Source organism: Neofelis nebulosa, chromosome X, assembly GCF_028018385.1.
Source record: "Neofelis nebulosa isolate mNeoNeb1 chromosome X, mNeoNeb1.pri, whole genome shotgun sequence".
In the NCBI taxonomy this organism is placed as follows: domain Eukaryota; kingdom Metazoa; phylum Chordata; class Mammalia; order Carnivora; family Felidae; genus Neofelis; species Neofelis nebulosa.
Genome location: NC_080800.1, coordinates 101,009,498 through 101,458,131, shown reverse-complemented (window position 1 = coordinate 101,458,131; position 448,634 = coordinate 101,009,498). Strand labels below are relative to the sequence as shown.

Here is a 448,634-nt window from a genome sequence, read left to right as displayed (position 1 = left end):
ATATGCAAATGACAGGTGATATGTAAATGGCTAAACACGACTGAGTTCTAGTAGAATTTCATTTACAAAAACCTGCTATAGAGCCTCCTATAGAAGATTTATTTTAGGGGCGCCTGGGTGGCGCAGTCGGTTAAGCGTCCGACTTCAGCCAGGTCACGATCTCGCGGTCCGTGAGTTCGAGCCCCGCGTCAGGCTCTGGGCTGATGGCTCGGAGCCTGGAGCCTGTTTCCGATTCTGTGTCTCCCTCTCTCTCTGCCCCTCCCCCGTTCATGCTCTGTCTCTCTCTGTCCCAAAAATAAATAAAAAACGTTGAAAAAAAAAAAAAAAAAAGAAGATTTATTTTAAAAAGAGTTGAGTGCCTCTTAGGCAGTAGAGGTACAGCCTTTGAGCACAACAAAGTGCCTGCTTACCCTCACATGCCTTCCATTCTATTCAATGCGGCCAAAGGAATATTTGATGTTAGGTGGGGGGAGGACCTCTGAGGAAATAGGAACCTGGGTGAGGCAGGGCTTATTGCTCTCTATTTAGAGGGACCGTGTGGAATGAAGAGGTGCAAAGCAGGATATTTTGAGGCAGTTCCCCCGGTATGAATATTTTATTACTAAGTAATACGAGTGGGAGTCATCCCTAACCCCCTACCCATCTTGGAACCTTTTAAATGAAAATCATGTAACATGCAGGATTCCTCTCAGGACCTAGGCTCTGAACTGTAGTGGCTGGTGTCTAAGCTTGCCATCTTTTTTTTTTTTTTCCTTTAATTTTTTTTTTATGTTTATTTTTAGGAGAGAGAGTGTGAGCGGGGGAGGGGGAGAGAGACAGAGAGACAGAGAGAGAGACACAGAATCTGAAGCAGGCTCCAGGCTCTGAGCTGTCAGCACAGAGCCCGACGTAGGGCTCCAACCCACGAACTGTGAGATCATGACCTGAGCCGAAGTTGGACGCTTAACCGACTGAGCCACCCAGGCGCCCCTAATCTTGCCATCTTTTAGGAGTTTGTACCTTTAGGCTCATAAATGGACCTGGAGGAGATCTGTGGCCCCTGCCCCCTCCAGAAATTGAGTGCAAGTTTGTGGTATGTGCATTTTTCTGGGTCTATAGTTTTTGCTCGGTTCTCAAAAAGATGGATTTTAAGGTGGCAAGTCTGTTTTTCTGGGTCTTGATCCAAAGAACTCTAAACTACGTAAACACATACAGATAACCCTGAACCTGTCTCTCTCGAGTGGGTGGGAAGTTGGAAGACAGTCCTCCATCCACCTCGTCTTAAACAGTAGGGGCAAAAGTTAGAATATCTTCCCTTGCCTTGTCAAACAATGTATAAGTGATTAGCAGTTTATTGTTGGAAAGTCACTGGCCCATGTGTAGGGCCATTCTCTATTTCCTGGAAGCACCTTAGCCAAATATGGGTGGAAATCCTAGCAGCCTTATTTTTTTCCAACAATTGTGTAATTGTTTTATTTCTACCCTACCATGTTCTGGAAATGATTTATGAAAAAAAAAAAAAAACAGTCCAGTATTTAAAAAGTAAAGGGGAAAATTTGATTTCTGGGTGAGGTGAATACCTAAAATGAAGCTAACACCCCAAAATGTCATGTACACCTAGGCCTGAATCAGTTCTGAGAAACCTGGAAGGCCACACGCAGAAGGTGATGTGTCAGTTACAAGAATTACAGTGTCCATTAAATAAAACACCAGTCATGGAGAAGAACGTTTTCTGACAATGAAGCCTGAGACTTCTCCTTCGCATTCTCATGAAGAGCAAGCGCGGTCTTCGGTAAACAAAACAAGGGGATATATCTTGTAAGGGCCCTGAATGTTAGCTGATGGCCAACACCTCAACTCATTCTAGTAAGGATATTTCTACAATGACACCAAAATACATGGTCCAGGCACCCAGGTCTCTGATGATTTGGTTCAGTCCAGGAAAACATTTTCAAATATTCAGGACAGGTTTTCTAAACAGGGATTTGTGATGGCCTTACTTTTTATAAGCATGTTTGCAAAGATCAGAAAACTCATGTGACCATTGTTTGGTTTCCATGATACAAGAAACGTAAACAAGATCTCCTTAGTTTAAAAGCTGTGCCTGGCCTTTGATTTTTTTTTTTTTTGTTTGTTTTTATGAATACTGATCTCTAAGGCTACCTTTTAGGTAGAACGGAGTTTATGATATTACAGCCACTTCATATTCTATCTTACCACTTTTCAGAAGTATGGTTTAAATGTTTAATTTGTTTTAAATTGAAGTAACATCTCTAGAGACACTGTCGGGGCCAAAGAGATTTTATTGGGTCTAGAGTTGAAAATAAAAAAGAGGAGCTGCGTAAGAGATGCTAATTCATGCCAGTTGCATACAGATTTTGTTGTATTTATTTATTTATTTATTTATTCATTTACTTAAAAGGTTTGAGGGAGTGGGGGAGGGGTACAGAGAGAAGGAGAGAGAGAGACAATCCCAAGCAGGCGCTGTCAGCTGGGAGCCTGACATGGGGTTGGATGCAGTGGACAGATCATGACCTGAGCCGAAATCGAGAGTTAGGCACAACTGACTGAGCTACCCAGGCACCCCTGTTCCCACGGAATTTTAAATGGGATGATATTTTTGTACTGTATTCGAGGACTTCATGGTCCTGGTTTCATGCGGTTTGTTGTGGTACTTCTCTTGTAGGGTTACATAGATAATCATTATCAAAGAATACTTATGAATTGTAATTAGATATGCCACTGCTAGTTACTATTATGCAGACACCTTTTGTGCCTTTCAGGTTAATTGATCCAGGACATCAATAATAATAGAGACAAAAGATCATGCTTTCAAGATACAAGCAGAAAATGAAGTGTAAAATGAGTCAGGTATTCCTAAAACATGCATCTGGGCTACTCAGGGTTAATGCCATAAGACTAGGTGTGATTTGGGAAGTCTTGTTCTCAACAGGTCAATCTGGGAAGACTTCAGGAAGGGTTGGATGGTCAGGAAGCCATTCTCTCAGGAGACAGAATGTTGAACTTGGAATTCAGACCCATTTTGGTATCGTGCAGAATCCTTGAAGCCAAACTGTTCCTATACTACTGCAAGATTGGAACATATTTGAGAGGCAAATACTTCCTCTGGATACTGTTCCATGCTGCCTCGAGACAGTTTCCTTCTTTTGTCTCTTTAAAAAATTATCTCTCTTTGATATATTTTTTAAAAATGTTTATTTATTGATTTTGAGAGAGAGAGAGAGAGAGCACGAGTGGGGGAGAGGGACAGAGGGAGAGAGAGAATCCCAAGCAGGCTCCACACCCAGTGAGGAGCTGATTGGGGGCTCAATCCCATGACCCAGGGGTCATGACCCAAGCCAAAATCAAGAGTCAGACATTTAACTGAGCCACCCAGGCACCCCTTTTTGTCTTTTCTCATGACTGTGTCTGACATCACCAGTCTATTTATTGCATTCATCAATCACATTTTTCATAACTTTACAGGTAATTGCAAAGTTATTGCCTCTATGTCAAGATGATTTTTCCCGTACCTGTTTCCTCTGAGTGGGGATGAACTCCGCTTAAACTTCCTCACTTGGTCTTCGCGGTGCCCTTTTGTTAATGAGTTAAATCTAACAATACAGGTAAAGCACATAAAGAGGACCTGGTAGTGGCTAACAGTAACTGTTAGCAATTTTTAATAGTGATAATATTTATACCAGTAGTTTCAAACTGGGAATCATCAGACTTAATTGGGAAACTTTAGGTTCCACATTCTAAATGTACTGAATTAGATATTTTGAAGCATGGGCCTGGAGTATTTTTTTTAACGCAGTTCCTCAGGTGATTCTAAGGTAGGGATGATATTTTGGAATTACAGAGTTTAACCAGCCTGCAATCCTGACGTCTCTGTTCTTCCCTCAGTTAGAAACAGAACCCATCCAGAGCCTGCTGATTTCTTTCCTTTTTAAGGTTTTATTTATTTTTCAACATTTTTTATTTTTGGGACAGAGAGAGACAGAGCATGAACGGGGGAGGGGCAGAGAGAGAGGGAGACACAGAATCGGAAACAGGCTCCAGGCTCCGAGCCATCAGCCCAGAGCCTGACGCGGGGCTCGAACTCACGGACCGCGAGATCGTGACCTGGCTGAAGTCGGACGCTTAACCGACTGCGCCACCCAGGCGCCCCAGGTTTTATTTATTTTTGAGAGAGAGAGAGAGAGACAGAGAGACAGAGCATGAGTAGGGGAGGGGCAGAGAGAGGGAGGGAGACACGGAAGCTGAAGCAGGCTCTGGGCTCCAGGCTCTGAGCTGTCAGCACGGAGCCTGACATAGGGCTTGAACTCACGAACTGTGAGATCATGACCTTACCGAAATTGGACACTCAACCGACTGAGCCCCCCAGGTGCCCCTGAAGCTTATTTATTTATTTTTGAGAGAGAATGAGCAGGGGAGGAGCAGAGAGAGAGGGAGAGAGAGACCCAAGCAGGCTCTGTGCTATTAGCATGGAGCCCGATGGGCGGAGGGGGGGGGGGCAGGTCGATCTCACCAACCGTGAGATCATGACCTGAGCAAAAACCAAGAGTTGGGTGCTTAACCGACCAAGCCACCCAGGCACCCCAAGACTTCTTATTTCTTCTTATCAAGTATTAAGCTCCAGGGACAACTCATCCTTAGCAAGAAGTATTTTAAAGGTAAGAGTGACAGCTTCTGTCCTGGGATCAGAGTTCATCAACTCTGCTAGCCCATGCTGCCCTTGTTCGCTCTGACCCCCTGCTTTCTACGGCCTCCCTTCACTTACCTTCCTGGATCTAACCGCTTGTGAACCTGGACGTATGTCGTCAGCACGCGTCCACTACCAAGGTAAGCAGTCTGGACTTCAGAGCTGCTTTCGATACTACTCATACTGTCTCCTTTAACTTGCAGTGGTTCACTTTTCTATGATTGTTGTGTTCAGGGCTGGGTTTCATCCTCCATTCCTTACTTTTCCTTGCATAATATCCTGATGTTGGCGAGAGGTGGGTTGTATAAAGTGTTTCATAATTCAGTGCCATAGATTTCTCTCCAACCCCTGCTCCAGCTGCATCCCACAATTTTAATGTTTATTTATTTATTTTGAGAGAGAGAGAGAGAGAGAGAGAGAGAGAGAAATAGAACGAGTAAGCACATGAGAGCAGGGGAGGGGCAGAGAGAGAGGGAGAGAGAGAATCTCAAGCAGGCTCCGCACTACCAGCGCAGAGCCCGATGTGGGGCCCGAACTTCTGAGTCACAGTCTCATGACCTGAGCTGAAGTCGAGTCAGAAGCTTAACCAACTGAGCCACCCAGGTGCCCCTGCATCCCACAACTTTAACATGTGATATTTTCATTTTCATGCAGCTCAAAATATTATCCAATTTCCCTTATGATTTATTCTTTGACCCACGTGTCATTTAGAAGTGTGTTGTTTAATTTCCAAATCTTTGCAAAATTTCCCAGGTATCCTTCTGTTGTTGATACCTAGTTTTAGTTCTGTAGTGGTCAAAGAACATACTTTGAATTATTTAAGTTATCTTAAATGTAGTGAGGCTTATTTGATAGCACAATAGCCGGTCAACCGTGGTGAATATTCCATGTGCACTCGAAAAGAATGCGTCTTCTGTTTTTGTTGGATGTGGTGTCCTATAAATGCCAATTAGGTCAAGGTGGTTGGTGGTGTTCCACATCTTCTGTGTCTTTGCTGATTTTCTGTCTGCTTGGTCTCTCAATTACTGAGAGAGGTGTACTGAAATTTACAAAGAGAAGTGTGGATTTATCTTATTTCTTCTTTTAGTTTCGTCAGTTTTTGTTTCACGTATTTTGAAACTTTGTGCTTACGTGCATGCACATTTGGGATTATGCATTCTTGGCGAATTGACCCCTTTATCAAAGTGAAATACTCGTCTTTATTTTTGGTAATGTTCCTCATTCCAAAATCCACTTCCATATTAATATAGTTTCTCCCGCTTTTTTTAAATTCCATTTGCAGGGTATATATGTATTTTTTAATTTTGAAAATGGGTTTCTAGCTTATTTATTCAATTTGACAATCTCGCCTTTAAAAAAATTCACTCATTCATTCATTTGTTCATTCATTGATATCTATGCCCAGTGTGGGGCTTGAACTCACAACCCCAAGATCGAAAGTCATATTGCTCTGCCAGCTGACTCAGCCAGGCACCCTGGCAATCTCTGCCTTTTAATTGGGGTGTGTATTATTGATATGATTGGGTTTAAATCTGACATCTTGCTATTTGTCTCCAATTTGCCCCATCATCTCTTCCTTTTTTCCCTGCCTTCTTTTAGATGAACTGTGCTTCAGTTTCCTCACTGGTAAAATGAGGCTAATCATAGCAACCATTTCATACAGTACTTCTAAGGATTAAGTGAGAGAGTTTATATGGTGGTGCTTGGTGCATGTTTATATAGAACTAGATAAATTTTGTTTTTAATCAGAGGATGAAGAGCTCCTTAGGATGTCAACTCTGCCCAGAGTTTAGGTTCTAGAGCTGTTATGTACATACATGGCAGTTAAGTAGTTGTCTACAGGTGTAGTCTGAGTGGGCACTGGAAGGCCCTGATTCCCAAATATCCCCCCTACTGGCCAGCCGAGGTGTGTGAAATTCTCACCATTAAGCATTTTGTAGGAACTTGGAGATGCGCGTATCCATTAAGGCATTGAGAGAAGGGCCAATCCATTTTCTCAGAAGTACCGAAGCACAAATGATCTCTGATGACCCCGTCATGCTCCCATATTTCCTAGGAAGGCACTGAGAGGTTTTGCTTCCACAAAAGTCAGAGAAAGGGGCACAGCCTGATGCTGGGAGAACACCACAGTGGGCAGCTGAGGTGGCTGCCGGAGGGTGAAAGGAGACGTGAGAAAACTGCCCAAATGGACCTGGCCCCATTGGTGGTTTTATCGTGGGTTTGTTTGTGAACTTCAGCTTCTGGGTTCTGTATCTGCTGCTGTCCTCCTCCAGGTTCATTTGTAAGAGGGATATGTCACAACTGACATTTGATTGTTTGGCTTTTACAATTTTGGACTTGGTCATACTTAATATTTTATTCACCTCCAAAAGGTGAGGTGGCTGGCTTGGAAGTCTAACTGGTGGTGGGCTGGGAACAGTTGTGCCTTCCCACCTTTTGTTTCTTCATTGAGGATTTGTTTGGGTCCTGTGGATTGTTCAGTACTCTTCTAGAATGTAAGCTTCACAAGTACAGAACTGTTGTTTAATGCCAGCACCTAACACATGGCACAGGGTACTCAATAAATATTTGACCCAAGGGCGCCTGGCTAACTCAGTGGGTTGAGCATGCGACTCTTGATCTCGGGGTTGTAAGTTCAAGCCCCCATGTTGGGTGTAGAGATTACTTAAGATAAATTTAAAATAACTTTTTTATGTTCATTTTTGAGAGAGAGAGAGACAGGCAGACAGAGTACGAGCAGGAGAGGGGCAGAGAGAGAGGGAGACACAGAATCCGAAGCAGGCTCCAGGCTCCGAGCTGTCAGCACAGAGCCCGACGTGGGGCTCAAACCCACGAACCATGAGATCATGACCTGAGCTGACGTCGGATGCTTAAGCCACCCAGGCGCCCCTAGATTACTTAAAATAAAATCTTAAGAAATACATATTTGACCCATTTGTCATTTTGTCCAGGTGAATAGGAACAGGAAAGGAGAAGGAGGTATTTTTCCTCTCCTCTTCTATACTGCAACCTATTGCTCTCAGGACCCAGCCTGCAGACTGGTACCAGTAGTTCCATGATTGAGGTAGATTTACAGTCTATTGACTTTTGTGAGCTGGTCTGAGACCCTGACCACCCTTTGTTGTGGGAAAATATGTTCTGATTTCCAAACAGTTGACCTACAAATAACTTTTGGAACACAGCCCATTGAAAAATTTGAGATGGTTGTTAGGCTAATTCATCCACGCTTTTTTCACCAGGAAGCTCGAGTAAATGGGTTTCCAGTTTGGTCTGTATATATAACAATGGTGCAACTCCTTTTCTATAACTCTGGACCAATAGAAAAGTTTCTCTTTTCAAGGTTGATATAATTATTTTTGACAGAAGATGAGTTGGCTGAAGAAAATTCTTTCTGGTTACTTTTATTTTGGTGTTAGTGGCCATTATTTGGGGAAGGATATTAGTTTAGAGCAACTTAAAAAAATACTGGAGTTCAAATTTTTTCAAATACATTTTTTTTCTCTTTATAATCAAAATAACACTCACTGAGGCAATTTACATGGCAGATTTCCCAGGGTCTCTGTCATTGTTCAACTCTGTTGGCAGACATAAAATGTAGATGTCTAATGTCCTAAGAGCTAGAATAGGCTAACCTTTGAAGAAAGAACATTATGGGTAATAGAGGATATCAGCCAGAGGGACCTTTCATGCCGTCAGCTCCCAATTATTTTAGAGCTGGTATGTTGAAAGATGAAGTCATTAGGAATATTTTAGGAGCCACATCTCACTGTTCCCTGTGGGATATGTCCAGGAAATTCTGACTCTGCCTGCTAGCCCAAATAGAGCTTAATCTCTTTCTCAAAGTAAGAAATACTTTGCGTTCTTTGTCTTGGTGAAACATTACATCTGTTGAGGCATGGAATAATTGATTTACTTTTATGTTTAACCAGAAAGCTTCCTTAGGACTTTTTTAAACCATAGTTCAGTTAACTAAACTTCCACTTACCTAGCGCATTTGAACATATTCAGTGGCTTAACTGAGATACAAGCTAAAATTAAAGAGGCAAATGAATTTCTATTAAAATTCTGATTCATGTAGCTTAGGTAAATGTTATCATTATTAAGAGTATGTTTTCTTTTTTTTTTTTTTAATTTTTTTTTAACGTTTATTTATTTTTGAGACAGAGAGAGACAGAGCACGAACGGGGGAGGGTCAGAGAGAGGGAGACACAGAATCTGCAACAGGCTCCAGGCTCTGAGCGGTCAGCACAGAGCCCGACGCGGGGCTCAAACTCACGGACCGCGAGATCGTGACCTGAGCCGAAGTCGGACGCTTAACCGACTGAGCCACCCAGGCGCCCCAGAGTATGTTTTCTTTTAAGGGTGCCTGGGTGGCTCAGTCGGTTAAGCGGCCAGGTCATCATCTCGTGGCTCGTGGGTTCAAGCACTTCTTTGGGCTCTGTGCTGACAGCTCAGAGCCTGGAGCCTGCTTCGGATTCGGTGTCTCCCTTTCTCTCTGCCCCTGTCCTGCTCACACTCTGTCTCTGTCTCTCTTTCTCTCAAAAAAATAAGTAAGCATTGAAAAAAATTAAAAAAGCAGAACAAAACAGTATTTTCTTTTGAGGAAGGATGGTAGGACACCTTATTTTAGAGGGAGAGGGAGGACGGGCTTGGTCAGGGAGAAAGTGAAATAAGATGGCAAGCATTTTTTTTTAAAGTTTATTTATTTGTTAGTAATCTCTACGCCCAACGTAGGGCTTGAACTCATGACCCTGAGAACAAGAGTCACATGCTCTTCTGACTGAGCCAGCCAGGCACCCCAAGATGGCAAGCATTTTTATAGCTGCTAGAATGAAGCATAGAAGCATCATTTATTCCCTGCACAACACCCTGCCCTTGCCCCACCTTTTTTTTTTTTTTTTTTTTTTTACCCAAAGCCTTTAGAGGTCAGAGAGCTAGTAGCCTGTAAACTAAACTTCTTTACCATCCTAGGTACTCCTGGTTCACTTTACACAATAACTATGTTCCTCGAAAGCTCTCCAGAGTGCACACATACATAAATCTAATAATTTTCTCATCAACTCACACTTTCACTTCTGATCTTCATTTGTCAACAGATTATTAAACTAACCCAGTCAGATACTTAATAAGAGGTACTTAAACACAGAAAGGGATTCTACTGTTTTAGGGAAACTCTGGTGAATTATTTCATGAAACAACGAAGCTTTAGGAAAATGTGTACTCTTGTGTCCTAAATTCAAATTTCATACATTTCCCTTCCTGAAAGTGAGGACTGGCTGTGTTTTCTGTCTCTCATTTTTTTCTTTTTTATAATTTTTTTAATGTGTATTCATTTTTGAGAGAGAGAGCGCAAGTGGGAGAGGGGCAGAGAGAGAGGGAGACACAGAATCTGAAGCAGGCTCCAGGCTCTGAGCTGTCAGCACAGAGCCCGACGTGGGGCTTGAACCCACGAACGATGAGATCATGACCTGAGCCAAAGTTGGACGCTCAACCGACTGGGCCACCCAGGTGCCCCTCATTTTTTCCCATGGCTATTGTGATATTCCCCCTGAATGCTAGAAATGAAATTTTCTTACTTCATTTATTCATTTTGGTTATTTGTTGCCAACTGTCACAGTTACAGAACAATCGTTTATTCTACAAATGGTGATTGATCATGTAGGGTGTGGGAGGTACTGTACTTGCCATGGGGATCCACAATCAACCAAGGCAAGATCTGTGCCAAGGTACTCGCCATCCGGTAAAGGAGAAGGAGACTCCATGGGCAGTTCCTATGCAGTGTGAATAGCGCTTTGAGAGGGACGTGCAGGCTGCTGTGGGAGCACAGAAGATGAGTGGGAGGTTGGAGAGAGAGGGGTTCAGGGAAAATTGCTTGGGGTAGGCGATGTCTATAAAAGTGCGAGTCTCAGACAACGTGATTTGTTAGCACATGTCAATGTTTTATTCAACCAGTTAATGAAAGAATCAGCAGATACACAAGAATGCTTTTTCAAAGAGCATTTGAAAAATAGGGCTTCATCTAACCAGTTGGGAAAAGAATGCCAAAATAAGATGATTAAGTTATATTCAAAACTGACTAATGTTTTCTAGTGCAATAAACTGAAACTTTGGGGGTTATTTACTGAACCAAACATCCTCCAAGAAATAAATTGCATTTTGGTAGTTTTCTGCACATTAGCCTCTAACTTTATAAGACTAAAATTCCCTGGACCCTAAATGAGTTGTAGATAGTTAAAGTTACAACCTAGAGCCAGATGACTGACAGGCTTATTAGAAACTGTGCTGCCATGATATTTAATACATTCTGCAGTCATCATTTTTCCTTATTTTCAAGTTTTAGGTAAGTTTTCCCATATAGTCTTATGGGACCTTGGACCATTTCTTATTTTTTTAAACGTTTATTCATTTTTGAGAGACAGAGACAGAGTGTGAGTGCGGGAGGGGCAGAGAGAGAGGGAGACACAGAATCCGAAGCAGGCTCCAGGCTCCGAGCTGTCAGCACGGAGCCCGACTCGGGGCTTGAACCCATGAATCGTAAGATCATGACCTGAGCTGAAGTCAGACACTTAACCGACTGAGCCACCCAGTTGCCCCAACCTTGGACCCTTTCTAAAGAGTGGTCTTAGCTACGCACAACAAAGCTGGTCTCATTGTGGTTTTGTGTCAAGACAATTAGTTGGACTTATTGCTTAGTTAATCATTTTCTGTAATTCTTTTTTTTTTTTTTAAATATTTTAATGTTTTATTTTATATTTGTGAGAGAGAGAGACAGACAGATAGACAACACGAGCAGGGGAGGGGCAGAGAGATGGAGACAGGATCTGAAGCAGGCTCCAGGCTCTGAGCTGTCAGCAAAGAGCCTGACGCCAGGCTTGAACTCACGAACCTTGAGATCGTGATCTGAGCCAAAGTCGGATACTTAACTGACTGAGCCACCCAGGCGCCCCACATTTTCTATACTTCTTGGAGGTGATGGAAATTAGATGTAGACTCAGTAGGGTAGATGATGTTGTTCACAGTTCTTTACTCTCCACCTTCCCTGTAAGAGGATTATGTATTCCTGCCCAATTGCCAGGTGACCTGCCACGCCTTTGGTGGCAGGAGTACAGATTTGGCTTGGGGCACAACTGACATGCTTTGGCAATTAATAGAGTGTGAGTGGATATGACGCATGCCACATCCAAGTAAAGTTCAAGGCGATTACATAGTTTGGCTTAACCTCTTGTTTTAGCCAGGACAATAGTATAGCCCAGGTAAGGCCTCAGGCTGGATCCCAGAATGAGAAGACATTTATTTATATCTATGCAGAAAAGCTAAGAGCTGATCATGGTTGCAACTAGCCTGTCATAAGGCCACAGCTTACGTGTAATATGAACAAAAAATAAAAGTGGCAAGCCACTGAGATTTCCCCCAAAGGTCAAGAATAAGATGAGAATGTCCATTCTTTCTGTTTCTATTCAACACTGCTCTAGGCAGGGCAAGTAGACAAGACAGTGAAGTTAAAGGTATCTAAACTGTGAAGGAAGGAGTAAAACCATCCTTGTTTACAGATGACACGATCTAGTACATAGCAAATCCTGAGGAGTCCATTAGTAACGATTAGAACTAATAAATGAGTTCCACAAAGTTGGAGGATACAGAATGAATATACAAAAATCAATTATATTTTTATGCAATGGCAACAAGCCACCTGAAAATGAAATTAAGAAAACAATTCCACTTTTAATAGTATCGAAAAGATTAAAGTATATAGGAATAAATTTAAGAGAAGGAGTGCAAACCTTGTATTTTTAGAACTACAAAACATTTTTGAAAGAAATTAAACATGAAGTAAATAAATAGAAAGACCTCTTGTATTAACATGGCAATACTTCCCCAATTTATCTATAGAATCAACTCAGTCCTTAACAGAATTCCAACTAAAAGATGGGCACATGAGGGGCGCCTAAGGTGACTCAGTTGGTTAAATGTCTGACTCATGGTTTCAGCTCAGGTCATGATCTCATGGTTCATGGGTTTGACCCCGTGTCAGGCTCCGCACTCTGCGGGGCCTGCTTGGAATTCTCTCTCTCCTTCTATCCCTGCCGCTCCTCCACTTGCTCTCTCTGTCTCTCCTGAAATGAATAAGTAAAAACTTTAAAAAATGGGCAAATGATCTGAAATGATTTTTTCGAAGAAGATAGAGAAAAAAAAAGAAGATACAGAAACAGCCAAGAAACACACAAAAAGATGCTCAACATCATTAGCCATCAGGCAAATGCAAATCAAAGCCACAATGAGATAGAGACCAACAGGATGGCTATACTAAAAAAGATCGTAACAAATGTTGACCAGGATGTTGAGCAATGAGAACTTTCATATGCCCTTGGTGGGAATGTAAAATGGCGCCATCACTTTGGAAAAGAGTGGCTGTTCCTCAAATGGTTAAACACAGAGTTTATAATTTTGCTCTACCAATTCTACTCGAAGGCATATACCCAGGAGAACTGAGAACATTCTTCTACACAAAAACCTGTATCCAAATGTTCACAGCAGCATTATTCATAATAGTAAAACAATACCATTGATCATCATCAATTGATGAATGAATAAACAAAATGTGTTATATCCATACTATGGAATATTATTTGGTCATAAAGAGGAATGAAACTATCACATGAATGAACCTTGAAAACATTACACTAAGTGAAAGAAACTAGTCTCAAAAGACTACATATTATATGATCAAGTGATGTGAAATGTCCAGAATGGGCAGATCTGTAGATGTTGAAAGCAGTGTCTAATTCTGGAGGAATTAAGGGGAATGATGTAGCTAAAAGGTATCAGGTTTTTCCTTAGGGTGATGAAATATTCTACAATTGATTACGGTACTGATTGAAAAATCCTCTCTATATACTAAAAACCTTTGAACCGTACGATTTAAGTGTGTGAATTATGTGGTGTGTGAATTATATTTCAATAAAACTATTACCCCCAGACGGGCAGTTTTTTTGAACAGTGCTTGTGAGCTTGACTATGCTTCTGTCCATCCTGAGGGACAAAGTAGCTGAAATACTCGTATTAAGAACATTTGACCTATAAAAAATACTGGTGGAGTTGGAGCTTCTCTTTATTTGGCAACGTTTCTCATATTGTGGGTGTGATGACAAGAAAGCCTTTATAATAATGTTCATATGATTTTAATTTTTTATGTTTATTTATTTGTTTTGAGAGTGGGAAAGAATGCAATCAGGGGAGAGGCAGAGAAAGAGAGAGGGAGAGGGAGCAGGAGAGAATGAGGGAGAGAGAGAGAGAGAGAGAGAGAGAGAGAGAGAATCTGAAGCAGGCTCCACACTGTCAATGCAGAGCCTGATGTGGGGCTCCATCCCATGACCCTGGGAACATGACCTAAGCCCATATCAAGAGTCAGATGCTTAACCAACTGAGCCACCCAGGCACCCTCATATACTTTTAAAATATAAAACAGAGGCTTCTAGTAATTGTGGAGGAATGAAGTGGTCATATGTAACTTCTTGCAGGTAACAGTTATCAAAATTGATTTTAAAAACTCGTTAAAGACATCTGAAAGTGCACAAAATCAGACACAAGACCAAACTGCGAGGAGTGAGTTGTGAGTTTGTAGCTTTCTGGTCTGAAGACATTTCTCGGTCCTCATGGCTATGGCTGGAAGAAGTCGCAGTGGGAAAACACAGCCTTATTGGCTCAAGGTACCTTTCAGGGCTGGAAAATCAGCTGGAAATTAAGTCAGTCAGAGAAGAACAGATATCATATGTTTTCACTCATATGTGGATCTTGAGAAACTTAACAGAAGACCATGGGGGAAGGGAAGGGGAAAAAAATAGTTACAAACAGAGAGGGAGAGGGCAAATCACAAGAAACTCTAAAATAAAGAGAACAAACTGAGTGTGGAGGGTGGGTGGGGGAGAGGGGAAAATGGGTGATGGGCACTGAGGAGGGCACTTGTTGGGATGGGCACTGGGTGTTGTATGTTAGCCAATTTGACAATAAATTATATTCATAAGAAACATTTAAAAAATGAGGAAAATCCTGGCAGCAAGGGAAGTATAGAAAGAATGAGACCCAAATTTCGAATATAAATTCTGCCCAAATCCTTTTTGACAGCTAAACTATGCATGTGCAAGAGGATTCATGAGACCCAACACAGAACAGGTAAAGACCAGAGAGAAATCTACACTTGATATATGGCACGACATAGAGCAAGATCGGGGTATTTGCTACTTTTTTTTTGTTTTGTTTTGTTAGGCTGTTTGGTTTAACTTTTAAAAAATTATCTTTATTTTTAAAAATCAACTTTATTGAGGTTTATTTCACATTGTATTTTTTTTTACTTTTTTATTTGGAATCAATTATAAATTCACAGGAAGTTTCAAAAAATAGTACTGAGAGATCTGTGTACCCTTCTCTCAATTTCGCCCAGTGGTTATATATCTTACATAAATGTAGTACAGTATCAGCACCAGGAAATTGACATTGATAGACTGTGTGTGTGCAGTTCTGTGCCATTTTGTCACGTGTATAGATTAGGGTAACCAGCAGCACAATCAAGATGCAGAACTATCCTGTCACCACAAAGATGTCCCTTGTGCTACCCCTTTATTAGTCCCATTCACCGCTCTCTTCCCCACCATCCCTAACCCCTGATAACCAATGATCTGTTTTCCATCACTGCAATTGTGTTACATGGAGAATGTTATATAAATGGAATCATATAGCATATGAATTTTTTTGACCCTACAAGATTGGCTTTTTTTCACTTAACATAATTCCCCTGAGATCCATGCGTTTTCAATATTTCATGCCTTTTTCTTTTCTTTTTTAATTTTTTTTAACGTTTGTTTATTATTGAGAGACAGAGAGACACAGATCATGAGCAGGGGAGGGGCAGGGAGAGGGGGAGACACAGAATCCGAAGCAGGCTCCAGGCTCTGAGCTGTCAGCACAGAGTCTGACGCGGGGCTCAAACTCACGAACTGAGAGATCATGACCTGAGCTGAAGTCGGATGCTTAACCGACTGAGCCACCCAGGCGCCCCGACTTTTTCTTTTTTTTTTTTAAGTTTATTTATTTATTTTGAGAGAGAGCGAGAGTGCAAGCAGGGGAGGGGAGTGCAAGCAGGGGAGGGGCAGAGAGAGGGAGAGAGAATCCTGAGCAGGCTCCGTGCTGTCGGTGCAGAGCCCAACATGGGGCTCGAGCTCACGCGCCGTGAGATCATGACCTGAGCCAAGATCAAGTGTCAGAAACTTAACTGACTGAGCCACCCAGTCGCCTTGCCTTTTTATTTCTGATTAATATTTCATGAAACAGATGTACCACAGTTTATTTAACCATTCACCTATTGAGGGATTTTTTAGTGGTTTGCATTTTTTGGCTATTACAAATAAAGCTGCTGCGAGGGTTCGTGTACAGGTTTTTGTGTAGATGTAAATTTTCACTTTTCTGAGATGAATGCCTAGGATTATGATTGCCGGGTTGTATGGTAGTTGAATGTTTAGTTTTGTAAGAAACTGTCAAACTGTAATCATTGATTTTACGTTCCCGCCAGTAATGTATGAGGGATCCAGTTGTTCCATATACTTGACAGCATTTGGTATTGTCACTAGTTTTTATTTTAGCTGTTTTAATAGGTGTGTATTTATATCTCATTGTGGCCTTAATTTGCATTTCTTTAATGGTTAATGGTATTGAAAAAATAAGAAATAACATTGCAGTGGAACTCACACAACGTAAATTAATTATTTTAAAGTGGACAATTCAGTGGCATTTAATACATACATGTGAAACCACCACCTCCATCTGATTCCAAAATATTTCCATCACTCCAAAGTAAAAATTCGTGCCCATTAAGTGGTTTCTCCTCAGCCCCCCCTCCCCCCAGCCCCTTGCACTCACCAATCTGCATTCTAGCTCTATGGATTTATCTATTCCAGATAGTTCATATAAACCAATTCATGTAATCTGTGATCTTTTTGTCTGGCTTCTTTTGCTTAGCATCCTGTCACACTTATAATCATCCACGTTGGAGTGGAGATCAGTACTTCTTTCCTTTTTCATGGCCGAATAATAGTCCACTGTCTTTATATACCAGAATTATCCATTCATCCATTGATGGACATTCAGGCTGTTTCAACCTTTTCGCTATTGTGAACAGCGTTGCTATGAGTTACTTGTCTGCAGTTCTTTTGGGTATATATCTAGAAGTGCTTGTTGTTTTTTTTTTTTTAACTAAATGCATTTCCATCTGTGCTTTGATGGAGCAGCAGAAAAATGAAGCCTGTGGACTTGAAGGCCAGCAGGACAGCTGGTAATTAGGTATAAAACCTTAGAGGCAAGGAAGCCATGGAAAAGCTCTCAGCCTCATCTCTGTCCAAATTCTTGGCCGACTGTCAAATTACATGGACCCATGAGAGACTCCACAGGGAGTCAGGCTAAAAATCCAAGTGGATAGCTATAAGAGCAAAGCAAAGATATCATTTGCTGCATACCACAAAGGACACAAAGTTCACAGTTTGAATTCAGGTAAGTTAACTGTCTACTAGATTAAACACCCAGTAATTATAGGAATACATCAGAATCCAGAGTCACTACAGCATATTTTCTATAATGCCTAATTTTCAAACCAAAATACCAGACCATGAAAGAAACAGAAAAGTGAGACTCAGGCCTAGGGGAAAAGGCAGTCAATAGAAACGGACTCTGAGTGGGTTCAAATATCAGACTTAGCGGACAAATTTTTAACATCTATTATGAATATGTTCAAAGAATTAAAGGAAATTTTTGAAAGAATTAAAGGAAAATGTGTTATTGATGAATAACACACATATATGTGTGTGTACGTGTGTGTGTTTCATACATATGTAACTTTGAAGAACAGAAAAGACTGAAGAAAATGAAACAGGAAGAGACACTGGTCCAACATATGTGTAATTGATATCCCTTAAGGGGAGGAGGAAAAAAGGAAGACAAAATATGTGAAAAAATAGTGGCTGAAAATTTTAAAAGCTATCAAGTGCACCTAATTCTTTCTAGCATCCTCTTTGTTGTGAGTGCTTTGCAAGAGGTTACAAAGGGGAGGAAGCAGCCTTTGGTGCTACCTAGGGGCCATTTGGAAGTGACGGCAATAATTTGGGTATAAAAAACACCCAGGTAATTTTAATTCTTTGAATCTTGGAATTTGTGGCTCGTCTCAGAGAAGGGCAACATCAGCAAGGGTTTCTAGTTAATAACACAGATCCCCAAATAGGAAATGGCCACAGCCTTGTCTGTGTTATTAATCAGGAAACAAATACTTTGTAAGAACTGAAAGAAAAAAACAAGGGTTAGTAATTTCAGCTACTTTATAACTGCGGAAGCCCTTACTCTATTTAATTGTAATCATGTATAGTTTTAAAGTATGCAAAATTAGCACAAAAACAAGAACACTAACAGGCCCCCTTTGAGCTACTGTATTTGGGTAGGGTGAGAAAAACAACCTTCTGCCATGTGGGTAGAACCTGCAGAGGTAAATAACATTTTACACCCTCATGTTTGAGAACAAACCATATACTCAAAGACCACCTTTTTTTCCCCTGAGTTACCAGTCCTCTATATAGCTTCTGTTTTTAAAATCAAATAGTTTTTTTAATGCTCATTTTATTGTTGAGAGAGAGAGAGAGAGCGTGTGTGAGCGGGGGAGGTGCAGAGAGAGAGAGGCAGACAGAGGATCTGAGCAGGCTCCACGCTGACAGCACAGAGCCCGATGCAGGGTTTGAACTCACGAACTGTGAGATCATGACCCGAGCCGAGATCAAGAATCAGACGCTTAACTGACTAAACCACCCAGGGGCCCCAGTCAAATAGTAGACTTTAATATGTACATATATAAAAGGATAGATGACCTCGCTAAAGCTTTAAATGTTAGCTTAAAAGTTAATCTTACAAGCATATTGTAAGACCTTTTATTGTCTGGGTTTTCCCTTGTAATCTAAATGTCATGAAGAACAAATACATTTATATATTAATGAGTGAATTAAAAGTGAATTTTTATAATGACCAGGTATTTTCACTTTTTCTGTATCTCTTTATTTGAATTTCTTTAAAAATGGTTGCATGTATGTAATGCAATATTACACTTGCATTATAGTCTTTAACGGAGTAAAATCAAGGAGAAGACATTCAGCTTCTTAGAAACCAAATTTATCAAATCACTGATTTGTGGGAGGATTCACTTTGATAGGAATATTAGATGAACCTGGATATGTGAATTTTAATATTTATTTAAAAATATTAAAAATACTTCACAGAAGTTTTCAGTAGTGCTTTTTTATGATTACTAGTTGATAGCTTGATATGTATTTTCATTTCTTTCTTTCTTGGGAGCCTAACATGCAACCATTTGACTGTCTCAGGTTGTCCATTTCTGAATTGGTAGTTTCTGTGTGTGAACAAGTTTTCTTAAAAGGTCAGTACATTTAAAGCATCAGGAGCCTCAAGGCACCTTGGTAGCTCAGATGGTTAAGTGTCTGACTCTCGATTTTGGCTCAGGTCATGATCCCAGGGACATGGGACCAAGCCCCGTAATGGGCTCTGTGCTGAGTGTGGAGCCTGCTTGAGATCCTCTCTCTCTCTCTCTCTCTCTCTCTCTCTCTCTCTCTCTCTCTCTTCTCTCTCCGCCCCTCCCCCTCTTGCATGCGCATGTACTCTCTCAAAAAAAAAAATCAGAAATCTGATTTCTTCCTTCTGTAGGAATTCCTGAGTTCTTTCCTTCTAGGTTTATATAAGCACTTGTTACTCTCAATAAGCTAAACAGAGCAGAATGTCTTCTTAATTTTAAGACCTTATAATCAAATTTATTACCTCTCTCTGAAGGTAAGAGGAAATGTTTTAAATTATTTCTCTAGAAAATACTTTACATTCATATAGTGGAAGAATCATATCACACTTTTAGACAAGCTGGATATGCCCAAGTTGGAGTTCATGGCTGAAGTTTTTGCTCCTCTATTTTGTTATGTGCTATTTTCTGTAGCACTTATCCAGTCAATGTATGAGCTGAGCTAGAGGTTCAATGCCAGCACACACACATTTTTTTTTTTTTTACATTTTGACTTGGCTTATTCATGTATGTCTATAGGATTTCCTCACTTCTTACAAGAGAGAGAAAAAGAAAATGGACTCAAGAATTCTTCAGATTTCTCAGATAATTAGAGGCCATAAAGTTTCTGGACAAACCAAAAGCAGATGGGCACACCCCATTTCCTGTTTTCTCATTCCATGTAAAATTTAAGGCTTTAAGTACCTATATAAACTCATTCATATTATTGTTATACAGGCCAGGTAAATTCTTTAGAAGTGAAAACTCTGCTCGGTAAGCTATGCAAAGCCTGTTTCAAGTCTATTTCTCTTACTTGGATAATAAGTCTGTCTGTCTGGATTAGGTATTTACATCACGTGCACAAATGGCAGATTCCTACATCGATTAATCTCTGAAAATGCTCCTCCCAAAAGCCAGACACAAAGGGTTACGATTGTAAACAGATGAATGTACATGGCTAATTTCCTCTATGAGGAGGGAGTAAAGGTTTTTCTCACTTAAACACACACTTAAGTGTCTTTAGCCCGGGAGCAAAAGGAAATACAGAGACAAATACATATGTGACATTCACTAGAGGGAAAAAGAAATAAAAATGCCCATCCTAGAGACGCCTGGGTGGCTCAGTCGGTTAAACATCCGACTTCGGCTCAGGTCACGATCTCACGGTTCGTGAGTTCGAGCCCCGCATCAGTCTTTGCCCTCACAGAGAAGAGCCTGCTTAGGATTCTTTCTCTCTCTCTCTCTCTGTTCCTGTTCCTCTCTCTCTCTCTCTCTCTCTCTCAAAATAAATAAACTTTAAAAATGCCCATCCTAATAATTTTTTGTGGGATAGTCACCATTATTCAGCCATATGACACACTGATGTGAACCACTAGTTTCTTTCTATTTGATCTGGGACTTATCATCCCTAATCCATGGAATTACTTAAATAAGAGAAACACTGACAAAACCCCTGTAAGTCCATAATTCGACTTTTTGAAACTTAAAAACTTTCAGGTAAGTCTTACTGTAGCCAGGATGATATATATCCAGACTTTTGGTCTCAAACTGAAAGACAGGTGTCCAGTCATATCCAGCCAGTTTTCACCCTGGAAATGTGGTTGCCGTCTTGACCTCTGGCTGAAAAGCCAGACTAGGTTTTTCAAACTCTTAGAAAAACTTAAGGTGTCAGGAGCTTCTAAATGGCAGACAGTCATGATTTGCAAATACAAATTTTCTCTGCAGATGAGAGAGGGGAGAGTTAGAAGGAGCAAGGCCCTGCAGGAGTTTATTGTCCTTTATTGTTCCGATCCCAGCGGGTCCCTCTGGAGCCTGGGTTGTCACCTTTTCCTGTCATTGCTCTTGTCCTAGCATGTGGGGTTGGATCATGATACTATTCCCTAAGTGAGATGAGTGCACACAGTCCAGAAAGAAGATTAGGCCCAGCTTCATGAAGCATTTCCAAGTCAGGCATTTAATTGTTTATACTTTTGCTGGTATGTTTTAAAATTTTTATTTCTAGACATTAAAATTTTTTTTTTTATTTGAGAGAGAGAAAGTGGGGGAAAGGAGCAGAGGAAGAGAGAGAAATAGATTGAGAGAGAGAGAGAGAGAGAGAGAGAGAGAGAGAGAGAGAGAGAGAAAGTCTTAAGCAGGCTCCATGCTGAGTGTGGAGCCCAATGCAGGGCTCAATCCCATAACCCTGGGATCATGACCTGAGCCAAAATCAAGAGTTGGATGCTCAAGTGACTGAATCACCCAAGCTCCCTGATTTCTAGGCATTTATTAAGGAAACTTCCACTCCACAGAGAATGTGGTTTGAAGAACTTCTGATTCCCATGCCATGTTTCCTCACACTCTTTCTCCTTTTTATCCAAGAAGATAAAAGTTATTTGATCTATAACTACTGTAATCCTAGGCCAACTGATAGACCATGCCCCAGTGGAGTGTTGATGGAGGGATTCTTGGTACCCTTTATTCAAAACCATCTTTGAAAGCTGTAAAGAGGGGTGATGTGGCTGTTAGGGATCATTATGGGTAAAAGGGGGTTGGAATTTTTTCTGTTTGATTTTCGACCCTATTTATTTGTTTGTTTGTTTGTTTATTTATTTATTTATTTATTTATTTATTTAATGTTTATTTATTTTTGAGAGAGGGAGACAGAGAACAAGCAGGAGAGGGGCAGAGAGAGAGAGAGAGAAACACACACAGGCTCTGAAGCAGGCTCCAGGCTCTGAGCCACCAGCACAGAGCCTGATGCGGGGCTCGAACCCACAAACTGTCAGATCATGACCTGAGCCAAAGTCAGACGCTTATCCAACTGAGCCACCCAGGCGCCCCTGATTTCGACCCTTTAAAATGCTGGTATTTATATGCTAAATACAGCTAGAGGAAATAGGTTGGGGTAAGTTACATAGCCTCTACCTCCATTTTAAAAAAAAGTTTCTGTTGTTCATCTTGCCTCAGCCTCTGCCTGTTATAATACTGATAATGACAGGATTCTCTTAGAGAATTCTAGAAAGTTGGTCAACAGCTGGCTCTGACAGGCCATTCCCAATTGCCCTTGAGAAACAATCATGCAGGATCCAGCCTAAAATTCGAATAGACTGTATGCTAAAATGGCCGCTCTGAATCATGTTAGTAAGTTTGCTGGTAGCTGGCCTGCTTCCTGGTAGCATCTGTATCAAGACTTTTGTTCTGTCTTGACATAATCAAGATGGAAAAGGTTGTACTTGCCTAGAGGGAAACAACAAGCATCTTGCCATCATTGCATATTACTTTAGGTCATTGCAGACTCTTCAGTCTTGCCCAGACTGAGGGCAGTAGCTTGCACTGTGCTTCTACATCCAATGTGCACGAAAGCCTGGCGGAGGAAGTACATGCCGTTTAACATACCAGAACTGTTCCAGCAATACCCATCGCTTAACACTGAATGGCCTTAACTTTTGCACGTCATGTTGCAGACCCAGACAGGATACCTGACAAGATACTTCTGTAATATTGCAGTGGTCCTCATTTGTGGGCATATGTACTAAAAGAATGAAGTCGATTTTAGATTGATGCCTATTACATAATTTAAGCAGAAGCTCGACAGGTCCAGGATTACGAAGTGCATGTTGGACCAAGTTTGCCAAGATCAGCATCTTTCAAGATGGCAGGGACCACCCAGGTGATGTTGTTGGGAGATAGCTCATCTTTCCGCTTTGAGTACTGAGTAGCAACTGCATGCCAGGCCAGCGTATACTTGTTATCACTCTGAAAAGCCCCTTGGGAGACAATGGATTCCTGCCACTGGAAACCAGTGTCCTAGGAATAAAAGCCAATATAGTAGGGCAACCACGGGAAGTTGTTGATGAGTTTTTTTCCGGAAGATTTTCTTGGGGTTACTGGGAACCTACTTTGGAGCATCGAGGGTTAAATATATGTAGCAACTGAACCCATTCTCTTGAGTGAAGGCAATGAATGCAGCTTTGCAACATGTAGTATAACAAGAGCAGAAGCTTTGGGAACAAACGGACCTGGATGTGAAACACATTTCTCTTACTTAACTTGCTGTGTTACCTTGGGAAAGTTATTTTACATTTCTGAGGTTCAGTTTTCTTATCTGTAAAATGAGAAGGCTAATACTACCTGTTTCATAGGTAGGATGATTCTGTATCTCAGTTTGCCTGGGACTATCCCATGCATGATTTGTGTTTTATCCATGCATGATTATGTAATAGTGCCCTCTTTCTCTTCAAAGTGTCCTGATTTGGACAGCAAATTATATCACCACTATCATCAGGTTCAGCAATCAATATAAAGAGGCACAGTGTCTGAACTGTAATAAGTTCTTTTTTAAAATGTTTATTTATTTTTGAGAGAGAGAGAGAGAGAAAGACAGAGTGTAAGTGGGGGGAGGAACAGAGAGAGGGAGACACAGAATCCGAAGCAGGACCCAGGCTCCAAGCGGTCAGCACAGAGCCCAACGCGGGGCTCGAACCCACAAACCGTGAGATCATGACCTAGGCTGAAGTTGGACGCTTAACCGACTGAGCCACCCAGGCTCCCCTTAATTTAATTTTTTAAAATTTACATCCAAATTAGTTAGCATATAGTGCAACAATGATTTCAGGAGTAGATTCCTTAATGCCCCTTCCCCATTTATCCCATCCCCCCTCCCACAACCCCTCCAGTAACCCTTTGTTCTCCATATTTAAGAGTCTCTTATGTTTTGTCCCCCTCCCTGTTTTTATATTATTTTTGCTTCCCTTCCCTTGTGTTTCTCTGTTCTGTGTCTTAAAGTCCTCATATGAGTGAAGTCATATGATATTTGTCTTTCTCTGACTGACTAATTTCACTTAGCATAATACCCTCCAGTTCCATCCACATAGTTGCAAATGGCAAGATTTCATTCTTTTGGATTGCCGAGTAATACTCCATTGCATATATATACCACATCTTCTTTATCTATTCATCCATTGATGGACATTTGGGCTCTTTCCATACTTGGCTATTGTCGATAGTGCTGCTATAAACATTGGGGTGCATGTGCCCCTTCAAAACAGCACACCTGTGTCCCTTGGATAAATACCTAGTAGTGCAATTGCTGGATTATAGGGCAGTTCTATTTTTAATGTTTTGAGGAACCTCTATACTGTTTTCCAGAGTGGCTGCACCAGAGTGCATTCCCACCAGCAATGCAAAAGAGATCCCCTTTCTCCACATCCTCGCCAACATCTGTTGTTGCCTGAGTTGTGAATGTTAGCCATTCTGACAGGGGTGAGGCGGTATCTCATTTGTATTGGTTTTGGTTTGTATTTTCCTGATGATGAGTGATGTGGAGCATTTTTTCATGTGTTGGTTGGCCATCTGGATGTCTTCTTTGGAGAAGTGTCTATTCATGTCTTTTGCCCATTTCTTCACTGGATTATTTGTTGTTTGGGTGTTGAGTTTGAGAAGTTCTTTATAGATTTTGGATACTAACCCTTTATCTGATATGTTGTTTGCAAATATTTTCTCCCATTCTGTCGTTGCCTTGTAGTTTTGCTGATTGTTTCCTTCGCTGTGCAGAAGCTTTTTATTTTGATGAGGTCCCAATAGTTCATTTTTGCTTTTGTTTCCCTTGCCTCTGGAGATGTGTTGAGTAAGAAGTTGCTGAGGCCAAGATCAAAGAGGTTTTTGCCCACTTTCTCCTTGAGGATTTTGATGGCTTCCTGTCTTACATTTAGGTCTTTTATCCATTTTGAGTTTATTTTTGTGTATGGTGTAAGAAAGTGGTCCAGGTTCATTTTTCTGCATGTTGCTGTCCAGTTTTCCCAGCACCACTTGCTGAAGAGACTGTCTTTATTCCATTGGATATTCTTTCCTGCTTTATCAAAGACCCTATAAAACCCATACGTTTGTGGGTCCATTTCTGGGTTCTCTATTCTGTTCCATTTATCTGAGTGTCTGTTTTTGTGCCAGTACCATACTATCTTGATGATTACAGCTTTGTAGTATAGCTTGATGTCTGGAATTGTGATGCCTCCTGCTTTGGTTTTCTTTTTCAAGATTGCTTTGGCTATTCGGGGCCTTTTCTGGTTCCATACAAATTTTAGGATTATTTATTCTAGCTCTGTAAAGAATGCTGGTGTTATTTTGATAGGTATTGCATTGAATATGTAGATTGCTTTGGGTAGTATCGACATTTTAACAATATTTGTTCTTCCTCTCCAGGAGCATGGAATCTTTTTCCATTTTTGGTGTCTACTTCAATTTCTTTCATAAGCTTTCTATAGTTTTCAGTGTATAGACTTTTCACCTCTTTGGTTAGATTTATTCCTAGGTATTTTATGGTTTTTGGTGCAATTGTAAATGGGATCGATTCCTTGATTTCTCTTTCTGTTGCTTCATTGTTGGTTTATAAGAATGTAACCAATTTCTCTGCATTGATTTTATATCCTGTGACTTTGCTGAATTCATGAATCAGTTTTGGCAGTTTTTTGGTAGAATCTTTTGGGTTTTCCATATAGAGTATCATGTCATCTGTGAAGAGTAAAAGTTTGACCTCCTCCTGGCTGATTTGGATGCCTTTTATTTCTTTGTGTTGTCTGATTGCTGAGGCTAAGACTTCTAACACTATGTTGAATAACAGTGGTGAGAGTGGACATCCCTGTCTTGTTCCTGACCTTAGGGGGAACCTCAGTTTTTCCCCGCTGAGGATGATATTAGTGTTGGGTCTTTCATATATGGCTTTTATGATCTCGGGGTATGATCCTTCTATCCCTACTTTCTTGAGGGTTTTTATCAAGAAAGGATGCTGTATTTTGTCAAATGCTTTCTCTGCATCTATTGAGAGGATCATATGGTTCTTGTCCTTTTTTTTATTGATGTGATGAATCATATTGATTGTTTTGTGGATATTGAACCAGCCCTGCATCCCAGGTATAAATCCCACTTGGTTGTAGTGAATAATTCTTTTAATATATTGTTGGATCCGGTTGGCTAATATCTTGTTGAGGATTTTTGCATCCATGTTCATCAGGGAAATGGGTCTGTAGTTCTTCTTTTTAGTGAGGTCTTTGTCTGGTTTTGGAATCAAGGTAATGCTGGCTTCATAGAAAGGGTTTGGAAGGTTTCCTTCCATTTCTATTTTTTGAAACAGCTTCAAGAGAATAGGTGTTAACCCTTCCTTAAATGTTTGGTAGAATTCCCCTGGAAAGCCATCTGGCCCTGGGCTCTTGTTTTTTGGGCGATTTTTGATTACTAATTCGATTTCTTTACTGGTTATGGGTCTGTTCAAATTTTCTATTGCTTCCTGTTTCAGTTTTGGTAGTGTATATGTTTCTAGGAATTTGTCCATTTCTTCCAGATTGCCCATTTTATTGGCATATAATTGCTCATAATATTCTCTTATTATTGTATTTATTTCTGTTGTGTTGGTTGTGATCTCTCCTCTCTCATTCTTGATTTTATTTGGGTCCTTTCCTTTTTCTTTTTGATCAAACTGCCTAGTGGCTTATCAATTTTGTTCATTCTTTCAAAGAACCAGCTTCTGGTTTCATCGATCTGTTGTACTGTTTTTTGGTTTTGATAGCATTAATTTCTGCTCTAATCTTTATTATTTCCTGTCTTCTGCTGTTTTTGGGTTTTACTTGCTGTTCTTTTTCCAGCTCTTTAAGGTGTAAGGTTAGGTTGTATATCTGAGGCCTTTCTTCCTTCTTTAGGAAGGCCTGGATTGCTATATACTTCACTCTTATGACCGCCTTTGCTGCGTCCCAGAGGTTTTGGGTTGTGGTGTTATCATTTTCTCTGGCTTCCGTGAACTTTTCAATTTCCTCTTTAACTTCTTGGTTATCCCACTCATTCTTTAGTAGGATGTTCTTTAGTCTCCAAGTATTTGTTACCGTTCCAAATTTTTTCTTGTGGTTGATTTCGAGTTTCATAGCGTTGTGGTCTGAAAATCTGCACAGTATGATCTCCATCTTTTGTACTTGTTGAGAGCTTATTTGTGTCCCCGTATGTGGTCTATTCTTGAGAATGTTCCATGTGCATTGGAGAAGAATGTATATTCCACTGCTTTAGGATGAAATGTTCTGAATATATCTGTTAAGTCCATCTGGTCCAGTGTGTCATTCAAAGCCATTGTTTCCTTGTTGAGTTTTTGATTAGATGATCTGCCCATTGCTGTCAGTGGGGTGTTGAAGTCCCCTACTATTATGGTATTACTATCAATGAGTTTCTTTATGTTTGTGATTAATTGATTTATATATTTGGGTGCTCTCACATTTGAAGCACAAATGTTTACAATTATAGGCCTTCTTGGTGGATAGACCCCTTAATTATGATATACTGCCCTTCTTCATCTCTTGATACAGCCTTTATTTTAAAGTCCACATTGTCTGATATACGTATGGCTACTCCGGCTTTCTTTTGATGACCGTTGGCACGCTAGATGGTTCTCCATTCCCTTACTTTCAATCTGAAGGTGTCTTTAGATCTAAAGTGGGTCTCTTGTAAATAGCATATAGATAGATTTTATTTTCTTATCAATTTTGTTACCATATGTCTTTTGATTGGAGTATTTAGTCCACTGACATTTAGAGTGAGTCCTGAAAGATATGAATTTATTGCCATTATGTTGCTTGTAGAGTTGGCGTTTCTGGTGGTGTTCTCTGGTGCTTTCTAGTCTTTTTTGCTTTTGGTCTTTATTTGTTTGGTTTTTTTCATCCCTTCTCCCTTCAGAGAGTCCCCCTTTCTTGCAGGGCTGGTTTTGTGGTCACAAACTCCTTTAATTTTTGTTTGTCTGGGACACTTTTAATCTCTCTTTCTATTTTGAGTGACAGTCTTGCTGGATAAAGAATTCTTGGCTACATATTTTTCCAATTCAGGCCATTGAATATACCCTGCCACTCCTTTCTGGCCTGCTAAGTTTCTGTGGATAGGTCTGCTGCAAACCTGATCTGTCTTCCCTTGTAGGTTAAGGACTTTTTTTTCCCTTGCTGGTTTCGTGATTCTCTCCTTGTCTGAGTATTTTGTGAATTTGACTATGATATGCCTTGTTGATGGTCGGTTTTTGTTGAATCTAATGGGAGTCCTCTGTGCTTCCTGGATTTTGATATCTGTGTCTTTCCCCAGGTTAAGAAAGTTTTCTGCTATGATCTGCTCACATAACCCTTCTACCTCTATTTCTCTCTCTTCTTCCTCTGGGACCCCTATGATTCTGATGTTGTTCCTTTTTAATGACTCACTGATTTCTCTAATTCTTAAATCGTGCTCTTTTGCCTTAATTTCCCTCTTTTTTACTGCTTCATTATTCTCTATAAGTTTGTCCTCTATATCACTGATTCTCAATTCTGCCTCATCCATCCTTGCCGCCATGGCATCCATTGGAGATTGCAGCTCAGTTATAGCATTTTTTAATTTTTTTTTAACGTTTTTATTTATTTTTGAGACAGAGAGAGACAGAGTATGAATGGGGGAGGGGCAGAGAGGGAGGGAGACACAGAATCGGAAGCAGGCTCCAGGCTCTGAGCCAGCAGCCCAGAGCCCGATGCGGGGCTCAAACTCACGGACCGTGAGATCGTGACCTGAGCTGAAGTCGGACGCTTAACCGACTGAGCCACCCAGGTGCCCCTAGCATTTTTTATTTCATCCTGACTAGCTTTTACTTCTCTTATCTCCAAGGTGGGATTCTAATCTGTTTTCAACTCCAGCTAGTATTCTTATTATTGTGATTCTAAACTCTGGTTCAGACATCTTGCTTGTATCTGTGTTGGTTAAGTCCCTGGGTGTTGTTTCTTCCTGCTCTTTCTTTGGGGTGAATTCCTTTGTTTCATCATTTTGTAGGGAGAAAATGAATTAATGAGGTAAAAAATAAAATTAAAAAAATTAACATTAAAGATATTAAAATTAAAAAATTAAAAACAAACACACGCACACACACAATCAAATAGATGATGCTAGATCCTAGGTGTGTTTTGGTCTGGGTGTTGAAAGGGGCTTGATAGATTAGAGAAAAGGGGGAAAAGGAAAAAAAGAGAAAAAAAGGAAATCATTTGAAAATTTGAAAAAATGAATAGTCACTGAAGTCGACTAAAATGAAATGATGGAAGTAAAATAGAATTTGAAAAAAATTACCCAAAAGTAAAACATATAGTAGAAAAAAATTAAAGAAAAATATTTTTGATAAAAATTGAAAAGAAAAATGAAATTTTTCTTTCTGTTTTCAAGAAAAAGGAAAGAAATGCAAAAGAGAAAAAAAAAGAAAGAAAGAAAATTGAATAGATGGACCAGCGAATAGACTGAAATACGACTGAAATTACTTTGTTTTCCCCCAGAAGTCAACTATAAAACACTATATAGTCCATAAAGTAAGCAGGCGGAGAGACTTGTGTTCCTGAAGGACGAGGTTGGCCCAGTTGGGCGGGGCTTAGTGTAACGGCTCCGTTCTCCACTAGGTGGCGCTGCTTAGCTTACCGTGGTGGATTGTTGTGGCGCTTTAGGTGCGGATGCATATGCGCGGGAGCAGTGAAAATGGCGTCACCCGGCTACTGAGTCTCTAGTATCGGAACTCTGTTCTCCCTGATCAGCAGTCATGCACCCGTCCTTTGTCTTCGGCCTCTGTCCGCTGCCTGCTTTCACACTGTCCATGACCAAGCCCCAGGCAACACCTCCCTCCTGAGTTTTGTCTCCGATGTGGCTGTTTTTCCCAACCCCTTACTTCTGAGGCACTGTGGCTTTGACCTGTTCCGCCCCTCTGCAGAGGGTCTCACTGAGCAATGGCTGAATGCTGGCCACACCCAGGAACGTTTGTGGGTCCGTGCTGCCGCCAGTGTCCAGAGAATCTGGCCGGGTGCCAGCCCGCCCCAGAAAAAGTTCACGAGATAGTGTAGCAACAGCGTTTCAGGGATTATGGAAAATCACAACGCACTTCTGGCACCAGGCTTCACCCTCAACGACCTTGTTCCAGCACTCGCAAATGTGGTTGTTCTCCCAGGTCCATTGGGGCCTTGCCTTTGGGGGACCCACACAGCCTCTACCAGGTGTCCTCCCAGCAGGGGAACTGCCTCTCCCTTTGTGGCCTGAAGAACCCTGGACCCCACTCTGCTCCTGGGGAATCGCCCTTCCCACCAGAGCACCGCCAGGTATCGAGCTGCAGAGTTTCAGACTCTGCACTCCCCCTGTTTATAGTCTTAATGGAATTTAAATCCTCTCCTTTCTCCTTTCTCCCTTTTTAGTTCAGTCCCTATGGCTGTTTCCACTTTTCCACTTTCTCTCCAGCTGCTTTTGGGGGGGATGCTTTTCCTGTATTCTCCCCCACCCCGTCTCCATCCTCTCTCTGCACGCAAAATCAGCTCCCTGCCCTCCATGCCTTCTCTCTTTCCCACACCTCTCTTTCCCACACTGTGCCACGTACCTGCTGAATTCTGTGGTTCAGGTTCTGCAGATTGTTGTGTTAATCCTCCAATCAATTTTCTAGGTGTGTAGGATGGTTTAGTGTTGGTCTGGCTGCATTTCATGGATGCGAGACACACAAAAAGCTTCCATGTTGTTCTGCCATCTTGGCTCCTCCCCCCAGTAAGTTCTTAATGATGCTACTTTCTTATTACTTTGCTATTAGGGATAATAACAAAAAATATCAGGAAAATCGTTTTATAAAAAGTCTTTTTTAAATTTAGGAACGATTAATCACTTGAGAAGCTAGCTTGAAGAGAGTGAAGAATTCTTGCCTTAAACACAAAACATGAGATCCTTAGCAATTAAAACTCAGGTCATAAGTTACATGTAAAGAGTAGATTACTGACAAAGGATAGAAAGAATTGCCAAGTTTCAATAACAAAAAACTAGTTAGGAGACATGGGTTGCAGCCTGAACTGGTTAAGACAAAGGTTATAAGCAACCAACAATGGAGGAAGAACCATGCTTTGATTTTGGTTTTGGATGGCAGGACGTCCCCCAAATTGCTTCATTGAAGGAAAGCCTAAGGATTCTTTTTTTCTAAGAGTTGTTTTTTAAAATATTTATTTATATTTGAGAGAGAGAGAGCGAGAGAGAGAGCGAGCATGAGTGGGGGAGGGGCAGAGAGCAACGGAGACAGAATCTGAAACAGGCTCCAGGCTCTGAGCTGTCAGCACAGAGCCCTATGTGGGGCTTGAACTCACAACCCGTGAGATCATGACCTGAACTGAAGTCGTACCCTTAACCTACTGAGCCACCCAGGCGCCCCAGGAATCCTAAGGATTCTTAAACTTGGTGTTTAAAGTTATTGGACATTGCACTTCCTCAGGAGTCACCAGATTCACAAAGCAAAAAAATTCCGCTCTTTTAGCACCACCACAGGTTCTAAAAACAACATCTGGAAACCCTCCCTGCCTAGTTTATCAAAATTCATGTTTGTTAAATGTTTGTTAAAATTCATGTCCTGCCTCTCTTTTTATAAACATAAACATTTATTATCCTTTTAAAATCTGATTTGACATCCAATATAAGTCCATATGGTGGCAAAAAACAAAAACAAAACAACAACAACAACAAAAAACAAAAACCAACCAGCAAAAGGAAATGCATTTCCAGAATGGTGGATTAAGGACTTCTGAAAATTTGCTCTATCATAAAAACAAGGTCACGGGCAAAAATTGTCAAAATCAACTTTTTTGGAACTTTGGAAATTAACCAGAACTTTCAGTGATATGAGGAGTATTTATTTAAGAAAAACAGAACCTTACAAATTCTAGATTTAAGAAAATGTGCACTCTAGTAAGAACAGTGAGCTTTGTGCCATTTTAACTTGCCTAATCCCATTCCTTCCTCACCATTTCTGCGACAATAGAAAGCCAGCAAGTTTTTGAAACCATGATAGCTATAAAACCCAGCAAGCCTAGAAACCACTGGAGGGGTTAGGAGTTTCCCGGAAAGTTCTATCTTTAGAGAACTGTCACTATTTGACCCATCTGAAACTTTCTGAAAAGATCCTTTCTCAGGGCTTTCGTTTATTTGACCTGACTCAGAGCTTGTAATGTATGAAGAGCTCTGTCTCCAGATTACTTGTTAAAAACAGTCAGTGTCAATTGTTTAAAATCACAGCTGTCTGAGGTGGTGATACCTTTTAAAAAGAGAGTGGTAAATAAGGGGCTAACAGGAAGCTGTCCAAAAAACTTAAACAGAAAAACTGAAGAATGAGATGTCCACAGGGAAGTTTGAAAGCTCTGACATATTCCTGGGAATCTCAAAGGCCACATGCACATTTGGGGCTGTGTGCATGCAAGACTAAGGCTGAGTTGTACACTGCCGGCCAGAGTGTTGAAGGCATGCCCCAGCGCAAACACACACACGCACACACACACACACACACACACAGCCTCTTGGAAAAGGCTCAGAGACTTATTGTTTCAAGGCATTTGAGGAAATCTCTGTTCAATAATGAGCTGACTGCTAATCTACCCAAGTGGAGACTATAGGGACTACATTTGTCAAGGAATACAAACTTGAGGAATTAGTGCAGTAATATCACCAAACAAACATCAGCAGCAACAACAAAAACAGCAAACCCTGGGGAGAAGGAAAAAACCGATTTTCAGAGTTGACACATTGTATTATTTAACATGTCCAGTTTTGGGCAAAAAAACCCAAACCAAAACAAAACAAAAACACAAAACAAACAAACACACAGAAAACAAACACGTAAGTATGGCTCATACTGAAGGGAAAAAGGAATCGATAGAAACTTCCCTCGAAGAAGTCCAGACATTAGAGTGAATAAACAAAGACTTTAAGGTAGCTATTAAAAATATGTTCAATTAACTAAAGGAAACCATCTCTAAAGAACTAAAGGAAAATGTGAGAACAAAATCTCACCAAACAGAGAATATCAATAAAAAGAAATTAGAAAAAAGAGGCAAGTAGAAATTCTGTAGTTGGAAAGTACAATATAACTGAGTGAAAAATTCCCAAGTGGGATATAACTGAAGATTGTAACTGGCAGAATAAAGAAGCATCAAACTCAAAGGTAGGTCACTTGAGATCATCCAGTCTGGGGAGCAGAAAGAAAAAGGTGAAGAAAAGTGAACATAATCTCAGAGACCTCAAGCAATACCAGCTTATGCATAATGTTGATGGGCATACACTGGATAAAAATGTGGTTCATATGACTATGTTAGCACAAAGGAGGGGGGTGGATAAAGATTTATATAAGAGTAAAGTTTTTGTATACTATTGAAATGAAAAACTAGATTTTTATAAATTAAAACTAAATATTTATAAATCGAAACTAGATCTTTAAAAATTAAAAAGTATTCTTAACACTAAGAAGATGTCAGTAACATGATGATTCCATTCAGTTTAATAGTTACATGGGTATTAAAAATGGCAATTTTGTAGACTTGTAAATGTAAGTAGACATACATACATATTGGGTAACCAAACAGTACAAAAATAGTATGCATAAAATATTAGAACTATGCCTTATATCTTCATGTATGCCGACAGATTAAAAGTGAATATGGAGTCATAGAAGTAGAAAAAAATTAAGTTTAAAAATTTTTTTTAAATGTTTTTATTTTTGACAGACTGAGAGAGAAAGAGCATGAGTAGGGGAGGGGCAGAGAGAGAGGGAGACACAGAATGCGAAGCAGGCTCCAGGCTGTCAGCACAGAGCCCGATGCGGGGCTCGAACCTATGAACCGTGAGATCATGACCTGAGCGGAAGTCTGAAGCTTAACTGACTGAGCCACCCAGGTGCCCCAAAATTAAGTTGTTAATAGTAATCCCCAGAACAACAACTAAGAACCTGACTAAGAATATATAACATAAGAAATGATAAAGGAATGCAATGATACACTAGAAGGTATCTATTTAACACAAAAGAGGCAGTAATGGAGGAAGATAAATAAAGAGAACAGAAGCCATATAGAAAACAAATAAAATGATGGGTATAAATGATACTTTATTAACAATTACATTAAATAAAAGTGGATTAAACACTCCAACTATAAGGCAGAAATCGGCAAAATGGACTGAGAATACATGATCCAACTTGATGCTGTTTACAAGAAACATACTTTAGATTCAGCAACACGAATAGGTTGAAGATTAAAAGAATGGAAAAAGACAATGACCCAGCCTCAGTCTTTTTGAAGTATTATTATTTTTAATTGTTGAAATTAAAAATTATTGGAAAAATTTCAAAAAAATGTGGACAGAGTAATATAGGGAACCTCTATGTCTTTGATGACTTCCTTGCTTTCTGGTATGACAAGAGTTCCTAAGCTCATTTTGTACAATTTCTCTCCCCTGCCTGGAATCAACCATTTCTCCAAGAAACCCTGGTTCCTTTTATTTGTTGGTTGTTAAATTTGCAAATTAGTGCTCACTGTCTAGCAGGCTTTCATATATTATTTGGCAAAAGTATACTAGAAGGAACGAAGTTTACAAGTCAGGGTACTTTACTGCAGGGTCTTAAAATTTCCTTGTGCTCAGCACAGGGAGTGCCTCTATGATTCAGGAGTGGGGAAATATTGAAGTCATAGGTTAACAAACGTCTAAAAGCTGATTTATTCATCAAAACATATCCCTTTTCGGGGGACCCTGGGTGGCTCAGTAGGTTAAGTCTCTGACTTAGGCTCAGGTCATGATTTCAGGGTTTGTGAGCTTGAGCCCTGCAGCGGGCTTTGTGCTGACGGTGCAAAGCCTGCTTGGGATTCTCTTTCTCTCTGTTCCTTCCCCACTTGTGTGCTCTCTCTCTCTCAATACAAACTTAAAAAAATATATATCCGGGGCGCCTGGGTGGTGCAGTCGGTTAAGCGTCCGACTTCAGCCAGGTCACGATCTCGCGGTCCGTGAGTTCGAGCCCCGCGTCGGGCTCTGGGCTGATGGCTCGGAGCCTGGAGCCTGTTTCCGCTTCTGTGTCTCCCTCTCTCTCTGCCCCTCCCCCGTTCATGCTCTGTCTCTCTCTGTCCCAAAAATAAATAAAAAACGTTGAAAAAAAATTAAAAAAAAAAAATATATCCCTGTTCAATTAGTATTCTTTCTCTTGGTCAGGCACAAAGTCTGGGTGATTCTATGATATTTGAGTCTATTCTCTGGAATGTCTATCATGAATCAGTTCATATGCAAAATTAGTTTTGACTTTCAAAACTTTGTGTATTTCAAGAGGAACCACATTTGAGTAAGGGAAAAAAACTACCTCTCAGCTGGTTTTGATCCAGAACCCGGGTTGAGAACCGTAAATGTTTTCTAGTCTTATCCGTGATTGTTATTCCAGGCACCATCTTGATGCTGACAGCTTCCAGAATTCTGTCTTCCATCCAGTCTCTCGCCCAACATTGGAACCTACTAGGTATGTCCACGTGGGTGTCCTACAGGCATCTCAAGTGCAATGTGTCCAAAATTGAACTCATCAGTTTCTCTTATCACACTTGTTCTTTTTCTTCCTGTGTTTCATTGAATGGGACCTCACATATGCCAGGCACTGTTTTAAATCATGGTGATTCAGTAATTCACAGGATAGACAAGGTCCCTGCTCGTTTGGAATTTGGGGAGACAGTTAATAAATAGAAACATGTATAAAGAAGGAAACAATTTGCTAGAGGTGTTATGTGGAGAACTGAAGTAGGGTAGTGTGATACATGGTTAGCAGATTGGACTAATGGGGCATTTCTAAGGAGGTTACATTTAAGCTGATATCTGAAGGATAGTAAGTAGCCAATAGAGCAAAATTGTTGTAAAAGACTCCATCCAGATAGAAGAAATAGCAAGTGCAAAGCCCCTGAGGTAGAAAAGAATTTGGTCTCTTCCAGAATATGTCTTTGTGGAAAAAGTGTAGTAGTGAGCAAGGGGGAGAGTGGTCAGTGGGGTTGGAGAGACAGATAGGGACCAGATCATGCAGACTCTTGTAAAGTCTGGTAAGGATTTTGTATTTTATTTTATTTTTTTTTTTAAATTTTTTTTTCAACGTTTTTTATTTATTTTTGGGACAGAGAGAGACCGAGCATGAACGGGGGAGGGGCAGAGAGAGAGAGGGAGACACAGAATCGGAAACAGGCTCCAGGCTCCGAGCCACCAGCCCAGAGCCCGACGCGGGGCTCGAACTCACGGACCGCGAGATCGTGACCTGGCTGAAGTCGGACGCTTAACCGACTGCGCCACCCAGGTGCCCCAGGATTTTGTATTTTATTCTGAATAGAGTGGTAAACCATCAGGACATATTAGGTAGAGGAGTGATAAAACTGGTTTGTAGTTAAAAAAAAAAAATCAGGGGCACCTGGGTGGCTCAGTCAGTTAAACTTCCGACTTGAACTCAGGTCGTGATCTCACAGTGTGTGGGTTCGAGCCCTGCATCTGGCTCTGCGCTGACAACTCAGAGCCTGGAGCCTACTTCAGATTCAGTTCTCCCCCTCTCTGCTCCACCCCTGCTCACACCCTGTCTCTCTCTCTCTCTCTCAAAAATAAATAAACATTAAAAAAATTTAAAAAAATCAGTCTGGCTGTCGTGTGAGCCAGAGGTGAATGAATTTACCAAGAAACTAATCGTTCCCTTCTAAGGGCCTATGGGGAGCCCTAATAGTGTGTGTCCATGGCCATATGTTTTAATAATATTTTCACAAGTCAGATATTTTAACAATTTGTTATAACTTCCATCTCTTTTCATTGAGCCTTCCCTTCCATCATATTTCCCCCGTTGTTGGTTGGTGGCCTATGGGAATCTCTGGGATCTGGCTACTGGGTAATTGATGGAAATGCATTGTGTGTAGTTAGGTTATTGACAATGTAAGAATGTCTTCCGGGAACACTTCTACTCCCCAAAGTGTGCCTAAAGTGTGAGACCACGGGTTGTGCAGCAGTAACGAATGTGCCTCTCGTGCCTGGCACAGAGAGTATGTGGTTTGTGCAGAAGGAACAAGGCTGGAAGTGTACAGAGCCAGAAGCTAGTCTATAGAAAGTTCTTCTAATTGCCAGACTTGTAACATTTTACTCGGAGGATTTGGTTCTTAGCAACACCTAATCAAAACATAAGTTCTGACCTGACAGGGATAAAATCAGTAATGCAGCGTAAATGATTATAAATATACCATAAACATTTTTCTTTCTTTTTGATGGAAATCTAATTAAAAGGACTTTACCGGAATTTCTCTGTAAGCTCAAACCTATAGCAGTACCATAAGCAATTAGTATGTGTATGAAGTCTCATGTTTTATGCATCCCAGCGTATTGGACTGTTTTTTGTATAAATGATCCATGCTTTCCAGACGGAGTCTGGCAGTTTTGCATGGACCAGCTTGTAAAATTGCCACTAATACAACAAAATGGCTTGCAGAAACAAATTCTCCAGTGGCAAATGCCTACACGTAATGTCCAATGTGTCAAGGTCTGGAGCATAAGAGTGATGTGATGTATAATGGATAATATGTATCCTATGTGGATCCCATTTTAATTCAGAAATATTCACTGACCCAAATTAGAATAGGACTGGAAGAAAAGTGTACTGGAAGCCAAAAACAAAACTGAAAGAAAGACTGTCAGAAGCATCAACGTGTTAAAACCTCTTCTATCACAATCGAAACTAAACACTCTAAAAATAAAAAAAAATTGTAGAATGAAGGAAAAGAACAACTATAACCAAGAAAACATTGATAGAGGAGATGATGACAAAAGAAAAGAAAGAAAGTTGTAAGCATCAGACACACCTCAAGAGGAACTGAAAAAGTGGAGGATGAAGGTAATAACAATGTAAAACACAATTTGTAGGGTCAACCGAGCGTGTATGAAAGTTCCATTCATTGACTTCAGTAAGAACTGTGAACTTTCCCTGTGCTCTTTGTGATGAAGAATAATTCCATTCCACATTGTTTAATGAAAGACGTGTTTTCCCCAAGTTATTATCCCAATAGTATTTGCACAGAATCAAGCACAATGTAAAATGAATCTTATAAATGCTTAAATTAAGCTGTTATGAGATCCTCTTTAGCCTATCTCAAGACTAAAGATTATTGTTTTGCTTATAAACTCTTCATCAAAACAGACTGGATGAATATATTAACTCATGAAGACTCCACAGAGCACCAGGAGACTATGTTTCTTTTATTTTTTTTAATGTTTATTTTTGAGAGAGACAGAGGGAGAGTGCAAGCGGGGAGGGGAAGAGAGAGAGGGAGACAGAATTCAAAGCAGGCTCCAGGTTCCGAGCTGGCAGCACAGAGCCCGACACGGGGCTCAAACTCACGAACCGTGAGATCATGACCTGAGCCAAAGTCGGTCGTTTAACCAAGTGAACCACCCAGGCGCCCCAGGAGGCTATGTTTTACTTGGAATACCTGAAAGTCAAATGAAAATGCACTAAACCAATGTCTTGAAAAACAGATAAGAAAAGACATTCAGTATAGTTGCAGCTATTAAATTTTTAAGTGAAAGAGGTTTTCTTTTCAGAAGTTACAAAGAAAAGCAGCATTCTTCAAAAACCAAATTTCATGGGAATCTTTCAACAAATTAATAAAGTGGGTTGATTATTGCATAAGTACTTGGAAAAATGGAAAAATTAAAATGTGACTTATTTATTCAAAGTAGCTTACAAGAATTTATGGAACCAATGAGGAAATGAAGGGGGAAATGAAGTTAGCAAGGCAGACACTAAATACTACCCCATTATTGTAGATTCTACATTGGATGTGACAAGCACTCACCAGTTGGTCATAATCGGGCACTACTGTTGTGGATATTCCTCGATAATGCACCAACATCTGACAAGTGGAAGTTTCTTAGAAGTTAGTTCCAACATGGAATCCGAAACAATATCCGTGAACTTTTGGTGTTTTTGTACATGAGAAATCCATTACTGTCTCCTCGTTTCGAATGGATATTTTTTAGCTATGCATGATTTTGTGACATCACGCATTGATCCTTTGAAAAATATTGCTTCACTGAGTTATGTAGATCTTCTAAATATTGACCTAATTCATGATACGATATAAAAATATCACATTTGTTACTCTAACCATGGATCGCACCAGGAAAGTATGTTTTGGAAAGTTGTCAAGCTCCTGGTGGCAGATGCAAGTTTTCTAAATCTCTAATTTTTACTTAAAAACCTGAATTTTCTAACTGGCAAAAAAAAAAAAAAAATGCTGTCAGTTGTTTTCCTTGAAGTGACGGTCTCACTTTGTTAATTTTAGGGGAAACGGCTGCCAAGAACCCAAGTCTGAATAACCAAAGTTTCCCTGTCGGTGGTTCTTCTAGGTAAAAATGGTGTTTTGTGAAAAAGGTGGCTTTAAAATTGCACAAGTGTTTGTCTTTGAGGCAATTGTTATACTTCAGGATGCAGCTCAAGTGCTTTATATGTGGTTCCCAGTGTGTCGTACAGAATATTAGGAAACCGTGTACTTAAGGGTCAACATAGATAATATCGATAATTTTCACTGCTCCATCAAAGACATTCTTTTTATTATTCATTCATTTTGAGAGAAAGAAAGTGAGAGAGAGAGAGAGAATGAATCCCAAGCAGGCTGCACGCTGTCAGTGCAGAGCCCCATACAGGGCTTGAACTCATGAACCACGAGATCATGATCTGAGCTGCAACCAAGAGTTGGCCGCTTAACTGACTGAGCCACCCAGCCCACCCCCCTTGTCAAACACATTCTTAAGTGCAGCTGGCTTTTTCTTTTCTTTTTAATTTTTTAAGTTTATTTATTTTGAGACAAAGAGAGAGAGTGTAGGGGAGAGGAATAGAGAGAGGGAGAGAGAGAATTCCAAGCAGGCTCCACACTGTCAGCGTGGAGTCGGATGCAGGGCCTGAACCCATGAACTGTGAGATCAATGACCTCAGCCGAAATCAAGAGGGAGACGCTCAACCGACTGAGCCACTGAGGCGCCCCTTGGCTTTTTCTTTTTTTTTTTTTTTAATAAAACTGCATATGGTGGTGACAAAGACAATGACCACTAGTACCATTTGGTACTACTTCCTAGTTTCTTAGGGCTGCTTAACAAATTCCTACAAATTTGGTGATTCAAAACAACACATATTATTCTTTTGCAATTCTGGAGGTCAGAAGTCTGAAATCAGTTTCACTGGGCTGAAATGAAGGTGTTGGTAGGGCCGTACTCCCCCCAGAGGCTCTAGGAGAGAATTCGTTTGTTTGCTATTCATTTTCAGCATCACGAGCCACAGTCCTTCATTCCTTGGCTCATGGCCCCTTCCTCCATTTCAAAGCCAGCAACACAGCATTTTGTTTTAGTCATTAGGTTGCCTTCTTCTGTTCAAATCTCCCTGTCTCTGCCGTGATTGTTGGAAGAGGTCAATAGAGAGGACGTGACCACTGGTTGACCCTTGAACCGATCTTGGGCAATTGGAGGCTCCGTACCCCCTCTCCTGTCCTTGGAATGTACACTCTACCCATTGTTCTCTCAGTGGGAGCCATTTTTTTTTTTTTCAACATTTTTTATTTTATTTTTGGGACAGAGAGAGACAGAGCATGAACGGGGGAGGGGCAGAGAGAGAGGGAGACACAGAATCGGAAACAGGCTCCAGGCTCCGAGCCATCAGCCCAGAGCCTGACGCGGGGCTCGAACTCACGGACCGCGAGATCGTGACCTGGCTGAAGTCGGACGCTTAACCGACTGCGCCACCCAGGCGCCCCATTGGGAGCCATTTTTAAGGATGCAGTCTTGAGAGAGCAAAGACTCGTTGAGAACATTGGGACTGAATAGGTGACAGAACCCCACTAAGGCTTCTATATAAACTTTTAGGATTCTGGTGGGTGGATGTGGAGATCAACTCTTCTCACGGCCACCAGACATAGGCCTGGTATTTAAGTTTCCTTGGTTATGAAACCTACCACCTTCCAATCTGGAGTGGCCAGCCTCTTTATTTGGTCTCTCCTTGCCCTCCCTGTAGAAGGCCAGTTTGCAAACCAATAGTGACCATCCTAAAGAAACACGACGGAACCCCACTCCCCCAAATTGGTCTGGATGTCAAGACTGATGGTGCCACACATACACGAAGAGGGTATGAAAAGCTTTATTACTGGGGCCCCTGGGTGGCTCAGTCAGTTGAGCAACCCACTCTAGATTTCAGCTCAAGTCATGATCCCAGGGTTGTGGGATCAAGCCCTGTGTGGGGTTCTGTGCTAGACGTGGAGCATGCTTAAGATTCTCTCTCTCTGTCCTCTCCCCTGCTCTCTCTCTTTCTCTCTCTCTCAAATAATAATAATAATAATAACAACAATAAAATATAGAACTGTCTTTAAAAATGTTTATTTTTTATTTTTGAGAGAGAGAGATAGAGAGAGAGAGAGAGAGAGAGAGAGAGAGAGAGAGAAGACACAAAATATGAAGCAGGCTCTAGGCTCCAAGCTGTCAGCACAGAGCCTGACATAGGGCTTGAACCCACAAACCATGAGATCATGACCTGAGCTGAAGTCAGACGCTTAACTGACTGAGCCCCCCCAGGTGCCCCTGGAAGCTATTTTAAGCTATCTCAACTTCATTTATGTGGTTGAAAACAAAGAACAGAGAAGTTCACTGTCTCACTTTTGCCTTTCCTCCCTTCTTTCAGTCTCTCTCAGAACTAGAGTAAGTAGCTAATTCAGTTAGTGCAGAGGGCCTCAAACTTCTTATGTAAATAGCCAGATGGTAAATATGTTAGGCTTTGTGGGCTGTAAGGTCTCTGTCGTAACTACTCAACTTACCATGCAAAAGTAGCCATAAACTCTGTAAGTTCCAAAAAAATTCTATTTATAGATTTTGAAATCCGAATTTCAGACAATTTTCATGGGTCACGAAATAGTCCTCTTTTTCTGATTTCTACTCAACCATTTAAAAATGTACATAAGACACCGAGTAGCATAGAGCCTGCTTGGGATTCTCTCTCTCCCTCTCCCCCTGCCTCTCTCTCTCAAAATAAGTAAATAAACATTAAAAAAAATAAGAATGTACAAACCACTCCGCTCACAGATCACACAAAACCAGTTGATGAGCTGGATTTGTCCTATAGGCTACAATTTGATGACCCCTGGATTCGCGTTTCAGAAGAGATGGGAGAGCTATCACCTTACAGTTATTTAACAATTCCCAAAACATTTTCCCACATATTATTTCATTTGATTTTTAGACCAACTCCCTGAAGTATACATTCACATCTTCTCATTTTACCGAGGAGAAAACTGAGGCTCAAAGATCGGTCCAAAGCAGTGGCTCTCAACCCTGGCTGCACATTGGAATGATCTGGGGAGCTTTGAAAGAATATCAGGTTCTACTCCGAGAAATTCTGACTTAATTGGTCAGAGACCATGGCTGTCAAGTGGGGGCACTCTTGCTCCCCGTCTGCCAAAGGACTTTTGCCAATGTCTAGAGATAATTTTGGTTGTAATGACTGACGAGGGGCGGGCAGTGAACCAGCACGTAGTTGGTAGAGTCCAGTCATGTTTCGAAACATCCTACAAGGCACAGAACAGCCCTTCACTACAAAGAATTATCTGACCACAATGTCAGTAGCACCAAACTTGAGAAACCCGGGTCTTGGGCAAGGCCCCGCTATTGATCTACACGAAAAGCTCCCCGAGTGAGTTTCCAGGTGGTAGCTTGTTATCTATTGTCTACCTGTGGCATGAAGCCTCAGTCATAACTTGGATAACTCATATCAAGAGATAATTGTGAATTTTCAAGGAAATACGATCCTAGCTCTTCACTGACAACTTTTTTTTTTTCCTTGAGCTGCTAATAAGATGCTAAATGCGTGGGTTTGAAGCCCCCTTTGTTTTATCTTGTCCACTCTGTGAGGTGATATTAAGGACAGAAAAGGCTTAGATAAGTCCTTCTTTGTTAACAGGGAGGTTTGCAAGAAATAGAGCTTATGTATGGACTTGAAAAGCTCCTGCTTTGAGACACACAGGAATCCTATTGGCTTAGGGAAGACTGCAAGTCTTCCAGAAGGGTGCAGTTAACTGGTGCTTTCAGAGGGGAAGGCACACGTGTGAAGGCCTGAGAGGTATGAGTCTGGAGAAGGAAAATGTAGAGAATGTAACTTTTTGCCGTACAGGCTACTGAGGTGGGATGGGGCCCAGGGAATATTAGTGCAAGTTGATTAGGGCATCCAGAAGGCACTCAAGAGAAATGCCGGAAAGATCTGTACGCAAGGGTTCAAAACAACTTAATGCAAAGGGAGAAGAAAACATTGTGTGGGTCAGTGTTTCTCCCAATGTGGTCCTTGAATCATTTACAAAACTACTATCTGGGCTATTTGTTAAAAGTACAGAGTTTTCAGGCCCTGCGAGGATCATTGGAATCAAGGCCAGTGTGGGGCCCTGGAATCTCCACGTTTAACAGGCTCTCCAAGTGTTTCTGATGTATACTAAAGTTGGAGAAGCACGGGTCTAAGCAGAACTTTGGCTCTAAATGGAGGATGGGTAAGATGACAGTGTAATTTGAAATAAGTCCCTTGCCTTAGGAAAGCATGTCTTCCTGAGAAGTCGTGTGTTAACGGAGGGTTTCTATATTTACATTTATTGTAATTGCACCCATGGGACTCATTATTACTCAAAGGAGGCCAAAGGTTTAGACTTTCGTAGCGTGAATGTTCACATTCAACCGATGTTTGAAAACATTTGGGGGATCTTGAATCACTATATTGTACACCTGAAACTAATATAACACTGTATGAGTCTGGAGAAGAGACTCATTCTACTGGAATTTAAATACAAACTTGAAAAACTTGGGGGATCTAATCTATTATTATCAATATTTGTTAGCTATCTAAAACAAAATGTAGGCATCTAAAAGTATTCACTTTATACCTATTTCTGTGATCCTTTAGCATTTTTGCCTTTCACAGAAACGTTTTATGTCAATTTGAAGCTCAGAAAATAGAGCGAATTAGGTTTAATGAAATTTGACAACCATGATAACATGCTTGTTATGATTATACAAATGAGATTTTTGTGGCTTCCATATCTGTTGCATCTCGTGTTCAAACAAAGATCTCACATTGGAGCAGAAATATGCTGATTAGATGAATGACATTAAGTACAAAATTGTATTGTGCTGGGTGCATTTGAATTTTACACAAAGAACAGACTCGGAGTCTGATTATCCCAGTCTCTGATTGCTTTGTCATTCACAGTTTTGATAAATGGTTTAATCATTTAATGAATTGATAATTTGCTATTGAGTCAACAAAATATCAAATTGCAAACCTTACTTGTGAAAATCTGAAGACTAGCTGGGTTTTCATCCGTTGCATTATTTAATCGTGTATATGTAATTGTCTGCATTTTTTCTACTGTCCTTAATCACTTCCACTTGATTTGATAAGGCCCTCACAGGCTCTCTGTAAGATTTTCATTTTGACGGGATGATGATAATACATGGCACATTGAGAATTACAGCAACTCGAATAGAGGAGAATAATGGCTTTATAGTGTGGAAATGTAGAGTCCCTATTTAGAAAATCAAATCGGTGGATAAATGAAATGCATTCCCAGCTTGTTTCCAAATTATCTGTTCAGTGAGGCCCATGTCAATCCACAGTGTTTTCAGTGTAAAGGAATCCGGAAGAGTATAGAATTAAATTCTAAATTTCTATAGATATTTAATTCTTTCGGAATTAAAGATTGTTAGAGCTGGAAGGAACTTAGGATTTCTCAAAGTCAAATATCTAAAAGGGCCAGGTAATTAACATAAATGAATGATGTGCAGCAAACTGCAGTATAAAGGGGGGCCCCTCCCCTTGTTGGTTGTGGAGGTGTGGGCTTAGTGTTTCTAGATATTCTGATTTTTCATGAGGTGCCCAAATTTGGTTTTCTCTTTTCATCCTCCTGCTGAGTCGCTGCCAGGACCTGAGACCCCTCTTCTTAGTCACTGCTGATTGCACCAGGGACAGATGCCTGTATTTGAGGGATGCTGCTGACCCATAGGATGGCAGCCAACTCTTGTGGCCCCGGCTTGAATTGAACAGGGGCATATTATTACCTTGGGAAGTTTGTTTCATGACACATCAGAAATTTACTAGTTGGTAGCAGAGCAGAAAGAAGTAGACATGGAGACTGGAGCCAAGTCACGTTAATTGCAGAGCCCTTGCCACAAGGTCACACACTTCTGCAACTGAGGTCCTCAGGGTGGCTTAGTAAAAGGCGAAAGATTTATGCGATCTGAAGAGAAACCAGAGTATTCCTCAGGGTGGCTTAGAATCTAAACCCACACACCATCTAGGTCCCCACGCTAGGTAAGGTGTCTTATTTTAGCAGTGATCTAAGCCAGAGAGAAATGGACATACTGTATTCAGAAATGTGTATGTGTAGCATTGGGTTAATAGGGATAAATGTACTTATCTTCCAGAACCATTCTAAGAATTAAATGAGAATATGTGGAAGGGTCTAGGTTAGTACCTGACACATAATAGGTACTTAGTCTACCTTCCTGGCTCCCTTCCTTTGTCCTCCCCCACCACCTATGTGTGGATATGTAGTGCTGGGCTCAGTCAAGGGCAGGATGCCAGTATCTGTGACTCAGGCCAATAAAGGTTAAAGAGTTTTTTTTTTTCCTATTAGCCGGCTGTTACCTGAAAGGCCTCTGTATATAACTCATATTTTTCCAGACTCAAGTCTTGAGGGGAATTGGTAAAAGAACTTGACCCTGACCCTGTCTGCCTGTGTCTGTCGGAAGCTACTCTAGGTATTTCCAGAAGAAAGGGATTTAATAAGGAAATTAGATTTGAAGAAACAATTCTTGGAAGGACTGGAAGAGTGGGCTCTAAGATGGGCCTGAAGAAATGGCTCTCAGAATCTTGTAGAACTGATCTACCAATTGGCTACTACCTCTGATACCACCACTGGAAGGCTCAGTTCAAGAGCATAGCACCGTGGCTATGGCCCAGGGAATAGAAGCTGGCATCAGGAAATGCCTCTGTCACTGATGCGAACTGCCTCTTGACACCAAGAAGCTGGAGACTAGATTCTGGTACATGGCTGTAGAACTTTCTCAGGATTATCAGGGTAAAGGAGCCCAAAAGGTCAGGGAAAGTGGCCTTGGCTTAACTTCTGCTTTCCAAATCTCATACGAGTGCACATAATTGGTAGAAGCTATTGCACACCCAGAATTCTAGCTATGAGTCTGAAATATTTAATACAATCCCTATCAAAATGCATTTTTCACAGCGCTGGAACAAAGAATCCTAAAATTTGTGTGGAATCACAAAAGACCTTGAATAGGCAAAGCAGTCTTGCAAAAACAAAACAAAACTGGAGACATCTCAATTCCAGACTTCAAGTTATATTACGAAGGTGTAATAATCAAAACAGTATGATGCTGGCACAAAAATAGACACATGGATCAATGGAACAGAATAAAAACCCAGAAATAAGGATCAATGGAACAGAATAAAAAGCCCGGAAATAAACCCACAGCTACATGGTCAATTAATCTTTGACAAAGGAGGCAAGAATATGTAATGGGAAAAAGACAGTCTCTTCAACACATGGTGTTGGGAAAACTGGATAGCTACATGTAAAAGAATGAAACTGGACCACTTTCTTATACCATACACAAAAATAAACTCAAAATGGATTAAGGACATAAATGTGAGACCTAAAACCATCAAAATCCTAGAGGAGAGCATAGGTAGTAATTTCTCTGACATCAGTAATAACAATATCTTTCTAGATAAGTCTCCTGAGGAAATGGAAACAAAAGTAAAAATAAACTATTGGGACTACATCAAAATAAAAGTCTTCTGCACAGCAAAGGAAACAACCAACAAAACTAAAAAACAACCCACTGGATGGGAGAAGATATTTTCAAATGACATATCCAGTAAAGGTTTAGTGTCCAAAATATATAAAGAACTTATACGACTCTATACCAACCTCCCCCACAAATAATCCAATTTAAAAATAGACAGAAGACATGAATGGATATTTCTCCAAAGAAGACATACAGATGACCTACAGACACATGAAAAGATGATCAACATCACTCATAATCAGGGAAATACAAATCAAAACCATAATGAGATATCACCTTACACCTGTCAGAATGGTTAAAATAAAAACTCAAGAAACAAGTGTTGGTGAGGATGTGGAGAAAAGGAACCCTCATGCACTGTTGGTGGGAATGCAAACTGTGCGGTCACTGTGGAAGACAGTATGGAGGTTCCTCAAAAAATTAAAAATAGAACTATCCTATGATCCAATAATTGCACTACTGGATATTCGCCCAAAGAATATGGAAACACTAATTTGAAGGGATATATGCACCTTGATGTTTATTGTAGCATTATTTACAGGAGTCAAACTATGGAAGCAGTCCAAGTCTCCATCAATAGATGAATGGATAAAGAAGATGTGGGGTGTGTGTGTGTGTGTGTGTGTGTGTGTGAGTGTATAATGGAATATGATTCAGCCATAGAAAAGAATAAAATCTTGCCATTTGCAACAACATGGATGGATCTAGAGAGTATAATGCCAAGTGAAATGAGCCAGTCAGAGAAAGGCAAATACTATATGATTTCACTCATATGTAAAATTTAAGAAACAAAACAAATGAACAAAGGAAAACAAAAGAAATAAAACAAAAGAAACAGACTCCTAACTATAGAGAACAAAGTGATGGATGCCAGAGGGGAGATGGGTGGGGGATGGGTGAAATAGGTGAAGGGATTAAGAGTACATTCCTCTTTTTTGTTGTTGTTTGGTGTAAACGTTAACTTTGTTTTTTTAAAGCATTGTATTAGTTTCAGGTGTACAATACGGTGACTCAACAATCCCAAGCATCACCTGGTGAAGAGTACACCTACCCTGATGAACACAGTAATATATGGAGCTGTTGAAACACTATATTGTACACCTGAAACTAATATAACACTGTATGTTAACTACACTGGAGTTAAAAGAAAAAAGAAAAAAGAACAAACAGGAAAATAGGAAAATAGGGAACATATACAGTAAAAAAAAAACAACAAAAGAGTCTATGAAATGTATTTTCAGTTTTCCAGTCTTTACAGCACAGAAGGCACACTCTAGGAGCAGGTGGGAACAAAGGTGGGAATAAAGGGTGAATCCACAGTGTTTTGAATGCTATCCTACATATTAGTCTGTGAAGGCTCTCAGGATCCCCTTGGACTGGGCCTGCCACCTAGTACCATCTGAATTCTAAACTGCAGTAAATCCTGATTACATTGGTAATTCTGATAAAACACATCTGTCGTTTTGTGCCTGTTCTTTACCTGCCCCCAGCTCACTAAGGTCCTATATTTTCTGCAGGGATGGTGGTCGGTGGGGGAGGGATGTAGGAACGACTGTCTCCTGACCACTGGGGACTTTTCAGTTCAGCATAAGGTCTCCTGGGTACAGTAAGTTTACCAGATCTTTACTTTTGTGCTTCTTGAGACAGTAGAGACCAAGTGAAAAATATGTCTTTTTGTTAGCTTTGCAATGCTATATGGCCCTGCATTTTATGTGATTAAAGTTTTGGGCCTCACTTACAGCTTTTTAAAAACTGTTCCATACTTGCTTCTTGATTGTATTTTCTTTAGTATACTCTAGGGTTTGAGATAATGCTTTTAGTGCATTTAAACGGGGGGGGGGGGGGAGGGGGGGAGGGGCAGGATTCATTATACCTGGGTTTAAGATCATTATCTCTGGCAGGATCATAGCATGAGACCACATCCTGAAGGAAAAAGTGCCCATCTGTAGGGGTATGTATCAGTCAAGGTCCCAGCTAGGAATAGTTGACACAATTTGAGTAATTTGACAAGAATTTAATTAAAGATATAGGTAGCTCTAAGGAATCCTCAAAGGAGAGTACAGGACTTCAGGGCTAGCAACAGTGGAGGATTTATTACATCTGATGCCTAAAGGGTGGTTACCAGAATGTGGTTATGACATTACCAGTGGTTACCAGAATGTGAGGAAGGTAACTATGTGGAAAGATCCTCTTAATAGCAGCTTGTTGCCTTCAGTAGGTCCCAAAGGGAGAGAGCTGGGAGAATAAATACTCTCTCACCATCCTCTAAACTCCTACTGGTGCTCCCCGTTGGCCAAACCCAAGCAGAAGCCAAAAGGCAAGGGAGGCCATTGGCTCAGTCCATACAGGCCAGTTTTCTGGGGCACAAAGCATGGTAGAGAAGGTTGAAGATGGAGTTGATGGGCAAATGGAAGATATCCAGCACAGGCAGGATGGAAGCTACTGTCTGAGCGAGCCTCATAGAAGTGACACAGCCCTGGAGGTCCTCATTCTTTTCCTTGGCTCCAAATTTGTACATTTGCATCTTTGAGAAGGTTCACTTTTCTCACTCCTATGCCTACAGGTGTGAATGTATACATCTGCTGTGTCAGATAGTGTGGGTCTCCTCTTTTGTGAAATGTCCAGCTGCTACAAGTGAGGGAAGAGGTGGATCAGTGGAACAGAATAAGAAGCCTAGAAACAGACACCATCAGAAATCAATGCTTAATAATTGAAAGTGGCAAAAAGAAGTTAAGGAGAAATTGTTATTTCTTCTAGTTAACGATTGTGTCACCATTATTCAATAAAGCTATAGTCTGACCTCACATTTCACCAAAATAAATTGCATATGGATGACTTGGTTAAATGTAAATAACAAAACAAGAGATCTAGAGGAAAAAAATATAATTTAGGAAAAGGGAAGACCTTTTAAAACAAGGCCCCCAAGACAGAAACCATAAAGGAAAGGGTAGATGTGGCTGTATAAAAATCAAATTTCTGGGGCATCTGGGTGGCTCAGTTGGTTAAGTGTCCAACTCTTGGTTTCAACTCAGGTCATGATCTCATGGTTCGTGGGTTTGAGCCCCCGTGTGGGATTTGAGCCCCACAACAACAGTGTGGAGCCTGCTTGGGATCCTTTCCCTCTCTCTCTGCCCTTCCCCTGCTCATATGCACACACTCTCTCTTAAAAAAATAAATATACTAAAAGAATGAGGTTTCAGCTTCTTAAATAAAACAAAAATAAAATTTCTATATGCTGAAGAAATAAAAAGACAATGATATGCCGAGAAGACTTGTGACCTATGGAAAAGGGTTAACACATATGGTGTTAACAAATCAGTAAAGAAGATAAATATTCCAACAGGAAAAAAAAATAGGCAAAGGACAAGGACAGGCAGTTTACAAAGGAACAAATACAAATAGCCAATGAAAAAATGAAAGCAGTTCAAATTCACTGATAATAAAAAAAGGAAAATGAGCCCAAAACACCATGCCATTTATCAACTTTTTCCCATGTTTTGCCTAACATGGCAAAGAATAAAGGTAATGATAATAGCCGGTGTTGACTGGGACATGAGGAAATAAGCACTTTCAAATACAGCTGTTGGGAGAATAAATTGGTATCATCTTTCTGGAGGGTACTTTGGCAGTATGTTTCAAAAGTACTAAATGTGCATACTCTTTCACGGAGTTGTTAAAATCACGGGCATTGATCCTAAGGAAATAATCAGATATGTGATTTGTAAGGAAACTCCTACAACACTATTTTACAATGTTGAAAATCTAGAAACCATCTGAATGCCTTAACAATATGGAATTGGCTAACTGAATGATACATCCACCAGTGAATCACAGTGTGTGTTGGAATACTATTCAGCCACTAAAAATAATGTTATACAAGAATGACATGGAAAATGTCTGTGGTATACCACTAAGTGCAAAAAGCAGGCAACGAATCTGTGTGTATTGAGTGTATTGATAACATCGTGTTATTCATAGAAAGAAAGGAAATAAAATATTAATGAGGTTTATTTCTGGGTGGTAAGGTTATGGATGATTTTAATGCTTGTGTTGTTCAGCTTTTTGTTCCCAATTGTTTTGCATTACGAAAGCATTTTCTAGGGAAAAAAACCTAGAAATCACTATTACAGTGTAAACTCTTTTGGTTTTTTCTTTTGTCTATAAAGGCAACTGACTGAGGATAAATCATTTGTGTTCATAGTGGTCTTGGGCCAAGTCCAGCCTGTTAGACCTATACTAAATTTCCATAAGCAATAACAAGAGTGGATCAGATTGTGAATAGTTTGAATGAGAAAATTGCTGGGAAACTCACCTTACTCCATTCTGCACTACGAAGACATTGCTTTCTCTGACACTTGCTTTTCAACCTCCAGTGGCCACCGAATGTCTCTGTGGCTCCAAGGAAATGCAGTGAAGACAAGCCTTTTTGGTCTTGGTAATGACCGTGGAGATTGGGGCAAGAAAAATAAATAGGCAGAGCAGCCCAGAATTCTCTAGAGCCCTGCATAATGCCTACAGCCTCCTGTTTCTACTAACAATACATTTGGGCTGATAAATGAGCAATGAGAACAAAGTGTTTGAGTCAACACTTCTCAGACTTGAAGATTTTCCAAGTACCATGTAGTAAAAACCCAAAGCCCCAGGTTGTGACCCTGGTTCTACCAAACACTGGCCAGATTCCTTCAATGGACAGATGGGGAAACTGAGCTCAGAGATGGAGAACCGCCTCAGGAGGCAGAAAGGGGTTACCCAACAGGCTGACTAGACACCTGCTTAGGGTACCAGCCAAGAGCAAAGGGACCAACTAGTGATGCCTTTCCTGGAGGCAGAAGCCACGTAGCATTCACTCATCTGCACACACTGGTGTACAGTGCGGGGTCTGGCACATAGTAGGTGCTAAGAAAAGTTGGAATGGCATGCCTGACTACCATCCCTTCAGTCTGGATTAGGTGTCCCTCCCTAGTGGTGCCACAGTACTTGTGTTTACTTCTACCATAACACTTACGGTGCTGAGTTACAAGGATCCACTGACATGTCGGTTGGTTGCTTGAGGCCAGGGACTGTCTTTTGATACAATCTTCTGCACTTAGTGCAAAAGAAAGAAAAGTTTTTATAATCCCTCTCTGCTCTCCCCCATCCCCCATCCCCCCAAGGCGGCATCATGGTAACTATCAAATCCTCTCCCCCTGCCTCAACGGGCCGAGTTACAAGTTTGGAGACGCTGGAGTTGGATCAGGGGTAGGAATAAGAGGTCCAGGAGTAGAGGTTAGTGAGGCTAGGCAGCTCTAAGTCGGCGGTGCCAAAAGTATCCCATTGGTGGGATGGTTGGACAGAGAGACTGAGAGTAGGAGACATGTCAAAAGGGGGCTGATGACGTTGCGTATGATGTAAATGTTTCCTCTATCTCCCTGTGAAATCTTCAGTATAATCTTCAGTGCTTTGTCAATAGGCTTTGGAGTGTGTGTGCGAAGAAGTGTCAACACTGGTGAGGAAAAACAGGTGCTGCCCCTGGGAATAATGAACCTGTGTGTTCTAGTAGCCCAGCGCACGCGCACCTCAGCCCCACGCTCTTTCCACGACAGCTGATTTGTCTTATTCAAGTAGGCCTGTTATCATCAGCTGTCCTGGTATCTGAGATCCTCAGAGACCAAATGTGACTCTGTATAAGGTCAATCCCAAGGGTTCATAGAGTGGCTACCTCTGTGGTACTGACCCCTCTCCCTCTTTTTTATCTTTGTTTTTTGTTTTTTGTTTTTTTTTACTGAGGTATAATTGACATAACACTATATTAGTTTCAGGTACACAATGTAATAATTCGACAATTGTATATACTGCAAAATGATCACCACCACAAGTCCAGCCAATAATCGTCACCGTACGTGGTTACAAATTTTTTTTTTCTATTAACCGTAGTCACCATGCTGTACATTACATCCTTATGACTTATTCACTTTATTTTAAATTTATTATTGTTATCGTTTTGTAAAAATTGAAGTACAGTTGGATTATATTATATTAGTTTCAGGTGTATAACATAGTGATTCTACATTTATATACATTATGAAATGCTCACCACATTAAGTGTAGTTACCATCTGTCACCATACAAAGTTATTACAGTATTACTGACTGTATTCCCTATGCTGTACTTTACATCCCCATGTCTTACTTTTTTATAACTGGAAGACTGCAACTCTTCATCCCCTTCACCTATTTTGCCCATCCTCCCCAACCCCTCTCCCCTCTGGCAATCACTAGTTTGTTCTCTGCATTTTTGAGTCTGTTTCTGTTTCGTTTCGCTCCTTTGTTTCATTATTTAAATTCCACATATAAGTGAGATCATACGGTATTTATTTATTTCTGTCTGACTTCTTTCACTTACCATAATACCCTCTAGGTTCATCTATGTTGTCACAAATGGCAAGATTTCATTCTTCTGAGCGGCTAATATTCCATTGTGTGTGCGTATATATACTACATCTTTTCTTTATCCATTCATCTATCAATGAACACTTAGGTTGCTTCCTTGCCTTGGCTATTGTGTAGATAATGATACAAAGCCACACAAAGACACTACAAAAAAAAAGAAAAGAAAAGAAAAAAAAGAAAAGAAAAGAAAAGAAAAGAAAATTATAGGCCAGTATCCCTGTTCAACATAGAAACAAAAATCCCTACCAAAATATTAGCAAACCAAATTTGACATATTCATTACTGGAAATTTGTACCTTCTGATGCCCTTCCACCCATTTCACCCAACCCTCACCCCCAACTTCAGGCAACCACCAGTCTGTTCTCTATATCCATGACTTGGGTTTTTGTTTGTTTTGTTGTTTTACATTCCACATATAAGTGAGATCATACAGTATTTCTTTTTTCTGTCTGACTTATTTCACTTAGCATCATGCCCTCAAGGTCCATCCATGTTGTCATAAATGGCAAGATTTCATTCTTTTTTATGGTCAAATAGTATTTCACTGTGTATACATACATCACATTTTTGTTATCCATTCATCCATTGATGGACATTTAGGTTGTTTCCATGTCTTGGGATTTGTAAATAGTGTTGCAATAAACATAGGGATGCATGTATCTTTTTGAATTAATGTTTTTGTTTTCTCTGTATAAATACTCAGCAGTGGAATTGCTGGATCATATGGTAGTTATATTCTTTTTTTTAAATTTTTTTTTTCAACGTTTTTAATTTATTTTTGGGACAGAGAGAGACAGCATGAACGGGGGAGGGGCAGAGAGAGAGGGAGACACAGAATCGGAAACAGGTTCCAGGCTCCGAGCCGTCAGCCCAGAGCCTGACGCGGGGCTCGAACTCACAGACAGCGAGATCGTGACCTGGCTGAAGTCGGACGCTTAACCGACTGCGCCACCCAGGCGCCCCTGGTAGTTATATTCTTAACTTTTCGAGGAACCTCCATACTGCTTTCCACAGTGGCTGCACCAATTTACATTCCCATCAACAGTACAGTAGGGTTCCCTTTTCTCCACATCCTCGCCAACACTTGTTATTTCTTGTCTTTTTGATAATTACCACTCTAACAGGTGTGAGGTGATATCTCATTGAGGTTTTGATTTTCTTTTCCCTGATCATTAGTAATGTTGAGCATCTTTTCATGTACCTGTTGGCCATTCATATATCTTCTTTGGAAAAATGTCTATTCACGTCCTTTGCCCATTTGTAAATGGGGTTCTCTATTTTTTGCTCCTGGGTTGTAATATATTTTACATATTAACCCCTTATCAGATGTGTGATTTGCATATAGCCAGTTACCTTACTCATTAGTCATTGCTTTTTGGGTAATGGGAGGAAATATTTACCTTGAGCCATGACACCCATTGTCCTCTTCCCTGGACACTCCCTTGTCTATTCTCCAGATCATCGTGCTTCCTATCTGAACCATCCCCATTCCATCCTCTCTCCCATTCTTTCAAGGACCTACTCTCTGTTAAGTTTCCAGGCCACACCTCTTTCTGAGGTTGAGGACCTTGTAAACACCCTTGACTTCTCTCTTTCTCTTTTAGCCTTCATCCAATTCATCAGCAAATCCTTTGGCTCTACTTTGAAATACATTTAGAATCTGACATCTTCTCCCCACCTCTACTGCTACCACTCTCGTCCAAGCCATCATCTTCTGTCTCATTGGGACTATCGCAGTAGTTTTGTAAATATTCTCCCCGCTCTTACCCTTGTCTTGTACAGTCTGTTCCTTCCTTCCTTCCTTCCTTCCTTCCTTCCTTCCTTCCTGCCTTCCTGCCTTCCTGCCTTCCTGCCTTCCTTCCTTTATTTTTGAGAGAGGGAGAGAGAGAGAGAGAAAGAGAGAGAAAGAGAGAGAGAGAAAGAGAGAGAGAGAGCACATGGGTGGTGGGGAGGGGCAGAGAGGGAGAGGGAAAATCCCAAGCAGGCTCTGCTCTGATAGTGTGGAGTCTGATGCGGGGTTTGATGTCATGAACCATGAGATTGTGACCTGAGCTGAAATCAGGAGTTAGATGCTTAACTGACTGAGTCTCCTAGGCACTCCTCTTTTCTTAACATAGCAGCCAGGTGACCCTTTCAAAACCAAAGTCAAATCATATAACTTATTTCTCCGGGTAAAAGCCAAAGTCCTTACAGAGATCTATAAGCCTTTCCATGACCTCACTGACTTCATTTCCTATTTCTCTCACCTATTACTACTCACTGCACTCTAGCCACAGTGACTTCTTTGCTGCTCAAACACACCAGGCATGCTCCCATCCCAGGATCTTTGCTTACTATTTTTCCTGCTGGCTGCAATGATCTTCCTCTAGATAGCTACAGAGATCATTCATCACCTAAAGGTCTCTTCTTAAATGCTGACCATAGTAGCTTTTGTGCAAATTGTTGCTTTGGGAATGTGACCTAAGGGAGCAGGAGTAAGGGGCAAGGAAAATGAAACAGGAAAAGAGGGAGAGCCAGTATTAAGATCAGTTATGGAGTTGACCATAGCTATGGGAGAGTGTTTTCTCAATCCTGCTGGATAGCTGAGATATGCATGCCACGTGTATCAGCACCATTTTCTGGGAGTTAGAAAGGGAAAAGCAGAGGCTCCTAGGTGGCTCGGTCGGTTAAGTGTCCAACTCTTGGTTTCAGCTCAGGTCATGATCTCACAGTTTGTGAGTGTAAGCCCTGCATCAGACTCCGTGCTGCCTGTGAAGTGCCTGCTTGGGATTCTCTCTCTCCCTCTCTCTCTGCCTCTCTTTCTCTCTCGCTCGCTCTCTCTCTCTCTCTCTCTCTCTCTCTCAAAACTAAAGATTTAAAAGAAAAGAAAAGAAAGGGAAAAGCATTTATCCATCAGCTCCCCATCCCTCCTGCAGGACCAGCTACATAATTTGAAGGACTCAGTGCAAAATGAAAATGCAGGGCCCGGTGTTCTGGTTAGATCAGAGAAAAGAACTCTTGATAATGTTACCAATTCTCTTCTTGTTCCTCCATGGCTCCTCTTTTCCCTTTTCCAAAGGAGTTAGGGAAATGCGCAAGCATTCCTTAGCACAATCTGTACCGTCATGGGTCATGGCATTAATACATTGGGGGATGAACAATGTTTTTCTTATCCTTTCTCACATTGGTGAGTTTGCCTGGACTGCTATGTTCCTTCCTCTAGTTTGTGGCTTTGGTTGGGTGATGGGTGCTGACATGAAAAATGAAACGCTATCATAGACCTTGTGCTGCATACGGCTTTTCATCCCAGTGCTTGTTTTGAGTATGCAAACAGCAAAATAGGGGCAGTCTTGACTCTCCATCTGTGGCAAAGACTGCTGGTTGATTACCAAAATATGTTCTTTCCCTAAGAACATGGTGTATGGCTACATCTTCCCCAGTCCCGTGTGTGGTAGGTGGAGCCATTTGACTATGTTCTCCCCAGTGGAATGTGAACGAACGTGATGTGTGCCACGTCCAGGCCTTCAGAAAGTGAACGTGCCTCCTAGGCACTGCAACCCATCATGACCTAACTTGAACCAAACATGATATCCATGATTTAAGAGCTGGAGGGGCAGGCCCATAAAAGGAAACCAGATCCTTAAGTGATCACAGGTCAGAGCTGCCTTGTTTACCATGACTTTTGTGTTTATGTCACAAATATTATGAGAGAGATAGATAAACTTCTTTTTAAAAAATCCCTGTATTGTTAGCACTCTTTGTTATATCAGCTTACCATTTTGCCCTAAACCACTGCAAATGCACTCTATATGGACTCATACCAGAGCCCCAGTTAGTACCTTTTTGCTGCTGTTAAACCTTGTGCAGGTGAAGGCAAGCCTTGTTATACCTGTGAATAGAGATTGAGTTATTCCCCTGCTGGGAGCTTTTGCACAGACATGGCCATCAAGTCACTTGTCCTTCTAGGGCGGAAAGTGACTTGGCCAAGATCAGAGGTCACATTGAAGTTGGAGTCAAGGGTGCAGCCTGTCTCTGGAAAGCCCAACTGGCCCACGCAGGGACTGAATCCATTAAGACCTTAGCCTCATTAACAATAAGCACAACTCAATTGAGTTAATGATCCCAGGGAAAAAAGCCTGGGCATATGATAAGTTGTTTTCTTGAAAAATAATAGTGAAAGAAAACCTTTAGAATTCTAACAAAGGATCCTAGACACAGAAGAGAAAAGTCACATTTTTGTCATTCTAACTTGATTCTACGGTTACTAAAGATTGTATTCTGTGGGAAATTTCACTTGAATGAGTTATTAGAGCTTCCGATTTACTTGAGAAAAGAAAAGTAGGGTTGTCAAAGAGTTGCCAAACCTCAAAGACACTTGATACAAGGTATTATGAATCTTTATGGTGCAGACAAGCTATCCTTTCTTTAGGTGGCAAGAAATGGCATCTTTTGTCTTCCTAGAAAGCCATGGAAAGCTTTTATTGATTTCATGAAAGCAGAATTGTGGGTTTAAGAAACATTAGCTGCATCACCTCCTCAAAGACACTGAGAAATGTGCACCCTTTAAACATGAAAGAAGTAGAGTGTGAATTATTTTAGCTGCAAGTTTAAAGGGTGATCTTAGAAATCTAATCCTTTGGCAAGTAAGATGTACCCCTCTTTACAAATGGGGGACAAGAGGTGAACCTGCACAAAGAGTTAAGCCCATGTAAGAATTAAATATTTATTTGACTTAAAAAAATGGAAGCAATAAGTTATAAAAATTTCTTTGAAAAAAAAGTCTTTGAAAATAAATTTTCATCTCTTTCAGGGAAAGAAAATCCATCACCTGGTTAGCACCAGGTGGTATCAGTAGTTGATTGATATTTTTCTTTTTTTATGTTAATTTCTTTTTAAAATTTACATCCAAGTTAGTTAGCATATAGTGCTACAAAGATTTCAGGAGTAGTTTCCTTAATGCCCCTTAGCCATTTAGCCCATCCCCCCTCCCACAACCCCTCCAGCAACCCTCAGTTTGTTCTCCATATTTAAGAGTCTCTCATGTTTTGTCCCCCTCCCTGTTTTTATATTAGTTTTGTTTCCCTTCCCTTATGTTCATCTGTTTGTTTGTTTGTTTGTTTGCTTGCTTGTTTATTTATTGATTTATTTTAAACATATACTTAATTTTATTTTTTTAAATTTACATCCAAATTAGCATATAGTGCAACAATGATTTCAGGAGTAGATTCCTTAATGTCCCTTGCCCATTCAGCGTATCCGCCCTCCCACAACCCCTGCAGTAATCCTCTGCTTGTTCTCCATATTTATGAGACTCTTGTGCTTTGTCCCCCTCCCTGTTTTTATATTATTTTTGTTTCCCTACCTTTATGTTCATCCGTTTTGTCTCTTTTTTTTTTTTTAACTTTTTTTAATGTTTATTTATTTTTTTTTTGAGACAGAGAGAGACAGAGCATGAACGGGGGAGGGTCAGAGAGAGGGAGACACAGAATCTGAAACAGGCTCCAGGCTCTGAGCTGTCGGCACAGAGCCCGACGCGGGGCTCGAACTCACGGACCGTGAGATCATGACCCGAGCCGAAGTCGGCCGCTTAACTGACTGAGCCACCCAGGCGCCCCCCGTTTTGTCTCTTAAAGTCCTCATATGAGTGAAGTCGTATGATATTTGTCTTTCTCTGACTAATTTTGCTTAGCATAATACCCTCCAGTTCCATCCATGTAGTTGCAAATTGCAAGATTTCATTCTTTTTGATTGCCCAGTAATACTCCACTGTGTGGAGATATATATATATATATATATATATATATATATATATATATATATACCACATTTTCTTTATTCATTCATCCATTAATGGACATTTGGGCTCTTTTCATACTTTGGCTATTGTCGATAGTGCTGCTATAAACATTGGGGTGCATGTGTCCCTTCAAAACAGCACACCTGTGTCCCTTGGATAAATACCTAGTAGTGCAATTGCTGGATTGTAGGACAGTTCTATTTTTAATGTTTTCAGGAACCTCTATACTGTTTTCCAGAGTGGCTGCACCAGCGTGCATTCCCACCAGCAATGCAAAAGAGATCCCCTTTCTCCACATCCTCGCCAACATCTGTTGTTGCCTGAGTTGTGAATGTTAGCCATTCTGACAGGGGTGAGGCGGTATCTCATTTGTATTGGTTTTGGTTTGTATTTATCTGATGATGAGTGATGTTGAACAGTTTTTCATGTGTTGGTTGGCCATCTGGATGTCTTCTTTGGAGAAGTGTCTATTCATGTCTTTTGCCCATTTCTTCACTGGATTATTTGTTGTTTGGGTGTTGAGTTTGAGAAGTTCTTTATAGATTTTGGATACTAACCCTTTATCTGATATGTTGTTTGCAAATATCTTCTCGCATTCTGTCGTTGCCTTGTAGTTTTGCTGATTGTTTCCTTCGCTGTGCAGAAGGTTTTATTTTGATGAGGTCCCAATAGTTCATTTTTGCTTTTGTTTCCCTTGCCTTTGGAGACGTGTTGAGTAAGAAGTTGCTGTGGCCAAGGTCAAACAGGTTTTTGCCCACTTTCTCCTTGAGGATTTTGATGGCTTCCTGTCTTACGTTTAGGTCTTTTATCCATTTTGAGTTTATTTTTGTGTATGGTGTAAGAAAGTGGTCCAGGTTCATTTTTCTGCATGTTGCTGTCCAGTTTTCCCAGCACAACTTGCTGAAGAGACTGTCTTTATTCCATTGGATATTCTTTCCTGCTTTGTCAAAGGTTAGTTGGCCCTACATTTGTGGGTTCATTTCTGGGTTCTCTATTCTGTTCCATTGGTCTGAGTGTCTGTTTTTGTGCTATACTATCTTGATGATTACGGCTTTGTAATGCAGCTTGAAGTCCAGTATTGTGATGCCTCCAGCTTTGTTTTTCTTTTTCAAGATTACTTTGGCGATTCAGGGTCTTTTCTGGCTCCATACAAATTTTAGGATTATTTATTCTAGCTCTGTAAAGAATGTTGGTGGTATTTTGGGGCGCCTGAGTGGCTCAGTTGGTTGAGCGTCCAGCTTCGGCTCAGGTCATTATCTCACAGTTTGTGAGTTCGAGCCCCATGTTGGGCTCTGTGCTGACAGCTTGGAGCCTGGAGCCAGTTTCAGATTCTGTGTCTCCCTCTCTCTCTGTTCCTTCCCTGCTCGTACTCTGTCTCTCTCTCTCTCTCTCAAAAATAAACATTAAAAAAAATAAAAAAGAATGCTGGTGGTATTTTGATAGGTATTACTTTGAATATGTAGATTGCTTTGGTTAGTATTGACATTTTAACAATATTTGTTCTTCCTCTCCAGGAGCATGGAATCTTTTTCCACTTTTTGTGTCTACTTCAATTTCTTTCATAAGCTTTCTATAATTTTCAGTGTATAGATTTTTCACTTCTTTGGTTAGATTTATTCCTATGTATTTTATGGTTTTTGGTGCAATTGTAAATGGGATCGATTCCTTGATTTCTCTTTCTGTTGCTTCATTGTTGGTTTATAGAAATGTAACCAATTTTTCTGCATTGATTTTATATCCTGTAACTTTTCTGAATTCATGAATCAGTTCTAGCAGTTTTTTGGTAGAATCTTTTGGGTTTTCCATATAGAGTATCATGTCATCTGCGAAGAGTGAAAGTTTGATCTCCTCCTGGATGATTTGGATGCCTTTTATTTCTTTGTATTGTCTGATTGCTGAGGCTAAGACCTCCAACACTATGTTGAACAACAGTTGTGAGAGTGGACATCCCTGTCTTGTTCCTGACCTTAGGGGGAACCTCAGTTTTCCCCCACTGAGGATGATATTAGTGTTGGGTCTTTCATATATGGCTTTTATGATCTTGGGGTATGATCCTTCTATCCCTACTTTCTTGAGGGTTTTTATCAAGAAAGGATGCTGTATTTTGTCAAATGCTTTCTCTGCATCTATTGAGAGGATCATATGGTTCTTGTCCTTTCTTCTATTGATGTGATGAATCATATTGATTGTTTTGTGGATATTGAACCAGCCCTGCATCCCAGGTATAAATCCCACTTGGTTGTAGTGAATAATTCTTTTAATATATTGTTGGATCCGGTTGGCTGATATCTTGTTGAGGATTTTTGCATCCATGTTCATCAGGGAAATGGGTCAGTAGTTCTTCTTTTTTTTTTTTTTTTAAAAATTTTTTTTTTCAACGTTTATTTATTTTTGGGACAGAGAGAGACAGAGCATGAACGGGGGAGGGACAGAGAGAGAGGGAGACACAGAATCGGAAACAGGGTCCAGGCTCTGAGCCATCAGCCCAGAGCCTGACGCGGGGCTTGAACTCACAGACTGTGAGATCGTGACCTGGCTAAAGTCGGACGCTTAACCGACTGCGCCACCCAGGCGCCCCAGTAGTTCTTCTTTTTAGTGAGGTCTTTGTCTGGTTTTGGAATCAAGGTAATGCTGGCTTCATAGAAAGGGTTTGGAAGGTTTCCTTCCATTTCTATTTTTTGAAACAGCTTCAAGAGAATAGGTGTTAACCCTTCCTTAAATGTTTGGTAGAATTCCCCTGGAAAGCCATCTGGCCCTGGGCTCTTGTTTTTTGGGCGATTTTTGATTACTAATTCGATTTCTTTACTGGTTATGGGTCTGTTCAAATTTTCTATTGCTTCCTGTTTCAGTTTTGGTAGTGTATATGTTTCTAGGAATTTGTCCATTTCTTCCAGATTGCCCATTTTATTGGCATATAATTGCTCATAATATTCTCTTATTATTGTATTTATTTCTGTTGTGTTGGTTGTGATCTCTCCTCTCTCATTCTTGATTTTATTTGGGTCCTTTCCTTTTTCTTTTTGATCAAACTGCCTAGTGGCTTATCAATTTTGTTCATTCTTTCAAAGAACCAGCTTCTGGTTTCATCGATCTGTTGTACTGTTTTTTGGTTTTGATAGCATTAATTTCTGCTCTAATCTTTATTATTTCCTGTCTTCTGCTGTTTTTGGGTTTTACTTGCTGTTCTTTTTCCAGCTCTTTAAGGTGTAAGGTTAGGTTGTATATCTGAGGCCTTTCTTCCTTCTTTAGGAAGGCCTGGATTGCTATATACTTCACTCTTATGACCGCCTTTGCTGCGTCCCAGAGGTTTTGGGTTGTGGTGTTATCATTTTCTCTGGCTTCCGTGAACTTTTCAATTTCCTCTTTAACTTCTTGGTTATCCCACTCATTCTTTAGTAGGATGTTCTTTAGTCTCCAAGTATTTGTTACCGTTCCAAATTTTTTCTTGTGGTTGATTTCGAGTTTCATAGCGTTGTGGTCTGAAAATCTGCACAGTATGATCTCCATCTTTTGTACTTGTTGAGAGCTTATTTGTGTCCCCGTATGTGGTCTATTCTTGAGAATGTTCCATGTGCATTGGAGAAGAATGTATATTCCACTGCTTTAGGATGAAATGTTCTGAATATATCTGTTAAGTCCATCTGGTCCAGTGTGTCATTCAAAGCCATTGTTTCCTTGTTGAGTTTTTGATTAGATGATCTGCCCATTGCTGTCAGTGGGGTGTTGAAGTCCCCTACTATTATGGTATTACTATCAATGAGTTTCTTTATGTTTGTGATTAATTGATTTATATATTTGGGTGCTCTCACATTTGAAGCACAAATGTTTACAATTATAGGCCTTCTTGGTGGATAGACCCCTTAATTATGATATACTGCCCTTCTTCATCTCTTGATACAGCCTTTATTTTAAAGTCCACATTGTCTGATATACGTATGGCTACTCCGGCTTTCTTTTGATGACCGTTGGCACGCTAGATGGTTCTCCATTCCCTTACTTTCAATCTGAAGGTGTCTTTAGATCTAAAGTGGGTCTCTTGTAAATAGCATATAGATAGATTTTATTTTCTTATCAATTTTGTTACCATATGTCTTTTGATTGGAGTATTTAGTCCACTGACATTTAGAGTGAGTCCTGAAAGATATGAATTTATTGCCATTATGTTGCTTGTAGAGTTGGCGTTTCTGGTGGTGTTCTCTGGTGCTTTCTAGTCTTTTTTGCTTTTGGTCTTTATTTGTTTGGTTTTTTTCATCCCTTCTCCCTTCAGAGAGTCCCCCTTTCTTGCAGGGCTGGTTTCGTGGTCACAAACTCCTTTAATTTTTGTTTGTCTGGGACACTTTTAATCTCTCTTTCTATTTTGAGTGACAGTCTTGCTGGATAAAGAATTCTTGGCTACATATTTTTCCAATTCAGGCCATTGAATATACCCTGCCACTCCTTTCTGGCCTGCTAAGTTTCTGTGGATAGGTCTGCTGCAAACCTGATCTGTCTTCCCTTGTAGGTTAAGGACTTTTTTTTTCCCTTGCTGGTTTCGTGATTCTCTCCTTGTCTGAGTATTTTGTGAATTTGACTATGATATGCCTTGTTGATGGTCGGTTTTTGTTGAATCTAATGGGAGTCCTCTGTGCTTCCTGGATTTTGATATCTGTGTCTTTCCCCAGGTTAAGAAAGTTTTCTGCTATGATCTGCTCACATAACCCTTCTACCTCTATTTCTCTCTCTTCTTCCTCTGGGACCCCCTATGATTCTGATGTTGTTCCTTTTTAATGACTCACTGATTTCTCTAATTCTTAAATCATGCTCTTTTGCCTCAGTCTCCCTCTTTTTTTCTGCTTCATTATTCTCCATAAGTTTGTCTTCTATAGTGCTGATTTGCTGCTCTGCCTCATCCATCCTTGCCCGCTGTGGCATCCATTGGAGATTGCAGCTCATTTGTCTCATTTTTTATTTCATCCTTACTAACTTTTACTTCTCTTATCTCCACAGAAAGGGATTCCAATCTATTTTCAACCCCAGCTCTTATTCTTATTATCGTGATTCTAAATTCTGGTTCAGACATCTTGCTTGTGTCTGTGTTGATTACATCCCTGCCATAATTTCTTCCTGCTCTTTCTTTGGGGGGGGTGAATTCCTTCATTTAGTCATTTTGAAGGAAGAAAAGGAATTAATACAGTAAAAAAAATTAAAATTAAAAAATTAAAAACAACACAAAAAAATCAAATAAATGATGCTATATCCTAGGTGTGTTTAGGTCTGGTTGTTGAAAGGAGCTTGATAGATTAGAGTAATAAGGAGAAAGAAAAAAAAGGAAAATGTTTGAACATTTGAAAAAATGAATAGAATGAAATAGAATAAAACAAAATGATGGAAGTAAAATAGAATTTGAAAAATTTACAAAAATTAAAATATATAGAAAAAAATAAAAATATTTTTAATAAAAATTGAAAATAAAAATAAATTTTTTCTCTTTCTGTATTCAAGAAAAAGAAAAAGAATGAAAAAGGAAAAAAATTGAATAGATGGACCAGTGAACGGACTGAAATACAATTGAAATGACATATTTTCCCCCTAGAAGTCAAACTCTGAAGCACTTTATAGTTCATAAACCTATCATGTGGAGATATTTGTGGAATTCCTGAAGAGCAAGATCGGCCCAGTTGGGCAAGGCTTAGTATAACAGCTCCATTCTCTCTTTGCTTACCGGGGTGGATTGTTGTGGCACTGGTAGGTGTGTATGTGCAGGCGCTGAAGGGGTGAAAATGGCATCACCCAGCTACCCAGACTCTAGTATTGGAACTCTGTTCTCCCCGATCAGCGATTGCGCACCTGTCCTTTGTCTCCAGCTTCCGTCCATTCCCAGCTTTTACACTGTCCTTGACCAAGCTGTCAGGTTGCCAGGCAGCACCTCCCTCATGGGTTTTATCTCAGATGTGGCTGTGTTTCCAACCCTTCACTTCTGAGGGACTTCAGAAGTCAAAACCTGCTCAGAACCTCTGGGGGAGGGTCTCATCAAGCAATGGCTGGGTGCTGGCCTGCCCCCAGGAACATTCGTGAGACTGTGATGCTGCTGATGCCCAGAGACTGTGGCTGGGTGTCAGCCCTCCCCAGAAATAGTTCACGTGGTTGTGTAGCAGTAGCATTTCAGGGATTATGGTAAGTCACAACATGCATCTGGCACCAGGATTTCCCCTTAATGTCCTTGTTACAGCACCAGCAAATGTGGTTGTTCTCTCGGGTCTGCTGGGACCTTTGGCTATGGGGCTGTGTGGGGGGGATGTGCACAGCTTCTACCAAATGTCCTCCCAACAGGGGAACCACCTCTCCCCATGTGGTCCGAGGACCCTGGACCTCACCCTGGTCCTGGGGGTTTGCCCTTCCCACCAGAGCACCCCCAGCTGTCGAGCTGCAGAGTTTCAGACTCTGTGCACTCCCTGTTTATAGAGTCTTAATGGAATTTAAACCCTCTCCTGTCTCCTTTTTCCCTTTTTGTTCAGTCCCTGCAGCTATTTCCAGTTTCTCTCCAGCTCCTTTTGACAGGGGTGCTTTTCTTATACTCTCTCACATCTCCATCCTCTCTCTGCCAGCAAAAAGAGTCCCTGCCCTCCACAGCTTCCCTCTCCCCAGTTCACCTCTCCGTGCTGTGTACCTGCCGAGTTCTATGGTTCAGGTTGTGCAGATTGTTGTGTTAATCCTCAAATCAGTTTTCTAGGTGTGCAGGATGGCTTAGTGTTGATCTGGCTGTGTTTCATGGGCATGAGATGCAAAAAAACTTCCATGCTATTCTACCATCTTGACACCCCCCCCCCACATTGATGTTTTTCAAATGGGAGAATGTATTTTGAATTAGTTGGGGATGTTTGGGATATTTTTCTTGAGAGTGAATGTTTTCCTCTCAGGTCTCAAGTAATCAGCATTTGCATGCTGTGAAATTTTTGTTATTTCACATCTTTGGAGCCTGGATGTGCAGTATTGTCCATTCATAGCTAAGCAATGGCTCAGGTAGCTTGGTTTCATGACCATTCATCCCAAAACTTAGGGGCTTAAAGCCCTAATCATTTTATGTACTCACAATTCTGTTGGTCAGCAAACCAACAGAATTTTGCTGGTCCTACCTGGAGTCACTTATGCAGTGAAGCAGGAAGGAAAGGGTAGAGCCAAATGCAGAATGGCCTCTCCCTTCCTCCTTCTCCAGGAGAAGACGGAAGGGTCTTCTCCTGGCCAAAGCTAACCAGAGCCTATCTGGCAAAGAGAGTCTTGAAAATGTAGGTTTTCTACCTTTCGGCGGTACAGGGGAGATTATAGAAGGCCAGATGTGGACTGAAGTACCTATAGACAATATCTGATGTAACTACTCTACCTCAAAGCAAGTTGAAAGGATTAATGAGATAATAATATACAAATTGTGTCATATGGTGCCTTGGCACATGGTGAACACTCATAAAGTGGTTCTGCTCTGTGTAGCTGTGGGCATAAATACACATACTTAATAGTCCCCTTAGATGTATCTTTCTTGCCTCTGCTAAATATTTTTTTACAAACTAGAATGTTTTTTTCCTCCCTATCCTCTCTTAGACTACATTAAGAGCTCCATATGAAATATTTTCTGATTTATTTCAAAATATTTAGCTGCTGGCTTTAAAACTGTTTTTCTATAAAGTGCTCTAAAATTATTAATGTAGCATGTTAGCTGCTTGTAAGATACTTCATTTTGCTTCAATGGCTACAAAGTGTCAGTTACCACTTGTCTCTAAGTCAGTTGTGGAACTCTACCAAATAGGAGTATCTCCGTGACTAATTTTCCTTTTATTTCTATGGTTTCTTTACATCTTGTTGCCCAAATTTTGGAGCTTTAATGTGTGATGAATTTTGCATTAACACAAATCATGGAGATGACAGAATTGAAATTGCTTTGTGAAAGCAACTTGAGATCTGAGTTTTTCATCCTGCCAACATTGGCTAACTTCTTAGACTTCTTTGCAGCCATCACCAAATGGTCTCCTGTTGCTCTGAACTCAGACAGTTTTTCTCCTAAGGATGGATTTTGAGGGCCATCCACCAGGACAGTTTCTGGCTGGTAGAAATAGTAGAGGCTTCTCTACACTTGGTGTTCCTGTGCACATGCTCGACAGTTGAATAATTGCACTGAGTGGCAGGAAATGAACAGGAAAAATGAGAATGAAATGAAAAAAAATTGGGAAGAAATCCTGTATGAGAAACCAGGTATCATTCCAATTCACCTTTGTCCAGACAGTTGTCAAGTAGATATTAATTATGATGGCACAGTCTGCATTAGACAACGCATTACTCTGCTCTTCTGCTGTGTCAAATGTATACATACCATTGGTTGGTCAGCCACCTTTGGCCTTACTCTACCGCATAATTGTCTCACTTATACCTGACCATGTACTTGATACCTTTATACCTGCCTGTGTATCAAACATATCTTTAAAATGATTAAGTGGTTCTTATTATCTTTATGATAGAATTCACATCTCTTGCCAAGGTGGCCAAGGCCTTCCCTTTCCCATCCGGTCTAAATTCCTGCTACTCCCCACGTCATAGGTTATACTCCAGCTACACTGAATTTCTTTTTAAAAATTTTATGTATGTATGTATGTATGTATGTATTTATTTATTTTTTTTTAATATGAAATTTATTGTCAAATTTGTTTCCATACAACACCCAGTGCTCATCCCAACAGGTGCCCTCCTCAATACCCATCACCCACCCTCCCCTCCCTCCCACCCCCCCATCAACCCTCAGTTTGTTCTCAGTTTTTAAGAGTCTCTTATGGTTTGGCTCCCTCCCTCTCTAACTTTTTTTTCCTTCCCCTCCCCCATGGTCTTCGGTTAAGTTTCTCAGGATCCACATAAGAGTGAAAACATATGGTATCTGTCTTTCTCTGTATGACTTATTTCACTTAGCATAACACTCTCCAGTTCCATCCACGTTGCTACAAAGGGCCATATTTCGTTCTTTCTCATTGCCATGTAGTACTCCATTGTGTATATAAACCACAATTTCTTTATCCATTCATCAATTGATGAACACTTAAGCTCTTACCATAATCTGGCTATTGTTGAAAGTGCTGCTATAAACATTGGGGTACAAGTGCCCCTATGCATCAGTACTCCTGTATCCCTTGGGTAAATTCCTAGCAGTGCTATTGCTGGGTCATAGGGTAGGTCTATTTTTAATTTTTTGAGGAACTTCCACACTGTTTTCCACAGAGGCTGCACCAGTTTGCAATACCACCAACAGTGCAAGAGGGTTCCCATTTCTCCACATCCTCTCCATCATCTATAGTCTCCTAATTTGTTCATTTTAGCCACTCTGACTGGACTGTGGCCCTGCCCACCAACATAAGTTACTCTGGACAGCACAGGGGAAGAGCCCTGCAGTTTGGAGCCACCACAGGGACTACCCAAAATGACAAAACAGAAGAATTCTCTTCAAAAGAAACTCCAGGAAGTGGCACCAGCTAACGAATTGATCAATAACGATTTAAGCAATATAACGGAACAAGAATTTAGAATAATAGTCATAAAATTAATCGCTGGGCTTGAAAAAAGCATAGAGGACGGCAGAGAATCTATTGCTACAGAGATCAAGGGAGTAAGAAATAGTCATGAGGAGCTAAAAAATGCTATCAATGAGGTGCAAAATAAAATGGAGGTGGCCATAGCAAGGATTGAAGAGGGAGAGGAGAGAATAGGTGAATTAGAAGATAGAATAATGGAAAAAGAGGAAGCTGAGAAAAAGAGAGATAAAAAAATCCAGGAGTATGAGGGGAGAATTGGAGAACTAAGTGATGCAATCAAACCAAACAATATCCATATCATAGGAATTCCAGAGGAAGAATAGAGAGAGAAAGGGGCTGAAGGTGTACAAATCATAGCTGAGAACTTCCCTGATCTGGGGAAGGAAAAAGGCATTGATATCCAAGAGGCACAGAGAACTCCCTTCAGACGTAACTTGAATCGATCTTCTGCACAAAATATCAGCGAAACTGGCAAAATACAAGGACAGAAAATTCTGAAAGCAGCTAGGGATAAACACGCTCTAACATATAAAGGGAGACCGATAAGACTAGTGACAGACCTATCAACTGAAATTTGGCAGGCCAGAAAGGAAAGGCAGGAAATCTTCAATGTGATGAACAGAAAAAATATGCAGCCGAGAATCCTTTATCCAGCAAGTCTGTCATTCAGAATAGAAATAGAGATAAAGGTTTTCCCAATCAAATAAAAACTGAAGGAATTTATCACCACTAGACCAGCCCTATAAGAGATCTTAAGGGGGATTCTGTGAGTGAAATGTTGCAAGGACCACAAAGTACCAGAGACATCACTACAAGCATGAAACCTACAGACATCACAATGACTCTAAACCCATATCTTTCAATAATAACACTGAATGTAAATGGATTAAATGCGCCAACCAAAAGACATAGGGTATCAGAATGGATAAAAAAACAAGACCCATCTATTTGCTGTCTACAAGAGACTCATTTTAGAGTTGAGGACACCTTCAGATTGAAAGTGAGGGGATGGAGAACTATCTATCATGCTACTGGAAGTCAAAAGAAAGCTGGAGTAGCCATACTTATATCAGACAAACTAGACTTTAAATTAAAGGCTGTAAAACGAGATGAAGAAGGGCATTATATAATATTTACAGGGTCTATCCATCAGGAAGAGCTAACAATTATAAATGTCTATGCGCTGAATACGGGAGCCCCCAAATATATAAGACAATTAATCACAAACATAAGCAACCTTATTGATAAGAATGTGCTACTTGCAGGGGACTTTAATACTCCACTTACAACAATGGACAAGTCATCTAGACACAGGATCAGTAAAGAAACAAGGGCCCTGAATGATACATTGGATCAGATGGACTTGACAGATATATTTAGAACTCTGCATCCCAAAGCAACAGAATATACTTTCTTCACGAGTGCCATGGAACATTCTCCAAGATAGATCACATACTGGGTCACAAAACAGCCCTTAATAAGTATAAAAGAATTGAGATCCTACCATGCATACTTTCAGATCACAATGCTATGAAACCTGAAATCAACCACAGGAAAAAGTCTGGAAAACCTCCAAAAGCATGGAGGTTAAAGAACACCCTACTAAAGAATGAATGGGTCAACCTGAATTTCATCACCCACACTCACCAGCCACCAGCTCACCACCAATAATCAACAACCACTGACAACTCACTAACCCTGCCCACACCCTTTAAGCCCTGCTTATCACGTCTGTCCATTAGGACTCTCCACTTCTAGCCATAACCAACAGTCCTGGCCACCACCATGATGTCTGTCCACCAGATATGTACCAACAACAGCCCAAGTTACTCCTCCTACTGCTCAATCCTTTGTTTTAGTCCTGTTGATTCTCCTTAGTATCTCATTAAATGTCCCTTGCATCAGTCCTCTTCTCCCTAATTCTACCTTGCTCTAGATCAAACCATCACCATCTCTCCCCTGGAATACTGCATCAGCCTCCTGACTAGGCTCCCTGCCTCCAGGTCAGCCTTCCCCCAATCCATCCAATGCATGCTGCTAAAGTGATCTTTCTGATATCTAAAAAGGACCATGTCCTCCCCTTTATAAAAGACCGTGATGGTCGTTAGTGCTGTTCACCAAATATATCGCCTGTCCACTTGTCGAGGCACACGGTAGGATCATACCTGAAATGATCATACTCCAGCCCCTTGAAGTTAGGTGTGATCGTGTGACCTGCTTTAGCCAATGAAATGTGAGAAATGATGAATGACATCTTGGGGCAGAAACTGTAAGAGTCAGTGTACAATTTGCCCTATTCTCTGTCTCTCTGGCTCCAGGTGGTGGCTGTTCTGTTGGTCTGGATCCATGAGTGAGAGGCCCCCAGACTACTCACAATGGTTATGTAGAATGAGTAGGAAATAAACCTTGTTGTTTGAAATCACTGATTTGGGGGGTTTTGCTGCAGTATAATCTGGCATACTTTAAAGTTCAAACTCCTCATCAAAATATTGATATCCTGTATAATCTGACCTCCACCTTCCAGTGTCACTTTATACTGTTTCTCTCCTCACACCCTATACTCTACACAAACTACGATTCCTGGTATGTGCTCTTGTGCTTTCCTGCTTTGATTATTTGCTGTTTCACTTGTGCTTCCAATTCAGCATGTCCAAAACCCATGTTTCCCTCTTAAAACTCTGATAGCATTTCATCTGGGTCATTTTTCTATTTATATGAGGGTTTCTTATATATGTATTTTATCTACTCTGCCTTGAATCTCCTTCAGGCTAGGGTTTGTGTCTAAACCGTCTTTGCATGCATCTACATATGTAGATCAATGCCCTTGATCATGTGAGTGCTTAAAAATTTGTCAAATGAGTGTACTCTGTTCCTGAAATACAGTATAATTATAATAGTCATCTTAATTTCCTTTTCATTTTTTTAACATTTATTTATTTTTTGAGAGACAGGGAGAGACAGAGCATGGGTGAAGGAGGGGCAGAGACAGAGGGAGTTACAAATTCCAAAGCAGGCTCCAGGCTCTGAGCTGTCAGCACAGAGACTGACATGGGGCTTGAATTCATGAACCATGAGATCATGACCTGAGCCAAAGTCGGATGCTTAACCGACTGAGCCACCCAAGCCTCCCAATAGTCATCTTAATTTTTATGGTAAGTTGTTTTAAATTTAAAAAGCGCCTTTAAAATAAAATAACATAAGTCAGTCAGAGAAAGACAGATATCATATATTTTCACTTATATGTGGAATTTGAGAAACTTAACAGAAGACCATTGGGGAAGGGGAGGAAAAATAAGTTACAGAAAGGGAGGCAAACCATAAGAGACTCTTAAAAACAGAGAACAAACTGAGGGTTGATGGGGGGTGGGTGGTGGGGAAAATGGGCGAGGGGCATTGAGGAGGACACTTGTTGGGATGAGCACTGGGTGTTGTATGTAAGGGATGAATCACGGGAATCTGCTCCTGGAGCCACAAATACACTGTATACACTGTATGTTAGCCAACTTGACAATGAATTACTAAAAAAATAATAAAAAATAAAAAGCACTTTTATTGAGGTATAATTGATACACAAAAAAAACCCTGTGCATTTTGAATGGATACAACTGATGAGTTTGGACATGTGCTTTCAGCCATGATACCATCACTACAGCCAAGGTAAGAAAACCTATCCATCACCTCTAAAAGTTTCCTTGCACCCCCCTGCTTTTTTGCTGTGATAAGAACACTCAATATGAGATCTACTCTCTCCACATGATTTTAAGTGCACAATACCATGTTGTTAACTCTAGGAACTGTGTTGTTTGGCAGATGTCTAGAAGGCTTTCACCTTGCATAACTGAAACTTTATACTCCTTGAACAATCATACCCCATTTCCCTCTCCCTTCCAGCCTTTGGTAACCACCATACTATATTCTACTTCTAGGAGTTTGACTCTTTTAGATACCTCATATAAATGGAGTCATACAGTATGAGTCCTCCTGAGACAGGATTATTTCACTTAGCATAATGTCCTCAAGGCTCATCCATGTTGTCACAAATGATTGGATTTCCTCCTTTTTTTTTTAGGCTGAATATTATTTCCTTATATGTTATACACCACATTTTCTTTATCCATTCATCTGTTGATGGACATTTGGGTGGATTCCATATCTTGGCTATTATGAATAATGGTAGAGTTTATTTGGTTGATTGGGTGGGTTAGGGAGTAGCTCTGAGGAAGTGTAGGGTAATTGATTAAGGGGATGGGATGGAAAAGGAAAAAGGGGAGAAAACAGTGAAGTTCATGCATTGTTACATGGCATCTGCTCAAACCCTGACACAGTGCTAAGCATTGTGAAGAATTTCTAGGGAGAAGACACTGCTCTTGACCCCATGAACTTAATTGTTTGGTTTGGTGACAAAACATGGAGATTATAGTACAGACTTGAGTTACTAAAATCCTGATCCAGACAGTGAATTTTCAACTATTTCTGCAACATGCTATTGTGTCTCTAAGGCTGTCGCACAAAAATTTTCAAGCAAGGTTAGCGATAGTTTACCTCCATTTAAAAATTGCCATGCATTTAAATTTAGGAGGAGGGGTCAATTCACAAAATCGTGATTATTGCAAATCCAAACCATGACAAGCTGTTTTGAATATGAAAGAACTGGCTGATTGGAACTTGTTCCTACGAGGCTTTTTGTGGTTGATTCTATTCTGTGTGACTGGATAGCATTTTTAATCTCCAAAGCTCTTTGAAGCAATCTGACATGATTTGAATGTAGTGTGTGTGTGTGTGTGTGTGTGTGTGTGTGTGTGTGGTGTAGTGGTCAGTGGTGACAAATGTTTCATGTTTATCCTGGGGGCTGGGAGGCCCTAGTTTGTAACGTTTGCATATTTCTGCAGTATAAATACTTCCACCATGGCCAATTGTAAAACCTCCAGTTGAGCACTGAGTGTGGAGTTGGGAAGAGAGGTGTACGATTAGCTCTCCATAGTTCCTGCAAGCTCTCCATAGTTCCTGTGTGGGGCAAGGGAGGCAGAATGAGGGGTGAGGGAGACAGGGAAATAAACACCAAAGGAACTGCTTTAAAGACTCTAAAGGAAGAAGCAAGGCCGGAGGTTTGGATAACTTTGAACTACGGTAGACCCTTGAACAACACAGGTTTGAACTGTGCTGGTCCACTTATATATAGATTTTTTTCAATAACTATCGTACAGTACTGTAAATGTCTTTCTCTTCCTTATTATTTTCTAATTTTTTAATTTATTTTTTTATTTTTTGGAGAGAGAGAGTGAGCCAGGGAGAGGGGCAGGGGGAGGCAGAGAGAGAATTTTAAGCAGGTTCCATGCTCAGTGCAGAGCCTGATGGCAGGCTCAATCCCACAACCCTGGGATCATGACCTGAGCCGAAATCAAGAGTTGGATGCTCAACCAACTGAGCCACCCAGGCACCCGTCTTCCTTATGAGTTTCTTAATAACATTTTCTTTCCTCTAGCTTCCTTTATTGTAAGAATACAGTATTTAATACATATAATATACAAAATATGTGTTACTTGACACTTTATGTTATTGGTAAGGCTTCTGGTTAACAGTAGGCTATTAATAGTTAAGTTTTGGGGGAGTCAAGAGTTGAATGCGGATTCTCAACTAGGCGGGGGCCGGCACCACTAAGCCCTGTGTTGTTCAAGGGTCAACTGTACTTTATCAGCTTCCTAAAAAAGCAAAAGTTTTGTTAAACTGCACTGCTAACGGTGACGGACTTTCACCTGAGCTGCCTTGGCAGCCGTGACAAATAGCATCAATCTTCGCTTTAGGAGATTTTTAGGCACTGATTTTGCAGTTTTAAGAAGTTACTTGGGGCGCCTGGGTGGCTCAGTTGGTTAAGCTTTTGACTCTTGGTTTCAGCTCAGGTCATGATCTCACGGTTCCTGAGTTCGAGCCCTGCATGGGGCTCTGTGCTGACAGTGCAGAACTTGCTTGGGGTTCTCTCTCTCTCCCTCTTTCTCTTCCCCTCCCCACTTGTTCTCTCTCGCTGTCTCAAAATAAATAAATAAATTTTTAAAAAGATGAAAATTAAAAAGAAGTTACTCACTTTGGAACTAATCTATGGTGATAAAATCAGAATAGTGGTTACCTTCTGGGTATGGGGGGGAGGGGACACAGGGGCACATTCTGGGGTTCTGAAAACTTTCCATATCTTGATCTGGGTAATGATTATGTCTGTTCATTTATATCTCAATAATAAATAAATAATCAAAAAACTTTGCTCACTTTGAACATCCTGTCCCCTCCCCGCCAAATATTTCTTTTAGGCCTATGTTAGATAAAAAATAGTGGGAAGAGAGTGAGGGGCAGGGAAGAAATACAGATTATCTTATTAGGCAATGTACATCCCAGGAACTACTATATACGATGTGTTTTGCACAGTGTACATTTCACACTGTGCATTATTCATTACACACACGGTGGTATTAGCTCAGAAATTGGGATCAGGTAAATAACATCAGGAAGTAATGACTGTTGACATTACATGTAGTAATCTGTTTTCCCGGAACAAACTGCAAATGTATTCTGTTTGGAATTAATACAGTATTTTAAATTTTATCCATAAAAATGACTTATGAGATTGAATCCATTAGTTTAATGGAATATCACGATCATTATTCCAAACTTATTTATATTGCAATCAGTAGAATGGGATGTCTCTTCCGAATAAGAAAATGAATGTGAATGCCAAAGATTTTCTCTTATTTAATTTTAATAATTGTAAATCATCGTATGTGATATGTATTTTTCATATTTATGCCTGTAAGTAAATCCCACCAGAGAAAATAGAATAGGGGAAAGACACATTAAAACCTACCAACTGTTTCTCTCAGATGGTTTTAGGGCTTTATGTTTCCATTATAACATGATCAGCATTAAGGCATGATCCCTGTTGAGGGTCAGGTGTAGGCCAGGAGTGATGAGCAAGGGAAGGCCAATGGCGTGGCGCTCGTTACTTGCAACATTGGAGGAGCCTGGCATTTCACCAGGATATTTGTCAAGGCTAGAGCTTCTAATCAAGACCTTGGAAGATCTTGGGATGGCAATTCCTTTTGGAAAGAATGCTAAAAAAATCTTTGGGTGGGATGTTCTTGGTGCCACTGACTCTAGAAATGAACCAATCAGTAGGCTTGAAATTTTACTATTAGACACTCACTCCTTTGGTTTGTAGTAGCACCTCTGCAGGATGGTCCCATTAAAATATCCTGCCGCTTACAAGTTGTGCTTAACAAGTTTCTTAACCTGTCTATGCCTCAGTATCCTCATTTGTAAAATGGAGAAAATAAGAGGACCCACATCATAGGCTTGTGATGATCAAATGGTAAATGCAACTCCCACTTCGAGGCATGGTTGATTTATCATATTGTCAAATCTCTCTCCTAAAGATACAATTTCAGAGACGACACTCAGGAGGAATGAATGGATTTGGAAGCTTCTATGTGGTGCTGTATCCCTGATAGAAAAAATAGAGGGTTCAGGAACCAAAGAGTGGAAACAGGAATGGCCCCACTAGCTATCACTCCCAGTGATCCAATGGAGGATTTTGTGTCTCCTGTCATTGTAACCCTATGCTTTACAGTGTAAAGGGGCTCACTCTCCCCAGGGGGACACAACAAGGATCTCATTGGCCTATAAGCTACAACTGACACTTGGATCCTTTGTGTTCCTTGTGTCCAATGACCAGCACCCAAGAAGAGGACCCACCATCCTGTCAGGCATAATTGACCCTAATCGGCAGGAGATGGGAATAATATGTCCTTCCTCGATGTAGACCCCACTCAAAACTGTCAGCCTTTTGTTTCGCCCACTATATGGGCCACAGCAGTATGCCTGTGTATGAATGTCTTGCCTCCAGAACCCAAACAGACCTATCAGACATTGTGTTTACTTCTTTGTAGTAGGGTTTACAAGATTTGGCAATTTGTCTCTTACTTGGGTGAGGATATTCCTGCATGCCTCTAATATTACACCTCCTGAAAACTGTACTGAATTATTAGGTCCCTGAATCTTTAAAGCATTTATTTCTCACCCTGTGGAGCATGTATCTTATCAAGGCCATCATCATGCTGGTCACCTCCTGCTTATTCTTCTGGATTGGCATGATGAGGTCAATCGATGTAAGAGATCAATGTGATCATGTCCTGAGGGATGTCCAAATGGTCCATATCTCTTTGGACTCCATTATGACAGAGGGTATGAGAATTAATTAGCTCTGAGGCAAAATCATACGTGTATTTGTTGTCTTTTTCATACAAATGCTCCCTGTTTCTGATCCTCTTTCCTGATTGAAATAGGAAAGAAGACATTTACCAAATCAACAGCTGCATGTCATATACCTGAAGCCATGGGGCTAATTCTTAAAAATTTGTTTAGTTTATTTATTTTGAGAAAGAGAGAGAGAGAGAGAGAGAAAGTGAGAGAGAGAGAGAGAGAGAGAGAGAGAAACATGAGCAGAGGAGGGGCAGAGAGAGAGAGAGGAAGAGAGAATCCCAAGCAGGCTCTGCCCTGTCAGCACAGAACCCAACATGAGGCTTGATCCCACGAACCATGAGATCATGACCTGAGCTGAAACCAAGAGTCAGACACTTAACTGACTGAGCCACCCAGGGGGGTTAATTCTTGGTTGAGTTGGCAGTAGTCTATAGTCATTCTCCAGGATCCATCTTAGTTAATTCGGGGACTAGGTTTTTTAATTAAGCAGGATATTATAGGAACTGCCATCCTTGCATTGTTTAAATCTTTACAAGTGACAGTGATTTCCACCATCTCCCTCGAGATGTGATATTACTTTTGATGTACTACCTTGTTCAGTCCCTGGGGGTAGGGAGGCAGCTTTAGAAACTTCTACTTGGCTTTCTCTACCATAGCAAGGACTCAACGTAGGGATTACTCCAACTGCCAAATATGTCAATCCCAACTACATATTCAGGTACCATGAAAATGACCACCAGGTGAGCCAGCAGACCCCATGGATCCACTGTAAGTGCGGCTTTGGCCAGGACTCCATTTATTATCTGACCCGCATGTGACCCCAATCTAACAAGGGGACATGATGATGTTTCATGTCTCCAAGTGTCAATATCAATTCAGATTCTTGGTTTAATAGGCCTTTAAATGTCTGGATATTTCTCTTTCCACAATGTACAATAAATGGGCAGTATGTACAGTAAATTTACCCAAGTAAATGACTGTGGGTCCCTTTGGTAATGACTGGGGGAAGGGATGGTGTTGCAGGGCTCTTCCTCTGGGCCATCTCTTCAGTCAGTGGGTTCTGGAACTAAAAATTAGCTTAGATCTGGAAACTGGACTAGGAATCACGATTTTGCTAATTGGGAAGACTGACCTCAAATTTTGTCTCATTTATTCTTACTCTTTTTATTTTATTATACATGTTAAACAATACCCTGTTTGCCTATCTATTTGCATCGAGGAATGCTGTGTTTTATCAACCCTCTCTTTAACTTTATACAAATCAGGCCCGCATGGTTGCCACTCTATTCTTGTCTGTTGTTCCAATAATGACCAACCCCTGGCTGCTGGTGGCTAAACACTATCCCCAGGACTCTATTGCTGGGAGGTAGAGAGGGTTGCTTACCTTTTCCATTTCTTTCGGGGATTCAGGGACAGCCTCCACTATCATCTGCCCTGGCCTGCAAGGAGAGCCACCACTGAGCTTCTTGCTGATGCTTCTGTCCCGTTCACCAGCATTCCTCATGGCCTTGATGAATGCTGTGTTCCCTTAGCCCTTACATGGAACATGGTCCTCCAGTGGGTCCTCTGGCCTCATATGATATGTCCACTCTGGTATGTCAACTTCCCCCTCAGCCTTTTAATTCCTTCCTCTACCATCTGCCACAATAATTCAGGAGTTTTCAATATCACTCAGTGTGGGCTACTGTTTTATCTAGGCTTATCGAGGAGACACCTATAAACTGCGAGCTTAAACCAACCTCTGGGCTCTCTGCTAGGGTGTTAAGTCTTGTATCCCAAGAAAGTGCCCCCAAGTCAACGAACTCTCCCTTATCCAGTCTTAACACAAAGCAGCTCTTGATCAAGCACCTTCAGAATCTAGCCCCACGGGTACTCCCTTGACTCCTGCCAGCCTGTGCTGGTTCCATCTCCTAGTTCCTTCAGGGTGTAGTCCCTTTCCTCCTCTGTCAGGGTTAGCTAGTTCTTGGGAGGGCCATGCTGCTTCTAGGCCTGTTGTTTTGTGTGGGAAAGACCTCTGTATTGTCTCCGCATACAGAGGAAGTACTAGCTCTTATTTGGGAGGAGTGGACACAGAAGTTTCAGAGAAGACCGGGGAGTCAAAATCTTCAGGAGCTTCCACTGAGATGTCCCCACCCTCTGTGTCAGGGTGCTGGGTTTTCCCAGCTAAGGACCCTGACTTTTGCATAACATACCTGCCTCAGTTGCCCATTCAGCTATCCTTGAAATTCAGCTACTCTAATGATCAAATGCTGGGTTTGAGCTTCGCCTTTTTATGCTCACCACTGCATGAAATGAGAGTATCTGTAAGCTAAAGAGACTGTTGGGTTCTCACATTTAGTTTTTAATTGTTATTTGCACTCAGCTTTCTATTATCTGTTTTTAGGGCATCAGTGTGGCTGAATAACAAGTATCAGTTTCCATTTTCTTTATATTTATAATTCTCCCATAGAATCATTCCACCAGCTAGTGTCTCTTCTCCACTGGCACATGCTTCCAAAACACCACAGATGAAAGCTTTAACAATTAGGCTGCTGCCTCGTGCCAGGGGCTGTCTGGGCACAACTTCCCACCGGGAATAGGGTCCTCATTACGACCCTAGGGGTGAAGGATCCAATCCTTGAACCCCATCCACAGCCTGCTTTCTTGGGACCACTTCTGCTACCAAATGTCACGGGTTGGACTCTCAAAGAAGCAGGTGTTGAGAAGTTAGGAATGCAAAAGGCTGGGAAAGAAGAGGGACAAAGAAACAAAATTGAGCATGGGGCCGTCAGACTGTGGCGTGGACCTGCTAACGTCTCTACCAGCCCAACGGGGCTTTCTGGAATCAAGATTGCTCATTAGAGAAGTCCTGTGTTGGGTGGACATGGCTAGGTTCTTGTACCACTGATCTGCTTAGTCACTAGCTGGGGGTTACCCGGAGAGAGTGTGACTTTATCACCATTTTGCTCAGTCACTAGCTGCAGGCCGCCCCAATAAGAATGTGATCTGAGTTCAAAAGCTTAGGTGGAGTCTGAAGATGCTAATAGCTGGAGGCTGTCAGGTGCCTACACCGCTTGCAGCTGGGCAGTAAGTCATTTCTTTAAGGGGGAGGATGAAGAGTGCATAATTATGTCTGCCACGTGGACTGAGCCTAATACCGCTGTGTATGAGCTAAATTTATCTGTTCCGACTACAATTTATGTTGCCCACCCACTATCCAGTGGTGAGTCTCACAAAGGAGATTAGATTTGCATACCTGAGTGTCCCATGAGTGAATACATGACCTTGGAGGAGTGTAGCAGCTTGGGGCATCGGCCAGGGAGGAGACCCATAGGGGTGGTGATGGTGCCCAGTGCAGGAGATACCCTGCATCCAAAGGAAGTTGAGGGCCTGGCTGCTTGGATAGCTGGAGATGACGTGGGGCTTCTTTTGGGGGATGAGGGACATTGAGAAGATGGCAGGCTTTGAAAAACTACCTTTAATGATAATGATGTGGAAGGTGGACTCCTTTGGTTACAGAGTTTGTGAGTCTTTTTCATTTTCATTTTGTGCAGTATAAGGTGGCACTTCTTCTCTGTCCTCAACACTGCTTCCTAAGTTATGCCTCTGGGTTATTTTTTTCATTTCCACATTTCATTCATTTGTTCGTCAAACATTTACAATTCTGTTTCACTTATGGAAATGACTAAGAGAGACTCTGCCCACGGTGTCAGCCAGTGATCTAGTAGGGAAGACGATCTAACATCTTAGCACTATGAAAAAGGCAAGTACTACTGGGACAGAATACTGAGAAAGAGTCTGTAAACCAATCCTGGGGGCAGAGGACAGTCAGGGAAGGTTTCCCAGAGGAAATGATGCCAATTTGGTCTTAAAGACAAACTATGAGTTAATCAGGCATAAAAGTGAGGGGAAGGGACTTCCTGGCAGGTGGAGAAGCGTGTGCAAAACCATGGAAGCACGAAAAGACACGGCAGAGCCAGGAATGTTAAGTAGTTGGATATGACGAGGCCTCAGTAGAGTAGAGAATGGAGGTGAAGGGGTGGTGAACAAGGAAGCTGAAGAAATAGGCAGGAGGCAGGTTATGAAAGGTCTTTCAGGGGGGCTCCTGGGTGGCTCTCAGTTGGTTGTCTGACTTCGGTTCAGGTCACGATCTCATGGTTCATGAGTTTGAGCCCCGCGTTGGGTCCTGTGCTGTAGGCTGTGTCTCCCTCTCTCTCTCTGCCCCTCCCCCGCTTGTGTGCTCTCTCTCAAAAATCAGTATACATTAACATTTTTTTTTAAACGAAAGGCCTTTTATGATAAACTAAGGGATTTAGTCTTAGCCAAAGGGCAATGAAAAGTGATGAGATCCAAAGAATCATTCTGGCTGCAGAGTGGAGGGTGAATTGGGGGATTAAAAACTAGAAACAAAGGGAACAGTTAAGACACGGTTGCATTTGGCCATATGGAAAGTGTCACAAGCTCAGACTAAGCTAGGGATGGATTATCAGAGCCAAGACTCGTCTGAGGGTGAAAATGAGGGAGGGTGCGCACAAGGTTGATAACCAGGCTTTGGTTCCTGGATTGGGTGTTTGGGTTTATGGTGGTGATTACCACCCTGTCCCATGGTCCTCTCTGCACGGCCCAGCTCTCTATGGCCGTGGCAAGGATAAGGAAGATCACCCCGCCCCCCCCCCCCTCCATCCTTCCCTTGTTCTTTCTTTGATTCCATCCGGGTCCTACCTCATATCTCTCTGAGGGTGATCAGAACCATCTTTTTGTATTATGTTTCCAAAAGTGATCCACGTAGCTTGTTTGGAATGTACACATTCCTTTTTTTTGAAATGTTTATTTATTTATTTATTTTGAGGAGGGGGAGTGGCAGAGAGAGGGATAGACAGAATCCCAAGCAAGCTCCGTGCCGGCTGCCAGCACAGAGCCCGATGTGGGCCCCGAACCCACTAACCGTGAGATGATGCGCTGAGCTGAAACCAAAAGTCAGACACTTAACTGACTGAGCCACCCAGGCGCCCCTGCATGTTCCTTCTTTGGTGACAGCTCTAGTTGGTTTTCTTCCACATGAGCACAAACCGTATTATGATTCTGAGATCCAAAAGGTAAGAAAAATCATACACTTACTTTTCACTACATACATCTTACAGCTGTACAAGTTGATGTTAAACTGACCCATTTGTTTTTTCATTGTCACTGTACTGAGAATTCTGCTTCTAAGTGCAAGCCCATTTTTTCCTCAGATTGTTACACCTACCAATTTTAAAGTTTATTGGATTTGTTCTTCTATCTCACTCTACTCTCTATCAATGGGGTTTTAAATCAGGACGGAGACTTTTAGTGGGAACTCTGGTTTAGTAGTGGGGTGAGGGTAAGAGCAAACAGTTCCTATGTTGGGCATATTCAGTTTGCTGTGCTTATGGGATTGTCCAAGTGAGGAGGTACCACAGACATTGGGATATACTGCCTTGGTGGTCAGGAGAAAGTTTTGAGATGGAAATGAGGACTAGAGAGACATCATAATATGGGTGGAAATGGAAACTATGGGATAGCACCCAGGGAGAGTGTACAAAGTGAGAAGAGAGGAAGAAACATGGCGGAACTCAGGAGAACGTTGACATTAAGATTTAGAAGAGGAGACCAGGAAGCAGGAGAGAAATTAGCAGTAGCAGGGTAGGAGGAAAACCAGGAGAGAGTGCTGTCATGGAAGTCAAAGGAATAGACATTTTCAAGGTGGGACAGGCTAATGGCATCAAATTCTGGAAAGAGGCCAAGTAAGACAATGACTATCGAATAGGGTCCAGTAGGGATTAGTGAGCTTTTTATGTAAAGAGCAAATTAGTAAATATTTTGGGCTTTGTGGGCAATACTGTCGCATCCTTTCAATTCTGCCATTGTAGGCTGAGAGTGGCCACAGACGAGATGTAAGTGAATGGGTGTGCCTGTTTTCCAATAAAACTTTATTAATGAAAACAGGTGGTGAGCCACATTTATCCTGTGGGCCAGAGTTTGTGATCACTTGCTATAAAGTATGCTGGGGCACCTGGGTGGCTCAGTCAGTTAAGCATCCGACTTCGGCTCAGGTCATCGTCTCGCGGGTCGTGAGTTCGAGCCCTGCGTCGGGCTCCGTGCTGACAGCTCAGAGCCTGGGGCCTGCTTTGGATTCTGTGACTCCCTCTTTCTCTGCCCCTCCCCCACTCGCGCTCTGTCTCTCTCAAAAAATAAATAAATGCTAAAAAATCAAATAGGAATACAGTTTACTGATGACCTTGTCAAAAGCAGTTCTCGTAGAGCAGTGGGGTGGAAGCCATAGTCCAATGATGGGGAATAACAAGCTTTTCCAAAACTATATTGTAAGTGGGGGGGAAATGTAGACCTTACGAGCCACTACTAGGTTGGGAGAGGGTTTGCAGCCTTTCAAGAAAATTAGCACTCTCATGGGGGAAGATGGCAATGTTGTTTGGAAGTATTTGCAAAATTGTCTCCCCCATCAGCCTACATTCAAGCTTCCGGTGAGCTACTGCCAGGGCTTTGGCTTGTTCAGGCTTAATGAATATTTATTAGGAAAAATTTAAATCAGTCATTTTTGCTCCAGGATTGAAACTCAGTGAAACCACTGAAAGGCTAATTTTGTCAAATCTGCTGACACGGGGAGAGGATTATTTCTTAGGCTGACATTGCAGGTTCTTTTATACTTCTATAGTGAGGGCACCGTGAGTCAATACATAAGCAAATATCCGCTGCTCAGAGGGTGGGCAGACTGGCGGGAAAGTGGTCATTGTGAGGTTCTCGGCAGCTAGCGGCCTGCAGGGCCCAGGTGTGACTCCTCAGTTGAAAAGGCTCACGGCTTCGGAGGCACAAAAGTTCCACCTGTTTATATTAGAAATCAGGCTCCACCCGGGTGTATTAGGAAGCACGGATCCAAGTGAAGAGGCAGACAGAAAGTCTTCACTTTAGGCTCCTTACAGTTCTTTGTCTGAGCAAAGCGCTGGGCATGAATGGTTGTCGATTCATCCTCTGCCTTTCCACCAAGACTACAAGCCCCCTGAGGGCAGGAGCCAAGTTTGCTACCGTATCATCTGTGAAGTTACAAGGACAACACCTGTCAAAGAGCTTGGGCGTCTCGCCCGTCCAAATGAGTTTGTGAACCCTCGGTTTAGAGGATGCTAAGGAAGTGGCAGCAGGTTCGGGACGATGACAGACCTCGCATAAGACCTCCCTCCAACCTCTCCTGACGATAGTGCCCTCCCAGGGAGCCTTTCGAGAGAGCCCAGAAGCGTGCCACACGTCTTCACTGAATAGGAACGTCATGTCTCGGACTCCGAGTCTTAGGTGTACAGGAAGTCTCTTAGTGCCTCATTCTTTCACCTTCAGTTCTAGAGGCAAGTTCCATTGAATTCTGGGCGCCACTGGTCACTCTCTTCCAAGACCTTGCCTTTCTTCCAGTCCGAAATGATGGGGGTGGGGAGGGGGTAACTGTAAGGCCCTCCAGTGGCCCCGGATTCAAAAGAGATTTCCTGTCGGGTCGCCAAGTGCTGTGTGTGCCCACAGCCGAATGCAGATATACTGCTGCTGGGTGTCATATCTGCCAAGTGATCTGCTGGTAAATTGCTTCCCCAAAAGCCCAGTCCAGGAGGGTAAGGGTAAGAGGGGAGGGGTCTTGCCCAGAGTAGCCGAATAGCTGGCTCTGGCTCCAGTGGAGAGTAACTTTTGGTGGTGTAACTGGTTCACGACCCTTATGGGACCTCGGATTGATAGATCTTCTGTTTCACTGAGTCTGAATTCTGAGGAATAATGCTTCTGCTTCTTGCTTCTAATCTGTTCTCCTCCTCCAGGCTCATGTCCCCAAGTCACAGTGAACCCTTTGTCCCCACCCAATGGCAGGAAGGTGATGGGCCGCGCTGTTCTTCCACAAGCCTACCGAGGTTTCCTTAAATGTCTTTGGCCTTCCTCTTGGAAGATCTTACCATACGGTGCAGTCAGATGTGAGTCTTGACAGGCAAGGAGACCAGTGCAGGGACCAAAAGGCCTTGTCCTTTTGTGCGCAGGGGGAGTGTGACATTTGAAACTCAAGACCCGTTTGCAGACCTGGTTGGTGGGCAAGGATGACCCTATGTGTAAGCAAGATATATAGCTGACTACAGTCTGGTCTGAGAAAGACTATCTTTTTTGCTTGTCCCTTCCTCCACGGAGGAAAAAAACCCCAAACCCCTGCTAACCCAAACTGCACTCTATCATCATCTGCCACAGTACCCGAGAGTGGCTATTCCTTTGGGGTAAGGGATTGAAGTTCCCGTTAAAATAGGAATCTATTATTTCAGAAGATCCGGGGGCATCATTTGGTACTTGAATTGATTTTATCAGCCAGCTAGGGAACCATCACTCCAATCTAGTCACGGAATCTGCTCCCCAGAGAATCAGTTCTCTTCTGGTGGGACTGCCGTGGGTGACCTAATCGAAGAAAAGGAAAGCAGCTGAAGAGCTGTAAAGCGTGACGGTTCGTCAGCCAATCGGCATTTCTGACGACGGTGAAGATTGGAGTAATGTGCCGAAGCCTCCAGGCCAAATTAACCTCAGCGTGTTTATATCAGCCTATACTTCAGACTCTTCTGGGTGATTTCCTTTCCCACTCTGAGTTTTCTTTGTCTCCAAGGCCTCGTGCTCTCTGTTCCACACTCCCCGACCCCAGATGGCTTCCTTCCTTCCTCTCTCTAGCATCTCAGCTGTACTTTTCTTTGTTGCTGGCCCAGCCGCAAATTATCCCTTCCTTTCCTATCATTATCTCCTGTTTTCTAGGGCGGCCATCATATAAAACTGGCCTATATTTAAACACTTGCTTTATGTATTGGGTAAAACTGTACTCCATGTTCAGAGTCTACAAATCAGACTTGATTAGCAGCCTTTTGTCTCTCCCTCAGAAACGCTGTAGAATCAATATAGTCCTGCATTCATTATTTCTCTCTGAACTCTAGATCGGTGACGCTTGCTGGAATGAAGGTTTTTCTAATGGAATGTGTAGTTAGGATGAGGGCTGGAGCGTGACTGTGGTCGCAGATGAGTTGGGGTGGGGTGGGGTGGCGGGGGAGCGGCATAATCTTCTATGGAAACCACCGGCGAGGTGACTGTGATATCATTGGCAAAGCCTCCGGTGGGAAGTAAATTGATGAATAATAACTTCCTGGCACCTGTATCCACGTCCGTTTTAAACTGTCAAAGCACAGAAACAGACTTCTTTCTTTACAATTTTATTTACAAAATGTATTAAAACTTTGTACAATACCTCACGGCAATGAGGCTCCGTAGTTTATGCCCACACATGCAATTTACGCTTTTACGGCCATTAGTTGGCTTGGCAATTTTTCTGTTCACTGAAGTACAGCTTTAACAACAAAAAGAAAAGAATTGGAAAAAAAAAATCCTCAAGTGACTACCGCCAAACTCCCATAGCTTGAAGTTAGTAGCAGAAATTTGAAGCAATCAATGTTTGTTTTTTAAACATGCAAGTTTTTAAAAAATAACAAACCAATTTATCTGCCTCTTCATTCCCAGCAAAGTTTCCTCTGAAAAACTGATTTGAGTCCATAAACATACATTTCTCCTTATACAGTGCCTACGAAAACATTTGTGTGTAGGTCGGTTGATTTGTTTTATACAACTTCATATTTGCACAGCGTTAGCTTCCTGCTCTGGACATTATAGCATTCAGAAGTTGAAAATCACAGTTTCATGAAAACAAAACAAAAACGAAAACACAACAGCTTCCTTTTTTTTTTTTTTTGTTCAATACCATTTAAAATTTGACAGGTGAGTTACTCGCTTATGACACCATTTTTGGAATGAAAGTTTATATTACACTTTTCTGGAAACGTTTCATCGGAACGAGGCTTCCTCCTTCCTTTTCTGAAGACAAGAGCAAATGGGCAGCGAGTCAACTAGGCATCTAAAGGTCACACTTGGGAAATGAATTCAAGCTCCTAGTTTTTACAGTCTGGAAACTTCCCAATGCACGTCACTGATGAGAGCAAACTACTGAACTACAGAAAGCATACGTCATTATATAGGAGGTAATTAGTGAGCGGAGACTATTTCCTCTGACTGTTCTGATGATGCCAACGGCAGGTACGCAGTTAGTTACTTGATAGCCCGTGGAGCAGTGGCGCGATCTTCTGAGAAAGTCAGTGGAGAGACTGCTCCGAGCAAGGACCTGGGAGTGATGCTGAGGCCCTCGGTTTAGCAGTAGGTTTGGGAATGCATTTTAGTCTTTGCAAACTAGAAAAGGACACATGCAGTCTGACGGAGAGCCACGGGCAGTCACAGGCAACAGCTGGGAAGACAGACCTAGCAAGAGTAAAGTCAGACCGACAACCGTGGTCTGAACCCACCGGCCCGCCTTGCAACGCGGTCCTGTCTCCGAGGTGTACACTTGAAAGGCATACTTAGCAGAGAAAAGCGGAGCTTAAACACAGTGTTGTTTCTGAGAAAGATATTCTAAACACATTTGGGAGTGTAGGCAGCATTTCCCTCACCTCAATGCTAAAGACTCAGCTGTATTGACTTAAAACGCACACCAAAGCAAGAAAAACAGATCTGTGAGCTGCAATTCCAGGCTTCTTGGAAAGCCCCGGGATCCATTGTAGGAAAGCACCGAGAGGTACGCCTGATCGTGCCTCGCCCCTTGCTACACACACAAGTCCATTTCGAAAGCTCTGGGAATCCCTTCACCGAGTGGGAAGTTATCAAAGCATTCGCACAAAACCATTTCAAGAACACAGAGAAGTCACGGTTGAGTCCCTTTTCCAAAAGTGTTTGAATTTTCTTAAGTGTTGGATTTACATTCTAAAGATATACACATTTCAGCAACGTTGAAAGGAAATAGGGTGCACAGAACATCACTACCAACAGGAAATACCAAAAACATCTGGTCAGCAGATCCTAGAAGAAATGCCAGTCTGTCTTCCCAAACACAGGGAGTCAGAGATTTTTTTTTTTTTAATCAGGAGGAATTAATTATTTTAGCTGAGATGGGCCTATTGGCTGAATTGGAATTTTAAATTTGTGTGCGTGCGTGTGTGCGTGCGTGTGTGTGTGTGTGTGTGTATTAAAGAACATGGTGTTTGTATACTGAGCAGTGGTATCAAAGAATGGCTTTTGTTGAATTGACTTTTTGTAATACGATTTTTTTTTCCGCATACTGGAATCTTGCATGTCCATGTTTTTTGTTGGTTTTATTTTAATTTTTTTCAAGCAAAGCAAAACGATTTCAGTGATGGTTTGCATTGTCGCGAGTCTCAGAGTGTTCCATAAGGCACTGAAGGGAAAAACAATCCGTTTTTCCTATTGAAAGGTCATTGCACCATCAACAATATTCGTGTCATGCCCGACACCAGGGAGAGTGAAGTCTGGCTCAGGATCCTTGAAGCGGCCACGTTTTCGGTGATTCCTCTCATCACATGCCTCCAGTGGGGCGGGATCTGCAAAGACAAGGGGAAACTTACGTTTGAATGGGCTTTCTTGTAGGGATTGCAAAGTCTATTATGGCTCAGTCTATCTTGGACAAGAACCGTGAATGTTTTCTCAGATGGGCATCTCTGGGGCCGCACCCAGATTGACTGGCTTTAGGCAACAAGTCTGCTTAAATTCTTTGACCTGATGCGAATGCTTTGCAATAGGTTAAATTACGTTCCTTCTCCACCGGGCATTGCACTAAGGAATATACAGATGTTACATGAAGTCTAACTTAGGGCACTGATCACTTAGGATGCAGGTGTACTAGAAAGCCTTAGTAGCACTTATATGTAGGTATTCAGGACAACTAACCCGCGGAGTGTATTCTGATTGCAGACCCTATGACAGAGGACTGTTTACCTAAGACAGAGGATAAACAATGTTCTGTGGCTTGCTTGACTGGAATCCATTTGACTGTGAGAAGGAAATGTGCCGTTCATTGCCGGAAAGGTGACAGCTTGGCTCTCTCAATACCTACAACCTTAGCTATTCAAATCTGAAAATAGCACACGGACTTCAAAGAGACAGCACATTCCAGAAAGGGGCCAGAACAGTGATACCCATGAAGGGGCTTGGCTGGCATCCATGGGGTCTTTGCCCAGATATTACGGACCTGATTGGGATGCTGGTGCTGCCTTCCTGTAGGAGGCATTCACTAGTGCAGGGGATTCATTGGCCCCTGACTCTGAAGACTTAAGGGCGCTTTTCTGCCTTCACTTTTCTGCCTCTTCTCCATCCTTTCCCTGTACACGAAGGGAGCCCTTCTTTTTGTCTTGAGCTAACAATGAGCTTTGCCCAAGGGAATGACATAGTCACATTCCACCGCTGGTCTGTAAGAAGAGTGTCAAAGACGCACCTGCAGGCCAAAAGCCCCCAAAGAGGGCAGAATGAGAGTAACATGGAAGTAGGTAAACCTCTTCCTTGGAATCTCTAGAGTCCAGAGTCATATTTGTCTCAGAAGCTTGGAGAAATTTTTGTATCTAGAGCGGAAAGATCGGAGTCCCCATCCTCCCTCTCCATTGGCCATGGCATGTCGTTTCATAGCTGCATAACTTTGGGACAGCCCCTACATCTGTCACTGCCTCTGTTTCCTGCTTTTAAATGGGGGCCGATGAAGTATCATCGTGAAGAGTCCTCTGGGAACAAAGAACATCACCACCTCAGATATCCAGAACGTGGTTTCCACGTAACCTTGAGATGAACTCTTCAAGTGGGAAACTTTCCCCAGCAAGTGGTCTGGGGAACCATAGCCCCAGCCTATGCATAGGCTGCAGAAGGAAAATTGATCCTTTTGAAAATGGGTTGTATGAACAAAGTTAACATATTCTGGGAAGCCTAAGCAGAAGTATTGTAGAGGAAAAATGGAAACCTTTTTCTTTAACTTCAGGCAGCTTGAGGTCTTGAAAATGAGAAGCGTTTCAAAAACATTGTTGAAGAAACCAAAGAAGCTAGAAATAGTTCTTGACAGCAATGAGGAAATTGGGAAGAATCTCTTGAGACAGTTAGCAGAGTCAACCCTGGGGTGCGGTGAGTCAGTCACCTGCCAAGGCACGCTTTGGGGGCCACGCTTCCGGGAGTTGCTCAGTAACCCAGAGAGGCAACAGGCAGTCGGGAGGCTGTGTGCTCCCTCCTGGGCGCTGGCTCTGAGGCTGAGGCACGCCTTCCCACAAGTCCAATAATCCTGACTATTCTCGCCCATACAGAAGGAGAGATGACTCTGCTTTCAAAGGACGTGTTTGTTTTTTTTTTAAGTTTATTTATTTTTGAGAGAGAGTGAGAGCACAGGTGTGCGAGTGGGGGAGGGGCAGAGGGAGAGGGAGCCAGAGCGTAGAGCCTGACGAGGGGCTCGAATGCCAGAACCGTGAGTGTGCGACCTGAGCCGAAATCAAGAGTCGGACGTATACCTGACTGAGCCACCCAGGCACCCCAAAGATGTTTTTTATTAACCACGTTTCAGCTCAATCATATTTTTGCAGGTGATTTGCCCTGGGGTCATGTTTCCTCAAGAGTTACTGGCACCCCTAACTCCTAAGGCTGGCTCTGATAATTAGCAATAAAAGTAAAATCTCAGGGTGCCTCTTGATCTCTGTGCCCCTGCATAGACCTTGACAGATCTAGGCCAACTCAGAGAACTTCCTGGGAATTAAAAGATGAATGGATAAAGGGCTCACCCTTCACTTAACCAACATTCCCCTACCATTACATTACCAAACTGGCTGAGGACAGCAGAGAGGTTTCTGTTTCCTGCTCAGCTTGCTTTGTGCCTCTTGGACTGACACATGGAAGGATTCTTCTGGCATCCTGTGAGGCTTCTCCTTCTTGTCTGGGGACTTCACATAGGCTCAGAGGACAGATTTGTTGGTAGAGGCTTTTCTCAGCTTTTCTTTTCATCCTAGGGATAGTTGCCAAGGTACTAGCTAACTGGGCCGTAACCACACTGACACTGATGTCTATTAAAATGTGAGTTTTGTGTCATGTAGCCTGAATTTTGCTTCAGAAAATGGATCAACCAAGGTGACCAAAGAAAAGAGAGCAAGTCAGAAGTTGTGGCAATTTCACTTCAGGGCATTCACTTCAGGACTGCAACATTCTGCCCACAGGTTTGCTGACCCCAAGTTTCTTTCTTTCCCTTTCTCTCTCTCTCTCTCTCTCTCTCTCTCTCTCTCTCTCTGTCTTTTCTTTCCCCTCTGTCCTTCCCTCCCTCTTTCCTTTCTTTCCTTAAATTACATGCCCTGAGACAGTTTTCTCTAGAATCTTACTGCTCCCTGGACCAGCGGCACCAACAATGCCCGGGAGATTGTGAGAAGTGCAGCCTCTCAGGTAGCATCCCAGACCTGCTGAATCAGAATCTGCATTTTTTTAAAGTTTATGTATTGAGAGCAACAAGCACAAGCAGGGGAGGGGCGGAGAGAAGGAGGGACAGAGTCTCAAGCAGGCTCCGCACTGTCAGCGCAGATGCCGGATGAGGGGCTCCAACTCACGAACTGCAAGATTATGACCTGAGCCCAGATCAAGAGTTGGATGTTTAACTGGCTGAGCCACCCAGGTGCCCCAGAATCTGCATTTTTATAAGTTCTCCAGGTGATTCACAAGGCACACTGACATTTAGGAGGCACTCTTCTGGGGCTTGAATGAGAGATTGAGGCTATTGTGGTCCAGCAGAACATGGATTCTCAGATGGAATGGCTGCTAATAGAGAGGGTCTGGAGGCTGTGTGACCCTGAGTCCTGATCCTGTCTCAGAAAGAGTCTTTGTGGGGAAAGTAGGAGAGATTGACTATACGACCTCGTGTCGAATGCATGAGAAGTGAGGTGTGTGCCTTTTTTGTAAAAAAACTGGGGCACAGACTTTGGATCTGCCTTCGGTTTGATGGGATCCCATTGGAATTTCAAGGTTCCTGGAAACCACCAGGCCGCCAGTGGTTAGAGGCAGAATGGATTTGCGAAGAGACTACTGTAGGAGGAAGAGCGTCTGGGCTCTAGTTCCAGAACTGCCACGAAAGGGAAAACACTTTGCGACCCCTTACCTCCAACGAGGCAATGGATGTGAAAAAAACTTGAAAACCTGTTATGAGGATTTCAGATGTATTCTTTTTTTTTTTTTTTTGGATGTCAGTATCTCAGAATTTGGGATAATTAAGGTAAGCTGAAATCACCCAGCACTACCCTACGGAAAAGCAGATCATGTGCCCCAAATTGTAATGGACCAATAGAAGCTACTCAAGAGTAAAATATTTTAAGCACCCTGAACATTAAACACTTGCACGCAAACAACACTAATTACAGATGAACCTGTGTACTGTACCACCAGCGATGTGCTGGGAACACTCAGGGGGTTAGCTCGGTGTACTGGGTATGTTGTGGCACAGGCTTGCAGTCTATAGCAGGAAAGGACAACCAGCAACTTCCTCAAACAAGATAATACTTTCCGTGGTGAAGACACAGGATTTGTTTGGATGAAATATTATTTAAAAATTGGCTGAATTTAGCTCCACGGTGTGAAATACAACGGGACCAAAAACACAAATACTGCATTTGTAGAAATTCAAGCGCATTCAGGAAATTCATGGTGTCGTTGATTTGTGAGCTAACAAATCTCCCACCGGAAATAAGTAAGGGCTACGAAGTTGCTAACTGTTCTCTTTCCTTTCAGACAGGCATGTTGGCGATGACAGATGCACTTGAAGATAACAGCAAGACTGTATTCTTTTTAACACTTCCAGAGTGGACAGATAGGTGATCATTCTACTTCAAGCTTGTCTTTGCACGTGTCTGAGTTATTGGTTAGAGGAAGGCTGGGGAGTTGGCTGGAGCTCCCAGTCAAGGTGGCACCAGTCAGGTTTATCTAAGTATGGATTTGGAGCAGCCAGCAGCAGGGAGCCTCAACCGTTCTTTGGGAGACACTTACCTGAATATCGCTTCCAAGAAACGGACAACAAAGGAACTCAAAGATTCGAGAAATGGTCTCAGGCTTACACTTAAAGGGAACCGCCGTGCCCCGTGGAAGCACTGCCTTCCTGAAGGGGGCAACGCCCTGCCTCCATTCCTCATTTTACCATCAGTTCCAGAACGGCTGCTCTCTGTAGAACTGCGCTGTCCAAAACGGCAGCCACATGTGACTACCGAACCCTCAAGAGGTGGCTAGGACACGTTGAGATGTGCCATGAGGCTAAAACACACCCCAGGTTTCCAAGACTTAGGGTGAAGAAAATAATGTAAAATATTTCATTCGTTTTATATATCGATAACATGTTGGAACGATATCTTGGGTATATTGGGTTAAATACAATGTCTCATTAAGTTAATTTCACTTGCATTGCTTTAAAGAAGTGTAGCTACTAGAGCGCTTCAGATTACACCTGTGGTTCACATGTGCAGCTCACAAATATTCCCACGGAACAGCGCAGCTCTAGAGAATGTCTCTTCCTTTTGGGTTGCAGGCCACAGTATGATTACGACGGTGCTATTAGAAAAGCGCTACTGCCCGACGAGAAAGCACAACCATTGTTTTCAAAGAAACAAATGGTTGCAAAGACTGGACAATACTTGAAATGATACACCGAAGTCAAAAACACAAAGAAAGAAAAAAGAGATTCACATACAGTCACGTAAGGCTGATTAGTTTACTAGACCTTGACCGTACCCCTAGATCTTAACACTCTCTGTTCCATACACGTTGTAGCCTTCTCTGTATGTAGCGTAATTTTGAGTGTTGGTGGCAGGAGCAGGCTTAAAGTTTTGGGTGTTCTTTGTGAGTTTCATGCGTTTGGACTCTGCCCGTGATTTGTAACAGAATTCTATCAAAGCCACCATCATGGCCAGCCCCAGACCTCCGACAAGTATATAGAAAACGCCTGCCACATTGCTCAGGCTCAGAGCGCTGGTCTTGTCCTAAGAGAAATGAACAACGTGATTAGTTCTTGGGGGCAACAAAAGCAATGGGACATTATAACACATGACAACAATATAGTATAGTTCTCAGTTGTAAAACAACTAAACATTGATGTAAGTGTTATGGCTCGACTCTGGCAACCGGCTGCTGTTTCACAGCGGCCCGCAACATGGTAGATTGTGCTTCTGTTGACAGTTGTGATCCTCACCTAGATGTTCTTTTATTTGGACTCCTTAATTCCTTCGGTACCTCCGAATGGAACTAAATAAAACAGCACTTGGCCATGGGAGCAAAAGTGTAAACACAAGCACAATGTGTTCCTCTGCCAGCCTCAAGGTGCCATTTGCCAGAGTTGAGCCGTGGCATCATCTCTATAAATGTTAACACTCTTCTCATTTGGGGACTTGAAGCACTCTTTCCCCTCTCTGGCCCGCAACACCCCTTTCTCCCTTGTTCTCCCTGTGACAAACTTGTCAACGGCTTGTCTTTAAGCTACCAGGTGACAATATTAGAGGTGCCTGATACTCTTATCTGGGGAGTGACTTCACAAGGGTTTGTTTAAAAGGGATTATTAGCTCTCCCCTTTCCCCTGGTGGCTGAGAAATTGCTCCCTTCGGGGACTGGTTGCTAAGTTCTCATCCTCAGGGCGGCAAGTCTTTGTGCTGCTGGAACGAGGGCACAGCATAAAGAACTGGCTCCCTTCCATCTTCCTGAGAGTTTAGGGAAACTGTCAGGAGGACCCACTGGGTCCTGAATTGGCTCCACACACCAATCAGAAAGCTTCTCCAGGAGGCTGATGATGAAAATAAGTAAGTAAGTAAGTAAGTAAGTAAATAAATAAATAAATCCAGCTCGTTTTTAGCTTTACTCCAGGGAATGTAGTGAGTAATTAAAAAAATACTACACTTGTCTGTTTTCTATTTAAAATGGGGTGGGGGGGGGAAATTGAGGAAGCCGGTCAGTGACTTTCAGGTCAAACTGTGCAAATCTGACTAAGCTATCTGCCCGTATGAAAGAGCAAAAACTGAACTGCTGAACAATGGAAAGAAAAAAGTTGGTGTCTTGAGCCCTACCTTGAGGTAGGACACACCAAGGGCCAGGAGCCTTTCTTTGAAAAAAATAAATAAATAAAATAGCATTTTGTAGTCTTTTTAGAGGGAATGTAACCATTTTGCTGCTGAATGCAATCGAATGGAATGCCCACATTGTTAAGTGGGTGAATTGAGTATCTTACTCAAATGACAACACGGTGAGCAGATTGATGGCTGTAAGCTGGCGCTCAATACTCCTGTGGCTCACCTAGTCCTGGTACCATTTAAAGAATTAAATGGAGAGATGACGTGGCCATGTCCTGCTGCTATTTTTATGAGAGCCAGTCCCATACTTGTTTACCTCCATAAAAAGGCCAATAGGAATCGAAGTGCACGGCTGGGGAGGGCCGGGGTATGCGTGCCTTATGTCCACAATAAACTTGCAGATAGTCACTCTTCCAGGATAAAAGACAGGTAACTGGAGAAGTGGTAAGAGTTTCTGTCACTGATGAGACAGTGGATCATCTCCTGAAGGAGGCTGGTGAGGCTATCTGCCAGGAGGTTCCACAGTCCATCTGGAGATGGACCAGTCCTGGTAACCCTCCCTCTGCCAGGAGATTGTTCTATGCATGCGGTATTTGACGGGGGAGACATGGCCTTTGACAGAACCCATGCTGTGCTGTAGCAACAAGGAAGAGTTTTGCGTTCTTTGCATTTAAGCTTCACAGAATTTCCCGTTGTGGGCTGTGGAAAACCAGTAGCAAAATGGTTCACGGCACAGGGAAAATGAGTGGCACTTCATGAAATGAATTAACTGATACCACAATATTAGTTCAAAAAAAGGCGAGGCAAAAAACTGAAACTAAAAAGAACTTTCTTAGGGGAGCAAAGGGGGGCAGGAAGGAGGCGGGGAAGAGTGTTTCATGCTTCTCAATGTGATGTTATCCTGACAATGTATACCCTTAAGGAGCATGCGACTCAATTTCAAAAGTATTACGTACAGAGATTCAAATGACACCTTTGGAAGAGAGGAGTGTGACAGACTTATTTATATTTGAGATCCAAATAGAGGCTGAACTCAATACAATAGCAGCTGGGAGGAGACTAAGCATTCTGCTTACAGAGACCAGTCTTGGTTATTTATTTCTTTGACTGTTTTCAGATGGGATTGACATAATATATTAACAACCAAAGGAATTTACAACTATAAAGTCTCTGACACAGTAACAGGTAAAGAAAAAGTACTGTCACAAATGGATCTTTTTTTTTTGAGGGGGGGAGGGGTTGTTGTGGTTGTTAGATTTTTCTCTTTGCGCTTTCGAAATGTGAAATACAGTAAAACCCCTTTATAACACAGCTCGGTATTTTACAGCTTTGGAAGTGCGTTGGGCCGGATTGCGTGGCCATGTCAACAATTGCTCCTTCCGGGTCAAGGGTTGATGTCACCTGGCAGGCCTAGAGGCTGCTGTGGGCCTGGTCCCTTTAGCGCCGGTGTTATAAAGGGGTCCCACTGTGTCAGGGAGTGTGTGTTGGGAAGGAAAGCCGTTTGGGGGTGGAAAATAAACAGTGGTTCAAAACGTGATTGCTAATCAGTACAAAAAGACCTTCAGCGACTGACCTTACTCCCGGAGTCCTTGGCTCCACACTCCCCCTTATCGTACCACCATTTGTTTTTCAGCTTGTCTAAGATGCCTTGTTCACTGAGTTTCAATACTGCAAGGTTTACAGGCGTTCTTCACGTGGGAAATAACATAAATAACATTATATTATGTTATTTTATGTTATTCAAGCTTCAAACTACTTTAAAACTATAGAAAGCGATAAAGCAGGGGGCCCTGGCCACAGAGTAATTTTAGACACTGCAGGCAACCTGAGCATTACCTTATAAAAAGTTAACACTACAGCAACGCTATGTTTACCAGGGCCTGCCCATATCGCTTTGAGTAATCGGCACACACTGTTAAATAATGAGGATAGGAAAAAACAAAGGCACTCCTCGGATAGGCTGTGTGTGGTGAGGGGGGGGTCTCCCCTCAGGTGACAATCGTCGGCGGCAGCTTGCGGTAGCTTTGTGACGGAGATGGGTTAGGTTTGATCTAACCGGGTGTCTTGTTGTACTTCCAGACAGAAAGCGAGTTCTATGGAGGAGTGGGGAAGGGGATGGGGCTGGAAGGGGAAGCGTTTCCGTATGCGGAACCAGACAAAGGGATGACTCTGAATGGAATAGGATATGGATTCTACGTGAGTAACATGCCTTCTGACCAGTTGTCGTTTAGTACACACAGCTGTCGCCCAGATGCACGTGATCTCAGAAAGAACCGTACTATACACGTGTCGTCACTCCACCCTCATGCACGGACCGGTCTTAGGAGTGATAGCATAACGTGGAGCCCTGAGTTTTGGATGGGGGCGCTTTCAACAACAACAGAACTGGCCCGTGGCTTCTTTTTGCTACTGACTGGCTGTCTCTCTGATATGGCCGAAGGTCTGCCGTCAGCTCAGATGACCGGAGGGTGAAGCAGGTTGTTTAAAAGCGGATTATTAATATGGCCCGGTCTAAAATGGCCAACTGTGGGTAGTATCGTAGAGGAACACTTTAGGTAAGCTGTTCTAGTAAGAGAAGACTGCTTCAACTGAGAGGCTGCTGCATCCCCAGGAGGCCAGCCATGGCTCCCTAGCCCTCCACCTCTTAAAGTGCAAGGCCTGCAGTCAGAGCCACTGAGCAAACACAGGAAACCCTACTGGTCCCCAGGTTAAGATTTCTTCCCTTCGCAATTTCTTCAGCTGTAAAATAGGAACAATGACCTTTACCTTGTCATCTTTCTGGAGCTAATGAATTTTAAATCAAGCATCTCTCACAACTTCAGATAAAAAATGCATTATATAGAGAGGGTGGCATAATTGTGTTACGAGGCAATAAACTACCGTGTGTTCAGATTCACATGAGCAATACTGCCAATACCAGAGCGTGTTATTCTGAATGCCACCAACTTACAAGAAGGAAAGCAGACACGTTTCTGTTACTATGGACATGCCATAGAGTTTCTTAGCTTATCTGGGATAAGTTGGACCCACCAACATATCCACTCACTGGTAAGATTTTCTATAGTCCCAGAGATCTGGCCTCTATCAGACTCTGACAGACCCCAAGCCTGTTTCCTTTCTTTCCCCCTTGGCTGTTGAGAGCAGAGAGACCATCTCATCCTGAGACATTCTGAGAAATGTATCATCATTTAAAACAATGTGCAATTGCAGAGTACTTGAGATTTGAAAAACCGTACACCTTGAGTGTCAGAGAGATGACCCTTTCTCGGTTGGTGCTGGGCCTGGCAGCCAGGACATCTGCATTTTGTATCTCACCGGCAAATTGAGGTCCTTTTTATACTTTAAACAAGTTCCTTCAATCATTGCCCAGAACCTTAGCCTTCTCAAATGCCAACCAGATTTGCTTGGGATGCAAAGCAACAAAAGATACTCAAATAAAACTTTGAGCCCCTTTAAAATATTCTTGGCAGTGAAAGTTAACTCTTAGACTTTTAATCCTATTTATTTATTTATTTATTTATTTATTATTTATTATTTGTTTATTTTTAAAAATGTTTAGTTTTTAAGGAATCTCTACACCCAATGTGGGGCTTGAACTTACATCCCTGAGATCAAGAGTTGCACAGTCTACCAACTAAGCCAGCCAGGTGCCCCAAGTCTAAGACTTTAAAAAAAATTTTTTTTTAATGTTTATTTATTTTTGAGAGAGACAGAGACAGAATGTGAGTGGGTTAGGGGCAGAGAGAGAGGGAGACACAGAAGCAGAAGCAGGCTCCAGGGTCTGGGCTGTCAGCACAGAGCCCAACGCGGGGCTCGAACTCACGAGCTGTGAGATCATGACCTGAGCCGAAGTCGGACGCTCAACCGACTGAGCCACCCAGGCGCCCCAAGTCTAAGACTTAAAGGACGGACAGGCCATTTGTGGCCCTAAGATCAGTGTTGGAACCGCCTTCTCCCCTGCTTCCCGCTGTCTGGCCCCCTTTGGTTTCTCCTTTCCCCTTATAGGTTTTGTGTTATCATCACCTCTCCCCCAGTGCTCACTGGCACACAGGCTCAGATGGCAGGGGGATGCTTCCCAATAGCACCTGGGTGCCCGATTCCATCAGGACCACAGGAAAAATCACAAAGCATGTTCTTTCCCCTTTCTGTGCTTCTCCTTGTCTTCCTGCAAAGGGCGCAGTGTCCTCATCCTGCTCTCTAAGTCCTTACCAGTCCCTGTCCTCCCTCAAGGTACTATGTGCTTCAAATGACTTCACCCCATTTCTTCAGTACAGTGGCTCTCACTAGATCTCCAGGAACAGAGCAGACTGGTCTAAGGCACTCACACTATGGTCCAAATAGCGATCTCTCTCTAGAGATCCTGGGTTTTAAAGAAGCTTGTCAACCATCAAGGGAACGAGGTTGAAAATAGCGTTTGTTACATGTTAGCTCAGAGTAATCGTTCTCAACGTGTGGTCCAAGAACCCCTGGAGAAATCCCTGAAACCTTTTCATCAGAGGGTCTGCCTGGTCAAAACTGTTTTTATAATAACACTAAGACATCCCTCATCCTTCTCACTCTTATTGTCTCATGAGGTACAGTGGCGTTTCCTGGAGGCTTCATGACATGTGATATTGCAATGAGAAAGCAATTGAATGAATTGCTTGAATTGAATTGAAGAGAATCCGATTCGCTTATAGGAGGCCAGATATTAAAGAGATTTGGAAATCATGGGACTCCTTACTAATTTTGTTTTGGAAAAGTATAGTTAGTTTTCATAAAAAGCATGTTATTTATGTTAACATATATTGGGTTTTTTATTTTTAAAATAAATTAATGAGTACATTCTTTTTAAATTCCATTTTAATTTCACATACGGTAAATATTAGTAGGACACACATCAACAAAATCTTTTTGGAGTTCCCTATACTTTTTAAGTGTGTAAAGGGGTCCTGGAACAAAAGAAAGTTTGAGGAGCACTGGTTTTGGAGGATGGGAGGCTTTTCCCGTGCCGGGGCCCGTTCTGGGTTGCCACCGTCCGCTCTTACCAAAACCCAGGCTCAGTAGGCCAGCAATTTGGGGTCCTACTTCTGACAAATGGCCTGTCCCTGGTGTGGGCCATCCGGTGGCTTCCACAGAATGGCAGCTAACTGCTCTCCGTCGCTATGGCCTCCGCGGTCACAGTGGAGGTGAAGTTAGTGCAATGGTTCTCAATCAGGGGTCATTTTGTCCTCCAGGGGGATATTTGGCAAAGTCTAGAGTCATTTTTCATTGTCACAGCTGGGTGAGGGGACACTGCGGGCATCTAGTGGGCAGAGGCCAGGGATGCTGCTCAACGCCCTACTTGGCACAGGACAGCGGCCACAACTAAGCCCCGAGTGTCAACTGTGCCGAGCTTGTCCCAGAGCAGCCAGACCTCATCCAATACCCAGGGACTTTAGAGAAATCTGACAAATGATATACTTTTAGAAGTTTAGTCTTTGGGGAAAAAGAAAATCGCAGGGCTTATGAAATCCGCAGCAAACCAATGGGCGTGTGGGAACTTCTAAATGAAAATGAAGGAGAAAAACAAACATTCCAAGCAGCAGTGCAGCCAAGGAGCATGAAAACGGTCATCAGAAATCACAGATAATACCACTGAACAAGGTGAGGATAGCTGCCAAGAAAAGAAAATACTTTAAAGGCCCAAATCTCCTAGAACTGTTGGTTGCTGCAGGGGGGAATAAATTTCCGAGATGGCAGAGCAAAACTGCCGTTTTCTCTCTTACTGTACCTTACTGGACGTACTGCCCAGATCAATCCAAATCAAATGAATGTGTTGACACCCTCCCCCAACACACACACACACACACACACACACACACACACACACACACAATTCGGTATTTTAAAGAAAGAGGAATTAGGTGGGCATTTGGTCATTTTAAACATCACTTTCCCCATGAAACCATTTCTCCCGACCTCAATATTTTCTTCCCTCCTTCATCTTCTTCCTGGCCTTATAATTTATACCCATGTCTTGTAACTCCCACTAGACCGTGTGCTTTCCAAGTGCAGGGACCATGGCTTAGGTATTTGCATCCCTGCTTAGAATCATTCTCTCAACAAATACTTGTTTTGAGTAGATAACTCTCTTTTAGTGCTTTGTTTTCAGCCTGGTGTTTTACAAAATTATCATAATTATTGTTGTGCAAGCTTAACGATTACTCTAAGAAGGTAGATTTATGGTCTCTACTTTGTAAGTGAAGAAATTGAAGCACAGATAGGTTAAGCAATCTGCTTAAACTTGCACAGCAAATTATGGGGCTGGCCAGAGGGCAAATTACTATATATTCAACTCTGCACTGTGCATTCTCCAATGGAACACACAAAAGGGTAGCAGTGCTCCTTAGATTTGTTCTTTGCGCTTGGATGTTCATAATGAAGTTTGTCTTTGGGGACCACCGTACTCCAAGTAGCTCTCAACCTAGCAAGGGCGTATCTTGCAGCGGGCCGTTCAGCGTGCTGCGGCTATATGTCTCCAGGGGAATGTTTCACAGCAATTACTGCAGGCCCTTAACTAGTACCTAAGAGAATTATAAGTCAGAAATATTTATTGTACTCACCTCAATAGAGAACAGAAAGAATTTAAAAAGTAGGTCAGATTCCTATCATGGAAATTAGTCAGGCATTCTCCCCTCTGAAGGGCTGGCTACGAACCTTCTGCTGAGTACAGCCCTCCCAAGACAAAGGCAAGGGTCAGGAGGCTCAGGGAGCGAACAGGAGAGATTGGTGATGTAATTTCAGGGGGTCTGGGAATATCCCACTGTCCCAAACTATTTTCCTCACCGGTACCTGAAATTCCACCATGAGAATCACACCCCTCTACGTGTGGACATCATTCCTCGTTAAAATACAAAGCTTCTTGGGAGATGGGAAATGAACCAGAGTAACTACTTACAAACTCCAACCCTTTGTTCCATTTTGTTTAAACAATGTTCAGAGAGCGTAAAGCTCCCGCAAGGAGAGAACGGTGTGTGCCGTGCCCAAGTCATAGAAATGTATATGGATTGTGGATCGGATGGAGAGGGTAAGAGCAAATGTGAGTTAGAGAGTCATTTAAAAGGATGTGAGGGCAGTTCTGAGCTGTGGTGGGACAGTGGATCCTGAGTATGGGGGACAGGCATGGAGTGGCATCTCTCTTTCGCTCTCTTTTAATAGAGGTAGTCCTATAATTCGTAGCGCCGTGAAAAGGAGTTCTACTTTTGAAACAACAACAACAACAACCCTAACTGGCTGATACAAATTTTTGCTTATCTCTGCCATCCACACTGGGCAGTACCTCAGCTACAAAGGACTGTGCTCACTAATCCAAAGCATCCAGCCCCAGGTGGCGGTTGTCCAGGTTCCCAGCTCATTCCTGGGCTGTGCCAACCAGTTCAATGTTCTCTCAGTGATGGCCAGCATTGCATCTGGAGACTATTTTGGGACAAGAAGACCATTTTCTTTTCTGTGAAGGTAGGAACTATTTATTTAAAAAAAAAGTAACTAAAATTTTTGCTCTATTTCCAAAGAAGTGTCCAATTTATTTATTTTTCAATTTCAAGTTCAGGAAATGCTCAAAATAGGCAGTCTGGAGTCATGAACAAAGAGAGAAATGTGCAGAGTGATGGGAGGGTGTGGAGTCTCGCCAGAGGGGGAAAGAAGAAAAAATGGCCTAGTGAGTTAATGACCAAGCTGATTCCTCCAAATGACGATCCTGGAAGGGTTGGTATAAAAATCTGTACTGTAGATATATGTCACTGAGCCTGAAAAATATAGGAACCTGGGGTGCAGTACAATTTGTTTACCCTAGAAACTGTGGGATATATCCTGCTCTCAGTGGCTTCACTTCTTGTCTCTGAGCGGGGACACCTAAAGAGCAAATGTCTGCTTAATTAATGACGCCAGAAGATCTTCAATGGCGCCCTTAGGAGGGAGAGGGATAGATATATGGGTAAATATGTAGGTTACAGAGAAAGAAAAGGGGCTCACAGAGAAGTAAAAGAAATAGATGAGTAAGGGTGGTGTATTTGCATAATTAAGAACCTGCTCTAACAAACACAGTGTCCGGATGATGAAAATGGAAGCTTATCACAACCTAAGCTGGAAGCCCTCCCCTCGCCTTATGCCTCATCTAAACCTCACTCCAAGTTACTGACACTTGCTTCTTGGTACCTAGTGATTTTTGGGGGGTGACTTTTTAGAACTGTCTGCAGCCTGGTGGAGGGAGGATATCCATCGTCTCTTTCACTGGCTTTTCTGCTGGAGATCTTTCAGGTTTTCATGGTGACAACTCACCTTTCCCAATCGCTCGCTTCCTTCCCTAGCTTTTTCTGGAAAACTGCTAGCATCACTCGGGAAATCACAGGCATGTGCACACAGGCAGCTGTAGACAGCTCTGCCCAGGTAGGTCTTGATTTATTAAGTTGAAGCCACCTGATGACCAAGCAGGAGAGGATTCCTTGCTAGATGGAAGGATTTGCTCTGAGGTCCTTCATATTGTTTTCTGTTGGTTATCTTGGGATATGTGACCTCTCCGTACAGTAGCTGTTGGAGGTCACTGCAGCTCAAAATATGCCCTAGACTATACCAGAATCTGGAGTCTTAAAAAAAAAAGTCTCTATCTGATTCTTTTCACAGGGCTTTCTGGATGTAGGATTCTAGGAGAATGAGGGTTTATTTCGATTCTTCTACCCTTGGGTCAGCGTGAGCTTTCTCCACAACCTGGGAGCACGTACCTATGACTGCTGGCATTACTGGGCTCTGGCCACCCAAGCAACCCTCAGTCCCCAGGGGCAGCCCTGATGATTGGCAGTCATGCAGAGCTTAGTTGCTAGAAGCTCCCTCTGAGTGAGAATTTATATCTGTGTAGTTCACAAATGTAGCTCAAACTGATTTAACTCCTTGCTAATGAGATCATAATTTAATAGAAGTGCAAAGAGCAAATTCAATAATGCATGCATATAACATCGGGAGTTGAAAGCTGTGAGTCATTTTACTAAGGGCCTAACAATGCTAGTGACTGAAACCTATTGATGAGCATCTGGGCTACAGAAATCACTTGTGGATATGTGAGTGAAGCCAGTGCATTTCCAGATGATAATCTCTCAAATTCAACGGGATAGACCCCTTGATTCTACAAGTTGCGAATTTCACTGATGATTTCTGCCAAACCCGGCCTTTGTCCAACCTCTCCATGTGGAACAGGAATCCAAAACCATGGTTGCTCGTGGACTATCTCACACACCCCAATTTGTCTGGGAAGACTCACTCAATTCATCCCTGATGGAGAGAAGGGGCTCAGGGAAGTTGCTAAGCATCTGGAGACAACAGTTTTGGTTAAAACGTGGCCACAGGTATTTCCCCAAGTCATAACGGACATGATGCACTGGAAAACTCTGTTTTGAGATCCATTAAAAACTCAAACTATCGAATTTGGTTGGGTTTTATTATGTATAAATGTGTTTCCTTTGGTCCATCCCAGTGGCACCGAGAAAGAAAAGCATAGACTGAGAAGACAGAAACTGATCTCACATTAGATCGGAAACCCACATGACATGTGTTTCTGAAGATGTCGAGTTCATGCCCCCGACTCTAGGCAAAACGTTCACTGAGAGTTGAATATGATGGGTGCCAACATCTTCTTTCTTCCCCGGCCCCCCGGCCCCCCGGCCCCCCATAGGCCTCTCTTGACCGTGAGCCATAGAAAGATAATCAGTCTTAGCTTACACTCCATTAGATCACAACAAATGGGGTCTGGATATCAGATCTGAAACCTGACTACTTGCTGCCATGCCAGGGCACATACCACCCTCTCCTAGCACGCATTCCAGCATCCACTTATCTGCACTTTCCAGCAGTGATGTTACTAGACAGGACACACCAGCAGAGTCCGTCTCTTCCCTCTCATTCTCTCCCTCTCTTTCTTTTAAATGTAAAGTATGCTATTGCCTTAGTTTTATATTTTGAGAAATATTTGCTTCAAGGCCAGATGAAATGAAGCTTTCAGGTGAATTTAGCACTTGGAACACACTTTTGCCACCTGTGACCAATGGGGATTTGCCTCATGTGCCAAGGGCCAAATGCTATACCGCTCTCTAGAAAGTCAAAAGAGAATGGAATTCAATTGTTCTCCATAAATTTTACCCCCCACCCCCATTCCACCAACTTCCCTCCCACAGTGCATGTATTTCAATCATTTCAAATCTTTCATGTTTCTTTTCCATGGCTGTCTTGCCTTTCGGAGAGTGTGGTTCTATAACCTTCTCTCCAAATGAAAGGAAACCAAACGATTTGGTCTTAGTGGGGCAGAAAGGGTATAGACACACACCGTTTCACTCTGCCACGGCAGCGGTGTCTTTCCTCTTGGCAATCGTACAATAGCATTCTTACCTTCAGGCCTTTCACTCCTGCTGCTCTTTCTGTAGCTCTGGTGTTGAACATTTGGTCATTATTTGTCAATAAGAAACACATTCAAGTTATCAGGATAACACCAAAGGCAACTAATCGTGTCTTAATCATAGAAATCATGTTAAGGCCACGCAGTCAATTTAAAAAAAAATCATGAGAATGGATTAATTAATTTTTTTTTCTGGATTACATTTTTTTTTTTCCGGTGGTAGAATTTATTCTTTAACACCATCTGGCAAAATCAATGGTTTTGGCAGTCACTGGACTGGTTCAGTTCTTAAGGCAAAAAGGTCCCTTGCTTGAAGCAGCCACTTGAGAGAAAGTGAGGGTTTGCTCTTGGGAAGAAGACCTGAGTAAGTTCAAGGAGCAAATTTAGTCACTACCAGGAAAGAAAACTGTCAGGTTCTTCATACTTCCAGGAGGCAGCACCAGCACAGAGACATGCAAACCAACGAAGAGCATAACATACTCACCCTACTCCTTGATCCCAAACCAGCCTCGGTGATTCACGGGAACTTCTTCTAAGACCCAGGAAGTGCCATCGATCTGTAATGATTCTTGCCTACACACATAACAGTGTCAATAAAGAGTCATTGGGATCCGTCTTAACCCTGGGCATCCAAAATGTCTACCTTTAGGGATGGCTCCTGCCAATAAAAGGTCCATCTTGTTGCAGGTAAAAGGCAGATGTAGATTCACATCCGTTACCCAAGGCCCAAGAATGTCAAAGAATTCTGGGTGTGGAAGAGAAGCGGTTAAGAGACGGCGGCATAGGAGAGGAGGATTGTAGACATACATGGAAGAAGAAATACACACAAAACGGAGGATCTCATTTATACATATGGGAAACATAGCACCACCTCATTCATCTAAGTACCACCAACTTTTTACTATCTTTGGATACGAGACTTGCTAAGCAAATGCCTGAGGTTTAAAAAAATGTCTGCTAGCGATTAGAAGGAAGGATGACTTTGAATTTCTTAAGAGAACAAACTCTTTCCAGGTACTATAAAAGCACCCACGTGAAAAGAAACACAACTCATTTTCACTGCAAGCCACTTTTTGAGTTTCTGAAAGCAAGTTCCCTAAGCGCTTCCTTCCCTCGGGTCACATTGGTTAGTTTATTCTCGTCTCTGTATAGTTTTGAATATAACCCCGCTGCATTTCTCTATCGATATCCTAGAAATCAGAATGATCATTCAACCACTTCTTTAATCGATCAAAGTTTAACTGCATATCGCATCGTCATCGCTTACTTCCCTAGACGCCTTGCAAGCTAAGGCACCTATCATACAGCTCTCCTTCCGGTCAAGGGGTTCAGAATGGTTCCATTTAAACGTTCTGCTCCAATGTTCCCCCAAAGCACAAAGCCTGCCGGTTTCCAGCTTGCAACATACAGACACTGGAAGTCTGAATCCCTAGATGGAACTGAAGCCAGGGCCACTTTAGGGTGAGGTAGGGTAGGGTCCATAACGCCTTGTCACTCCAGTCACAGATAGCTTCTTTCACAGACCAGACCCCCTCTAGTAAGGTAAGTCCACTCAGGAAAGCTAAGCTGGTGCCCTTTCCCCAAGAGTAAGGGAGTGAAGCAGGGTGGGTGGGGGCAGATCAGAAGAATTTGAAAGTCTGAGGTGACGGGCAGCTGTGGAGGGAGGCTGTGCTTATGTGGTCATCCAGCAGCTAAATCCCCATTCTGCTGTGATTCACAGCGACAGGCTTTCGCTGGCTGTGTCACAAAGCCCTGGTGCTTGGGGTTTATTACCGAAACAACCTACTGGCTCTTAATTACCGCATTTGCGCACACGCCGCGATAACGCGCTAACACAAAGGGTGATTCGCAGGTTCAAAATTCCCCGACCACACCTCCAACTTTCATGATCCTTGCCTGTACATTTGTAGTCCATCAAGGAAGGATGAGGTATGACTTGTTGGGGTCCTATTAGCCCAGGTTCAGGAAACTGGTGAAACCAAGCAGTATTTCAGTTCTAGCCTATAGGTCTGGCTCAGGGGCCACCTCAGTGACTGACCTTGTCTTAATCCCCTGTATTAAAAAATGAAGTAAATATATCTATTTCATTAGTTTGGGCACGTGCACATTTAAAACAGCCCGAAAATATTGCTGGCTCCTTCCAAAGAGGAGTAACTTTTTGAGACTAGGCTTAGAACGCATGACGGCTCATGCCAGGGGGTTAAAGTCAACAATTTAACATAACTGCCCATATTAGCGTTATTTTAAGGTTGCAGGAGAGAGACCGAGAGATAAGTATTACAGGTTTTTCCACCTCTCCCCGTTTCAGAGATAATAGGTGTGGGAGTGTTTTTGCAAAAGTAAAAGCACTCATAAATGTCAGGCTTTGTGATTATTGTCATTTTTAGTAATCAGTACTGAGGGCTGAAATGGCTTAAATATGCCATTTGCCTCGTAAGCCAGGTAGTTGTGAATGAACCTGATTCTTAGGGAAATCTATCACATGCAATCAGATTCACATTGCTCATTGGATGGGTACATGTGATAAATTGCTGTCTGCAGTATCATCGCAAGAGGTGACCCTGAAAGTCAGCAGAGATTTGTGGCAGCATTAGCTGTGTGACCTTCTCAAAGTCACCACCATCTCTGGGTCTCATTCTCTGTGAAATGATGGTGTATATTCAACAGTCAGTTGTCATGTTAACTGGGGATGGGATACAATCAGGAAGTGTAATTCCCAAGCCATTTTACTAATCCAGTTAAACTGCATGGATCTGGACTGACGGAGGGGAAGGACTGTCTGAATGGGAAAGTCCTAAATTACAAAACAGGTTTGAAGAAGGACGGTTTTATTACTTTACGTCTGTTTTGTAATTCAAACTCACTATACTACGTTGCCACAGTGGAGGTCCTTGTGAGAAATACTTCAGCGGATAGGCCTGTGACCAATATGATTGTATCTAACACATGCTTGCGACATTTGAGAAAAAAATTTGTTCTCTTAAGGAAAAACTTCAACTGACAGTCTAAAGTCTTCATTTGCTTAACAAACCTCTCTTGGCCCCTTTCCCGATACTCTTGCTCACTCCCAGAGAACCGTAGGTAGCAAGGAGGAAGAAGATAAAGGCAAGCTCCTTGTAATCCGGAAACAGAATAAGCAATCGTTGCATAGGCAGCACTCATCTTACTATTATCCAGAGCTGAGAAAAGGGTTGACTTATTTCAAAAGGCTGGCCGGAGGGATGACCAAAACAAGCGATTTGAGAGATGCCTGGCAGGTAGCACTAACGCCAAAGAAGTTGGAAACATTTAGGCTCTACTGAGATCTTTCTCTATTTGCATATCAAAAATCAGATAATCTGGAAATCGTGGGCTGGCAATAAAGTTACTTGATAACTTTGCAGCAGCATCAGCTGAGGAAAGAGAAAAGCTTGATTGCTCGTTGTAATTAGCAAATAGCTGGTCTAAAGTGCTAGGGGTCTTCATGATATACCAAAACATCTGGGTGGAAAGTAAACATTCGGCCAAATACATGCAGATTTTTGTGGTTTGTGTAACATCACACATCTGGTTATTTGAAAACTTCTGGGCACTTGGCATCATGTGGATCTTGACGCAGTCCATGGCTCCTTCGTAACCATGCTGAGTGAATTCTCGAGAGCAGTGTATCCAATCCAGCTCGGGTTTCATCCTGCATGATCTAATTAGGTTCTCCGTGGCCTGCTAACAACATGAGAAAAAGACCAAGAAGAAGGTGCTAAATACTCTAGGTGTCAGGTTAGCCATTGTAAACCTCAAAGGAGCCCAAAGCTTGGCTAAACTGTGATTGTCATCAGTTCACACTGGTGGGAAAGGAAGTTACTGCTTTCTGACACACGGTAAAACCTTGATTAATTGGAATCCATAAGGGATGAATGGAATTTTCGATAAGAGTACTCATTTTGTTTCATTCTTGGCTAATGACATTTTTTTTTTTTCCTCAAAATGCTTGTATCCACTTTCTCGCCTCCGGGAAGCAGCCTCTAATGTTTGAGGGTCAATCCAGATAGAAGATATGGGAGACAAAGCTGAACGTGACCTAACCACAGGTCATCTCGTGGCAAATGATTAACAACAACAAAAGATCACTTCGTTGCAGTCTTCTGTTTTGGTACTATTGCTGCTTTCTCATCAGTGTGGAGTACTGAGGAGGGGCAATTCAGTTAGCTGGGGTAGTGGTTAGGTGAGTTCTGGTTAATCAAGGTTTTACAGTAAAAGACCTCACCAATGCCTGGTAAGATTATGTGTTGAAGAAAGTTGTATTTGAATTTATCACTTTAAAAGTGCTCTGTGCTCTGTATCAGTGTTTCCAAACCCATGTTATCCTGCAGACTGGCAAACTAACTTTTCCATCAGGATCCTGCGGAATGGAGAGAGAGAGAGGAGAGCAGAGGTGTAACCATTGTCTCCGAAGGAGAAAAGGTTTGGCTCGCCTGTCTGTTGGCCTGTGTGTGGGAAACACTGTTCTTCACCTTAAGAGATGCCCATGGTATCTTGGTTGTACAAGAGTCGATCTTACATGCTTCAATATAATTGTCATGCCCTTTGGGTCATGGAGGGTTGTGTTCTCGGGTCCTCTCCTGTACTTACCCAACGTGTCCTTCCACTACTTGCTGTCATGGCTTCTGAGCTTGCAACTACTTCTCGTTGCTTGGATGAGGGTTATTCGTTCTTTCTAGTCCCGAAGAGCATTATGGAGCCAAAGGAATGCCAAGTGAGATGGGTTTTCTCATGATGGCAGCCTGGATAACAATTAGACCTACCTGAACCAAGAACACGGCTAAGGAGAAGCCAAATCAGGGATTCACACACATGGAGTATCACGGTTAGGCGACGCGCTTGTTTACAGATACAAAATATCTTTGCCGAGTCTGCATATGGGGTGGCCTACTGAAGAAAGACCCCATTTAACTTGAAACCGAGCTCGTTCTTTGGCTTTTCAAGTTAAGTGGGGCCAGCTTAAATAGGCCACCGCATACGAAGAACAACATCTCATCACTCATACACACGTCTGAAGAAGGCAACTCTAATCAACCAATCAACCTCGGTGAGCAACCATCATGCCTTAGGGGGAAAAAAAAAGGCCGTAACCCGACTTTTCAGTAGATAGATTTGACTTCTCACACCGCTCATGTGAGGCAGGCGGGGACAGTCTCAAGGAAAAGCCTTGGGCTCTTGAGAGCCTAGGCCGTGGAGACCCACACCGTGGCCTTCATAAGGCAACCGGTCTGGCGTGTGAGGGGAAGGGAGGGGTGTGGAGGGGGAGCCTCTGTCTGGGAGTTTAAGAAGGGACCCAAGTTAGATCAAAAATGCGGGCAGTGCCCCGAAGTCTTTCTGGTTCCCAAAGCTGCCAGGCAGCGGAATAACCTGGTCATTCCACTCTCTGTGTGCGTCTTGTGCTCTCTCCTCAGTAATAAGATAACAGTCTTGCCGATTACTCGTCACTAAGGGTACCCGGTTGTGGTGACATTGAGGCTGACCTTGGAGTCACCGCCCCCGCTGCCGCACTCTCCTTTGTCGTACCACCATTTGTTTTTCAATTTGTCCAAGAGGCCTTGCTCATTCAGTTTTAATACTGCCAGGTTAACAGCATTTCTTGAAACGATAAAACATAACTTGTAAGAAAATGCACAAATGCGTAGGAAATCGTTAACGTATAAAAAGGAGCACAAGAGGACAAATTGGCTAAATTTCACAGAACGTGGAGCTAGAAAAATGTCTGTACAGCGAATACAGGGTTAAATATTGGAAGGTGGCATGGAGGGTAACATTTGCTCAAAACCGAAGTGTGCGGGATGGGGAAGTTGTCTTTGAGAAAAAAAGTAACAAGAACACCACATCCATGCAATTAACATTCGTCACATATGGCACCATAACTTGGCTTTTACCATTTAAATTGAAAAAGCCGTTGAACTGTAAAATTAAAACAGCAACAAACAGTCAGAGAGGACAACACAGAGAGAGAACATTAAAAAAAAATGGATGCATTAAATAGATGAAACCATAATTTACCGTCTTATTTAACTCCATGGAATATTGTAGATTTTAAACTTTTAAAAGTTACCTCAAAATCCACAAGAAAGAAAATGACAACAAAATGCATCAGGGTAGGTGGAATACTATAACAACACGGATATTGTTATATTATTCCACCCACCTTAATGCTGAGCCTTTAGGGGTTGCCACACCATAGCCTTTGGAATCCAGATTTCCACCAACTTTCATGGTATCACACGGTTTTCTCTGCTCAATGTACTCATTCATGGTTGACTCCAGCAGGAAGGCGAACTTTCCCTTGGACTTCCGCACCCGGGCCACTCCGTCTGCTGTTGTTTTGGTAAACACAGATGGCTCTGCTGATTTCATGTAAGACCACATTTTCTCATAGACAGCGATTTTGGACCTCTGCAACAGAGACAAGCATTCTTAGACACCAGATATGAAAACTGGAAAAGGTCTCGGTGCAGTGGGTTTCAAACAATTTCGATCGCAACCCATGGTAAGAAGAGCATGTCACGCTGTGGCCCAGTAGGTACATTCATACATATGTAAACATGGTTCCGAAATAGGCTACTCAACACCGCACTCATCTTTGCATCTTTGTGACCTGCGATGCTCTCTGATACTTTCCATTGTATTCTAATTCACCGGAAAAAAGAAAGAAGCGCCAGTCGGGACCCACCAAGTTGATTTCATGGCTCCACTAATGGGTTGCAATCTAGTTGGAAAAACACTTCCTCAGTTCAATCTTCTTCTCAATTCAGAAATCTCCCCTACAATATCCTGCTATGTGATTACCCTTTACCTGCCCGGAAAAAAAAAAAAAATGCCATTGGAGGGGAGTGTACAACCATTTCAGTTAGCCTACTCCAGCACGGGACATTAATTATTGTAAGAAAGCACTTTCTTCTTCTGAGCTAGGACTCCCAACCGTTAGCACTATCTGCTAGAGTACGTAAAGCAATTCTGTTCCTTCTTCTGCATGACGGCCCTCCAAATATTGCAAGGCTGTTGTTATACCCCCCTCTTCATCTCTCCATCAGGTTGAACTCCACTGGTGTCTAATACTATTTCTGGAACACTCACAATTTTGGTCTATCCCCCACAGGATTCTAGTTAGCAATGCCTCTCTTCAATTAGATTGTCTAGAAATAGACATGGTACCCCAGATATCTGACGAAGACAGAATGAAAAATAAACTGTTTGCTTCTTGTCACTGGAGCATTATTTTCTAGCATAACACTGCCTGAGTTTGCGTTAATGTATTTAGCCTTTCATCCATCCTTTTAACAAATATTTGTGGAGCACCTGCTGTATCTAAAGCACTCTCCTGGGTGTGGGAAGGGTATGATAGAGTGAATAGTCCCTCTTTCAACTCAGGTTGAGGCCAAACTGTTAGTTCTTTCAACCAAGCCAAGTTTCCCTCATCTTTACCATTTTGGATTTTGAGTTTAATGCCACTAAATGTCATCTCAATTCAGGTGGTCCTTAGAACACATGCTAAACGCTTATAGATCTATGATAGGCATTCTGGAAAATATAAAGGAAGCATGGTCTTAATGACCCCATGACTTCCAGTTGAGTTGGGAGTTATGTCCTTGGGAATGAAAACCCAACAGAAAAATTCTAAAGTGCTATCTGACCAGAGGTGAGGTAGCATGGTAGAGACTACTGACATGCCAGGATTTCAAGTGTCCTTTTATGGGGTTTCCTGGCCCCTGCCTCAACTTTTTTGATTATTTAGTTGCTCTTCTCTGGACTTTGGCTGGCTACATTCTTGAAGCCTGCGTTGACCTGCTTAAATAATTCCAGAGGGCTGGAACTTTCAGAGTTATCGCCATGCAAATTAAACATTGTGTTTATGGTGATCGGACACCCACTGAGGACCTTACTGAGTCACTGAAACTGTTCACTTGGATTGGAAATCTGGATTCCTTAGTTGGTTTGCAAGAAGAACAGGAAAAAAAAAAAGCCAACGTGGCTGAAGCCAAATGAGCAAAAGGGAGAATGGTAGGGAATGAGTTCAGAAGGATAATCAGAGGTCAGATCTTGTAGGGCCCTGTAAGACACGGTGAAAAGCTTGGATTTATTCTGTTATTTATTTCTGAAATTTCTGAAAATTTCTGAAATTATTTAAGGATTTTGAGGAGGCATGTGATAAGATCCGATTTAAAAATTTAAAGCATTACTCTAACTGCTGTATGGAGAATATGCTCTAAGGTGGGCCAGAGTGGTTAGGAGGCTATTCTAATAGTCCAGGGGAGAGATGGTGGTGACTTGGACTAGGTTGGGAACAATGGAAGTAGAGACAAGAGGTTTAAGCCAAGGTATGTATTGGGGAGACAGCAAACAAGCCTTGCTGATGGACATCTCCACCTGATGGTCCTGTAGACACTTTCAGAGTAAACATTTCCAGACCAAACTTACTATCTTCCTTATAAAGCCTGGCTCTCCTAAGTTCTATGAGGAAGCCACCGAATATCCAAGCTTGGTTTTTACTCCTTCCTCGGCCTCTTATTTTGCCTTGTTTATTCGCACATAGATATCTCCTCTCTGTTCTTTTGTCTTCTTTCCATTCTCATTACCATTGCCCTGGAGCGGGCTCCCACCATTTTTTGGTCTGGACTACATTGCCTCCCAATTACTCTCCAGGCTTCATCTCTCTCTTCAGTTTATCTTCCAGCGATCCTTCCAAAATGTGAATCTGACCATTCTTTAAAATCTTCTCATAGTTCCCTAAAACCTACAGAACAAAATTCAGACTCTTATGTATGATATTCAAGAGTCCTTATGATCTGGACTACACTCTCCTACGATCTAGTCACACTGGACTACTCACTGTTCACTGAAATGTGCCACACACCTTCACGTCTTACGCCTTTGGTTACGCTTTTGCTTAGGCATAAATTATCCCTATTCATCCTGTGAGGTCCAGAGCAAATACCGTCTTCTGTGAAATCTTTCCTGACTCCTGCTCCCACAGAAATGCTTTCTTGGATGTTCCTAAAGCACTTTTGCTCCTACCTTGGCTACAGAGCTTACTGTAGTGCATTATGGTGAGTTGGCTATGTGGCTGTCCTACTCACATTACTGGGTGTTCTTGAGGACAGAGTCCATACCTGATTCATTTTGGTAGCCCTCTTGGCAGCCAGCACAATGTACATAGTAGGCATTTAAGATGTATTTGCTTAATAACTGAAGCTTAGCCGGATCAGGGTGACATCTAGATTGTTGGTCAAAGGCATCAGAAGGTTGGTGAAAAATGGTTACTAACACTGGTTTTATAGCCCTGTGGAATTCTAGAGCTGAAGTTACTCTAGAGATCGTTGACTCCAACTCCCAGCTAAACCAATCAGGATATATGCTTTATAATCCACTTTGTTTTGTTCTTTTTTTTGCCACTGAGCTTGCCTTTTGTTGTCCACACCAATAACTTTCTCCCCCAATAATCAAGGTCTTCTAAGATTGAAATCTCACCCGTTGACATTTATGCTCATTCCAGAGCACGTTATCCTCATCTGACGCATAAAACAATTTCTAAACATCATAATGAAACACACTGTCAGTGACTTAATTTTACCTCAGTAGGAATTTCCTAGTCAGTGGCTCAAAGAATTTTATAAACTAGTAAATAACTCAGCTGCACTGTAAGATATGAAACATAAAGTAAGGACACCTCTGTACTTGCCACAAAACTCAGTAGAACATTGTGAAGTTAGTTGAAGTCTGCCTATACTCCCCTCTCTAACTGCATACCCTTCCTCCAGGCCAGAAGTAACCATTACCCTGAATTTGGTCTTTATCATTCACTCCCTTGCAACTCTTTATATTTTTATGAGAATAAACACATCTCTTTTGTAATGGCTGCAGAGCATTTCCAGCTATGGCTACACCATACTTTACCCAATCTCCTATTGAAGGACTTTTAGGTCAATTCCAATTTTTTTTGGCATTGGAGACAACCCTGTGGTAGGTGTGTATCTCCATGCACTTGCAAAGAGGTACTTTGTGTTCATCTTGGTCCAATTGAACCTGAGCGAAAGGGGGAGGGGGTAGACCAATTTGTCTCTTACATTATTTGCAAACGGGCTATTACGTCCAAAGATAAATTTATAAGGCAAGGGCAAAGGGTTTGTGAATTCTGATCTGAATGCACTATAATTTGGATTCATTTACTTCGTCATTTACTTGAGCTCTTTGATTGCTGATACAGGTTAAAAGGGTTTATTCCCTTAGGTAATGATGCATTTCTAGGAGAATAAATGGCAGTGCTTGAAGTGGGCACTTTGAATGTGTGCAGTGTACAAGCAGCAGATATTAATGAATTCAGGAAATGAAAAGTTAGTTAGTGGCAGAAATGACTGGCTCCTGGTTGATGACTGAATTCTGAAGGAGGTTAAGAAGGGGAAAAAGCAATGGCTCACAAGTGAGAAAAATTGAGCTGAAACGTTTATCTTCCTAACTGGTATTTAAGTGACTGTATAACATTTAGACCAAAAAGAAGAAAAAAAATATCACTAGCATTTTTTTTTTTTGCAGTCTGTCTTATTTTGGCTAAAATACTGAAGGCAATAAAAGGAATTGAATCTTAGCTCAATCATCTGGGAGAAATTAAAAAAATTATGGGCAGGATGTGTAATAGCAAGTTCATTTTTCTCAAACCTGCCACGATTCATTTATTTCATCCCACAGAGCACCATTTTGTACCTCAGAACGAATAAACAACGGGTATGCAGAGAGGCCACGCGGAATTCTCTTAGCACTGCTAGAAATTAGCATATGAAATCCAAAAGGAGAAATACATGAATGGAGGAGGAACAGATTAATCCAAAACAGGAGATCAAGCAGAGCTCTAGCATTCATGGATTCAACAATCACCGTTCCAAGTATTTGTCACGGGTCATGAAGGTCAACTGTACAAAGAAATTTGCTTTTGTTGAGTGGAAATTTGGATCTTGGGCCCAGTGAGGCTGATGCGTAGAAACGAGTGATTAGTGACCGCACTTAGCCCACCACTCAGACTTTGCCTCTCTCTGCAGTGACGCTGGCTGCCCTTCATCACGGCGCATGACTGTTCCTCCGTAGACCAGGCGCACGACGTAAATGTCTGGTGCCATGTTTGAGAGTGTGGAGTCGCATCGCTTGGGTTTGAATCTCACTCGCTACGTGTCGAAGTTATCGAGCCTCCACGTGCCTCAATTTCCTCATCCATCAAATGGGATAATTTTTTTTAAAGTGCCTACTTCAAAGATTTCTTGAGAGAAATGACATGAGTTAATACGTACATGTCACTTAGAACAGTGCCCGGCATACGGGAAGTGCCGAAAACATTACATATTTTTCTAGCACAGAAAGCATCATTTGTTTTAGTGACAGAACTTAATAGCATGATAAATTACTTTAATCCCCTATTTAACAGAATCATTGCTTCATTTTATGGAGGGAATTCTATGTTCAAGTGTTATTCACATATTTGGGTCTTCGGATACATTCCGGTGAATGCCCATGGTCTGCCATCAATAAAAGTAATCATCATTTGATTTGGATTTAAAAAACATTTTTGAGGAAGACATATGGGGAGGATGGCAAATTTTCCTTTAAAACTTACGTTTGATAGTTAAGTTGAGGCTCACACATTAAAGTCCCCATTAACCAGAACGCTGCTACTGGGGAGACCTGGTGAACGAAGCTTTCTGCTTCCTTAAGAGTTAAATGAGAACACCCGCTTGATCAATAGAACATCCAATTGGAATCAGTAGTATAACAGCCTTTCTTTTAGAAATAGAAACCTTCAAAACCATCTGGTTCAGCTTCTCACCCGATGCAGCCTGGCTTCTCTGCTCAAATGTCTCTGGTGGTGAGGCACTCCCGAGCCCAGAAGAGGCTCATAACTTATGACAGTTCAAATTGATAGAAAATTCTTTTTGTTGGGCTGACATCCTTCATGACCGTCTCTCTCCCCTCCAGTCCTATCCTGCCTTCTGCCTGAATTGGGCGGTCTCTTCTTTCCGCTTCCATTTCTCCATTGTACGGAGCACTGGTTGTACTGCTTTCTAATGGTCATCTCCAGTGCAACCTGAGCTCCTTGGGAGTAGGAATTACATCTCTCTCTCTCTCTCTCTCTCTCTCTCTCTCTCTCTCTCTGTCTCTGTATTCGCAGTGACTAGCACAATGCCTGGCATGTATGAAACCCTCACTATGTATCTGTGGGATGAATGAATATCACAACTGCAGTTCCACCTATGGGTCCTAATTCTGCACTCTGCAGTACATCGAACAAATATGCCCTTTTCCACATGGTGTGCCTGCTGAAGATTACCACTGCCGTGTCACCTGTTAATTGTCTCTTTTGCCGACTAAACATTATGAGGGCCTTCATTTATTACTCTTATGACATGAATTCCCGTCACCCCCCCCCCCTTTCTGGGAAGCTCCATCTTCTAGATGCTTTTTAATTTTTCAAAGTCCCTCCTAAAATGGGGCCCCAACAACTGATGATAAAGTGCTCGATATAGCGGCACTAGCACAAAGGACAATAACACACTCTCTTCTCATGATGTGGACATGAACACAATTTTTCATTTCAACAGGATTCAACAGGCGTTTTTTTGATATGTTGAGAGTCGAGAATTAACATTAACACAACAGACCAATAAATTGGAAGCTAATTCACTCGCGGTATTCATTTGCTGTCAGCATGTAGACAAAGTATTACCTTTTGCAAAAAAAGTATTGGTGTTTGTGACATCGCTATGCCCCAATCATGTACAGTGTGTTCTAAGTGAATAATTTGAGAGGATAGAATGAAGGAAAGGTCAGGGGTCGATGGTTTTAGGTACCTTTTTGGGAGGCAAGATTTACTTTTAAGTAATCTCTACACCCAACATGGGGCGAGAACTCACAACCACGAGATCCAGAGTTGCCTGCTCCACTGGCCAAGCCAGCCAGGTATGCTGGTTTTAGGTATTTTGTACTCCAGCATTCCCCAAAGGGGAATGGGCTGGCTTTATGCATTTATTTTTTGGCCACTGCAGGTATCATGCCTCTATTGTCCATTTCCACCACTGTATGTATAACACTAGTTTTGTACATGCCACAGAGAGGCTGGGTTCTCAGTCTCTACCTCTCTCACCCGACTTCACTGTCTTTTTGGCTCAGAGATCCATTCTGTCTCTCCTTTCTGGCATCAGGAGTCTTGGTACTCATGGAGGCAGTCACTGATGTTACAAAGGTTTCTGTTACCTTTGAGCAAGGGATCCTTTTTATTTGAATAGGGGATGGGTGTCCCAGAAAGGGGAGTGGGTTTCTTGGCATTGTAAAAGGTGCTGTTCAGAGGCTGGAAAAAAGCCGTCCCTGCGAACAGGACACTAACAAAGGGGAAATGGCATGTTTCAAATAAAAATGCCTTACCCTCCTTCATTTTTCCTTCGCTATCTACTATTATTGTAGCTTATTTATTGCTTAAGAATTTGGTCCATTTCTTCTGTAGGTTGTGTATCTTTAGTTAAGAGAACATCATTAAAAACTATAATCTGCTTTTTCTTCCAAATTATTTAGCCTCCTCTAAAATTGCTACTTTTAATAAAGGCTCAGGCGGCACTGCTAGCTGGTACAAATTCGAAAAGGTGGCTTCGGTCTGCTGTTTGCCTGAACTGGGCACTATAGACTCCTGTGCACCTCCTGGGCCCTCCTTCACCTTCACGAGTAAATATTGTGTCTTTGCGTTTCTCCAAAACTGGGATATGGACAGGTGGTCCTTGCAACGTCAAGTACTTGCAAGGTCAAAAGTACTGCAACTTTTACCCTCGCCTAGCAGTCCGCACGGTCCTTTTGTGCACAAATTGGATCATGTCATTCCTCTGCTCAAACCCCTCAGAATGGCTTCCTATCACACACAGAATAAAATCCAACGTCCTTACCAGGGCTTGGGAGGCCCGGCACAACGGGCTCTGGTTTGTCTTGTCTGCCCTCATCTCTTACCCTTCCTTCCCTCTCTCGCTTTGCTTCGGCCACTCGGGCCTTCATTCTCAAACTGACCAAGCATGTTCCCCGGTCAGAGCCTTGCTCATGCCGCTGCATCTGAAATGAATTTCTCCCCACCCCCTCCACCTCATGTTTTCATGGCCTGCCCCCCACTTCATTTAGGTGTCTGAGCAAATGTCACCTCAACAGAGAGGCCTTCCTCAATCAGCTGAGATAAAATAGCATTCCCGACCTGTTGTCTCCCTACCTGCTTGTTTCATTTCACTTAACGCCAACTGAAACATACACGTTATTTACATTATTTGCTTATCTTTTTTTTTTGTCTCATCCACAAAGTCCAAAAGGACTTTGTTTCATTTGAGGACTTAGAACAAAGGCTGTCACATAGAATGCCCTCAGTAAGTATTAACTGAATGAATAAATGAGTGAAGTAGCTGCGATTTAAACCCAGATCATTTGACATGGAAGTCTATATTCTTGATTACACTGTCATCATTAGTCTCCCCTACCATCCTTCAAAGCTTAGAGAGGTAAGGTGATAATTGCATAGGTGCGAAGTGGCAGAATTAGCCCTCAAATCGGGGTCTGTTGGGTTCCCAAACCCGTTTTTTCCTATTACTCCACACTGCCTCACAGGGAAGAAATTGCTGGTGACTACATTGAGCAAAATGCCGGTGACTTCACTGAGGTTTACATCTTTGACCTGTCATTTTGACATGATTTTATCTAGCCTTCATCTTCTTTGGTTCAACTTTGAAGCCTGTTAAGTATGCTATGGTGTAAAAGGCACCAATATGATACTCCACTAGCCTGTCACAAGGCCCTAAATCCTACCATTATAGATCATGCCTTCTGTTGGACTTGGCCAAATTACTTAAATTCCTCTAACACTCTAATAATTATCTCTGAAATGGAGATAGAATATGAAGTGAGATCACTCCTATAAAGCACCCAGCACAGTGCCTGGCATGTAGTAAATTCTCAATAAATTAGATTACGCTATCATGGTAAATGGGAGGGTAACAAAACTCACACCCACCACCTTTGTATAATTTGGTTTATTGGAGAGAATTTGTGCCAGAGGAATACGGGAGGGAAGGAGAATCAAGATAGGTCTTGGGGATGGCAGGCAAGCTGGGATGTCACGGGGTGATAAGTCAGGGGCACACTGAGGGCATGGGCACATGTGGGCGGGAAGAAGGATGATGCCAAGTTATGTGCTGTCAGTGCTACCGAGGCAGAGACTAGGATCAAAGCTAATTCATTAGATGCTTAGCAGAGAATGCCTTATTAAGTCCAAATGGGGCCACCAAAATGTTCAATTTCAATATATTCACATTTCACCATCTCCCGTGGCTCTCAAGTTTGAACAGTTGGGTTTAGATTTAAGTCTTTTCCTTCTTGCTGTTAGGAGTGTTCCAGTAAGTATTCTTTCTAATGGCGCTACGCTGATTTAAAAAAAAAAAAAAAAAAGTGGCTGGCTGGGGTTTTGTCTGGCAAACACGCTGACTGTGAAAGCTGCAGGAAAATTGATTTTCTGGCGTTTGCGTGTCCTGGCACAAACCCTGCGGCATGGAAGCTCGAGTTACAGAACCTTCTGGTAAGTGCAGCTTGCGGGGGTGACTTCAAAAAATGATTAGGTTTCACTAATCTTCACCACTGGGGGCCAACGGCAATGGTCTCCATGTGTAAAACGGTAGTTAAGGCTACTACTTTGCTGTTATTTCATTTAGAGAAGTAGTCAGCCACCTAGTTTGATACCCACACACAAACACAAGCCAACATACTTCTTTACACCCCCCATTCTTCATGCTCAGGCCTTGATCCCAACCTGTCTTTATTCTGCCTTGACCACATGAGTCCCGTGGAAAAGCTACCCAGTCACCAGCGTTCTGCGAGAGGCTGGCCTGTCCGTGGTGAAATGTGCAGTTATGTATTTTCTTTTGGTGGTGCATAGAGCAGAAGTTAAGAACGTAGGTCCTGAAGTTATAAAGACCTGACTTTGGTACTTGTTAGCTGAGTGACTTTGGGTAAAGCATTTAAACTCACTGAGGGGCGCCTGGGTGGCTCAGTCGGTTAAGCGTCCGACTTCGGCTCAGGTCACGATCTCACAGTCTGTGAGTTGGAGCCCCGCGTCGGGCTCTGGGCTGATGGCCCGGAGCCTGGAGCCTGCTTCCGATTCTGTGTCTCCCTCTCTCTCTGCCCCTCCCCCGTTCATGCTCTGTCTCTCTCTGTCCCAAAAATAAATAAAAAACGTTAAAAAAAAAAAAAGCATTTAAACTCACTGAAATGCCCTTGGGCATACACAGGAACTAAAGAATTAAAATTCTTTTAAATTTATTCTATTCATATAAACTTGAAAAAAGATGAACTCCTGGGTCTAGGTATGCCATGAAAGAATATTCTCGTTACCTCAGTTTCCTTATCTGAAAAAAATGAGGACGGTGATAGGATCTACCTCACAGTGGTCTTGCAATGATGAAATGAGAGATTGCTTATAATGGATTTAGCACAGCTCTTGACAACATAGTAAGCACTTAGTTACTTCGTTGGGAAACTTAGTTAAATTCGGCCCCCTCCACCCCCCGTCCCCCTGTTCAGTTGTATCAGGCATTGTGGTAGAATAGTATAGGGCATGGAGATGTGGAAGATATGGTTTTCACTATCAAGAAACTGAAGGAACAGTCAGAAGCACGGTCCAATAGAACTTTCTGAAATGATCTGTATCTGTGCTGTCCAACATGGTAGCTTCTAGCCACACATGCCTGTTGAGCACTTGAAATTTGGCTAGTGCCACTGAGCAACTGAATTGTACATTTTATTTTAGTTTTAATTTCTTTAAATTGAACTAGTCACATGGGGTTAGTGGGTACCATATTGGATGGTGCAGGTCTACAGCTTAAGTGAAGCAGAAGGCAAAGAGGGACTAGAAGGCAGCAAAAGGGCACCAAGAACGACTTTGTCTGTCTCACAATATTCTTCTTGTTTGCTCTGATGGCGGAAGTGATGGCCGTATCGATGTCTGATGGCACCAGTTGGAGGGATTGGCTGTAGCCTAAGGTGAGGGGCAGGGAAGGAGGAAGCGAAACTCCTGCCCCATTCAGGCTGTAGCTCTGGAACAGCCTACCCAGACTGTTGTTTATGAAAGGCCACTCTAGAGAAAGGTAAGCTGTATTATTTGTGTGGGGAAAAATCCCTTGGGGGTGCACAGGAACTGCTTCTTTTAAATTTATTCTACTCATATAAAATTGAAAATAAATGAACTCCTGGGTCTAGGTATGCCATGAAAGAATATTCTCGTTATTGCTGCCTGAGAACTATACTTTCCTTCAAAAGAGCAGATCATTATACAAGGAAATATTTGTGGAAAAAAAATAGAGTATGCTTCCTAAAGTTCCACTTAGCCTAATTTTCTCTTTCTGGCTCTGTGAGTTGTTACATTAAGTTGTTTGGACACCCTCTTTCTGGTTCTCCTTTCCAAGAGAAGAATTCCAACAGAGGTGGGCAGGCAGGTGACACGTTCACAATTTCCCTCAGTTTTTCAAAAATAGTACTTCCCAGTATCAGCGCTGATAGATGGGTTGAAGAATTGAGTGTAATCAAAATTGAAAGTGGTAGAATCTCCAGAGATGCTTTCCACTAAAAATTCCAAGTAACTTTGTCAAGTACTCATTCCAAATGCCTTTGCCTAGCATTTTCAAACTGTGTTACAATCACATTAAGGTCACAGCTGTAAATTTGCCTTTTCTGAGTCACCAAAGGGAGGACGGGACCAGCATTTCATATGGAGGTATGACTGGGGGAAATTAGACAGGTTGAATGTTACGGCCACTCGGCTTGGTGAGAGTCATACGGTGACCAGGGTCTTGAACCAAGCATACCAAAAGGCCCGCACTGAAACCAATGCTGCCAAATCGCAAATTTGCAAACCAAACCCCATTAGGAAGAAGAAAAAAAACCCCAGGGAACAGATGCATGAGCTGAAGCAAAATTGTTGTTGTTTTTAAAGAATCATCTAGAAAACTAGGTTGTTTTATATTCAGGCCTGTGTATTCATTGCTACTATTGAACAGAAACGAAACCAAAGTCTAAAAACTCTCCAGGGTAAACCTAAGCAAATCATTATTTCATTTGACTTGCGTTTCTGATGGAAAAACAGTTATCACCTCCACTCAGTAAGGATCAACAGTCAAACTGCAGAAGGAAGCCATGTTGAATCCTAAAGGATTTAGAAGAGTAGAGGGAACTTGAAAGTCCAGGTTGCATTTCCAAATTTCCTATGTTTTCTAGCACCTGTGAAACCTGTGGTCTGTGGGATAATTTATTAGGAGTCGTTGGCTTGAAATGCATTCTCCTTAAGTCCCCATTTTGCTGCCAGCACCTTATTACCAAAGAAATACAGTAACTTGAAAAACAGGCCCTCAATCTCTCAAGCAAGACCATTATCATCTGGGGCTATTCCAGAAGAGTGGAGGAGGCCAATAATACTTAAAAAAAAAAAAAAAAAAGTTCTGTATTTTTCCTCTAAGACTTTCCTGCTTGCCCTCTGTTCCAACTCTGAGCAACCAATGGCAGCCCTTTATCAGCTGAAATGCTCACTGCTCGCTACCCCCTACTCTGCACCCCCGCCAGTGTGCCACTAACAATAGTGAACTCAACAAATTAAAGGATGTTTACGCAGACCCGTGTGTTTTTCAGAGCCCATTAGGGTAATCTGTCACTACGAGTTATCTGGTTTTCTTTTTCATAATTAGATGGCTTGTTTCTATTAACGCAAGATTTTTTGAGTCACTTGCAAATTTTAATTTCCGTCAAGGTGCCTCTTCCTTCACAGTCCTGCATGTAAAGACGACAGACTATTTAATTAAGAACGCTTCTAGACAGTCGTCTCTCTTTGAGGCTTGCTTTCAACACCTTCTGCCTCGAAATTGTTTGTCAGTATGGTGGAAAAAGTGGACGCCCCCCCCCCCTTCTGCGCCTAATGGCAATCTGCATTTCTACTGATTCCTATCCAGGTCATTCATTATCCGCTCACTGAAAAGTATGTTATTAATGAGAAGCAGGTAGGAGTCATGCTGTCCTCCCCAGGTTTAAATGAATCTTTAAGACGGTACAATCAAACAGATATGCAAAACAGGCCATTAATGCAACATTAAGGTTACAAATTTAAATACAAAATCAGGGAATGCGGAACTTTTTAATTCCGTCTTGGCAACATGAGACGTGCTGAATATATGGTACAGTGTTGGGAAGACACGGATCCAAAGTATTGAAAAAAATAACTGATGTTTGTACGGGAGACTCCAAGATTAGCTACCAGACTTCTGGAATGCTGTAACCGTATCTATGTAGATTGGCTCAACTTCAGTAAGTAAGTTTTTCAACCCCTTTGAACTTTTCTTTCCCTGCTTGGTGCTGCTATGCCTAGATAAGAGTATGCCTTCCATCATGTAACAGATGAATTCCTAGAAAAAGCTGTGCCATGAATTAGATTCATTTTTGAAAATCAAATTTTATTTCTCTTTCGATGCATGGGCTGTTTTATGTTTATTTCTGACAGCCCTCCTCTTAGGTTCTTCCGACAAGCAGTTAATGATCTGTAAACACCAAAATGCACTAGGGTATCTCCATTTTCCAGGGAAGGATATATTTCTAATGTGAGTAATTACTATTTATCACTTTCATCAGTTGTGAATTTTCTGATATATGGATTAGTTAAGGATGGGTCTGGCTGTGTTGCGGAGCCACAGGTTTGGCAAGAAAAGGGAAGCCTTAAAGGTAACAAATGGCTTTAACTAGCCCCTGTTAATCTCTAGACTGGCGGAAGGGCAATCCCAATAATTGCCCAGGAAGACGAAAAAGCCCCTACAAAGCCACTTAAGGTGGGAGGTCCTGATACTAAGTGGATCTTGTGCCATTTCCCCACAGTGCCCCTGGCCACTGGAAGAGGTATCCGTGGCAACAGCAAGGGCCCCAGGGGGACAGAGGGGACGAAGACTGGACGCTAGCCTGACGAAAACTCATCTGGTCCCCACGGAAGAGAGCAATTACTCTTCTGTTGGGGGGGAGGGTTGCAAGTCTCTTCTCCGTCCTAATCGGCATCCACACTTTTGGTTGGGGGATGCTGGCACCCCAAGGGAGGTTAGAAAGGAGGAATGGTTCCTCTCAGGTACTCATCAACAGCTAATCTGTGGTGGGGATACTCTACCTACCCGGTTAACATTTCCCCACGCCGGCTTAACCCCGTAGGGGTCTGGGCAATGCCCCCGGCCTGCACTGACTGGAAAACCGACCGACTGCCCTCCGACCGATGGCGTGGGTGAAGGCCGGGCAATCTGGTCTCTGGTCTGGAGAGCATTTGTCTCCTGCTTGGGAACCGGAATGGCCCGACCGGCACCCTGGTGCATCACACCGGTTTACCTGCTGCCCACAGCATGCAGAGACATAGAAGTAGCAAAAGGGAGGGAGGAAGAAGAGAGCGCAGCAATTTCACTTCAGTCTGGTTACGAATGTCCACCATATACCACTCCTTTCTAGAAAGATGAGCCGTCACTAACCCTTCTTAGTAGAGACACCAGAAGGAGGGGGCCCGCTGAAACTCCTCTCACCAGTCACCTGCACTCACTCCCAGGAAGCCTCACCCTGCCATGGGGGTACTCGGGGCTGTCCACTCCGCAAGCCTCCTGTGTGGGGAAGGTCGAACCTCTGGTGTCCCTACTGCCTCTGTAAGAAACAAATGCAATTGCATTTGTTGCCCGAAGCCCAGACCCAGGAGACAAAGTAGGGAAAGGGAACGGGTAAGGAACAGAGGGCGATGCACTAGAAACGCGCTACCGGCTTCTGAAGGAAGCCTTCTGGGCCAGTTTTAAAATACATTCATCTTGCCTTTTTAAATCTTTTTAAAAAGTTGATTTATTTTGAGAAAGAGAAGGGAAGAGAGAGAAAGCATGAGAAGAGGAGGGGTAAAAAGAGAGGGAGAGAGAGAGAATCCCAGGCAGGTTCCGCCTGTCAGCACAGAACTTGAACTCACGCACCATGAGATCATGACGTGAGCCAAACCAAGAGTCGGATGCTTAACCTGCTGAGCCACCCGGGCGCCCCTAGAATACATTCCTCTTCCTGATGGCATTTAGGTCCTCCTAATTCTGAGCTCTTCGCAGTGACCGGGTTCATGTCTACCCAGCTAAGTTCCCCCGGGTTGGGAACTTTGAGGCATGAGGCTCCCTGAAGCATCTGAAAAGCAGTAACACGGTAGGGCTACCACATCATAAAAAGCATGGAAAAGGACCAAGAAGAAGGGAGGCGAGAGGTCATGTGACAGTAGAGAGCGCCTTGGCCCATGGCCGACAAGAGTTCAAAACTCTTGTTGAAATTTCTCATCCTGCCCCTTCATCCTTAAGGCCGTTTCTCTCGCCCATGGTTTCCAACTGTACTCTGAAAGATTTTTTAATTTAATTTTTTTTAGAGTGAGAGTGAGTGAGTGAGTTGGGGAGGGGCAGAGAGAGAGAGAGAGAGAGAGAGAGAGAGACTCCCAAGCAGGTGCCAGCCACACGGTCAGTGCAGAGCCCAAGGCGGAGCTCCAACTCAGGAACTGTGAGATCACGACCTCAGCCAAAACCAAGCCGGTTGCTCGAATGACTGAGCCATGCACGCGCCGCCCGCCCCCCCAACTGTATTTTGACACTTAAACTTCCCGAAGTGAAGGCCGGATGTTCTGTGTGTCTGCCTACTGCCCTCTGGCCTGGGGCATTGGGGGTTTGGGATTGCCTGAAGCCTCTGCGAAACCGCCAAGCCAGCAGCCCCGACCATGCAGGTCACAGGGGGACAGAGACTGAGGGAGCACTGGCAGCTTCTGTCACGTTGGCTGGTGGTTTCTAGCTCCTGAACGGTCTCTTCCCTCTGTCCCATTGTTTTCTTTCTCTTTGGGAAATGTCTTGTGCCCCTGCTTCTTTCTAGGTTTGACTGCTTTTGTTTTTCCACGCTGACTAGCCCCTAGGGATGCTTACCTAAGTTCTTCCGGGTAGGGAGGGCCATTCGAGGTAAAGAGGTTCTCTGAAGCCTTTATAAAAGCGCAAACATAGCAGCCCTGACCACTTGGAACCCAGCAGGTAAGAGAAGGAAAGAAAAGGGAAGGAAGGGGCAGTTATAGGAAAGTAGGAGAGAGCTCCTGGTCTGTCTTCTACTTCTGTCCCGTTGTCCCCAAGAAATTCCTCTTACTCTTAGCCTTTACCTAGGTCATACCGATCACCATCTCTACCTACGACCAATGCCTGTACCCGGTCACCTGCAGCCCTCTAGGATGGGAAGTTTGAATCAGGGGCTTGCTGTAGGGTGATAAAGATGCTAATACGATGGTCCTGGTCACCCAAGACCCACGCAGTAAATGAGCATGGAAAAGGAAGGGCATCATAAGGATCATAGGAGAAAAAATTATAAATATTTCAAAGCTTCTGGACATTATGCCCCTGCAGTGTCATTTCTTCCTCACTTTTAGGACTTGTATTACCCATAGTCAGATTCCACTGCTTGAGCTTCCCTGTAGGTATCTGTCTGCACTTGGGGTCTCCCAAGGCCTCGGATTCCAGTCCCTGAAACAATCATCTCCCATTGGTCCCTGTGGATCAGAGGAAAGTTTCTTCCTTTCTCTCCCTCCCTGACAGGAACACTGGGAGGGGGAGGCCACCACTCAGCCAGTCAGCTGTACTCACTCTCGAGATACCTCTTCCTGCCAGACAGGCCTAGCTACTCCTACTCAGGCTTCTCTCTGCCCTGCAGGCCCAGCCTCCAGCCTTCTCCCAGCATCCTTCACATAGGAATCATAGAAAAAAGGCAAATCCAAATCATCAAAGTATAAATTATCTTATATGTTGTATAGTCAAACGTTCTTCAAAGAGTGGCTCTTAGTCATCTGTGTTAGAACCACTCGGGGTGCTAGTTTAAAAAATGCAGATTAAGGGGCGCCTGGGTGGCTCAGTCGGTTAAGCGTCTGACTCTGGCTCTGGTCACGATCTCACGGTTCGTGGGTTTGAGCCCCGCATCGGGCTCTGTGCTGATGGCTCAGAGCCTGGAGCCTGCTTCGGATTCTGTGTCTCCTTCTCTCCCTGTGCCCCTATCCCGCTCATGCTCTCTCTCTCTCTCTCTCTCTCTCTCTCTCTCAAAAACAAACATTAAATTTTTTTAAAAATGCAGATTAATAGAACCTATGGAATCAACATGAGGGGAGGAGGCATGAGACCCAATAATCTGTGTTTTAAAATAGCTCTGGAAATGATTTTACACACAACCAGTGTTGGAAAACACTGCTCTAGTGCAGTCATTCATCAGATTATTGAGTCCCCTATTTGACATCCCTGACAAGTGGCCATTAGCCTAATCTTGAATCCTTGAGTCCCCTATTTGACATCCCTGACAAGTGGCCATTAGCCTAATCTTGAATCCCTTCAAAGATGAACAGCTCACTATCTGTGGAGACAGCCCATTCTATTTTTGGATTGCTCTATGAGAATCTTCTTTTTACAATGAGCCAAAAATCTCTATCCCTGTAATATCCACCCTTTGAGTTTTGTTCTGTCCCTTAGGGCCCCACAAAACAAGTACAATTCATCTTTGAAATGTCTACCCTTTGAATATTTTAAGACAATCCTAATACATTCCACTGCTGCATATTTTCTTCAGGCTAAATAGTCTCAATTCTTGTGATGTGAAAAACAATCTTGCAAAAAATTGTAGACTGGTCCCTGTAGGTCAGCTCTTTGGGTGATTCGAGCTAGGAGTGTTTTAAGATAAGGTCAACAAAGAACTATGAGAAGCCATGCCTGTCCTCTTGATGTCAACTCTAAACATCTGAAGGTGTCCTTCAAGCACTTGCCTCTTACTTTTAACAACTTTCTATGGCTCTGTATTACATGAATTTATCTAAGCCTCCTTGAATTTATTTATATTTCTCCTCAGTCATTGACCCTGCTATTCTCAACCTTCTTGCTCATCCAATCGACTGAAACCCCAGGCCAAGAAAATAAAGCAGAAATGTTCTTCAGTATTTGGCCAGTGGGGCAGTTGGCTCCTTGCTGATTTCATATATAGTAAACTTCTGTTATTTGTTAATCACATTTACCCAAATGGTGGTGGTGGTGGTGTGTGTGTGTGTGTGTGTGTGTGTGTGTCTGTCTGTCTGTGTGTATGCACACTCGTGTATGTGTGTCTTGTCTGGAAGAAAGGGGCAAGATACAAGTATTTGGAATCAAACTTCAAAATTTTGTGCAAAGGGGCTTTCATGTGATTCCCTTCATGATTACCTCATTAGTACTACGACATTCAGGAAAGGAGCTGTTTATTTCGGTGAAATAATGTCTATTGTAGTGGGGTTATTTTTAAAAATGAAGGGTTGGTTATGAAATCTTTCATTTGGTATTGTTTTCCAAAGCAGAGATAGATTTTGCTTTTCAACACTGGTTCCTCAAACTCATTTAAAAGAAAGCAAAGTATTCCTTGGAGAGTCCCTTGTTAATGAACCTCATCTTCACATGCCAAATGTGAATTATGAAATTAGAAATAAGCGCTCAGAGCACCTTGGTCTCAAGCAGTGATTTCCAATTTACCTGTGGCAGTCTATAGATTGGTTTCTACCATGATACTATTGTTTCAAAGCAATATTTTTTTTGGAAACTGTTTTTTCCATCACGAACTCCCTTCCCCAAACATATATACATACGCTATCTTATGCAGACAAATCTTAGTGTGAATCCTACAGAAACTAACAGTTCCCCAGTCAGTAGTAGCCATAGTCTAACATGATATAAAGTCATGGTCTTGTTGTCTATTTGTTCTTGGGGGCTTTTTTGGGTCCCACATATATTCTCACAAACCCCTTGAACTATTTTTAAATTCTTTTCTCTCCAAATATTTTTAAGATGTCCTTTTCTCCAGAAACCTTTCCTGATTAGTCCACCCGACTCCCCTGTTGTCTGCATATTGGACTCAGGGGTCTGGATGGCGTCTCCTACTCATGCCCAGAGTGTGTAGGACAGGGTTCTTTACTCAGCGGGTTGGAATATCAGTGCTACTGAATGATACAGGAAATAGTCTGTAACCCAGATGGGAGACTCAAAGGAGACAAAATTGAGACTCAAATAAATCAGGCTGTGAACACATAAGAATTTTCATAAAGCTGGGAAGTAAGATTCGGTTCTACAGTGCAGGCTTTGCTAGGCATAGCAGCTAACCACCTTCAGGAGCCTCTTCATTAGGGCACCAGGAGTGTGCAGATAGATTCGTTTTGGGGATAACGTACAGACAGATGCTCACAATCAGAAGAGGGAAGAAATGCAATAGGTCATCACTATCCAAGTCCGTCCTTCAGACAGGTGACATTCTAAACCGTTTCAAACAGAAAGAAGATGGGTTTCACTCTACCATCCAGCGGCTGCCTTCTGGTGCCATCTTGCTGGGGCATCAAAGTTGTAGTCCAAACACAGAAAGAGAAAGCATGTTCCCTCAAAGTTTTGTTACAAGCTGGAATCGGTAGCTAAAATATCCAGGACCCTCTGTACATATGTGTGGTATAGACAGGACTTCAGGTTTTTTCAACACTTACACACATACACATCCTCCTCCTCAACTCCGGTCAAGATGTATCAAGATGAAACTTTGTGATACTAGCTAAAGCTCTGCCCCAACAGCAACTACCTAGCGACCCTCTTCCTATTGGGAGAGAGGCATCTATGGCCTCTGAGAAGATGAGGATTGTTTGAGCAGCAACGGGAAGAAACCAGAATAGAAAATGCCCTCATCTTTTGTATCAAAATAGACCCTAAAAGTTATAAAAGACAAGCAAAGGATTGTTGTACGATCCAGCAATTCCACTCTGAAGTATATGCCAAAAGGAATTGAAAACAGGGATTTGAAGAGCTGTTGGTACACCCATGTTCACTGCAACATTACTTGGATACGGTTAATCCTCAAAGAATTTTTCAAGGCCGGAAGTCCCTAATGATTCCTGCCTCTAGTATGTCTTACTGCTTTCTTCTCAGAAGACAGTTTTGTGGTTAAAGCGTATTTTCACAGAGGACTAACTCCCTTTTGCGAAAATGTAACTATTATAGCCCTGGTGCCTAACTTGATATTATAGACTCTCAAGATTTATTTACTCACTGTTTAAAAAGGTAGAAGACTTTGAAGACTGGAATGCATATGACCACAGGACATCACCTAGTAGTTTTTTTGAAAAAAAAATTCATAATGAGATGCCACCGCACACCAGTCAGAGTGGCTAAAATGAACAGCTCGGGAAACAACAGATGCTGGTGAGGATGCGGAGAAAGGGGAACCCTCTTGCACTGTTGGTGGGAACGCAAACTGGCGCAGCCACTCTGGAAAACAGTATGGCGATTCCTCAAAAAATTAAAAATAGAACTACCCTACAACCCGGCAATTACACTATTAGGTATTTATCCAAAAGATACAAAAATGCTGATTTGAAGGGGCCCACGCACCCCAATGTTTATAGCAGCACTAGCAACAATAGCCAAAGTATGGAAAGGCCCAAATTTCCATTGACTGGTGAATGGATAAAGAAGATGTGGGGTGTGTGTGCGTGTGTGCGCGCGCGTGTGTGTGTATGGAATGCTACTTGGTGATGAAGAAGAATGAAATATTGCCATTTGCAACAACATGGATGGGACCAGAGGGTATTATGCTAAGCTAAATAAGTCAGAGAAAGATATCGTATGATTTCACTCATATGTGAAATTCGAGAAACACAAGAGATGAACATAGGGGAAGGGAAGGAAAAATAAGATAAAAACAGAGAGGGAGGTAAATCATAGGAGACTCTTAAATACAGAGAACAAACCGAGGGTTTCTGGGTGGGGGAGAACGGGTGATGGGGATTAACGAGGGCACTTTTAAGGATGAGCGCTGGGCATTGTATGTAAGAGATGAATCACTGGGTTCTACTCCTGAAGCCGTGACAACACTGAATGTTAACTAACTTGAATTTAAATTTAAAAAAAATGGATTTTGTCCCCCCCCAAAAGAAAAAAAGTCAGAGCAAGGTTTTGTTTGTGTGAGTTGCTTTTTCCTTTCAAAAGCGGAGTGCAACCAAGCATTCTAGTTAACCTAATGTTTTTATTAGTTGAGCTTCAGGATGTTGAAATTTTATTTGATCCTGACGGTCAGGTTTTTAGACGTCTGCCTGGTGATGAAGGAGAACTTAAATAATTAACCTGCGCAGGCTTGCCAGGTGAACTCAAGGAAGGTCTAATTGAACAGATGGGCCCAACTAGAAGCGCTGAGGTGATTTGATTTTGTCGGCTAGGAAAAGAAAGTGAGATCCTGAGGTGAATTACTCTCAGAAAGAGGGTTGAAGAGTTCTCCCAAAGATCTGGGGATCTTGCGTGGTGTTAATTACCCTGGCGTTGTCTGCTTGTCTGCGAGAGTCAGCAGCCTCAAAGAAAAGGAAGACTTAACTCCCTTAGGCTTTCTGGGCTGTGAAATGCTCTCATAAGCAAGTAGGTTACCTGAGAGGACTAACAGAGCTAGGCTAATGAAATCCATATGGTCGGTTACTTTGGGCAGATGGCCTGCGTGCCCCCTTGGAAGCACCTGAAGTTTCTGGGTGGTCTTCAAGGGCGGCTCTAAACTGTGTGTTTTGGAGTTGTTGAATCTGCAAGCCACAAAGGAATGACTGAAGATGGAGAGATGAGGTCAGGAGTAATATTTGATAACGGGGGCAGGGATGGGATCAGGATGGGGGGGGAGGATACAAATGAACTTTCTCTCTCCTCCCAAAGTCAGGAAAAAGCCCACCCCTCTTCCACTGAGCCAGCAGAGATGATTTTATTTTATTTTATTTTATTTTATTTTATTTTATTTTATTTTATTTTATTTTATTTTATTTTATTCTTGAGAAGTACCCCTCCCTCACATCTCCACGGAGCCCTGCCTGGACAGTCTTTATGCTTTAGTTGCTCTATTGTTGGGCCCTTTCCCTAAAGTCTCCTGGCATTTGTAGAACCCTTCATCCTTTTAAAGAGCTTTTTGTGATATTATCCTCTTACCAACCCCATAAGGGAGGTAGAGCAGAGAATATTCCCATCGGTACATGAGGAAACCGAGACTGAATGCTTCTCACCCAAAGAAAAACAAGAAAGTCGTCAGTGGATGTGGAACTAGAAATCATCTTTTCCCTCTCTCTTTTTCTTTCCAGTTTTATCCAGCTATGACATAACCCTGGGCATATCAGAAAGCATAATCAGCTGTGAATTATAGAGGTTTGATGTGTTTGTGGCATTCGCTATAGTTTTATGGATGACCTCCTTTTCCTTGGCTTCTTATCCTGGATCCTTTTGAGGCTATCAGAGCATGGGAAAATGTCATTTAAAGTGGGTATAGGTTCTCTTTTCTAACTGACCCATCAAGGGAAATAAAAGGTCAACCAGGAGATAATACAGATGCCTTACAGATGCCTTAGCACGTGCTGCACCAGAAGCTTGATTCATGCCTAACGCCCCCCGTTTCTGTGAACACTCACACCAGAAGGGCACTGAGACGGGCTGGAAAGGGGACCCAATCTGGCCTCAGAGTTCTAGCTCTTCCCCATTGAGCCCAGTGACATTCATCAAGTCACAATGTCATTTTGTCTCACATGTATTGCAGGATTGTTGTGTGAATTGAATGTGGTAATGTGTGTGAAAATGTGTTGAAAATTGGTGGCCCTCTAGATTGTGAGCTCCCAGAGGGTAGAGGCCGTTTCTGCTTTATTCACCACCTAACTGACCCTCGTGTTGGGTTATGGAGAATCATTAACCCTTTTGTTATTCACCATGGAGTGTAGCCATAGATTGGTGCGTGCAGAGAAGTAGCAATGTAAAAATAAACACTGTCAGCTGTCCTGGAGGGTGTGATCATCTAGGTTCCTGAGATGCCTATATTTCAAGTCTGTCTATCCCCCCAAATCACCTCCAAATATGGTGGAGGGCCCTGTGTAAGCATTTTCATGCGATTTGGTAAAAGACAGAAATTTAATTTTGTTTACAGAGATGGATCCTCAGTGCTTAGCCTGGAACTTGACACCTAGAGAGTGCTCAAAAAAAGAGTTATTGAGAGGCGCCTGGGGGGCTCAGTCGGTTAAGCGTCCAACTCGGTTTCGGCTCAGGTCATGATCCCACGGTTTGTGAGTCTGAGCCCCACATCAGGCTCTGTGCTAAGAGTGTGGAGCGTGCTTGGGATTCTCCCTCTCCCTCTCCCTCTCTCTCTCTGCCCCTCCCCGACTCACGCTGTCTCTGTCTCTCTCAAAATAAATACATAAACTTAAAAAAAAAAGAGTTATTGAAAGAGTGATGAATAAATACTAGAATCTAGGGCGTTATTCGTAGCCTGTCTTCATTGCTGCATTTCCGCCTTTCTCTTGGAGACAGATAGGAGGTGTGTGGTCGGTTGTGCACAGTTGTCAGGTCAACCAGTGTCTACTCCTTTGGAGAGCGTGCTCTCCACCCAGCTGGAGAGTTGCCTGCAAGGAAGGCCTATGGAACCACAGACCCCTGGCCGCTGAGGGGCGGGAAAGGCTGACGGCCGTCTGAGTGTCTCTTTCCCTCTTCCTGAGGCCTGTTCGGTCAGGCCTCGGCAGCCTCACCTTGTGTCTGGTGCCCCACCCCAGTCTTGACCTGTGAGGTCTAGGAGTCTTGTCGTGCAACGTATCATGTGACATTGGAACAGACTGGTTTTGAGAAGGTGGCATCAAAAGATCCACGTCAAAATTAAAAAAAACGAATTTTCTTTTTTAAAAACTGCCAAGTAGTAGGCCCAACAGATGTCTCTGACCTACCATCCCTTGGTGTCAGACCCCTCTCTTGTTGTCACTATTGTGTGTTCCCTAGTATGTGGTTTGGCTGTGTCCCCAAACATTTGGTCACATCATATGTGTCTTCAAACTAATTAAATCTGGTTGCAGTTGTCCAAGTCTATTAGGTGTCAAAATTGCAAATCCATTGTAGTACTTGGTGCGAAAATTTTTAACCAAAGGCTCTCATATGTTGGCGTGTTTCCTGAGTCTAGGGGATGGGTTAAGGGGTTAGGGAGGTCCGACGTGTACATAGCTCAGTTGTAACATGTAACAGAGCGTAAAGAGCAATGGTTGGTTTTCTCGATCATGTGAAAAGGTCAGCATAGCATAGGTGCAAAGGAGACTTCTCTCCTTTCCCCGTGTACTTCAAAGGCCCTGTAATAGATAACTGAGAGATGTGGAAATGTGGACTCCAATTGAAAATGTGTGTGTGTGTGAGAGAGAGAGACAGAGAGAGAGAGAGAGACACACACAGAGTCTGAATGTGTAAGCAGGATCTAAATACTATTAGTAGGGACTACTTTTCAAATCAGTTCGAGAGCTCTTCATTTACAGCCTACATTTAGAAAAATTAATATGACCGATGACAACAGCTCGTCATAGACTCTTGCGTTCCAATGAAACAGTTTGCACGAGTAAATTCAGCTGTGCCACGTGGTACAATGTCTGCAAGTCAGAAGATGGGACAGTCCCCTCTGTGGTCTCCAGATAAAGCTCAGTTTCTCTGTCCTGCCCAGCACATGAGAGCAACTTATTCTCTCTCCACTCCTCTCCTTTCATATTTAGAATTTCAAAGGGCTTTAAATTAATATTAAACATTTCATTTAAAAATGCAACCTTCTTTAATGCCTCGAACTACCTTTAGTGGGGATTCGGTCAGGTATCTGGAAAAGAAATCAAGCATCATAGTCATCGAATATTTCCGGGGGTCTGGAGGCAGAGAGAATTTTGGAATTGCTTTTTCTCCGGTGCTACTTTTTAACATGAATCCGTATCAGGTTAAATTTCCAAAACCTAGTGGAGAATGATCATTTCGGTGCAGCTTTCCAAATCATAGTGGCATTTCTCTGGGCAATGACAATAAAGCTGTCGACGTGTTTTTTAGCACGGGTGCCTGCACTGCAGTTGGGACATTTAGTTTTGGAGCTGCTGTCTAAGGAAATCAGTTTTCATGTCGAGAGGGCTCACGGTAATATTTCAGATGTCTCTTCCAGCTACGTGCATTTTGCTCAGTCCCTCCCTGCCTTTCCGGATGGAACAGGTCTCTCTGTGCCAGTGACTTTATGTGATTGTAAGATAACAGCTAAGGATAGCTGGAAAATGAGAGAAACAAAGGAATCATTTTAAAATACCATCATTTCAATGGCAGCCTTATCCAGGAAGAGTAAAAATGTCTGCAGGGCAATTAGAAAGGAATTGTATTTTATTTATTTCTCTCTCTTAGTGGAAGCACTAGAGGGCTGGCCCCGGGCTGTGTTATGGTATTACTATTTGGTCTCTGTGGTTTTAGTATGTAGTGAGAATGGGAAGAAATGAGCTTATGTCGTGTTTGTAAATGCTGCGTGTGATCTTGTTTTAGTCTCTAAAGTTCAGAAGGCATGCCATCTGAGGTCCTCACTTTTCCTGTGTGCGGAGGAGTGACCATTCTTAAAACTGCCCCCAGATCAGTGAGGGCTGGGGGAGGGGTGGTGACATACTAGTTCGGTGGAGTCCCTGGGAGAGAGATGAGGGGTTCTGGCTGGCTGTCTTCTCCGATCTATGTGGTTCAAGGAGGGTGGGGTGGAGACCATGGAGGGTACAAATGGCTTCAAGACCGATGGGTTGGGCTCCCCTGTATTACATGAATACCAACCTTACCCTTTGTTAGGTTTACATAACATTTCCAGCACAAGCAGGCTTAAAAAGTTGATTTTTCTAGATTGCTCAGTTCCACGCTTAGATATCAACCTTCGTGTGCTGCCCTGAAGAACTTCCCCACAGAATCCTAATGCTGTCACGAGCAACCAATTGGGGAAAACGAAAAAGTGGTGCGTGAGAATTAGAAAATGATTTGCATTTCCTTATACCTGGAAATATCCAGCTCCCTCTCTAATCAGATTCTCATAACAGCCCATTTCCATACGAATTACTCATTGGCTGTAAAGGTCACTAGGAATCGGTGAGCATTAGAAGCTGCAAACCAATTAGAATGTGGCAATAGCTTTGCTCAGAATTGGATGTTGATTCAAATCGGCTCTGGTAATATGAGGCTTTTTAATGAAACCATCATCGAATAGGTTAGCAGACACTTTCCTGGTTTTTGAGAAAGACACAAAATGTGTGGCGGGTGGGGTCTGGGTGGGGGGACAGCGACTGTTTGGTCATGCTTTCAAGCCTTTGCCCTCATAAATCTTCCCAGAGAGGGTCCTTTGCCTCCAGTATGGATGAATGGCCTTTGAAAGCTTAATGGGAATTGATGCCGTCTATCGATTACCATTTAAAGTACACCTTCCTAATTTCGAATCGTTTTTGAAGGCAAAATGCTTTCCAATGGAACAAGGGGCTCTTATCAAAGGGTCCAAGTCTGGTATCTTGGTAGCCTAAGTGATCAATTACTTCATATAGCAACTTGATGCCTATTGGGATGCTTTTGAAGGTGGATACCAACCAAATTTCCATGGAGCTGATAATGTGCTGACTACTCAGCAGATGGAAGTTGCCTGCTTGTTGCCCTGAAACATGTGGGTGATTTCATGTAGGCAGGGGATTATTTCTAGATAAGTTTCTGGGACTTCCACAGTGGTGAGGGTCAAGGCCAGGTTAGTTCCAGAAGGTCTTCATTGATAGTTCCAATACTGGGCCCCTCTCTCTCTTTGGGGATTTTGATCTGCTCGGTAAACAGTGGTAAAAGTGAGAAAGGGATGTCCAGAGCCGATAAGAATTGTGGAAAGGGCCCTAGAATGAATGCTTTCTCCTTCAGGGAATGAAAACAGTTTTTAGCTAATTGCTACAATTGTGAGAAACCTACTCCTGGTTTTCCATGAAATAACTGGGCAAATCTCATAATACATGCAGAAATACATTTCTTACTGATTTCTTAAAGTAAGCTGGTTTAGCACCAACATCTATCTATCCTGGACGTTACGGAAAAGTTAGTAGTTACACCTGCCAACCAGCTTAATTATTGGTTGCACAGACTAAACGTTTCCCTTTTACCTACTCTACAAGTGGCCTCTGTATCATTGCTACAACCAGTTATAGTGGTTATGGTAGCGGGCAGTGGTAATGTAGAGAATGGGTCCATTTTCTAATCACCATACTTTCCTGGTTGGGGAAACTGAAAAACATTAGAGTTCTTAAACACTCCACTGGGAGCCTTTCTCGTAGTCCAGCTGGCAGAACAAAGATCTTGATAGTTTATGTAAAAGTGGCTTGTCCATCATATCATCCTTCTAGAACTTTCTGCTTTGATCTTCTTTCATCTTTCCTCTTTCATACAGTGTTTCTGTAGCTTTACTACCTTTTGCTAGTGAAAAACTTGCTGTTTCCCCACTAAGATTGGGTCTATGATGGAGTAGAAGGGGGGTATAAGTGTACTCAAGAAACGAAAACAATCACCACCTTCCTTGAACGTTGCATTATCAGCAGGTATATGAACGCTTGAAATAAGTGTAAAGCACTTCGATAGGAAACCAGTGTCTGACACAGAATATCTAATTTTATAGTCTATCACTCTGCAGAGTCTTAGAGCCAAGTACCTAAGTTCTGTGAAACGCTGAGACATAATATCTACCTTTATAAAAGCTCAAAAGGAGAATGCATATCATTTAGTTCAGCCCCCTCAGTTTTCAAGGAAGGTGATCGAGGCTAATGGCTTGCCCAAGGACAAACAATCGCTTTGCGACAGGGATGAGATTCAGACCTGGGCGACAGGGATGAGATTCAGACCTGGGAGTTCAAGCTCAGTGCCCTTGTATCCAACTTGTTACATCGCGCACGAGTCTTAATTGAAGCAACAATGAAGTAGGTCACCAGCCAAGCAGGGCTGTATTTATGTATTATGCTGTTTTATGCTGCACTTCGATAACATCCCCACACTTTCCCATCCCTCCCTTAAAAGTACTGTGAATTTGCCTTTGTGAGAAGATGATAAAAGAAAAAGCAGCAGGCCCAATTAACCGCCAAGCACTTACTCTGAAAAATTCTTTCGTTGAACCGGAGTCCAGGGTCCCATATGCAATTTCAGTCTGCTTAGCTAAGTCTTCAGCACTCTCTATGGGAGAGACCATCCTCTCCACAGTCAGGAAAGCAGCAAGATTGGCAGTGTAGGAAGAAATTATGATCAGGGTGAAGAACCACCAAACCCCTCCGACAATCCGCCCGGACAGCGACCTGCAAAACAAAACAAAGACCAGTCCGGACCCGGAGGGGCTGGGTTTCAGTTTACGAAAATCATTATCTTAATTTCTGGAAAGAGAAGTGGTTTCAGTATAGTTGAAGTAGGTGATGCCAGGGAATTAAAACAGCAAACAAAAGTAACATATTAACAACATCCCATGTGGTGATGGTATATGATGATGGTACATGCATAGTATAGGCTCTTCAGGCCTATCTGGCTTGCAGAGCACGATTTTTTTTTTTAATTCTAGAAAAAATATCTTCTTTTTACCAGCTCCTGATGACACATAATAATTATGCTTATCAGATTCTCTTCCTGTGTGAGCTCTGTGTGCTTCTGAGCCTGCGCAATAGAATCACCGGGGACCTTTGTTAAAAACCAAACAAAACACACAAAAAAACCAAAAACAAAACAAAACTCATGTCCAGCCTACCCGACACCAGTTAAATCACAACCTTGGAGGTGGGATCCAGGCATATATATTTTTTAAAGCTCGCCAGGTGATTACAAGGCACGGCCAAGGCTGAGAGCCACGGATGCGAGATGATGTCATGGGAGAAACCGAGTCAAAAGCCCTTACGTATTTGAAGGGAAATGGGTAGGTGTGGGTGGATGAGTACTCTTGACTCTGAGTTTAGTAAATTTAATAAAGACTTTTGCCATTTTGTGGAGCCGGTCACGCGTGAGGCAAGGAGCCATAAGATAATATGTATTATGATCTTTGTATAAATGGCTAGTGGGGCTCAGGTACTCAGCTCCAGGGATCCAAACTCTTTGCTTTTACAAACTAAGCCTTAGCACACAGGACAGCCTCGAGTGAACTAAGGAACAACCAGTATAATAGAATTTGAGGGGCACTAAAAGTTTTGTTTCCACCTCCACCTCTCCCCCCCAAATAATCAAAACAAACAAAACCATCCTCACAAGGCTGCCATAGAGAATCTTCATGTTGGAATCACCTTCTGCATTTTCTTCAGAAGACTTGGTCAAAATGTTAACACACAACTTCAATAGGACCTCTTATCACATTATCGTGGATTAGTCTATGCAGTTAGTAGAGAATCGGACAGAAGACGGGTAAGTTAAAAAAAAATGTTTTTAATGTGTATTTATTTTTGAGAGAGACAGAGACAGAATGCGAGTGGGTTAGGGGCAGAGAGAGAGGGAGACAAAGAAGCAGAAGCAGGCTCCAGGCTCTGAGCTGTCAGCACAGAGCCCAACGTGGGGCTCGAACCCCACAAACCGTGAGATCATGACCTGAGCTCAACCGACTGAGCCACCCAGGCACCCCAAGATGGGTAAGTTTTAATAAGGGAAAAATTCGTTGTTAAATGTAACTATGCCTTTGGCATTACCTGGGGTGTTTGCAAAAAGGCTGGTTCGGAATACGTGAGCGCTCAAGAACCCGCATTTCTTACCCATCCCTGGTGACTGCAGTGGTCTGCAGGCAAGAACGAGAAATACTGTCCTTCTTCTACATCAGTGATTCTCAACTCTGCCTGCACATCGGAATCGTCTGGGAAGCTTGAGGCAAAATAAAACAAAGCACAGCGGCACACAAAAAATGCCTAGGCTCCACCCCAGATCATCTAAGTCAGACTCTCTGGGGGTTAGGCCTAAGCAGCAGTATTTGCGGAAAGCTCTGGTACAGCCAGGATTGAGAGTCGTGGTCCCTACATCATGAATGCTGCTCAGGGGAGGGTCTGTGGGAAGCAAGGGGGCCGTGAAGGCACTGAGTGCTCAGTGATGGGTTGGGGCTGGTGCGGAGGCAGCTTCACCTCCATGACAATGTTGCTCGAGGCTGGCTCTGTCTACAGAAATGAAAATCTGGTCCCTAGGTTCTAGAAAACTTTGCCACATTATCTCTAGGATAGTTCTTTCTGTGGCGGAGCTCCAGCCTGATTAAGCTATGTTCTCCCGTGCCCAGAAAAGCTCACAGGAAAAGAACCCACTGTGATGGAAAGTGAAGAATGGGCATAGGAGCCTGGCACATCTCCAGGCTCTGTGGGAAGAGGGAAGTTCTGGGCTGAAAGCTAGCAGGTCAAGCTCTTCTCTGTGCTTGCATTTTACCATGTCCAGGCAAATTTAAATTCCCGTGTCCCAAGATAAACTTTTATTAGCCTCTGGAAAATTCAGTTGTTTTTGATTTTCCACTCTGATCAAATCATTTTGGCAGGTGTTTTGATAAATGGCATTCTTCACTGATTAACTGAAACAAAACTACTTGATTTTTTAAAGTCTGCAATTCCTATTGGTTCCCGGATGCTTAAAGCAACCCTCCTTGCTTTACTTTTGAACACAATCCCTTTTAGCCTTTCAGATGTGGAAATCTGCTTTGCGACAGATTTCTCTAATAGTTATATTCTCTCAGGATTTCGTCTGGGAACATGTCCCTTTTAATCAGAAGAGATAAAAACATCTGGATGAACCAGAAAGAATGTGTTACACTTCCAAATGCTAAAAGTTTGTAGGATGATATTTCAATGATGAATTTGGACCCTCATAGTCTTTCTTCATTGTTGCCATATATATTTAATTTATTCTCGACTGCTGTGACTCTGGAAAGAATTTTACCGTGTAAAAGATTAATGTTCCAAAGTAGCATCCATAGTAATAGGGTAATAAAAATGATAACAATAATAGCTAACCCTTCCTGAGCACTTCCTGTGTGCCAGACCGTTCTGATTACTTTGGGTTGACATGGGTCAACTCTTTCCAGATTAGAAAACAGAGGCATTTAACATATGAAGAGACTGAGGCACAGAGAGGAGAAATCAGAAATCAATCATCTATACTTATACAACAGGAAAGAAATGCCCACATTTCTGTGCTACCAAACAGTCACATTTTCTAGAAGACAATCTAGAATGGTGTATAAATTATAGAAGGTACAATTTTCTGACAATAACTGAGAATTATAGTTGCAGGAAAACCAAACATGCTTGGATAATTATTGTTTATCATCTGTTTGTTGTTCCTTTGGAATGAAACTGTGAATGCCATCCTTATTTGGAAGGATAGGGTTTTCCTGAGACCAAGGGGAGAACGGATTTTGGAGTGATTCCAGAATCATGGTTTGGTATGGAAAGGGGTGTATTAAGCTCACGGAGAAAAGGTGCAGTGGCACTCAAAGGGAAGCGGCTCTGTAAGAATTTTTACATTTCCCTTTTCTCGTTAATGAAACCAGAGCCATTTAAACCCACATTTCACACGGAGGCTATATAAAAAGTGACTGATGGGTCAGCCCCATGACATTTTTAAAAGGATCTATTAAAACAAGACAAGACTTTATAGTTGAGTTAAAAAGACCTGTCATTTTCCAGTTTCTTTCCCCCCATTAACGCAGCTTCAAAATGTTTAACGTTCATTTCAAAGAGTTTTGTTGCACAAGACAGATTTTGAGGTTAGCATAATGAAATGGCTATAAAATGCTGCACATTTAGTATTTATAAAAATGCATCATAAGGAGCATATCGTACCTTTTGAAGAAATGTAAGAGGAGGCGTGAAGTTAATGAAAGTAGATTAGCAACAAGAGGAAAACAGACATAAAAACACCGCAAAATAATATACAATGCTCTTGTTATCTGTAATAATACGGAAGTAGAGTTTCTGAGTTAATAAGAACATGTATTTTACGACCTCTGAAATGATAATAAAAGTGAGCTATGTGCTGTACCCTTCATCCTGTAAGGAAATTTTGAAATGTTCACTTTACTAGCTTCGTAAGATCAAGAGCTGAAACCGTAACCGCTTCTCCTTTGCACAAACTCTTCATCATTCTCTTTTCTCCCCCTCTTCTTTCTTGCAAAGTATGGATCTTTTCTACACTCTATTCAATGCTGTATCTATGACAGATTTTTAAAAAGCGTGCAGAATCAATCTTTGGCTCATATAGTATTTTCTGATGGGAATAAGTAACCATCTTCCAAAGACCGAAAACTACGGCTTTCAGCCAGAACAGTCATGAAGTAGTCGCAATAAAAATCCTGCTCTTACATCATTAATTTATCACCACATCACTCCTACTTTGAAGAGAATTTGCAGTAGGATGAGATGCTGGTCGGACATCGGCAAACGAAAGGACGTTGCTTAAAATGGAGTACAAAAAAAAATCCTGTTGTCTTCCATCCCATTCATTTCATGCCCTTCGTGTCTTTTATCATTTTGTACATATTTTCCACTTTACAGAAGGATTTAGGTGTCAACTAACCTGGACAGATGTCCTACCCACTCCTCTAAAGTATTTGAACATTTAAAAAAATGTTTGTTTATTCTTGAGAGAGAGACAGAGACAGAGTGTGAGCGGGGGAGGGGCAGAGAGAGAGGGAGACACAGAATCGGAAGCGGGCTCGAGGCTCCGAGCTGTCAGCACAGGGCCCATTGTGGGGCTCGAACCCACGAAATCGTGAGATCATGACCTGAGCCGAAGTCGGACGCTTAACCGACTGGGCCACCCAGGCGCCCCTTTAGTATTTTATATCTTGAAGAGCTAGAGAAGAGTGGTGTCTTTGGAATAATATGTACACAGTAATCAGGTTCAAGTTAGCATGTTCTCTGGGTCAGAATTCCCCCAATCCTCACATCTACTTGGCTAGCCCTCAGAGGTTCCTGCAGCTTCAAAGAAAGTCAGCAGGGGGAGCATTTGCCTGGAAGGACTTGCACTTCAGACTGCTTAGCAAGGTTCTATCAAAGTTTCACAAAGGAGATAAATTTCAGATTAAAAAACTGTAACATTCTGTCACCATCCGTAAACCATTATAAGAATAATACAGTCAAAATATTTACACCAGGTGAAATCCTTAAGGAGAGCACTTTGCGGATTCAGGAAGGAAGGTTGTTGGTCATTTCTCATCAGAAATCAGCTATGCGGCACTGGCTAAAATTTGAGCTGTATTCCTAAGGAGTTTCAGGGACTCAAACGCAAGTACCATATTAAGTGTTAGTGTTTGTGAAATCAGGGCAGTTAAGAGCAGCCGCTTTAATAATGACGGTGGCTAACCTTTACCGAGAGCTTACTGTCGCCAGGTACTGCACTTTACATTTCTCGGAGGAGGAGCTGAGGCTCAGGCAGATTTAGTAACGTGCCCGAGTTACACAGCTGCTAAGCCGACTGTGAATCTAGTGAGCCGAGCTCCGGCACCCACGTACTTAACCACTACGCTACCTCCATCTGGCTGCACCCGCGGCCTAGCTCCCCATCCCCCGTCAAGGGGAAGAGGGTTGAACGGAATCTCCTTATGCTTTCTTCTCCCGACTGCCCCCCAAAACACATTTGTATATGGAGAGGACCTCAGCTCATCACATGGATCACCCTCTCGCAAGGTGATTCAGCTTCCAGCGGAATTGCTCAGTCTGAACAACGGGAGTGGTTGAAACTATCAAACCGAACCTCGACGTGGGCTTTTTAAGCTTCTAGGCCCCCGTCCGTACCAGTATTGGATGGAAACAGAATGATGCTCGGTTTTCCTCGTGATGTCTCATTGCCGATTCCCTGCTCTTTTACTTTGGGGGAACACCCGCTCGGCAGCATGTTGAGCGCTCACTGCCCCCTTTCTTTACCAACCGGGGCAGGGGCAGGGTTTCGGCAGAGGTCGGGAGACTAGAAAACTAGCTCCCGGGCACGAACGCTAACCGAACCCGAGGAAAAGAACGGACCAAGCCGCGCGCCTTGTAGGTCGGTAGTGGGAGGCGGCGCGGGCCGGTGGGAACAGTTTGTACCGCTGGCTCTCCGAACCCCTATGACCCTGGCCTCCGTCGCATTCTCTCTCTGGGTCCTGTTCTTTGGTCTACGATGCGAGAAAAGCAGCCCACCTTGTGGCACCGCCTTGAGGGTTAAAAATCCGTATGATAACGCAGGGAAAGTGCCCATACGTGGCGAGGTGGGGGAGCTCAGGGAAGGTCACTGTCCCCCTGCCCTCAGCGAACGGAAGCAGCGGGGTGAATTTGTCTGCCATCTCCTCCCGCTATAGCAGTTGAGAGCTGTACTTTAAAGTGTGGTCTCTTACAATTCCTTGAATCGCCTCGATCGGGGGACAAGCCAGAGTGTACGGTGTATGTTCGCACTGGGGGCTTTCTGGAGAGTCTGCATTCTAAGTGTGGCCCTTCAACAGAAGTAAAGGGGAACGCAGGCATGTGCAGTCAAGGCAACCGGGAATCTGAGGGCGCAGCCATGTCATTACCAGGAATTTCAAAAGCTGTTAATAGGAAAGCACATTTCAGTGGAGTTTTCTGGTATACAACTGAGCACAAATATAGAACCACTAGAGCTCTCAAGATGAGGAGAAATAAATATGCTAAAAAGCATAAAATGGTTTCAAGAGGCTGAAAGATATAATTTCCTTTGAAGGCCACAAAAAACAGTATTGAAGGAGGGATCACTCATATGGTAGAAAATGTACAGACCAATCATTTATTACTCAAAAGCACAGGAAGGATCATGCGTTTCTCCAGACCAGTGTTATTCCATGGGCTGTGTGCCCCGTTGCTGGGTTGAGTTGCAACCAGCATATAAAACAAAATGAGGGGAAAACCAACAGCCCACTTTACACACTGTGTGTTAGCCAATGTGACAATAAATTATATTAAAAAAAATAAAACTAAAACAAAATAAGGGGCACCTGGGTGGCTCACTTGGTTAAGCATCCGATTCTTGGTTTCGGCTCAGCTCTTGATCTCATGGTTTGTTAAGTTCAAGCCCCATATTGGGCTCTGCACTGACAGTGCGGAGCCTGCCTGGGATTCTCTCTCTGTGCCCCTCCCCTGCTCGCTCTCACTCTTCTCTCTCTCAAAATAAATAAATAAAACTTAAAAAAAGAAAACAAAATGAAACAATATATCCAAGTTCATGGCACACTGCAAGGGTAACCTTTGGTGAAGCTTCTGTTATATACCTATACATGTACTGAGTTATCGTGGGAAAATGTATTTTGTACTGAGGGATATAGTCAAAGAGTTTGAAAGCCATTGCTCTATACGACAGTATCTAGTGCAGTATAATGACATCTGTATCTTAAAAAAAAAAAAAAAGGATTTGATATATTTCAGTGCCACAGAAGAGCCACAGCTTAAATTCTACTACAAAAAAAAAAAAAATCTGTCCAGCTTGTCATTTTCAGGTCATCATCTTTAAGTTATTACTTAATGAAGCAATATGCATAAATACTTCTAAAAACAAATAGCTTTTGGAGTCCTGTTTGAGTATACAGAGTAGGATGCAGCACTCCAGTGGGGCTATCACAAATTGAGTTCTGAAAATTCACTTACAGAAACCAGTAACATCTCCAGCCTTAATGACTCTCCAGCATTGCCTCAACACAGATTGCCAGCCATGTTAAAAAAAAAATCACTCAATTACGGGATCGTTCGGAAACCCTACTCTCCAAATGAACATTCAAAAAAAAAAAAATGAGAAAAGAAACTCGCAAAACAAATGAACTCCCGTGTGGTATCACAAAATGACACACGTTGTAAACACAAAAGGAACGGGCAGTGAAAGAATTTGGGAGAATCTAACCAAGCAGATTGAGAGCGGCAAAAGGTGTGACTTAGACAAATGAGGCTTGCCCCAGACACCTTGTACTAGAAAAGAGAGGATGGTTACCATGTTTCCAGTCTTCAGTTGAAATGCTTCATGCTCCAAGTGGATAATCTCAAAATGAAGTATGCTGTAAAACCACAGTGGGTGACCTTCTAAGTCCTTACATTCTAAATGAAAATCCCCATACATTTGTATAATGGACTCTGGTCAGTATTTGGATTAACGTTCAATTTTACCGAAATGACAACTTTTTATTTCAGAAAAAAACCCCACTCTCCCCCCCCCCCCCATTTTAAAGATGTTGGCATTTGCTTACAGTATTCTGTGATTATGAACTCAACACTTTTTGTTTAGGTGAGTTAACACTTAAATACTAAGTGGGAGAGGTCCTGGACACTCACATTTCAATATCTGCAGTAGCTTCACTGAGATGAAATTGGCATATCATCGAATTCACCAATGCAAGTGTACAAAGAATGGTTTTAGCAAACTTAAGAGAGTGCAGCCATCACCACAATCCAGTTTTGGAGCATCTCCCTCCCCCCAGAGTTCTTTCATGCTCATCTGCAGTTAATCCTGACAGGGCCGGTGCTAGGGTGACGCAAGTAAAGCATTTACCCCACGCACAAAATTTAAAGGGTACCAAAATCTCATTAATCGCAATAAATAACACTTTAGTGCAATATTAAAAAAATCGCAATTCAAAAAAATCCATGATGAACAAATATCACAATTTTAAATAAAGACTGAATTTGACCCTTGAACTTGCTGTACCCAGCCGTACTTGCCTCACCCTAATCCACTACTTACTAGCTTCTCTCTGCTCCTCCTGTGTCCCCAGAAACCACTAACGTAATTTCTGTCCCTATGGATTTGCCTATCCTGGACAAATGGAGTAAATCAATATGGGGGCCTTCAATAAATAGAATTCAATAAACGGAATCATATGATATGTAGCCTTTTGCGTCTGGCTTCTTTCTAACGTTTTCAAAGTTCACCCATGTTGTAGCGTGTCAGTAGTCTGTTCTTTTTATAGTATTCCGTTGGATGGAAATGCCGCATTTTGTTTATCCATTCCCTTGCTGATGGATATTCGGGTCGTTTCCACTTTTTGGTTATTATAAATAAAGCTCCCATGAACATTTATAAGTCTTTGTGAGGATGTAGGTTTTCTTTTCTCCTAAGTGAATAGCGAAGTGAAATTGCTGTGTCATATTTTAAGTGTGTATCCGACTATAAGAAACCGCCAAACCATCTTCTAATTTGGCTGTAGCATTTTGCATTCACACTACTGACGGATGAGAGCTACAGTCATTCTACATCCTCGCCACCACTCAGTACTGTCATTTTTATTATAGCCATTCTAGAGGGTATGTAGAGATATCGCGTTGTGACTTAAATTTGCATTTCCCTAATGACTAATGATGTTGAGCATCTTTATATGTGATTATTAGCCATTTGTATATCTTCTTTGGGGGAAATGTCTATTCACATCTTTTGTCCATTTTGAAAATTGGGTTGTCTTCTTTATATTGGGTTGTAAGAGATCTTTATATATTCTGGATATAAGTCCTTGATCAGATGTATGATTTGCTAATGTTTTCTCCCAGTCTGTGGCTTGTATTTCATTTTCTCATGATGTCTTTTGAAATGCGAAAGTTTTGAATTTTTTTTTTAATGTTTATTTATTGTTGAGACAGAGAGAGACAGAGCATGAGCAGGGGAGGGTCAGAGAGAGAGGGAGACACAGAATCTGAAACGGGCTCCAGGCTCTGAGCTGTCAGCACAGAGCCCGACGCGGGGCTCGAACTCACGGACCGTGAGATCATGACCTGAGCTAAAGTCGGCCGCTTAACCGACTGAGCCACCCAGGCGCCCCCGAAAGTTTTGAATTTTAATGAAGTCCAGTTTATGGAATTTTTAAAAACGGATTGTTCTTTTTGTGTTTTGAAAATTCTTTGTCCAATCCAAGATCACATAGACTTCCTCTTACATTTTCTTTTAGTAGTTTTATAGTTTGAGTTCTAAAACTTGGGTGAGATGCTACAATGAATAGTTGTAGGCAGTCTAAGAGCAAAGTGAAAAAGGTCACTGAGAGGGGAAAGTAGGAGGGTTTTTAGGAAGAGTTCTGTATTCTTTCCATTTTTTTCTAGATCCAATCTCTAGACAAATGAGAAAATGTTTCAGCTCAGTTAAGGAGAAACCATGCCTGTTTGATCTGATCAAGGCTTAGTACTAGCTTTATCCGAGAATTATTAATATTAGCTAACAATGTTGCCTTTATCCAGAGTCCAGATGTTTGCTGTAATATGTATAAATATACAATACTATAGAAATGCATGAAGGACATTCAAAACAACACCGGTAACACACTCAGTTCATGGATGCAGGCACACAAAATGGCTTGATGGTAATTTGTCATTGGATGGAATGCTAAATGAAAGAAATCTGGACTTGAGATGGGTGAATGCCAGATGTACATGAATGGATCACAGCCACAGAATGCAAGGAGGCATGGAAACAAACCTTGGAGAAATATCACAGCCTTGCTGCATAAAGGCACCCAAGGAAAACCAAAGACTGTTAAATATTCCAAATTCATTTGGAGGGTCAGGAGGGCTTTGCGGATCACGAGGTTCTTCATTGTTGTCTTCCAAGTGCCATTCATAGGGGCTGAATCTGCTGACCAGGAAAAGAACTACACTGACTCCAATGTAGGCAAAGACGATGCACATCCAGATTTCGTAAGCCAAGGGATCCAGAAATGAGAATACGCCTGGTTTTGATTTCTGAGGCTTCTTTATCATGATGGAGATGCCCAAGCTCATAAACGGCTTTGAGAAATCTATGACTTCTTCACGGACCAGGGTTATGGTGAGTGGAGCGACAGCTATATCAGCCCTCTGGAAAAAAAAAATTTTTTTTTTCTTTTAGAGATAGCATTTCCATTATTCATTCGCCACTTACTAAAACCTCCTTGGTGGAAATATAAACTCTTAGATCACTACAACCGATTGATTTGTCAATGCTTTGATCAGAAAAGTAGTAGCATTCAATGGGTTGTAAAAAGCTTTAACTTGATGGTAAGGTGAGGAAAGGGCACTGGCTGGCTGGCCGCTTGGGCTTTTGTCCTTTGCAACCTATTGTTGACTTATGGCAACTGCCTCAGTTTTTCTTTCTTAGAATTTTTCTGCTCCCTTGCAACTCATCTTGTACTCCCTTGTGACATATCACTGCTTAACTCTTTTTTCTATAACTTTATTTACTTATTTTAATGTTTATTTTTATTTTTGACAGAGAGAGAGAGAGAGAGAGACAGAGTACAAGCTGGGGAGGACAGAGAGTGAGAGAGAGAGAGAGAGAGAGAGAGAGAAGCAGGCTCCAGGTTCTGAGCTGTCTGCACAGAGTCCAACCCGGGGCTCAAACCCACAAACTGTGAGATCATGACCTGAGCCAAAGTCTGATGCTTAACCAACTGAGCCACCCAGACTCCCCCCTTTCTTTCGTTTTTTTTTATTTTAAGTAAGCTCTATGCCCAACGTGGGGCTTGAACTCATGATCCCGAGACCAACATTCACATGCTCTACGAACTGAGCCAGCCAGGTGCCCCGATCACTGCTTAACTTTGTTTTCTTAATTTTAATTTTCATGCTCTTATGTCTTATCTCCCTCATGTGACTGGATATTTTTGAGGGGCAAGCAAGTAGTCTAGACTCTGTGCCTCCCTCCCCACCATGAGGTGCAACACAGGACCAGAGTACTCAGTGTAAAATTTACTTGAGTGTTTGCTATTATTCTTGAATTATTTTTTTCAGAGCATGTCTATTAAAACATAGGTTCTTTAAAGGCAGGGACTCAATCTTCTGGGTTTCTTTTTTGTATCTGTCACTGCAACACATTTTAAACCAAAGAAACTAGAGATGACTAAAAAATAAGTGGCTGACTTTTGAAAATAACCTATGTAAACATGAAAGAATTCTGCATGGGCGAGAACAAAGGCAAAGCTGTTATTAGAATACGTATGAATTTATATAGGAAACTATCATGTCTAGTGATAAATATCAGTGGGGCACTCACATGTATTGGATCAATAAAATAAAAGTGTCAGTAGTACCCTGCATAATGGGCTCAGGCAAAGGCAGGCAATGTTTTTATACTAATCCCGTGAAAAAAGACGCTAGAAATTTTCTTTTTTCTTTTCTTTTCTTTTCTTTTCTTTTCTTTTCTTTTCTTTTCTTTTCTTTTTTCTTTTCTTTTCTCTTCTTTTCTTTTTGGTGCTAGCAATTTCTACACTTCATTCTTTTGTCTTCCACGATTTTTCTTTTTTAAAATGTTTATTTATTTATTTTGAGAGAGACAGAGAGTGCGAGCAGGGGAGGGGCAGAGAGAGAGAGAGGGGGAGAAAGAGAATCCCAAGCAGGTGCCATGCTGTCAGCACAGAGCCAGATGAGGGGCTCGAACTCATGAACTGTGAGATCATGACCTGAGCTGAAACCAAGAGTCGGATGCCTAATGGACTGAGCCCCCAGGCGCCTCCACAACTGTTCTTCTACAACAGTAGTAGGTTTAATAGACTTTAGTCTGGAGCCAGGCCTTAAAATGCATACCTAGAAAAATGCTTCTAAGGAAAGCTTTTTGAATGGTCCATCAGATATGAAGTGAAAACACCAATTTTGAGGATCTTTTTTTTCTATGTTACATAGGGTTATATCTCAATATCCTTACCAGTGAGGGGGGAGATAATGATGAATTCTGAGATAGAAGATGTTTTCAAAGAAATGTTTTACTACCTTGAGCTCCATATGGTGACTCAAACTGGTTCAAAAACACATCTTAATTAATTTAAAGAGAAATGCAGATAATACACAGCCAGCTACCATTTATTCGCTGCTTACTCTGTGTGTAAGCACCTCATATATATTATCTCATTTAATTCTCACAGCAAACTAATCATCCTCATGCTAATGAAGGAGAAACTGAGGGCTGGGATTAGAATCCTGGTCTTCAGATTTCAGAACTCATACTCTTTTTCTGGTTTGTTTCAAGTTATTTAAATTCTAGTTAGTTAATATATAGTGTAATATTGGTTTCAGGAGTAGAATTTACTGATTCATCACTTACATTTAGCACCCATAGCCCATCACCAGTGCCCTCCTTAATGCCCATCACCCATATAGCCCTCCTCCCAACCCTGCCCTGGCAACCCTCAGTTTGTTTTCTATTGTTAGAGTCTCTTATGGTTTGCTTTCCTTTTTCTTCTTCTTTCCCCAATATTCATCTGTTTTGTTTCTTTAAATTCCACGTAGGCGTGAAATCATGTGGTATTTGTTTTTCTCTGACTGAATCGTTTTGCTTAGCATACATAATACACTCTGGCTCCATCCATGTCATTGCAAATGGCAAGATTTCATTCTTTTTGAGGGCTGAGTAATATCTATCTATCTATATATCACATCTTCTTTATCCATTTGTCAGTCGATGGACTTTTGGGCTCTTTCCATAATTTGGCTACGGCTGATAATGTTTGTAGAACTCACACTCTTAACCACCATAATGTCCTAACTCTATAGACGTGTACAGGTTTCTACTATACACCACTTTTAGGTACAACGATCAACCCCTCTCAGGTTCCCTCCAGTGTATATCTGAGTGCCCGTTCCGTGCCAAGCACTACTCTTGGTGCTGGGGATGAAGCCGTGAGCAACAGACAAAGCAGGCACAACTCCTCACCCTTGTGGAGGATGTCCTGTAGCCCAGGGGAGCTTCAGAAAGTATGTATTTCTTGAAGCCAACAGTCTGCTGACCAAATCTACCTGAAATGCTCACTAGCATCTCAGACGTCCCCAATTGTGAAGTTAAATCCATCATCTATCACACAAAAGCTGATTCTCCTCTAAGTCTGTGAGTGATGCTTCTTCCACACTTTTTGCGGTCCCTGATCCTTACCAGTCCCATCATCTGTGCGGGCGATCTTGCCTCTTTCTTCACTGAGAAGATGGGCGCCAGCTGACACGAGCTCTATCGTCTGTGTCCTTTTTCTTCTCAACATATTGCTGTGCCTTCACCTATTCCTTTTATAAAAAATATTTTATTTTTTCTTAACTAGGCTCCACGCCCAACTTGGGGCTTGAACTCGTGACACCAAGTTCAAGAGTCGCATCCTCTATGGACTGAGCCAGCCAGGCACCCTGATTCACCTATTCCTTCTTTCACTCCCATCTCTTAGCAAACGAACTTTCTTTCTTTTTTTTTTTTTTTAATGTTTATGTATTTCTGAGAGAAAAGGGGGAAGGGCAGAGAGAGAAGGGGACAGAAGATCCTAAGTGCAGGCTTGAACTCACAAACCATGAGATCATGACCTGAGCCAAAGTCGGACACTTAACCAACTGAGCCGCCCAGGCGCCCCTGAACTTTCTAAGATTTAATCCACTTATTCCTTGAATCCCATATTCTTTGGTCTCTGCTTAAAACTTAGCTCCAGGGTGCCTGGGTGGGTCATCAGTCAAGCGGTCTGATTCTTGATTTTGGCTCAGGTCACTATCAGGTTTGTGACATGGATCCCCAGGTCAGGCTCTGTGCTTAACAGCACGGAACCTGCTTGACATTCTCTCTCTCCCTCCCTCTCTCTCTGCGCCTCCCCAGCTCATGCTTTCTCTCGCTCTCAAACAAACATTTAAAAAAAAAATCAGCTCCATTTATTCTTATACTAATTTTTCCTTCTTGACCTATCCCAATGGTTCTCAATGGGTGGCTCCCTGGACCAGCAGCATCAGAGTCACCTGGGAACTTGTTAGAAATGCCAATTCTCAGGCCCCATCCCAGATATATGGAATAAGAAACTGTGGGTGGGATTTGGGTGGCCCTCTAGGTGATTTGAATGCTTGCTGTCATTTGAAAACCATGACTTGGTCTTACTTAAAATCAGATTCAGGTAATTCTGTTTACTGACAGACAGAAATGAGACAAACCCCGCCCCTCCCACCTTCTTTGCTCCTGCTACCTTCTTAACCATACGACATCTTTCTCTATTACCTGTAATCTTGTTGAGAAAATACACCTTTACCATGTCTTGATTTTTAACACCACTTCGTCCTTATAAAACACCTGTGATCTACCTTCTACTCCCCACCCTTCCGATTTATTGACATCGCTTCTTCAACTATATACTTGGTCACCAAATTCGAAGTCCTTCCCTCAGACATTAACTGCTTATGTGACCCCACTAGCCCTCTTTCCTTGGCTCTTTGACCCTGAAGACCATGGGTCCTCCTACCTTATGGCATGTTCCTTCTCTGGCATTTGTTCCCGGATTTGCTCTCTTGACCGGCCGAGGCGTAGCTTTGGAGCCTCAGAGTCTACTCATGGGGCCGGCTTAGGGGACATTCGATGAAGGTTTGTGGAGTAATAAGCAAGACTCCTTGAAGGCTCTGTCCTTCACTTTCTCCCCTCAGGATCATCACCTAAGGCTTCAACACTCCCCTCCTAGCTGCAGACTCCTGAATCACCAGTTCTGCATTTATAACCAGAGGGAAGCCAAACAGCAATTTTACCGGTTTTACCCTTTTGCCTGGGGCCAGACCTGATCTTAGAAACAAAAGCTACTGAGGAGAATGGAATTGGCCAGAAAGCGAGAGGGTCTTTTTCTTTTCTTTCTTTCTTTCTTTCTTTCTTTCTTTCTTTCTTTCTTTCTTTCTTTCTTTCTTTCTTTCTTTTTTTTTTTTTGGCTGAGAGAGTCGGAATCAGCTAGAAAGAGGCTTGGTACGCCAACAGAAATCACAGAAAAAGCCACCTTCTGTCCTTGCCAATGTGTTTCGACCTCCATGCAAATGCCCCTCTCGTATCATTTCCCATTTGATCTCATTTGAATTTAATTAGTTAATTTAACTAGTTTTTTTTGATTTTTTTTAAGTCTAAATAATTGAGAGTTCTAAGAGAAATGGCCATTTCTTTGTTTTGGAAGGAAGAAATAAGGGGCATTTGGGTGAGAAAATCACTTTGGATTGAATTTAGGGGACCTGGGTTCTTTTCAAGCAGGTAAAGAAAGGAGTCTGAGAATTTTGACACCCTTTATGGGGGGAAAAACCCCAACATCTCGGCAACAAACAGCCAGCAGATGCTAAGCACGGCTAAACACTAACAAGAAGTGGCTAGAGAGACAAAACACAGCTTCTCGTCTGTTTCCCAGGAACACGCAGCAAAAGACCAGATTCTCAAAGGACGCCATTCCTAGTAGGAGTACTTTTGAAGTCACAGAAGACAACAGAAAGAACTTGCTCCCCCCAGGCACTTGGCTTTTTCCCTCCGTCTAGCTTTTTAACCTTTTCTGAATTGTTTCTTCCTAAGGAGCTTTTTCAAAGAAGGCAGTGTTAGTCTGTTTTTTGGAGGGTGCTCTCTCAATGAAGAATAACATTAAATCTGTGCTCAACTAAGCCTCATTGATGTGGACCTGGCTCCAAAATGAGAATTCCCATGCTGAATCTTAAAAACAAAAACAAAAACAAAAAAACCCAACACCTATTATGGCCGGAAAAAGACAAAGGAATAGCAAAAATCAGGTGGAAGAAGGCTCAATCAGTAGAAAGGAAGGAGCTAGTGATCAGCCAGCCGGATAGGGGACTTAGCAACCCATCCCGTCTCTTGTATGCCTGGTGGGGCCAGCACGGCAGAACTGTCCTGTCAGCTCACAGGCAGCTATGGAGAGGCCCTTGCCCTCTGCCGCCACTGTCCCCTCCTCCACGTGAAAAGGATGTTGTTATAGTCAGTTATTTCAGGGCCCAAGATCTGCTTGGCGTAATGTCTGTGGAGCAATCAAGCTGGTTATAAAGGGAAATGGGAGGAGCCGGTAGGTAGTGTCAGAAAACACCCATTTAGCTCTCCTGGAACTGCCACAGCACGCAGACCAGGAGGAAAGTCATTTGCGAGGCAAGTTAAAGATTTAGGAGGCCAACATAAAGGCAATTCCCCACCCTCTCTGCTCAGAATGGCAGACCTCCGTGCGTCATTAATGCTCCTTCCTGGAGCATTTGAAAGAGAGCACACACATCATTTGAAAGAGAGGGGCATTTTTATCAAACCATCAGCCCTTCTGCCAAAGCCCAGTGTAATCACCTGAAGAATAGAAAAGAATATTTGGCGTCTGTTACTGCACCCTTGCTTCTCTGCCTTTTAGCTGGAAGGACAGATCGACTTCCTGTCTTTCTTAATGGAAAATGAATCTATCTTAGGATAGTGACAACCTACGAGATAATTTCTTCTAGGTAGAGAAATGTCAGTGTGAATAGCATCTATAAAATTGCCATTTGTCCTGGGAGTGTGAAGGGGTCTGAGGGTGCCCGGGGGCTGCGACCTGGAATTAACCACCCCCAACCCCATCTCCATCCCCAAGCTGTCTGCTCTCTTTTAAGCCAGAGGTACCAATATGGGCAGTGGTTTGGCCTTTCCCAAGGCAACTCTCTCCCTCCTATCTTCATCTTTAGTTCTAAGTGCTGGGAACATAAGGAACACAGCAGCTGCCTGCTGGCAGGCGACCCTTTGTCAATTAGAACCTCGATTTCTTTCCAGCCCTTTCCCTGACTCTCTTTTTCTGTTAGATTATATCTCCTCTCAAAGGGCAGAAACCCCCAGCTGCCTGCTTTGGGTTTTCAGATATTTCAAGTGATAACTAGAGATGTGTATGGCATTATTCTGGAGGCCACAGATAAGCAGGATGGGTATCTTGGACGGAAAAGCTCATAATCCAACTAGATTGCAACCCCCTTGAAGGCAGATGGGGATGTTGTATCTGATATAACACCAATCTTCCCATAATCTGGCAAGCTTAGTAAACTGAGCCATTGTGACCCAGTCCACAGAGCACTGGGCCAGGAGTCAAGAAACCTGAGTTACAGTCCAAGATCTGCCAAGCTTTGCAATTTTGCGACCTTGTCACAATTCCCGCCACTATTTCTGTCATCCCATCAGGGCTTGGTTGCCTGGTTTACCCAAATGGCAGTTCTAATGGCCATTCCTGGCTGATCCCCATATTTATCTGTAAAACGACTGAAATGGTAAGCTAAAAGATGTCTAACAGCCCTGTTAGCTACAAAATGTTTTTAAATGTCCTCTTACAACACATGCTATTTTGGAGCCATAAAAACTTGTGGTCTGTAAGCCATTTAAGCTGGGGACAATTACCATGTGGTGATGTTATAGACATCCAGCTCAAAATCAAAACTGCTAAAAGCAGGTGGACAGTTTCAAGTCCATAATGTTCTGAAGAGCTTACATAATGGGGCACATTGTGTCCTACTGACGTTTGTTTCAAAAATAGCCTTCTTAGCAATACAAGGTGCCCCAAACATCAACCTTGATTTGGTTTTCTTTAGAGGGAAAAAACCCATTTAGGAATCATCTGAAAAGAGGCTGATTGGCTTCTTTCTTCCTAAACAAATTTAATTCATTTGGACTCTTTCTGGAGACTTTGTGGTAGATACTGAAATCTTCTTTGGGAAGCTTTTTCCATCTTTGCCTGTCTTCATTTTTTTTTTCCTACTCTGCTCTGTTTTACATGCTAAAAGCAGAAGAGAAAATTCCCTAAAGATAAATCTGTGCTTATCTGTGTAGGTTTCACGTTCATTGCAAGAACTAGTTTTCCTCCCCCCCTTTTTTTCTTAAGCAACTTGCAAACTACAAGAGCCCAGGCCTGCCAGAAATGAATGCCTGTGTTTTCACTTTTCACCATTTCTATCATTGAAAGAGAAGTGGAAAACTTCCCAGTGCTGGAAGATTACAACTTCTAAATGAAGAGGAGGACACATTCAGCTTGTGAGATCATCCGCCTTCACCGAGAGGTCTTACTCCAGCATGACAAGAACATCCATTTTTCACAGCCACAGGTTTTAGAGGAAAGTGGAAATCGGCAATTGGTTTGCTGTCAATTCCCTGGAATCACCTTGTGTTATTATCCCAGAAGGCATCAGAAACTTGTTCCAGGTGGGAGGAGGGAGGATATTCCTATGAGAGACTTCCCTAGCTATTGCTTTTGTCTTCAGTAGAAAGAACTGGAGGGAATAGAAGGGAAGGCTCCTTCAGAAGAATTTTTACCTATTTGGCAGTGAAGAGCTGATTTCTAAATCACTCAACAAGGAAGGGACTCTCTAATTCTCAAGCTCCCTCACTCACACTTACCCACACTGGAAAGAGAGAGAGAATGTGGAGATTAGGTGGGTGTCGTACAGGGGACACGCCAGAAGAGAAGCCAAAACCCAGTGAGAAAGCTGGGTCTTTGTCCAAACAGTGTCAGGAAATCTTGCTCTATATCAACTGGGACTAATGTCTTGCTCATTGCCAGGAGGGCACTCAGCTATTCACAGAATGTGACAGGTTTTCTCTTGAGACACTAGACAGCTCTGGCTGTTGAGTCACAATGGGCTGGTAGAACTCACGTCAGTTATTCTGGCCTGGTAGAAACCGACACCTGAAATTCATGCTTTTGTGGCCAGTCTTCTCCCCAGAAAGGCAGAGGCACCAAAAGCTTTTCAACAAGTTTCAACTATCTTTTACGATGGGATGGGTGTGAAATAACACTTTAGCTGTTGAGCAGTCTAGGGCAATGGTTAAAGAACATGGACTTCATAGTCAGAGACCTGGGTTCAAATCACTGTGTCACTACAGGCTGTTTGGCGTTAGTCTAAGACTTCACCTCTCTAGGCTTCAGTGTTTTCATCTGTAGAACGATTAACATGATGGCATCTCCCTTGAAGGTATGTTATGAGGATTAAGTTACATAATGTCTACAGAGCATTTAGCACTGGGTCTGGCAACTAGGAAATATGCAACAAATGGTAGCTAATAATAAGAATAAATAATGATAATGATATAAGATTGCCTCCGACCATGAGCTAAATTGAAAGATTAATGCCTGGGCATGACTGTGTGCCAGGCATTCGCTCGTTAGAACAAAAAGTGAGGATCTACTATGGACCACGTAATGTGCTAAGTGCGGGGGAATGCTGTGAGCAAGACAGGACCTCTTGGAGCCTGAGTGTTGGGGAGATGAGGGATAGAAAAGAGAAGAAGACTCGACTGCCAAGTCATAAAGACGTTAGAGTTGTGTCAAGATGGTTCAGAGCTTCTCAGGGTCCTTAGGAAGCATGACAGGTGCTCTGCCCCTCGTTCAGCCCCCTGTCTCTGGCATTACAGGTTCTTCTCTTTCTCATCACTGAGTTCACTTGAGTCTCATCTGCAACTCAGCCCTGCGCCAGTTCCCAGGGCCAACCTTGACCCAAGACGGGAGATAATTGGCTCCAGCCCCATAGCTGGGGGCTGAGGTTCAAATTGCCTTCCTCCTTGTCTGACTGGAGGGTGGTGCCCTAGTTTTGGTACTTGAGGTCCAATCTCGTTTTAAGCCTTAATTCCTTTTCTGCGCCCTTATTTTTAGCAACGAGCTTCTCCCTTTGTACTTGTTCCTGAGGACCTGTTCCAAAAACTTATTTAGTGACCCCAGTACTATCTTCTGATGGGAGAGCTGTACCTTATTCTTGCTGATTCCCATCTGAACCTCATCCAATCCAGTCCTGAGCTTGAACCTCAGTCCAGTAATTAATTGTGATGGTTTCTTCTTGCCAACTTCATCTCAGTATATGCACCCTCTAGATTCCTCTGTCTTCCCCTAACCTGCCGTCTAGGCAAGGCAAGTCATTGCAAGTAATCCTTGTCTGTTAGACCTAAACGTCTGCAGGATACACTTGTCGCAATGAGCACCGGGTGATGTATGCAAGTGTTGAATCACGATATTGTACGCCTGAAACTAATACAAGACTGTATGTTAACCAACTGTAATGAAAATAAAAATCAGAGATAACTAAACATCTGCCGCCACCATCTACACTTGGGTTAGTTCTCTAGTGACTGGCTCACCCAATGGGCAGTTCTTATGTCCAGTTCTGCCTGTCTCTATATGCCTCAGTGGGCGGCCCAAGATCTGACATTCCCAACCAGAGGCCAAAACCTTTTAAAGTAAAGCCACTGCAGAGCTCTGAAGATACAGCTATACCCCTTCTGAAAGCCCTAATTATCAGTGTAATTCTTCTGTACTTGGCCCATGGGCAAGCCCTTAGCACAACGATTCTATTCCTTTATTAATTCATCCAACAATTATTTGTTGAACTTCCATTATGCGCCATGCTCTGGGATGTTGAAAGAAATCAGATATGGCGTCTGTGCTCAAGGAGTTCATAGTCTAGTTGGGGCAAGTTCAGCTGAACTTGTAAACAGATCATTCTAACACAGGTTCAAAAGCACTACAAGAAAGCCAAAAGCAGGGGTATCTAACCAGACTGCTGGTGGGTAAATGGTAATCCCATTCAGGAAGGCTTCCTGAAAGTGGGGACACATCAGAGCTCTGGAGGACTGCTAGGTGGCGTTAGCTGACTGAGAGAGGCAAAGGTACTTCCGGGGATGCCCTAAGTCACCTTTAGGGAGCAACACATACTTTTCAGTAGCTGGAACATTGAGTTCTAAGGGGAAAGAGTACAAGATGAATCTAGGGAGGTAGGTAGGTGCCAGATTATGATGTGCACTCCTTGCCATGCTGAGGACTTGGAATTTTATCCTGATTTTTATCTTTTTTAAAAAATTAAAAAAATTTTTATTTTAGTTTTTGAGAGACAGAGAGAGACAGAGCATGAGCACGGGAGGGGCAGAGACAGAGGGAGACACAGAATCCAAAGCAGGCTTCAGGATCTGAGCTGTCTGCACAGAGCCCGACGCAGGGCTTGAACCCACGAACTGTGAGATCATGACCTGAGCCGAAGCCGGATGCTGAACCAACTGAGCCACCCAGGTGCCCCTTTATCCTGATTTTTAAAGTGGGAAATTACAATAATGTGGAGATCTGGTTTGCCAGGGTAAGAGTAGAGGCAGGGAAATCAGTTAAATGACCGACAAGTGGTGAGAACCTTAACTAAAATGATGATAGTGGGATGAAGAATGTGTCTGAATTTGAGAGAAGAGTAGAACACAGGACATGGTCGCTGCCTAGAGATGAGAGAGCAGCGAGCAAAGGTGACCCGTTTGTGTAGGCAAAGTCGCTGAGGCAGCAACTTCTGCTGCCTGACGCGGAGAACACAGAAGGGACAGATTTTCAGTAGAGGGCAGGCTGTATTTAATGTTGCCAAATAAAGTTCCCCGATTTTACTTTGCTTTTAGCCACAGAATCCTGTTGCCCAAATGGTGCTATTGACAATCCTACCTTGACAGAAGTCAATTGGAGAAGAAAATGTTTTGTTTTTGTTTTTGTTTTTTTTACAGACCACATGAAAACTCTACAATTGAATAATTGAAAATGAAATCCTCTATCATTGATAAGTGGAAAGCATAGAAGTAAGTGAAAATAGCGTTGAAAAGACTTACCCCATAGACAAGTTCTCCAACCATGCCATTCCATATTTTTGTCTCTGGATCCCTTGCGCCATATTTCCCGTCGCCGACAATGGACAATTTGTATTTGATCCTCACGTGTTTGGCTATTTCATAGGCTAAGTCGACACAATAGCCTTCATACCTCTCATTTCCTTCCAATTGCTCATGGTTCTTCTTATACATTACATATGGTGATTCCTTAGGGACCAGAGGGCGATCAAAGGATTACCCCTACACGTTATTCTAAGAGATGATGAATGTAATAACTGTCCCCCCCCACCATGTGCCTGTTGAGGTTTGGTGTGTGAAGAGAGCCTTTAAAAAATGTTTGCTTAATAAGCAGAGGAACCTCAATAGACTGACTATTCGCTGGGCTATCTATTCCTTGGAGTCCCTAACTGATGATTTAAAGATGTAGAGAAGGATTTAAGTTCTTTTTGAGGGTTTGAAAGCAGGACCAGTTTCCACTTGTAAAGCCTTTGATTTAGGCAAACTGGGTAGAGGTATTTCTCTTACATGAAGGTGAACTGCCTTTGATTTCTCAGGATTTCCCATGCAGGAACCACAGCCAGCCCAGGCAAGCCCTTAAGAACCACTGTGATCTTTGTGAGGTCAGGGTCTGTGGCTTATTCATTTCTACATCCTCACGGCCTAGTACAGTACCTAGGACAAAATGAGGATTTGACATGTCTGTTTGCATGTCAAAGGTAAACTTCAGCTAAATCTCCATTCATTTATTTACATCGTCAGACCTAGGGGTATACTCATTTTCAACCCTGGTTTGTACTTCACGTAGTAAGAACATACCAGCTTTTGGAAAAAAACATTTTAAAACTAAATGAGAACACTATCTTGTGTGTCAACCATGCTTTGAATTTTGCAGGAAAGCTTTAAATGGTGAATATTGCCTTGAAACAATATGTCTTATGTCTTATGACATTATGATACCCATTTCATAAATTAAAAGAAACGTAACCTGTGGCTCAGAGAAGTTGTGACTTGCACAGTTAAACACAGGTTAGTGGTAGACCTAACATTAACCCTAACCTACTCTCTCTTTCACATAATGCTGTCTCCCCCACGGTGAAAAGTTAGATTCCAAGTCCAGATGAAACCTCAATCCTTTAGTGAGTGTATGTGTGTGTGTGTGTGTGTGTGTGTGTGTGTGCGTGCACGTGCGTGGGGGGTGGCAAAGAAGAGAATGATATATGGAACTGTCCCAAATTCCTATACTTTTTCTGTTTTTTAAAAAAGTTTATTTATTTTGATAGAGACAGAGAGTAGGGGAGGGGCAGAGAGAAAGAGGGAGAGAGAGAATCCCAAGCAGGTTCTGCAACTGTCAGCGCAGAACCCGATGCAGGGCTTGATCTCACCAACCATGAGATCATGGCCTGAGCTGAAATCAAGAGTCAGACATTTAACTGAAAGAGACACCCAGGCACCCCCCCCCCCATATTCTTTTTCTTTTTAACGTTTTTTTTTTTTTTTTTTTTTTTTGGGACAGAGAGAGACAGAGCATGAATGGGGGAGGGGCAGAGAGAGAGGGAGACACAGAATCGGAAACAGGCTCCAGGCTCCGAGCCATCAGCCCAGAGCCTGACGCGGGGCTCGAACTCACGGACCGTGAGATCGTGACCTGGCTGAAGTCGGACGCCCAACCGACTGCACCACCCAGGCGCCCCTCTTTTTCTTTTTAAAAAGACATTCTGTTCATGATCATAGCAAGATCGTTTGAGAGATTCCTAAGCTGACCTGTTGGATGTTTTCACTGCTTGAAACTGAGGTCTTTTGTACTGGCTGAATAATGCTTTACAGAAAGAAGTCTTGCTGTACAGAAAGCCCACCTACCTTCCCTTCGTACTTACCAGAATGGTAGTCACTACAATGGTCCGGTTCTCTGAGGATGCGCTGTCATTGCTGATTTGCTGATCTGAGAAAGGCACAAATCTTTCGTACTCATTCCAGTAGCCAGCCTAGAAAGAGCAGACATTTGACCTGGTTGCCTTTTTTTTCACTCAAAAAGTACTGCATGAAATTCAAGTGCTGTTGTGGAATAAAACTTTCTTTTTAGTTACCGGAGCTTTCCAAGCATTGATGTCCTGTCTCCCTCTGTCTTGGCACCCCCACCAGGAACCCAACTGTGATACAAACCTTCATCCTGGGGTTCCCATCCCCACTTCGCCTTTAGTGGTATTTTGTAAAATAATTCAGCCCACTGTAGGACGGTTAGCCTTTTGTTCCCCTTTAAACTCATGCAGCAGAAGAGTGCTTTGCTCTGAACTGTGGGAAAGCTAGGATGTCAGGGTGGGAAACCAAGGAGTGTCCTGTAGAAATGACCCAAGCTATTTTACATTCTAGGATTTTATCAAATGGCTGCAAAATCCTCATTTCATGCCTAACTTAACTATCAGTATGATAGAAGCAAAGTGATCATTGTACAAGTTAGCTGTAGAGAAACGTACTTTGTCCAGAGTCCTTTGCAGGGGGGTGAGGTGGCAAAGATACCTACTGGAGAGGTACCTACTTTCTGATTCTTTTGCTAAAACTGTATGTACCTTGGCAGTTTGTTTAAATAACAACATGCTGTAAAATTTGTGATTCCTTCCCTCTATTGTTAGAAGCCGTTAATAATTCTTGAGTCTATCTCTTTTATTTTATTTATTTTTTATTTGAGAGAGAGAGAAAGAGAGAGAGAGAGAGAGAGAGAGAGAGAGAGAGAGAGAGAATGCACACGAGCAGAGGAGAGGGGCAGAGAAAGAGGGAGAGAGAGAATCTTAAGCAGGCTCCACACTGAGAGTGGAGCCCAATGCAGGGCTCGATCCCATGACCATGAGATCATGACCTGAGCTGGAATCAAGAATTGGACTTCAACTGACTGAGCCACCCAGGTGCCCCAAGTCTATCACTTTTATAGGAGAGACTCCGAGGGAAACACTCCTTTCAGAATGCGTATAGATGGAACACTCTGATCGCAAAACAACTCTGCGTATCTACACTATTTGCCAACAGAAAGGCAAAAATGATGTGTGGGAATTTGCTTTGTATGTGTTTTCTAACATCTCTTTTCTTGCACCTGAGTGCTGTCACCTTGTGAAAGACTTTGTCTTTGTGTATCTGTTTTGGCTACTTACTTTTCGAGAGCCAGTGACTTTCATCTCGTACACATCGATGGTATAATTTGTCCTACGTCCGTAAGTGTCAAATTGGATGTTTCCGGTCATTCCTTGTACTTGTACCTGGTAGGAAGGAAAAATGTAAAATTTTAAAATACCACCGCATTACTGCCTTCTAGGTCTCTGGGATGAGGTCTGCTGACAGATCTTAGAAGCTTGGAGAACTTTGATCTTGAGTCATTGAGCTCAATCCACCAGATCAAGTCCATATGGATCTTTATTTCTTCTCTGGCATTTTGTGAAGCTTCGAGTGGATGATAGGCAGTTACCTATATGATCCCGGGAAGGCCCTACCACCACTTTTTCAAGGGTGTGAGATTTCTATCATTAGTCTCTTCTCAAGGGAGTAGCCTGAGGGTATTCTTAACTAGCATAATGCATTCTTCTAAACTGTGAGTTCCATGAGGGCTGTGGCTGTGTCTTAGCATTCCCAATATAACATAAATTGGTTTCAGTAATAGGGGCTCTGGAGCTCCTGGATTCGCATCCTAGCTTCATCACCTACTAACTGTATAACCTTGGATGTGTGCTCCCTAATGCTTTTGCACTTCAGTGTCCCCATCTGTAAAATGGGAAATCCCACTAGTACCTATCCCTTAGAGTTGTGGGAAGATTAAATGAGTTATACACATGTAACGTTCAGAACTGTGTCTGGCACGTCGTTATGTATGCATTGTAATACTTGCGGGCTATATTGATAATTATTGTGAATTGAAATGAATTTAGTTCTTTTTCTTGAGAGTGTTATTTACCAGCCTCCACAGTAACAGGGGTGGATTTTCCTCTTATTTGACCTATGCCCAGCTACAAACAGGTAAGCAGTGAGCCAGGCCTTGGAGGGATAAACCATACACTGATGAAATTTGTGAAGTCTAAGGAATCAGGGGTATGTGGTACTAGATAAGAAAGACAGAGGTACTAGAAGAGCCTGGACACCCATGTGGGATGCCACCTGAAGATTCACATATGTCACAATTTTTCCTGGGTCTGTCCCAGTATTGTGAACTAATAAAAGGCCATCCCTCCCAGGTGGAGAGATTTTCTCACCAATTATTTTACGGTTCAGGGACATTGCACTCAAGACCCTCTATAAATATAAGTCACTGGAATGTTTCATCTGGTAAGGGTCAAGCCATTTGCTTCAAAGGAAAAGCATCTGTCTCTTTTTCCTAGGATGAAAGGATAGAATACTTTTTTATTACTTCCAGAAAGTGGCAAGCTACTTAGCAAGTCAGCAGTGGTAATGGGCTTGTGCTGTGGAAGTGAGAACTGAGGTCAAATATTAGGGAGCATCTTTTGAAAGGAAAGGGAGCTTGTTCACCACCGATGGGAAAATGACCTTCTCGTTCAAAGAGAAAGGCTCCAATGTGACTTCCTGAAGACAAGATGATTGTTCTACTGACCCAACAAACCTAAGCACCATTGTCAGCTCAGGCTCGCAGAGAAGGTGATGTCACACTTCCGGCTAAAGTAAAAGTCCCTTGTTGAGATAGAAATTGCTTAGCCTGTCTGGGGTACACTGTGATGCAAGAAGGGTTCTTTTTTTTAAAAAATTTTTTTTCAACGTTTTTTATTTATTTTTGGGACAGAGAGAGACAGAGCATGAACGGGGGAGGGGCAGAGAGAGAGGGAGACACAGAATCGGAAACAGGCTCCAGGCTCCGAGCCATCAGCCCAGAGCCTGACGCGGGGCTCGAACTCACAGACCGCGAGATCGTGACCTGGCTGAAGTCGGACGCTTAACCGACTGCGCCACCCAGGCGCCCCGCAAGAAGGGTTCTTGACACCCCATTCTGGGCTTTGAATTCTAGGAGAGCAGGTAGGTAGGGCAGACACACTGGCATAGGAACTTATTAAGGAAATCCTTCATTCCCGAAAATAGCAAAGGCTTCAAGTGTCGTTAAGGATTGTATATTTCTAAAGATCTAAAGATCTAAAGATCTATTGTGTATTTAAACACAATAGACAAATTGGACACCAGTCTAGGTACGTCCAGATTCGAGACTCCACGATGAAAACTTCTGGTGAACAGAAGTAGAATCAGAGGGAAGTCTATTTTCAATGACGTGAATGTCAGTTACGGTTCCCCACCATCCCACCTGGGAACTTTTCTTTAATTGCCGCCCCCCCCACCCCTGCTCCACTCCAGTCTATTATTAGGTGCTTCTCCTCTGGGTTCCCATAGCACCCTCTGGAGAACCTAACCATAACATTTTAATCATCTCTGTATTTCCATCTCCCTTACTAGTTTGGGAACATCTCAAGATGAGAGACCTTCTTTTCCTGTGCTCTCAGCAGCTAGTACAGGAACTGGAATAGAGCAGGTGCTTGATAAATGTTTGCTGAACAAAGGGACAAGCTTTAATGCTTTAGAATCATGCCATGTTCCAGAAGGCTAGGCTCAGGCTGATCTTTGCACAGTCTGTAGATTACCCAATTTTCAAGTGGCTTTAAGTACATTTATTTGCATATTAACAGTTCTTTAATGTTTATTTATTTTTGAGAGAGAGAGAGCGTGAGTCGGGGAGGGGCAGAGAGAGAGGGAGACACAGAATCCGAAGCAGGCCCCAGGCTCCGAGCTGTCAGCACAGAGCCCGACGCAGGGCTCGAACTCATGAGCCATGAGCTCATGACCTGAGCTAAAGTGGGACGCTTAACTGACTGAGCCACCCAGGTGAGCCTACATATTAACAATTTAAGTGTGAGCTCTCCTCACCTTATTTCATGTTTGCATACTAACTTTGAGCCTGATACACAGCCATTGGTGCTCAATAAATATTTACTGACTGAGGGGTATGCTTATTTATTCATTAAAACAGGCCCCTTCGGAGACTCTATCAGGCAGTGATTATGTTTGCCAGATTTCTTTGAAGGAAGAGAATGATTTATTGAGCAACAACTACGTGCTAGTCACAGTGAGGGAGGCATTTACACATGCATTGTCACTTTTAATTAAATAAAATGGGATTTTTTTTTTTTTTTTACTATAGTAAAACCTTTAGTACTTCAGACCGTCTTCCCTCGCAGTCCCTCTGAACAGTGGAATTTTACTGAGCATTTATCACAAAGGGAACATGCGCTTCTGGAAAATGTTGATACTCTCCAGCCTCTCTGCTACAGCAGGAAGAAGTTGGCCTGTAGAAATTGGTAAAGCATCCCTTTGGTTGAGTGTTTGATCCTTAGGGCCTGGGAGGAAGGTTACTTACCAGGCTTATAACTCGAGGTTTATAAGTGAGTTAGACGTGCAGAAACTATTTGCGCAATGGTGTGATCAATCTAGTTTTTTCCCTAGCCAGATAGATTTCTTATCCTTCATTCCGGTAGCCATTTTCTATTTGTTGTTCGTGCCATGAATGGGGAGTCCGTTGGAGATGCTGGTACTTGCCCCTTGAGATTTGGTTGACGAAAACTCCTTTTGATTTACTCGGAGGGAGTTTTGTATTTCAGTCATCATTATGTTTCACCTGACAGTACAAATCTTGTAACTGCTATGAAGGTTGAATTTAATTAACTGCTCTTCAAAATTGTGCAGTGCTACCTCCATAAAACTACACTTAGGGCATTTGTTAGGGAACTGACATAATGACATAAAAATCTGCATGATGGGAGAATGAGTCATCTCTCTTTCTTGGAGAGAGACACAGGGGCTACTAACCCCTTTTGATTGAGTGCTTCCAACTTGGCAAATTTAAGGCAGCAGAAGGAGAGCCAACTACACAAAATGATGTACGTGATGAGGCCATGACGGATTCTTCCTTACTGGGTTGGGCACAGAATTATCTTATCATTGCCTATCAGTTTGTTTCTTTGGATATCCCAAACATTGGGATAATTACATAAGTAGAAATAAGAGGCACTTGTACTCTGGAAGGCTCATTCTAATGCATGCAGGCACATGTAGCATCAGACGAAATATTCAGGAAAGAGCTCCTGCTCGGAAAGCTGCAATGAATGACCGACGCTGCTCCTGGTGTAAAGAATGAGATCTGTTCAAAGGGTACTTCCTGAAGTCTTAAATGATCGCCTACCAGTAAATACTAAAAACAAGTGACCTATTTGACTGTCTCCTTCCTGGTTTCTGGTACTTGTCTTTAGGTTTTTCTCTGGGGCATCGGGAAAAAAGGTTTCCTAAGCAGGCCTAGACACGTATCATATTTCTGCATTTCACCATGTAGATTAGCATGTTGTAAAGGTTCTTTCTGGCAACAGAACGACTGCCACCCTGGCTCAGCTCCACGGTCCATCCGGGCTGATGAGTTGTCTGCTGAGCCAGAGGATGCCGCCGTCCTTTGTGATGTCTACCTTCAAGTTAGGAGCATCCTACAGAATATCCCAGCCCCCCAAAGTAACACCACGTGCCTGGAAAGGTTAGAAAGTTTGAAGTTGTTTACATGTTCAGTCCATCAGGTTTGAGGGTACTGGGTTTGATTTACTACCCGCAGTGTAGCACAGAACTACATATTCGTTTGCCCTCAACTGACAATGTTTCAAGCTTCGAGGAAGAAGCTTCTGGTTTGCGATCTCTAGATTTTGATGAATAAATGCCGGTGCTCCTCTTCTGCGTGCTCTGCCCTTCTTAGACTCGGATCCTGTTCCCTTTAGGATGGCTTTTTTCAAGACTGAGGTCTTACTTTTTTTGTGTCTTTATAAGGCCCCCCGCCCCCCACCCCAATAACCCAGCGTGGTCTTTTTTTTTTTTTTTTTTTTAATTTTTTTTTTTCAACGTTTTTTATTTATTTTTGGGACAGAGAGAGACAGAGCATGAACGGGGGAGGGGCAGAGAGAGAGGGAGACACAGAATCGGAAACAGGCTCCAGGCTCCGAGCCATCAGCCCAGAGCCCGACGCGGGGCTCGAACTCACGGACCGCGAGATGGTGACCTGGCTGAAGTCGGACGCTCAACCGACTGCGCCACCCAGGCACCCCCCCAGCGTGGTCTTTACCATTTTTAGAGCTCTCTCGATATCAATTCCTTGACTCCAGGGCACAGCGGGATTTGCCAAGCAGTCTCCAGCACTGCCTCTTCGGGATACATCCACTCGCTGCCTCCTCAGGTAGCGGAAAGCTTCTGCGATGACCAGTATTGCATCGTGCGTCAGCGCAGATGTATACTGAAATGGATATGTGGAAAACAAGGTATCACGACAAACGATACCCTCAACACGTGCCTTGCTCCTTAGAATTTTCATTTCGTACTCTCCACCTCGTACTCTATGAAGTCACCCTCTTAATTATTTGAATCAAGAGATCTCTCAGGGCAAGCCTGACTTTGATTCATTCTAGAATGATGCCTCTTACCTCGTGTGTGCCCATGTTAAGATTTTTAAGACCGAATGGCTCAAGGGAGTCTCTCCCTTGCTCTCAGTCCTGTGTTTTGAATTGAGTGAGCGACTACTAAAAGGCCAGGTCCTTTATAGAGAAAAAAATACATGTGCAGCTAACGGATGGCATATGTAGATTGGTTATTGCTGTTTGTAATAGAAAATTCAGGTCTGGTGTTTACTTAGGGGAAAATGGAAATAGCTAAGTTAGACAGCTTGAAATTAATTTGGAGGGAAACATTAATCATTTCTGTCTGGACCATGTTTCTGGCGAACTAGGACCTCTGGCCAGCAATAAATCAGTTTTTGTTTCGTGGGGGGAGCAGAAAACCAAAGCTGGTTTTCGACTGTAGAAAATTACAATTGTTATTGCGTTTTAAATCTGATAACGGTGACAATTCACAGGCAATACTTCACGACGCTACCTCTTTCAGGCAAGAACACTTCGTTTCTATTCCTTGGATATACTGATAGCCTACTAGGGATGAGGCCAGTCACTTAATACTGGGGATTTGATCATCTGCGATTTGACAAGGAAGGTGCCTTTTCATTAAATGAATCAACAAATCTGATTAAAATAAGCTGGCCCCTGTTTTTCAGGGGTGACAAATACTGGGAGGATATAGAATTCTATTGTTATTTTTAATGAAGCAAAATGTCCCAGGAGGAGTTTTCTCTCTCTCTAAGGATGTCCCAATACACCCGGGAGCGAGTACATTGTCGTCTTTACAACTATCCGTTTACTTTTTTGACTTTTCTCGTGTTACTTTTCTTTCAGGAGCAAATCTTCAAGTGTGACTGTGACAGGGGGCATGTGTTCTTTCATGCAAAAAAAAAAAAAAAATCTTTGTGTCTGTCCACTCTAGCACTACACAAAGCCAACATGGTGGTGATTTCTTTTCCAGCTGACTGCATAAATTGTCTGCAATTCCAAGCCATGCCAAAATAGCTATTTAATTTTCTGCTTTTTCAGCTTCTACTTACCAGTGTGTGAGCGTGTAAAAAGAAAAAAAGCCCCAAAAGGAAACATTCATAAAATATAGAATAAATTAAGCAGTAGGATTTTAATCTGGAGACAATTTTATTTCCTAATCAAAAATATTATACGTCACTTTTTTAAAGTGGGCTTTTTGTCTGATTGATATAGAGCAAGTTTCCATGACTAATACTAGGCACAAATAATCTGAAGGTTGAACCATCTCTTCAGATATTCCATTTCTTAGGGATGACTGGCCTCATCCCTAGTAGAGCCTGTCAATATATACAAGGAATAGAAACTAAGTGTTTTGCCTGAAAGAGGTAGCATTTAAAGGGTTTTACTCTTAAATGGTTCTTCTCAGCAAGTTCTGAGGACTTTACTTTATACACACCATGAGTTATCAATGACTAATCCAGAGCTAAGCTTGTTTTTCTTCTCCTTTGTAGAACCTCTATAACTTCTGAGCAAACATAAACTACCCTGTAGTAGCCTTTTCGTCCTTTTACCCTTGTCCGTTGTTTTGTGGCTAACACAGTGCCTGGCACATAGTGCATAAGTGAATTTCTTGCCTCTACCCATTACCTGCTAAATCTAAGGATGGAAAAGCAGTGGACAGGCAGTTTCTGAAAAATCTAAATTTGTGTAAGCTCACCTCAAGGTGGTGGGTGGATTTAGTATATCAAAAAAATTGGCATCATCAAGGAAATGCAACTCAAAAGCACAGGAGATGGCACCACACACCTGTTATGATGGCTATTATCAAAAAGACAGGAAACATTGAGTGTTGGCAAAAATGTGGAGAGAAGAGAACCCTCTTGCCCTGCTGGTGGGAATGCAAACTGGTGCGGCCACTGTGGAAAACATTATGGAGGCTCCTCAAAAAATTAAAAATAGAACCACTGTGCAACCCAGCAATTCCTCTTCTGGGTATTAATCCAAAAGAAACAAAATCACTATTGCAAAAAGATACCTGTGCCCCCACGTTCAGTGCAGCATTATTTAGAGGAGCCAAGACAGGGAAACAACCTAAGTGTCCATCAACACATGAGTGGTTAAGGAAAATGTGGTACATACATGCAGTGGAATACTATTTGGTCACAAAAAAGGAAGGAAATCCTGCCATTTGTAACAACATGGATGGACCTTGAGGGCATTATGCTAAGTGAAATTAAGTCAGACAGAGAAAGACAAATACTGTGTGATCTCACTTAAACGTGTAATCTAAAACAAAACAAAACAAAACAAAAAACACCCTGAACTCATAGGAATAGAGAACAGATCTGTGGTTGCCAGAGATGGGTGATGGGTGGTAGGGGATGGGGGAAATGTGTCAAAGGTGCAAACTTCCAGTTATAAAAGAAGTAAGTCCTGGGGATGTAATATACACCATGGTGACTATAGTTAACAATACTGTATGTATGTATGTATGAATTTAAGAGAGAAAGAGAGAGAAAATGAGAAGGGGAAAGGGGCAGAGGGAGAGAGAGAGAGAGAGAGAGAGAGAGAGAGAGAGAGAGAGAATCTTAACCAGGCTCTACACTTAACATGGAGCCCGATGTGGGGTGTGATCCCAAAACCCTGGGATCATGGTCTGAGCCAAAATCAAGAATAGGACGCTCAACCGACTGAGCCACCCAGGTGCCCCTACTGATTGTGTTTTTGAAAGTTGCTAAGAGAAGTAGGTTTTAAAAATTCTCATCACAAGAAAAAAATTGTACCTACGGCGGTGATGGATGGTAACTAAAGTTGTTGCGGTGATCATTTTGCAATATATACATATGTCAAATCATTATGCTATATACCTAAAACTAATATAATGCTATATGTCAATTATATCTCAATAAAAAACGGATAAAATAATTATCCTAAAAAAAAAGATCTGACTGCGAACGCTAACCCTAACATCACAGGGATTGAGACCATATTTGCTGAAACATCTGAGGACACCTGATCTGACCATGGGACAGAATGTTTTAAAATGGGACTGCCCTAGGAAAATCTGGCATGTATACTAAAATCACTACAACAACAGAATACCATTTAACTAGTGAGTGGCTTAAATGAATGAATAAATTAGGTTTAATGCACAACTTTTCTAGAACATACCGATTGTATAAAGTAAGGGCCCACTTGTATTATGTTCTGATGTGATTCATTTAGGGTGAAACTGACTAGGTGATACAGAATGTGTCTCTTCTCTGGCCCATGTCTCTATTGTTCTCGGTTATTCTATTCTTGCCAGGAAGAATGTGAGGATGGGTATCTTGAAACCATGAGAAAAGAAATATTCACCCCTTTTCCTTTTTTAGGGAAAGGCCTTAACTGTACTTTGATTCCTGTTCTTGATCACAAGGATCCCACAGCTATGGTACATACATACTTTCACTCTATAAGGAAAGAAGAATTTAAAGTCAGTTTCATACTTGAACCAATGCACCAAGGGAATGGTTACTTAAAACATACCCTTGACGGATCCTTTGTGTTACACTAATAACTTTTCCTAATTTATCTGTTTTAATTCCTGATTTTTAAATAATAGGATTTCTAGTCATAGGGGAACACATGGGAAAAATGTGCACTCTAAGCATGACTTTCTACCTTTAATATTCTTATTTTGATTTCATGAAAATGAGCAACATAGGTAATCTAATTATTTTTAAAGATACTTTTCCAGGCAGGAAAACATTTCTGTTCAATATACATATAGGCACCATGCACTCTGTATTGCAGCCCAATTCACTCGGGTGTACTGAGATTCATGAAACTTATTAACACAAAGTAATCACATAAATAATGTAAAATCTAATTTTCTGTTGCAGACTATCAATCTTCTTTACCTATTCCCACTGCCCCCACTCTTTGCCCAACTCAGGTTCTTGTAATATTGTAAATTGTTATGAGCATGTTACAAATGAAATTCATTAAAAAATTAGTTAACATTCCCAAGCCCCAGGTTTTAAAAGACCTCCTTCTCCTTAGCGTCTTTATTTGCAAGTGTCGTTTTCCAATGCAGCAGTGGCACCTGCAATTTGCTTTTAGCATCCTTGAAACCTTTCTGAGCGAAGACGACTTGGTCACAGGAAGGCCATAAATATATAAAGGGCACACTGAGATGCTGTGAAAAGCTGGCCTAAGGTTTCTGCATGCCATGGAACATTACCTTTAGTGGTGCATTCTTGGCTTCAGGGAATTCCCTTTCATCTAGCCTCACCCAGCGCTGAATAAACTGCTGAACCATAGGGTTTTCATTGTTGACAATCTGGAATCCTGTAATGTTGGCTCCCCCATGCATGACTCTTTCTAGCAAAATATCGGTAAAACCCTAGAAAGAGATCGAAAGAGAATCATTAATGTTGGAGGTCGTGAGTTCTGACCGTATCTGTTGGTTAGAATGCTAAGGAGGAAATGGAAGGTCCTTCTCCCAGGATCACTCTTCAACAATCAAGAAAACCCTGGACACAATGTTATATGTCAATTACATCTCAATTACAAAAACAAGAAGGACGGTGACGACAAGTACCAAAAAAAATGCTGGATATGGGCTAATTCTTAAGGCAGTATGTCTCCGAAACCACGGGCACGATGGAGAAAATATGCATTCTTCCATTTTAGTGCTTTGTGTCTTTATTTAGTATAGCTCCTGCAAGGACAAACACAGGTGCCAACTTCAAGCAAATGTTTTGTTTCATTTACCTGTATTTTTAGTCTTTCTTCACTGAGTACAAATACAATGCTTCCTGTAACTGGGAAAGTGTTGAAACGTTTGACCCTGACTAGAGGTATAAAATCCTTTTCTTCAGCTTAATGTGCCAAACACAGCAGATTGCTTTAGATTCTAATGATGAGTACTTTCAACATTTGTGACTTAAAGAAATGCCAAAGAGAGAAACTGACAGCTTGGTTCTATATGATGGTGCAAACCCAGGTTATGTCTCTCATGTGTTTATAAACAAGTCTCGACATCTACTTCGGATCACCCACCGTTTTCTTCTTCTCTTGCTCTAGTTACCATCTGGTGTCTCTGTCACCTAAGCCTCCTAAAGGAATCTCTTCAGGTTCACACCAAGCCATCTCTGCCTGGGTGCCACCAGCTCCCCTGGGCATTGCTATCTCCTGAAACACTTCTCCCAGGAATTGTGCTATTTCTGCTGGATACCTGTCTCTTGCTAGTTGCAGTGGACGCGTTTAGGTCCTCAGTGGGCTGAAGCCAACATTTATCTTCATAAAGAAATGGGGCGAATTCTTCCTCCACTCCTCAGACTATCTTGTTCAACATTTTAATATAACATTTTCAAATACGCAAAAAAATTGAGAGAACTGTATAGTGAATACCCATGTAGTCTCAACTCAGACTTTAAAATTGGTATTTTTCTATCCATCCATCAAGCCATTTCTTTTTTTTCTTCAAAGTTTTGATTATTATTATTTTTAAAAATTTTATTTAAATCCAAGTTAGTTAACATATAGTGTAATCATGGTTTCAAGGAATGGAATTTAGTGATTCATCACTTACATATAACACCCAGTGATCCATCAATCCACTTCATGTTTTTGGATGCATTTCAAAGTAAGTTGTAGATATTAGTATACTTCAAACTAAAAGACTTTGGCAGGCAGATCATTAACTAGAGTTCAGTATTTGTTTGCAATTCTTTTTCTTTCCTTTTCTCTTTTCTTTCTTTCTTTCTCCTTTGAGGTAAAATTTACATCCAATGAAATATACGAATCTTAAATGTAGCTCTTTTCTTTTTTTCTTTTCTTTTCTTTTCTTTTCTTTTCTTTTCTTTCTTCAAGGTAAAATTTACATCCAATGAAATACATAAATCTTAAACATAGCACTTGATGAGTTGTGATAAATGCATACAACCTGTTCTCCAAAGTTTTCTTTTTTTGCATTTTAAGTTTTTATTAAACTATAAAAATCATATAGAAAAGTGCACATATCTTCAAATACATGACCCGACAGATTCTCACAAACTGAATGCAAAAATGTAAGCAATACCCACAGGGCCCCCTGTGTACCTCTCTAGTCACCATCCCTCCCCCTACTTCTTTTAATTCACCTTTCTTTATATTTTAGCGAACCAGCTTTTCCAGTTACTACTCACGGCCCCTTCTTTCTTCCTTTCAAAAGCAGGCCATGAGTCCATGGAGAATGCACAAAGAGCCAAGTAGTTTTTGCATCACTGACAATCATTCCTTCTTTCTGATAATCAAAAAACCCCACCTTTTTAAAATATTAACATTAACTTGCTGGGATGAGTTTTGTCCCAAAGCCCTCTTTCAAGAAGGAAGCTAAGACTGTTTTCTCCCCTTTGCTGCCCTCGCACCACGATCAGCCGAGAGACTTACTTTGTATGAAGTCTAGTAGAGGCCCCAACTGGGGCTGTCTCCCAACTCCCCAATCCCGCCCCATAACACATATACAAATAAAGAGCCTGGGACAAAATTTTAACAAATGGCTTTAATTCACTCACTGTGCCAAACCATATGTGTCAGTTAACAAGTTTTACACAAGAACATTGACCAGCTGCCCACCTGCCTGCCGGAGGGGCTGAAGAGTGGGCCCTCTCATGCTGTCCTGTGTCTTAAAAGCCTGGACGGGACAAGTGGAGCACCTTTCCTTGAAAGAAGGGGGTCGAGAATGCTTCTGTCACCATCTCGTCTGCAGGGCCGATGGCTACAACCTGCACTAAGAAGCAGTATCTCTTGCACCCCTCACGCTTTGATAAGTGTCACACTCCTGTTTTCCTAATATCCGTAGCATGTTAAAATGGCAACATAGAATTAACAAAAGAGAAGGAGAGAGAAAGTATCCCAGCACTCTCACATCTGTCCTAAGGCATAAGAGTCAGTCCTTCAGTCCGGTTACGCACCGTACAACTTCTTTCCAGAAAGATGTTCCCTCACTCTTCTTTTCTTGGCAGGGATACTAAAAGGAGTGGTCCAGCTCAAATTTACCTCACCAGTCATGCCCACTTCCTCCCAGAAGGCTTCATTCTGTCATGTATGCCCCATGCATTCCTGCTTGGGTATCTTCCTCTCCAGTAAACATATTATACTTTGAAAACATCTCCATAGGCACACTCTGCACCCATCTTTCTACCACACATCAACCATGCCATTGCGGACCTAGAAGTTTCTCAGTCAACCCATGTTTTATGACAAACATGCCTGGAAATGAGTTCTGGTGCACCTCAGACTGGAATCAGCCTTGCTGTCCTTGTGGGATGAACTGCATCCACAGCAACACAAATCAAGCCAGGGGAAGGTCACCTCAAGCTGTTCTGGTGGCCAGACTTACATGACACTGGCCCCTACCGATTGCCCCGAAGCCTCATCCATCCGTATGGGCAGAAAGTACTAACACAGCCCCACAGACAAAATGGGGAGAAGAGAAGTATAGTAGAAACAGAAAGGAGGTAACAGGTATTTAGGGAGATGAGACATCCTGTTGCTTAAGGCTAAGAGTTGGCTGTCTTCTGGTCTCCCTCTGTTTCGTTTGTGTACATGTTGCTTGTTTGTAATGTCTTCGATTCTACAGCCTGAATGTCTCCCCGGTGTCCAGCATTTAGATGCAGCAACCCATGTCCTTGAGGTTGAGACAATCAAGGCTAGATTCTCCCTAAACTCTCTGAAAAGATGTGAACACAGCAGAGCTCACCAACAAGTATCAAGAAAGAAGTGGAAAAGGGAAAAGAGGTGAATGGTACAGAGGCGGCTATAGAGAAAGCGGCTCTGCCTAATAGGCATAAGTCATTGACCCTATCATCTTATTTCTAAAACTCTTTTTTAAAAAAGAATTCTCGGGGCGCCTGGGTGGCTCAGTCGGTTGAGCGTCCGACTTCGGCTCAGGTCACGATCTCACGGTCCGTGGGTTCGAGCCCTGCGTCGGGCTCTGTGCTGATGGCTCGGAGCCTGGAGCCTGCTTCCGATCCTGTGTCTCCCTCTCTCTCTGCCCCTCCCCCACTCTCACTTTGTCTCACTCTGTCTCTCAAAAATAAATAAATATAAAAAAAAATTTTTTTAAAAGAATTTTCTGGGGCACTTGGGTGGTTCAGTCAGCTGAGCGTCCGACTCTTGGTTTTGGCTCAGGTCATGATCTCAGGGTTTGCGGGATTGAGCCCCATTTTGGGCTCTGTGCTCACAGCCCAGAGCCTGCTTGGGATTCTCTCTCCCCTCTCTGTCTGCCCCTCCCCTGTTCTCTCTCTCCCTCTTTCAAAATACATAAACTTAAGGAATTTTCTTTCTGTATCAGATATTGCTAAATTCCATGGTTCAAACGGCCCCTAACAGTCTTAGCTTCCTTGTCCCCAAGATTATAAAAATTAAAATAGATTTTTCTTTTTGAAATGGCAACATACCCACCTCAAGTTTGGAAGTAAACGCCAAGTACCTCTAAATCCTTTATAAAAGACTAATGTAAAACAAATGACCACTACACAGGTAAAATAGGTAAACAGATAAAATAAAACAGTGAAGATCAATGGGCATAAGAAGGGAGTTAGGAGAGAGCTGTTGGCTGGAGAGCAGACAGTGCCTGGCTCTTAGCTGCCCTTCCATTTCTGCTCAATCGTTTTAACACATGTTCTGTTTTCTTTCACATATTTCTATTGTAGTTGTAGACAAGCACAGTCCACGATGCTTTGAAAATTGAGGCCTGACTCCCCTCAAATCCTCAGCAAAGACACTACTTCATAGGGATTTTAATAACTAGATGTGATGATGAGGTCCTCTGATTTTTGCTTAGACTGGACTTAACAACTTCTAGTGCTGCTTGTACCTTATCGGTTCTGTTTGGTTAAAATTGTTGTTGTTGTTGTTTTCGGCGAATTGCCTTTTCCTTTGGTTGGCCAAAAACAGTGTGCAGAGGGAGAGATTAAAGGAGATGAGAAAAGGCAGAGAAAGACTGGAGGCAATCATAGTGCTCACAGATAGGATGAGTTGAAACTCTCCTTCCTCAGTTTCAATGGTTTAGCTATCCGTGCAGTTGACTACTTGCCTCTGTGTAACTAACAATGGCAGTGTTTGTTAGAAATATGGATGTTGTCTCCAGGAGTTAGTCCTTTGAGAGGGAAACTACTCATTTGGATTCGTTAAGTTCTGGTGTTATTTCCTCAATGTATCACTTCTTGACCACGTCACATCTGTCTGATCCAGATGTACTGTTGCCCACATCTGAATGCAACTTTATAAAACCAACTGTGACTTTTGTGTCTATGCAGTTCATCTGGGGACTTGTAAGCCACCCTGGTCTTATTCTCCAAGGCCATCTTTTATACAGATACTGGTTATACAATTGGCATCCAAACACAGATTGTCCCGATTTGAGAACAGCCAGACAAGTCAGTCTTGCAAAGATTCCAATGACGTCAGTATTATCCTGTCTCCCTTGATTTATACATACTGTAATTCAGTTTCCTTCTGGCCGTATGGATAATGGAGAGTTGCAAATAAATATATTCAAAGCTTCCTTTTAGAGCACTTGTTTTCCAGATATGATGTGCAGATTTCCTTCACATAATACTATTCTTAGGGTACATTTTGTACAGAAAGGAAAACAGAGACAAGATAAGTTGGATGACTTTCATTGAGTTGATGGCAGATTATGGGTGAGAAATGGGAAAGGTGGCGTGCCTGTAGGGAAGATAAAAGCAATAGAATGAGGATTGGGAGGCTGCCGAGGGCAAGTATCTATCTCACGATTTGGATGAAGGCCGGCTCTGTCTTTAGTGTTATTTCAATCGTTCATGCGGGTGATGCTTCAACTGGGAAATGCACAGTAATCGTGGTAACTCAAGTTATCAGGCTGCTGATGAGAAGCACAAGTCTTTTTCTAGGAGCAGGTCCATTCCCCCGGGAGGGTGTTGTGTGTGGAGTTGAAGATTACACCACATAAATTAGCACTTGATTACAGGTTGCTTTGTATTGTTCACTTGCATTTTATTCTCTAATCCAATCAACATACTTTGAAACCTTTTAAGTGCTATCCATTGGTAAAATGGCGAGCCATATCAAACTTGCCCTGACCTCATGGCACTTTAGTCCAGTGAGAGTTATTAGTATGAATATACAAATAATTACAAGTTGATATAAGTGCTATTTGTGGGAAAAATTGCCACTGATCTTTTTATTAATAGTTATATGGAGGTATAATTTAAATACCATAAAATCCATCCATTTGACACTGAATTATTTAAAGCAAAAATCAGATCATGCCCCACCCCCCACTTGAAATTCTTCAGTGGTTTTTTGTCACTGTTGAAAAAAGCTAAAACTCTTTAACCAGGCTTACCAGCCTTACATAATCTGGAACTCACTCTGCCCTAGCCAAAATTGCCTTCTGACAGTTCAGAGAAGGTATCAAGCTCTTTTCTGCCTCAGGACCTTGACACATGCTGTTCCCTATGCATGACATGAACTTCCCCTGATTCTTCATATAACTGGATCTTTCTTACAATTTGGATCATTGTTTCAAAGTCACCTTTCCTTTTTTAAAAACATGTTTATTTATTCATTTTGGAGAGAGAGAGAGAGAGAGAGAGAGAGAGAGAGAGAGGGCATGCGTACATGAGCAGGGGAGGGGCAGAGAGAGAGGGCGAGACAGAATCCCCAGGAGGATCCATGCTGGCAGCGCAGAGCCTGACACGGGGCTCGATCCCATGGACCATGAGCTCACGACCTGAGCCGAAATCAAGAGTCGGACGCTTCACTGACTGAGCCACCCAGGTGCCCCCCAAGTCACCTTTCTGAAAGACCTTTTCTGGCCATGCTATGCAGAGTTTTGATTCTTGATACTCTGCCTTCTCTTCATTCCCTCTCCTACTACCTGTTATATCTCCAGGCTAATTATCATAAGCTGTACAAGTTTTGTCTGTGCATTATGACTACAAGGTTCTTAAGGACACTACCCTCTGTCCTCCTTGCAGGGGAGTGAACAGGGTATTGGGCATACAAGTGATACGGAGGAAGAAGAACTTACTATAGAGATCTTTAGAGCAGTATTGCCCGAAGTATATGTGGATTGGTGCTGGTCTGCTGTTTGTTGGCAGTCAGAGATGAAAAAAGGGAAGAACTAGAAAGCAAGCCTTTATAAACCTTTATAGCAGTTTGACAGGGTGATATTATGGCTATTAAATGTAACACTTATATTTTATCTATCTTGTTTTGTTTATTTCATGTTTTCAGTAATTTACTTTTTCGCACTTTTGTTGATCTGTGAAGATTTGGGGGAAAAAACTGGCCCTTCTTCACAGATAGTTTGAGAAGCACTGTTTTAGAGGACATGATCTGAGAGAGCTTGGGAAAGAAAACAGAATTCTTTCCATTTACCTTACTAGAACATTGGGTAGAGAGTGTCTTTCCTTGTTAATTTCAGGCAGGAAAAAAGAGAGAGAGAGAGAGAGAGAAGGAGAAAGGGATGGGTGATTACGGTTGGGGCATTTTTAGACAGGGAGAATGAGAGTCTCAAAGTTGGCAACTTTAAGTTGACAAGAGACTGTGGATTTCTAAATGCCCAGTAGGAAGTTGGACCCCGGCCCAGTCCCCAATTCCTCATTCCCTTGGTGCTTTGCTGTATCCTATCTCCATTTGGAGAAGAAAGTGAATCCTCTGCCACCAGAGAAGCTGTGTACCCAGGGGAGGTGACTGGGTTCCTGGCATTTGGGACCAGTGGGGATTTTTCCCTTGAATCCCACCTCCTCTGCCTGTCAAGCCAGGCTCCAGCCCAGTGAGTTCTGTGTTTACATGCCCCCTGCTGAGGTGTCATTGTATACAACATGTGGCTTTGAGCATTTGAATTTTTTTTTTTGTAGAACATAAAAATAGGAGAACAAAGGAAGGGAAAGAGTAGAGAACAAAACCAGAAAACCTGGAAGGGGAAGGGAGAAGAAGGGAACAGTTGTTATTGGCAAGCAAAACACATGACCCCCATCTCACTCAAACTTGTTTCCTCTCTAAACAAAGTGGCCCCTTCTCTGTTTCAGGTAACTTCCAGGGCTCAGTAAGCTGCAGAGTTCACTTCTTCAAGCTTAGGTTACAGCTGGTTGCCTCTTTTGGGTTCTGTTTTATGAATGGTGCTTTTGTTTGAGGAAAAATTTGAAAAAACCAGATGCAAGCTAGTACCCTTCACCCCCACCATTATTTCCTGGCATATTAATAATATGAATGGGGCAGATGGGAGGGAAAGAGAAAAAGAGGGAGCAAGAGCAAGAAGGGAGATGAGAGAGCAGGAGAGAAGGGAGAGAGAGCGAGAGAGAGAGAGAGAGAGAGAGAGAAGGACAAGGGATTGTGGCAGGAGAGAAGAGAGTGATGGACAGATAGAATTGGTGCCCGCTAAGATGCATTTCAAAATGGCCTTTGGACAAGTTTCAAACCCAGATGCACAAGGCTGTCCTTGGTTTTTAAGCCTTTTTGTCTGTAATCACTTTACTCTCATAAGTGTATAGTTTGTATTTCATTCATATGCATTTATATCTTTGCCAGTGTTCTTCCGTGACCTTTGTGGGGCTAGCCTTTTGTCTCACTGAGATGCTCCAGTGGGTCAAATGGGAGGAGCAAGGTGCTCTGTCAGGAGTCTGAACAACCCACGTTGGAGGCCTAGCTTGACAATGGATTAGCTCTGAGACTTTGGGCAAGTCATGTATTTTTTTCAGAGCCATTTTCCTGATGTCTAAAAGGTTTGGGGAGGTGAATAGTTCAGTCTCTCTTCATGGGAGGTCTGAGTAAATTTCGTAAGAAATCTATAGAAAATAGCTGGCACAGGGGCGCCTGGGTGGCTCAGTTGGTTAAGCGTCCGACTTCGGCTCAGGTCATGCTCTCACGGTCCGTGAGTTCGAGCCCCACGTCGGGCTCTGTGCTGACAGCTCAGAGCCTGGAGCCTGCTTCGGATTCTGTGTCTCCCTCTCTCTCTGACCCTCCCCCATTCATGCTCTGTCTCTCTCTGTCTCAAAAATAAATACACATTAAAAAAAAAAAAAAGAAAATAGCTGGCACAGCAGAGAAAAGTGTAAGATATGTTAGCTTCCTTCCCTTTGCTGCCCTAGCGCGATGACCTCCTTGATGGACTGCTCATGCGGTCCGGTGGCAGCTGACATGACCTAGCTTCCACCTGCAGGGTCAACAGCAGTCTCCCACTCTGGGGTCAGTCTTGACCTAGGCAGGGAAACTGCTGGATCTTCTAAAAGTGGTTAACTGGACAGCACTGAATGAGTCCACTATGGCTCATGTTCTTCCCTGGCACCTCAAATCTTGGGGTTTTTTTTTTTTTGGTCTTATTTTGGGGGCTGGGTGCTGAACATCTGTCGCTGGACCATCTCAACCCAGATCCAGTTCACTTTGTGTCAACTGCGAGTTGGTTTGGATTGATCCTTCAGATCCTCAGTCATGTTTAGAACTTAGGGAAAGGGTACTCATACCTTCTTGGCTTCTGCCCACCTGAAATGATTTTAAGTCTGCTTATGACTTTATACCCCTAACAGGGCTCTGGTTTTGTTCTCCCATTTGTATCCTAAGTGTTGTCCTAGCTGCTGTGCCTATACTCTTGCTCCTGGCCTTCTCCGGTCCCAACTGACCCTCCACGAGGGAAGAGATGTAGAGCCGGAAATGATCTTGGAGTGTTTCCCAAATTGTAGTCATTAATATACCACCTTTATGGTTGTTTGCCATATAGGGAGATCATCTGAGCCACAATTTACCTAATATTTTTCTTTACGTTGACTAAATTCTTTAACTTAAATATCTACTTTACCCTCATTCTAAGGAATGGTGTTTATAAAATCACAGACTTGAGATGGTAGTTGCCGTTCTGCAACACACATTTAGTATAAATTCAAAAGTAGTAATTTTAAGGAATTTTGCTATGTACTTTCTTATGTACACTAGCTTGTGTCTAAGTAACAACTTGAGGAAATAGTGATCTGGTCTACCTCTCCATTCTACAGATCAGGACACCTGCTTCCTAGCTCCGGGTCTAGTGCTTGTTTTCACTATGCCTGGGGTTGTTAGTCTGGGGTTCTGCACGCAGGGACTCGACTATCATTATTGACACATATGAAAAAATTAAATCACAATACACAACATGTCTGGCAATGCGGCGTCAAGGATCCTGATCCAGGGGCTCCGTCGGTTAAGCATCCGACTCTTAATTTCAGCTCAGGTCATGATCTCACGGTTTGTGGGATCAAGCCCCATGTGAAGCTCTGCACTGACAGTGAGGAGCCTGCTTGGGATTCTCTCTCTCCCTCCCCCCCATCTCTCTCTGCCCCTTCCCTGCTCTATCTCTCAAAATAAACATTTTTTTTTAAAAAAGGATCCTCATCAATACCTTGCCATGAAAGAGAGACAGGTTGCCTCACTGACAGATAGTATACATGCTGTTTACCTCTAGTACTAAAGCGGAAAAACATTACCGCCTTAGAGTCCTGGAAGAGAAGACAACAATTAATTATGGAACAATCTCTAAAAAATGGCATCAGCAGCTGATACAGAATTTGTAAGAGACTTTCCTGGTCTCTCCTCATTGGGATGTCCACTTCTGGGCCTGTGTGTCCACCGGGTCCCATCTCTGCCTGTGATTCTAATAGAATCTTTTGCTTCTTCCAGGGACTTCAACAAGCTAAAACTTTCTACAGCTTGTTTGTCTGCTCTGACACGTACACCCTGACCTGTGAAAGGCCTGCGTTGAAGCATTCATGGACTATCCATGGCTTCTCAGTTTAGGATTACCACTGGGGAAAGTCCACATAACAGCACAAAGAAGTCTTTGCCAGACAGTCGGAGTTCCATGGTAGAGGGCATACAGGGGCTCTGAGCGGGTGATTCCAGAAAGCTTAGGTAAGTGCTGTGACTGTTTTTGACTTTGCATTTGTAGAAGAAGGCAGTGGTCCTGCACTGTTGTTATACCAAGACCCAGATTAGACTTTGCTCCCCTGTGTATGTGTTCTCAGCTTTTATCCAGCTGGCTCATTTTGAAAGGAAGCATCTAAGCTCCACTTACCCTTTTTTGACCATCTAAGTAACTTCTAAATAGTCTTGGTGTGTGTGTGTGTGTGCACGCAAGTGTGTGTGCGTGTGCGTGCATGCACGTGTGTGTGTGTGTGTGTGTGTGTGTGTGTGTGTGTGTGTGTGTATCTGTCTGTCTGTCTTTGGTGGAGGTGTTTGGAGGTATTTTTATCTGCTTTAAAAAGCCTGGAAACCATGGTGGGATAATCTATCTCATTTTTATCAGAAACTAACAACAGTTCCCATCTCTATTGCCCATAGGCAATTTGCTATAGAGTACAGGGACTCATGGAAACATGGCTGAATTCAAATGAAAAGCAGGTCACTAGAGAAAATGGAGTGGCAGCTCCAAGTGTGGTGAGTGAGTTCATGTTTTCCCTAGGCAGACTGACATGACGCTATGTATTACATCCTTTCTGAAGGAAGACTTCACTTGTTCTCATAGTAGGCTTCCACCCGATGTCTCAGGATTCTGAGTCCTGGTTAGGCGTTCAGCTAACCATTCTTCTCCCCAACCTTGTCCTAATGATTCTCTCTTGCAGTTCTGTCACTCCATAGGCTTTCATTTCTGTCAGGTCTGGGTCTCAGGTTGAAACCAAAGCTCATCTGAAGGATTGTTGGTAGGAAACAGGGAGGCCTGGTTACAATTCTAGAATGGGGAAGGTCTTTACATATCATCTGGTCATTGATGTGCATGGCTCGGATCTCCCTTTAAGATGGAACCTGGCTCGAGGAGTTGAGTTAGCTGACAGCCTCCAGTTTCAGGATCTGCCTCAGCTTTCAGGAGGGAGGTATGTGCTTCCTGGGCAGCTGCCAGCCAGTGGCTGAGCAAGGCAGTGGTGCAGTGGCTCATGGGTTCGGGGCAGCACGGGGGTCTTGGCACTGGAGCTCCCGGTTGTGCTGGCCAAGACTTTCTCAGAACTGTACCGCCGTCTGAAGCTCTTCTCATCAACCTTCCTTCCTTTTCCTCTCCTTTGCTGAGATCGGAAGCTCTTCCTTCCCACTGGCGACCCTCTCCCTTTTATTTTGCACAGGCGTCACTCGCAGTAGAGGTCTTGCACTTCTAATTGTATCTTAGCATTTGCTTCCAAGGGACCCAACCCATACAGCAATGAACTCCCCACTCCTGTCTGAGTTTTACAGTAAAGGGAACTGAGGTCCCAAGGAGGTGGAAGTGACTTACCCAAGATCCCACAGCTAGTTAGTAGCAAAGTCAGTACGACAGCCCAAACCTTCTGACCTCTAGTTCAATGCTCTTTCCCAAACTTCAGCAGTCCACGCACCACAGCCACATATACAAAAGCCAGATTTTACTATGTGTGCATCCCCCATGCTCTTGTTTACATGACACATTTGACACATTAAGAAATTAATTCGTTTGTCGGTAAATTCCTACTTTAGCCCTGTATGAAACAACAATATCCATGAAATTTGGCTTTTGATGTGCCACTTTTATATTTTTCTAGCACATATCAAATAACACATGGCCATTATAATAAAAAAGTTTGTGTGTGCACTACTTAAACTCATCTCATATGCTGTCAGTGATGGGTGAACCCTGGCATGTATAAGGCCAGACAGAAGGAAAAGGGAGAGGGAGGGAGGGAGGGAGGGAGGGAGGCAGGAAGGAAGGAAGGAGAGCAAAATACTTATTGATGAGAAAGAAATGGTAAAATCCCATCAATAACTGCCTCAGGTGCCTTGCTGGGACATCTGTGTTTCCTGCCAGGCCCTGGCCTAACTTCCAATGAGTCAGCAAACAGCCTTTACTTATTGGATGCCCCAAAAAACAAATTGAATGCATTCACATGTAAATGAAGAATCAAGATTTCTCCTCCTAAAAGAGTCAATTCATTTGTCCCCCGAATGGTCTGAAGTGCTCTACTTTGAGCAATTTATTGGAGAAGGTGCACACTACATTTCAAGGCAGTAGCTCTAATCTTCCTCTTATAAAGTGTCTCAACGAACCCACTTCCTAAGAAAGAGGTTTAAGTAACATTTCCTTTCTCGTTTAAAAACTATTAATTATTAAAAACAAAATAAGATTTTTTCTTTGATTTAAGAAATCTAAGAGCATAATCATAATAATCTTTCACCTTTGTTGCTATTCTTTTGGTGTAAGAGCTTTATAATCATCATCATTCTGTTGTGCTGATGAAACAAAATCGGGGTGAGAACTCATGTTCTGTAATAATTTAATAGATTCTTAGTATCATAGTGATCATTTAACATTTCTCTTTCATTTCATGGAGATGGTATTATTCAGAACCTCTGCTAAACAGATATTACTGATTCAGAAGCCATTTTGTTAATTCCCAAACCAATTGTCTTTTTGGAGAAAGAACTATAAACTAACCTAATGAAATGGTAGCTTCTAGAATAGCACAAATTTTAAAGGCATGGGAAACCTGAAGGAAAAGATTCAAGTTGTGTCTTTTTAGAAGTATAAAGGGGGCTGTACGCTTTGACAGGCTCCCTTGATGTTCTGTTCAGACCTACTTCTGGCATCTGGTTTGAAAAGATCTGGTAGGGGTCTGCTTCTGGAAAGACAAATCCAGTACTGATGGACACATGTACTTGGGTTAATTGGGGAAAGAGTCTGCTTCCTGTGTCCCCTGTCTCTCGTGTTATATTTCAAACCTGGGTAAGATGGTTTACATTTCAAATCCAAATTGAATCTAAGAATAATTGGTGAGGAATCATGTCAAATTACTATGTTTTAAATGAGGAGAGACTATCAGCTTCACAGTTGAAACAGAGACAGCGTAATTGAAAGCAAGGCTATTGCATTCAGGGTTTGGTATTTACTGACTCATTTCTTCAAGTGTCTAGAGAACACGTTAGTTTCTTCATGTATTTCTTTTTTGGATGATCGCAGACGACACAAACTAAATAGAATATATTGCCTTGGGAAACAAAAACTCTGCTTGTTCTTACCAGGTTAGCAAGCATGTAGTGATAACCTCTTGAATGTTTTCCCAGGATCACAACCTGCAGAAGAAATAAGAAATCCTGTTTATTTAAGAAGGGCATTTTCAATTACCCAATCAATGGGAAATGCAGCAATCAATCAATGGGCTAGAGAAAATTGCTTTTAAGTGATCAACAAAGTGTCAGGTCTTTTACATACAGTAAAATCACAGTTAGCTGGAACAGAGTTCCTTCTGTACATTTCAATTTCAGGCAGAGAATACAGGAAGGATGGCTAATATTAAAGTTAAGAGTGCCAACGACGAGGGAGAAAAAGCTCTCTAAACTTCCAGGTCAGTTGCATCGTTGTCACTTAAAATAGATGGCAGAAGCGATGATGATCCTCCACCCATGAACTGGATTGTGTACTTAGCTGCTGAGACGGAAAATGGGCTGAACTTGGAATACAAATTAGAAAATAGAACGTACAGTCCATTTTTTTGTTGTTATCTGGAATGCTTAGGGAATAGAACACGCGAGGAATGGGGTTAATGGGATTTTCAGGTTAATCGAGGTTGCTTTCGCCTATTGAAACTTTTCGAAAATGCTTACCTTCCTTTTCCTGCCTAATGTGAAAGATTTGTGACCATTTGTCCAGCTTTTGGTACTGAATGTGATGCCTTACGGGAGTGGGGGTGGGGATTTCCCCTGAGAGGACATTTGGAGATGCCTGGGGGCATTTTTCGGAGTCACATCTGGAAGGGTATCTAGTGGGTAGAGGCCAGTGATGACGCTAAACATCCTACAGTGTGTGGCGCAACCCCCCAAAACAAAGAATTATCTGGTAAAAAAGATGTCAATAGGGCCGAGGTTGAGAAATCCTGCCTTGGGGTCATCATTCTTATGGTCATTTTCATGAGTAACGCTGTATTAATTCTAAGCCTTACAGTTTACCAAATGCATTTTTGTTCTTTCAAAATATATGAGTGGATTGAGTAATTTCCAACCGAATATATTGGCTGTCAGTCGGAAGTTTTTGACTAAATAGTTGACGTTAGCTTATTTCCAGATAGCTGAGATGAGCAAATTCTGGTTAATTGAGGATTTTATAAAATGTCATTTTATTAAGTACTGAGTATGTACAAAGTACTGTACCGAATACAGGGAGTGGGGACAAGGAGGGGGTGACACAGACGTGAAAGATACAACCAGAAGTGGAAAAAGGTTTTGTGCTAGGTCTGAAGCCGATACCACTTTACGAGCCCTCTTTAGGAAAAGCAATACAAAATTACGAACAGTAAGGCCTTGGAAAGAACCCATGCGGGTAAGGCACAATTAAGCTTATGGTTCGTGTGAAGTGCCATCGTGGACACAGGTATCAAAGGGTTTAAAAACAGCTTGGGAAGACAACGGAGCTGCATACATGTCAAACCCGAACTCTATGTGTCAAAGGCCACAATGATAGTCAACACAGCCGCCCTTCATCGAGTGCCTAGTATATGCCAGCCACTGTCCTGGGTGTTTTACATGTATTCAATCCCCAGAACAATTTAACAGATTGAATGTCATTAGTTTTATTTTACAGATGAGGAACCTCAGCTAGAGAGAGTTTAAGCAGCACGCCCAAGGCCACACAGCTCAGACCAGTAAAGCTGGAATTAGAACCTGGGTCTGTCTGCCTCTAGAACCCATATTTTTGGCGGTACATTACATGGTTCCTTAATATGTGTTAGTTGTCAAATAGCAATACTTGTTCTATGTTCTTGGAGAAGAGGAAGAAAACGTATCTAAGGTCTGCTGGGATGGATCAGGAAGGCTTCCTGGAGAAGATAAGTTTTACGCTGGCCCAGAGGAGTGGAACCACATGTATGTATGTTTGTTTGTTTAAAGTTTATTTATTTATTTTGAGAGAGAGAGAGAGAGAGAGAGAGAGAGGGAGAATCCCAAGCACAGAGCCCATGCTGTCAGCACAGAGCCTGCGCAGGGCTCGATCCCATAAACCATGAGATCAGGACCTGAGCCAAATCAAGAGTTGGACGCTTAACCGACGGAGATACCCACGCACCCGAGAACCACATATTTAAATATCATGCTGGCATTAGAAGCTCTCCATGCATTTCAAGGGCTGAGAGAGAAAGAGAGAGAGAGAGAGGGTGAGAGAGAGAGAGAGAGAGAGAGAGAGAAAGAGAGAGAGAGAGAGTGAGAGAGAGAGAAAGAGAAGGCTGTTTTCGATTAATTTAAAATATGAGCCACATTTCTGACTGATTATTTATGGAGGAAATGAAAGGTTAATGAATGTCTTGAGGAAGTGATTTCTCACGCTGCCATGACACAAAATGAGCTGTTAGGTATCTGCTGGGATGTATTCTTCAGTGTCCGCTTTTGAGAAACATCCTTACTAGTGACATTTGTTAACTTCTGATGGCAAGTTGGGGCCATACATTTGTTGAATTTTTAATTCACTGACAATCCTCAACATAATAAAATCAGAGGGTTTTGAATTCTGCCAGAAAAATGAGCAAGATTCCTAAGGACATCTAGCAGAGAGAGCTTAGGGCAATAAAGCAGCAAGCCCAAAGGAAATGGCGTCTTGGTCACCAGAGGAAGGGCTTAGTGTCCTTTTGAGAAGAGGGAAGGTGAGAGGGAGCCATAGCAGCATTGGTGTTGTGAGCAAAGCCCCGAATGAGAACCCAGGAGCCCGACCTTGTCACGTACTCACAGTTTGCTTGTGGACAAATCACTCAGCTTACCCCAGTCTCCATGTCCTTATCTGTCATCTGGGGCAATGAACCTGACCCTTCCTGTCTCAGCAGTGCAGTCAAGATCAAACTGAAGAACACGTACGGAAATGGTCAGGACGTGCCTCATGGAACCACGTGAGGTTAAACAACCGTGGGAGGGAGTCATTCCCTGACACGTTGTGTTTTGGGTTCAGAAAACCCTGAGGCTATTGGAATATCTGCCTTGGTCCCTGCCCAGAGGGTCCGTCCGAAAGAAAGTCACTTATTTGAAGATAGCTGTCTCACATCATCACCTTCGAAAGCTTAGCTTACGCTGTAAGAGATGGGAAAGTTATGTAAGGAGAGGAACCTTTTTGTGTCACAGCTGCCGCCTCGAAGGCCATAATTATTCCCTCACCCTTACTTTCAGTGCCTTCTTAACTCTTACTTGACACCCGGTTCTGAACAATCTTGGTTTTTCAGTTCACGGTGAATGAGAAGCTGTCAGTCAGAAGGGGTGTGTGGAGAGGGAGGGACTATTAGAAAGAGGTAGGTGAGCAGCAGAGGAAGCGACAGACTGGTTTAGAGGCGCAGCAGACAACATCGTATGGTGTGATCATGGATGTTCGTTGTGAATGCCTGAGTCATCGGGGTATGGTCCGTTGGCATTGGCAATTTCTGCTGAAAAAACCCACGATACATGTTGTGGGAGGTTGCCATCAGAAATGGTCAAAGTCCCAGTCCTTAAAAGGGTACACTCCACTCTCTCGAATTCTTACTTACACGAGGCAGCAGCGATCCTCCTGATGTGAGCTAAGTGAGGCCTTGCTGTGAAAAGTGTCAGGTTTTGCTCTCCGTCTTTCCCTTTTTTGAATTTTTGGTGCAGGGCTTGTGGGAGTGCGGGTGGGGTGGGAGGGTTGCGTGTGATAGCATGCACAAAAGAACTAGTTAATGGGAGTGATTCTTGTTCAGTTAGTCCTCAATCTTTATTCTTTCCCTCTGCTATAGACGAACAAGGCATACATTGTACCCTTAGTTATTTAATGACTCTGCTAACCAAGAGAATATTCAACTTGGCTTTTACAGTAATTATAATAGCTCGTTCTGAATTAGTTTCAGAACTTCAAGTATAAAAGCTGTCTTAATGGTCTACTTTGAAATTTAAGGAGGAACTTCCAAGTTCCCAAATCCATGAGCGGTATTCACTGTGCCTTTAGAAGATCTGTTGGAGATGATGGGTGGCTAGATATGATGGCGGATACGATAAATGTAATAAGGAGAAGCGCATGAAGTGTAGATAAAATTCATTGTCTTAAGGACAGTTATTTTTATCCTCACAAATAGGATCTGAAAGGAAATAATGCCACGATCCCATTTCGCCGAAACTTAAACCACAGTTTCATTTGCACATAAAAACAGCTCTCACATACTAACTCACTGAGTCGTGCATACAGCATTGCATTAAATTAGTTGTTAAAGCAGTCAGTGAATCATGGTCTACCTATTTGGGGGAAGTGTTCCCTTATTGACTCCCCCATCCACTTATCCAGGAAATTGGAGGCTGGGTTTCACCGAATAGTTAAAAATAATTCAGAAAATGTTCGGTTGGTTTTCTATGTAGGAGGCCATTTCTTTTCCAGTCTAATGCTCAATCTACACATTTTCATAATTTTAGAAATTTGAAATGAAATTGCTCCATAAGACTATTTGAGAAAGGCCCACACACCCTTTGGGAGCAGAAGCATCTGTTTTTCTATGCTCACATTAAAAAATATATATATATATGTGTGTGTGGAAAAGTGTCTATGATTTGTTCCCCTTAGATCCATCTGGTATGTAGACCTAAGTATCTCCATGTTTGGATTTTCTGCATCAGTGCCAAAAAAGGATCTATGTATAAAGATCGATCTTGCTTTGAGTACAGAACATGCCTTCCCACTCACCTTAATCTGCTCCTCTTTGATTTAGGTACCCTGAGAACATTTGGGGGGCTGGGGAGAGAAATGAGGGAGGTTTCCAGTTTTAATTCACCAGACTTACCTCTTGTACAGGTATTTTCTCTCTCAGGAACAAAACACACTCCTTGTGTTCGAAGGGAAAACATTTTTTTCAACATTCCCCCTCCCTTTCCTGCTTCCTCAGTTATAAAAAGATACTGTTGTCCTATGGCAACCTATCTAATTTCAGCTGTATTGGGAGTTAAATAGTGGTATGCTACAAAAAATCAGCCTTAGAATATGCCACACTGCCCAGAAGAAATCTTCCATCAGATATGATAAAAGGCGTTCATTTTCTTGAATGAAAACCCCAAGCTACTAAATTGCTTTAGTCTTAGTATACATATATCAGAAGTCAATTCCGTTAGAATTATTTTGTAATAATGTCAATCTGCACACACATGCTCTCCTCTAACGGAAGGACAGTGCTTCATGTTGCGGTCATCTGACTTGAATAAATGTGCTGGATTAGTGAGGCAGAGAAGAGCCAATCACCCATCCCAAAGTTAGCCCAATGGCGGTGGGGCTGGGGGTGGTGCTGATGGAGAAAGAGAGGCTAAAGCTTTTCATAAAGAAGGAAAATGGGAGTACAACCGAGAAATCTCATCAGTGTTTATGCTGTCTACTGGGGAAGCTTATGCAGAGAGAAGGCAATTGAATAAAGCATCAAATAACATGCTAGGATGTGAGGATTAGAGGGCAAGGATTTCACCAAAGAACACGTCTTTGGGAAGTTTCACTTCCCAGACGTTAATAGTGCATTCACTATGACTGAATGGAATATGTGGAAGATTTAATGCTGAACAGCAGGGCAGGCAAAGAGAATGTGCAAATGAGAGGCAATACATGGCCACAAGTGAGTCAAAGGAGCAACAGGTTATTCCTGCTCCTGTGGATAAGGGGCCATTTCAGTGCATGCTGACCTTGGTGGGAACACCTCACTGTGTTAACCCAAACACAGTATTTCTCAAATTTCGTTCCTTCACAGACTTCCTTCCATTTGTGTCCTATCCACATACCACAATACTATTATTTACTTAATATTTACCTTCATAGCTACGCCTTTTCTTAAATTTAGCCGTGTCTAAAGCCTTAATATCCATGAAACTACATACAAGAAAATAAACACAGCTGTATAAAAATAAAATATATTTATCGAGACCTCACTGAAAATCCTACAGTATACCACAAAGGGCGGTGGGAAATACTGCCTTAAAGCCTTGTCATGTCTTTAGGGAAGAGAATGTAGATCATGTCTCCCTGTCCTGATAAAATAAGGTTAATTTGCCCTACGGTTCAAACATGGAGCATCCTTATCTACTTTCAAAGTTTCATGAGTTTTGTAAGAGAGCATGATGGGCAGTGTTTTGGGGGTAACAAATAATGCCTGGGACTGGGTACAAGTGACAAATCTGGAAACTTACAAAAACATTTCTCAAGTCAATTTACATGTACTGCCTCACGTGCGGGAAGTCCAGCAGCTTTGATGGGTTAGAGTCCTTTGTCATGGGGTCAGTAACTAATATTCAAACACTGGGACCTTTCCACCAGAACTTCCTGTAAAATGATGTATTTCCAAACACTGTGACTTTTCCTGGAGTACATCATCTGGAAGACCTTTCACAGTACCCTATTTATATTTGGAAATATTCTAGATGTTTCTTCAGGTAGAGGTAGGGTGATTCTAACTAGTATTTAACCTAGAATAATACAGCAAAAAGGACCTTAGTTTCTCTTCAACATAGCCATATGTATGACTTTTGTAGTCTCTCTGCATTTGTATTGGGTACCCTTCCAAATTATTTTAAACAATACATTTTTTTATTAAAAATTTAAAAAAATGTTTATTTATTTTTGAGAGAGAGACGGAGCACGAGTAGAGGAAGGGCAGAGAGAGAGAGGGAAACACAGAATCCAAAGCAGGCTCCAGGCTCTGAGCTGTCAGCGCAGAGCCTGACGCGGGGCTCAAACTCCTGAACCGGGAGATCACGACCTGGGCTGAAGTCGGACGCTTAACCGACTGAGCCACCCAGGTGCCTCTAAACAATACATTTTTAAACAACAGTTTTCTTCATGTATTCTTTGATGAAATTTACTGTCCATTATTTTATGCTCACACTTACAACTTGGGCTTTCATATTTACAACTTTATTCTAAATATCAAATGGTATCTTTTTTTTCTTTTCTCTGTAGATTTTGTAAAATAGTTTGGGCCCAAAGCACTATAATCCTGAATGTCTAAGACCTACTTGAAGGACTATACAGGTGGTGAGCAGAGGGCTTGAGAATGCCAGTGGACTCGTTCCTTGTATTTTTTCTTCATTACTTGGATTAAAAAGAAAAAAAAAAAAAGGAATGGCAACATGTGGCATACAGCCAAGCAGTTGCTCAAATATGTGTTGTTTCCAACCACAACCATGACTACAACCACGACCACGACCATGACCACGACCACGACCACGACCACGACCACCTGGGGCTAGGTGGAGTAGTGTAGGACTTACTTCATTCACCAACGAGTCACCCTCTCCCACCTTTAGGTATCAATCAGGATCAACAACTCTAGTATCACACCTAAAATGACACCTTACGGTGTTTATACTTCTCTTTATAGATGTGATCTCAATCACCCTTGAAGCTTGGAACAAATTGGTATTTATTAATGGTGATGTACTAGAAAGAGCCAGATGGTTCTGGATTCAAATCCTGCCATCTACTCGTTAGCTCCATTACAGTGTGCAAAACTGAACCTTGGATGGTCGGGTAGAGTATTGGAAACGCAGGGTCAGCCCGGAATGATGGAGCCTCCATGTTGGGAGGGGAGAGAAGGGAACGTTTGGTGTGGGGATATGGAGAATGAGATGTCCTCCTTACAACCCCCTGAGGGCTCCTCTGTGGATGTATCTTCTGTTTGTGCAATGCTTCCAGCATTCAACATCCTCGTCTGTGAGATTTTCTGATTGCTGAAGGAAGTGAGTGGACAAGTTTATATTTTCAAATAAAAGTAAATTATCTCTTAGAAACCCAGTATATTCTGGGGCCTTTGTTTTCTTAGGATAGTTGCTTACTTGGCAAGTTTCTCCCTCTTCTAAGACCCATGTCACTGAAGTGTCTGTCAATTTCGAAATGGATGACAAATGATAGAGGCTTAGGTCATGGTAGGCCAAACAGAATTCTCCTAATTTGCAAATGTTCTGTTTGGTTTTTCACTCTTTTTTTTTGTTTGTTTGTTTAAGTTTATTTGGTTTGAGAGAGAGCATGTGCCACTGGGGGAGGGACAGAGAGAGAGGGAAAGAGAGAGAATCCCAAGCAGGTTCTGCACTATCGGTGAGGAGCCTAATGTCGGGCTTGAACTCATGAGCCATGAGATCATGACCTGAGCTGAAATCCAGAGTAGGACACTCACCCACCTGAGCCACCCGGGCGCCCTGGTCTTTCACTCTTGCTATTTGCATTCAGCATTATGTTCCCCACTCTGATAGCTTATCCACCTTTGTGGTCCCACTGACATGACGACAGTTCAAGCACTCTAGGCAGAATTACAGACTTTCAGCCCAAAACAGGGCTCCTGAAAGCTGATTATTAAATATTCAGGAATTTCGTGAGCCAGTTTTTAAACCACTGGTAGCTTGAAATCGGCCATGGTAGTAGTATTTACATGCTAGAAATCATCCAACACTACAAATCAAGGCTTTTCCCCCTTGAGAGCCAGTTTACTCAGAAGGAATATGGATCAAGGTCCCTAGTGGATGGAAGAGCTGCCTCTCTTCACATTTCATTCACCTCTTCTTTTTATTATTTTTTTAAATGTTTAGTTTTGAGAGAGAGAGAGAGAGAGAGCTCGCGCACACACGCGCAAGTGGGGAGGGGCAGAGAGAGCGGAACAGAGGATCCAAAGCAGGCTCTGTGCTGACAACAGAGAGCCCGACACAGGGCCCGAATTCACGAGCCGTGAGATCACGACCTGGTCTGAAGTCAGACGCTTAACCCAGACGCCCCACTCGCCTCTTCTTCTAATGAACATTTGTTGAGTGCCTGCTCTGTGCCAATCCTGGGGGGAGGCAGACACTGGGGAGACAGAGGTCACCAAAACCTGGTCCCTGGCCTAGAGGATCTCAACACCAGAGTAGGAAAAACTGCCCAGTTGACAGACGATTACAACCCAGTGGGAGAAACACGAGAGCAGAAATATGTACGTGGTACAAGTGAGGGGAGAATGATGAACTCATAACCCACTTGAGATAGAAAGTACTTTGTCTCCAACTAAAGACCTAAAGAATTTTTTCCCGTGGTTTTTATAAGTGGGGACCTGACAAACAGGTGACTTAAAGGGAATGCTATTTTGAAAACGGAGAGATGTATTTCAGAGGGCCATTTCTCTTGATTTCAGGAGAGCCTTGCTGTTTTCCAGTGCTTACCCACTAGAGGAAAGATTTTTATTTGGACCAACATAGGCATTTGTTGTGATGGCAGCCGGGGCTGGCTCCAATGAGACATCGTGAATGAAATGATTGCTTGGAAAGGCTAAGTTAGAAGGGGGATAAGTGGTTATATGGTAAACATAATGGGATTTGCCAGATTTACCGGTTACAGGCTGTGTAACCTTAGGCAAGTTACTCAACCTCTGAAACTCAGTTTTCCGTGTAAAACAGAGAACATAATAGTAGACTGCCTGGTTTAGAGTCCCTACTTTGCCCTTTATTATTTTTTTAATGTTTATTTTTGAGAGACAGATTGTGCAAATGGGGGAGGGAGAGAGAGGAGGGGACAGAGGATCTGAAGTGGCTTCCGCACTCACAGCGGCGAGCCCGATGTGGGGCTCGAACCCGTGAACGGTGAGCTCACGAGCTGAGCTGAAGTCGGATGCTCAACTGACTGAGCTACCCGGGTACCCCCTACTTTGCCCTTTAATAGCTGTGTAGATTTGAGCAATTAACTCTCTGTGTTTCAGTATCCTCATCTGTAAAACGGGTCTGTCATTAGTGCCTACATCATAGAATTGCAGCAAGGAATAAATGAAATAACGCATCTATAGTTCTTAACACAGTGCCTGTTGCTTATCCTATATTAATGGATTCCCTTCCTTATTCCTATTGCAATGGCCCCTCCCTCCATTCTTTGCCACAGAAATCACATCTATCCTACAAAACAGATGAACATAAAGGAAGGGAAGCAAAACTAATATAAAAACAGGGAGGGGGACAAAACAGAAGAGACTCTTAAATATGGAGAACAAACTGAGGGTTGCTGGAGGGGTCGTGGGAGGGGGGATGGGCTAAACGGGTAAGGGGCATTAAGGAATCCAGTCCCGAAATCCTTGTTGTGCTATATGCTAACTAACTTGGATGTAAATTAAAAAAATAAAGTAAAAAAAAGAAATCACATCTATCCTTCAAGGCCCAGTTCATATGCAGCCACTTCCACGAAGGCTTCCCTGATTTCATGTCCCTCACTCTCAAAATGTACAGAAGTGGCTTCCTGCTGCTCTGGGGTAAAGGATATGGAGAGGCATCAGGATTTGGTGCAGAGCGGGTACTGGGGCCACTGATCAGGATAGCACTGGGTTGGAGGTGCAAGCAAGGAGTTGAGGTTTGGGTGCAGAGTTCAGGCATTTGAGTCGAGCGTGAAAACAGGACGGGAAGCTGGGGGTAAAACAACAACACGGTAACCAGCACCGCGGCCCTGCACCGCCTCCCTCCTCTCGTGCCCCCAATGCTGATCAGGAACAGGAATCCAAGGCACATTGAAACCACGGTTGAGAAGATGTGTGTGGGGAGCTGGAGGGGGTGGGGCAGGGTTCTGCCCAGAGACAAAGAAGCACAGGACAACTGAACCAGTCCTGTGTAGTCACCACAGTGTTTCTACCACAGGCGAGAATGGGGGTTGGGAGAGGGTCGTGAGGGAGGGGAGAGCAGAAATGTGGCAGAGTCTGCACAACGGATCTCCGCTCTGCATGGTAGGCAGTTGCCCAGGACGCTCGGGCCGCCCCACCCTGACAGTAAGGACTGGTCCTTGGCGTTATCCACCTTCATTTCCAGAGCAGGGAGGCAGAGCTATTCTGGGCTGTCCTCACTTGAATCCGCCGAGGCCCTGGGGGACAGAGAGAACACCGGGAACACGATCCACATTCCCCGGAGGCCCAGGCTACAGGAATGTCGTAGGACGGTCGTTCTCAAAGTGTGTGCTGTGTGGATCATCTGGAGAGCCTGTGAAGAGGCAGGTCCCTCAGCACTTCTGCAGAGAATCTGCTTCAGAAGGTCTGGCTTAGGGCCAGGGAGTCTGCCTTTTAGCCCCCCCCCCCATCCTGTTGCACACTGAAATCTAAGAAGTACCTTTCCATATGATAATAAGTGCGCTCGGAAAAGCTAAAAGCAGGAGCCTCGGTGATGGGATTCTCAGGAAAGGGGATAAGAAGGGACACGGTGGGCTTCTGGCGTGCTCCCTTGGGAAGTGTCCATGGGGAGGGAAAGGGGGCGGCCCGAGGGCACTCGCTCAGACTCCTAGAACACGAGCCAAAGGCGGGGGAGGTCTTTGAAAGACTCTTGTTTTAGACGGGACAGCACCGGAGGCAGACCCTGAGACAAAGACTTGAGGGCCGGCAGTTGCGATTCCAGAAAGTGCTGGTAGGGGAGTGAGGAAATGAGACAGCAAAGGGAAAGCTGCCAATCCATATGTTGCTTCCCTCTCTCCCATCCCCTAGGTCTTTGCTCGCGTACCCCACAGCACGTAGCCCCAGGGCATGGCACCAACGTGATGGTCACTAAATGCTTCTAAGAGGCAGGGAAGGCTGGCTCCTGCAGAGGATGAGGCCTTTTAGACTAGACTTTGAATGATGGGGGGCAGGGGGCTGTTGCTGGCAGACAGAAGGGAAAAGGGGATCCCGGTGAGAAGATGCCCTGGACGAAGGCCTGGTGGTGGGAAGTGACAGAAGACAAACATAAGCTAACATCTGTTGAGTGTTTACTGTGTACAAATCTCTGGGTACACTGGCTTTTCATGTGCTTTAGCTCCCTGAATCCTCGCCACAACCCTTGAAGGTGGGTACTAGTATTCATTTCATCTTCCCTGTCGGGAAACTGAGGCCCAGAGAAATCGGGTAACTCGCCCGAGGCCTCACAGGCAGAAAGTGATGGAGCCTGGAGTCGAGTCAGATCCGCCCGACTCCCAGGCCCAGTCACCGAGCGGCGGCAGCTCTACTAATAATTACTGATCATAAGAACTATTATTCAACAAAGACTGAGTGCCTCCTGTTATTATGTATTATTACCTAAGTGGGGAGCAGTTATGGCCTGAATCTTTGGAAACTCTTTTGTTGCGGGGCATCCTGGGAATTTCCCTTTGGTTTCCCCTAATTATTTCTCAAAGCTTCGGGCCTGGTTCATATGATCATGACTCCAATTTTCGATTCCCTATCAGCGTACGACATGGGTTGCCATTGTCTAATCACAAGCTGCGCTTGTGATGAACGCCGGATAATCAGAACAAAAGCACAGGAAAAATAATTAGGGAAGCAAAGGGAAGAGGCTCAGAGCCTTGAATAAGAGACTGTGTGAAGGTTTCTAGGACTCAGTCCCTGAAGCTCTGACAATGTATTTTGATCCTTGTCTGAATGCAAATGAATGACTCCATCAAATCATAGGCAGTCTGTCACCGTGCAGGTTATTCGGCTAGTCAATTAAAAGTCTGAGCGAGCCGGTGCCTGTCTGCACTGGGCTCTGAAGATAACCAGACCTGTGTCCTGACCAGGCAAGTTAATTTAAAATAAGTGACCTCAATTGGGTAATGGCTGCAAGTTCAAATTCAAGAATCGCTGTAATTAGTCCCAGATGGATCTTAATTGTTCTTTCAGGAAACAGAGTGGGGAAGGGACAAAGAAAAATGCACAAGCCCAAAGTAAAGGTTATTGGCCATACCTTTGAAAGCCAGGGGAGCTTATTGGGGTAGGGCATAGGTACTGTGGTATAACGAGAGTTTCATTACTGCTTTTCCAAATGCATCCTTCGAGATGCAGTATGTAAAATGGGTCCAGCTCTTGGGACGCCTGGGTGGCTCAGTTGATTAAGCGTCCGACTTTGGCTCGGGTCGTGATCTCACGGTTCTCGGGTTCGAGCCCTGCATCGGGCTCTGTGCTGACAGCTCAGAGCCTGGAGGCTGTTTCGGATTCTGTGTTTCCCTCTCTCTCTGTCCATCTTCCACTCACACTCTTCGTCTCTCTCTCAAAACAAATAAACATAAAAAAAAATGGGTCCAGCTCTTTTTGAAATAAAGTCTAAAACTCAGCACTCTGAACCATGTGATCTCAGGTAAGCGATTTAACCTTTTGTCAAAAAACTTTGTCAATGTTTTTATTATTTTACTTTTGAGAGAGACAGAGTGTGAGCAGAGTAGGGGTAGAGAGACAGGAAGACACAGAACCCAAAGCAGGCTCCAAGCTCTGAGCCGTCAGCACAGAGCCCGACTCAGGGCTTGAACTCACGAACCGTGACATCATGACCTTAGTCAAAGTCAGATGCTTAACTGACTGAGCCACTCAGGTGCCCCAGTGATTTAACCTTCTTCTGGCTGTTTCTCATCTCTGTAACAGAGAAAACGTTATTAACCCTACTTACCTCAGAAGATCAAAGAAGATACGTTGCAAAAAAAGCTTTGCAAAAAAATATGGAAAGCTCTACGGGGCAGCATTTATTCTTTCTTTAATCCAGGAAAGTTTCCTAATTAAAGATTTTTGATTTTAGAGTATAAGGCCCTACATGTGGGGCTCTTTCTATTTTGCCCTTGGACTCTGCCACAGACCAGGTACCTTCTGAACTCCACCTCCCAAAAGGTGAAAAGGTCACTGTGGGTGATATGTTCAGCGCCGTATCTGTGTGGAGGTATGTGATGTTCTAATTTGTTAGGGGGTACGCCAACAGAGCCAAAAATGATTTTGGCTCTGTGGGCTTTCGCAAGAAGTCAGATTATGAATCGGATCCTTCTCCATTCGTGTTAAAATAAACCTTAGACTTGAAATCACATGTTGGCACAGCACTGTGCTACCACGACTTTAGTGTAAGTCATGGTGAGAGCAGGATGGCATTATCCCCTCTTGTTTTTTTTTTTTTTTTACATATGAATGCTTGGGTTTCCCTACAGTGTTCTGGTACATTCTAATTATGCATATCTTCCCAAGCCCTGGAAGCCAAATTAGTAAGAATTTGTACAATGGTAAAAATAATATGAGTGAAAAACTCCTCACCCAGTACAAAGCCTTGGAAGACCAAGAATTTGACTATGTTGGGCTGTACAAATGACTGCTTTTGAAGCTGCTTTTTTTTCTTGATTCCACTTTTTAAAGGAAATTGTATTGTGATACCCATTTGAGTCCCTCCTAATGGAATATAAGCATCTAAGAGATTTACAACCTATGCCTACTGACAGTAATCACAACTGTTTATCCTTCAAGCCTAACCAAAACTCATTTAAGGAGCTCGCTTTTAAATCAGAGTCTGCGTTCTGCCTTGTTAGATGAGCCAAGCAAATAATGGAGTTGTGTCTCCCAGAATTGCATTGTTATTGAAGGGCTGTGCCTTTTGCTGAAAAGAGCTCGAGGTCATAATGAACAAGTAAACAAACAAAAAACCCTGGCTCCACATTACCCTTCATCACTGGGAAACACTCATCCGTGGTTAGGGAGCAGCAGAGGACACAGCTTTGCGAGGATTTTTGCAAAGCTTTAAGTTATAGGCTGAGCCGCCGTTTCTACAAATCTCCCCGGGGAGTTCCTGCAGTGCATCATGAATAAAAGGCACGATATGTGGTGCATGCAAGACTGGTGATTACTCTCCGAGTGATAAACGTCAGGACTTTTTTTTTTTTTAACTAAAAAGCCAAGAAGCTATTTATTTAATTTAACAAATATTTATTGAGCACTTACTAGGTTCCAAACTGTTTTGGATGCTGGGGATACAGCCGTGAACAAAACACAAAGGACCCTGCCCTCATGAAGCCTAGATTCTGGTTCGGTTGTCTAGTGATTACTCCCTCCTGTGAACCCCTGTATGGTTCCCGCCTCTCCTCTCGTCTGTCTCTCCGACTGCTAATTATTTACCCAACTGAAGCCTGGGCCCTGCCATCCCAATTAGATGCTAGGTGCCTGTGGGCGGGGCCTCCCTTTGAACTTGTTAGTGTGTGCGTCATTCAGCACAGTGCCCCGTGGGCACGTAATCAATCAGTGTTTGCAGAAGATGGGAAAGAAGAGGACTCCAACTACCAGGAAGAAGGATGACCAGTGATATTAACTTCAAACGTTCTCTTTCTGGTGTAGTCTGCTTTTGCGTGAGCAGACTGTCTGAACCTACACGCGCATCCCAGGCAGTGGGGTGGGAGGTGGCCCCTCTGCACCTCCGTCGGTGTCTTCACTGTCAGGTAAGACTGTAGTGCAATCCCTAAGTAGAATCATCTCATTTTGGAGACTGTTACTTCATTTCCGGGTGGAAAACTTCTGTTTCTTGAGGATCAAAAGGGCCAGGATGAAACGTAGAGTCGTGTTCTGGCCGGTGTGGCCCGTGTTCTTATTGGTATCAAGTTTCTACCATTCTGCTTTCTGACAACTGATCTATCCTTAATTTCCTAATTGGCACTGCTTATTAGCATTCACTCTGACGAGTGGGGTCTATCATTCCTGTGCGAGTATCAACTTCTACCCTCTCCCACCAAACCAGATCAACTATGGGATCCTTATGGACTCAGTTCAACAAATCATCAGAAGTGCTCCCTGATCTCCAAGTCTGGCTGAATTAGGCACGTTCCTTCTGTATTCCATTAAGATCTGTGTTCCCCTCTGTCACCGCACTTAGCACACCAGACCACGATCATCTGTTTTCTCGATGGCTCCCCTGTTAAACCACGAGCTCCTTGAGTGCTGGAACCGTGCCTTATTTGTTTTCCACTTTTTCTTTGAACTTCTTATTAGTTCTTAGGACAACGGGCATAGGCAGAGGGAATAGGAATGTTGTCTTGCTTTCAAGCAGAGCTCGAAACCATCTTACGTTTCAGGAGATCTGCTGGAAAGGTTTGTGCATAGGAGCCTTCTGTTTCTCTTTTTCCTTTTCTCATGCAGTTAAGATAAAGCCATTCGCTTGTTTCTCCCACTTCAAACAGTGTTATTATTGATGTAGGTTCTCTGAACAGGATACTTGAGCGATGGGTCTTTTTCAGTTTCCATAAAGAACCAAGTCTGAGCTAGTCTTCTTTATGCAAAACGTCTTTGTTAGATATGTCGGGTTCTGTTGAAATGAGATTGCAAATGGAACCATTCCTCTCTTCCTCTGGAGTATAGTAAAGTGAAATTCATTGCCATCTGACAACTTTTCAGCTAAACTTTGAGCAAAGAAGTAGTATGGAACTCGTGAAATTGGTTTGCAGATGGAACAGCTTTCACCGTGTTTGGAGAAACCATACTATTTTCTCTTGGCTCCTAAACCCCCCAGTACCTGGACCATTATTAACATTGGTCTTTTCTTTTTAAAAAAAATACAGGGGCACCTGGGTGGCTCAGTCAGTTGAGCGACAGGCTCTTGATCTCGGCTCAGGTCACGATCTCACAGTTCGTGGGATGGAGTCCTGTGTCCGGCTCTGCGCTGACAGCGCGGAGCCTGCTTGGGATCCTCTCTCTCCTGCTCAGTCTCTCTCTCTCTCTCTCTCTGCCCCTCCCCCGCACTCCCATGCATGTTTTCTCTCTCTCTCTTTCTCTCAAAATAAACAAGTAAACATTAAAAAAATACATTTCGATGGCAAGATTGTCATGCACGCGTTGACATGACTTAAGAAAGTTAAGAGAATGAGTTGCAGGTCACTGAGTGGTAAGGACCGTAAAAGAAAGAAGCGAGGATTTCACGTGTAGTCTTTTGAGGGTTCTAGATCACTGGCTATAGTTTAGCAAACAGGCTGCTGTGGTGGCGGCTGCAGGGGACAGAGTCGCCAGAGAAGTAGACCATGGGGAAATTTTCTCAAGCAAAAACCGTCCTATTGGTTTCAATATTCCACAATGAGTGCTTTATCTTCAACAGGTTGGGCGTGAGAAGCAGCCCATGACTCTTCTGGGGAGACAAGAAAGACATTCCCCCTCTCTAATAAAAGCAAATACCCAAGGGATGGAGCTGCTGCCACCTGCTATTGATGTAGCTAATACAGAAGAGCTAAAGGCTCTGCTGGGAGACGCACTTTCCTGTCACTCCTCACAACCCGCTCCCAGCGGCTTGGTGGTCGTCGTTGCCATGGACACCAAACAGTGAAGGGGTTTGGGTCAGAGTTTGAAGGATTGCGCTGTGCTTGAGTGGGTGAGGCGAGAATTAAGTTAATGCATGTACAAATAAGGTGCATTTCTTCCCTTTGCGCCTTAGAGAAAACTACAGCGAAGCAGTCTGTCAAGCAACAATTGATTTCATATTGGCCAGGGAAGGTGGGGGAGGAGCGATTTATCGAGTACGAGCTTCTTAAGTACAGGCCGTAGTTTGAAATAGGTCAAGAGAAGTGAAAAGGACTCTCAGAGCTGTTGAGAAGATAGCAGTGAAGGCACTTAAGAATGGCCATTAAGAAGCTTTGGACAGTGCCTTCTCTGACTGCCTAGTTCATTGCTTTAGTGTCCCTGGATCTTCATGTCTCAATCCAAGACACGGTTCCACTCTACTTCGGTTCTTCCCTCTTATTTACCTCTGCGTGTGTGTGTGTGTGTGTGTGTGTGTGTGTGTGTGTCTTTTAGATAGCATCGTTTTAAGGTTCTGATTTGCAAATCGGTTCACCCAGTTCTGTGTCCCCATTCTTAAGACTGGCGGGCGCATTTTCCGACAATGCTGAACTTTGAAAGAGAGGGCACCCTTCCTGCCCCTGTCCTCAATAATGATCCACTTATGCCTAGAGCTAGAATTTCTACCATTGGGACAGTTAAAGGCACGAAAAGGACATACATAAGTTAAACCGTGTACGTTTGAATACAATGCCCATGTTCGGGACAGACCCTTTGGACCCCAAAACCATAATCAAAGCACTTGCTGCTCTGTTGGTAGCACTCACAGACCCAAACCTTTAAGGTGACCCCCCACTTCAGTCTCCCTCGCTTGAGACCTGCCTCAGGTAACAGAAGAAGCTGAAAGGCATTTTGAGCTCTCGGGCTCGGCGACCACACGCTCCTTTCCTTATTCATTTTCTCCTCCTTAAGAAATGAGGTGCAGGGACTCTAACTATAATACTTGATATTTGTAGACTTAGCTTCTCTGAGGATCTTAGAATACCTTAGAGAAATTGTCTGATTCATCTTAACGTCACCCTAGCAAGGCAGGGAGGGGTTTTTATATTTTATGGCTGAAGTTGCTAAGATGATAAAAGGTGAGGTGGCTGTGCAATGTCCACAGTGATCTTGAGATAGAACTCAGCCAGCTTTTGGGTCTTCGGCCTATAGCACTGGATTACTTCAGAAGACACTTCTCAATCGCTCTTCTTTTCCAGAGTAGGGTGTTGGTGGTTCACGTGTATTTGCGAGGCTCTTGGTAGCTATGTTCATTTAAAAAGTGGGAGAGAGGGATGCCTGGGTGGCTCAGTCAGGTGAGTATCCGACTCTTGGTTTCGGCTCGGGTTATGATCTCACGGTTTGTGAGTTTGAGCCCCGAGTCGGGCTCTGTGCTGACTGCACGGAGCGTGTTTGGGATTCTCGCTCTCCCCCTCTCTCTGCCCCTCCCCTCCTCAAAAATAAACAAATAAAAATTAAAAAAAATTTAAAGGTTGGAGAGAGAACAGTGGTGCCTGGCTACTTATCTCTTCCACTTGACTCTACCTTTAGTGACATGACAGTGATTGTCACCAATCTCCCCAAGCCCTGGCCCTAGGCTGCTGAATTGTGCCCCTTACTTGTCAATTTGTTGTAACCCCTGGACAGAGACAGATCTGAACTGAGGGAAGACTGCCCCAGCAAACATGGGATTTGACCGGAAGGTCCAGGTGGGTGGTTGGTAACAAACTGACGAAGGGCTCTTTCCCAGACTTCGTGTCATCAAAGTCCTGAGCTTGGCATGGATCAATCAATCGTCGTTGCCCTTCAGTGTTAGGGCAGTAAGGAACTTGAGTCTGCATATTTTATTTTATTTTTTATTACTGGACTTATGTTGCTTGCTGTGTCTCTGTAGGAAATCTGAGAATCTAAATTATTTTATTTATTTTTAATGTTTACTTATTTATTTTGAGAGAGAGAGAGTGACAGAGTACGAGTGGGGGAGGGGCAGAGAAAGAGGGAGACACAGAATCCAAAGCAGGCTCCAGGGTCCGAGCTGTCAGCACAGAGCCCGTCTCAGGCCTCGAACTCAAACCGTGACATCATGACCTGAGCGGAAGTTGGCCGCTTAACCGACTGAATCACCCCGGCGCCTCTCTGTTGCTGCTGTTGTAAACTGTGCTTCGCGCAGCCCTTATGAAACTGTTTGTTACAGCATCTGTTAGGATCGAGGACAAGACTCCTGTCCTCGTGCAGCTGTGTGATGAACCTTCTAATTGCTACACTTCTGGTGCTCTTAATCTGGGAAATTTCTTAATTAAGCTAGATGATGAGTCTAAAAAAATTCATTAATGTTCACAAGGCGGTGATTCTAACCCCTAAGACGTAGTCAACTTCTCAGTGCCTGTAAAGGCTTAACTGGGAGTTCTCCGTGTAAGCCATACAAAGGGACAGGTATCAGGGTGTTTTCCTCCCATGCTAAGTGAAAGTGCCTGTGGGAGATAAAACAGCTATATATGGTCAATGGCTCTTTTCTTTCTATTTCTTTTTAAAGGCCTGAGGCCTCACGGGATTCAGTGATGGGATTAGCTCAAAACAAAGGAAGATAGTTGTATTAGTTGTATTTTTGCATTTGAATTGGTTCATATTTTTATCATTTTTGGAATAAGGTACCAGCCTTAATCCTAAAATGCTGGTGTTCCTAGGTGGGAGAGAAGGTCTTCTGATTTAATAAATCTTTACTGCAATCTACTGTACATTGCTATGTGCAAAGAGCATCTGAGCAGGAGTAGGACAGGGGATGTGGCTATCATGGGGGAGATTATGATAGGCTTGCAATGAACAAACAAACCTCAGCTTAATCAGAATCCAACTACCAGAAATTCTTACTAGGAATTTTCCCCAGTCATTTTCCAGATATTAGAAGGGCTGATGTGGTATTTATATATACATATGTACACAGCTTTGATCAACCAAAAAATCCTATTGATGGTGGTGTGGGGGAGGGGGGGCATTTGCTATTCTAACTCTAAGGATAGAGGCACATGATAAACTTCCAGATTGTGTCCTGGCCTTGGAGCGTTACCGTCTCAATCTCCCTGTTCATCTAGTGTCTCCAAGGCGAAGCAGAGCTCACTGACGTGGAGAGGCTGGCAAGATTCGTAGTCAGCAAAGAAACATTCCGTGATGGTCACTAGCCTGGCCATCTGAGAAAGTAGGGAAGTTGACTCACACATTTTTAGATATTTCTCCTACTCTGCCTTCCAGAATGATTGCATTGCTGCTTACTACTTAGCAGGAAAGACATGTCCTCCTCCACCCTCATTATCTAGACCTGGGTATGATAAAATCGGTAGGGACTCAATATTTCTTGAATTGCCTACCTTGTTTTTCACAGCTCTGGGAATCACAGCCTGTTGGCACTGGAAGGAACCATCACATATAACACAGTCATTTTACAGCTTAGGAACTGGAGGCACAGAGAGATTAAGTGACTTTTTGGAGTCCTACCGCTTGGGGCTAGAACCCAGGTCTGCCTCCGGGCTTCTGTACTCTGCTTTATAAAACTCCAGGATGCCTCCAGTCATCCCCAAGACTCTCATGAAATTCCCTAATGGAAATTCATTTGCATTTGTGTTGATTTTTTTAAATAAAACCCCCAAACCTCATAGGAAATAATCAAGCAAATAATTAGATACCACAATTTTTTTTTTTTAACGGGGGGAGGGAACTGTCGGTTGAGCAGGAACGTTTCCTTTTTGAGACCAAAGCTTCTATCATTTGAAATAAACAAGAGTCTTGCTGTTTCAAAGTAATGATCTTGAATGAGTTTTTTCTTTTTATTTTCCCAGAGGGGATTTGCTTCTAAATAGTCACAAAGCCAGCCTAGCCAGTCTAGTGAAAAGTATGACCAGAGAATCAGACCATCTTTTTTAATAAGCCAAAGAGAAGATCTCTAAATATAGAATGCTGGGGTCTGCTACCAACTCTTAGGAAAAATATCTTTGCATTTTAGGGAACAAGTTTGTTTAAGGCTGCCAGTGCGTGTTGAAATCCCCTAACACGTGGAAGACTTTTGTTACAAGTACAAGTGTCTGGCTCTCCCCACTCACTTGGGGCCTGGAGGCCGGATGTGAGACTGTACTTAAGAGAAACGATGTCAGCAGTGAGCATCTTTAAGAAATTCAACCATAGGTTTGACTTCTGGGACACTGTTCTGCAGTTTTGTGGCATATTTTTGCTTCACGATAATTATTACGGTGGTCCAATATACGTTAAGTATTAGCTTTACATTTTATTTTTTTTTAGTGTTTATTTATTTTTGAGAGAGAGAGAGACGGAGTGTGGAGCGGGGAGGAACAGAGCGAGAGGGAGACGCAGAATCCGAAACAGGCTCCAGGCTCTGAGCTGTCAGCACAGAGCCCGACGCGGGGCCTGAACTCCTGGACTGCGAGATCGTGACCTGAGCCGAAGTCGGCCGCTCAATCGACTGAGCCACCCGGGCGCCCCAAGTACTGGCTTTAGATCACCATGTCAGTAGGGTAAGAACTAGAGACCACGGGACATTATGATGGGTGAGGTAATGAAAAGGTCCCTGCAAAGGATGGACGGGGCAGCCGATTTCACTTCAGAGAGAAACCTGGGAAGGTTGGAGGTGGCAAAAGGAAGGGAACACGTAGCAAGATACAGCAAGACATGAAGGGAGGCCAGAGGGTGTGCTTGGCTATGTGTGACATGTATGCCTGCAAGCATGGCCATTAGGAGATGGGGGAGCAGGGAAAGCAAAGAAGAATGGGCTCTCTTTGTTTACATACGGGCCTTACCATGTGCCTGGGGGAAGAAGATGGAGAGGCATAGGTCTTAGAAACACTCTGGCTCACACTTTATGATTAATTTACTCATACGTGAAAAAAAGCTGTAGGCTTTTCTAATTCCTTTTATCCTACCAGCGCGTATGCACCTTGTCTTTATTATATTATTTTACATTTGTTGAGATATCTGGCTCTCTGATTTACGTTGCTCGGGGCTATTACACATTTTAAAAGGAAAAGAAAGAAGGAGAGCTTTTGTTTCTTCTAGTAGTGCTCAGTACAGTACTCTGAATATAAGCCCTTGTGTGATGTTAACTTCAGAAGAGTTGACTGACCCTTGTCTTGGAAGTTTTTCAGATAAATCACAATGCCGGTTCGGGGGTCTGATCCCTTTGCCTTCCTTCTTCCTCATGAGTTACCTCCTAATTATGCAGTGATTTCTTAGATGGGTGAGCAATTATTTATCCCCTGCAAAAGGTCCCATTCTGTGTGGTCTTTTTTCTCTATCATGGGGGTATGGCCCCAGACCACCCTTAGAAACACAGGTAAATAACACCCACCAGATCCCTTACGTGTCTTTGTCTTTAAAGATTCGTAGGGCTGCCTGGGTGGCTGTTGGTTAAGCGTCTATCTTCGGCTCAGGTCGTGATCTCACGGTTCTTGGGATCGAGCCCCGTGTTGGGCTCCACGCTGTGTGGAGCATGCTTGGGATTCTCTCTCTCTCCCTCTCTCTGCCCCTCCCCTGCTCGTGCTCTCTCATGTCTCCCTCTGTCTCAAAAATAAATAAATAACCTTAAATTTTTTAAAAAAAAATTCTGAAAGACTCCTCAGGTAGTCCACCTCTAGACACAGGCTGGTAAAGAAACGTCATCCCGCTTTGGTTCCAGGGCTCTCCAGTGTGGCTGCATCATCTCCTATCTAGTACCAGCCCACCATATAATGTGAAGGTCATAGAGGACGTAGATCTAGGTGTGAAGTATAGAACCACGACCATGTGGTGGCAAAAGGATGTTTAGCCCTCAGTTTATAGCCATGCCTCTGAAAGCAGGGTTCTAGAACAACTTTGGACTTCTAAGTATAGAGAATCTTTCCTAGACACTCCAGTGTCGAAAAGCGTCTGATTCTTGGCTTTGGCTCAGGTCATGATCTCATGGGTTCATGAGTTTGAGCCCTGCATTGGGCTCTGTACTGACAGCACGGACCCTGCTTGGGATTCTCTCTCTCTTTCTCTCTCTCTCTCTCTCTCTCTCTCTCTCTCTCTGCCCCTCCCCTGCTCACACTGTGTCTGTCTCCCTCAAAAATTAATAAATAGGGGCGCCTGGGTGCCTCAGTCGGTTAAGCCTCTGACTCTTGGTTTCAGCTCAGGTCACGATCTCATGGGTTGGTGGGCTCGAGCCCCGCGTCGGGTTCTACGCTGATACTGTGGAGCCTGCTTGGGATTCTCACTCTCCCGCCTCTCTCTGCCCCTGCCCCTCTCACTCTCTCTGTCTCTCTCAAATAAAGAAATAAATAATTTAAAAAATAAATAAACTTAAAACAATCTTCTGAGTGATGGGAACATCACTCTCTATCCCAGTTCCACAAGATACTTGATTAACTTTCCATAGCATTTAAGCCAGTCAGGAAGAGATTCCATTGCTGTGAAAAAGCTCCCTCCTCAACCTGCCTCGCCAAACAAATGTCATGATAGGCGATTGGAAGAGCTGTATTTACACAGAATGAGACTAGAGTGTTCAGGAAACCCTACTCTTCAGCAATAACCTGGACACGTTGACAGGGGCATTTATATTTTTAGGCTACGAGAGATACAGGTGAATAGAAGCGGGCTCACCCTTAACGTTTTTGGAACCATGGCAAGAATACAAACGGAGGGCCACGGTCCATATATTCAAATGTTAAAAAGTCCCAAAACAAGGCATGCCTTGGCCTGGCTTGTGTATCTACCTGTTAATCCAAATAAAGAGGTAGACTGAAGTAAGCTCAAATGACCAGAAATGGAATTTGTTTAGCAACTGCAGAGGGATTGCTGTTCCAGGAAACACAATCTGTAGTGCGCTCCAGGGGGTCTGTTTGGAGTGTGGGGTGAGCTGTGTTTATGGGCAAAGTGTGCAAAGAGCAGGGGAGGTCCAGTCAGGGCCCGAGCAAGACGTTTATCGGCTTGAGGACATAGAGAGGTTCTTGCTGGATATTCTGGTTTTCTACAGAGTCAGGCACTTATGGGAAATTTGTCTTTCAGTTCTTGTTTCATTTTCCTGAAGGCGCATGTGTGAGATTTCTCTATTTCACATCCTCTCTTTCCGTTTTAGATTGACATCCTTTCACACGCCCAAAGCTCTGCAGGCCACTCTCTTGAAGTAGATGAGGGCGCTCAAGGGGTCAGGCTCTTTCTCAGGCCAGCCCTACTCCCTGTGAGATCCAGATATGCTGCTGGGGCCGGTCAGGGTGGGGTGGAAGCTGAGCCCAGGGAAGCTGAGAACTCTTGCCTGGAGACTGGACCCACCTGAAGCCGGGATGGGGTGGACCTGCCCAGTTCTTCAAGAAGCCGGGGACAGTAAGTTCTCAGCCCCAAGGGTCACTTTTCTGACCGGAGTTGGCCAAGCACTTCTACACTGTGTCTTCCAAAGCTCCATCACTCAAGTGCAGAGGGAGGGGGCAGTTACCTGGAGAAACTTATCTGCCAAGATCCTGCATTCAGGCCGATTTGGGGAGGCCAATCCGGAACAAGATTAGCTACTTTTCTCCTATTTCCTATGGCATAAGTTGCCATTTTTCCCTTCACTGCCCTGCCCTTCAGCCACCCCCCCTTAACCCCATGTGCTTTATCTGGGGAGCCCGGTTTGGCTTACGTGTCCCTCTCCCTGTTCCCCCTGATGCCCAGCCAGCTAGTAACCTTTCAAAATGTCTCAAGACCAAAGAGGGGGAGAAAAGTGTCTGTGTGTTAGTGTCGGCAGTACGAGGGGTCCCTCTAAAGCACGGAGCTCCAGGCCGTGGCTCCTCTCACCTGGGTTTAAGGGTGATGTTGAGTGGGAGTGAGGACCATGCTCCTAGGAGCACCGCTGCTCAAATCCAGTGGCCCAGAAAAGCTCTGCACCCACCCCAAACACTTCTCCTATGGGCATTCATGATTTCCCAGAACAGTTCTATCTTATGCTTGGTTTTCTGGGGGTTAATGAAGGGAAGAGGACGTGCACCTTCCAGACTTTTCCAGTTACATTCAGGTTATTCCCTAGCAAGAGAAGGGGGGAAATGGGCCACATCTAGGGCAGTTCTGGGTAATATAATGGAGACTGTGGTTCTTTACCTGAGAAGAAATGCACACAGATGGGAATGCTAGTTGTATATCAGTCTGATAAAGTACCTCTCACAACGTATTCCTGCTCTTGTGGGGCCCATTGCGTAGCTAGATTGTTTTGGCACCGTAAGTAAATGAACTTGTTCATCATAAATGAGCTTTTCACCAAAGGTAGGTTGAAGGGGCATATTTTCAATTCTGTGTGTTAATGGAATATGGATCCTCGTCAAGTGGAGAAAAGGTCTGCGGAATGCTTGTTGTTTAACAATATTTGTTGTAAACAAAGCTGCTCCAGGCCCCAGCGGGATGCTTATCTCTTATAACCTCCGGTGGAATCTGCTCTGATTGAAAACTTCAGTCAGACCCAAGGCTGATTAGTGCAGTGATTAACAGCATTTGGAGTCAGACTCCCTGGGTTCACGTTCTGGCTCCCCCAGTTATTAGCTGTACGACCTCTATGTTTGGTTTCCACATCTGTAAAATGGAGGTAATATTCCCACCTACCTGCTAGGGCTAATATGGGGATTAACTCAGGAGAAACATATAAACACACATACCCACACACATTGATTCAAACGGTATCTGGAACACTGTAAGCACTCAATACCTATTTGCTATTTAAAGTGCCCGGTTGTCCCATGTAGCTCAAGGTTTCAATACCTTTAACTATTTTAAGTGATGCCGAAAAAGTGATGCTGGTTAATTCTCAAATAGTCCTCGCGCTTGTCAATCACTACGTGTTACCCAATGTCACACTGGAGAAAAAATAGGTCGTGTAACAGGCTAAACTCACACCAGTGAGGCCTGAGGCTAGCTGAAGTCTTAAACTCTGTTCTCATATGAAGACCTTAGGTTGGACGGATATCTCGGAAAATCCACGAAGACACGTATCTTATTTCATCTTCACAACACAGGAGGATTGCATGAAAGGAAGGGAGTGGAACCGTCTGTCAAGGTGCGAAAGTTGAGCCTCAAAGAAAGGAAGTCCACTTTCTTCGAAGTCATGCAAAAGAGAAGTAACAGAGCTAGGATTTGAAGGCACATCTATCCGATTCCCAGGCCGGTGTTTATTCACCTGTATGACAAACAAAACACTCCAAGAAGGGAGGCGGGCCCAGCTGTCTTAGGGGCTGGTAAGTCAGCGAAATGGTCTACGAGGAACATTGAAAGGAAGGGCTGGGGCAAAGCAAGGAGAAAACCCGGGGGGAAGAACTGGAGGGTACCACTGTGTGCTGAGAGGAGGGTGAGGCAAGGAGCAGGCCTGAGGCTGTATAACATTTGTAATTCGCTCGACCTCGGCCTAGCCATTTGCAACAGTGCTCTAATGACCCCGATCGCTCTACACACTTTGGAGTGAGCACTGTCTCCTTTGCGGTATAGCCTCATACTTTAGAAGGGCCCCTGATACTGTGTATCTTGCTTAAACTGTTACCTTTAGACACCTGACTGACTCTCTTGGATGTTTCATTTCTTAAAATGACTGTCTTTGAAGTGACAGTCAGAGTTCTCGACTGAAAGGAACGCAAAGGTTTGACCTGCTTCAGGATTCTGTCCTCAGGAAGTGGTGCCTTCACATCATCCACGATGAGGTGATTTTAGCCTGAAATATTTCCAGGGGATATTGTATATTCTGCACTTTTTCCCGGGAGTAGCACGTTGCCACATATTGGTTTGGGCCCTGCTAAGTTTGCATCTGCCATCATTCGAGCGGGGCTATGCTGAGATTTACCTTTGAATTATCGATGGAGAAAATAAGAACGTGCTAAAGACCGAAGGGCAGGGGGTGTTTAAATGTCTTTAAAGAGACAAGCTTTTAGCCATCCAATGGATGGGCAACTTAGGCAATATCCTTATCTATTCATTAAACCGAATCTATCAGGATATTTACTTGTCCACAGCCAGGATGGACTCGGAACACTTGTCCATTCTCGAAAACAATCTTAAAACTATTCTAGATTTGACTTTTCGCTACTTCGGAATGGCCTCACCTTCCTATAGCCTCCACTGGTGAGATTTTACGTGCTTCCAGTTTCCTCTCTCCTTGTACGGAGCCCTTGAATGCCGACTCTCTCTCTGGTCCTGGTGAAGCTCATTTGTGCTGGTACCTCAGGCAGGCAGAACGGTTGGTCAGTGCCCACTTTATGCGAACTCTTTCTACTTGGGGATGGTGATTAAACTGCCTCTTGGTTCTCTTTCACCAGGCTAAACAACCCCAGCTCCATTTAGCCTTTCCTCGTAGGGGCTATTTCCTAACGCCTTAATCATTTTTTGCTGCCGTTCTCTGGATCTTCTCCAGTTGCTTTGCAAGTGTTTTAAGATGTAACCTGAGGAGTAAGCCTAATCTAGGGTTTGGCTTCGGCTAAATATTTAACAAATTGCCTTAGAAATTGAGGGAGGTGGTTCAGTGTAGGGATAAGAGCACTGGACTAGGGGTCAGAAGACCTCGGTTTGTCCTTGTTTGGCCACTTACTAGGATTGAGCGGAGTGCCACATTTGGGTAAATCATCGTAATGTCTCTAAGCATCAATTTATCATCTGTAAATTTGGGATGGATGCATCTGCCCTGCCTACCTCCCGTAGCGAGGCTCAAAGAAGATAATGTATGTGAAAACACATCATTTAGTATCAAAGCACTATACAAACACTATGTGTCAGACACTTTTCTAAATGCTTTGCATATATTAAGTCATTAAGGTACACTTATCATTCCCATTTTACAACAGGAAATGGAGGCACAGAGAGTTGAGTAACTTGCCTCAGGTCACACAGCTAGTCAGTGACAGAAGCCAGGCAGATTGGCTCCAGAGTCCATGTTCTGAAACTCTCTGCTATGCTGCCTCTCCAAATAAACATTAGATGTCCAACAGAGCCGTATCGGTTTATGGAACCTGACTTTCAAAAGCAGTCCACAGGTATATGCTACTGGGAAGAAGGATCTACTCCATCATGGATAAGTAAGTCCATTAGAGACAACCTTTTCTTGTTTTTTTTTTTTAATTTAATGTTTTTATTTATATTTGAGAGAAACAGAGAGAGTGTGTGAGTGAGGGAGGGGCAGAGAGAGGGAGACACAGAATCCGAAGCAGGCTCCAGGCTCTGAGCCGTCAGCACAGAGCCCCCCGCGGGGCTCAAACCCACGGACTGTGAGATCATGACCTGAGCCAAAGTTGGATGCTTAACTGCCTGAGCCACCCAGGCACCCCAGAGAGGCAACCTTTTCAAAAGTGAGTGTTTAGACTGGTCATTGCATTAAGACAGCTGTCCACCCATGGGGAGGGCCTGATGAACACAATCTGGTTTTGGGAATGCCATGTCAGGTCAGATCAGTGGTTCATTTATCCTAGTACACCAAAATCTCCCTGTTTAGATTCACAATCTACAGTTTCTAAATATTCTCTATGAACCCTGACAATCTTTCGTGGCTTCATTTGTTTCTAGCTCTTGTTCTATGTGAATTCTTAGAGCTATAAATTTGGAATACTTTCCTTATAGTTCAACTGTTCAGGAGAGATATTAAAGACAGATTAGTACCTAATTGAGTCTTTTTTTTTTTTTTTTTTGCTGCTGCAGTCTGAAAGTTTGAAAGAGTTCAAAAAAGAGCTTTGGAAAGAAATGTTACAAGAATTTTTATTCACCCTGTAAGTGAACATTCACAGGGAAAATTAGAACCTATATCATGAAATGGGGAGGTTATGCTATATAACACTGTGTTGAAGACCTGTTTATATTTGAAAGTTGTACCATATTGAGGATTTTCCAGTCACACCCATGGGATATAGAGTATAATATGAAGTTTATGCCCAAATCAAATCTGTAGGGAATAGTGTTACAGTGATGTAACAGGCTCTTCGACCACACATAGTGGCATGAAGTATCATTTTATGGGAGATATAGAAGTTTCCTTTCATGAGGGACACCTGGGTGGCTCAGTCGGTTAAGCATCCGACTCTTGCTTTCGGCTCAGGTCATGATCTCATGGTCATGAGACTGAGCCCTGTGTCGGGCTCTGTGCTGACAGCGTGGAGCCTGCTTGGGATTCTCGCCCTCTCTCTTTGCTCTGCCCCGCTTCTGTACTCTCTCCCTCTCTCTCTCTCTCTCTCTGAAAATAAATAAATATAGATGAAAAAAGTTTCCTTTTATGAGAATAACCTCAAAGTTGAAGACACCTTTGGGGGATAGGGGCATCTTTTCTAAGAACTTAATACGAAGTGAATTATAAATGCTATCATCTAGCCAGGATCTGTATATGTGAATTATGAGAAGTTTGTTGAAAGAATGGTTAGAAACCAATGAGAAAAGCGACATCTCTCTATTTTAGCATTTAATTCATTTTTACAATGTTTCCTCTAAAGAAATATCATGTTGCATTCGTTGCTTAATGTAAATAATTTGCTCAATGCGAAATCTATCTTCACATAAAAAACAAATTATGGCAAATTCATGATATCATCAGAAAGAGGCTTGAGCCGAGAGCCACCATCTTAAACCTTTGCAGAAATGTGTGCTCTGATCATCTTATCATGTGGCTGCCAGCACTCGTTTTGCCTCTTTGTGGAAGCATAGCAAAATCACAACAGAAGTGACTTAAATGTGCTTGTGCGATATTCATGCATTCATCCGTCCATCCGTCCATCCACCTATCCGTCCAGCACTGTATGCCGGGTACTCTACCGGAGACACTGGAGACACGACTGTGAACAAGACAAACATGGCCCCTACCTCATAGTACTTAGGGCCTCATAGAAATCCCTTAAATGGCAGGAAAACAATCATGAGTTGACGGTTCTATAACGAGTCTTTGAAAGAGGGGGGGGGGGAAATAAGTGAAAAGAGCTCTTTAGCCTTACCTGGCTACTGCCAAAACGTTTCTTTGAACAATGTTCCCTAAAAAATTGTACAGGAAGCATTTTGAGGGATACTGTGGATGTGCAGACCAAGGAAAGGAAGATATAAAGTGATGCATGAAAAGAGAGAATGGGGTTTTTCAATAATGTTGGTGTAGTTTGCAGTACTAACGACTATTATTTTCTATGGCAGTGTATGTCTTTTGAAGCAATTATACCAACCATGTGAGGTAGAGCAAATTTTATTGTCCCCATCATGGAGATGAGAAAACTGAGGCATTGGTATTTTAATTGCCCAAGATCCCCAGAGCTACATAAAATTCGGAGTTCACCCACTGAGTTTTCTATGGCATCGTGCCAAAGAATCCCAGACTCCAGGGTAAGATTCTGTAAAACCCAGAAGACTTCATGGAATGCAAGATATTCAAGAAGCCAAAGTTCCTAATACAACAGAAGGAAAACAAAGTACAACCAGGGGGATGTTCCTGTGCTTTAGGCTATTAAGTAGGTCACCCACTAAAAGGCTATTTTGGTATAAATTTTAGAGGGCGTGTAGTGCCTACACCAACATCACTGACCTGATTCTTTGCTTTCAAGATCTAAGAAAATCAAAGGCTTTTTTTTTTTTTTTTTTTGAAGGGAGGGGTGGATCATTTGGGTAGCTCAAGAGAATGTTAGTTGGGAAATCTGATTTAGCCAGGCTATGCTCTAGATTTCCTGTGAGCTGTGATTCACTAGAGGTGATGCCGTTCTTAGGAAGGGGACAGCTTTGTGGCTTTGTATCTCTACGATGCAGGGTCAGCGATTTCTCTCTTCCTTCCTCTCTTTCTTTCTCCCTCTCTCCCTCCCTTTCTCCCTCCTTCTTTCCCCTCCTCTTCCCTTCCCTATTTTTTTTTTTTTTGCATTCTCTTCTTATGGGGGCATATCTGACAAATTGTTAATATTTAATTTGCTATAAAACTGCTTTCCCAGGCGATGGCTGCTCACTCTAATTTCAATCTCCGAAGCTATTTTGGCCCCCAGGTACGCTGGGATCGAATTAGAATGGAAATGTTTCCCCTACAGTTTTGTTTATGGCAACATAGGCACTTTGTTATTAACTGGAAAATTGAGACTTCCGAGGAAAATAATACACTTACATCACGTTTCACTTGGACTCTTTACTCCAAACAGAGTATCCATCTGGCTTACGGTGAAACATTTCTTCTAATATTTTTTAGTCTTAAGTTCAAATACCCGAGCTTTGTCACGTATGCATTTTGGCCCACTGAGTAGTATTTTCCCCTCAGTCTAAGTCTTTTTCAACTCGTTCACATTTTAAAAACCATAAACACTTTCCCCCCCTCTCACAAGCCGTCCTACTTCCACAACGGTCTACACATTCTCTCTGCCTCTCTCTGGAACCAGAGGGATATTCTGCAAAAAATCTCCACAAATTCGAACCCAGGGAATGCTGTCTTGACAATCTGCAACTAGGCCCCTGAAACAAAACCCTACCCTTCTGCCCTGCCTAATCCCTTGTCCGTCCCCTGCAGGGAGGAAGGCATGGAAAAAGAAGGGGATTACTTTGAAGCAGTCAGCTGTCCATGAAACAGAGGTGTAGAAGGGTGTGTTTATCTGATAGGTAGCATTAAATTGCAGAGACTTCCAGATTAATCATGGTATGCAATTTTCAACAGCTTAGATTTGCTTTTCTTTTCTTTTTTTCCCCCTGCAGCCACTGGGGAGGAAAAAAAGAGATTAGAGAGACTCTCAAAAACTGTTGGCAAATCTAGTCCGTTGGCTACTTAATTTATTAGCAGAGACGGGAACTGCCTGAGGTTGATGATTTAACATGTCGGCTGGGGGTGGAATAAATCTCCAACGTACCTGTTCCAAAATTGTGTTAATCCTTTCGACTTCACAGTCAATCAAGTATCGCTTTTCCTGCCTCCTGTCCATTTCTTCAATGATGCGCCTGAATTCTTGGACGTCCTTTATGTTTCCCACAGACCTTGCTGTCACTTGCCAGTTGTTTTGCACGGCTGCTTCCATGATCGCTTGGAGAATGGAAAATCCTGAAAGAAGGAAGAACAGTTACGATGATGTTTTTCTTTTTTAAAAATCTTCCTGTAGGTATTAAAGGTTCTACTGAGTTTCTATTACAGTCCATTGGGTCCCTTTGAATCATATCCACTGTGGAAAGCAGGCTTACTCATAATCCCAGCTTTACCCATCCACACAGTCGGCATGTCTATCTTGCTTTAAAAGAAGAATCTAGGGGCGCCTGGGTGGCTCAGTCGGTTAAGTGTCCGCGGTCAGCTCAGGTCATGATCTCACAGCTCGTGAGTTTGAGCCCCAGGTCGGGCTCTGTGCTGACCGCTCAGAGCCTGGAGCCTGCTTTGGATTCTGTGTCTGCCTCTCTCTCTGCCCCTCCCCCACTTGCACTCTGTCTCTCTTTCTCTCTCAAAAATAAATAAACATTAAAAAATTAAAAAAAAAAAAAGATTCTACAACTTGTGGGCACCAGGCTGGGCATTTATCAAGGCCAGACTTGAGCAATCACAGCTGAATTATAGTACCTAACTGTTTTTATTGACGTGCATGATCACACTATCTGTGGCCTGAATGCCAAAGCTTTTTCCTTGTTTCTGGCCTCAGTGTCTCCTGTTGCAGCTCATGTCTTTCATCTTCCACTAAACATTCTTTGGAATGAGAAATAGCTTCAGTAGGGAGGCGCCTGGGCGGCTCAGTAGGTTAAGCATCCAACTCTTGATTTTGGCTCAGGTCATGATCTCACGGTTTGTGTTAATGAGCCCTGCATTGGGTTCTGACCTGATAGCACAGGGCCTGCTTGGGATTCGCTCTCTGCCCCTCCCCTGCTCATGTTCTCTCTCTCTCTTTCTCTCTCTCGAAAATAAACAAATAAACTTACAAAAAAAGAAATAGCTTCGGTAGAGATAGAACCTTATTATAATATGGCTGATTCCTACATGGATATCACTATCCAACAAGATAAATTATGTCTCTCGAGTAAAATAACTCTAAGAAAACCTGACAAAGACAGTCTATAACAAAGATATCATACTGGTCCTTTGATCACAGTTTTATGAAAAAGTTCAATCATGTTAAGTCTTCCTGAGTTCTTCCCCTTTCTTAATGAAATTTACCAGGGATTCTTGGTTCCTTTTTAGTTAATTTACATCTGACAGCTATTACTACTAACACCCTGGATCTAGGCTGAATGGGAAAGACGGAAAAGATGTGATGCTAAGTTCTGGGTAACCCCGTAGGAGGTAGCGTTTGAGAAGTTGGGAGGAGCGGTGTATCTTAAAGTGGGAGCCACAGAACAGCACAGGGTTTTCCATGTTCTGGTCTTTTAGAGAACCGACATCTCTAACACGATATCATGACTTTATTTTTGCTTCTGGGAGGAATTCAGAATCTGAGTGTAATTTCGTCAAGTACAGACATCATTTTACTTGGATATGGTCAAAAGCAGCTCCCTTATTCCCATAAATTTAAATTGTTTTCCATTTCTATTTAGGTAATAACTAACAGAAATGGGTAATGGGAATGGTTTGCAAAGCCAGAACGATCTATGGCATGGCAATTTGGCCACTGGAGCAGTAGAGAACGGAAGATCTCGGTGCCCTTTGAACACATTCCAGGGCTTGTCCGATAGTGTAAGCAAGCTACGGTTGGGAATCTTCGTCACTGCACCAGAGAAAATGGTATTGACATTTGGAGAGCACGCTTCAGGGAGATGGCAGCAGTGACTCAGCCGGTCATTATGACTCCTTTGTGTGCTGGGTGTATGCAGGAAGAAGATCACAAATGAGACCCAAGCACTTGGTAATTTCCAAATGAGCAATTTCAGCACAGGAGCTCAAAATTACAGATCAGAGTAAATTACCATTGCTTTAAATGTTAATTCTTACTTTTTTTAAACCAACCACGCATATTTATTTCTCAGATTTACATTTTCGTGTGGGTTTTCTGTGTGCTCTCTGCTTCAGTGGGAGTTGAGGGCACATGGCGGGCCAAGGCATGGGATTAAGAAATAAAGAGGAAGAAGGAGATGAAAGTATTTGAAAATCTTTCTTAAGCACTGTACAATCAGGTCTCATTATTTTGAATCCTACTAATTAAGAATTTATGAAATTTGGCAAGGACTAGGTTGAATTTTACTTCTGTACGATTTACGAAGAAAGTATTGGCTAAATAATTAATAATGGAAAGGAAATTACATCAGGGAGTCTCTGATATGTTTAAACTTTTTCAAAGACCCTTTAGCAAAAGACAAGGAATTTCTGTGTATTGAGTCAAAATCTACATTCTTAAAATTTCTATTGGCTGATCCTATTCGGCCACTTGGGGTGACACAGATAGGTTTAGTCCCTTTTCCATGTGACGGTCCACATTTATTAAAGACAATTAACACATCTCCCCTTACTTTTCTTTTCTTCAGGCTGAAGATGTCCCAATACGACAGCATTTACTTTTATGACATGATGATAGGTTCCCTTCCTGTTGCGTCTCTCTCTCTTATGGATATTTGTCAGTATTTTATTGATCCTGTTAAATCAGATGTGATCTGACCAGTGTGGATGACAATGGGATTATTGGCCGCTCTGATATGGGCTGCTATTTTAGCAGCCTAGGATGGCTAATATTTGTAAATAGCCACATTATATTGTTCATTGATATCAAGCTGGGATTCAACTTAAGCATGTCGCTTCTCTCCATAATGACTGCTACGTAATGACTCAGCATCCAGGCCTCAACATTCACTCCACTGCAACCTGCTTTGATCTCCCTTTCTTTAATCCCTCACCTCCTACCAGTCTGTACTTCTCCCCTATGTTCACATTCACTCAAATCTGGAAGATGGTTTTGCACCTTTAGTCAGTATTCTCATTGTTACCTGCTCAAGGCAAATAGACCTGTATGTCTCATTTGCCCCTACCCTATAGACCTTTGTGAATGATTCTCTTCCCCCATGAAGCTTCCCTTACTGACTTCTCATTCATTTCTCCAGAGAGGAGTAGACCGGAATGCGAGGGTAATCAGTTACAAACAATAAAGAAGCCGACTGGAAGAACTGTATGACCGATGTTTAAAAATTCCAAATAAAACTGGATAAATTATAGTACAGATACCCGGAATGCTATGCTGCTGTCCAATCTCTATATAATAAAAGATTTATGCAATATTTTTTTCATATAGAAAAAAGCTGAAAATAGCACTTAGAGTGTAATTCTTTTTTTTATTAAAAAAAAAACCCAGGGGTGCCTGGGTGCCTCAGTTGGTTGAGCGTCCGACTTTGGCTCAGGTCACGATCTCGCGGTCGATGAGTTTGAGCCCCGCGTCGGGCTCTGTGCTGATGGCTCAGGGCCTGGAACCTGCTTTGGATTCTGTGTCTCCCTCTCTCTCTGCTCCTCCCCTGCTCATGCTCTGTCTCCCTCTGTCTCAAAAATAATATAACCATTAAGAATTTTTAAAAAAAACCCATATATTTGTATACGTATAGAAAGAAGTGCGAAGAATTGGCAATAGTTATTGCTGAGGTATAGGATTACAGAGAACCTCTACATGAACGGCCACTTATTTATGTTAATGTTCAACTGTTTCACAAGAAGCAGTATTATTTTCAGTAAGTACAAAAACAATAAAGATTAAAAAATATGACTCAACGCTGTCCTCTCAGAGCATAAGCTCCTGGAAGACGTGGATGACAGTCAAGTGTAGCTCTGCACGCGGTCCACTGCCACAAATAAGAGGCCTCTTAATAAACACCGATTTTATAGATCTTTTTATACTTTTGTTCTTTGAATCATGTGAGTGTCTTACCTACTCAAAAATTAAATAGAGAAAGCCACTGATTTTTTAATGAGCTGGAGGCCGGGGCCTCCTGGGCTATGAGCCTCGCTCCCGTTTTCTGAGGAAGTCAGAACCGTGGCTTCACACTGCAGAATCTTCTACCGTCGCAGAGTTTCCCTGTGTCAGCTCGAGCACGTGGCTGTGTACCGGAGAGCCCTGGGGGACGGTGCTCACCTCAGTTCCGTACGCGTCCGTGAGTAATCCCCCCAAAAAGCTTTTATTTGTTTTTGTACCTAATTTATTATAGTTTGGCTGTTCCCTGTTGCAGCTGCCCAAAGAGAGTAGATAGGAGTTTGAGGGAGAAAAAAAAAAAGAAAGAAAGAAAAGAGAAGTCTGTCTCTGGAGGCAGAGCAAAAGCAGGCGTTGGTGCTTGTAGGAGGTGAGGCGCTTAACAAAGCCTTGGCTTTGTAAAAATAAGCCTGCTGTTTTAGCAGCTTTAGAATTGTCCTCCACTCTGTGTGAGCTTTCGCAAGCCCAACTTCGTTAATACTGAAAGCGACTTTCGTTTGAGCAGCAAATTCTCTCGATTCCAGACCACTGTTGCTGTCCCCCTTCTTTCTCTTCCTCATTTGTAAAGACTAGGCGTGACCACATACGTGACTGGGCGAATGCTGGGTTGTCATCTGAGTTCAACCAGGAAAATGTAGGAGCATGACAGCAGAGGGGAGGCAAGGTGATGGTGGATGGAGAACCGGGCCACGGCTAATGACAGCCCAATCCTGGTTGTTGGGCTATTCTTGCTAAACAAGGAAGCCACTGTGGTAAAGGCTAGTGGGGCTGCTGTGCTGTACCACCCAGATCCCCTTCAGCACCAAAGGGCCTATTCCTTTAGTTTCTGGGAAGGTTGTTGGGTGAGGAGAGCTTCCCGGCTTCAGGTCCTGCTCCCTCCGCAGAGCGGCCTGCATCCAATGACTGCTCATTACAGGATATAAAGGCACAACCCCTTTAACCCAAATGGGATAACGCTCAAGGGCCATACCAACTTCAGAGCTCCCTGAAGGGTAGGCTGAGGCCTTGTTAGGACTGCACTGCCACCCATCTCCTCCTTCTGCTCAACCCTGCTTCCTCCTTTTTCTCTCCCCCGCCATGTCGGTAGTGAAGCCACACCCCAAGAAACTTTAGCATGCTGATCTCCACCTCAGAATCTGCTCCCAGGAATCCAGTCTGAGACTATTGGGTTGATCTCATGACAGGGGGGCAGAGACACGAGTCTCTCAAATCTACAACTGTCAAAATCATTTTCACAGGGGGAAAGAAGGTCAGGATTTTGTTCACTATACAAACGAAATGAAACACTGCTCCACTCCGAACAAATTTGGTACTTGATCTAAAAACAGAAGAATGACAAACTTGCCTGTCCTGTGTCCCATTCTCTCAGCATTCTGTCCTTTTCCAGGCGCCAGTGTAAGAACGGCCCGTGGCTTAATGTCTTACCCCTCCTGCTAACACAGCTGCATTTTAGCAGTGGCCTTCCCACAAGCAAATTTGGAAGGAAAGGAAAAGGACTGTTGAGCATCACCTTGGGGGCTGCCCATTCCATGAGGTCATTCGCATGATGACTCTGAAAGGTGGTGATGTGCTTAGTGGGCTTCAGACTGTGACATTTAACACACGAATAGCTGATAGCTGGTGGGTATCTTAGAGGCCAGTGGGGAATGGTGTCAGGTCCATCCTGCCTATGTTACCCAACTGAATTCAGCTGAGGAAAGTGTTACTCTGTTTTTCTGCGTCTTTTCTTACCTCTGTGGCTCTCCACTCTGGCCGCACATTACAATCACCTTGGGAGCTTTACAAAATGGCTGTCCAAGCTTCACCCTGGACCGATTGAATCACAAGTGGTTCCTGGGCTTTTCTTTATTTTATTTTAAATTCCCTGGGTGATTCTCACATACAGCCAGGGTTGAGAGCCGTTGACCTATTCTAATAGCGACCCAACACAATGAGGAATGTGGAAGTGGGTTTCTTTTCTTAGGTGTCCTTCATGACTGGAAGAAAGGTTCTGGGTGAGAAAAGTATGATCCAAGAAGGGATATTACCATCCAGAAACAAGCAACCAAAGGCACAGGATCAAGAGGGGAAGACTCAGGCCAGGGTTACGAATCGCATCTTCCTGTGGTAAATGAGGAATCTGCGAACACTGAGTATGTGGGAAGCAGACCCTAATGTATTCAGAACACTTTACGGATGTTTTTCTTCTTCTGGGGTAGCATCTGGGTTTTTCTTTCTAAGTATAAAATTAATATGTGTTCATTTTGGACATTTGAGAGGACACAAAAAATGTAAAAAAAAAATATGAGTATGGGTGACTCTTGTTCCTCAGGGATAACCACTGTTAACATTTGATATTTCTTTCTATTTTATTTTATTTTATTTAAAAAAATTTTTTTTTTCAACGTTTTTTATTTATTTTTGGGACAGAGAGAGACAGAGCATGAACGGGGGAGGCACAGAGAGAGAGGGAGACACAGAATCGGAAACAGGCTCCAGGCTCCGAGCCATCAGCCCAGAGCCCGACGCGGGGCTCGAACTCACGGACCGCGAGATCGTGACCTGGCTGAAGTCGGACGCTTAACCGACTGCGCCACCCAGGCGCCCCTATTTTATTTTATATAAACATACTGCATGCTCTTTTTTTTTTTTAGTAAAACAGATTGTACTATTTGTGTACTTGTCTTTAAAAGGCTAACATTATAAGGGCGGCTGGGTGGCTCAGTCGGTTAAGTGTCCAACTCTTGATCTTGGCTCAGGTCGTGATTTCTTGGTTTGTGAGATCGAGCCCAGCATCAGGCTCTGCACTGATAGCGCGGGCCAGCTTGGGATTTTCTCTCTCTGCCCCTCCCCCACTCATACTCTCTCCCACCTCTCAAAATAAATAAATAAATAAACTTAAAAAAACTAACATGATATCTTGAACATTGTCTTATGTTAGTCCATGTTTTCAAACATGGCTTTAATGGCTACATAATATTCCATCCCTTAGACATATTTAATTTTATTTAAACATTCTCCAGTATGAAAATTTCGATGGTTTCTTGTCACTCCCTACTACGAATAATGCTGTGATGACAGCATTCATACAGCATCTCTACTTATTTCCAGAGGATAAATGTCTAGAAGTAGGAATATCAGGCCAAACAGTTATGGACATTTTTAAGGCTTTTGATACATATTGCCAAATTGTCATTCAGAAAGGTTGTACCACTTTATGTCCCCATCAGCAGAATATGAGATTACTCGTCTCTCTTCACTTTTGTTAGCATTGAATAATACATGTGCCCATTTGATAAAGGGGTATAAAAAGATTCTCTTTCTTTTTGGCATTTCTCTGACTGTTAGTAAAGTTAATGACTTTTAAAACTTTTTGTGTCCATGTTTATTCCTTATTTTGAGAATTTCCCATTTATTTCCTTTGTTCAGATTCCTGCTGTGATATTGATGGCTTTCCTTTTCTTTCTTTTTGTTATTTTTTTAAAGTAGGCTCCATGCCCAACGTGGGGCTCGAACCCACAACCATGAGATAAAGAGTAGCATGCTCTACCAACTGAGCCAGCTAGGTGCCCCAATGGCTTTCTTATTGATTTACAAGAGTCTTAATATATTAATGATAAGTGTCTGTAACATATGTCACATATATTTTAATTCAGTTTATTTGACATGTAATGTTTTCTGTGACACATTTTAATTAACAGAAGTTTAACATTTTATGCAATTAATATTCTTGTACATCAGAAAATTATGTGGGGTGCCTGGGTGGCTCAGTCAGTTAAGCGACCGACTCTTGATTTTGGCTCAAGTCATGATCTCACGGTTTCGTGAGTTCAAGCCCCATGTTGGGCGCTATGTGCTGACTGTGAGGAGACTGCTTGGGATTCTCTCTCTCTCCCTCTCTCTCTGTCCCTCCCCCACTCATCTCTTTCCCCTCTCAAAAATAAATAAATAAACTTAAAAAATTGTGTGAGATGAAAGGAAGCAAATGAAAATTTCTCTTCTGCTCTTATTCCTGTGCTCACCTGGGCTTTAAACCCGAAACTTAGGTGAACCACTCTCTTCATTTCTTACATCTCTGGTCTCCATGGAATTTCAGATAAAATTATCTTGTATATTGTGGCAAAGTAAGTGAATGGGGGAAGCTACATATGGTACATGAAGGTGGTTTCTGAGATACAAGTGGAGAGCAGAAAAATAGAGGCAGAGGAAAGAGAGAGATGATAAGCCCAATTCAGTTATTTTGAGTTATATTTGGTCATATCTAAGAAATCTGATATTCAAAAATATGAGCTCAACTCCAACACTCCAGGGTATGATTATTCATATTACAAATGTACTTTTCTTTAAAAAGGATTCATGGAAAGATTCCTATAGTACATCTGAATCCACGTTTTGTTGTTTATTGTTGTTTGTTTTTGTTTTAATTTGACTGAAACACATTTGGTGTCCACCAAAATCAATATATTGATTGCCTAAATTTGAGATGCTAATGCAGAAACTCTTCTGTGTATGAGGAGCTCGAGATGGAAAGATCAAGAATCCCTCTGTGTTTGCATATGGATGTCAGTCTGTGGATTTTAGGGAACAGGATAAAAACAAATATTCACCCACGCCTGGCCCAATTTACCCTTAGTGAATTAAGATTTCCCTGAGGTCTTCATTCCTCATAACTGTGTTTGTTTAAGTTTCCCTTTAATTAAAAGCTGACCCTCAGCAAATCTTCTCTTCCTTGCACCTGCATTATTAGGATGGGACCTTAGCTAATTTGGGAGTCTGTGAACAGAAGGTCCCCCTCCTCCCCATGTCTCAGTTCCATATCCCTTTCTTCTTTCCCCATCTAAATCTTCCCTCACTCCAAATCAAACCCTTTACTCATACTAGACTGCCCATGGCAGATTAAAGCTTAATGGTGACCCCCTCCACGGAGAATTGGTGTTTTCAATCAGAATCAAAGACTGAACGTAAAGGGGCAAACTCTAATGGAGAAATTGTAGACAATAGTAAGTAGGAGGTATTGTTTGGCCGCCTGAAGGATTCCCGGCACTCAAATATCCCAGTCGAGGGGGTAACTACTGACCGACTGCTTGTCAAGTTTCGAGTTGGTTCTGACACTGGTGGTGCGTGTAATTCTGCCTTTCCATCTTTCTTTTGTGTCCCGAACTTTGTCTCCCTGCTGGCGAATCACATGGCTCTATTCTCATCATAAGCTGAGAAAGCATGCCCAAATAGATACGTCAGTATTGGGTAAAAGTAAACTTGGTTTGCATTGTCGGCTGAGAGGAAATTTGAAAGACCATCTGGAGTAGATTTGCTTAACGTCTGGAGAAAGCAGAACAGGCAAGCCTTCTGATCCTCAACCACACAAAGCCTGATATAAAAAAAAATAATACAGAAACAAAAGCAAAAATTAAAAAAAAAAGTGGGAATATATCAAACCAAAAAGCTTCTACACAGTGAAAGAAACCATCATCAAGATGAAAAGGCACCCTACTGAATAGAAAATTTTTGCAAATCATACATCCAACAAGGGATTCGTATCCAAAATATATAAAGAACCCTGACAACTCACCATCAACAAAAATAAACAACCCAATTAAAAAATGAGCAGAGGATCTGAATAGACATGTTTTTCAAAGAAGAAATACAAATGGCCAACAGGCGCATGAAAAGATGTTCAGCATGACTTGTTAGGGAAATGCAAACTGAAACCTCACCCTCTTAGAATGGCTCAATAAGATATCACCTTGCACTGGTTAGAATGGCTAGTATCAAAAAGACAAGAAATAAGTGTTGGAGTGGATGTGGAGGTAAAGGAACCCTTGTGCACTGTTGGTGCAAATGTAAATTGGTGCAGCCACCAATGGAGATTCCTCAAAAAATTAAAAATAGAAATACCGTATGAGCTAGTCATTCCACTTCTGGATATTTATCTAGAAAATATAAAAAGGCTGATTCAAAAAGATACATGCACTCCTATGGTCACTGCATCATTATTTATAATATCCAAGAAATGGAAACAACCTAAATGTCCATCAGTGGATGAATGGATAAAACATATATATATATATATATATATATACACACACAAAGGCTTCCCTTTGTACACAGTAGTTTATAGCTTACATTGTGGCCTGTGCCTAGGGAGAAGTAAGGTGGATTGACCCAGGTGGGACTTAAGCTCAGAAAATATGTGCTTGCATTCTATTAAGAAAAGATTTCTTATCAGGAGAGCGCTTATCTGGAAACATTCTTTGGCATTCTTAATTTTGAGAAAGCAAGGCTAAGCCAAACCTCTTAACATTTCTGAGCTTTGAGGGTCAGGTATGGGTGCTGGCTACCAGTAATAAGGAAAGGGGGTAGAAAATGAAGGCAGATTTATGTCAAAGATGAAAGGGGTCTGGATGTGATTGCAAAGGACTGAGGCCTATTCTGCCTGCAAGTGCAGAGATTTCTTGATCCTGATACTATTGGAAGGCTGTCAAAGGTAATATTACGGGCAAGCTTTCGCCTAGAGGATGCAGAAGGGCTAGAGATACAGTCCTGAGGACAACGGCGAGCATGCTTTTCCCTTGAGGGAAAAAAGTTCCCTTTGACTTAATCCTGTGGTCTAAAAACTGCTTTGGAAACACTGCAAGTGAGGTGTGCAAACTTACAAGGTAAATAAGTATTTTCACATGCCCTCTCATGCTAAAAAGAGAAACACACACATAAAAACGTCACGAAGATCAACTCGTTTTGATTAGTTGTTTTCTTTCCGTTGAGTTTTTCCAATGGGGATACGACGGTGGATGTAACAGTGTGAAGAAGGGTTACAGGCTAATGTTTCATCTTGTGCAGGCCTTGGGCTCCAGGAAGAGTGGCTGAATCTCGCCTGAACTGTAGAGAAGTTAGGTTGTCTGAGATGGCCAGGATTCTCCTAAGTCTCTTAGCATTCTCAAGTATTAGAGCCAGAATTTAGTGACAGCCCCAATCTCTTCCTTGTACGAATAGGAAACTGAAGTCCAGAGGGAGAAAATGGTTTTTCCAGTGGTGGATCCCAACTTGACCATGACCACAACCCTTTTCATGTTTTAACTTTCAATATTAATGTGAAGTGATGTTTCTGTTGTGTTTTTCTGGATAAAGATTCATTTTGGTATTGAGTAAAAGTGAATATTCAACAGGAAGGATGCCTAGGTGGCTGAGTTAAGCATCTGACTCTTGATTTTGGTTCAGGTCATGATCTCATGGTTTGTGAGTTCATGCCCCAAATCTGGCTCCATGCTGATTATGTGGAGCTTGCTTGGGATTTTCTCTCTCTCTCTCTCTCTCTCTCTCTCTCTCTCTCTCCTCTCCCTCTCTCTCTGTTCCCACTCATGCTATCTCTCTCTATCAAAGTAAGTAAATAAACTTAAAAAAACCCAACAGGAAAATCATTGTGGATATTCCTTGTAACTTTGCCTACAAGACTTCTGTGGCTTCCTTAAAGTCTCTGTTCCTCTTTTCTTCAATGCCTTTGCAGGGGGAAGCCAGAAATTCCACAAGTACGTTTGTGTATTAGAGCATAACTTCCTCCTCAGATCTAGCTGGGTCTCCCTCCCCTTTGGTACTGGGGCCCATTCTAATCTACACAGGCTTTGAAACTCATGGCTCGATTGACCTTTGCCTAATCACACCATCCTCATGCCGGCACAGCCGTCTCCAGACTCGTCCATCTCTAGTGCTTTACTCCGGCCGTCCCTCAACACCTAGAAAAGCCCCATTTCCATCGTGTAAACTGCTCATTCATCAAAACTCAGCTCACCACATATCTCATCAAACAGATCACCTGATTGAGACGGCAGGGGAAATCAGGGTTCTAAGCTCTCACGCCCAACTACTCTTAGCTTGAGAATCTTAGACCACAGACGGTGATGACTCTCTCTCAGGGGTTATGGTTGAATGCCACCTTTAAGTCATTGTTGGAATAATAGATACTTTCATATTTTCACGTATAAATACTTTACTCTCATTCCTCAGATTTTATTTCATGTTTAAAATTTTTTTAACGTTTACTCATCTTTGAGAGTCAGAGACAGAGCGTGAGGAGGGGAGGGGCCGAGAGAGGGAGACACGGAATCCGAAGCGGGCTCCGGGCTCCGAGCCGTCAGCACAGAGCCCGACGCGGGGCTCGAACCCAAGAACCGTGAGATCATGACCTGAGCCAAAGTCGGATGCTTAACCGACGGAGCCACTCAGGCACCCTCATTCCTCAGATTTTAAATTGAACTGCTTTTCCTTTCCCTGTAAAGTATGGGATAGGAGTATAAATTCACATTTACCGAATGCCTACTTTGGGATGGGCAGTGTGGTAAGCATTTCTATACATTATTACATCTAATCGTCCCAACAACGCTAAGCATAGGTAGTTCTTCCCAATTACCAGATGAGATCGGGCCTCGGAGAGGTACGTGTTTACAAATAAATGCACATAACTAGTAAACTTTGGAGCTGAGACTAATACCCGGGTTTGACTTCTAAGCTCAAACTGTCCTTTCTCTTCATCAGTGGCTGAAATTACTCCAATATGTGCAGTAGTTCAGGGAATATGGAGTCATACGTTGTCTATGTATTTCTCCATGACAGCGAGGGCTTTATTTTATTTTATTTTTTTTCAATATATGAAATCTATTGTCAAATTGGTTTCCATACAACACCCAGTGCTCATCCCAAAAGGTGCCCTCCTCGATACCCATCCCCCACCCTCCCCTCCCTCCCACCCCCCATCAACCCTCAGTTTGTTCTCAGTTTTTAACAGTCGACAGCGAGGGCTTTAGAACACATTGTTGTATAACTACCTGAAGACACCCTGGAATTTTTCAGGCCCACTAGGCTACTTACTGTGCCATCAACTGTAAGTGAATGCTTAACAGAAACACAGCCGGGGTTCTCTGGATAATGGCATATCGCTCATCAGTTAATCACCACCTTTGGAGTTGAGTTGGAGTTACTAGACTTGGGTGAGTTTTATCATGGCCCTTCCTTCTCACACTGTCTCAGATGCCCCCAGCCTCCAAAGCAGCTGGTTTTTTCCTGACTTCCCTATTTCTGTCAAATCTCCGAGTTAGCAAATCTGAGCGTTATCTTTGGTTCTGCCATTGCCCTGAGCAAACATGAAGTCAAATTAATTCATCCTTTCTGTGTCTTTGCCTTTCTTTACATTCCCATGATGGCCAGCTATTGTGAAGTTATTACTGGTAGTTGCTTGGGCTGTGGCAACAGTCCTTCCCCTTCCAGCCAAGCTGTTCGCTAAGACTGGCTTTAACGTTCTCATTCTTTTGATTGTGGAACAGCCATGCTCATTTTCAAAAATCTTCAAGTGTTTTTCTTTGCTCCTAGGATAAATTTCAGAGGAGGTATTATACATGTCTCTACTTCCTTGCAATCTAGGATTTTCCTTCTAAGAAAGTCTTGAGAGGTTCATTAAACTGGGTGAACTTGTGGTTGTTCCTTTCCCATTCTGGGACTCAGTTTCTTCAATATTCTATTTTGAGGGGTCCCTCAAGGACTATATAAATAGGTACTGTCAGACAGAATTTGGAGAGTGGATCAAGAACATTCTGTTCTGGGGCGCCTGGGTGGCTCACTCGGTGGAGCATCCAACTCTTGATTTTGGCTCAGGTCATGATCCCGGGTTTGTAAGACCAAGTCCCACATCAAACTCCACACTGAGCGTGGAGCCTGCTTAAGATTCTCTCTCCTTCTGCCCCTCTCCCCTGCTTGTGTTCTCTTTCTCTCAAATTATAATAATAAAAAGGATCATTCTATTTTGCTAATAGGCAAATGCAGGCTAGGACTTAGAGAAAAGGAAAGATAATCTGAAAGAGGGACAGTGAGAAAACATCTTTATAAAAATTTCTGTTCACTTACCCTCATTGTTCCTAATGAGCGTTTCACTTAGAAACGAACACGTTCACTCAAGCTGCGGGTGTGAAGTTAAGAGGTGCAAACAAAGCCAGCCCCACCATTAGGCCCAGCCTCTCGTGCCACAAATGGCACATATTACTAAGAAGGTTGGCTGGCCAACATGGAGGAAAAAGTATAGACCTGTGGACTAGAGGGAGGCTAATTGTCCCTAGCAACCATCAAAGTCATGGCCTTGGCTTCATTTAGCCGGGGGGACCTACCAAACTGAGCTAATGAGTCGCAAATGACAAACAACCGCGTGGCTATGACCGAATTTAGGAGTGCTTCAGCAAGCTAGAATCTGGAAGGCTTACGGAGGGAGAACCCTGAATCACTTACAGTTAAGATGCCGACTCTAGTGATGGACTGCTGGGAAACTGCGCTGGCTAGGAATTTATTTGAATAAAATGAATCTAATTAGGAACCATGTAGCTAGTCATCATAATGATTGGGTTAGAGGAGGGACTAGTCAACCATGCCCAAAAAGCTTCTGTGCTCACTGAGGCAAAGTGCTCAGTGACAGAACTTAACAAAATGGCTGAGTTCCTCTTGGCTGCAAATTTGAGCCCAGTGGCCAGTGTATTAGGTCTCTATGTGTCATTTTGAAGGAGAGGTGGAGTTGTAGGGTCCTATGCGGATGAAAGTATTTATTAAGTCCTCCAGGAGAGGCAAGTAACTGGCATAGGGGGGCAGGGCCAGTGGACAAGAGGAAAACAGTTAATGGTGAATATTTCTTTGGCTTGGAGACCCTACCAGAGCCAGCAATGGGTCAGTCCAGCAAGACCTGTTCCCAAGCGGCTACCGGGGAGTATAGGTTTGGGACCATTTGGGATCCTCAAATAAGCCTACTTTTAAAACCATCTTAAATTTGCCAGTGTGTTTTAAAACATTGCTTGACAAGCCCCTTAGGCCATAAAACATGTTTATATTTTGGATCAAAACCACATAATCACAATGCTCTGGAATCTTCTTAGGGAAATCTTCCCATCTGCAGTGTTTAGCTCTGCAAATATCAGTGTAATAGAGCATCCCCTAAACCAAATACAATGTTCTTCAAGGTTTATTTTGAGTAAAGAACCTAATCAGCAGCGATGCTAAAGAGGAAAGGATTCAGGAATTAGTTTAGGAAAGAAACAAGGCAGTGAATTTCTCCAGCAAATTTATGTTTTGACAACTCCAGGAGTTATACACCTTGTGCTTTAGAGGAGAAGTGGGCTTGCTCTGTCCAGCCCAGTATCAATGAAGTAATGACATCTGGGGCCTCCTCAAGGGGTACATTGCTCTCCACTGAGGAACTAAATGGTGCAAAAGGCATATTTCCCATGAACTCGAAGCTGTGGCAACTGCCCAGCTTAGCGGGCCCCACTTGGAGCGAAGATTGGTTTTTTTCAGCATGAAATAAATGGATTGTGCCTTGGATGATGTAGCTGCTTCCGTTGTCTTAGCCACTGATGCAGATCACAGCATGAGTGATGTGGCAGCAGCAGCCATCCGGAGCCACTGTGAAAGGAGATGCAATAAATGGAGTGGTTGGACCCAAAATGAGTTTGGCCTGCATGATTGGCTTCAGGAAGCAGGGCAGGTGCCCAGAAAGGCTTATTCACGTAACCCAGGTCCCAAGAATGATAGCCTATGCCAAGGTCCACATTTGCCACGCCCTCTGCACAGCTCTGGTTACACTAAAGTGTTGTTTTAGCCTCCATATGAAAGGATGCTATCGTGAACTGCCAAGAAGAGAGGTCACTATCTCTTACTCCAAGCGGTGCAGCTGGGTTAAACTCATTCAGAAGACGTTCTATGTTCTCGCTGCGTAAAGTACGGCCCCTGGATCGGCATATCAATGATAGAAGGCCCTAAACATGCTGTACTGCCATCTTTGCTACTTAAAGTATGGTTCATGGACCAGTTCTTGGCATCACCGAGGCTGCTTGTTAAAAATGCAGACTCTCGGGCCCCACCCCAGACTTAAATGAATTAGAATCTGCCTTTTGACAAGCTCCCCAGGTGATCTGTAAGCAGATCAGAATGGAAGAAGCGCTGGTCATTATTATATATCTACTGAGAACCGCACTTCGGCTGATTAACACAGATGGGTGATTCAGAAGGAAGGACAGCCTAGGCTTTGGTAGAGGTTATGGGTGGGAAGTGTAGGGCTAGGAGGGGACCAGAGCACGAACTGGCAAAGGCTGGAGGGTGACTCAATTGTTCAACCTAGGCCCAGGACAAGTCTCTTGACATTTATGCCGATGGCTCTATGATATACTGAGTAGCAAGTCAGGGTCTTCATCTACGGGGGATATTTCAAGGTTCCAACCAAGGTAGACCCGGGGAAAATCTTAGCATTACCAGGCTGGAAAGAACCCTTTACTACTCAGTCCAAATGGGCAGCCTAACCTCATCTATTACTCTGTCATCTTGCCTTTCCCATCAGCCATGGAGGCTCACAACAGGCTGCAGCCAGAGAGCTCTGGGCAGAAAGACTATAGAACACAGTGGCTTCCCTTACAGGCGTGAAGGGCTGCATGTAGGGGAGACCTTGGACTGAGTCGTGTAGTAACGAGGAACAAAAGACCCAGAGGACTATACCCAGGGCTATCTGCCTAGGCAGCACGGAAGCTGTAGATACTTGATGAGGAACTCTCGAAGCCGCTCAGAGGTGAGGTATGGGGAATTAACGCTACTAGACGGAGAACTGCAGCGTTGTTCCCTCTCAGTTGTGTCTCTGTCCTATGTGATAATGCTGCTATTGGATTCCAGTTTAGGAAATGCTCCTGAAGTTTTGCCTCCAGTGGTTGTTGCCAAAGAACAAATTCCACAAATCCCACATCAAATGCCACCCACTTGAAGGCATCCGTTTTTGGTCTCCTTGAACCCACCACAAAGTCCAGGCAACAATACAAAGAGATATGCTACCTACTATGAGCAATCCCCACAGCCCCAATTCCAACTTAGTCAGCCAGTTCTACGGAGCTCGGCAAAATTTGATAGCTGATGGGATGTTTACGTTGATGAAAACTCTGAAAGCAGTCCTAAAGGCATCCCAAGGTTGTTTCCAGGGTGAGGATGCTAGGAGGACTTTGTCCTGACTTTGCCTTGATGGCAGCTGCTTGGAGATGAAAGGCTTGTAAATGGTTTCCTGTCCCTAGAGCCCGACAGTCCCCTGTGCCATTTCAATTTACGCTTTCTGGATTGGAATAGAATGAACGAGCAGGGGAGGTTAATTATCCTAATTAGAAAAGAAGTGAAGTTATGGCCCTTCTAGGTCAGGCATTTGGACAAACCTCCCCCCTGGCTCCGAGCTTTGGGCATTAGCTCCTCACTTGAAAGCCAAAGGACACACAAAGCATCCTCCTCAGCCTTCTGCCAAAGTCCCTGGAGAAAGACACAGGAGAATTCTTTTCAGGAAATGGTGTGTGATCAGCCAGTGTCCCAGGGCCAGAGAGAGGGTTATCTGGAGGTGGCAGATATGTGGGCGCGGCTGGGTGAGCACAGGGGTTGAGCACAGGGGTGCGGGTCCACCCCCAGGCCTCGCAGCTCTGGAGAGCCAAGCAAGCTCAATGTAACTTGCTTGGAGTGTGGTCATCTCAAAAGGTACGCATCTTTCCCCGAGCCTCTTGATATCCTAGCTTCGGTCGGCCAAGGATGTTGGGATCTCTCTGACAGGCAAATTCCTCTGGTACTCTGCTGCTACTTCTTGGATCAGTATTTTGTTGTTGGATTTATTGAGTCCCAAATGCAATACCTCCTCTTCCTCCACTCTCAAGCACCATCTATTCTTTGAATAGAGCAACCTGCTTCCAGTACAGAACATGCTTTAGATGATGTGTGTGAACTTTCTTAGCACAGTGTCTGACACACAGTAGGTGCTCACTAAATGTTAGTTTACTCCTTTCCTTCCTACTAGAGAAGAGCGTGTCTGGTGCACAGTCTTAATCGTCACTCGTTCTGTTCTCTGAGCCTTGTACTTGATGTGTGATGTGATAGCGATTTGTGATCTGGTGACATAAAGGGAAACATAAAGCCTTAGATACAGCTAGAGTAGTAACTGTATAATATTAAAGATCAAACTGGCCAATTATTCAGACATACTCAACAGATATGTCTAGTGCTTGCCTTTGAATTATCCACATACCCAAGGGATGAATAAAAAAAAAGACCTTAAGCACCGTCTTTCAAAACAGGCCTCAGATTGTTGAATGATCAATTTGTGGGTCTATTACAATTTGCCTTATTCATACAGAATAGTCCAAGAGCATTAACATCAATGACTCCTAACAGAATGATAGAGCAAGTGGAGGTCTCAATAGACCATTTAATCTACCCAACCCTGCTTCCCCTGGCCTCCCATCTCCAGCCATTCTGTCGACCTGCTGGGTTATTTGCAATAGGGACACGGAATCCAAGGCGTGAATAGTACCGAATAGTGGCTACACTCAAATGCACTGGTAGTTAATTCTAGAATCTTTTTCGTACTTTATAACTGAATATGTGTCCGTATAACTGGATATGGGAATGAATTTAAATACAAAGGCCTGGTGCTATTAGAAATGTGAAACGGCCCCACTTTCTTATGCTTATCTCTTGTGCAGTTTGTACGCATGACTGTCTCCGTGCTCAGCTCCCAGACTTCTACAAAATATTCACCTCTGTAGAACTGCACTCCCCCAAATCTTCCCTAGTGCAGAGGGAGCGGCTGTCAGTCTTGAAGGATGAGTGGAAAGTGAACAGAGGACGTTTGATATATTGGGAAGAAAAGTAATGAAGAAAAATGGATGCTAATGGACAAACTCAAGAGCAGTATTGGCATTGAGGATAACCCACTCCTATAATTAGGCATGGGGAATGCAGGAGACATGTCTTCTGAAGTCTTGTTTATTTTTTGCTTGGCTCTGTTAGTTCCCAAGTTTTGGCATCGCGCCCCTTAGTAAGTGGAACCAGTCACCCTCCAGCGGTAAACTTTGGGTGGGCGTGGGTTCAAAATCAGATCATCTGGGATAAGCTCAGTTTGAAAGTAAGTTTCTCTTAGACTCCTAGAAGCCTAAGTCCCACGTTTGAGGACTGTGGCTCAGGCAAGCTTCTAGAGCAAGTTCTTCTTATGGGAAGAAGTATCCAGGTACTAGATTTGCCCGAGGGATGAGTTATGGCCTCAGAAATATTTATCATTGTAGAAATTTCAAGTTTTTTTTTCTTTCTGTCATTGAAGCTTTATATGATCACCGTTTAGGGGAAGAAGGACCGGAAGTACATTTGGACCTGCTGAGAGCTGGCAGAAAAAAATCTTAAGAAGATAAGGCATTTTTGTTAAGACTGCCACCAAATCCCAAGACTGCCTGTGGCATTATTGACAGTAAGTAAAATCATCTTTTTATTTATTTTATCTGATTTATTCCAAGACTCTCTTCTTGCCTTTCAATTAATAATGCAAACTTAATTTCAAACTAGCTCCAGGCCAGTAAAACCCTCTTGGAAGCAGTTGCCAAAACTTTCTTTCATTTAATTCTTTATTTAATAATTCCATGCTTGTCAGAGGGACTTGTGCTCTTACGTGGGAGTTGGCCTCATTGGCCTTCTTGAGGGTTGTCACCAAAAGGGCCCTGCTAGCCTTCACAGATGGGATCAGCAAAACCTCTGCCCCTAGTCAATGTGCGCTAATAGTCCTGAGACTGTGTCCCTGGCCTTTGGTACTTCAAAGGCATTGAATGACAGGGGGAGACTCAGAGGAACTGTTTTCCTTCGAGGGCAGGCCCTGCTAGAATTATGCACAGTGCCAGAGACGTAGAAGCCATGTTAAGAGATCCTAGAGATAAAATAATCATAGAATGTCAGAATGGAAAGGGACCTCAGATATCATCTACTTTAATGTTTTTATTTCATGGATGCACACACTAAGGGCCGGAGGGGAATGTGGCATGCTCAGAGGATGGGAAAGCCAGGAGGAGGGGGAAAGTGCCTTCCAGTAACGTGTATGGAATTTTCTGGGTATCCGAGTGCTTGACAGAAAGTCCTTGTGTTGGCATTATTGAAATGCTACAGAAAATATCTCTAATGCACACAAGTCCACTGTTCTTCCTCAACAAATATAACCAAGTGAATATTGTGGAATCCTTCTTGGTGCCCAAGGATCTTGCAATACCTCAGGGCCCTCGGTCTGAATGTACGTGTTCATTGCCCAGGACTATAGAAGTCGAAAGTGGACTTCTATAGTGGGCCAAATGTGTACTGACCCTGGTGCAGGAAATTGCCACTTGTACTAAATCTCTGATATCACCTGCTCTCGCTCTCTCTCTCTCTTTAAAATCGCTTCTTTCTTTCCTAAAAACTCTGGGTAGAAATTCTGGCTATTTGAAGATTCTGACCCATCAGACTCTGAATGATTGAGATTTTACTATAAAAAGATAGCTGAATGTTATTTTGGAACCTGAAATTAGGGCAGACACATTGTATGCCTTCACTGGATTCTCCTTGGGCTTAGCACTAAAACTGGAGCCTTTGGGTCATGGGAGATTCTCCCCACAGAGGAATGCCTGAAGCAAGCCAGGATGTTCCCGGGACATGGAACTCAGACAGCAGGGTAGAGGGGGTGAGATTGTGGGATCAAAGAACGTGGCATTATTGTGAAGAGTGGCACTAGACCAGTACTGACCCTGCCTGAAATCAGTGACAACGAAAAGCGTGAAGCATAGACAGAACTTCACGGAAACGAATGGACCTTTTAACCACAGTGCCTTCCCAGATACACATTTCCTTAGAATGTTTAAATGGTGAAGCATGTAAGTCTCAAAATGATGACAGACCACTGCCAGCAGATATCCCCCCGGGTGAATCATGCACTTCATTCACCTTAACATCTCTTCCTGAATCCAGCCCATTGTCACCCAAACCAAGGCAACAAATATTCCTTGGAAGTGTCCTTTCATTTATCTGGATAGAGAGAACTATCTCCCTCCGACTAAGGAGAACTAAACCTTCCTACTGGGACCAAAGCACGCCTCTGAAAACAAAGGAGTGCTTTCATGACTTGTTTGGTTGGTCAAACTTACATTCTGCCCACTGCTGAGTAGTTCTGCTTCCCTCTGTGATTGGTCAGGAGCCTGGACACACCCTTGGTGGATCCCACAGCCTACCCTTACCACAAAGTGCCACAGAGCATACTTGAATAAAATCTAAATACGCTAAAATTAGTTCGACTTTCAAGAAATTTTGCAGTGGTCCTTGAAGTTATAGGAGACCCTTCAAAGGTGAGAAATGGTGAAGGGCTTGGCGGTAGAAATGTTATGCTCCAAAACTTGGATTTGGAACACTCCCCGGGCACCCAGCCATAGGAAACAAACTCTGTTGTAGGAGCGTAATGGCGGACACTTGCCCTTTCAGGGCTCAGAGGATGAAATCGCCAAGGGGAAAGCCATGACCTTTGAAATAGCTGCTTCCCCAGACTTTCTCTGACCCTATCAAGAGATTAAACCCCTCATTGGAAACTGCGCGAATAGCGAATGATTTCCATATTAGGAGAATACATGGGCTCAGGTTACCCGTGACTTATGTTAGCATACGAAAGTTGCTCAGTGTGGATAGAGCAATAGGTCCATATAATGATCCTCAGAATGTCAGGAGGAGACTTCCAGCAGTACCCTGAGTGCCTTCTACTACACAAAACCACAGGCAACCTGGGGGATGGGAACATTATAATCTCTAAGAGGAAATTAAGGCCCAAAGAAGGGCATGTTTGGGTCAAGATCATCCAGCTTCTGCTGGGAGCAAGGAGGCAATCCCCAGGTCTGTCTTGTTTCAAAATCCGTGCTCTTCCTACCTCATTAGAGACCTGGGAGGAGAAAACTGGTGTGAATGAAAGATGCTTTCAAAACCGTAAAGAATATATTGGGGTTGGAAAGACCTTTAAAGATCATCCAATCAGTCTTACTTTATAGACTTGGAAAGCGAGGTCCAGAAAAGGATACTGACAGTCTCAAGATTACACAGAAGAGACCTCAGCCAAAATTTTAACACCGAATTCATCTTATCTGAACAAGAACCTGAGTCTAAAAAGAACTAAAATCTACTCTCTGATCCAGTGACATCAGATTCCATGACTGAAATATGATTCCAAACTATCCTAAAAATTTTCAGGGCTGTCTTTTAAATTTTTTTAAGGTTTATTTATTTTTGAGAGAGACACACACACAGAATGTGACCAGGAAAGGGTCAGAGAGAGGGAGACACAGAATCCGAACCAGGCTCCAGGCTCCGAGCTATCAGCACAGTGCCTGATGTGGGGCTCAAACTCACGAACGGTAAGATCAGACCTGAGCCGAAGTCGGACGCTTAATTGACTGAGCCACTCAGGTGCCCCTCAGGTCTGTCTTTTAAAGGTGTGGTTTGCCCAGAAGCTCCATTTATTATGTAACAGGCTCACCAGGGGAAGATACCTTTATTCTAGGTCTTGGGAACAACCTGAGCCCCTTACTCTTGTAAAGTTTCTCGGATGTCCCTGCCACTGGCCATGAAGTTATCCAGGCAGAAGAATGAGAATTGTTTGGTAAAGCTATACCCACTCCTTGAAAGACAAAAGTTTTTATGAACTTTGTTTCAAACAGTGAAATCTGCTTGAAATCGTATATGAAGACATTACCACAAACATTTTCAGCTAATTCTTGTGTGGGCCCAGCATCCACAGTAGGATTGGGCTCACAGTAATTTGAGAAGTTTAGATTTAGAATTGTCTTCTCCTTCTCCAACCTCAGGCACATTTTAAGTTATGTAACAGATTTAAGAGTGTGGGCTCTGGGGGCATCTGGGTGGCTCAGTCGGTTGAGCATCTGTCTCTTGGTTTCGGCTCAGGTCATGATATCACATGATGGCTATTATGTGCTGGACATTGTTCTCAGTGTTCATCCATTTCAACCCCTTTAATTCTCACGGGTAGCTGTCCCCTGAGGTAGGTGCCATTATTTCCATTTTATAGAGGAGGAAACTGAGGCACTGAGAGTTTAAATATCTTCTACATTATCACACAGCTAGTAAATAGTGAAGACAGGATTAAACCCAGACCATCTGATTCCAGAGCTGGCACACTTAGCCACTACACTATACCTGGCTCATTGAGTTAATGTGAGGAGTAAATGGCATAATATATTAAAAACTGAAACCTAGGGCCTTGACAAACGGAAGCACTTGGTAAACATTAGCTATGGTTACCGGTTTTCGCTACTTCCCCAGACACCGACTGGTAGCCTGTGAATAACTCCGTTTCTACAAAGCCTTTCCTGGATAACCCAACCCGCCTGATCTTCCTTATGGTTGCGTTATTGCAGCATAAAGCATACAATTTAGGACTAGATTATATGTTGTCCTAGGTAAAAAAAAAAAACAAAAAAAACCCATGTCTTTTCCTTTTCTGTATTTTCTACAGTACCTAACAGACCCACAGGGGCTCACAGCGTGTTTGTGGACTGGAGTCTGCAGGGTGACTATCGGTGCCTGGTGACAGGAATAACTGTTCCCACAGCACAGTGCTTCCCAAACTCTCATGTGTGCGTGAATCACATGGGGATCTCGGGAATGTGGATTCTGATTCCAGGGGTCTGCCGTGGGGCCTGAGAGTCTGCATTTTGGACAAGCTCCCAGGGGATGCTGATGCTTCTGGTCCATGAACCACACTTTAAGCAGCAAGGTTATAGGGGACGGCATCTTAGGGTCTTTTCCGTAATTGGTATGTTTTGGGAGAGGCAGGCTTGGATCCCTTTAATAAACTAAGCTACATAAGGACTTAGATATCACAACATAAGGTGAAATCAGGCATTTTACTCTCATGGAATAAACAGTAATATGGAAATTCGAGACCGGTCACGAGCAGCTGTTCGTTTAACAAGCTCTCGTGAAAACCCTACTACATGTAAAGCTTTGTGCTAATCGTTACCATGGACAGTATAAAGATGGGTTTAAGGTATGTATAGTAGGCTACACGTTACCATGTGGGCTGTCAACTTTGGTAAAGGCTTCCGCTTTCTGCTTCAGTGGACTAAGTGGACTTTGCACGTTTAAATTGAAGTCTGGAAGGAAAGTAGTATAATTATTTATTTGTGTGCAAAAATTAGTAATGCCGATTAAGGCCATTTAGATTTGCTGATCGTACTTAACACTGTATTTTCCACTGTTTATTATTGGAGCAATTATTTGTGTCAAAGTAATTTCTGAGGGAACATGGTGTAATTTATCTCAAGTCCCAGTTAGATGATCTTGATATTTCAGCCTCTTGAATAGTAGCAGGAGACATAGGTTTTTAAATGGGTGCTGGTAACGGCGGGGCAGGGGGGGGGGGGAGGTCAACCAGTTTGATTCATGAGCAACGGGGTAAGAAAACAACATCCTGGCCATTCGTTTACATACTTTTCTCAAAGTAAATGAACTAGGGGAAGCGTAGGCTATAGATAGCATAGTTCAGTAGTAAGAACATTGGGCCGGAAGTCGGGAGACCTGCAATCTAGTCCCTCTCTTCTGTTGGTCTAGTTGTGGGACTTTGCATAAGTCGCCCCACTTCTCCAAAGCCTGCCCAAATAGAGTGAAGCGTACCAGTCTTAGCAGTCAGATCCAAAAACATTATCTGAGAACAGCAGGTTGACAAGCAAAAGTAATATAAAAAGTCAAGGTAGCATTTGCAATTATTCTGCACACATTAAATCAAAACTTGTTCCCCAAACTCCCCAAATATATCATGGAAAACCAAAGATCATTCTCCCTTCATTCTAAGTGGGAGTGGAGAAATACTGTTCCACTCACAGAATACCTTTTCCGCCAGACAAAGCCAGACTCTCTTCCCACATATCATTTATTTTAGTGACACATTCCAAAAACTTTAAGGATGGAGACAGAAAAGAGGTTCAGGAGATGGGACCCCCTCTCACGCTTCCACCAAATATGTCCTTCATTGAAAACAATTGTACTCTGAGCCTTGCGTGTATCTTTGTGTCATTTGCTTCTTACGTCTACAAATCGGAGTGTGCCAAAACCCCAATCAGAACTAATAAATGTTTCTGATCAATCTGCTCCCAGTCGACTTGGGTTTTATTGGAGCAATTATTCATTCGCTTTCTTATAGATCCTCATTCTGACTCAGTGAGCGTTTGGCTCCAGCTATGGGCCATGACACTTAAATCATGGTGTACTTTGGGTGGTGCCCCTTCTTGCAAGGTAACCATAACTCAGAACACTTCCTGGGTATGCTATTTAAATATCCAACTCAGCATCCTGTGATATAAAGAACCCCTCCATGCCATTTGTTATGATAGGTGCTGTGAGGCACGACTCTGATTCCGGGGACTCGGATGTACAATAAATCCGACTACACTCTGCTGGCAGTGCACATAATTATAAAATATGCAGAATGCTTGTTATTAACCAGTCTCATGGAGAAGATCTACTGTGCCATGCAGGATATATTTGGGAATAGAGCTACAAACAGTGATTGATTTTTTAAAATTCATGTCTCTCCTATCCTTTTAATCATTCAACCTCTAAGAACTAGCAAACATTTATAGACATTTAATGAATGGGCAGCAAGGCCCATTTGCAAAGGCTGATAAAAATTATTGTTTGCCTCTTAAGTGAAGATTAAGTTCCGGTTTTGTTTTTAATATGAAATTATTTAACATAGCATTTTTTTATGGTGGCTATGCAGAAATAGAGACCAAGATATAAATCAACTGGGAATTATCAAGGGAGCCTCCTAATAGTTATAAAAACAATGAAAGCCATTCATAATCTTTAACTGTTTGAATGCCAGTTGAATAGGCTATCATTTTTCGGCCAATGTTTATTCTCAGAAGACAGGCTTGTGTGTACCTTAAACATCAAACAACATCAACACGAAAAACATACACGCAATTCCTTCTTTGGCAGTGAAGCTACAGCAACTCATTTGTTTGTAGGGCCCTTGGAGAAGAAAGAATGCCCACGGGGACTGAGTGAAAGCCATAAGGATGATGCCAAGCTCCATCACAGGGAGAGGCTGCAGGCATGTAAGAGCAGAACTCGGCTTTGCTCAATTGGTGCTGGCTTCGCGAATCTTATTAGTCTGGTGCTTCCCAGGGTCTGATGCTACTTGGTCTCCTGTTCGAGAAAGTATTCCCAGCCATAGCCACCCAGAAAGATGCCTTCAACGCAGCCTCTTCCTTTTCCTGTTTGGAAGGAAGTGTCTTGGGCACAGGAGATCCCCGAACTCTCTTCTGTTAGTGCTAAGTTACTCCTCACTGGAGAGTCAAGGCTGAAAGGCATCAGAAATAACAGTTTCCCAAGATTAAGGAGCCTCCAAACAGATGTTCACCCGTGTCACAGCTGATTTCTTGGAAATATGAGCAGGTGGCTCTAACTTTATCAGGTTACTCATTAAAGGGAACACTTGGAATGTGGCTGCCTTCGGTTTCTGCTGTTCACTGCTGAGAGGTGACATTCTCTTCTTCTCTGTGTCTATTTGCCCACCAGAGCTTACGAGCACAGAGTCTAGAATCAGACTGTAGGGATTTATTTCTCAGCTCTGCTACTTATTAGCTGCGCAACACTGGGTAAGTTATTTAAGGTCTCTGTGCTCAGTTTTGAAATTGTCAAAATAGGGGTAATATTAACAGTATTATTAACCCATTGGGTTGTCGGGATTAAATAAAATAACGTATATGAAGCCCTTACCCCAGTGCCTTGTCCACGATGTGCAGCCAACAGATGTTATTGTTTCGTCAATTGTTAGTAAGGTCTCTTTGGGGTGCAAGGGGCAGAAACCTGACTGAAACTACTTTAAAGAAGGCATTATTGGCTTAAGTAACTGAAAAGTTTAGAGATCGAACGATGTCAGGACGCAGGTTCTTCATTGCTTGTCCCTACTTTACAGATATCCAATTTTGACATAAACTCTGTACCTCAGTTTCTTAGTCTGTAAAATGGGCTAATAATAATACATTTACTTCACAGGATTACTATGAAAATTAAAGGAGTTCATGCGTGTGAGGTGCTTCCAACAGAGCTTGGCACATAGTAGGCCTTGCCCAAGTGTTAGCTAATGTGATTATTATTGTCACCTCTATTTACTTAGAAAGAGAGAGCGTGAGCGGGGGAGGGGCAGAGAGAGAGGGAGAGAGAATCCTAAGCAGGCTCCACACTGTCAGCTTGGATCCCGACGAGGGCTTGAACTCATGAAGCTGTGAGCTCGTGACCTGAGCCGAAACCAAGAGTTGGATGCTTAACCGATTGAGCCCCCCAGGCGCCCTTGTTGCTGTTATTTTAATATGCGGCGTCTCTTCTTCCTGTGTTTTCCCTTCTCCCTTCTGCTTCTGCGGTTGAGTGCTTCTTTTATTCTCCTTCCTAGGTCCCTTCCATACCTATTCGACTTGCCCTAGTCTGCAAGCTATTATCACCCTTCCCACCCACCGGTTCCAATGCCTCTGATCTGTGACGATGTTGTGGTGGGCAGCGTTTCATATCAGGTACGGGTAAGCACAAGTACCGGGGATGTGCCAGATGGCACGGAGTAGGAAGGAACCCTTGCGTTTAATCCACTGATGTTCTGCCCTTCCATCAGCCTTATCCCCCCCTTAAATTTCTTCATGCAATCTTTGATGATTAAGATTTATCAGCTACTGTCTCTGAGTATCTAGAAGACACTGCCACTTTCCAGTTCGTTTCTCCAGAGTCCAGTGGCCACCTGTTCTTCCTCGTCTATTCTGGACTTCCTCCTGGGACACCTCACTTAGTTCTGCCTAGATAAACTACAAACCTTCCCTTTCCTATCCACCCAAACAAAAACAAAAACAAAAACAGAAAAAACTGCCCATTTTTTGCACCATACCTAAAGGGCACTGATGTCAACTGCGTGACAATGGTCCGACCAGATAAAGCAGTACCACAGAACGTGTTATCCTTCTCTGGGAATGCAATGCACTGGTCATCAGAAGGCCCCCAAGAAACAACATCAATGGGACTTTCACTCTGACAGGCCAAGGAAAAAAAAATCTGCGGGCAAGAAGTTTCTTCTTATTCACATTGCGTGGGTAGTTTTGCCAAGCCTGCAGAAAGGTTAATTTTGAAGAGTCTCAACAGTGTGGCCCTACTGGCCACTCCCAGACTTCCCCAAAGTCCTCTTCCATTCTGCTCTTCCTAAAAACAAAATGTCACTGAACTTGGGTTTCAAACTACAGGGGTTCTGTGGCCGGCCCCAGCCGCATCAAAGTAGCGAAGATCCTTCCTTTCCGGAGAGCCACTCATTCATCTCTCCTTGGAGAGAGAATCCCCAGGAAGAAACCCTCAGTAGAAACCCCTCTGGGGCTCCTGGCCGTCTTGCCTTTTCTCTTTTGAGGGGCAGAGGTCTTCGAAGCTCACGTTCGGGTTATAAGAAGTCCTCTGTACCGACCAGTCAGCAGCCTAGAATGAGACTGGAGGTTGTCTGGGAATACAGGTGGAGAGGCGAGCTGGCACCTAGGACGCCCGTGCCATTGTACTGCTGTCCGTAGCTGGAATCTATTCCGCAGCCCGGCCTCAAAAGCAATTTGCAGTACATCCAGGCACAAATCCAATTAAAAAGCAGAAAGGGATTTGCATGCATAAAATAACTCTGATGCACGGTTTTAAAAAATGACCCTGATAGCTAAAATTCAAAGGCCTTTGTTTGTGAAGGTCCATCTCTGGGGCGGGTGAGCTGATGTTTGAATCTCTGCCCCCAAAGTGTCTGAAAGATTAGATGAAACTACGTTCTCAAAGCTCAGGGCAGCTTGGTGGTCGGGAACAAAATAAAAGCTGACACACAGCTAGACGCTAGTTTTGGTCATTTACCCCAGTGAAGAAGCTTCATTCTTTGAATTCTGGATAGCCTGAGGCAAAAGCCAGATGTCAAAGCACATGGCACAGTGGTTGGCACCCAGTAGGTGCCCGGTGAGTATTAGCTGAACTGAATGAGTGGCCAAAGCTCCCCTTTGGTCTTTGGCAGGCACTGTTTGTTGTCTACCCAAGATCAATTTCCCTCTTCTTTGCTAACATAATCCCGGTTTTGTTTAAGGTGGCAGCGTGCCCAGCTAAATACTCTCTTTCCTAGTCTCCCTTGCAACTGGTGTCGAGTGGGTGGGGCGCGTAAGATAGTGCCAGCCAAGGAGACTTAAATGGGAGCCTATTGGGGAAACTGGCAAAGGTTTTGTTTTCCTGATAAAAGGTGATGGATGTGATTTGTACCGCTCTTTCTTCATCTTCCTGCCTCTCGGGAGCACTGATGTCACAGCCATCTTGTGACCATGAGGTAACAACCATGAAGGTGAAAGGCAACATGCTAAGGACGGTGAAACCGAAGGGAAGGACTTAGGTCTCTGACGGCATTCGTGAACGGCGGAAGCAATGCCTACAACTACCTACTTGTTGGTTTCCGTTACACGTTGTGGAAAGCCCTATGTGTTCAAACTGCCAAGAGTCAGGATTTGGTTACTTGCAGCCTACTGTGATCCTAATAGATACGGATCTCCCTGTCGCCAGGCTCGTGGGACCTTAACGTGAGCTCCTGGCTATTCAGTGCGCCTCACTAGAACGCTTCGCCCAAGTCAGGCTGCTACGCCAGCGTGCCCAGCTCCCCAGCTTCGGGCCTTTCCTGACCTCCATCCACCACCACCACCAACAAAACCGAAGCTGAACCTGTCCTGTGTCCTACTTCCTCAGGGCCTTGTGACGTAATAGCTAACTGAACAAATGCCTGTATGTTACAGCTTTAACTCATGACAGAGTTCTCCAATCTGTTAGCCTCAAAGGGTTGCTCCTTCTATTCCAACCACTGGGTTGACAGGTGTGGCAGGGACATCAAAGGACACATTTGTAGCCAAAGAAAGATTCTGGGTGTCCATCCACCGCGTGTTGGAAGCAATCACCTTCCAAAGGTCTGGCTCTATTTGGAAGTTTCGTGGGGATGACTTTTTGTTCCTTTCACAGATTTTATTTAGTTGTCAGTAACATTTGCATGATTCTGGAAAGTAATGCAAAAAAAGAGCACTGGATATGATCCTCTGCAGAACTGTAAAAGTTACTGTGCTGTATAAATTGAGAACATGATTATGATGTCTAATGCAAACACATTTTTAAAACTTTTATTTATTTATTTTGAGGGAGACAGAGAGAGTACATGCGCATGCGTGGGGGAGGGGCAGAGACACAGGGAGAGAGAGAATCCCAGGCAGGTTCCACACAGTCCGAGCAGAGCCCGACTCGGGGCTCGATCCCACGAACGGCGAGATCATGACCTGAGCTGAAATCAAGAGTCGGATGCCCACAGGGCGCCTGGGTGGCTCAGTCAAACACCTGACTTCGGCTCAGGTCACGATCTTGCAGTTCACGAGTTCAAGCCCCGCATCGGGCTCTGTGCTGACAGCTCGGAGCCTGGAGCCTGCTTCAGATTCTGTGTCTCCCTCTCTCGCTATGCCCCTCCCCCACTTACACTCTGTCTCTCTCTCAAAAATAATAAACATAAAAAAAAAAAAGACTCGGATGCCCAACTGACTGAGCCACCCAGGCGCCCCGCGAGCACGCTGTTTTCAGGCATAGCCTCTCTTACACACACACACCCTTGAAGAGAGGAAGCAAGAGAAACAGAATTTAGAAGCTCATTAAAGCTGAGCATTGATGAATTGCACGTGGTGGGCACCCCCTCCCCCACAGAAGACCAGAAGGCTCGCTTATTTGGTTCTATGTCTCTGTGTTCTAGCAACGTACGCCCCGTGGTGTTTTCTGACCTTCATTAGTTAATCCACTGCATGTGGAATTGTACTGAGAAGCCCATAATGAAAATAAACAAAAGTTATACAGTGACTAGCCAGGAGACATAAACTATATACTTGTTCTAACTCAACAATGAACCCCAAAGCAAAAACACTGGCAGACTTACAGTGAAAGGATTGCATTTCATCCTCAAACTTCTAGAGTCTTCCCCACTCTTGAAAGATAGGAAGAGGAGAGTGCCAGGTAATGAACTGACAGTATTTCAGTGCCGTGGAAGGAGACTTCCCGCCCTTATGTCTGACTATCTTTCTAATCAATGCTGCTCTCAGTTATTCTCCTCACCAGTTCTCCCCCTCCCCGCCTTCTCTCTTGTATCTTAGTGCATCATTCCAATATAAGCTATGGCATTTCTCAGAACATTAAAAAGACTAAAGTCAGTATGCAATATAAATAGCTTTGAAACATCTCCAGAATGTGTCATAAAGAAGCAGGGGAGATAAAAATTTAAAGAGAGAGAAGGTATAAACATAAAATAAAATAAAAGCATCTTAAAAAAACCAAATCTTTTTTTTTCACTGGGTGGAATTTGTCAGGGACTTAGGTGTGTGTGCTTTAAGCAACCTGAGAGGTGTTCTAGGCAAATGGATTCATACTGTTTGTGGGGGCGGGTCATGTGGAAGGGGGAAGGAGGGAGGAGCCTAGTGTCTCTCTTAGTGTCATGAGGTTTCCTGTGGGACATGTAGGTCCAGGAAAGGGGAAGTGGTGGTCCATTAAGAGAAATGAGACTTTCCTTAGGGTCCCTGGCTAAACCTAACATTCAGTAAATCCTTTTTCTAGGAGTTCTCCCATTTTAGTGTGTACCAGAAACACCAATAACCTGAAGCACGTAAGTACCTGATGCACCCACTTTTCTGTCTCACTTCTGGAAATTCTGATCCACTAGGTCTACAGTGAGTCCCATCATTTTCTTTCTTTCTTTCTTTTTAATTTATTCATTTATTTTGAGAGAGACAGAGCACAAACAGGAGAGGGGCGGAAAGAGAAGGGGACAGAGGATCTGAAGCGGGCTCTGTGCTGACAGTAGAGAGCCTGAAGTGGGGCTCGAACTCAGGAACCACAAGATCATGACCTGAGCTGAAGTCAGGTGCTTAACTGACCGAGCCACCCAGGCGGCCTGCATTTTCATTGTTAATAAATACCCCCAGGTGATTCTGCTACTGTTCATCTGGGAAGGAAGCAAATGTTTCCATTAGAAATGGTGCTAGCCAGTGCATTTGTGGTAGGCAAATGGCATTGTTTTTCAGAGGTCAGAAAGATTTCTTTCTGCGACTGAGGTGCCAGGATGCAAAACATTGTGTGGTCAGGGAAAGGGAAAGAGGAGGACACTGAAAAGGCAATAGAACACGACAGGTAATTTTGTCTTGTTTTGTTTTAATTTTCTTTTACACATATATTCCAAAATATCTCTTTTATTTATTTTTCAATATTTATTTTTAAGAGAGAGAGAGAGAGAGAGCGAGAGAGCGCATGCGTGCGCACAGGGAGGGAGACAGAGGATCCAAAGCAGGACCCGTGCCGTCAGTGCAGAGCTGGCTGTGGGACTCGAACCCAGGAACCATGACATCATGACTTGAGCCAAAGGTGGCCACTTAACTGAGCCACCCAGGCACCCCTGAAATATCTCTTTTAGACCCTAAGACTGCCATGAAATTTAACATGACGACTAGGCTAGTGGTTCTAAAACGTGGCCCTGGGACCAGCAGCATCAACATCACCTGGGAGCTAGTTAAGAATGCAGATTCTTGGCTTCTGCCTCTCTACCTATTGAGGCTGAAACTCTGGGGCTGGGACCCAGGAATTCGTGTTTAAAAAAGCCCTTCAGATGATTCTGATGCATGCTAGAAATTAAGAATTCATTGACTTAGCAACAAACTACCTTCTAAACTCCCGAAGGCAAGAGTCTGAGTCTCTTGCATCTTGTATGTCCCCACTGCTACCCCACCTCTAAAGGGGGGTATGGTGCTGATCACCAGTGTGTGATCACGAGATTGTTGCTCTAGGCAGCTGCCATTCTGTAGTATCTTAATTCCTTCATTTTCAGTAACAAAATTAAAATGATATCAGCTGATCTTAATAATCTCATGAAGTTGATAGGGCAGGCAAATATATATATTATATATATGTATATTATATACATATAGTAATATATAATATATACTATATGTAATAATATAGTATATAATATACACATACTATATATATATATATATATATATATATATATATCCTGGAAACTCTCGTTCAGTAAGTCTGGGATGGAACTGGGAAAGCTGTATTTGTAACAAACTTCTGGGGCATTCTGATGAAAAGTGAGCTTTGATAAGCACCACAGGGGAAAGATTTGTGTAGCCAGGTTTAGGTTACCATAGCAACCAAGCTGAACTTCAGGACCACTTCTGCAAAATGGGACCATGACACCTGCTCTACCAACTTCGTAAGATTACTATAAAGATCAAAGGCGATGATTTACTTTTATTACTTACAAGACATGCAAGAAATCTCAGATCACACATTCTCCCTTTGTGTCCAACATTAGCATTCTCTGGCCACTCAGAAGTCCAGCAGTGTATCTTTGGAAACACCAAAACCTTTCTGAAAAAAATTCATCCCCCCAGACAGTGATGCCACAGACAAGGAAAGTGTCCTCAACACAAGGATGCAAATGAGCGTTTAGTATGCCAAGATCATATTATGCAAAATAAATAGCTCTCAACTGGGGTGCTTAAGGACACTATTATCATGGCAGCAGCTATTACATTAGCCATGACTTTCACCTAAGCTATTCTGAGAGCTACAAAAGTTGGGCACACACTCAGATGTTTCTCTAACTGCGGCGGGATTAGCTGAGCCCGTGTGGCCTGCTTGGGAGGAAGTGAGCACAAATATAGGGAAATGAGAATCACCATGGGTATCGCAGTGGGCTTTCTCCTGAAAGGACACGAGACTGAGACTCCAGATGCTTGGTATGATCTCAGCCTTGGGCAAGCCCTTAGCATCTGCAGGCCTCAGTTTATAAAGTGAGGAATCTGCCTCCCAAGAGTACAATAAGGATCAAATAAGATCTAGACATCGAAATGTATGGACGGGTTGAAAGTATTGTCACAGCATTGACCTCTCCCTATGCCTTTGATGTAAGAGACAGAGGCCTCTAAAACCGGGGATGCCACCAAAGTTGTGTCCTGAGTTCAATCTATGTTGTTGCTATATGTATCTTCATTTCTCCCCCTGGACATCAACAACGCATGATTGAAAACCCCAAAGCCCTGCATGAGCCTCAAACACCAAAGATTCAATGGTACTTTTAAGGCAGAGACACGAAACCAGACATTTTAGAAAATTTGCCCAAAATAGACCAAACTAAATGGGTCATCTCAATATTCTTCTAATTTTAGCTCAACAATTTATCAGAAGATTCTGTTAATTAGAAGAGTCCATTCCCTGCGAATTTTGATTAATCCTCAGCTTCCTTATTGGTAATAATAAAAAAGTGAGTTATTTAATTTGGCTTTCTGCCATAGAACTGGTCCGATAGCCCAACCCTAAAGCACCACAAAGATGAAACGTTTTCTGTACTGTTTATGGGCAACAGTTGAACAAGAAATCAGGTGAGAATATAACGGAAAGAAGAAGCATCTGTATTTGGGCTTGGTGTCCAAAACCTTGGGGTATCTTTTCAAGATTGACTCAGGAGTATGGCTGTGATTGATAATTGACATACTGATGACTGGTTTGCCCCGGAAGCCCTTTTTGGAACTACGACACCCATTTGTGAAGTGAGAGCTACCGATCTCTATTTGATTCTTCTCCTCTGGTTGGATGGACCTACAAACACCCACCGTCCTGCACATTTTGTTTTATGTCATCGGGAATGGGGTGCCTCGATTCATCAAATATTCGGGCTTAATAAAGTACGTCCCTCGTCACCCTTTAGGGATTTCTGATTTTCAATGAGTGGATATAAAGCAAAATATAACTAATAATATCGCATCAGGTTGAGCATCGGTTTTATCTTTCTCTGGTAATTTAAGGAGGTGCTTCAAGGCCTTGAAGGGTTCCTGAGCTACGAGGTGAAACGGCAAGCTTCCATGTGTTCTGTTGATGTGCAGAAGGGCTGGCTAACAGAGAGGTCTTTGGAGCATTGAAGTGCTGGGAAATGAGCCTTTGCTCTGCTATTCTACTGGGACACAACAGGATGCTCTCTGCATTAGTTAGAATCTTCCCTCCCATCTCCCTCTCCCTCTGCCAGCTCTTCTCAGCCCTCTTCACCTTGCATCCCTCTGCACTCCCATCTGCCTGCTGTTTCCTTTTTTAATTTGAATTCCAGTATAGTTAATGTACAGTGTTATATATTTTTTTCTGCTCTAAAAAGTACCTTTTTGATGAAGTTTTTCTTTTTATTCCCATAGAGTTACCATACGGCGTTACATTCGCTTCGGGTGTACAGTGTGGCGAGCCGACAATTTCATACATCACTCAGTGCCCGTCAGGATGAGCGGACTCTTAATCCCCTTCATGCGTTTCACCCATCCCCCCCACCTCCCCTGCCCGCTGCTTTGAAACTTCTATTTCCTTAAAATAAAGCAATTTTATGTGATAGGAGAAGCCTTTGAACCGACATCCAAACTCTAAATCCATTGCCACTCTAGAATGACCGGTTAATGACTCTATAATGACAATGAAAACACACGGTATTACAGTCCCGGGCTGGAGGGTATGGGTGCATCTGTCACTTGGTGGAGAGGGACTCTGCCAAGAAGCCAACACCGGCCCTGCTCTCTCATCAAGGAGGCTGCTCAATGTGCAACTCCGGGCTGTCCGCGATGGCTGCCGCACTGACTGCTCGCGAGGCCCGCAGCCTGCTGTGGGGACCCAGGTAAGTATTTTGTCCAAACTGACTTCTGATCTTTCTTCCTGTGGGCTTGAACCTCGAAGCTGGAAGGGACCTCAGAGGGCATGTAGTTTAACGATTTTCAACCCTAGGTACTCCCTAGAATCACACAAGGGGGGAGTTTGAAGTCCAGGTCCTACTCCAGACCATCAGCTCACTGTCCTCATTATCTTACTTGATTGTCACACGTGTCTGGAGAGTAGGTATCACGGGCTCTGTTTACAGAGAGGCAAACAGATGCTCGATGATGTTAAGTGGCAGTGCCCAATATGACACAGCTAATTAAGTAGCGGAGCTGTGATTTGAGCACGGGTCCTTCACTCCATTTTGAATGTGAGAACTTTCTCTGTTTTGTAAGCATTGGAACCCTTGCTGTCACTGAGGGGAGCGGCCAGTCATCAGGGGGGCATGATCTTCAGACCCCTCTGGTCGTTCACTCAGACTTCCTGAGAGAGGTGAGTTTGATTCACGTCTCAACCTGCACTGGCTCGGTCCCTTCTCAGGAAGAAACCCACCATGTTCTACAGGGCGAGATCTCCCTTCCGTAGTGTGGTACCACAGGCCCTTCGTCCTCAGGCCCCTGCTCCCTTCTCCAGCCTCATTTCTTCCTCCTCAATTTCGGCCTTTGTGCTAAAAAGTTGGTAGGAGCCAGATGGAAGAACACTTGAAATTCCGGGCTGAGGAGTTCAAAGTTTAGTCTCTAGAGAAGTGCTGTCCAACAGAACTTTCTGCAGTGAGGGACATGTTCTTGACTTGTGCTGTTCAATATGGTAGCCACTGCCTGCATGTGGCTTTTGAGCACTTGAAAAGTGCCTGATGGGGCTGAGGAACTGCATGTTAAATTTCATTTCATTTTAAGTTATATTTATTTTTTAAAATCTTTTAAAAATGTTTATTTTTGAGAGAGAAAGGCAGAGGGAGAGGGAGGCAGAGGATCTAAAGCGGGCGCTGCGCTGACACCAGAGAGCCCAACGCAGGGCTCGAACTCACGAACCGTGAGATCATGACCTGAGCCGAAGTCGGACACTTAACCTACCTAACCAGAAGTGTCCCTGTCAATTAAAGAATGCAACATTCAGAAAATCATCACCTAGCTATGGGAGTTTGTGGCGTGGATAGAAAAGTGATCCTAAGGTAGAGGAGTAGGTGGTGGGGAAAGGGAACAGAGTGAATGTTTTCCAAGTGAACTTCAAAAGCATGGAACCAGAAGGTTCTGGAAGTAAAAAAAAAATGCACTAGAAGAGCAAGAATGTAGAGGAGAAATCATTGCTTAGACCAATGTCGTGAAGCTTTTTCTTTATGTTTTCTTCTAGGAGATTCACAGTTTGGGATCTTATGTTTAAATCTTTTTCTTATGTTTATTTATTTATTTTGAGAGACAGAGAGAGCGGCAGAGAAAGAGGGAGAGAGAGAATCCCAAGTGAGCTCTGCACCGTTAGCACAGAGCCCGATGTGGGGCTTGATCTCATGAACCCTGATATCATGACCTGAGCCAAAATCAAGAATCGGACACTTAACCAACAGAGCCACCTAGGCGCCCATTCTGTTTAAATCTTTGATCCATTTGGAGTTGGTTTATATGTATGGTATAAGATAAGGATCCAATTTCAGTCTTTTGCACGTGGATATCTAGTTGTCTCAACATCATTTGTTGAAGAAACTCTCCTTTCCCCATTGTGTGTTCTTGACACCCTTGGCAAAGATCAGTTGACTACACATGCATGAGTTCGTTTCTGGGCTCTTTATTCTGTTCTGTTGGTTGATATGTTTGTTTTTATGCCAGTACCATACTGGTTTTACTGACTATAGCTTTGTAATATGTTTTGAAATCAGGAAGTGTGATGCCTCCAGCTTTGTTCTTCTTGCTCAAGATTGCTTTGACTATCTGGAGTCCTTTGTAGTTCCATATGAATTTTAGGAGTATTTTCTATTTCTGAAAAAAATAGGGATGGATAGGGATTACACCGAGTCTGTAAATCCTAAGCAATGATGTCTTGGATATGACACCAAAATCACAAGTAAAAAATAGGTAAGTGGGACTACATCCAACTACAAAAGCTTGTATACAGCAAAGGAAACAATCCACAGATCGAGAAGACAATCTACAGAAGGGGAAAAAATATTTGCAAACCATATATCCGATAAGAGGCCAATATTCAGCATATACAAGGAACTCCTGCAACTCAATAATTAAGCAACCAAATAACCCGATTAAAAAATGGGCAGAGGACTTGAATAGATATTTCTCCAAAGAATATACAAATGCCCGACAGGTAGATGAAATGATGCTCACTATCACTAATCCTCAGGAAAATGCAAATCCACACCACAATGTGATATCAGCTCATAACTTGAGGATGCTTATTATTTAAAAACAACAACAACAACGGAAAAACCCAAAAGATAATCGCTCTTGAGGATGTGGAGCAATCGGGACCCTCATACACTGTTGGTAGAAATTCAAAATGGTCCAGATGTTATGGAAAACAGAACAGAGGTTCAAGAAATTAAAAATGGAACTACCACATGACTTGGTCATCCCACTTGTGGGTATATATCCAGACAAACTGAAGGCAGGATCTTGAAGGGAGAGCTGCACGCCCATGTTCCTGCAGCATTATTCACAATAGCCAAGATATGGAAACAACCGAAATGTCCATTGACAGACGAATGGATAAACAAAATGTGTTACGTTCTTAAAATGGAATAGTATTCAGCCTTGACAAACAAGGAAATTCTGCCATATGTGACAGCATGGATGAACCTGTAGGACATTGCACCAAGTGAGATTAGCCAGTCTCAGAAGAACGAAAACTGTGTGATCCCACTTTATATAAGAGATGAAAAGAGTCAAACTCACAGAAACAGAGAAGGGTGGTTGCCAGGGGCTGGAGAGAAGGGGACACGGGAAGTTGCTGTTCAAAAGTGTGAAGTTATATGAGTAAGTTCTAGAGATCTGCTGTCCAACACTGTGCCTGTAGTTAACAATACTGTATTGTGCACTTCAAATTTTTTAAGAGGGTAGATCCCATGTTAAGTGTTCTTACCTCAGTAAAAGCAAAGTGCACCTAAACTAAATGGATCAGGAGAAAAAAAAAAAAAAGAATGTAGAGGAGAAAAACTGAACTGGTTTAGAATCTTCCAGAAAAGCATCCTTGGATAGCGGAGGCAGCAGTGGATTGGGTGTGAGGAGACAGCTGCTGACCTGCTGTGTGACCTTAAGTAAGTCACTTCCCCTCTCTGGGCCTTTGTCTTTTCATCTCTGAAATGAAAGATTTTAGACTAGCTTTCTTTGTTCAACACACTCAGTGTGTGTGTTTGGGGAAATGTATGCTTTAAAGGTTTGCTTTTATTATTTTCATCACTGTTACGTCATTATTATTACTGCTCAAAAACTTAACTTCCAGAGAGTACATTCCTTAGCTTCTATTGTTGTCCGGGAAATGAGTCCATCCAGTGTTCGTGCTCTCATTTGGTCGCTTTCTCAGGCTGAACTTCTCAGTAGGCGCCTCAGCCACTGGACTTGGCCAACTAGCAAGATACTAGCTCTCCCCACACCCCCACCTTGGGTCCGGCTCGGCTTCCATAGTCAGTCCACGAAGCTGCCTGACACTAGCAGAAGTTTTAACACTGCAGTTGTGCAAATTGCTAATTAGGCTTGTAAACATTCTCCACTTCACTACCCTAATATTTTTGGCCATGGAACTCTCCCCACTGGTACCCCTGGGGTCTGCGCCTGGCCTTTGATTACATTTGGGCAGCCCGGTCAGTGCAAGAGCCTGACCACGCCCCTCCAGCCCGCCTTGCTGTTTGCTCACAACATGCCTGCCGAGGCCCAGATCACCCTCAGAAAATGCAAGGCTTGGCACGTGCGAAAACTTGTTCCTTTTTCTTAAAAAAATTTTTTTCTAATGTTTATTTTTGAGAGAGAGTCAGGGCAAGAGCAGGGTAGGGGCAGACACACACATACCCACCCACACAGGATTCGAAGCTGGCTCCAGGCTGTCAGTGTAGAGCCCCATGCAGGCTCGAACCCACGGACCTTGCGATCATGACCTGAACCGCAGTCCGACGCTTTACCGACAGAGCCACCCAGGAGCCTCGAGAGTGGCTCCTTTTTCAAAAGGGAGAATAGCATAGCAGATGGCTGCGAGGGGGAGGAGCTGGGGGCGAGAGGCAAATAGCACTAGCTATATTTTCTAAGAAGGCCAGGTGCCATTACTTTTAGGTCATGCACACGTGACTAAGACCACTCTCATGATGGGCTGGGTGCTACGTGTGTCCTTCTCCCACAGCCACTCTTCCTTCCTCACCACCTCTCACCCCTCCGGCACAGTGTCAGGTGCTATACAATCAGTCACAACCAAGTGTCACAAGCAAGCAAATGCCCAGTTGCACTGTTGTGATGGGAATTCTCAGCAGGCCAGGTCTTACAGGTAAGCTGGGGTTGACACATACAGCAAATAAAAACCCAGGAAGGGGTGCCTGGGTGGCTCAGTTGGTTCAACGTTCCACTCTTGATTTTGGCTTAGGTTGTCATCCCAGGGTTGTGGGATCGAACCTCTCGTGAAGCTCAGCACTGAGTGTGGAACCTGCTTGGGATTCTCTCTCTCTGCCCCTCCCCCCACACAAGCACATGAAAAATCTTAAAAAAAAAAAAAAAAGCCCAGGAGATTTGAATTTAGAAGAAACGATGTAAAATTGTTGGCGTAAGTACATCCAATGCAATATTGGGGACATACTTATACTAAAAAAAAACTTATTCATCTGAAAATCAAATTTACTTGGACATCCTGTATTTTATCTGGCAACCGTAAATTAGGTCACTTAAGTAGTGTGAGTTAGAGAACTATGAAGTTCATTTGCACAAGGATATTGCCCTTGCTGGCCCGGCTTACTGCTTGAAATCTTTGCCATCCACGGTGTCCTTCACGTAAGGCATTAGAAGCTCCTGGCATTAACCAGAAGCCATTAACCAGTATTTACTTCCTAGCCCAGATGAGTTCTACAGATGACTTCACTGATCATCTCCCGAAGTTTCGATAAAGTGAGACACAAAACAGGTGAATATAACTTGGGAGTGAGGAAGATGGCGGGCTGGGACCAGAGCCAGCATGGTGCCGAAGAACCGAGAGGTAACCTCACACGCAGAAAGTCATTAATGCGATAGGACTGAAGAGGTGTTGAGTACAGTCCCAGGCATCCCCAAATCCTTCCCCCGCTACAGCCTCCGTGCCTGATAGGTCATTATTAGCCTTCCCTTTGGGTTGCCATTTCTTTCTCTCCAGTAGCCTCCTAGATGAGAGGCAGCTGTATGTAATGAAAAAGTCCCGGAGCTACGAGTCAGACCTGAGTTTGAGTCCTAACTCTGCAACTCACTGGCTGTGGGACTTAGGTTGGGCAAGCAGGATGTCCTCTCTCTTACTTCTTATGTCTAAAGCTAAGGATTATTGCCTTGAGAGTCTTGTAGGATTGTTCTGAAGAGCACAGAAAACCCTGTACGTATACGTGCTTTGAAAATAAGTGCTGACAAAATCCTTTAGTATTAAAATGCATGTTCTCTTGGGAAGGGGAGCACAGTCCTGGTTACTTGGTATATGACACAACTGTCCTCCCTCAGCGGGAGAGGTGGACCTCAGGAAGGTCAGGGGTATCAGCGGTGGTAGCTGCTGTGGGGCTAGTGCGGGCAGGAGGGAGTGTCTAGGCGAGGAAAGCTGTGTCCGCCCCCCCCCCACCGCCCCCAAATAAACTGCCAGCTCCAGCATTTTGCCAACGACTGATCCTATGGCATGAGCTCAGAGCAGGAAGGCAGGCCTGGAGGGAGGAGGCACAGAAGACTCCCTTGAAATAATGCGGGTGGCATTCACCAGTTCTCAAGGAAGAGCTCCAAGTTTAGGGGGGCAGGTGGCCAGCGGAGGTTTTGAATCTACCAGAGGAAATTATCCTCCCTCTGTGTGCCCAGGATAAAATCTCAGAGCCAGGGAATGTTTGTAAATGGACTCTCTCATTTAAATAAATCCCACTTAAATATTTATCAGATCATGAATATGCATGTTTCTCTCTCTCAGCGCTGGAAAGAGAACGGGCATGTAATTTTTAGATGGCACATAAATAATGTAAGGGGGGGAAAAAGGGATCTTTGTTCTGTGTTGACTGTGTATTTACAGCATCTCAAGAGGTCTTGAAATAATGAACTGATTTTTCCCCTTCCTGGTGTAAATGTGCACGTGGAACTTCACCTTTCCTGTCTTTAGGGTGATTTGCACTCATCTGTATCCTCAGGGAAAAATTTCTGGAAGCCAGAAAATGAAGCTGGTCAAGCTCCAATTAACAGTGAGTTCGTTCGGTAGCCGTAGTAACCCATACCTACCCCCCTAACTGGCTGCTCCACCTCGCGCTGGGACGGGAGAGGGGAGAGGGCTGTGGGCAGAGCTGGCTCTCCATCCCCCAGTTCAGGTGCTCAGAAGGTAAAGGCCTGGACGCACTTCTTTTTTTTTTTTTTTTAAGTTTATTTATTTATTTTTGAGAGCAAGACAGCGAGCGGGGGAGGGCCAGAGATAGAGGGAGAGAGAGAATCCCAAGCAGGCTCCGCACTGTCGGCACAGAGCCCGACCTGGGGCTGGATCCCACGAAACTGTGAGATCGTGACCTGAGCTGAAATCAAGAGTCGGACATTTAACCGACTGAGCCACCCAGGCGCCCCAGAAGGCACTTCTTTTCTTTTCTTTTTTTTTAAATATTTATTTGTTTTTGAGGGGGGTGGAGGGGCAGGGTGAGGGAGACAGAGGATCTGAAGCAGGCTTTGTGCTGACAGCAGAGAGCCCGATGTTGGGCTGGAGCTTGTGAACCGTGAGATCATGACCTGAGCTGAAGTCGGACGCTCAACCGACTGAGCCACCCAGGCGCCCCTACAAGGCACTTCTTAAAAAGCAGATGTAGGGGCGCCTGGGTGGCTCAGTCGGTTGAGCGTCCGACTTCAGCTCAGGTCATGATCTCACAGTTTGTGAGTTCGAGCCCCGCGTCGGGCTCTGGGCTGACACCTCAGAGCCTGGAGCCTGCTTCCGATTCTGTGTCTCCCTCTCTGTCTCTGCCCCTCCCCTGCTCCTGCTCCCTCTCTCTCTCTCAAAAGTAAATAAACATTAAAAAAAAAAAATGTCACTGAGGTGTGTAGCACTTGTCCTTCCCAGCCAACTTGGACCTGGTTCACGGCATCCGGCAGAGTTCTAGGGACAGGAGAACCAGGGTGATCGTGATGGGAGATGAGGGACGGGGACAGACTAGAACAAGAGCAGGGCCCTAAGCCCCCCTCGGAGGGGAAGGGAGCAACAGACCGAAGCACTCCTACTTCACCCTTCTGTTTCGCTGAGAACCATTTGTGGCTGGAGCCCAGGGCCTGAGCAGGGAAGAGGAGATGGACCCCTACCCTGCGTTCTCTGCTGGAGTCTGTGTCCCTAACTGTCCTGTCACAGCTGCAGTGCAGTCAGGGCTTTGGGATTAGGCATGATTTGCCTGCTCTCGGTCCTTCTCTATCAGCATGAGGAATTGAGAGAGGACTGGCTTATCTTTTTGCCCTAAAGCATCTTTAAAAATAACATCCTTTCCTCGCTAAGAAGAGAGCTGGAAGTCCCTGTCAGTGTGGGGTGGCAGAAAGCACACTTGATGGGGAGTTCGGAAACAGGGCATCCAGTACTAGCTTCCGCGCTCACGTAGGAGTGTGGCGTCGAGCAAATCACTTAGCTCTACGTCCTTATCTGTAAACTGAGGATGGGGCCAGGACCTCCCTGTGAAACAGCTGTGCAGTTGAAAGTGGATGTTGCAGTTAGAGGGCTTCGTGCAGAACCTGGCACTTCGAATGCTCGCTCAAGGGAGGGTATTGGTCTGAGGGACGAGTTACTCATTAGCCCCCTCACGTCCCCCACAAAGCCGGAGCCCATCCTTGTCAGTAAGGAAATGATCTTTTGACCTAAACTCGTGCAGCAGGCTGGTGGAATGGAAAGGATTGTGGGACTGCGTGTAAGGACGCTTGGACTTGGGTCCTGCTTTCACGGCTCATCACCTGTGTGACCTTGGACAAGTCACTTCCCTTTCCCGAGAATGTAGATTTTTTTTTTTCCATCGGTAAACTGGCAATGATGAACCTTCACTGCCCTCCTCACAGTGTGGGAATGATGGCAAAACACATGGGAAACGTGCTTAGAAGTGTAAAATGGTAGGTTTTCTTGTGAACAATATTAATTAAAATGACTGCTCTTCCAGTTAAGCAATAATTTCAATCTCTCAATAACCTATTAGGTGAGCTCACACACACAAGTCGTTTCTGGAGATATTTCTCTAATTTCAAGTTGGAACATTCAAAGAGTGTAAAGGATTGGGGCCAGGAGAGAAATCAGATTTGCCGAGCTCTAAATAGCTTATCAGTAGCGACGAGGAATTATGAGGTCAGTGAGAAGGTTGCCTCCTTTCTCTCCCTTCTTCCAAGATGCCCTGTTAAACTGACGGGGAAGCAGTACTGACCGATACAGTGATAAGACATCTAGGATTTTCTGGGGCAGGCCAAATTTCATGTGTCTTTCTCCTTTTCTAATAAGGTGATTCCTGAAGTTAGTAACTAAATGAGGTTTCATGTCGATGTGTTTGCAAAGGCATTTCGATCATTACCCTAAGTAACAATCCCTATCCTCTTTTGGGTGCATTTCTGTTTACCGGACACTCCACTAAGTACTTTCACCATATCTCATTTAGGTTTGTTAACAGTCCAATTAGGCGGATACCATAACCAGTGCCACTTTATGGATGCTCACAGAGGTTTCTGCCTGAGGTCACACAGCTGATCGATGTCAGGGGGCGGGACTGAAATCCTCAGGCCCGCCTTGGATAAACCAGAAAGAAAAGAAAACACGTTGTCAGATGGTGTTCAGAAGATATGGCCACGGTACCATGGAATCTCCAACATCTGCTTGATGGAGATGAAATGATGAGGAAGCTGGGGTTCGGGGGGATGTTGACTTTAGATCTGTAAAGACTGTCAGTGAGGGTAATTGTTGTATCTTATCTGTTCATCTCTAAGGTCATAGAAAGAATCCTTCCCACCATCTCTCACCAAATGACCAGAGACTCCCCCTGTGCTCTCTGTTGTTCACTTTCTTTTCATGCCCCTCCTGGTGGGTGAGGCACGCAAAGCATGGGGTCCATCCAGCCCCATGGCCATGGCTGCAGGGAATGGGCCTACAGGTGAGGGAGACTGGAAGGGAACCTGCAAAAAAGACCTGATCATTCCTCTCTTTCCGAACAGTTGCCAGCTTAAGCCAAACAAATGTAAGACCATAAACTGAGTTTTGCTTCGCGATTCTAGGATTCCGTATGCATACTATGAATCCAAGAGAGCCTAAAATGTGTCAGAGAAGACATATGCTCCACTTTCTGTCAGCTTATTAAAAAATGAAAATATGGATATATTTTTGGTGGAGCCACTGGCTTCAAGATTTTCCAAAGAGGTTGTCTGTTCAGCTTAAGTTGCCTTTAGGCATTTCTATTTGCTTGTGAATGAAGAGAATGCTATGTTCTGTTTTATTATTCTCCAGAACGTGCGCCCGGTAAAACCACCAACAGGCGCTGGTCCAGCGCGTGCAGTCCTTCCCTTGTCTTCAGCAATGGGCCTAGCCTCGGCAGTATGTGGGACAGACGGAGGGCTGGCTATGAAGTTAGGACTGCAGAAGCCAATGACCCCCCTCCTCTATCACCAGTATCACAAGGCTTCCTTCCTTTGGCCCGAGGCTTTCTGCATTCGCCTACAACATGAGATATCTGTGTGCAGCTGTGCATCAGTCATTTCTACCTCCATGTAATGTAAATAAGCCTCCCAGCTCCTTTCCTAGGAACGGGTTCTGATTCTGATAGAGGAGAACCAAAATTAGCACACTGGAGAGGTGAGCAGGGTCGCCGCAAAGGTACAGAAGAGACCAGATAGGTCAGCTGAGGGTCTTTGTTCTGTGTCTCAGTCATCTCCCCTTTCCTGTGACCCTTGTAAGAGGTAATAACGATGCTAACACCGACAGAATGCTAACTAGGCGCCAGGAACTGTTCTAGGTGCCTTCCATGGATGTGATCTGCTCAACAGTCTTCTGATTTAGGTACAATTCTGATCTCACTTTAAGGTTGAGGAAACAGGCAACCCAGAGCCTAGAGACTGTGGCCATTCTTGCTAGCCATGGTATGGCCCCAGGGAATAGATTATGGGAGCCCCGGGGCTGATTAGCATTTGTGGACTATTCCTGGTGATGGTGACATGTTGACTTGCTAATCGATGCGAGGAAAGGAGAGAACTGGCTGGATCCTCTGGGTGGGTGAGTACATGTGGAATGTGGACAGGTGCGTGCTCTTTCAGTTCTGGTGGGTAGAGCCTCATGGGGAGCTCTGTAACTCCATGGGCACAGAGGATGAGCCTGCCTTCTTGCATCTTAACCACTTATCTACACAGCAGTTCTTTGAGCTTTACACAACTGCGCAGTCATATTCAGCATTGATTTTAGCTTACGTCATTATGCCATTCCTCTTTATTCCTGCGAGATAGGGTGCAAAGTATATTACTGCCATTATGTAGATAACAGCATTGAGACAGAGTAGAAAAGGCTTAATATGATAAATCTGTGGCTAGCCTTTAGATTTTTGGAATCCCACATTTTAAGTGGAATTACAGATTAGGAGACTTACCAACTTGACAAAATATGGGGCCAGTCCATTTTTTAGAACCTGAAACCTCAGACTTAGGAACTTAAAATTTTTTTTTTAATGTTTATTTATTTTTGAGACAGAGAGAGACAAAGCATGAATGGGGGAGGGTCAGAGAGAGGGAGACACAGAATCTGAAACAGGCTCCAGGCTCTGAGCTGTCAGCACAGAGCCCAACGCGGGGCTCAAACTCACGGACCGCGAGATCATGACCTGGGTCGAAGTCGGCCGCTTAACCGACTGAGCCACCCAGGCGCCCCAAACTTAGGAACTTTAAAGACCTTTCCAGCTTTACATCTAAGGTTTTGTTTTTGTTTTTGTTTTTGTTTTTTATGCTACTATCCAGCACTGTGCTAGATGGATAAAAGTGGCAGGATAACAAAAATCCCTTTGATAAGTCCTAGCGCTTACTCTTGAAAGTTACCACATTGTTGACAAGCCATAATACACTTATATGATTGAAGAGAGTCAAAAAATGAAAGACAATGGCTAGTTTGGGCAAATAATATTGTATGGCTTCCTGCCATACTGTGCCAAATGGAAACCAGTTATTCCTTCTCCAGGATTTTCAGGAGGAATACACCTCTACCAAGAGCTTCCCAAGAGAGGAAGAGACCTGACTAATCTTTCTTTTGTTGCTTATCTATTTCGAGAGAGAGAGAGAGAGAGAGAGAGAGGGAATGTGTGCAAGTGGGGGGGCAGAGAGAGTGGGAGAGAATCCCAAGCAGGCTCTACACTATCAGCACAGAGCCCGACATGGGGCTCAATCTCACAAACCATGAGATCATGACCTGAGCCAAAATCAAGAGTCAGACGCTTAACTGACTGAGGCACCCGGGTGCCCCCTGACTAATCTTTAAAGACTTTTTCTCAGCTTCTTAGAGTATAGAATGTTCTATGTAATAATTCTGTAGTTTGCTTATTGAAACCTGTAAATTTTATAGTTGATGCAATCCTTTTGAATTCCTTTAAATTTTTTTTTAATGTTTATTTATGAGAGAGACAGAGAAAGAGAGAGAGGAGCGAGCAGGGGAGGGGCAGAGAGAGAGGGAGACACAGAATCCAAAGCAGGCTTCAGGCTCTGAACTGTCAGCACTGAGCCCAACGCGGGGCTTGAACCCATGAGCCGTGAGATCATGACCTGAGCTGAAGTATGACACTTAAACAACTGAGCCACCCAGGTACCCCTGAATTTCTTGAGCAATATAAAGCCTCACATCAAATCTCTTTAGCAAAAATCACCGAACTTATGACGTTTATTGTTGATTGTCTTTGTTCCTGATTTATGCCTGTCGGTCATTACGGTTTCAGGAACAGGCCTGGTCATTGTAAGATCCGCAAAGTTTGTTTTGGGGGCCTTGACATCGCCGCTTTACTCCCTGGATTCAGGATCCCTCCCTCTCTTTTCTTCTGTGTCCCCCTCATCCTCTTCTATCTGTCCATATAACTATTTTGTATCCTTTTCTTGCTGGTTCCTCAAAAGGGTGCTTCCTGTCTTTGGGGGAATTTATAATTGAAAGGACATCTTTAAAGATCCCTTTCCCTGGGTACCTCCCTTTATTCCCATGCTCAGCCAAGCCTAAGTAGTATAGAAACAAGAAGGAAAATCTGTTATAAAAAGGCACTATTTCATGTGACAGAAATGCCCTTTGGCTTATCTGTGCTTGGCTCCCTTCATCTTGTATGGATAACTGAGAAGTGACTGCATTGGCTCTCGGGTCACTTCTCATCCTTGTCACATTGCCTACACGGACATTTTGAAATAATTTGCTTTATTTACCCTTTCAGTAGGAGCTGTGGAAATTGATATCATGCTACTCTTGTCTTTAGAAAATTCATGTGGATCTCTAAATACCATTGGTTGGTATAAAACAGTACAGTGTCTATACATTAGCTCTTAAGATTCCTCAAATGTTAATGACTCTGTATTGGCTGAGACTCAGGGACCAGCACTGTAAGGTTGTCCTCTAGCCGGAGAACTAGAACTAAAGTTTCCAGCACTAAAATATTTATTCTGCTTCCGAGTTGGTTGGACCAGGGAGGTGATACCATTTAGAAAAACATTTTTTTTTTTAAAGGAAGGTGATATCTTCTGTGAAGAGGTTGGGCCACAGAAGGATTAAAAGTCAGGGTTAACCCAATATATAAGAGGTAGATGGGCGATATCTAACGTAAGACCCGAGGATACAATCCACCGAAATCCTCCTTCACTGGCTCCTCAGGGCCCCTCAAATCTCCCGTTTTGTTTTTAGGAAGGTTCTGTCATTCGCTCATTCATTTGTTCAATGTGCAAATAATAATCACCATCTGGGTACTGTATTGTACTCAGCACTTAGCACAGTGCTGGCAGAGATGAGTAAGACTACAGTCTCCAATGAGTTCACAGTCATTTGAGAACAATAAGCACATAAACAGATAATAATAATAATACTATAGTACGATCAGATCTATGCTGGAGGCATATACAAAGTGCTCGGGGACACAGGGCAGGCAGTGGTGGACACCTAGGCTTGGGGAAGTGAATATTTGAGAAGAGCTTTGAAGGACAGGTCATTTAGCAGAAAGTGTGTGTGTGTGTGCGCGCGAGTGTGTGAGGGTGGGGGAGTGGGGTGAAGGGGCTAAGTGCCAGAAAGTCGGGACAGTATATGCAAAGGCACGGAGGCAAAACACTCAAGGTACAGCACAGGTGGCACACTGAACGGAGCACACTCCAGATGGCGCGAGTATAGAGCACTAGCGGGTAAGCAGTGGGAGGAGATGAGGCTCTGGAAACAGGTCGGAGTTTCGTTGGATCACGCAGGGCCTTCTGAGCCACACTAAGAAGCTAGGACATGATGCCAGGAGTAACGGGTCACCACCGAAAGCTTTTAGGCAGGTGAGTGATGTGAAGGGAAGATTGTTGCCTGGAGGCAGTGTAGGGGTTAGGATGAGGGAGATCAGTTAGCAGGATGGTGCGGGAGGTGATGGCGGCCTTGCACTCGAGTCAGGGAACACAGAAGAGGGTCTTGGGTGGTGAGTGTGAGGAACGACGAAGAGGGAAGATTCAGGAATGAAGTTTCTGCTTCAGGCAGCTGGGCAGGACCATGGGAACACAGGTGGAGGAGAGTGTTTTCTAGAAAGATGATATTCAAAGGGTTGAGCATATTGAGTTTGAGGTCCCAGTGGGGCATCAAGGTAAAGGTTTTAGGGGGAAACTAGATATATGGATGTAGACTTGGGGAGAGCCTCTGAAAAACCCATGCGAAACTGGAACTGTCTTGCGTGGGAAAGCATTCTAAATCTTTAGAGAATGTGGATATAGTGAAGAAACAAAACTGTATTATTATTCAGAAAATCCATAACATTTTGGGTAGGAAACAACGCATTCATTTTACAGAAGCCTTGAGACTTAGAAAGGGCTGTGTGGGGCTGTGGTTTAAGAATTGGAAGGCAGTTGGGGCGCCTGGGTGGCTCAGTCGGTTAAGCGTCCGACTTCGGCTCAGGTCATGATCTCACGGTCCGTGAGTTCGAGCCCCGCGTCGGGCTCTGTGCTGACCGCTCAGAGCCTGGAGCCTGTTGCAGATTCTGTGTCTCCCTCTCTCTGACCCTCCCCCGTTCGTGCTCTGTCTCTCTCTGTCTCAAAAATAAATAAACGTTAAAAAAAAAATTAAAAAAAAAAAAAAGAATTGGAAGGCAGTAAAGGTCTTAAGTGGGGGGAGGAGACACCATTCAGGATTCCAGCAAAAACCTTATTAGAAGAAAACCTGTTAGAAGCGTGTTATGGCAGTTCCTGATTTGGAGATCTAACATGACGTGTTCTAAGATCTATTGGGTCATCCTACTCTACCAACTAGGGCTTGTTTCCTTTTCTCCTCTGCTTGGCAGGATCCAGGAAAGATTAAGGGCTGGGCTGGGCACTACGGGGTGAGAAAGAAGGAAATGTGAGTGTGCCCAAGTTCTCTAGCTCATTTCCAAAGCCGATGTTGGTGAATGTTTGGGTCTCCATAACCCACCCCAAGAGTGGTCATTTGAAAAGGAGTTCTGGATTCATTACGGGGAAAGAAGAGAAGGAAATGGATGTGCTATAATAGCCCACAGCATTTTAGAACCTAAGAGAATCACTTGCAGATTCTACTTACTTATTTGCACGTGTTTACTCCCCTTCTGAACGGTGAGCTGCTTACAGGTAGGCACTCTGTTCCATTCAATTCTATAACCCTAGTAATGCCCTTTTTGACATATAACTCCTCCACTCAGGAATTGTTAGTTGAAGAATGATTGAGCCCACCCCCTTGTCTTGCAGATGTGGGATCTGAGGACCAGAAAGGCTCTGTGACTTGCCCAGGATCCCACGTGCTACTTAGCGGCAGAGTTGGACGGGGTTTTGTTCTTGATGTGTGGTTAGAGGCTCTGATTATCTGAGAGTACAAAGAATGTTCCTGGGGGCACCAGGGTGGCTCAGTTGGTTGAGCATCCAACTTCGGCTCAGGTCATGACCTCACGGTTCGTGAGTTCGAGCCCTGCGTTGGGCTCTGTGCTGACAGTTGGGAGCCTGGAGCCTGCTTCAGATTCTGTCTCCCTCTCTCTCTGCCCCTCCCCCCACTCGTGCTCTGTCTCAAAACTAAACATTAAAAAAAAAAAAAAAAAAGAAAATGTTCCTGGTGAACGTTTCTCTATTTCTCAACATTCTTCTCCACCTCCTAGATGCATAGCGGACTCTTGAGATTATCTTTAAAAACCCAGGGCATGGAATGGCGGTACTCTGTGTGACCATTTGCCTACGAGAAGGCAAATATGGCCCCTTAAGTCCACCGCACAATTTGTGGTGACTTCAGTTTAGAGAAATCTCCAAACATCTCTTTCCCTTAACAGCTATCGGTCTGCCATCCATGAATTCATCTAAGCTTTTATTGGGGGGAGGGAGAAGCTATTTTTATTTTCAGTCTAATCCACCACTTGGTGTAATGAGTTCCATATGTTTCCTCCATTTTCTACCTGCTGTGAGAAGTAGGGCTTCCTTTACTTGTCCTAAACTCACCTCTATGGGCTCTATGCAGGTAAGATGCAAACACACTCTTGCACATGCTCTCACACACGTGATTTAGGAGGGAAAACGGCCCCACTATTAATGGTTCTCTTTGTTTACAAGCATATTAAAAATTCAGATGAAAGGAAGCTGAAGCAATGGAATTCAAAGTGAACACAGTGGCAGCTCACTACCCCAAGGAGAAAGTCGTAAATCCTTGGCAAAACGGAGACCCACCGACGCAGGGATCGGTGGAAATAAACGAGAAGCCTGCTACGGAGTGGGTGTTTGGCCAAGCAGTGCCTGCCTGCAGTGTGGCTGAAGCGGCCTCGAAAAGTTCAGTGTGGCCCAGGAACATAACCTGTCAGCCTCCTCGCCTGACATGATCTTAATTAGCCTCTGTTCTACTGCCGAGAAAGCCCGCTGAGGCAGTTAGCACCAGAGAATTAATCAGATCGTTTGTGGAGTCGACAAAGCAGGACAGCAGCCGACACTGGCAACTTATTGACTGGAAAGGATCCAGGAAGATGGGGAGAGATGTAGTCTCTGTTTGTGCCCCGACTTTCCCCCGCCCCGCGAGTGAAGGTGATCCACAGGGACTGGGGAAGGGGTGGGGGTGAGAGGAGGGCGGGGCAAAGAGAGCTGTGCTCCGCCTTTACCTCCCACGCATATCCCGTCTCCCTTGCTTCCGTACACTTTTCTGCCAAAGCATCATGTGTAGCGGTGCTGATGCCAAACGATGTGTTTGACTGCAAGAGAGAGGGAGAGAGAGCACTGTTGATTTTGTTGCAAATTGCACTTTTGCTACAGGATTAGTTCGGAAGATGGAATTTTGCCAGTATTTTCCTCCCTCCTTTTGTTTACCGCCTATTTTCAATAGCTCTGTAATTGCTTTCCATTTAGTAAAAGGGACATTGTTCCTTTTTTGGGTTTTTCTTTTAATTGTGTTTCTTGCCCTGAGCTCTGAAGTTTGGGAGCCGTTGACGGGTGTGCCATGTTGCTTTGGTTCTAGATACCAATTTGGCCTTAGCAATCAAGGCAACGTCATTGCTAGGGGAGGCCGCTGGGAGGTGGGCTCAGAAAAACGTAGAACTTCTTCCAAGGAGCCTTCCCGGATGGGTCCAGCTTGTCTATTGCGAACTCTGTCTTATGTGGATTCTCACGGTCCTTCAAATCTGCACTACACAATCTAGCTCTTGCCTCATGTTGTTTTGTACTTCTCTTTATTTCATGTGCATTAATCTTATCCTGTCTCTCTGACCATAATATAAGCTCTTCAAAGCCGAAGGCTCTACCTTCTATTGAACATAGCTCTTAACACCAATCTAGGCACAGTAAGAGACACTCAAATGCCAGGTTGGTTCATTGCCAGCCCTCTGAGGAGTTCCTGCAACCATTTGTCCTTTGACCCTGCTGCTACCTTGGCACTGTTGATATTTTGTTCCAGATAATTCTTTTGGGGGTGGGTACTGTCCTGTGTGCCGTGGGACGTTCAGCAGCATTCCTGGCCTCTACCCGCTACTGGAAATGTCTCCAGACATTGCCACATGTCCCTGTGGGGGGCAAAATCACCTTCCCTCCCCATGGAGGACCACTGTTCTATAATGATAACAAAATATTAAGAGGTAAAATTTATTGCGCACATTACCGTGTCCAGCTTGGTGCTAAACATATCACGTGCCTTCTTTTGTTTAACTTCCTTAGCGCTCCTGCCCTGGCTTTAATTCTTTTCTAAAGGGGCTCCAGGGGACAAATCTTACAGCCACGGTTGTAGGTCCACACCACAGTCTGTCTCTTCCCCTGAGGAACACTTAGAAGAGCCTTCCTCAAGGACCTCCTGGGCTCAACTCTGAATTTACTGAACACATCAGCTAAGCCTTAATAATGTCAGGACCACCCATTCATTGACAACTAGGTATTCAGCTTGGTGAGGGTTAATTCCTCAAGGAGGTCGATGAAAAGCAATGGAAGGTCAGGGCAAAAGTAAGCCCGTCAGCTGTCACCTTTTTTTCAGAGATGTGAATACCATTCCAAACAGCTAACGCGTGGTAGGGGGGCTAGAGATTTATTTCTTTTGCTCTTATGATGGCATTTCAGCTCAGGAAGCAGAATTTCTAGCGAGTCCACCGAAGTGTCATTCCTGCCCTAAATCCTGACCAGCTGTCTTGCAAACAATGCAATCGGTCACAAGAGGGACAGGGCGAAAGAAGGTGGACAAACGGGTGCAGATTTGTCCTTCTGGGGGGAAGGGTGACGACTCGAGGCACATCTCCTGACGGTAACACCGTCTCCGAATATGAAGGACAACCCAAGAGAGAAAATTTGACACTTGGGCTTAATGTGTCTCTGGAGAGGGACGTATCTCTGCCTGTGAAGTCAATTCAACCTCAAATTCACTGCCACCAAGGAGTTAATGATACATTAAAATTAGTCATGTTGTCTGATGGAGAAATATTCTACTTATGGAAAATACCTTTATAGGAAAACTGCCTTTCTGAGTCTGAGCTGGAAATATTACAGTAAACAGGATCTAATCACAGCGAAGCCTTTTTTCAGCTTTGCATGACAGCTGTAAAATATGACAGTATTTATTAATAGTTGCTGCAGTCTAATCTGCAGCATTGGAGAGCTACAGCAAAATATGTTAAGCTACTGAGAGAACAATTTCCACAGTAACTAATATTCAGCTTTTGAAAGGGTAGTTTAATGTCTTGTGATTTTTTTTTTCCCCTACTGATGGTCCAACCCCAGGAACAAGCTACTAAGCTAATAACCTTTGTGGAGAGGAAGTGTTTAAATGATAATTTATTTCAAGAGCTGACAACAAATTGCTCTGCACTTTCTCTTTTTATGCCCCAAAGCAGTCAAGGATGTGCAAATCGAAGTATTAAAAAATATGACAGCTTCAGTATTTTCATTTTCAATGAAATTCTCATTACAGACATATGTACGGTCTTTTATTCACAATCCAGTCCAAAGAGTCATTCACTATTATTATTGTGCAGGCTCTCAAGATGCTCTCATAGTTGAGGACTCATCACAATAGATTAGGCAGGCTGCAGAAGCTACCGAATGTCTCAGGTATTGTCAACCCTGATTATTGCTGCTCAAACAGGGGAATTTAGTATCTGTCTCTCACAGGATAATGTACTCTCTGGGCCTTCCTAATTTATTCAGATGTAAAAAGTAGCTTGAATTTCAATAAAAACTCTCCTGGCTTTGCTTTTCCCAGAAGGCAAATGGACATGACTAGAATTGGAGCCATCTGTTACCTTCGCGCATCTTTTAATCAGTTCTTAAAGTGGAGGAGAAAAAAACAATCCATGATGGTCTCTCCTCCTCCTTCTCCTTCTCCTCCTCCTCCTCCTCCTCCTCTCCTTCTCCTTCCCCCTCCCCTTCCCCTTCCCCTTCCCCTTCCCCTTCCCCCTCTTTAATCAAGGTACCTGCTACTTTTTTTTAAAAGTTCCTGCCAAGTAGCCATGGTAGGACCTAACATCTGTCTTTCCTTGCTTTCTTCTTCTCCAACCAAAAATGGCACCTTAGTGATGACGGCCTACAGGGTCAGATCTTCCTATGCTCTGGGAACTGTTTCTGCCTCAGAGAGGAATCTCTGAGTTCACCTCACCTCAGAGCCTGGTCCCCACCACAGGCACCGCACCCCCCCCCCCCCCGCCCCAGTCTGGCTGTATTTACTACTTTGGCTACTCATTTGCCCCTCGGTCTGCATTTTTGATCCGCTGCCCACCCAGATCCCTGGAACTCTGGGAACACGATTTCTTGTGTTCATTTGTGGACACCAGGCTTTAAGAATGAAATCGACCCCTGGAGTACATCCACAGGAAGACACCTAGGATAGGGAGGTCCTTTGAAGAACGGCAGAAGGAAAGACTATGGGAACAGGTAGTACAAGTTTTCAAATGTTACAAGTGTTAGCCCAGAGGACAGCACGCATAGACTATGAATGTGGCTGACCTGGGTTGACATCCTGGTTTCACTACTTCAGCACTGTGACCCTAGGAGCCATCAGTTAGCCTTTTTATGCCTTGGTTTCCTCAGTTGTAAAGAGGCAGGGACACCATGTGGATTCAATGTGATAATCCATAAACTCAGGGCCTAGTGCATAGTGAGTGCTTATAAGAAATGGCAGCCGTTCTTATCAAACTGTCTCATTTATAATTTATTTATCTTATTTATAATTTGCTTTATCATTTTATCGTATGATAGAATGATGCTAATAATAGAGATTTATTGATTTGTGCCACTGATTGGTATTGGATGTGTATGCGCGTGCGTGCGTGCATGCGTGTGTGGTGTGTGTGTGTGTGTAAATAGGGAGAGGGAAGGAGAGAGGGAGGGAGAGCAAGAGACAGAGACAGAGAGGGGAAAGAGAAAGAGATTCTATGCTTTATTTGGGAAGGTAGAACTGGATGAGAGGGACGAAGCCAGGTTGCATAAGTAGGTGGTAAACAATAATGTGCAGGAGGGTGTGTGGAATTGAATCTAGTCAATCGGAAAATATTCCTCTGAGGAAAATCCCTTTCTCCTTGTCTCGGGGGAGTCTTTTTACCTCTTCAGCCCTCGGGCTCTTCCAACATTTTCCCATTTTCCTCGCTCTCTGGCAACACTTTTAATCTTTTCACAGTGGGTCGGCTCTAATGAATGCAAATGTCATTATTGGGTGAGGGAACAGTTGGGTTAAAAATTAATTTTTCCCAGGCCCCTGAGATAAATCACTGTTTCAGCGACAGGACTGTCAACTCTTCAAAGGCAGGGCCTAATTCTGCCTCTCTCAAACACTGCCAGTGGCGTGGCACAAGCTAGCACTAGAAAATGCCCAATAATTGCTTATTGACTGATGGACTACCTGTTGCCGCCGCCCAGGTTACTGCCACAACTTTCTAGAGCAGATAGAAAGGTCTTTTAGAAGGCTGTTGACTTCCAGAGAGTTACTTGGGAACTGAGTAGGGAGTTTCAGGTTGAGAATGGGAAACAGCAGGAGTTTATTGAACACCGGCAAGAAGGTAGGGACTAGTTGCCTCAAAGGGCACTTAGAACTATTATCTCATTATCTAAGCTGAGAGCCGCAGCCTGGGCCAGAATCTTTGATCTCTGTGGGCTGTGCCCATTGAAAGCAAGGAGAGTTGTCAAGTGCACGAGAGAGTCTGGCTGCAGTTCTCAAGTATGTTGCCGTTCTGGGGGAAATGTTAGCACCACGGAGAACTAGGTCACTTGTACCCAAAAGACAGGTCTCGTAGAAAACGGGAAGAGGTGGCCACCTCCCTGACATGGCTTTAGAACTTTCTGTATGAGAACGTGTGTGGACAAGGGACCTCCCAAACCGGACTTGCAGTCGGTGCCTGGGATCCGAGAATCAGAAAGCCACCCTTTGGACTAGGGTTCTATTCACAGAAGGCCCTTACCCGAATAGAAATTTCCTCCCTGGATGTAATAACACATCAAGTCATTAATAGCCATGGATAAATTAGCATGAGTAAATTGGTCAGCTGAACTGTTGTCACTTGCAGAGAAAGACTATTAATCAGTGGAAATGGAATGTAGGGCAGGGAAGTTTTGGTGGAGGAGTAGAGGCAGGTTGGGACAGAGATGTCAAGGCTTTGCTCCCACCAGGGACGGCAGGTGTAGGTTAAGTGTCATAGTGGGGAGCCCTGGGTAAATAAAAGGATGTCACTAAAGAGGAGAGGGTACAGAGGGGCAGATATCTCACGTGGTCAACCTCATACTTTTTCCAAGAACTGGTTTGCTGTGCATACAGCACCAAGAGCACAGTTTTCAACTTTGTATTAATGAAACAACATGGAAACCAGATGTTTCTCTGCAGACAGAAATCCACGTGTAGCCGACAAAGCCTTGAAATCCATTCATTGTTTCATAATTTCAGAGAAAGAGAGAGAGAGAACGAACGAACAAGCAGGGGAGGGGCAGAGAGAGGAGACAGAGAATCCCAAGCAGGCTCCACGCTGTCAGCGCAGAGCCCAATGTTGGGCTCGATCCCATGGAGTGTGAGATGATGACCTGGGCCGAAATCAAGAGTTGGACGCCGAACCACCTGAGCCACAGGTGCCCCTGTGCTACAAATCTTTTAAATGACCTCGCCGTTTAACCCATTTCTCAGCTTTTCGCTTATCCCTGCCCTTATACAGTAGAGTCACATCATTTGTATATTTAGCTTATTTGAATGTAATTATAGGTGCTCCCTTCTGTTTTTCTGTCCTCCATTTCCCTCTTAGGTGATTTAAAATATTCTACAATTCGATTTCACAGTTGTGACCCCTCCCCATAATTTTTATTACTAAAGCAATAGATGATTATTGTAGAAAATAAGAAAATATACAGTAGATACTTTATTGAATATTTTAAAGAACTGTACCTCAAAGTCTGATTTGTAAACTGGATTCTTTCTCCCCTCTCCTTTCTTCCCTTCCCATCTTCTTTCTTCCTTTCCTTTCCTTTCCAGCCACCCTTCCTCCCTCCATTCCTTCCAGCCTTGCTTGCTTGCTTCCTTCCCTTCTTTCTCCCTCTCTCTCTCTTTCAGTCCAACAATGAAAAACGGACATGGGCTTACTCCTGATGAATCAATAATGGCATTTGGGAAAACGCTAAATATGTCTCCAGGCCAGTGCTATGTACCAGTGTCGGCACAAAGTATAAATCTAGGGGCTAACCAATTGTTTTTTCTCACTCTGGAGAGAGGGGCTTGGGAAGGTATATAGCAGACCCAGTGAAACGACAACGGAGAGCACTTATGTTAAGTGCCAAGTGAATGGCCTGGACAAAAGGGTTCTGTGGGTGTTCAGAGGTGGGCAAGATCGCCACTCCTCAAAATCAGCTCTCCTCCTGCCCGGTCACCTCAGTACACAGCATTACCATTTTACCCAGTCTCTCAAGCTAAAAGCCTAGTAGTCATCCATGAACCCTTCCTCTCCCTCACATCCCACAGTCAATCTGTCTCCAAGTTCTGTTGATTCTGTGTCCAAAATGTATTTCAACTCCATCCACTTTTCTCCATCTGCAGCCTAGCCTAAGCTGCCATCATTTCTCACCTAAATAACCACAATGGCCTTTTAACTGGTTTCCCTTCTTTCACACTTGCACCACATTCTACTCCCCACAGAAACTTAGATCACATGACTCCCCTGTTCAGAATCCTCCAAAGACTTCCCAATGAAGGTAAAATAAAATTCATACTCCTTCCCATGGCTCCTGTCCATTCTCCATGGCTATGATCTGCTTCCTGTCTACCTCTATGGTCTCATCTCAGGCCACTCTCAACCTCCTCACTACTCTTTAGCCTCACTTGTCTTCTTTCAGTTCTTCAAACATGCCCAACTCTTCCCTGCCACAGGGCCTTTGCACTTGCTATTCCCACTGCTTGAAACTCATTCCCTCTATTCTTCACATGGCTGTCTCCTTCTAATCCTTTAGTTCTCAGCTTAAATGTCCCTTTTCAACAAGGCTATCACTGAAAATCTTTTTTCTTTAATTTTTAAGTTTTATTTATTTATTTTGAGAGAGAAAGAGAAAGAGAGCACATGAGCGGGGGAGGAGCAGAGAGAAGGGGAGAGGGAGAATCCCAAGTAGGCCCCACACTGTCAGTGTGGAGTCTGACGTGGCGCTGTGAAATCAAGACTCGGGTGCTTAACTGAGTCACTCAGGTGCCCTGTATCACTGAGAATCTTTTTAAAATTAGGTCCTATCCATTAGGATATGTGCAGAAATCATGTCTATCTTATTCACGATTGTAACCCTGGCACCGATTGAATGAATGAATGAATGAATGGCTATGAGCTGGAGTAGCCAGAAAAGGCTATCTTGGAGAGGTGGAATTTGAGGTGGGCTCTGAAAAATGGAAGCATAGGCAGGATTTTCATCATCAAGATGAAGGAGAGAATTCTAGGTAGCAGTGGAAGTGAAGTTGCTGAGACCAAGCATAGTTCTGGCACATTTGGGAAACACTGGATAATGGGAGCTGCCTCCATTGGAAAGTTCTCATTAGGTAACATAGGAGCAATAGGTTTGTTAGTTGGCTGAGGCATAATTACGTTGAGTCTTAAAGAATAGACTACTTTGTTTCTTCCCAATGTGGTCAATAAAAGTTATTGAAAGTACCTGAATGGGGTCATGGTTCAGTGTTTTAAGAAGGCTTTCCAAGGAAGAAATGAGTGTAAAAGTTAATAGAAAGTCTTTCCTTTTTTTAATTTTAGAGGTGGGGGGAGAGGGGCAGAGGGAGAGTGAGAGAGAATCTTAAGCAAGCTCCACGTTCAGCACAGAGCCTGATGTGGGGCTTGATCCAATGACCCTGGGATCGTGACCTAAGCCAAAATAAAGAGTTGGACACTCAACTGATTGCGCCACCCAGGCGCCCCTACAGAAAGTATTTCTTAAGCAGACTAGATTAGTCTCACCAGCTAAATGGCTATAGAGAAAACAAATATCAACACACAGGAGTAGGAAAGGTTTCTTTTGGCTCTAAGACCTTAGTATTGTCCAAACAACTTAGTGAGGTGATTTGCGAAGAGGTGCAGGGATAAGGAACAGACCTCGATGGACTTTTGTTTCCTTTCCTCCAACAGACAGCTAATGGGCAAAGAAGGGTCATGGGAGATGAGGAGCAAATACATGAACTCTATCTTCTGCTTTGCAATAAATCTCCCTCTTCTCTTGCAGTCCACAACGTACACATCCTTTAAAGCCTAAATCCTCTAGCCATCTTTCTCTGAAAACTCTACTTTCCTGGAGTGCTTCATTTTCACAATTCTTATAGCAATCAGAGTCTGTAGTGTAGTATTCAATTTGATAGTGTCCCACGTTGTTCATAGATTGTTTCATGAATGTCCTTTTCTGTCCACTCCCATTGGAACTCTATTATATAATCATCTATCATGAGACTGGAACACACCATTGGGTGTTGATAACAACTTGCAGAATTGCTTGACTAATTAACTGAACCTAGGGTTAGTAGCCAGAAACAAAGTATCCTGTGTCTGGTATAATATCTCAACAAAATTATAGAATGTTACATTAAGAAGTGGGGTACCTTAGGGGAGGAGACAAGGCCAAGAGAGCTTCAGTGCATTGGTCAACATCAGAGAGCTAGTTAATGGCAGAGCTTGAACTTGGTCTCCTGCTTTAGGCTCATGAAATTTGATAATATTTTAGAAGTAAGTACCATGAGGCAAATACAGGCTTTAGTATTTCCTTACAGCATTTGATGATGCAGCAAAATGGGAGTGAAGTGAAGAGTTCTTTGGGTTTCCAAAAACAAAATGGTCCTTCAGGTTAAGTTACCTAGAAAAACCTCTCTGGGTACTACTTGGGCAGACAGGCCTTCCATTTGCTTCTGCCTTCTCTGAGTCAGAAAGAACCATGCCCAGCCTATAACCAGAGTTACGGGCAAACACACGTTTTTTTTTTTTTTTTTTGAGTCTTCCAGTAATAGGATCCCTTGGTTTTCCTGAGGAGCCCCTCAAAGATAACTGGGCTTTAGAGGAGTCTACTTAGCTGAATTATAACGTGTGTGCTTTAGATAATTAACGAATACACCTAACTGTATACCACTGAAGATCAGACCCTTAATTTCTGAGACTGTCTCAATAGAACATGTCCTCAGGATGTTACCTCACTATTTGAAAAAAACATCCGTTCGCAAAGCCCAGTTTAGCTACTCTCCATTCAGTATTTCCAGAAGATAATTGTTGAGGCCCTATAAGCTGAAGACTTGATGTGGTCTGGTAGAACAAGCCCGAGAAGCAGGAGACCTTGACACCAGCCCCACCTCTGTGGTGAAATGGTTGAGTGAAAAAGCGCATTTCTTCGGGCTTCAGTTTCTGATCTATGAAATGGGGATAATCACACTCTGTGATAGGATTAATTTTCCAAGACTTTCCAGCTTATGCCTCTTTCTATTTTAGACAAAGCTGCTTTTACTTTGTGAATTTTAGACCACATATATTATTTTGGGGGGAGAGGGTTCTTTTTCCACAACAGTGACTCATCCAGGAGAGTCCCAAACCCCTTTTCAGGGCCGGGGGTGGGAGGACATATGTAGTTTGAAAAACTAGATTCTAAAATTACCAGCGCATCAATGTTTTGGTCTTAATTGAAATTCTTTTTTTTTTTTTTTTTTAAACACAGGGCTTGAACTCACGACCCCGAGATCAAGTTGAGCTGAGATCAAGAGCTGGATGCTCAACCGACTGCGCCACCCAGGTGCCCCTTCATTTAAATTCATTTTGAATTTAAATACAGTTTTAAAAGAGTATTCAATTTTATTTATTAAAAGAGAAGGGAACCAACAGGAGTTGAAGAAGGCCGAATACCACTGTTCCATGAATATTCAAAGAGGAGAGCAGATGCCTCTTCTTACCTCTTTCTGTGTCGTAGAGGTACACAAACTTCTCCCACTTGTAGTGACCCAGCAGACTCAGAATAGCGCCCTTCAAGGCTGGGCGCATCTGGATGACAAACTGCACATCTGCGTCAGTGGGGAAGCTGGGCGTCACAAAGGATGTGTGTAGGGCCCCACAGAAGGAGGTCAGAGTGTTCATTGACATCTGGTCATAGAATCCAAAGATGGCGTACACCCCTCTTGAGAACTGGGAGCAGACTGCAATGAGAAAAAGAGGAAGACATTTCAATAGCCCCACAGTCCCTTGCTGCAGCTTGTAGGGTTGGAAAGACAGTGTATAGTTAGTCTTGGCTCTAAATGACATGCCTCAAGGGAAAACCAAGGTCTCTGAAATCTCCAGAAGCCCTTGGCCAGTTGCCCAGCAGCGGAAGAGTAAGGAAGGGAAGAATTTATTTGATAGAGTTGCATATTGTCTATGTCTACCATGAGCAAGAAACTAAGAAACTGGGAAGGAAAGAGGTGAAGGTCGCCTTGCCCTCTTTCAGCAACCTTCCCAGCTCACCCACAAGGCACTTGGTGTTCTCGTACTCACACCACAGCTTCCCAGTGGTCTCTTAGTGTACCCGTGCCAGTATCAGTCTGGTGTCCCACCCCTTTGGTACTTTCTCCAGTAGAGGACAGTATGGACCGATGATTGCGTCAGGCAGGTTGCTAACGTGTCTGCTAGGAAACGTGTTGCTCCTCTTAGGTTACGTAATGCTTCAGCCATAGTTACGTTATCATGAAGACCCTTAATGTAGGCCACTGATGAAGATTCCAGATTCTAGGCAGGCCAATGGAAGGACTGGCCTTTCGGTGCCCAAGGAGTCACGTGAGGGAGGTGTAGTTGGCAAAGTTCTATCTTGTTCCTTTTGCATTTACCTTCTAGATCTATCAGCTCACACATAGAGCTTTTATGTCTTTTCGTTTCAAAGTAGGCCACACCGGCACCTCTTCCCTCTTCTGGCCCAGATGAGCTTAAAAAATGTGAACCAAATTCAATATTAGCTTAAGTAGACCATAATTAGCAAAGCAAATCAGCTACAACAACACCGTGTGGTGCATTCCCCAACCAAGTGGAAATGATCTTTAGATTATCTGCTCTACGGCTCCCTTCCATTCATGCGAAGCAGACAGAACAGGCAGCTGATAATGCCGGGTGATTTAAGGAATCCTGCACGGCCTCCCTTATCTGCTAGGAAGCCACTGTCAGGCTTACTTTTTCAGGTGTTGAAAAAAACCTCTGTGGCTTGGGAAGGGGATTAAATAGAATCTTTTTAAGCTGTTAGCACGTTAAGATGAATTAATGTGTCCTACGTCCGCTTAGACACTGGGGAGGGTGTGTAAACAGATAGGTAAGTTTTGAGAGGGAAGGGTGGGTCGGAGAAGAGAACGTAAAGGGTCTGGAGTCCTCCCTGAAGAGAGAAACAGTGAAGGCACGGGGCACCAGAAAGAAGGAAGGTGTTGGAGTAGGAGGAAGGCAAGTGGAAAACCAATTAATTTCTTTCTTCACCCTGTTGTGAGAAACAGAGAGTTCTCAGTATCTGCGGGATCTTGCTTTCCCTGCATTCTATTTAAACTGATTATTGATCAAAGCTGTTCCCCTTTGTTAGCCAAACTCATAAGTCATTGGCTTAAGGACAGCATCTCAAAGGTGATTACCAGTCACCTAAGCATCTCCGGCAGGGAAGACAATAGCCTGCAACTTGAGGAATTCTAAGTGACGCCCAAACACATACATAAAAAAGGTCTTTATAGTAAAAATAGAGAGCCAATTGCAGAAGTGAATCTGGGGCACTTCATGACATGGGGCCAAAAGAAGTATTCAGAAACAAAGAGGAAGAGGCTAGATGCTACTTTGCCTTGGTCATCACCAAGGAAGACGCTAAGGAAGGTCGATTCCCAAACTGATCCTGTAAATGGAGGTCAGATCTTGGCTGGTGCACATGATCTTCTATATAAAACTGACAATAATGATAATAACCATTGAGAGCTTTGTATGTACCAGGCACTATGCTAAGTACAATACAAGTATTATTTAATATTCCCAACAACCTGATGACATATTGCTATTATTTCTATATAACAGATAAGAATTCTGAGGCAAAAATGTTCTGTCTTGAGTGGAGGAGCCAGGATTTGAACTGGAATCAGTCTGACTCCAAAACTCATACTCCCTAGGACCCCAATCCAATAATGACATTAAAGAGTGGTTATTGGCCCAATGGGATAGGATTTCCAGATTTAGCAAGTGAAACAGAGGATTCTGTATGCCTCAAATTCATAAAAATACTAAAGAACTATTTGTTGTTTACCTGAAATTCAAATTTAGCAATCACGTATTTTATCTGGCAACAAGCACTCATGGCCCTTCACTGACCCTCATTCGGGCGGCAGTTGGTAATTCTTGGACCCATGCAACTAGCATGCAAGGCCCAAGATAAGAAGAGGATCCGTGAACCGTAGACCAAAGTAGTTTCATGGGGAAACGCAATATATTTCCAACAAGGAGAACCCCAATCTAAGTTATGGATAATAATTGAGGGGGAAATTAACTTGAAGAGAGGCAAACTTATAGTTAAGATCCACTTAGAGTTTTAAAAAAGCCCTTCACATTGGAAGGAAACAAAATAAAAGTATATTATGGAAGTGAGATTCTGGCTAATAAAAAACAAATCTTGTATTCCTCTTCTAATCATTGTTTTTGAACCTCCGGGGTATAGAATTAAACATTACTAGTTCATATATGCACCTGTCATATTTTACTCATGACATTTATTTATTTATGAACACCCACACTGAACACTCATGAAACTGTCACCCAACCCAAGAACTATGACATTAGTGACAACTTATTTTTACCTGTCTCCCCCTCTATTCCATCTCCCTGTTTTGACATCCCCTGGCCCTCCCTCCATAACTACTATCCTGAATTTTGTGTTTATCATCACCTTGGTGCTTTAAAATGTGCAGACACACACCCCGAAGCAATACAATGTGATTTGTGCTTGTTTTAGAACTTTATAAAAAGGGAATCATATTGAATATGTGAAAACCAGACTGCAAGAAGGAGTGCCCAGTGATGTCTTTCAGCCTATGTATATGATAAGCACAACGAGACAAAGGAAAGCCTTATACAAATGTGTGAGTAAGCAGGTGTGAGGGAGTGGAATTGTGGCTCAGACAAAGGACTTAGGAGTATTACAGATCAGCAGTAACCCTCAGGCAACACTAGGCTACTGTGGTCCAAGAGACACACGGTGGCAGACATCAACAAGAAGAATGTTAAGAGAAAGTCAGTAAATGTTCTAGTCCCTTCATATAAACAACAGAGGCACAGCTGTCCTGCAAATACTACTGGGCAGAGTTACTTTTGCTCTATCTCAACATATACAAGTAATGTAAGTAGAAGGCCCAATGGGAGGGATTCGAGAGTACACGTATCGTGATGAGCACCGAGTCACGTACAGAACTGTCGAATCACCATCTTGTACGCCTGAAACTGACGCAACACTGCACGTCAACTATACCGGAATGAAAATTAAAAACTTAGTAAGAAAAAAAAGGAAGTCCCAATGGGGAAGACAACTGCCACGTGAGGACAGGGTTAACGGCCTCTGAGAGAAGCTGGGGCCCAGGGGACCTGTGAATGGCCTCTCACAGCATGTCCCTGGGCCCATTCCTAGCTGTAGAAAGAAAGGAAGGCTGAATGGAATGCTGTGCTGACCCAAAGGACAGTGTCCGTGTTTTTAGATTCCAGGAAGGTTTGAGCTAGAAGGAACCAGAGACTGTTTTGTGAAGTGATTTTTTTAGAGCACGGTTTTTCACGTGGAATCATTTCTCCAAATGAAGTGTTATGTGGAAAAGTCCAATATGTGAAGGGATAAAGTAAAGCTCTCCTGATTCAACCGAGCCCACCGATGCCTCCGTCTCATAAAGAAACTGCGACACAAAGACAGGAAGAAACTGCCATCCCTACCTCTGGACCTAGGTAGGACAGCATGGGTCGGGATTTGCCTGGCATGAAAGTAACTTCCCCTCAATGCCTGGCTCTCAGCATAGATGGCTCCACCAGGGTTTCCCATGCCTCATCTGCCTCCGGCCCCAAATACCAACAGTAAGATCAGGTGGCAGATTGGTGATCTGTTGGGACCCGTGATTCTTTTGGATGAATGCTGTTACCATTATCTGAATCCTTAATGAACCACACCCACTTGCTTATATCAGAAGGTGAGCCCTTGGTAAAATGATAATGGAAGAAATCACTAACTTGGCAATCTTCTGAAGCAGGGAAGTATAGAAGAAAGGGCAACAGTTTCTGGAACAGTCAGACCTTGGTTTCAACCACAGCCCTGCCAGTCTTAAACTGCATGACTTTGTGCAAGTCACTTATCTCTATGAGCCTAAGTATGAGACAGTGATTACATAGTCAGGTTCTGGAGTTAGACTGTCTAGGTTGAAATAAGCAATCACTTACTGGATAAGTCACTCAGTATTACTCAATATCTCTGCCTCCAACCCAGTTTCTTCATCTGTAAAATTGGGATAATAATAGTGCCTGTCTCAGTATTGGTTGCGAAAGTTAAAATGAGTTCAGTCATGGGAAGCCATCTATTACAGTGCTGGGCACATAATAGATACTCAATTAATGCTAGCTACTTATTCATGCAACAAATATTTACTGAGCACCTATTATGTGCCAGGCACTGTTGTAGGTCCTGGGAGATACAGGAGAGAATAAAAAGATCCCGTCCACTTGGAATTTACATACTAGCGAGGGGGAAAGACAATAATAAATGACATGAGTAAAATATAATGTCTCAGTTATTAAATGTTGCTTTGGGAATAAGGTGAGGAATAAACGAAATGGTACATGGAAAATGTTTACGGTGCCTAACGTATAACGTGGGAACCAAACAGTTCTTTCTCTGTTTCCTTCCTCTTTCCAGTTCTTCCAAGCATACTTTGCCCTGTTAACCCCATCAGGTTACTCTCCCCACAGAAACCACTACCCTCGGTGTCACACTGAGTAACCAGGTGAGCGTAGCTTTTCTTCTCTTACCCTTCCCCTATACATTTCTTCAGTGCTCTTTCCTATTTTAATTCCTGCGGAGTAATACTTTAAGAATGCAACTCTGCTATTTTGGCTTGAGAATGTGCTATTTCTGCTGAATCTTTCCCTCCCCATATAATGCACCAAGTGCTGGTAAAATGCTGTCTCTTCTTGGGATCTCTGTGCCCTCCCAGTAGGAAATACCTTGGTCATCTCCTTCCTAACGGTGCCTGTCTCCATCTCTTCCTGCTAACAAAACACCAAATTCTTGTTTAAGATGCCATTTCTGACTACATCCTGGATTCCTGGGGACTCTAGTGTAGCTCCCGGCTGTGTTCTCTTCAATGGTGAATGACAAGCAAGGCTGGAGCCAGCTGTCACGCTTTTATTTATAGTCCCCAAGTCTATAGGGTCGGGACAGGTATTGTTAATGTACAATGTAGCAGCTAATTACACCACCCATATTCCAAAAGGCATCATTACAAAAATGTCAAACAACTTGATTACCCCAAAGATCAGAATAGCAATATTGCATATCATTTACAGAACACTTTTCATAGCCTTTTGAATCAGGGGGAAAAAAGGAAACTGAAGTCTCTTGCTGACTTAATGATCACATTTGAAGCAAGCAGGAAGAAGAAAAATATAGCTGTGAAGGGACCGATGGAGACACATCACAAGAAGGTTCTCCAGGTAATACCATAGTTCAGTGAATTCTAGGGGATCAAAGAAACTTAGAACTGTGAGGGATCTTATGAGATTATATAGTCCGGTGCTTTCTAAAGCTGTAGTGTTGGTCCATGGTGAGTTTTCAGCCTGGTGAAATATGCATGTGTGTGTGTGTGTGTGTGTGTGTGTGTGTGTGTGTGTGTATTAAAGTAAGGTTGACAACTGTTTTGTTTTAGGAATGACAGTCCTTTTCTTTATATCATTTTTATTTCCATTCCTGTATGTAGTCCTTTCTCTTCTGAAATGGTGATGATGTTAATGAGGAATGGTGTGTGTTTGTGTGGCTGTGTACATGCATACGTACACGCATATTTTATCTGTGTGGTAGACCAAATAATGTCCTCCCAAAAGATGTCCATGTCTTAATCCTCCAAATCTTTGAATTAGGTTACATGCTGAAGGGGAATTAAGGCTGCAGATGGAATTAAGCTTGCTAATCAGCTGACCTTAAAATAGCAAGATTATCCTGGATTATCGGGGTGGCTCAGGGAAGCACAAGGGTCCTTAAACGTGGAGGAACGAGGCAAAAAAAAAAAAAAAAGAGTACCAGAGTGATGTTGTATGAGAAAGACCTGACCAGCCACTGCTAGCTTTGAAGCTGGAAGGGACTGTGAGCTAAGGAATGTGGGCAGAGTCTAGAAGCTGGGAAAGGCAAGAAAATGGATTCTTTCCGAGAGCCTCCAGACAGGAATGCAGGCCCACTACGTTCTCTGGTGAGACCCCTTCCAGACTGCTGACCTACAGAAGTGGAAGATAATTAACCTGTGCTATCTTAAGCTGCTAAATTTGTGGTCATTTGTTATAGTAGTAAGTAGAAAACTAATGCACTTAACATAGCAAAATTTAAAAGTTGGTAACTCTACATCGATCTATACTCCACTCACCCTTTTCCCCCCTGAAAATATTACGGATATGAGACGTTCAAAGTTTGGAGACCAATGATCTAGTCTAATTTCTGATTCAGTACAGGAACCGCCTGCTGTGAGGTCATATTACCGCTCCCTGAATACCTCTAGTGACAAGAGAGCTCACTACTTACAAGTACCCTTCCCTTGCATGGTGTCTCTGAAAGCTATGGAGCTCTTCCTTAAATTGAACTGAACTTTGTCTGTTGGGGCTCTCGAGTTCCACATGATATACTGAACTCCAATTGCACATGACCTCAACTTTGTTTTACAGGAAGCTCAAAAATACAATTAATGTACTCAGGAGATACATAATGGCTATTAGCTATTCAAGTTTGTGCATTTAGTCTCTCAATGCTGTCTTCTTCCTGTCATGTGAAAAATTTGCTAAAAGATCCCACCTCCCCTTTGATCCATGCCACCTCCTTAAAACATCTTTCTAACTCCTTTTTTTAAGATTTCTTAAAGTTGATTTCTTTTGAGAGAGAGAGAGAGAGAGAGAGAGAGAGAGAGAGAGAGAGATTGAGCACAAGCCGGGGAGGGGCAGAGAGAAGGAGAGACAGAATCCCAAGCAGGCTCCATGGCATCAGCGCAGAGCCCGATGTGGGGCTCGAACTCACGAACAATGAGGTCACGACCTGAGCCGAGATCAAGAGTCAGATGCTTAACTGACTACACCACTCAGGTGCCCCTAACTCCTTCTTTCCCATCGTCACTAATGATGGGACGAGGACCCAGCTGCTGCTCCCAGCATTCCACCGAACCTGCTCTCTCAAGTTTGACGGTGACCTGCTCACTGTCAAACCCAGCTCTATTCACAGACATCATTCAACTTGACCGCAGAGCAGCATTTGATATTGTGGGCCAAATCCTTTCTCTTGAAACTCACTTCTGTTTTAAGAGCACTAAACTTGACTGTTCCTTCTCACTTTCCTCCTGTTCCACTCCCTCGATGAAGATGTGTCCAAAGATTTTGTCCTGGGCCCTCTTTTCTTCTTACTCCAAATGATCTATTTTTTTTTTTCATTCAACACACACTTATGGAGCTCCTGCTGTGTGTCAAGCAGGGGTCTTGGCTCGCCATGTCCACGTGGCTGCCCTCCAAGTAGATGTCTCTAGCCTCAGACACGTTCCTGACCTCCAGATCCACGCTTCTGAGTGCTCACAGAATAGCCTCACCCGGAGGCCTGCATATTCACACGCTCAGGGTATTATTTCTCTACTCCCACCTGCCGCCTGTGGATCTGCTTCTCTTGTCCCTGTTTCTCCTAATGCACTGCCCTTCTTCCAGTCACCCAAGCTGGGGTCTTCAGGGTTATCTGTGACTTCTCTCTCTGCCCCATCCCCGTGTGCCATTTTCTTGAGATGCTCCATCAATTCTGCGGTATCTTATTTCCTATTCATCGTCAGGCCATGTTCTCATCCCTCCTCACAGCTGGTTACCGGCCTGTCTTTCCCCCAGTCCATCACTGGCACTGCCATCACCTCACTCTTCTTTCTTTCTTTCCCAAGTGTCCTATCCAAATATACTCCCCCAACTCCCATTTCTGCAAGAATCTGCCCTATGTATGAGCTGGTAATGGGCTAAGAAATGAATCTTCATTGGGGTGCCTGGGTGGCTCAATCGCTTAAGCATCCGGCTTTGGCTCAAGTCATGATCTCACAGCTTGTGAGTTTGAGCCCCGCATCAGGCTCTGTGTTGACAGCTCAGAGCCTGGAGGCTGCTTCAGACTCTGTGTCTCTCTCTCCCTTGGCCCCACCCCACCCACCAACCCTACCCGGGCTCGCGCTCTGTCTCTCTCTCTCTCTGAAAAACAAATAGTAAGACATTGAAAAAATTTCAAAAAAGTGCAACGAATCTTCACAAATAAGTCAGTTCAAGGTTTCTCAGCCTCGGCAGGCCTATTGATATTTTGTGCTGGATAATTCTTTGTTGTGATAAGCAGCCCTGGAGTCTACTGTGATATTCGATACCAGTGGCACCACCCGGAAGGTGTGAAACCCAAAATGCCTCAGCACATTGTCAAATATCCCCTAAGCGGGGTGGGGGTGGGGCAACATCACTACCTGTTCCCTCCTCCCTCCCTGCCCCCCATATGAGAACCGCAGAGTTAGCTTATGACTTACTCTCTACAGAGAACAATACCTTAACCTAATGAAAATGCATACATGTCTAGAACAACCCAAAGGAGTTGTAGAAAGTCAGGAAGGGTGGGTATTTTGAACTCTTCAAAGCCCACCATACAAGCAGATACCTCCCTGGTCTTGCTCTTAAATTGGCTATTTGCGTTTAAACTGGGGATGTAGGAGAGGGAGAACTAGATAAAAGTTGGGGGTGGTGGGCTAGGTGTGGGATAGTAGCCAGCTCATACCTTCCCTGGGTTCATCTAGATCAGCCTCTTCCTCCCCACTAAACACCCTTTGGCCTTGGGTTCTAGTAACCACAGTGGGTGCTTCTAAGGTATCAGAGGCAGAAGAAGGTATCAGCCCCATTCTCCAGCTGATGATTCCATGGTTTAATTACCATCTTTGGGTTAATTCCCTTGAACATTTTGTTCAGCTCTCAGGAGTACACTGCCTTCCGACAGTCTAACTAGTTATTTTTGCAATTACATGGCACGTATCTAAACGCTGGCAAAGAAAACATTCATTATCAACATTTGATCCTACTTGAATATAACGGCTTGCAAATGCAGGCATTAACATATGAACACATGTATTTTGGAAAATTCGTTTTGCAACTGTAAGTGCAATCCACCCTTCCATGACAGCATCAGAAATGCACGAGAGATGCTGGGGTGGGTTGGGGTAATGGGGTGCTTTTTAGGCCCTTTTATATCACGATAATACGGTTAAGCGTTGGAGTGCAGTAGTTTTAAATTTTTTGCTTGTTCATCAATTAATTTCTTCATTCACCAAATAACATTTTGAGTTCCTACGGTGTGACACAAAAGGCCTAGGTGCTGGGATGCAGCAGTGAGCAAAACAGATAGGGTCTTTGTCCTCATGGCACTTAAAGTCTAGAATTGGCAACAAATATTAATAAAAGAACCATACCAATGTATGGTCATCATGTTGTGAGTATAAGGAGGGGCGGTATTAGGGTGCCCTGAGACCATGTGACAAGGTGACTTTCAGGGAAATGTTAACTGAGGACCTGCCATTTGAGCTGACACCTCAGAGTAGAAGACCATCGCATGCAGAGAGAATAGCACTTGCTAAGGCTCTAAGGGAGGGCAACATCTGACCCATTTGAGGCACTGAAAGAAGATTCGCCTGGCTGGAGTGTGGCCAGTAAAGACAAAGGTGCAGGAGGAGCCTGGGAGGAGGTAGGGACCCGACCGTGGAAGACCTTGTGGGACCCTGGTAAGGAACTTAGACTTTATCCTAAGGACCATGGGAGGAAATCTTGGAAAGATCATGGGTATTGCATGAGCTGATTTACATTCTCAAAAGATTTGTCCAGCTGATGTATGGACACTGGATTTAAGGGGCATTGATGAAAGCAGGGAGAACATTTGGAATGTTAGCCCCGGAGTCTTGGTGAGAGAGGAGAGTAGTTTGGATCTGAGTTGTGGCAATGGAGGTAGAGTGATTTGGAGTTTATTTTTGAGGTCAAAATTACTGGTGGAACAGCCTTGAGATAGTTACTTAAACTCTCCAAACCTCATTTCTATACCTATAATAATTGGGATAACAAGTTTCTGCCCCGTAACATTGTTGTACTTATTAAATCAATATGTTCAAACTGCTTAGGACTCTCATACAAGACTATGCTCGATTGATCCAATGGTGTCTGTTACTAATGTTATTTTTAAAATTATTTCTCAGTGCTTTTGCACTGCAATGGGTTTTTATATGGTCCAGTCTCTAATTTGCTGTGTGACCCTGGGTCAGTTACCTCACTAGGCTTCAGGCCTGTCATTTTTAAGCCCGCAGACCTAACAGCTGCTCTGCCCACCTCAAAGGGATGTGCTGAGAATAAATGGAAATAACAGCTGAAACTCTCCTTTGAAAAATTACAAAAGCTGCTGAGTGTCAGCGAGGAAGGAGTATTGGTCCTTGACTCTCAGCAATCATTATCCCTACAGCAAATAACTCAGCAGAAATCATCATTCTTCCTAGCCCCAGTGTCTGCCTTTCTTCTCTTTTTAATATGAAATTTATTGTCAAATTGGTTTCCATACAACACCCAGTGCTCATCCCAACAGGTGAGACTTTCACCCACGTTTCTCTACGAATCATCTAAAGTAGTCAGGGACCCGTCTTGACTCGCAACTCATTTGACACGGGATTTAGCACAGTTCTTAATTGAAAAACCAATTGATCCAGTGATCCAGTCGCAGTCAATGAAACAATTTCTAAAGCCAGGCAGGAAAACGATGCACTCTTATGATGCCTTTGAATCAGCCCTAAGATTTGTCATAGACAGGTAAGAGCTTCAAGTTTGATATCATACCATGAGACCATTTGAAACCCATTTTCTTTTTCTTTAATTTTGCCGCCTGTGCTGGGGGGGGGGGGTGGTGAGCCAATGCCCTAAACAAAAATTATTCTTAAAAGTTAATTAATGGTTGTCTTGTCTTATGTACGCTTGAAAGATTTCAGAATTCAAAACAAAACCATATAAACATAATAAAATGTGTAGCTCCATTGTGAGCTGGGAAGATATTCTTTTATTTCCCACTGTGTTTGAATTCCTTAGCATCACATTCTTAATATTGAGCGTAATGGCCTAGGTCACCCCCTCTAGCTTCGTAACAGTGCAACAATCTCTTCTGTAATTCGATTTAGAGGTGGCCATTCCGTCTCCCCTTGGGCTCTCCTGATGATGGTGAACTCACCACTTCCCAAACTAGTTCATTCTACTTTGGGGTGGCTCTAATTAATCAAAATTTCTTTATTACACCCAGCGCAAATCTACCTCTCTGCCACTTTCACCGCCTATGGTTCCTTCTTTTTTTTCCTGAAGTTCACGGAAAATATCTGTTCCCTCTTCTAATGGCCGGCCTTCAAACATCTGAAGATATACATCCTACCTGTCTGTGCCTTCTCTTCTGCGGGCTAATCACCTCTAGCACGTCAGATGTAAGTCACAGATCCCAGGCTTTCAACTCTGACCATCTTCCTCTTGACGTGTTTCAGTTCATTAAATGTCACTCTTAGAATTTCGTGTCAAGGAGTGGGTGCTGCACTGCAAGTGAGGTTGAACCCACCCAGAAGGCAGCAGACTCTGTTTTGGATTAGACATCTTATATATCTATCTCACTAGGATGGCATTGATTTCTGTTTAACCTTTCTACTATCCAATTCTATTGGGTCTCCTTCTACTTTGTGGTCTTAAATTTATATCCTAGGTATCTTGTGGAAGAATTCTGCCAAGCCAGGCTTCTCCCAAACTTGGACATGTGCTGTTGATTTTTTTTTTTTTTTTTGTAGCTAAATACCTTTTCTGGTACCTTTTACCCTTTTTAAATAGCCTCATGATTTTGACCCAGCCTTTTAAATCTTGATTTGGTTAACAAGTTTATTAGCTATCACTCCCAATTATTTGTCATCTACAAATTGGATCAGCCAGCTTTGGGTAGCATTATCCAAGTTATTGACAAAAGTGCCGAAGAGGACAGGGTCAAGGACAGAATTATTTGGCAGGCTATTTCATTTTTCGCCCCTACACTTTCCAGGATGACAACAATTAGGTAATAAATACTCTGGCTAGAGTTCTTCAGTCTGCTCCAAATGTATCTTTAATACACTTGGGGTTTAGGTAATACAAATGATCCTTAATACTGACCTTGGTTCTTCAGACATGTTCATAGGTCTGCATTTCAAGGAAAAAAAAAGTAACTGGAATGATTTTCTTCTTTCCTGGTATCATCATCTTTGATCATGTATCTTTATCATTTATCACTGAGTTTTATGGGGAGGAAGTGAAAAAAGAAGAGAACACTGAAAGGAGACAGAGAAGTGCTTTCTGGTAAAGAATGAACTATCAGAAGAATTGGGAAACTATTCCAGTCTACCCTTTAACTCAAACAGTCTGTCATTACCTAAGGTCAAAAAGCTGATTCATTGCCCTTTATGGCCAGGAAGCAAATGGCCTACCTATTTTGTAAGTGGAATAATTGATGCCTGCTCAGCTCCTGGGGTCCGTAGTCCTCGGCATTCCTGCTTGCTGGTAGACTATAAAGAAACTGTAAGCAGTCTTGGGGCACCTAGGTGGCTCAGTCAGTTGAGTGTCCAGTTCTCGGTTTTGGCTCGGGTCATGACCTCATGGTTCGTGATATCGAGCCCCGCGATGGGCTCTGTGCCGACAGTGAGGAACCTGCTTGGAATTCTCTCTCTTTCTCTCCCTCTGCCCCTGCCCTGCTCTCTCTCTCTCTCTCTCTCTCTCTCTCATTCTCACTCTCTTTCAAAATAAATACATTTTAAAAACCTAAAAAAAGTTTAAAGAAACAGTAAGCAGCCTTATAAATTGCCCAAATGTAATCCTGATGGGAAACAACTATTGAGAAGCCATCCTCACAATACCCAGGATTGCTGGTTGTGTGAAACAGTTCACCTTACTGCTGTGTTAAAAATCTCTACAATCTCAGTTCCCTCGAATATGTTCTGCCAGCCTGGAGGACAAAAAATCCATTTGTTCTCTAGGAAAAAAGGGCAAGTTTAAATTAAAAGCACTTTTTTTTTTTTCTAATTCAAATTCAGGTGGTTGGATTTTTGAAAATAATTCCTCATTCTAGGTGTGGGAGGACGTTCAGGGTCTGTGCAGAACTTTATGCCAAAGATGTCCATTCAGACGTGTCTGTCTTGTCAAGCACAGAGCTTATATTCAGGCAAACCTGAGCAGCCCTCTCAGGACATTGCAGGGTCCAGCTACCCTCTATTTAAATTTTTTTTAATGTTTATTTATTTTTGAGAGAGAGACAGAGCGTGAGCAGGGGAGGGGCAGAGAGAGAGGGAGACAGAGTCCAAAGCAGGCTCCAGGCTCTGAGCTGTCAGCCCGGAGCCCAATGTGGGGCCCGAACCCAGGAACCGTGAGATCGTGACCTGAGCCGAAGTTGGACGCTTAACCAACTGAGCCACCCAGGTGACCCAGTACCCTCTATTTTAAAGATAGTTTGATCTAGGTCTACAGCTGCTCTAGCTCAAATCTGAGAACACCACCCTCTGAAACCAGCTTCCCTAAGTCCTCCCATATTCCTTTGCCTGAAAAAAATAAGGACATCTCTTGAAAGAGAGGAATTTCAGGTCTTGAGGTTTGTTTAGAAAAAGACCCAGCTTGGGGCCCCTGGGTGGCTCAGCCGGTTAAGCGTCGGACTCTTAGTTTGGGCTCAAGTCATGATCTCCCGGTTCGTGAGTTTGAGCCCCATGTCGGGCTCTGTGCTGACAGCACGCGGCCTGCTTGGGATTCTCTCTCTCCCTCTCTCTGCCCCTCTCCTGCTCATGCTCTGTCTGTCTCTCAAAAATAAAGAAAAAAGAAAAAGAAAAACACCCAGCTTTTTACCAAGGGTGCTAACAAGAGATAGGTAGTCACTCAAAATGTGTTTCCTACATGTAGTGATTGTCTAGATCCGTCTGGATTGTCTAGATCATCTGATCTGGTAGCCACTGGCCACATGAAGCTATTGGAATTAAAATTAGTTGAAGTTAAAGAAAATTAAAGATTCAATTTCTCAGTGACGCCGTCCACACTTTGAGTGCCACAGGCATCGGAAAGTGCAACATGGTAACATGTCCCTCATCGCAGACAGTGCTGGTCTAGTAGGCCCCGTTACAGTTGCCTCCCGCGCCTGCCCAACCAACTGTGCTAGATTCTCATTCATCCAGCACTTATTTGCTACTCTGTTCTAGGCCTTGCGTTAGCAACTTTCATACTTTTTTGTTTTCGGGTACGGTGTTGTTTAATGGGTAATGGAAGCGGCTAATGGGTAGGCAGAGTAAGTAGTTGCCTTGTAGTGTGGTTTGAGGGCCCCTCGAAAGCCTTCTTGCCTTCAGTTGTCTTCTCCATTAACTACTACAAGGTTTGAAACACCCACCTCTACTGGCTAGGATGGTGAAGTCCCCTGGTAGGTGACAAATGTGGCCTGGAGGGGCAACCTGCGGTTGCTGTCATTCATGACCATTTCAGTGTGGATTGGTTGGCCAGATGAACTCTAAGAACACGACAGTATGGAGGACTGTGCTGAAGTGGCGTATTTGCTATTTGCTAAAGGTAGATTCCGATCTTCACTGTGTTTTGATCAGACGTGAACGAGGCTGTTCAGGTAGCCTCCAACTTCTCTGTGTCAATTCAACAGATGGTTTTCATTAAACATCTATTGAACGGTAGCAAGTACCATGCTGGGTGGTGAAACTGTAGAGTTCTACTTTTGAGTGCCCTTTCAAATGATCTCCTACTAGGGCCTTCATAGCTGGCCCAGTGCCAGCAAAACCTCATTTTTCCTTGCCACTTTTCTCTTCTCCCTCCGTATGACCTGGAACCCACCTTCCCCATGCTTATCCTACACCCCAGTTTTTCAATCTTGCTTCTGACTTGTTGCACACCAGGGTCTATGATGAGGGAAGGACAAAGGAAAAACTAATCCTGCCTCCCTTTCCTTATGGTAAGTGTTCTGCAAATCGAAGGGCACAGCTCACTAATAAAGTCAATGTAGTGAGTCATGACCTGGCTTTTAAAAAAAATATATGAGGGGTGCTTAGGGGGCTTCAGTCAGTTAAGCATCCAACTCTTGATTTCAGCTCAGGTCATCATCTCGGTTTCGTGAGTACGAGCCCCACGTTGGGCTCCACGCTGCCAGTGCGGAGCCTGCTTGGGATCCTCTCTCTCCTCTCTCTCTGCCCCTCCCCCACTTGTTCTCTCTCTTTCTCTTTCTTTCTTAAAGTAAATAAGCATTAAAAAGCAGATGAAATACAACAGAAAAATGCTAAAGTGTATCCATGTAGTAAGAAGAAGTACAGTTTCACAAAACTTTTGCTTAGGTTATCAAATACATGCATGTGTGTTTTGGGTCCTTAAATAAAATGTATTTCGTTACCACCTACGCCATTGTAGCTCTACAACCTGTCCCAAGCCTAGCCCTGCGTGTCCCCACTGTATCACCTTCTGCAGAAGTCCCATCTTACTCCTTTTCCTGTTTTCCCAATCCATTCCTCCTCCCTAGACCCTCCCAGCCCCCATCTGAACTTGCCTTCCTCCCATCCGGCTGGAGTCCCACTGAATTGTCACATGGGGATGGGAGCTGGAGGAATCTCTGTTCCCACTGTCTCAGATGGGAGTGATTGGGGAACACGTGTTACTCGGCTTTCAAGTTGCGACTGTCAGTGCATCTTCCCACCAAAATAGGAGCGCGCCGTGGGGCTGGGTTTGGTGACCTAGAGTCCTTCTGTTCCAGCCTGCAGCTGACGCGCTACAACGGACGGCTCCGGTACTCTGTGTGCCGGCCAGAGTGCATGTCTTCTTCCAGAACTCGATCCATTTGCGAGCCGCGAAGAGAAACCCCTAGTGCAGAGCATCAGTTGGATGGATTCCTACCTGAACTTCTTGCAGCGACACAGAACAGCTGAGTCCTCTTGCATCGACCCTGCACATGCTCCTTCAGTGGTTTGAAAGCAAGATTGTGTCTCCCGAAGGGCCTAACTTGCTCTACGGGGAAGAATCTGACCAAAAGTAGCTGCAAATAGCTAGAATTAAGTCAACACGTGGAACCTGTAGAAGGTGGTTTTAGCCGTAGACAGAATAAGTAGCCCCCGCTAGCGCTTTGCTTCTCGGTCACGTATTAAACTTGTAACTATGTGCTACCAGTGAGCACATCCGACCATGTCAGAGTTGTCCATCGGATCAAAGAAAAAGAGGAATTGCCAGGCCTCTGTAATTCTCTTCGTGCAGGGCCACGCAACCTTAAAAGCTTCATACTTTCAGATAACAGTGGCATTGCCTGAGAGAAACTGCATGTTTAGTCATAGAAACACCCTAGTTAAATCCTCAGAGGCTGACCAGGGTCATGTGAGTGAGGTGATTGAATACACTGTCTTATTTTAGGTATTGGGATGCAGCGACTGGACCCTCGGCTCCCCGTTGCCTGTCACATAGTCCAAACCCTTCAGCCTGGAATTCGCGTTAGAAAACACAAATGCACAAAGCCATACGCGGTCGGTACTCGGCAAACAGTGCATGTTTGTTTTCTGCCCCATGGTCCGACATCATTAAGGCTTATGATCTACCCAAAATTGCCTCCCACAATTGTCCAGTAGAGAGCAACTTTCTGCTCCAACCAAGTTGTGCTCTCTGTGCTCAACATCTTACTCATTCCTACTGCTTGGCATTTTGTCATGTTGTGTTCTCATCCATTCCAATTCTTGCCCACCTTTCAACACCTGGCTGAAGCTCCCTCCTCCATGGAGCTTTTGGTGCCCATTGAATCCCCCACGAGACCTATTTTGTCTGAGTGTCAGCAGCACTTGGACTGAAGCCCCCATTTGGGGCACTTGACCATAGCATGCTTCAACCAGGCTGTGGCCCGCTGGCCTCGTGTGTGTGAAAGTGAACTTCTACCTATGGCCGAGAAGCTTTTGGAGAGCCAGGACGCACACGACATGTGTGCCATTAGTTTTGCGTCCCGTTCAGTGTAATCTGGTTCATACTGTAAGCACTTAATGAGCTCATGGCATGAACAGGTACTGAAAAAGCAGAATTCTCCAGTTCTGTCTCTAAGTCACTGCTGACTCTGTGAGCTTCACTTTACCTTTTTTTCTGAGCTCTCACTCTTCTCCAGCATACTGGCAACACAGTATTTATATATCCTAAAGAGATGTTTTGTGGATTAGCCATAATGAGTATAAAACATGTAAAAATATGAAGATCTGTAGAAACCCTATTATTATAGGAATAATAATAATTACAGCTGCACTTGGTTAAATGCTCCAGAAATCATATAGAAGACGCCTTCTCTGGGGGGAAAAGCAGCCAACTGTACCAGTAATTAGTCAATTATGAGTATTTATTTTATTGCTTGTGATTTTTGTTTCTTTTTTTTAATTTTTAAGAGTTTCTTTTTTTAAGTTTATGTATTTATTTTGAGAGACAGAGCATGCGAGCAGAGGAGGGGCATAGAGAGAGGGAGAGAGAGAAAGAATCCCAAGCAGGCTCCGACAGCACGGAACCCGCCCGATGTGGGGCTCGATCCCATGAGCCGTGAGATCATGACCTGAGCTGAAATCCAGAGTCGGACGCTTCATCGACTGAGCCATCCAGGCGCCCCATGATTTTTGTCTCTGTGCACAATGGGAGCCCAGTTGCCTCTTTTTGCTTTTGCAAAGGCATCTCTTGTGAAGTTGGTTGGAGATCAATCTTTCTGGGGCCCAGGCTTCCCAGAGTAATGTTAGAGACACGGTGACTCTACGACTATGTCTTAACTACCCTTTGCCCTTGAGACGCCCACTTCGGCCAATGTTCCTTCCCCTGTTGGTCTTTATCTGTCCCTAAGAAGGAGTCTCGGCTCCAAAAGCACTGAACAGAAGCGTTGGCCAGGCAGAATGGCATCTGAAGGCACAGAGTCCTCTGACAGGTGCCTGGGAGAGACACAGAGGAAACAAAGCACGTATTCCCTTAGCCGTGAAAGGGTCTTTTGGTCTGTAAGAGGCTTGAAAAAACTAAGAGCGGCCCTTAGAAAATTGAAGAATCTTTCTCTCTGGAAAGCAGATGCACTTAATTTATTCAGAGAAGCTTCCATGTATTCCTGGTTGGAGGCACAGCGATGACCTCTAGATAGTGCCGCCTTTGCTAAGAACCCCCGACTGGAAAATGTTTGCAAAGTATTCTTTGGGACTCATTCTGTCCCTATCTTTACGCTTGTTTATCTGACCACTGGAATCATTCTACACAATGAATTTCTATCTGAGATTTCTAAGTCAAAATTCCTCTTTTGTGCATAATTAATAATTTCTCTGAGTAGAGCGTGTGAATCTATTTGATACAAAAAAAATAATTGAATGATAACACAATTTCCCTTCTTTCGCACCTACCCAGCTAATACAGAAAAGTATTATCAACGTGCTGTCACTCATTAAACAAATATTTCTGTGTCTGGCCATCAAAATTAGAAATCATTTGGAAGATGAGTTTTTTTTTTTTTTTTTTTTTTTTTTTTTACTGTGCTTCATGTTCATCAGTTAGCAGCAAAGCACCGGCTTTCTCTTTTTTTTTTTTCCGGAGCTTGGATTACTGTATTCTTATGTATTATAAAGTTTTTGTTGTGCTTTTTCTGTGAAGATCTCGACATGAGCAGCTTTGGAAGGATTACAGGGAAGAGACTTTAAAAGACATTATTTGAGTACCACAAAACATTCCTCCTCACAAGGACTGCTTTAGCTTTCCAAGTTTTGTGAATCCCTCTTTGGTGGAGAGTCACCTGCCTTCTGGCCCTGCCCGCCCTATCCCTTCCTCCCTTTCCTCTGGAGCCACCCCAGAGCCCAGCAGCCGCTGCTTTTGAGGAACTGCGAAGTCAGTTGGTGACCCCCAGCTTCCAGGGGCAGACGCAGCTGCTCTGGAATCTGCTGTGCAACGAGGAGGTGTTATTTGGAAGTATGCTCTCTTCCTACATTGTTCTACACTGTTTGGAATGTTAGATTTTTCTACTTTTGCTTTTTCCCTTTTTTTTTTATTGTTTCAGATTTTTGATTAGGTATTCAGCACACAGCACAGGATGCCGATTTAATTTTATTGGCCCATTTAAAGGGCAAATAAACCTTCGTTTTTATAAGGCCCTCAACGCATATTTGCTGTTTGGGCTTATAATCCAGTTATGCGTCTCTAGAAGAGATTTTGCCATTTGCGCCCTCTTGCCTTATCTCCTGGTGTATTGTTGCTGTGATCTCACACATTTGCCAGTGAATTCCTTGCCCTTTAACGCAGACTTATTATTTCATTAGCTGCCATTGCCTTATTTATGTTTTTTTTTTTTTTTCAACTTTTTTTTTTGGGACAGAGAGAGACAGAGCATGAACGGGGGAGGGGCAGAGAGAGAGGGAGACACAGAATCGGAAACAGGCTCCAGGCTCCGAGCCATCGGCCCAGAGCCGGACGCGGGGCTCGAACTCACGGACCGCGAGATCGTGACCTGGCTGAAGTCGGACGCTTAACCGACTGCTCGAACTCACGGACCGCGAGATCGTGACCTGGCTGAAGTCGGACGCTTAACCGACTGCGCCACCCAGGCGCCCCTGCCTTATTTATGTTTTAAGCGGCTATTACATTAGGAGCGGGCCAAGCACTGAGGAGAAAATTCCATTGTCCTGAACTGAGGGGTCTCCTGATCCCACTATGTTGCCACAATGTATGAAACGATCAGATACATGTTGTAATTGGATTGTCACCCAATCAATTTCAGGGAGCCGGGATGGCGCCGCTTGCCTGCTTGGAATGTAATTTCCTCCAAGAAGCTCACCCTCAACCGGCCCATCCTGCAGATAATTATTGCCCCTACGTATCGCTTCGCCACTCTAGTTATAATAGTACTATCAGTATTCCGGAGTCAGAAACATTTGTGAATTGGATTCCAGGAGAGGAAGCACAAACCCTTTCAGGGTAGAAAAAGCCTTGGGGAGTGGCATGAGGACCACGAAGGTATTTGTGGCCGTTTGTGCAAGTGACAGACTCCCAGGCAATGGCGGAAGCGGATGGCAATTCTCTGCCCTGCTGAGGCCGAAGTCAGAGGCCGGCTGCTAAGAGGACCAGTGGGACTTGCATCATTGGTCAGACCCCCGGCACCCAGGTGAGAGAACTCTTCTGATGATAGTTCCTAAGAAGGAGTGCCTGGGACAAAAGTATCATTTTCACGTATAAGGACAGCATTATTTTCCTAGGGTCTCGTGATGTTACTCATGAAAATGGAAGGAAGCAAGAAGAAAATGTGCGGAATATTTCTGGCTGTAAAACGGGGGCTGTTATTTTCCTAATTTTAGCGTAGCCCTTCCTTTTAGGAAAGGAAAACATGAAAAAAGGGAAGGACATGGCAATTATTCACAGGAAGGCTTCCGGCTCCTCTCAACTAGCTAACAGCTTTATGTAGCTAATACTTCCCCTCAAATACTTACTATTCGTGGCTTCAACCCCTGATCGTCAAATTCCCTGGCAGAAGACATCTTAGTCATTTTTTCATTTCTAGATCTTAAGCATAAAAGGACTTAGGTAGGGATAAAGGCAGAAGTGGGGATGGCTCTTCAAAACAGGTGAGAAGTCACTGAATTCTGCATATTTGGTAAATGCAGGCAGGTTCCTTAGTCATGGAAGTCCCAGCAAATTCTCGAGGCACCAGACCTATGTGCAGGATTTCAGCAAGGGGAGGTAAGCCATTAGGGGTGGGAAGCTGGAGATCTGGGGTGCCAGTGTGTAAGTCATGAAGGCTGGAGAGCCGGAAGGAACCTGGGACATAAACAAGAAACCGGGGCTCCGGGAAGGCGAGCGATTTTCCAAGGGCTTCTCGAGGCTCAAACAAGTAACATGACTTGGCCAGCATCACATAGCAGCAAATGTCAGAGCTGGGATGTGAGGCTGGAACCATCTCACATTTGGGAGGCTGTTCATTAAGGGGTGGCCCTAAGCTTAAGTGTTATGTCAGGAAGGGTCACAAAACTCGGGGAGCCTGGCAATGGCAGTGAAGATGAGCAGCTGGGAACCCACCACGGTTTCCAGATAAGAGATTATAAGCACTTAAAGAGATGAGGTATAAAGGGAACAGTCCGTTCTGTGTCAATCACGGTTCTCAATGTTGGGGATATGGCAGTGAGCAAGGCAGACAACAATCCCCACCCTCGGGGCGCTCATATTCTTAGGGCGGGAGATTTATTATCTGTGTGACCTTGGCCGGATTGTTCAGCTTCTCAGAGGCTCAGCTCTCTCACCTGCAATATGGCAAGAATGGAGCTCAGGTCAAAGGGCTGCTGTGAGGGTTCAATGATATAATGCATCTAAACCAGAGTGCCCGAAACGGTAGCTTTTAGTATTATTGAGCTGCCTGTGACTGATCACAGTTTAACATTAACAGTTAATTTTAACCCGAGGTGAAATGCGTGGGGGGAGGGCTGGATTATAAGCACATTCAAAGTGACATGGCAGAAATGGGGACCTCTGAGAGCCTCAGAATTGTCCTTCCGCATCCGGGATGCAGGACCACAAGTCCCTTGCGGGGTTAGCACCTGCTGCATAGTTTTGTGGCTTGCCCTCGTGGACAAGGCGCCTCTAATGAGAGCTGGAAGGGGGTAAGGCCTGGTCTCTGCCTGCTGACATATTGCTGTGTGTATCCTTTTCTGCATACATGTGTGAAAATTCCACCATTCCAGATTTCTACTTCAAGCTGTAGACTCGATTTCAGTGAGCGTCCCTTAAAATCTACTCTTTGCCTAAAGGTTTATTTTCTTTTCAGGTGCCTTGCCAAAGGATGAAGATGTGACCTTTTCAGAAGCTTGAAACACTGATTATCTGCCTCGGTGTAGGGCACTGGTAAGTAAAAATAACTGTTTAATCAGAGAAGTGATTTAATAATTATTTTAATAGGTCCAGATGGCTACCATGCCTTTCTTTCCACCATACCCATACTTCTGAAGAAATAAAATATACTGGAGGTCCTGCTGCTTTATAAAAAGTGGAGGATAGGGGCGCCTGGGTGGCTCAGTCGGTTGAGTGTCTGACTTCGGCTCAGGTCATGATATCACGGTTCATGAGTTCGAGCCCCACGCTGGGCTTTGTGCTGACAGCTCAGAGCCTGGAGCCTGCTTCACATTCCGTGTCTCCCTCTCTCTCTGCCCCTCCCCTGCTCACACTCTGTCTCTATCTCTCTCAAAAATAAATAATAAACATTAAAAAACATTTTTCAGAAAAGTGAAGGATGTCTGGACTCTGAGAGGGGAGCTGGGATTGCTTCGAGTTGACTGCACTTTGCCATATGCTATCGAGAATGTTCTCTCCCTTCACATCTCTTCCCCCACCCACAGAGACAATTTTATCCTTCTAGTGGACTCGCCCTCATCCCCTGTCTCTTAGCCTGAACCATGACTTCCTCAGGGAGACCTCTTACCCCCTCAACAAGGCTAGATCGCTCTCACAGCATCTTGTACTTGTCTTCACAGTGCGGATCATACTTATAAGCAACCAGTCACTTGTCCAATGTCGGTCTTTCTCAGCTTTATAAGGGCAGAGAGAGAGACCACTTGTGCAGCCCCTGCCTCCGAACTTAGCATACTGCCGGGCACATAGTAAGGTGCTCAAGAAATTTACTTGACTGACTAGGTGAATACATAAGTAGCATTCAAGAGTTCTGGGCTCTGGTCCCAGCCTTGCTATTTGCTGGATGTGTGGTCACAGGCATGTCACTTGATCTCTTTGGGCCTCAGTCTCCTTACCTAAAATATGAGGATTCAATGATCTCTAAGGTTCTTTCCGACTTGAAGAGTTTACCATTCCATTCAAGTCAGGATTTTGATTCTATCAGTTGAGGGTGGGGGGGATAGTCCAGTTAAATCACCAAGGGTTTGCTGCCATTGGTTTCCAGGGATCTCCAGTATCCTACTCCAGTATGCTAATGCTTTGAATTGTCATGGTAAAAACGGGCTTAATTAGTGGATTCCTCTTCAAAGGCCTCGTGGTGGTGGGGGGGGGAGGGGACAGGGTTGGTTTGTTTGGGAAAAGACTAGCAATTTGCCCACTGAAGACTTCACTCCTCTGATCTCTGGCTCTTTGTTTAGCTTTTACCTCTAAGATTAGGTGCTTTCACATGGAGATCTTCATCTTCTTTGTGTTTGAAACAAAAAGAAGTATTTAAACAAGGGAGGGAACTCTTTGATGGGAAGTGGTTAGAAGCAAACAGCTGCTGGCTTTCTCTGCTGTTTTATTTCTTCTGTCAATCAGCTACGCAGCTTGAAGTTTCGTTAGAGACCCCAGCTGGACTGCTGAACTGAGAGCCCCCAAGATGTGTCACAGCCTTCTTTGTATCCACAGCAGCTAGCACAGCGCCAAGTTCAGAGTAGGTGTGCAAAATGTCTACAGAATTAGATAAGGTGACAGCTGGGAGGCCCTACATATAGGTTGAGTAGGCAATTTTCCCATATTTTTTGTTATTTTTATAATTTGTACCCAGTTGTATTTCCAGAATGATCTGAAGCAGAGTTGACTACATAGTGTGCTTTGAGGACTACCAAAATGCTCCTAGAGGTCTCTGAATCGCTCCCCTACCGCCTACTGAGGTGCCAGAAATTTCTACCAAGTTGCTTTGGGTTGACAGGGTGGTTTCATTCAAATAAAAGTAGGACACGTGGGGGGCGCCTGGGTGGCGCAGTCGGTTAAGCGTCCGACTTCAGCCAGGTCACGATCTCGCGGTCCGTGAGTTCGAGCCCCGCGTCAGGCTCTGGGCCGATGGCTCGGAGCCTGGAGCCTGTTTCCGATTCTGTGTCTCCCTCTCTCTCTGCCCCTCCCCCGTTCATGCTCTGTCTCTCTCTGTCCCAAAAAAATAAATAAAAAACGTTGAAAAAAAAATTAAAAAAAAAAAAAAAAAAAGTAGGACACGTGGAGCAGCTGGAATAAATGAGGTATCAGTGATCATTAACACCCCTGAAAAAAATCGTTTCTGTATTAGCTAATGTCAGTGTCCTGAGAGCAGAGGACACAGGGTGGGTTAGGTTTGGTTAGGACCTTCGGGGTGAATTAAGAAAATGCCAGAACATGGGGTAGTATTCAAGAGAAGATTAGGAGGGCATCCCAATAAGGTTCCCTCAAGTAGCTAACGTTCAGCCTGAGGGCACTGGCCTCTCCCACTTGGAAGTGGCACCAGAAGTCTCGCAGGCACCAAAACCCACCCACCCCACCGGGGACTAGCTGAGACCTTGCATCCGGTCTTGAGATAGCTTCAGCACCTCAGCTGCAAATGATGACAGGTTGTCCTTAAAGAACTGGGACTTCTTTAGCTTTCTTCTTAACACCCCCCCCCAACCCCCACTGCCCCAACTTCATGCATCTGGCACTTCCCTCTCAGCATCCAATTAGTAATCCAGAGCCCCTGGGCACACGTTTTGTTTTGTTTTGTTTTGTTTTTTTCATAATAACAGTACTCATGAATACTATTTGATGGGTATCTGCTATTTGTCAGACATCATGCTAGGCCCCTACAGGTGTCATCTCAACTGCCAGGTCCATTTAAGTACAAAAGGCATGATCCTTCTGTGAAACTATAATGACTTGTCTTACTAGGCCCATGGCCCTCTCTCTACTCTATCTTCAGTAGAGCATCAAAGACCTGGGACCTCTGTGGATCAACCAATGGGCAGTTATGGAAATTACTGTGTGTTCCAAACTATACTAAGTGCTATGGAGGAAACGGAAAGGGAAAATATTGTCCCAGACACACACCTTGCTCTGAAAGCTGGCATCTGTCCTTTACTCTGGTTTCCTTTGTCTAGTTGTTAGAGTCATGGGTCCCCTAGGTAAGCCAGGGGAGGGCCGCCGAGGGAATGAGCACACTCCGTTTCCCAACGCAATATGCTATCTGGCAGGGTAAGGGAATAGGCTATTCAGATTAATTGAGAGTTGTGTTTAATGGAGAGTTCTCATAGATACAAATGTGCAGAAAAGTAAATTCAATGAAATTCATAGCACACCGGCAATGGAAGAAACAGAGTACGATTTTCTCTAATAATTCAGAAGGCACTATAAGATCTTTTGTAATTTTAGGGGCATCATGATGAAGGCATTATAAACAGTGAGAGGTAGTGTGGTATAGAGGAAAGTGTGTCCACTTGGGGAGTCAGAGAACCTGAGCCGTAGTCCTAACGACGCAACCTTGGGTATACCCCTGGGCCTCAGTTTCCACGCCTGCAAAGAGGAGAGGTCAGTCTCTAATCTCCAAGGAATCTTTCAGCTCCCAGATTTTCCCACTGCTAATTTTCACTACACAGCATGGAGATGGGCAAGGTCCTGGTGAGTTGACTGCCTGAACAGAGAGTTTCCTGCATTTTACCCTCAGTGAGACACTCCTCTTTTTGAATTAAACAAGTATGTTGCCTGTGGTGATCAGGCTTCAATGAACCGTGTGCCCCATTTCATAACAATGTGTTATATAATCAAACCAACTACTTTGCTAACCTCTGTGTTGAACTGCCCTCCTCCTCTGGCAACTGTAACTTCCCTCCATCAGCGACATCCTAATTTTCCCCGGTCTCTAGAAATCCAGAGGAGCCTCTTTCTTTCCCCAGCTCTGCTAGGACGATTGCCTGATTCGTGCCTTTGGACTGGATATATTTTACATGTGCTTGCCTAAGTGCTGGGTAGGAGTGAAAGTGAACGATGTTGGACATGGTGGGGCATTGTCATAAAACCTCAGATCCAGACATCTGCTTTTGAATGGATCCTTAACACCAGAAGGCATCACTGAGGCCAGGCAGTGAACTCAATATTGTTATTAAATCTCTTCATAAAAAAATATTCATTTCTGGCTCGCCTGCCAAGTACTTCAACTCTCAAAAACTGTCCGTGATAGTCCTAACCAAATTCCCAACTTACAAAAATAATGGTCTCATCATTGGACCCATTAGCTAGCTTTGGGCTCACCCCTAGCACAGTGGTGTTTCAAGCCACTGGTTGGAAATGCTCCTGTGGCCCTTTGAGGCTTTCCCAGACACCCCGGGACTCGGTAAATGTACAATAATACAATTTACTATAATATCCTTTCCCTTTTCAAGCAACCCAGCTGTCTGTGATCTCCAAGTCCCAGCTCACTATATTTGATGGAGGGTATATTTAAAATGAACAGCTGAAATGGCCCCATAAAAGTCTCCTCCATATTCTTTTTATCCCTTCATTGACAAGCATAGGGCAGCTCCAGGAGGCTGACCGCTGAAACGCTGACGACGTTGGGGCAGCGAGCCCATGTTGTTATGATAATTTCCATTCTTCCTTTTGGTGCTCTGTTATTGTTACTAAAGCAGATCTTTCCTAAGAGAGGCCAGAGAGACGGCAGGGGAAGCTAAAAGGCTCCAGCTCTACCACGGGAAGCAAAGGATGAACAGGGAAAGTACAAACCCCTTGAAAGCCACGCCTTCCTCACACCCTATGGCTTCAGTGACTTCACCCCAACACTGAATGTCTCTCCAGCTTACCTTCCCACGGGCTGAAAGGGAGGACAATAGAGCAAAGAAGACATAATCATAAAGGTGATTACACATTCCAGTGCTTGAACCATTCAGCTCAACTTCAGAGAATCATGCAAAAGACAGAAATATCCTGCCTCCGAAATTAGCTCGCCTCGTGTGGTGGAGAAAAGAGTTGGCTGTGCTACACACGGATCACAGTGACAAAAGTCAGGCAATTGGGCGACTGTGTTCTACTTTGTTGATTTCCAATTCTAGGCCGACCTTCTCTTTCTCTCCCTGAATATCCGTGTCCGGCAGACAGAAGGTGCTCGATAATTGTAACTGTTGACTGACTTAACACTTGAGGTCCATCCTTCTTGCTGGCAGGTGCTGTGAAATGCATTAATCGGCCAGGTAACATTCCTGGGTGCTGCCTCTTCACCTGTGTATTCATTAAGCCATTTCTTTCTCTCTTCACTCAATATGGACTCGATTGAGTCTCTCCACTATGGGGCATGACAGTAAGGGCTGGGGAGACAGAGGTGAGCCAAACACGCTCCCTGCCTCAAGCAGCTAATGGTCTACATGACAAAAACCAGAGTAGATAGAAGGATAGCACTTGGTATGAACTGTCACATAACTGACGATCTAGTTGAGGAGATAAGCCTCAAACATATTAAATGATTCAAGAACAACATAAGGTATTAGGAAATCCAGCATTAAAACATGCAACCTAGGTAATTAGGTGGGGAAAAGTGTTCAGAGGAGGGGGAAGCGATGTGGGTTTCAGGAGGGTATGGAAGACTTAACAAAGGAAGGCTAGGGGTGCCTGAGTGGCTCAGTCCGTTGAACGTCTGACTTCGGCTCAGGTCATGATCTCACTTCATGAGTTCGAGCCCCACGTCGGGCTCTGTGCTGACAGCTCACAGCCTGGAGCCTGCTTCAAATTCTATGTCTCTCTCTTTCTCTCTCTGCCCCTCCCCTACTTGCACTCTGTTTCTCTCTCTCTCAAAAACAAAAACATTTTTTTAAAGATTTAAAGGAAGGCCAGTTTGAGAAACAAAGGTAAAAGGCCCTAAACCTAAGCTTTCATTAACTCCAACATTAGGTTTTCATGAACACACAAAATGTAATCTAAAACAAATATTATCCTCAGTGCGTGTGGGCACGTGAGTAGTGGGGAAAGTGGGACGGGAAGCTAAAGGTTGCAGATAAATATTATTTAACACACCTCAAAGCATCATCTCTTTTCTGTTCTAAAGGATAATCAAGGATTAACGGCATACAAGCATGACTGTTCGCATATTGTATTGTTCTTCTTGGATTGGAATGAAATTTTTCAATGTTCTCTGCCCTTTTATTTTTTAATATTATGAAGATTGAAGTCACAGTCATTAGAGAATCCCCTTCTCTCGTCATGCCATTTCTCTTTCAGAGTCCAAGTTGAAGTAAAAAGGGTGGGTCATTACGCCATCTGGACGCTCAGTGTATTTTTTCTCTGAAAAGCTGAAGCCATGGGAAAACCTTCTGGCAGTTGTACAATTAGAATTACGGTTTTTCTGAAGTTCTTAAAATCTTCTTAGTGGACCCAGAATGCTTAAGAGCCAAGCTTTGAAAAAAGTGCAGGCAAATGAAAACGAATGGGAAAATATACAAAAATGAAAGTGAATGGAAAAATATACAAGAATAATTCTGGGTGGATAATAGAGTTTGGGGTTTGGATGAGCCCTCACTCTCATCTTCCAAACTTCCTGTATTCTCCTTATATTGTTTTTTTAATAATGATACTTCAAATGTCTGGCTTCCACCCTCATTCACAGTAGACGTGACATATTTTCCTCCGGACCTTTTCTGGGACCACCAGAACACTACAGTGTTTCTCTTTTCCCAAAGAGTGGAACTTCTCCTGAAAGCATGCCAGAATTGGGCATTTTTAAAGGATATTCCGTATCAAGGGACATTAAACAGATTATTCTGGGTTGAATATGAAAGGTAATCTTTTAGGATTTCATGACTGAAATGGAGGTCAAGAGATTAAGATGGATTATAGGTGAAAGGGGGCCAAGAATCAGAAATGCCATTAATTTAAATTTTGTTGGTAGAGGAGTTTGGAATGAGTTAAACCTCTAAGGTCCCAGCTTCATCACGTGTTGCTGAACCTGACTCAGAGAATGGTATTTTCAAACAAGCTGGGCTCAATTACCATTACATCTTAAAAGTTATTGCTTGCTGTATTAAATAATTATCACATTAATTAAATCATCCTATTTGTCAGATGTTCAGGTTGAGAAAAAAAGTCTGGGAAAAGAAGTTTGAAATGCACACGTCAAAACTTGCATTTGCTGTGCGAATAAAGATGTAATAGGTTCAGGTTCAAAAGATAAAATGCACATACAAAGCTTTTGGTTTCCCCAACTGCTACCGTAATGATCTGACTACAGAGAAAGAAATTCATTACACGACTCAATTTTTATGCCTCTGACAGGGATCCCAAGATCCCACAAAGGAAGAAACTGTCCATTTTGTAATTATTCTTCAGTCTTCCATGCTATGATTAATTTATTCAGTAACCATTTATTGAGTACTTGTTCTCTGCAACACCATGTGCCCGTAGCATAGAAAAACAGTTATCGCTAACATTGATTGTTTATTATGTGTCAGGCACTGTGTTTTACATGCATTAGCTCATTCATTCTTCCTGAAATGCTATCGTTACCCCAGATTTGCAGATGAGAACATTGAATCTTAGAGACATTAATGAGCTTGCCCGAGATCACACAGCTAGTAAGCACGAGAGTTGCTACTTAGATCCAGGTGCGTCTAATTCCAGAGTCTGAAATATGAAACACGAAGGCTGAGGCAGGATCCCGGCCCTTAAAGAACTCTCCCGTACCTAATTGTAAAACAATGTGCATGAGTGCTAGAGCTATGGTCTGTAGAAAGTTCAGAGTTCACAGAAGACTACAATTAATTCTGGCTGGGGATTTTACACAGGAGACGACATTATGGTTGAGCAAGGCGACATTTTAAAATAGGAGTTGAAAATGGGAAGGAGAGAAGATTCTTCTAGCTAGAGGAGGTAGTGTGAACCAAGACACTGAGCCATGAGTTAGCATGGCATATTTAAGGAGTGGTAGAGCATAGGAGAGGTGGGATTGAGGTGTCGGGGAGTGACCAGAATGTCAGAAGTAAAACTAGAAAGGTAAAACAGGGCCAGCTCATTAGATGCTTCGAATATTATGGGGTGCTAGATTTATTCTCTAAGTAGAGGGAAGCTCCCTACCCCCAAAGTTTTTGCACAGAGTGACAAAACCAGATATGTCTGTGTTTTCTAGAGAAAATTCTAGAGATAATGAGAACAATAAATTACAGGTAAGAAAGAGATTGCAAATGAGGAGACCAATTAAAAAAGTTATTGTAGGGACGCCTGGGTGGCTTAGTCAGTTGAGCGTCTGACTCTTGATTTTGGCTCAGGTCATGATTCCAGGGTCACGGGCTCGAGCCCCACATCAGACTCTGTGCTGGGTGTGGATCCTGCTTGGGATTCTCTGTCTCTCTGTCTCTCTCTGTCTCCCTCTCTCTCTCTCCACCCCTCCCGCCCTTCTCCCTTCCCCCCTCTCCCTCTATATCTCCAACTAAAAAAAAAATGTTATTGTCACAACTAAAACAATACAAGAGGAAGAACAGATGGGTGTGGACTGAAGGTCCTGGTGAAGATTATCCAAAAGAGCACTGACCATTAAGGACAAGAGATAAAGATTTGAGAGTCATATAGAAGTCATATCATGGGAGCACTTATAAAGTGAGAAGAGAAAAGGGCCAAGAAAAATGTCCATCATTTAAGAGTTGGAAATAAGAAGACTAGCCTAAGAAGACAACTGAAAATAAAAGTAGAGAAACAGGGGGAGAATCTGGAGAGAGATTGTGTCACAGAGGTCAAAGAAGGAGAGAATGGTCAACAGTGTCAGATAATGTAGAGGTGTCAATCAGAATGAGGATTGAGAGCTGAGCAAAGGGTTTGGCCATTAGGGGATCCTTGACGTCTTATTGAGGGCAGTTAACAGCAGAGTGGTGACTACAGGGGACAAATTTGAAGAAAGAACGGAAGATGCAGAAGTAGAGACAAGGTGGATAGATGACCACTCTTCCCAGGCATTTGGCAACAAAGGGAAGAATGATCTCATGCACTTCTGGCAATTTGTCCAAGGGTCTACAACAAAGCACCTCTGTACTTTCCCACCCTTGAAGGGCACCTAAGCTGTATATCGCTAAAAGGCCATGCCAGTTTCTAATTTTTCAAATCCGTATTTTAGGATCTTGGTGATTTGGGCATGTTTCATTAAAGGTTCCTGCCCTATGTTTCCTTTCACCTTTATTCTGCCTTCCAGCCTTTTCTATCTACAAACAGAGTAGGCAAATGTTTCTGATGGAGTGCCTCTAGAATAAAGCTGTCTTGTGACCTTGAGGGACCCTCTGTTCCCTGTATAGTGTTCACACTGTTCATCTGAGAGAGAGCCTTCCTTTAGAAGCCCTGTGTTCTGAAAAAGCATTGTTGATAGAATGCTAGTGGTTAAAAAGGCTCATGTCTTTTTGAAAATAGCCCAGAATATTTTAATTTGACATTTCTAAATCCTTGGCATGTCTGCTCTTCAGCAAGCCCAGAGCTCAGGGATGTTTTGACAGGTTATGAAAACGCCAAGATGTCACTATATTGGTCTTCCTGGCCGATGAGGCATTGGTGCTTGCTGTAGCATTCAAGGGCCATTATGTGGTTTGTATGTTAAATCGATACCTTATAAAACTCCTGCGTAACTGTTGGCTTATTATTTAAAGCAAAGGAAGAACAAATCAATTCCATAAGTGTCAAGGACATTCTTGACAAAAGGCCGAATGGAATGGGCAGGCTCGGTGCCATGAAAAAGTCCAGTGAAATGGAAAGTTGTGCATTGTGCTTATGGATTCCTTCCAGACCAGCAGGCGGACTCCAGGCTGCTCGTATTTGCTTGTTGGGCTTTCCCAGCCTGGAAGCAGGGCAGGGTGGCCAGTGCTTTAGGGACACATCCTGGGATCGGAGGGGCTTCTTTCATGGCAAAATAACCAGTATAACATTAACAAGCAGATCTCAGTAGCAGTGCTGAGGAGCCCAAGTGTTTGCACAGGGTTTTAAGCCAATAGGTAAATGAGGTGAAGTGAGAGGGTAGGTTGTTGAACGATGCCATTGATAGATTCTGTGGTGTGTGGTATTAGAGAGGAAAGTGGAGAATGGGCAGGGCCCCCCAGATATCAAGAGAGACCCGGCTGTAGTCAGCACAGTGATTTTCAGAGTAAAAAGTGGCCTTATGGGGCACCTGGGTGACTCAGTCGGTTAAGCGTCCAACTTCGGCTCGGGTCATGATCTCGTGGTTTGTGAGTTCAAGCCCCGCGTCGGGGTCTGTGCTGACCCTCGGAGCCTGGAGCCTGCTTCAGATTCTGTGTCCCCCTCTCTCTCCGCCCCACCCCTGCTTGTGCTCTGTCTCTCTTTGTCTTTCAAAAATGAATAAACATTAAAAAAAAAAGTGGCCTTATGGGTCATCTAGCCTAGTGCTTCTCAACCCTGGAAGCATATCAGAGTCACTGGGGAGCTTTGAAAAAATACCAATGCTCCGACATCACCCCACAGCAGTGAAATCAGAAACCCTGAGGGGACGATCCAGCACCGGCAGTTTTTTTTTTTTTTTTTAATTTTTTTTTTTTTTAACGTTTATTTTATTTTTGAGACAGAGAGAGACAGAGCATGAACGGGGGAGGGGCAGAGAGAGAGGGAGACCCAGAATTGGAAACAGGCTCTGGGCTCTGAGCCATCAGCCCAGAGCCCGACACGGGGCTCGAACTCACGGACCGTGAGATCGTGACCTGAGCTGAAGTTGGACGCTTAACCGACTGAGCCACCCAGGTGCCCCCAGCACTGGTAGTTTTAAAAGCTCCCAGCTGATTCTAGTGTGAAGTCAGAGATGAGAACCACCGATCTAGCTCAACACTGTTGGTTGAAAAATTGGGAAACGGAGGCTCAAAAAGGGGACGTGTCTTGTGCTAATTCCTCTGGCTGGTGATGAGGGACTTGGGACTAGAACAAGTGTTACTGGGTTAGTGACGGAGGAAAAGGAGGCCTTCTTGGTAGAAGCTAATCATTAGTTTCCTCTCAACTTCTTACCTTTTTGTGTGTGTATAATCTCTGATAAAATTTCCCAAGGACGCTAATAAAATTAAGACATCTAGGGCATATTCTTATCATTACACATAGTCTTTATTAATCCATCAAGTATTCGGAAGGTCTCCCGTGGGACTATTTGGGTAGGAGGCTTCATGGAGGGTCTTGGCCTTCAAGCTGAGCAAAGAAGGATATGGCCATGGATGAGTTTGATCCCCTGGGAGGGTCAGTTAGTTTTGTTAATGGACAACAGCTCTGTTTCTTGGTCATACGTTCTACTCGCTTTGAACAGGGAAACAGTGATAGCACTTGTAGGAATGCTTGCAGAACTTAGTCACGGATTACCAGCAGGGTGGTCATGGTGAGGGGATGCTTAGGTCAGAAAGGGCCAGGAGCAGTGTCTCACTATCACCCAAGGGTCTGGCACCATTTCCGAGTGAGGGAACGTGGTTTAGGGAAGTGGTGGCCTTTCTCGTAAACGACGTGGGTATGGGAAGGTCATATATACTTTGGCTTGAATCCCCATTTCCCCCGTTATTAGCTGCAGGACCGGGAAAACAACTTTCGGAGTCCCATTTTCTTTGTCCAAGAGGAGGACAAGAATGTTCACAACTCCCATCTTTCTGCTGTCTACTGGTGGGCGGGTCTCATCCCTGCTTTGCTAACTGTAAAGAACACGGTGTGGCTACAGCAGCAGTGTGCCACGGGTAGGGGGAGGCAATACGGGTCTGCAGTGGTGGACATTCTCACAGGGGTGTTTGCCTTTTAACATCTATACAAGTCAACCCTCCTTTCTCTGTTTCTCTCTTTCATCTCCGCCTGCGTTTCTACCTCGTCCTGCCTTCAAGGCGGTCTGTAGGCTCCCCTGGTAGGCCACACAGTGGTGCTACCTTAAGCCCGATATAAATTCGCGTTTCTGCTTCTGTATACTATGTCACTTTCACACGGGTCGTTGTTTGGACTTAGTGGCTACGTTTTGAGCACCCACGCATTCCTTCCAGGGTGATAATCCTTATCCTAACTGTGTTTCCAGTTTCTACAAACTGTATTATACTTCTGTGACAGATTATGGAAAGTATCACCTGTTTACTTTGAAAAAAGTGTTTATTTTTGAGAGAGACAGAGAGAGAGGGAGAGAGTGCACGGGGGAGGGGCAGAGACAGAGGGAGATACAGAATCTGAAGCGGGCCCCATGCTGACGGCAGACAGCCCGATGAGGGGCTTGAACTCATGAACTGTGAGATCATGACCTGAGTTGAAGTTCGACACTCAACTGACTGAGCCACCCGGGCACCCCTCACTTGTTTAGGTTTTTTTTTAGTTTGAGAGAGAGAGAGAGCGCAAGTGAGTGAGAGGCAGAGAGAGAGAGAGAGAGAGAGAGAAAGAGAATCCCACAAGGGGCAGAGAGAGAACCGCGAGATCATGACCTGAACTGAGGTCAGACTCTTAACCATCGAACGACCCAGGCACCCCTTGCCTGTTTGCTTTTAACTTTACCTTAGAGATGCGCGTTTGATGCTAAACTGACGTGTTGTGTCATTGTCATTTGTAATTTGGATTGTATCTGTGTGTGTGCAAGCCTGTTTTTCTGTAAGATCAAATCTACTTGTTTCTAAAATCAAATTAGAATTTGCATATGCCGACACATTGTCATTTTTATCCCTATTTTACGTGCAACAACTAACATCTATTTCATAGCATTGTTGTCAAGATAAATTAATGGACGCGAATGTGCTGGGTACACAGCAGGCATTTGATAAATGTTCGTTTCCATATACCCCTTGAGTATTTCTGAAGCCAGTCCTATTTCCTTGCATGTTTGGAGGGTATTGGAATGTTTACAGAATTTTCTTGTCTATAATATTTTCTTCCTAAGCCAACCCAGGAGGCACATGGTAGTGTTATCCCTAGTTTACAAATGAGGGAAACGAAATGAGAGAGGGAGAACATGCGTCCCTTAATGTTCCCCAGGGAGTCAGCAGCATCAAGGCTAGAACCCAGACCTTAGCAACAAAACAAAAGCAAAACAAAACAAACAGTTCAGATAGAGGGCTCTCTCCGCTTCCCTTTATCACAAGCCAGCCTTTTGCAGTTGTAATGACGGACAGCATTAACTCATTAGTTAGGGCCCAGCAGTCAGAATTAATGGGAAGCTGACCGCTTATATTGGCGTGAGGTTAACAGCAGCCAAGGCGCACTGGGAGAAAAGGGTGAGCTTCTGTCGGAGGCAGAATGAATGAGATCCTTCTTGAGTTACAAACAAAGACAGCCAGCAGGAGCTCAGTGTACATTCACCTGTGTCACGAAGCTACCACAAGTCCGGGTCGCGGGGAAAGCTGATTAAAGGGAGACCTATCACTATCATCCTTCCTCCTCACCTATGTGCATTAACATCCTTCCCGGGCCATTCCTCAAGCTATCTATAAATAAAGCACATGAAAGGTTTGGCCAGGCCTTTCTCATAGGTGGAGGCAGCTCAAGTTAACCCTGTTGTGGGTTGGCTGTTCTCCCTCTCCTTTCACTCGCCACTCAGTAGCTGACTCATCATATGACCTTGAATGGAGGCTTTTGTTCTAAACTCAGCACTTGAAGCATGAGACTGAGAATACAGACCCGCTCCCGGGGGGTGCTCAGGTGGACTAGATAATTTCTGCTTTTCAAATGTAAAGGATTTTCTAGTGAGTCCCACGGGGCTGAGGATCCCCTGAGGTGATGTGACAGGGGGCTGGCCCATCATGCCCACAGTCTGTGTCTGCTGTGCCCATCGGAGTCTAGGCTGCCTGCCAAGTGCTATTTTGGAAATGGCTCAAGTCGTCCGTCTTTTGAAGGTCGTGGATGCTCTGCTCCATGGGAACGCATGTGGCAGAGTAGACGAAGACAAACCTCGGTGTCACTACTAGAGCTGTAAGCAAAGTGACTACGGTGTACATTCAGGGTCAACCCCAGTACCTAGTACCCAGTAGCTTCGGCCTCATGGATGATACGCATATGGCAAGGCACACGAAACCAAAATCAGAATAGGTTCTGGCTATGGTCCTGGAGCAAGGACCTGAAGACCCTTTGCCATGCCAGACATTACATATTAGTCATCGGATCTTGTGGAGGTCTGGGGATCTCAGAGTAGGGTCTGAGGGAGTCAAGGCAAGGTTGTAGTCGCTGTTTACCAGCTGGTATGGGAGTAAGTACCATTTTCACAACAGGTGTGTGCTGTCGGCCAAAGATTAGCCTTGTGCTTTTTATTGAATGAATGGATCGGATGATTTGGAATTCCTTACATTATAGATCATTCAGTGATGCGTGTTTCCTGGTACTGCGCTTCCTCTATACACATCTTGCCGGTAGTGCAGTTGTTGGTTAAAATGAGGTCTACTTCTGGAGCCTTAACAGAAGGTGAAGGATGAGGATTAGGGGTAGGCTCATTTTAAAATATTAGTAAGGAAAAAACATTTTTAGATGGCTCAGGAAGAAAATGCAATACCAATTTAGCAACCTTATTTTGCTTCAGGTGGACTCAGGTAAAAAAAAAAAAAAAGGCAGACACGCAAGAGAGCAAAAATCAGGGGTGAAATACACCGCCTGTTAGGAATGGACACCTGCCTGTGCCTGGATTCTTGGCAACATTAATAGGTCATTTGTGAATCAAGCGGATTGTTTTCATCCCCTGAAGCAGCCACAGCACTTCCTCTGTCCTGTGTTTAGGGCAAGGAAGGCAGCCATTTCCACTGTGTGATGGGAGGTGTGTCAAATGGTGTCCTTGTCCCCAAGTACCATCTCCACCGGCCTGAAATGCTCTCATTAGAAACTCATTTCTTGTTGGGGCGCCTGGGTGGCTCAGTCAGTTGGGCATCCAACTTCAGCTCAGTCATGATCTCACAATTCGTGAGTTCGAGCCCCGCACGGGGCTCACTGCTGTCAGCCCAGAGCCTGCGTTGTATCCTCTGTTTCCCTCTCTCTCTGCCCTTTCCTTGCTTGCTCTCTCTCAAAAATAAACATTTTAGGGGCTCCTGGTTGGCTCAGTCAGTTGAGTGTCCGACTTCAGCTCAGTCATGATCTCAAGGTTCTTGAGTTGCAGCCTCATGTCGGGTTTATAGCTTGGAGCCTGCTTCAGATTTTCTGTCTCCCTCTCTCTCTGCCCCTCCCCCGCTAGTTCCCTCTGTCTCTCTCTCTCTCTCTCTCTCTCAAAAATAAATAAACATTAAAAAAAAATAAAAGAAATTCATTCCTTCTCAACCAGCCTGCTATAATTAGAAGGAGTAACAGTTAACTCATTATCAGCCATGACCACTTTAACACATAACAACTCATTAGCCCCCAGGTGTCTCTCTGGAAAGTAGGCAACAGGGCCCTCAGGAGGAAGGTCTCAGGATAGAACTCTGGGATGGGAGGGAGGTGGGAGAGAAAGTCCTGGAGACTACGGAGGCATCATGAACAGCCTGGAGTGAGTTGGCCACGGGGAGCCCTAAGCTGCCAGGAGGAAGTGGGTCCCAAAGGCAGGGGCGTGGGGAGACTGAGCTGTGGAAAAGGAGACGGCAATCAGACAAAACACCTGAATGTTCTTGGACTGCTGCTCATGGAAGTCCCCTGCAACGAGCGATCGGAGATCACAGCACTCTTCGCCCAGAGAAGTCTCATTATTAGACAGTAATGCTCATTAGGAATCAGCATCACTGGATGTTTTCTTAGATACTCTGGAACTCAGAATTCTGTACTATATGCTTTTCTTCCGAAAACTCAGCTGTAACTCAGGACTCAGACTATCGAGTCCTCAATAGTCTACGGCCTCTAACAAAATGGATAACCTAACTGCCGGGGGTTTAGCTCATCCCAGCCATCTTAGCAAAGGCCTCTACTACCGACTACCACCTGTTTCCTTCCAGCAAAGCCCCCACTCCTCACTCCCAGCTGTCGGGCGCACAGGCTAATGCCACGGGCAGGCCTGCCAGGGTCTATGCTGTCTTATTTAGATCCTTGGGATTTCAAAACTTCTAAGTGGACTGTTTTTGTCACACTGGGGGTTGCCTTAAAAATGTTCTTCCTCGCGATTTGATAATAGGACAAATTCTCTTAACTCCTGTATTTGCTTTTTCCCCCTAAGCAATGATATCACAAATTAGCAGTTTGCAATCTGTCGGAAATAGCTCAGATGAGCTTCTTGTGTTTTGGGACCCCTAGAAGGATGGATCTTGATATTCCTGGCCCTGATTTGGTCTAGGCTTTTGATCAGGTGGATATCTGCCGGGCTGGCTTATGCATAAACAGGGAGGTAGGTGGGGACTCTTTCACATGGAATTGAATGCAGGGCCCCTCCAGGACCGCTCTGCTTGAGGTCCCCACTTCACTGGAAGCCCTTTTACTACATATACTCTTTGGAGTGAAGGTATTCTGTTGCTCAGAGACAGCTGTTTAATTACCAGTATGTGACCCTGGTGGGAACCACGCTAACTCATGAATAGCCATTGGTGCCCTGGCCTAGATCAGTTCTCATGAAGTGAAAAGTCAGAGCAGTGCGGAGGGAACATGATACTGCTTTGAAAGGCAGTGGGATACTGGGGAAGGGCCGAGGAAGGTGGGCCTGTTGCGGGAGCGAGTGACCTGAGAGTTGTAGGAAATGCCTAGTCAACTGGCATCGGCATGGGGGGCTCGGGCGCTTTGGGAAGGGGAAACATATTTGAACATGTTTGAAGTGGGATAGGAACCCGTCGAAAAGAAATCTGGCCTCCTTTCTTCTTTTGCCAATGCTGAGGGCAGGTAGTTTGCTTCCTGTCACTTCTTCCTTTCACCCTCTCCTCCACTATCAGGATGTTCCAGGTTCTTCCAGAGCTTTTTCCTTGGCTGTCTTATGAGAGGCCCGGCTCTGGGGACTGGCTGGGCTTCCTCAATTCTCCTGACTCATCCTGCAGACTCATTGTCCTCTCTAGCGACCTTCTGTGGGCCCGGAGCTCATGGCCTTGACTTTGCTGGCTCAGGGAGGTCTCTGATGAGGGGGAGTTTGCAGCTGACCTATGCTGTGGTTTTGTTGGCTTTGCAAGATCTGAACACTGTTTGTTCTGCTGGGGGGGAAAAAGGCATTGCGGAAATGTCCATGGTTACCGTCAGCACCTTTTGCCCTTTAGCAGTATCAGATAGTACTGAAGGCTATGTGAGGGGTTGGATGTTAAGCATGAAGGACAACTGTCTAGTGGATTCTAGGCTGAACAGCTGAAACTAGACCAGAGCTTTAAACCTCACTTCGACTAAACCGTGGAAGCCATCTCAAAGGAAAGCCGAGGTATTTATTCAGATATGGCTCTTCAGATATGGCTTCTCAACCGAGTCTCTTCCTACAGACCTTTCTGGAAGAAAATCAGGGGAAAGAATGTTTGATGAATTTAATCCCTTCCCCCATCACTCAGGTTTCCTATTTAGGACCGACACCTGTGCTATTCATAGGGCCTTCTTTAATCACACCGTGTTTTCCCCTCAGCGGTGGGGGAAAGGGCTGGGCATAGGGTGAAACGAAAGGTGCGAGAGATTGCCGGCCAAGTGGCCACTTCGTCCTCTAGTTCTGCCTCTCCGCCGCCACCACCCCTCCCGTCCGTCTCTGAGTGGTGTCACCCTTGTCAATCCCAAAAGCCCCATGAGGTATGGGAAGAGGTGCCTGGGAAGAGGGACATGGCGACAGCTGCCTGTCCTTTGTCCCACTGACCACAGAAGCGTGAGGCCCGGATGGGAGCATTAGTAAGAAATATTCCACGCAAGCATTGCTGGAACCTCACCTCTCTCTCTAGCAGACAAAGCCCCAAGAATCGCTAAAGGAGGAAGACCCGTTACGAAAGCCATCTTCCGGCTAGTTTGACCACTGATTGTCCTGCAGCTCCGGCGAAATCAATGTTTAAAAAAACAAAAAAAAAGAAAACCGGTGGCAAGAATCTCCAACTCTCTTGACAGATTGCAGAGGATCTAAGTTTTTCAATCTTAGAGAAAAATGAACAGGAATCTGAGAAGAGAATGATATGAGTGAGTGCGGTATTTATTATTATCTGTTTGCTCGGTGCTAACTGTTCGACCGCCTTCAGGTGCTCTATAAAGGCTGGCCTTCATCACTATTTTGCCTCCTAAAGGGCAGGGGTCGCCTCTGCCTTCCTGGCTCTGTCCTATATGTACTCCAGCACCAGACACGAAGCGCAAAGCAGCCTGTGACCGGGCTTGTGCTGGCTGCTGGAACACAGCCCTGGAACTGCAGCCCTGGGTTAGGTCAGTGCCTGGCTTTTCTGGGTAGATAAAGATGACATTGGGTGTCCTTGGATTCTCTGATTTAACTCAGCCCTAGTGCGCTTTGCATCAGTTTGGTTTGCGTCTCTGGCCAGCTGCGCTCCTGTCTCTGGCCCCCAGTAAAAAGGGTTCCCACTGTATGCCATGATAGGCACACAAGGTGTTTTCACTTCTGCGTCATGAGCAACTTGTGGGCAGGACTTTATCTGTTCATCTCTGTGTACCCCGGTGCCTGCAGACTCGTAGCTAACTGAATGGAATCGAGTGGGTACTTTCGTATCTTGCATTTGACCTTGTATCACTGACATGGGACTCGTGAAAGCTCCCCTTGCAAAAGTGTAGCTGCTCTGAAACCAATGGGAAAATTTCCTGTCCCCCCCCCCCACAATTAAGCTGACGTCACAGTGTGACACCAGAGGAAGAGGAGAACGGGAAAGGGGAGAAAAGAACTCACATTTTTTAAGCTTCCTCTTTGTAACAGAAACTGTCTACATAAACTGCCTTGTTTAGCTGTCACAGTGGTGCTCTGAGGTAGGGATAGCTGTTCCCATTTTACAGATGAGGAAACTGAGAGACCAGTAAAGGGACTGTCCTTAAACTCTACAGCTTAGCAAGTGGCAGAACCGATCTGCCCACCGATGTTCTATTGTGCCCTGAAGTGGCAGCAGAGCTCTGTGGGACACTGAGTTGGGCTTGTTCGGTGCACCATTTCTGGATCCCTGTTACTTACGGACAAGCATTTCCCTTGTGAACAGCCCAGTTTTGGGGACCGGTCGGATGGTGAAATGTCATATTTTCCATCTTTGGAATTTGTGTAATTTTCAGCCAATCCTGCCAACGTAGCAATAAAGATTTCCCTCAGTTGTCACCTTTGGAGCAACCACGGGTTCTTCTGCTGTAGGCCCGAGCGTGGTATTTAAGAGTTAACTAAGAATGCAGATTCCTTATTAGCCAAGCCCCTGCCCCTGCCCCCCGCCCCACCTTCCCACAGAGATGGATTCTATAGGTCTGAGATGAGGGCATCGTGACGCCAATAACATTTTGAGACACAGAGCTGTGCGGCAACACAGCCTCAGTGTGCATCAGGAGATTTTCTGCATAAAAGGGGCACAGGACCACGTAGCTTTTGGTAACTGTGAGTGAAGAAACAAATGATTTCATTCCTGTAAGACCTTCTTGGTGCTCTTAATAGGTTCGCGTGCCTTGTGAATGTCCCAGAGGTACCGACAGTAGGCAAAATTATCTCATGATGGGACATTTAGTACAGTATTTTATGTCTGTAATAGTGCCTGGCACACAGTAAGCACTCAGTTACTACTTATTACAGAGGCTTCTATTCTTGCTTTAGACTTGACTCAGTTGTGAGAAGAGAAATATAGTTCAACTTCATCATTTAGGGCTAAAGTGGAAATTAAGATCAGTCTTCATTAGGGTAAAGACTCAGTTACAGAACGTTCTTTGATGAACACTGAACTTTATATAGGGACCTTCAAAGGCTAAAGGAGAGATATTGAGATATTTTGCACCGACACATTCCGGCTCCTGTGTCCCACCATAATGGAGAGGCAGAAGGATGTCAACCAACCTGAATCCCCTCTTTGCCAATAAGTGCTTCTAAAGTACCTTTAAAGCTTACGTGTACTAGTTTGTTAATATTAATTAATTCACTGGAGCCTTCTCCCTCCTGGTATAGGACGAAAATAAATTCAGCTCATCGGTGTGTGAGCATCCCCAATTCAGAACTCGTAAGGCCTGAGAGAGGAGGGTTTTAGTGATTTGTGCGGTAATACGCAAACGTTACGTATGAGTGAACTGAGGCATTTGTTAAAATGCACATTCATAGGTCCTGCTCTCAGGGGTTGGGCTTGGGTATCTGCATTTTAAAAAAGCACTCCAAGGGATTTCTCTGCAAAGTGCTGATGGAGTGTTTCTATTTGGAGAGGAGGTTAAAGCTTTCAGGCCACGAAGAGTAAAGGCACTGGCTGTCTGTACTAAGGTGTAGGTAGATCTGTTGGCATGGAAGCGTTAACTCATCGTCTCTGAGGAGGCAGTCCTGCTGCATATGAATAAGTTTAGATAATTTGGACTTTCAGTGTCTATTTTTTCTTTATTTGTCCTGAGATAATTCTGGAGAATGGCTTCAGCCAGTTCTCATTCACTGCTCTGAAGGCGAAAAGTGATCTGAATGCTGTAACCCTCACAGCTCTGAGTACAGGTGAAATGGAGAATTTACTGTTGGCATTGACTTTGGGATTGGCTTTTGTGACTAAGGTTTTAGTCCAAGGAAACACAATATGGAATTCATTATTACACCGTGTTCTCCCTCCTTTGCTGGTTTGATGTTTACTTTATGGTGGAAAGAGCATGACCTTTAGGGTCAAACCTATCTAAATTAACATCCCAGCTCTGCCCTCATTGGTAGCATGACCTTGGGGAAAATTCCTTCACTTCTTTGATCTTCTCTTCCCTTCATCTGTAAAGTGTGTTTAAAAATAACAATCTCATAAGGTTGATGGGAGTATTAAATGAGGCAAGTTATGTAAAGCACTTGGCCCGGTTCCTGGCACATGGTAGATGCTCACTAAATATTAATGCTCCTTCACAGGAAACAACGAATGCAATCCTAAACGTGTTCCTCTACCCAGGTCATTTGTCTCAGCAAACAGTCATTTGTCCGTAGACACCCCACTTCTCTAGGCTTCAGTGTCCTTACTGGTAAAATGGTAAGAGGCTAACAAAGATAGCTGTGATATGGGTTGAGCGAATGGATTTCAATGACCAAATACATGTAAAAGCATCTAGCGAAACGCGTGGCACAGCAGAAGAGGTCAATGTTAGTAGCTATTATTACTGTTTTAGTATTACTCAGCAGTCTCTCCTTGACACGGCAAAAACTCCGCGTGCTAACACAGCGGTGTTTGCTCTGGATGGGAGACTGTCGTGGTGATCTCTTATTTTTATAAAATGTTATAAGTAATTATTAATTTGTGCCAGAAGCATAAATATAACTTTGGGCACGAAATAGCAAACCCTTTGTCGCTGGCACCGTACCACCTGGAGCTCTTGAAAAATAAGTTGGCATTTTTGTCCAATGTATTTTAAGTCTGAAGTTATGACAAAGCAACATAGTGAAAATGACCTCTCAGGATAATGGCTTAAAGGCCCAAAAGGTAACGATGGTTCTAGAGAAGGAAACTCTCCGAGTGCCAAAATGAGATATCACATTATTCCTTTTAAGAGCAGGGGGTTGGGGTTTCTTATTTGAAAGTAAAGGAGAGACAGGGTGGTCTGCAATCTCAAGATACAATTTTTTAATGCTTTTTATGGAACAATCTGGGCAACGTTTACTCACTTTGAAAATAATCTAGGTTGTTTCTTTGCCCCGAGACCTTAGGATCAGTTGTTTTACCTACAACAGGCTCCCATGGTCCTGTCATTCCTCAGATGGTACTTTTCGCTGAACTACATGAAGTCCTTCTAGGGCAGTGCTGAATCATCAACGAAAAGAGAACTTTATGTGCAGGGCGTTGTTAGTCACGAGTACATTTTATTTCTTCTAACTCTTAACAACCGGCAAACCTTACGTGGAGAATTTGGCGGCTCTCTAGTAACTTGAATACCCAAGTCTATTAATGTGAGTGTTCCAGTCCCTGACAACACTTGATAACAAAACTACGTGATACAATAAAAATCAGCCCACCAGGCAGATTTCTGAACACTCAAGTGGTACGCAGTGCACGTGTGTGGGCGAGACGAGGGGAGGGAGGGGGAAAGAAAGAAGCAGCATGGGAGAAGTAAGAGTGGCAGCCAGCTGTTGTCCTGTTCTATGTACATGAACAGTTTTTGAATTTTCGACAGAGATTTAGGGGCCTGTTGACTCAGCCACAGACTCTTCCAGCTCTGGGCAAGTCACTGAATTTCTCCGGGTAGAGGAGGTTTGATGGAAGAATATCACGCCTTGATGAGACACTGACGGGTTTGTGTTCCATGGATCAAGAGAACGCCTTTGTGTGCAAGGTCTTTCAAATTCAGATATTATTTGGCGATTAAAAAGAAAACACAAAACGTCAGCTGCTTTTTTTTAATGTGGCTTGCTCTGGGAATAGCTTGGGGATCCTTATCCTTACTCTTAACTGGCTTCCTGAGCAGGGGCAGGCATTTTCTACCTTGTACACTCAAAGTTGGCTTCCTTTGACCTCCTCACTACCAACATATATTTATTGTGTGCCCCCTGGATTCAGGCATTGCATCACTTCCTTTTCATTAGGGAAAGGGCAACTTCTTATTCAAAGGATTTGAGAAGATGGCTTTGAAAGGCATGGATTGTCAGTCTTTTGCCCTGGGGTCTCGGGCAACTCTCTAGAAGGTGTCCTGTATAGCACCTGAATTGTGTGTGAAGGAAAAAAATATCAGCAGAAATTGTATTGTAATAGTAGTCCCTCTTGATTGTCTTCAAGTGATGTTACGTGGAGACTCAGAGTTTAATACCCCCCACTGTCTGTTTCTGTGTGATGTATGAATTCAGTATTAAACTATGTTTTATTTGTAGCTCTTTGTTGATGACGTGGGGGAATTCTTATGGTTGATGAAAATGCCGTCACTTTGCTTACAAAATTGTTTAATTTTCTAAATATCCAAATCAAATGAAACAAGGTGAATTATTTCTGACCTGTATACATTTTTGAAAGACTAATATTAAGCCTAAGCAACAGGATATTGTCCTAGAATGTACCTTGTATCCATTTTCAAGAAAGGCACAGTGTAGTATCCAAGCATGCCAAACATATGTATTCTCAGATAAAGACGGAAAGCAAACACAGATTAAATATGTATAAATCAGCAAAGGCCCAGCTTTATGAAGTTTGTACATGCATATCAATTACTAGAACACTGAAACAGGCAGGAGTAGCTACAAAACCTTCAATATTAAAAACATTACAACATGTCGTAGTCAAATAAAGGATCTTGGGTATATATCATTGATTCTCAGAGCCACACAACGTTAGAAATGGAAGACACTCTAGATATCATCCTGTTTAAACCCCTCATTTTACTCAAGCCCAGAAGACAGAACTGACTCTCCTGATGTCACACAGGGAATAGGTAAAAATCAGCAAAAAATCTGGAAGGTGCAGTGTCATAGAAGCTAAGGAAAGAGAACCTCAAGAGCTTAAGATAAAACCAGTATGTCATCTTGAAAACGTTGAGGATGAACAACGGGAAAACTGCCCTTGGATTTGGCAAGAAGGAGCCCATCAGTGATCTCCAAGGAGAAGTCTTGGTAGATCAGAGAATAGAAGCAGACTGTGGGATCGAAAATGGAGGCAACTCATATTAGAAGAATTGAGAAAGCAAAAGGAGGGAGATGGCTAAAGAATATGGCAGTGTGAAAGAGCGATGCTGTTTTCATACGGAGCTTTGAGCATGTTTTGAAAAGGTAGAAAATGAACACTAAGCCTGAAACTTACCGTGTTTCTATGGTAGAAAACGATACATTGTAGAGTTGATTAGCCCCTCACAACCAGCACTACCTCCCAAAGAAGGAACACAGTAAGACGGAACCCCAAACCCGACCACATTCACTCAAGCTAATGGTGTAGAAGGAAGGGCACAGGCCAAAATTTAAGTGGTGGAGACCTGAGGGCTATCTGGCAGTTATGACCAGAGGCCAGCCACAACCTTCCTATAATTCTCTTTGACAAGCCTATGGGCTTAGTTTGTACTTTTCCCTAAACCTAAAACTCATCCTAAAACCATGACATTTCATTTGTTAACTCTTTTCTCTCATAGTAAGATCGAAATATATGTTGGGGACATTGTTTCAAGAAAGCCACTGAGTAGATCTACTCCTAGTTGCAGCTAATTAATTAGGAAACCACTCTGAATTCCTACTAACTGGGATAAGTTGGACGGGCTTGAAAATGTGGTTCCTCTCAAATTATGAACATAGAGCTGGTCCCTCTGTGGTTGTAAATCCGGATCAAGGTCTAGGTTGGTATTTCAGTTGCGTAATAGTTGATGTTCTGGCTGGTGCTTGAATCAGATATTCAGCCAGCTCCACGAATGGTTAAGACCGCTTGAAAGTTTTACTGGGGGCTGCAGACCTGTGCATCAACACCACTCATATGTGTGAGCGCCACAGAGGCGCAGTCAAGGACAGGGGCATCAAAGGCCATCAGTCTAGGGCAACACAGCGGATTCAGGGCTGAACGCACATTTAACTCAAGTATACTGCAATTAAGGCTTTGGGTGATTATCTCCTTTAATTCTCAGTGACATCCATGTGTAGTGGATACTATTATCCCCATGTTACAGTTGGGAAAACAGACTCAGAGAGGTTAAGAGACTGCAACATGGTGATACAGCCGTTAAGCGGCAGAGCTGAGATACCTACCCAAGTCTGGCTCCAAGTTGCTACCCATTCTATTAGGCTACCATATTCGGTGCTTCACCCTCCCCTCCATTCCCATTCTATATAACTTTTCCCTGTCACTAAAGCCTGGTTCACCCTTTTCAAGAATTCTGTAGCTCTCAGCTCCCTTTCCTTTTTTTTTTTTTTTTAATTTTTTTAACGTTTATTTATTTTTGAGACAGAGAGAGACAGAGCATGAACAGGAGAGGAGCAGAGAGAGAGGGAGACACAGAATCTGAAACAGGCTCCAGGCTCTGAGCTGTCAGCACAGAGCCCGACGCGGGGCTCGAACTCACGGACCGCGAGATCGTGACCTGAGCCGAAGTCGGCCGCTTAACTGACTGAGCCACCCAGGCGCCCCCCAATTTTATTATTTATTTATTTATTTATTTATTTATTTTTTTAATCTTTATTTTTTTTCCAATATATGAAATTTATTGTCAAATTGGTTTCCATACAACACCCAGTGCTCATCCCAAAAGGTGCCCTCCTCAATACCCATCCCCCACCCTCCCCTCCCTCCCACCCCCTATCAACCCTCAGTTCCTTCTCAGTTTTTTTTTTTCAACGTTTTTTATTTATTTTTGGGACAGAGAGAGAGACAGCATGAACGGGGGAGGGCCAGAGAGAGAGGGAGACACAGAATCGGAAACAGGCTCCAGGCTCTGAGCTGTCAGCACAGAGCCCGATGCGGGGCTCGAACTCACGGACCGCGAGATCATGACCTGAGCCGAAGTCGGACGCTTAACCGACGAGCCACCCAGGTGCCCCTCTCAGCTCCCTTTCCTATTAAAATCCGCTTTCCTGATAGGATCTGCTGTGTGAGTCACGTGCATCATGGTATGAATTTAGACAGTGCCACCTCTGCCAGAGGGAGGTGTATCTTGTGTATTTTCAATGTAGAATTAAAGTCTAGGCCTTCTGTTACAGGGGCTTCTGGCATCAGTGGGCAAGAGGAAGAGCTATTTGGGGGCGAGGGTCAGAGGACCCATCCCAGCACCGGTGACTTCCAGCCAAGTGAACGACGTCTCTTCTGCTTATATATAAAGCTGGCACTAATCCCATGCTTCGACTGGCTATGTTTGGACAAAGGGGAGCCCAGCCCTGAAGGGAGATGGGAAGAGATGACCTTTAAGGTCCTTTCCATCCCAGGGATTCAATAAGCCCATGATTCGATGACTCAGAGGGGTGAGCAATTATCTAGCCTTATCAACTGGGAGAGACCAGACCAAAAAGAAATCTACTTTCTGACTCCAGTGGTCCGAGTTGGTTGCTCAGAAACACCCCAAAATAGCTCAAATCGTCGCTTCATTTGGTCAAATCATCCTCCGAGTATCCTTGTTGCCCTGGGGAGAATCCTCTTTCATTAACAGTATGTGTGGGGAGCTAAAATCAGATCAGATTTAATGCTGGAAAAGCCCTCAGAGTCTATTCACTCCAGCCCTTTCATTTTAGAAAGGGTCTACCTGAGACCCAGAGAGGTCATGTCTGTTAGAGACAGAGCCAGAGCTGGAACCCAGGACTCCTGGCTCCCAGCCCAGAGTTCTGTTTAACATACCTCGCTGTCTGGTAATAATCCTTTCCCAAACTCATATTTTCATTTAGACCCCGGCAAGGCCAGAAAACGACAACCACCAAAGTGGGGGAAACAACGGCCTCTCCACTCAATCCTTTCCCACTAGGGACCTTTTCTCTTGAACGACTTGATACCCCGGTAAATCCCTGGGCTTGGAATGTATATATTTAATTAGAACAAGCTTTTACTGTTTCCAATTGAACTGGCTTCCGAGCAGCAGGAGAAAGGCTGGACTTCAATGGTGTTTAGTTTGTGTGGTGGCTCTGCCCATAGGTCGAGGGAAGCGCTGAGCCCGAAGCAGGGTGACGGAAGGGTGTGTCCCAGCAGGGTCCCTACCTGGTCAACGGGTGCAAATGGGGGCTTCGGGGCCCTTATCTCTTTGGGCCTTCTCTCGTCAGCACCATTGGGTGGACTGGTGCCCAGCACGGAAGGGACTGATCCAATGACTAGCACCCCACCTCCCACCTGGAAATCCAGGCTTTCTGCTTCAGCCCGATTTGCCTGATTCATCGTAGTCCATGGCAGTGACACATGCAAACAGTACACGCATTTGGCAAGCAGCAAGCCCTGCTGAAGTAGAAGACTAATTCTAACCTGCACGGCAGTTTGGGCAAAGAAAACCTCCCACAGACCCGCAAGGAAACAATAGCTTACTTCCAAGGAGCTTGGGATGTGTGGCTCTTCCAGCATAGTCTAGCATGGAATTGTGGTGAAAAGCGAAGGCTCTGGGGCCAGGCTAACTGTGTTCATCTTCAGCCGCGACACTTACTAATTGTGTAGCCCTGGGCAAGTTACTAAACCTCTCTAGGCCTCAGCTTCCTCATCTGTGAAACAGACCTAAGTCGTAGGGCTCTTTGGATGATCGAAAGAGTAAATAGATGTAAATCACTTAGCAGGATGCCCGGGAGGTAGGAAGCACCGCGATGGCGCTCATTATTCCCAAAGTGATCCTCAGCAGAATCTACAAATCGACCAAACAGAATCACAGGAAGAATCACAGGCGGTTGTTTGACGCCGCAGTTCTTTTGGCTTCTGGAGTTTGGGGCAAATGAAACTATTGAGGTAATTTCTCCCTCGACCAGGTATGTTAACATAACAGTGGTCCATTCCTCTCTAAGCTGAAGGTGACATTTGTCTTGCATACACGATCTTGCAGACACACACACTTTCTCCTGTTGCTGCGGCAGAAATGAGTCCTGTGCTGAGTGCACGGAAAGCAAAGGGCCCTTGTAACGAAAGTAGCAAATTAGCGGTGATCTTGCCAGCAGTTTTAAAACAAATGGATTGAAAGAGATTTCAAGAACTACGTGCCTAAGTTGGAGCTGCACTCGAAGCATTTAGTAAACATGTCATTCCAGTACTGAAAACAGCATCTAATCAAAGCATGTTTATAATTAGACATCACATATAATATCTCTCGAAATTATGTTCCTCCAGGTGAGGCGCCTTTCCCTGGAACACTGAAATTGACTGTTTGTTAGGCCTTTGTTATTATTAAAAAGAACAGGTTGGGGGTACCAAGAGAGACTCCCATAGATGAAGGTGCTTCATTTTAATTAGAGAGAGAAAAAAAAAACCCAATATGTATGGGTAGCCTGTACGGAGAACCTTGTGCCTGCCTCAAAAGGTATGACTCTATATTAATTTAAATCAGACAGACATTGGCACTGTGTTCTTTTATTTTTCATTAACATTTTGATTTAGAACAACAGATTGCTGCAGCGAGGGGACAAGAACGGCAGCCAGTGAGCCATCTGCCTAGCATCTCGCTGACGACTCCACTAGCAAAAGAAGCCAGTGACTCTGGAATGTATGCAAGAGGGACACACACCATTAGCTGAGTGACAGGATGAAAGATGGGAAACTTTGCCGGGTCAGAGGAGACAGAGATGGAGAGGGCCAAACGGAGCCCCCTCTGATTGGAACTTGGAAAGATCCAAGCAATTGCGGCAAGCCAATAGGATGGCGATCTGTGGTGGGTTTGCGCGAAGAGATTTTTTTATCACATGGGATGCATTTTTCCAGATCAGTGCAGATTGGCCCCTTTCAATGCGCGCACTCTTGAGCCATTTGAGATGGAAATCTTTCCAAAATGGAAACCCCCCTCCCTGCCTTTTTAAACCCGGCAGAGCAGTAGCACACCGAGGCAGCGGGGGAGGGGTCTGCCCGGGGAGCAAACAAGAAGAGGGTGCATTGTATGTATAGAATTTAAGGGCCATAATAAACTGTCAAAAAGCCTGCCTTTTATGGCCACCGTGGACAGGCAATTCTAAACAATACCAGTGAAAAATATACTCCTCCCGGCTGGGAAGGACCTCTCTCTCCCCATCACAAGCTCCCCATGGGAAACCAGTGCAATTAAATCAACACAATTCAATTTTCTATTGGGGGGTTCTGGGTCTTTATCGGGAACTCCAGTCCCAGGGCTGGCTGTGTCGTCCGTGAGGCTATCTGGCCTCTCGGGCCTCTTTGTCCCCGTGCTAAATAGCCCTGGATTGTTGTACCTTCATAGCTGCCGATTCTGCATGCTGTTCCCTTGTGGCAACTGCCACATTTCAGTCTGCCTGCTTCTAGAAGCACCCCATTTCTAATACGCTATCTTCAGTAACCTAGGGAGTATTGAACGTTGTCAGCCTCACAGTGAGAGAAGAGATAGAAAGCTATGAAAATAGAAGATTAAAAGCACAGTAATCTGTATTCTCTGCATAATAAGGCGTGGAGGTGTGGGATGCATTGTAGAAAGTTTTTCTTCAAAAACAGTTAAAATAAAAATAGCACTTGTACTGCTGAGAGGTGTGTGCTTCAAGTATCTGGAAAATTAGCTTCCGCGCAACCACTCATTCCACTACAGTGCCAGCTACATGGAGTTGGCATGGTGAATGGAAAGAGCTCAGGATCAGGAGGCAGATTTGGGTCCTACCCCTGCCGCTTACTGGGAACAACACATGAAGGTCTCTGGGCCTCAGTTCTGTCAGCCATGAAATGGGTATAGTGATAATATCTGCCTTGCGTCCCTTACTGTTTAGTGGATACTACACCCGCCTTCATCGATGCATGCTGGTGGAGTGCCACCAGTCAGCGCAGGTCGCCGTCTCTGTCACCCTCCTTCATACTGGACCCGGCACCTTTCTGCGGGAAAGATCTCTCTTTACATCCTTCCTTGATCCATTAAACTCTGAAGGCATGTTTATGTTCATGCACGTGTCCCAATTAATTACTGGGGTCTTTCCTCCAAAGATCGAGGGCTTCTCAGAAAAGCCTACGGAAAGGAACTATCCTTAGGTAGCCCGTGTAAGATGAGCTATGGGGTCCCCAAGTCAGAGCTGACAGTCTGGTCAACTGGAATTGCATTAAGAGAAGCTGATTCTCCATGCTATCTGTTCCCATCTCCCCACCAGCCCCCAAACACACACACGCACACACACACACACCCAGCAGAACACGGGGCTTGAGGAGTAAAGTAATGGTCCTTTAGTAACCTTTCTTGCAACTTCATCAACTTTGATGCTGTTCTATCTCCACTTCATCTTGTTATTTTATCTCCTATCTTGAAAGTGGGTTTGGGCTCAACCTGCCATCTTCCAGCTGCATACACTGAGCCTCTCTCTTTGTTCTCCCCCCAGGCCCCCAACCGCGGAGGACATGGGCCAGCTGTAGTGGCCTCTTTCTTGCCTCACAGTTCGACGTGACACCTCAAACAGGAGGGGGGCATATTGTTCAGCACTATGAGCGGATGAGCCATATCAAGGAGTCACCTTCTGGATCCCGCCACTCTGTCTGCCTCCCTACAGGATCCCTACAGGCTGGGCTGGCTCCACAGGGCAATGAAAGTAGCATCCATCTAAGTTGGTATGATTTGGAGGGTAACCCAAATGCCACCAGAAATCACTCTCCTGTTGGCCTGTGTAGTTTCCAGAATGCCCCCACTAAATTGTGAATGTGCTGTTATAGGGACCAAAATGGGGGCAGGGGTCGTGGGGGCTGAGAAGCTGAATAATTTGCTACTGCTTAAAAGTTACGTCTTGATCATTAGCTCAAAATCAATCGATTTAGTGGTTTTGATTTTCAGCTCAACTATTTAGTGAACAGGAGAGACGTATGCCCATTGGTGGCAGCATTTAGTGTGTGCCGGGCATTATGCTGAGTATTCCACGTGAATTCTCCCAATCGATCCTCAGTCACTCTGGCAGGGAGGCACACTTGTGACCGTCATTCCACAGAAAGACACCAAAACACAGAGTGTTTTGGTAACTTGGTGGAGGTCACACAGCTGGAAGTGGCAGAATCCGTGTTATAACCCAGGTCAACTCAACCCTTAAGGCCCACACAACGCTGCCTCTAATCTTTGGAGCCCAAACTTGCCTACTGCACTGAACAAAACCAATCGCCTATATAGAACCAGTTCTACTTCCTTACATGGCAGCTGAGGGCTTGGGGAGTAGAGGAACTGACCTCGAAATATAATTCCAGAGCATGGGCTCTGCCGTGGAAGCTTGGTCTTGAGCCATCTTGGTGGCGTCTGGGGCATCCTCTGAAAGCCCTGAGCTCCTGAGCAGGGGACAGCAAGGGAAGATGCATAGCACCCCCAAACTCCCCAAGGGAACTTTGTGATATCATTTGAATTAAACCAATTTGAAGCTAGAAAGGACCTTTGGGGTCACCTAGTTCTAATGCCTTGATTGCACAAAGAGGAAAGGGGAGGCCTAGGGAGGGGCCGTCATATGGCTAGTTAGTAGCGGCTTCTATCTTCCATAACACATCGCCTTCCTTATACGCGTGGAAGAATTTAACTGTGAACAAACCAGAGATTTCAGCAACTCAGTTTGAGCCAACCAACCCTAAACATCCCCTCTTTTTTTCCCCCCAGCTTCACTGGAACATACAACCACAATCCTAAGACCATGTCTTCAGGACTCCTTCACTGAGGCTGTCAGAGGACCTAGTTGTCCTCACCGATTTTGAGCTCAGAGATTAAAAGATGTCCCCAGACAGCAAGAAGGGACTGAAACTTATCTGGCTGTATTTACATTCTCAGCTGCCACCAGCTCTGGGCTGAGGGCTCCATGTGTTTACTTCCCAGTGCATGAAGGAGGCCTGCCTTTGACTTGCCCGAAACTGGTTCGTTCCTCTACAGCTTCTGGGGGGAGCCCCTTGTTCTACATTAACAGGGCTTGGTGAACAAGGTCATTTCACCTTTCCATCCATCTTGCTGATTTCAGACCATGGCCACTTACTGCAGACGCAAGAGGCCCGATTTTGGCTGGCCCCCGCGGCTTCATTTTGGGCCCAGCAACCAGTGAGAGAACTTTCTAACAGCTTTCTCTTCCTTTCCCTCAGCGCTTCCCAGCCAAGGCAGGGAGACCCTCGCTGCAGGAGCTGTGCCGAGGGCAGGGTGACGGTGAGTTGCCTCTGGCAACGGGGTCTCCTTCAGCTGAAGGGAGGGAGGGGGGCACTTTGCGATTGGGGTACGGGGTGATCCTTGATGGACCTCTGTCCGGGCTGGGGTGATGGTGGCTGGGGAAGGTGGCCAGAGTTCGGAAGCTAAGAATAGTGAGACCTCTTTCGGGTTTATCATATTGACACATTTCACACTACATTTCTTAACGGGCTGCCTTGTTGGATAGCATTTTTAGTCACCTTTGGAGTCTGCTATTGAAAAACCCCTTTCTTGTTTCTTTTTAAAATAACCTTCTGTGGTGTGGAACTTGAAAAGGTTGTCAGATGGAAGTGTTTATGTGCTCTCATCTCAGCTAAAATAGCGTAAAGATGAAAGTAGCCAACACATATATTTACCGAGTACCTGGAGGGACATAATTCAGGGGGTGCAGTGCTGTATGCATGCCCGGGGGGAAATGAATAGTCCTCTGGCTGTAATCAATTTCCTTCATTCAAACAATTGGCAATTGTATTTGCAAGCAACTGGCAATTTCATCTGCTTTACCAAGTTTTCCAAAAACACACAACTGAGGACTGACCGCGAAGATAAATATTAACAATCAAAGAAAGGCCATCTGCCGCGGCGGTCATTGCTGGGAACAACACAAGTCCCTCGGGAATCTGGCCAAGCCGAACGGCACACTCACCTCACCTGACTGAGACCCCCCTCCCCCATCACCTTCCTTCCCCTTTACTGTCCCTTACCTGGATGAGGTTGGCATTTAAAGATCTAGCAGAGCTATGCCAGATGTGGCTTGTCCTTGCAACAAAACTCCAGCTAATCATCTCCTACCTGCATGGATTCCCCAAATAACCACATTTTTTCCTGACCCCCTTTGAGACAAAGGTCAATAAAGAAAGAGCTGCGGCGATTGCTTTAGGACTCTGCTCAGGAAATCGGGAGACTGGGTTCTAGTCTCGTTTCTGCCACTGGCTCAGTGCCATCAGGCTCTCTCTTCTCTGAAACTCTCTCTCACGTGTAACGTTAAGTCATTGGGCTAGATGATCTCTAGGGTCCCGAGTGTCTCTAACAGTCCCTATTCCAGTGGCGGGTCTCCTTTGGGAAACCCCTCCCCAGGCTCGGAGTGCTCCTCCTGGTCTCTCACCCCTTCTGCATCTCCAGTCCCACCACCACCAATCACACGTGACACGTGACCTGACATACTTAGCGGTCATACGTCATAGTTTTCAAGACACTTCCACATTTGTCCTCTCATTTGATGTTCTTAAAATCCCTGTAAGGTACACAGCTCAGGGATTATCAGCCCCATTTTGTTGATGAAGAAACTAAGACCTGGACGCGTGAACTGACTTCCGCGAGATCAGAGGGCTGGACAGACGCAGAGATAGAACAAGAACCCAGGCATTCTGACTCCAAGTCTGCTGCTTTATTCCTCTGACAGATAGAATGCTCCTAAGGGCAACTAACATTTGTTGAGTCCTTACCATCTACCAAGTGCTTTCTTCATATTTTATCACTTTCTACCACCACTTACGGGGTGGGAGCTACTATTTCCCCCATTTATCAGACAGCAAAACTGAGGCTTGGAGGGATTAAGTTCCTCGCCCTTGGCTATGCAACCAGGAAGTGACAGGTCCAAGACTTGTGCCCAGACTCTGACTTCTGAGCATAAGCACCGTTGCTATACAGCCTGTCTTGAGCTATTTAACACGTACCTTAAAGAGGATGCAAGGTCAAGTTCTCACTCTTGGCTGTCCCACCTGATGGAGGAATAATGATGCCTCCAGAAAGGTCAAGGCAACTAATCAGTCAGCAAGTATTTATTAAGTATTTGCTGTGTGTTCAGACCTGGGCTAGGACGGAGATATTACAGGAGACCGAGGTGCAATTGTAAAGCTCAGTGAATTGGGTATCCAGCTATATGCATAAGACTGGGTAACGGTTATATAAATCACGGCATATATATGCCATAAAATGACACTGTATGACACAAAAATTTATAGACATCAAAAAAACAAATTGTTGGAGAACATTTAAGGAGTCTGGAAAAATGTAATACAAAGTAAAAAGGCAGGATACAAATCTCTATATATGGTAAAACCCAAGTTTGGGGTGATTTTTTTCCTTTTTACAAAAATTTTTAATATTTATTTGTTTTTTTTTTTTTAATTTTTTTTCAACGTTTTTTATTTATTTTTGGGACAGAGAGAGACAGAGCATGAACGGGGGAGGGGCAGAGAGAGAGGGAGACACAGAATCGGAAACAGGCTCCAGGCTCCGAGCCGTCAGCCCAGAGCCTGACGCGGGGCTCGAACTCACGGACCGCGAGATCGTGACCTGGCTGAAGTTGGACGCTTAACCGACTGCGCCACCCAGGCGCCCCAAGATTTATTTGTTTTTGAGAGAAAGAGGGACAGAGTATGACCGGGGGAAGGGCAGAGAGAGAGGGAGACACAGAGCCCGAAGCAGGCTCCAGTCTCCGAGCTGTCAGCACAGAGCCCGACGCGGGGCTCAACCCCACCAACCGCGAGATCATGCCCTGAGCCGAAGTCGGACGCTCAACCAACGGAGCCACCCAGGCGCCCCAGAGTGGTTTTTTACTTTACTTGGGTGGTTTTTCTTATCAATATTCTTGAGGCTTTTTTTCTTTTCTACAGTGAGCATGAATTAATTTTCAATTTTAACTTCTATAAGCATAAAAAAATGTCCTTATGCTTTAAAAATCTAGTTGGGCTAATATGACTTGTTTACATAAAACAATTAGAGCAAAAAGACACCAGCAAAGGGTAATGTGATAAAACTTAATGGTGTTGGTTTAGTAGAACACTCTGCCAGTAAGGTTGCAAAACGTGGTGGCAAAGACCCCACACTGGGAATCTGGCAGTCTAGACCCCTAGCTGGCTTCCACCACTAGGGAGCTGCCATGCATCACCTTTGGCAAATCTCTTCTCCTTTCTTGACCTCACGTTCCTCATCCACAAAATGAGGTAGTTGGACTAGAACTACCTGATCTATCTCCAACAGTCCGTGATCTATAACGGGACTGCAAGACTTCATTTTGCTCATTCCTGACTATAAATCGGAGGGTGGTAAAATGACAGCTTAACATTGGAGGCACTAAATAGAAGATGCCCTTAAGCGTGCCCCCCGAAACTCATGCTTTCCTGCATTTCTGATTCGCTTGCGGTGGGTTTATCCTTCCTCTCTGCCACCTATTTGAAAAAGACAAGGCTGTCGTTATTTGCATACATAACACCATTATGTGGCGGTGAAAGTTAAAAGAGAAAGCATTATGTTGGGAAGACAGACCAGAGAAGTGCCAGAGTTAGAAGACCTACACTATAATCTCAGCTTAGCCAGCCGCTGGCTGTGTGACCTTGAGAAAGTCACTTAGCGTCTCTGTTCCTCAGTTTCCTCATCTGACAGGGAAAAAAAGATCAGTGCTGCCTCGAGGCCACATAGCAGTTAGTTGGCTTGAAGAGGAAATGAGAAGGGGAGGTGATGCAGGCAGGGCAAGGGCACCCTGAGGTATAAAGGGAAAAAATTGCTTTTGGTCATCACCCAGGTTTGGGCCTGCCGGAGGCACCATGCTGGTAGATCAGCCTCAGATTACAAAGGAAGAGAGGATAGGAAGAGGACTGCGATGCCTTGTGGTCCTCAGCAGGATCCTTTCTAGTGAGTCGGTGCTTGTGGAATTAGCTAGTTAACCTTTGCTCTGGAGAGCACGGAGGCTGAAAGGCTGGAAAATCACATTAGCAAAATTTCTCTTTTAACCTTTTCCATATCTCCTTCCTTTGCTATTTTTGGTCTGACTTAGGCAAGCAACATCAAAAGAAGAAAATCCAGCCTCTCAAACTGATATGCTCTAAACTTCCATCCACACATCACCCTTAATTAAAAGAACTCAGAAAAATCACAGCTGGGAGAGCTCAACTGGCACCACATTCTTCCTCGTCTAAGTGGAGATTCCAGGAGCCACTTTTCCACTCTCCCACTCTCAACACACTAAAATAGACTTTACATTTGACAAAAGGTTGTTCTTTCCTTCAAGCCAGCGAGTGCCAAGGTTATCATATTACTATCCATGCTGCTTTTCCCCAAGCATATCTAGTTCAGATAAAAAAAAAAAAATCAGAACGGGTCATGTCCTTCTGGATGATTCGACGCAATGATGGCATGATGGCACCTAATGCTGTGTACGCGCTGGCTTTGGGGACATCAGGTCAACTCTTTCTCCTGTGCTTTGCCCCAAAGCAAATCCCTATGCCTGAGGCAGCACTGTGAGTAGTCAAAAGTGACCCTATCAGGCCTGGTTTCAGCTCCAGACCCACAGATGGTGCACACGAGTATGGAGGGCTTTAGGGACGGCCACAGATGGGAAGAATGTCTTCCACAGTTTGGTTTTGACTAATCCTATTCCTTTCCACTTACCAACCCCCGCAGTGCTCCATGTTAATAACAGCTACCACGTATTGAACACTTACTAGATGCCAGGCATCACATTAAATGTTTCACATGGATGATCTCAGTTAATCTTCCCAATAATTTTATAAGGCAGTTACTGTTACATTCATCTTCATTTCACAGATGAGGAAAGTGAGGTTCAGAAAGGGTAAGTAATTTTACCAAGGTCATATAACTAGTAAGAGACAGAGTGAGATTCGAATGCAGGCATTCCAGTTTGGAGTCATTCTTTGTCCTCTGGTCGCTCCCAAACAAAGTGGGAGAAACAGCAACCCCTTGCTCCAGAGAGTTTTGTGAAACCCAAGGGCCGGCAGGGAGTGTAGGAAGAGCTTGGTAACTCTGGGTCTCTTTACCCAGGGGCAAGCTCAACTTTCCCGTTGTTGTTTTTTTATCGTCATGGTTTACAGATCTACAGGCAGTAGAGGGAAGAACTGGGGACAGTAAAAGTTGGGATTGACAGGAACCAGGAGGTCAAAGGGGTCAAAGGGCACCCTGAGGAACCCTTGCGCAAAGTGGACGCAAAGGGCTTTGAGTGATCTTTACTCAAAGGGCTGACTAGACTCAGAGATGTGCCAGAAGTGGGTCACCACTGAGCTGTCATCATCTGGATGGCAAGGGACTAAAAGGATTAGGCTAAAAGGATTAGCAAATGCTAAGTGTCACCAGGAAGTAGGAAGGACTATGGCAAGAGGAATATGATGCATGCGTGCCAGGACGCTGCCCGCTTTAGAAAAGAAAGGGCTGTATGGAGGGCCTCTCTCCTCAGTTCCTGGGGCTCTGGTCTCTAAGACCCTTGGAGAAATCTCACCCAACGATGGGCCAACAGTGCCCAAGGATATGAAGGGGCTCCCTCCAAGAAGGCCCTGAGCAGTTCCTTGCTGCTTTTCCTTGAATCCCTCAGCGGGCAGCCCCGTGTCTAAGAGAAGCTTTAGGGCCTGGCTGAAGCGCCAGCCCCCTGGGAGAGTGGCCCATGTGTTTCCTTCTGAGAGTCTCACGGATGCCTCCTGGGCCTTTGGAAAGTCAGGGGGACTACTTGTGTCCTATGCGCACAACGCGCCGTCACAAAAGAGCAGAAAGGATGACTCATCTTTGTGATTGGAAGTAGATGGACTTGGAGGCAAAGAATCCCATTCGTTTGGGAAAAAAGACTCCAGGTCTTCCCTTGGACCCTTAGTCTGTAGATTATGCAGAAAAATGCATCTCTGAGTTCTTTGACCACAGAGCATCTGAGTAGGTGTCGTTCCCCAGAGACACACTGGACGGGCAAGTCCGGATGCATGGTGGAGGGATGCAGCGGGTCACGGTGGGGGGCTAGTGATCTGAAGGGGTGCTGTGATGGCTTTCATGGCAGGAAAACAGAATTTTGGGTTCTGGGAAGAGCTGAGCACTATAGAAAGTCTCAGACTGGGGTGGCTGTTCAGGAAGGAAATCTGGTCCGTCAAGGGACACGAGGTCATAAGAGGTTTCTGTTTTCAGGACTAAAAGCTCAAAGGATTTTAAACTCATGATTATGTTGATAATAATAATATCCAGTATATGCCAGGCACTATTTGAAGTACTTTATGTGGACTTACAAAGTGTCTCATTTTGACACTCTCCACAACCCTATGAGGTGAAGACTATTACTACCCCCATTTTATAACTGGGAAATCTGAGGCACAGCGGAGTTAAGTGAACTTGCCCCAAGGTCTCACAGCTAGTAAGTGGAAGAGGTGAGATGGTAAGCAAGGAAAGGCCACCACTGGCTAGGAGCACTGGTTTTGGTTCTATTGGTTTGGGTTCAAGGATTTAATAGTTTTATGGTAGTCCTGTAAAGCCAGAAAATAGATCAATATAAAGAGAAATTTCTAGATGTAGACAAAGAATTTGAGGGGCTTCATTCTGGATGATCTTTCCTAGGTAAGAAATGTCAGTGAGACTGTGACTAGAAGACTGTGACTAATTTCTAGAAATTAGACAAGACTGAATGAGAGGATGTCAAAAATGGAAGCCTCCTTAGAGATCATCCAGAAGAACCTCCCCATTTTACCAATGATAAAAACCACAACCTGAGAGCTACACTGCTAATCCCCCTACAGCATACACTCCTTTCCAAGGGCCATAAGAAATATGGTATCTCAAATGTTAGGTTTTCTGTAATTTACTCTATAAGACTACAACATCAATTGTGTGGTGTAGATGTGGGCTATTTAGTCTGAATCTACACCCTTAAGGGGGTCAGTTACTCTTACCGGAAAATACACAGTGCAGGTGTGGTTATCTAGCATTTGAAAATTCCAGTCAAGAAGTAGTTCTACAAGCACTTCGGGTATCTTTGTCTCTAATGAACACCAGAGGCTTTTAAAATTAACTTTAAATTTCTCATTGGTGACCTCAGTGGTGTTCAATATATGTTGATCGGCTAGAAATATGGCAGAGGTGTTCCCAAACCAGCAGAAAGAAGACATAAGAATCTAACAAGCTCTATAGTGTTCTTCCTTACAAATGGTACCCTGGACTTAATTCATAAGTAGTCCTGGGGGCAGCCGCTAATGAGGATTCTTGGGTACCTGCAACCCACCACTAGAATATTGTTTGTCTGCCCCAGGTGAACCTCCATGCAAGGTGCTGTTGGAGCACCTAACAGGAGAGGCAGCTGGACTTGACTGAGCCTACGGAAGAGGCTGTCCAATTATTTTTATGCCTGCCTGCTATTATTTTAATGAGAAACAGAATTTTGTCTGAGGCTTACTTTTAAATCTGATAGTGAGGTTATGGGGAGAAGACCTATAGCACTCGCTCTAACTACTGCAAGCTACTGATATCTGACAGAACATACCTAATGATTTGAGTGACCTGATTGGCTTAGGTCAATTTACGGCTCCACGCAACGAACTATACGTCTCTAGTTTGGACCCAGGTCTAAAGTTAGCAAGCCTCTGTCTTGGGGTGTATGGGAAGCTCCTACGCTGGGTGATTGTTGGCAGAGCCCCACTTGACCCGGTGACCTCCCGTTTGTGGATCTGGGATTTGCATTGGCAGAATCTAAGCCGTTTCCCCTATAGCACCTCCTGACCGGCGGAGCACTTGGCAATGACCCTGTGTGAGCTTTCTGCTCTTGCTGCAGGCCTCAGCATTGCCCGGAGGAAGGTTAGTCAAGGTTGGTCAACCGTGAAAGGCCACTGGATATACAGTACATGCACATAGGACCATAAGTATGTGCACAGAAGAGAGAAAGTTCTGGCATATTGAGGTATCTTGACGTCACGCTAAGAGGAGATGGTCAACTAGGTTTTTTGTGAGAAAGAGATTTTCTGGATTTCTCAGTACCTTTTTAAAAAAAATTTTAATGTCTTGTTTATTTTTGAGAGAGAGAGAGAGAGAGAGAGAGCGCATGAGCGAGTGGGGGAGGGGCAGAGAGAGAGAGAGGGAGACACAGAACGAAGCAGGCTCCGGGCTCTGAGCCATCGGCACAGAGCCCGCTGTGGGGCTTGAACTCACGCACTGAGATCATGACCTGAGCTAATTTGGACGCTTAACTGAGCCACCCAGGTGCTCCTGGTTTTCTCAGTACTTTTAACTAGGAGTTAATAGAACTTCCCTCAACGAGTAACTTTGGAGCTAGAGGAAGGGGGATAGTGTAGTGCAGGGGGCAGAGACTCACCTTCGCCCAGTTTTGCTGGTCCCCAGTTTTTTTAAAAATTGGATAGGAGTGTCTTCAGGTAGGGACATGGACTGTCCAGATTGCCACAGGCCCCACCATGCCACACCTGGCCCAATTTACACATTTGTGCCATCCACCTGGCCCCTGTAATCGTCTGAGGTTCCCACCCCAGCTGAAATGGAGTCCAGGCTCCAGAGGCAGAAATACCTCAGCTAGAATCCTGGCTTCACTAATTAGCTACCTGTGTCACCTGAAGCCAGTTGCTTATGTAGACTGTGAACCACCTGATTCCTCTTCGCTAAAATGAAGGTGAGAGTATCTCCTTTCTAGCAATGTCGTGATGATTCCATGAGGTCAGGCAGGTAGAAGGCTTAATGCCATGTGGTCTACATGGTATGGGTTCCGTGAATGATAGTTATTATTATTAGTGTAATGATAGCCCTGGTTTTAGATTTGTTGATAGCAAGGATAGCACAATGAATAACATATAAACCGCGGTACATCTGCTTGTGAACACACGGGCTGGCATCTGCCATGACATCTAGCTTCTGGCACGGCTAAGGACCAGTCGTGAGCTAACAAGCAAAGAAGAGAAGCAGCACTGTCAAAAAGAAAACCATTGCAAAGAGCAGTTTTGCTTTGTTTACCTCAGAGACCGTGACTTGAGGCTAGTTGGAGTCCTTTCAAGTTTGGATTTCCAACCCAAGAGCCTCTCGCTAACGCTTGCGTGGGCCAACAGCCCCTCACTTACTCACAGAAGTAACGTATGTGAACGTGCCTGAACCTAAGAGCCTGGTGCTTAGTGGGTCCTCAACAAATGTGCTATCTGAATCCATAGGTCTCTGTTTATGCTACGAGGGCCAATTAAACTAGTGATTCCCAAACTGAGTGTCCTTTAGGATCACCCATAGAGCTTGTGTTTTGTTTTGTTTCGTTTTGTTTTTTTAAAAAAGGCCTATCCTCATATTTTCTAATTTAAAACATCTGGAATGTGACCTAGCAAACCGTATGTTTAAAAAGCATCTCTGGTGATTCTGATGCAAGTGGTCCAACTCAAGAAATACTGTTTTCAGCTAGCCAACAAGTAGCTTTGGAAATCGTGAAATAGAAGAATATTTGAGACTCTGTAACAGGTTCTGGCTGACTGTGGATGTTGGCAGCCTTTCTACCTTACATGTATAAAGGTGTTCACCCACTCAGAGACCCACACCCACGTGGGCACAATTACTCCTCTGCAAGCTGGGTTCGGATCCCTTCCTGTCTCATTCATTGCTGGTAGCCTGATCCCTTTCTGGGCAGCTGCAAGAATGAGGCCCCCGTTGCAATGAGTAATTGGCAAGGTAGATCAGCCAATCATGGATAATTGAAAGGGAACTATTTTTGATTGCAGCATTTTTAAAAGGGTTTTTAAAATCCTCACCATCCCTCATCACAAACTGGTTTTACTTCCGAAAATATCCCACAGTAATTGTGGGGAATCTAGAGGCTGAGATCATCTGTTGCAGCAAACAACCATTCGTGAAAGAGACGACAGACCCACCACTATCAAAAGGGTGCGACTTGAAGGGTCAAAGGCAACTAAAAAATCTTAGGGAGTAAGCTACCAGAATTTATCCATGGAGAAAGTCAAATGTTGCAAAATAGGTGAAGTGTATTTGAGGGACTCTTCCTCATCTTCAAGACTATCTCAGTGCCCCCTGAATGCCCACCATCCATTTGATGCCCCACTTTCTTGGGAAGGAGTCTTGTTTTGGTCCACTTACCTGTCTCGGAAAACCTCCTCTAAGGATTCTTCCAGGTAATAATAGGTGGTAACCTGATCAAAGAATTCTGGTTGAAATACTAATGGCTGATAAGGATTTAAGTCATTCACTTTCAGTTAGCATGCTTGCACAGGCCTAAGTGCGGTGATGCAAATGAATGAGTTTGTGGAATTTCAGACTAATGGCAGACTGCTGAAGGGGGGCAATATTTGGGGTAAAATTTGGCAGTCTTCAAATGACACTGAGTAAGCTTCCTGTGACTTCCCTGGAACAGCCCTCAGCTTAGATATGTTGGAAAGTGACATCACTTCCCTTTCCTGCCCTCTACCTCGCCATGTGGTCTTGGCACCAGCCTCAAAAATGAAGTCGAGTTTTCAAGTTGTTAGGGAACCGGGCAGAATTCGGGTTGTGGTGTACTTCTGGATTCTCACCCCGTTGAAGGGAAGTCAGACAGCTGAAGAGCAGACCCAGAGAAGCAAAGTGGAAAGGCAGTTGTAACTCCATGCCAACCTTAACTCTCTCGGGCAGGTTGCTTCTTAAAAGGGACACTTTGGGGTGTGGCAAGGAGCCAAGACTCTGTCATCCTGGCTCATGAGCTGCCTCCTCTCTCAGCCTGCCTTCCAGTGTCTTCCAAATCCCCACAAAAAGCAACTCTATGTAGACGCTCTCATCAGACATCTAATCCTGCCGCCTATAGACATGGCTGAAACGGACACAGGGTTGTTGGGAGTATGATAGGGACATCCCAGAGCCAGAATGGGCCAGCTGCGTCCCTTACAGAACCTTCTTTGGAAGGCAAAGAGGAACAGATCTGAGTAAGAGCTTGTCTGCCAGACCCTTTTTCCTTGGGTAATCACAGTCTCCCTGCTCTGGTCTCTTTTTACTCAGAGTGGTTTGAGTCCTGGCAGCATTGGCATTCCCTCGGAGTCTGCTAGAAATGCGAATTCTTGGACCCTACCGGGGACCTACTACTGAGTCAGGAGCTTCATTTTAACAAGATTCCCAGGTGACTGGTGCATACACGGAAGGTTGAGAAGTGCTGTTCTAGACCGAACCGTGTGTCACAGGGTTAAGGGGTCATTACCCGCTGTGTTTCCTCTCCACCTCCCTCCAGAGCTACCACTTCGCGTCTGTGAGGGGGATGCTGCTGTGTAATCATGGCATTCCACGTGCCATCCCAGGGAAAGGCAACTTGCAGGATGAGACTTTTCGGCCTCCTCACCACCTCTCTCCCCTCCTCGGACCTCTGTTTCATGCGGGCACATCTCCTGGCAGTGCCCACACAGGCACCTTTGGATTCTACAGCAGCCTCCTTTTTTTTTCTTTTGGTAGTACATATAAAAAGTTTACCCTTTTTCAGACCATTTAATTGAGGTATGGTTGACATGAAAAAGGCTGTATATATTTATTTCTTTAATAAAACGAATCCTTACCAACCGTGGCTGCTCCCCAAGGCCAAGTTCAACATGCTGAAGCTGCACCTGCCCCGTGCCATGGGTGTACTTACACCGAACCTACTATGTGCAAGTCTGCACATAGGTCTTCCATGACCAGGGCCAGCTGATCTTTGCTTTGGGTAGAGTGAACAGCCACCCCGTGCATCATGTCCAGAAACACGCCCATGTGAGTATCTTTCGTTCCTCGAAACTGAGGCATTATGGTTCCCATAGTCTCTGGTTTTGCGGCAAATATTCCCCGTTAGGTATACTAACCCCTTATCAGCCACTTTCAGCTAGATTCCTGTATTAGATAAAATGCTGTCACCCCTAGAGTACAGGCCCTCAACAGGATGGATCAAGAACAGAGATATTCTGACAGAGAAGGAGCATTGGGTCTGGAAAAGTCCGGAGCGGAGAACAGTCGCTAGTTAAGTTTACTGGGGATGGGATGCCAGAATCAGGGCCCACCCGGGGACTGGCAAAATGGTGTGGGCTAGGCACACAGAGCAGGATGGGGAAATTATGGCAAGAGAAGAAAAGGCAGAAGTGTGAAACAGGACAAATTCGGTCTTGTGTTCACCTTTTGCTAAGTACTAACCCCTTTTCGGAGGGTGGGGGTTGCTGCCCTAGCTCAAGGCTCATCCCACACACAGGCTGAGGCTATTTGTAGCTCTACGTCTGGAGCCCAGACACTTCCCGAGCAGGGGGTTCCTTTTGTGTCTGCACAACTCCTACGCTCTTGCTGAAGAACACCCAGCGCCCCCACCTAGGGTTTTAACTGCACCCTCCTGCGGACATTTTGTCTAATCAGATCCAAAGTATCAAAGCCAGAGGAAGAAACTCAACACGGGATTTACTGTAACGGACCAGGTAAAAGTAGGTAGATATATTCCCGACCCTCAGAGAAGACAGAAAGTTGTGTGAAAGGCCCTTCAGATAGCTCTGTAGTCTCAGGCTAAGAAGTTCAAAGTTAAGTCATCTGGACAAGCATGTTTACGCTCTCCCCCAAAGTTACAAATTCTATCTTCTAAAATTCTGGCCCTCTCTGAAAATCCATGCTGTCTTTTAATCCTTTAACCCACCATATAAGAATGACAAATCTCTTATCCACAAAAGAAGACTGATAACAACGCTTGGGTGGCTTCATTTATTTTCCAGTCCCTTAAAATAAAAGCAGCCAATCACCTCTGCCTACCCATAATAATGACATCTTGAAACAAATACATCAGGAGCCAAAAACAGAGAATAAAAATCCCAACCAGCCCCCCACTATTCTCATTCAATCTTGGGGAGCTGGGGATGGAGATGCAGGTTTAAAGAAACCTCAGCTAGAGGCCGAAGTGGGGGGATGTGGAAAACTAGTTTTCATTTTAAGGAAAAAAGTTCAATTTGCTGAGAGGAAGAAAAACCGTGGCTCCTTTGGCTGTGAGCGCAGAGAGAGAACAATAGTTTTCTTTGTTCTTTCCTCTTAAACGCTTCCTGTCCGTCCCCCGCCCCCATTTAGTAGATCAACAGGAAGCTGCCTTCTAGGGGAGGTGGTACACTTTGCTGGAAACTCACCTTTACAGCCTGCTGATTGCCATCTATTTTTATGGCCCAAATGAACAGCATCACCTTCCTCCCTCCTCTCCACATAAAAAATAGATTTAAAAAAAACCCATAATAAACCTTGTGAGAAGGTGACTTAAGTCTGACTGGCACCACGGAGGCGACCTCTCCGTGCTTCAGTGGGCTAAGCCAGCTGGCCAGAGGGGCGGAGAGGTGAGCTAAGCCAGTGAGCTTACTGAAGACTGGCCAGCAGACAGAGGACAGGGACAGCAGCAAAGAGGGGGAACTAGGGATGGGAGGTAGAGCTGGAGCGGTCGACATTGGTTAGTATAATGAAGATCTGTTTGAGGACTGGAGCAGGTCTTCGCCCTGGTTCCAGAGAATACGTGAAAAAGACCAACACGAAAACAAAACAGACCCCGCCAAAGAGCAGAGAATCAGATAGGGGACACGTTGCCTTCCCAAACGGACCTAAACAGTTAAATGGATCCTGGCAATTAGAATAATTAGATAATTAGATTGTGACTCTGTGGGCAAAGAGACGGAAACCTGTCTCAGCTAAGTACACTTGGTAGCGAAATGCGCTCAGTTATGAAAGGAGCATGCTCTCAGCAGGTATATTTCACAGGGCTTGGGGAGAAAAAATTAATGGAATAAAAATTTGCAGCTGATGAGTTAGATTTAGGCAGCCAAAGGGATTTTGCCTGGGGCTCCATTAGAGCCTGCGCTCCCAAGTCCCACTATCACTATTGCGCCTCCATCAACAGATTTTTATTTAAGCCAATGCGTTTAGAGCACAATTCCGTGGTGAATAACCTTTAAGGTTACATTTGCCTTTTCCTTGCTTCTTGCAAACAGTGCGTAATCCACGAGCACATTTGTTGGCTGTAAAGGTGTACAACAGCAATTTTTGCAATGACAGTGCGGAGAGGGAATATGAGATCTGTGTGCTAATGAGCTGACACTGCAGAGGCTGGGGCGATGTCGTGTGGAGCACACCACAAGTGCACAGCAGCAAGACACAGGAGGGGACTTCAAGGGAATCGGGGGCGGTTCCGAGGAACCGGGGCAGCAAAGCTACGCAAATGAGACATGGCCCTCCCTTGGTATTACCACATCCCCCAAAGCCCTAGAACGATCAAATTTGGTTTTTAAAGAACAGACATGTAACTCACAATGTGTGTGCACATCTCTTTTCATATATACTGATTGGGTGTGAGGGTGCCCCTGTTTGTGCGTTTGAATGCACGTATCCTCAAATCATGATTTTCACACCATCCCTCTTTCTGGGGTCATCTAGCTAAACTGAAAAATAAGACTGCAAACTCGATGAATTCCTATGAAATGGGAACATGTTCTCCAAAACAGAGGAGGCTTTTGTATACACTTCAATTCACCTCTGAACTGAGACCCCAAATGAACCACCCTTCAAAGCCAAAGAGGCTTTTATTGGCCTCTTAAGACATAGAGCGAAGTTGGAGTCTGTCTTAAGTAAACCTCTTGGGGGTGGTGCAAAAAAAAATTGGTTACTGGTGAAGAATAGTCTTTAACTGATGCCTGGGACTCATTGCTAGGAAGCCTCCTGGAAACATTGGGGGAGGGGATGCAGAGGGAGAGAGGAGAGGAGGGACACATCCAGAAAACATTACCCTTTGTTTATTCTCTCAGTGTTTGTTTACCTGCATACCTCTACCCTGGAAAGTGTGTGCCTGACCAACGATTGGGGATGAAGGGACTATCATGGGAAGAAATCAATTCTAGTGCTAGGATAGGCTGAAACTAGGAATTCTGAATGGGGACAGGGACAAGTTCCTTTAATTTTTGCCATCCTGTTCCATAGTGAACCAGATAGGAGAGGTGACTGACCAGATTTGGACTCATCAGGGATTTACTTGAATTCTTCCTAGGTCTCCAGGAAGGGGCAGGATAAAAAAGCTAGGGGTTTCTCCTCCGTACAATAGTGCGGTCAGTTGGAAGACTGGAACCTGGGGTCCCTGCCAGGCCCCGATACTGAACTAGTATTGTTATGCCAGTATGTCTATTTCCATGAGAAAAAGAACAATTAAGGCCACAGGCCAGGGCGGGGGTGGGGGGGGTGGGGGGGGAAATGAGATACACCTCCAGGGATTCCAAGGCCCCTTGAAATGCTTGTTTTCAGCATTCAGAGACTATCTGCCTGTGGTTGGACTAGTCCTCTTTCTCATACTAAGCTTCTAGGCAGCAGCTGCCCGGAGACAGCTTTGAGATCTGGCCCCCATTCAATGATTGTGACATTCAGAGAGGAACTGTTTCAGGGACCAGAGAAGATGGTAGCTTTCCTCCTCTGTCTTCTGAGCTGTAAAGTCTGAGAGTGCAACAGGCAGCTGGGTACACATCACTGGTTTCTGGATATTTCTCCTGTGTGTGTGTGTCTTTGTGTGCATATATGTGTATTTGGCATAACTAAGAGCAAGGTCACTGTTTTGTTTTGTCTTTCTTGTTGTCCAGTGAGCCACACCCACTATCCCACATAACCTAGCCTTGTAAGCTTATAAACGGAAGTGCTGTGGATTTGGGGGCTACGGGGGTCACTCTGTTTCTTTTCCTACCCCATGGTTGTTCCTTTATTGCCTGGGAGGTTAAGACATCAATGCACCTCGACACTGATATGAATATGAATGACTTAGTGCCTAGATTGTTCTCAAACCGAGCTGTTCACAGGGCAAGGATCACTTCATTATTGCTCCCTGGTAGGGTTCCATGGCCTTTGGCAGGTGGGTGTCAATCTGATTGGACCATAGAAAAACAGGACCAAAAACCTTGGAAATCAATCATTCCTAAGAAGTCAATTGGCACTCTTATCCCAGTCCTCATCAGTGGAAAGACACTAAAGTGAGTTGAAGTAAATATTATTCATTATTAATAGTAAATCCTGCTAGTTTTATGTATTTGGCTTTAAATCTGTTCTAATTGATACTTAGGAAGCTGCATTTGAGATTCAGCCTCTTGACAAGATCACAGTGCTGCAGGATTAAGAGTCAGATGTGTGTTGTAAGTGCTGTAGCGACAGGCTGGGATTACTGAAATAAGATGCAAAGTATAGACAGACATTTTGTAACTTTCACACTTAGCTGGAATTAATAAGTTCCTATTTTTGTCAATGTCGGAAAGCCAATGAATGTCAAATACAGAGTATCTCAGAACATGTTCATATAAGGATCTGTACCTTCAGCTAAAATTTTCTTAAAGCTGATAAGTGTCACATTTCTTGAAAGTACCTCACCCCATCCCCTTGACCTAAGTCTTCAAACCCAAGGAACCTGTGCCCTTGGTGACCCTTACAACAGTTTTTGGAAGCGACACATCCTTTGAGACACAAGAATTTGAAGGAAGTTATATACAAAGTTTCACCCAACCAACCAAATACCACTTCTCTCTTAAAATAAAATTCAAAAATTCCAAATGCCAAACTACGCCAGCCATAAAAGCAAAACATATTTATGCCATCATCAGCCTCACTGTTGTGAAAACTTTGTAAAATCAGCTTAGATGAAGAACCATCAGTCTTTCCCATAAAACATTCCATTCAAGAAAAAAACTGTGTCCAACAGGCTATTGGTCATTTGGGATCCCATGGTTTTGCCTCTCAAAATGTCCCCTTTCCAGAGGGACAATCACAGAGCACAGCTAGATATTTCAGAAACAGCTTTGGGGCTGATGAAATTCCTCCCTTTTCATATTCAGGTTTTCAGCTGTATGCCCCCTCCACCTTTTGCTCTAAGAACTGTGTGGGCCTTAAGAATCAGGGGGTGAACAACACTAGAGGAGACAGAAGTAGCTTTCCAAATAGTAAGCTGAGCACTGTCTTCTCCCTTCCCCTCCGTTTGCCAGGCGTTCATCACTTGTAATGAGTTTGTTGTCTTATCAGTTCCTATCAGAGCTCTCACAGTAAGAGAGGTGATATTATAGGACAGAAAGAGGCCAGGGAACCCAGCCTGATCTGTGCCTCAAGGTCACTTGTTTGCAGAATTTCTCATATTTGGCTCCTAAATATTAGGCGATTGTCAAATTCAGCTCGTTCCTACAGCCAGGCTCTAGCTTTATCAGTCAAGTAATGTACATCCTGAATTAACTCAATCAAGAGGTTTCTTTTTATTTTTATCCCATCTGAAGAAATCTCCCTGAACAGCCATGCTATTTTTTCTTTCTTTATTTTTCCAGCCTAAAGAGGGAAGGGGGAGGGTGTGGGGGAGGGAACGCCAGTTTGCGGGGGGGGGGGGGGGGGGGGGATAAAACTTTCGCATCTGACAGTATTCACAACAGAGTTTTGTGCCCTACCTCAAGTCCCTCAGCAGGATCCTATGGAGTTGATTTAGGTCGCATGAAACCTGGATTGACTAGGGCCCGTACAAGGTCTACTGAGGCAATCACCACCACCCCCAGCACACACGCAGACCCCAAGTCCCACAAGCAAAATACAAATGCGGTCCCCAAGGTCCCAAAGGGAGGAAAAGCAGATCTACTTACAAGCATTAGTCACAGAAAAACTATTGGAAGAATCCAAGTGATCTACGTGGTAATTCAAATGGAAGGGCTTCTCCGTGGTGTTCTGGTTGGTGTTGTATAACTGCACGGCAAAGCGGAAAGCGCTGTGCTCCTGCACCGTGTTTCTCATGAAAAGTCCACCTATAAGCAAAAGGAACCGAGATTTGGCTTGTGCACCCCCCCCCCCCAGGACCGGTTAGAAATTGGGGAGCGCTACAGACAGGCGATATCTCTCAATGGTACCGGGCTGTGCGGTGATTATTGATTTTCAACCTGTGTGTCTTTCTAGACTCTTGTGAACTCAAATTTTGGCCAAGAGAAACCTGGTTTTCCTCCTGACTTGAAGAGGAAAAGAAGAGGCTGGGAGAAGGGGGAAAGGGGACAGACGGGAGAAGGGGCTGCTTTGGAGTCGGACGACGGAACCAACATCGGGACTTGGTTTTTTCTCGGGCAGTAGCTTCCTCTCCACTTCTCTCCCCCCCGCCCCACCTCCTACCCCGACGCCCATCTCCACAAGCTGGTTCATCTTTTCCTGGTGCAACGGGAAGGATTGGGCAGAAAAACAATTCCATTCCCCGTGCTGCCCCGTCCTGTTCCCCATAGCCATTCCCCCCCCTCCCCCAGGACAATACAGGGGTCTGGTTCAGTAATGGCAACAATTCTAACTTCCGGACTTGTAAATCCAAGACAGAAGCCGAGAGAACTCTCTCCCAGCGCCCAGGAGCCGGGCTCCAGCCAGACACAGCGGCAATTCATGAATTCGTGGTCTGCGTGACTTCGCCGCCCGCTCCTCGCCTTAGCCCCCCGCCTCCTACCCCATCCGCCACCGGCCCCGGCGGCCGCCCGGGGTCCGGGCGCTCCAGGGTGGGCTTCCAGCTCCCCCAGCGCCGGTCGGTCTCCGGGAGGCGGACAGGCGGGACGGGGCGCCCTGGCGCGGCCAGACAGGCGGCATCACCCTGGGACAACTTCCAGCCGCGGCACGCACGCCATGGCAAAGTCCAGAGCAGCCAGCCGAAAAGCCGCGACTCTTGGCCCCTTTGCAGCCTCCCGGCCTCCTGCGTGCCTCCCCTGCTCCGCTCGGCTCGCAAAACGCGGCAGCCCACCGCTCCCACCCCCAGCCCCAGGAGACCCCTCTCCCGTCCCCGCCACTCCTCACACCCGCCGGCTCTCCGGGGGCTCAGGTGCCCTCCGATCCTGTCCGGTCCCCGGCCCCGGTCCCCTCCCCGGGCCGTGCAGGACCGGGACCCGCGGCCGCGGCAGCCCCGCCAGGGCTCCGTGCAGGGGAGCCCGGCCCGGCCGGCGGCTTGCTCTCGCTTACCGATGCTGATGGTGTTGGGGAATCCTCCGTGAGAATGACCCAAAAGCCCCAGGACTAAAAGGAAGACCGCCCGGAGCACGTTTTGCCCCATTTTCTTCTGCCTGGCCATGCTACGCCTAAAACGGAGCTGACAAGAGCATGGGCGCAACTCAGGAGTCGTCAAAATAATAATAGAAAAAGAAAAAGAATTCGCCGGCTCTTACACCCCCTCCCCTCAACTTGCTCTCGCTCACTCTTCCTTTCCACCCCACACTAGTCCTCCTCCTCCACCGCCTCCTCTCTCTCTCTCTCTCTCTCTCTCTGAATCTCGCTCTCTCTCCCTTTCTTGCTCCCTCTCGCTCACAGGCTCTCTCACACCCCCTCCCCGCCCCCCACCTCACTTCTGTCTTCACACCAATCTGGAAGGCGGGTTCATTGGCTGCAAGCTCTGTTCGCCAAAGCGATCTCTCTCCCTATCACTACGAGACAGAGAGAGAGAGAGAGAGAGAGAGAGAGAGAATGAGAGGCAGAGAGAGAATAAAAACCTAAAACACCAAACAAAACAAAAAAGACAGAACACCGAGAAACAAAACAAAACAAAACCCAAAGAAACAAAAGAGAGAGAGAGAAAGAAAAGAAATTCTAAAGAAAATCCGAGACTTTTCTTCCCCCAGAAGATGGTGGGTCTAAAGAGGGGAAAAAAGAAGGAAAGAGCGAAAAGGCTCAGCGCCGGTGAATTGGGCTCTTCCAATTGGGCCGGTAGGGGGATATTGATCAAAGTTGATCTGACGTGGAATTAAAGCCGCACACCGCTTAGCTCCACTGCAAACTGCAGCCCCGGACTGCAAAGCCTCGGCGCTGGCGTTTGTCAACACCGGAGATGGGATCGATTGAAATCCACTAGTCTTCACGTGGAACTAGCCTTTCAAGCGGCAACTGGCCCTTCAAAAAAAAAAGAAAGAAAAGCTGCATTGCCTCTGCGTTTGTGTGTCTGTCTTTAAGAAGGGGGGTCTTGGGGGGGCCGTTAGTGGTTACTCCGGAGTCTTTGTAGAGACTCGGAGAGGCAGTTCCCATCACAATGCGCCCGAATTTGCTGCGCATGCCTGGTCCCTGCCGCTCAGTTTTTACAGCAGAGCTCCGAGGGCGAGTGAACAACCCCCCTTCCACTCCCACGGCCCTGAGAGGCGAGTATCTCCCCTTGCCCAAGTGCAGAGCTGGGATTGCGGCGGGGAGAGGGCAGTGATGGGCAGTGTGGGGCTGACTGCTTTGGGGGTTGTAGAAAAGTGTGTGCGTGGAGTGGTAACTAAAAGGTTAATGAAAAGGACGCTCAGTCCCACCGGCCAAAGGAGGAGAGAGGTGTGGGAATGAGCTAGGGTAAGGGTGGGGATTGAAAGTTAAGGTTGGGAGAAACTGTCCCCAGCTACTTTGCTCCCTTGCTGTAGCCTCTGGACAAAGCCGCCTGGGCCCCTGCCCCGTGACCCCAGAGGCTATCAATTCTTCCCCAGTCCTCTTTTATTCCTTGCTCTAAGGGGAGGAAAGAACCTTCCAAGTCAGGCAGCAGGCCTGGACCTCTTTTGGGGGATGGTCCCCTCCACAAGATATTGTGCATGAACGTCTTAGACTCTTCTCCCTAACCCCTTTCTCCAGTGGTGGGAGGAAAGAAGCTTCCTTATCTTCTATGTCTTTCCTTCCTACCCCAGCTTCTCTGGAAGAGACAAGTGTTATTCCTTTCCATGCCAGCTGCTCTCCTTTTCATATCCTCTCCTCCTGCTCTATGTGGAAAATGAACTCTCCTGCCAATGTACAGCAAACTGGTATACATGGGGCAGGGGCCCAACTGGTCCACCAGTTACTCTGGAACTTTGGGTTTGGCATAACACAGGTTGGAGCCTGGAATAGCGATTTTCTAGGGGCACCTGGGTGGCTCAGTTGGTTCAGCGTCTGACTCCCGTTCAGGTCATGATCCCAAGTGGTGAGTTTGAGGCCTGCATAGGGCTCTGTGCTGACAGTGCAGAGCCCGCTTTGGATCCTCTGTCTTCCTCTTTCTCTGCCTGCCCCCCACCCCCCACTGATTTTTTTTTTCTCTCTCTCTCAGAAATAAACATTAAAAAAAAAAAAGAGTAAAGAAAGTTTCCAAACCCTCAGGCAACCAGAAAAATGGTTCTAGGCTCTTGCCAACCTTCTATCCCTTCTGAGAATGCAAAATCTCTTTCTGCCCCACCACTCCTAAGAATCTTTCGTCTCCATTTGCATAGTCCGTTGCTAAAAATGAGGGAGAAACTTGGGCATGACAGGAGACTGAACTTGCAAGTGATTGGAGCATTAGACCAAAGGAGGCAGCAGAGACGAGGTTAGCCACCCCTTGACGAGTGTGGGGACCGACAGCATGGCTCAGGGATATAGGCATAGGAGACAGGTCTAAGTTCAAGTGTATATTCTATTACATACAGGCAGTGTGTGACCTTGAGCGACTTTCTTAATCTCAACTCCAGTTTTCGCATCTGCAAAGTGGGAATATTACTGTTACTTTCCCTATGAAGTGGTCGTGGATTAAATAAGGATTAAGTAAAATAGTGGGTGCTAAAACATCTAATTCAGTGCCTGATTCATAGAAGAATCAATAAATGTTAATTTCCAGATGCCCTTCCCCCCTTCTCACCCTTTAAAAGTGCCCTTTCTCCCCAAAAGTGCCTTCTGTTGTCAGCCTCCCCTTTCTCCCCCATCCCCCAAACCTCAGACTCTGCTACCGAGTCTTGGCCTGTGTTCCATCAAATACTTCCCATCAGGGCTCCTTAAGAGCCCTAGGAGACAGGAGAGAATCTGGTAGATGAATCTTTACTAACGTTCTCATGGCAGGCAGTGACAACTTAATATTAAAAATGACGTTTAGAGAACCTCTACTCTGTGCCAGGCACTATATGTTCTTCCTTTTAGATAACATAGTTGCATTTTAATCGAAGCCTTCAATGCCTTGACCCGGAGGGATAACTAAGGAGGAGTTTCAGTTGTGATTTCAGGTGGGGAGACACTACATTTCAGATGGAGGGAGTAGCCTTCAGCACACCTCATTTCCCTCCTGAAAGCAAACAGGTCCCCATCCATGTTTGGCTAGCCAAGAGAAGAGGTGAAGAGGAAGAGATCTGTGGCCTTCTTCACTGTCATTTGGCTTGAAGAGTAACGGGGTGGATGAGTAACAAGAGATGAGAGGAAGAAAGGCATTTCAATGCCTGTGCACTTGAAAATCCTCCATTGCATTCATCACTGTAAATGGGCACCTATCCTTCCTGCTTTCAGTCTCCCCTGCCCACTACCTGTTTTCCTTTCTTTCATCTGCTGCCACTTTTTTAACTTTTAGCTGTCAGTTGCAGCTGTTGGCAGAGTTGGATTAGTCCCATCTGAGCCAGCAGGGACACAGTGGTGAACTAGGCCTATTGCTGTTGCTTGGAAAGTCCGTATAATACATGCAAATTCTTTTGCATTCGATCCCTCACGGAAGGAAGCGGTGAGATGCTTTTTGCACTTCATCTTTGTTTTTCCGATGAGGAGCTAGAGATTGTAGTAGCAAGCATCACAGCCGCCGGAAGTTGCCAACTCAGCCCCAAATCCAGCGCCCTCTCTCCCTCTCTCTCTCTTTCTCTCTCTCTGGTTAAGAGGTATCTCTGCTGGGTTTGGAATTACCTGGCAAGAAAATAATTCATGGCAGTTCTTACTGAGAGGTTGTGTTCTTTCGTGAAATGGTTAGTCAGGTGTAGCTGCAAGAGAGGACACAGGGGAGGCACAGGAAAATAAAGTTTATTACCCTCACAAGTTTTAGAGAAACTGAGTCACTGTACGCCATGAAGGGAGGCCACACAGGGTGAGGGAGCAGCAAATGTGTGTGCTCAGCCAAGCAAATGCAGAGGAGAGAGAGAGAGACAGAGAGAGAGACAAAGAGAGAGAGAGAGAGAGAGATTGCCCCTTGGGCAAGTGCCTTTATCAGGTTGGAGCATACAAACAAAAGGCATGCACGAGGTGATTTCATTGGTACATTTGAATGACAGTAGGTCACAGTCAGGGGAGGGCAATTAGGGGAACTTGTGGCCCGGGCCAGCCTTGTCACAGTGAGGCACCCAGTCACCTGGGTGGGGTCCTCACAGACGGTTTGTGGGGATGTTGAGGCAGAAGGAAAATACGAAGTTTTAAAATTTACAATATGAAAGTGAAAATAGTACTCCTCTTCATGAGGTTTCGGTTCGTTTCAGGCTTGGGATAGGGCTCTTGGAGAAGCAGAAAGAATGTCGGCCAGTGAACTTTGGAGAAAAGATCTAACTATACAATGATCCTCATACTCGTTAGCTTGATACCTTGTAAATAAGGAAAATAATGACAAAAATCATTGTGATTCATTGGAAGGAAACTGCCATACCCTTTAAAAGTAATGAAAGCAAGATTCTATATCCTTTGCCTAATAGAAAGATAACTTCCTCACTATTTGACTTGAAACTTTGATTTCTTGAACAAACGTTTGACCACCTGCTATCTGACAGATTCTGGGAGGCACCAGGGATATAAGGAAGCAAGACAATTTCTGCTTTCAATGAATTTCAAGTTCAGAGAAGGAGCATATGTATTCAGTGGCAAGGACAATGTAACATGGTAAGTGCTGTGAAAATAGTTAAGCACCAGGTACCAAGTACAGAGGAAGGTGTTCAAATATCTGAAAAAAGGTACTTTCCTTCTCCCAGATTCAGTCCCATGCCATCACACCGGAAGATAGAGCAAGGTGATTTCTAAAGACTTCCCACTCTCATGTTCTATGGTCCTATGATTCCATGAGTCAGGATTATCTTAGGGTGAGGAAAAACTGTCTAACCTTCAGCCTACAATTCTCATCAAGGAACTACTTTAGGGACTCCCAATTCTTTATGGCTGTCTCTTACATTTTCATTCCTGGATTCTTGGGAAGAATAGAGTCCAGTCATATCTGGAGACTCAGGTTGGGTTTGACATCTAAGAAAGCTTGGGTCTTCCATCTAACTTCTCTATCCTTCAATCTTTTCTATGATACCGCCCTTCCAGAAGTCCTCTATGTAGATGCCAACCTTGGTGTTGCTGAATGAATCCACAGCCCTGAGGAGCTGAAATTCTAGGCACAGGCCTAGTTGGAACTGCTTCTGATGGGAGTTTATGTGTATCTCAGAGGAGAAGTCTTATGAACTTGGGTTTGATATGCCCAGAAATGGATCCATAGCAACTTCCAGGACAAGATAGTCACACCAGGTGAGCATGGCCATAGAAGCAATTGTTTATCTTAAATCGTTTTCAGATTGGCTTGCTTTTTATTTAAAATTTTTTTTAACATTTATTCATTTTTGAGAGTGAGAGAGACAGAGCATGAACGGGGGAGGGGCAGAGAGAGAGGGAGACACAGAATCCGAAGCAGGCTCCAGGCTCTGAGCTGTCAGCACAGAGCCTGATGCGGGGCTTGAACTCACAAACTGCAAGTTCATGACCTGAGCCAAAGTCAGACACTTAACCGACTGAGCCACCCAGGCACCCCGCTTGCTTTTTATAGATGGGGAGGGTGTTTAGAACTCATTTTTTTTTTTTTTTTTTTTTTTTTTTTTTTCCCTGAAGATATCTCTAGGAGCTATTTGGGGGCACAATGACTTGGAGATGATCCTTCCCTTTTAGTACCTCATTCCAACTTTTTCTCTCTGGACTAAGCACTTTCACATTGCCTCCTTTAGGTATTCTCAGGGCTGGTGACCATGCCCTTGACTCAGTTCCTATATCAGTTAAGATGTTCATGCTTCAGCTAAGACAAAACCCACTAAAACTAATATAAATGATAGGGGAGATGCGTTGATTTACAGATCTGGAAGGGACATAGGTAAGACTGCTTGAGACTTGATTAGCTTCAGTAGTTCAAAAATTGTATCAAAGGCCTAATTTATTTTCCTTTCTCCTTCTTTGCCCACCATATGATGGCAAAATGTCTGTGGCATGTCTTGTCTTCACATCTGCATCACATGTTATATCATTGGTTCTAAAGGAATCACATGAACATTCATGCTTGAATCCTGGGTCAAGTAATGTCATCCTTAGACCTGAACTACCTGAGCCACTCACTATGGCAAGGGGACATCAGATTATACCCTATCCATAGGGTCACTTCTTCCCTACCCCTCTCCAAACCACATGATTGACACACAGTGGGATAGGGAGACACGGAGTTGGGAAACAACCACAATAGCCACTAAAATCCCTATCTTCCCAAAGGTCTGCTCCCTGAGAATTGGGAGTGGTAATCATTTCACTCTTGAAATGTCCACAGGCCCATTGCAACTTGCTGAATGGTCTCGTCTCCGGTCCCTTAGAGGTAGGCTGCTCCGTGGTGAGATCCTTCTGTTACTTTAGTAACTCATCCCCCTAAATTCAGTTCGTGATGCATCTGCCTGATATTTAATTCTGCTCCTAAAAAAGTAATTTTATATTGAGTGTCCAGGGTGAGAAACGAACATAGAAACAGTTCCTTTTCCTAGGGGTAGAGGCAAATAGGGTTCCAGATCTTTTCAGATAGGGATCCAGTGACTCTTTTTTCATGTTCTTCTCTGGGTAAGCGGAGGTCTGGGGCGTTACTCCCGTAGACTGTGAAACTGAGGAATCAGAGAGGTTTAGTGAACAATTCAAGGTCACACAGCCAAGTGGTGGGGAATGGAGATTTTTTTTTTTTTTTTATCCCTCTAGGGCTTTATCCACCAGACCAGAGTCTCCTTCATGCTGTGAGAGAATTGAATCATAGCAAATATATTCTGCTGGGATGGGTACATCTTAGCAAGTAATTATCCCCTGTTGGGCTCTGAATGGGCTTGCAAACTGCAGATGGAAGTCACATGGCTTTGGGACTCCCACTTCTCGCAAAGTGACATTCTTATAAGCTACAACATCTCTCTGATGGGAAGTGTTAATTTATTGTGAATTATTCCAGGTCACCTCCCAAAGATGTTATTGTTGATATTTTTATTAACGTATGCTTTTTTTTTTTCTTTTTTACCCCTCTGGGAAGGTTAGGAGCTGGCACTGTGAAATAGCACCAGCAAGTCTGGGGGAAGTAGCCCCCAGCCTAAAACTGGCCCTGCCCCCCAGCCCTAGCTGGGGATGGGTTGCATGCTTTAACAGATTTGAGAACTTTATTGAGGAATTCTGGATGCCAGTTGGTTTTTATACTCAACTGGAAACCTGTCCAATTTTCAAAGTACTTATGAAACTAGAAACTGACTCTGGATTCTGAAAATTACGTGACTGTATGTCAGGAACTGAGTCAGCATCATGTCATATCGTATGAGGGCAAACAGATTACCCCCCCCCCCCTTTCTGAGGTGTGTGTATGTGTGGGGGTGGTGGTGATGAGGTTGGGACGGGCGAAGCATATATGTTAGATTGGACGAGCGCTCCAATTATTCACTCCTTCCCGCATTCGTACCTTTATCAGGGCCTCACTGTGAGCACCATATTTCTCTGCCCCTTAATTTTGGGCTTGGCAGTGTGACTTGCTTTGGCCAGTGGCATGTGGGCAGAGGCGACAGCACGCCAGTTCCAGCCTACGTCTTAAGGAACCTCATGGCCTTCTGCTCACCGTCTTCACCTCTGTGGGTGTCATGAGAAGTACACATAACAGATAGTTTTCTGGTTCTGAGAAGGATGAATGGCGGGTGGAGCAGAACTGGCCCAGTTGACTCACAGACCCGAAGTGAGACACAGAGCCCTCTCAATTATTGCAGTCTGTGGCCGAGCTGCCCAGATGAGATCAGCTGAACCACAGCCAACCTGCAAAGGGGTGAGAAATGAGAAATGATTTTGTTTTAAACTACTAAGATTTGGGGCTCACTAACGTAGCAACCATCTGGCAGCGGGCGTGTTTCCATGAGTGATCTCCGGCTAGGGTGACCACCCTAGGCATCATGGTTTGGCCAGGACAATTCGGCTGATGTGCATTGTCCCAGCACGATCATCACCAATGCCCCTCTTCTCGCTCAAGAGTGTCTTGGTTTGGGGGTTAAACCGTCTGGTCCATCCAGCTGAGGCAGGGAGTGGATTATGGGTTGCTTCAAGGCCCAGATAGAAGACTTGCTATCTGTCTGCCACTTCTACTTCTTAATTTCTGTTCCCTAATCTGTCAGCTTGGGGTTTGACCCTTGCTGTCTTTAGGAAGAGGGTATGTTGGGGGGCGCCTGGGTGGCCCAGTTAGTGGGGTGACTCGATTTTGGCTCAGGTCATGATCTCATGGTGTATGGGTTTGAGCCCCACGTTGGGTTCTGTGCTGACAGTGTGGAGCTTGCTTGGGATTCTGTCTCCCTCTCTGCCCCTCCCCTGCGGGCTCTCTCTCTCTCTCTCAAAAATAAATAAACATTAAAAAATGAAATAGGGTGTTTTTTTTTTAACACTCCTTTAGATAGAGGAAGATCTGTGTTTCCTGCTTTAAAAGTGAATTCAGAGTATTTAGGGGAATGAAAAGATAACTGGAAACAGTTGACTTCTCAGATACTTGACTGTAGCTAATTCTTAAAGAGGAATTGCTGGATTTGCTAAAGTTACATCTGTTCCGATCTGTATGCTGCAAGCATATTCTGCTGAATCTTTGTGGCATCACTCCCATGAACATAATAATATTTTGAGGGAAAAGAAAAGCATCACATTTTTCTGGGTGATTACCCCCACACAGCCACAATCAGTGGTTTTCTCCTTTGAAAGAAGGTATCTTCTAATTTAAGAAAATCTACTACGTGGAAATACACATTTGGAGAGAGTTTTGTAGTTTACTAAAGGATTCACCACATGTTCCCTTTAAATAGTGAAGTGCTCTCATGAAGTGGTTATCAGTTGGCTGTGGTTTGCTCCCCAGGGGACAAGTGCAATGTCTGGGGACTTTTTTGATCGGCACACCTGGCGGTAGGGGGTTACAGGGGATTTCTACTTACACTTAGTAAGTAGAGACAAGGGACTCTGCTAAACCTCCTGGGGGCACAGGACAGCCCCCAGCAACCAAGGATTATACCGTTCAGGAGGCCAATAGGGCCACTGTGAAGAAACCCTAATTCTCTGTACTCACCCAGAATAGGAGTTTAAAAAAACAAAATGGTTTACACACACCTTTTCAGAAATGTGCACATTGTACCAGGTATCTGAAAACCTGGATTCTAATTGCAGTAATTTCCAAATTATACTTTCGGAGCCTCAGTGTTTTGAGCTGTGAATTGGGGATACATCTTACCTGCATTTCCATATAAAGCACTGTAGAGAGAGAGAGAGAGACAGAGAGAGACAGAGAGAGACAGAGAGATCATCAATAGAATCCACTCAATATTGTGACATTAGGATTGGTAGAGTGGATTAGTTTAAGTTAAAGAAATGAGGAACTATGAGCTTTCTCAGAGAGTTTCCATTGCTCTTGCTTTTCTAGACATTCTAGAGCAATAGCTCACTGGTGAAGAAACTGAGACAGGTCAGAATTCCTGTCACTTCCCTCACCTGACACGGAAGCCGTAGGAGACACGGAAGGGTAGGAGAACATCTCTAGAATGATCCTCAGAGTACAGGGTTAGTCTGAGGGCCACTGAACCACTGCACTTAGTGGGACTCAAGGGTGGGGAGTGACGTGGACTCTCAAATAACAGCAGGGGGAGAAACTAAGAACAAGGCCCACCCAGTGTTCAGAAACTCTTCGGGGCAGAGAGGACTTGGCTATATAGTTTGTGGGGTCCAGGGCAAGAGGAAAACGCTGGGCCTCTTGTTCAAGCGTCAAGACTTTCAGGACAGAGACAGCAGAGCGTGAAAGCGAGGTCCTTCTAGCAGGGGACCCTGTGTGACTGCACAGGTCACACTGGGGAAGCAGGCCCCCGAGGGCAGTGCCTGCTCTGGAGGAGAATGGGCCGTATGGAGCGACAGTTCCCTGGGCTCTGGACTCCAGGCCCCAGGGAGAAACTCATTCACCAAGGGCCCTACAAAGTCTAAAGGAAACGAAAGGACTTCCTCTAGGGAGGCCGCAAACAGTTCCTAGCTGCTTCTCCTGGCCTCCCTCAGTGGGTAGCCCCAGTCCCTAGAGAAGTTCTGTGTTACAAAGGAAGTGAAAAAAAATCACTTAAAATCACCGTAGCTTGGCAGGAGGCCAGTCCAAGAGTGGTCTTACAATCTTACCTACCCTGCTGTCTAAACTCGCATTGAGTTCCCTACGGGGAAGATCATTTTGTAGCCAGAGGCACCCCACTAAGAAAGTCCTTGTGTGGCAATGCCTTTAAATTCAAAACCAAACAAAACGAGACAAAGGGATGACAAACAAAGATCCCGTCCCCCCTTAAAGTTTTGGTTAAAGGTTTCCAACATTGTTGTGCTTTGCTAACAAAGGGGAAGCGGTGACTCCTCTGCAATTCTGAATCGACTTTACTGAAATTTCTGGTATATACAGATGAACAGGTTCCCCCCCCCCCCGCCATGATGATGATGATGACGACAGGGACAACGATCATGACAGCGATGACAAGGATGACGACTTACACGTATTTCTTGCCACATGTCGGGTACTTGCTAAATGGTTTAAGTGTACTGTCTCGTTGAATCTTTACAGCCACCCTTTGAGGTAAATACTGTTATTATCCCCATGTTTTATGCAAACCAAGATTAGAAGCATTTCGTACAAACTTTAAAGGAAAGAGACCCGAGAAGCATCTACTAAACAAAGAATGGTAAACGGAAAGGAATTGTGCAGTTCCCATTATTAACAAGTTAGAATGTGAAAAGTGTCATTGCCTTTTCCTTTTATTTAGGATGCTTCCTGTATTGTATATTTTGTCAACACAAAATTCATTTTTTACATGCTTTTCATAAAGCTTAGTACCTAGAAGCTTCTCAAGAAAGGTGTGCTCAACAAATTAATGAATGACGGCTTTCAGGAGCTCAGTCAAGATCTCAACCTTCCTAAGAAGTTTCTTGAAAACATCCTAAGCTCTTTAATCATGAATTCTGCCATAAGGGTTTTGAGAACCAAATTTCGTGGTTGGAGAAGTACACTGTACCTTCATTTCAGGTAAATCACACCTGTATTATCAGCTTGCTCCTCTGATATGGTTATAAACTAAGGTATCATTACCACCACCTTGTGGGTGTTTCTAATAATTGCAGACAAATTACCCAAGCGCAAAGCCATAGCATCTTGACTCTTGAAATCTTAACACTTCTCCATCAATACATTATTTGATTTGGCTTTAGTTAGATTCATGGCTAACAAATTAAAGCAAGAAGTTTCTATGTCTTTTACTGTAGGTTATTTCAAAATCTTTTTGGAATTAGGAACAGTGTGATTAATGGGTACATGAATGAATGGAATCCTTACATTCCCCAACTAATAATTTTTTTGAAAATTATAAGCACTATTACTTTTCTAACTAGAATGAGGCTTAAGGGAACTGACTTCCTTGGTATTGGAATACAATGTAATTCTATATCTTCACTCTAAGTAGATATTTTACTAACTTGGTTTATTTAAGATGGTGAGCTCCGGGAGGGTGGGGATTTTTTTTTCCACCCATTTTGCTTATTGCTGTAATCCCAGCACCCAGAAAAAAATGCGTGGACTGTAACTGATGCCAAATAACTTTTGTCAAGAGAATGAATGAATGTGTGACTTAGCCAAAAGCAAGATCCAGTGGTGTTCTCTTTAACATTATGGGTCATAAGGTAGGAGGAATACAAGGGAGAAAAAATGTCTGAGTTAATGGATGGATTAAAATGAGGAAACCAAATGCCCTTTCATCTGGATGGTTAGATTTGGCAAACTCGGAGAACAGTGGCCATATCTTGTGGCTAGGACAGGAGCGCCACGGAGAAGCGTCTGGATCTGGTGGGAGACATAAGGAAAATAACCTTTTTCTTCTTGCCCCCTCACGGTCAAAACTTCCCCATCCTTTCTGACCTCTTTTCAGGATTCTGTTAGATAAGTGGTTGGTACAGCCCACAAGGCACTTGGCAAAAAGTAGTCCTTGTGTTACCATTGAGGAATGGATGCAGCTGAGAAGAGTTGAAGGTTTGAGTTAGTATAACATTTCCTGTTTCTTAAGAACATGGAAATTGGCTGAGTGTGTCTGTAGCCAGCCACAGCGTGATAAGAGGTTGGGTGGCGAATGCCGACAAAGTGGAAATGGACATCAGCAATTTGCTGCTATATCTTATAATATGGGCAAGTCTTGCTTTATGCAATAGGCGTGCATCAAAAATTTGTGTGGAAAATGAATTTAGGTAAATTGAATTCTATTTTAAATCCAGGACACATGCTTGCCACTTAAAGGAACTCTGGAGCAAATCATTTTCTCAAGTGAAAAGATCTGCTATTTTGTCATTTTTGTGGTTTCCTTTATGTACTAAAAAAACCCCACAGTCCCCTATAATTTAGAGGGCAGACTCCTTTAGATAACAAGATGTAGTATGGGACTGTTTATCTTTTTTTCAGCCGTTTTATTTTTTTATTTTTAAGCTTTCTGTTACCAAAGCTTAAATCAGGAAATGTCTGGCTTCCTCAAAACCCCAGTATTCCAGTCTGGTATGTTTTCAAAGTGTACTTCTGAAGCAAGGTCAGTAATTAGCGTGATTATCTGGGTCAAAGTCGAAGTGTTAATGAAATATATATAGTACTGCCCTCCCCTGCCTCGAATTTCCACCATTCACTTCTTCACGGAATCCTTGGATGTATAACAGAAGTTGTAAATTTCAGATCAGTGGGAGAGGAATTATAGAATATGAGCTGTTATTTATCAAGTGCTTACTATGTGCCAAGCGTGTGCTCAGTGGTTTAACACGTTAGCTCATCTAATCCTCATAGTCCTCATGAGGTAGGTAGTACTATTATTTCAATTTTATAGCTTGTAAAACTATGACTTTTAAGAGGGATTATGTGACGTGCCCAAGGTCACACAGCTCTCAGTTGTGGAGGTGAAATGAGATCCAGGACACCTCTAGGCCACCCTGCCTCCACATCGCACTGTGTATCCATATGCGTGCGTGTGTCCTCACATCCCAACTACTTCGTCTTTCTCAAAGGGCGGGGAGCAGATAGCGGCCTCTAATTTTGCACAAAGTCAGGGGCCACTCAAGCAGCATTGCAGACTGGAGTAACAAAGACTTGGGAGAGAGTCTTATTTTGTTTTTTGACATCTCTCTCTCTATCTTAGCTAAAGCAGATTGATTTTTTTTCAGGGGATGGAGGAAGTACTGTTTGTGTCTCCTGGAAAATAGTTATCTACCGAATGCTCATCCCATGCCCTGGAAGGGTTAACTCCATAGTCTGAGAGGGGACGGGGAAATGTGTAGAGTGGTGCACTTGTCTTCCTCCATCAGAACCATGGTGGGTGGTTTAGAGCGAGGACCGCTCTCCCAGGTTCAAAGTCCCCCGGCTACACCTAGGATTCGGGTGAATTGACCTCCTTGGGCCTCCAGTCCCCGTCAGTACGATGGGGGTGATAATAGTAACATACCCCCACAAGGCTATTGTGAGGATGAGACAAGGTAAGCAAAGTGCATAGAATCCCACCTGGCACGTAATAAATGATCAGTAACGTTAGCTATTGTTGCTATTAGCTCCAGACCCCGCAGCATATTTTGGCACAGTTTCCCCTGAGCTGCTTTGGGTTCTGGGGGGGCTCTGAGAGAGTCCATTTTGCGGGGTTGGACAAAGCAGGAAAGGCTTGTGCATTTGCAGAATCTGTCAGCGTTTGAGTTTGTTTAGCCCTGGCAGGAAATGGCTTCCTGCTTTGAAAACAAAGGAAAAAATGTATTTTAAAGTGAAGAAACACCTTTTTAAAACTACCCAGAAGACTTATTAGACAGAAAACAGCTTTTACAGAGCAACGTCGTGGTGATGGAGGGGAAAACAGCGTCAAGTGTCTGAGTCAGATCGCGTTTAATGGAGAAGAGGAGCTGGGCTGGTGGGGAGAGAGGGGGAGGGCAGGGGGATGCAAAGGTTTTGCCAAAGAGCCACGGAGATTGGATTGTGCCAGCGCAGAAGCCACTTGCCAATGAAAGCTGCAGTCACTGTCACCCACTGCCGCTCTGCGGTAATGAATGCGTTTTTGATTAATTTTGCTGATTACCTGCTCTCTATGCACACAGCACAAGATAGAATAGTCGAGTCTGGGGCTCTCGGTGGAAGACTTTAGAGGCAAGGAGACGGGGTGGCAGGAGGGCTTTGATTATCTTTTTTTATTTTTCTCTCCTCACCTGCTCCCCAGCGTACATTGAGATAACGCTGGCTTTTGCTGGCAGCAGCCAAGAGGCCAGAACCTTGGGTTTTTTTCCACACATCGGTGCTGTTGCAGGGTAATAAAGCTAGTGCCAGAGGGGCAAGGAGCTACCGAGAAGCCCCCATCCACTCTCCTCTGGTTTCCTTGTGGTGTGTAACTCATCCCCTCAACCACAGGAGACGAATGTCTTTGCATATATTGAAAAAGAAATTATGTCTTTGATTTCCTAGATACATTACAAGTATTTACCAACAGATGAGAATTAGGTGAGGAAATCGGTTTTAGGCTCATAAGGCAATGTCTCTGAAGATTTAGTGCAATTTTAATGGGAACACAAACTTTGGGAAGGGAAAACACAAGTTATCAATTTTGGAACAATTTCCTCTCTGGTGCTGTAAGATGAGAACTGAAATCCAATGTTTATAATCAAATGATTCTTCTCTTTTCACATCAGCTATAGTGGGATTATTTTCATGTATTTTCTCTGTGTACAGGCTATTCATTTTTTTCCTTTGTGGTTGTCATAATTGTTGTTCTGGATTTGGCATTGCACGAAGACCGATCTGTTTCTAACAAGTTGAGGGCCAAGTAAGTGGCCAGATGCACCTGTGAATATTATGAGCCCAGCCCAGGACTGAGTGATCTTGTCTAGAGCAAGCACTATTTCCTTTATGGGCAGAAATGGAGAGTTTGGCAACTGTTCCGATACCTGGATCAGGTCTGGCCCTGTGTTTAGAAAGAGTGAGTTCTTCCTTTGAGTGTGAGTTGAGGGGCTTCTAGGGCCTCCAAGTCACCCTCTTAGTATCCTCCCCACTGGCCTTGTTTTACTTTCTGAAATTCTTGTCTTCACCCCCTCCTTCGGGAAGCCCTAAAATGGTGGCACTTCCTGCATTTGGTGCATGGCTTCCCAACATTTTTGTAGCATGGTGCACAGGTGGTTCCTCAGAACCGGAGTCAAGAGGTTGAGAGACTCTGGCCACTCCACGGCCTTGAGACTTGAAGGCGCTTAGTAACTCAGCACAGCTCTAATCTATCCACACGACACGGACACCAGTCTCTCATAAGGGTGACTATATTGTTTATTGTCCAAACTGGGACACTTTTGAGAGTGGAAGAGGACACTTAATAATTAAACCAGGACATCAGGCAAACTACAATCTAGGAAATGTGTTTGGCCTAGTCAATTACACCTTAACCCTGATTAGTTTCCCAGACTAGCCCTGCTGATACCAGACCTTTGAAATGTGCAGTCTTCTAGTTTGTTTCTTCCATTAGCCCATTTCTTTATCTGTCTGTCTATTTATACAGCTGCTATCACTACTGTTATGTTTTGTTTCAACCTCCATTTTACAGATGAAGAGACAGATAAGAGGCTAAATATTGTTTCCTCCCTTCATATTTCCATGAGAAGTAAGTGATCAGGTAATATGAGGGTCGCTGGGGGCTCAGGGGCAAATCGGTGCTGTTTGCGTCTTGACTAGCATTCTCTTTTGGTATTTTTCTTGTCTCCTTTACCTCTTCTCTTCTTCCAGCTTCCTAGTGCCTATGTTCCCGCCCATGTCCACATTCATTAAAGCTTACCTGTTCTCTACAGTATTCCATTCCCGCAGGACTTTGCCCTGTGTTCAAAAATAAATGCTGAAAAATTAACATATTAGCCTCTCTAGAAGCTAATATTCACATTTTAATAGGGGACTTCTGGAGACATAACTGCTTTAGTTCAGTGAAGCAGCGATAATGGTGGGAGTTCAGGAACCCTGGCAAACTAGGGGCGTTGGTTTGGTTAGAAGATACAGTTTCACTATGACCTGAAATATACCACCTAAGGCCTGCCTTGGTCAGGGCTTTCTAAGTTGGATAAGCTATAATGCCTCTGTATAAGAATTCTGCCATCATCTGGATGACATGCTCTATGGGATTGTGTCATTATTTTAGATTTACTTGAATTTATGAAAAGGAAATAACAATGCTTTTCATAACAGCAAAATATGATGAAAGGGTAAAGAAGTAATATAATCTAGATTATGTGCCTGATCTGCTCCAGGCAGGAACATGAACTCACTTTGGTGTGGTAGAGATTTGGGAATGATTCTTTTGTCTTGTCTTCTTGGGATGATGAAACATAGATTGCCTGGGGGATGGACAAGAGCTCTTAGAGCCCTCCATTTTATTTTATTTTATTTTATTTTATTTTATTTTATTTTATTTTATTTATTTCATTTCATTTCATTTCATTTCATTTCATTTCATTTCATATTTTTTAAAAGATTTTATTTTGGGGGCGCCTGGGTGGCTCAGTTGGTTAAGCGTCTGACTTCAGCTCAGGTCATGATCTCACAGTTCGTGAGTTCGAGCCCCGCGTCGGGCTCTGTGCTGACAGCTTAGAGCCTGGAGCCTGCTTCAGATTCTGTGTCTCCCTCTCCCTCTGCCCCTCCCCTGCTCACGCTCTGTCTCTCTCTGTCTCTCAATAATAAATAATAAAACATTAAAAAAATTTTAAAGATTTTAAGTAATCTCTACACCCAACGTAGGGCTTGAACTTGCAACCTTGAGATCAAGAGTCACATGTTCTATTTATTGATCCAGCCAGGTACCCCTAGAGCCCTCCATTTTAGTATCTTCCCCATCTGCATTCCTTTGAAACTGAAGTTTAAAACATCAGGCATCAGAATTCTTTGGGAAATCATTTTCAAAGGACAGTTATTTCTTAGAGTTTGTATATATCCTCTGCCCTACTCATGACCATCTAAACCAGCTAGTTGGTTCTCCCTGTGGATGTGACATTTGGTCATTCATTTACAAATATTCCTTGAGCACCTACTATGTGTTGGATACTGTGGTAGACACCGGTGAACACAATAGACATAGATATAGATTCTGTTCCATGGAAGTTAAACAAAAAGCAAACAAGTAACAGATATAGTAACAATCCATTTGGATTTGCTTAACAAAGAAAGCCGATAGGATGCTGCAATAGAGAATAGAAGATGAGGATCAACTTTCAACAGACAGTAGTGGAAAACCAAACTAAAATTAGGTCAAGTAATATGGAGTTTATTATCTCACTGATTAAGAAGTCTGGAAGCAAGGCATCCAGGGTCAATTCAGATACACAATATAATTATTATGAGGGACCCAGGCACATTCCATCTTTCTATTCTACTATCCTTAGCACATGGATAATACTTCACTTGTGATCGTAAGAGGCCTCCCACATTTGCAAGCATCACATGTAGACACACAAAAGCTAAAGAAAATTGGTACTTTCTGTCTGTCTCTCTTTTCTCAGCAAGGGCCTTTCCAAAGAAGACTTCCTTTTGTGTTATTTTGGTTATAGGGCTTTCAGGCAGAGGGAGGAGCTGAGGCAAAGTACTAGACACTGATAGAGTTTGGCATCTTTGAGGACCCGGAAGAAGACAAGTGTGACCCAGATATAACAAGTGAGGGGAGAAGTCCTTGAAGTGAAGTTTGGGAGCAAGGCAGGGGCTGGTAGGGCATGGTGTAGGCTTAAGATTTATTCTCAGTGTAGTAGGAATGCACTGAAGGGCTGTAAGTTGGTTAGGGACATGACCTCCATTTCAGGGCCCTCTTGCTGCTATACAGAGAGTGAGTTGAAGGGTGGGTAGGAATGGAATTCGCAGACCAATTAGGAGATTTTTGCAATGCTCGGGGCAACAAATGGTGGGAGCTTGGAATAGGGAGGTAACAATGTAGGTGGAGAGAAGAGGCTTTGGCAGAAGTGAAAGTGTTGATCCAAGGGTTCTGCTTAACCATGGTAAGTTTGAGATGTTCGTGAGATATCCAAGTGGAATGGTAAAGTAGGCAATTGGCTAGGAGACTGGCTCAAAAGAAAGGTCTGGGCCAGAAATACGTATTTGGAAGTCAGCCGTATATAAATGGCATTCAAAGCCAGAGGACCGGATGAACTCACTTAGGGAAAAGGAGTAGACAGAGAAAAGGCAAGGGTTCAGTACCAAGTTCTAAAGTACACAAACACTGAAACATTGGGCAGATGAGGTAGAGTGTGGAAAGGAAATTGTGAAATGGAAGCCATCGAGGTAGGAGGAAACCCAAGAGACACTACATGCTTTTCCTAGGGTCACACAGCTCATACTCCTGTCTTAGGGACTCAGGAGGATGGTATAGAAGTCTTTGAAGGGACAAGGTAGATGAGAATAGGAAGAGGTAATTTTACACAATTTTTTTTAAAAAACACTGTTTTTTTCCTGTTAATATAAAAACTACATTCATTGTTGACAATTTAGAAGGCATATAAACGTATGAAAATGAAAATCATACATTTGTTATTCTTTCCGTGTAGAACTCTCTAGTCTTCCCCCTCCTTCTCCTCCCCTCCCTTCTCTCTCTCTGCCCACAATACACGCGAACATGCACACACACGCATGCACACACGTGTGCCCACCACATGGTATGAGCAAGGACGGGCTAGGCTATGTTGTGATAACAACCACCCGCAAATCTCAATGGCTTCATACAATAAAAGGTTTTTACATATCCAGTCTATGTGGGCAGGGAACCTCTGCACATTATGGTCACTTAGGAGACCCAGGCTGATAGAAGACTCTTTTCAACACATGCTTCCACGATTGTCAAGGCAGGCAAAAGCCGTGTGGCACATTGATCACTGGCCTTTAAATGTTCCCCTCACATTTCACATTCCAGTTATGTTGCATGACCATATGTATCTTCAAAGGGATTGAAGCACAATCGTACTACATGCCTTAAAGGAGAATGTGAAAATATTTATGAATAGTCTTAATGGTTACTATAAACATGTAAATATAATGTCATACTCTACATACTATTTTGCAACCAGATTGTTAACTCACTATGTTTTGAAAATATGTCTTTAAACATTTTCCATGCCATTAAATCTTCTGTAATTTGCTTTTTAATAGCTGCGTGTATAGATATAAAATAATTTATTTAGTCAATCCCTTAATATTGCTATTTCAACAGTTTCTAATATCTCACTATGGAAAACTATGCTGTAGTGAAGCCCAATTAACATCCATCTTTGTCTTCATTTATGATTCTTTTTACAGAATAAATTCCTATATGGTGTTGCAGAGTCAAAAGACATGCAAACTGTGGGGCACGTTGGTGGCTCAGTTGGTTGAGCCTCTGACTTTGGCTCAGGTCACCATCTCACAGTTTGTGAGTTCGAGTCCCGCATCGGGCTTGCTGCTGTCAGCATAGAACCCACGTCAGATCCACTGTCCCCATGTCTCTCTGCCCCTCCCCTGCTCACTCTCTCTCAAAAATAAACATTAAAAATGATATGCAAACTGTTAAGACTTTCGCCACTTATTGTTGAATTTTCCTCCAGAAAAGTTTTATCAATTTATGCTCTTACAAGCAATATGCAAGAGTGTACATTTCCCTGGATCTCACTAATTCTGGCTGTTACCCATTTCTTTTTAGCATTTGCTAATTTTCTCAATAAAAAAATCACATTGTTTTTGCTTGTGTTTTTTATGGACAGAACGAGCATTTCTTATATGCTCTCTGGCCATTCTTATTTTGTGAATTGCCTATTCGTGTCGTCTGCACTTGGTTTTGGAGTGCCCCTTATGCCAATATCCATACTTCACTGTTACACAGCCCCCACTCATGAGCATACTTCTTTTCTCTCTTTCCCTCTTGAGCTTAAGATGCTTCGTAGTAACTAAGGCAACAAAACATGCTAGGTGGTTGAACTCCAAAATAGTAGCTGTAATCATCCTGAAACCCTCAACGGTAACTTTTATTAACTATTTATGGCCTAAACACATTTGCACATTCTGAGTGTCTATCAGGGATGCGGAGACATTTTTCACGAGTACTTTTCTAGGGGTGTGGAGTCCCTATCCCGAGGGCAGGGCTGCTGCATTCTTTTATTTTTTCAATGTTTATTCATTTATTTTGAGAAGGTGAGAGAGAGTGAGGCAGAGAGAGAGGGAGACAGAGAGAATCCCAAGCAGGCTCCACGCTGTCAGCATGGAGCCTGATGCAGGGCTCGATGTCACAAACTGTGAGATCATGACCCAAGCAGGCTCCGCACTCTGAGCACGGAGCCTGATGAGGGGCTTAATCGCACGACCCTGAGTTCATGACCTGAGCTGCAAATCAAGAGTCGGACACTTAACTGACTGAGCCACCCAGGCGCCCCATGACTGCTTTTTCTTAAGAAAAAAATAGTAGCACAATAATTGATTCAAGTAAAATCTGACACAAAACCTCAAAATCTAAAACGGATGACTGTGAAGATGCTCTGATTGGAGCAGCCGTGTGCTCTCTACTCGGCCTCACCTGCATATTCCCTGCACAAGTCAGAATTTCCATGGAGCATAGTCTGAGAACAATTCGTCTACTGGAGTGGGCACTGGGCCTGGAATGAGGAGTGGAACTAACTGGCTGTGGGACTTTAAACTTATAAGAACAGATACTACACTTGATCTTAGCCAAAAGGCCGAGAAGCGATTGGCTGTGGGACTTTAGATGTGTTGCTTAACGTCTCTGAGCATGGCTTTCTGAATCTATGAAATGGAGAGAGAATATTAAGTTGGTAGTTAATCACTGAGCACTCACTTTGTATAGAATCACCCTACTGGATACCAGGGAGGATTCAAATGGCATGAGTCAGTCCTTGCCCTTAAAAGGTTTATAATTCGGGGTGCCTGGGTGGCTCAGTTGGTTAAGCGGCCGGCTTCCGCTCAGGTCACGATCTCGCGGTCCATGAGTTCGAGCCCCGCATCGGGCTCTGTGCTGACAGCTCGGAGCCTGGAGCCTGTTTCAGATTCTGTGTCTCCCTCTCTCTGACCCTCCCCTGTTCATGCTCTGTCTCTCCCTGTCTCAAAAATAAATAAAACGTTAAAAAAAATTAAAAAAAAAATTAAAGGTTTATAATTCACTTAATACTTACTTTACTGATCTTCTAAAATGCCTATGAAATCCAATAAAATAGCAGGTGCAAATAAGAATAACAACTTGAAAATGCTTGGAAGAAGTGAAAATCACACAAATGCAAAATAACGTTATACATATTGAATTATCGTTAATGTTTTGAGTGCATCAGAAGGTGGGAAGTTCTGTAAAGGTTAAATGAGACTCCTTTATAGAGCTTGAACTGGTCAAGTGAGAAGTGTTGTTGCCATCTTGCCCACATCTCCAGAGCTCCCCAGTATTTCAAAGAGTCATGACAAATGCGTCCCATCTGGAACTACTGTCAAGTCCCGAGACCTGGCATGAAACCCACCCAAGGAGAAAGGGCAGTCATTGAGGGAACTTTCCAGGATGCGGAACCTGGGTTTGGCTTGAAGGTACAGCTGTCTCAGTAGGATTCAAGCGACGGTCAACACTACAGTGTACCTTGTTGTGTTAGTGTGTCAGAAAGATAGATGTGACACATGGCAGTGGGTCCTCAAGGCTCAGCAGACAGGTGCATTTGGGAGCTCCGTGAATTGGTAGCAGCATCCTTGCCGATGGTTGGAGATCCAGGGGAGGGAGCTGAGCCCGGCAGGAATACTGGGGCTCTAATCAGAAGAACTTGGAATTAGAAACCAGGTCAGAAGCCCATGCTAAGTGGAGGAGGCCTTTGAGTTCTTAGGGTCTTTAAGGCTATATACATTTATACAAGGTGAGTAGAATGCGCGAAGAATTTTTTTCCACTGCAGAATTTATGAGGTGGTAGCCAAAATGGAGAGAGAATAAACGGGGCATAGTTGCTAGAGGAGTTCCCTGGAAAGAAAGTCTTTCAATACCCCTCCTCCCCTGGGAAAGGATATCTCTTTGGGAAGAATTTAAAATGCCCTTTGTTGTTACATTTCCTGTGGTGGCGCAGGGGGCAGTGTATTAGGGGAGGCCATGGGTAACTCAAAATGTTTCCAGATGCTAAAGCTTTTGTTACTTTTCACAACAAAAGGCAATTGAATTCTTTAGACTGTGATTATGATAATGCTGCATTGTTTTTGTCTGATCAAGAGCTGAGGGCAAAAGCTTTCCAAATTGACAGTTTTTTGCTCTCACAATGCAGGATAGAGGATGAATTAAAGAGGGCTAGAGTTGATATGGAGAGGCTACCTGTGTTTGGATTAGAGAATACTGCAGCAATCCAAGTGAGAGACACTAGCGATTTGCCTGGGAGTGGCGGCATTGGAAACAATGAAAATAGATTGCAGATATAAAATCAACAGAGCTTGATGATGAGCGGGACACGTGTGTAGTGTGGGAAACGTGCGCTGGGGGGAAGACGACACGAGTGGGAGGGAGATGTCAAAGGCACAAGTCCTGGGCTTCCGGCTCACACATCCGGACGTATGACGATGCATTAACTAGGAAAGAGGACACTGGAAACAATTTGGTTTGGAGATAACTCCAAGTTCAGATTTGGACATATTGCGTTTGCACTGCTTTTGAGACTTTAAGAGGCAACGTTGAGTGGGAAGCCTGAAGTTCCGGAGAGAGGTCTATGCGGGAGCCATAAATTAGCTGAGTCATTTCTGAGTCACACTATGCATATTATTCTGGAATTTGCTTTTCATTTTTTTTTTTTTTAAATTTTTTTTTTCAACGTTTTTTATTCATTTTTTGGGACAGAGAGAGACAGAGCATGAACGGGGGAGGGGCAGAGAGAGAGGGAGACACAGAATCGGAAACAGGCTCCAGGCTCCGAGCCATCAGCCCAGAGCCTGACGCGGGGCTCGAACTCACGGACCGCGAGATCGTGACCTGGCTGAAGTCGGACGCCTAACCGACTGCGCCACCCAGGCGCCCCGCTTTTCATTTTTAATATGTCCTGCACATCCTCAATTCGATACATATTAATCTCATTTAATAGTCGTGTAATATTCCATGGTATGTACAAAGGCGCTTTAATTATTCAACCGTTCCCTTATAGAGTCTCTTATCAGATTTAGACTGGCTTCAGTATTTTTAGAAGTATTACAAATTCTGCAATAAACACATTTACATATATATCTTGATATACTAGTGCATTTATGTCTGATGGATAAATTCTCAGAAGTGAGATTGCTGAGTCAAAAGCTATGCACATTTTAATTTTAATAAATGTTTCCAGGTTGGCAGTATAGTGTACTGGTTGAGAGCCTGAGCTCCAGAATAAAAGTGTCAAGTTTCAAATTTTGACTCCACCACTTACGAGCTTCATAACCACGGATAGGTTATTTAATCTCTCCCTTATTCAGTTTCCTCCTCTGTAATTAGGACATATATATCTCCTGTGGCTATCATGAGGATTAAATGAGATTATAGATTTTCATACACAGCTTGGAAATTTTTTAGATCTATAATACGTAAAACAACTATTGACAGGTATGTGACAGTAATCCAGGTGGGACTGCAATCCTTGAGAGAGACAGGAAGTATATGATTCAGGTCCAACTTCTACCCAGGGGGAAATGTTCTCCCTGGCTGTGTTTCCCAGGATGGCAGAACCCAAGTAGAGAATGGTAGGCAGAAGAGGCAGAGATCACAATTCTGGGACCAACTAAAGTGGTTGGAATTTGTGAGCAGGTTGCCAGAGAGATCAGAGCCGTGGAGAGGTAACCCCAGAAGGCTGAATGTTGCCATAGCAATTCCTAGCATGTGCCAGGCAGTGGCCTAAGTGCTTCTAGCTTTAATTTAATCTTCATAAAAATCTGTAAAATCTATAATTTATTATTATTCCCAGTTTACGGATGTAGCTTTATTATTATTCCTCTTTGTAGACAAAGGGAAAACGGAGGTACAGAAGGTTAAGTAACTTTCCAAAAGTCACATGGCTCGCAGCGGTGAGCTTGGATTTGAATCCACGCAGCTACTATATCAAACTGCCTTTCTGAAGAGCAAGTGTGCATCTAAGTGTCATACATACATTAAGCCATAAAACAGCTATTATTATCATTCCCACTTTAAAGTTAACTTCCAGCTAGGAAGTAATGGAGCTGAGATTCAAACCCACGTAGTTAGGTTCCAGTGTTTTTGCTCTGAAACACCACATAACCTCTACTTTTTTTATTTTTTGGAGTTTTTATCAGGAATAGTTACAGAATTTAATATCTTATTTTGATTTTTTTTTTTTAATTTTAGAGAGACAGCACGAGTAGGGGAAAGGGGCAGAGAGAGAGAGAGAGAGAGAGAGAGTCTTAAGCAGGCTCCATGCTTAGCATGGGCTCAAGGCAGGGCTGGTTCCATGACCCTGGGATTGTGACCTGGGCGGAAATCAAGAGTTGGACGCTCAACCGACTGAACTACCCAGGTGCCCCCAGAATTTAATATGTTAATTATTATTTGTTGATATATTTGTTATTGGATTTTCTCTTTTTAAGTTTTTTTTTTTTTTTAAGTAGGCTCCATGCCTAACGTGGGGCTTAAACTCATGACCCAAAGATCAAGATATGTATGCTCTACTGAGTCAGCCAGCGGTCCCTCTTTTAAATTTTTTAACACAAATTACGTTGTTAGATTTCCTAATATCTTTCATGAACTGCTGGATTTTTTTTTGCTATTTTATTTATAATTTTTATATTTATATGAATAAATCACCTTGTTTTCTTTTTTTTGCATGTTTATAATGCTTTATATTTAGGTTATAAAATTATAAATTAAATTGGGAAGTTTCCCATCTTCTATACACATCCCATAGTTATTTGGTGTTCTTTTTTATCTTTCAGATTTTTTCACTCTGGTAAAATACACATAACGTACAATTTACCACCTTAACCGTTTTGAAGTGTGTACTTCATTGGTATTAAGTACATTCATATCATTATGCAGCCATCGCCACCATCTATCTCCAGAACTCTTTTTATCTTGCAAAACTGAAAATTTGTACTCATTAAACTATAAGTCTCCAATCCCTTCCCCCAGCCTCTGGCAACCACCACTCTACTTTCTGTGCATATGTATTTGAGTACTCTGTGTACCTTATAAAAGTGGAATTGTACAGTATTTGTCTTTGTGATATGCTTACTTCACTTAGCATAATGTCTTCAAGGTTCATCCATATTGTGGCATGTGTCAGAATTTCCCTCCTTTTTAAGTGTGAATAATAGTCCATTGTATGTTTATACATTTATACCTCCTTTTCTTTGTCCATTTACTTGTTGATGGACACTTGGGTTGTTTCTACCTTTTGGCTATTGTGAATAACGTTGCTATGAACACTGTTGTGGAGATACCTCTCCAAAACCTTGCCTTCAGTAATTTTTGGGTGTATTTGCTGGATCATACGATAATTTTATTTTTAATGAAAAAAATGTTTATTTGCTTTGAGAGAGACAGAGACAGCACAAGCAGGGGAGGGGCAGAGAGTGAGGGAGAGAGAGAATCCCAAGCAGGCTCTGTGCTGCCGGCACAGACCCCTATGTAGTGCTTGATCCCATGAACCGTGGGATCGTGACCTGAGCCAAAATCAAGAGTCAGACGCTTAACTGACTGAACCACCCTTTTCTTTCTTTCTTTTTTTGGTTTTGTTGATAGTAACTATCCTAATGGATGTGAGGTAGTACCTCACTGTGGTTATGATTTGTATTTCCCTAATAATTAGTGATGTTGAACATCTTTTCGTGTGCTTGACATTATTTTATCATGGGAGATATCATGGGAGAAATATTTGTTTAAGTCCTTTGTCCATTTTTGAACTGGGTTGTTGTTTTTCAGTCATTGAGTTTTAGGAGTTCTCCACATATGCTGAATATTAATCCCTCATTAGATATATGGTTTACAAAGACTTTCACATTCTGTAGGTTGCGTGTTTACTTTGTTCATAGTTCCTTTGATGCACAAAAGTTTTTAGTTTTTATGAAATCCAGTTTGTGTGTGCCTTTGGTGTCCTATCCAAGAAATCATTGCCAAAGTCAATGTCATGAAGCTTTTGCTCCACATTTTCTTCTAAGAGTTTCATAGTTCTAGCTCTTACTTTTAAGTCTTTGATCCATTTTTAAGTGATTATTGTGTATGGTGTTAGGTAAGGGTCCAAGTTCATTCTTTTGCATGTGAACATCCATTACTATTTGCTGAAAAGACTGTCCTTCCCCCATTGAATGGTCTTGAAACCCTTGCCAAAAAAATCACTTGGCTATATATGCAAAGGTTTATGTCTGGTCTCTCTACTCTATTTTGTTGATTTGAAACCTGTGTTTATGCCAGTACCACACTGTTTTCATCTCTGAGGCTTTGTAGTAAGTTTTAAAATCAGGAGGTGTGAGTCCTCCAATTTTGTTCTTCTTCGAGATCGCTTTGGTTATAGATATATGAAATTCATGACAATTTATTTTATTTTATTTCTTATTTTTATTTGAGTATAGTTGACACACAATGTTATATTAATCATATAGCTACAACCTTCTGAAAAGAGGGCTGTCTCCCCTTTTTCCATTTTGGGTGAGAAGATTGTCATAACCCCTGGAGGTTACTGATTCATGAAAGGGTGGGGAGCTGTTGACTTTGGGGACAGGGTTGGTCTGAGCAACTTTGAGTCAGCTTAGTGACTGGAGTGTGGGTGAGTGGGGGGTGGGGGAAGGTCCTTTAGAGTCAGGGAACAAAGCAGGACAATGGAAATCCTACCCTTTGGTGCATATGTTATGGGGAAGAAATATATAAATCAATTTTGAAATAATTTTATCTCATAGATGAATTTTTTAGCATTTGTTTCCTGTTTTTAACATAGTTTTAAAATTATTTTTAAATTTTAAAACACGTTTTTTCTGTATTAAAAAAAGAGATGTATGTTCACTAGAGAATATTACAATACACAGATAAGCAAAATTTAGAAATGCAGAGTACTTCTGCAAAAGAGCAGATCAGTGAATGGGGCTGGAAGTTGTGGGAGGTAGAATTGATTAAAAGGGGTGAGAAGAAACTTTTGGGGGGAGATGCAAATGTTTTCTCTTGATTATGGTGGTGAATACCAATGTGTATAAACTGTCAAAATTTGAACTGTATACTTAAAATGGGTGTATCTGATTGTATGTAAATGATACCTCTATAAAGCCAATTAATAGTTTCCAAAGTACTGCTGTCATCACCCATATGAAATTACTGTTCATGGGTGTACCCTTGTGTACATTTTCCACTGATTTTGTATGTATCTCTATATACACATATTTATGTAAAAATGGTATCATTTTTGACCAACTGGTTTTTGAAAATTTTTTTTAACATTTAATTATTTTTGAGAAATAGAGCCAGAGTACAAGCAGGGGAGGGACAGAGAGGGAAGGAGATGCAGAATCCGAAGCGGGCTCCGGGCTCCGAGCCGTCAGCACAGAGCCCGATGCGGGGCTTGAACCCACGGACTGTGAGATCATGACCTGAGCTGAAGTCAGATGCCTAACCGACCGAGCCACCCAGGCGTCCCCATTTTTGACCAACTGTTAAAAAAAAGATTGCTTTGGTTATTCCAGGTACCTTGAGATTTCATGTAAATTTTAGGATCAATTTTTCTCTTTCTGCAAAAAGATGTCGTTGAGATTTTGATATAGATTGCACTGAATCTGTAGATTGCTTTGGGTCATATTGACATCTTAACCATATTAAGTCTTCCAGTACACAAACATGGGGACATCCTTCCATTTATTTATGTCTACTTTACAATGTTTTATGGTTTTCATCATATTAGCCTTTCACTTCCTTAGTTAAATTAATTTCTAAGTATTTTCTTTTCTTTCTTTTGTTAAGCTTTTATTTATTTACTTAGAGAGAGAGAGAGTGAGAGAGAGAGCTGGTGGGGGGGAGAGAGAGAGAGAGAAAGAGAGAGAGGGAGAGAGAGAGAGAGAGAGAGAGAGAGAGAGAATCCCAAGCAGGCTCCACACTGCCAGTGCAGAGCCCAGTAGGGGCTCAAACTCACAAACCAGGAGATAATGACCTGAGCTGAAATCTAGAGTCAGATGCTCAACCGACTGAGCCACCCAGATGCTCCTATGTATTTTATTTTCTGATGCTATTGTAAATGGAATTGTTTTCTTAATTTCCTTTTCAGATCATTTATTGTTAGTATGTTGAAATGCAACTGATTTTTGTGTGTTGACTTTGTGTCCGGCTCCTTTGCTGCATTCATTTATTAGCTCAAGTAGTTTTTCCCTTCATGGGAACTTTAAGGTTTTGTATACGTAAGATCATGTCATTTGCAAACAGAGATAATTTTACTTCTTCCTTTCCAATCTGGATGCCTTTTATTTCTTTTTCTAATAAGAAATAATAGCCTAATTAGCCTAATGGCCTAATAACTTCTACTAACCTATTTGCTATGGCTAACATGACCAGTATTATGCTCAACGAAAGTGGTGAAAGCGGGCCTTCTTGCCTGTTTCCTGATCTTAAAGGAAAAGCTTTCAGCCTGTTACCATTGAGTATGATGTTAGCCACAAGTTTGTCGTAGATGGCTTTTGTTACACTGAGACAGTTTCCTTCTGTTCCTGGCTTGCCCATAGCTTTTAATACAAAGTGAAAAGTACATTTTGGGGATACATTTTAGATAAGTCATGATTTCTATTTTAATTTCTTCTTTTTATCCAAGCATTTCTCAGTTTCCAGATCCTTAAGATACTGTTATATTTTTGCTGTTGTTTCTAATTTTTTGTGCCATTCTTAGGGAAATATGGCTTTTTAAAACTTTATGAATTTCTTAAGGTTTCTTTGTGTCAAGTACATGACTGATTTTTACAAATGTTCCATAGCCATAGAAGAAAATGCATATTCTTTCCTTGCAGGGGACAGAAATCCTTCGTATCCTTACTAGTTTTTCTGAAAGACATCTATTAACATTTTTCACTTTATATAGTTATATTGCTTTCTCTCTGTAATTCTGGGAGCGTTTGCTCTTATGTTGTTTGGTGCATAAGTACTTGTGAGTTATATCTTACATCTTCTTAGTATCTTAGTATCTTTTACCATTACACCTGTTTTAAGTCCTTGCTCAAATGTTGCCTTCTTAGATAGGCTTCTCTAACCTCACCTAAGGTATTTCTCACTGCTCTCTCCTTGTTTTTCCTCTCCACAGCATTTATCACATCTAATATACCAAATAATTTACTTTTTTTGTTTAGTATCTATCCTCTGCTACTATAATGCAAGGTCTGCAAATGCAGCTCTTTTATTCTGTTTGGTGACTGGTTTTTCCTTGTATCCAGAACAATGCTTGACACATAGTAGATGCTCAATAAATAAGTCAATGACCAAATGTTTCTCTTTGTGCCATTTAATACTTTTCACTTTGATTCTCATTTCCTTGTACCAGAATCACAATTCTTGCTTTCTTTTTAATATTTGTCTAATATATTTTTGCTTATTCCTTTATTTTCAACATTTATTTCTTAATTTAATTTGCAATTTCTTTTCCTTCCTTCCTTCCTTCCCTCCCTTCCTCTTTCTTTCTTTCTTTCTTTCTTTCTTTCTTTCTTTCTTTCTTTCTTTCTTTCTTTCTATCTTTTTAAAGGGAGTTCAATCCATTTCCATTTTGAGGGATAATTGATATGTTTAAGTTTTTCCTTTTTTCTTATTTTATGTTTATTACTTACTATTCTTGTTATTATTTGCTCATTTATCCTTTGTCATATCTAGATTTCTCAGAGTGAGAACATTTCTCTCTTTTCCTATGTTAATTCATAAATTCTCTATTTCTCTAGTGATATTTTTCTACATTTTTGTAGCATTTAAAGCTATATTCTTCTATCAAAAGAACAGAATCAAATAAGGTATGTTTTCCAATCCCCAAAATGTTTTACCACTATGTTCAAAGAAATTTCTTACAAAGGTTTAAATGCCTCACTCCTTCTTTTCTGTACCAAATCCCAAACTTTGTTTAAAAAAATAATTTATTTCCAGTATATGACGATATATTTTACTTTACAAAGTGTAAATTATAGTCCAATACACCTTTCTTAACATTTATGCGACAGTTTGTGCTCATATTATCATTCATTTAGGTTTTAACAATACATTTTGCAAAAAGGATGGCTCACCACTCTTTTGTATACATTTTACCTTCCCTCATCTTGAGTTCTTTCATCTGCTATAATTTTCACTTGGAAACACTCTTTCTTTGAGTAATTTACTTATAAAGAGTATATGAGTAGTACACTTCCCCCCCCCCTTTTATGATTTTTTTAAAGTTTATTTCTTTGAGAGAGAGGGGCAGACAGAGGGGGAGAGAGAGAATCCTAAGCAGGCTCCGCATTAATAGTGTGGAGCTCGATCAAAGGAACTGTGAGATCATGACCTGAGCCAAAATCCAGAGTTGGATGCTTAACTGATCATGACTGAGCCACCCAGATGCCCCTTATGATTGTTAGTTTTGTATCATGTATGCTATTAGTGGCTTAATATTTTTTTAGTATGGTTGACACACAGTGCCATTACACTGCCATTACAATATTGACTGTATTCCTTATGCTGTGCCTTTTATTCCTTTGAATTAGTCATTCCATAACTGGAAGCCTGTATCTCTCACGCCCCTTCACTCATTTTGCCCACCCCCACTCCCTCCCCTCTGGTAACCATTAGTTTGTTCTCTGTATTTACAGGTCTGATTCTGCTTTTTGTTCATTCATCTTTTTTTTATTCCACTTATGAGTGAAATCATATGTTATTTGTCTTTTACAGTCTGACCTCTAGTCCATTCATGTTGTCTCAGGTGGCTTAATCTCATTCTTTTTTTTTATCATTGTGGATGTATGTACACACACACACACACACACAGCATCTTCCTTATCCATTCATTTGTTGATGGACACTTAGGTTGCTTCCATATCTTGGCTACTGTAAATAATGCTGCAGTAACATAGGGTGCATGTATCTTTTTGAATTAGTGTTTTTGTTTTCTTTGGGTAAGTATCCAATAGTAAATTATTGGATCATATGGTATTTCTATTTTTAATTTTTGAGGAACCTCCGTACTGATTTCCCTGTGGCTGTACCAACAGTGGTATACTTTCTGAATTTTCTTATGTTCATGATTTTTTTTGCTCTCACATATGAATATTACTTTGAATAAGTCTGTTTACTCTCCAGAATATATACATATTGCTTCAATGTCCTCTAACTTCCAATGGTGAAGAAAAGAAGTTTAATGCTAGTCAAATTCTCTTTTAGTTATTAGCAACCTGTTTTATTTATCTTGGTGTCTCTAAGATTTTACTTTTTTTGTAGCTTAGATGTTTCTATAGGCTTTCTAGGTGTGCATGTTTTTTTTCATTAACAGGTCATGAGATTTGGGGATCCCTTTTTTTTAATTTTAGAGAGAGAGAGAAGATGAGCAAGGGAGAAAGACAGGGAGAAAGGGTGAGGGGGAGAGAGGGGGGAGAGAGAGAATCTCAAACAGACTCTATGCTCAATGATGAGCCCAATGCAGGGCTTGATCCCACGACCCTGGGATCATGACCTGAGTCCAAATCAAGAGTCAGATGCTCAACCAACTGGGCTACCCAGGGGTCCCTGGGGATCACTTTTAATCTGGAATCTAAAGTCTTTCTAGTTGACAGAAATTTTGTTTTTTTTGTTTCTTTGATCATTCATTTCCATCTATTTTTTTTCTCTTCCTATACAACTATTATTTAGTGGTTCGTTTTCTGGAAGTACTTTCAATATGTCTTATCTTTTCATTAATAAATCCCATTTAATGTATTTTTCTCTGTGTGTTAAAAGATCTTTTATTTTATCTTCCAATTTTAAGCATTGGCCATTCTATTTGCCATTTTCATTACTGATTTTTTAAACTGTAAAAAAATGTTTTCTGGACTCCCCTGTTTTGCATTCTAGTTATGTCTTTTTAAGGGTCCTCACCATTTTCCTTGAAAGCTCTCTTCTTTCCCTTATAATTATGTCTGCCTCAATAACAGTCACAGTATGTTAAATAACTAGAATTTAAATAAAAATGTGAAAAGAAAAAAGAAAACAAGCCATAAATCCTGGTTGTTCATCTTGGCTGTTCCCTCAAGTTGCTGAGTCTCCTTAGCTGCATTGTGAATTTACTTTTTTTTCCTTTATTTTAGAGAGAGAGACAGAGACAGAGAGACAGAGACAGAGAGAGAGTGCATGCATGTGCCGGGCAAAGGGAGAGAGAGAGAGAGAGAGAGAGAGAGAGAGAGAGAGAGAGAGAATCCCAAGCAAGCCCCACACTCAGTGTGTAGCCTGACGTGGCACTTGATCCCACAACTGTAAGATCATGACCTGAGCAGAAATCAAGAGTCAGACAGCCAACTGAGCCACCTAGGCACCCCTGGATTGTGAACTTTCAATGTTTGCTCATGGGTGGGTTCATTCAGCACACATATAAGTCAGCTTGTTAGGGGTCTCAGGCAATAGTGACCCAGAAGGTGTTGGAAGACAGAGTTAGCATTTTTATTACAGTAGTCCCTTAGTAAGTCAAAGAAAAAAATAGAACCTTTCTATGGGGTGTGGGTGTGGGGTGGGGTTCTCTTCTCATTCTTCTTTGGGTGCAAGTAGGAAAGTAGATAAGATGGGAGCATTGGAGCTATTGCTCTCCTGGAGTGCCTGGGGCCAGGATGAGGAATTATGCTCACTGGATTACTCTAGAAGGTGGAAGAACTGGTCAATGACATTCACTCATTTCTTGATCCCTCCTTTATTCCGAAAATGACATCATGCACTTTTTATGTCCTCAGGAGATGTGGCATTCTCAGATGCAATTAAGATTTTCTCTAGGTTTTTTCACCATCAGTCTATACTTATTTAAACTAATTAGCTCTCAAATATATTAGCTATGTTATTCTAGATATTAGAATCACTTTGGGGGCATATAAATAAATACTGATTATATGCTTCTGTCTCCTCTCTCAAGACAATTGAACCAATTTTTGGTGGTTGCACCTGGACACTGAAGCCACCGTTTTCCAGATTGTTTGCTTGGTTGTTTCCTCTGCCGGATATCGATGTTTATTGCTCTACCCTGAGGTAAGAGGCCAATAAGGGTTTGCTAAATGACTCAATTATTGCAATGTAATTTTAAAATTATAATAATTACTCATTTGAATATGTTGCATTTGCACATTATATAAGCCCCTAAAGCCCCAAAATATATACAGCAAGTCTCCCTTTTGCCTTATATTTAAAAAAAAAACTTTTAAAATGTTTATTTATTTATTTTGAGAGTGGGGGGGAGAGTGCATGCACGCATGCACAGTGGTGGGGAGGGGCAGAGAGCAAGGGAGGGAGAGAGAGAGAGAATCCCAAGCAGAGAGAATCCCAAGAATCCCAAGCAGGCTCTGCGCTGTCAGCACAGAGCCTGATGCTGGGCTCAAACTCACGAACCATGAGGCCGTGACCTGAGGCAAAATCAAGAGTCAGATGCTTAACCAAGTGAACTACCCAGGCGCCCCCCTTTAGCCCTATTTCTTAGTCAACCAGTTCCTCTCTCTAGAAGAAGCCACTTGTTGCTAGTTTCCTGTATACTCTTCTAGAGACACTCTATGCATATTTAAGCACGTAATATCAACCAGTCTCCTGTTAATAGACCTTTATATGGTTTTCCCTCTGTTGCTATTACAAACAATGCTGCAGTGAGTAAATACTTTTCCTACCTAAATCTCTTAACATGTATCTGTATGATTCCTAGAAATGAAATCATTGGATTCAAGGGTATGTAATGTTTTTCTATTCCCAGCATTAGTTCTACTTAATTATGATAGCTTATTCTTTTTCTATACTAGACGTTTCTACCTGATAATATTTAATTTAGGCTTTTTGTATAACTTTTACGTAGCCATTCATAAATGAGACCCATGTATCTTTTGCCCCAATTTCCTGTTTTTTTTTAATTAAATAAAACTTTGATAAGGATACATAAAATATTAATATGTTACCCCACATAAGTAATGTATTTGTATAAAAATTGAAGCTTTCTGGAAAATTGTGATTTGAATCACTTGTAGAACTTTAAAAAATTATGGGCTTCAGGACTTGTTTGAGAACAGGGGTCAGAAAACTGCGGCCTGTGGGCCAAATCCAAGCTGCCACCTATTTTTGTAAATAGAAGTTTGTCGGAACACAGATACATCTTTTCATGTATGTATAGTCTGTGGCTGCTTTTGCACCACAGTGCAGAATTGGATAGTTGTGACAGAGTCCACATGTCCAGGAAATCCTAAAACATTTACTGTCTGGACCTTTATGGCACAAGTGTGCTGACTCTTGCTGTATATCCATGGAATCAAAATCTGGTACTGAGGCCATTGTGTGTGTATTGTGAAAAAAAAAATCCATCAAAGTTGGCTCATATTTGCACTAAAGTTTGAGAGCCAGTATTTTCATGCAAAGTTAAATAACTAGGTGAATGTCATTTTCTTTCCATGCCAGTTTCTTATCTGTCTCCTGGTCTACTACCGTGTTCGGACCTTAAAATTCCAACACTTCAGTTGAGGCTCTGTGAATTTCCACCACATACCCCTGCCATTATATTTTTCTTACCACCTCCTAATCAAAGCCATAGTGACCAGTGAATCAATGTGTATTGAATAACTTGTCCATCCCTATTTTAACACTTCTTTAGCGTGTAATTTGTTGGATATATGCTTACAGATATATAGGCATGGATCTCAGTCCATAAACCCAAGTGTATAAAAAAATGAAACTCTTTTTCTAATAAATTTCAACTTGAAAGTTTCATTCCAACAGAGTTTGGAAACTTTATTGTAGTCAGTCTGGGCATTTCACACTTCTTGACTTGGGTTGTGTTTAAGTTATTGAGGGCTAGATGGAGAACTCACGTAGTGCCAAGATATTGGGAGGATATGTTGTATCTTCAATTGGATATGTTGTATCTTCAATATCTTCTGCCCATGTAAGTATCTATTGAGATACCCATGCCTCATCTGAGCCTACATCAGTGGTTCATAAACACCACCAGGAGGGATGATCCTTGCTCTTCAAGGCTCCCTTAGGTTGATTGGTTTTTTTTAATGTTTATTTCTTTCTGAGAGACAGAGAGTGCAAGTGGGGGAGGGGCAGAAAGAGATGGGAGGGGGGTGGACAAAGGATCCAAAACAGGTTGTGTGCTGATAACAGAGAGCCCGAGGGCTCAAACTCTTGAACCGTGAGATCACGACTTGAGCCAGTCAGACGCTTAACCAACTGAGCCACCCGGTGCCCCTAGGTTGACTGTGTTTCAGTGCCACTTCCATGTCACTCTTGTGCTCTCAGAAATCAGTCAGCTGTTCCTGCTCTACAACAAGGTGTAGGAAAGCGCAGTGAGGCTAAGTCCCCTTCTGCTGAGACATGTTTAAGAGCTACTTGTCCCTCATGTATCTTATTGTCTCCCAAAGGCTTCATCTGAAAATGGGGTCTAAATTCCGTATATCTTAGAAACCAAAAACCTATGTGGCTTTTTATTTCTGGCCCCCTCTCTTGGAACACTCGACATCTATATTCTCATTGCTTCCTCTCTACCTTTTCTTAATTCTCTCATCCTAGGAAATCTTTTCCTGGTCTGGTGGGGGATGGTTGGGGAAATTTTTACTTTTTCGCTAGCATTATTTGCATTGTGAGCCCTTTGCTAGGCTTTTGAAACCCAAATGCCAAGATGAGATGCCTCTTGCTCCCCACTGCTTTATGCCATTTCTGCTGTCTGCCAAAGCAAATGAGCACGGAACTGTTTAGCTGTTCAGTGAGGGGAAGGGCAAGAAAAAGGAACTGTCAGGAAGAAATGGGTGGATACTTAAAAAAACATCCTGCCAACAAGGTATATTACTATCACTTAATGACCATGAATTAGCATAAATGTGCCTTGTCATTGTTTTCTCCTTCCTAGTATGTTCCTTTGTCTCTCCCAGTTAGGTCCCTAAAGAACCTAAATAACTCTCATACAAGAATTATTTATTAAGCACCTATTCCAGGCTTAGCCATGCTTCCTTGAAGTGACTCAGGCAGTGAATAAATGTGAAATCCCATTTATTTGCTTTTGTGGCTTCTTCAGATACTTCTTTTTCTTGCAATGGTCAATGATCATAAAAGGTTGAGTCCCCGGTGGGTAGAAATGTAAATCTGGGCAAGCAGTAGAAGACAAATCAACTATCCAAAAATAAATAGAAACGTTAAGAAAATTCACAGCCATTCCTTTAGGTCCCCAGGTTAAGTATTCCATAGAGACAGTAGGTGAAGTTTATATCTCACTCTTAGAATTTAATATGCTCTATTTCATATTGTATTAGTCTATTATGTTTATATGCAAAATGTAGTGAGTTAAGAACGGGATGGAAAAGTCTTGCCTCTAGAATTCATGTTTGTTTTTTCTCCTTCCTGAGCCAGAGCTTTTTGCATTGGTTTGATGTACTGTAGTTACTTGGGGTTTAATCTTGTATAATAATTAACTTCAATTGATCCACTGCAGTGTGTTAGCAAAGTGCCCAAGCCTATTAAATCCGACTAAGAATCCTCCATTGCTTTCCTAATTTCCAGCATCATTATGCTGCCGGGAAAGCTGATTAATGTAAAGGCATTCCAAACCGGGGCTTCTGCCTGGTGAAATTTTGGAGAAGGTGCACACTGTTCCATTTTGCAGTATTGCATCTAATAAATACCAACATAGAGGATCTCTATTCTTAGGAGAGTCCTGGATCTATGAGCGAGGTTTCTTATTCTTCTTTAGAACAGAACTCTTAAAGAGGGAAACCAGCATCATCAGAGCTTCACTTCTTAATGGAGGCACATATGGTTGATTTAAAAACAAGTAGAAAATGGAACATTACTGAAAGTGTGCCATGCTCAGTAGGCCTCTGGAAAAGAAAACAAAGCCTGCCAATAAGAGAGAGGACAAGAAGAAGAAATTATGAAAACAAACAAAGCAGACCTCTAAAAGATCAATGTAAATGAAGCCGTTAAATTGAATATTCACAGCAGATATTTTCAGCCTTTGAGGAAATTTTAAATAAAACATCCAAATTGGTCTGTCGAAAAGCTGTGGATCGGGGGATTTCTAGTGAAATGCTCCATTTGGACAACTTTCCTGAGAGTCAGCTGTATGTGAGGGAGACAAAGAAGATTAAGACTTGGTCCTTGTCTTTGAGGACTTTACACTTTCTTTTAAATAGTCTGTCTTGATTGCCTGGGTGAAGTACAATCCTATTTTGGTTTTCCTCATGTTCTTGGAAATTTTTTTAGTCTGAGTCTACTTTCCTGCCTTAGCAAGTAGAATCTAGTGAGCATCTTTACTTGTGTCGATTTGCAGGCTCATCATCTCAGGAATCAGTGAAATGTTTCCAAGAATGGATGGAACAGATGTTGGGCATGAGGCTGAGACACGCCCTGGAAGGTAACTAAAAGTCGAATTAGCTTTATTTTTTGTTTGCTTTGCCTCGTTATTTTAAAAGTTGTATGTAAAAGAACTCTACTTAATTAAGGGTTTTGGTTAGTTTGGTTTCAAATAGATCTTTTCACTGTAAATGATTATATGGCTCTCAATTTTATCATTGGAAGGGGATAGAGATTATCTTGATGATTTCATTAAAGTTATCATGAATGTTAGAGTTGGTGAAAGTAATGAAACTGAGGTTTCTCCGAAAGATATCATTTGAAAAAAATTTTTTAGTGTTTATTTATTATTGAGAGATAGAGCGTGAACAGGGGAGGGGCAGAGAGAGAGGGAGACATGGAATCGGAAGCAGGCTCCAGGCTCCGAGCCATCAGCCCAGAGCCTGACGCGGGGCTCGAACTCACGGACCGCGAGATCGTGACCTGGCTGAAGTCGGACGTTTAACCGACTGAGCCACCCAGGCGCCCCGAAAGATACCATTTTTAACCCATGGATTGCAATTCCCACGAATGTTTTCTTTATTCCCTATCATGGTGCGGTTGCAACTTGAAGAGAGGCCACTGAGGACTGCAGGTGTGGGGGGAAAGCTCTATGGACGAGGTAGGATTTGTGTTAGCCATAAAGAGGAGGTAGATTTTCTATTGTAGGGGGAAAGAGGAAGGGTATTTCCACTTAAGGGAACAGCATGAACAAAACGGTTGAGGTGGTTGCGAGCATGATGTATAAAGAGGGTGATGATGAAACTTGTTTGACCCGAGGGTTGGGCTCATAGGCACAAGTAAGTTTTGGCTGAGAGTAGGGTGAATTTGAAAGTCTGATGAGAATTTTGAAAACTACACTTGAGGTGTCTGAATTTGAACCAGGTAGGGTGGTAATGCAGGTGTTACAAACATTGAAGAAAAAGACCGATTAAGAACTACAGTATTAGGGAGGAATCTATAGCAATTATTAGTTGGATGTTATAAAAATTAACAACAGTTTTGGGCTTTTGTCCCTTTGCCTGTTGCCACATATAGAATAAACTGATTCTTTTAGAACACAATTAATTAAATGAGTTTGATGATAGGCAGGGAAGCCAGACAATGCTACATCACAGACAAGCTAGAAAAAAATTTTTTTAAAGCTTTTGGAGAACTTGGAGGCTGCCAAAAATAATTTGGGAAAATGTCCTCATAATAAAATTCAGACAAGTTATTTTATGGCAGAGAAGCACTACGGGTCCCCTGACCTTCTCCCCTCTGTTGCTATCCCAAAGTCAAGCAATTACCATTAATGTATGTGGAAAAAATTTGAGCATACCCACACCCAAAAAATAACCTCGCTTAGGCGTTTCTGATACCTTAGGACACATCTTGCTAACAGATGCATGAAATAAATCTAGATAAAGCACAGATGCTCACAGACACACTTAAAAGCTCTGCTGGCTGGATGTGGAGATACTGAGTATTGTTCCCAGGGAAGGAGTCGGGTGGGGCCGCTCTCACTGCTTAGGGTGTTTCTACAGAGGCTGGCTAGCTACAAAACAAAACGCTAGGCACTATTTTGGCCTTTCACCTTTTTTCGTGGAAATGAAAATCCTCTTTGGGTTTCTTTCAGTTAGCAAAAACAGGTTCTCACATAGGTCTTTGGTAAAAGCCAAGTGGCCTAACGTGAACTTTTGAAAAGTGCGGGGCTCCCTGTATTAGGTAGTCAGTGGAAGAATAGGATTTGGGGTTCAAGTTTGGGTCCTGGTTTTACCAGTAATCCTGATACTGTCAATAATTATATTACTCTCAGTTTAATCATCACAAGGAGATAAAGAGAGATTATCTTTTTCTTCAGTTGTGCTCTCTGTGTTATTAGGCAAATCATTTAACTTTCCTGAGCTTTTAGTTTCTATATCTCTAAACTAAGAATAATGGTACTTGTTGCTATGTTGTTAAGAAATAAATGAAACAGTGTGTCTTATGAACCTTAAAGACCTACTCAAGAATAAGTGATACTGATAATTAATTTCCATCAAGTAATTATAGGTGATTATAACCTGAATAATGAAGCCATCCAAAATATGTCATAATTACATGGATTTGGACATGAAGCATATGGCGAGGGTCTCAGTAGAAGGTTGTCAGTGGGGAGACAGCAGGAAGCTAGGACTTGGAATCAGGACTAGGCCTAGTAGGCAGTGAACTTACTGGATCTGGCCCCAGAAAATGGTGGCCAGTAGGCTAAGTAGAATATTCCAGGAGAAGGTGTGGAAATCCTGTGTGGTTTCAGTAGCTACCCACAAATAATATTTTTTAATTTAATTTAATTTAATTTAACTTAATTTAATTTAATTTTATTTTATTTATGTATTTATGTGTGTATTTATTTATTTATTTTAATATAGTTTATTGTCAAGTTGGCTAACATACAGTGTGCAAAGTGTGCTCTTGGTTTTTGGGGTAGATTCCCATGGTTCATTGCTTACATACAACACCCAGTGCTCATCCCAACAGGTGCCCTCCTCAATGCCCATCACCCATTTTCCTCGCCCCCCCACCCCCTCCATCCACCCTGTTTGTTCTCTGTATTTAACAGTCTCTTATGGTTTGCCTCCCTCCCTCTCTCTTTGTAACTATTTTTTTCCCCTTCCCTTCCCCCATGGTCTTCTGTTAAGATTCTCAAGTTCCATATATGAGTGAAAACATATGATATCTGTCCTTTTCTGACTGACTTATTTCACTCAGCATAATACCTTCCAGTTCCATCCACGTTGCTGCAAATGACATTATTTCGTTCTTTCTCATTGCCAAGTAGTATTCCATTGTATATATAAACCATATCTTTATCCATTCATCAGTTGATGGACATTTAGGCTCTTTCCATAGTTTGGCTATGGTTGAAAGCGCTGCTATAAACATTGGGGTACATGTGCCCCTATCCATCAGCACTCCTGTATCCCTTGGATAAATTCCTAGTAGTGCTATTGCTGGGTCGTAGGGTAGTTCTATTTTGAATTTTTTGAGGCACCTCCACACTGTTTTCCAGAGCGGCTGCAGCAGTTTGCATTCCCACCAACAGTGCAAGAGGGATCCCCTTTCTCCACATCCTCACCAGCATCTGTAGTTTCCTGAGCTGTTCATTTTAGCCACTCTGACTGGCGTGGGGTGGTATCTCAGTGTGGTTTTGATTTGTACTTCCCTGTTGATGAGTGACGTTGAGCATCTTTTCATGTGTCTGTTGGCCATCTGGATGCCTTCTCTGGAAAAGTGTCTATTCATGTCTTTTGCCCATTTCTTATGAAGATGTAAAATTGTGCAGGCACTTTGGCAAACAGTTTTAGCAGTTTCTCAAAAGACTGAGCAAAGAGTTACCATATGACCCAGCAACTCTACTCCTAGGTATATATCCAAGAAAAATGAAAACATATGGCCACTCAAAACCTCATACTCAAATATGCACAGGAAGATTATCCATAATAGTCCTGAAGTCATTTAACTTCCCTGAGCCAAAGTGAAAGCAACTCAAATGTACCTCAAGTGATACATGAATGAATACATATGGTATATCTAAACAATGGAATATTATTTGGCAATAAAAAGAAATGAAATTCTGATCTACACTACAAAATAGATGAACCTGAAAGCATTATGCCAAGTGAAAGAAGCCAGACACAAAAGGCCACATATTATTTGATTTCATTTATATAAAATATCCAGAGTAGGCAAATCCAGAGAGACAGAAAGTAGGCTAGTGGTTACCAGGGGTAGGGTAGAGGGAAATGGAGAAAGAATAGCAATGGGAATGGTGTTTCTTTCTTTTTTTTTTTTTTTTTTAAGTTTTTAATGTTTATTTATTTTTGAGAGAGAGACAGAGAGACAGAGATAGAGACAGAGCGTGAGCAGGGGACGGGCAAAGAGAGAGGGAGAAACAAAATATCAAGCAGACTCCAAGCTGTCAGCACAGAGCCCAATGTGGGGCTCAAACTCACAAACCGTGAGATCGTGACCTGAGCTGAAGTTGGACGCTCAACCGACTGAGCCACCCAGGTGCCCCGGGAATAGGTTTTCTTTTGTGGGTAATGAAAATGTTCTGGAACTAGGTGATGCTGATGATTGTACAATTTTGCAAATAAGCTACAAACCATTGATTTATACACTTAAAATTTTTTAAAATGTTTACTTATTTTTGAGAGAGAGAGACAGAGTGTGAGCAGAGGAGGGCCAGAGAGAGGGAGACACAGAATCCAAAGCAGGCTCCAGGCTCTGAGCTGTCAGCACAGACACGGGGCTCGAACCATGAACCGTGAGAACATAACCTGAGCCGAAGTCGGATGCCTAACTGACTGAGGCACCCAGGCGCCCCTGATTTATACACTTTTAAAGGATGAATATTATGGTACACAAATTATATCCCAATTTAAAAATTGGGGTGCCTGGGTGGCTCAGTCAGTTAAACGTCTGACTCTTGGTTTCTGCTCAGGTCATGATCTCACAGTTCGTGAGCTTGAGATCCCACTCTCTCCCTCTCGCTCTGCCCCTCCTGCTCTCTCTCTCTCTCAGAATAAATAAATAAACTTAAAAAAAAAAAACCCAAATGACACTACATGATCCATATGAAGCTTAACCAAAACCAGATTTCACCAAAATAGAATGAACTCATGATACACAAAGATGAATGTAAAATTTGTCTTTTATACATTTTTGCAGTCATATAAAGTGTTTGACATTGTGGTTTAGAAATCATAAATTCTTGGTACTGTCTGATGCTGGAGTATTCCCGGGGTCATTTTACTGCATACTGGTGGTCCTAAATAAATAATCATTTAAACTGAGGCTTAAACATTTTTTTTTTTTTGAGGCTTAAACATTTTTAATGTTTATTCAATTTCGAGAGGGTGTGTGTGTGTGTGTGAGTGGGGGAGGAACAGAGAGAGAGGGACACAGAGAACCTGAAGCAGGCTCTGCACTGTCAGTGCAACCTCGATGCGGGGCTTGGACCCACCAACTGTGAGATCATAACCTGACCAGAAGTCGAACACTCAACTGACTGAGCCACTCAGGTGCCCCTAAACTGAGGTTTATATTAGAGTAAGATAGTTATAGGGATAGGTATAGGGTAACTAATCTTTCTCTAACACTTCCTTCTTTTATTTTTAAAGTTTATTTATTTGGGGGTTGTGGGGGAGAGAGAGAGAGAGGGAGAGAGAGAGAGAGAGAGAGAATCCCAAGCAGACTCTGTGCTGAAGCAGAGCTTGAACCTACAAACTGTGAGATCATGACCTGAACTCCTCGTGACTCTTAACCAACTGAGCCACCCAAGCGCCCCTAACACTTCCTTCTTTATTCTTACTCTGTATTCTTTTTTTTAAAAAAAAATGTTTATTTATTTTTGAGGGAGAGAGAGAGAGAGAGAGAGAGAGAGAGAGTGCAAGTGGGGCAGGGGCAGAAAGCGTCATACAGAATCCAAAGCAGGCTCCAGGCTCCGAGCTGTCAGCACAGAGCCTGACACAAGGCTTGAACTCATGAACCGTGAGATCATGACCTGAGCCCAAGTCTGACGCTTAACCAAATAAGCCACCAGGCACCCCCTTACTCTGTATTCTTTATTCTGTCTGGATCAAAGACAACTTATCATGGAGGTTTGGTATTTGATTTTGGGGTTCTTTTCCTCATGAAATTTTGAGATGGCAAAATTAATATTCGGTTTTTAATTCTTTCTCTTAAGATGTGCATAATGTTTAATTATGACTTTTTCTTTGAATAAATGGAGTTCAATATCTTTAAATCAAATAGAGGTTTTAAATATCACTTTATTTAACTAGTATACCAAGTAATTTTATAAAGATGCAAATTAGAAAATCTAATATCCATTATTCAGTGTTTATAATGATTATAATACTTATAATAATTTTATAATAATTATTATGTAAGTATTTGCCCTTGTAATAATAAATATTTATAAACATTTGGTGACTCAAAAGTATATCATATTCTTTTTAATTTTATCTGGCGGCTCAGGCACTCTTTTAATATTTGCATTAATTGTCAATCTGTTTCCCAATTTATTTCAACACTTGGAAGTCTTTAATAATTGCTTTTGCATTTAAAAATAGTTTTTACAGTCTTCACTAATCATTACAATATTCTATTATTGCAATAATATGTATATATTTACACGTCAACTGGTTAATGAGAATTTCAGTATATAAAACACAAAAGATTTTTACTTCAGGGTTCAACAGGAATGCTCGCCTATTTTATAGGTGAATATTCAGATATTGATAATAAGTCTGAATGGTGTGCTTTGTTTCTATTACTGATACTGGTGTGCCTACTAGATGTGATGGTTAACTTCATGGACTCATGGATAATAATCTTACGTGAATTCAAGAATGCTAAATATGTTATTGAAGTCTGTGCTTGGCCATTTGGCCTTGAGGTTGAAGCTCAAGCCAAATATAATTTGCCTGAGTATGGACACTGATACGTGCTACGTGCTAGAACATGAAGCCAGGTTTTGTTGGAATTCTAGCATGTGGGTTCATCCCACAGGATACTAAGTGCTAGCTTTTAGGAGGCAGACTTATTTCATACTTCTGCCCTCTGTCTTATAGAAACTCTTCATCTGTTTATAGCACTGGTTATAGGAAGGTTTTCTCCTTGCTTTGACTTCTCCTTTTTCCTTTAGACAACCGAGGTCCTTTCCATGTCATGCCATCGTAATCTGCCACCTGCTACCTCTCCTTGTTATCCTCTAAACCAGTCACTTCCTTTCATTCAATAAATACTCCAGGATACAAAAATAACTGATTTGAAGGGATACATGCGCCCCGATGTTCTTAGCAGCATTATCAACAATAGCCAAATTATGGAAAGAGCCCAAATGTCCATCAACTGATGAATGCATCAAGAAGTTGTATAAACAGGGCACCTGAGTGGCTCAATTAACTATCTGACTCATGGTTTCAGTTCAGGTCATGACCTCGTGGTTCATGGGTTCGAGCCCCACATCAGTCTCTGTGCTGACAGCGCAGAGCCTGCTTGGGATTCTCTCTCCCCTGATCTCTCTGCCCCTTCCCTGCTCTCTCTCTCTCTCTCAAAATAAATAATAAACTTTAAAAAATTCTATCTATCTATCTATCTATCTATCTATCTATTGGAATATTGCTTAGCCATGAAAAAGAATGAAATCTTGCCATTTGCAATGACATGGATGGAGCTAGAGAGTATTATGCTAAGCGAAATAAGTCAGTCAGAGACAGACAAATACCATATGATTTCAGTTGTACGTGGAATTTAAGAAGCAAAAAAGAGAGAGAGAAACCAAGAAACAGACTTTTAACTATAGAGAACAAACTGATGGTTACCAGAGGGGAGATAGATAGGGGGACAGGTTAAATAGATGATGGGGATTAAGAAGGGCCCTTGTGATGATCACTGGGCGTTGTGTGAAAGTGCTGAATCACTAAATTCTGTACCTGAAATTAATATTACACTGTATGTTAACTAAATGTAATTTAAATTAAAACTTGAAAAAAAAAACCCACTTCAATACTTGACCCACTTTCTTCCTCTCCCTCCTTAATGTTAATCATATTCTTGGTGACTTCAACATTCATTTAAAGATTCAGCCAATCCTCTGGCTCTTCAGTTCCTTGACCGTCTCATTTCCAACTGTCTTTTTCTTTATTCTGCCTGATCAACTCAATCTCGGGGTCATATCCTTGAACTGTCCTCACCAAAAACTGAACCACCTCAAAAATCTTTTTTTTTAATTTTTAAAAAATTTTTGGGGCGGCTGGGTGGCGCAGTCGGTTAAGCGTCCGACTTCAGCCAGGTCACGATCTCGCGGTCCGTGAGTTCGAGCCCCGAGTCAGGCTCTGGGCTGATGGCTCGGAGCCTGGAGCCTGTTTCCGATTCTGTGTCTCCCTCTCTCTCTGCCCCTCCCCCGTTCATGCTCTGTCTCTCTCTGTCCCAAAAATAAATAAATAAAAAATGTTGAAAAAAAATTAAAAAAAAAATTTTTTTTAAAAAGATTTTTTAATGTTTATTTTTGAGAGACAGAGATGGTGTGAATGGGGGAGGCACAGACAGCGAGAGGGACAGAGGGTCCGAGGTGGGCTCCGTGCTGACAGCAGAGAGCCTGATGGGGGGGCTCGAACTCACGAACTGTGAGATCATGACCTGAGCTGAAGTCAGATGCTTAGCCGGCTGAGCCACCCAGGTGCCCCCAAAATCTTGATCTTAATTATCATTAGAGTCCTTTCCTTGTGTACCTCTTCAACTCTTGCCCATCTCTCCTCCAGCTGTTCTTTCCTTGCAAAATCCAAACTCTGTTAATACCCTGCTCTCTGCCTATTCCAGGCCTGTATATGAGCAGTAGACACTATTGGGAAAAATATACAATCATTCTGTGCTCATTGGAAAAATGGCCCCCCAACGATATCTGTGTCCTAACCCCAGTAACCCACGAATGTTACCTTATACGGCAAAAGGGCTTTGCAGATGTGATTAAGACCTTGAGATAGGGGAGGTAAACTTGGATCATCCAGGTGGGCCCAATCTAAATCCACGAGACCTTAAAAGTGGAGAAGCTTTCTCAGCTGTGGTTAGAGAGAGACGCAACATAAGCACTCCTGGTATTGCTGGTTTTGAGGATAGAGGAAGGGGTCTAGGAATGTGCGTGGCCCAAGACACGCTGGAAAGGGTACGGAAATGGATTCTTTCCTAGAGCCTCCAGAAGGGAAGGCAGCCCTGCAGGTATCTTGACTTTAACCCAGTGAGACCCACGATGGACTTTTGACTACAGGGCTGTCAGGTACATTTGTGTTCTTTTAAACCACGAAGTCTGTGGCCATCTGTCATGGCGTCAATAGAAAACTAGTCCATGTGCTAAGTGGTCTCACTTTATATTTGTGTCCTCAAATTTCAGGCTTAACTTCCTGGGAATTCTATTATACTATCTTTGCATATTTGCCTTTACTAGTCATTTCATTCATTTTCCTATCTGCTGAAACTTCTAAAACACTCCACCCCCATCCAAAACCACATTATCATAGGGGAGTTCCCTCACCTTTCTACTAGTAAATCTATTGAACCTACTTCCGTATATTCTTTGTTTCTATCCAAGGCAATCCCTCCACTTGTGCTCTGGATCCCATCTGCTCTTGACTTCTCAATGACTTTTCACCTGCCATTGTCTCCTCTCTGTTCTGCATTGTCAATTCTTCTTCTGTCGTGGAATATTCCCTTTCTCTGTCTATATGAATATGTTCCTGTGTTTCCCTGGATCTCACATCTCTCCTTCTTGATATACCACCCCATTTTCTTGATCCCTTTCATGAAAAACTTATTTAAAAGATTTGTTCATCGTTGCCGTCTCCATTTCCTCATGACCCGTTCTCTCTCTCCAACCAACCACAATCAGGCTTTTGTCTTTAATACTGCAATGACTTTTATATTTCCAAGTCCAGTGGCCAATTTCTAATCCTTGTTTTTTTTTGACTTATTTCGTTTTTTAAAATTTCATTATTTAAATAGAAGTGTAGTTGACATACAATGTTACTTTAGTTTCAGATGCAGTTAATAGACTTCTTGTAAACATCTGACACAATTGACCACTACCTTATTCTTGAAATCACTTCTTTTTTTGGTTTCTAGGACACCATATTTCCTTCATAACTAGTGGCTGTTCATTCTTAATCTGCTTTGCTGGCTCCTTTCCTCTGCCCTATTTCTAAATGTAGAAATGCCCTAGGACTCAGTCCTGGCCCACCTTTTCTTCTCTATCTATACACTCTCTCCAAATGATTTTATTTAGTCCCCTGACTTTCAGTACTGCCTATAGGCCGATGACCCCTCAATTCTCATTTCCAAACCTGATGTCTCCTCTAAACTCAAGATGTATAACTGTTAACTTGAAATCTCTATTTCCATATCTAATAGGCATCTCAAACTTTATATATTCAAAATAATTATTTATCAAGAAAGGGGTGGATTTTCTATGAGTCATCCATAATTTCCCACCCAGTGAAATCTATTTGCAAGGTTTTTGGCTTGGGTAAAAGCTCTAGTCTGTGACTGAAGAGCCAATTTCATAAAGAATCCTTGATTTTTCCTAGTCTCATTAATATTGTGGGTTGAAGTTTTTTTTGGTTGCAAGGAATAGAGGCCCACTCAGGCTAATTTGTGTAAAGGGAGGGTGATTTTTAAAAAAAAAAATATTTTAGGGGCGCCTGGGTGGCGCAGTCGGTTAAGCGTCCGACTTCAGCCAGGTCACGATCTCGCAGTCCGTGAGTTCGAGCCCCGCGTCAGGCTCTGGGCTGATGGCTCAGAGCCTGGAGCCTGTTTCCGCTTCTGTGCCTCCCTCTCTCTCTGCCCCTCCCCCGTTCATGCTCTGTCTCTCTCTGTTCCAAAAATAAATTAAAAAAAAAAAAAAAAAAAAAACGTTGAAAAAAAAAATATTTTAAGTTTGTTTATTTATTTTTGAGAGAGAGAGACAGAGTGCAAGTGGGGGAGGGGCAGAGAGTGAGGGTGACACAGAATCTGCAACAGGCTCCAGGCTCCCAGCTGTCAGCACAGAGCCCAGTGCGGGGCTTGAACTCACGGACCATGAGATCATGACCTGAGCTGAAGCCGGACGCTGAACCAAATGAGCCACCCAGGTGCCCCTAGGGAGGGTGATTTGATAAAGGAAAGTGGCATTCAAATTCAAGTAAAGAAAATGAAATGTAGCTAGGCCTCATTGAAACTGTTGGCCAAACTAAAATATCATCCATTTCTCAGGGGTGAAGTCTCTCTCATTATATCCCTGCTTCTCTCTGTGAATCTGCTCTATTTTCTCCTCCCTTCTGGCATCTTCTGCTTACCCATTTTCCACATGGTTCCTAATGACTGTGCCACCAACCAAATCAGCCCTATGGCCATAGGTTCTTTCCTATCGAGAAGTAAATGCAATGATGTACTGGTAAATGTTTAATAACTAGCTCTTGGTGTGGGGGAGAGGGAAATGTCCCGATTTGTCACATTTTTCAATCTCTGTGGTTTAAAGATTCTCACCATGGCTTATTTCAAGCTACCAACATGACATGAATGAGCTTGCAAAATTCCTGAAAATTTCACATTTTTCCTGCACAGATGGGTATGGGTTGACTCTAGTACACTACTACTTAAAGAACTCAAGCTTCATGGCTTCTCACTTGCATGAGTCCCTTCCCAGGCCTTGTGCCTAGTTTCAAATTTTGTGTTCTTTTCCTACAAATCATTCTGCCCTGCTCCAGTGGTATAAGGTCTATGCTGCACAAAACCTGGATTTGCCTTGTTAATGACCTTTCAGTTCAGCTCCTATAGCTAACTTGCAATTACCCTGTGACTTCTCTGTGGCTTTTTTAAACTACCAAGAAAGGAGGTTATTGATTTAGCTCACCTCTTTCAGGGCTGATCTCTTTATGCCAGGCCAAGCCTTAGGTCAGTTATGAGTCTGTGGCTGAACTTCTCAGGTTTAGGTGTCCATCTCTAGTCTAAAAAACTGTAGCTGGGAAAGTGGAATCATGTGTTTCACTGCCAACTTAACAAGGGCTGTGTGGGGGCCAGTTTCCCATAGAAGAATCTGTCAGTAGAACGTGTTTTACTTAGAGATGTCAAACTTCCTGAATGTCCTAGCCATCAACACAAATAAGACTTCTAGCACAATAAAGCACAGTCTGTATTTGATATAATAGCTGAAAATGATCAGCCTGCCTTCTTTTTTTTTTTAAACATTTTTTTTTCAACGTTTTTTATTTATTTTTTTGGGACAGAGAGAGACAGAGCATGAACGGGGGAGGGGCAGAGAGAGGGAGACACAGAATCGGAAACAGGCTCCAGGCTCCGAGCCATCAGCCCAGAGCCTGACGCGGGGCTCGAACTCACGGACCGCGAGATCGTGACCTGGCTGAAGTCGGACGCTTAACCGACTGCGCCACCCAGGCGCCCCTGATCAGCCTGCCTTCTAAGTAACACCTTGAAGAGTATCTTCTGATCTAGAGACATGTTACTTTTTGATCTAGACTGCTCCAAGAGTTACTGAAATAAACAAGCAGATAAGGATACAAGATTTATGGTGTTGACCAAAATTAACAAATGACCACATGGGATTTCCAAGTGGAGATGGGATACAGTAGACATGTTAGCATTTATATAAACTGAGTCTTGTATTTGTATGACCCAACACATAGGATGGTTCAGCAGAAATGAAGACAGATGGTAGGTGATTAGCCTTGAGGATTCTTTTCCACCATCGCCACTGCGATGAGTTCCTTTCTGTAAGTAAACCCTTCTCACAAGAATATTCCCACTTCCAACTGGCAATAATTTGGAATACAGAAATTCCTGAGTTGCCCCAAAGCCTCTGAAAAAGACTGTCTGAGGGAGGGGCTCAGGAACCTGTCTTTTGGATAGGTCTGGAAGCTATGTTTTATTATATTATATTTTATCGATGTACACTGAAGTTTGAGAACCCTGTGCCAGACTATCTGGTACTGTTTGCCACTGTGTGCCCAGCACCTAGAATAACTCCTGACACTGAGAAGACTCTAAAAATGGTTGAATGAATGAATGAATATGTCCCTTGGGGTCTGGGAATTAGTCACCTACATCTTCTTTAGAAATCATAGGGAAGAGGACGTGGAGATATGTGCTACATGCTTTTTAATTGCTGGAAACGCTAGGCTGTTTTGGATGTTATCCAGGACATATGTATAGAAAACAGAATCATTTTTATTTACCTCCTTCATCCACCTAGTTCTCCAAGTCTCTGTCTTATTCAGCCCATTTAGCTCTGTAGGCTGCCTTGCTCAAGGGATTCACTCTAATTATTCACACCATCAGGATGGCACTTCTCAACTTGTCATTGTCACCAGGGGTGAGAGTCAACATGTTTAACAACTGATACAGGGCAGGCACCAACCAATCAGTACAGATTCTGGCTGTGAATAACTGGGAGGGCCATCTCCGTCCATAATTGCTGAAGATCAGCTTTGATCATTAGCCTTGTGTAGAAGACTGTGCTCCTAAGCATTTGGCTCTGTGGGTCCTTCCCAGAAATGATCTATGAAAGGGTGAAGCTTTCTGGGTCTTGGGTCATAGCTCAGATTATCCTGTGATAGGTGAGAATAATGACCCTTTAAAGATACCCATGTCCTAATCCCCAAAACCTGTGAATGTTAGCTTAGATGGCAAAGGGGACTTTGCAGATGTGATTAAGTTAAGCATCTTGAGTTGGGGAGATTATCCTGGATTATGTGGGTGGGTCCAGTGTAATCACAAGGGGCCTTCTAAGAGAAAGAAGGAGGTTGGAGAGTCTGAGTCAAAGAAAGAGACATGAGGAAGGGAAGGGAGGGAAGGGGGGAAGGGGGAAAGATGCTATGCTGCTGGAAGATAGAGGAAGGGGCTATGAGCCAAGGACCGAAATTTGTCTCTAGAAACCAGACAAGCTAAGGAAACAGATACAGATTCTCCTCTAGAGCTTCCAGAAAGAGTACAGCCTTGTTGATGTATTTAAAACTTTTTTTAATGTTTATTATTTTTGAGAGAGACAGAGGCAGAATGCGAGTGGGTTAGGGGCAGAGAGAGAGAGGGAGACACAGAATCCGAAGCAGGCTCCAGGCTCTGAGCTGTCAGCACAGAGCCCGACACGGGGCTTGAACTCATGAGCTGTGAGATCATGACCTGAGCCGAAATCGGACGCTCAACCAACTGAGCCACCCAGGTGCCCCGGCCTTGCTGATATCTTGATATTAGATCTTCTGATCTCCAGAACTATCAGCTAATAAATTTGTGTTGTTTTAAGCCACTAAATGTGTGGTGACTTACTACAGCAGCAATAGAATACCTTTTGTAGCTATGATTTTCATAGTCAAATTCAAGTATGTAAAGAGGTGATTCTCTTTCCCCAGTACTGTATGTAGTCCATGTTCTGTTCAGTCTCAGAAATCTTAATGTTGACAATTAAAGAAAGGTACTCCTAGTCAAATGTGTGATTAAGCATTTTTTTTTTTCCAAGGAAAAACCCAGTAGAAATCAAGGTTTTGTTTTTCCCCCTTCTTCTTCTATGGGGTAGCATCTAAGTATCAAAGTGGAAGGCAGAGTATTTTGTCCATGATCATTCTCTGCTTTCTTCTGGTGTCTGAGGAGGGGAGCTGAGCTCCTATTATATTTGAGTTGTTGGTCTTTATCCCTGTTGCAGTGTCTCCTCATGTCCACAGTCCCAACCAGACCTATGTTGCACTGTTAATGTAGAACTCATTGTCAGTGTTTCCTTATTCAAATTCCAAGGCTCCTACACATCTTTCAGTCATTTGTACCCTTCTCGAGGCACAGATAGCTTTGACCTATCACCCCATCACCCTCTGGGATCTTAGGATATTTGGAAGACTTTCTGGTCCTCTCTATCTAGACACATCTGGCCACGATTTTTGCAAAACTTGCTGTTTTCTTGAGCTTTCATCAGGGAAGTTGAGCACAGGTCTCTTCTCTGAATATTCTCCAAATATTTCTGGGGTTTCCATCACCCCTCTTCCCAGAAATGGCTTTCAACTCTCCCCCTTCCTCAGCCAATCTAACTTAATTTCATTTTGGATGAGGAAAATTGGCTCTTCTTTCACCATAAATTTTGCCCAACTCCTTTGTTTGTGTGATAACCTTTGTGCTCTAGGTCTTTATGCTAAATCTTTAAACTTTTGAAGCTCAAAACCATTTTCTCCCTTCAAAATCTTGGGTTGTGTAGTCTAAAGCTTTATCTGTTGCAACAGTGGCTCTGCAAGGGCTTCAGGGGTCTAATTCCAAAGTAAACTCCAAGAATGTGACTCTTTGTTTTATGCATCGGGCGCTTACCTGAGGTAATACGTCTCAGCCTCAAGGTCTAATTTTAATGGGAAATGTTGAGGGGTAATGAGGGGTAAAAACAGAATAAAAACTCATCCGTTAATACTTGAAGATATTATGCCTTTACATTTTTCTCCTTAGTAATCATTGCATTTGGATTCCTCCGCATAGGTCTCCCCTCCCCGTTGCTCCCCTCCAAGTTAGGCAAGGCCATTGCAAGACTTATCTGACCTCTGTGGAGGCTCTGCCTTCAGTTATGGCAGAATTCAGAGGGGAACTAAGTCTCTGACCAGAATCTGTGCATCCAGAGTAACAGCTCCCAGAGTTTGTAGGGGTAGTTATTAGGATAAGCTCCAACAATAAAGGTGACAGATTTTTAGCTCCTGACCTCAAAAAACAAAAACAAAAACAATCCCACGACAACCAAAAAATCAGCCACTTGCTTCCGTATAATGGAAAAAAAAAATTAGGAAGAATACAAGATCAATGGGAACATTTTCTCCTGCCTTTTCATACTCTCCCCATGTCTGCCACGTGTGCAACACACACATGAAAAACTTTTCAAGCAGGGAATGAGAAGAGCAGAGAGTTTTGGAGAGGTAGAAAGAGAGTTAGACGTGCATCTGGAGGTTCTTGTGTTCTGTCCCCTCATCCTATTGGGCCACATATGAGAGGCTGTAAAACATGATGAAAATCCACTTGAAGGTTGAAGAAATCGGAGGAAGGATTTAAGTTTTATATCCTAGGTGAGGACCAGAGAGCTGGGCAGCCTGGTCGAGCAATCTACTTCTTTTGATCCATTGCAGGAACCTTATTGTAGAGCTGAACTGTGTGACAGGTCTAGGCAAGGAAAGGCAGAGATAAGTGTCCTCTACTCTTACTACTTGCCAACTCCCATCCCCTAAGTTCTCTAAACCCTCCAGGGACAGGGGGAGACCATATGAAAGTGCCCCGTGGTTCCCTGAATTGAATGGGGGAGGTTAAATGAGGGAAAGGGAAAGAGAACCAATGTGTTTGTAAGGTGCTTTTATCCAGGATAAGAGGATTCTGTGTATAATTCGAATAGTCTCTGCTATGAATTGGGATATATGATGCCTCTCACTGGCTCATCATCTGACAAAGAGCTAAGTGGGAGCTAAATGACTAGAAAACAAGCAATTTCCATTTGTGGCAGGTTGATGCAGTATTTCTAATTTATTCATGCCTTTCTTTTTCTATACTCTTTGATAGCATCCTTCACATGGACTGTAAAGCTTGGTCATGTTGCCTTTTTTTTTTTTTTTTGGCCCATGAGGCAACAGAAAATATGACAGCTAGTAGAAACTTCAAGGAGTGCTCACATATTAGGGTTTGCTTTCTCTTGCTTCTGTTGGGATTCCAGATTACTCTGTGATCAGCCTGTTGGATCACAAAAGACATGTGGTCCAGTTACTCTCTCATCCCAGCTGACAGCCAGCCAATCTGCAGACATGTGAATGAGGTCCTTGACTGCCAGCTGACTGTGGATGCATAAATGAGTCCAGCTGAGTCCAGACCAAATTGCTTACCCACAGAGTTGTGAGCTAAATAAATGGTTGTTATTTTAATCTACTAAGTTTTGAGGTAGCTTGTTAAACAGCAAACATCAACTGATAGAAAATTCAAGGGAGCATCGTGCAACATGTGTGCCTAGGAACAGATGGGATGAGTTACATCTGTGGCAGTAAGAAAGCCAGGCCAGCACAGTGGCATTCCCTTTAGCTGCCTCCTCTTTCCCAAATATCTCCAGAGCTGATCATTGATTCTGAGGACAACTTAAACTGGGAAATGTCTGAACTTACCTGGAAAGAACTGGCTGCAATTTTCTGTATTAGGCAGAATGGTGGTGGCTCAGAGGAGGGCATTTTTTTCAAAGCATGTCTGAGCCTGTGACCAGGGAAATCTATGCTTGCTGTATTTGGTATTTCTGTGTTGATGCCCTAGACTGAACCTGATGTATCTGGATGATTAAGCTTAGAGCCATGTATCCTACTCATGTACAGATATGAAGACCTGAGTCAATACCAGTTTTGAGTTACTTCCCAAGGTGCAGGAAAGGGGCTGCCTTGCTGTGAGTTGGAGAAACATGAGAAAATATAGAGACCCATAATTGATTGTCATTATTCCTTTAGCTTTGCTATAATGGAGAGCATGATGGAGAGCAAAATAGCAAGGGGAAAAACAAACATTTTCCATAGGTTACATTTATTAATTTTAATATTTTAACACTTAACGTTACATTGAATACTTACTCAGCACTACGCTACACCCTTTTATGCATTGCCTCATTTAATCCTTGTAACAATGTATGAGGTAATACATTATTTCCCCCATTAAAACATTTTTTTAATGTTTACTTATTTTTGAGACTGAGAGAGCGCAAGTGCGGGACCAGCAGAGAGAGAGGGAGACACAGAATCTGAAGCAGGCTCCAGGCTCCAAGCTGTCAACACAGAGCCCAATGTGGGGCTCGAACTCCAAACCACGAGATCGTGACCTGAGCCAAAGTCAGACGCTTAACCGACTGAGCCACCCAGGGGGAGTATTTTCCCCCATTTTATAGGTGTAGAAACTGAGACTCAGAGATGGAATTACTTAAGTTCATGCAATGAATAAAGTGGCTGAAATCCAGAACTGTCCGTCTCCAAAGAATGTGATTTCATTTTGGCAAAACCCTGCTTCTTAAATGCATGGTAGCATTTTGAAATTTATTGCTCACCATGAGTTTTCTTACAAGAGAAAACAAGTATTGAGAAGGACTGGAGAGTAAAATTAAGTGCTGAAGAACCAGTTATAATTTCACTGGGGGACTCAGGACATTGAGCAGAGCAAAGTTGAGAGAGGGGCCACTTTGTTGCTTTTGGATGACTGATCTTGCTCAAGGGGCTTCCTGTAGACTAGAGATGATGGCAATGATTCATATTGAATTTAGCCAGGGGAAGGAAAAGCCAAGTTTTTCTCTTTAAAGTAATAGTGCTTTACAATGAATTGTCCTGATAATAGCTTTCTTGTAAAGAAAATAAAGAAGATATGCAATCAAAGAAAGCACAACTGGTCTTCAGGCCTTCCCCAACATCCAGGTAAGTACTAATTCCCACCATTTAGAAATTGGTATATTGATAAAATGTGTCCTGATTGTGATTTTATACATCTGATCTCTAATTAGAAAATGAAATATTTGCAGGCCAAGAGATGCTCATCTGAAATAACTTGCTAGGTACCATAGTCATCACATCTCTCGATCACCACTCTTAGGTTCCAGCAGAGGCCATGGAAGATAGAAGGCTCTTTGCTTTCTATCCATTCTACCTCAAAGTATCATCAGTGCAGTACCAAACGTTGGCAGAGCCCTTTGACTTAGTGCTATTCTGACATTTTTGCAGTCTGTGCTAGACATCGACATGGCTTTGCCTTGTGGTACTGACCATTTTGGCCATTAGGTCACCGGAGCCCCAACTACCCCAACTGCTGCCACATACAAATTCATCCTTGAATGCCAATCAATGCACGATCAGTGCCAATCATTCAATGGAGTGGCTACACTTGCCCCCCAGTTTTTTCTATGAAAGTCAAGTATGTTTATTAGGAAATATCTTTCCTGGAGACAGGAAACAAAATGATTAGGTTGAATGTATGGTCTAAAAACAATCTATAGATTAAAAAGACATCATCATATGTGTGGAAGCATGTAGGTAGAAGGTACTTACAAAACTTGTTTCCCTCCCTTTTCACTTTCATTTTCACATGAATGAATTTGTGGGAAAATACAAGGGTACTTTTTTTTACGACAAACTGAGCTATTTTGAAGATTGTCAGTCAACAATTAATGTAGTTTCTAAACTATTTTCAATGAAATCTCCATAAGTTTTTGAAATGTGTGCCCTTTGGTTAGTCTAGCGATTGTCACCGTTCGTTCATAAAAAACACTTTCGATATCTTTTTTTGAGTACATTCAATTTTCTTTAATACTAGGCAAAATGCATGATTCTGTATGAGATACTGTAATCCTTTTAGAATATAGTTTCTGAAATCTTAGAAATTTCATTTTAACTCCAAACAACCAGGTTGTTAGTTCCTCGTTGCTAAGGAAACCATTGTGTATAAATCACCAGTAAATACAATAGATGGTAGTTAGACTCTTGTTTGGTGGGGGCAAATGCCTCTCCTTTGAGATTAGAAAATTACTACCTTTTGATTGGAAAGAACAAGTCATGTGGGTTTAGGCTATTGCTTTAGAGAAACACACCTGCAGGATTCTATTTTTTTTTTCTTCTGTTTTAGTCATGGATGAATAGGCAGGGAACCTAGACATAGTTTTTAGAATGACCTGGTAGACAGGCAACCCTGTCTTTCTCCTTTCCTGCAGATGTCCTGTTCCTAACAGTGAGAGGCAGAGATCCTTTACCAGTGTCTCCCAAATCGATTCTTTCCTTTCTTTTCCACCTCTATCTCCCTGATCCAGCCCTTGTCCTCTTGAACTGAGACTTTACAATAGCCTCTACATTGGTCTCACTATGTCCAGACTCTTTTTCCTGTATTTCATCCTTCATATGTTGTGTCAGATTAATTCTGAGCCAGTCTGCTTGTGTTTAAATCTCAGCTCTGCCACTTACAAACTGTGCGACCTCTGGACACGTTACTTAACCTGTCTCAATTTCTTCCTCTGTAAAATGGAGATAATAATATCTATTTCATAAGGTTGTGAGGAACAAATAAGTTAATTCATGTAAAGCTCTTATTACCATGTCTGATACAAACACTCAATAAAAGTCAGCTCTTACTAGATTCCCTAAAACATCACTTTCCATACCACTATTTTCTCTTCTTGATTCAAATACTTCGATGATTCTCTATCATACTCTTTGCCTTGACATTTAGGGTCTTCTCTGAATGTCAATATATAGCAATATACAAGGCAATAAATGGCACTCTGTAGTCAATTCTTACATATCTGAAAGAGCCTCTCTAAGTAGCCCTGGGAAGTGGCAGTGTGTAGTGACAAGGATACTGGCTTAGGAGTAATTCACATCTGAGGTTGAATATCAACTCAATAGCGGTATAATCTTAAGCTGTTTGGTCTTCAGTTTCTTTGTCTATAAAATTTAAATGACAAGTGCCATTCTCATGGGGGTTCTTTGGAGAATTAAACAAGAATGTCCTTATAAAAGCACCTAGTATAGTACCTCCTATAACAGGTGCTTAACAAACATTATTTCCTTTTCCCATTCCTTCCCTTCCTCTTCGGTCGTCCTGGTTGTTATGGGCTGAATTTTGTCCCCCTACATACAAATTCATATGGTAAAGCCCAGATCTCCAGTATTTCAGAATATATTTGGAGATAGTGCCTCTGAAGAGGGAATTAAGTTAAAATGAGGCCACTAGGGTAGGTCCTAATCCAATCTGAGTGTTCTTATAAGAAGAGGAAATTTGGAAACCTGGAGAAAAACCAGGGATGTGCACCCAGAGAGGAAAGAACATGTGAGGACACAGTCATCTGCAAGCCAAGGAGAGAAGTTCAGGAGAAACCAAATCTGCTGGCCCCTTGATCTTGGACTTGTACCCTCTGGAACTGTGAGAAAATTACTATTTGTTGTTTAAGCCCCCCAGTGTGTGGTATCTTGTTATGGCACAGTAGTAAACCAGTACACCGATCTACTCATCATTTCCCAAAAGTGTGTAAATTGCCACCTGTTAGTTTCCAGCTTGGTGAACAGACCATGAAAGGTGGAACCAGATATACTACCTGCTGTGAGAAGTCACCCACATGGCTCCTTCTAGAACTTTCCCATGGGTTACCACCATGCTTTATATGAGATGACCATACCATTCCAGCCACAACTGATTGGGCCTTACCAAAACTCAGTCATCTAGACAGGTCAGTGATCTATGGGTGGCTTGGCATAGAGCTCTCCTAGAAGGGGTACTCTAAACTTGACAGTGATGGTCCAGCCCGGTTAGATTCTCTGTGTTGTGGCACAGGTATGAAAAACACACTGAGTATCACTAGATGGAAGAGTGGGCAAGAACCTAGACATACATGGGATAGGATAATAATCAGAAGCTACAAATAAGCAGAGAGATAGTTGAGAGAGAGAGAGAGAGAGAGAGAGAGAGAGACCATCAACTCATTTGTAGGAGAATGGGAACGTCGAAAGATGTAACCAGAAAGTGAAACACATACAAAAGGTGAAAATAGTTGAAGCTGTGGGAGTAATTAGAGTTGAAAGTAATAGATGTCTACCTGTGTGGTTATCCGTTGGATTTTTAGAGTTGCTATTCAATTACTGAAACCACACATCATAAAAGGTATTGCAGGGCCACACGATGCCTGGCCATGGAGTGGCTGAGACCATTTCCTGTATTTCCCTACTTCCCCACAGAGCCTTGCACTGGAGGGTTACTTCTCTTCTCTCTGAAGTACCCTGATGGTGCCTTTGTTCTTGAACTTCAAGGGATTAACACACTTAAAAAATCATTGCCTCTCCTCTTTGCTTTTCTTTTTTTTTTTTTTTTTTTTTTCAACGTTTTTTATTTATTTTTGGGACAGAGAGAGACAGAGCATGAACGGGGGAGGGACAGAGAGAGAGGGAGACACAGAATCGGAAACAGGCTCCAGGCTCTGAGCCATCAGCCCAGAGCCTGACGCGGGGCTCGAACTCACGGACCGCGAGATCGTGACCTGGCTGAAGTCGGACGCTTAACCGACTGCGCCACCCAGGCGCCCCTCTCCTCTTTGCTTTTCTATGTCCTGCCCTTCCCTTGTGACCTAACTCAGATCCTGCTTTGCCAATAAAGCCCTCTTCAACTGCTTCAGTATTGGAAAATACCTATAGCACTTATTGGCTTGACTGTGTATTTGGCCCTTATCAGTTCGTTGAAAATATTTCTTTCTGCATTAAAGAACCTTTGCTTGTGGACTCCTGAGTCACTGGATATGTTTGAATGTCCTAAAGCTCTATGGGTTCATAAATATGGAATTTCGACTCACATTAATGAATAGTCTTCTCCATATTATTCAAATTAGTGAGGTAAGATCATCAGCCCAACCTCACATCTGGTCTTCCTTGTTATCAAGAGAGGTCCTGATAGGGCCTTATTTGGCACCTGACCTTCTAGTGTCTTAACGGCTGTGGGACTTGGATGAGGCCTGATGTCACCTGAATTGTATCGAGGCACCAGATTTATTTGCAAAGTCACGCTCTAAAGACCAAAAGGTCAACATTAAGCTGTGGGATGATTCTGTTGTGTGTCTTTAATAAGCAGCCATCAAAAATGTTGTCCATTCCCCCCATGCTGCCCATTGGGATGGACCTCCCCTGTAGTAGCATGAGGGCATGCTGACAATTGTGAGGGTCTGGCTGTCTAGAGTAGTAAAGGTGATGGCCACAGCCAGCTCCTCAGCTCCTGTCAGGAAATTACAATTTGCTCTTCTGTGAATTAAACCCCAGAGGAGTCAACTAGCTGTCTTAGTAATGACCTGATGAACAAAGGTGTTTCTAAGCTAATGTCTGGCCCTCTCTGCCCCCTGCCCTTTAGATGTATTAGTGTCCAACGTTTTGGGTGAGTTTGTTTGAAAACGTCTGGAGTAGCTGTTCTGGGAGGGTGAAGGCCTTTGTACAATATTTGAGAAAAAAGAAAGTAGAAGAGCTATACTATGATCACTCTGAGGGAGACAGCTGAGATATTTCCTGAGCACTAGAAAGAATGGATTTTTCCTGGAATTACTTGACTCTAAACTCTGGACCCTCCCTTTACTGTCTCTTGCCTAGTTCCTTTGATATTGATTAAGCTTCACTAAATGCCTTCGGAAAAGTGTTCCACAGACCGGAAAATGTTAAATTGTCACCTACTCTGGATAAATTGAAGGCATCGAAAGCCGGCAGTATCTCTGGAATAGGAGATGGAACAATATTGTGGTCTTGGTTAATTAATAGCCTTCCAGGGCATATTTCATGGTGCCAACATATTGGGCTTTTGGTTCCTTTATCATGATCACTGGTTAATTGCATAAGTAGAGTCAAAACAAAATACCATTGAGAGCTAGAACAAGTAAATTGTTCAGGCAAAAACATGGAGATTAGGAAGGGAGGGACAGGGGCAAGACACTGAATACCTTCTTCGTGCCAGGTGTTCTGTTTGATGCTTTATCTAATGTAACATAAAACCGTGTAAGGTAAGAGCTACTCAAGTTCTCAGGATGGGGAAACTGAGGCACGTGGGGTGGTTAAATCATTTATTCAAGGCTACAAAGCTTATAAAAGTGGCAGAGCTGGGATCAGAAACCATAGTCGTTTTACCCCAGGGCCGATATTTTAAACCACAAAAGCAATATATCTTAATATAATTTCATGTTACTACGAGGCCTTAAGTGCTCACTGGCGCATTTGATTGATTTATCAGATTAGCTAGAATTCATCTTGCATGGGCCTGAGCTTATGGTACACAGGGAAGGGGAATTTTAGAGGTTGACTTAAAGAAGGGAAGCATAGTCCAAAGCAAAAAGATCTAAACCATATTTATCGTACTGGTATACTGGGAAGTTAGAACAATTTCCACAAGGGACTTCTGAGGGGGTAACAGGAATAACCTCAACAAGAGATCACCATCTACCAGTAGATCTGAAAACCTTACCCGGTAGGTCACCAAGTTGTTTGTCACTGTCATTTCCTATTCTTCCATCAAAATGTATTCTCCTGACAAGGTCAGTTACATCTTAGTGTTTAGTGCTGACAAGGTTCTAACATGGCAAGGATACTAAATAGTTTTAACACTTGGATTCATTGTATTGTATTGTATTGTATTTCTTTTCTTTTCTTTCATTTCATTTCATTACCATCTTCACAAAGACAATTCTAAGGCGTGGCAGGGCTAAGTGGTTGGGAATTGGATATTCCATGTGGACAATGACTCTATTTGCTAGAGTCAACTTTTGGCTAACCCCAAGGACAAATCTTTATAAGTCCTTACTGACATTGTCTACCTAGTCTGCTGATTTAAGCTTTTGTTGACAGAAAGAAGATCATTATTTATTCTAGCTCAGCACGAATACAAACAGCTCTCTCCCCTCCCCTTACCCACCCCTCCTTTTACCTTCAGGCTGACTTCCTCATTACACATTAGAATCCTAAAATAAAGCTTTTATCTATTGGCCATTGAATCTTGGCGTCGTTACAAACTTTAGAAATCATTGGCTAATACCATCATTGACGCATAGATTGAAAATGGAAACCACAGGGAATGATGTGACCTGCATAGTTTTCCAGCTAGTTATTTAGTTAAAGGTAAAATAACAAATCCCCTGATCTCACATTCAAGGCTGATATTCTATGAGGGTGTCCTTTTTTCTTTTCTTTTCTTTTCTTTTCTTTTCTTTTCTTTTCTTTTCTTTTCTTTTCTTTTCTTTTCTTTTCTTTCCTTTCCTTTCCTTTCCTTTCCTTTCCTTTCCTTTCCTTTTTTCTTTTCTTTTCTTTTCTCTTCTCTTCTTAATCCAGGAGTCATAGTAGAAACTCTTATTTCTCTCACCATTATTATTATTATTATTATTATTATTTACCCAAAGTCTTCAGCTTCTGAAAAATGGCTTCAATCGTTCTTGATCTTTGTTTCCTTGTGTAATTTTCCTGACTTTGGGAATTCATCCCTTAGCTGGAGAGTTGGGGGGTCGGAGGGAGAGCCACAGATAGTTTAAAAGGTTCTCTGTTGCTGCAAATTGCATTTCTCTCACAAACAGTTTCTGCAGTCACCGGTCCTCTATGTCTAGCTTTTCAATGTCAATGGCCGCTCAAATTCCCACAATTTTCCAGTCCCTTAGGGATGGAATTTCCTAAGTGGCAGCACAGGGGATTGAAACACAGATTCTCTTTCATGATCAACATCTCAGATTACAAATAATGTATGAGGTTTAAATATTCCCTCTGTCTCAATCTTTGCGTTTTTATTTTCTGAAAAGGCTAGCAAAGGTTTTCCAAAATTCCTTTGCTGAAATATTCATGGCTGGTCTAGGAGGCTGAAGGACACATTTATAAGACAGAGGTCTCTCTAACATAAACAGGAGGCTTTGGGCTCAGCTGGTGTTTGACAGTGGGGATGTTTATCTTCAGTTAGCTTTTTGTTGAGGGACTTTCCTCCATCACAAAAGCCCCCTTTTAGTATTCACTAGTAGACTTCGTTAACTCCTTTGGATCTGGACCATTGCTATTACAAACTGATATCATAAGAGAAATCGATTTATAGGACCCTATCAGACATCAAAATCAGGCAAGAATACAGCTTATTTGGCAAACTAGGACACAAGTCTGGTATGAAAGTAAAAAATCTGACATGACCATTTGGAAAGAAATAGTTTTATTCCTTTCAAAGGGAATGTTAAGAATTAGCACAGATGAACATACAAGCAAAATCTTTCCACATTGCCTAATTTTGTCTTAGAAACCAAGGGCTCTGAATATACAAATGGTATTTAGTTCCAGGTGGACCCAGGCATTTTGAAAAACGTATGAACCTCTTGAGCTCTTGGAACTAAGAAAGGGAGTTAACATGTATCGAGTGCTGTTTTGTACCAGGCACTACGTTAAGCACTTTACATAGACTCCACAATTAAATTGTCTCAACAATCAGGGAGGTAGGCACTATTCTTCCTACTTTATAGAAAGGGAAATAAGCGTGCCATTTCTGGACCTGTTTGCCGCAGATTCATTACTTGCCTTTTCCCTACCCTGCTTCATAGCACAGGAATGCTAACCCCTGCAGACCACATATCTCGGGCACCAGTGAAAGCTAGCTTTCTGGCTACGTACAGCCAAAGAGGGATGCAGGTAGGAGACTGGAGGACAGGAGAGGGAAGAAGCCATGGTATTTCTTACCTTCCTTCTGAACCCTCCAGCCTGGGGCAGCACCTTCAGAAGTGGTTGCCTTTCCTCTGTGGTTCCAGTTCCACCAGACAGGCTCCATGTAGTTCTAGCTGCTTCTGGGTAACTCTGGCCCCTGGGCTCCAGAAAAAAACATTTCCTTTCTTTGCGTTTCCAGTCCTAGGTGGGGGGGGGGGGGGGGTTAGCGGCCTCCTGCTGTTTCTAATCTCTGGGCTGCCCACCTTCCCTTTATTTGGCTTCTCAGCTCCTCCATCAACTACATAATGCATTTCTTGTCTTTTTTAAAAAAAAGTTTTAGCGTTTATTTCTTTTTGACACAGAGAGAGACAGAGACAGAGCATGAGTGGGGGGAGGGGCAGAGAGGGAGGGAGCCACAGAACCCGAAGCAGGCCCCAGGCTCTGAGCTGCCAGCACAGAGCCCGACATGGGGCTTGAACTCCCCGGCTGCGAGATCATGACCTGAGCCGAAGTCAGATGCTCAACTGACTGAGCCACCCAGGCACCCCATGCATTTCTTGTCTTAAATACCCTGTATTTCAAAGACTATATCAGAAAGAGTTTCTGGTTTCCTGGCTGAGCTCTGACCAATACCTCAAATCATTCAGCTAGGAGGTGATTAAGTCTCAAAAGTGTATACTCTTTCTTCTTGGTTTGAAAATATCACAGATTTGTGATTCTCAAGACTTTGAAAATCTTTGGCAGAAAAACAGTTTTGAACTATTTAATCGACAAAATCCTATTTCCATTTCCCCAATAGTCTCCATTCGTAAGTTATTAGACTCCAAATTGATAAGAGTTTGTTCTGTTACCTTCTAGCTAGGCATTGAAGTATTCATTACAGAGCTAGTCCTTTGCTAGCCCAATGGAAACATCTTTTAGGTTTCTTACTTCCTCAATGTCATCCCACTCTACTCTTAGAACAGCATTCTGTTTTTCCAGTTTTCATTCTTTTAGTTATGTCAACTCTAGTGCGGTGGATTTTTTTTGAGGCCTGGACCTCTGCAGAGAGAAAAGTGCCTGAGGTCATACTGTCAGTCTAGATCTGAGTTTCCTTCAAGTCATTGAGAGAGATGGGAAGGATGAATGCAGGGAGGGAGGGAGGGAGAGAAGAAAAGGGACAGGGCAGGAGAGAGGGAGGGAGAGAAAGTGAGGAGGAGGAAGAACACAAGAGGAAATGCGGCAAGAAGCAAAAGGGGGGAAGACATAAGGAAGGAGGGCGAGAAAAATGGTTTTCATGGATGAAGGCAAATGTCGTGTTGGGTTTTGCAGTATATATTTAAGAATATGAATATGGGGATTTGTAATGACAGAATAGGAAGGTAATAATTGTCAACTCTCCTTCATTATCAAATCTTGTCCTTTTTTCCCTCATGGAACTGAGACAGTTTTCTAAATGAAAACTTATCACCTTGTATAAATGATAGATGTTGCTTTAAAAGAACTTGCCATTATTAAAGAACAAATCAGCAGAAAGCCAACTAGTCCTTCGTCCTGGGAATATAGCTGAGATTGGCTTGATTTGTTAAAATGTTTATTGAGAGAGAGAGAGAGAGAGAGAGAGAGAGAGAGAGAGAGAGAGATGGGTGGGCAAAGTGAGAGGGAGAGAGAGAATCCCAAGCAAGTTCCGCACTATCAGCACAGAGCCTGACATGGGGCTCATACTCACAAACCTGTGAGATCATGACCTGAGCCAAAACCAAGAGTCAGACACTTAACTGACTGAGCCACCCAGGTGCCCTAGGTTTGTTTAAAATCTTTTTGTTGTTTGAGTTTATAAAAATTAAGTACCACCTCCCTCACTCCATATGCATAATTAAGAATGTTTTATTTGGGGCTGATAGTTGCAGTGGGCACAGTGATTTGCAGAAGTTTTGTAAGATATCTGGTGCAGCTGGATTTTGCTAGCCTCATGTTGGAGACTTTCTTTCCAGGAGACACACGAAGTGGCGGAAGCTTGGTTTAAAATATAGCACAAACCCCTTTTCGGTTGGTTTGGAGATTTACTACTGACCTCTATAAACAGGCAGCAGGTGACTTGATTTAAATAGAATTTTTAGTTGTAGCCTAGTAGAGGGAGTCCTCAAGCCTAAGGAGGGGCTTCCCAAACTTTGGGAAGTTTGTTGTCACCACCTTTTTCCTCCACTGGCACCTACACTAGACCCAGGAAGACTGGGAGGTGAGTGACCTTTTTGTTGAATGCCCCCTCCACTTTTAGTGACCCTTTCTGTCTACCTTCTTTATCCACCCTTCCTACAAAACACATGCGCATAAATGCACACTCCTTGTCCAGAACCCCAAGGACCTCAGGGGACTCTTCCCAGTAAGTAAACAAGACTCTTTCTTCTTGTTCATCATTATGTTCACGTGCTGGGCCTTTTCCCTTGGGGAAGACTCTCCAGCACAATCTGAGATTGCAAATTCTGTTTTGGAAATGCCTAGAACTATCTTAATTAAGTGTCTTAGTCCCTTTCTCAAGCATTTCGTGTTTGCTAGGGGTCTTCAGTTCATAAAGGCAAAGGAATGGAGAATCTAGCAATTTGCAGATCCTGCAGGGAGTTTTATTTTGTTTACTGTTTTTTTTTTCTTTTCAAATTCTTCTTAAATCAGGTCTGCCTTAGGGCTTTGGAGGTGGTGCAAACATCATTTACCCACAAGTCCAATGTCTGACACTGCAAGAGGACTTGAAAGCTGTGCCGAAACGGAAGCCAGTGTTAGAAAAGTCTCATCACTTTTATCAGCAAAAGTGCCTGCTCTGCTCTTTTCTTTGGTGAATATTTGGAAGTCCTTATAGTCAGGAATCTAACATTAAAATGTGGGAGGGATTTTCAATGAGCTAGTTAGGGGCTATCACTATTTAAACTGCACCTTAGAAACTCAACTCTGAGACAGTCCATCTCATGGTCTGACATGTCCCCATTAGTGACATTCCTTTGGGCTAGAGCAGAAGAATTTACTGGATAATATATTCGCTGGATACTGATTACTCAAACATTGCCATTGGAAATTGTGTCAGGGCAAGGAGATTGGCCCCATGATGCAGTTTTGATCCCGTTGAATGCTGCAGCTCTGGGGCCAATGGGAAACCTGGGGGACAGAGTGTCGGAAGAGGGCTGATGAAAGATTCAAGGCAGTGACTAGGATTGACCGTGTCCTGGGGAGAAACCGGACAGGAAACCTGCCTGTATTCTGTTCTTGGCTGATGACTGGGGCCATTCTGCATTCCACTCCAGGAGTCCGTTTGATTTCTTAACCATTGTTAAGAACTCTTAGCTTCTTTTCACTTATTCAGATGAAGTTTTTTTTTTTTTCTTACATGGGATAAAGTGTTCAGAGAGAAAACTACTTTGACCATTTCTGTTTTTTTTTTTTTTGAATTTGACTGTTTTTTTCCCCTTCGAATTGTTTGAAATTACCTATTTCTTCATACTAAGTGTCATCCCTAATTCCTCTCTTTTCTAGACAAATCATGCATTTGTCTCACAGCTTTTGGGGTTATTTGCCTGAAGGCTAAAATAGCCTTGTTGATTTCTTTTTTTTTTTTTTTTTTTTTTTAATTTTTTCAACATTTTTAATTTATTTTTGGGACAGAGAGAGACAGAGCATGAACGGGGGAGGGGCAGAGAGAGAGGGAGACACAGAATCGGAAACAGGCTCCAGGCTCCGAGCCATTAGCCCAGAGCCTGATGCGGGGCTCGAACTCACGGACCGCGAGATCGTGACCTGGCTGAAGTCGGACGCTTAACCGACTGCGCCACCCAGGCGCCCCTAGCCTTGTTGATTTCTACAAAGAGAATGGGAATAGGTGGAAAGGAATATCCTTGGTGTATAAGCCTTGCTACTACTCAATCTGGGTCAAATTCTGAAAGTTACTCAGACTGGCCTGCCGGTCCACAGAGAATCCAGTCTCTCCTCTTAATCCTCATGACTGTACCCACCTCTGGAATGATGTCATTCAGCTTTCTCATTTGGAGAGAAGGGGATGAAGAGGCCATTCAGAAAATAAGTACCAGAGAGCTACAAATATCGGTATGATAGCTTAATTTCTCGGAGTAATTTGGTCTTGACTTTCTGTCCATACGCTGGCAAATATATTTGTAAGCATTAACTGATGTATGGGTATAAGGCAATGAGCAGTCATTTTCCAGAAGTATTCTTTCCTAGTCCTTTCTGTCAGCAGCATGCCTGTAATTCAGTTGTGTATCTATCGGAAGTGTTTCTTTATGGGGTGAGGAGAATGAACCCCTACACATAAAGAGTCCTAATAAATTTTGTGCTTATTTCAATCTATGTTTACCCAGATCCCATCCTTCTTAGTAACACTGGTGGAAACGGAGGCAGCTTAATAGTTTCAAAAGTAGGCACTGTGATTAAAGCCTTGCTCTGTATGGACATAGGGCTTTGAGGCCACAGGCCTGGAGTTAACTTCTGGCTTTGTCACTTATTAACCATGTGACATTGGGGTGAGCTAGTCAGACTTTCACTGCCTATTCTTCATCTTCCAACTAGAAATAATAACATTTGCCTTGTAGAACTTCTAGGAAGATTAAATGAGCAAATGTGTAAAAGCTTAATCTAGTACCTGGGATGTGGTGGGACACCAACAGATATTTGCCAAATTAATTAATTCCTTTCTGGAGCACCAACAGTAAAAACGAACCAGTCTTTTGATGCTAACAGACCCCAGTCCCCTTAGATGTGGTCCCAGTTTATACGGATGCCGCCTCAACACAACTGGGTTGTCATTCGCCTGACAGGCCTGTAGTCCGCATCCCTGTTTATCTCCCTTGAGCCATTTATCATCCCTTCCTCTTTGCATAGTAGGGAATATTTGGCTTTGTGCGTATGCTATTTATCGGCTTCTCAGAACGCACGGCAACTGATTCGTTAGCAAGAATTTGGTGACCACACTGCATTTTCCCAATTTTCTATACTTTTCTATAGCTTAGGCTATGTAATCATACTATTGGCCTCCCAGATATGAGGAATGAGCAAATTAAGTGCTAACTCCAAGCTCCCTTTGATTGGGTCTGTTGGAATAGGAGGCATGGGGGTGCCTGGGTGGCTCAGTCGGTTAAGCGGCTGACTTTTGGAGCCCTGCGTTGGGCTCTGTACTGACAGCTTGGAGCTTGGAGCCTGGAGCCCGATTCAGGCCTGGAGCCTGCTGTGTCTCCCCCTCCCCTCTCTGTCTGCCCCTCTCCCACTCACGCTCTGTCTCTGTCACTCAAAAAATGAATAAACATGAAAAAAAAAAAAGACTAGGAGGCATGTATTCCTGCCCTCCATTCCCTTGGCCTGTTTGCCGTGTGTCCTCTGTGCTTACCCATCAGCAAGTGTGCCTCCTCTGCCAGCATTTTTTTGGGTGGGAAGTCTGGGGAGTTCCACTCCAGATTCTCTGAGGACTTTCTCTCCACTTTCTTCTTCAGAGTTCTGGATCTATACTTTGGAGCTAGGTGAACTTGACCAACTGCTTCACTTTTTTTTTTTTTTTTTTTTTTTTTTACATTTTATTTAATGTTTACTTATTTTTGAGAGAGAGAGAGAGAAAGAGAGAAGGGGAGGGGCAGAGAGAGAGAGGGACAGAGGATCTGAAGCAGGCTCTGTGCTGACAGTAGAGAGCCCGACGCGGAGCTCGAACCCATGAAGCAATGATATCATGACCTGAGCTGAAGTCAGATGCTTAACTGCCTGAGCCACCCAACTGCTTAACTTTTTTTTTAATGTTTTTATTTTATTTTTGAGACAGAGAGAGACAGAGCATGAGCAGGAGGGGGAGAGAGAGAGGGAGACACAGAATCTGAAGCAGGCTTCAGGCTCTGAGCCGTCAGCACAGAGCCTGACGTGGGGCTCGAACTCACAGACTGGGAGATCGTGACCTGAGCTGAAGTCAGACGCTTAACTGACTGAGCCACCCAGGTGCCCCAGCAACTGGTTCACTTTTTAAGCTTCGCTTTTCCTATCTGCAAGATCTGGGTAATATTAAGTACATGGCAGGACTGTTGTGTAGATTGTTTAAAAAAAAGTGATTAAAATCCTTGATGTACTAGAAAACACTGTACAAATGTGGTATTAGGAGCGAACTGAAGAAACACTCAGAGGTGGGACATGATGGGCATATTCTGAGAGCAGTGCAAGTAGCTAGATCTTCCGGGGGAGCTAGGTCATTCCCCCACTTACCTTCTCTTCTTGCTTTCTGCTGTTTTTTTGGCCCCACAGCTAAGAGTTGTCAGTGTTGGAGAAATATGGGCAGGGTTGGGTAGAGGCGAAGGAGAGCTGAACCATGCTAACTCAACACTCACTGCCATCCCGGATCTCCGGCAAGTTTGCTGCCCCCGGTCCCCAAACTGGTCCTTTGGCCCTCCTAGTGTGTCCCTGCCCTAATCCCCAGAACCTGTGAAAGTCGCCTGAGGTGACAACAAGTGCTTTGCAAATGTGATCAAGTAAAGGATCTCAAACTGGAGAGATTATCCTCAATCGCCTGTGTGGGCCAGTGTAACCACAAGGGTTTTAGAAGAGAGATATGCAGGAGGAGCCAGAGACAGACAGAAGGTGATAAGAAGATGGAACTGGAGAGACTGAAGCTGTTGCCTACAGTGCTGGCTTTGACGCTGGGCTGGAAGGAGGGACTGCAAGTCAAGGAATGTAAAGAATGCAGCTCTAGAAGCTGGAAAAGGTGGGGAGACAGACTCTCCCTAGAACCTCTGGAGGGAGCGCAGCCTCGTGGCCACCTTGCTTTCAGCCCAGTGACACCCATTTCTGACATCTGTCCTCCAGGTTTGTGATAAATGTGTGCTGTTTCAATCCACTAAGTTGTGGTATTTTGTCATAGCAGCAAGAGGAGACGAATTGCGCCAGGGGCAGTGGTCACACAGCGTTTACAGATTCTAGGGGCGACTATATTAAGTGGTCTCCTCATCTTTACCTCCACCTGGCTTCCTAACCAGATGCACCTGGAGTGACCAACCATCCCGGTGTATCCTGACCAGCTCGGAAGCCCCGCGTTCCATGAAACCCCTCAGTCCCTCGCAAACAGGGACCAAGGGTCACTCCACACACTGTCAATTCTCCAAACTTTTACTAGTCTTGGTTATAGGGCCTCAGTCTCTAAGTCGTCTTCTATTGTTTATGTTCCTAATTTGTTACCCATTTTTAGTTGCAATTCAGGCACCATGTCGGCCTGACAGGGGTGGCTTCTCCTAGTACTTCCGGCACTGTTCCCGGCCTCCCCCTGAGTCACATTTCTCTTTGCTTCGCGTCCCGGAGGGCGGCTGCCGCTGCTTCTCTGATGATACGTCCTCCAATCCCCACGCTGCCCGGTCTCAGTCTTGCTGTTGCGCGGTGTTGCTTTGGGCTTGAACAACCTTGTTTTGCTTTGGAACATGTCTGCAAAATTGTGTGACTCTTGCGTGGACTGTGGGGCGACGGAAACAACCTTGAATCACTGCCTTTTAAATGTCACATCCTGAGCCTGCCAGTGGGAGGCATGTTTAACTCTCACAAGTGGTGCCTCAGTTCAACATTACTCCTCCTCCTGAAAGGTTCCCACTTTAAGGGGATCTGACACACAGATACACAAACATACTCAGGGGAGAAATTATTCACATAACACAAGAGATTCTCAACTTTACAAAAGGTTTAACTTCATGGTTTACTTAAATAGCAAGTCCCCATAGTGGACTTTACATGATTTGATTTTTGAAAGAGAAATTCACAGTTTTCAAGGGCATTTATGGTGATAAACGCTATAAGCTCGCCTTAACTCTGTACGTTCTGTGGCTAATTGAATGTATGACATTTGAATTCATTTTATGGAGTTGATGCATCTCTGATCTTACAGAGTACTGGGTCCCAAGGAAAGAAGGGTTTTGTAGCTCGCTCACCTGTTCTTAGCCCCCTCCGAGAGGCATGTTACCAGCCAGTCATCCGCACGGACATGATGCTGGTTGGTAAGGCTTTGTGTCCCTCTTTTCTTCTCTGTGATGGGTCCCTTCCCCCCTTCCACTATTCCAGGGGCAGGACAGTTCATTTTGACTCTAGGATGTATCTTTGCCAGATGCTTTCAACAGTTCCAGACCAATATTCTCGGACTCATCCTCCATTCTCTTTATTGCCAGGCTAGCCCTGACCTTTTCTTTCCATTCTGATAATTGGCCAACTGTCTTATTCTGAGAGCCAGTCCTTACTTTATATCTTGGCTCTGATTAATGTCTTGTTTCCTGTGCTTGAGACTGTGTCTTGTTAGCCTGCCCAACAGCCTCCTTCCCCTAGAACTGACCCCTATCTTGATTTTGTCATCACTACTGCCCCTCCTACCATATTGTGAAGACTCCCTGAATTCCATCTCGGTGTCTGGGTCCATCGCTAACATGTCAGTAGAAAGCCAGCTGCAAGGACTAGCTACATACCAGTGTTTCTTGAAGTTTTTTCCCCCATTTCCCATTGGAAAAAATCTGATCACAAGAACTACATCTCACTTACGTCAATTTTTCAAGTACTCACCTCAAGGTTTTTTATGTGCTCAGTGAAATTTGTTCAATAGGTGAGGAATTGGATAAATGATCAATGAATAAGTGAACTGATAAATGATATACTCCCTAAAAGCTGGTGATTGGTGGACACCAGCCTTTCAGGTGTTACATGACTTCTGGGATGTGACCCTGGCCTGTATGGACTCCTAATACTAATGTGCTCACTAGGGTCCTTGGGAGATCTGGTTCATTCATTCCTTTTCTCCCCTGCGTACGACGTGTTGAGATATAGGGAAACAATCAGCACTGAAAGCCAATAGCAATAAAAGCTACAAAGCCTGTGAGAGTAAACCAGCAACAAAGCAACCAGCATCAAGCCCCTGTGAAAGAAATACTTAATGCGCTAATACAGAATGTGATGTTAGATGTTGGCTGGCCCTACGGTAGGAATTTGTGGCAGCTGTACAAACCAGAGGGCAGCCATCCATCTAAGGGAATTCACATACGCAATTTAGAACCATACTGTGTAAGGCAAGCAAGACATGTCTGAGGGCAGCATCTGGCTTTCAGGTCTACATTTTATGACTCTGAATTCTTCTTGGCTGATAGTCGTGAGGGTGATAAGTGGCTAAGTTTCCAAATGGGGGTATTGTGGTAAGATAGCCATACTGCGGGTAGCTGAAAGGTGGAGAGAGGCTGTTAATATTCATTGGAAGAAAGACTCAGGAAAATATTCCCTGAGATGACTGGAGAGTTGTCAAGGGATTCTGGTGCTACTCTGGGGCCAGTCCGTGGAAACTTGTTTACTGCTGGGCTTCTGAGAATGGCTTATTAATGAATAATGTACCCTTCTCTCACTGGCTCTCACATGGGAGAGATTTAGGGAGCACTGGGCCTAACCAAGCAGGAGAGAGCTTAAGCTATTTTCACAACTATTATTTTTAAGATCCATATAAATTCTTAGAGAATAGAATATTTGAATTAGATATCAGCATTACTTTAAAATTTAGTGCAATATTTATTCTAAGCAAATCATGATAAGATTAGCATTAATCTGATAGAAATGTATTGAGTTATCCGATTCTCTGTCAATTTTGTTAAACCAAAATTTCCACCTTACTCTTTTTTAAACTTCGTTTTTAAAATGTTTATTTAGTTTTGAGAGAGCAAGAGAGCGAACGGGGAAGGGGCAGAGAGAGAGGAGGACAGAAGATCTGAAGTGGGCTCTGTGTTGACAGCAGAGAGCCCGATGTGGGGCTTGAACTTAGAAACTGTGAGATCATGACCTGAGCTGAAGTTGGACACCTAACCTACTGAGCCACCGAGGCGCCCTTCCAGCTTATTCTTTAGTATGCTCTCTTTGACTAAATGCGTGGCTACCCTCCCAGCCCCACCCTCACAATACACTTGTTAAATCATTTCTATTCTGAAAACCCTTGGATGTGTTTTGTAGTTACAGTAGTTTAAGCAATATGAATATAGAAGAAACCAGGACAGGAGATTGTCAGAATTTGAAAATGGGGCTGGCCGGGAGAGACTTAGATGTTGAGCATCGCCAACAGATACCACAAATTAATGTACAAATGGGATCAGTCCATAAAGGCCCACTTAAGCCATGGGGTGACAGGCAACGTGCGTGGTCTTAGGGGGTCTGGCAATATGAATGGTTGGGTGTATCAGTTCTGAGACATAGTCCTCTGCTATCTTGAAGCATTTGTAAATCCACAGAGCTATTCTGCTGGTGACCAGGTAGCCAAAGGCCTGTAGGTCAAAAGCAGAAGTATTGGGGTCATGAGATATTTTTTATAGATGATTTTGTACTGTATATATTTTAGGTAATACTATAGACAACCCAGAATGAAAACCTGGCTCTCAAATAGCCTATCTGTCCTATAACACAGTTATTCCAAAATGGACCCGGGACAGCTTTATATGCAGATGTAAATTGGCTACTGCTGATATCTTCCCAGAAATGAAGGAAGTTTACCAGATTTAGGCAGTGACGTTGAGTGAACTTCTTATAGGCATTCCAGAACATAACTCTTGGAAATTATCCAGTTGTCATGGCATCTTGCCATTGATTGTGAAGGAATGGCAGGCATTGAAAACTCCTGTACATTTTAAGTTTTCAGGGGAATAGAAATAAACTTACATATTATAGAATCCAAATAACCTACTTAGGTTTTATTTTTCCACTGAATTCAACTGCTTTAATGCTTTTTACTTCGTTCAGTCACATTGGTTTGATTTGCTATATCTTTGTACAAGTATGGAAGGGAAAAAAGAACCTTCACATTTATTGAGCATTTACAAAGTGCTAAGCATTCTACGATTTACCTACATCATTGTGGGTCACCTGGTCAGGCAGAAATTGTTATCTGCATTTTAGAAATAAGGCTACTGAGTCTTAGAGAGGTTAAGTAGCTTGTCTAAAGTCACATAGCTAGTAAAGGGCAGAGCCGGGATTGAATCTCGAGTATTATCTGTCTCCAAAGTCCACGTTCTTTTTGTCATAAGCTGTGTCCTTGAGCAGACTTTGTTATGTTCAGACAGTTTGAGTCCCATTCCGTGCAACTTATTTTGTAAGAGGGCACTCTGTGTGCAGTACACATGATAAACTTTGGTACATTAGTAAAAAGTTGAATACTTTAAAATACAGTGGTTTAACAGGAAGACTTGGATTTGACTTCTTTTGTACAAAACCACAAGTAAAAGAAAACCTTTCTGAATTTTAGTGTGAGATTTCACCTCCTGGATTTTAATTACTGTATTTTTCATTACCCGATGGTGCTTCTGTATTTTAATAATCATCAGCTTTCAGTAACTAATACCAGTGTGTATCAGTAATAAGCTTTGCTTTATGAATGAATTAATGAATGTATCGGCCATCTTTACCCCCAAAGGAAATGTTAATGACATTTCCTGAAACCCAATGAGTCTACTGAGTCTCCGAAATGTAAAATTTTAAATCTGCGATTTTAATCTGGAGATTGTGCATTTTACTTCACTCTGGAGGGAACCCCAATGTTGCTTTGTTGTTATTTTCTTAGTTGTTTCTTTTGAATCACACAATTCAAGTAATGCTTTGGAAAATATGAGAAGCTAAATGCCACATTTACAATTGTTTTTGAAAGGTCTAACCTTTATTAAAGTAACTGGGTAAATACAATCCAAAAGGGTTTACTTCTCTTGTAAATTAAATGGTATGTTTGTAGACTGAAAGGTCAATTTTTCAGCAGAGTCTGGTTTTTAAAAGCTATCACTTTTTGCCTACAATAAATCAAGAAAGCTAATTTGTTTTACATGTATGATACATAAGCAATAATGCTGTTCGTCTGATTTCAGGCTCAGTTACCTGTGGCACAAAAGCACTTTTTTTGTGATGAAGTGTAAATGTTGGCTTCTGAAGACAGATGTAAGAGAACTTTGGACTGAAGTATTTGGCTTCTTACACTCAAGAAGTGAATTTATCTTTAGATATATGTAACCCAATCATGTTCTACGTGTCGCTTTGGGTCTATTGAGTCATTTCATACCACGCCACAGAAAATATTATTTTTCCTCTTTTCATTAGAGACAAAAATCATCTTTTCCTTTTCATTATCCAAAAACTCTTTAAAAATTATAACCCACTTAAAAAATGCACACACACACACACACACACACACACACACAGCGTCAGAGTCCTCCTTCAGGCTTTGTTTTTGGATATTTGTTTTGGGTCTAGAGTCAGTCTTGAAATCCTGTTAATTTAAAGAAGAGATGCATGAGGGAAATCCTGCTTTGAGACCGCTGGCTTTGAACAGAGCCTGCCCAGAGCAAATTTAATTGATAGATGGAGTCTTGGGCCTGATTCATTCCTTGGGTTTGAAGGGCTTTGGTTGGTTTTACACAAATGAACAGGTAGCCATCTATAAAATGATGGAACTACGTGAATAATAATGGCAAATACTAAATGTTAAGTAAATGCTAAATTCAAAGAATAATAAACGCTTGTTCCAACAAGAGTATTTGAGCAATTGTTTCTCTTAATATGCTTGATTTTTTTTGTCTGTGTAGGGAGTTCAGCTTAGTTCAACACGTTAATTAAGCACTTACGTGATAGGCTTTGTGCTCAGGAGTGGAAATTCAGAGAATATGAATATGGCACCAGCTGTACCTTCCTTTTTCCTTTCTTCTTAATTCCATTTTTTTTGGCCACAGAAGCTCGCCCTTCCTTCCTTCCTTCCTTCCTTCCTTCCTTCCTTCCTTCCTTCCTTCCTTCCTTTCCTCCTTCCCTCCTTCCTTTCTCCTTCCTGCCTTCCTTCCTTCCTTCCTTCCTTCCCTCCTTCCTTTCTTCTTTCCTTCCTTCCTTCCCTCCCTCCCTCCCTTCCTCCCTCCCCCACCTTCCCTCTTTCCTTCCATCCCTCCCTCCCTTTTCTTTCATTCTGAAGTCAGCAAAATGTGTGAAAACTTCTGTTCTAGAATCTTAGATTGAGAGATTGTTGACTTTTTTTTTTTTTGCTTTTGTTTTTGATACTCACCAGCTTGCCTCAGGGACAAAGTATGTGGCAAGTTGTTATCCTAGTTTTATGGATAACTACAAGTCAGGGATATGACAAATCATTTTACCTCTCTGAATTTATATTAGATTAGCTTCTTATTTTTTACAGTCCCTCCCGCCCCCTGCCTTAGTGGCTCAAGATGTTCTGCTTAGGCTCCTAGTAATTTAACCTAACAATATGTTTGTCACAACAGCACTGGATTTAATTTAATTCAACCAATATTGTCATTTTACAAAAGCACTCTGCTTGGCCCTGTGGGGGCTACAACAAATAAGATCCAGTCCTGTCCTTGGGCTTTCCCAGTTTTGCCTGGGGGGAAGATAATTATGCAAGTAATTATAATAAGGCAGGATATGAGAAAAGCTATAACAGGCATGAACAAAATGCTATAGTGACTTGAAGGAGGGAGAAAGCACATGTAACCGGAAACATCTGAAAAGGTTTCCTGGAGGTTGTAGCGTTTGAGATGGCCTTTGGAGAATAGGTATGATTTAATAAGCAGGATGCACAGAAGTTCCAAGCAAAAGGAGTGAGAGCAAAAACGTGGGATGGAAACACACAGGGAATATCTGTCTGCAATTCAGGGTTCCTGTTGGGGCTGGTGGGAGATAAGACTTGGAAGAGAATCTGGAATCCTATTGAGGAGGGATTGAGCCTGTTGAGCTGAGGCATTTCTACTTCATTCTGTGGGCAGTGTTGGGATGGCAGTAAAGATTTAAAGACATCCATACATAGATTTATTTGTTTATTGTTTATTTATAACAGGGAGTGACGTGATCTTGCAGAGGGAATGATCTAACAGTAGGCTGGACTGAAAGGGGAAAGCCAATTTGAAATCATGAATAAAATCTTTTCCCTTCTGATTACAGCAGCAAAGCAAGCCCATTATAGAAACTCCAACATAAAGAGAAGCACAAAGAAAAAAAATTACCTGTGATTTCATCATTTACCCATTATTTACATTTTAATGTATCTGTTGCACACTCAGTTTTTAATGGCATTGTAGATCATCTCCTTCTGCTTCTTCATATACCAGGAGTGGTTATCAGGCCATTCAACTGAATCAGGAACTCTGTTTTAAAAAGGGAAATTGTGTTACTTTTAAGAACAAAAGGTAAGTTTACAATGTCATCAAGTAGAGGTCCTGCTAAGTCAACTCTAATAAGTATAAGAATTATTTGTAATTAGGATGCCAATTATTTGATTAGTTAGTACTGCTATGGGGTGTACTTTTTGTAAGTCAGTTCAACATGCTACTCTGTCATATTTCTTCCATTGTTAGCTCACTGATATTTAAAAAAATTAGCATAATGTTAATACGTAACTTTATTCCTGTCCAGCTTTTCTAAAACTCCAAGTTAGTGTGTTCTAGATCAAATGTGATTTTCAGTAAGTTTATTTAGGAAGAGAATTTTTCATCCCTCACTATATTTTTTTTTTCTTTTTAATGATCATTGAATGGATCTTTTTCTGGTCAGTATTCCTTGATAATGTTTTGGTTATTTGGAGGGATTGTTTTGATATTTGAACTGGATTTTAAAACACCTGACACATTGACACATTTTTTAATAAGAATTTTTATTTTATTTTACTTTTTTAACGTTTATTTATTATTGAGAGACAGAGAGAGACAGACCGTGAGCAGGGGAGGGACAGAGAGGGGGAGACACAGAATTCGAAACATGTTCCAGGCTCTGAGCTGTCAGCACAGGGTCCTACACGGGGCTCGAACTCACAAACCGCGAGATCATGACCCTGAGCTGAAGTCGGGCGCTTAACTGACTGAGCCACCCAGGCGCCCCGACACATTTTTGTTTTAGGGATCCGAGAACATTCGGTATTAGGAAATCCTGATTTTTTTTTTTTTAAATGAGATTTGGTTTTTGATGTTTTATTATTTAATCAAAGGATTAAAAAATCACTTGGCCATCTCTCTTTTCATCATTAATCCCTTAAATTCAGTTGAGTGCCCTCCCCGCTTCTGGGTCATGGTAATGCCTCCGTTGTGTAAACCTATGTCCTATCTGTCACGAACTTTCCATTAATGCAATGCTTCAGCGCTGCTTACTCAGTTCGGCTTGTAGGCAGCCTTCCCTGGATTTCCATCTGCTTTATAGCCCTGTATTTCATAACCAGGATGTGACTCCACCAGGCTCTTGTGGATGATACTATAAACTGTGTTGTAATGGCTCGTAGGATTAGATAGAGGCTATTATACATCTAGCCTGGAGTGCTAATGTCTAAAATTAGGCATGGATTTTGTAAACTGTAATGAAATGACAAGAAATGACTTTCAGATGTATTTTGGCCCTGTGCTATGCAATCACAACCCTAATGTATCAGGGAACCGTGTCCTTCCCCCCTCGTGATTAAATGCTCTACCCTTCCTTAACTAGACTATTGAATTGTGTGTAAATCTCAGTGTCCCTTAAGTATTATTAATGCCATAAAGCTGGGATGCTCTAATTACCAATATTTCTCCCTTCTTGAATTGGTTGCTCTTTCTGGGCTGTCTCTGTGACTTCACTACATTAGTGGCTGACCCAATCTCAGACCTATGGCCTTTCCCCCCTCATACAGCGTGTTTTGTTTAAAGAGGTGGTAAGAATGCATTTACAACACTTCCCTTAAACGACAGGGTTGAGAAAATGGAGTCCTTTCTGTTTAAAGGGTCTCTGAAAGAGAAGAGTCTGTAAATCACTTTGCAGGATAACCCTTTATCCTGGATTTAAAGAAAGCACAAACTTGCCTGAACATAGAAATGTATGAACATAGAAAGCATATCAATTAGTGACTGATTGACTACATCACAAGAGGAACTTTCATTTAGTAAAAAGATGTACCGTGAGGTCCCTAAAATGAAGGGCACTTCTTAGGGCATGTAAGGTTTTGACAGATGATTGCCTGTTTGGCAATCACTGTGGATATGTGCAAAGAGAACATGGAAGGGAAGAATTACTGCCTGTGGAAGATTTACCCGCAGAGGCCACCTTGTTTCTAAAATTAGTGGATAAGCTGATGGGAAAAATAAGGGTCATTAAATTTGTTTCTTGAGCACTTACTATGTTCCAGGCACTTTATACATGTTATGTCATCTAACTATCACATCAACTCTACGAACTGTAAACCAGCTTTACAGACGGACAGACCAAAGCTTGCTTAGTGTTATATAGCAAGTCATTTTTGTCTCCAGGGATTGTAATCTTTATACATTATAAACTAGGCATTTATTTTTTTATTTTTATTTTTTGAATGATTTATTTTTGAGACCATGTAAGTGGGGGAGGGGCAGAGAGAGAGGGTGGGGGCAGAGCATCCGAAGTGGGCTCTGTGCGGACAGCAGTGAGCTCAATACGGGGCTCAAACTCATGAACTGCGAGGTTATGACCTGAGCTGAAGTCTGATGCTCAACCGACTGAGCCACCCAGGTGTCCTGCTAGTGGAATTTAGAAAACGTTCATGTGTGTGCACTTTTCCCAGACTCAAAATTAGTATATATAGTAAAGGACACATGTATGGATAAATCTGGTTTTAAATCTCTGCACATCATTCAGTAAACAGCCCGAGATTCTTTCTCTTATTCATTCTGTATGGTCTCTGAGAACTTCCTTTGATAGGAAGGTACATCTGCTATGCCAGTGATCTTAAAAAAGCATTTTGAAGCCAAACAGAGGAGGTTTCCAAATTTGCCTCTGATTGGAATGATCTGGATTGCATCTCCCTTCCATTAGAGTGACTGTATCATGTATGATGTCAGGTTTTGAGGGTTTTTTTGACAAGTCCAATTAAGCTGCATTTCTTAAGATAGTGTGGTACAGTAAAAGGAACATGGACATTGGAGTTCCACAAGACGGGGTTCTAATTCCTCTTTTCCTAGTTGTTGGTGGCAAAAACTTGGTGAAATCACTTAACCTCTCTGGGCTTCAGTTTCCTCATCTGTTTGCCATTTTCTATTTTAAAAGGGGCGTCAGCTCTCCTCCCTCCTGCTTTCATTCCCAGTCACAGAAGAGTTTCAGTCAATCATACCCCTAATCACATGGATGGGTTCTTTTTGTTGTAACAGACAGTATTGTATTCGTTTCTGGTGTACAATATAGTGATTCAACAGTTCTGGACATCACCCGGTGCTCATCACAAGTGCCCTTCTTAATCCCCATCACCTGTTTCACCCAACCCCCACCCACTTCCCCTCTGGTAGCCATCAGTTTGTTCCCTAGAATTAAGAGCCTGTTTCTTGGGGCCCCTGAGTGGCTCAGTTGCTTGGGCATCCGACTTCGGCTCAGGGCATGATCTCACGGTTTGTGAGTTCAAGTCCCACATCGGGCTCTGTGCTGACAGCTCGGAGCCTGGAGCCCGCTTCAGATTCTATGTCTCCCTCTGTCTGCCCCTCCACCGCTTGTACTCTGTCTCTCGCATTGTCTCAAAAATAAATAAACATTAAAAAAAAAAGTCTGTTTCTTGATTTGTCTCTCTCTCACTCGATTTCCCCTTTGCTCATTTGTTTAGTTTCTTAAATTCTACATATGAGTGAAATCATATGGTATTTGTCTTTACCTGACTTATTTCACTTAGCATCATATCTAGCTCTATCATTGCAAATAGCAAGATTTCATTCGTTTTTATGGCTCACTAATATTCCACTATATATACAATCTTCATTATCTATTCATCTATCTTCATTATCTGGTCATCTACATTATCTTCATTATCCATTCATCTACCAATGGACACTTGGGCTGCTCCATAATTTGGCTATTGTAGATACTGCTGCTATAAACATAAGGGGACATGTATCCCTTTGAATTAGTTACTGTTTTTGTATTCTTTGGGCAAATACCCACTAGCGGACCATTGGGTAGTTCTATTTTTAACGTTTTGAGTAAACTCCATACTGTTTTCCAGAGTGGCTGCACCAGTTTGAATTCCCACCAGCAGTGCAGGAGGGTTCTTTTTTCTCCACATCCTCGCCAACGTTTGTTTCTTGTGTTGTTGAGGTTAGCCATTCTTTTTTTTTTTTCAGTATATGAAGTTTATTGTCAAATTGGTTTCCATACAACACCCAGTGCTCATCCCAAAAGGTGCCCTCCTCAATACCCATCACCCACCCTCCCCTCCCTCCCACCCCCCATCAACCCTCAGTTTGTTCTCAGTTTTTAAGAGTCTCTTATGCTTTGGCTCTTGAGGTTAGCCATTCTGACCAGGTGTGAGGTGATACCTCGTTGTAGTTTTGATTTGCATTTCCCTGATGGTAAGTGATGATGAACATATTTTCATGTGTCTGTTGGCCATTTGGAAGTTTTCATTGTAGAAATATCTGTTCATGTCTTCTGCCCATCTAAAAAATTTTTTTTAATGTTTATTCATTTTTGAGAGAGAGAGAGAGAGAGAGAGAGAGTGAGTGAGCATGAGTGGAGGAGGGGCAGAGAGAGAGATGGACACACAGAATCCAAAGTGGGCTCCAGACTCTGAGCTCTCAGCACAGAGCCTGGTGCAGGGCTCTAACTCACTAACCATGAGATCATGACTGAGCTGCAGTTGGACACTTAACCAACTGAGCCACTCAGGCGCCCCTGTCTTCTGCCCATTTTAAAATTAGATTATTGGGGCGCCTGGGTGGCGCAGTCGGTTAAGCGTCCGACTTCAGCCAGGTCACGATCTCGCGGTCCGTGAGTTCGAGCCCCGCGTCAGGCTCTGGGCTGATGGCTCGGAGCCTGGAGCCTGTTTCCGATTCTGTGTCTCCCTCTCTCTCTGCCCCTCCCCCGTTCATGCTCTGTCTCTCTCTGTCCCAAAAATAAATAAAAAATGTTGAAAAAAAAAATTTAAAATTAGATTATTTGTGGGTTTTTTTGGTGTTGGATTTTATAAGTTCTTTACACATTTTGAATAATAATATATCTGATCAGATATATCATTTGCAAATATCTTCCATTCTGTAGGTTGACTTTTAATTTTGTTGCTTGTTTTCTTCACTGTGCAGAAGGTTTTTATTTTGATGTAGTCCTAATAGTTTATTTTTGCTTTTGTTTCCCTTGCCTCAAGGAGACATATCTAGAGAAAGTTGCTATGGCCAGTGTCAAAGAGGTTACTGCCCGTGTTCTCTTCCAGGATTTTTATGGTTTCAAGTCACATTTAGGTCTTTAATCTATTTTGAGTTTATTTTTGTGTATGGTATAAGAAAGTGGTCTAGTTTCTTTCTTTTGTATGTTGCTGTCCAGTTTTCCCAATACCATCTGTTGAAGAGATTGTCTTTTTCCCATGACAATTCTTTCCTGCTTTATTGAAGCTTAATTTACCATATAGTTGTGGGTTCATTTCTGGGTTTTCTATGCTGTTCCGTTGACCTATGTCTCTATTTTTTGTGCCAGTACCATACTGTTTTGATTTCTACAACTTTGTAATATAACTTGAAGTCCAGAATTGTGATGCCTCCATTTTTGCTTTTGCTTTGGCTATTTGGGGTCTTTTGTGGCTCCATACAAATTTTAGGATTCTTTGTTCTAGTTCTGTGAAAAATGCTATTGGTATTTTGATAGGGACTGCATTAAGTGTGTAGATTGCTTTGTGTAGTATAGACATTTTAATAATACTTGTTCTTCCAATCCATGAGCATGGAATGTGTTTCCATTTCTCTGTGTCATCTTTAATTTCTTTCATCAGTGTTTTATAGTTTTCAGAGCATAGGTCTTTCCCCTCTGTGGTTAGGTTTATTCCTCGGTATCTTATTATATTTGGTGCACTCGTAAATGTGGTTATTTTCTTAATTTCTCTTTCTGCTGCTTCATTATTGGTGTATAGATATGCAACATATTTCTGTACATTGATTTTGTGTCCTGTGACTGTACTGAGTTCATTTATCAGTTTTGGCAGCTTTTTGGTGGAGTCACTCAGGTTTTCTATATACAGGATCATGTCATCCACAAATAGTGACAGTTTTGCTTCTTCCTTACTGATTCGGATGCCTTTTATTTCTTTTGGTCTGACTGCTGTGCCTAGGACTTCCAGTCCTATATTGAATAGAAGTGGTGAGAGTGGGCACCCTTGTCTTGTTCCTGACCTTAGGGGAGAAGCTCTCATTTTCTCCCCATTGAGGATGATGTTAGCTGTGGGTTTTTCATATATGGTCTGTATATATTGAGGTATGCTCCCTGTAAAACTATTTTGTTGAGGATTTTTATCACGAATGGATGTTGTTCTTTGTCAAATCCTTTTCCTGCATCTATTGAAATATTCATGGGGCGCCTGGGTGGCGCAGTCGGTTAAGCGTCCGACTTCAGCCAGGTCACGATCTCACGGTCCGTGAGTTCGAGCCCCGCGTCAGGCTCTGGGCTGATGGCTCGGAGCCTGGGGCCTGTTTCCGATTCTGTGTCTCCCTCTCTCTGCCCCTCCCCCGTTCATGCTCTGTCTCTCTCTGTCCCAAAAATAAATAAAAAACGTTGAAAAAAAAATTGAAAAAAAAAAAAAAGAAATATTCATGTGTTTCTTATCCTTTCTGTTATTGATGTGATGTATCATGTTGATTGATTTGTGAATATTGAACCACCCTTGCAACCCAGGAATAAATCCCACTTGATTGTGGTAAATGATTTTTAAGGTCTTGTTGGATTGTGTTTGCTAGTATTTCGTTAAGGATTTTTGCATTTATGTTCACCAGGAATATTGGTCTGTAGTTCTCTTTTTAGATGTTGTCTTTATCTGGTTTTGATATCACAATCATATAGGCCTCATAGAATGAATTTAGAAGTTTTCCTTCCTTCTCCTTTTTTTTGGGAGAAAAAATCTGAGAAACATAGGTATTAACTCTTCTTTAAATGTTTTTTAGACTTTGTTAAGCCATCTGGTCCTGGGCTTTTGTTTATTGGGAGTTTTTTGATTACTGATTCAATTTCTTTGCTGGTTATCAGTCTGTTCAAATTTTCTATTTCTTCCTGTCTCAGTTTTGGTAGTTTATGTGTTTCTAGCAATTTATCCATTTCTTCCAGGTTGTCCAGTTTGTTGGCATATAGTTTTTCATAATATTCTCTTATAATTATTTGTATTTCTGTGGTGTTGATTATTTCTCCTCTCTCATTTGTGATTTTATTTGAGTCCTTTCTCTTTTTTCCTGACAAGTTTGGCTGGAGGTTTATAAATTTTATTGATTTTTTTTCAAAGAACCACCTCTTGTTTTTATTGATCTGTTCCATTGTGTTTTTAGTTTTTATACCATTTATTTCAGCTCTAATATTTATTATTTTCCTCTTTCTGCTGGCTTTAGGCTTCATTTGTTGTTCTTTTTCTAGCTCCTTTAGGTGTAAGGGTAGTTGTTTATTTGAGATTTTTCTTGCTTCTTGAGATAGGCCTATATTACTATAAACTTCCCTCTTAGGACTGCTTTGCTGCATCCCGCAGGTTTTGGACTGTTGTTTTTTCATTTTAATTTGTTTCCATGTACTTTTTAATATCTTCTATTTCTTGGTTGACCCATTCATTGTTTAGTAGCATGTTATTTAACTTCCATGTATTTGTGGTCTTTCCAGATTTTTTCTTGTGGTTGACTTCTAGCTCCATAGCATTGTGGTCAGAAAAGTTCATGGTATGACTTTGACATTCTTGAATTTGTTGAGGTTCTGTGGGCTAATATGTGACCCATTCCAGAGAGTGTTCCGTGTACACGTGAAAAGAATGTATATTCTGCTATTTTAGTAGGGAATATTCTTAATAGATCCGTTAAATCCATCTGTTCCAGTGTGTCATTCAAAGCTTTGTTGATGTCCTGTTTAGCTGACTTGTCCATTGATGTAAGTGGGGTGTTAAAGTCATCTATTATTGTATTATTATCAATTAGTTCCTTTATGTTTGCTATTAACTGTTTTATGTATTTGAGTGCTTCTAAGTTGGGTGCATAAATATTTATAGTTGTTATACCTTCTTATTGTATCATTCTCTTTATTATGATATGGTATCTTCCTTTGTCTCTTCTTACAGTCTTTGTTTTAAAGTCTATTTTGTCTGATATAAATATTGCTACTCTGGCTTTCTTTTGACATCCATTTGCATGAAAGATGTTTCTCCATCCCCTCACTTTGAATCTACACGTGTCTTTAGGTCTAAAATGTGTCTCTTGTAGGCAGCGTATAGGTGGGTCTTGCTTTTTTATCCATTCGTTCACACATGGATGGGTTCTCGGATGACTATATAATCAGGTCAATGAGAGTTGTACTTAAGATGTTTGGGGAAGAGAAACTGATTTCCCCTGAATGTGAAGCTGAGGTTATATAAGTCTGGTGCTGCTGTGGCCATTTTATCATTGCAAAGAGAGAGACTGTCTCAGAATAAACCAGATCCAAACCATGAGTCTGAGAGAATCAGGTCCTAGTGATATCATTTGAGTCCCTGTATCAAGCTCTGCCCAGATTGAGCAAGCTTCACCCTTGAGGTTTTCATTTATGTGAATCAATGTTTCCTTTCCTGTCTTAAAAAATTCTCCTTTTCAGGGGTGCCCGGCTGTCTCAGTCGGTTAAGCATCTGACTCTTGATTTTGGCTCAGGTTATGATCTCATGTTTCATGAGTTTGAGCCCCGCATAGGGCTCTGAGCTGACGCTCGGAGCCTGCTTGGGATTCTCTCTCTCTCTCTCTCTCTCTCTCTCTCTCTCTGACCCTCCCCTGCTTGAGCTTGCTCTTTCTCTCTCAAAATAAATAAACATTAAAAAAATTGTTTTTAAAAATTCTCCTTTTCAAAAGACCAGTTTGAGTCAAGAGAGTCCTGATTGTTATACAACCTATTAAGGCTCTGACCGAAAGGATTCAATGAAATGTTTAAAACATTGCTTGGTACCGAACCTAACGTCTAAGGGTCTATGAAGGGTATCCTCTCTCTTCCTTCGGTAGGATCCCTGGGGTCTGGGCCCCGAAGGAGCCTACTATTTAATTCCAGTGATATCATTTGTGTCTCTGTGTGACTTAGCGGAGCTTTGCAGAGGAAGCCGTGAGGGTCATTCAGCAGGTGCCCAGCAGCTGAGCTCCACCACTTCCTCCTATCTTTGTACACGGGCCATAGACCATCTCGGTGAATCCTCATCAATGCCCAAATGCTGAAGTAGACCTTTATTTCTCTGCCTACAGAAGCTGTATATAAACAAAGGTCCACTTCAAGTCCCGGGCATTGATGAGATGACTGATGGCTTATGTACTAGGTTCCGGGAAAAGCATAGCTCTGCTCCTGACCACTGCTGCGGAGCTCCCGTGGTCACGGACTTGCATATATTCTTTATCCATTTGTATTTTTCTGCACTTTTGTATAAAACTATTATTTTGGACACTTTCCCATCAGTTAATCAGATGGGTATGACTAGTGGAAACAGTTCATGCCATTTGTCTACATAAAACCCTTTAGCTTCTCATTACTTTCAGAACAAAATCCAAGCATTGTACTATTACACATAAAGCCCAGCATGAACTGGCTTCTGTCTACTTTGTCATACATTGCAATGTACCAGTACAAACTCATGCTTCAAGCAGGTCAAACCTCTGGCAATTCCTTGAGCATTTCTGACTTCCACACCAACTGTTTCTGCTGTCTGAAATGACTTTTCCTCACCCTTTTCATCCTGCACACTTCCATGTGCCATTTAAAACTCAACTCAAGCTACACTGTCTCTGTGGAAGATGTCATTGGGTCCCCCCTCCCCATGTGATTTAGATGCTCACTCTACTTAGCCCTATCAGCCTTCATTACCATCATGTTTGAGTTGCTTCTCTGTCCCCTTCTCTAGACATGAACTCCTTTGAGGGCAGGGCCCTATCTTATTCATTTGTGTTCCTATCACCTACTATAATACCTGGAACAGAGTAGGTGTTCAAAATATGTTTGATGTTACAACATGGTCTAATTTGTAGTAAACAGCAGAGTTCTAGAGATCGTGCCCTCACAAATAGAAGCGTTGTGTTGTGATAAGATAAAAGTGAATGACTACTTTATAGTAATAAAAAATAAGATATTGTAGATAAAGTTGAAAAAACATCTGAGTGGAAGTCTTGTTTTGTTTAAAGAAGGTACAGTCATTTTAAGACAGACTGGAATCAGTGCAGAGATAGTCAGATTAATCGGACAGAATAGTAAAAAGCCAAGGCAGCAGCTCAAGATCATGTAGGAATTTAGTATTTCTTAAGGCATGCGTTAATTACACTTACTCAGCAAATGCTATTGGGATAATGGACTAGCCATTTAGAAAAAAAGAACTTTCATAGTATGCATCAAGGAGTTGCAGGTGGAGTAAAGATTTAAATGTAAAAATTAAATGCTAACGTTTGCAAGGCAGTATAGATTGATGTTAAGAATGCCTGGATTCAGACTCTAACTCCATCAGATACTAGCTCCGTGACCTTGGCCAAGCCAGCTCATCTCTTCACGCCTTAGGTTCGTCATCTATAAAAAGGAGATAATAAAAGTACTTACTTGGTAAGGTTATTGTGAGGATTAAGTGAGTTAATGCACATAAAACAATTGGAAGAGTATCTGGAACAGAGTAAGTATATAAATGTTGTATATTGTTGTTCCTAGAAAAATACAGGCAAATCTTTACGGCATCTTGAGGTGAGGAAAAGCTGTCAAGGGATAATAAATAGAAAAGGCACACTTGAAAATGTATAGGTGAATATATTTGATTACATAGAATATATTTGATTACATAGAGTATGACCTTCTCTCGGTACCTACTTCAGCCTCTCTTATTCTCATGGCTTAGATTACATATTCTTCCCTCAGAGGAGCCTTCCTTGATGTTCCAATTTAAATCATGTATCTTCCCCCATTTTTCTTTCTCATGGCATCCTATTTTTTTGCCTTCAAAATATTCATCACAATAAATAATTATACATGTCATTATATGTTCAATCTCTCCCTAGGCGGGTCCCTTCAGCAGACTCTAACTTCTATGAGAGAAGGAACCATATTTGTTTTTTCATCATCTTTTTAAGCCAAAGTCAGGCAGTGTCTGGTACCTAATAAACACTTTGTACATTTTGCTGAATTATTGAATTTAATATAATAAAATCCTGATTCATGAGTATTCTCAAGCTTGTGTGCCAGAGTCTGACTGATCATATGTTTTTCTAGAAAGCTTTTCCTGAGGGGCAGTATAGTGTAGTGGTAAAAATTATAGACACTAGACTACCCTTTACTGGTTGTATAGCCTGTTGGCAAATTATTTCACCCTCGCTCTCCCTTGGTTTTCTCATCTATAAATTGAGGCTAATGTTAATGACTTACATCCAGGTCTGGGATGGATGTGGAGGAAGAGAGGCAAAACTTTATAAGGGGTGCAGCTAATGCCTCTTCAATTCAGAAAATATGCTGCAGCTTATTTTCTTTTTAAACTAAGTCCTGGGTTTCTGTTTGTTTTCTTCTAAGTGGTATTGCATTGGTAATTAAGTGACCAAGGGAATGAATGAATGGCTTTGATATCTAATCATTGGTCCTCTTTTAAAAAGAAATTGGCTATTTTTACCTATTTTTTTTTCAGATAAGCATTATAATCATTCTGTCACAAGTTCCAAAAAGAATTTTCTTGAAAATTTTGATTGGGATTTCCTTCTCTTTATAGACTTAATTTGGGAATCAATTGACATTCATATACTATTGAGTCTTTCCATTCAGGAACATGGTATGCATCTCCACTTAATAAAATCTTCTTTTTGGCCCTTCAGTAATTTTAAAAAGTCTTTAAATTTTTTTAAATGTTTATTTATTTTTGAGAGAGAGTGAGCATGAGCGGGGATGGGGGTGGGGGCAGAGAGAGGGGGAGACACAGAATCCAAAGCAGGCTCCAGGCTCTGAGCTGTCAGCACAGAACCCGACACAGGGCTCGAACTCACAAGCCATGAGATCTTGACCTGAGCTGAGGTCAGACGCCTAACCGACTGCGCCACCCAGGTGCCCCTAAAAAGTCTTTTAAAATAGTTATCCTTGGTCATTTACAAACCTTATTGCCATTGTTAGTCTTATATTTTAAATAGTTTCTAACAGGTCATTTTGTGTTTGTATATATGGAAGATAAGTATTTTTAAGTAATATATTATAACTGGTCATCTTTATTTATTTATTTATTTTATTTATTTTATTTATTTATTTATTTATTATTGATTCCAATACGTTTTCAGTTGATTTTCCAGGTAATCAGCAGTATCTATGATAAATAAAACTTTTGTTTCTTTTGCAATATTTCTTTTTTTTTTTTTTTTTAAATTTTTTTTTTTTCAACGTTTTTTATTTATTTTTGGGACAGAGAGAGACAGAGCATGAACGGGGGAGGGGCAGAGACAGAGGGAGACACAGAATCGGAAACAGGCTCCAGGCTCCGAGCCATCAGCCCAGAGCCTGACGCGGGGCTCGAACTCACGGACCGCGAGATCGTGACCTGGCTGAAGTCGGACGCTTAACCGACTGCGCCACCCAGGCGCCCCTGCAATATTTCTCTTTATCTCATTACAATATATAGAATTTCTGGAAAGAATGCAGACTGTCTGCATTGCCTTCATCCTTACTATGATGGTAATGCTTTAGAGGTTTATGATCAGCTACATTATTTTTTTTCATGTTAAGATAATATATGCAAAGTCCTTATTTACTTTTGTTTAGGGATGGATGGTCAATTCCAATCAAATGTGTTTTTTTCCTCTTTGACCTATTGATAGGGTAAATACATTTATCACACATCAGTAAAATGGCACATTATTGATATGGAGCATATAGATTTTATTTTATTTTTTACTTTTTAAAGTTTATTTATTTATTTTGAGAGAGAGCGTGCAGGGTAGGGGGCAGAGAGAGGAGAGAGAGAGAGAATCCCAAACAAGCTCTGCACTGCCAGCGTGAAGCCTGACATGGTGAGACCATGACCTAAGCTGAAACCAAGAGTTGGACACTTAACTGATTGAGCCACCCAGGTGCCCCATGAAGTATATAGACTTTTTTTTAAGTGTATTTATTTATTTTGAGAATGACAGAGAGAGTGTGAGCGGGGGAGGGGCAGAAAGAGAGGAAAAGAGAGAATCCTAAGCAGGCTCCATGCTGTCAGTGCAGAGCCTTACATGGGGCTCGATCTCACCAACCATGAAATGACCTGAGCCAAAATCAAGAGTCAGATACCTGACTGAGCCACCCAGGTGCCCATGAAGTATATAGATTTTAAACCATGAATGAATTCCTAGGAAAAGGTAAACTTGGTAATAATCACTACTCTTTTGTAACAACTTTTATTATTTTATTTATTTTTTAATGTTCATTTATTTATTTATTTATTTGAGAAAGAGACAGAGAGTGGGGGAGGGGCAGAGAGAGAGGGAGACACAGAATCTGAAGCAGGCTCCAGGCTCTGAGCCATCAGCGCAGAGCCCAATGTGGGGCTCGAACTCACGAACTGTGAGATCATGACCCGAGCTGAAGTCGGACGCTCAACAGACTGAGCCACCCAGGTGCCCCTGTAACAACTTTTAAATTCAATTAGTACCTTATTTAGTAGTTTTGCTTTTATAAAGGTAAATGAGTTTGGCTTGTCAGTTTTCTTGTGCTTTCATTTGACAATCATTTGTTGAGTGTCTGTTTTATTTCAGGCACGATGCTAGGCATGGGGTGCTCTTTTTTCCACTTTTCAAGCCACAGACCTCTCCTATGTGTTGGGGAAATGTGAAAACACTACATAGCGTTAGGGTTACTCTAACTTTATAAAGTGAGCTAGAATATTTTATATCCTTTTAAATGATTTGTAATACTTTAAATAGCAAAAGAATTATCGGTGCTTTGAATGTGTGAAATAACATACCTGTAAAATCACCAAGTGTTTTTTCTTTAAGTAAATGTCTAACCTTCTACCAACTTTCCCTCCTGTCTTTGGCTACCATTAATTTGGAGGGTTATTCTTACATAAAAACATGGTAGGTCATATTTTATTTGAAAATCAGCTATATTTTGACAAGTTTAATAATGCAGACCCATCTGTATGGAAGGGAACATTGGGAACAGGGAAGAACACTCCTCTCTCCATTAATATCCTTGATATTTTTCTTTCTTTTTAAGTTTTTGTTTACATTTATAACATTTCCTATAAGAAATTTTTAAAATAAGGAAAATTTAAAAAGACTATTTGACAATTTAAATAAGGACTCAGATTAATGTTGAAGAAATCAGATATTTTCATTCATTCAACCAGATGATGAACTTTGAGGGTACTGGCTAGCAAGATAACTTTAAATATAGCTGTAATTAGATTCATCTGAGAGAAAAAACAGGAACACGGAAGAAGAGTCTGTGGCGATTATGCCATGCATTCTGATTTGATAAATAGAAATGCTGAACATTTGACATTTATTATGACTTTTCAAAGGAAAAAAGGACCAAATAACATGCTTTTGAGAACAATAGTAACTCAGGATAAAATCTGTCATTTTCAGTCTGAGGTAGGAAGACTGTCGTGGCAAAACCAACATCTTTAAGTCCTCAAAAGCCAACAAGACCGAACAACGTGTGAGGGCGGGATTGGTGTGCTTTTCTTATCCATAGTCATTCTACAGAGTCAAACGTTTGGTTTGGATCATTACATACTGATCATGGAGCAAAGGAGGGGAGTCAAAGAACTTGGTGAATTGTAATGTACTGTGTACATATTTTCTCGTTTAAGCTAGATATCCACACCACCCTTATGAGTCAAATGGTATTATGGCTGTGTCTTTAAAATGGAAAATAAGATCTCAAAGAGGTCAAATAAGTCACTCAAGGTCATACAACTAGTAACTGATTTTGAACGTAGGCTCCCTGACTCCAATGTCTGAACATATTTTTCTCCAGGCTCCCCTTGGCATGGAAAGTGCTCAGGGGGTAATATGAGTGGACACTGCTGATGTGGCCAGATTTCACTGGCATATTTTCTCTCCAGATTTTGGTAGCCCCAGATTAGTGTGTGGAGGGTATTTCTTCCCCTAACAGCCTAGATCTCCCCAGTAACTTCTTCTCCCTCTCCATTGGCAACTGCCACACTGGCAGAATATAGCCAGCTATGAAGTCCTAACAGCAGAAGCCAAAAGAGGACTTAGTTGGCAGAGCAGTTTTTAGGAAGTGTTGGGGCAGGGGGCGAATACATCGTTTTCAAAAATGCCACCCAAACTCTTTCCTTTGAGCAGCTGTTTAGAGCATTCACTGCTGGCCACGGTCCTCTGGAGGCCCCTGATCCAAGATGGGGGTGGGGGCCAGTTAGCAAGAGTAATTGGGGATCCATCCAATCATTACAAAACCCACACCAGCTATTGATACTGATCAATTTGTGACTTACTTTATAAATATGAACAGAAAAGGAAAAGCCACTAGACATATGGACAGTATCCCCAGTTTGATAGTAATTAAGCTGAACAATCAGCACATTTGGCCCCACTAAAATGGAGTTAATATAAGAAACAGGAAATAGCTTTGAGAAAATTACAATCTAGTTTCTTTCTTTTTTAAAAAATTTTTTTTGGCGTTTATTTATTTTTGAGACAGAGAGAGACAGAGCATGAACGGGGGAGGGCCAGAGAGAGAGGGAGACACAGAATCTGAAACAGGCTCCGGGCTCTGAGCGGTCAGCACAGAGCCCAACGCGGGGCTCGAACACAGACCGCAAGATCATGAACTGAGCTGAACTCGGACGCTTAACCGACTGAGCCATCCAGGCGCCCCCAATCCAGTTTCTTAATAACGTTTGAGAGGTTGTAGCATCAATAAAATAAGACCAAGCTGCCATGACAAAGAGGAACTGTGGGGGACAAAAAATGACTTTCTCTGGCCCTCCACCTATCTTCTGCTAAACTTTATCTCAGTACTTTGTATTCTTCCTAGCACTTACTAAATTTTTGTAAGCAGTTTATTTATTTTTCAGTTTACTTTTCCTCCACCTCCTTCTCCACAGTCTACTAAAATACACTTCCATGAGAATAGTTAGAAGATTGGTTTTATTCAACTGTTTTTTTAAATCCCCATCCCGATTTTCTACTGCACAGCACTTGATGTAAAGTAAGCAATCAGAAAATACTTGCTGGATGAATTAGAATTTACAAACCCTATTAATAATATAAAATAAAGAAAATGACTCAATAGAGGCAGCATATAGAAGAAATGACGTTGCTGAAGCCCAAAGTACTGAATTAAAGCACCTACTTAACAACTCTCCCCATAAAATTGGGATGGGAATAAAACAGAAAAAATAGTTTTGGAAATTATGGCTTAAACTCATCAGTTTGAGGGGAGGTAGTCGATAAGGTTTAAATGATGCTATTATTGGGATGCCTGGGTGGCTCAGTTTGTTAAGCATCCGACTTCAGCTCAGGTCATGATCTCACAGCCTGTGAGTTTGAGCTCCACGTTGGACTTTGTGCCGACAGCCAGAGCCTGGAGCCTGCTTCAGATACTGTATCTCCCTCTTTCTTCCCCTCCCTGGCTCACGCTCCATCTGTCTCTAAATAAATAAACAAATAAACAAACAAACATTAAAAAAATTAATAAAAATGATGCTATTATTGATAAAAGGATGTAGGTTAAACATGAGTTTTTTGAAATGTAAAGGGAAACTCAGAAACCATGAAACAAAAGATTTACATTGTTGGTTGCCTAAAAATCAAACCTTCTATATGACTAAAATAAAAGTAGAACAATTGAAAACTGGGAACCATATTTATAACATGTAGGACAGACACATTTAGAAAATGTCTTTATGAATCAGTGAGAGAATGATGAGCGACCCATACAAAAATGCATAGAAGATACAAATAGGCAGTTTACCAAAGAAAGAAATAAAAAGGACCAATAAATACATGTTATAATTCTCAGCTTCACACATAATCAAAGAAATAAAGGTCAAAACAATGAGATTTCACTTTTCATTTATCAGTTCAGCGAAAACTAAAAAGTGAGATGAAACCCAGTGTTGGTAAAAATGTTGGGAAATGAGCAATTTGCACATTGTTGATTAGATTGTAAATTTATGCAAACTTTTGGAAAATAATTTACAGTATTTATAACAAATTAAAGTAATTATACATTTTGAGTCAACAATTTTATTTTTAGCAAAATTTTAGTAAATATTCTTGCAAATGTTAACCTAGATGTTCATTGTAGCATTTGTGTGTGCATGTGTGTGCTTGTGCCGTGTGTCAACACATAACAAAAAGTGAAAACAGCCGAAGTGTCCACTATTTGAGTACTGGTTAAATATACTGTGGTTAATTCATATGGTGAAATGCTATGTATTGTTGAAAGAATCAGGTATCTCTGAAAGTGCATGTGGGGAAGAGCTCTGAGATATGTTACTAACTGAAAAAGGCAAGCAAGGTTTGGTATTACCTCAGATAATATGTATAAATAAATATATATGTGAACATTCAGGACTTTGTATTTATAGAATAACAAGAACTTGTAGTTGACAGATGCAGGGCTGAATGAGGGAGGCTTTCAATTCTCCTTTTGTATCTTTTCATACTATTTGATTGTTTTCTTTCTTTTTCACTTTTCAGAGAACAAGTGTGAGCAGGGGAGAGGAGCAGAAGGAAAGGGAGAGGGAGAGGGAGAGAGAGAATCTTAAGCAGGCTCCATGCTGAGCATGGATCTCATGGATCCAGCGTGGGGCTTGATCTCATGACTGTGAGCTCATGACTTGAGCCAAAATCGAGAGTTGGATGCTTAGCCAACTGAGCCACCCAGGTGCCCCTCCTGCTCTTTGATTTTCATAACTTAGTGTATATTACTTTTGTTTATAAAAATGTTCTTTTTATTTTATT

The 448,634-nt window shown here is 43.1% G+C and overlaps 1 protein-coding gene, 2 long non-coding RNA genes and 1 pseudogene across 11 annotated transcripts; 2 read left to right on the top strand and 2 right to left on the bottom strand.

Annotated features, from left to right (window-relative positions):
• Positions 1 to 86,124: 86,124 nt before the first annotated feature.
• On the bottom strand, positions 86,125 to 354,621 carry GRIA3 (glutamate ionotropic receptor AMPA type subunit 3). 7 transcript variants are annotated; one of them, XM_058714193.1, is made up of 17 exons: positions 354,414 to 354,621; positions 353,625 to 353,751; positions 352,289 to 352,447; positions 281,279 to 281,518; positions 219,584 to 219,771; positions 187,837 to 187,890; positions 174,059 to 174,220; positions 169,542 to 169,709; positions 164,557 to 164,661; positions 163,291 to 163,398; positions 161,417 to 161,623; positions 149,552 to 149,928; positions 139,281 to 139,479; positions 111,442 to 111,689; positions 96,441 to 96,555; positions 93,543 to 93,790; positions 86,125 to 88,366 (listed from the first exon to the last, which is right to left on the bottom strand). In XM_058714193.1, exons 2-16 carry the CDS (start codon positions 353,731 to 353,733, stop codon positions 93,545 to 93,547), a joined length of 2,685 nt encoding a protein of 894 aa, XP_058570176.1. In that variant the 5' UTR covers positions 353,734 to 353,751; positions 354,414 to 354,621; the 3' UTR covers positions 86,125 to 88,366; positions 93,543 to 93,544. The 7 variants fall into 7 exon arrangements, 6 of the variants coding, with proteins under 6 accessions (XP_058570176.1, XP_058570174.1, XP_058570175.1 ...); XM_058714191.1 differs by lacking the exon at positions 354,414 to 354,621 and adding an exon at positions 354,000 to 354,353; XM_058714192.1 differs by lacking the exon at positions 354,414 to 354,621 and adding an exon at positions 354,005 to 354,353.
• Positions 94,340 to 254,869, top strand: LOC131502940 (uncharacterized). 3 transcript variants are annotated; one of them, XR_009257265.1, is made up of 5 exons: positions 94,340 to 94,604; positions 184,501 to 184,731; positions 238,692 to 238,835; positions 246,837 to 246,954; positions 254,680 to 254,869. It is a non-coding gene; the product is annotated as an uncharacterized LOC131502940 (long non-coding RNA). The 3 variants fall into 3 exon arrangements; XR_009257264.1 differs by lacking the exon at positions 246,837 to 246,954; XR_009257266.1 differs by lacking the exons at positions 94,340 to 94,604; positions 246,837 to 246,954 and adding an exon at positions 161,274 to 161,386.
• On the top strand, positions 95,757 to 104,296 carry LOC131502941 (uncharacterized). Its single transcript, XR_009257267.1, has 2 exons — positions 95,757 to 96,052; positions 103,508 to 104,296. It is a non-coding gene; the product is annotated as an uncharacterized LOC131502941 (long non-coding RNA).
• Positions 354,622 to 374,268: 19,647 nt separating the features above from the next.
• Positions 374,269 to 374,354, bottom strand: LOC131503352 (U2 spliceosomal RNA; annotated as a pseudogene).
• Positions 374,355 to 448,634: the final 74,280 nt, after the last annotated feature.

What these genes read in the sequence shown, in the direction of transcription:
- GRIA3 (XM_058714193.1), bottom strand. Translation starts at nt 353,733, where the DNA reads ATGGCCAGGCAGAAGAAAATGGGGCAAAACGTGCTCCGGGCGGTCTTC. An exon ending in ACTACATGCTTGCTAACCTG is followed by an intron (nt 174,221 to 187,836) that starts GTAAGAACAAGC and finishes ATCTCTTTCTAG; the next exon opens with GGTTTTACCGATATTTTGCT. An exon ending in CCAAGGACTCCGGGAGTAAG is followed by an intron (nt 93,791 to 96,440) that starts GTCAGTCGCTGA and finishes CATTTCTCTTAG; the next exon opens with GACAAGACCAGCGCTCTGAG.